The following is a 576,716-nucleotide window of genomic DNA, read 5'->3' as shown; positions in this document are numbered from 1 at the left end:
CTCTTGCATTGCAGGAAGATTCTTCACCAGCTGAGCCACCAGGGAGGAGGAAACCATAAAGGAAAACGATTATGCTTCTATCTGTATAACAATTCAGTATCTGTGATTTCAACCTTGGTCTGTTTTCTGTGTAGTCAAAATGAATAATTCTGTTTTTCAGAAAATATCTCTCCATTGAAAATATATTTACTGATTTCTTGTGCTTTTGATAATAATTTTGTAACACATCAATACTAATTAACAAACTTTAGATACAATCTAACCTAGGAAAAAAAATACAAGTTCACTTTATCTTCATTAAAAAACTCAGGAGTCTTTGGTTGGGTATGATTTAGTTCCTATTTGCTGCATTAATCATAAGACACAGAGTTAGCTCCTTCTATCTGGGGTTCCACAATCTCAAAATATGGCTTCCATCTCAAGTGACTGCTTGAAAGGCTACCATCAAAGTGGAAGAAGGAAATTCCAGAGGTGAGCCTTCCCCTTAAAGGAACAATCTAGAAGTTGCATTATCACTTTCATTATAAACATTAGCCTGAATGTGGTTATATGGGCTCATTTAACTTCTAGGGATGCTGGGACTATAGCGTTTAGTTAGTTTTGGCATACTCAGATTAAATTTGAAGGAAACAGAGAGGGGAGGAGCAAAGAAGAGGAGTCCAGTTATTCAAGGAAAAGGGTAATAGATATTCGGTCGAAGTCTCTGCCATGTGGATTGAAGTCTCTGCATATTACCACATTTCATTATATCCAAGATGCCAACAATTATAAAATGTACAATTAACTTATGTAGCACAACACAACTAAAAATAAAAATACTGTTAAGTGAGCCATGACACAATGTCTTTCTTGCTATTTATTGTTATCTAGTCACTCAGTTGTGTCCGACTGTTTGCGACCTCACAGACTGTAGCCTGCCAGGCTCCTCTGTCCATGGGATTCTCCAGGCAAGAATACTGGAGTGGGCTGCCATGTCCTTCTTCAGGTTATCCCCTTGTATTTTATTGTATATCTTTTAAACTTATTTAGAGGTACATATAATTTAGCTTTGACTGAGTCATCCATATCCACTTTTCCTACACAACACTGTCCTTTGTAGTAACAAAAGCATTGATGTAACATTATCACCTCTATGATTTCTTCTAAGACATTAATTTCCATTTTGTACACTTTGAGGCTAATAATTTATAAGTTTATTATAAAGTCTCAACCAAAGGTTTTCAATAAACAGCCATGACTCACACTTCTTCTTCAAATGACTTGTTGACTGAAATGTTGACAGTTATAATCTTTTCTATTTATGACACTGGGAACATCTAAATCTGTGATGTATTAAAAAAAAAAAAAAGTGCCTGGCCAACAGGAAGTGTCTCAATAAAAGATGTATCCTGATTTTGAAGATAATAGAATGTGAAAAAATGCATTGTACAATCAATAAAGTAGTGTATTTCAATTTAGAGGTTCAGGATGATAGACCAGTTGAGAAAATGACTCTGAAATGACTGGAAGTCATAAAATCATGTTTTGCCTCATGTTGGTTTTATGACCTTGAGAAACTTACTTACAAATTAGTGAGTCCAGTTTCCTATCGTAAAATGGAAACAATTGTAGTGTCTAATGCTCATAATTATTGGGAAGAAATGTGATAATATGAGTAAATGACTTGAAACAGTGCTTGGCATTTATAAATGTTACACAAAAATTGGCTATTTCTTTGACTATTTCTTGAGTACTCTGGAATTGGAAAATCCATTGTTTTGATCTGTTCGTTTTTTTAAAATTCTTATATCAATAGTGAAATTACATAGTTTGCCAGGCAGTTACTCATTTTATATACGTTTCCAAACACAGCATTATGCAGTTATTTAAGTAGGCTTTTGATAATTGTTCTCTCTGAATTAATATCCACTCATTCATTCTCCTTTTTATTTCTGTTTTATTGTATTCTTTCCTTGATCAGCTTTGCTGAAGATGCAAAATCTTATTAACATTTTCAAAAACTATCTTCCTGTTTTCTTAGCTATTTGTTTTTTCTTGCATGGATATTGTTCTTGATTTCACTAGTTTCTTCTTTATGCTTATTTTTATATGTAGTTTCTCATGTGCTTTTTTTTAAAATTTTAAATGTTTGCTAGCTTGCCTTATACTTTTAAATAATGGTGTATATTTTTAGTTTCTAAGCAGAAATAAGTTTTAATTTTTTTTCTCAGTTTAATATTTTACTGCATTGTCTTCAAAGAACATAGGCCATAAGATGATTATCGTTGGATATTATTAAGGACTCCTTTGTAGTTTAGTTTGATTTTTTTGAATGTTCCAGATTTTCCTGCAGAGAAGTGATCTTGCATTTATTATAAGTAAACTCCTATGTATCTGCCCTATCAATTGCATTTAAATATTTTATCTTGATGGTCATTGTAATAACAAATGTTATTGATAGGTTTACATTGATAGAAGCATTAGAAATAAGCAATTCCTGGATATACTAATAACATTTACTTATCTATGGGTTTCAAAATGTGTTGAATATAGTCAGGACACTTGACACAGAAATCTGTAACTGAATGTGTGTGTGCACACCTGGTCAGTTGTGTCCAATTCTTAGAGGCCCCATAGCCTGTAGCCCACCAGTCTCCTGTCCATGGAATTTTCCAGGTGAGAACACTGGAGCAGGCTGCCATTTCCTAGTCCATGGAATCTTCCCGACCCAGAAATCAAACCTGCATCTTCCATGTCTCCTGCATTGACAGGCGGGTTCTTTATCACTAAAGCCACCTGGGAAGCACAAGAATAGATACGCTTGCCTGCCTGCTAAATTGCTTCAGTCATGTCCAGCTCTTTGTGACCCCCCTGGACTGTAGCCCACCAGGCTCCTCTGTCCATGGGATGCTCCAGGCAGTCAATTGCCTTGGAATTCTATGGGAGTGAATTGCCTGGCCAGATCACTATGGGGAGTTACTGAAGATAATATCTGACAGCACACCAGTCTTTGTGGAAATCTAACAGTACCCTTAAGTCTTTTCTTCCTTTTTTTGTAACCATGAGCCTAGGCAATTTTGCCATAGACTGGCAAGGGTGTATGCTTGAGACCAGCTCATCTGCATCTTATTTACACCATCAATCACAGAGCTACTCAATATAAAAATGACTATGTTTGTCTAGTTCATTAATTGTGTTTCTTCTGGTTTTACTCTTCAGATATCTGTGTATATTTGCTGTGCGTTCTTGTTTTCCAAACTGGATACTTGATCGGAGGAAAGAATATTTCAGGTATCAGCTACTGTTCCTTTTGCAAGTTTGGCGTATGTGGGAATGCTCTTTACCATCAGCTTATCCATCTCCATTTGCCAAGTAAGCTTCCCCCTGACAGTGTTATGGACTGAACTGTGTTCCTCATAAATCCATATATTGAAGCCTTAACCTCCAATATGATAGCATTTGGAGATGGAGTGTTTGGGAGATGATTAGGATGAGGCAATGAGGGATGAGATCCTCATGATGAGGTTAACATCCTTTTAAAAAGATTCTAGAGAGTTTGCTCTCTCTCTACCATGCACACTGAGGAAAGACAGATGGCCTGTGGGAGGACATCTATAACCCAAGGAGAGACCCTCAACACAGAGCAATCCTCCTGGCCCCTCAGTCTTGAACTTCCTCTCAGTAAGAAGACAGCAGAGAAGCTCCTCTGCTGTTTCTTGCCTGCAAGTGGCCATTCAGCAAACAGGTGTGTGCCGAGGAATGGTGGGAAGAAGGGACAAAATAGAGAAACTCTGTCCTTGACATCTATCACTTTAGATTTTAACAAACTTTTGTTTTTGAATAAATTTAGGTTTATAGAAAATTTTCATAAGTAATAACAACATAGAATGTTCCTTGTATCCCTCATTTACCCTTCATCCCTAATGTTAGCATCTTATAATGCTGTAGTATATTTGCCAAAACTAAGAGATTAAAATTTGTAAATTAGTATGACCTAAGTGGCTATGGTTTTTCCTGTGGTCATGTATGGATGTGAGAGTTGGACTGTGAAGAAGGCTGAGCACCGAAGAATTGATGCTCTTGAACTTTGGTGTTGGAGAAGACTCTTGAGAGTCCCTTGGACTGCAAGGAGGTCCAAACAGTCCATTCTGAAGGAGATCAGCCCTGGGATTTCTTTGGAAGGAATGATGCTAAAGCTGAAACTCTAGTACTTTGGCCACCTCATGTGAAGAGTTGACTCATTGGAAAAGACTCTGATGCTAGGAGGCATTGGGGGCAGGAGGAGAAGGGGACGACAGAGGATGAGATGGCTGGATGGCATCAATGACTTGATGGACGTGAGTCTGAGTGAACTCCGGGAGTTGATGATGGACAGGGAGGCCTGGCATGCTGTGATTCATGGGGTGGGAAAGAGTCGGACACGACTGAGCGACTGAAATGAACTGAACTGAACTGAAGCCCCAGTATTACTTGAGTGTTTCACTCAGGTCTCTTTTCATTTCCAAGATTTGATTCAGGACGTTACACTGAAGTTAAATGTGTCTTTTTTTTAGTTAAAAAAAAAAAAAAGCCACCTATTTGCAGTATATGGTCTGAAAGGCTAAACCCTTACTGTAGATCTTTTCTATATTTTCCAATTCATTTTTTTTTTCAAAAGCATACATGTTAGTCGTAGCACTCCCGCGTAGTGGCCCTATGTGCCTGAGTGTTCTAATTACTCTGCTTCATGTTCTTTCTATTTTAACACTATTATCTTTTTTGTTTCTTTGAAAACTTCCTGAATCTACCCACATCCACCCCAACAGAACTAACTGCTCACTTCACTGAGCTATATTGTACTTCTGCCATATCCTATCATAGAATTCAGAGTCTGAGTTGTAACTAAAGTGATTCTAATGTGTCATTCTCCTCTGTAAGATTAATCTTTCTCCACCTTCTTCTGTGCCTCAGCATATATAGCTTCCCACCAGTAACAGGGACTTGGTGCTGCAGTGATTCTCAATAGAAGATTTATGTCATTTTTTCTCCAGCAATGCATTCTCCCATGTCCTTAAACTCTGCAATGAAATTTAAATCGGGCTTCCTTGATAGATTCGTTGGTCAAAAATCTGCCTGCAATGCAGGAGACCCTGGTTTGATTCCTGGGTTGGGAAGATCCAACGGACAAGGGATAAGCTTCCCATTCCCATATTCTTGGGCTTCCCTGGTGGCTCAGCTGATAAAGAATCTGCCCTCAATGAGGGAGACCTGGGTTTGATCCCTGGGTTGGGAAGATCCCCTGGAGAAGGGAAAGGGAATTATATTCTCCTCTATAAAATTAATCTTTCTCAACCATTTTTCTGTGCCTCAGCATATATAGATTCCCATCAGTAATAGTGACTTGCTGCTGCTGCTATATCATGTCAGTCATGTTTGACTCTGTGCAACCCCAAAGAAGGCAGCCCACCAGGCTCCATCGTCCCTGGGATTCCCCAGGCAGGAACACTGGAGTGGGTTGCCATTTCCTTCTCCAATGCATGAAAGTGAAAAGTGAAAGTGAAGTCGCGCAGTCATGTCTGATTCAGCTTCCCCATAGACGGCAATCCACCAGGCTTCTCCATCCATGGGATTTTCCAGGCAAGAGTACCGGAGTGGGTTGCCATTGCCTTCTCTGACTGACTTGCAGTGATTCTCAACAGAAGATTACGTAAATTTTAGGCCAACAATGCATTCTCCCATGTCCTTAAACTCTGCAATGAAATATATGTATACATACACACATATATATGTATATATATATCAGATCGAACCAAATCAGTTGCTCAGTCTTGTCCTACTCTTTGTGACTCCATGAATCGCAGCACGCCAGGCCTCCCTGTCCATCACCATCTCCCGGAGTTCACTCAAACTCACGTCCATCCAGTCGGTGATGTCATCCAGCCATCTAATCCTCGGTCGTCCCCTTCTCCTCCTGCCCCCAATCCCTCCCAGCATCAGAGTCTTTTCCAATGAGTCAACTCTTCGCATGAAGTGGCCAAAGTACTGGAATTTCAGCTTTAGCATCAATCCTTCCAAAGAACATCCAGGGCTGATCTCCCTTAAAATGGACTGGTTGGATCTCCTTGCAGTCCAAGGGACTCTCAAGAGTCTTCTCCGACACCACAGTTCAAAAGCATCAATTCTTTGTATACTTATGCAAATGAATTCCCTGGTGGCTCAGACAGTAAAGCGTCTGCCTACAATGCAGGAGACCCGGATTCGATCCCTCGGTCGGGAAGATCCTCTGGAGAAGGGAATGGCAACCCACTCCAGTACTCTTGCCTGGAAAATCCCACGGACGGAGGAGCCTGGTAGGCTACAGTCCATGGGGTCAGAAAGGGTCGGACACAACTGAGCGACTTCACTTCACTCTCTTATACAATATGCAAATACTGTGACAAGAAATATTTTAGCCTCTGTGCTTTGCATTGAGAAATATTTTTCTCAAAGGAATTAAAGCTTTGTAGGATCAAAAAATATTTATGTAAATCAATAACAATCAAGGTGGGTTCGCTTAGTATAATGTCCTGAAGTTTTAGCGACCGGGTCCAAGCTCTGTCCTTTTCTATCTTACTGCTGCCGCTGCTGCTTCTAAGTCACTTCAGTCAGGTCCGACTCTGCGACCCCATGGCCGGCAGCCCACCAGGCTCCTCCCTCCATGGGATTCTCCAGGCAAGAGTACTGGAGTGGGGTGCCGCTGCCTTCCTCTCTACCTTTACTACTGCTGCTAAGTCGCTTCAGTCACGTCTGACTCTGTGCAACCCCAGAGACGGCAGCCCACCAGGGTCCCCCGGCCCTGGGATTCTCCAGGCAGGAACACTGGAGTGGGTTGCCATTTCCTTCTCCAATGCATGAACGTGAAAAGTGAGTTAAATACCCTGAGCCTCAACTTCTTAATCTATAAAATCTAGATAATAATAATGATACCTACCTTATAGGGTGGTTTTAAGGACTGCATAACTTTATGTATGTAGTCTCTTGGCATATGGTAAGTGCTGTATAAATGTTATTATGACGAGTACAAAGATAGTTTAAAAGGACTGTGTTTCAGGCAAAACTAGCCAATGGTATCAGAATTTAGGGTACAGGCTATTCCTGAGATTGGTTGTCATGATTGAGTAATGTATAAGATAAAATGTTTGGGGACTAGAAGTATTCTGGATTTTGATCCAAGTACTGGTTATGTGGGTTTCTCCAATTTTAAACAAATTTACCAAGCTGTGTAATTATGACTTGAACATTTTCCATATGTATGCTGTACTTCAATAAAAATGCTAATTAAAAAAAAAAGGTTCCTGACACTCCCACCAACAACTGCTCCATGCCTTACACATAATATTTACTGTAGTCAATTAACACTTTTGCATGGCACAGCTTACCAGTCTTCAGGCTTTTTTAATTATCTTTTATTTTAAAACAGATTGTTTTATGATTCATTTTGTCAGACTCTGCCTCTTGAAATTTTCTTCTTCAAATCTCTCTAAATACTAACTTAACAGTATCTTTCATTTTCAAATATGAACAAAGTTGTTATAAAACATTTTTATGTCCACTAAGGTACCGTTTTTTAAAATCAGGGACTTTGATGAATAGAATCAACATAATTTAAGATATAATTGTCAGTGTGAGGATAAACTAATCTAAAGGGAAGTAGTTATACAGCCTTATGCTTTTTTAATGAAGCCATATTTCTTGATGCTTTAAGTCCAAAATATTTTAAAATAAAAATATATAAACCATTTTATGTTATATTCAGTTGAATTCATGGTGAAATAAACCTCAAATGTCCATTCTTTAAAGTTTTAATTCAAAAAATTAAGTTGTATGCTAAACCATGCAAAAAATTTATATCTCCCCCACTCAATCCACTTAAAACTGTACTGATACTGTGCTATTTAAACTTGCACACGAGTAAACATTATTCGCCTGTCTTTAACCTTACTCTTCAGAAAGGAAACGATTCATGCACACAAGTATCTGATTCTTCACGACTGTAGGCAGCAAGCAGAGGACTGTAGTGAATGAGGCCTCCTGCCTTCTTACTCCCTTTCCCATCCACAAGCAGTACTTACTGCACACAGACACACTCAAAAGAACAAGTACAAAGAGACAATTATCACTTTGCAATTCCGTATCCCTCCTCCTTTTTGCGTATAGATCTGCACATATAAAAGGGTCTGCAAGCCCACATGCCATATGTTAAGTAATCTTGGCTTGCAGAAACTCGGGTGGAGTGCTCCGTGTAATTTGTAGATGTGCATTTATTTAAGCTTCTCATGGCTTTGTGGTTCTACAAAGCTCCGGGGGATTGCCATCACATTACAATCACAGCAAGAATGTGACTGACTACCTCTTTTAGACAAAACTTGCACCTCAAATTCATCGTCAATCTTTTCTAATATTTTGAGATCCATTGCAGGTATCTGTGTTTCCAACCCCAATCTGTGGGCTTCTTATATATGTCTGTGAGCAGTTCCAACCTCAGGCGCAAGCAGGAGTTTATTCTGGTATAGCGATACTGTCCTCCCATCATCCAGCCGGTTCACATCCTCGGCACCATCTGTTTGTGATATATCTTCACTACAGCTCTTGCTACTGGGAGAAAAGCATTTAACTGGAGTTATTTCTTTCTTTGATAAGCGCATTATTGCAATTTCAAGAAATCTTGGTGTTATCATTTAGTTGTTATATGTTTGAGGGTATTATTTATCCTCAAGGGTATTATTTTAAATAAAAAAGCTTCACTGTTCATGTAGTAAAACAAGGAATTGTCTACCCTTTTGTTCTACGAATGTGTTGTTTTCAACAGTAAGCATTAATACTAAGAGTTTTGATTAATATTTGTTTTCTTGTCCAACAGTTCAATAACTGTACATAGTCCTTCAAACAATTGGTGCTCTAACTATTCAGTTCCAAAAGGGAGAGGAAACTGGATTTGAATCAGCAAATATTGGTAAAGTAATAAGGATGACATGAATATCATGTTATATTTTCCTTATTGTAAAATTTAAGCAAAATTTCCTTCCTTTAACAGTGTTTAGATTATCCTATAATTCACTTGAGTTAATAGACTACCAAATCATAATGTTATTTCATTTTTTAGAGAAAACACCATCATTTTATTGTGCCTCATCATAAATTCTATCCAATCTAACTTTTGTTTTTCCCACTTAGAGAAGAGTGGTAAGAATTCTCACTAACAAATAATTCCCATGACTCCCTTTTAATTTTATATACATACAAACACTTAAAATGCTGATTCTCAGCTTAAATTTATGATGATTTATATAATTATGATGATTATTGTGATTATATTAATTATGGTGATTTATGTAATTATTGGCCACCTTATGCAAAGAACTGACTCATTGGAAAATACCCTGAATGCTGGGAAAGATTGAAGGCAGGAGGAGAAAGGGATGACAGAGGATGATATGGTTGGATGGCATCACCAATTCGATGGACAGAAGTTTGAGAATGCTCTGGGAGGTGGTGATGGACAGTGAAGCCTGATGTGCTGCAGTCCATAGGGTCGCAAAGACACAGGCATGACTAAGTGACTGACCTGAACTGATATAATTAAGATCCTTGATTATAGGTATAAGTTAGCACTTTATGCTAGTAATTGTCTAACCACAGCTTTTGGGCTCTAGCCCAAATAGAAGGGAGGTACAGGAAATCTCTGAATTAAGGCATAGTTGAGTTTCCATGGAATAAACATTCCCACCGTGGCTGAAACTAACATCACTGAATACACATTTAGGATGTCATCATGGAGGACAGTTTTCTAGGGCAGAAAGCATGAGAAGAAGGATGAAGTGTGCTTCTGGAGGGACAAACAAAAGACACCTAGCCCACCATACAAAGCTATGATTTTTCCAGTAGTCATGTTGGATGTGAGAGTAGGACTATAAAGAAAGCTGAGTGATGAAGAATTGATGCTTTTGAACTGTGGGGTTGGAGAAGACTGTTGAGAGTCCCTTGGTCTGCAATTAGAACAAACCAGTCAATCCTAAAGGAAATTTTCCTGAATATTCATTGGAAGGACTGATGCTGAAGCTGAAACTCCAATCCTTTGGGCACCTGATGCAAAGAACTGACCTTGATGCTGGGAAGGATTGAAGTTGGGAGGAGAAGGGGTCGACTGACTTGATGGACTTGAGTTTGGGTGAACACCAGGAGTTGGTGACGGACAGGGAGGCCTGGCCTGCTGCCGTCCATGGGGTCACAAAGTGTCAGACACAACTGAGCAACTGAATTGAACTGAACTGATACTCTAAGACAAAATTTAATATTTCTCATTTTAAATGTGATGAATATTATTTTATGTGCTTTGAATTAATTATGTATGTGCACACATGATTGGTTGGTAACTTTTTAAATATAATATTTGTATTTGGTATAGGAGCCAAAAGTATATATAGTAATGTAGCAAAGTATGTATTGAAATTAAAATTCATGTTAGTCAAATAGAAAAAAAAACTTTTTTTTTCTTTAGCTAATATTTAAAATTCATATTTTGTAGTTTACAAATACAGGCAAGCTTAATTTAAAAATTTTGTGATTTCATGCTAAATGATGAGGTGATATGAAAGGTTTTAAACTGCCATTTGCAAACACTTTCCATAAAACAATTTCATGGAGATATAAATACTCTATTCCCAATATGAGACTCAAAACTACATGACATTTTCTCTTCTTAATAATAGCTTTTAAAATACTAGGCATTTTGATGTGTCAATCAATATGTTTTATCAGAAGTATATAAATTTTGCTCCTGATTAAGATAATTTATTTATGAAGTAATTAATGCATTTTTATATTCACTGTTAATTTATTTTTTCTACTTAATGTTTATACCCAAGATAGAGGGTAAGATATGATCTAAAGGCAGTGTCTGACATCTTACATCTTATAGTAACTGATCTTACATTTATGTCTTTGATCCATTTTGAGTTTATTTTGCCTGGTGTTAAAGAGTGTTTTAGTTTCATTCTTTTATAAGAGGCTGTCCAGTTTGCCCAGCATCATTTATTGGAGAGACTGAATTTATTAAATAAGTGAGTTCAGTTAAGTTCAGTTTCTCAGTCATGTCCGAATCTTTGTAACCCCATGGACTGCAGCATGCCAGGCTTCCCTGTCCATCACCAACTCCCGGAGCATGCTCAAGTTCACGTCCATCGAGTTGGTGATGCCATCCAACCATCTCATCCTCTGTCGTCCCCTTCTCCTCCCACTTCGATCTTTCCCAGCATCAGGGTCTTTTCCAATGAGTCAGCTCTTCGCATCAGGTGGCCAAAGTATTGGAGCTTCAGCTTCAGCATCAGTCTTTCCAGTGAATATTCAGGGTGATTTCCTTTAGGATTGACTGGCTTGATCTCCTTGCAGTTCAAGGAACTCTCAAGAGTCTTCTCCCACACCACGGTTCAGAAGCATCAGTTCTTCAGTGCTCAGCTTTCTTTATGGTCCAACCGTCAGATCTATATATGACTACTGGAAAAACCATAGTTTTGACTATATGGACCTTTGTTGATAAAATAATGTCTCTGCTTTTTAATATGCTGTCTAGGTTTGTCATAGCTTTCCTTTTAATTTCATGGCTGCAGTCACCATCTGCAGTGATTTTGGAGCCCAAGAAGATACAGTCTTTAACTGTTTACATTTTTTCCCCATCTGTTTGCCATTAAATAAATAAATATGCAGTATTTATTCTATTATATATTCTTGCCTCCTTTGTCACAGATTAATTGACCATAAGTGCATGGGTTTATTCTTGGACTTTCCTTTCTATTCCATTGATCTATGTACTTATTTTTGTACCAGTACCAAACTTTGATTTGTCCAGGTTTTGATTACTATAGTTTTGTACAAAACTATACATAATTTTGCACAAAGTCAGAGAGCATTTTTCCTCCAACTCTGTCCTTTCTAGACTGTTTTGGCTACTTGAGGTCTTTTCTACTTCCATATAAACTTTAAATTTATTTGTATGGCCTAATTAAACTTCAAAGCTTTTGCATAGCAAAGGACATAGCATGGACAAAATGACTAGACAACCTTCTGAATGGGTAAAAATATTTGCACATAATATGACCAATAAGAGCTTAATATCCAAGGAGATCCAACCAGTCCATTCTGAAGGAGACCAGCCCTAGGATTTCTTTGGAAGGAATGATGCTAAAGCTGAAACTCCAGTACTTTGGCCACCTCGTGCGCAGAGTTGACTCATTGGAAAAGACTCTGATGCTGGGAGGGATTGGAGGCAGGAGGAGAAGGGGACGACAGAGGATGAGATGGCTGGAAGGCATTACTGACTTGATGGACGTGAGTCTGAGTGAACTCCGGGAGTTGGTGATGGAGGCCTGGCATGCTACGATTCATGGGGTCACAAAGAGTCAGACACGACTGAGCGACTGAACTGAACTGAACTGGACTGAACTGATCCAGTTTATAGAAACAGCTCATACAACTCAACATGAAACAAACAACTTGATTAAAAAATGTGCAGGAGAACTGAATAGATATTTTTCCAAAGAGAAAATGCAGATGGCCAAAAAGCACATGAAAAAAATGCTCATCATTTGAAATCATCAGGTTAGTGAAAATCATCAGGTAAGTGGAAATCAAAACTCACACATGTCACAATGACTGTCATCAAAAAGAACATTGATAAAAATCTTGGCAAGGATATAGAGATAAGGGAACTCTCCTAATTTGTTGATTGGAAAGTAAACTGATGCAATCACTATGGAAAACGGTATGAAATTTCCTCAAAAAAACTAAAAATAGAGTTGCTAAGTGAGATAGCAGTTCCACTCAATGCGATATATCCCCCCCTCAAAAAACCCCACTAATTCCAAAGAACACATGCACTCCAATGCATGTATTCATGGCTGCATTATTTGCAACTGCCAAGACATGGAAGCAATCCAAGTGTCCATTAGCAGATGAATAGATAAGGAAGCTGTGATGTGTGTATATATACATGTATCTACACATATATGTATGTATGAGATCATATATATTAGATACACGTATACACATCTACAATGAATTATATTGTATATTACTATAATATGGCATATTATGTATTTTTATTATTATATTATATATCCTAGATGTACACATATAACCACACATACTTAATTATATATTATGTTTGAAAAAGATGAAAGTAGCTCAGTTGTGTCCAGTTCTTTGTGACTTCAAGAACTTTAGCTTGCCCAGCTCCTCTGTCCATGGAAATTCTCCAGGCAAGAAAACTGAAGTAAGCAGCCATTCCCTTCTTCAGGGGATTTTCCCAACTCAGGTATCAAAACTGGATCTCCTGTATTTCAGGCAGATTCTTTACCATCTGGGCCACCAGGGAAGCCCATATGTTAATTATATTTATAATATGATTCTAAATACATACTAACAAATATCATATTAATATATTATAATTTTCATATTTCATATAATTATATTTATAACATATATGATAGAATATGTTATGATTATATTATTTATCCATGATATATATCATAGATGTATACACATAACTGTACACATATATATGAATATATTATATAGAATGAATTATTAAAACAATATATAGTAATTGCATTATATATCCTTATATATTTATGATATATACATATCATCATATATGTGTGATCATGAATATGCACTTATAACTAATTATATGTTATAGCAATTATGTAGTATTCAATCATTATTATATTATACATTGTTATTGTATATATTATATAGTATTCATTTTAAAATATATATGAAGTGAAGTCACTCAGTCATGTCTGACTCTTTGCAACCCTGTGGACTGTAGCCCACCAGGCTCCTCCATCCATGGAATTCTCCAGGCAAGAATACTGGAGTGGGTTGCCATTTCCTTCTCCAGGGGATCTTTCCACCCAGGGATTGAACCCAGGTCTCCTGCATTGCAGGCAGACTCTTTAACCTCTGAGCCACCTAAAGAGGTTAATATATATATATATGTATGTATATACATGTATATATACATATATATATATAAACATCAAAATCAGATTTTAATCTGAATGCTAGCTCTACTTTACTGTAATAATGATAGAATAAAGTAACAGGATTTGTTTAGTATTTTAATTGCTAAAATGTGTTGAAACCTTACTATGGATCGGCAGCAAATATTTCCACCTTTTAGTCCAAAACATAAGTAAGGTTCTTAACATTTATCATACCAGTTTCAGTTTACTTATTTCCCTGGTTTGGCATTGCTTTTTGTTGTATTGTAAAGAATGCATCACTAGAAAGTAAAACAATAAAACATGCTGAATTTTCTTCAAATCAAAATGGCAATCATTTATTTTTCAGCTACACAGAAAAATAGTTCAAATGATTGCTTGCTTCATCAGAGGTGTTTGGGCTGACTCTCATTTCCCTCTGTACTTCAGAGACTTGTCACAAAATGCAGAGCTTCTACTTCAAAGAAAACTTACATCTTGAAATAAATAGATAGAAAAAAGGCTAAAAAAAGGCTAAAAACATATGTTATTTTTTAGTACATATATTGGACTACATTCTGTTTCCATAATTACTTTAGTTATTAAAAAGACAAATGAAAATGAGTGTCAAGCTTGATTATTATTTTTATCACTTAATATATCATTTTCTGTGTTTATCTTTCTGTCATGAATCTGGTATGACACCAGTTAGCATGATGTCCAGGAAAATTGCTGTGCATAAATTTGGAAGACCAGGGTTCTGATTTCAGCATGTCAGTGACATATGTTTTGTCTTTTCATCCCTCTGAGACTGAATGTAGATTCAGGGGGGGTGATTTCAGTGGCTATTAACGTTTTAAGAAGTCACAGTATATTCGAGAATATGGAGAAAGTTGTAATAGCAGAGTGGTGGGACAAGTAGATATATTTTTCATGTAAGTTGAGACAAATCAACTGCATCTCTAAATAAAATAAAAATTCTTAGCCAGATGAAGATCTGACCTAATAAATCCTTGAAACACTAAATCATCGCCAGTAGTGACAATAAAAATTATTTCTAAACCTGGCAGTTGTTACTATGACTAAATGATTCAACATTAGGCTTAAAATGTTAAAGGTACACCTGGGATAACAAAAATTAGTAATTTCGCTGCTTTTACAAGAATGACATAAAGAACAAAAGATAAATTGTTTCTTTAGTACAATTAAAAGTTTCCTTCATAATATTATTTTTTTCAGCATTTGTAATGGATATTGAGTGAGGAACAGCTTTCTAGAAATTAATAAAAATACTATAAAATAGATTATAGAAAATTGTTAAATACATGCTGAATATTTTCAGTTCAGTCACTCAGTCATGTCTGACTTTGCAGTCCCATGGACTGCAGCACGCTAGGCCTCCCTGTCCATCACCAACTCCCTGAGTTTACTCAAACTCATGTCCATTGAGTCATTGATGCCATCCAACCATCTCATCCTCTTGCCGTCCCCTTCTCCTCCCACCTTCAGTCTTTCCCAGCATCAAGGTCTTTTCCAATGAGTCTGTTTTTAGCATCAGATGGCCAAAGTATCAGAGTTTCAGCCTCAGTATCAGTCCTTCCAATGAATATTTAGAGGTGTCTCTAGAATATGTGCATTATATACCACTAGGTTACCCTTATTAAATTAATCAGTCATTTGTCTGCCTAGTCAAAGGTCCATCTAGTCAAAGCTATGGTTTTTTCAGTAGTCATGTATGGATATGAGAGTTAAACTATAAAGCTGAGCACCGATGAATTGATGCTTTTGAACTGTAGTGTTGGAGAAGACTTTTGAGAGTCCCTTGGACTGCAAGGAGATCCAACCAGTCCATCCTAAAGGAAATCAGTCCTGAATATCCATTGGAAGGACTGCTGCTGGTTGACCACTTGATGCGAAAGACTGACTCATTTGAAAAGATGCTGGGAAAGATTGAAGGTGGGAGGAAAAGGGGTCAAAAGAGGATGAGATGCCTGGATGGCATCACCAACTCAATGGGCATGAGTTTGAGTGAACTCCGAGAGCTGGTGATGGACAGGGAGGCCTGGCGTGCTGCAGTCCACGGGGTCACAAAGAGTCGGACACGACTGAGAGACTGAACTGAACTAACTAATACACACCATCTGAGAACACAAAGGCTGATTTATAACTTTTTTCCAACTAGAAAGCCATTTAAACCTATTTATTGGATGTTTACTGTTTATGCAAAATATTATAATGGTAAAACAAAGGATACTTATAAATAAAACGCAACTTTTCTCTCAAAGAATTTATAACAGAAACAATGAAGCAGACATATACGTAACTGATATATTGAATAGAGGGTTTTTAATAGTAAAGGTACATTGTTTTGTGATCTTGAGAAGGTATAATAATTATTCCACTCTGGGAGAGATAAAGAAAAGGAGCATTCCATATGGGTGGTGATGTAGGGGGGGGAGAATGAACCAAGATCAAAGATAGAAAAGCTCAGAATATTTTCAGAGAATGCCGAGTTGTCCAGTATACAGCTGCAGCCCCAAATTTAGAGGCTATAATGTAAAGAAAAACATAGAATGAAATCCATTTATGGAGATATCTCCTAGAGATCTGCATTTTATTCTATGTGTAATGAGGTACCACCAAAGGTTCTAAGAACAACTCTGTGGGTGGTGTACTTTAAGAATGATCACTACACCAGCCTTCCCACTCACCATCTTTGTGCAAACTATTTTATGCCTCTGAGGCTGCTTCCTCAACTGTAAAATATCATAACAATTCTATGAAAGAGATAAGGTTAAAATGATTTAGCACGTCAGATTCCTAGCATAAATGCAGACTCAATAAATAGTATTTCCCTACTTGCAAATTTGAGTGAAAACTTACTAAAATAAAATATTAACTGGAATTCAACTATGTATAATGATCAGTCTTTTAGTCAAAGAAAAAAGATCATTATCACACTGATATGTATTCAATAATTTTTTGAAAAATTAGTAACACATGGGCAAAGTATCCTTCCCCTCCCCCCATCATATGCAGTGACTTTTTCTTAACAAAACTCTTTTTATAAAAGAGAACATTCCATACTTTGGCCATACTACATAGCATTTATGCACAATGTGTTCATCCATCATGACCATCTGTCCAGATAAATGACTCCAACTTTAGGAAATATATAAATGTACATATATACATATTTGCTATAAAATCTGTAGTCCAAATTAAGTTTTACATAAAGTTCATTGAGGCAGGGAAATGACAGAATATGAATAATAGAAAACAGGTTTTGGAGTTTCTAGGAAAGACTAGAAGTGTATGAATCAGTGATGGTTCTATTGTTTGTGATATAATAATCTTTGAGTCCATTCTTTTTATTTATCAGAAATCGATGTTGTTGTTGTTGTTTTTACAGTAGGATTTACAACAGTATATTTTTTATACAAAAACAACAATCCAGCCCAAGCTACCTAAATAAAGCCTATAGTAGCTATCTACTTCTTTTATAGCTCATTATCCTTCAAAGTGCTATCAGTTCAATGGGAAATAAGGGCTAAATTTTTTCTCTCCTGCAGGTTCATAGGAAAGGTATACTATACTCAATACACTGAATTACTATAAGGATCCAGGTGATACTCTACTGTTGATGGTCTTTATGAATCCAAAATGCATGACCACACTCAAGAATATGTTCAAGTTGTATACATTTTAGTTATCAAAGAACTAATTTCCACAATAAAAGGGATACACCTTTCAGTAGGCCAGCAAATAAATGTTGTTTCTTCACTATAAACAAAACTAGCTTAAGGACTCTGGTAATGTAAAAGTCTTTCTTTTGGCTCTCCTTATCCTATCCCTTCCCATGTATCCCTGCATGTAAAAGGAAAACTGTACAGTTTCCCAAGTGAATACCTGAAAGGACTTCAGACATGCACACTCATATTGCTCGATTCTACTCCATCTGAAACCCAAAACTTCACTTGTCAATGTGAGCTACCCATTCTGGCCCATCTATTTCATGAATTAAAACATGTTATTACTTAAATACCACTTTGTGTCTCACTATACCAACAAAAACTTAAAGGAAGGAATAAGCAATAATTTTAAACTACATAAGAACAGACAAAATTTAGTTTTAAAATTTAAAATACACAAAACAGGGGAAAAATTTGCTTCAAAATTTCTGAGTTTAAACTGGATTCAACTTGGAGGGGGCAAACCTAAAAATTACATTGTTTATCTAAATCTCTAGAGTCTGGAAACCAGATTTTAGAAATACCATATGAGATCGATTGTATTTTGCTCATGAGATTTCTGGCATTGTTGCTTGCCGCTTGAGTTAGTAATGCCCAGGAGAATAATGAATCTTTTTCAATTTGGCACTGTGGAGGCCAAAACCTGCCAGGAGACAAGAGTGCTAGTGAAAAATTCCAACCTGGTGGAAAGTTCTCAAAAGACAACCATCAGTTGGCATTTCTAAACAAGGGGATGACCATGGAAACGGCACCATTTTTTCCTCATTGCTAATCAGCAGGTTCTATGAAGTTAATCTGACTATTAGGATACTTTTCTTTTTTTTTTTTTTAATGAATGACAAGTTTTGCTTATTTATTTTTACAAAGAAATCCAGTACTAACATCACAGTTATTTCTGAAAAACCTTCTTGCCACTGGAATGACTTAAATAATTAACTGCATGAAAACTATTTTCTTTGGTTTCTTCGAAAGAAACAAATTTACAGATTCTCACTTTGCAGGCTAGTCTTCTTACTTTGGTGCCCTGTAGTTCTTGCCTGGAGAATCCCAGGGAACGGGGGAGCCTGGTGGGCTGCCGTCTATGGGGTCGCACAGAGAAGGACACGGCTGATGTGACTTAGCAGCAGCAGCAGCAGCAGCAAGGAAACAGATCAAGATGTGAGCTTATAAAAACAAGATTGGAACATAGAAGCAAGTTCAGATTTCAATCAGGGTGCTGGTAGAGTTATAAACCTTCTGATACTTCTGCCTTATTCACATATAAAACGTTTATAGACTCCCTTCAGCATACAAAGTTGTCTTAGTGGTAAAATTTATGACCTTGTCAAAAACAAAAAAAAAAAAGCACAGTGGAACCATAAAGGCATTTCCATTAGCTTGTCATTTTTAAAGGAACTCGGACATCAGCTAATATCTGAGTGGGAGTTGGGGAGCAGGAAACTTACTGATACACAACAAAAGAGGAAATCCCAAACTGCGTGTCTCAGTGTATCTGAGAAGTGTCTAGTGACAGGAACAATATGCGTGCTGCTCTCCCCAAATCATGTTTCTCTTTCACAGTTTTTCTGTCAAACAGTTCCATTTTTAAGAAGACATGTATTAAGCAGACAAATTTCCATATTTTTCTCATCTAAATTTTGATTCTATGTGGATTCCATTAAAATACAGTTTAGTTTCAAAAAAATGATTAGGAAATAGCTGGAAGCTGCTTCAATAAATCAGAAATATAAATTTTAAGAGATATGTGAATATAATCAAACCCTGAAATTCATTTCTACAGGAAATCAATAAGATTTTTGAAAAATTAAAAAGATTTTACATAAATATATAAATAAAGGCGGCTTTTGTTAGAACGTTAAATAGACAAAGGTGACAAAAAATATGTATGCTTGTGCCCTGTGAAATAAAGTTAATATGTACATGATGGAGACATTCCTCTTCATTTTATGAAGAGCACTGCTGAGTATTTTATGGAATATAATTCATAGAATATAATTTGTGTGTGTGTGTGTGTGTGTGTGTGTATGTATGGTGACTCAGCCATAAAGAAGAAAATGGCAACCCACTCCAGTATTCTTGCTGGGATAATTCCATGGACAGAGGAGCCTGGCAGGCTACAGCCTGTGGGGTCACAAAGAGCTGGACATGACTGAACACACACAGGCACTCATCTATACACTTGTATGTGTGTTTGTAGACAGTATTATGGTAATTTAAAATTTTTGTGGATTTCATGATAAAAAAGTATCCTTGGATATTAAAAAATAATTTAAAATGTACTTTTTTGTATCTTCTTCTTCCTGAATATCATCATGGCTTTGGGACACAGTTAACAATAAGTATTTATCGGTCATCACTCAAACAAAGCTTAACAACAGATGAGATAATGGTAATTGGAAGGTTATAATTGGGAAAGGTATTTCCCAGTGGAGACGTAGGTAAAGAAAGCAGGGGGTGGCAATTACATTGGGATCTTGAGCATTGGTGCCAAAACACTCCTGTAGACTTTTCATGTTTTATCTACTCTTAAGAAGAATGGAAACTAACATGATTTTCACTAATTCCCAGCATGCTGCAGTCCAAGCGGTCACAAAGAGTCAGACACAACTGAGCAACTGAACTGAACTGCAAGATAATATTAACTCTAATTGTCTCCTATGGCTCTGTCATTTTTTGCTAGAAACACACTATCAAACGCTGCCGCTAACAACACGGCTTTAATTATATATTAAAATGCTGCATTAGTACCTTAAAGTAACATGCTCCACAGACATCCTAATGCTAAACTAACTGCTGTGACAATTAATTAATTAGGGCTGCCCTATCAGGCCACCCTTTAAATAAAACTTCTGTATTAGTGGATATATATGTTACATTATTACATATATAAATATGGTGCATTATCATTCAACTTGACCACATTCTACTCTGAAAGCTTCATTTTGCATAACTTACATCAATATACATCTTCTTTCTCCCAACTGATTTCTTTTCTTACAGTTTATGGTGTGCATCAAATGTTTTATTATAGATGAAAGACTGCTGAAATGAAATGTTTTGCTAATAAAAAGATTCTGGGTTAATTTGATATTTAAATGGTCTCCATACTTCCTAATGTCATTTTAAGAAGAAAATTAGTTGCAGATGATTATGATTTTATTTGTGTGTATATATATGTGTGTGTGTGTGTGTGTGTGTGTGTGTGTAAAGGAAACTGAATCGGCAAAGGAATAAAATGTTCTATAGCAATCTATAGTTTGAAAGATACAGAAATGTGGACCACTAGCAAATGACTTCAGCCTATAACCTGGTTTGCTTGCTATTTTACTATGATAAGTTTTGGCTACAAGTATTAGCGAATGCTGATAATAATGGGTTAAATAAATAAGAAGCGATTTCTTAACCATAGGAGAAGCCCAAGGTGAATCAGATGCCTTGCACTGTTAGACTCAGGTCCCTTTTCATCTGTATCATCTTGCACTCTTCACCTAAGGTATGTTTTAACTATGTTATCCATCTTCCATTCACAGGAAGAAGAGATGAAGAGGCAAGAAGTCTCCACGAGCTTACATAGTATGTTCCTGTTTCTATCTCTTTGACCAGCTGCTCAGCAAATCAGAAATACAGTTTCCATCCTGAGCTGCTATATGTCCAGACAAAAATCAGGTGTTTCTATCACTATGAAATCAGAGGAGATCAAATATTTCAGGGCAAAGGGTGATCTCTAATACAAGTCAGTGTATGGCATGTACATATAGAAAAAAACATAAATTCTGTGGCTATGTAGTAGCAACAGTGGAAAAAACATTTGTGCGTATAATTGCAGGCAAGCAGTTAGTACATATTATATTAACAAGGCAACTTAATATTATGATTTTTTCAGAGCCATGCTTGAGCTCAGAGATCTTCTATTGTTTCAGTTATCTTCTTTGTCACAAATGATCCCAAAACGTAGTAACTTAAAATAACTGCTGTTTTGTTATCTCTTACAATATTGTGAGCATCCTGAACTTACCTGGGCAGTTCTGTTCCATGTGATGTTTGCAGAGGCTGCAGTGATTTGAAGACTCAACTCTGTTAGTATGTCAAGATGGAGGCTGTTCATCAGAGACTCAATACCCTCCAAGGACCACTTCACATGCCTGGGCTCCTCCAAGCATGCAAGCTATGTTCCAAGGGTCAGGAAAGTAAAGCTGATAGTAATTCTCTTCAAGCCTTCACTCAGAAATCCCAGAACATGATTTCTGCACAATCTTTGGTTAAAACCAGTCACAAGGCCATCCCAAAGCAAAGGTCGAAAGTGTATTAGGGGAGGTGGGAAGGTTAGGTTCTACTTTTTGATGTAAGCAGAGATATGTACTTAAAAGGAGGGAAGAAATTGTTAAAGGTCATCTTCAGAGACTAGCTACTAACTATATGTAATAGCAAAAATAGTAGAAATAGCACAGAAAATCAACAATTCAGTTATAAAACTAAATCTAAAATTCTATCAGAAAGCGTTGCTTGATAGATAATAAGGTCATTGGAAATGCCCTTCCAGACAATGAGACTACAGATTAGCTTACAAAAATCAATTTTTTCTCACCTTCATTTAATAAGCATTTATTGAGTATCCTTCATGTTTCGGATATATGTTACATGATAAGTTTACATAATCAAGGCCATTCTTAATCACAAAGTCACTCCTGACCAGGCCCCTGGGTCAGGTGCCATTTCACTGGGTTTACTGTGACTCAATACTTTGGCCACCTGACGCAGAGACCTGACTCATTGGAAAAGACCCTGATGCTGGGAAAGAATGAAGGCCGGAGGAGAAAGGGACGACAGAGGATGAGATGATTGGATGACACCACCGACTCAATGGACATGAGTTTGAGCAAGCTCCATGAGTTGATGATGGACAGGGAGGCCTGGCCTGCTGCAGTCCACGGGATTGCAAAGAGTCGGACAGGACTAAGCAACTGAACTGAACTGTGACTTTCAGTTGTTGGGGACAGGTGAGGTGTCCATCAAGATTGGGGTCTGTGTGATAAGTGATGTGAACCAAACTCCTCACGGTCAAGTCTGAGACCAGGGGCACCCAGGTGTTTCTCCTCCTGAGACTCCCCTGATGGCCCCAACAGAACTGAGACTCCTGGAGATCTGACTCCCTCTGCAAAAAACTTCATGGCAGCAGCTGCTGTACCCGATCTTCTGATCTGTCCCGGTGCTCAGCGTATCCTGACAGTCCTCTGCCAGCTCTGCAGTCGGGACTGCACTTCCGACATACACACTGGAAGCACAAAGCACAGCCTGTGGGCTACAGCTGAGCCCTGTCCACTCTCCTGGGAAAAAAGAGAAAAGATTCTTGATCTCAAGGATAGACTTAACATACAGACGGCAGACTTTGAATACGGGCTACGGGAGAAATCTCACAAGGTGCCGTTTGAGCAAAGGGAACCCACCTACGGTAGATGCAGGAAGGAGGGGGAGACCAAGTATAAAGCATATGTGACTTTCATTTCCTTTTCATTTAACCTTCAAGTTATGAACTAATAATCCTGAGAAAGAAAAGACAATCCTTCTCGGAAGACTGATTTATATATAGGTAAAAATCTATTGGTCCCCAAAGTCTCAGAGCTAATTCTACAATCCGTATTTTACTACAGAATTTAGCAACTCAAGGCACTAGGGCAAATTATAGTTAAGATGGTTTATTACTTCTCTTTCCCCTGGTCAATCTCCCACATCTTGTACCTTCCTTACCATTTACACACACCTACCCAGTGTCTTCAAAGATGTGAAAAATAGATGTCAATATGTCTTAAGACTTTTCAAAGACTGATTTAGAAGAAAAAAAAAATTCAAGTTCTTAAAAACAAACTAAAGGGAAAAGTCCAGATCATTTGTAGACACAAGTAAGTAGACACAAGTTTCACATTTTGCCCCTTTATTTTAAAGAAACAGATCTTTCTTCTGTGTTCCAAGGGCCCTGCATTTGGCTGTTTGGTTTTAGAGAGAAAATATTTTTATATGTGTGGATAATTCTCCAAGTGAAATAATATTTTAACCAACTACTACTGAGAAAATTTATTACTTGATGTAAGAACAAAAAAGTAAAATCTTGTAAATATGGTCAATATAGCATTTGGATTGCACTTAACAGAAAATATTACACTTGCCTAATAGTTAGCACTTTTAGGGTTTTGAAATAAAGAGAAGGGAAATCTTAGTGGATATTCTAATCAAAATGAAAGAAGATTCTGAAACAGAAAGATCATTTGCTTAGCTCTAACTCCAGGAAGATGCCAATTTCTAATTTCTAATTTCAATAAGGTTTGTCTATGTTTCATGTAGCCTATAAATGTTATAGGATGGAAGTAATCGATTTTGTTGTTTAAAGGATCATTTATTATTCTCTATTTACAGCTACACTTTCAGATATAAGTACTGCAAATTACAGGATCAATACTAAGCATTCAAGATAAAAATCAGCTCCTTTGACCTAACGCTGCTTTCAGGATGAAGATTTAGGGTAAGCTAAGTATCTGTCCTATACACATATGCAACTTCATTTATCTTCATTTAGAATTTAGAATATGCTGCTGCTAAGTTGCTTCAGTCATGTCTGACTTTGTGTGGCCTTAAGGACTGTGACCTGCGAGTCTCTTCTGTCCTTGGGTTTCTCCAGGCAAGAATACTGGAATAGGTTGCCACTCCCTCCTCCAGGGGATCTTCCTGACCCAGGAACCAAACCCTTGTCTCCTGCATCTTCTGCTTTGCAGGCAGGTTCTTCACTGCTGAGCCACTGGGGAAGGCCGCAGTTTAGAATCTGTGATGCAATTATTCCTTGAGTTAATTTGGGTGATATGTGTATGTTTATGCTAGTAACCAGTTCTATGCAGCTTTTTCCATTTCTATTTTCCTGGAAGTGTTCCAGTTTTCCCAGGTCTGGGATAATGTGTTATTTTGTGGCCAACACCAGGAACTATGTTGTCCTAGGTCCTTCCCATTACGTTTCTACTTCCTCAAGGGAATTAAGCTACTACTTAATGTCTTTATTTTCACCCGATTTTCTCATGCAGGACACCACTGATTCCTCCTGTAGCAATAAATCTCTGCCTTTGCTCAAGCACACCGCTCCCATTTCTCAACCAAATCATTTTGCAAGTCTCAACTAACTTAACTATTGACAGCTTTCTGTTTAAAATTTTCTTCTTTCATAACTAATGTAAATCACTGTAATTTCCACCTCTCAGATACCAGTTTTTCCTTTGAAATCACACAGAATAAATGGATTTCCTCTTTCAGAATAGCATACTAAGAATAGAAGTTTTAGAACCAGACTGTGTCTTTTAAATTCCCAGTCTGTGTCTCTTATGTCTCCTGCGTTGGCAGGCAGGTTCTTTACCACTAGCACCAGCTGGGAAGGCCTTAATAGCTATAAGACCTTAATCATCCTTATACTTGTCAACATCTTGTTTAAATCCTGATCCTTTCATCATGCTTGTATTAGTTTCTTATTGCCTCTGTAACAAATTGCCATAAATCTAGTGGCTAGAAATGACACAATTTTTTTAATTGAAGGATAATTGTTTTACAGTATTGTGTTAATTTCTGCCATACATCAACATGAATCAACCATAGGTATATATAAATATCCCCTGGCTTCTGAATCTCCATCCCACCTCCCATCCAATCCAATCATCTAGGCTGGAAATGACCTAAATTTATTATCTCACAATTATACTGGAGGATAAAACGGCAATCCCCTGCAGTATACTAGCTTTGAGAACCTCAAGAACTGTATAAAAAGGCAGAAAGATATGACACCAAAAGATGAGCCCCACAGGTCAGAGGGTGTCCAATATGCTACCGGGGAAGAGAGGACACCTCCTAATAGTCCAGAAAGAATGAAAAGGCTGGGCCAAAGCGGAAACAATGCTCAATTGTGGATGTATCTGGGATGAAAGTAAAATTTGATGCTGTAAAGAATAGTACTGCATAAGAACCCAGACTATTAGGTCCATGAATCAAGGTAAACTGGGCATTCTTTGTAGCTGAAGATAGAGAAGCTGTATGCAGTCAACAAAAACAAGACCTGGAGCTGACTGTGGCTCAGATCATCAGTTCCTCATAGCAAAATTCAGGCTTAAAGAAAATGGGGAATATCACGAGGCCAGTCATGTATGACTTAAGTCCTCTTTGACTATACAGTGGAGGTGATGAATAGACTCAAAGGATTAGCTCTATTAAACAGAGTGCCTGAAGAGCTATGGACGGAGGTTGGTAATATTATACAGGAGGCAGGAAACAAAACCATCCCAGAGAAAAAGAAATGCAGAGAGGCAAAATGGTTGTACCAGGAGGCTTTACAAATAGCAGAAGAAAGAAAAGAAGTGAAAAGCAATGGAGAAAGGGAAAGGTCAGTTCAGTTCAGTTCAATTCAGTCGCTCAGTCGTGTCTGACTCTTTGCGACCCCATGAATCGCAGCACGCCAGGCCTCCCTGTCCATCACCAACTCCCGGAGTTCACTCAAACTCACGTCCATCCAGTCGGTGATGTCATCCAGCCGTCTCATCCTCGGTCGTCCCCTTCTCCTCCTGCCCCCAATCCCTCCCAGCAACAGAGTCTTTTCCAGTGAGTCAACTCTTCGCATGAGGTGGCCAAAGTACTGGAGCTTCAGCTTGAGCATCATTCCTTCCAAAAAAATCCCAGGGTTGAACTCCTTCAGAATGAACTGGGTGGATCTCCTTGCAGTCCAAGGGAAACTCAAGAGTCTTCTCCAACTCCACAGTTCAAATGCATCAATTCTTTGGCGCTCAGCCTTCATAGTCCAACTCTCACATCCATACATGGACCACTGGAACAACCATAGCCTTGACTAGACGGACCTTAGTCAGCAAAGTAATATTTCTGCTTTTGAATATACTATCTAGGTTGGTCATAACTTTTCTTCCAAGGAGTAAGCGTCTTTTAATTTCATGGCTGCAGTCACCATCTGCAGTGATTTTGGAGCCCCCAAAAATAAAGTCTGACACTGTTTCCACTGTTTCCCCATCTATTTCCCATGAAGTGATGGGACCAGATGCCATGATCTTCATTTTCTGAATGTTGAGCTTTAGGCCAACTTTTTCACTCTCCTCTTTCACTTTCATCAAGAGGCTTTTTAGCTCCTCTTCACTTTCTGCCAGAAGGGTGGTCTCATCTGCATATCTGAGGTTATTGATATTTCTCCCGGCAGTCTTGATTCCAGCTTGTGTTTCTTCCAGTCCAGTGTTTCTCATGATGTACTCTGCATAGAAATTAAATAAGCAGGGTGACAATATACAGCCTTGACGCACTCCTTTTCCTATTTGGAACCAGTCTGTTGTTCCATGTCCGGTTCTAACTGTTGCCTCCTGACCTGCATACAGATTTCTCAAGAGGCAGGTCAGGTGGTCTGGTATTCCCATCTCTTTCAGAATTTTCCACAGTTTATTGTGATCCACACAGTCAAAGGCTTTGGCATAGTCAATAAAGCTGAAATAGATGTTTTTCTGGAACTCTCTTGCTTTTTCCATGATCCAGCAGATGTTGGCAATTTGATCTCTGGTTCCTCTGCCTTTTCTAAAACCAGCTTGAACATCAGGGAGTTCACGGTTCACGTATTGCTGAAGCCTGGCTTGGAGAATTTTGAGCATTACTTTACTAGCATGTGAGATGAGTGCAATTGTGTGGTAGTTTGAGCATTCTTTGGCATTGCCTTTCTTTGGGATTGGAATGAAAACTGACCTTTTCCAGTTCTGTGGCCACTGCGGAGTTTTCCAAATTTGCTGGTATATTGAGTGCAGCACTTTCACAGCATCATCTTTCAGGATTTAAAACAGCTCAATTGGAATGCCATCACCTCTACTAGCTTTGTTCATAGTGATGCTTTCTAAGGCCCACTTGACTTCACATTCCAAGATGTCTTGCTCTAGATTACTGATCACATCATCATGATTATCTGGGTCGTGAAGATCTTTTTTGTACAGTTCTTCCATGTATTCTTGCCACCTCTTCTTAACATCTTCTGCTTCTGTTAGGTCCAGACCATTTCTGTCCTTTATGGAGCCCATCTTTTACACCCAGTTAAATACGAAGTTCCAGAGAATAGCAAGGAGAGACAAGCAGGCCTTCATCAATGAACAAGGCTTAAAAATAGAGGAAAGCAATAGAATGAGAAAGCTAGAGACTTCTTCAAGAAAATTGGTGATATCAAAGGAAAATTTCATCCAAAGATGGGCACAATAAAGGAAAGAAATGATAAGGACCTAATAGAAGCAGAAGAGATCCAGAAGAGATGGAAAGAATACACAGAACTGTAAAGAAAAAAAAAAATCTTACCAGATAACCACAATGGTGTAGTCTCCCACTCAGAGACAGACATTCTGGAATGTGAAGTCAAGTGGGCCTTAGGAAGCATTTCTGTTAATAAAGCTAGTGGAGGTGATGGAATTCCAGCAGAGTTGTTTAAAAAGATGATGGTATTAAAGCACTGCACTCAATATGTCACCAAATTTGGAAAACCCAGCGGTGGTTACAGAACTAGAAAAGGTCAATCATCATCCCAATTCCCAAGAAGGACAATAATAAAGATTGTTCAAATCACCAAACATTGCCCTCATCCCTGCACCCCATGCTAGTAAGGTTATGCTCAAAATCCTCCTAGTGAGGCTTCAGGATTACACGAATCGAGAATCACCAGATGTTCAAGCTGGGTTTAGAAAAGGCAGAGGAAACAGAGGTCAAACTGCCAACATTTGCTGGATCTTAGAAAAATCCAGGGAATTCCAGAAAAAAGCATCTACCTCTGTTTTACTGACTATGCTAAAGCCTTTGACTGTGTGAATCACAACAAACTGTGGAAAACCCTTGAAGAGAAAAGAATGTCAGATGATATTGCTTGTTTTCTGAGAAACTTGTATGTGGGTCAAGAAGCAACAGTTGGAACCCTGTATGGAGCAACTGACTGGTTCAGGATTGAGAAATGAGTACAACAAGGCTGTTTATTGCCACTCTGCTTATTTAACTTATATGCAGAGCACATCATACAAAATGCTTGGCTGGATGAGTCACCAGCTGGAACCAAGATTGTCAGGAGAAATATCACCCTCAGTAATGTGGATGATACCACTTTAATGGCAGAAATTGAAGAGGAACTACAGAGCCTTTTAATGAAGGTGAAGGAGAAGAGTGAAAAAGCTTAAAACCCAACATTCAAAAACTAAGATCATGGCATCTGGTCCTATCACTTCATGAAAAATAAAAGGGGAAAAAGTGCAAGTAGTGTCAGATTTCCTCTTCTTGGGGTCTAAAATCACTGTGAATATTGACTGCAGTCATGAAATTAGAAGATGATTGCTTCTTTCCAGGAAAGAAATGACAAACCCAGACAGTTTGTTAAAAAGCAAAGACATCACTTTGCCCACAAAGGTCTGCATAGCCAAGGCTTTGGTCTTTCCAATAGTCATGTATGGATGTTAGAACTGGACAGTAAAGAAAGCAGAGTGCTGAAGAATTGATGCTTTTGAACTGTGGTATTGGAGAAGTCTCTAGAGAGTCCCTTGGAAAGCAAGGAGATCAAACCAGTCAATCTTAAAGGAAATCAACCCTGAATACTCTTTGGAAGGTCTGATGAGGAAGCTGAAGCTCCAATACTTTGGCCACCTGGTGCAAAGAACTGACTCACTGGGAAAGACCCTGATGCTGGGAACGATTGAACGTGGGAGGAGAGGAAGGCAACAGGGCATGGGATGGTTGGATGGCATCACCGATTCAATGCATATGAACTTGAGCAAACTCTAGGAGATGGTGAGGGACAGAGAAGCCTGACGTGCTGCAGTCCATGGGGTTGAGAAAAGTCAGACATGACTTGGTGACTGAACAACAATAACAACATACAAGTCAGAAGCATTTAATGGATCTCACTGATCTAAAATCAAGTGGTAGGCATGGCGCATTTCCTTTCTGGATGCTCTAGGGGAGGATCAATTTTCTTGCCTTCTTAGCTTCTAGAAGGTGCTGGTATCCCATAGCTCATCATTCTCTTCCATATTTAAAACCAACAAAGGTTGTTTAAGTGTTTCTCACAATCAAGATCTCTCCTGATCAGATTCTTCTGCTTCCCTTTTCTGTCATTTCAGAACTATTGTGTTTACACTGGACAAAGCAGGAAAATCTCCCTACCTTGATGAGCAACCTTAATTTCATCTACAATCTAAATTTCATATTGCTGTGTAACCTAACATATTCACGTGTTCAAAGAATTACAACGTGACTATTTGGAGGACTATTAACCTGTCTACCACACCATTCAATCCTACGTTCCATTTTCTTCTTGTTTTTCATGATTTTGTGTTGTCTTTGAAGTTATTAATATAGTTCATGATATCAGTGTAATTCATAATGATGAATTCAGTGAATACTTGGTTTATGTAAAAAGAGGGTTCAGTCTGAATATTAAAAGATGAGAAGGACTTAAATATACAGAATATAGAAGGAAAGCTTTTAGAAGCAGAAGAATAAATTCATGAAAAAAAATAGTGATAAGAATGAGCAAACTAAATTTAGTAAAGTTTTGGAAGAACTTCAACTTAGAAATGAATGATAAGAAAAAATGGTAGATGAAGCCCAATTATGGATTTATAGATGTCTTTGAATGCTACATAGAGAAGATTACATATCTCATAGTCAAAGTCAACCTTGGCAATAGGTAAAGTAAGAAATTGTATGTGTGTTTGTGAAATATTTTATTTGTGAGGTCTTATGAAGGCTTATTTGGCAAAACTGTCTCTCAGGCAAATTGCAAATTCTTGAAATTCTCCCATTGGTTTTAACATTCCTTCTTTTTGAACACAAATACTCCTGGGCATGAAGACACAGAGGGTAGACCATTAAGACGGTACACATAGAACTATTACTCTACAAACTGCTTCTTTTCTCAGCTATGTTTTGAAAGCACTGAGGCTAGGGATGGAACTAGGGGACTGGAAGAAATTTATTTATAATAAGTCTGCAATTGTGATTGGTGAGGGGACTAATCATTGAGCTGGAAAATGCCAAAGACATAGTTTTGCCAATGGCTTTCCTAGTCTTAGCCAATGAGGAGCATCTTTTCTTTTTTTAATTGAATACTGATATGTTATGAACATTTTTGGATATTAAATAGCTTCATTTTCAACATACTGAATCAAAAATAAACCAGACAAGGACTTAGGAGTTCATGCTGCATCATTCTTTCCATGTCATCACCCAAAGCTTATATGCTGAAGTTTTATCAAGGAGATATCAACCTCCTGGTGCCTATAGCCAGAAAAATATTTCAAAAAAAGGAGGAAAAAAAAAAATAGAATTCCTTTAATAATGCCTTTAAACTGTTCAAATCAGATCAGTAACTTAAAACTTTTCATATCCAAGAAGATTAGCAATTAAAATAACTTGGGAGCAAAAAAATTAAGAAAGAAGCTAAAATAAGGATTATAAATATAAATTATTTAATAATGGAAGATGTACCACATGAGGACTAAGACCACTTGCCTCCTTCCTGTGCCTTTGATGGACATCAGTATCCAACAGCATTTTTTCCCACCTAATTGGTTATGATTTCATTATCTCTCTCAAAATAGTCTTTTTTGTAGCTATTTTATATTAGTAAGAAGTCACATAAAAGATAAAGTCTTACATTTACTGTACTAGGTTTCATGGGAGGTACTTTCATGGTTTCACCAATAATTATTTTTTAATTCACATAAAACCCCTATGAATTGGATAATGCCATTTACAAATATTTTTTAAAAAATCATGTTCTATTTTCTGTTATGGGTACTAGTCACATGGGAAGTTTAACTTGTGAAAATTCATTCTTCTGTGCAATTTTCTATTGATAAGCCCAGATTGTACCAGCAACATTTAAAAAGTAACTATATACATTTGGTTACTGATCATTTTCTTTTCCTTTGCAATTAAAATTTATTATTTTTTTAATTTTTATTTTTTTTACTTTACATATTGTATTGGTTTTGCCATACATCAACAAAAATCCGCCACAGGTATACATGTATTCCCAATTCTGAACCCCCCGCCCACCTCCCTCTCCATACCATTCCTCTGGGTCATCCCAGTGCACCAGCCCCAAGCATCCTGTATCCTGCATTGAACCTAGACTGGCGATTTGTTTCTTATATGATAGTAAACATGTTTCAATGCCATTCTCCCAAATCATCCCACCCTCGCCCTCTCCCTCAGAGTCCAAAAGACTATTCTATACATCTGTGTCTCTTTTGCTGTCTCACATACAGGATTATCATTACCATCTTTCTAAATTCCATATATATGCGTTAGTATACTGTATTTGTGTTTTTCTTTCTGGCTTACTTCACTCTGTATAATAGGTTCCAGTTTCATCCATCTCATTAGAACTGATTCAAATGTATTTTTTTAATGGCTGAGTAATACTTCATTGTGTATATGTACCACAGCTTTCTTATCCATTCATCTGCTGATGGACATCTAGGTTGCTTCCATGTCCTGGCTATCATAAACAGTGCTGCGATGAACACTGGGGTACATATGTCTCTTTCAATTCTGGTTTCCTCGGTGTGTATGCCCAGTAGTGGGATTGCTGGGTCATAAGGCAGTCCTATTTCCAGTTTTTTAAGGAATCTCCACACTGTTCTCCAAGGTGGCTGTACTAGTTTGCATTCCCATCAACAGTATAAGAGGGTTCCCTTTTCTCCACACCCTTTCCAGCATTTATTGTTTGTAGACTTTTGGATAGCATCCATTCTGACTGGCATAAAATGGTACCTCATTGTGGTTTTGATTTACATTTCTCTGATAATGAGTGATGTTGAACATCTTTTCCTGTGTTTGTTAGCCATCTCTATGTCTTCTTTGGAGAAATGTCTATTTAGTTCTTTGGCCCATTTTTTGATTGGGTTGTTTATTTTTCTGGAATTGAGCTGCAGGAGTTGCTTGTATATTTTTGAGATTAGTTGTTTGTCAGTCGCTTCATTTGCTATTATTTTCTCCCATTCCAAAGGCTGTCTTTTCACCTTGCTTATAGTTTAATTTGTTGTGCAGAAGCTTTTAATTTTAATTAGGCCCCATTTGTTTATTTTTGCTTTTATTTACAGTATCCTGAGTTGAAGTAACATGCTTTAGTCACTCAGTTCTGTCCAACTCTTTGTGACTCCATGGACTGTAGCGCACCAGGCTCCTCTGTCTAGGGAATTCTCCAGGCAAGAATACTGGCATGAGTTGCCATTCTCTTCTCCAGGAGATCTTCCCATCCCAGGGAAAGAACCCATGTCTCCTGCATTGCAGGCAAAGTCTTCACCTGAGCACTAGGGAATCTAAATTAGTAAATTCTGCTGCTGCTAAGTCACTTCAGTCGTGTTCGACTCTACTTGAGTAAATTATCTGAAACCTATTAGCCAATTTTGGGCTGCTCTATGTGTATATGTATGAACTGTGAGGTGGGAATAGTGATGCAAATTCTCCCAGAAATCTGAGCTGCTGATTTTCCAGACATATCAACTAGCTAATGTAAAAATGTTGATATTTGCTTTTTCTGGTATTTCCCCTAAATGAATGAAAATTAATCTTGCCTACAGAACAATCTGATGACTGAAAGATGGAACGGTTAATACTTACCCTGAAACAAAAGGAGTAAACCAAGACTGCCCAGGATAAACTAGGACCTATGGTTACTCTATGTATAACAAAGATGTATTATTTGTGTGGGTGGAAACCTGATTATAGTTTATAGTCACATGATTGTTGGAACTATTGCTGATTACTATACATATATAATCCCTGTATATGTAGAGGGACAGGGAGGAAATAAACATATTTTTGTATTTCCATGAATATTACCTTGACTTTGATTTGATTGGCTACGTTTAGATTCTGGGGGATAAATACGGCAAATCTCTATTAGCTCTACATAGATGATGCTAGAGGACAGAAGCAAGAATCACATAAAATATGCTAGATAAACTTCGAGTTCAAGACTGGGTGATGTTGAGAACGTCCTGGAAAGCAGTATTTTGGAAGGAGGCCAGCATAGTTTCAAAAGATGGTTTGGAAAAGGCAAAGGATGCCTATTGAGCATGGAGTGAAAAAGGTAGGGACAACGTTTCAAAGTGCTAGAATGACACACTTCTAAAAGACCTGGAGCGGAAATGTGAAAGGAAATGGGCATCACTGAACTGGACACATGCACTGGGTGAACTTCTCAGCATGTCAATTATACCTTAATAAAGCTGTTTAAAGAGCGAGAATCTTAGAAGTCATGACAAAACACTGTGCTTTTATTTTATAGTATCATCTTTGATTTCAGTAACATTTCTTTGGTAAATCATAGACATGCTTTGCAGATGACTGTTGAATAATAATGTCCGTGTATGTGCATGCATGTCGTCATTTCCAACTCTTTGTGATCGCATGGACTGTGGCCAGTCAGGCTTCTCTGTCTATGGGATATTCAGGCAAGAATACTGGAGTGGGTTGCCATTTCCTTCTCCACAGGATCTTCGTGACCCAGGGATTGAATCCATGCCTCTTGCCTCTCCTGCATTATAGGTGGATTTTACCACTGCACCACCTGGGAAGTCAGAGAATGGTAACTCACGGCTCTCTGTCATGTTGAGGATCTCTCTAGTTCCATGGCAGAAGGCTTGGTCACTAACTAAATCAAAATCAAGACTTGTGTTAATTATTTGAATTAAGAGATCTAAGTCTACTTATCAAATGTTCAGGGGATCCCAAACTAAAAGCCACTGCTTACAGTGATGACAGAGTCAGATTCAGTTATTTTGACAAGTTAGTTAGACCAAAACCAGCACAGTAAAATTTAGCCAGTATGAAGGTGCAGCTGCTCAGTCGTGTCCAACTCTTTGTGACTATGGACTGTAAGCCACCATATTCCTCTGTCCATAGGATTCTCCAGACAAGAATACGGGAGTGGGTTACCATTCTCTTCTCCAAGGGATCTTCCCAACCCAGGGATCAAACCCAGGTCTTCCCCATTGCAGGCAGATTTTTTTACTGTCTGAGCCACCAGGGAAGCTCTGTTTAGCAAGATCATATGTAAAATTCTATCTATATATTTGTTTAATTGCAATTATCTAAGATGAGAGGAAATATTTTTTTCTATTATAATAAGCATGAAATAGTGATTTCAAGCAACACAGATGACTTGTTGCTCATGCCCATGCCCAAGGCTTGATACAGAGCACAAGCAATAGAGCACAAGACTCAGACTTAGGAACAAAGAAGCCACCTCTCTGTAGTTTCTGTTCACTACGCCAGGAAAAAAGTTGTTGTTCAGTTGCTAAGTTGGTTCTGACCCTTCATGACTCCTGTAACGCACCAGGCTGCTCTGTCCACACGATTTCCCAGGAAAGAATACTAGAGTGAGTTGCCATTTCCTTCTCCAAGGGATCTTCCTGGACCACGGATAGAATCTGCATATCCTGAACTAGCAGGCAGATAGTTTACATGGGGCTTTCCTGGTGGCTCAGCTGGTAAAGAATCTGCCTGCAATGCTGGAGACCTGGGTTTGATCCCTGGGTTGGAATGATACCCTGGAGAAGGAAGCCACTACCCACTCCAGTATTCTGGCCTGGAGAATTCCACGGATGGTTTAGTCTATGAGGTCTCAAAGAGTCGCACACTACTAAGAGACCTTCACTTCACTTCACTTCTTTACCACACTGAGCCAAATGTTGCTGAATTTGTACCTTACTCTTAACATTTTTATCTAGAAGTGACACATATCACTTCCTCTCACAATCCATTGACCAAAAGCTGCCATGTAACAACACTTAATTGCAAGGGGATAGGGAAGGGCCATTATATCTATGCCCAATAGGTGGATGAACACAAATGTATGGCCAACATTACTAATAACTATTGTGAACGGCACGGAAAAAATGATGACTGTGCTTGGCAGATTTCTCAGATAGTCCACGAGATTCTTGTACCCTATTCCTTCCCCTGGGATAAGCCCAGTATAATCCCTTCCCCTTGAATGTTGCCTAAACTTGTGGATGTCATGGATTTCACTCTTGTGATGAGGATACTTTGTAAGACCAAGGTCAAAGAATTTTGCAGGTGTAATCAAGGTCGCAAATCAATGAACTTTAAAATTACCAAAAGCGAGGTTATCCTGGTTAGGCCTATCTAATCAATTTAGCCCTTAAACTGGACAGCTTCCTAAAATAAGAGATTAAATGCATAGTGGGTATTATTATGCTGAGTTTGAAGAAGTAAATGTCCATGAGAGGCAGCTAAGGGGCTAGGATCTCGGGCAGCCTCTTGGAACTGAGAGTGACATCCCAGCAAACAACCAGCAGGAAAATAGAAACCTCATTTTAAATCTTACAGCTGGAAAGACTCGAACTATCTAATAAACCGAGTGAGCTTGAAAGAGGAAACTGAGCTCCAAATGAGAATGCACCTCAGGTTCATAGGATTTGTTAACAAAGTCACTTATTATATACAAATAAATAATAAAAATACTTATTAGAGAATTATCTAGTTTGCTTTCAATATACTAACATTAAAAGAAAAGAGAAATAGAAAGAGCTGAGAATAGCTCACCAAAATTGCATTTTGATCAACATTCAGACTACCTGCCTCCTGAGAAATCAGTATGCAGGTCAAGAAGCAACAGTTAGAACCGGAAATGGAACAGTGGACTGGTTCCAAATTCAGAAAGGAGTATGTCAAGGCTATATACTGTCACCTTGTTTATTTAACTTATATGCAAATTACATCATGTGAAATACCAGACTGGATGAAGAACAAGCTGGAATCAAGATTGCTGGGAGAAATACCAATGACCTCAGATATGCAGATGATGGTACCCTTATGGCAGAAAGTGAAGAAGAACTAAAGAGCCTCTAGATGAAAGTGAAAGAGGAGAGTGAAAAAGTTTAAGTGGCTTAAAATTCAACATTCAAAAAACTAAAATCATGGCATCTGGTCCCATCACTTCATGGCAAATAGAAGTGGAAATAATGGAAACAGTGACAGACTTTATTTTCTTGGGATCCAAAATCACTGCAGATGCTGCAGTTATTGCAGCCATGAAAATAAAAGACACTTGCTTCTTGAAAGAAAAGCTATGACAAACCTAGACAGCATATTAAAAAGCAGAGACATTGCTTTACATACAAAGATCCATATAGTCAAAGCTATGGTTTTCCCAGTAGTCATTTATGGATGAGAGAGTGGACCACAAAGAAAGCTGAGTGCCAAAGAATTGATGTTTTTGAACTGTGGTTTTGGGGAAGACTCTTGAGAGTCCCTTGGACAGCAAGAAAATCAAACCATTCAATCCTAAAGGAAATCAGTCCTGAATGTTCATTGAAAAGACTGATGCTGAAGCTGAAGCTCCCAATACTTTGGCCACCATTGCAAAGAACTGACTCCTTTCAAAAGACCCGGATGCTGAGAAAGATTGAAAGCAGGAGGAGAAGGGGTCTATAGAGGATGAGATGGTTGGATGGCATCACTAACTCAATGAACTTGAGTTTGAACAAGCTCTAGGAGTTGGTTATGGACAAGAAAGACCAGCCTACCGCAGTCCGTGGGGTCACAGAGTCTGACATCACTGTATGACTGAACTGAACTGAACTGAACTGAACTGAACTGAACAGACTGAGTCAGCCCTGGGAAGTCCCATGTCACAGCATCTCTGGAGTCCCAATTGGGAAAAAGTCCCAGGAAGTGCCTTTGCTCTGTGGGTGAGACTGAAAAGATTTCAGTTCTGGTTGCCAACTGCTTTGCTCCTCAGTCTGTGACCAGATGAGGAAAGCAGCTCTGGTTTTCTGTTAATGCTGTTGGTTTTGTCATGTAAAATTTGGAATGTTGCTAAACCTGGGGCTTGGTTGCCCAGGCCCCCTCCAGGGGCTCAACAATCTCAACATTCTCAAAACACAATCTCAAATTTTAAACAATCTCAAAAATAAAATAAGTTCTCTTTATTCTTATCTAACAATCAAAGAAAAACATGTTGACTCTAATAATTTAGAAAATACATGAAAACCTAAAAAGGAAAAGTAAAGATCATCCAACTGACATAAATGACAATAACAATAATTATCTTTGGGATATTATGAAGATAAGGTCTGACTCTTTGCAACCCCGTGGACTGTAGCCTACCAGGCTCCTCTGTCCATGGGATTTTCCAGGCAATAGTCCTGGAGTAGATTGCCATTTCCTTCTCCAAGGGATCTTCCCAGCCCAGGAATCAAACCCAGGTCTCCAGCATTGTAGATAAACGCTTTACCATCTGAGCCACCAAGGAAGTCGAAGATAAGGTTATATATACATATAAATGAGAGCATATATTGGACAGTTGGTTCCCAAGGTTAACCACATTTCTTAATATATGAAATCTATATTACAATTATTTTTCTATGCAGATATATACATTTTTAATGAAAAATGAATCATAGTCTTTTATACTTTGCATGCTTGGCTTTGAAAAGGTAATATACTATGAACTTCTTTTGCAATTGTATTCATTTTCTACACTGAGTAAAAAATTATCACACCCTAGTGTCTTAATGTTCAGTTCAGTTCAGTTCAGTTCAGTTCAGTAGCTCAGTCATGTACGATTCTTTGTGACCCCATGAACCACAGCGCGCCAGGCCTCCCTGTCCATCACCAACTCCCGGAGTTTACCCAAACTCATGTCCATTGAGTCAGTGAGGCCATCTAACCATCTCATCCTCTGTCATCCCCTTCTCCTCCTGCCTTCAATCTTTCCCAGCATCAGAGTCTGTTCAAATGAGTCAGCTCTTCACATCAGGTGGTCAAACTATTGGAGTTTCAGCTTTAACATCAGTCCTTCCAATGAATACCCAGGACCGATTTCCCTTAGGATGGACTGGTTGGATCTCCTTGCAGTCCAAGGGACCCTCAAGAGTCTTCTCCAACACCACAGTTCAAAAGCATCAATACTTCAGTGCTCAGCACTCTTTATAGTCCAACTCTCACATCCATACATCACTACTGGCAAAACCATAGCTTTGACTAGAGGGACCATTGTTGGCAAAATAATGTCTCTGCTTTTCAATATGCTATCTAGGTTGGTCATAACTTTTCTTCTAAGGAGCAAGCGTCTTTTAACTTCATAGCTGCATTCACCATCTGCAGTGATTTTGGAGCTACCAAAAATAAAGTCTGTCACTGTTTCCGCTGTTCCTCAGCTATTTGCCATGAACTGATGGAACCAGATGCTACAATCTTGGCTTTCTGAATGCTGAGCTTTAAGCCAACTTTTTCACTCTCCTCTTTCACTTTCATCAAAAGGTGTTTTAGTTCCTCTTCACTTTCTGCCATAAGGGTGGTGTCATCTGGATATCTGAGGTTATTGATATTTCTCCCAGAAATCTTGATTCCAGCTTGTGCTTCATCCAGCCCAGCATTTCTCATGATGTACTCTGCATATAAGTTAAATAAGCAGGGTGACAATATACAGCCTTGACGTACTCCTTTTCCTATTTGGAACCAGTCTGCTGTTCCATATCCAGTGCTAACTGTTGCTTCCTAACCTGCATACAGATTTCTCAAGAGGCAAGTCAGGTGGTCTGGTATTCCCATCACTTTAAGAATTGTCCAGTTTGTTGTGATCCACCCAGTCAAAGGCTTTGGCAGTCAATAAAGCAGAAATAGATGTTTTTCTGAAACTCTCTTCCTTTTTCTATGATCCAACGGATATTGGCAGTTCAATCTCTGGCTCCTCTGCTTTTGCTAAATCCAGCTTGAACATTTGGAAGTTCATGGTTCATGTACTGTTGAAGCCTGTCTTGGAGAATTTTGAGCATTACTTTGCTAGTGTGTGAGATGAGTGCAATTGTGCTATAGTTTGAGCATTCTTTGATTGCCTTTCTTTAGTATTGGGATGAAAACTGACCTTTTCCAGTCCTATGGCTGCTGCTGAGTATTCCAAATTTGCTGGTATATTGAGTGCAGCACTTTAACAGCATAATCTTTTAGGATTTGAAATAGCTCAACTGGAATTCCATCACCTCCACTAGTTTTATTTGTAGTTGATGCTTCCTAAGGCCCAGTTGACTTTGCATTCCAGGATGTCTGGCTCTAGGTGAGTGATCATACCATCATGGTTATCAGGGTCATGAAGGTCTTTTTTGTTTTTGTTTTTTGGTATAGTTCTGTGTTTTCTTGCCATCTCTTCTTAACATCTCAATAAAAGACAGAAATATTATGGACCTAACAGAAGCAGAAGATATTAAGAAGAGGAGGCAAGAATACATAGGATAGGCCTTAGCTTCTTGATGAAAGTGAAAGAGGAGAGTGAAAAACTTGGCTTAAAGCTCAACATTCAGAAAACGAAAATCATGGCATCTGGTCCCATCACTTCATGGAAAATAGATGGGGAAACAGTGGAAACAGTGTCAGACTTTATTTTGGGGGGCTCCAAAGTCACTGCAGATAGCAATTGCAGCCATGAACTTAAAAGAAGCTTACTTCCTGGAAGGAAAGTTATGACCAGAAAGCATATTCAAAAGCAGAGACGTTACTTTGCCAACAATAGTCCATCTAGTCAAGGCTATGGTTTTTCCAGTGGTCATGTATCAATGTGAGAGTTGGACTGTGAAGAAAGCTGAGTGCCGAAGAATTGATGCTTTTGAACTGTGGTGTTGGAGAAGACTCTTGAGAGTCCCCTGAACTGCAAGGAGATCCAACCAGTCCATTCTAAAGGAGATCAGCCCTGGGTGTTCTTTGGAAGGAATGATGCTAAAGCTGAAATTCCAGTACTTGGGCCACCTCATGCGAAGAGTTGACTCATTGGAAAAGACTTTGATGCTGGGAGGGATTGGGGGCAGGAGGTGAAGGGGACGACAGAGGATGAGATGGCTGGATGGCATCAGCGACTCGATGGACATGAGTTTGAGTGAACTCCGGGAGTTGGTGATGGACAGGGAGGTCTGGTGTGCTGCAGTTCATGGTGGGAAAGAGTCGGACACCACTGAGCGACTGAACTGAACTGAATGAAGTTTTGTGAGCCCAGAAGAAAATGAGATAAACAAGAAACATAGACTGATGATTCCAAAAGGCTAATTTATTGTTTGTTTTGCTTTTAATCACATTCTTCCTTTTTGGTGTTGAACTGTTTGTTTTGTTTTGTTTTAACTGAAGTGATATGATTGTAGTAAATGGTCTGTTACTTGTTTTATTTGACGTTAATACCTTCACTTTGCAAAGTAAAAAATTAGCAACCCCCTTGTTGAATTCAAATTTTAAAAATTACGTTTTTGCTAGTACACTACAACCTTTAGTCAGATAAAGTAAAGAATTCTGACCTCAGTATTGACGGCTAAGTAAGGGTTTACCAGATATACTTTACAGTCTGTGATTGTTACCTGGCAGATTTATGCAAATAAAAAATAGCACTCACATTAGATATGTCTTCCCCTCTTCTTCCAAAGCATTACTTTTCAGAATTGCTGCTTTGTTAAAACATTTTTATTGGAAAAGATGAAGATTGTATGATTCTGCTTATGTCTTAAACGAGCATAGCTTTATATGGAGCCTTAGTTGGAAGAGGATAGTGCGCTGGGGTCCACATGATGATTTAGCAGCCTGATATAGCATTGAATTTCCTGATATTGGGAGATTTGCAGCAGTAGATATATTACAAGGTCTCACAGTCTTTTCACAGAAATGATCCTTTCAATTCTTAAGAGGATACTTTAATTTCCTTTTTAAAGGAACAGAGACATGCAGAAATAGTGTATCAAATTATCATTGAAAATGACAAAAGATGAAAATCACAAAAGAGTTCACTTCAATTTTTGTCATGGTTGTGCTTTTTTCTTTGCTTAGACAAACTCCATATTTTCCTGTTTTTCCTCTAATCTGAACTTTAAAAAAGTACCTAGAATACTTTCCTAACATCATCTGTTTAAAATGTACAGTAGTTTTATAAGAAAAAACACCATAAATAATGTACTCATTTCTGTGTAAAACTGACTCCATTCTACCATTGGATAGACATCTTTGTCTTAGGTTTTACCTTCTAGGAAACAGCTACACTTCATGTTTGTGAAAATTATATCAGCAAAGACATTTATAAAATAAAATCCAGAATCACAGCAAACTGTAATTTCCAAAAAGCTTGCTAAATCAATACTTCAAAATAATACTTCTACTTATATCCTTGAAAGAACATAATTTGAATAGAATCAGGCACAACATCTGGAATCAAGATTGGCAATCTGGAATCAAGACTTCCAGGAGCAATATCAGCACCCTCAGATATGCAGATGATACTAAAAAAAAGTAACTAAAGAGCTTCTTAATGAAGGTGAAATAGAAGAGTGAAAAAGCTGGCTTAAAACTCAGCATTCAAAAAATAAGATCATGGCATGGGGTGCCATCATTTTATGGCAAATAGATGGGGAAAAAATGGAAACAGTGGCAGATAATGTTACCTTGAGCTCCAAAATCACTGCAGACAGTGACTTCAGCCATAATAAAAGATGCTTGCTCCTTGGAAGAAAAGCTATGACAAACCTAGACAGTGTATTAAAAAGCAGAGACAACACTCTGCCAACAAAGGTTCCTCTAGTCAAAGCTATGGTTTTTGCTATAGTCATGTATGAATGTGAGAGCTAGACCACAAAGAAGACAGAATGCTAAAGAATTGATGGTTTTGAACTTTGTTGAATTTTGTTCTTGAGAGTCCCTTTGACAGCAAGAAGATCAAACCAGTCAATCCTAAAGGAAATCAACCCTGAATATTCATTGGAAAGACTGAAACTGAAGCTTCAATACTTTGGCTACATGATGCAAAGCGTCAACTCATTGAAAAAGACCTTAATGCTGGGAAAGACTGAAGGCAGGAGAAGAGGGCAGCAACAGAGGATGAGAAGGTTGGATAACATCATTGCCTCAATGGACATGAAGTGAAGTGAAAGTCGCTCAGTCGTGTCCTACTCTTTGCGACCCCATGGATTTCAGTCCATGGAATTCTCCAGGCCAGAATACTGGAGTAGGTACCCTTTTCCTTCTCCAGGGGATCTTCCCAAACCAGGGATAGGACCCAGGTCTCCTGCATCATTGCAGGTGGATTCTTTACCAGCTGAGCCACAAGGGAAGCCCATTCAATGGACATGAGTTTGAGCAAATTCTGGGAGACAGTGAAGGACAGGGAAGCCTGACATGCTTCCATCCATAGCGTTTCAAAGAGTCAGGTATGACTTAGCAATTGAACAACAAACCATAATATAGTTATTTCAGCTGAAACTCACATTTAATTAATACTTTAATATTCCTTTGCTCCTTGTGAGTTACACTAAAAGTCCTAGCAAAACTGTATCGGAAGACACACACAGCCTTCCCTCAACAGCTGCCACTTCATTTCTAGTACTAACAATCAAGAGGATATTATAATAAGGTTAAAAAAAAATTAGGATCTCAGTTCCTAGAAATTACTGCCAATTTCCATATCCTACAATAATAAATATTAATTTATATTTTCATCTGTTACTGCTCTGTTCACTGAGGATACATAAAAGCTATATCAGATCTTTATTAACTGTATTAACTTTATTAACTTCAACATAGTGAATTCAAGTTTTTAAATATACCAAAAATATTTTATAGATAAGTTAGCTTCTCAGTGGAGCAGTATTTCAATATGGATACTCAGACTGCTATGCAGTGCTCACTTTATTTTATTTTTAACTTGGATTTTAGTCCATGATTAATAACTTTTCAGTTCTGGCAGATTTAGGCAATGAAAAATCACATTCATTTTAGATATCTTTTCCATCTAGTCTTCAAAAACAATATTTTTTCATGACATTTCTTTCTTATTTCTAATTAGGAATGGTGAAAATCAATGGAAATGTGCATGGCAACCAATTTCCAAAAACGCAGGATGCATCTGCAAAGGGAGGTATGACTCAGTTCCATATTGTGCTCCCTGTCCTGAAGATCCTGACACTGTGGAAGTAATAGCCCACGCGGCAAGTTCGCTGGAATTTCACATTGTGATTCTGTTCAGTCAGTAAGTGTTATTTTGCTTGGTGCTCAATCTAGTTAAATGAAGAAGAAATTTCCACAAAGTTTGGTACCACATCCAAAACCAACTTTCTCATATGAGCATAAACATTGATTCAACGGCTCTAAAGGTCCCGAACTCTAGGGTGTGGGATGAAACTGCTGTGTGTGCTTGTATCTGGTGTTTGCTGCTTTTTCAGTGTTTGTGTAACAGAGTCGGCAGGAACCACATGACATATTAAATAAGCAAAGTGTTAAGTTGAAGTAAAACCTTTAAAATGGTTTGAAAAAGAAATGGTCATTTAAATTATAAACAAGTCGGGCAAATACCCATGTAACCTCAGGTATGTACAGAAAGAGACTCCAGTACCAAATAAATGCCTACAATAGAGCTTAGTTTTTGTACTTTTTATAAACAGCTTTTACTTCTGAATTCACTTCGGTTACAATATGCAGAAACATATGCAGTCTACAAGGTCACGTTCCACACATAATCCAGCCGCTCTGGTGGCTCCATGGTGGCAAGCTGTACACCCTTTTTTATAAACTTAATGGCCACACATTATGCCACTTTGTGAGACTTAAGGTTCATTAGACCTTCTGTTCAAGTGCCTTTAGGCCACAATTTATTCTGACTCTGCAATTACAGGTGACAGCTTTTATACACAGCCAAATTTTTCAATCACAGTAGGAAGGTTTGCATTATTTGTGGCTTTTTGTTCTTCTATATGATAATCTCACAGTTGAAAAATATTAAAGATTCATCTGTAAAAGAATTAATTCTGCATGTACCATTTTAATATTTTTCTAAAGAATAGACTCCAGGGAAAGGAATATAGAGACATAAAAGACATTAGCACATCTGGTTTTTTGTAAACAGATTGTGTTGGCTTGTGATAGAGTAAACTTCTTTGTTTACTTCTATATTATGTAAAAGCATAATTTTTCAAAATTATTTAATTCTTTGAAATCTGTTCACCATAATTTATACCTTTAAGTGAGTTCTTCTATAGTGCATTTCAAGTTAATCTTGAAAACAACAAACAAGCCTGAGTTACTGTCACTGAGCCTCTTCTACCAATTTAAGAGATGTTGAGTGGAAGTCAGTCAGGCAAGAATTTAAATCACTTCTGGCCAACAACTTGGAGTGAATCCATTACAAACCTGATGGTATGCAGAGACTAATTGGAAAACAAATAAAGACAGAACTATTCCTGTGCAAGATCCTGGGGTTTGATTTGTAGGTTATCAGTACATGCTGACCTGGACCAGATTTTGCAAGACAGAAGGAGTCTGTGCATTTAAGTAAACAAATGTGAAATTGTGGAAACTGACCATTATTTTCAAAGATTAAAGGCTGGAATCAATTCATTTCAACAGAAAAGCCCAAGAGAGATCATTTCTGCCCAGGAATCTTGTCAATGTTGGGGTAGGTTAGAAGTACTTGAAGATCAGAGAAGAGTCTGGAAAAAATGTGTTTAGATGTTACAGTATTAAATCAAAAAGACAGAAAGAGAGACTCAGAAATATAAAAGCAATGGAGCAGTAGTTCCTTGAGAACTGAATTAGACTAACTTTGAACAAAGCACACACATCCTTTAACCTAGAGAAGAAACTGCATGTGATAGTCCAGAATTCTCCTGGGTAGCTATGTTGATCTGCAAACCCACGGATGAATAGAACTGATTTATATTACAAATGATGTATTCATCTTTACTTATCAGCAGCAGCTGTGCATTTGTGTTTCTCCAACGCACCCCAGGGGCATGGGTTCCAATCTCAGTTAGGCTGGTGACTAGATAAACCATTTAGGATAATTCATTTTGTCTTTGTGAATATCAGCTTCCTCAGTTGTAAAATACAGGTAATAATATTGTAAAGGCATGATTAAACAGATTCTGTAAGGCCAAAGGGCACTAAAATGATGCCAGGAGGCCACCGGGGAAGCAGGGCCTAGGCAGTTCTGCACCTGGATGGAACATGAACTTTGAACTGGGCTGCAACATCCAAAAGAACACTTAAATAGTGAACTTTGGACAGTAACAATCTTAGCAGCCAATCATGTGTAGAAAAGAATGGTTCTTGTCCACCAGCACCAATCACAATTCTTACAAAACCGCCTATGTAAGCTCCTCCTTTTACCCTTTGGTTTCAGGTCAGTCAGTTCAGTCACTCAGTCATGTCAGACTCTCTGTGACCCCATGGACTGCAGCACGCTAGAGGAAACCCACCTCTCCTCAGGAAACATTTGGGCTTCTACTCAGATCTTTGTCTCCTGAATTGCCATTCTTAAGACCCCAAATAAATGTTTTTGTTACCTTACAGTGCTGGTCTTATTTCTTGGTCTACATGACCTATTTAAAAGTTTGTAAATAAGTTTAAACAACATGCCTTATGTAACTATTCAAGCTTTATAGTAAATATCCACTATACATTCATCAACTCATTGTTAATTTTGGGTGGAAATGAACTTTTCTGTGGAGAAACAGCACTAACCAATACTCTAGTAACCTTCTGTTCATTGGAGAAGACAAAATGGAAGAAGTTAGCTCATTAATAACACCACCAGGCATATAATAATTATCACCTCTCTTCCTTGACTTGGCAGTTTCCCCATCTCAACACTGGCTAGTGCTAGGAATTCCTGGAATTGATTCAATGCACAGGTCCTTATTTCCAAGACCCTAAATAAGTTGCTAGGATACCACTGGGACCTTTTAACACTTTATTTTTCTTTTATCAGTATACTACTCAAGAGGTAGTTCCTTTTAAAAATTGGAATGTAATATATTTCTCAACTTGACATGTAGTAACCTGCAAGATTTGACATGTAGCAGTTGCATATAACTAGCCATGTGAAATTTAACAGTACTAAACAAGCTAATTGATCATTGTTGGACACTTTAGACCTGTATTTTTTAATAGTTTCACCTTTAATATATGTTTAAAATACTCCAATTTGTACTATAATCATTTCCTCAAACAGAGTCAGTGAAAAAAATGTAGTACAGTAGGAAAACTTCCAGGTAAAATTGACTTTATTTTCATGTACGTGTTTTCCAAATATTTTAATCATGCTTCAAAAAAAAAAAAAAAGATTTGCTATTATACATGTGGATTTATAATAAAGACATTATCTGGTTTTCTCTTAAATAATTATCTATGGGACATCCAGGCTCCATCATTCTCCACTAACTGTGAAGGGAGAAAAAGGGGAGTGAACATTTTACTTGGCTATTAAACAAGGGTGTTACTCCGCAACAAGAAACACAGTTCAAAAGATTAGGTCTCAACAATGTCCAACTAAATCGAGTAACACTCAAAGAGCTTACCCCTGAGTGTCAGACTTCAAACTGCTTCTCAGAGAACTGGATTCTAGGATTCAAACATGTGATCTTTACTATGCACTTTGAGTAATATCAACTATTTAAAATTGAATTAAACCAAAAATCTTGTCAAAATTATAAAATTAGAATAACTCATAATAAATTCATTTCCACAAAACCTCAGTGGTACGGATTTTTCTCAGTGTTTGGGTTCAGATTAACCAATGTCTGGTCTGCTTACTATATTATGAAAATAATTTTCAGTAGGTGAATTAGAGAAGTTGGTTCTTTTTATATAAAATCAGCTCTTTCCCCAACTAGGTATGTTGACTCTTTCTTAGTTTGGGTCAATGAGTATGCACATGTGACCCTTTTGTTAAAATTTACTATTTTAACTGTTTGGAAAGGTATAGTTCACTGGCATAAAGTTCATTCACATTATTGTACAGCAATAATCACCATCAATTTCTAGAAGTTTTTTATCTTTTCAAGCAGAAATTCTGTACCCATTAAACAATAACACCCCATCCCATTCTCTCCTCCTCCCAGATCCTGAAAATTCCCATTCTACTTTCTATCTCTATTATTTTTCCTTTTCATGGATCATAACCTTATCATGGCAAAGCGGCAAAGCTATGAATCATGCCACGCAGGGCCAGCCACGATGGACGGGTCATAGGGAGGAGTTCTGACAAAATGTGATCCCCCAGAGAAAGAAATACCAACCCACTCCAGCATTCTTGTCACAGGAACCCCATGGACACTAGGAATAAAGGGGAAAAGATGAGAAGTGGGAAGATGAGCCCCTCAGGTCAGACGGTCTCCAATATACTACTCAGGAAGAGTGGAGGGCATTATCAAATAGCTCCAGCATGAATGAAATAGGTAGGTCACAACGGGAACAACACTCAGCTATGGATGTGTCTTATGGTGAAAGTAAAGTCCTATACTATAAATAACAGTATTGCAGAGGACTCTGTAATGTTAGGTCCACAAATCAAGGTAAATGGGACGTGGTCAAGCAGGAGATGACAAGACTGAACATTGGCATCTTAGGAATCAGTGAACTAAAATGGATGGGAATGGGTGAATTTAACTCAGATGACCATTATATCTACTACTGTGGGCAAGAATCTCTTAGAAGAAATGGAGTAGTCCTCACAGTCAACAAAAGATTCCAAAATGCAGTTTCTGTGTGCAGTCTCAAAAGCCACAGAATGATCTCAGTTTGTTTCCAAGACAAATCATTCAGTGTCATAGTAGTCCAAGTCTATGCCCCAACCACTGATGTGGAAGTTGATCATTTCGATGAAGACCTACAACACCTTCTAGAGCTAACACCCTCAAAAGATGTGTTTTTCATCATAGGGGATCAGAATACAAAATGAATCTGCAGAGCAACAGCTAAGAGTTTTGATATGAGAACACACTGGTCATAGCAAACACCCTTTTTCAACAACACAAAAGACATCTCTACACATGAACATCACCAGATAGTCAGTACCAAATTCAGATTATGCCTTTTGCAGCCAAAGACGGAGAAGCTGTATACAGTCAGAAAAAACAAGACCTGGAGCTGACTGTGATTCAGATCATGAGCTCCTTATTGCAAAATTAAGGCTTCAATTGAAGAAAGTAGGGAAAACCATTAGGCCATTCAGGTATGATGCAAATGAAATCCCTTTATAATTATAAAATGGAGATGAGGAATAGACTCAAGGGATTAGATTTGGTGGATAGAGTGCCTGAAGAACTATGGAGAGAGATTTGTAACATTGTACAGGAGGCAGTGACAAAAATCAACTCCAAGGAAAAAAAAATGCAAGAAGCAAAGTGATTGTCTGAGGAGGCTTCACAAATAGCTGAGAAAAGAAGAAAAGAAAGGTAAGGGAGAAAGGGAAAAATATCCTCAACTGAGTGCACAGTTCCAGATAATAGCAAGGAGAGATAAGAAGGATTTCTTAAATGAACAATGCAAAGAAATAGAGTAAAACAATAGAATGGAAAAGACTAGAGATGTCTTCAATAAAATTGGAGATAACAAGGGAATATTTCATGCAGGAATGGACTAGATAAATGACAGAAATTGTAAGGACCCAAAAGAAGCAGAAGAGATTAAGAAGATGTGGCAAGAATACACAAAAGATCTATACAATAAAGGTCTTAATGACTGGGATAACCACAATGGTGTGGTCACTCACCTAGTGCTGAATATCCTGGAGTGTGAAGTCAAGTGGGCCTTAGGAAGCATTCCTATGAACGAAGCTAGTGGGGGTGATGGAATTACAGCTGAGCTCTTTAAAATCTTAAAAGATGATTCTGTTAAAGTGCTACATTCAATATGTCAGCAAATTTGGAAAACTCTGCAGTGGCCACATAACTGGAAAATATCAGTTTCTATTCCAATCCCAAAGAAGGGCAATGTCAAACAATGTTTGAACTACCATACAGTTGCCCCAATTTCACATGCTAGCAAGGTTATGCTGAAAATCTTTCAAGCCACGCTTCAGCAGTACATGAGTCAAGAACTTTCAGATGTTCAATCTGGGTTTAGAAAATGCAGAGCAACCAGAGATCAAATTGTCAACATCTGCTGGATAATGGAGAAAGCAACAGAGTTCCAGAAAGCATCTATGTCTGCTTCACTGACTACCCTAAAGACATTGTGTGAATCAAAACAAACCGTGGAAAATTCTTAAAGAGATGGGAGATCTTGACCTTACCTGTCTCTCAGGAAACCTCTATGTGAATAATAAAGTAACAGAAGTGGTCTGATTTAAAACTGGAAAAGTATGACTAGGCTTCATAGTATCATCCTGCTTATTTAATTTTTATGCAGAATATGTTATGTGGAATGCTGGGCTGAATGAATCACAAGCCGGAATCAAGTTTGCCAGGAGAAATATCAACAACCTCAGATATGCAGGTTATATTACTCTAATGGCAGAAAGTGAAGAGGAACTAAAGAGCCCCTTTGATGAGAATAAGAGGAGGCTGAGAAAGTTGGATTGAAATTCGACATTAAAAAAAAAACAAAACTAACTTCATGTCATCCAATCCCATCACTTCATGGCAAATAGAAGGGAAAAAAGGGGAAGCAGTGACAGATTTTCTTTTCTTGGTTTCCAAAATCCTTGGGGACAGTGACTGCAGCCATGAAATTAAAAGATGTTTGCTCTTTTAAATGAAAGTCATGACAAATATAGACAGAGTATTAAAAGCAGATTTATCACTTTGCTTGTAAATATCTGTAGAGTCAAAGCTATGACTTTTCCTGTAGTCATGTATGGATGTGGGAGTGGTCCATAAAGATAGCTGAGAGTCGAACTATTGATACTTTTGAATTGTGAGGCTGGAGAAGACTCTTGAGAGTTGCCTGGACTGCACGGAGATCACACCAGTCAATTCTAGAGGAAATGAACCCAAATATTTTTTGGAAGGACTGACGTTGAAGCTGAAGATCCAATACCTTGGCTACATGATGCAAACAGCCAACTCAGTGGAAAAGACCCAGATGCTGAGAAAGATTAAAGGCAAAAGGAAAAGGGGGCAGGAGAGGATGAGATGGCTAGATAGCATCACAGACTCAATAGACATGAATTTGAGCAAAAGATAGTGGAGGACAGAGGAGCCTGACATGCTGCAAAGAAATCTGTATGCAGGTCAGGAAGCAGCAGTTAGAACTGGCCATGGAACAGACTGGTTCCAAATAGGAAAAGGAGTACGTCAAGGCTGCATATTGTCACCCTGCTTATTTAACTTCTATGCAGAGTACATCATGAGAAATGCTGGACTGGAAGAAACACAAGCTGGAATCAAGATTGCCGGGAGAAATATCAATAACCTCAGATATGTAGATGACATCACCCTTATGGCAGAAAGTGAAGAGGAACTAAAAAGCCTCTTGATGAAAGTGAAAGAGGAGAGCGAAAAAAATTGGCTTAAAGCTCAACATTCAGAAAGCGAAGATCATGGCATCCAGTCCCATCACTTCATGGGAAATAGATGGGGAAACAGTGGAAACAGTGTCAGACTTTATTTTGGGGGGCTCCAAAATCACTGCAGATGGTAACTGCAGCCATGAAATTAAAAGACGCTTACTCCTTGGAAGGAAAGTTTTGACCAACATAGACAGCATATTAAAATGCAGGGACATCACTTTGCCAACAAAGGTCCATCTAGTCAAGGCTATGGTTTTTCCAGTGGTCATGTATGGATGTGAGAGTTGGACTGTGAAGAAGGCTGAGCACCGAAGAATTGATGCTTTTGAACTGTGATGTTGGAGAAGACTCTTGAGGGTCCCTTGGACTGCAAGGAGATCCAACCAGTCCATTCTGAAGGAGATCAGCCCTGGGATTACTTTGGAAGGAATGGTGCTAAAGCTGAAGCTCCAGTACTTTGGCCACCTTATGCGAAGAGTTGACTCATTGGAAAAGACTCTGATGCTGGGAGGGATTGGGGGCAGGAGGAGAAGGGGACGACCAAGGATGAGATGGCCGGATGGCATCACGGACTCAATGGATGTGAATCTGAGTGAACTCTGGGAGTTGGTGATGGATAGGGAGGCCTGGCGTGCTGCTATTCATGAGGTCACAGAGTCGGACACGGCTGAGCGACTGAACTGAACGGAATAGTCCATTGAATACACATTGTATTGCATTGTATACATCTTCTTTACTCATTCCTCTGTCAATGAACATTTAAGTTGCTTCCCTGTCTTGGCTATTGTAAACAGTGCTGCGATGAACACTGGGGTTTGTGTATCCTTTCAGATCATGTTTTTGTCTGGATATACTCCCAGGAGTGGGATTGCTGGGTCATATGGTAAGTCTATTTTTACTTATGTAAGGAGCATCCAAGCTTCCCTGGTGGTCCTAGTGGTAAAGAATTCTTCTGCCAATGTTGAAGACATAAGAGACATGGGCTCCATCCCTGGGTTGGGAAGATCCCCTTGGAGAAGGGGATGGAAAATCCCATGGGCAGAGGGGCCTGGTGGGATGCAGTCCATGGGATTGCAAAACAGACATGACTGAAGCGATTTACCAGAGGCTTTTATCCATAGTGGCTGTATCAAATTCCTTTCCCACCAACAGTATGGAAGGGTTTGCTTCTCTCCACACTCTCTCCAGCATTTGTTGTTTGTGAATATTTTGATGATAGCCATTCTGACCATTTGAGGTGATATCTCCTAGTTTTGATCTGCATTTCTCTGATAACTAGCAGTGAACATCTTTTCATGTGCCTGTTGGCCATCGATATGTCCTCCCTGGAGAAACGTCTATTCTGCTCTTCTACCCGTTTTTTTTGTGTGAGCTGCTTGCTTTGACGCTATGTGTCATAAGCTATTTCTTAAATTTTGGAGAATAATCCCTTATTGGTCATATCATTTGCAATATTTTCTCCTAATCTGTGAGTTGTTTTTTTCATTTTGTTTATTGATTCCTTTGTTATTTTATGCAAAAGCTTTTGAGTTTAAATAGGTCACAATTATCTATTTATGTTCTTATTTCTTTTATTCTGGGAGATGAATCAAAAAAGATGTTACTCTGATTTATGTCAGAAGAGTGTTCTATATTTTCCTCTAGGAGTTTTATACTGTCCTGTCTCACATTTAGGCCTTTAATCCATTTTGAGCTTATTTTTGTGTATAGAGACTGTCCAGTGTTTCCAGAATCATTTCAAAGAGACCATCTTTCCAATCAACATTGTATAATATTGCCTCCTTTGTCATAGATTAATTGACTGTAGGTGTATGGGTTTATTTCTGAATTTTCAATCCTTTTCCATTGATTTTTATTTCTATTTTTGTGCCAGTACCACACTGTTTTGATGAGTGAGCTTTATAGTCTGAATAGTCTGAAGTCTGGGAGCCTGATTCCTCCAGCTCCATTTTTCTTTTGCAAGACTATTTTGGCTCTTTTGAATTTTTAGTGTCTCCATACAAATTTTGAGATTTTTCGTTCTAGTTCTGTGGAAAATGCCATTGCTAATTTATTAGGGATTGCATAGAATCTGTTGATTGCCTTGGGTAGTATAGTCAGTTTAACAATATTAATTCTTCCAATCCACAAACATGGTATATCTTTCTATCTGTTTATGTATTCTTTGATTTTTTTCATCAGCATCTTGTAGTTTTCAGAGTGTCTTCTATGTATAGTATCACGTCATCTATAAACAGTGATAGTTTAAGCTCTTCTCTTCCATTTGGATTCTCTTTATTTCTTTTTCTTCTCTGATTGCTGTAGCTAAGACTTGCAAAACTATATTGAATAAAAGTGGTGACAGTGGTCGTACCTGTCTTGTTCCTAATCGTAGAGGGAATGCTTTCAGCTTTTCACCACTGAGATGATGCTAATTGTAGATTTGTCGTATATGACTTTTATTATGTTGAGGTATATATCCTCTATGCCCACTCTCTGGAGTGTTTTTATCATAAATGGTGCTGAATTTAGTCAAAAGATTTTTCTGCATCTATTGAGATTATCATATGGGTTTTATCTTTCAATTTATTTATATGGTGTATCACATTGATTTGTGGATGTTGAAAAATCCTTGCATCCCAGGGATGAATCCCATGTGATCATGGTGTATGATCTTTTTAATGTCTTGTTGTATACAGATTGATAGTATTTGGTTGAGGATTGTTGTATATATGTTCATCAGTGATATTGACCTGTAATTATCTTTTTTTTTTTTGTGGTATCATTGTCTGGTATTGGTATCAGGATGATGGTGACCTCATAAAATGAGTTAGGAGGTTTTCCTTCGTCTGCATTTTTTGGAGCAGTTTCAGAAAGATAACAGTTAACTCTTCTTTAAATGTTTGACAAATTCACCTGTGAAATCGTCAGGTCCTGGATTTTTGTTTGTTGGGAGGTTTTAAATCACGGTTTCAGCTTCAGTGCTTGTGACTGGTTTCCTCATATTTTCTTTTTCTTCCTGATTCCATCTAAGGAGACTGTACATTTCTAAGAATTTCTGCAGGTTGCGCATTGTATTGGCATGCAGTTATTCAAAGGAGTCTCTTATGATGCTTGGTATTTCTGTGGAGTCGGTTGTAACTTCGTTTTCCTTTCTAATTTTATTGATTTGAGTCTTCTTCCTCTCCTTTTTGGTGAATTTGGCTGAAGGTTTATCACTTCTGTATCTCCTTTCAAAGAACAAGCTTTTAGTTTCATTGACTGTTCCCTTTGTCTCTAATTCATTTATTTCTGCTCTGATCATTATGGTTTCCTCCCTGCTACTAACTTAAGGTTTTGCTTGTTCTTCTTTCTCCAGTTGTTTTAGGTGTAAGTTTAGCTTTTCATTTGAGATTTTTCTTGTTTCTTGAGGCAAGATTGTGCTGCGATAATCTGCCCTCTTGGAAGCGATTTTGCTGCATCCCATAGGCTGTGGGCCATTTTGCTTGTATTTTCATTTGTCTCTAAGTATTTTTTTGTTCCCTTCCTGATTTCTTCAGTGATCCAATGGTTGTTGAGTAGCATGTTGTTTAGCTGCCATGTGTTTGTGTTTTTTAGAGTTTTTTTTTTTCCCCCTCTTCAGTTATTTCTAATCATACTGCATTGTGATCAGAAAAGATGGTTGGTATAATTTTGATTTTCTTAAATTTACCAAATTTCACCTTGGGGCCCAGCATGTGGTGAATCTTGGAGAATGTTATGTTTACACTTGAGAAAAATGTGTAGTCTGCTGCTTTTGGGTGGAATTCTCTATAAATATCAATCAAGTTCAAGTCATCTAAAGTGTCATTTAAGGTTTGGGTTTCCTTATTAATTTTCTGTCCAGATGATCTGTCCATTGATGAAAGTAGGGCATTAAAATCCCCTACTTTTATTGTGTTATTGTTAATTTCTACCTTTGTGTTTGTTAGAATTTGCCTTATGGATTGAGGTGTTTCTATTCTGACTGCATATATATTTGTAAGTGTTACATCCTTTTTTTGGATCAAGCTCTTGATCATTATGTAGCGTTCTTCTTTGGACTGAACCCTTGAACATTGCGTAGTGTTCTTATAACAGTCTTTGTTTTAAAGTCTATTTTGTCTGATACGAGTATTGCTACTCCAGCTTTCTTATGAATTCCATTGCATGGAATACTTTCTCACATTCCCTTACTTTCAATATGTAAGTGTCTCTAGGTCTGAGGTGGCTCTCTTGTAGACATCATATCTATGGGCCTTGTTTTTGCATCCACTCAGCTGGTCTATGTCTTTTGGTTGGTGCATTTAATCCATTTACATTCAAGGTAAGGGCTTCCCTGGTGGCTCAGATGATAAAGCCTGAGCGACTTCACTTTCACATTCAAGGTAATTATCTATTTGTATGATCCTGTTACCATTTTCTTAATTGTTTGGGGTTTATTTTCTGTAGATCTTTTCCTTCCCTTGTGTTTCCTACCTAGAGAAGTTCCTTTAGCATTTGTTGTAAAATTGGTTTGGTGCTGCTGAAATCTCTTAACTCTTTCTTGTCTGTAAAACTTTTGAATTCTCCATCAAATCTAATTGAGAATCATACTGGGTAGAGTTGGAGAAGGCAATGGCACCCCACTCTAGTACTCTTGCCTGGAAAATCCCATGGGCAGAGGAGCCTGGTAGGCTGCAGTCCATGGGGTCGCAAAGAGTCAGACACAACTGAGCAACTTCACTTTCACTTTTCAGTTTCATGCATTGGAGAAGGAAATAGCAACCCACTCCAGTGTTCTTGCCTGGAGAATCCCAGGGACAAAAAAAAAAAAAAGAATCCCAGGGATAGTGGAGCCTGGTGGGCTGCTGTCTATGGGGTCACACAGAGTCAGACAGGACTGAAGCACCTTAGCAGCAGCAGCAGCAGCAACTGGGTAGAGTATTCTTGGTTGTAGGTTCTACCCTTTCATCACTGGACTATGTCATGCCATTCCCTTCTGGCTTGTAGAATTTCTGTCAAGAAATCTGCTGATGATCTTATGGGATTTTCCTTGTATATTATTTGTCTTTTCTTCCCATGTCACTTTTAATATTTTATCTTTGTCTTTATTTTTTGTCAGTTTGATTACTACGTGTCTCAGTGTGTTCCTCCTTGTGTTTATCCTGCTTGGGACTCTGTTCTTCCTGAATTTAGCTGACTATTTCCTTTTCCATGTTAGGGAAGTTTTTGGCTATTATCTTTTCAAGTATTTTCTCAGATCCTTTCTCTCTTCTCCTTCTGGGATCCCATTAATGCAAATAATGGTGCATTTAATGTTGTCCCAGAAGTCTCTTAGGCTCTCCCCATTGATTTTCATTCTTTTTTTATATATTCTATTTTGCAGCAGTGATTTCCACCATCCTGTCTTCCAAGTCACTTATCTGTTCTTCTGCCTCAGTTGTTCTGTTATTGATTCCTTCTAGTGTATTGATCATCATCAGTGTTTGTTTGTTCTTTAGTTCTTCTAGGTCTTTGGTAAACATTTTTTGCATTTTCTTAATCTTTGCCTCCATTCTTTTTCTGAGATCCTAGATCATCTTCCCTATCATTATTCTGAATTATTTTTCTGGAAGCTTGCCTATCTGTATATACTTCATTGTGCTCTTTATCTGGGGATTTATCTTGTTCCTTCATCTTGAACAAAATCCTACTTCTTTTCATTTTGGTTACATTTCTATGATTGTGGTTTACATTCTGGAGGCTATGGAATTGTATTTCTTGCTTCTTCTGTCTGCCATCTTTTAGATGATGATAGAGGCTTGTGCAAGTTTCATGATGGGAGGAACTGTCTGTGAGGAAACTGGGTCTAGCTTTGGTGGGCAAGAGAGTACTCAGCAAATCTTTAATCCAGTTGTCTGCTGAGGGGTTGGGCTATACTCCCTCTCTGTTAGTTGTTTGGCCTGAGACAACTCAGTCCTAGAACCTACAGGCTCTACGGTACGGCTAACAGCAACCTCTGAGGGGACTTATGCCAACATACTCCTCCCAGGACTGCCGCTGGTGGTGCATTGTCCCCACAGCAAGTCACTGCCAACCCACATCTCCACAGGACACCTCAAACACCCATGCGTCTAGCTTGTCTCCTGTGGGATCACAGCTCCTTTTCCCTGGGTCAGTCCTGGTGCACCCAAAGTTTTGTTTGTGCTCCCCAAGAGTGGATTCTTTGTTTCCCCCAGTTCTGTGAAAGTTCTGTCATCAAATTCTGCTGACCTTCAAAGTCAGATTCCCTGGGGATCTCCAGTCCCTTTGCTAGATCCCCAGCCTGGGAAGCCTGATAGGGGGCCTAGAATCTTCACAATAGTGCAAGACCTTCTTTGGTATTACTGTTCTTCAGTTTGTTGGTCACCCACACAGTGAGTGTGAGATTTGATTTTATCATGATTGTGCTCCTCCTAGCATCTTATTGAGACTTCTCCTTTGCCCTTGGACATGGGGTATCTTTTTGATGGGTTCCAGTGTCTTCCTGTCAATGGTTGTTCAACAGCTGGTTGCAATTTTGGTGTTCTTGCAGGAGAAGATGAGTACATGTCTTTGCACTTCACCATCTTGAGCCAAAACTTCCCTTACTTTTTAAGGCTGAATAATATATATACACACACACGCACACATATATATACATATATACACACACACACATATATATACACACATATCTATACATATCTATACATATATATATATATATGTACTACATTTTGTTTATCCATTGGATGCTTGGGTCATTCCTACCTTTGGCTGTTGTGAATAATGCTGCTATGAGGGCAAATATACAAATAAAGAAAATAAAATGAAGTCAAGGAAGTTTCAGCTTCAGCATCAGTCCTTCCAAAGAACACCCAGTACTGATCTCCTTTAGGATGGACTGGTTGGATCTCCTTACAGTCCAAGGGACTCTCAAGTGTCTTCTCCAACACCACAGTTCAAAAGCATCAATTCTTTGGCTCTCAGCTTTCTTTATGGTCCAACTCTCACATCCACACATGACCACTGGGAAAACCATAGCCTTGACTAAATGGACCTTTGTTGGCAAAGTAATGTCTCTGCTTTTTAATATGCTGTCTAGGCTGGTCATAACTTTCCTTCCAAGGAGTAAGTGTCTTTTAATTTCATGGCTGCAATCACCATCTGCAGCAATCTTGGAGCCCAGAAAAAAAAAGTCAGCCACTGTTTCCACTCTTTCCCCATCTGTTTGCCATGAAGTGATGGGGCCGGATGCCATGATCTTAGTTTTCTGAATGTTATATTCACTTTTGTTTTCAATTGGAGAGTAATAGCTTTAAAATGCTGTGTTGGTTTCTTCAGTGCAACAGTGTGAGTCAGCCATAAGTAAATATAATATACCCTCTCCTTTTTAGGCCCCCCTCCCATCCCCACCCATCCCACCCCTCTAGATCATTACAGAGTGCTGGAGTGGGCTCCCTGTGTTATATAGCACCTTCCCACTCGGTATCTATTTTACACAGGGTAGTATATATATGTTAATACTGCTATCACAATCGTCCCACCATTTCCTGCCCACTGGTGGCTCAGATAGTAAAGAATCTGCCTATAATGCAAGAGACCCAGGTTAGATTCCTGGGTAAGGAAGATTCCCTGGAGAAGAGCATACCCACTCCAGTATTCTTGCCTAAGAAATTCCATGGAGAGAAGAGCCTGGTGGGCTACAGTACATGGGGTTGCAAACAGTCAAACACCACTGAGCAGCTAACATTTTCACCCTTTTCATTACTTCCCCCACGGTGTCCACAAGTCCAGACTCTATGTCTGTGCCTCCATCTCTGCCCTGAAAAAGTTGATCAGTACCATTTTTCTAGATTTCATATATATGCTTCAAAGGAACCTTCATTCTCACCTATCTTTAAATTATACTTCTTCCCCTAATTCCACAACTTTTCCAAATTCACATACAGCAAAAAGACAATGTCAACAAAGCAAGGAGGAATCAGACTGCCTCAGTAGTTGATTAAGCTCTTGAGGTCTTCTTACCTTTTTGAAGTGTTCATGAACAAGGATAGTTGGAGGAAATAAGCAAATTATCTGATTTAGTCTATATATGCTCATTCATACTAAGAAGATTGAATTGGTTCTAATCGTAAGTAGATTAGGAGATGTCAGAGTGATATTATCAATGCTTTCTTCCCCATACCCAAAAAGTTTGATATGGAGTCCTGGGTGAAAACCTCAGCCATTCTTCTCTATTTTTTCTCTTTTGTTCTCATTTAAAGAAAAAGCAGGAGTAAACCATTTGAAATGAACTTGACAGATAAATTATAATCACAAGTTATAACAGAGTTAAGCCCAAGTACACGTTAGCTTCTGCGCTGGTCACACTCCCCCAGGAGCCTGTCCCTGGGAGCGCCAGGGACTGCTCTGTTTCCTCTTGTATTTCTAAGTAGTTCTTCTTCCCACAACATATCCCTTTTCTCCTACCCTCAGAAGCTGGATTAGATAACATAGGACCCTTGAGGATCGACATTGTAACCTTACCTCATAAACTGAGTTTAGAGTCAGACTTGAAGAATTAGGTCGTTCCGACTCTTTCCCTCATCTTTTTGCTCAGTCTCTTTAACAAACCTATTTTGCTGTCTCTTTCACTTACAGCAAGTTTATATCACTAGTGGCCTAAACTATAATTAACAAGCCAACTTATCCAAAACATTTAAATCAAAGCATCTTGCAGGGAAACACGGCATCTGTAGTGTTCTGTAACACAACAACAGCTAATACAAGAAGAGGGAAAAAAAAAAGAATATGATAGACATTTTGTTGTTCTGCTTTTGTTTTCGTTTTGCAACAAGGGTATGTCAGAACTTCTATAACAAAACAAGCCTTGTCCTTTAATATGGTTGTATCCAGATGTTGAGTGCTTTATGCTTTATGCAACAAAGCTCCCATTATTCAAACGTTGTTTGGAACTTCTGTTTTAGAATTACCTTCACTGCCAATTTACAAGAAGTATAAGAAACATCTCATTACCTTAGGACCGTGCCTCATAGAGGTCATAATTTTCTTTAAGAAAATAAAATGCTGTTCTTTAGGCATAGTCAAGGTTGCAAGCCTCTGTGAGAAATGATCCAATATAACTATTAAAGACAAAGGCGGTGGAAATCTTAGACCAGAACTTCGAGTCAAAATAAAAATAAAGCAAGCTGTGCCTTGTATAAACTCCTGAGGCTATGTCTACAAAAAAATTCCACTTAAGAGTAAGATGTTCAGCCAATTAGTTTGTTATATGCTGCCAAAAAACTGATTTGATCTGGTTATTCATTTTATTTATTTGTTTTTTCTTGTATAACCAGTTGCTTAAAAGAAATGACCAAGTCAACTAGGTATAAGTCATCTATTAATACATGGACTCAGTTTCAGAAAGCTCCCTGCTTCATGTTCAGGCTATAGTTATTAAGCTGTTAATACAATCAAACTGCTTTCAAGCATCTTTTTTACTTAAACAAGATAATTATTCTAAAATAAATTTTCCATAATCATGATGGTTTAATCATGCCTCTATGAAACCTACAATAAACAATATGCTTTAAACTTCAGATACTTCCATACCTAGTATAAGTAGAATTTCCTGCAATATAGATTTATGTGAATTTTTTTTTCTTTTTTTAGATGCCTAAATGTTCAAGTGTTTGGAGTATAACAGTATCTATCATGTCCATCAAGGGGAGTTAAGATAAGATACTTTTTTTATGGAAAAGTCAGGAGGATATACTGTTTATAGGGTTCTCATGATATAATTAATTTCCTTTTAATTTCATGATATACTGTCAACAAAATTAAAAGATGCTTGTTCCTTGGGAGAAAAGCTATGACAAGCCTAGACAGTGTATTAAAAAGCAGAGACATCGCTTTGCCAACAAAAGTCCATATAGTCAAAGCCATGGTTTTTCCAGTAGTCATGTGTGGATGTGAGAATTGAACCATAAGAAAACTGAGCACTGAAGAATTGATGCTTTCAAATTGTGGTGCTGGAGAAGATTCTTGAGAGTCCTTTGGACTGCAAGGAGATCAAACCAGTCCATCCTAAAGGAAATCAGTCCTGAATAGTCATTGAAAGGACTGATGCTGAAGCTGAAACTCCAATACTTTGGCCACCTGATGTGAAGAACCGACTCATTTTAAAAGACCCTGATGCTGGGAAATATTGAAGGCAAAAGGAAAAAGATGTGACAGAGGATGAGCTGGCTGGATAACATCACCAACTCGATGGACATGAGTTTATAAGCTCCAGGAGTTGGTGATGGACAGGGAAGCCTGGCGTGCTATAGTCTATGGGGTTGCAAAGAGTTGGACATGACCTAGTGACTGAACAACAACAACTGCTAAAGTCACTGTCATGATATTTTGAAGAGAAAGCAAAAAGAGAAGGAGAGAGAGCAGTATGGTTTTAAAGATACCATAGTGTACACATGTGGGTAAAGAACACCAAGAAAATCATCTACCAACTCAAATTAACATGTTGTCAATTTAGTAAGCAGGTCCATTTAACAGATGAATAAATTATCTCCTGAGATAGTGAGTTCTCACAAAAGTTCTTGGAAGTTAAAATATGGAGGTTTTAAGTTTACCAATTCCCTAGACCTTTTATTCTAAGACATTCAACCATGAGATCGCAAAGGTTTCTAACAACTCCAAGAATCAGCGACTGTAGGAACACATTAAGATTAATGATTCATGAGGCTAGAAACACAGTTTTAGTGTTGATTTTTTCACCACCTTCTTAATCACATGATTGCTGGCTTTCATCCACATAGGTGTATTGAAACTGCTATCTTGTCTTATTGCAATGATCTTGTGTAAAATTCAAAAGTTACTGCTCTGCTTCATCCTCCTTGACCTTTCTGCTGCATTGTTGCCACTGGTGATCCATTCTTTTGAAACCCACTTCCTTAGACATCCCTAGTAATATCCTCTCCCTCTTCCTTTTTCAATCCTCAACAACTCCTGAGTTTCTTCTTCCATTCATTTTCTTGCTTCTCTCTCAGATATGAGTAATCTATTCACACACTCACCTTTTATTACATTTTGTTCTTATTCATTTTCATAGCATCTATTCTGCTGATGTGAGATTTAATTCCAAAACTTTATACCCTACCTGAGTTATCTCATGAGTTCCGATCATGCATTTTGAACTTCTTACTAAAAAACTCTACCGGATTATTCTTTCTGACCTCAAATTTTAACAAACTCAATGAACTATTAGTCCAGTCACTTCCTTTTTTATAACTTTTTTTTTTTCCTAACAGTGGTATCAGCATTTATCCAATGACCCCTGGAAAGGTATTTGGTGTCAAGTTCCTTCATGCCCTTCTGTCATGAATTTCTGTATTTAGCCTCTCAAATATTTTTTATCCTCTTTATTTCCCACTCCTACAATCTTAGTCATGTCATTGTTTTCCAGCAAAGCCTCTCTGTCTTCTTGCCCACTCCATTGCTGAGAGAAAGTTTCCCCTTCCTTTAGGCCCAATTCTCTTCACTTTTTCTAGAACCATTACTGGCCTAAGACAGGAGATATGAAGTCTTTACAGACTCTACTCAGAGATTCTACATATTATATCATCTTAAGATACATATGACCATTGTTGATGACTTACAGCCATATTTGGAAAGATTATTCTGGTTGAGAAGTTTTAATCTGGCAGTTGAGAGAGACTGAAAAGCATGTAGCATTCTCCAGTATTAGATCAGGCAAAATGTTAAGGGTCAAATAAAATATGTGAAACTCAAAGACTCCAAACCAGTTACCATCAGGGTGGTTGAGCACCAGCTATCAGCTGCATCTTCACAATTGTGATCCAGAGTAGGATTCCAAGGTCTTGGAGGAAGAATGATGAACACAAGTCCAGGTCACAGCCCTGGAAAGGGAAGCCGGCGTGTGTATAGTTACCAGGAAATAGAAACATTAACAATAAACACACACAAAACTCAGGACAAAAAGAGTGATCCAGAAAAATATCAAACCGAGATTTAGGGAATAAGCAGTTTCCCAATTTTTAGAACTAAGGATAGAGGCTAGAGCAGAAATTTGATGCTAAGTTTGTGACTATTGGTTTGGAGTGGATTATAGCTAATATTTATTAAACATTTACTCTTCACTAAATATTTTTGTGCATTATTTCACTTTATTTAAAACCACAACTACATAAGTTAGATATTATTATTATCTCCATTAACGAGTAAGGAAATGAGGTTTCAGTTCAGTTCAATTCAGTCACTCAGTCACGTCCGACTCTTTGTGGCCCCGTGAATCGCAGCATGCAAGGCCTCCCTGTCCATCACCAACTCCCGGAGTTCACTCAGATTCAAGTCCATCGAGTCAGTGATGCCGTCCAGCCATCTCATCCTCGGTCGTCCCCTTCTCCTCCTGCCCCCAATCCCTCCCAGCATCAGAGTCTTTTCCAGTGAGTCAACTCTTTGCATGAGGTGGCCAAAGTATTGGAGTTTCAGCTTTAGCATCATTCCCTCCAAAGAAATCCCAGGGCTGATCTCCTTCAGAATGGACTGGTCAGATCTCCTTGCAGTCCAAGGGACTCTCAAGAGTCTTCTCCAACAGCACAGTTCAAAAGCATCAATTCTTCAGCACTCTGCCTTCTTCACAGTCCAACTCTCACATCCATACATGACCACAGGAAAATCCATAGCCTTGACTAGACGGACGTTAGTCGGCAAAGTAATGTCTCTGCTTTTGAATATACTATCTAGGTTGGTCATAACTTTTCTTCCAAGGAGTAAGCGTCTTTTAATTTCATGGCTGCAATCACCATCTGCTGTGGAAAATTATGAAAGAGATGGGAATACCAGACCACCTGACCTGCCTCTTGAGAAACCTGTATGCAGGTCAGGAAGCAACAGTTAGAACTGGACATGGAACAACAGACTGGTTCCAAATAGGAAAAGGAGTACGTCAAGGCTGTATATTGTCACCCTGCTTATTTAACTTATATGCAGAGTGCATCATGAGAAATGCTGGGCTAGAAGAAACACACGCTGGAATCAAGATTGCCAGGAGAAATATCAGTAACCTCAAATACGCAGAATACACCACCCTTATGGCAGAAAGTGAAGAGGAACTAAAAAGCCTCTTGATGAAAGTGAAAGAGGAGAATGAAAAACTTGGCTTAAAGTTCAACATTCAGAAAGCAAAGATCATGGCATCTGGTCCCATCACTTCATGGCAAATAGATGGGGAAACAGTGGAAACAGTGTCAGACTTTATTTTGGGGGGCTCCAAAATCACTGCAGATGGTGATTGCAGCCATGAAATTAAAAGACACTTACTCCTTAGAAGGAAAGTTATGACCAACCTAGATAGCATATTTAAAAGCAGAGACATTACTTTGCCAACAAAGGTCCATCTCATGAAGGCTGTGGTTTTTCCAGTGGTCATGTATGGATGTGAGAGTTGGACTGTGAAGAAGGCTGAGTGCTGAAGAATTGATGCTTTTGAACTGTGGTGTTGGAGAAGACTCTTAAGAGTCCCTTGGACTGCAAGGAGATCCAACCAGTCCATTCTAAAGGAGATCATTCCTCTGTGTTCTTTGGAAGGAATGATGCTGAAGCTGAAATTCCAATGATTTGGCCACCTCATGAGAAGAGTTAACTCATTGGAAAAGACCCTGATGCAGGGAGGGATTGGGGGCAGGAGGAGAAGGGGACAACCAAGGATGAGATGGCTGGATGGCATCACTGACTTGGTGGACATGAGTTTGGGTAAACTCTGGGAGTTGGTGATGGACAGGGAGGCCTGGTGTGCTGCGATTCATGGGGTCGCAAAGAGTCAGACACGACTGAGCGACTGAACTAAACTGAACTGAACTGAATACTTAGCTACACTTACCTCCCTCAAAGATTTTATATTTAAGTGCTGTTGAGGTAGAACTCAAAGTAGGATAATGTTACACCTGAGCTGAGTCTTTGAAGTCGTGAAGTGGGGTGACCAATAGTTGGGGAAAATTATTTGCAGCTCTGCTTAATTTTTCATCAAACAGTATCTGAGCAACTATTATGTGCAAGGCACTGGATTACTTAGATGAATAAGACCCTATTCTCCACTAATAGGAGAAGGAAATGGCAACCCACTCCAGTATTCTTGCCTGGGGTATGCCGTGGACAGAGGAGCCTGATAGGCTGCTGTCCATGGGGTCACACAGAGTCGGACACGACTGAAGTGACTTAGCAGCAGCAGCAGCAGCAGCAGCAGCAGCTTCACTAATAGTTAAGAAAATGGAAATAAGCGTACAAATGGCAACACAGTAAAGTAAGCATAAAGAATGGGTTGCAAAGTTAAATATGAAGACTTAGAAGGATATTACCTAACTGAACCTGAGTTGGTAAAAGAAAAAAAGATATTCCAGCTAATATTTTTGAGTAACAAATCTCAGCCAGCTTAGTGGCATTAAATTAAATAACTATCATTGAATTATACTGATGGAGTCTGCAGGTTAGAAATTTGGACAGTGTAGTGAGATGTCTTGATGTTGTTCCATAGTCTCTTGGGCATGGTGTAGGAAGACTCGATATATTCAGGATTATTATATTCTTCTCTTGTGTACATACCAGGAATGGGACTGAAGGCTGTGCTCAGTTTTGACTATTGACTGGAGTACCTATACTTGGCCTGGAGTTCCCACAGAGTGGTTTCTGGATTCTAAGGAAGTCTCAATAGCTATCATCCCAAGAAAACCAGGAGGAAACTTCTTGGACTTGTGTGATCTCACCCCAGAAGTCAGATGATGTTACTGGCAACACTCTATTGGTTGGAGTAATCACAAACCCCCATGGATTTTAATGAAAAGGATACATAGCCCATTTCTACATAGCCCATTTCTGAATAAGAGAAATGTCAGAATCTTTTAAAACTGCCAATCTATCCTTTGGCAAAGAATACAGTATATACAGTATACACAGTATACAATATACTGGTCTCTTCTTAACACCCTTAAAAGTGTTATCCCATTAACAACCTTCAGCTCTGGCTCAAGGTCAAGAACTATGTTATCAGGCATGAATGAAGCTCAGTATGAAGATTAGTGATATGAGACAAGCTATCTCTCACCACTGTTATCCCTTCATTCTACAAAGTATACAGCTGCTGAAGGGTCCTGAAATAAATGTTCCAATATGAAACTAACTGCGCAGCTTAATCAGTTTCAGTGCAAAATTAAATGCAAAGCCCCTTATTCAGTTATTACTGGAATTTCAAGATGGTGACTAAGCCTAGAGTCCTCCTAACTGATAGAGCCCTCAGCAAACGCACAGTTCACAACCTGTGAGACACCAGAGAGCCCTCCTCTCACTCTAGAAGTGGGAAGCGGAAGAGAAAAGACTGTTACTGGTCTATAGAAATTCTGATATTCAACAAAGTCCGTGTTCTTGATTCCTTATTTTGGGCTCAGAGAAACTTTGGGAGCCCTTGGCTCTGCACTCTAGTCTTCTATTTCTCCTCTCTGATCATTCTCCTTTTTCATAACTGTAGTTCTTGTTTGAGCAGGTTAAAAATCTGATTAGTTTCTGAGAAAACTTCCTCAGTCTAGCTCTTACCAGCATAAATTTGGAGTTTCAAAAGTCTCATTTCATTTTGTACTGCCTCTGTACCTTTTAGGCCAAGATGATAGAATTCTTCTAAAATTCTGTTTTCTTTTTAGTATATGAAGTTATATCACATTCCATTAAGCAAAAGTCACACAAATGATTTTAAAATAATCCTTGCTATACATTGGGCCCTTATGAGGCTGCTGAGGAACAACGTTTTAAAAGTCTTAGAAACTGTATTACTTAGTGGAATGGATATGCAAGGCTTACCTTGAAAAACCTTGGTGGTGGTGGTGGTGGTGGTGGTTGAGTCATGACAAAAGTCGTGTCCAACCTTTGCGACCGCATGAACTGTAACCCCCAGGCTCCTCTGTCCATGGGATTTCCCAGGCAAGGATACTGGAGTGAGTTGCCACATCCTTCTCCACTTAAGACCCTTAAATGTGTTTTTTCTATCTCAACGGATCTGAGCCACCAATTTAAATGCTTCTGAAGTTACAACAAATGATTTAAATCACATTCTTGACCTCATCCTTGACTTGCCCAGAGACCATGTTTCCAAATTGCATTCTGGATTTCTTCTTGGCCCTTAGGCCTTTTTTTAGTAGAGTATATTTTGCTTGGGAGAGGGAGGATATGAAATCATTTTATTGTCAAATTCATCAGCTCTTGGATCCCTACATATTTTCTAATTTCTGTTAAAAAACTGAATATATCCTTCCTTAGCTCATTTTTCTTTACCAGTAGTTTGAGTTCTGCCACTTAAAGAAACTAGCTAATACTCTGAAGAAAAATTCCTTTAACCATGTCCATCAGTTCCTCAGATATATTTACTGTTTTTTACGTTATAGAAGATAACAGTTTCACTACATTTCCCCCCAATGTATAACAAAGTTCTCCTTTCTTCCAATTTCCAATAATGTTTTTCTACTTACCTTTAAGCTTCACCAGCAGTCTCCTGGAGGCCCATCAGGCTTCTGCTGACCATAGCCTCAGTGCTCTAATAGGTCCTCCTGAGGCAAGGGGTAGATAGACACCCCTAGGGTAAAGTGATGGGACATCCATTGCCTGTGGACAGAAACTCTAAGAGGAGAATAGAACCATTAAGAGAGGAGGCTGGGCCTTGCCCCGACCACACGTTTCTCATTCTCAAAGTCAAGAGACATCTTCAAACATACCTGCCCAGAAAGACCCCTTGGAGGTCAAAGGGGAGCGGTGCCAACCATATGCATCTTCGGTAGAATCCATTTGGCCAAGAGATATGTGCGCACACATGGCAGGATCCCGAGATATACCCAATATGGACTGTGAATCAGGCAAATCAAAATGATTGGCCAAAGGAAAATCAGAAGAAATTCCCCTTAAAAGTAATTCAAATGCCATGAGGGCAATTCTGTCTCTCTCTGAGTCTACCTGTGTGTCTATCCACGTATACTGTACTCTTTTTTTCTTCCTAATAAAAACCTTGCTTATTTCACTACTTTCCATCTTTGTGGGAATTCTTTTCTGCAAAAGCAAAGGGCAAGAGCATTGCTACTAACTGCTGGTCTAGTGGCTAGGATTTGGGGCTCTCACTGCCACCACCTGGCCTCAATCTCTGGCTGGGAACCCAAGCCCTGCTTCAAGCTGCCGCAGGCCAAGGCCACCTGAGACCATTCCCACTGCCTAGTCTGAAAGTTAATGCTTTATCTTTCAGAGTTTTGTTACCATGACATCCCATTTCTGATAACTACTTCTCTATCAGTCTGGTTCCAATCAGAATCACTATGAGTGGAATTGAATGAGAGAGATCCAGTACAAGAATGAAACTTTACCCAGTTCTGGTTGTTGGTTGAAATCTATGCAAGGCTTATACCTCTGCTTTTAGGGTCAGGTCTGAGATGGTTATAGTAGGTCAGCTAGATCACAATCAAGGAAAGAAAGATGGATATCAGATAGAAAGAGCAATGACTAATTCGAACCCATAGAAGAAAAACAATTCATGAGAATAAACTGGCCACCATGAAGAGAGATTAGAACCATTTCTAACCTCAGTGATGCAGGTGACATGCAGAAGAAGTCAGCATATTTCATCACATAAATGCACATGCTCAGGCCTTAGAGAAGCTGAAGGAGGAGGGCTGATGGGAGCTGGTAAAACTGCAGGCCCAGAGCCCACCTGCACCATCAGGTGAGCCTGCAGATCAATGGGAGGTACGGAGTTATCTCAGAACCTAGCGCCACGCTGACTTCAGAGCCTAAAAATGGCTGCCACTTCATTTCCACTTTCCAGATCTCATGCAAATTTCTCTGTTCTCAACCCTAACTGGGAATAGTACAGAGAAGGGGCTTCTAGAGATCAGAGTCCGGCTCAGTTAAATTCATTGACTGCAAGATGACCACCAAAGACCTCTTGGAAAATGTGTTTAATTCAATCTTTTAAAAATGAGACAGATTTGGCCAAACCAAGATAAGAAAAGGCAAAGAAGTTACCATAATCAAAGACACAGATTCAAGGAATAGGAGGGGCTCAGGAAACAAAGGGCGCTGGAATGGGGGCTGAACAGGAGCAGAGACTGGGTTGGTTTAGCCACGTGGTCTAGTTGGTTTAATAGGTATTCTATAATTTTTTTTTTAAATAAGTATGTTGATTGAACATAATGTGCGAGACAAAGGATGACAGAATTTGACAAATTTGACTTTGATTCAATCAGGTAGGATTTTGCATGTGACTTAAAAAAAAATTAGACAAAGGAGTGGCTTGCACTTACGTGCCCCTCTGGCAGGAGAATGAATCATGGGCAGATCTAAGGATGGGTTAAAGCATGAGATGCCTTTTTCGTTAGCACTGACCAAAAAGAAAAAGAAACAAAAAAGGAAGGAGGCATTAAACTGAGACAACAGAGGAAGACTTTGAAACTGGCTGGGAAAAGGGTGAGGAAAGCTGCGACTGAAGTGAAGTTTTAACAGGATGTTCCAGAGTGGGTTTAATAAAGAATTTTTCCTAGCGACTGTTCAAACATTTCTTGTCACATTTAAAGGAAAAAACAATTTCATTTGGATCATCTATTTCTGAGAAAATTTGTTACATCTAATGCTGATCAGCACAAGTTAACATTAGACCTTTTTTGCCCTACTTTTGTCTTCTTTGTAAAACAAAACAGATTCCTTCCGAAACCGAATCTTTCATCAGTGAATCACAGTATATTATATAGGTAGTTTTTTTTTTTTTTCCTTACACTTGAAATTCTTAATTCCTTATGGGCAATCCAGCTGAATTATATTTCCATATGGTTAAAGGGGAAAAAAAAAATGACCAGTCATTGAGAAAGATAAAGACATTTTCCAGTCAACCATTAACATCAGAACACATATAGTTTGTTTTATTTGGCAATTGGCCTTTGTTTGTCAAACTCCAAAGTAATACTAATTTAATCATACAAAAGACAGTCCAGTGAAAAGAAACTACTCTGCCCCAACCAGAGCCTCTGCATAATTTAAAATCTTTTCAGTTCTTAGTCAAGAAAGTCAGAAATCCCTTTTGTCACAGGAGGAAATGGTTTCTGGATCTCCTCTGGCAAAATACAGGAATTAAACCCTCCCATCATGTATTCATGAGAGCCCTGCTAAGCTCATTTAACAGGGTATGTCAAAGTTTAGCTTCTGCGGCAGTTTTCTCTAAGAACAGCTGCAAAGAAACATTCTCTTTGCGTACTTTCAGAGTTTGAGCAGGAAAAGTAATAGTGCTATGAATCGAAGAGCGGGATTCTTCTTGACTACCATCAGTGTCTTTCTTCCTTTTATTTGACAAAATCAAGGTTCACATTTTAGGGCTTCCTGCTTCACCAAGCTGCTGCAAACCAGAAGACTTGAAAGTGTTGTTCTCAACCATAATTTTTAAAAAAGAACCTGATTTTTAGAAAGAACATGGTACTGAACGTGATACTGTATCACATGCATTTAATGGATCAACACACCTCTATAAATGGATTGCTCTCTGGCACATTTGCTTTATATAATTCCTGCTTCAAAACTGTGCTTGAGACTTCCTTTCTCCATGACCTTTGAATTCATCACTCATCCAGTTATCCAGTAAGGTCTGCCTTTCACCATTTCCATTCTTCCCCATTGTAACCTTTATAGCTCTAGGAGTATCCCTAACCTCCTTTAAAAATAAGTGTGTGTGTTTGTGTTTCTTTTTGCAAACATAGGCAGCCACTACTCAGTGATGCTAGCATAACTTTATGGACAATTTTTTTAATATAAATTTATTGATTTTAATTGGAGGCTAATTACTCTACAATATTGTATTAGTTTTGCCATACATCAACATGAATCTGCCACGGGTGTACACGTGTACATCCTGAACCCCCCTCCCACCTCCCTCCCTCTGGGTCATCCCAGTGCACCAGCCCGGAGCATCCTGGACAATTTTTAAAGCGCAGATAATGTTCTCGTTTGCACAGATGGATACGTTCACCACGGCTTCCCTGGTGGCTCAGATAGTAAAGAATCCACCTGCAATGTGGGAGACCTGGGTTCGATCCCTGGGTTGAGAAGATCCCCTGGAGGAGGGCATGGCAACCCACTTCAGTCTTATTGCCTGGAGAATCCCATGGACAGAGGAGCCTGGGGGGCTACAGTCCATGCGATTACAAAGAGTCAGACACAACTGAGAAACTAAGCATGCACAGAACATGTCAGTGGCTTTTGAAGCTCAAGATAAAGTAGAGCAGCTAGAAGGGAGGAACGGCTCTGGATAACAGCTGCTGGGGAAACGAAGAATGTATTTTGCAGCTGCCTTGTACCCTCGCATCTTCAGGCTCTGAGCAGTGATTCACTCCTCAGCTGCTATCTGGATTTGGGCCTGGTATCATGAGTTTGGAATGAGAGGATGTTCCATACTGGCTTCTTTTCTCTAGTATGAGAAAGCTCAAATATAGGATACAAACTCATGTTTGTGTGCTGCAGGCAAGTATATGTGTACAGGAAGGACTGATGGAGAAAGTGAGAGAGCTTGAAGTCCTCAGGAAAACCTCTATGCAGCGGGCAAAGGTTAAAAATCCCTATAAATCTTCTCATTCATTTTTATTCCACTTCCATGGATTAAGAAAGAAGAAAAATTAGAGAAAAAAAAAATGCTAAGATTTTTTTCCCCTAGTAACACTCACCAAACCATTCAAGCATTTAGAACAGTCAGCAGTGTGACATGTTTCCTGTCCCTGGGGATCTCCTAGTATGTGATGGGATATATAAAGGAGAACAAAGGTTGCAGTTAGAGATGTGCCCTACACTGTAGGAGGCTAAAGGAAGGTGACATGTATGCTAACTGAGTTCTTCTCTGGAAGAACAGTGAAGCCATCACAAGCAGGTGACACTTGAATTGAGCGCTGAAGCATAGGTAATTACGTGATCGTGGAGAATGGGAGAAATGGCACTGCAGGCTGAATGTGAACAAAAATAAATGCTGAATAACCATTTGGCTCCTCCATTAAGTGCAATTATCCTCAAAGGGAAATGTCATGTCTTCTAATTATTTTTAACTTTCCTAAATATTCTGTATAGACACACTCAGAATCTTAGGCAACGAAACAGTTGACAGGAACTCATCAAAACAGCATTTCAGTGTGTCTCCATAGCCTGAATTGAGTGACGGCCTTTGGTCTCACACAAGACATGAAATTTCCTGGTACAAATGCCACCGTGCACATTTAAAACAATTATACCTACAGAGAAAACTGTTTTGTTTTGTTTTGTTTTTGCTAGAAAATATAGCCCCATAGACTTCCTATCACATCTGATGAATATTTCTCCGAAAAGTCAAATCTTGCTCACGTTTAAAGAGGCCCCACGGAGTGCTCATATGATACCCAAAGACTGAAAATTTGAATCTGAAAGGTAGATTCTTTTAAATATTATAACCAAGAAAGGTGAGCTTTCCCTTTATTGTTTCCATGTCGGGTCCTGCTGGTGTTGGCATTTACCACCCCTCAGGCTGACCAGTTGGAGAGGCATCTGTTCTCTCAGTCCACCCCTCAGTGATTATCATTACAGCATTTGACTCATCAGACACATGTTCAGAGTGAACAGGCCTCACTCTAAGTAAGAATACAGTAGGACAATAGCCGGATACAAATGTCTGATTGCGCAGTATCTGAAGACTATACATTGCCCATTAAGGGTTTCTTTCTTACAAGGAAACCTTTAACTGACAAGAAAGGAAAAGTGAAAGTTTTGTGTTTTATTTATGTATAAAGCTTTGCTTATAAATTTCACTTTGAAAAGACAAAAAAGGGACATTCAAGTATATTTCCAGAATTTTCCCCCTTCATCTTTCTTTATGTTTTAGACAGATTTTTTTCCTTTGCTTGAATACACCAACAGTCATATCTATTTTTTAATTACATATAAACTCACACAAACCTGTTCTATAGTAAAACAGGTAAAAGATCTAGGAAGCATGTTAAAAGCCATTTTCACACTCCACTTAAATGTCTGTTGGTGTTGCTGGACAATTAATGCACTCTCCAAGTAGAAATATGAACTGCACTGGAAATGAAGGAGCTTGGAGAGAGTGTTTTCATGCTTTTTTAAAAAATACTTTTCAAGTTTGGTTTGGAATATAAAACAGTCATGGAATATTGTTCATGTAGACTGATATCTTAAAATAAATCTCAGAAGAAGTGGAGCCCCTCCCTAAGAATAGTTTGAACCGCTTTATTTGTTTTAGATGCTGACACTAAAAGGTAAAATGAAGACCAGAGATAATCATTATTGCAATATTTTTTGAAATAATTTTATATAAAGCAGCCATTTAAACCATGATCTATTTTTCATGTCTGTTTATTCCTATAACATATTTATAACTCTGCGGTAATAAAGGACCAATTTTTCTACCCAATGTGAGCAAAATAAGGCCTCCTCAGTGAGAATGTGTTGTTCTTCATACACTGGCAGCAAGCTCTGCATTTCTTGATGAAATGTTATGTTTTGACTTCGTTCATCTTTATCAAGTAAAAGAGTAATTTCTTTGAACTGAAGTCACAAAAGGTCTGTCTCTTCGCTGTGGGGGCGCTGCATATGGTGGACATGTTGTGCCCTAGACAGTAGGACCTGGAGATGACAACACGGGAGTGAACATCCAACCTCCTCAGTGCTCACCAGCCTTGCAATTTAACTCAGGGCTGTTCCCTCCCTAGGAAAGGAATCTGGTTTTTAATTCACCACATGGGCTAGAAATATCTCTGTGAGTAGAAACACCAATTCATGGTTTCTTATGTTTGTTTTCTATTGATGTTCTAACAAACGTACCAATTCTAACCAGCCTGTATACGTAGACACAAACAGAAACAATCAATTATATTCAATGAGGATTAGTATTGTTTTCCATAACTCCTTAGACCCTTTGGATTTTCCCATCAGTCCAGGAATGTGGAGTAATGTACACTTAGGAGTAGAATAAGGTGTTCTGCAGCATATTATAGGTAACCCAGAAATAAATCTTAGCTCTTTAGTGTAGTCATTCTTTCTAGAAATAACTCCAAGGGAAATGACCACAAACTAAACACATACTCTCCATTAAATTCAAACCAAATGTATCTCCAATTCAATCTCTGTTCACAGATTCTGTCTCACACTGCTGATGAGACAATAACCACTAAATGATCCAGACAATGAAACAGGAAGGAAAAATATAGCTCCGAATTTTATTCCCAGCCTGTCCTCCAACTCATTCTCTGACCATTGCACCTAGCCTTCTACCATCTGAACTGTTAATTCTGTCCTGCTCAGATCATAGCCCCTGGAGAAGGAAAAGGGAACCCACTCCAATATTCTTGCCTAGAAAATCCCATGGGTGGAAAAGCCTGGTGGGTTATAGTCCATGGGGTCACTAAGAGTCGGACACAATTGAGTGACTAACACACAGATCATAGCACCCTCTGGCCCCGCCTAAGACCCTCGGTTGTTTCCTCTTATCTCTTATGGGGGAGCCTGGTGGGCTGCCGCCTATGGGGTCGCACAGAGTCGGACACGACGGAAGTGATTTAGCTTATATCACCTCACTGGATAACTCGATGATAATTTACCACTTTGTCAATAGCTCTTTTTTTTTTCAGTTCTCTAAGACCAAATTTAATGTCAATGTTTCTTTAAAGCATTTACAGCAAAACAATTCATTCTTTATTTTTATGGTTGATTTTGTTCATAGCATTGTTATTCCCATCATCTCTTGAACTCTCTAAACCCTTTTTGCTTTCTCTTCTCAGAGGAAATTGGGTTGAAGGGCCCCATGCAGCAGCTGGCTGAAGATACTCTCTGTCTTGAATTACAATGGCATTAAATGTTGATCACAAATGCAAATGTCTATATTAATCTGGCTAGTAACTTAATGAGTGAGGCAGTATTGTGTTAGACTTCTAACTGATCAGCATACATCCTAAAGGAGACAACTCTAAACAATGGTTTTCATGTGGGAATCCCAGGTTTGCCAGATTTACCAATTTTTCAAAAAAAGAAATATCCATTTTAATAGGAAATTTCCTAAATACTCAATTATACACTGATCAAAACCAAACCTCTAGGCTAATTGCTGCCTACAATTCACCTATTTGTAACCTTTTTCCTAAAGACCCAGTAGAGGATTATACTAGAGATAATTGGTCATTGTTAGTAGCAGTCATGGAGGAAGGAATTTATCTAATCTCAGAAAGAAACAGGAGTTGGTGACACAACGTTTGAGATCCCCACTCCCCTTTTTGGAGTGGGTGTACCAGGGTTCCAAACTTTTATGTTTCCAACCTTATCAAAACATCCTGGAACCCAAGCTTGGCTTAAAACCTCTATGCATTTCCTACTGTTGCTGTAACAAATTACCACAAACATAGTAGCTTAAAATAATACAAATTCTCTTACAGTTCTGGAGGCTAGAAATCAGAAATTACTTTCTTTAAACTAAAGCTAATGTGTAAACAGGACAGGTTACATCTTGAGATTCTAGGAAAATTCATTTTCTTGCCTTTTCTAGCTTCTGGAAACTACCTGCATATTTCCTGTCTCATGACCTCTTCCTGAAATTACCCCCAAATCTGGCTTTCCTCATCATATCTGCTACTTCCTCCTTTGGCCTTCTTTCCAGTCTCTTATAAGGACCTTTGTGATTCCATTAGGGCCTATCTGAATAAAAGAGGATAATCTCGCCATCTCAAGATCCATCACTTAATCACATCCACAAGTCCCCTTTGCAATATGAGGCAACATTCACTTACTCCAGGGATTAGGATGTGGGTACATTTTGTGGGGCCATTTTTCATCCTACCACAAGCAACTAACTGCCAAATAAAGTATTATATGGGTTTGGACAATGATGGATAACACCTGTCTCATCTTTTACAATCAGCAGACTAGCCTATTGAACTCTTCGGTAAAGCCTAATGAAGGCACAGGCCACCTGATAGCAAATGAGATAGCATTTTCCTTCAGTGCAGTGGGAGGAAGGCTGGAAAACATTTACCTTAATTTAAAATGTGACATTTCTTTGCCTTTGTGGAGTAAGATTCATACCTTCCACAGTAATCCTGACTTCTTCAAGTGGAGTTTTCCTTTCCCCTGTGTTCTTTTAGAATTATCTCCATATTCTACATCATATTCTACACCATATTCTACAAGGAGCTTACTGCATTGACTAAAATGTGTGTTTGTGTGTTCATGTCCTGGACTCAAAGGGTTATTTTATCTTTGTACAAACAACCTTCTCCCAATATGTTAAATAAGTATTGAACTGAGTGAATAAGTAAGATATAAGATAAGAATATCCCAAAATTATTTTAAACATGTTGTCTTTTTCTTTTAGTTCACTATTTATCTCTATAGGGCGTCCCCGTAGCTCAGACGGTAAAGAATCTGCCTGCAATGCAGGACACCTGGGTTTGATTCCCGGGTCAGGAAGATTCCCTGGAGAAGGAAATGGCAACCCCCTCCAGTATTCTGGCCTGGAGAATCCTGTGGACAGAGGAACCTGGCTGGTTACAGTCCCTGGGGTCACAAAAAGTCGGACAGGGCTGAGAGACTAAGCAATAACAATAAGAAGAATTCAGTGGGGAGAAAGATTGAAGGGTAGAGGCCAATCATCGGAAATCACTTTCTTTCTTTCTTTTTTTTTTTTTCCACTTTCAAAACAACTTTCCAGGAGGGTTATTTGAATTTTTATCAATAAGAAAATTAAGGCTTAGAAATTAGATAATTATTTATTTAGTGGCTAAGCAGTAAAGCTGAATGTTGAGTAATATGGTCTGCGTCTTGAGACCATATTCCTTTAACACCACATCCTTTCTTATTTATTAAAAATATATTTATGCACAACTTATCAGATTTTTCTCTTGGTCAAATTATTGCTCTATTTGCTGAAAATAGTGCCAGCTCCTTTTTTCCCTGGTGTTTTTTTTTTTTTTTTCCTCCTTTTTCCCCAACCCAGACAGGCCCTTCAGGCATAAAGCTCAGTTTCTTCCTGAGGCAGAGCAGGATCCTGTGGTGCTTGAACACAGGAAAGAAGCTGTGATTCTTCCTCCCGCCCTTCCTCCCCTGCATAAATCCCAGCAGTTCCAGAGAGTGTTTATTCAGGCAAGCTTTCCCACCCCACAGGGAAGAAAACCAGTCTCATTAAACCCTGAATAGTACTTATTATTGCCTGGATAAAAATTTTAAAAAGAGGATTTGTTCTTGAATATTAGGAAAAAAAAAAAGACGTATGTACTGGCATATAAAATGATATCCTCAGGGGACTGTTGAAATCCCTGTAATTTGGGTTACAAATTTCAGGAAGTACAGCAAACCAGTAGATGCTAGCTGAAGAAAAAAGAACATATATAAGTATGGGCCATCTCCAAGTCACATGGTTTCATGATCTCTCCTTAACGTTTATGTTTCAGTAGCCTTTTCAGCCAGACACTCTTGTCACAATTGTAAGGATACTCTTGAATTTCCCGTCTAGTTTCCAATGTGAAGCTAGCAGATTTACTTGGCTTCACACAGAGAGGAGACTGAGCTCTCATGGAAATGTTCAATGGATATTGTTATAATTACCCCATTTCAAAATAATATGCTTTTTATTATCTTGCAAAAAACCATCATATCCAAAGCAGCCCAATGGCAAATCTGAAACCCGACAAATCTGAAAAATACTTCATTTAAATATTAAAAAACAGTTGGCAGTCGGTAGCAACTGTTTCAAAAAGATTTTGATTAAATTTATTACATTTACAGTTTCAGATCACTAAGAAGTTTTCCTCTTAAACCTTCCTTTAAAGTCTATATTTTAATTGTTTGCATCATAAGAATACATATATTTGGGGGGGGAGTTATTTTCTCTAATACTATATTTTGTTTATATTTTATACATATCATTCTGCCCAAATTAAAAGTTTATCTATCGTGGGTATTTGTTGCTTTTCAGTCTCTCATTCATATCCAACTCTTTGTGACCCCATGGACTGCAGCTCACCAGGATGCCCTGTCCTTCACTAGCCCCCAGAGTTTGCTCAAACTCATGTCGAGCGAGTCACTGATGCTGTCCAACCATTTCGTCCTCCGTTGCCCTCTTCTCCTCCTGCACTCAATCTTTCCCAGCATCAGGTTCTTTTCCAATGAGTCAGGTCTTCGTATTAGGTGACTAACATATTGGAGCTTCAACTTCAGCATCAATTCTTCCAATGAATACCAGGACTGGTTTCCTTTAGGATAGACTGGTTTGATCTCCTTGCAATCCAAGGGACTCCCAAGAGTCTTCTTCATGACCATCAATTCCTTAGCAGTCAGCGTTCTTTATGATGCAACTCTCACATCCATACATGACTACTGGAAAAACCGTAACTTTGACTGTATGGAACTTGTCAACAAAGTGATGTCTCTTTTTAATAATACGCTGTCTAAGAGTGTCATAACTTTTCTTCCAAGAAACAAGTGTCTTAATTTTGTGGCTATAATCACTGTCCACAGGGGGAAGTTGGAGCCCAAGAAAATAAAGTCTGTCACTGTTTCCATTATTTCCCCATCTATTTGCCATAAAGTGATGGGACCGGATTCCATGATTTTAGTTTTTTGAATGTTGACTTTTAAGCCAGAAGTAAATGTATTTCTGGAATTCACTTGCTTTTTCTGTGATCCAACATATGTTGACAGTTTGGTATTTCGTTCCTTTGCCTTTTCTAAATCCAGCACTTGCATCTTGAAGTTCTTGGTTCACGTACTCTTGAAACGTGGCTTAAAGGATTTTGAGCATTACTTTGCTAGAATGTGAAATGAGCACATTTGTGCAGTAGTTTGAACATTCTTTGTAGGTGTCAGTTCAGTTCAGTCGCTCAGTCATGTCCGACTCTTTCCCACCCCATGAATTGCAGCACGACAGGCCTCCCTGTCCATCACCAACTCCCGGAGTTCACTCAGATTCACGTCCATCGAGTCCGTGATGCCATCCAGCCATCTAATCTTCGGTCATCCCCTTCTCCTCCTGCCCCCAGTCCCTCCCAGCATCAGAGTCTTTTCCAATGAGTCAACACTTCGCATGAGGTGGCCAAAGTACTGGAGTTTCAGCTTTAGCACCATTCCTTCCAAAGAAATCCCAGGGATGATTTCCTTCAGAGTGGACTGGTTGGATCTCCTTGCAGTCCAAGGGACTCTCAAGAGTCTTCTCCAACACCACAGTTCAAAAGCATCAATTCTTCGGTGCTCAGCCTTCTTCACAGTCCAACTCTCACATCCATACGTGACTACTGGAAAAACAGTAGCCTTGACTAGATGGACCATAGTCGGCAAAGTAATACCTCTGCTTTTGAATATGCTAATCTACATTAGTCATAACTTTTCTTCCAAGGAGTAAGCGTCTTTTAATTTCATGGCTGCAGTCACCATCTGCAGTGATTTTGGAGCCCCCCAAAATAAAGTCTGACACTCTTTCCACTGTTTCCCCATCTATTTCCCATGGAGTGATGGGACTGGATGCCATGATCTTAGTTTTCTGAATGTTGAACTTTAGGCCAACTTTTTCACTCTCCTCTTTCACTTTCATCAAGAGGCTTTTTAGTTCTTCTTCACTTTCTGCCATAAGGGTGGTGTCATCTGCATATCTGAGGTGATTGATATTTCTCCTGGTAGTCTTGATTCCAGCTTGTGTTTCTTCCAGTCCAGTGTTTCTCATGGTGTACTCTGCATAGAAGTTAAATAAGCAGGATGACAATATACAGCCTTGACATACTCCTTTTCCTAAAGCCACATATAATTTTGGATTTTTTGTTCTTTGTGTATTTTTTTACATGGTTTTTAATACATCTTCACAAAAAATGAAGAACTATCAAAAAGGACTTTTTACTGGAAAGACATAGTCAAAGTGAAATTAAATAACTAAATATTAAAGACTTTAAATTTGTTTCATTCAGTATAATGAATAATAGTCATTGTTTGAGGTTTAGTAGACAGCTTATAAACAAATACTATACTATTAAAATTATAACTTTTCTATTATTTTATCTAAAATTATTTTTCAATATTTACAAACTTGTGCTGGTTCAAAAATGTTTTTCACTCAATTACAGAGCTAATGGACTGTTTTTTTTCTAATGGATTCTATTATGATAATTATATTAACTGTGAATGTTTTACCCATTTTATTTTGACGTTTCTTCACAACTTTATTCATAAAATTAAAACTTTTTATAAACTTTCAAGATTCAATGAATTTATATTTTATGTAACTGATTGAATTTCACCATAAAGAGCACACACAAAAAATATTTTGCACCATATTACAGAATGCTAACCAATATTTGAAAGTGAGTATTCAGACACTAAAAGTGAATACAAATTATGTGCAGTGTTCTTAATAACAGTGTTGTTTGTTATGCTTTTAGATAGGCAGTTATCTTTGACAATCACATTATCAATGATAATACACAAATTCAAGGTGTCAAAGAAAGTATCATTTGGTTTCTAACCTTACAAGATTGAGAGCGTTTTGGAAAAGCAGATTTTGGTCAGAGAGAAGATAGCAGAATATTCAATCAAATCAAAAATTTGGGGTAGCCTGCTGCTCCTGCTGCTAAACCACTTCAGTGGTGTCTGACTCTGTGCAGCCCACCAGGCTCCCCCGTCCCTGGGATTCTCCAGGCAAGAACACTGGACTGGGTTGCCATTTCCTTCTCCAATGCATGAAAGTGAAAAGTGAAAGTGAAGTCGCTCAGTCGTGTCCGACTCTTTGCAGTCCCATGGACTGCAGCCTAGCAGGCTCCTCTGCCCATGGGATTTTCCAGGCAAGAGTACCGGAGTAGGTTGCCATTGCCTTCTCCATGGTGTAGCCTAAGTAGTCTATTTAGCTGACAAAGTGGGATCGTTAACAAAATCGAAGTTCTAATGTGTAAAGCTACTGGAAACCTTAAATACCTTTAGTCCTAAGCCTCAGAAATTTGCTCAACATGCACACAGCCAAGTAAGTCTTGGGTCTAATCCTTCTTTTTACTTACTATTCTAATTAAGCTGGTTATCTCACCTTGATTCATCTTGGTTTCTTTAGCATAAAGGGCAATGTTAACTTATGTTGTAGGTTTGCCATAAGCAGTTAAGATAGAAAAGTTCATCGCATACAGTAGGTCTCCCTCCTCCAAAAAATACCGTAATCTGATACAGACTCTTTGTTGTTCCGTCACTCAGTCATGCTGGACTCTGCAACCCCAAGGTCTGCAGCACTCTAGGCTCCCCTGTCCTTTACTACCCCCTGGATTTTGTTCAAGCTCATGTCCAGTGAATCAGTGATGGAATCCAACCATTACATCCTCTGTCTAACACTAGCAAACAGAATTTAACATTAATAAATCATTAGTCAAAATTTGTAGAGCCTTACATATATGCAGGCAGTCTTTTTAAGATGGGTACAATAAAGGACAGAAACAGTAAGGACCTAACAGAAGAGGAAGAGATTAAGAAGAGGTGGCAAGAATATGCAGAAGAGCTATACAAAGAAGTCTTACTGACCTGGGTAACCATGATGATGTGGTCACTTACCTAGAGGCAGACAATCTGAAGCATGAAGTCAAGCGGGCCATAGGAAGCATTACTACTAAGCTGGTGGAGCTGATGGAATTCCAGCTGAGCTATTTAAAATCCTTAAAGATGATGTTGTTAAAGTGTTGCACTCAATATGTCAGCAAATTTGGAAAGTTCAGCAGTGGCCACAAGACTGGAAAAGTTCAATTTTCATCCCTGTCCCCAAAAGGGGTAATGCCAAAGAATGTTAAAATGTACAATTGTGCTCATTTCACATGCGTAATATTATGCTCAAAATCCTCAAGCTACATTTCAGAAGTACATGAGCTGAGAACTTCCAGATGTCCAAGCTGGATTTAGAAAAGACAGAGGAAACAGAGATCAAATTGCCAACATTTGTTGGATCATAGAGAAAGCAAGGGAGCTCCAGAAAAACATCTATGTCTGCTTTATTGCCTATGCCAAAGTCTTTGTGCAGATCACAACAAACTGTGGAAAAATCTTAAAGAGATGGGAATACCAGACCACCTGACCTACCTCCTGGGAAACCTGCATGCAGTTCATGAAGCAACAGTCAGAACTGAACATGGAAAATGGACTGGTACAAAATTGGGAAAGGAGTACATCAAGTATTGTCCCCCTGCTTATTTAACATATGCAGAGTACATCATGTGAAATGCCAGGGTGGATGAATCCCAAGCTGGAATCAATGTTGCTGGGAGAAAAGTCAACAACCTCAGATATGCAGATGATGGCAGAAAGCAAAGAGGAACTAAAGAACCTCTTGATGAAGGTGAAAGAGGAAAGTGAAAAAAAAAAAAAAAACTAGCTTAAAGCTCAACATTAAAAAACTAAGATCATGGCATCTGGTCCCATCACATCATGCCAAATAGATGTGGAAAAAGTGGAAACAGTGACACTTTATTTGCCTGGGCTCCAAAAATTACTGCAGATGGTGACTGTAGCCATGAAATTAAAGGACACTTGCTCCTTGGAAGAAAACCTATGACTCACTCGGACAGCATATTAAGAAGCAGATACTTCATTTTCCCAACAAAAGTCCATATAGTGAAAGCTATGATTTTTCCTATAGTCATATATGGATATGAGAGTTGGACCATAAGGAAGTCTGAGCACTGAGGAATTGATGTTTTTGAAATGCAGTGCTGGAGAAGACTCTTGAGAGTCTCTTGGACTGCAAGAAGATCAAACCAGTCAATCCTAAAGGAAATCAACCCTGAATATTCATTGAAAGGACTGATACTGAAGCTGAAACTTCAATACTTTGGCCACCTGATATGAAGAGCCAACTCATTGGAAAAGACCCTGGTCCTGGGAAAGATTGAAGGCAGGAGAAGGGGATGACAGAGGATGAGATGGTTAGATGGTGTCATTGACTCAATGGACATGAGTTTGAGCAAACTCCAGGAGATGGTGAAGAACAGGGAAGCCTGGAATGCTGCAGTCCATGGGATTACCAAGAGTCATAAATGATTTAGCAACTGAACAAGAATAATAATACTGTCAAAAATGAAATAGAACTCTTGCTTCTACTCTCTATATCAATCATTCATCATCTTCATTTATTTATTGAAAAATCAGCATCAAGACAAAAGGATTTCATAATAATTTTTATGTTTTGTATCACTGAGCCAGCAAGGAAGCCCATTCCAATGACATTCTAACATGTATACTATCATGTGAATTGAATCGCCAGTCTATGTCTGACGCAGGATGCAGCATGCTTGGGGCTGGTGCATGGGGATGACCCAGAAAGATGTTATGGGGAGGGAGGTGGGAGGGGGGTTCATGTTTGTGAATGCATGTAAGAATTAAAGATTTTAAAATTTAAAAAATAAAAAACTAAAAATAAAAAAAAATAAAACAGTACAATAGCTACCTAAAATCAAAAATGTGAATTAGTTACACTGTTAACATTTTAAACTGACATTTCAGCACTGGCTTATTTATAACTCAGGTCGGCCAAATTACCCCAAATGTTAACATATCTAAAATACCAAATAAAATATCATACCCTAACAAAAAAAAAAAAAAACAAATAGTGTAGATAATTTGAACAATGCCACTTCAGATTCACTGTAATCTTTTAGAGTATCATTTTATTGGTGACTAAAACCCCATATTGTCAGAATCCTTTTCTGATTACCTTATTTGAAACAACATAAGTCAATACCTCCATATGATATTTAGCCTCTAAGATTACCCCAGTAATTTTCAACTTCTCATCTTTGTAATCTACTGCAGTCTCCTCTTATAAGGTTAATCTGTGTACCATTAGGATGTTACTGAAATTGCAAAATTTGAATTTTGAGCATAAGTCATAAAAATCACTGCTCCTTCTGCCTTCGTCCTTCTAGGACTGCTGGCTACAGGGGAAAACAACAATTTTGTGAGAACAGTTAAGCAATCCTTTGAAGAGGCCCATGCTCAAGAGACTCTGCTTTCTGTCAACTGCCAGAACAAATTCTCTGAGCATAGAAAAGTCATTCCAGAGGTAGACCCTGTAATCCCAGCCACAACGTCAACGACTGCAGCCCTGGAGGAAATCGCCTCTACAACTTCATGAAAGATCCCAAGCCAGAACCACCTGCTAAGCCTCTTCCAAGTTTGTGTCCCACTGGACCTATGTGAACTGACAAATGTTAATTATTATAGTAAGATGCCAAACTTTGGAGTAAGATGTTCTATAACTAATACACTCCATTTGTTTAAAAATAATAACAATAACAAGGTCCAGATAATTTATTGGACCACCAAGAGCTAGGCCTTCCGAAAACAGAATAAATGGGGATCATGGCCTTCATAGAGTCCTTGTACACTTTAACTGATAGCTAACTATTCACAATACCATTGCCTTGCTTTATTAACATTTTTACTGGATTTCTATGGCCTTGATATAATTTTTTTTAAAGTGACTGGCTTTTAGTGTAGAATAATAAAATGTTTTACTGACCTTATTAAGGATATGTCATGAGGTTAGCACAAAAAAGCTAAGCTGAAATACAAATTATATAGGTCAAATGGTCCCTCTATTTTGTAGTATTTTTAAAAAATCTTCAAACTCCCTCCAAACATTCCAGTATCCATATCCTGTAATAAACAAAAAGGGTTTATTTGAAGAATATAGAGAGGGGGAACAATTGAGGAACTACATTACCCAATATATACATTGCCTACATAAAAGATTTTCTAGCAATTAAAAATGGCTACTCAAAATGAAAGGTAAATGAGACATCCATGTTTACGTAGTAGAACAAACTGGACTTTATAGAAGCTATTATAAGAAAGAGTATATGTTATTTCTATCATGGATTCAAGTGGTGTTCTGAAGTTGGCTCTTACTGATTCATGAAGAACTGTTTCATACGTCTCAGGAATTTTGAGAGAAACAGTTGAACCATCATTAACTTCAAATTATCCAAGGTGAATATTTATACCATGGAAATTGGCAAATACTGTTACAAATTAGGGCTTGTTTGTGTGTGTGTGTGTGTGTGTTTGTGTGTGTGGTGGTGATGATAGAGATGTTTTATTTTGTTTTGTTATTTTCCTTTCCAGAAAGCCATTTTACCAACATACTACTAGTTACAACCTGAACATTGAATTCAAACATTTGAAATGTGAGCTTGGATTCACAAATTGTTTTTTTTAATTAATAGATGACAATTGAGATTCTTTGTTTCGTATTTTTACATTTGTAATCTGTTTTCTTTGACATGCATGAGAAAAAGTCAGTAGCTTTTCTGCTCTCACATACAGATTTCACTAGATTGTCCCTTATATAAGAATTGAGAAAAGCAATTTTTTATTAATAAAAAGCATTTTGATGCTCAATATAACAGATATTTTCAAAGACATCTTTTGAGCAAATATCAGTACCATCTGGATAACCTGTTACAATGCCTGTGTGCCACATAATAATTTGTCTGAGAAGGGCAGTCCTAAATGTAAAGTATTTATAATCAAGCAATCTTTGTATATCCAAAGCAGATATCATTTTCCTATATTTCTCAATCCATTGGTCATTAGGATTTACTCCATAAATTGTTTAAAATAAAATAAAAGTAAGCTATTTTCTATAAATTCTCAAATGTTGCTGAGATTTACTATATAGCAATATATAATTTTGTCTTTATAAGAAAAATGTAAAATATGAATACGTGTACAGAATAAACAAAATAAGACCCCACTGACACCTCCAGTAATATCCTGTGTCTATTTAAACTACCACATAGCTTTCACAAAAATCTCCTGATCTGCATTCTGAAAATTGTGAAGTAAAGGTATTATTATTATTCATAGTGAGGAAATTCTCTATTTCAATATTTAGTGACCCATCTTACCACTTTCTATTCCTTATTTATTTTCCTTTTTACTGAGAAGTAAATTCCTAATGATGAGAGGAAATTTTTTAAGACTAGGACAGCAAAGTATAACAGAATGATCTGTAACAAATATAGATAGAGTTGTCATTTAGATAGATCTAAGCTATGTATGGTAACTAAATCTATCAGTTCATATGTGGTACCCATTCAGAAGATCAAGAAAAATGAAAAAATGGCCAAACCCAATTGTTTATACCTGTGATTTATCCTAAATAAATCTACTTTCAAAAAGTAGGCAATCAATTACTTAGTTTCTGCTGCTGCTGCTAAGTCTCTTCAGTCGTGTCCGACTCTGTGCGACCCCATGGATGGCAGCCCACCAGGCTCCCCCGTTCCTTGGGTTCTCCAGGCAAGAACACTGGAGTGGGTTGCCATTTCCTTCTCCAATGCATGAAAGTGAAAAGTCAAAGTGAAGTCGCTCAGTTGTGTCTGACTCTTCGCGACCCCATGGACTGCAGCCTACCAGGCTCTTCTGTCCATGGGATTTTCCAGGCAAGAGTACTGGAGTAGGTCACCATTACCTTCTCCAGTTACTTTGTTAGGAGCTTCCAAATGATTTTGATCATTCAAAAACATCTTATCTCTGATTTTATTTCACTGTTATATTAGCACAAGAAATGAAATGTAAGGCACTTTAAAAGTGAATTTGGATACACTTTAACTATGTAATTAATATGTAATCAGTATGCATGAGTGATATGTGATATGTAATGAATATGCATGCTCATACCTACAAAACAACAAAATGATATACTTAATTTCCTCTAATGATTATGAACATTTGGGAGAAGATTCAATATCTGGTGTGCTCAAGTTACTTTCCCACTGATTTCCCCCAAAGTTTGAACATAGGAGCCTTTCAAATCATTCTATGAAAGAAAGAAGCAATGGAAAAATTGAATGAAAAACTATTCAATATTTGATTTTTCCCATTAAAACACACCCACATACACAAACTATGTACTACAAACTCTCCACAGTATTTCATGTTTTAAAATCCTTCTCTAACTCAAGGATAGCATCAATGGATACATTCATAAAGCTGAATAATAAAAAAGCAGTCTGCAGAAAAAAAAAAAAAGGTTCATTATGTTGTGCTTCAGTATTTTTACTTTGGACAGTATCTTACCGGGAGTAGTTCCATTTATAAGCAAGTCATCTAAACTGCAGCCTCTCAGTGTCCTGTCTTCCAACTATTGTGAGAGGAGGTGGGTAAACTACTCTTTTGCTATAAAGTTTTATCCTCCATGGGATGAAAGAAACCTTAGTGTAATAACTTGAACAGTGCTTTCTTGTAAAGCCTGTGAAAACACTTTATATCCTGTAGGAACTGAGTCGAAAATCCCCTTTTGAGGCCACAGGATGTCATTTTAGTGAACTACAGTGTCTCTTTCAGTAGATTATACAGTGTTTAACTATAGTCTTCAGATACACAAAAGGAGCTATATGAATCAGAGAGTCCTTGTTTTCTCATAAACAGGTCCAATGGACTCTCTTCAGCTGAGACTAGAGCATTTTAGGCTAATCAGTCGGTCAGTTTGTCAGAATATTTTTTACCATATGCTTATAACTGGGGACTCTATTCAGATAAGAAAAATTAATCAAAAGATGCTGACTAATTTCAGAAGAATAAACTTGAGACTTCCCAATTATATGAATAAAAAATTAGGGGTATTTGTTTAGTTAAATTATACTCCAACAATACTAACTTGCCTGTGTTATTTTTCTTCTAAATTCAAAGTGCTTTTTCAAGTCTACGAACATTTGGGTGGGCTATCCCCTCTACCTGAGAGGCTTCCTTCTCCCCTTTCTCTAGCATTCGAATGCTTACTGATGTGTCAAAGCCCAGTTCAGATGTCATTTGCTCTAATAAATCTTCACTGTTCAACTCATCCCTTCTTGAAATGTAATTATGTATTCATTTATTCATAGTTAATAAACTCTTGTGTTTTGGAGAAGTTTTAGGTTCACAACAAAGTTGAGTGGTAAGTACAGAGAGCTCCCACATACACCCTGCCCCCCGGACACAACCCTTCTTCCACCATCAGCATGTTGCACCAGAGCGGTACATCCACTGTAACTAATAAACTTACACGGACACGTCACAATCACCCAGAATCCATAGTTTACTTTAGAGCTCACTCGATATTGCACATTCTAGGGATTTTGACAAATGTATAATGGCATATATCCACCATTGCAGTTACATGGAATAGTTTCATTACCTGAAAAATCCTTTGTGCTCCATCTAATCAACCCTCCTTAATCCCTAACTCCTGACAACCACTGATCTTTTCAATGTCTCCATAGCTTTATCTTTTCCAAAATGTCATATATTTGGAATCACAAAATATGTACCCTTTTCAGATTGGTTTCTCTCACTTAGCCATATACACTTAAAATTCCTCCCTGTCTTTTCATGGCTTCAGTTCAGTTCATTCACTCAGGTGTGTCCCACTCTTTGCGACCCCATGGACTACAGCATGCCAGGCCTCCCTGTCCATCACCAACTCCCAGAGTTTACCCATTGAGTTGGTGATGTCAGCCAACCATTTCCGCCTCTGTCGTCCCCTTCTCCTCACACCCTCAATCTTTCCCCGCATCAGGGTCTTTTAAAATGAGTCAGTTCTTTGCATCAGGTGGTCAAAGGATTGGAGTTTCAGCTTCAACATCAGTCCTTCCAATGAACACTCAGGACTTATCTCCTTTAGGATGGACTGGTTGGATCTCCTTGCAGTCCAAGGGGCTCTCAAGAGTCTTCTCCAACACCACAATTCAAAAGCATCAATTCTTCAGGGCTCAGCCTTCTTCACAATCCAACTCTCACATCCATACATGACTACTGGAAAAAGCATAGCTCTGACTAGATGGATCTTTGTTGACAAAGTAATGTCTCTGCTCTTTTTTCATGGCTTAATAGCTCACTTCCTCTTACAGTGAATAATATTCCATTATCTGGATGAATGAGTTTTTCACTTCGTAAAGAATCCTCCTGCAATGCAGAAGACCCTGGCTTGATTCCTGGGTCAGGAAGATCCCCTGGTATTCTTGGGCTTCGCTTGCGGCTCAGCTAGTAAAGAATCTGCCTGCAATGCGAGAGACCTGGGCTCGATCCCTAGGTTGGGAAGATCCCCTGGAGAAGGGAAAGGTTACCCACTCCAGTATTCCTGGCCTGAAGAATTCCATGGACTATATAGTCCATGGGATCACAAAGAGTCGGACATGACTAAACAACTTTCACTTCACTATGGAAGGACATCATGGTGACTTTGAAATTTTAGCAATTATGAATAACACTACTGCAAAGAAATAGAGGAAAAGAACAGAATGGGAAAGACTAGAGATCTCTTCAAGAAAATTAGAGATACCAAGGGAACATTTCATGCAAAGATGGGCTCAATAAAGGACAGACATGCTATGGACCTAACAGAAGTGGAAGATACTAAGAAGAGGTGGCAAGAATACATGGAAGAACTATACAAAAAACATCTTCACGACCCAGATAATCACGATGGTGTGATCACTCATCTAGAGCCAGACATCCTGAAATGTGAAGTCAAGTGGGCCTTAGAAAGCATCACTACAAACAAAGCTAGTGGAGGTGATAGCATTCCAGTTGAGCTATTTCAAATCCTGAAAGATGATGCTGTGAAAGGGCTGCACTCAATATGACAGCAAATTTGGAAAACTCAGCAGTGGCTACAGGACTGGAAATGGTCAGTTTTCATTCCAATCCCAAAGAAAGGCAATGCCAAAGAATGCTCAAACTACCGCACAATTGCACTCATCTCACATGCTAGTAAAGTAACGCTCAAAATTCTCCAAGCCAGGCTTCAGCAATATGTGAACCGTGAACTTCCTAATGTTCAAGCTGGTTTTAGAAAAGGCAGAGGAACCAGAGATCAAATTGCCAACATCTGCTGGATCATGGAAAAAGCAAGAGAGTTCCAGGAAAACATCTATTTCTGCTTTATTGACTATGCCAAAACCTTTGACTGTGTGGATCACAATCAACTGTGGAAAATTCTGAAAGAGATGGGACTACCAGACCACCTGACGTGCCTCTTGAGAAATCTGTATGCAGGTAGGAAACAACAGTTAGAACTGGACATGGAACAACAGACTGGTTCCAAATAGGAAAAAGAGTACATCAAAGCTGTATATTGTCACCCTGCTTATTTAACTTACATGCAGAGTACATCATGAGAAACACTGGCCTGGAAGAAGCACAAGCTGGAATCAAGATTGCCAGGAGAAATATCAATCACCTCAGATATGCAGATGACACCACCCTTATGGCAGAAAGTGAAGAGGAACTAAAAAGCCTCTTGATGAAAGTAAAAATGGAGAGTGAAAAAGTTGGCTTAAAGTTCAACATTCAGAAAATGAAGATCATGGCATCTCGTACCATCACTTCATGGCAAATAGATGGGGAAACAGTGAAAACTGTGTCAGAGTTTATTTCTGGGGGCTCCAAAATCACTACAGATTGGTGACTGCAGCCATGAAATTAAAAGACGCTTACTCCTTGGAAGGAAAGTTATGATCAACCAAGATAGCATATTCAAAAGCAGAGACATTACTTTGCCAACTAAGGTCCATCTAGTCAAGGCTATGGTTTTTCCTGTGGTCATGTATGGATGTGAGAGTTGGACTGTGAAGAAGGCTGAGCACCGAAGAATTGATGCTTTTGAACTGTGGTGTTGGAGAAGACTCTTGAGAGTCCCTTGGACTGCAAGGAGATCCAACCAGTCCATTCTGAAGGAGATCAGCCCTGGGATTTCTTTGGAAGGAATGATGCTAAAGCTGAAACTCCAGTACTTTGGCCACCTCATGCAAAGAGTTGACTCATTGGAAAAGACTCTGATGCTGGGAGAGATTGCGGGCAGGAGGACATGGGGATGACAGAGGATGAGATGGCTGGATGGCATCACGGACTCGATGGACTTGAGTCTGAGTGAACTCCGGGAGTTGGTGATGGACAGGGAGGCCTGGTGTGCTGCAATTCATGGGGTTGAGAAGAGTCAGACAGGACTGGGCGACTTTACTTTCACTTTTCACTTCATGTCTTGGAGAAGGACATGGCAACCCACTCCAGTGTTCTTGCCAGGAGAATGCCAGGGATAGGGGAGCCTGGTGAGCTGCCATCTCTGGAGTCGCAGAGTCAGACACAACTGATGCGACTTAGCAGCAGCAGCAACTTTATAATGAAGGTGGTAAATAATAAAATGTAAATCATCAATTTGCATATTTTATATAGTATATATATGTATAATAATATTCCACATATGTTGAATTTAATTATATTAAATATAGTTCTCCTGAGAGCATTTGTAGCTATTATCTTAATTCATCAATTCAACAGCCCCATAGAATCCCATTGTATTCAGGAAGGTATTGAAGCTCAGAAAAATTAAGTGACTTGCTACAATTTAGAGAGCTAATGAGTCAAGTGAGCTAGAGTCTAACTCTGAATGATTCGTGTAGGGAACAATGGCAGAGGGAGGTTCAAGTGTATTCGAAGTCTCTGAAAAATAAAGCAAAAAAAAGAAGCCGTATATATATACACATATATACATATGTATATATATGTACAGAATTTTTCTGTATAAATGCATTCTGTATCAACTCTAAAGTTTCTTTTTAAAAAATCTGAATAATTCAAACATTTTTCTGTAAATTACACCTTTCTAAATTGTACTTATAAAATGTTTTGCAGAAGAAATAGACCAATTATTTTTCCCTTTTCTTGCATATTTACATCTTCTAATATTTCTTATAATGGACTGATCCTTCTATGTATTTTAAAATTAATATTAATAAGGCAGTCTCAAATGTACTTTGCAACCCTACACTCTTAATTGTCTATTTGTCTTCAGTTGAGTAGTCACAAAGTGTTTTGTTTAGCTTTAATTTTCATTACTGGCTACCAAAACAAAATAGCTTTTCTTTTATTTGAAAAAGATGAATTCTATGTATTAAGGTTTTATATATACGTTTTATGATGCTCAAATATATTCCTTAGTTGGTAATATATTCTGTTTTTTGTTGTTTCTCATTATTTAAGAAAAGGGCTTCCATTGCTAAGATAGAGAAAATGTTTATATATATAATAAAAGTAATAATCATAAAACTGCCTTAAAGCAAAACAAATTCCATTCAAAAATCTATAAACACTTCATCAATATTACAATTACATGCAGTTTTTATACTCAGAAGACCATCTAAATAAAAATGTAGTCATCTTAATTAGCAACACTATCAATTTGCATTAACCACATTAAAGTTGCATATAAAGAACAGAATCTTTACCTCATTTCTCATGTAAAAGGTTTAAAAATTATACCACGTACATAGGAAAATAAGAAACCTTGAAGCGTTATTCTTTATTTCTCTCACTTCATAAAGCCTTATTTTTAAAGGCCTGTAGTTTATTTATTTAATTGTTTGAATATTCTTGAATTATCCAAATCACATCGGCTTTTCTGTGTTCTATTCATTTGAGAACTGTTTCACGGTCACACTTACCAAAAAATGCTAATTCAACTCTGTTCTCGCTTTGCGACATTCTCCTAGGGATGGACTGCTAGCGCTTACGCACAGTTCCAAGCAGGACTTTGGGAGAGTACCTACTAGCTTCTGTTCCTTTTAGGGAAACAGTTTAATCAGCAGGGGTCATGATTAAACTTTTAAAATTCTGTTTAATTATTAAATCTTGTTGACAGGGCTTGGCTGACTTTCACATTGAGCCTTCTGTTATCAAAATCCTCTTAGTTTATTGCAAATGCTTTTCTCAAAACCAGGAAAGTAATAAATGTCATTCTAGAGCACACATAGAGTATCCTGATTCAGGGTACTCTTTCTCCTTTTTAAACCATCTCATTATGGTCCATCCCTAACATAAAATCACATTCTACTTTTAAATGTTATTTGTAAGGTCACATTTTCCCACATAAACAATGTTGTTCATCACCATCCGGCTTATGCTTAATTCTGGGTACAATATTGCTCATTGTCACCCTGGGAAATTTCTTGTGTACCTGTGACCTTCCCTCTCCTGCAGGAATGAAATGGTATTAACCACACAGGGTTATTGTGAAGGTTAAATAAACAAGTTTGGTGAACCACCCAGCATAGTGTGACATGTAAGGCATAACCAGGTTCTCATATCAGGAGGTTTACCTGGGGAGATGAATTCTTGGAAGCACCTTTCCCTTCACACTTTGATGCTGATATCAATTTTTGTCATCACCATAATCCTCATAGCAACTTAATTCAATTTTCTTTCCTATGTGTTTTAGTACATGTCTTCTGAAGCTAGATTCTCAACAAATGAACTTTTTTTTTTTTAACAAGGAGGGAGATTTAAAAGGAAAATAAAGAAAAGAGAAGAAAAAAGCAAAGAAAATTCCCTCTTTATTTCTGGTAATACAGCCTATTGTGGTCATTTTTAAACTATGTGTCTCTGGAAATCCTGATCTACCACATGCAATAAGGGTATTTTTCTTTGCATATTTTTCTATGTTTGCTTTTTAGACCCTTTCTAACTTCCTTGATGCCCTGTTCCCTAACTCTCAAATATTCAGGGCCCTGAATACTTTGGCTTCCCTGGTGGCTCAGGCAATTAAGAATCCATCTGCAGTGCAGGAGATCCAAGAGACTCAAGTTCGACCCCTGGGTCAGGAATATCCCCTGGAAAAGGGAATGGCAACCCACTTCAGTATTCTAGCCTGGAAAATCCCAGGGACAGTGGAGCCTGGTGGGCTACAGTCCATGCAGTCTCAAAGAGTCAGATACAAACAAGCACCTAAGCACTATTTTATGCTTCCCACTATAGCTTCCCAAAGAAACTTCACCCCAAAGTCTTATCTGTCCTCCAATTCTTCAAAATTATCTTACCCTGATAAAAGCCCTCATTCTTTCAAAGAGTCAATTTCAAAGGTGTTACAAAAGAATTATTTTTTTTTTTAGAAATTAATAGAATTTTATTTATCGAATTATGTGTGTTGAGAAGCTTGGGGATGATCCAGAGAGATGATATAGGGTGGAAGGTGGGAGGTGGGAGGGGGGTTCAGGATTGGGAACTCATGTACACCCATGGCTGATTCATGTCAATGTATGGCAAAACCAATACAGTATTGTAAAGCAAAATAAAGTAAAAATTAAAATTAAAAACATAAATAAAAATTATTTTCTTCATGTATTTATACTAGCAATGATTAAAAACTGATACACATTAGAAAAATTGACTTAATATTTGAAAATTAAGATTGAAAATATATTTTAGTTTAAGAGTTCTATTGCTTCTCAACACACATAATTCTATAAATAGAATTCATTTTTTGAGCTGATTTATGTGACTATATGGGCTTCCCTGGAGGCCCAGATGGTGAAGAATTCGCCTGCAGTGTAAGAACCACAGGAGACCCGGGTTCAGTTCCTGGGTCGGGAAGATCCCCCAGAGAAGGAAATGGCAATCCACTTGAGTATTCTTGCCTGGAGAATCCCATGGACAGAGGAGCCTGGCAGGCTCCAGTCCATGGGGTCGCAATGAGTCAGACACGACTGAGCGACTTTCACTTCACTTCACATGTGAATATATGCACGGCCCTTAACTCCTTCACCCTGCTTATACTGGAAAGAGAGGAAAGAGGTACACAGATACGTTTTTGACAGACTTTCAGAGATTTGCTCCACAACAAAGGGGAAAAACACGTACAATGTCAGAGAGGGATTCTTGCATAAGGGCAAGAAGTGTCATCTTTAATCAAACCAGGGAAATCTACTTCATTGGCCCAGGATCAGACCCTCCAGTACTTTCTACTTCTGAAATTAAATCATCGTCCTCATCTATTTCCAAACCTGTAGCTTTCTTTATTTATTACAGCTCTGAGTATCTGGTTGTTTTTAGCTTTTACACACTCACTCCCACGAGGAAGTCTCAGGAGTCTCCCAAAATGCAAGCGAACGCACAAGGTCGGTGTCATCTGTGTGCCCCTGTGGTTTGTAAAGCTGATGTTTATTTACCAAGGAACCTTGCTCTGTTCAGAAGCTGTGCTCAATAACAGCATATTAAACCTCAGAATTAATTATGCTATATGAAACAGAGGCATCATCTGATATCTCTGGGTCCATGGGCAGTATGTAACATTTCTTTTTGCTGTATCTTTTTAAAATTAATTTGATTTTTATTGAAGGATAATTGTTTTACAGAATTTTGCTGTTTTCCATCAAACCTCAACATGAATCAGCCATGAAAGTGAACGTGAAGTCGTTCAGTCATGTCCGACTCTTTGCGACCCCATGGACTGTAGCCAACCAGGCTCCTCCGTCCATGGGATTTTCGAAGCAAGAATACTGGAGTGGGTTGCCATTTCCTTTTCCAGGAGATCTTCCCCACCCCAGGGACTGAACCTGGGTCTCCCGCACTGCAGGCAGACGCTTTACCATCTGAGCCACCAATCAGCCATAGGTGTACATATATCCCCTCCCTGTTGAACCGCCCTCCTGTCTCTTGCCCCATCCCACCCCTCTAGGTTGATCCAGAGCCCCTGTTGGAGTTTCCTGAGACATACAGCAAATTCCTGTTGGCTGTCTATTTTACATACGGTAATATAAGTTTCTGTGTTACTCTTTCCATACATCTCACCCTCTCCACCGCTCTCCCTCTGTCCAGAAGTCTATTCTGTCTGTCTGTTTCTTTGAGCTGCTTACTTATACATTTCTGATGTCTGGAAAACTTCAAGATGCGCCTGCCATCACTGTTAGGTCCATGTGAATTACTCCCCCAGGATTTTAGCTAGAAATAAGAAACTAAGCATCTTGCATATGATGCTCAGTTAGTAGATATGATTCATGAATTTGGTAAAGAAGCAAAAAAGAATAACTGATATTATAAAAATATTGTCAGTGGATGTTTTTACTAACCTGCACTCAGCTGGATTAGTAAATTGGCTTTCAATAGGAATCACAACTAATAGGGAAGCTGTCACGATTGAATACCTGCTTAGCAATTGCTTTCTTAATTTCTTTTCCCTGAAGGACAACTATGCCCAGTGAATTGTTGAAGCCCCGTTAATTTGCTGGGTTAAATATTCACTCTCAACCATCTAATCCAAATATAGTCAATTGGAAAAAAAAAATGAAATGACTTTTAACAGACAGACATTTTGAGCTGGTGTACAAAGGTGGAATGATTACCGGAATTCATTTAAATTTCTTATTTGCGCGTGCATGTTAATGATGACTGAGAAACACGCTTTGATGTTTACCGTGTGTCAGTCACTTTGAGATTCATTCATTCAGTTGTGTGATCAAGGCAGCTCTTCAGAGCTGGGCCACTGAACAACAGAAGCTTTGTGAGTCCCTGGGAGTCTCTGCTGCCACCTGCGCTTCCCCTCCTTGGCTTTCACATAAGTTACTTTGTTCCAGGGATGTTGGCACATGCTCAGTGCTCTTAGGACAAGATTAATACTGTGAACTGGCATGGCCTTCCTGGACATCTTTGTCTTGTTGTTTCTCTAACACATTCCACTAACTACCTGTAATATCTAATATCACCACTCACACAACAGGGAAAAAAGTCTCATTTTCTGTCTTTAGCAACACTTTACCTGAAAATTGCTCAGTTACTGAAAGCTTCATCACTTTTAAGATACATATAATAATTAAGACAAGATGGACTTTAGAGGAAATTGAACAATAAGATGAAAGGAAAATATTCTGAAGCCCATAAATCTGTTTTTCCTGGCCTTGAATACTTACTCTATTTTTGTCTCTATGTAAATGCTAGACCCTTAATTTGGCAGAATGGACTTTTTAAAAAAAATAAATGTTTCATTTAGGTAAACCTGTGGAAATTCAAAGGTAAATATTATGCATACTCCAAGTGATTTGTGGGGTTTGACTAGCAATTACTCTTAGTTGGAAGGAGCCTAAGTTCTCCAATAGCTAAGTTCCAAAACCTAACTTCTCCAATACTTTTCTCTCAGTTCTCCATCTTTTACTAGCAGATGACCCAGTTAGGTGTACAGATTTGAAAAACACCTTTTTATTGATTCTCTACTAAAAAGGATATTTGCAAATCAAAGAAACACATAGGTGATACAGAGATGATTGAAAAGAAGTGAGAAAGGCAAAATCTTTTAGTAACTGTGTCTTCAAATGGAGAAAATGGCAGACACTGACGCTGGGCTCATTCTGGACACAGTCAACACTCAGTCCAGAAGACCGTGAAGGAAGCAAGACTGCGTTATTAACAAATGACAGTAACTCATCCAGCAGTCCTAGGTATTCAAGGAGAGCTTTTAAAAAATCCACACTGAAACACTCTCCCCAAGTTCAAATTTAATTGGAATGAGCTCTCCTTTGGTAGGACTCAGGTGTAGATAATTTTAAAAGTGTTCCATAAGATGCTAATCTGCAGTTAAATTTGAGAATAAAGATCTAGTCCATTCTTTGGACCCATATAGGCACTGTCAGTATAAGTGTTTCAATTGGTAGATATTTATTTATGCAAAATTTCCCAATGAAACTTTGGTGATAGATATATGTTGAAAGAATGAATGAATGAAGAGGAAAATAAAGGTAATGCTTGAGAAATGATTTTGTTGAGAAAATTGAAAATATATGCTATCCTTATTAAATTTGCTACATAGATAAGAGAGCATCCTCTGTGCAGATATAAGGTAGCCAGAAATTCATATCATTTGAATTCTCAGACTCCACAGAAATATTTCTCAACGTGTAAGCCAAAAACAAAAATGAATGCTAGTTGTGTTATCCAGGAAATTGCCTTCTCAATTCTGTAAGCCTTTTTTTTTTTTTTTTTGTAAAAATCCTTGATTATGTTATCCTTCCCAAAATACCAGATTTCCACTGAAATACTTCCAGCACAATTGCTATTTAGGACAGTAGATGTTCAATTCTTTCTCTTCTCGATGGTTGAAATCCACAAGTTTCATTCATTGTATAAGTATCCAGACATCATTTTAGCAGATTTGTCATTGGACAGAAGTTTATCAGGAGTTAAGAACTAACCCCAAGAGGAAACATATTCTAATTTATATGACAAGTTCCTAAATGCTATCTGTATTTTCCTGCACATGCATCACCCTCAACCACTCTCCAAGTAGTAAATTTTAAACCCATATTGTCTTTAAAACCATTATTTTTTATGAGTACTGGGAATGTATCCACAAACAATATAGACAGAGGTCTTGCCATTCAGAAGTTTACACACAGCTGAGAGAGACAGATGATTAACAAACTAACCACTAGCAAATGAATACAAATAATCTAAGATAGCAGTGTCCCTTTCTTCTTTGCAATGACAGATTGTGTTTTCAACCTATACCTTCCCTTTGCCATGGTAATATACTACTTTAGTTGGGTGATTAGGGTTGGTTTGTTTATTTAATTTCACAGAGCATATATTATCTCTTATTACTCAAAGAGGCTTGTTTGTTTGCTTTTGTTTTCTTCCCTCTGAGAAAAATACAAGTTGAACAAACTGGAGCTTTCACACATCAGTGCAACTCTAAGAACCAACTTTTTTATTTCTCTGAGGATTGCTCACTGTCTATTTATCTTTTTCTATCTCCTTTCTCCATGTCTGTTTCCACTCAAGAGACCAGTTTCTTGGCTCATATTCTAACGAATCCAGCATAAATGTATTGGGTATATATTATGTGGAAGGCATTACACCATGTGCTAAACCAGCAGATAGGGCCCCCATCCATAGGAACCTGACACTTCAAGAGAAGAGACAAGAAATCAAACAAACAAACACATACCACCAAAATTAAACGGTACAATAAAAGTTGCTAATAGAGTGCATCAGGGAAAGCTAAATTAGACTAGTTGGTAAGAGAAGGACCAATTAAAGAAATGCCTGTTGAAAACTGAGAGTGCTTGAGTAGAAGTATGCTCTGGAAATGGCCTTGAAGTGGAATAGAGCTTAGTAGATTTGAAGAACTAAAAAGTAAGCTATGAATATAAACCCCAGTGAGGGAGGAGGTGGCAGTATGAGGTGAGATATCGGGGGGTGGGGGGAGAGTGACAGAGAAGAGATAAGGCAGCATTTATAGTCTGTGTCAGAGTTTACATTTTAGGCACAATGGAAAACCTCAGAATTGTTTTAGCCAAGCAAGTGGTTTGTAACAATTTCCATTTTTTAAGATCACTCAGTTAACTTTGTGGAAAATGGATTAAAAGGAAGTAAAAGTAGAAATGAGAATCTACTTAGTCTGTTTGAGTCTTTTGTTGTCCAGTTGAGAAAAGATGTGAAATTGGGTAAGCAGCTGGCAAAAGATATGGAACAAAAGTAGTTAGACTTGAAATATATTTTGGAAGTAGGATTTATGGGGCTTGCTCATAGTTTAGACTCAGGAGTGAAGGCGAGAATGACACCCAGGTTTCTGTAAGACCTTCAGTTCAGTTCAGTCGCTCAGTCGTGTCCGACTCTTTGTGACCCCATGAATCACAGCACGCCAGGCCTCCCTGTCCATCACCAACTCCTGGAGTTCACTCAAACACATGTCCATCGAGTCGGTGATACCATCCAGCCATCTCATCCTCTGTCGTCCCCTTCTCCTCCTGCCCCTAATCCCTCCCAGCATCAGGGTCTTTTCCAATGAGTCAACTCTTCACATGAGGTGGCCATGTATTGGAGTTTCAGCTTCAGCATCAGTCCTTCAAATGAACACCCAGGACTGATCTCCTTTAGAATGGACTGGTTGGATCTCCTCACAGTCCAAGGGACTCTCAAGAGTCTTCTCCAACACCACAGTTCAAAAGCATCAATTCTTTGGCACTCAGCCTTCTTCACAGTCCAACTCTCACATCGATACATGACCACAGGAAAACCATAGCCTTGACTAGGCAGACATTTGATGGCAAAGTAATATCTCTGCTTTTCAATATGCTATCTAGGTTGGTCATAACTTTCCTTTCAAGGAATAAGTGTCTTTTAATTTCACGGCTGCAATCACCATCTGCAGTGATTTGGTAAGACCTTAAACAAGTCCTTATGATGAATGTAACAAGGCCAAGTTCATTATGCTACAGGCTAGGAGGTTAAATCAAGTCTAAGGATAAAGGAGGGCTTGCCTGATAGCCCAGTTGGTAAAGAATCTGCCTGTAATGCAGGAGACCCCGGTTCAATTACTGGGTCAGGGAGATCCCCTGGAGAAGGGATAGGCTACCCACTCCAGTATTCTTGGACTTCCCTTGTGGCTCAGCTGGTAAAGAATCTGCCTGCAGTGCTGGAGACCTGGGTTCAATCCTTGGGTTGGGAAGATCCCCTGGAGAAGGGAAACACTATCCACACCAGTATTCTGACCTATACAGTCCCTGTGGTCAGGAAGAATTAGACAAGGCTGAGGGACTTTCGCTTTCACTTTCAAAGGTAAAGAAGACCTCCCTGAGGAAGTCAAGTTTATGTTGAAATTTGAATAACAAGAAAGAGTTGATTAGGCAAAGAACTGTTTTCTCTAAGCCAAGGTGTTGCTTTTTAAATTTTTATAGGTAAATAGTTCACTTACTTTTTATTTTTTCCTTCAAGTTTTTAAAAGAGGAGACCTGATTGATCCATTTTATCCTTTCCAACCTAGGTCATACACAGATTAGGTCAATGGTCAGCCTATGTTTGATTTTTCCTACATAGTACGCCTACAGAGAGAGCCACAGTCAATGTTTAGAATGAACTTTTGGACTCTGTGGGAGAGGGAGAGGGTGGGATGATTTGGGAGAATGGCATTGAAACATGTATACTATCATGTAAGAAATGAATCACCAGTCTATGTTCGATACAGGATGCTTGGGGCTGGTGCATGGGGATGATCCAGAGAGATGATATGGGGTGGGAGGTGGGAGGGGGGTTCAGGATTGGGAACTCATGTGCACCCGTGGCTGATTCATGTCAGTGTATGGCAAAACCAATACAGTATTGTAAAGCAAAATAAAGTAAAAATAAAAATTAAAAAAATAATTTAAAAAAAAAGGTACATAGAAGAGAAGACATGTGTTAGGGTCAAATGGACAGTTCCCGAAAAGGAGCTTCCTGTCTCCATGTTTTATAACAGTACTTAATGTCACAAGATAAGTTATTTCCATATTCTATTTCTCAGTTGCTCAATTGGAAGGGAAACTGATTTTATTTTTTTTTTTCCTCTCATGGTTAGTAAGGGCCTGGAGGGAAGGTGTGGTCCTCTTCACATTGTTTCACATTTAAATTTCAGACAGAAGAGAAACTATTAGTCATAGATGCATAGAAACCTCTGAGACTTAACAAGTCCAGGGTGGTCAGAAAGTAACATTTTAAGTTATCATTCCCATGAGAAGATGAGTGGATGGGTGGAGGCTCTGGGGCCTCTTCATCCTGTTTGCCAACCCATTTTTAGTATATTTCTTAACATCTGTGAATGGTTTACTGTTCTAAACAAGGGGTCATTAAGTCGGTTTTGTTTATGACTGACTCCAAGAATCTCTGATCTTGTATAAATTCAAAAGGCAACTAGAAATTTTCTCATGCTCTTGGCCCAAGGCGTTATATTAAATCATTTTGCCATAGATTGCTTATCTACAAGTCTTGTTAATAGCATGATCTACTTTGCCCTCCGGGCTTATTTCTTACATTAAGCCCGTATGATGGAATTGTTCTAAATGATAATAGGGATTCTAGGCCAGACCACCAGACGGGTATTCATGTTGAAGGACAGACAAAAACGACAACCTGGAACTTGCTGGGATCACTTTCACATGGGGATTTATTACTCAGGCTAGGAAGCTGGGATGACAACACCAGCACCTAAGCACGTGTAATGGAGTCAGTGTGTGCGGATCCCTGGGGCTTTCTGCTTCCTGCTTAGGCTCACTCCTGCTGGATCCTTCCAGTAACCTAAGAGAATCAAAGAGGATACCAGGTGAATGGAGGCTGGAGCTGCAAACTGCCTTTCCACCTTCTCAGCCTAAGGGCTTAGGGATGAGAGGCCATGTCCAGTCATTATAAAAGGCAATTCTACTTGCCATTAATTGCATAGCCTAGTTACTTCTGTGTTGTATTTCTTAAGGTTATACTGTAGGACATTTTCCAGATTTCAGTGAAGCAGGCTATTCATGACCTAAAACAGTAAGATTCTGTATTGTTTAAGGCAGAATTTCCTAGTGTTTCTAATGTCATTTCATACTTAGAATAGGTTTAAACAAAAGAGATTTTGCAGAAGATGGTGAGTGACCTAATGATTCTAGCAGCTTCAGGTTCTACCCCATCTCCCCAAGGGTTGAGATCAATATCTTGCACACTTGAAATCCTTTTGTGGTATTTTGTAGTGCACTGCCAAATTAAAACCATTTAATTTGGCATGATATAGTGGCTTATTTCCTTTAGGAGACCAAATGATGGACCAAGTCTCATATGGCTAGTAACTCAGAGAGTTCTAGCTTGTAGCTTCAATATCCCTTGTTTACAACAAAATTAATCAGTTGATCTAAGAAAGAATTGGAAATTTTTGCCTGAGCCAAATTTGAGGATTATAACCCAGAAAGAGCATCTCAGAAAACTCTGAGAATTGTTTTAGCAATCAAGGCACAGTTATATAAGTTTTTTGAGAGAGGACCCCATCTGTCTTAAATGTATCAAAAAATGTATCATTGACAGTTTACGTAATAAAAATCTAAGCGTCATTCTGGTGGGTCATGTGACCTCGTATAAGATCAAGAAGAGTTGTTTAAAGAGTTGTCTCGTGGATGCTAAGGGAATGTTGCTCTTTATGGCTGAAGAGGTGTTCCTGCCGATGGGGGAGATTTGGTCAATGCATGATACAAATCCACAATGCACAGTCAGGGGTAAGACGAGATCAAAAGGCAGAGAAGAATTTTTATGGTTAAGTCTGTCTTGTCTTGTCATAAGATATGAATTCTATTTCATGCCCCAAGGTAGTTTCTTTGTCCACATGAATCCAGTTAACTCATCACCAACTTCATGGTTCAGAAATCTGGATGAAGGTATTGAGGAAGGAAGCCATGCGCCATGAAACCTAAAAGTAACACACATCACTCCATGCTCTGTGAAACAGCAAGCATAATTTCAAGGGAACCTGGGGAAGGTAGTCTTTGACTGAAAAAATAGTTTGATTTTATAAGAAGTGATACCATGGAAGAGTAATTGGGTATTGAGGAACTAATAGTCTTTCTAATGTCTGCCCTGTGGATACTTAAGTAAGTATCTCTATGCACATTTCATCGTACATATAGACAACACTCACCTCTTCTCTAAAAGATACAGTTGCATATGTCCAGGAAGTTAATGATTTCAGCCCTGACTATGGGATCTTGATGACCTCTATGAGGTCCAGATAGCCTTTTGGGGTTCTGGTGACTCCTAAATTAAAATAGCAAGTTTTTCAAATCTCTTCTCCACTTGACACACACAAATGACTTGCATAAAACTGTGGAGTCATAAAAAGATAATGTCAATTATATTCAGAAAAGAAAGAAATAAGAAATATACATCAGCCTCATGTCCATTATAATTATCAAACCCCACTGGATGGAAACTGCAACTATGTCCCCAACTTGGCAGTGAAGTAAATTCTTTTTTTATTCCATCCCACAACTCTGGGTCTTATTCTCTTGGAGGTACAGTCTTACACACTGTTCTTCATTCATCCTAGAATTTTCCCCTGAAACATTCTTCTTCATTATCTTCAGTGACCGCATCCAAAGTAAACAATGGAGAACTGGCCCTTCTTGGCAACAGCGCAGCTTGCACATCTTCATTCCTGCTACCACACTTCTGAGGGCACAGACATTACTTAGGTCACATGCTTTTTGGCGTGCAGGTTTGACATTTGTTTATTGATATAGTCCTCTGGAAACTTAACAGATTTCTATAATATATGCTGCTGCTGCCAAGTCACTTCAGTAGTGTCCAACTCTGTGCGACCTCAGAGACAGCAGCCCACCAGGCTCCCCCATCCCTGGGATTGTCCAGGTAAGAACACTGGAGTTGGTTGACATTTCCTTCTCCAATGCATGAAAGTGAAAAGTGAAAGTGAAGTCGCTCAGTAGTGTCTGACTCCTAGTGACCCCATGGACTGCAGCCCACCAGGGTCCTCCGTCCATGGGATTTTCCCAGCAAGAGTACTGGAGTGGGTAGCCATTGCCTTCTCACTATAATAGTATATTTACTTCTAATTACCAAAGATATTGTGTCTTTTTTTTTTAACGAAAGCCTTTATTGTTTTTATTCACTAGTCTGTCTTCTCATCCCTCCTTAATAACACAGATACTATCTTAAAGCAATCTAGAAGATAAGTTTAGGTGAGAAAGATAAGCCCTTTTAATATGATTTCTGCCATCAAGATAGCTCTGGCCTAAAAATCTTAAACTGGAATTGTTTGAGCAGTCCTTGGGCGTATATCTCTTTCTATCTTCAGAGCCATCTCATACAAATGTTTTAGTTTAAGGTACAAAAGCAGTTTTTATATTTCTGTATTTTGTTTTAACTTTCAAGTCTCTTAGTTACCAGCCACTCAGCCAAATTGGATTGCTGAATTCAGGCAAGTAAAATTCCCCTTATTCTTACTGTATATATTCAAAATTCTCCTTATAAGATGATTAGCAATATCCTGAAATCATTTTCCCTTTGCAAAATTTGTTAAAAGTATCACTACACACAAATGTATATTGGCATTCAAGACTTTTTGAAAAACTGTATTTTTCTAGAGTTATTGTACTGGTCAGAATATGATTTGACTTTCAAGATATCATAAGCAACAATTTTATCAAGCACTTTTTAATAGCATTCCAACTTTTCAGCCAGGAATATTGTGTCTTTGCTGCCCATTTTCTGACAACTTAACCAATAAATATTACATATTTCAAGATGTGATATGTCAAGACATCTCTCAGGTGCCAAATTTTGTGGTAGCTAGAATATATTTCAGCTGTTCAACAAAGCTGTTTAACAGAGACTCATAAATACTTACATAAGACAGAATTTTATTTCTTTCTTGGTAGCAATCTGGATACAGGCTGTCCTTAGCTACTAAGCAGATCTACTTTACAAGAGCACCCAGAGACATAGGATCTTTTCAGATTGTTGTTTCATCTTTCCTAGAGGATCATCCTTGCCCGCATGGTATAAGCTGGCTCAACACTATATCCACATCTCAGGAAATAGCATGAGGAAAAGAGAAAAAAAAGGAAGATGTATACCTTTAAGATCTTAACTGAGAAGGCATTTTATTTACTCTTACAGACATCATTGACCAAAATTTAATAACAAAGCCAAGACTACCTACAAGGCATTCTGAGAAATATAGTTTTTGACTAGGAAGTTACAGGGTCACTTCTGGCATTATGGGGGGAGAAGAATTTAATTTGTATAGAAAAATAGGCATTTCTTTCACAGGTTCCCTTGGTTCCCACCTCCAGTCCCCCAGAAAATCATTTCTTTTGGACAAATGTGAGTCTTTACAGAATGCAAAGTTTTCATGATTATTCAAGAAAAAACACAAATCTAGTCAGAATTTTTAAGCCTTGCAAGTGGTTCTTTCTGATGTCTCCAAATTTAAGGGGTTCTACAAGAAAGTATTCTTCTTAATAAGTCAGTTAATTGAGGGTAGCAAGAAATGAAAAGTCACTGGAGTTGAAAGAGGGAGTAAGTAACAAAGGAGATTATTTGAAAATATAGAATTTTCTCCTTTTTAATGAGCTCAGTTGAACAGAAATTCTGTTTTATTTATGAACTCAGTTTATATCTTCTAATTTGCCTTCCATATTTTAATTCTATGCCACGTGGAAAGAAGAATTACTTGCTTTAAAAACTGGTAAACCTGAGATCGGGGTGGTTGTTTTTCTTGTGTCTCTGAAGACTGGCATTGAAGAAGAATTTCCTTGAGATGTGACTTCAGAAAATCTGCACAGGTTAAGATTGTGCCTGAGTCTTCTCTGACCTCGTGAAGGAATAAGGGATGACTGAAATGAACACAGAAAGAGTAACCAAGACAAAAACAAGAGGGAAGAGGCTGATTGTATAAACGATTGACTGGAACTTGGAGACTCAAGTTTATACCAAGTCTGGAACATCACTTTAAGGAAATTGGTTCAAGAGAGCAGAGTAGAAGGGCATGTACTCTCCTCCTCCTGAAACAGCACGGAAATTGCAACTAGCAGCTGAACAATCATTCACAGAAGGACACTGGAGCCCCCCCAAAAAAGATACCCCATCTAAAGACAAAGGAGCAGCTACAATGAGATGGTATGAGGGGCACAGTCTCAACAAAGGGTGGGTGACCCACAAACTGCAGAACAATAATACCAAAGAAATTCTCCCACTGTTGTGAAGGTTCTGAACCCCAAGTCAGACTACCCAGCTGGGGGGTCTGGCAAAGGAATGAGGAATCGCCAGGGAATCAGACTTGGAAAGTCAGCAGCATTTGATCAAAGGACTTCCACAGGACTGGGGAAAACAAAGACTTCACTCTTGGAGGGCACACATAAAATTTCATGTGCACCAGGACCCAGGGGAAAGGAATAGCATCCCCACAGGAGAATGAAGGAGACTTACCTGCTTGTGCTGGAGGGTCTCCTGTAGAAGTATGGGCCAGAAGTGGTTCACCACAGGGAAAAGGGCACTGTCAACAAAAGATCAAGGAGGTACCCATTGTCAAGAACCCCTGAACAATGCCATTAACCCTACCATACAGTCTGTAGACTCCAGGACTGGGGCATCTCATGCCAAAAAACTAACTAGGTGGGGCTAGCTGCAGACAACTGAATCGATGTTCTACTGAGCACAACTCTGCCCACCAGAGCAAGATCGAGTTTGCCCCACTACCAGTCCTTGCTATCAGGAGGCTTGCACAAGCCTCTTAGATAGCCTCATCCACCAGAGGGCAGAGAGAAGAAGCAAGAAGAACTACAATCTTATAACCTCCAAAACAAAACCCTTAATCATAGAAAATCAAAACTAAAAGGAAGAGGATTATGTCCCAGATGAAAGGACAAGTTAAGACCCTAGAAAAACAGCCAAATAAAGTGGAGATAGGCAAACTTCAAGAAAAAGAATTCAGAATAATGATAGTGAAGGTGATCCAGGATCTCGGGAAAAGGATGCAAAAATGTTTACCAAAAGCCATGCAAAAATGTTTACCAAATACCTAGAAGAACTAAAGAACAAAGAATCAGAGATGAGGAATATACTAGAAGAAATCGATAGCAGAATAACTGAGAAAGAAGAATGGATAAGTGACCTAGAAGACAGAACGGTGGAAATCACTGCCACAGAACAGAATATAGAAGAAAAATTTGAACAGAAATGAAGGCAGCCTATGAGACCTCAGCAACAACATTAAACACACCAACATTCACATTATAGTGGTCCCAGAAGAAGAAGAAGAAGAGAGAGAAAGGACCTAAGAAAATATTTGAAGAGATAATATCTAGAAACTTCTCTAATATGGGAAAGAAAATAGTTGACCAACTCCAAGAAGTGCAGAGAGTCCCAGGCATGATAAACCCAAGGAGGAACAAACAAGACACACAGTAATCAAACTGACAAAAATTAAAGACAAAGATAAAATATTAAAAGCAACAAGAGACAAGCAGCAAATAACATAAAAGGAAATTCCCATAAAGTTGACAGCTGATTTCTTAAGAGAAACTCTGCAAGCCAGATGGGAGTGGCATGATAGATAGCATATTCAAAAGCAGAGACATTACTTTGCCGACTAAGGTCCGTCTAGTCAAGGCTATGGTTTTTCCTGTGGTCATGTATGGATGTGAGAGTTGGACTGTGAGGAAGGCTGAACACCGAAGAATTGATGCTTTTGAACTGTGGTGTTGGAGAAGACTCTTGAGATTCCCTTGGACTGCAAGGAGATTCAACCAGTCTATTCTGAAGGAGATCAGCCCTGGAATTTCTTTGGAAGGAATGATGTTAAGGCTGAAGCTCCAGTACTTTGGCCACCTCATATGAAGAGTTGACTCATGGGAAAAGACTCTGACGCTGGGAGGGATTGGGGGAAGGAGGAGAAGAGGACGACCGAGGATGAGATGGCTGGATGGCATCACGGACTCGATGGATGTGAGTCTGAGTGAACTCCGGGAGTTGGTGATGGACAGGGAGGCCTGGCGTGCTGTGATTCATGGGGTGGGAAAGAGTTGTACACGACTGAGAGACTGAACTGAACTGAACTGAATGAAAGGGAAGAAGCTACAACCAAGAATACTCTACCTAGGAAAGCGCCCGTTAAAATTCGACAGAGAAACAAAGTTTTACAGTGAAACAAAATCAGAATTCAGCACCATCAAGCCAGCTTTACAACAAATGCAAAAGAAACGTCTTTAGGCAGGAACCACAAGAGAAGAAAAAGACTTATAAAAAATAAACCCAAAACAATTAAGAAGAGAGGATCCTAGTATCAATAATTACCTTAAATGTAAATGGATTAAATGCACCAACCAAAAGGCTTGGACTGGCTGGGTGGATACAAAACAAACAGACAAACCCTGCATCTTGTTCTGTAAACAAGAGACCTACCTCAGACCTAAAGGCCACATGCAGACTGAAAGAAAGGGGATGGGGGAAGGAACTCCATGCAAATGAAATCAAAAGAAAGCTGGAGTAGTAATACTCATACCAGAAAATGCAGACTTTAAAACAAAGACTCTTATAAAAGACAAAGAAGGACACAACACAATAATCAAGGAATCATTCCCCCCTCAAAAGATATAACAATTGTAAATACACATAGATGCAACATAGGAGCCCCTCAATATGTAAGGTATAGACTAAAAATCAGAAAAAGGGAAATTGACAGTAACATCATAATAGTAGGGGACTTTAACTGCTCAGTTTTGTCCACAGACAGATCATCCATAAAGAAAATCAATAAGGAAGTACAGACCTTAAAGGATACATTAGACCAGAGGGACTCAGGTGATTTTTATAGAGCATTCCACTCAAAACAGTAGAATACACATTCTCCTCAAGTGCACACAGAGTATTATCCAGGATTGACAACATGCTGGGCCATAAGGTAAGCCTGGTAAATTTAATTGAAATCTTATCAAGCATCTTTCCTGATCATGACATTATGAGATTAGAAATAAATTGCAAGAAAAAAATAATAAAAACACAAACACCTGGAAACTAAACAATCAATGCATCATTGAAGAAATTGAAAAATACATAAAGACAAGGGAAAATAAAGGTGCGAAAGTCCCAGACCTTTGGGTTGCAGCAAAAGCAGTTCTAGCAGGGATGTTTACAGCAATAAAATCTTACCTCAAGAAACAAGGTAAATCTCAAATAAACAGTCTAACCTTCCCCCAAAATAAGATAGGAAGAACAAACAAACCCTAAAGTGACTAGAAGGAAAGAAACCATAAAGATCATAGCTGAAGTAAATAAAATAGAGAAAAGAAAACACATGTAAGGATCAATGAAGCTAAAAGCTGATTCTTTGAAAACATAAACAAAATTGATAAGTCTTTAGCCGGACTTATCAGGAAATAAAAAGGAGAGGGTAAATATCAATACAATTAGAAATGAAAAAGAAGTTAAACTGACACTGCAGAAATACAAAGGATTGTAAAAGACTAGTATGAACAACTCTACACAAATAAAATGGAAAACATGAAAGAGATGGACAAATTCTTACAAGGGTAAGGTCTCCTAAGACAGAACAATGAATAAACAGAAAATAAGAGCAAACCAATCACAAACACTAAAAGTGATTAAAAACTCCAGAACCTGATGGCTTCACAGGAGAATTCTACCAAACAAACATTTAGAGAATAGTTACACCCATCATTTTGAAATCATTCCAAAAAATTACAAAGGGAGGAAAACATCCAAACTCATTCTGTGAGGCCATCATTACTTTGCTACTAAAACCAGAAGAAAAAAAAATGAAAAAACAGAAGATTACAGGCCAAAATTACTGATGAACATAGATGCAAAACTCCTCAACAAAAAGATCATACACCATGATCAAGTGGAATATATCCCAGGGAATACAGGGGCTTTTCAGTATCTACAAACTAATCAATGTGATACACCATATCAATAAGTTGAAAAATAAGAACCATATGATCATGTCAGTAGATGCAGAAAAATCTTTTGACAAAATCAAACACCCACTTAAGATAAGAAATCTACTGAAAGTGGTTATAGAGGGAACATATCTCAACATAATAAAGACCATCCATGACAAACCTACAGCTAACATCATACCCAATTATGAAAAGGTGAAAGCACTTCCTCTAGGCCAGGAACAAGACAAGGATGTCCATTCTCACCACTGTTATTCAACATAGTTTTGGAACTTCTAGCCATAGCAATCACAGAATGAAAAGAAATAAAAGGAATCAAAATTGGAAAAGAAGAAGCAAAGCTCTCACTTTTTGAAGATGACATGATACTATACATTGAAGATCCCTAGACACTATCAGAAAACTATCAGAGCTCATAAATGAATTTAGTAAAGCTGCAGGTTACAAAGTTAATTCACAGAAATCTCTTGTATTTGTATGCACTAATAATGAAAGATCAGAAAGAGAAATTCAAGAAACAATTCCATTTACCATGGCATCATAAAGAATGGAATATCTAGGCATAAACCTACCTAGAGGACAAAGGGTTTCCCTGGTGGCTCAGTAGGCAATGAATCTGCCTGCAGTGCAAATGATGTGGGTTCAGTCCCTGGGTTGGGAGGAGCCCCTGGAGGAGCGCATGGCTACCCACTCCAGTATTCTTGTCTAAAGAATCCCATGGACTGAAGAGCCTGGCAGGCTACAGTACATAAGGTCACAAAGAGTCTGACATGACTGAAGAGACTAAGTACACACACATGCTAGGAGACAAAAGACCTGGACTCTGAAAACTACAAGACCCTGATAAAAGAAATAGAAGAAGACACAAACAGAAAGATATACCATGTTCAGGGACTGGAAAAATCAGTATTATCAAAATGACTATACTATCGGAGGTAATCAACAGATTCAGTACAATTCCTATCAAATTACCAATGGCTTTTTTCACAGAGCTGAAATAAAAATCTTAAAATTTATGCAAAGACACAAAAGACCCAAGAGAGCCAAAGCAAACTTGACAAAGAAAACTGGAGATGGAGGAATCAGGCTTCCAGACTTCAGACTATACTACAAAGATACAGTCATGAAAACAGTACTGTACTGGGACAAAAATAAAAAATCAATGGAGCAGGAATGAAAACCTGGAAATAAATGCACGTACCTAAGGTCAATTAATCTATGACAAAGGAGACAAGAATGCACAATATTGGAAAGATGACCTCTTCAAAAATGGTGCTAGGAAAACTGGATAACTGCATGTTAAAAATGAAATTAAATCATTATTTAACACCACACAAAAAATATAAGATCAAAATGGATTGAAGACTTAAATGTAAGACCCAACAAATAAAACTCCTAGAGGAAACCATAGACAGGACTCTCTGCACAAATTGCAGCTCTATATTTTTTTTTTGATCCATCTCTCAGAATAATGGAAATAAAAACAAAAATAAACACATTGGATCTTTGTTGGTATGGTTATTCAGTCACTAAGTCATGCCCTACATTTGGTGGCCCCATGGACTGCAGAACGCCACATTCCTCTGTCCTTCACTGACTCCTGGAGTTTCTTCAAATTCATGTCCATTGAGTCCATGAAGCTATCTAACCATTTCGTCCTCTGCTACCCCGTTTTCCTTTTGCTTTCAATCTTTCCTAGCATCAAGGCCTTTCCCAGTGAGTCAGTTCTCACATCAGGTAGCCAAAGCATTGGAGCATCAGCTTCAGCATCAGTCTTTCCAAAGAGTATTCAGGATTGATTTCCTATAGGAAATTTCATGGCTGCAGTCATTGGATGCAATGATTTTGCAGCCCAGGAAAATAAAATCTGTCACTGCTTCAAATATTCCCCTTGCATTTGCCATGAAGTGATGGGACCAGATGCCATGATGCTAGTTTTAATAATGCTGAATTTTAAGCACACTTTCTCACTCTGCTCTTTCACCCTCATCAAGAGGTTCTTTAGTTTTTATTCACTTTCTGCCATTAGACTTGTATCATCTGCATATTTGAGATTGCTGATGTCCCTCCTGGCAATTTTTATTCCATCTTGTAACTCATCCCATGCAGCATTCTGCATGACATACTATGGATATAAGTTAAATAAGCAGGGTGACAATATACAGCCCTATTGTCCTCATTTCAATTTTGACCAGTTAGTTGGTTCATGGCTAGCTGTAACTGTTGATTCTTGACCTGCATGCAGCTTTCTCAGGAGACAGGTAAGGTGGTTGGAGTTCCCATCTCTTTAGAATTTTCCAGTTTGCTGTGATCCACACAGTCAAAGGCTTTAGCATAATCAATGAAGCAGAAGTAGATGTTTTTCTGGAATTCTCTTACATTCCCTATGATCCACCGAATGTTGACAATTTGATCTCTGGTTCCTCTGCCTTTTCTAAACCCAGTTTGTACACCTGCAATTCTCAATTCAAGTACTTCTGAAGCCCAGCTTGAAGAATTTTGAGCATAACCTTACTAGCATGGGAAATGAGCACAATTGTCTGGTAGTTTGAAATTCTTTTAACACTGCCTTTTTGGGGGGGGCGGGGATTGGAATGAAAACTGACCTTTTTCAGTTCATAGCCACTGTGGAGTTTAAGAAATTTGCTGACATATTGATTCCAACACTTCAATAGCATCATCTTTTAGGATTGCAATTAGCACAGCTGGAATGCTATTACCTTCACTATTTATGTAGTAATGCTCCCTAATGACCACTTGACTTCATACTCCACAATGTTTGGCTCTAGGTGAGTACCACATCATCTTGGCAATCTGAGTCATTAAGGACATTTTTTGCATAGTTCTTCTGTGTATTCTTGCCTTATCATCTTAATCTCTTTTGGTTCTGTCAGATCCTTGCCATTTCTGTCCTTTATTGCGTCCATCCTTGCATGAAATGTTCCCTTGATAGCTCCAATTTTCTTGAAGCATTCTCTAGCCTTTCCCATTCTATTGCTTTCTCCTATTACTTTGCATTGTTAACGTAAAAAGTCTTTCTTATCTCTCCTTGTTTTCTCTGGAACTCTGCTTTTCTCTGGAACTCAGTTGGGTATATCTTTCCTTTTCTTCTTTGCCTTTCACTTCTCTTCTTTTCTCAGCTATTTGTAAGACCCCCTCAATCAATCACTGCCTTCTTGCATTTCTTTTCCTTTGAAATGATTTCAGTCACTGCCTCTTGTACAATGTCATGAACCTCTGTCCATAGTTCTTCAGGCATTCTGTCTACCAGATCTAATCCTGTGAATCTATTCATCACCAACATTGTATAATTATAAGAGGATTGATTTAGGCAATACCTGAATGGCCTACTGGCTTTCCCTACTTTTTCAAGTTAAACCTAAATTTTGCAATAAGGAGCTCATGGTCTAAGCCACAGTCAGCTCCAGGTCTGGTTTTCGCTGACCATCATAGGCTGCAGTAAATATAATCAATATGATTTTGGTATTGATTATCTGGTGATGTGTAGAGTCCTCTCTTGTGTTTTTGGAAGAGGGTATTTGCTATGACCAGTATGTTCTTTTGACAAAACGATTAGCCTTGCCCTGCTTCATTCCATATTCCAAGGCCAAAGCTGCCTGTCACTCTAGGTATTTCTTGACTTGCTGCTTTTGCATTTCAACCCCTTTTTATGAAAAAGATTTTTTTTTATGATGTTAATTCTAGGAAGGGTTATAGGACTTCATAGAACCGTTCAACTTCAGCTTCTTCAGCATTAGTGTTTAAGGCATAGACTTGGATTACTGTGCTGTTGAATTGTTTTCCTTGGAAATGAATTGAAATCATTCTGACTTTTTGAGGTCGCACACAAGTACTGCACTTCAGACTCTTCCGCTGGCTCTGATGGATTCCTGCCCACAGTAATATATATAATGGTCATATGCCTTAAATTTGCCCATTCCCATTCATTTTAATTCATTGATTTCTAAGATGTCAATGTTCACTCTTGCCATCTCCTGTTTGACCACATCCAATTTACCTTGATTCGCCGACCTACCATTCCAGGTTCCTATGCAGTACTGTTCTTTACAGCATCCAACTCTACTTTCACCACCAGACACATCCACAGCTGAGTGTCATTTCTGCTTCGGCCCAGCTCCTTCCTTCTTTCTGGGGCTGTTAGTCTTTCAGGAGCCCTCCACTCCTTCTCAGTAACATATTGGACACCTTCCAACTTGTGGAGCTCATCTTCTAGTGCATATCTTTTTACCTTTTCATACTGTTCATGGGGTTCTTGCACCAAGAATACTGGAGTGGTTTGTCATTTCCTCCTCCACTAGACCATGTTTTTCCAGAACACTTCCGTATGACTCGTCCATCTTGGGTGGCCCTGCATGGTATGGCTCATAGCTTCATTGAGTTATGCAAGCCCCTTTGACATAACAGTTATATGATCCATGAAGGGGAACTTGGCTCTTCGTACACTCAATAGCTTTTGCATAGCAAAAAAAAAAAAAAAAATCCAAAGTGAAAAATAACCAACAGTTTGGGAGAAAATATTTGCAAATTATTTGACTGACAAAGATTGATCTCAGTAGCTTACAAACAGCACATGAGGCTTAATATCATCAAAACAAAAAACCCAATAAAAAATGGACCTAAGACCTAAATAGACATTTCTCCAAAGAAACGATACAGATGGCCAAATGGCTCATGAAAAGATGTTCAACATCACTAATTATTAGAGAAATCAAAACTACAATGAGATATCTCACACCAGTCAAAATATCTGTCATCAAAAATTTCACAAACAATAAATACTAGATATGATGTAGAGAGGAAGAGACTGTCCTACATTTTTGGTGGACGTGTAAACTGATTCAGTCCCTATGGAACAGTATAGAGATTCCTTAAAAACTTAAAGTAGAGCTGCCATATGTCACTGTAATCCCACTATTGGACATATACCCAAAAAACCATGGTCTGAAAGGATGCATGCACCCTAATGTTCACCACAGCACTGTTTACAATAGCCAAGGCATGGAAGTAACCTAATTATCCCATCAACAGAACAGACAAAGAAGATGGCTACATATATACAATGGAATATTACTCAGCCATTACAAGATGAAATAAAGCCTTTTGCAGCAGTCTGAATGGACCTTGAAGTTGTCATGCTGAATGAATTAAGTCAGAGAAGGACAAATATCATGTGGCATCCCTTATATATCATCTCTTATATGCAGAATCTAAAAATCAAATGAACTCATTTATGAAACAGAAACAGACTCACAGACTTAAAGGACAAACCTAAGGTTGTCCCTGGTGTCAAATGAAGATGGGGGAGAAATACTTAGGGAGTTCGTGATTAACATGTATACAACCGACAAGGTCCTACTGGATAACACAGGGAATTCTGTTCAATGTTATGAGGCAGCTTTGATCATAAGGGAGTTTAGTGGAAAATGGATGCATTCATATGTATGGCTGAGTTTCTTGGCTGTTTACCTGAAACTATCACATGTTTAGCCAGCTACATTCCAATATAAAATAAAAGGTTTTAAAAAGTTGATAAATTCAAGGTAAGGATATATCTTTCATAGGAAATCTTTCTTGTTTAGTTGTAAAAGTATTTCTCCTGGGACTTAAGATAATCTGCTTGTTGCTAAATCAATTAACCATAACAACAACATAGTTAGTGGACTTTAATGAGATTGCCCTTCTGAAACTGCTATAGTGGTTTTTCTGATTCTGTGCCCCATGGAACAAGGTATCTATGAGAATATTTGAAATTTGAATTAATTGAGCAATGGAAAAAACAACCTTCAACCCACCATTTTCTTATCTCTATAAAGTAGACAAAACAGCTGGTTGACTGACCATGATTTTCACTTTCCAACTGGTTGTTCCAACTATGCATAGACAATGCTGCAGTACTAGCTTATATCACCTTATTTTCTTGCACCAACACCCAGGAGCTACAATTTTTTCTCTGAAAGGTTTACTTGTCTACACAACTAAAGGATTGTGCTCATTTTCAGTTTAAATAGTCTTTTCTCTGCCACATTAATTACTATTTTCTCCTCTCAAATTTACTAGGTGCTGCCACTACAATGAATAAACAAATCAGATTTATAAATACTTAAGACAGATTTTTTTGCAAGATGTTCTCAGAACATAGACCTAGAAAACTGGACAAAGATATCTTTTGGCTTAATATAAATATGAGGCTCAAACTTTTACGAAAAAATTCAGTTCAGTTAGGTCACTCAGTCGTGTCCGACTCTGCGACCCCATGAATCGCAGCACGCCAGGCCTCCTTGTCCATCACCATCTCCCGGCGGTCACTCAGACTCATGTCGATCAAGTCCATTGCCATCCAGCCATCTCATCCTGGGTCGTCCCCTTCTCCTCCTGCCCCCAATCCCTCCCAGCATCAGGGTCTTTTCCAATGAGTCAACTCTTCACATGAGGTGGCCAAAGTACTGGAGCTTCAGCTTTAGCATCATTCCTTCCAAAGAAATCCCAGGGTTGGTCTCCTTCAGAATGGACTGGTTGGATCTCCTTGCAGTCCAAGGGACCCTCAAGAATCTTCTCCAACACCACAGTTCAAACGCATCAATTCTTCGGCGCTCAGCCTTCTTCACAGTCCAACTCTCACATCCATACATGACCACTGGAAAAACCATAGCCTTGACTAGACGGACCTTAGTCGGCAAACTAATGTCTCTGCTCTTGAATATACTATCTAGGTTGGTCACAACTTTTCTTCCAAGGAGTAAGCATCTTTTAATTTCATGGCTGCAGTCACCATCTGCAGTGATTTTGGAGCCCCCCAAAATAAAGTCTGACACTGTTTCCACTATTTCTCCATCTATTTCCCATGAAGTGATGGGACTGGATTCCATGATTTTCGTTTTCTGAATGTTGAGCTTTAAGCCAACTTTTTCACTCTCCTCTTCCACTTTCATCAAGAGGCTTTTTAGTTTGTCTTCACTTTCTGCTGTAAGGGTAGTGTCATCTGCATATCTGAGGATATTGATATTTCTCCCGGCAATCTTGATTCCAGCTTGTGTTTCTTCCAGTCCAGCGTTTCTCATGATGTGCTCTGCGTAGAAGTTAAATAAGCAGGGTGACAATATACAGCCTTGACGTACTCCTTTTCCTATTTGGAACCAGTCTGTTGTTCCATGTCCAGTTCTAACTGTTGCTTCCTGACCTGCATACAGATTACTCAAGAGGCAGGTCAGGTGTTCTGGTATTCCCATCTCTGGTGTTCCCTTGGTATCTCTAATTTTCTTGAAGAGATCTCTAGTCTTTCCCATTCTGTTGTTTTCCTCTATTTCTTTGCATTGATCACTGAAGAAGGCTTTCTTATCTCTTCTTGCTATTATTTGGAACTCTGCATTCAGATGCTCATATCTTTCCTTTTCTCCTTTGCTTTTTGCCTCTCTTCTTTTCACAGCTATTTGTAAGGCCTCCCCAGACAGCCATTTTGCTTTTTTTGCATTTCTTTTCCACGGAGATGGTCTTGATCCTTGTCTCCTATACAATGTCTCCAACCTCATTCCATAGTTCATCAGGCACTCTGTCTATCAGATCTAGGCCCTTAAATCTATTTCTCACTTCCACTGTATAATCATAAGGGATTTGATTTAGGTCATACCTTCAATGGTCTACTTTCTTCAATTTAAGTCTGAATTTGGCAATAAGGAGTTCATGATCTGAGCCACAGTCAGCTCCTGGTCTTGTTTTTGTTGACTGTATAGAGCTTCTCCATCTTTGGCTGCAAAGAATATAATCAGTCTGATTTCGGTGTTGACCATCTGGTGATGCCCATGTGTAGAGTCTTCTCTTGTGTTGTTGGAAGAGGGTGTTTGCTATGACCAGTGCATTTTCTTGGCAAAACTCTGTTAGTCTTTGCCCTGCTTCATTCTGCATTCCAAGGCCAAATTTGCCTGTTACTCCAGGTGTTTCTTGACTTCCTACTTTTGCATTTCAGTCCCCTATAAAGAAAAGGACATCTTTTTTGGGTGTTAGTTCTAAAAGATCTTGTAGACCTTCATAAAACTGTTCAACTTCAGTTTCTTCAGCGTTACTGGTTGGGGCATAGACTTGGATAACTCTGATATTGAATGGTTTGCCTTGGAGACGAACAGAGATCATTCTGTCGTTTTTGAGACTGCATCCAAGTACTGCATTTCGGACTCTTTTGTTGACCATGATAGCTACTCCATTTCTTCTGAAGGATTCCTGCTTGCAGGAGTAGATATAAAGGTCATCTGAGTTAAATTCACCCATTCCAGACCATTTTAGTTCGCTGATTCCTAGCATGTCGACGTTCACCCTTGCCATCTCTTGTTTGACCACTTCCAATTTGCCTTGATTCATGGACCTGACATTCCAGGTTCCTATACAATATTGCTCTTTACAGCATCGGATCTTGCTTCTATCACCAGTCACATCCACAAATGGGTATTGTTTTTGCTTTGGCTCCATCCCTTCATTCTTTCTGGAGTTATTTCTCCACTGATCTCCAGTAGCATATTGGGCACCTAATGACCTGGGGAGTTCCTCTTTTGGTGTCCTATCATTTTGCCTTTTCATACTGTTCATGGGGTTCTCAAGGCAAGAATACTGAAGTGGCTTGCCATTCCCTTCTCCAGTGGACCACATTCTGTCAGGCCTCTCCACCATGACCCGCCCATCTTGGGTTGCCCTGCAGGCATGGCTTGGTTTCATTGAGTTAGACAAGGCTGTGGTCCTAGTGTGATTAGATTGACTAGTTTTCTGTGAGTATGGTTTCAGTGTGTCTGCCCTCTGATGCCCTCTTGCAACACTTACTATCTTACTTGGGTTTCTCTTACTTTGGCATGGGGTATCTCTTCATGGCTGCTCCAGCAAAGCACAGCTGCTGTTCTTTACCTTGGACAAGGGGTATCTCCTTACCACCGCTGTTCCTGACCTTCAATGTGGGATGGCTCCTCTAGGCCCTCCTGTGCCGTTAGGAATGTTAAAGTAATTAAACAAGGGAACCACTGGATTGCAGTAGTTCTAATGCCTTGGTAACCTATGTAAGCAAAATTACATCCACTAAATAATTAATTTGGTCATTTTAAAATCTGAAGTGAAGAACTGATTTTTAATTCTGAACACTGCTGAAATTGTATCTCAAAATAATGAAAATATTTAAATGAGAACAATCATAAATTACTACTCATCATAATGCAGAATAATGGATATGTCCAAAAATGTTCATTGTTATTTCATTTCATAATATTCTAGGCACACATTTAGCAGTATACTTATGGTATTACATATAGTAACAAATATTAGTAAAAAGGATGCATTCATGTTTAATCAAATGATCTTAAAAGCTTTCCACACTTTATAAATCAAATGGCAGCTAAATTAAGTTCTTGGTCTAATTGAAATAATAGGGACATTATAATGAAATATGTTTATCCACAGAGTTTTAGGCAGATTTTGTGTGCTTAAAATATTTTAAAGTGATAATAATTTAGTTGTGTGCATGTACCTAATTATTAAAAAGAACTTTGTTCCATATCAAGAGTGATGGGCAAAAAGCTTTTGTGTTTCAAGAACCTCCTCAAAATAAAACTCAAATCATCAATAAACGCTTCTTTAAAAATAAGCTGAAGCTCTTTTTACACACTTCTTCTCTGCTTTTCAGAGTAAAATTAGCTTTCCCTTTCTTACTGACAAGGAAACTGAAAATGGAGTCCAGGAACCCTGAAAGGGAAGCTCTCAGCAGGTAACTTCTTGCAGCCAACTTCACCAGCAGGAAGAAATAAGATAAGAATTATTCTGACAAGGGAGGACATTTTTTCTCCTGGAAATTATATCTCCTGTTTTAAGAAAAAAAAGAAAATAGGGAAACTAGGGAGATCTCTCCCTATCCTAGCCATAATGCTCGAATGAACCCTTACAAGCCAATGAAAAACTGCCACATCGTTGAATACTTATTTTCCAAAAACTTTTGCTCACAGCATTTCTCCCAAACTTCCTTCTGAGACCTAATATATTTGACCTTTCTTTTGCAGGATCTGCCTGTGGTTTTCCATAGCTTGCTTGTCCTGGATTGCAGTTGCTCTGCCATTCTCAAATTAACTCAATTTTGCTTTTATAATTTGTCAATTTTATTTTTAAGATTGACAAAACTAAAACCGAAAATTTAGTAAGTAGCACAAGTTCTAGAACTCTAAAATGAGGGCACCATGGCTTGAAAGCTAGGGCTTTTTATCACCACAGTCCATGCAGGGGCTGCTTATCGCTGCCACAGGGACTGCTAGGGCCTTTTCCTGAGTGCACGACAGACGTAGCTAATCAATTTCAGTACTCTTTTTATCCTTGCTTCCGTGTCATCCCAGAATCCCTTTCTACCCAGCATTTCAGGAAGCCATTACCAATCAATTGGTGTTGGCTACAACTTAAACCCTGTTTTCTTTCTCTGGTTCTGGCATTTTTCACAAGAGCAGGCTGCCTCTTGAGAAATGATTAAATAGTGGCTACTTCCCAGATGCTCTGAGGTTTAAAATATAAAAACCCAGATCATCATGCGGCTGATTAATGTTTTCAAATTCTTCAGTGAGTGAATATTAAATAGGTTCTGTTCAGTGCATCATCCACTCTGTGGAAGCATATTTTCCTCTTTGGAAAGCTGCTTTGGGACAGTTCATTAACATGACATGATAAATTAGTAATTTTGCAAACTAAAGAGTACTTTAGTTGGCTCTAAATAATGTAGTGCTCTAAAATAATGCTTAAGTACTAAAATAATGCTAAGTGCTCTAAAATAATGTAGACTCCGGAAGTATGGTCTGGGAGTCGGCTAGGTATCATGGTATGCAACAAAGGAGTTAAAAAATGTGTAGGTGCAAAGCCTTCAGAATGGGAGAAAATAATAGCAAATGAAGCAATTGACAAAGAATTAATCTCTAAAATATACAAGCAGCTCATGCAGCTCAATACCAGAAACACAAATGACCCAATCAAAAAATGGGCCAAAACTAAACAAACATTTCTCCAAAGAGCATCCATGAAAAGATGTTCAACATCACTCATTATCAGGCAAATGCAAATTAAAACCACAATGAGGTATCATCTCACGCCAGTCAGAATGGCTGCTATTAAAAAGTCTACAAACAATAAATGCTGGAGAGGGTGCAGAGAAAAGGGAACCTTCTCACACTGTTGGTGGGAATGCAAACTAATACAGCCACTATGGAGAACAGTGTGGAGATTCCTTAAAAAACTGGAACTAGAACTCCCATAAGACCCAGCAATCCCACTTCTGGGCATACACACCAAACAAACCAGAATTGAAAGAGACACATGTACTCCAATGTTCATCACAGCACTGTTTACAATAGCCAGGACATGGAAGCAACCTAGATGTCCATCAGCAGGTGAATGGATAAGAAAGCTGTGGTACATTTACACAATGGAATATTACTCAGCTATTAAAAAGAATGCATTTGAGTCAGTTCTAATGAGGTGGATGAAACTGGAGCCTATAATACAGAATGAAGTAAGTCAGAAAGAAAATAGCAATACAGTATATTAACGCATATATATGTAATTTAGAAAGGTGGTAACAATGACCTTATATGAGAGACAGCAAAAGAGACACAGATGGACTCTGTGGGAGAAGGCGAGGATGGGATGATTTGAGGAAATAGCATTGAAACATGTATGTTACCATGTGTGAAATAGATCGCCAGTCCAGGTTTGATGCATGAGACAGGGTGCTCAGGGCTGGTGCACTGGGATGACCCTGAGGAATGGGATGGGGAGGGAGGGGGGAGGGGGTTCAGGATGGGGGACATATGTACACTCGTGGCGGATTCATGTCAATGTATGGGAAGACCACTACAATATTGTAAAGTAACTAGCCTCCAATTAAAATCAATACTTTAATTTAAAAAATGTGTAGGAGTGGAATCATTAATTTATTTTAAGACTTCAAGCAGGATGATATTAGAAAATAAACAGTGCCTCTCATTTTGAGTGGGCTGGTAGGGGTGGGTGAAAGTGAAAATCTCTCAGTTCAGTTCAGTCGCTCAGTCATGTCCGACTCTTTGCGACCCCGTGGATCAAAGCACGCCAGGTCTCCCTGTCCATCACCAACTCCCGGAGTTCACTCAGACTCACGTCCATTGAGTCAGTGATGCCATCCAGCCATCTCATCCTCCGTCGTCCCCTTCTCCTCCTGCCCCCAATCCCTCCCAGCATCAGTCTTTTCCAGTGAGTCAACTCTTCTCATGAGGTGGCCAAGTACTGGAGTTTCAGCTTTAGCATCATCCCTTCCAAAGAAATCCCAGGGCTGATCTCCTTTAGAATGGACTGGTTGAATCTCCTTGCAGTCCAAGGTACTCTCAAGAGTCTTCTCCAACACCACAGTTCAAAAGCATCAATTCTTCGGCGCTCAGCCTTCTTCACAGTCCAACTCTCACATCCATACATGACTACTGAAATCTCTCAATCCTGTCCAATTCTTTGTGACCCCATGGACTATACAGTCCATGGAATTCTCCAGGCCAGAATACTGGAATGGGTAGCCTTTCCCTTCTCCAGGGGATCTTCTCAACCCAGGGATCGAACCCAGGTCTCCCACATTGCAGGCGGATTCTTTACCCGCTGAGCCCCCTGGGAAGAACTGATCATATTGTGGCTTCAGAGGTTGCGCTATGACTCTGGTTCATAACGGTGCCAGTGATGGCGGAACGATTGGGGCTGAGAGATCAGGTACAAGTGGGACCTAGAGGAACAGTCTCCATGATGAGAGGATATAATTTAATTTAAGGATTTGAAAGGTTTATTGCTTTCACTGAAACTTGTTTACTTTATAGGGCGCAACTATTTTTCAGTTAGAGCTGATGCATGAATTGTTTCCATATTGTTTTCTAGGCTCCTCGGATATGCTCTTCTTACTTTGGTCACAGTGATAGTCAAAAGGCTTCAAAAGAGAGGGGCTAAAGGACATCCTCAAACAAGTGACTGCAAATCCCATAAGGTATTCTTTTAACCTCCTGTATAGATAATCTTTTAGACTCATCTATAGAGACAAATTGACTTTAAATGTGTTAAGAATTCCAAGATTTCTGTTTAGATTAAGGTAGAAGTAAATATCCTTTTCTTACTTTCATCCAGTTAGGGTGAACAGAGATTCTTGAATGTTCAATTAAAAATAAAAAAAATTCTGGGGTTAAGGAAAACTACAAAATTTGAATTTCACATCATCTACATTTTGTTTCTTTGCATTTTTCCAAACGCTCACTTTATTATGATTGTGAAATTTTTCAGGTGCCCCCAGTTGTCCAAAGGAAAAGTCAGGTGTGTGTAAGTTAAGGATACTTTGCCTGAACAAAATGTATAGCAATGCACCTAAACTCTAGCTTCATCTCATAAAATGGAGAGAACTGGACATCTCAATGACTGACAGATTGTGCAGCTTTAGTTCAGTTCAGTTCAGTCACTCAGTCATGTCTGACTCTTTGCGACCCCAGGGACTGCAGCATGCCAGGCCTCCCTGTCCATCACCAACTCCCGGAGTCATGGCTGCAATAAACATCTGCAGGGATTTTGGAGCCCCCCAAAATAAAGTCTGTCACCGTTTCCCCATCTATTTCTCATGAAGTGATGGGACCAGATGCCATGATCTTCATTTTCTGAATGTTGAGCTCTAAGCCAACTTTTTTCACTCTCCTCTTTCACTTTCATCAAGAGGCTTTTTAGCTCCTCTTCACTTTCTGCCATAAGGGTGGTGTCATCTGCATATCTGAGGTTATTGATATTTCTCCCAGCAATCTTGATTCCAGCTGTGCTTCCTCTAGCCCAGTGTTTCTCATGATGTACTCTGCGTATAAGTTAAATAAGCAGGGTGACAATATACAGCCTTAACGTACTCCTTTTCCAATTTGAAACCAGTCTGTTGTTCCATGTCGAATTCTAACTGTTGCTTCCTGACCTGCATACAAATTTCTCAGAAGGCAGGTCAGGTGGCCTCTTTACAGCTTAGCCTCTGGTTAATTCTGTGGGTTTCACAGCAGAGACTCTTGGTGTGACTGAATGTTGAGGTTGCTGCTGCTTATTTGGTGGTTCACACTTTCCATTCTCTTATATAATAGGACCTGTTTATGGGATTTTTCTCTCCTTTTAAACACTCTCAGTGCAGTGACATGGCGAGAAATACAAAAGCGATGGTGAACAAATGAGACAAGTATAAATGCCAAGCAGTGGTAAGGCAGCATAGAATATTTAGAACAGCTGTCTTTGTGGCTATCAGCAAACTGCATCTGGGTGTTGCTGCTGCTGCTGCTGCATCGCTTCAGTCGTGTCCGACTCTGTGCGACCCCATAGACGGCAGCCCACCAGGCTTCCTCGTCCCTGGGATTCTCCAGGCAAGAGTACTGGAGCTGACTGCCATTTCCTTCTCCAATGCATGAAAGTGAAAAGCGAAAGTGAAGTCACCCAGTCGTATCCGACTCTTAGTGACCTCATGGACTGCACCCTGCCAGGCTCCTCCATCCATGGGATTTTCCAGGCAAGAGTACTGGAGTGGGGTGCCATTGCAGCTGGGTGTTAGGAGCCCACTATTAATTTAATAAACATTTAAACTTTTTAAAATAATGATTTTCATGCAAAACAAGAATAAATGGTCTCTGAAACTGTCCATAATGTTGTAAAGTTTAGTCTTTCCTTTAAACCATCAGAAAAATGACTGGTGAAGGGATGCCAGTGTTTCCTCAAGGAGAGACTCGTTCCTAATGAGTTAATTTGAGGTTATGAAAAACTATGACTAAATACAAATGATTCCATTTGTTTGATGTCTTATATCATTGGTCTTTACTGCTTTTCTCTTTCTGCATAGACCTGTCTCTCTGCCTACAGGTAACAGAGAAATGGATGTGCTCTTTTCATAAGTAAATCATGCAAAAAGGGAAAGTGAAAGTCTCTCAGTTGTGTCAGACTCTTTGCTACCCCTTGGACCATAATTGTGGCCTTACCTTAAAGTCAGTCTGTGCTCTTCCACATTCAAATAGCCTACCAGTTAGCATTCTTCAGTCTAAATGCAGAATACTATTCAAACTGAAAAAATATTTCTGGTTGCTTTTGTCAAACTAGGACTGTACATATTTGGAGTTCTCCTTTTATTTTGAACAATAAAATAATGCTCCCCTTTCTCAGGAAAATGAACATAGTTTTATAGGATTTTAGATACACACATGTTTACAAAAGCATAGATAAGTGTCAACTATAAAGAACCGATATGATCAAACGTACACCCACACCTGTTAGTTCATAACTGTATGCTTTGTCTCATCTCTGCTACAAAGGTAAATCAGGAATTGGTAACAGGATGAGACAACCACAGAAATGTCATTCTTCACATTAGAATACACTTGTCCATAAAACAAGGGGCAACTAAGGATTTTATGGCCCCTGAAGTCAACTAGTACTGAATTTGCTGGACCCCAGATGACTTTTCATCATCTTTAGCTAAGGAACAAAGTTCTTAGATTTATTAAGTCCCTTCTCTGTGTCAGGCAATGACTACAGTACTTTTCCCCTCATTTCGTTTCATTCTATCAGTAACCAGAGGAGATATATATTTTACTCTTTCTTCTCCCAGTGAAGAAGAGGGAAAAACCACACAGGCAGACACATCTGGATTTGAAGACTTGTTTGTTTACTTCCAAAGCATACTCTTGACTATGGTGTGGAGCGTGGGGGCATTGCTCTAGCTTATGGTGTGGAGCGTGGGGGCATTGCTCTAGCTTATGGTGTGGAGCGTGGGGGCATTGCTCTAGCTTATGGTGTGGAGCGTGGGGGCATTGCTCTAGCTTATTCGATGTATTCACTCTTCTAAACATACTAATTGAGTCAACGGGATTTACTCCCAATTTGTATTCAGATATAACAGCTACTGGGAACTGCTGTTAATATTTCTATTTAAACATATGGCACACTTTGATCTAAAATAGTCTAGAAAATCTACATATGAACAAACACATTGGAACGCTAAGGATGGAAGGCAGACATGGAAGGAAATAAATCAAGCTAAAATTGCTGACCTCCTGATGCCCCCATTATTAATTCCAATACATCCATCCTAAAGTATTCAAAAGAAGAAAAAGGGTGTAAACAACAAGTTTTTCCTTTTTGTACCTGACCAGGTGCAGGGAAGGGATGAAGGAAAATAAGCTAGCAAAAGAGGATTGATTGAGCAAGTAAATCACTTTTGACTTAATAAAATATCTCTGAGCAATTAATATATGAGAGTTGAGAAGACTATGGAAACATGGGGTACTATTTAAACATAGAAATGAATTTGGACCAGGAAGGTCTTTAAAATTACACTGAAACAATAAAACGGTGAAAGTATTACAGTGGTATGGAGTGGCAGGGTAAATATTTTCTGTAATCGTTTTCCTTCCAATTGTTGTCAAAATATTTTTAAAGTATTGTTTAAAAAAATTTATTGGCATTGAGCCTTCCCTACTGCAAATGCCGCGTGCGAAATGCAAAGTGATTTCGCACACACTTTCATCAAGCATTTATCCCATGTAGTCTTGCAAAATACTCTACAAAACATGAGGGAACTGGAGGCAATGTCTCTTATATGCTATATTCCATCTGCCACCTTGGAAGGAGCACTAAGCAAAAGCACGGCAAAAGGAGTTAAATGGTGAGAAAGATCACTTGCTCACTTCCTAACATGATCTGCCTTTCAGACCAAGAGACAAATACATGTATTCAAATAAACATGTTCTCTGTTATATATGTGTTTTTGAAAGTGAAATGAAAGTTGCTCAGTCGTGTCTGACTCTTTGCGACCCCACGGACTTAGTCTATGGAATTCTCTAGGCCAGAACACTGGAGTGGGTAGCCGTTCCCGTCTCCCGGGGATCTTCCCAACCCAGGGATCGAATGCAGATTTCTCACATTGTGTTGTTAAATGTACATGAACATATATTTATATCAATATGTTAGGTTTCTGTTTATATCTCTCTGTATATACATATGTATATATCTCTTCCCTCTTCAAATCCACTTTTTCCTCCTCAACTCACAGAATTTCAGATGTTTCTTTACAGTATATTTCTTGCATTGTTGCAAAATCACTTGCTGTTGATTATTATAATTTCCTATATCATTTGATCCTTAAAATTGTATTTGGGAGAATGGCATTCTAACATGTATACTATCATGTAAGAATTGAATCGCCAGTCTATGTCTGATGCAGGATACAGCATGCTTGGGGCTGGTGCATGGGGATGACCCAGAGAGATGTTGTGGGGAGGGAGGTGGGAGGGGGGTTCATGTTTGGGAACGCATGTAAGAATTAAAGATTTTAACATTTAAAAAAAAAATTAAAAAAAAATTGTATAGGCGTCAATCTTGGAGAGCTAATCCAATAAAGTACTTAAGTTTTAAAGTCTTGGCAATAGAACAACTTAAAAATAAGACCACAATTACAGAATATCTACATATGATGTCCATACAGTGGCCTAAGGGTTAGTCAAGGCAGCCCAAGGACATTAGAATATTCTTGCTCTACAAGCACACTGTTGTGTTTCCCTAAGTGTCATATAAAGCCTCAGTTTTCTACAAGATTGTTTCATATACTAGAATGTCAGACTCAGCTAATACAAAAGTGAAGACGGCAACACAACATTTAATTCGTCGAGATATCCTGCTCCTAATTATGTATTCCTTGTGATCTTGAAGCCTCATGTCTTAAGAAATTATTACGATTGCTCCTTATTTTTTTTCTTAAAGTAAATCATTCCTCCTTCGCTTTCCTGTCACTCATTCTCAGCCAGTTGTCATCAACTTGTAGAAATATCACATGCCGATATTTACGCCCCTTGCCCCCCCTCCCACAGGGTCACAGAGTCAGACACGACTGAGCTACTTTCACTTCAGATAGTAATATGTAAACTATTTGAAGTCTGTAGTTCCATTCTGAAAATAATTAGATACATCATTTTTTCTTTCTTCAAAGTACATGTTATCTGCATGCTCTTTGAAGCATTATTTATTCTATTTATCTTTCATAAGAATACCAGGTTTTCAACTGAAATAGCCAAAATTAGGATCAGTGATCTCACTGCAATCTCAAAATAAGCCACTGGATAAAATACATTATAAACGGAGCCCTTCTAGTCTAAAAATACGACGTAAAGGCATGCTGATATTCTTCTTTTCTTCTAAATAAGATGGCTTTAGAAAACTCAAAAGGTCCACAGACTTACTGAAGGTAAATCCCAATGCACTCATTGATTTTGGAAAAATCACAAGGCATGAATTAGGAATGTAGCTTATCTTTCAGAGTCCAACACATAGCTCATGTTGAAAATGAAAAGATTGCAGTCGGGAATCATAGGAGACTATGTAGAAGCACAAAATCAACTCCTTTTTATTGTTTCCACTATCTGTCCAAAAATAGCATCAGCCTCTGTGTGATGGCCCACATGTGCCTGCTGTTGTACCACACAGATCTTCATTTATCTACCTTAACCTGATGGCCAGACATCCAAGAGGGGCTGGGAAGTCTGGTTTCCCAAGCAGAGCATTTACTTCACATGCCCAGAATGGGAGCAGATGATCCCCAATCACTGATGGCAGGGACATAGGTAAGTGTTATTACTGGGCCAGGTTCTCATTGAAGGATTTCTAGTCTTTGTTCTTCACAGATTAGTTGACATAAAGGAGCAGCTATGAGGTAAAGTGGTAAAGAACAGAAGTTTTACACTATATTTTGAAATATTTTAATTTCTGTCTTATTTTGAAAAAGAAAGATTAACTTGATGACGCTGAAAGTCATTGCCTTTCCCATTTCTTTAGTAAAAAGCTCCCTTTTCAGTTATCCTTTCAAGGTATGCTGTTTTTCTCTCACAGAGAGACATATACCATAAATGACATTCAAAGAAGCTTTATATAATATTTTCCACCTCTTAAAATCAATCTTCAAAAGAAATATTTGATTTTTATCTATTTTCTAAAAGATTAGTTTTCAGTCGCTCAGTCGTGTCCAGCTCTGCGACCCCACGGACAGTAGCACACCAGGCATCCCAGTCCCTCACCGTCTCCCGGAGCTTGCTCAAACTCATGTCCATCGAGTCGGTGACGCCATCCAACCATCTCATCCTCCGTCGTCCACTTCTCCTCCTTCCATCAATCTTTCAAGCATCAGGATCTTTTCAAATGAGTCAGTTCTTCACTTCAGGTGGTATTGGAGGTATTCAAGGTATTGGAGCTTCAGCTTTATCATCAGTCCTTCCAATGAATATTCAGGATTGATTCCCTTTAGGATGGACTGGTTGGATCTCCTTGCAGTCCAAGGGACTCTCAAGAGTCTTCTCCAACACCACAGTTCAAAAGCATCAATTCTTTGATAATCAGCCTTCTTTATGGTCCAACTCTCACATCCATACATGACTACCAGAGAAACCATAGCTTTGACTATATGGACCTTTGTTGGCAAAGTAATGTCTCTGCTTTTTAATATTCTGTCTAGGCATGTCATAGATTTTTTTTTTCCAAGAAGCAAGTGATGGCAACCTAAAAGGGAAATCATAACTTTAACAAACGCTAAAATATTGTGAAAGAGAACAGATTTGAGGAAATTACCTCATTTCCTGATGGTGTTATCTATGCAGAAGTGAAATGACAGCCAGCTTTGTGAAACACTGAAGATCAAGACCAAGGTATATTAAAATCTCTTATATGAGAGATTTTCCAAACATGATGAATATTTAGTTAGCTGAAGAGTATGGGCTTTATTTTTTTCAGTTAATGATTAAGTGCACCTATTGTTTTCAGTTGCTCAGCTGTGTCCAACATTTTGTGATCCCATGGACTGCAGCATGTCAAGCTTCCCTGTCCTTCACCATCTCCCAGGGCTTGCTCAAACCCATGTCCATCAAGTTGGTGATGCTATCCAACCATCTCATCCTCTGCCGTCCCCTTCTTCTCCCACCTTCAATCTTTCCCAGCATCAGGGTCTTTTCCGATGAGTCAGTTCTTTGCATCAGGTGGCCAAAGTACTGGAGGTTCAACTTCAGCATCAGTCCTTGTAATGAATATTCAGAGTTGATTCCCTTTAGGATTGACTGGTTTGATCTCCTTACAGCCCAAGAGAACAGTCTCAAGAGTGTTCTCCAACACCACAGTTCAAAAATATCAGTTCAGTGCTCAGCCTTCTTTATGGTCCAACTCTCACAATCATACATGACTACTGGAAAAACCATATCTTTGGCTAGACAGACCTTTGTCGGCAATTAATGTCTCTGCTTTTTAATATGCTGTCTAGGTTGGTCATAGCTTTTCCTCCAAGGAGCAAGTGTCTTTTGATTTAATGGTTGCAGTCACCATGTGCAGTGATTTTGGAGCCCCAAAATGTGAAGTCTCTCACTGTTTCCATTGTTTCCCCATCTATTTGCCTTGAAGTGATGGGACCAGATGCCATTATCTTAGTTTTTTGAATGTTGAGTTTTAAGCCAATTTTTTCACTCTTCTCTTTCACTTTCATCAAGAGGCTCTTAAGTTCTTCTTTACTTTCTGCCATAAGGGTGGTGCCATCTGCATATCTGAAATTCTGAAAGAGATGGGAATACCAGTCCACCTGAACTGCCTCTTGAGAAACCTGTATGCAGGTCAGGAAACAAGAGTTAGAACTGGACATGGAACAACAGAGTGGTTCCAAATAGGAAGAGGAGTACGTCAAGGCTGTATATTGTCACCCTGCTTATTTAACTTATATGCAGAGTATATCATGAGAAATGCTTAGGATGGATGAAGCACAAGATGGAATCAGATTGCCAGGAGAAATATCAATAACCTCAGATATGCAGATGACACCACCCTTATGGCAGAAAATGAACAACTAAAGAGCCTTTTGATGAAAGTGAAAGAGGAGAGTGAAAAAGTTGGCTTAAAGCTCAGTATTCAGAAAATGAAGATCATGGCATCCGGTCCCATAACTTCATGGCAAATAGATGGGGAAACAATGGAAATAGTTGCTGATTTTATTTTGAGGGGCTCCAAAATCACTGCAGATGGTGATTGCAGCCATGAACTTAAAAGACACTTACTCCTTGGAAGGAAAGTTATGACCAACCTAGATAGCATATTCAAAAGCAGAGACATTACTTTGTCAACAAAGGTCCGTCTATTCAAGGCTATGGTTTTTCCAGTGCTCATGTATGGATATGAGAGTTGGACTGTGAAGAAAGCTGAATGCCAAAAATTGATGCTTTTGAACTGTGGTATTGGAGAAGACTGTTGAGAGTCCCTTGGACTGCAAGCAGATCCAACCAGTCCATCCTAAGGGAAATTGGTCCTGGGTGTTCATTGTAAGGACTGATGTTAAAGCTGAAACTCCAGTATTTTGGCCACCTGATGTGAAGAGCTGACTCATTTGAACAGACCTTGATGTTGGGAAAGATTGAAGGCAGGAGGAGAAGGGGACGACAGAGGATGAGATGGTTAGATGGCATCACTAACTCAATGGACATGAGTTTGGGTAAACTCCAGGAGTTGGTGATGGACAGGGAAGCCTGGAGTGCTGTGGTTCATAGGGTCTCAAAGAGTCGGACACAACTGAGTGACTGAACTGAACTGAACATCTGCATGTCTGAGGTTATTGATATTTCTCCTGGGAATCTTGATTCTAGCTTGTGTTTCCTCCAACCCAGCATTTCTCATGATGTACTCAGCATATAAGTTAAATAAGCAGGGTGACAATATACAACCTTGACATACTCCTTTTCCTATTTAGAACCAGTCTGTTGTTCCATGTCCAGTTCTAACTATTGCTTCTTGACCTGCATACAGATATCTCAGGAGACAGGTAAGGTGGTCTGGTATTCCATCTCTTTATGAGGAAATAAAAAATATCTTCATATTCCAAATTCCCAGTATTTCAGAACTAGAAGATCATGTGGTCCTTATTGAAAACTCTCATTTTTACCAAGGATGGGAGGCAGTAAACTGTAGTAGCTAGGTACACAGATTCTGTAAACTGTAATAGCTAGTACACAGATTATGTACTCAGATTGAACTAGCGTCACATCAGCTCTGTCTTTGTATCTTGGTCATTTAATCATTAAAATTACTAATAGTATATACCTATATAGCTGACTTTACAGGTGGAACAGTAGTAAAGAATCTGCCTGACAATGCAGGAGACACAGGAGACTCAAGTTCAATCCCTGGGTTGGAAAGATCCCCTAAAGGAGGATATGGCAAGCCTCTTCAGTATTCTTGCCTGGGAAATCCCACGGGCAAAGGAGAATGCTGGGCTACAGCCTAGGGGGTCGCAAAGGGTCAGACATGACTGAGTGACTGAGAAGCCGTGGCTAACATTTATTGAATACTTGTATATCATTTGACACATTGAATGTCAGGTGTTAAAACCTTATACACATATTCGTTTAATTCTCATGACTATATGAAGCAAGTATTATTTTAACCAAGTTACAGAAGAGAAAATGAAGCTTGGCAATTTTAAATAAATCACCTAAGTTAGCAGAAGCTCTGGTACTAAAATCATATTGGGTTGACACTAAAGGCTACTGTTATGTGCTACCCTGTCTTATACTATTTTATTTTAAATGTTTTGAGCCTCAGTTTTCCCAACTGTAATATTGTGCAATGATAGCTTTTTGTGATAATCAAATAAATATGTATAAGTACCTGGAGATAGTAAACCCAAAATCTCAGTGATTAAAAGTCCTGTTTCTCCATATCCAACCCAGTGATCTGTTCTTGTTAAGTAGAGCGTGTCATTTAAGTTTCATGGTTATTTTAAGCCAATTAGCTTATAATGATAATGAATTTTATCTGTTTATTTTATTGCTTCACAACTCTTCTACCTTATCCTAATTCTCAGGACACACAAAAGTAGTTTAAAAAGAATTTCACATTTTTTTAAATGAGATAATTTGAGCTATTTAGAAAGCAAGCAAACAGCTTTTGTAAAGTGAACAAATTGAACTTCAAGGGAACTATAATTTCTTTAACAAAATGTGAATAGTAACTTATCAGATCTGATTTTTTCATCTTATTTTCTGTTCTGAAGTCCTAGTTTGGAATTTTTAGTAGGACTTCTCTGATAAAAGTTCAAGTTAGAGCATGAAAATCTTTCTATCAATGCGTGCCTGCTAAGTTGCTTTAGTTGTGTCCAACTGTTTGTGACCCATGGACTGTAGCCCGCCAGGCTCCTCTGTCCATGGGATTCTCCAGACGAGAAAACTGGAGTGGGTTGCCATGCCCTCTTCCCATGGACAAAGGATGATCTTCCCCAGCTCTGGGGTTGAATCTGCATCTTTTATTGGCAGGCCAGTTTTTTACCACTAGTGCCATGTAGGAAGCCCAAATGTTGCTAGTGGTAGGTAGGTAGATTTAGTCGCTCAGTCAACTCTGACTCTTTGCGAGCACACAAATCTTGCTATCCGTGAGTGCCTGCTAAGTTGCTTTAGCTGTGTCTGTAGCCTGCCAGGCTCCGTTCTCCATGGGATTTCCCAGGCAAGAATACTGAAGTCGGGTTGCCATTTCCTTCTCCAGGGGATCTTCCCAACCCAGGGGTCGAACCTGGGTCTCCTGCATTTCAGGCAGACTCTTGATCGACTGAGCCACCGGGGAAGCTAATATTATAGTAAAAGATTAAAGACTCCATAATCATACTCCTTACTCGTATCCTATAAATAGCTGCACTTGAACTTTCTCTTCTCCCCGTTTTTCTCTAGGCAATGATGCTGATGAAGCATCCTGATGAAGCAGTATGATGTGATGGGCTCATGGCACTGTGGGTCCAAAGAAATGAGGCCTACTTAGGGCGTGGTTTGGAATGATTTAGTACAAGACATTTAACATTACTTTGTGAAGTAATACATCGGAAAGTTTTAAAGTGTTGTTCATCTGAGAGTCATCATGGCTAATGTTAATCTAATTCTCTTTTTTCTGCTCTGAATGAAGAGTAGGATTAGGACATGCTTTGTAAACATACAGTGACTTCTAAATATATAAGTATAAAGCAATGAATTCTGCATTTAAAATTTTCATTTCATAAATACCTTCAGCAAATATTTATTGAGTGTCTAAATGTTTTATGAAATGAATATATTTCATTTACGTGTCAAATTATAGATTTCAGAGAGAGTAAGAATGACTGAATGTTTACTCTTGAGAGCCCCTTGGACTGCAAGGAGATCCAACCAGTCCATCCTAAAAGAGATCAGTCCTAAATATTCATTGGAAGGACTGATGCTGAAGTTGAAACTCCAATATTTTGGCCATCTGATAGGAAGAACTGACTCATTAGAAAAGACACTGATGCTGGGAAAGATTGAAGGCGGGAGGAGAAGGGGAGGACAGAGGATGAGATGGCTGGATGGCATCACCGACTCAATGCACATGGGTTTGGGTGGACTCCGGGAGTTGGTGATAGACAGGGAGGCCTGGCGAGCTGCGGTCCGTGGGGTCACAGAGTCGGACACGACTGAGCAACTGAACTGAGTGTTTACCCAGTGTTTCTTTAACTGTGGAATTATTGTGTTAATTTGGTCCCAGCCTCATGCTTCAGTTCTTCCTTAGGATTCTCAGAAAGCAAAGAATTATTGCTACACAACTAGCAATACGGCCGATTGTTTCTTACAGACCTATTTTAGATTCATATTTAGAAATGGGAGGCTAGATAGAGTTGGGAAAAGTATTTTTTAAATTACTCTCTATGAGATTAAAATACAGCAACCATCCAAATAAAACGGTTTGAAATAAATTTTCTGAGCTAGTTAGGACTATTCCCTGATAAGGATCTAAGAATGGAAGGAAATGAAAGAGAAGTATGCCTTGAATTTCATTTTTGTTACTTTCATATATTGAAACAAATTTTATGAGAGATCTTTGACTATCATTTTTTGTAGGTTATCAAAGTCTCCAAAACTTATTTTCTTAAGTTTAGTACAAATCTCAGATACTCACAGTCTTTCCTTTCAGAATTTTCTTTTCATTGCCATCCTTGAAAAGAATTAAAGTTTTGTTTAACTGCTTTGTGGAGGTATTATTAGCACAGCCCATTAAAGCCTGGTGTTTACCTTCTTGGAGAGACTGAAGCAACAGGGTTGACGTGTTCATTTGATGTGAATTGAAAGACTGCAGAGCAATTAGGACCTAGTGTATTTAGTTGGAGTCTGAAGCATCTGTCTGAGCATTCCTTCTATAGATGTCATTCGTAATTAAAATTAGATCCATTTCGTTGCAATGCTTTTTTAGGGTCCATTACTGAAATTGTAACACTAATGTCAGTTTGTGAATAAGGCTTTGAAATACAGGATAGGAGAATCTACTTCCTAATTAGCAAAGTTTGGGAGAGGAGGAACACTGACACATTCTCATCCGGAGATGAGGAGTGCAAATGATTTGTAATGCAGCTTTCTGCAGTCTAAGAAAGTTGTGTTTGCTGACAATGGACTCATTAGAACTTTTCTCCTACTGCCAACAGGCACAGGAAAAAAAAAAAAGAAAAATTTCTGGCAGTTCCCAGTGTTGATGGAGGAATTAAAATTGGCCTTCAATGGGCCTATGGTAAAGGAGAGCTTTGTTTTGTGTTCCAGTAGGCCGAAAAACGGTCATTTTGTAAGTCAATAAAGGTGTGTGTTCTAGGAAATCAGAGGAGTTGTTTGTTAATACACTAGGCACCAACAGAGGAACTGAGTTAAATATGTCACTAGAAAATTTATGATGCATGTAGGAGGCTTCCTGACTTTAGGTCCTTGAGGGAATGAATCTATGTAATAAGGAAAAATCAGAGGGAAAAGCTTTTCATGTGAGCCACAAAACAGGATAACTCTATGAGTTTTAGAATTAATTTTAGATGAATTTTCTCAAAAGGTAGTGTTCCTTTTTGAGTATGCTTCAATGATTCAGTCAAGTAGATCTTGGAAAAATATGAGTGTATATTTACAAGTAATCTGAACTCGACCCTTTGCATTAGAGGAAGCTGTACATCTTCACTCATGTATTTCTTCCATCATGTCACAAAATATTACCCTTCAGTGTTTTCTAATCCCCATTACTGTATATCTTAGTTTTGCTTCTTTTAATTAAAAGTTGTTGGTGGTTTAAGAAACCTAGAGAAAAATATATAACATCATAACATAGCTGCCTTAGGTTGCAGAGACAAGAACTTTCACTCTGGGTAATCATTCACACATCTGCATTATTATAAGAAAGTATTAAAGGTTGTTTTGAATATTTTGAAGAATGATTAGAAAATTATTTGCTAAAGATTAAATTCATCAGGAGAATGCAAAGTGAAATTATTGCAAACTCTGAAGTTATTTATATATTTTCACTGACTGCACTAATTTATAATAAGAATTAAAATTATCTATGTGTAAATTTCCAGCACTGAAAAGTTGTATAACTGGTATTTTCAAGCAGTTACCAGTATGCAAATAAGAACAAATTCAGGTTAACAGTAATAAATCAAACATTGTCTTAACTGGGCTCACAAAGGTCACACCAGATAGGTGCTGTCAAAATACAACGGGAAATCTTAAACGTACAGATGTGTGTATTGGCAACTTTGCCATACTTTTAACCCTAGGGTCATCAAGGCATCAAATCTGTTCCATTTTTTCTACTACAAAGTAAAGACTGATCCTTCCACTTTATAAGGGACCAAATTCAAGGACTCCAAAGGCAGTGCTGCTTCTGAGTCTGATATTGAAACAGCTTTTCACAAAGATACATGTGACTATGTTGTTGTGGTTTAGTCGCTAAGTGGTATCCTACTCTGTGACACTATGGACTGGAGCACACCTGGCTCTTCTGTCCACGGGATTTCCCAGGAGAGAACACTGAAGTTGGGTTGCCGTTTCCTTCTCCAGAGGGTATTCCTGACCCAGGGATGGAACCCACATCTCCTGCATGGCAAGCGGATTCTTTACCACTGAGCCACCTGGGAAGCCCATGTGTGACTGTGTGGAATTAAAAATAAACTCATTCTGTTTTCTCATTATCCACCTTCATTCCCAAAATGGAGCATTTCAGGTGGTTCGTTTAAAGCATTTTCAGTAAATGTTGCTTGTTGTTAAAACCTGTTTAAATATATGCAAAAATAGTTTCATCATGTTCTGAGTATTTTTTTTTAAATTCTTTTCACAACTTTTTTTCTAGTAAAACACGACTGTATCCTTCTGTTTGCTTGGGGCGGAATCCTTGGAGTCACCCTTGACTCAAGGTTTTCTCTCATAACACACCCTGAATACCAGCATATCCTGTTGGCTCTATCCTCAAACTATACCAAATTTCGATGACATTTTTCTGTGCCACAGCTAACCCTCTTCTCCAAGCCATCATGACCAAGTGTGGATTATTGTCACAACCTCCTTTGTGCTGTACTCTTGCCTCCATTCTGTGCCTCTAGAATCAGGAAGAAGGAGCGATTGTCTTCATATAGAAATCAGATCTTGTTGTTCCTTTAAAGTCAATGGATTTGCCGTTTGCCGAGATCAAATACTAGAGATTTTGTTTCCAGTATCCCATCTCCTCTTTCCTCCTACACAGGCATCTTCTACTCTCTTCCTCCTTGTTATCTTCCCAGAGCCCACCCTGGCCCTCCTTCTAGTTCTTGTAGAAGCCAAGGTGTCTGTTCATAGCATGATTTCGTTGAGCCCCTCCCTAACTACCTTATATTGCATACACACTTCCAGCAGTCTCTATGCCACTAACCTGTTTCATTTATGTGCTATGATGTCATTCACCAAACACTCACGGTGCTTCTAGCATGCTCCAGGCACTATTCTAGGTAATAAGGACATAGCAGTCAACAAAAATAGTCAAAAAGGCTGTTGTCATGGAAACCATATGTTGACAGTGCTTACATTTTCTATCGCAGTTATCAGAACGTGATGCCCATTTTAGGATTTAGCTTTTATTTAGTCTGTTTGTTTTTTCCCCATAAGAACAAAGCTCCACGAGAGAAAGAAGTTTGCTTTGTTTAATGCTAAGTCTTTATAGCTTAGACATTGCTTGTCACATGGTAGGCACTAAATAAATATTTTATGATTACAGAGTAAGTGAATGAGGGCTTCCCTGGTGTAAGCAATCTATCTGCAGTGCAGGAGATTCAGGAGACATGGGTTCAATCCCTGGGGTCTGAAGATCCCCTGGAGAAGGAAATGACAGCCCACTTTAGTGTTCTTGCCTAGGAAATCCAATGGACAAAGAAGCCTGGTGGGCTACCATGCATGGGGTCACAAGAGTCCGACATGACTCAGTGACTTAACCACCACCATCACCACCACCAATAAATAAATGAATAGATAGATTTAAGCCAAAAATTAATTTTAACATCACTTCTTCTGCAAATCAGGATTGATAAGCAGCCCCTTCATCCAACCTGCTTTCCAGATAACAGACAAGCTTGAATTTTCAACAATCATCTGTATTTGGGGGTATGAGTTTAGAAGATGTTTCTCAGCAGAGGATCAATATCTAAAATATAAATTATAACAAAATATTTTCATTCATAAAATTAGCTGTCATAGATATTAAATAACAATCTTGATTATAAAGGATGCCATAAATTGGCAATCATGAAAGGTTGTTGGAGAAATGAATTGATATGAGCTTTCCAGAAATCAAATTTAGCTTTACACATTTGTTTCCCCAGAAATTCAACATCTAAGAATTTTTCCCAAGTAAATAATAAGAGAAGTTTATAGGTTATGCGCAAAAGTCACTGTCTAGTGTTTACAGTAGTGAAAACTTTGAAGTAATATACAAATCCAACAGAAAGGATAATATAACAGAGATCTTAAATAAACTTTGGTCCATTCATGCTGTTGAATACTATGCAAATATTAAAATCATATGTTACAAGAATATTTATGATACTGAAAAATATTAATCATCCAAAGGGGGAAAAAAGAGCACTATATAGAATTGTATAAGCTACAGGATCTCAATGTTTTAATTATCTCATAAGACAAACCCTAAAATATTATAGGATTGTAGTTACATATGGGTGGTGGAAAATGTAGCTATAATCATATGATTTTTCCAGTAGTCATGTATGGATGTGAGAGTTGGACTATAAAGAAAGCTGAATGCAGAACTGATGCTTTTGAACTGTGGTGTTGGAGAAGACTCTTGAGAATCCCTTGGACTGCAAGGAGATCCAACCAGTCCATCCTAAAGGAAAACAGTCCTGAGTGTTCACTGCAGGGACTGATGTTGAAGCTGAAATTCCAATACTTTGGCCACCTGATGCAAAGAACCAACTCATTAGAAAAGACCCTGATGCTGGGAAAGATTGAAGGCGGGAGGAGAAGGGGATGACAAAGGATGAGATGGTTGGATGGTATCACCAACTCAATGGATATGGGTTTGAGTAAGCTCTGGGAGTTGGTGATGGTGACAGGGAGGCCTGGCATGCTGCAGTCCATGGGGTCACAAAGAGTCGGACATGACTGGGCGACTGAACTGAACTGAACTGATGGGTGGTGGAATAATGGATATTTTTTATTTTGGATTTTATCTGATGAGTTACTTTTTATTTTCTTTTATGTTTTTCACTCTTTTAAATATTCCTTGATGAGCACACATTATTTTCTTAAGAAAAAGTGTTACAAACTTTGAACTAACTGAAAAGAGAGTCTAAGCACCACTTCTTCAGATGGGTCATCTCTAAAATCCCATAGAAAATAATACATATTCTCCATCAATCATTATGACTATAACTATGTCTTATTTTGGCCTTTTTTAATAAAAGGTGATGGTGCAGGATGAAATGGTTAAATGGCATCACCATCTCGATGGACATGAGTTTGAGCAAGCTTTAGGAGTTGGTGATGAACAGAAAAGCATGGAATGCTGCAGTCCACAGAATCACAATGAATTGGACATGACTGAGCAACTGAACTGAACTGTAGGACAGTCAGTGTTGCATAGAATCACTTGCTATAGAGAAAAGTCCCCTGCTCAGTCATTTAAAACTCTTTTGAGACCCTATGGACTGTGGCCTGCCAGACTCCTCTGTCCATGGAAATCTCCAGGCCAGAATACTGGAGTGGGTTGCCATTTCCTTCTCTAGAGGGTCTTCCTGACCCAGGGATCAAACCAGGCTCTCTTACATTGCAGGGGAATTCTTTCGTTGGAGCCACCACTAAGTGTGGCTCAGTTCAGTTCAGTTGCTCAGTCATGTCTGAGTCTTTACAACCCCATGAATTGCAGCACACCATGCCTCCTTGTCTATCACCAACTCCCGGAGTTCACTCAAACTCATGTCCATCGAGGCGGTGAAGTCATAGTTATCTCATCCTCTGTCATCCCCTTCTCCTCCGGCCCCCAATGCCTCCCAGTATCAGAATCTTTTCCAGTGAGTCAGCTCTTCGCATGAGATGGCCAAAGTATTGGAGTTTCAGCTGCAGCATCATTCCTTCCAATGATCACCCAGGACTGATCTCCTTTAGGATGTACTGGTTGGATCTGCTTGCAGTCCAAGGGACTCGCAAGAGTCTTCGCCAACACCGCAGTTCAAAAGCATCAATTCTTCCGCACTCAGCTTTCTTCACAGTCCAACTCTCAGATCCATACATCACCACTGGAAAAACTATAGTCTTGACTAGACAGAACATTTTTGGCAAAGTAATGTCTCTGCTTTTGAATATGCTCTCTAGGTTGGTCATAACTTTCCTTCCAAGGAGTAAATGTCTTTTAATTTCATGGCTGTGATGGTAGTGGTGTGAAATTAAAGGAACTGGGTAGTTTTCTTATACTACACTATCTCATAAAACTATGAGAAAAATGAGAAAATAAGTATAAAGTATATAACATAGTGTCCAGCACACAGTAAGTGACCTAAAATGCTACCTGTGCTATTTATTAACTATGGTTTACTGATTATTCCTTATATGACCTTATCTCCTGGACCGCCCCCCCCCCAACCTTTGTCTGGTTATGAATATCTTCATGATCATATGCTTCAGGTAATTTCATGTTTTCCATTGCCTTTTACATAGCTTTGCACAAAGCAGATACTATGGGCCTATGTCTATAATATGTCAGCTATCTAAATATTTAACTTCTGAATAATGGTTAAGAATCTCTCTGAATGATTACTTGGCCAACTGATGCAAAGAACTAACTCATTGGAAAAGACCCTGATGCTGGGAAAGATTAAAGGCGGGAGGGGAAGGGGATGACAGAGATGAAATGGTTGAATGGCATTACCGACTTAATGGACATGAGTTTGAGCAAGTTCCGGGAGTTGGTGATGGACAGGAAGGCCTGGCATGCTGCAGTCCATGGGGTTCCAAAGAGTCAGACATGATTGAGTGACTGAACTGAACTGAACTAAACACTTTAGTGCTTATGGCCACAATAGTAGGCTAAGTGATGGCCTTTACAACACATATACACATACAGCTTGGATGCATATCACTATGTAGATTATATTAAATGGTCGGTTACTGCTGGTAGAGACATGGTGAAAACTGGCTCTTAAGTCAGTTGAGAGCTTCCAGATGTGATGCACTGTCTAGTTAAATCCCTATTCCAGGGTGTGTACTTTAGAAACAGACAATTCGACAGCTTTCAGTATGCTGTATGGGGCTTCCTTGGTGCCTCAGTGGTAAAGAATCCGCCTTCCAATGCAGAAGACATAGGTTCGATCCCCGGGTCTGGAAGATCCCCTGGAGGAGGAAATGGCAACCCACTCCAGGATTCTTGCCTGGGAAATCCTTTGGAGGGAGGAGCCGGCTGGGCTACGATCCATGTGTAGTCCAACAAGAGCTGGACATGACTTAGTGACTAAACCACTGCCACCACCATGGCAGGCTGTATGAAAGGATGAGAAGACAGATAAGGTTTGCAATTCAATATGCCAAGAATAATAACGCAGTTTTTAAGTCTTACTTTACCACCTGATAAGTTTATTTCAGTCCTATGACTAGCTGACTGTATGCAGAGCTTTGAGAATGGGCTGCTTTTTTTCTGACTTTTGGATAGCCAGCTTTCTCGCCCTGCTGAACAAACAAGAAGCCCGAGTTCTGCATTTTCCTGCTCTGGTTCTCTAAATTCTGCACCATTTCCCTTCTTTAAGGACCGTGCTCTTGACTCTATGACCTGTGCAGGGGATGGGTCAGCCTTGCTGTAGTCATAAAAAGTGAATGATTTTAACACCTCTGCTTGCATATAGCAAAAAGCACAGTCTAGTCCACCAATGAAGTGTCCTAGAGTTCAGTGTTTGTTTTACCCTCAGTGACAGTTTGATGATTCCGTGGTTAGTTGGTTGCTTCCTCATTTGGAATTCAAAGAACCTATCCCAAACCTCTTAGTTTATGTCTCCTAAAGTCAAGAATGCTGGCTGTTCGGTTACTTTTGTTTTCCTGTTAAGAGACAGCCATGGTGAAAGAGACAAGGAAAGAACACAAATATTACATTTTCACTTTGTTATGATTTTTTCTTTAAACAGTTATTTTATTTTGCATAGTATATAGTTCTGCTGACAGAACCAATTTTTACTATTTTCATTTACACTTTTGGCAAAGCTTATGAAAACACCAGGCTGCATTCTTTAGATTTCATTCAAATAAGTTTTTTAAGCAGTTCTATTTTACTTCTTTCACTTTTTCAACTTTGTTGACAAAGTCTATTCCACCAAAACTAAAATTATGCCATTCAGCACCTGGATCTCTTATCTGTTCTTAGCGTCAAGAGAGAAATTGCAAACCAAATAACATGAAATAGCATTTTACTATATGAGGCCAGCTCTTAATACATTCTACTGATGAAAAGTAAAATTTTTATCCAAAGCAAGAGCAGCTGGAACTAGTGCTGTTTTCTTTCTAATAAAGATGAAATCCTATTATAAACAACTCTGGAGGACACCTGAGTTGTTCTGTTGTTGTGGGATTTTAGTAAAAGTAATATGAGTCTATAAATCACATTCTAGTCTGCGCTAATACAATGTGAAAGCCACACGTGGAACACGCTTCAAACCCATTAAGGGTCGACACACAGCCACAATACTCTTTTCCCTCCGAGTATTTGCTTTCATGATTTTTAATTTTTATGGTGCTTTGGGAATTCCTTAGACTTTTGGCTGCTGGATTATCTAAGCGAGGAAGAACTAGGTGGAGATGGTTGATACTTAATAGCAGAGGAAATGAAGAACAAAAGCCTTGACTATGAGAGACAAACTCCCTGTCCTTTCCTACCGAATGAAGCAATTTGGTTACGACTGGGATTATCATTTAGAGAGGAAATCAGATAAAGTTCAGACTATTCTTCGCAAGGAAACAATGTAATTAGCTTAACAAAATACTACTGTTTTCATGGGCAATCAGCCAGAACATAGGTCTACTTTGGCTGAATAAAAAGGATTTTGTGCTGACTTTGTTGGACTGATATTTTATCTGTAGTTTCTCTGGTCTTGCCTGAAAAGCAATACTTTCTTATCTGCACAGAGCCTTAAAAAACAAAGAATACAAATTCTTTATCAAGTATGATTACTTACCCAAGAATTGGTATAATTTATGCTGCTGCCCAATTTGTTTTCAACACCTTATTTATTCCACAGACATTAAGGAGAAGAGGAAGGTAAACACCATCTGTCCTATGTTCTTGAAATCAATTTGCTCATCTCATTGTGCTTTTCAGCTGATGTGAAATGATTTGTCTTCTCTGAAACTGCACATCCAGATAGCTGTGCCTTGCAAAGTGCCTAGTGGGATATCAATATATATTCATTTATTAAGAGAGAAGGTGTTTGTATCAGTAGACTAGTCAATTCTCTTGTCATATATTTCTCACACTGAAAGGCTGACTAGCCTGAAAGTGTTTGATTAAAATGATATTTGAGGAGTGAGTTTCTTGAGACAACATAACCCAAAGACTGGGGATTTGTTTTTGGTTTTAACCTACTATTTGTTATGTAATAGGTGGTCTTCATGCATGATCTCATTTAAAGGCCACAAAACTCTATTGAAGTGAGGATTGTTGTGCTCATCCTAAAAAGGGAAAATTGAGGCCCAGAGACTTATGTGGCTTGCTTAACGCCTCTCCATTGGTAAACGACAGAGTGAGGACCACTAGCAGAAGCCTTGTTTGAACGTTAGGAATAAAGAGAGATAAGAATATATCTGTGGGTACATAATCCAGAATCGTGACTTTTCAGTATGTTTCAGGTCATACGTCAACAGGAAGTTTCTTAGGCCTACGGAAAAAATATATTAGAAGGTAGTATGAAATACATTTTTGAAGAATTAGGTGCAGATTTGGAGAACTGATACAACCTGGATCTTTTTTGTTACTTTGTTTTAATTTGCCTGTTAATTCATTAACTAGAAGCTTGACTTGCTTATCAAGTACTTTATCAGATTAGATTACCAGATTAGAATTCAACTTTTCCTATTACAAAGTCCCTGCTCTAACTAATCACATCATATTGCTTCCTTAGTTTTCTGTTTCAGTTGAGACGTGTCCTCGGGGTTTAATTTTTTGTTTCAGTAGACATTTGTGACCTCAGGATTTCTAATGGAAAGACTGTAAGGGGGGAAAGAGTGGATACCAGTTACCTTCCTCTGTACATACATTTTGAGAGTTCCAGAAAGGTGAAAAATGGCCACCAAAAGATATCCACATTCTGAACCCTGGAGCTGTGAACATATCGCTTTATATAACAAAAATATATTTACAAATGTTTTCATGTTAAGGATCTGTAGATGAAGGAGAATATCCTGAATTATCTCAGTGGACAAAATAATCACAAGAGTTTTTATGAGGGAGGAAGTAGGTTTTGAGTCTGTGAAAGAGATCTGACCATGTCAAGAGGCTAGCTTTGAAGATCAAGGAAGAGGAATGACCCAAAAGTGCAGGAGGCCTCCAGAAACCAGCAAAACAAAGGCATGGGTTCTGCCAGACAGCCTCTAGAAGGAGCTAGCCTTCTGACACCTTGATTTTCAAACCTATGACTTCCAGAACTGTAAGGGAATAAATCTGTGATTTTTTAAGCCACTGTCTGTGGTAGCCTGTTACAGTGTCCATAAGAAATTAACGTAAGTGATTAGTAGAAAATAACATCTCCTTTCCTTCTTCTATGAGCTGAGAAACCTGATAAGGCTGAATCTCTTCACAGATGTCATCCTAACAGCTGCCAAAAGATCTGAAGTTTCTTGTGATCAATGAATGCAACATACTAGAAATGGTTCAAGGACCTAGGTGGAAGTTAAGATGTAGGACTCTCTACTTTTCCTTACTACTGTGATGCTTGAGACCTTGAGTTTTCTCTTCTATTTATCTCTCTGAAAATGAGGACAAACCAATAGGCTTGCCCATCTCATAGAAAGGCTGTTTAGCTTCATTTGTTAAAGGCTGTAAAATTCCATGATGATGATAAACACTAATCTTTATTTAATCAGCTACCCAAGAAGACAATTAAATGAAAACCAGGAGTGTGCCTTGCAGCATAGTATCTGATAGAGTTCTTTTAGTTCAAACCAACGGAGATCTATATATAAAATACAATTTTCATAATCTGTTCTATCGAAGTGATAAATTAAGGGTTACAGCTTCCATTTCCTTGTTTATCACCACTGCTTAAATTCAATTGCTTTAATTAAAATTGCACTGAGAATGCATTTTCCCATTTATAGTTCCAAAGGCTACTGGGGTTTGTTCTATCACAGGTTATAATGTTTGAAGAATCATCACTTATTTTTATTAACAGTAAAAAGACATGTTCCTTCTTAAGTGAATAGCTATTGTTTCAATTAATAAGTCATAGAGCAGGTCACAAAATAGGCAGTTTCTAGGTTAGTTGTGGGCAGAGATACTTTATAACCATTTTTGCTCTGAAATCTGCCTTTACCTTGTTGTTGAAACATAGAGACACTAAGTAAGTAAGTAAGTAAAGTCGCTCAGTCGTGTCTGACTCTTTGTGACCCCATGGACTGTAGCCTACCAGGCTCCTCCCTCCATGGGATTCTCCAGGCAAGAGTACTGCAGTGGGTTGCCATTTCCTTCTCCAGTGGATCTTCCCAACCCAGGGATCAAACCCGGGTCTCCCATATTCCAGGCAGACGCTTTAACCTCTGAGCCAGACATTATATTACAACAAAAGGACATACCCCAAATCAATAAAGAGACTAGCAAATATTAAGTACACACCAACCAGATCAGTTTAGCACTTCCTTGGTGAACCAAAAAAGGAGGCTTTGTTTGACTGTGTTTTGATGGTCCTAAGCGAGAAATAGAACAGTAGGAGAGTACTCTGAATCTGGTAACTTACTCAGTAGGAATAAATTTGGATAGCCGGTCATGCAAAAGTCCCACCCATCCATCAGTTACTTCTTCATTCTAAACGGTGCAAACCCCCAAGCTGGAGAAAACTTGTTCTACCTCCCAGTCATGGCCAACTACCCTTCCTCTTTCCCTCCCTCCCTTTCTTCCTTCCTTTCATATTTTGACATCATTTCAGGAGACAATTTCAAGTATAACACAAACTCTTACATACCCTTTATCAAGATTCACAGATGTTCAGGTTTTGCTCCCTCTGCCTTGCTTTCCATTCTTTCATGGATCTGATTCCCTTCTTTCCCACTCTCTCTCTCTCCCTCTCACCATTTTGAGAGTTAGGTTGAAGCCTCATACCCCTTTACTTGTAAGCACTTCATTAGGTATTTCCTGAGTACAATTATATTCTCTCAGATAAGTTATCAAAATCAGAAGCTAATATTGATATAAAATATTTCTCTAATCCATAGCTCATGCTCAAGGTTTGTCAAATGCCCAGTGAAATGCTTTATAACTGCTATTTTCTTAGTACAGGATCAAGTATTGCAAGTAGTTGTCAAGTCGACTTAGTCTCCTTTTTTGGTAAAGAATTCCTCAGATTTTTTTTTTTTTTTAACCTCGACTTTATTGAAGAGTCCTGGACAACTATTTTGTAGAGAATCCCCCATTTGGGAGTTTTTGGTACATTCTCATAATTGCTTTCAGGTTATGCATTTTGGAAAGAAATATAATAATATTCTTCTTCCTTCAGTTCAGTTCAGTTCAGTCGCTCAGTCATGTCCGACTCTCTGCGACCCCATGAATTGCAGCACACTAGGCCTCCCTGTCCATCACCAACTCCTGGAGTTCACTCAGATTCAAGTCCATCGAGTCAGTGATGCCATGCAGCCATCTCATCCTCTGTCGTCCCCTTCTCCTCCTGCCCCCAATCCCTCCCAGCATCAGTCTTTTCCAATGAGTCAACTCTTCTCATGAGGTGGCCAAAGTACTGGAGTTTCAGCTTTAGCATCATTCCTTCCAAAGAAATCCCAGGGCTGATCTCCTTTAGAATGGATTGGTTGGATCTCCTTGCAGTCCAAGGGACTCTCAAGAGTCTTCTCCAACACCACGGTTCAAAAGCATCAGTTCTTCGGTGCTCAGCTTTCTTCACAGTCCAACTCTCACATCCATACATGACCACAGGAAAAACCATAGCCTTGACTAGACGGACCTTAGTCGGCACAGTAACGTCTCTGCTTCTTCTCCTTCCTTAGTGTGCCCTATTGGAAGGCTTGCCTTATGTTTGTCCGATGTTGGTAATGTTAACTTCCAGTTTCCCAGGTAGAGCTAGAGGCAAAGAGCCCACCTGTCATAGTAGGCCGATGTAAGAGACCCAGGCTCTTACCAGGTTTGATCCCATAGTTGGCAAGACTCCCTGGAGGAGGGCATGGCAACCTGCTCCAGTATTCATGGAAAATGGAAACTTTCCATGAATAAAATCCCATGAACAGAGGAGCCTGGCAGGCTACAGTCCATGGGATCACAAAGAATCAGACTCGACTTAACAACATAGCACACACACACATACCATCTTAGTTTTATCCATTGTTATTGCATCTACTAAGTTTCTTCAAACCAAAGTTATTTTTCTCTGTTTGCAATTAATAAGCAATTTGTGGGGTGATAATTTGAGACTATATAAATATGCTGTACCTCATTAAACTTTATAATCATTGATGATCTTCTAATTTCACTTTTCTTTCTATATTTACTGGCTAACAGACTACTGTAAGGAAGAGTGTTCCCTTCTCTTTCAATTACATTGATTTATACATTTATATATGTAGGAACGGGTCTTCTCCAATGGCATAGTGATAAAGATCCCTCTTGCAATGCAGGAGACTTAGATTCGAGCCCTTGATCTGAAAGATACCCTGGAGAAAGACTTAGCAACTCCAGTATACTTGCCAGGAATTATTCTATGGACAGAGGAGCCTGGTGGGCTACAGTTGATAGGGTCACAAAGATTTGGACATGATTGAAGCAATGGAGTGCATATGTGGTAATGCATAGGTCTTTTAGTCAGTGAGATACAATATACCACTATCTTTTTAATTTTCAAATGGTTCCAAATTTGACTACTTTGATGAATTGACATCCCATCAAGATGTTGCCTGTGCTCTTTTGAAGAAACTCATCCCTCTTGAACACTTCCTTACTTTCTGTCATAATAAGATTTTACAGGTTTTTCTTGTTGTTGCTGTTCAGTTGCCAAGTTGTGATTGATTCATTGCAACCCATGGATTGCAGCACACCAGGATTCCCTGTCGTTTACTATCGCCCAGAGCTTGCTTGAACTCATGTCCATTGAGTCAGTGATGTCATCCAAGCATCTCACCCTCTGTTGCCCTCATATCATCCTCTCTCAATCTTTCTCAGCACCAGGGTCTTTTCCAATGACACAGCACTTTGCATCAGGTGGCCAAAGTATTGGAGCTTCAGCTTTAGCATCAGTCCTTCCAATGAATATCCAGGGTTGATTTCTGTTAGGATTGACTGGTTTTATCTCCTTGCTATCCAAGGGGCTTTCAAAAGTTCTTCTCCAGCACACAGTTCAAAAGGATCAATTCTTTGGTGCTCAGCCTTCTTTATGGTCCAGTTTTCACACCTGCACATGACCACTGGAAAAACCACAGCTTTGACTATACAGAACTTTGTTGACAAAGTAATGTCTCTGCCTTTTAATATGCTGTCTAGGTTGGCCATAACTTTCCTTCCAAGGAGTAAGCATCTTTTAATTTCATGGCTGCAGTCACCATCTGCAGTGATTTTGGAGCCCAAGAAAGTAAAATCCATCACTGTTTCCACTTTTCCCCCATCTATTTGCCATGAAGTGATGGGACCAGATGCCATGATTTTAGTTTTTTTAATGCTGAATTTTAAGTCAGCCTTTTCACTCTCCTTTTCATCCTCATCAAGAGACTCTTTAGTTCCTCTTCGCTATCTCCCATTAGAGTGTATCATCTGCATACCTGAGGTTGTTGACATTTCTTCTGGGAATCCTGATTCCAGCCTGTGATTCATCCAGTCTGGGATTTCACATGATGTATTCTGCTTATAATTTATTCATAAATAATCGGGTGACAATACACACCCTTGATGTACTCCTTTCCAAAGTATGAACCAGTCCATTGTTCCATGTTTGGTTCTAACTTGACCTGCATATGGGTTTCTCAGGAGACAGGTAAGTTGGTCTAGTATTCTGTTCTCTTTAAGAATTTGCCATTGTTTGTTGTGATCCACACAGTCAAATGTTTCAGTGTAGTCACAAATCAGAAGTAGATATTTTTTGGGGGGAATTTCCTTGCTTTCTCTATGATCCAATGGATGTTGGTAATTTGAATTCTACTTCATCTACCTTCTCTAAACCCAGCTTGTACATCTGGAAAATCCCAATTCGCGTACTGCTGAAGCCTAGTTTGAAGGATTTTGAGTAGTACTTTGCTAACATGAGAAATGAACACATTTTATGGTAGTTTGAACATTCCTTGGCATTTCCTTTCTTTGTGGTTGGAATAAAAACTGACCTGCTGCAGTCCTGTGGCCACTGCTGAGTTCTTCAAATTTACTGGCATATTGAGTGCAGCACTTTCACAGTATCATCTTTTAGGATTTAACATAGCTCAGCTGGAATTCCATCACCTCCACCAGCTTTATTCATACAAATTCTTTCTAAGGCCCACTTGACCTCACACACTGAGATGCCTGCCTCTAGGTGAGTGACCACACATCACGCATATCTGCATCTCTAATACTATTTTTGGTCTTAAGATAAGAAAGCCTTCCTGAGAGAACAGTGCAAAGAAATAGAGGAAAACAACAGAATGGGAAAGAATAGAGATCTCTTCAAGAATATTAGAGATACCAAGGGAATATCTCATGCAAGGATGGGCACAATAAAGGACAGAAATGGTATGGACCTAACAGAAGCAAAAGATATTAAGAAGAGCTGGCAGGAATATAAAGAAGAACTGTACAAAAAAGTTCTTGATAAGCCAGATAACCATGATGGTGTGATCACTTACCTAGAGCCAGACATCTTGGAGTGTGAAGTCAAGTGAGCCTTAAGAAACATCACTACAAGCAAAGCTAGTGGAGGTGGTGGAATTTTAGCTGAGCTATTTCAAATCCTAAAAGATGACGATGTTAAATTGCTGCACTCAGTATGCCAGCAAATTTGGGAAACTCAGCAGCAGCCACAGGACTGGAAAAGGTCAGTTATTTCAATGTCAAAGAAAGGCAGTGCCAAAGAATGCTCAAACTACTGCACAATTGCACTCATCTCACATGCTAATAAAGTAATGCTCAAAATTCTCCAAACCAGGCTTCAGCAATACAAAACCTGAGAACTTTCAGGTGTTCAAGCTGGATTTAGAAAAGGCAGAGGAACCAGAGAACAGATTGCCAGCATCCGTTGGATCTTAGAAAAAGCAAGAGAATTCCAGAAAACATCTACTTCTGCTTCATTGACTATGCTAAAGCCTTTTACTGTGTGGATCACAACAAACTGGAAAATTCTGAAAGAGATGGGAATACCAGACCACCTTACCTGCCTCCTGAGAAATCTGCATGCAGGTCAAGAATCAACTGGACATGGAACAACAGACTGGTTCCAAATAGGAAAAGGAGTATGTCAAGGCTGGAAATTGTAACCCTGCTTATTTAACTTACATGCAGAGTATATCATGAGAAATGCTGGGCTGGAAGGAGTACAAGCTGGAATCAAGATTGCCGGGAGAAATATCAATAACATCAGATATGAAGATGACACCATCCTCATGACAGAAATCGAAGAGGAACTAAAGAGCCTCTTGATGGAGGTGAAAGAGGAGAATGAAAAAGCTGGCTGAAAACTCAACATTCAAAAAACTAAGATCATGGCATCTGGTGCCATCACTTTATGGTAAATAGATGGGAAAACAATGGAAACAGTGACAAATTTTGTTTTTTGGGGCTCCAAAATCACTGCAGATAGTAACTGCAGCCATGAAATTAAAGAATGTTTGCTCCTTGGAAGAAAAGCTATGGCAAAACTAGACATGTGTTTAAAAGCAGAGACATTACTTTGCCAGCAGAGGTGCACCTAGTCAAAGCTATGGATTTTCCAGTGGTCATATATGGATGTGAGAGTTAGACCATAAAGAAGGCTGAGCACTAAAGAATTGCTGCTTTTGAACTGTGGTATTGGAGAAGACTCTTGAGAGTCCTTTGAACTACAGGAGATCAAACCAGTCAATCCTAAAGAAAATCAACCCCGAATATACATTGGGAGGACCGATGCTGAAGCTAAAGTTCCAATACTTTGGCTACCTGATGCAAAGAACTGACTTCCTGGAAAAGACCCAGATGCTAGGAAAGATTGTAGGCAGGAGGAAAAGTGGGGCAACCGAGGATGAGATGGTTGGACTTAATCACCGACTTAATGGACATGAGTTTGAGCAAGGTCCAAGAGATGGTGAATGACAAGGAATCCTGGCGTGCTGCAGTCCATGGGATCTCAAATAGTCATACACAACTGAGTGTCTGAACAGCAATGAGACCATTTTTGTATATTTCTTCTGTGTATTCTTGCCACCTCTTCTTAATCTCTTCTGCTTCTATCAGGTCCTTGCCATTTCTGTCTATTATTGTGCCCATCTTTGCATGAAGTATTCATTGGTATCTTCAACATTCTTGAAGTGATCTCTAGTTTTTTCCATTCTATTTTTTCCCTCTATTTCTTTGCATTGTTCACTCAAGGGGGTTTTCTTATCTCTCTTGCTATTCTCTTTAACTCAGCATTCAGTTGGGCATATCTTTCCCTTCCTCCTTCGCCTTTCACTTCTCTTCTTTTCTCAGCTATTTGTAAGGCCTCCTGAGACAACCACTTTGCCTTCTTGAATTTCTTTTTCTTTGGAATGGTTTTAGTCACTGCCTCTTGTACCGTGTTACAGACCTCTGTCCACAGTCTTCAGACACTGTCTACCATATCTAATCCCATGAGTCTATTCACCACCTGCACTGTATAATCATAAGGGATTTAAGTCATATCTGAACGGCCTGGTGGTTTTCCCCACTTTCTTCAATTTAAGCCTGAATTTTGCAACTTGCAGTTCATGTTCTGAGGCACAGTCAGCTCCAGGTTTTGTGTTTCTGACTGAGTGATGATTCTCTGTTTTCAGCTGCAAAGAATACAATCAATTTGATTTTGGTATTGATCATCTGGGGACATTCATGTGTAGAGTTGTCTGTTCTGTTTTTGGAAGACTGTGTCTGCTGTGACCAGTGTGTTCTCATGACAAAATCTCTTAGCCTTCGCCCTGCTTCACTCTGTACTTCAAGGCCACACTTTCCTGTTACTCCAGGTATCTCTTGACTTCCTACTATTGTGTTCCAATTCTCTATGATAAAAAAGAACATCTTTCTTTCATTTCAGTTCTAGAAGGACTTGTAGGTCTTCGTAGAACAGTTCAGCTTCAGCTTCTTTGGTATTAGTGGTTCAGGCCTAGACTTGAGTTACTGTGATATTGAATAGTTTGTCTTGGAAATGAATGGAGATCATTCTGTTGTTTTTGAAATTGCACCCAATTACTGCATTTCAGACTCATTTATTGACTCAGAGGGCTACTCCATTCCTTCTAAGGGATTCTTGACCACAGTAGTAGATATAACAGTCATCTGAATTATATTTGTCTGTTTCTGTTCATTTAAATTCACTAATTCCTAAGGTGTCAATATTCACTCTTGCAGTCTCCTGCTTGACCACATCCAATTTGCCTTGATTCATGGACCTACTATTTCAGGTTCCAGTGTAATATTGTTCTTTACAGCATCAAAATTTACTTTCACCACCAGACACAAACACAGCTGGGCATTGTTTCTGCTCTGGCCCAGCCTCTTTATTTTTCCTGGATCTATTTCTCCTCTCTTTCCCAGTAGCATACTGGACACTTACTGACCTGTGGGGCTCATTACTCAGTGTTATATCTTTTTTCCTTTTCATACTATTCATGGGATTCTTGATGCAAGAACACTGGAGTGGTTTTCCATTCCTCATTCCTTTCTCCAGTGGACCACATCCCTGTTTCAGTCCTGGAATCAGCTAACAGGCCACGGTGCATTTTAATAGACAATGGATTTTAGGAACCAAGATTTGAGTTCCTTACTTATTCTCATTGCTATTAGTAGGTCATTGGTTATAAGCCCTCTTAGTTAACAGAGCTCGGATAACGTGTGCATGTATGTATACATACACATACCAATACCAATACTTAAAAGCATTTTTGTATCTGCCTACTTCTAAATTTATTAAAACCCATAAATGCATACTAATAACTTAATATTCCTACCTGCAATACATTCTTTCTTCCAAAGTTGCCCAGCTATTAAGTAAAAGAACTTGAACTTCATTTCAGAATTTCCCTGATTCTGAAAGTCCACATTCAAAACCATTAGGGTTAGAACTTATTGTCCAAGCCCCAGCCACTCTACAGACACTTACTCTTATTCTTCAGTCAGTTGTACTAACTGAATGCCCCTTATCACTATTCATTCCTTCTGAAGGTTAAGTAATGATTAAGACAAATGTTACTTTTATGTTATATCTGACAGAAGATTGCAGTACATGTTTTCTAAGTCAAAAAAAAAATGACTTTTGATACTTTTTTTTTTAAACTTTGCTTCTTGGCCTTGATGAGAGGCAAGGTTACCAGGTCCAGAAATGAAGTCTCTATTCTACTTCTAGCAAATCTGAAGGGAGAGCACCCCTTTCACACATTAATTTGATAACTTGCCTCACTTTTTGTAGAGCAAATATGTTCTACTCTAAAAAGGTGAACCATATAACTCAGATAAATACACATTGCATTACTTTTCCTGTTTTTATTTCATCTGCAACACACCAGAAGTTTTTCACACCTGTCTCAATAAACTTTCACTGATACAGTTGAATGAGGCAGCATCTGTGACTTTCTATTTCTTTAAATCCTGGAAAGCCTGAAAATAACATTCACCATGGTTTTTCTGCAACACATGCAAATTATTTTTAGGACTTTCAGAGATTTTCTAAGACTTCTTGATTCCTTCCTTTGATATTGCTCTAATCATTCAAGTGATAAATAGAAGTCAGCATTTAAATTCAGATTTCAGAAGCCTTCTGTGGCTACTAGCCTCATTTGCTTAGAAGCCTGTTCCTAGAGTGTATTTGAGTATTTGATTCCAACACTGGCACAGCCTTCTAAGGGGATTCTGGGGAAATAGAGACTGAGAAAATTCAAGTAGAAATTGATTTAAAAAGTTGTTAAAGGAAGAAACCTACAATTTTTTTTTCCCTTTTAGCTCAGAAGCTAAAACACTATCTGAAAACCCTTACCACTACCACAGTAAGCAACAGAGAGAACAATTATTCTGCTATTTCTAATATTAGATATCAAAAATATGGACATTCTTTGTTTTGATCAAAGTTCATGGGATTGAAATATCAATAGCTCTTCCTTTTTAACATTAATTTACTTGCTGTATAAAATGATACTGTGAAAATATAAGCCAAAATAATTTCTGCTTTAGTAGTTTTTGCTTCTGTAATTAAAAGCCTGCAAAATAAATCACCCCTTTTCAATACTAATTTGTTTCTTTTTTTCTCCTCTGATTGACATTTTAAAGTTATTTTAAAGAAATCTGATTTTAAAAATAAGAACTGTTTCTGAATACACAGAAGAGTTGAGTCAGTATATATTGTCCTTAATTCACTGCTAGAAATAGTCTGCTCTTCTATATAATGTATTATTTTTCCTTAAAAAAGAAATGTTTTTCCCTCAGGCAGTTGATAGGGTTAGAGAAAATAGAGCCTTGAGAAAATTTCACTAACATGCATTAATAGTAGTGTTTAATTTGTAAATATAACCCACATAAGTGGTCTTGAAATGGTTAAATTGAGAAACTCCAGAAAGAAAGAAGGGGGAAACACCTGATTGTGAGACACAAAAATGTACCGAACGACGGTTTCGTATAGAGAAGAGCTTTGGTTGACAGACAACACTGCCATTATTTTCTTCCAGTCCTAAAGCACTCTTATATAAACCCTTCCCACCACAGTAAATAACAAACAGAAAAATTATTCTGATAGCTGACTTGCAACAAGCACTTTGCAGAGGTTATGAGTCTATATTTCAATTATTCCATGGAATTGTAGCATAGAAAATAAAACAAAAGAATAATTATAAACATATAGGATATTTATGATTAAACTATAAACATCGGCAAAGAAAAAGAGAGAAACTAAAAATTCTAAGACCAGGAAAAGACTATTCAGTTACATTTATTGTGGCCAAGGAAAGAACCAAAACACGGGTCAGTAGATGACATAGAAACATAATAATGAAAGGGTGAGTGCCTTCAAGCTGGGAGGGAACAGAACGGATCATTAGCCAGTCTGACTCCTAGACCTGGGCCATCAGGCCTTTCCCCTAGGCCTCTGCTTGTGCGCTCTTCCATCTGTATTCGTCTTCACAAGGTGTGGAGTCCACAGTAGATGTGGACGTCTGCAGATAACACACACATGTGCTCTGGCATCTGAGGTCCTGGAATTCTCTGCGCAAAAAAATGCTGGGCCCGTCTCCAGAGCTTGCGTGGCTCTGTCCCTTAGAGTGTAGACCATGCCATCAGGACTCAGGGAGCTGCTTTCAATTGCTGTGCTGGTGAAAGGAGTCTGAACATGTGGTTACTTGAGATTCAGGATCAAGCCAAGGACGGGAAGAGAGACAGGGCATTCATGGGCTGGGCCTACATTCACATGTTGGCTCTACGCCATCCCAGTCTGGGGCTGAAGCCTGAGATTTATAAACTAAAGCTCGATTTTCAAGTTGCTATGAAGGCCTATGTATCAAGGTAGAGGAGTAGAATGCATTTTATCTTGGCTTGGCTCATAAAAATTAATATTTAAATATTTGTTATGTAGGCATCCCAGGTAGCTCAGTGGTAAAGTATTTGCCTGCAACACAATGGATTCGATCCTTTAGAAGATCCCCTAGAGAAGGAAATGGCAACCCACTCCAGTATTCTTGCCTGGGGAATCCCATGGCCAGAGGAGTCTGGTGGGCTACAGACCGTGGGGATGCAACAGAGTCAGACATGACTTAGTGACTCAACAATAACAACTTTTGGCCCAGGCCCCTTAAAGTTAGGGGTAGGGCATGACTAGCAAAATATGATTTCGTGCTTTATTAATTCACTAGGCTATGGTTTTTCCAGTGGTCATGTATGGATGTGAGAATTGGACCATAAAGAAAGCTGAGTGCTGAAGAACTGATGTTTTTGAACTGTGGTGTTGGAAAAGACTCGTGAGAGTCCCTTGGACTGCAAGAAGATCCAACTAGTCCATCCTAAAGGAGATCAGTCCTGGGTGTTCTTTGGAAGGACTGATGTTGAAGTTGAATCTCCAATACTTTGGCCACCTCATGCGAAGAGCTGACTCATTTGAAAAGACCCTGATGCTGGGAAAGACTGAGGGCTGGAGGAGAAGGTGACGACAGAGGATGAGATGGTTGGATGGCATCACTGACTCAATGGACATGAGTTTGGGTGGACTCCGGGAGTTGGTGATGGACAGGGAGGCCTGGCGTGCTGCAGTTCATGGGGTCGCAAAGAGTCGGACACAACTGAGCAACTGAACTTAAACTAAAAATTCACTACAGAGAAGAGATACTTTACTTAATATAAAGACAAACTAAAAATCATATATAATCTGATATATGTGTACATCTTTTTGTTTGAAGTGTTTGTTTATCACTTACTGTTACCGCTACTGCTAAGTGGCTTCAGTCGTGTCCGACTCTGTGCGACCCCATAGACGATAACCCACCAGGCGCTCCCGTCCCTGGGATTCCCCAGGCAAGAATGCTGGAGTGAGTTGCCATTTCCTTCTCCAATGCATGAAAGAGAAAAGTGAAAGTGAAGTTGCTCAGTCATGTCCGACTCTTTGTAACCCCATGGACTGCAGCCTAGCAGGATCCTCCATCCATGGGATTTTCCAGGCAAGAGTATTGGCAAGAGTTTATCACTTAAGTAACTTTTTATTAACTTTACATGCTTTCTGGCAGAAAGGGCTTTGTTCAATCTCACCTAATCTTTTTTTCATTATAAAGTCCTTCACCTATTGTTCAATATGGATGTTACAGCCAAAGAAATTCAAATGTCAAATGCCATCAAAATTCTGATGGTCAGGTTATACTAAACAGTGCCTACATAATGCAGAGATGAATAAGACCCAGTCCTGTGTGACCATGTCCCACACGAGCCTTGAGGAATCAATGTATATTCTTAAGACTGAAATTTTGGAGCTGGAAGTGACTTTGAATAATCTAGTTCAATAATTTCATTTACAACGTAGAGAACTGAGGCCTGGAGAGACATCATTTCACACCAACTGAGAACCTCTCCTGCTACCAAAAGAAAAGCAATTCACCTAGCCTAAAAGACAGAAATCACTGGCAGTCTGTAAAATGTGATTGATATTTTAAAGTTTTTTGGCTCCATGAAGGTGTCCCAGTTTTGAGGTTGGATGTGTATTGATTTTCAAGGCCGCTATCGAAATGCAGATACTTCTAGGCAACATATAGGCTTATGCATTTTAAGCTAGGCTAGTTGATAGCTAAGATCTTTGAAACTGAACACAAATTAGAAGCCTGTTTAGTTTGAAAGGTAGGAAGTAAGGCTGGTTAAGGAGGTGTGCTGACAAGTGAGCTGGAGGAGAGCCAGAAATGCTTTGCTTCTGACATGGTATTGCTTAAGGCCAGTCCTATACGTAGGGAGATGCCGACTAAAGAAAACGTGGTCCAGCTGTTGAAACTGCTTTGTGGCAAACAGGAAATGACAAAAATAACTACCTTTTCAACACAAGCAGAAGATTTAAATGGTGCACAATAAATTTCTGTCTATCAATTAGATTGCAAACTAGAAAGTCCTGGATAACAAGGATACCTTCTCATGTCACTTCAGGGGACTGTGGGAAAGTAGGAGAAGTATAATCAATACTGTGATTAATGGCAGTAATTTCACACAAACATCTGGGCAATTAAATATGCTCTTTAGAAGGTGTTTTGCCTCGTGACTAGTGCAGGAATGAATGAGTTTCAAATTGAACATCACTGTCCGTATACTGGATAATTCACAGCCAGAAAAGAATTCAAGTTAGAACATTTCCAGCTGTCAAATTTATAAAAAGTCTTTTATCTAGAAGCAAATACACTCTGGATCACCTATTGAGTCTTTGTTCATAAAATTAGTTATATAATGACAATTATTCACACACACACAATATTATATCCCCAAATTTAAGTTTGGAATTATGGGAAATGATAGAGCTGCATCAAACATGTTGCTAAGTCATATCTGACTCTTTGTGACCCCGTGGACTGTAGCCCACCAGGCTGCTGTGTCCATGGGATTTCCCAGGCTAGAATACTGGAGTGAGTTGCCATCTTCTTCTCCAAGAACTCTATCACAAGACCCCTATTCCCAGGAAAGGAAAAATTTCTGTTGACTAAGCAAAGAATAGTCTCAGGAAAGAATTATCCAGAAATGGAAACTGGCTGTGCTTCCAAACCACAGTCAAACATTAAAAATATTTGCAGTGTTTGTAAGATTTAATTCAGCAAGTCTGAGGTGGAATTCAGGAATCTGTATGGCCTTTTAATGCCTTGAAAGTTCTTGATCATTAGCCATCTTTGAGAAACACTGCAGTATTGTATTAAAAGACCTGTGATATAAAATCAAAATCTAAAATATATGATCCAAGAGATGGAATTCTTTTACCCCAAAATAGTTCCAAAATGAACTGTTATATTCATACCTTATCCACATTATCATATAATTGGTCTTTTAAATGAAACCTTGTCATTGTAATAATCCTCTCGTTTCAATCATCTTTAGAATCCTGGAATAGAAAAAAAACTAGTAAAATAATGATGTCTATAGATTGAAAATAAAAGAGTCAAGGACAGGACTGCTAGATTCTCAAAATTTAGTTAGTGATTCACTGGACTCCTATGCAATTCTAATCAGCACATCATACAAGCCCTCTTGGTAAAAATGATACCATTAATGAAAATGTCTTAGGAACTTTGCATCTATCTTATATACTTGGATATCAGCAGACAATGTTACATCTCACATCTTTCAGGAAAAAAAACGTTCTTAGATCTGAGTATCATGACATTTTATAGCCAGGAAATTCAAACCATAAGTAATGCCATCAGTTATGTAGATCGTGATTTTAATTGTAAAAAAGTATTGCTGTGAGAAGAAACTACTCTGTTTCTAAAAACTGAGGCAATAAAGAAAATCCACTGGCAAATTGATTACTGTGATTCCAGTCTTGTCCCCTTCAACTCCTAGATCATCCAGTGAAGCTGTTACCCGCTGTCTCTGCGTCAGTGTAGACACTTATTTCTGGCTATCTCCCCTCTTAGGTAAAGTGAAGATCCATCGCTTAAATAATCTCCTTTCCTGCTTTCCTTCAGAGCCACTCCTGAGGTGAACTATTGCACCACAAGAGTCCTCTCTTCTGTTGGTGTCAGCATCTCGAATGACCGAGAAAACAGGCCAGAAAAGCTTCCTTCTCAGGCTACTGCTTGTGGCTTGGAGAGTGGGTGACCCTGCAGCAGGTACGGGTAATGGAAATGGGCATTAATTTTCCATGCCACATGTGCCTTCGGGACCTGCTTGGACGTTAGCCAGTCTACACCACTAACTGGCATGCGTAACTTTGATTCAGTTCATGTAAAGTGCAATAATCTTGTAGTTGCTGGTTCAGTATCCAACAAGGCAGAGTAGCAAGTCAAGGATTATTTTCCAAAGTGAGAATAGTTACTTGATATAAAGTACATGATTCTCATTCCAGAGCTCTGAACATTTCTTCTATTATGGGTTGTTGCATGTTGAATATGCTAAAAGCACTTTGAGCATAAGTAAATACACTGAGTAATGACAGAAACTCAGTCCTTTAAACTATGGACAAATACATCTTTTTTTGAACCCCATTCAAGTCAAGTAGCCTTTATTATTGAGTAAATGAGTTGAAGAGCATATTCAAAAATACATGTGACTCTTTCTTGATAGTAAAGGCTACAAGGTACAACAAATTATTAATACTTTTATTATTAGTTATATTATTGATTTAGGAAGTATTCCAGCTTGCCCTAAAAAATTAGGCACCTAGAAATTTCTTTGGATTTTTCAAACCTCCTTTTACACTCACTTTCCATATGTTGACATGTATGCATCTGCATCTCTTAGCTCATTCTATCCAGATTTTATCAGCATGCTGTCATCAATGTAGATGGCAGACAGGAATTCTATGTAAGGGTAAGAATGATTTATTTGCCTTCACTCTAAATTATAATGCAGATCTAACATAACATGGTGCAATATGGCAAAGGTGTACTGATGTCCTTGCCAATTGTGAAAACTGAATAAGATAGTCTATAGTAATTGCAATACATTAAAAACAAAATCATTCATTAGATCAGTAGCTGCAAATCAAATGACAGAGACTGTACAATTTATTCCAGTAAGGAGATCACATTTGAAATACCCACGACAATTTAAACCACCATCCGATCATCACTATGATTATCCATCATTATGCTCAAAACACATTCATATTCTTAACTGGCTAAATTGGGGAGTGAAATGGTTATGGAGTAGCATTAACAACCACTGAATTTTTAAAACCTTTGGAGATGGCCCTAAATTTTCTGTATATTATTCCAGGAACGTAGTTTTACTTTTCATATGAAGAAGAGCCTTGACAGCATCCTTTGGGTCCTACGTATCAACATCACGCTTCACTTAGATGAATACTGAAGATAAAAACTTTACAAGATGTAAACTGTGATATTCCCAATTCTTTAGGTAGATAACCATGGCATACATTAAGATCCTGATGGGGCTGCACCGAGTCAAAAACCCTCTCCATAAGATATCTGCCTAGAAGACCAGAGTAGATTCTTAGGTCCTTCAGAATTAGACAGTGCAAAGTCTGTATTAAAATATCTCTAGAAATGAGACAGGGGGAGTCAAGATGGTGTGGAAGTAAGAGGACATAGAGTCACTTTCCTCCCAAATGAATCAAAAATACATATACAAATGAAATAATTGTTAGAATTGGCCGAGGATCTCGGAAACCTAAAAGGACAAGAAAGATCCCTGTGTAACAAGGAAGGATGAAGGAAAGAAGGTAAAGAAAGGAGAGAAAGTGAGATGAGCTCAGTGCTCCTGGGGGGATTTGAAGGAGAGGAGACATTCCTGCGTCCTGGAAAGGCCCCTCACCAGCACACAGATCCGCTGGGTCACGGGAGCTTCAGGGGCTTCTAGAAGAGGGCAGTGACCCATCTGTAGCAGGCAGGACAGAGTGACAGCTACACAGAGGGTCTGAGCCACAGCCCTGTGTACCCAGGCGTGAGACATGCACTGACCGGTGTGGAACACTGGGCGGTGGAACTTGGGGTTTGGAGAGCAGACCAGGGAAAAGGTTGCTACTGACTGTGGAGACGGCCTGAGGGAGTGGGAGGGAGGAGCTTGGACAGGCACGCTCCTGGAGGACATCCAGGTGGCCACAGGAGTGAAGTGCCTCTGTCGAGTGACACGCAGGACGTGGACTGCCATCGCAGCTTTCATCCCGACCCGCAGGCATCTGCCCCTGATACTGCCCTGGAGGGCCTGAACCTGCTCCGCGGGGACGGGTCCCATGGGGAGTGGGTGGCCATCGCTAAGGCATAGCTGACTCTTGGTGACCTCATGGGCTGCAGCACACCCCCTGTGTAGCTGTCCTCTGTCCTCCCTGCCACGGCGTGGTCACTGCCCTCTTCCCCAAGCCCCTGAAGCTCCCCTCCTGTCCCAGGGGGTCTCTCTGCCGGTGAGGGGGCTTTCGAGGATGCAGGAATCTTTCTTATAGTCTGATGACCACCTTTAGTTTTGCATTTGAGTTGCTTTTTCTCTTTTGTGGGTGTATCTGTTATAGGTTTGTGGCTGTCATTCCCCATAAGATTTGATACTGCAGTCTGTGTATATACAAGGCTGTGATAATTTGCTGATCTTTTAATTTCAAATGCAGTTCTCACTTCCGGCATTTGTAAACCTCCTCTCCTTTATGGTTCATAAAGAAGGCTGAGCACCAAAGCACTGATGCTTTCAGATTGTGGTGCTCAAATTGCAGAGAAGACTCTTGAGAGTCCCTTGGACTGCAAGAAGATCAAACCAGTCAATCCTAAAAGAGAATTGATCGTAAAGGGAATAAAGTCATTGGAAGGGCTGCTGCTGAAGCTGAAGCTCCAAATATCTCTTCTCCTTTAGCTCCCCCAGGAGCACAGAGCTTATGTCACTTCCCTCCAACACACACTTCTCTGTCCTCCATTACCTCCTGGAGTCTGCTCAAATTCAGGTCCTTTGAGTTGGTGATGCCATCTAACCATCTCATCCTCTGCTGCCCCCTTCTCCTTTGGCTTTCAGTCTTTCCCAGCATCAGGTAGCCAAAATATTATGGGAAATGAAAACCACAAACCTACAACAGATACACACACACAGAAAAAACAGCAACTCAAACCCAACACTAAAGGTGGTCATCGAACTACAAGACAAAAGGAGAAAAGAGGAAAGGAAGAAAAAATCCCTATAAGAGCAAACCTAAAACAATTAAGAAATGTCGACAAGAACATATATCAATAATTACCTTAAATGAAAATGGTTTAAATGCTCCAACCAAAAGACATAGACTGGCTGATTGGATACAAAAACAAGGAGGCATACATACTGTCTACAAGAGTGCTTAGTCACTCAGTCATGTCCAACTCTTTGTGACCCCATGGACTGTAGCCTGCCAGGCTCCTCTGTCCATTGGATGTCCCAGACAAGAATGCTGGAGCGGGTTGCCGTTTCTTTCTCCAGGGGTCTACAAAAGACCCACTTCAAATCTAGAGACACATACAGACCAAAAGTGAGGGAATGGAAAAAGATCTAACATATAAATGGAAGTCAAATGAAAACTAGAATAACAATACTCATATCAGACAAAATATACTTTAATAAAGACTATTATAAGGGTCAAGGAAGGACACTAAAAAATGATCAATGAATCATTCTAAGATTATATAAAAAATTGTAAGCCTATATCTACCCAACATAGTGACACCTCTATATATAAGGCAAATATTAAAAACCATGAAAGGGGAAATCAACATTGACAAAATAGTAGTGTGGGACTTTAACACCCCATTTATACCCATGGACAGATCATCCAGGCAGAAAATTAACAAGGAAACCCAAGATTTAAATGACACATCAGACCTGAGAGATTTGATTGATATTTAGAATATTCCACCTGAAAGCAGCAGAATATACTTTCTTCTCATGCACGTGAAGCATTCTCCAGGATAGATCACATCTTCAGTCACAAATTAAACCTCGGTGCATCTAAGAAAATTGAAATCACATCAAACATCTTTTTCCAACCAGAACTCTATGAAATTAGAAATCAAATAGAGAAAAAAAAAAAACCTGTAAGAAACACATGGAGAGCAAACAGTACATTACTAAATGACCAATGGATCACTGAAGAAATGAAATTAAAATACCTAGAGACAAATGAAAACAAAATCACAATGATATAAAACCTATGGAACAGAGCAAAACGGAGCAAAGAGGGAAGTTTATAGCAATACAATTTTATCCCAGGAAACAAGAAAACTCTTAAATAAACAACTTAATCTTACACCTACAGCAATTAGAAAAGGAAGAACAAATAAAATCCTAAGTTTAGAATGAAAGAAATTATAAAGACCAGATCATGAATAAATGAAATAGAGACAAACAACAGCAAAGATCAATGAAACTAAAAGCTGGTTCTTTGAAAAGATAAACAAAATTGATAATCTTTTAGCCAACCTCAACAAGAAAAAAAAGGGGGGGGAGAGAACTCAAATCAATGAAATTAGAAATGAAAAAGGAGTAGTTACAACTGATACCTAAAGAAGAGCAAAGGATCATGAGATTACTGCAAGAAACCATATGCCAATAAAATGTTCAACCTAAAGAAAAAATGGACAAATTCTTATAAATGTAGAGTCTAAGACTGAACTAGAAAGAAAGAGAAAATAGGAAAGGACCAATCACAAGTACTGAAATTGAAAATGTGATATTAAATCTTCCAACAAACAAAAGTCCAGGACCAAACGGCTTTACAAGCAAATTCTAGGTAGCATTTAGAGAAGAGCAACACCTGTCTTTCTGAAACTCTGCTAAAGATCTGCAGACAAAGGAACACTCCCAAGTTCATTCCATGAAGCCATCATCACTATGATACCAAATCTGGGTAAAGATACCATGAGAAAGAAAATTATAGGCCAATATCACTGATGAACATACATGCAAAAATCCTCAAGAAAGTGCTAGCAAACGAAGTCCAAAAACACCTGAAAGGGATCATGCTTGATGATCAAATGAGATTTAACCCAGGGATACAAGGAGTCTTGAATATATGTAGATCAATCAATGTATTAGGTTATATGAACAAACTGAGAAATAAAAAACCATAACATGTATACTATCATGTAAGAATTGAATCGCCAGTCTATGTCTGACGCAGGATGCAGCATGCTTGGGGCTGGTGCATGGGGATGACCCAGAGAGATGTTATGGGGAGGGAGGTGGGAGGGGGGTTCATGTTTGGGAACGCATGTAAGGATTAAAGATTTTAAAATTTAAAAAATAAAAAACTAAAAAAAAAAAAACCATATAGGCATCTCAGTGGGTGCAGAAAAAGCTTTCGACAAAATTCACCACCCACTTATGATAAAACCTCTCCTGAAACTGGGAATAGAGGGAACCAACCTCAAGGTAATATGGGCTATATATGGCAAACGCACAACAAACATCATTCTCAACGTTGAGAAAATGAAAGCACCTCCTCTAAGATCAGTAACAAGACAAGGAGTGCACGCTCCTTCCTTTTATTCAATATAGTTTTGAAAGTCTTAGCCATGGCAATCAGAGAAGTAAAAGAAATAAAAGGAATGAATCCAAACTGGAAAAAAAGAAGTTAAACTGTCAATGTTTGCAGAGATATGATACTATACATAGAAAATCCTAAAGATGCTACCAGAAAACCACTGGAGCTCATGAATGAACTTGGTAAATTTGCAGATTACAAAATTAATGTAAGAAACCTCATATTCCTACACACTTAAAATGAAAATCAAAAACACAAGTTAAGGAAACAATCTCATTTACAATTGCATCAAAAGAATAAAATACTTAGGAATAAACTTACCTAAAGAGGGTGTATATTGTCACCCTGCTTATTTAACTTATATGCAGAGTACATCATGAGAAACGCTGGACTGGAAGAAGCATAAGCTGGAATCAAGATTGCCGGGAGAAATATCAATAACCTCAGATATGCAGATGACACCACACTTATGGCAGAAAGTGAAGGGGAGCTAAAAAGCCTCTTGATGAAAGTGAAAGGGGAGAGTGAAAAAGTTGGCTCAAAGCTCAACATTCAGAAAACGAAGATCATGTCATCTGATCCCATCACTTCATGAGAAATACATGGGAAAACAGTGGACACAGTGTCAGACTTTATTTTTGGGGGCTCCAAAATCACTGCAGATGGTGATTGCAGCCGTGAAATTAAAAGACGCTTGTTTCCCTGGTAGCTCAGAGCTTAAAGCATGTGCCTGCAATGCAGGAGACCCTGATTCGATCCCTGGGTCGGGAAGATCCCCTGGAGAAGGAAATGGCAGCCCACTCCAGTATTCTTGCCTGGAGAATCCCATGGAGGAAGGAGCCTGGTAGGCTATAGTCCACGGGGTCGCAAAGAGTTGGACACGACTGAGCTACTTCACTTTCACTTTCACTTTTCACTTACTCCTTGGAAGGAAAGTTATGACCAACCTAGATAGCATATTAAAAAGCAAAGACATTACTTTGCCAACAAAGGTCCGTCTTGTCAAGGCTATGGTTTTTCCAGTGGTCATGTATGGATGTGAGAGTTGGACTGCGAAGAAAACTGAGTGCCGAAGGATTGATGCTTTTGAACTGTCATGTTGGAGAAGACTCTTGAGAGTCCCTTGGAACCAGTCCATTCTAAAGGAAATCAGTCCTCGGTGTTCTTTGGAAGGAATGATGCTAAAGCTGAAACTCTAGTACTTTGGCCATCTCATGCAAAGAGTTGACTCATTGGAAAAGACTCTGATGCTGGGAGGGATTTTGGACAGGAGGAAAAGGGGATGACAGAGGATGAGATGGCTGGATGGCATCACCGACTCAATGGATGTGAGTTTGAGTGAACTCCGGGAGTTGGCAATGAACAGGGAGGCCTGGTGTGCTGTGATTCATGGGGTTGCAAAGAGTCGGACACGACTGAGTGACTGAACTGAACTGAAGGAGGGAAAAACCTGTGCTCAGAAAACACAAAGTTTCATCGAAAGAAATCAAGGATGACATAAACAGAGAGATACCACGTTCTTGGTTTGGAAGAATCGATATTGTGAAAATAGCTATATACCTAAAGCAATTTACAGATTCAGTGCAATCCCTATCAAGTTAGCAATGGTATAGTTCACAGAATTAGAGCCAAAAAAAGATCACATTTTTTTTAATGTAAACACAAAAGACCCAGAATAACCAAAGCAATCTTAAAAAAAATGGAACTGAAGGAATCAGGCTCCCTGACTTTAGATACTATTAAAAAGTTTCAGTCATCATAACATTATGGTACTGGCACAAAAATGGAAATATAGATCAGTGGAACAGGATACAAAATCCAGAGATAAGCCTTGGCACATATTGTCGTCTAATCTATGACAAAGTTTGCAAGAGTATATAATCAAGAAAAGACAGTCTCTTCTATAAGTGGCATTTGGAAAACCTGGACAGTCACGTGTGAAAGAATGAAATTAGAACACTCCCTAACACCATACACAAAAATAAACTCAAAATGGATTAAATACCTAAATGTAAGGCTGAGTATTGTAAAGCTGTTAGAGGAAAAAAATAGGTCGAACCCTCTTTGACATAAATCACAGCAAGATCTTTTTTGATCCATCTTCTAGAGTAAAACAAATAAAAACGAATAAATGGAGGACCTTCAAGATGGTGGAGGAGTGAGATAAGATCACCTCCCTCCCCACAAATACCAGAAAGTCATTTGCATGTCAAACAGCTCCTGCGGAACACCTTCTGGACGCTGGCAGAAGACCCCAGCCTTCCAAAAGGCAAGCAAATCTCATCAGAATGACATAGGGCAAAAGATAGATACATAAAAAGACAAAGGATCTGCGGGCAGGGACCTGCACCCTGGGGAGGGAGTTGTGATGGAGGAAAAGCTTCTGCACACTTGCAAACCCCTTCATGGGTGGGGACGGGGGGAGCTTTGGAACCTCAGAGAGCAATGCAGCGAGAGAGGCTGGGAAGGCAAAACAGAGATAATTTACCACAGAGGTGGTTGCCTAGAGCAGTCCCAGCCAAAAAGTGGCGCACGCACCCGCCTCAGCAAGTGGGGGCCTCATGTTGAGACTCAGGCTTCAGGAGTCGGACTCCAGAGAGAGAACCAGGGTTGACGGCCATAGAGATTCTCTGGGTGGGCTGAGCAAGACGTAGCTGAACCCGTCCAGGGAAAAGACTAGGCCTCCCAGAAGGGCGAGAGACCTTCGCTATGGGGTCACCCTAACTCCCCCTGCTCCGAGAACACAAGAATTGAGTGTCGCAAATGCCGTTGATGGGACAAGCGACAGCGGCGAACTGCCTGACCCCAAAGGGAGACAGAGGCCGGTCCAAAGCTGCTGCCAACGCCTGCAAGAGCCCCGGAGGAAGAGCTAGACTGCTTCCAGTCTATGCCCCCAGAGCGGGGAATATGAACTGACTGGCCACTGACGAAGCCAGGTGAGCGCCCTAGGTGGGGGACAAAACGCCGCCGCTGAGGTTCCAACCCCAGGGGTGGCAGCTGCCACCCAGCCCTGAGCAGGCGCAGGTTATGAGCCGCAGCTTCCCGGGGGTTTGTGCAACTTGGCTTTGCTGAGGGACACAAAACCTGCATCCAGTTCCCTGGGGCGGGGCCCTACCAACCTCAGATGGTAGCAGCCTCTTGCAGGCCTCGGGCACAGCAGGCACGCTCCAAAGACCCTAGTTAATGGCTGCCTCACCTCTTTCTCTTCCCAGTGTGGATGGGCAAGTGAGCCCCAAGGAGCAACCACTTTTGCCCTCTCTGCTCTGGGTGGGGAACATACCCCAGCAGGTAGCCTATAAGTGGAGGCTGGCCCAAAACCAAGGCAGAGCACCATGAGCTATGTGAGCAAGGAAGAGGGAATTCACTTCAGTGGCCACAGGGGCATCAGCTTAAATCCCTGCCACTAGCCTGAGACTGAGGGCTTTGGGGGTTACTGTGGATTTTGGGAGCAAATACTAGCTGGAGTATGGCCAGACTGAGCCTGAGCTGACCCCATAGCATCCACAGCAGGTCCAGGGACATTCTTAGAAATACTGCAGGACTTCCTGAGTAGGCAGATGGTCTGGTGCTCACTGTGTGGAGAGGACAATGGAGGAATCAGGAGGACATTCTTCCTGCTACACTCTCTCTCTCTCTCTCTCTATATATATATATATATATATTTTGCATTGTTCTTTATTATTCCTTTGTTTTATTTTTTAAACTTTATTTTTTAAACATTTTATTTTAAAAGAAATTTACTTCATTTTTTCCCTATTTTTATAGTACTCTTTAGTTACATTGCCTTTTTATCCATGTTTTTGATTTTTTATTTTTGCTAGTCTAGTTTTTAGTATTCATTTTCACTTATGGGTGGGTTTATTGGCTTGATTGCTCTTTTCTTTTTCTTTATTCCTGCTTTTACTCTTTTCTTCCCCTTTTTGGTCTCTTCTCTTTCTAAGTGTGAGTTTCTTTGAGTGTTCTTGGCTATCGAGTGTTGCTTTCATCATTAGTCTTGGGTTTTTGTCTCCTGTGCTGTATGGCCTGAGAAGTCTTGGTGGGAGACCTGAGTCCAGGACTTTGGACCAGCAGAGAACTCCCAACCCCATGGAACATTAATCAGCGAGATGTCTCCCAAAGGTCTCCATCTCAACACTAACACCAGGTCCCACCTAAAGGCCACAAGCTCCAGTGCCGGACACCTCACACCAAGCCTTCAGCAAAACAGAAACACAACCCTACCCATTAGCAGACAGGATGCCCCAAGTCACAACAAGCACATAGATACCACGAAACATAGCACTGGACATGGCACTGCCCTCCAGAGACAAGATCTGCTACGCCCACCACAACACAGGCACAAATTCCCCAACCAGGAAATCTTCAAAAGGCCAGTCCCACCCACTGGGGGCAGATTCCACAAATACAAAGAGCGACCGTCTTCTAGCCTGCAGAAAGGAAACCCTAAAGAGCAAATTAAAATGAGAAGACAGAGAAACATGCAGCAGATGAAGGGACACGGTGAAAATCCACAAGGCCAAACAAACGAAGAGGAAATAGGCAATTTACCTGAAAAAGAATTCAGAGCAATGATAGTAAAGATGATCTAAAATCTTGGAAGTAAAGTGGAGGCACAGTTAAATAGAAGGGAGACATAGACCAAGAAGGTACAAGAAATGTTTAACAAGGACCTAGAAGAAATAGAGAATGATAATCAGCAATGAGCAACATAACAATAGAGATTAAAAATACACCAGAGGGAACCAATAGCAGAATAACTGAGGCCGAGTGGATAAGTAAGCTGGAAGATAGATAGAAATAACTTAGGCAGAGCAGAACAAAGAAAATGAGTGAAGAGCAATAAGACAGTCTCAGAAACCTCTGGGACAACATTAAAGCAGAGTAATATTTGATTTATAGGGGTCCCAGAAGAAGAAGGGCTTCCCTGGTGGCTCAGAAGTTAAAGTGTCTGCCTGCAATGCAGGGGACCTGGGTTCAGTCCCTGGGTCGGGAAGATCCCCTGGAGAAGGAAATGGCAACCCACTCCAGTATTCTTGCCTGGAGAATCCCATGGACAAAGGAGCCTGGTGGGCTACAGTCTACGGGGTCGCAAAGAGTCAGACACGACTGAGCGACTTCACTTTCACTTTCTTCAGAAGAAGAAGAAATAAAGAAAGGGTATGAGAAAATATTTGAGGAGATTATAGGCGAAAAATTCCCTAACATGGGAAATGAAATAGCCACCCAAGTCCAGGAAGCCCAGAGAGTCCCATTCAGTATAGGATAAACCCAAGGAGAGACATGCCCAGACACATATTAGCCAAAATAATGAAAATTAAACACAAGGAGAAAACATTAAAACAGCAAGGGAAAAGCAACAAATAACAAATAAGGGGATCCCAAAAGGCTAAAAGCTGATTTTTCAACAGAAACTCTGCCGGCCAAAAGCAAGCGGCAGGATATATTAACACTTAAAGTGATAAAAGGAAAAAAAAAATCTACAACCAAGATTACTCTATCCAGCAAAGATCTTACTCAGATTCAAACGAGAAATCAAAAGCTTTACAGATAAGCAGAAGTTAAGAGAATTTGGCACCACCAAAGCAGCTTTACAACAAAAGCTGAAGGAATTTTTCTAGATAGAAAACATAAGAGAAAGAAAGGCCTACAAAAACAAACCCAAAACAGAAAAGTAAATGGCAAAAGGGTCATGCTGCTGCTGCTGCTGCTGCTAAGTCGCTTCAGTCGTCTCCGACTCTGTGTAACCCCATAGACGGCAGCCCACCAGGTTCCCGCATCCCTGGGATTCTCCAGGCAAGAACACTGGAGTGGATTGCCATTTCCTTCTCCAATGCATGAAAGTGAAAGTGAAGTTGCTCAGTCATGTCCGACTTTTCACGACCCCATGGGCTGAAGCCTACCAGGCTCTTCCATCCATGGGATTTTCCAGGCAAGAGTACTGGAGTCATACATATCAGTAATTATCTTAAGTGTAAATGGATTAAATGTTTCAACCTAAAGACACAGATTAGTTGAATGTTTACCAAAACAAGACCCCTATATATGCTATCTACAAGAGACACAATTCAGACCTAGGGACACAAACAGACCAAAAGTGATGGACTGGAAAAAGATATTCAATTCAAACAGAAATCGAAAGTGGGAGTAACAATACTCATATCAAATAAAATAGACTGTAAAATAAAGATTGTTGCAAGAGACAAGGAAGGGCATAATGATCAAAGGATTAATACAGGAAGATATAACGATTATAAATATATATGAACCCAGCATAGGAGCACCTCAATACATAGGGCAAATGCTAATAACTATTAAAGTGGAAATTTACAATAACACAATAAAAATGCAATACTTTAATACCCCACTCACACCAATGGACAAACCATCCAGACAGAAAAGTACATGAACATATATTCACACTTTTTTACATTATTTGGTGTACATACATATACCAGAGAAGGCAATGGCAACCCACTCCTGGAAAATCCCATGGACGGAGGAGCCTGGTGGGCTGCAGTCCATGGGTCGCAAAGAGTCGGACATGACTGAGTGACTTCACTTTGACTTTTCAGTTTCATGCATTGGAGGAGGAAATGGTAACCCACTCCTGCGCTCTTGCCTGGAGAATCCCAGGGACGGGGGAGCCTGGCAGGCTGCCGTCTATGGGTTCGCACAGAGTCAGACATGACTAAAGCAACCTAGCAGCGTACATATACCAAATGTATGCACTTGCTAGAGCCATCCATTCTCTTTCAGTTTGGATCTGCTCCTCTCTAGATCTGTTTATCCTAGGATTCAGGATATAGAACACTGGCAATCCTCTACACAGAGACCATTTTTACCCCCTCCACAGAATAAACCTTGAGTTTGGGGCTGGGGAGAGAAAGCAGGAGGCCTGCCCAGGATTTGGAGCATTTAACTATTTCTTATGAATGATTTCCAGTCCTTCTTAATTTAGTCAATTCCATTCATCCTGTTTCCAGGTGCTTGTTGCTTTCACTCCCTTAGATTTCACCATCCTAGTGATACACTGGGCTGGTTCTCTGTTCCTGCCAGTTTATAATTTGATTTCCTTGGGTCTCTCAGGTAAGTTACCAGATAAACACCTGCTTCCAGATTCCCAAATATTGCTATTGTTTTCTCTCTTATCCTCCCTTGTCCTAAGTCTTAGAAAAGAAAATCATTTTCTACAGTTTTAGTAGGGCTTTGGAGGGAGTGAAATTATATGCCATCATTTTACCTGAAAGTGCCAATAGCTTTCAGACACGCATCACAAGCCAGGTAAAATCTTTAGAATTCTAAAGGGAAAGTTAGATAAACGTAAAGGTCCATTGATACTGTTCTAAGCAAAAAATAATTAAAAAACAAAACAAAACTGTGTTTTGAACAATTCATCTGCGTCTCTTCTGTCCTTGACTGGGCTCACTCCCTTTTGAATCTGTGTCACCAATCTCTTAGTTACCTCCCAGATCGATCACTATGTTGGCATCCTGTCCTGGTGACCCAATACTAGACTCCAATACTAGCAACTGTTTGGATTGCACTTCCCTCTGAATAGGCAAAATGACTGTGGTTTGAAAATTTTATCATAATTTCTCATTTGTAAGATGATCTTCCCTTCCAATTCATAGTAAAAAAGCAAATATTTCTTTAGTGTCTGTGCACACATTTGAGAAAGTAGGATCTGATGTTTTGAATATTTTAAAATCAGATAACTGCTATATGCTGCTGCTGCTAAGTCACTGCAGTCGTGTCTGACTCTGTGGGACCCTATAGACGGCAGCCCACCAGGCTCCCCCGTCCCTGGGATTCTCCAGGCAAGAACACTGGAGTGAGTTGCCATTTCCTTCTCCAATGCATGAAAGTGAAAAGTCAAAGGGAAGTTGCTCAGTCGTGTCTGACTCTTCGCAACCCCATGGACCGCAGCCCACCAGGCTCTTCCGTCCATGGGATTTTCCAGGCCAAGAGTACTGGAGTGGGGTGCCATATATGCTGCTAGTGACTCCAAAACACAGGTCTTCCCACTTCACTCAGCTACTGTTGCTAACGGATTCTCTGGTTCAAAAGTGATTATCAGAAGTAAAGGATGAATATTTTTAAAGAAATTATCCTGCCCTTGAGGTTTTCTTGATTATTTGATGAGAAACATTTAAAGAGCTTTGAGGGCTTCCCTGGTGGCTCGGTGATAAAAGGATCGGTCTGTCAATATAGAGAACATGGGTTCGATCCCTGATCCTGGAAGAAGCCACATGCTGGGGCAACTAAGCCGTGCGCCACAGCTGAGCCTGTTCTCAAGGACATGGGAGCCACAACTACTGAGACGGTTGCTGCAGCAGCTAAAGCCTGTGCGTCTAGAGCCGGTGCCCCAGAACAAGAGAGCCGACTCAGTGAGAAGCCGCACACTGCAACGGCGGAGCAGCCTCCGCTCCCTGCCGCTGGAAAAGCCTGAACAGCGATGAAGACCCACCACAGTCGAGAATAAACGAATACGATAGTAAAAAGAAAGATTAATAATAATAGCGAGCTTTGAAAAAAGAAAGATCTGGAACAAATCCAGGTCAACCGCTTAAAATATTGTATTTTGTAAGCAAATGCTTTTACTCAATGTTTTTCTTCCTAAGACTCCCAGAAAGCTGGTTCGGAGAATACGTGACGATAATACTGTAGAAATAGGACTCAGAGACTTGGCAAATCTCTAATGGGGGCACGTGAAGAAGGGGAGAAGTAGAAGGCCAAAAATGCGTGTTTTCTTGGATAGATAATCAAGAAAATTTCATGGTGTTGTAATTCAAGGTGAAGTATGTTTACTTTGATGGGAGACAAAGGATGGTGAGGGGTTTCATATTCAGTGGTTTGCCTCTGGGAAACTAAAGAAAAATCTGGATTTATTTGTCCAGCAAGTGGGTGGAAACGGTGAATCTGTTTCATGAGACAGCCCATCCACAAAGCTGAAGCCATGCTTGTGAATAAGGGTCCATGAGACAGTGTAGAAGAAAAGAGGTTAAGAACATATAGGGACTGAATCCAGTGTTCCTTTCTCAGTCCTCTTTTTTTTTTCTCTCTTCTGGACACATCAGCAACCATTAGCATAATTACTTCAGTTTAGGGGCTTTGTTTTCATTCTTTACTAGCATTATTTTCCTTGAGATAAAATGTACATAGAGTAAAATGCATCCTTCTTATGTGTGCAGATCAATCATTTTTCCATATGTCTATACCCATCTAGTCATCACCCACATCATGAGAATGAGACTCTTTCTAACAGGACAGAAAGGCATCCAGAGTGGGATCTTATTCCTCCCAGACCAGTTCTGTTTGCAAGAAATGGCAGCTCCATTCTTCCCGGCTCTCTCTCTCTTTCTCAGTTCTCAGCTTTTCCACCAGCCTACTGGCTGCACCTGCAGAGTCCATCCATAAGGCATCCACTTTGGCCATCATCCTGGCTCCCAGCCTGGCCCACGTGACCATCTTCTTTGCCTACTGTTAACTTCAGCAGCTTCCTTCCTAATCAGTCTCCCTGCTCCCCCTCTCCCCTTACCGCATTATGCTCCTTTGCTGACAACCCTCCCCTGCCTTCCCATCCCATCGTGAACCATTCCTTTCAGTGCTTGTAAGGCTTCACAAGGCACAGTCCGATTTCTGTCTCCATGGGCACGGCACCACTGTCCCCCTTGCTCTCCTTACTGTCCCCACGAAGGCCTCCTTTCTGTTCTTTGCAACATATTGAGCTTTGCAACATACTGAGGGCCTTGGCGCTGGTTCTTCCTTCAGATGTGCGCCTGGCTCACTCCCTCAATTTTTTCTTTCCTCCACTCAGATGGCACATGATTACTGTTCCAAATACCCACCCCGCATCCCTTTATTTCCTTCATCAAACAAATAGTATGTACTGACATACTATTTGTTTCTAATTGTCTTAAATGTCTAATTGTCTAATGTCTTAAATGACTCTTTAGTTACTGATTCACGCCGAAACCTACAATGCCTGGGATGTAGTTGGATCTCAATACTGTTGAATGAACAAATAAGTGGATGGTGGATGCATATACAGATAGATGAAGAATATTTCTAGCTTTCTGCCTACTTTATCGTGACTGTGTCAGTTCCATTAGGTGTTACATTGCATGCAAAAAAAGAGCATATGGGGACACATGTAAACGCAAAAGAACTAGTTGAAAATGCTATATATGGTGAGGGAAAAAAAAATCTCTCTAAGCCAATGTCTAGAAGCCAACAGTTTATAGAGGGCTGGCCATGAACTTGGTACTGTTTCAAACTCTGGGCAATGAAAAATGTGCAGCCCTCGAAGAGATTTCCAGAAAAAGCATGAATAACGTACATTTGCTCAGAGTAATTATCAGTATGAAGTACTGCTGAGAAGCAGTAAGAGAGAAGTAGAAAGAGTAGATTAAGTAATAAACACATGATTTAAATGGAAGCAATTTTACATAGAGTGGTGAGAAGTGCAAATTATAAGAAGTAAAAACCCATTAGGAAGATGTGAAGGAGTGACAGAAATTTTCCTTTCAAGGAATAGAGAAATTAAGGGACAGAGAGTGAGGAAGTGGAAGGTATGGGGAGGAGAAGAAGAAATGGAGGCGGAGGACGGGAAAGGGGGAGCTGGTGCTGCGTCCAGGAGATAACTGAACTGAAGATGGTGCATCAGACTTTGTTGAAGTTATGCCCATTTGATGCTTTTTATAAAAAATATAAAATATGCAAACCACTCACTGAAATATCTTGTATTTACATTTCTATAGTGTGCTAGGTGTGTTAGGGTTCTCAAACCCTTATTTTGATTTTTCTCCAAAATATAGTATTCTAACTTGGTCTTTGATTGTAAGATAAGTGATATCATGAAGTGCTTTAATATCATATAAATTAATGATTCAGATATTTTAACAAATCTACTAGGTAAGATTTATATCTTTTTTCTCTGATAGTAAAAACAAGGGAGATTCATTCTTGTATTCACCTTGATATTTATGGTTACATATCCTTATAGCCTTGTAAAAATAAAGGTAATCTTTTATTTGAAAGCCTTCTACAAATAAAAGTAAATAATAAAAATAAAATAAAAATAAAAATATTGTTGGCTGGCTAAGTCTTGTAGGTTTTTATATGCGGACATGTTCCAAAAGCGCAACAACCCTTATTTGCAAGTATTTCTTTAAACTCTTTGAGAAAGATCTCCAAAATTCCGGAGATTCATCCTAGATGAAGATTTCGAAGACAACGCAAACAGTTCTCTGTCTTTCTAGCCTGTTTCTTAGTCAGATAATTATACTCCTGGGATTGCCTTAGTGCACTGCTTCAGAGCTCCTCTTTTCTGTGTGTATGAAAGTTTATAACAGTAACTTCTTGGTGCACAAGGCACCTTGGTTTTTGTGTGACAGAACACATTTTCCTTTATTCCCAACATGCTTTCCTAATTCTTCAAATTCAGATGACCTTTCAGAACTAATGATACATGCCAGATTTGCTTCTTAGGAAACACTTGCTTAGGCATTTGGTTATATGTACTTATTGGATATTGTAAGAAAAGCAGTTTATCAAACTATTAAATATGAAATTGCTTAAGTTTACTCTTGCTTTCTCTCTGTGAGTCTATTCACGGTCACTGTTTTGTTTGTTGCTTAGTTACTAAGTCATGTCAGAATCTTTTGCAAGCCCCTGGACTCTTTACTATAGCCCTATCATTTAAAGAAAAAAAAATCGTTAAATGGGATTCAGCCAAAGACTTTTGATATAAATATTAACTTGTTTGATTAAATTACCTATACAGCCATGATGTATGACTTTAATCAATAAATTATACTCACTTATCCAAAACATAATTTTTATTTTTGTCAAGTGGTAGTGGAATCCTAGCATATTCTATGTCCACGGCTACTCGCCTGAAATACATTTGATGTAGTAATACTTCCTGCTTTTGTTCTTGGTCACAGTCATAGGCACGTAGTTAGCGGTTAAACAACGCCCTACTTGAAGTGGCCAGTTTAATATACTTACTATTTCAAGCAAACACACAGGAGATTTTGGCCTAAATTTCTTTAGAGTTCTTTTATGTTTTATATCAACTAGGAAGACATAGATAGCAAAGGCTACTGCTATATATCACCATAAATGTATGTAAATCATTCATTGAGTAAAACCACAGTGTCTGTGAACCATTTTCTGTTCTCTTATTTATTGACAGTTTGTTTTAAATTACAACACAATGAATTGATGGCAAACACAGAAGAGGCAATAGTATAAAAAGCCATTTAACCCTTCCCTAGGTTAAGACATGTACAGCAGACAAAAACTGCCCCACCCAAAAACCCCTTCTTGAATGGAAACAAAATAAATATAAATTAATAAATACAAAACAAATCACTGCACAGCCCTTAACTCTTTGATTGCCATGGCAAGAACCATGCTGATGATTCCAGCTTGTGACATTTATGTGGTTAAAGGTTGCCGCAGCAGTCAAAGGGTTATAGCATTGTAAACATGAGTATTTTGTGGAAAAGTTCAGTCATGTTAATGGTCTACAGCAATGAGATTAATATTATGATCCCTTGACCTTTAATGATGCAACATTATTAAGGAGTTAAAGAGATAGTAGCTTGGTGAGCTGTTACATAGACTAGTCAACCATTTTATTTAACAATGTGCTATGAGGCCTGATTTACCAGTAAAAGACAACTTGTGAATAATAAACACTGTTCAATGCATTGATTAATAAATCAATGAAAAAATTAATTTAAGCACCACAAAAGTTTGCCTGATTATATCTGACAGTCATAATACACTTTAGCACCATTTATTTAGCCTTATATTTGCACACAAACAAGCTTTGCGTTTGTCAGTAGAAGCTATCTGAAATATATATATATATGTGTGTGTTTGTGTGTGTGTATATATATATATATATATATATATGCCAGATTTAAGATGGTATAAATGTATAGAATCCTGTGTGGGCAAAAAATCACTATACTTGAAAACTTTATAACTCATTCAGCAAATAAATGTGTTATTTATTTCTTTCCTTGCACACAGAAGACTACATATTATCAAAAACTTAATGAAATGGTGTGGAGTGTAATGTGAACAACCCAGACAAAGTTAGACTTCAATGCTCTCTCCAAAACTGAGAATATCATGGGGACTGAAAATAAAGGTAAAGTATTGTCAGAAACCAAAACAAAATGACCTAAATATTTCATTTCATCATGTTTCTCTCTGCTTCACAGTTTAATTCTATTTAAATAAAATCTGCAATAATTTTATCTGTTAAATCCTTTTAATTTCCCATCAGCACAATATAGAAATAAATGATTTTTACAAGCTATAAAATGTGTATTGTTTACCCCAGAGACAAGTCTTCTTTTCAATTGCTTGCATATAATTTTGACTCTGAAAGATAAATGTCTGTGCAACTTTTTAAAATATATATAGTATTTACTTGACAAATTAAATTTATGGGCATTTACCCTCTGTAATCTACCTAGTAAATATATATATATATATACATATATATATATACACACATATATGTTTACTAATTATGCCATACAGTTCCAAATATTTATTACCAGATAGTTCATATGGATGGCATAAATTGCATTCATTATCATACTGATCCACTGTTAGAATCAAATAATGTTAATATAGATTACAAGTTGTAAAATATCTTGAAGATAGGTTACTACACTGACAAAGCAGGCAATTTTCTCTATGACAATATTTGATTCTTTTAAAAAACCATCAGTAGACTATGGACTAGTTAGATTTTATGTTTTACTAGAAAATTAAGTTCATAAAAGCTATATCAGCATAAAATTGAAATAGCTAGTTTATTTATTTCCCTCCTATAATATAAAACAAGATATACTGTTTTAAAATTCTATATCTAAAAAAAAAATATCTCAGTTGTGTCCGACTCTTTGCAATGCACTGGATTGTAGCCCACCAGGCTCCTCTGTCCATGGGAGTCTCCAGGCAAGAATACTGGAGTGGGTTGCCATTTCCTCCTCCAGAGGATCTTCCCAACCCAGGGATCAAGCCCAGGTCTCTCACACTGCAGGCAGATTCTTTACCATCTGAGTCAGCAGGGAAGCCCCAAGACTTTTATACCTGAAGCACAATTTTAAGGGTGAGTCTCTAAAACTCTTGAAAACGGAGGTCCACAATAGAAATGCCGATGTAGTTAAAACCAAGGCAGCAAAAAGCTGCCACTATAACACCTCGTAATATCTTATTTCCTCTCTTTTTAATATATATGTCATTTACACATAAAGGGACATAGACCAAAGAATTGAAGTTTTAGGTATTCATGTACTCAGTATGTACCTTAAAAGGAACACTGTATTATGGTATTTATTTCCTATATATTTAAGATGCAGTCACCAGAAGCAAACTTTCTTAGCTGGCTTATCAACAGACAACAGCCTTCATACTCAGCATTTGACTTTTCTCAGGGGAATAACTCTAGAAAATTTAGAATCCAATGCAAGAGATTTGGAGATGTGTGAAGTTTACTGGGACTAAGTTTTTGCATGAAACTTGTGAGGGACAAACATATTTTCAGGGCATCACATATGATGTACAATTCTGTTCATTTCTGGTTTTCACAAAGAGAAGGGAAAATCAAATCTGTTTAAAAACGGGGTGGGTAAGGTAGAAATAGAAAGGAATGCAAATATAGGCACAGACTGTACAGAGCGGCACAAAATAATATATCCCTCCCAGCCATCTGTATTTTCCGGTAACAAGCAAAGCAAACAAACACTTCAAAATTGAAGGAAGAGAAAAATCAGGCACATGTACTTGTTTGGAAATCGTGTTCTTTTTTTTTTTTTTGAATTAAAAAAGTAACTGAATTGTCAAATTTTGTATTCAGGAATATATAAATGAATAATCAGATACAAAAGAAGTGACAAAAATAATTAAAAACCTACTTATACCCAAGCAATATTATATACTAAAGAGCTGTGAGAAGACAGTCAGAAATGTGGCCTCTGTGATACTTCAGTGGTAGCAAAATGATGACATTGATTTAAGGGTTGAATGATTCATTCAAGAAAAGTAGGTTTTCACAACTGGGTTGTCAATATATAGAGTGGGAACAAGATCAAATTGACAGTACATAGGAGCAAATGAAACATGCATTCTAGTGACTTGTCAAATTAACAGCTCACACCAGGCTTTATTCATTTATATCTTGGCAAGACAGGCCCATGTAGAAACATAGATTCAAATAAAGGTGGCACGTCCAAGCAGCACCATAGCCTATCCTAGGAAAAAGCATCCTACCATGCAGTCATATCTCACTGTATCTCATCATACGTGAGGCATGTATAAAAAGGCCTGTGTCCAGAAGTATTTCTCCTGGGATCCAATCTAACTACAGATCAAGTGCTACAGAAATGTCTGTGTTGTGAATGATATTTGTTCATGGCTAAGACAAGTGGATACAATACTCAAGAAACATCTTAGTAAGTCTAAAAGTGAATTATTCCACTCATGCTCACCTTTCTCTCCTTCCAGGTTTTCTATATGAAATAAGAGTTAATAACATCTTGCTCTGAAGCTACATGATCTAACGTGATACAATTATCATATTTTCATATTTATATTTAAGTGCTTTTCTTCTCCCTTCTGAAGGGCACATAGATCCAGTTCTATAGACGAGGCCATGGCAAAGCCACGTGCACCCGGAAAACACTCTAGTTGATGATGTGTTTGTCTTACGCTGTCTGGTGTGATCTTGAATGTAAAGGACGCGTTGGGTGCAAACTTGAACATTATTCCCAGTCCAAAGCTAGTAAGACACGTTTTAAGACCTGCTGCTCTTTAAAATGAAAAAGCATAGAGTCTTCATAAATCTTCACAATTATCTTCATAAAACTTGAGAATATGTACCTTTTTATACCTATGTACTAAACATCAATTACTGGTTATGCCCTCATTTTCTTTAAAGAGCTTTAGTTACAGGTGCCTGAGGTACTGCACTACAGCACTCATGATCTTATACCCTTACTTAATGTAAAGAATTAGCTTCGTTCTAAAAAATAATACATGTCACATAAGCTCACAATTGTGTTTAGAAATTGAAGGCTGATACTTCAGTATTATACCAGAAAATTGACAGAAATTTTGCAATATCACATCTGTTTTATACTCCATTTCTCTGAATTTGTCAAATCAATATTCATTCCTAGGCTTTATATACTATTGGTTTAAATTTCAAAGTAGATATACATATAAAATGTTGGAAGAGATATTTGCAACTGGGTGTCACTAATTTGACCTGAAATATATCAGAATCATTTCAAAATTACACCAAAGGAAACAAATGAAAAATGATTTGAGTAGGACGTGAAAGACAAAGCTTACAATTAGATGAGACTAGAACACTAAGGCAACTTCTTTGCTACTGTGCCAAGTGTTTTGTGTTATCTGATTATTGAGGTAAATTGCTATCCTAGGGACATGGCTTTTCTTAGGAAATTCTAATATTATATAGATCTTTCCAATTGAGTTTACTGAACATCTAACATTGACATTTTTAGCCTAGAAGGCAATGCATGAGTACCAGATGTGTTTATGCAGGGTAACAGCTAATAACCAATGTCTAATTATATACATTGATATATCACATGCTTATCACTTCTGCAAAGAGCTTGAAGTTGCATGGTTCTACTATTTTTACACTGGCTAAAGTAAAATTTCCAGTTGTACTAAAGAATGTGATAGGATGTTTTGTATATTTTACAAAAACTCATTTTTTCCTCTTCTTTCACTTCTATATTAAGAAATTTAACATTTAGCATTCAAATGTATAGTGCGGTGCAATGCCTGGTTGCTGCATTCTTTATTATGAAGTTTTTCTTCTTTTTAGGAAGCTCTAACTTTTTAATTATAACTTCTCTGATGAAGCTATGGTTCTCTACTAGGCAACATAGACTCTGTAACATAGATACATATGCTCTGGCAGTTATAAACTGTGATCATAAATCACATCATAAATAAATCAATCATGAAGGTGTATGAGATGCAATGTAATGGTTAGATTCTTTTGACATGAAATCTTTTGTGCTATCATAAGACTGGACTCACAGCTATTTGTAATGGCTCATCTGAACTCAACATTTTTGGTTTAGATAGTATGTTCTGGTTTAACCTCTGATATTTTGGAATGTGTTCTTCAGAGAATCAAAAGTTACATGAATTCTCTGCTATGTTTGCTGAAAAAGACTTCACCACCAGCTAAGAGGTTTTCTCAGTATAGGTTACAGTCTCACAGATACAATACTATCACAAATCACTGCTTTATTAGTTTCTGGAAGTAATTCCAAAATTAAAAAAAAAAGATTATTTTCATGACTTTTGTGTTAAAAGATTATTTTGTCTATTTGATTATAATATCCATTTATTTTCAGGTAGCACATTGAGTTTAGTCAATATGAACACACTGTGTATTCTACTATAAGATCCACAAAGCATGGACGTGTATTTGTAGCATACTAGAGATACCAGCCTATACGTAGAGGTGGAAAGCATCCTACTACTATCCCTAGGGTCCAGTATATACACATCACCCAGGTATTGGGATTGTCAGTGAAGTTGGGCAATGTTCTCATCACCACACTGTGTTTTTAAATCACCCATAGAAAGTAAATAAAACAAGTATATCATATATGACTAATTATATGCCAATAGAAAAAGATTAAAAGCAATTTGAATATTAGAAGTAAAATTCTCTCATTTCAGTAAATCAGTCTCTATCCTTTATTACTTAGTAATTATTTTGTAAAGTATTACTTAGTAATTTATTACAATCTGACTCAGAAAAGCCTTGCCCTCTGATTTATAACAGAATTTGTCTTTGCTAGTATCATATGATGGTCTCTAACTTATCCATATTATCTTTGTGATTGTAAAGAGCATCCATAATCACCCGTTCCGGTGCCATGTCAAAGACAACTTTGTTCTAAAACAGGTCAACAGTTAAATTCACAGCCTGCTCTACATGTCTGATGTGGATTTACTGCTCTAGAGAGAATACAGACTGATTGGCTATTTTAATATTTCATTCAGTCCAGGTAATAATATATAGAAAAATAATATTTGGCTAAAATTATAAACTCTATAGTTAATTTATGTAAAAAAATTACTTTGTTTACATTTGTATTTATATTAAAGTATGAGAAATAATGAAACAAGGAGAATTATTTTTTGCGATTGTGAATGTGTTTTCATTTCAACTTAGGAAACCCTAGGTCTGAAATTTCCATATTATCAGTGATAGAATGTTGAAAAATATTTGCTGGGTGTATACCTCTATTGATACTAAACTGTTCTTATTATTCACATTGGTTTTGAATTAGACCAAATTGGTTTTGAATTGGCTAGACCAATTACTCCCTCTTCCTTCCACTGTTCCATTAGGATTGACATTTTCCCCAAACCCTAAGTGAAAGAGGAGTTAGCAACCATACAAAGTGCCTGGTGTACAATAAGCAAATAGAATCCCAATGTTTGTGATTATGCCGTACTTAAAGTTTTCTTATCTCTTGTAATCTCACAACCTGAAAATCCAAAGTTCTAATAAAGAGATTAGTTATATATGCCTTTTCTTATCACATAAATCTCATTTCATATTGAAAAAAAAATGACCCAACACTTTTCCATGATGTTTCCAGAATGCAAGCATAATGATAGAGTCTTTCTCTTCTTAATGCTATGGTTATTTTCTAGCCCTTATATATTTATAGTCTTACGATGAATCAGGATATTGTGACAAATGAGTAAAGAGGCCAAAGATTGCTTCTTTAGTTTCTTTCTCATTTTAGAGGAAAAAAAAAATCAATTTTCAATGCAGGTTGATGGAATTCCTCAATGATTTACATATGTCCTCAAATGACATAGTTCCTCATTTCAGTCTTTAGCAAAATACGATTTCCAGTTATTTTTTTTTCCTTGGCATCAAGGTCTGAAAAATATTAAACCCGCCCACAAGCAAATATCATATAAATGAGCTTATGTATATGGTCCTTCCTCCAAGCTCAGTAAAAGTGACTGACTCTATGACACCAGCACCCTCTAGAATGGAAGCACTGAAGCAAAGCCACAGGGCTCAAGCTGGTTCTCTCCCCTTGCTTCCCTGTCCCTCACATACATAATCTCCATTAGAATCTTCTCAAAATACAGTCTGCTGTTGCCTAATGTTTTGCTGTAAAGCCATTAGCAATTCTTCTTTCTTTATTCTTTTTTCATAGTCTCACTTTACGTATAGGTTGTAAGAAATAACAGTCTGCAAGGCTTTGCGACATGCCATCCATGATTACAAAACATTTTCCCCAACCGAATTATAAACATGTAGTTTAACTGAAAGGCATTCTAATTTTCATGCTCTGTTGAGTATAAATACAAATTCAAGGCAGCCAAACCATCCATTTCCAAATAAGAATATATACCTACACTCATTAAAATCATCTGGAAATGTGTATCATTAGTAAATGAGTAAGAAATTTTCACTAGTATAAAATTCCTGCTTTATATAAAAGCCACACTGGCCATTCAAGTAGTTTGAGGTTTGTTTTTTTTTTTTTTTTAACCCCATAGTTTTATATTTGTACTAAAATGATGAATTTAGACTTGAAATTATGTTAAAGGAAAATTAAAAGTCACTTCTACCTTTAGGGGATTTTTAAAGTGTGCATGTAAAGAGCAAAGTGTCCATCTGCGGATCCACTATCAACGCACCTTTTCTCTCTAAGGAAACAGCTCATGCTTATTAGGTTTTTAGAGGTCAATTAACCGTCCAATGGAGAAGCAACACCAAATTTCCCTCAGTTTGTGCCAGTTTGCAAGTTAAAGGTCAAAGGGCAAAGACATAGAACAGGACTCTTCAAGGAAAATTTTCACAGAAGATAATGTTTAAGTTGTTGTTAATGACGGTCAACAGATCAGTAATCTAGTTCAAGGCAAGCTGTTCATTGTTTCAAAAGCTAATCCCCTCAAAAGCTGGCTTTCACACAAAGCCAATGTCTGACTCATAGGGTGCATTCCTTCTGACCATCTCTAATAAGTTCACAGCCCAGTGGCTGTAAAGCCTTTCACTGCAAGAAGCAGCTCCTAAAAAAATCAATTACGAGGTCTGTCAGTTGCTGACTTTTCTCTAGGAAAAAAATATTGATACAAACCTGCTCTGCAGGTCACATGAGAATGACAATACTGCTGTTAGAGGACAGGTTACACTCAACAATGAGATGCTTTGGTGGTCCCTTGGCTCTGTCAGCGATCAAATGGATGGCTAAATGCCAGAAGCCACACGAACCCTTTGAGAACTATGGTTAACATGCAATAGCTAATACACTGGAGTATATTCATGCAATCTCAGAGTCATCATTTTAATTCATTTGTAAGATGGCAATGCTAACAGCATGTTCCATGGCAAAACTGATTTTTCATGCAATGGATTTTAAAACAGAAATTCAGTGTGTCTAACAACAACAACGACAACAAAAAAGACAGGCTGTTATAATCAGTTGTTCAAATAAAATTTCACTCTTACAAGATATTTAATAAAATACCTTTTTATTTGCCAGAAAATGTTTGGCAAGTAACATCATTTCTGTTTGTTATAAATGCATTTATGTAGTACTGTAAATCACTTAAAATTACATGGGGCTATAGGATATCTGTTTTAAAAACCTGAACTCCTTGAACCTATGCCTGTTTTTACCATTGCCCACTTCTATAGTTTACCAGATCCTAAGACTCTGAAAGCTGATTTGATAGTTCTCAAAGGGTTACACCACTATATTACTGGAGTCACATACCCTTAGAAAAGGACTGTCATTTTAAACCACTTTAAAGACATACTGCTTCTTGCTCCCCTTATAATGAATATTCCTGACAGACCCATGGAAGGCCTGGGGCAATGGCCTAGTACAACTTGGGGAGATTATCACAATGATGTCGGGGTGAGGTGGCAGGAAGGGGCTTGGAAACACTTCAAAACAATCAAAAGGTCCCATCTGAATGTCGCTGTGAATATAAATGTGATGAAACATTGAAGACATAGCTGAGAACAGCTGTATAAAATGAAAAATGGATGTAGTATTAAGGCTGTCACTATATTGCAGATATCTTGGCCCCTTCTTTGTTGGAAAATGGCTGTCCCAACAGTCTCAAGTCCTGCATGTGTATCCCAGGTCTCCCACCTGACAAGAATGAAGCATAGGAGACTCTCCCGAGCAGTCAGAGAGCTATCTTCTTTGGAGACGAAGCTGTTTTGGGTCTTCACACTTTCCTGAAAGTTCAATGGTGGGTTTTTTTTTTGTTTAGCCTTTTCTTTTTTCTTGCTATGAAGCAAAAATTTGTGGGTTTTCCATTTTGCTTTTCTCCCCCCAGAAATGGGCTCAGACGTCAGAAAACAAAATAAAACGTAATATTAGAAACCTTTAAGAAGAATCTTTTCTTCTTTTTCCTCTTTAGGTAATCCTGAAAATTAACTGGGCATTGAGCGTGCAGAGGAAAGGCCTAGAACTGAATGACAAAGAAAGACAAAGCACTGAAGGACAGCAGATACTGTGCATCGTGGAAGCTTCCCCATGAGTGTGTCTCCACTCACGTGCAGGGCCAGCAACCCTCTGGGTTTGAAAGGTCAGCCCCAATCAGGCTGCCACAAGCCTGCTCCTAGCTAGGAAACCGCATAACAGCTCTTGTCTTGAATCTCAAGTTACCACAAACTCCTAGAAAAGAAAGAAAGGAAAAAACCCTCCATCACACCCACTCTTGCATAGAGCGTTTACAGTACAGTATGTGGCGGGGTGTTCCTTTCCTCTTGAACTGGAACACAGTGTAAACCAAGACAAGTAGGCATAAGGCCAAGATGCAGGGGATGACAATAGCTATGGCTTTCACAGTGCTGGCTGTATTGTCCAGTTTGATGACAATGTCTACATCATCTGGTGGGCTGTGTCCTTCTTTCTCTCTGTCTGTTGGTCCATCACAGCCCATAAAATCCTTGAGGATGGATCTGGGATATCCAGGTTCTACCTTGAGTATCTGGTTGTTGAATTTCCAGTACTCCTTTCCTTTGTAGAAATATGTAAAGCCTGGTTGGGGGAAAACACACACACAGGTATCACTTATTTGTAAAAGAGTAGATGTCTAGAAATTTAATTAAATAGGCTACTTAAAAGATGTATGTTAAGGCCACTCAGTTTTTATAGGATGAAAACCCTATTCCCACTCAGCTGTTTGTTGATATGGATCTGGCTGTTGTGGTCCAGAAACTGGGCCCTCAAATGCTTACTGATGGCTCAACAGGGAGAAAGAAATACTGTTTATACAGAGTGTTAAAAGCCCATGCTATACGCATCAACACTGCTGCTAGCTTATAGAATTGCTGGTGCAGAATTACACATTAGTGTGAGCGTACCAACCTGTATTAAAAGATACTGAAACAGCCTTATAAACAGAAGCCCCGTTAGCCCTAATGCAGCTATTGAGGACATTGCATAATAGATTAAAAGGAGGCTTCTCTGTAAAATAGTTCAAGGGACATTTCTAATCATCTTAAGATTGGGAATAGTTGTACTCCTCTTAAGAAACAAGTTTGTTCTGTCATTTGGGAAAGAAGTCCTAAGAAATCAGAAATCATGAAACTGGAGATGATATCCTTGGTCTGCCAGGAATTTTAATAATTAAATAGATATTTATTGTATTTTGTGCAGTAATCTCATTTTCAGCTCTAGATCATGCCCATTTTGTCTCTCCTTTTGTCCTTGTTATTTAACTTTATTATAGACTAGGATAAATTTTTATCATCTAGCTATATTTTACAGAATTTCAAAAGCCTTTATCAATCCTTTTAGAGTAAAGGGTTAATAGAGTGTAAATAGATCTATAATTCTGTCTTTAACACTTCCAGCTAACCTATATTTCATGGAGGAGGAGGTGGTGGTATGCAGAAGGCTCAGATAACTTAGCAACACATATGATTTGTGTTCCAAAATATTATGGATGCAGATAACAGACTTGTAAACTTGTGACAGTTAAATGACAATTACATGTGTTTTTCTTAGGACTGTTCTCTTGTTTTTCCCGGAAACAAGTCCAGGTTTTTCTTTCATAGCTTCTTCATGTCAAGTTTCTTTGTGACTTCACTTTAATTCTTGCTTTGTGATACAATTCAACAAACTAAAAAGAAAGGTTTTAACGTTATCATCACTTAACACTTTGGGGAGCTATCTAATTTTGAATAGTATGCCTACTTTCTGAATTAATAATCGTTAATGAGAGTTTTTTCTTCTATTAATGAGCACTTACTATGGAAGAATCTTTGTGTAAAAGCTTAGTAAATGACATCTTTTAATCCTCACACACACTCTGTCAGGTAGAATTAACTACCTATATTTTTCAGGCAAAGATACTGAAGCTCAGAGATAAAATGATATGCCCAACACTGCTGGAAAAAGGATTTAAATTTTGGTCTAGCTTTAGAGCCTGGATCTTAATGACTTTTCTAAGACTAGGTCTCTTACAGATTTCTGTCTTTTCACAAATACTCCTTGGTTCAACATCACAGGTTGTGATAGATCTCACTCCTAAAATAATAACAATAACAACAAAAAACCTCTGACATCTCTTCAAAAAATTTCAGCTAGGATTGATCGTCACTTCAGGTCACTTCACTCTAGAAATCATTCTGTTCAATGCCATGAAAATTGGCTGTTGCTCTTAGATGTGAAGGGCAGTTTTGTAATCAGAACAAGTTGCCAAGTGAAAACTGGTGTGTGTAGATTAAAATTTTCTTCAGGGAGCTGGTATTTGATCATGTTAATGAAAGCCAATGTAATTACTCAGAAACCTAGATAAAGAAATGTTGAGGGCCTGCCAAATAACAGTACCTTCGATGATCATAGTTGAATAAATCGATCTAGAATTAAACAGACATTCAAAACAGGTGAACAAACTTCTTATATCTGTAGATCGGAAACCAACAGCTGAAAGTGTCCTTATCTTTCACTTTTAGTCAAAGCTAATTACTATGAAAACCACTGGGTGTCATATGAAAATTCAGAAGTTTGCATTTCCATACTTATCATTTGGTCTGCAGGCCAAATTTTACACTATTAACACACTCCATGTACAGCAGAATTGAAATTTGCTCAATACACTTATCAAAGACAAGAAATCTCATCAGCAGAATAATAGAAATCTGTCCAACCTTGATCCTGAAAAATTCATCTCATTCAATGATTTGGGTTTTTCTAAACCCTTTAAGAAATGTCAGTGGGTTGAAGAAGATTTATGTACTCATTTTTTGCTTCTTTTGTGAGTAACTTTGATGTTATAATCTTGTAGATATTATGCTTACTAAGAGTAGAAATTTGAGATGAATTCTTACCTGAATTATCATTTTTGAGAAATTCTGAGAAAGAAGTCAGTGAGGTTGTAATGAATTACTTGATGACCTTTTGTTCTCCTGTATTTGATTGGTTTTCACTGGTGACTGTTCTATTGCTTAATCCTAAAATGTAAGGAGAGATTGTCTACCATAGCTGTCTTGTTACAACTTCACAGATGATCGCATGGCAGTACCTATGCGCTCTCTCTGTTTTCCACTCATATATTTATTAGTAAGAGGATGATTAATGTTTAATAAATGTGAATAAATTAACTGCATCTTGTGAAAATGTTTGCTTGAATCCCACTGACAGCTTTTAACAGAGAGTGAGAGTGGGTTAGAGAAGTAATACACCAACAGAATCAAGTCAAAACTTTTAATAGGGTAAAAGTGGAGCTGTAATCAGTAAACAAAATGAAACAGTGTTAAAAGTAGAATTTTGTATTAAACTTAAAATTGCATTTTATAAGGAGAAAATATAGAATACCTAGGAGGTGGGGCTTGACAGCAATTAGAGATTTGAAGGTGGGTAATTGCAGTGATTATCCACTATAATTTTAGTATATGATAAAAAATCATGCCCCTGCTTAAAACACTGTCAAAAGCAAGAAGTAATTTCACTATATTTTGCATAAGTCAAATATCCTTTGGATTACTATAGCTATTTTCAGGAGCGGGCTAAAAATAAAGTGGAAAATAAGAAAATTATCAAACTAAGAATAGTTACAGGTGAAAATCAGGATGCTGATGGCTTAGGAAGCTACATTCTGAGAAAGTCTAAGGTACGTCAAATATGACAAAATGAAAAATTTAGCCTGACATGGCAGACTGTCAATTACCTTAATGATAAAACATAGGAGAAGATGATTTAGCTTTTCCTCTTTGGAAAGAGTGTATTAGAGCAATTCACTGAGCTAGAATGTTCTAGTTTCAACCCTTAGACATATATTATCAATTTCATGATCACGAGTAAGTACTTAAACTAGCTGATGTTGGTTTTCTCATTTATAAGTAATTATAAAGGAGGCAAGGAGGTATTTGTGTTGGACAATTAAGTTAGATAACAAATTTATGTAGCACAGCTGATTGATGGTAGGAACTCAGTAAACAGCACCACATATTCACATTTCACTGGTCAAGGTGGCAGAATTAATATCAATAGGTATTGGTATTATAGGAAAGCATATTCCACCTTAATATGAAAATATACTTCAAAAATCTATAGCTCAAGATTAAGCTTTGGGGGATTTTTTTTTTTCCTTTTCCTTTCTTTGAAAACTACGATGAGGAGATGATTCCTACGAAGAAATTCCTACCTTGGTGGAAGGATGAAGAATTAGAGAAAATAGCTCATTACTGTATCATCTCTGATTTTATGACTGTCAAGTACATGTTACCCTTATAGGGAATTACTTTGAGTCTAAATATAAATAAAAATGTGCTTACTCAATAATGTGAGCTTGCTCTCTTCTATAAGAAACATAAGGGAGGAAGTTGTGTAAAATTTGAGTTCGAGGTTAAAAACACAAGCATGAGGTCTGAGTAGAGAATTTAAATTGGAGAATTTGCTATTGGTAAACTATCTAGACTAGGACCTTCCAGACTGACTAATATTGCTACCCTATAGAACAAGAGTTTAAAACAAATAGGAGATTTCTTTCACTTTATGGGATGAATGTGTAGAGTACTAAAAGGGGTCAAGTTAATTTCAACAACATTTATTGAATGGTTACCGTGCAACTGCCCTTGAAGAATTTACACTAGAGGTGATAACAAATGGGCATATAAATTGATGCCTGTAATATGAGATTTTGAGTGCAAGGGTGAGTGTACCGAAGAGAATATACAAGCACTCCTAAAAGATTAAAAGTGAGCTCAGAGTTTAAGGATATTAAAAGAAGGGCTGTACTCGGTAAGGTACAGAAGACACAGATGTGTTGAAGTTTCATCTGTAGTTTTTGTCATTTGGAAGCACTGATTTTTTCCAACATGCTTTGGTTTTTTTGGCCACTATTTTACAAAGTTATTCTTTGCTCTGTGGAAAGAAAACATGAAACTCTGAATGTAAAGAAACCATTTATCCTAAACAAATATTATTTTCAGATGGACAAGAATGTGAAAAACCATGGGGTAAGATTCAGCAAGAATATTTCTTTGTTATTTTTATACAATTATGGTTTATTTCCAGAAAACCTGTATCAAATCTTAGTTTTTAGTGGCCTTGTGCATAGAGACAGGGAAAATAAAAACAGTTAATATGCTAGGAATTAAGATTATGCATACTTTTTCAATCTTTTGAAATGATTATTAAAGTTATCTTAATTATAAAAGTTATACTCATTTTAGTATATTAATAAAGGGAAGAAATTTTAGAAACTATTATCAAACTTGCCATAGTTAATCACTGGTAAGATCTTGGTATAATCGTCTTTGCACATATTTCTGTGTAGGGTGTGATGACTTTTATCGAGGGCAGACTAGAGCAGTGCTAGGCATTCTGCAAATGTTAGCTGGAGTCAGTTTTATCTGGTCTGAAACAACCCTCTTTAACCTCAAGAAGTCTCCTTTCTCTAGTAGATTCCTGGTGACAGCTATGATTTGGGGGCATGAGCTCAGTTTTCTGCCTTCCATGTGATCATCTTTCGAATTTTTTCACTTCTTTGTCCTTCACATTTGCACAGTTTGTCAAACATTTTTTTGCCATGTTATTGATATGATTTTGCAGCCTCCAATTTGATCGCATTGTGACTTCCTTTATTTTCTTAATGATTTCCTTTTTGTCTTAGACAGACATGTTTCAGCTCAACTTGTCCTCTCCTGTGGATTTTTGCTTTTGTCACAGACAGGCTATATTTAACTTGGTCCTTTGATTCTCCGAACCAACAGAATACACAAAACACTGCTGTTCCAGTCAGTGCCACTGTCAGGCTTCAAGGTTCCTTCTGGCTTAGCCTCTGCCTGTAGTGTTTTACTTGTGGGATATCATTACACAGAATGTGGTATAAATTATATACAATGAGGATCAAAACACAGTTTGTGTTTGACTCTTCTGATTGGTATCATCCTGAGTCTCAGCTCTTTCAAGCGTGCATTCAGTGTGAATCTTATTTAAACTCTGGCAATTTGTTGATGGTCAGTTATTGTTTTCAGTGGATGGCATTGATTTTTTTTATACCCCCCTGATTCTTCCTTAAATTTTTGTGGTTTCTCCTCCCCCTAGATGCATTTAATTTTGCTCTTGCAAGTGATGTTTACTTGGTTATCATTACATATATGTTATAGACTTTTCATGCTATTTTGTACCCATACAATGTATTTTTTTCTTGTTCCTATTATAAATCATTTGAGAGATATGTTTTTTTTCCCCTCTATATTTCAGTTTCATGTCACTTTCCTTTTCCTGGAATATTATGAATAATTTTATTTTGAATTATTATTATGGTTTATTCATACTAACCTTGAATGAGGAGAGAAATGTTCAAACTCAACAAACAGATATAGGAGTCTCAATTATCTAAAGGTACACATGAAAAATTATAATCCTCAACATGCTGTATTACTAGGTATCTTTGTGACTCCACCCACATTTAAAGCATTTCTTGTGATCACTTCCTGTCCCATAGATGTCTGTTATTATTATCTCTACATGAATTTTAGCAGAAAATAGGTGAGGTTACTTCAAAGGTATTAACACTCTTCAGTTTTTAAAAATGCCTTTTTAATAAACTAAAACAGGTTGAGGCTAAAGAACACCTTGAGCATTATATTAAATACAAAGTTATGAAGGAAAGTTTATATAAGTATGATATAGCCCTGGCATGGCACTTTCTAATCTTTTAACAGTGAACGAGTAGGATAAATTATTCATTTACTCAGCGAGCTCATGAAATGCATAATGCACGTGCTGCATACCATTTTCCTTGTGAACAAAGGCTCCCTGAGGAGATTCAGGGATACCTTTCCAGACTGTGATTGGTTTGGGATAGCCAGGATCCATGGTTTTCATTTCTTCACTATATCTCCAATACCTAAAAAGGATAAACAAACAAGAACAGATGCACAGGAAAGACAATTATGTATACACATAATAACATCCATTAAATCCTTTCTGTATACTACTTATATCTCTGTTAACGAGTTACAGAATTGATTCAAATCATGCAAAGACGGTGGACATAAATTATTGTTTCCTTTCCTGATTGTGTTAAAAATGGGTATGTTATTATATATTTATGGCCTGCTAAAACCAATTTTAAAACACTAGCTAAGCATCATTACAATTCAAAAGGGTATCACCAACCAGTGTAGAAATCAGAGATATTCATGATTTTTAAAACTAAGACAGCAAAATATTTCTTTTGAAATAAGCATAATTTTGACTCATTTACCCACTCATTTATTTAACAAATACTTACTGAACACCTACTATGTTTCTAGCATTATTGTAGGTGCTAGAGATACAACCTTAACCCAACAGACATGTCTCAGTTCTTATCTTATATTTTAGGATATGTAGGGATTACAGGCGGAGAAGGCAGTGGCACCCCACTCCAGTACTCTTGCCTGGAAAATCCCATGGACGGAGGAGCCTGGTAGGCTGCAGTCCATGGGGTCGCCGAGAGTCAGACACGACTGAGCGACTTCTCTTTCACTTTTCACTTTCATGCATTGGAGAAGGAAATGGCAACCCACTCCAGTGTTCTTGCCTGGAGAATCCCAGGGACGGGGGAGCCTGGTGGGCTGCCGTCTATGGGGTCGCACAGAGTCGGACACGACTGAAGCGACTTAGCAGCAGCAGCAGCAGCAGCAGCAGGGATTACAGGGAAAAACATACAATTTATCAATAAATGCATAGTATCAAAAGAGCTGGGAAGATCTATTTAAGAATATAAAGCAGAACAAGTTATCTAGGAATATATATCAGCCGTTTAGAATCACTAGTTCGAGAGGTCCTCTTTGATAAGCTGATAGTGTGAGCGGACTGCAGAAAGAAGTAAGAAGCAACATGTGTAGTTTTCCAGACAGGGTAACTGGTTATCGAAAGTTCCCATGGCAGGCACAAGCCTGGAGTGCTTGGGTGTCCAGCGAGACTGGAGTGACTGGAAATGACATAGCAAAGGGGAGATGGGCTCAGAGTGGTAACAGGCATCTCTGATTAGATAGACCCTTGCTGCTCTGGCGAAACCTGTGGTTTTCCTCTAAGAGATGCAAAGCCAATGTAGATTGTCAGCAGAGGAGCTTTAAGATAGGGCTTATTTCTGAAAGGAGCACACTGCAGCCGTGAGTGAAACAGACTGAAAAGAAGAAGCACGGATACCAGGTGTGACGTCATTTCAGTAATCCGGAGCCACAGAGTATGCTGGAGAGCTGACGGGGTTGGGAGATTGCTTCGAAGGAAAAGCCCCGAGTGCTGACGGATGCAATGAATGCAGGATGTGGGGTAACAAAGCTGAGCATGACTCCAGAATTTGGGGCCTCAACATCCGAAGGAACAGTATTGCCATTCAGTGAGATAGGAAGCGTGGAAAGGTAAGTGAGGGTGGTTTGAGGAATTGTGAGTTTGATTTTAGGTGTGCTAAATTCAGATGTCTGTTAGCAAAGTAGAGTTGTTGATGAGGCAATGGGTATATGAATATAGACTTTAGGGCAAGTCTCGACTAGAGTCCTTGGTGTGTAGACAGATAAGCAAATAAAAGCAAAGCCATTTCCTTCTCCAGGGGCTCTTCTTGACCCCAGGAATCGAACCTGGGTCTCCAGCATTGTAGGCAGACGCTTTACCGTCTGAGCCATCGGGGAAGCCCATGGTGTGTAGACAGATAAGCAGATAAAAGCAAAGCTTCCAAGAGTCAGAACTCTCAGACTCTCATCCCTGCACAGGGTGGTCTTTGGGCCACTTTCACAGACCTGCTAGATATCTATGGGACAAACTGTGAACATCTCTACTTTGGATTACTCATTTTATATATTTCTAAGAGTCAAATATTTTGTATCTATATATTCAAAAGGACTGACAAAACTGGAGTGAAACCATTGGGAGTTCACAGTGATATTGCCTATTTTAGAGCAGGCATATAATGCTCTGTGCATTAAATTATTTAATCACAATAAACCCATGAAAGAGTTGTCATTGACCCCATTTGAGAGGAGAATTCTTGGAGGACAATGAATGATACATAGACTTCTAACCAATTCTTTTTGATTTCAAAAGTTTCTACTCTTTCCTCTACACATACCAAATATGTTTGATAACATTTTCTCCCTCCGCTACCATCACTAGACATGTCTTAGTACGTGCTAAAGGTAGTGTTACACCAAAAGATTTGTGGAGTAACACACAATGCATTTATATTGAGATTAGATATTTGGTTCAAACCAGAAAAAGAAAAAAACAATCCAGTCTTTTCTGGACATGCTCCTGTTCCAGGTCTATGGAGAATCCTTTATCTATTGGACTGTGGGCTCTTGGAAAGAATGTTTTGCTACAGATTCCTAGATACCCTAGAAAAGTAACATGCGGAATATTAGCACTACCTCCATCTTCCCTGTTCACAGAGAAAGTAGAAACAGATTGTTTCAGGATGTATCCCAGTAAATAAGCCCCAAGGCAGATTTTATCCAAAAAGGGAAACACATGATGCAGGTGTTTGTCACAGATTCTTATCACACAGAAGATGAGGGCAGATCTGATAGAGAGATCAGGAAGGGCTGCAGGGAGAAATGCTGAGCTGAAATCATGGTAGCTGGGCCTATCTTATTGAAGAAGACCAGTAGGGAGTGCAAAGTTCTACCAAAGCTAAAGTGCATTTTTCATTCACATTTTTTTTTCCATGGAAACACCAGATTTAAGTTATTTTTGAATATTTCATCACAGAACACACTGTGATGAATATAGCATGTTTAAGGAGATTTTGAGATTGCACTCAAAATCTCCAGATCTTTTCTCTCAAGCAAATATTTCAAGGATATTTACAATAGTCACATATACTAACTAGTTCCTGAGTTGACCACAAAGAAATGTTTTTGCAGAGAAATCATCAAATACCTTATTTCACGGATTCTAAGATGTACATATTTCCACATTTTGCATCTGTGTTATGTCTCACATCTCAATGCTATGTCAAAGTATACTTGGCAGTTTTTTCCTCAGTGATAGATTAAATAATGATGTAACACAATAAATGAAATTTTTAGTTAGCATAAACCATAACTTAGAGCAAATTTTAAAATTTCCCTAACCAAGGAATAATTTTACATTCTAGTTGAGAATGGGACCACATTCCATACATGATTTAAGGGAGATTCTTACATACTCAGAAAACATGTGTATTCTCCAAGGTTTAGTTACAACAATGTTCATGTTACAGGACCTATTCTTCATATGATCACTCAATTTAGTCAATAACAAAGCACTGGGCATCATATTATTCAAAGGTAACGTCTTAATCATATTTGCTTTTCTTGAATGTTACAGAGTTGAAACTCAAATGCTTTTTGACTCATAGTTTAGTACAATTTTCTACCCCATTACTGCTAGTGTTTTCCTTGACATAGCGTTCTTACATTAATCTCTATGCCATCTTATTCTCTTGGGGCCCTCACTGAAATTCATAATGCTCATTGTGTCCATATAATTTCCCTTCATCCCTCATTCTATTCACTCATAGACATATTTACCTACCATTTTTTGAGCACTGATATGCAAGGCACATACACTTTACAGAGATCACAGTTCAAAAAAACATTAGTGGAATGTGGATTTCACTGTACTCTTTCAGAGGAGCATAATCCTGGTATGAATTTGTTAGGATAAAAGCAATTTCCCCTTCTTTTTGCTAGCTGCTAATGCAAAACTATAATTTCATTTCACAGTTTTTGAAAAACTCACAGGTAGCTTGGATCCTCAGGTTATCTGCTGTGTCAGCTTTGATATATACTCAGTAAACTTAAATGTGATTAAAATCATCTAACTATATTCAACCATAATATTACTCAGTCCATTATATGGTTATATAAAGACATTACATTCAGCTACTTTATAAAAAAGCTGAGGCTTATGAGGTTTGCATTTTAATTTCCAACATATGTAACATATTTCAACATGAACAAAAAAATTCAACCTGCTGATTTTTTTCTCATGAAAAATACAGGTTACATTGAACTTACAGGTTCATTGAGAAGGATATTAATGTATTCAGATGGAACATTATGTAAATAAATTGGAGGGGTTTAAAATTTAGACGTTATAATGGAAAACTTTTGGAAAGCTATTGTAAATAAATGGTATAGCTTTTTCTTCTAACATATCTATAATCTTTGCAGTAGAATTATGACTTTAAATTGCGGATTCTTTGAGAAACACATAGTAAATCAGTCTTCTAAAATAAATCATGAATAGAAATGGGATTTATTCATCATTTTCAGACTGATTATGAGTCATAATTATAAGAGAAAACAGTTGTTCATGTAATAAAATACAGTAATTTCTTAAATTCCTTCTGTGTGAACAAATAAACAGTGTAGCACATTCTGAAATGATGTACTTTAATGTTTCTGGATACTGAACTCGAACTGAACAAAAAGCTTGATTTTACATGACCTGGTCATTTCTTCATCCACTTTGTCTCATTTTTCTTTTTTTACTTCAGAGCCAGGATGTCTTTCCCTCTGTTATCACAAAACCAAGGGCCACTTTTTTTCACACCCAAATAATCATACAAAATTTCTTTCTTCAGAAGCATTATTAAAAATGGGAAATAATCAAAAATAGCAATTTGTACTCTGCTGAATAATTTTAAAAACACAAAAAGGAAATACTTCATAAACACATAACTTAAGCTACAAGAAATTGATTTTTTTTTTCTTGGCTATTGGTGGTAATAATAATAAACCAAAATAGATCTAAATTTTGTCTTCTTTCTTTGAAAATTTCTTAAAATCCTCAATGGTTCACCCTAGAATGAATTATAGCAATAGAATCTTGGATATATTTGTGAGAAGATGCTAAGAGATGATTTAGGATGACAGCATTTTAGAGCGAAATGTTATGAAGATGAAAATGTATGCAAGTACCTATTTATAGTATATTAAGAAAAGGGCAAGTAGGAGTCTGAAGGACTGAGCTCCATGCTCTATGTGAAACAGTGAACGTGGACGTTTTAATCTGAATTTATAGATCTGTTTAAAGAGCTGTCATTTCACTTACACTTCTGCACTTAGGAGATTTCATGTGGGCCCCTACATGCAATGCAATTGATATGTCAATTACTCACAAATCTGGGCCTCCAACCCACCTTTCCTTGAGAACTCGGGCATCCAATTACCTCCTTGGTTTCTCCAATTGTGTGTAAACAGGGATCTATGTACCGAAAGTGAGCATTTCAAACTCTAGATCCCCTTTTCCCAATATCCCTTCTCTCATATGTTCCATCTTCAGAAATGGCACAATCTCTTCAATTCCGATGATAAATCTAGATGTTATTTATTTGTTCTTCTCCCCTCTAAAATCCAAGCCTTAAGAACAGCTTGCTATGAGCACATAAAAAACATATACTGTACTCTTTGCTCCATCTACACTGCTGCTATTGTGTCAACCTGTACTACCTCAACAGCCTGCCAAGTAACATCCTTGCATCCACATTTGAAACCCATTAGTCATATAGAAGTCACAATGATGATTTTGAATACACATCAGAACATGTACTTTCCTGCTGAAAACCCTCCAACGCCTTTCTATTGTACTTAAAATGCCTCATCATCTGGTCCTTACCTACCTATGGGACCTCTTCAACCACCGACTTACTATGCTCTCACAGCAATGTTTTTTTCTGATTTGAACATTCTAACATTATTGCTTTTGCATCACTGTTTCATGTGCTTACACTACACTGGCCTGAATAATTTCATGTGACTGAAATTTCTCCCCTCTTGAGTCCCCGCATCAGTGCATCCTTCACAATTTAGGCCTTTCTTGACTTACACACTAAGCTCCCCACCACTCTTTACCACCCATGAGTCTCTATTACATCAGTACCTGTTTATTTCTTTGTAGCGTTTCTCAATGTTAAAACATCAAGGTCATTTTTTTCTTCTCTCTTTACAACAATATCCCTGATAGAGTCTAAGGACCATAGGGGCAGAAGCCTTGCCATCTTTTCTCCTACTATATCTTTATTACCCAGCACATGTCAATAGTACGGCTCAAAATATGTGTTAAATAAATGAGTGAAGGATATGCCAAGACAAGTAAAGAAATCTTAAGGAAGCAGGAATTAGAGCTATTGAGAATGGAATGGGCTGTCTCATATTTATACTGTTACCACAGTTAGTCAGGTACGGAAGGATGCTTGCCTGTGGAATGTAATTGAGGCCGTCCAGACTTTGGTAGCAAGTGAATAAGACACAGGGCTGACATATGGCAGTGTTTAGACCAAAGCTAATTTAAAGGTGTGCTTTGTTTGTCTAGCAGATTATAGAATTTTTTCTGATTTTGAATGCTCTTCTAGATATGTGTGGTTTGCAGCTCACCACAGTATCCATCACTCCCTACTGCCTTATATATTACTCCTGTACCTAGTACATTATTTGCCTGACCCCTTAAATCAATCCAGGCTTCCCAGGTGCTCAGCTGCTAAAGAATCTGCCTGCAATGTGGGAGACCTGGGTTCGATTGCTGGGTTGGAAAGAGCCCCTGGAGAAGGGAAAGGCTCCCCACTCCAGTATTCTGGCCTGGAGGATTCCATGGACTGTATAGTCCATGGGGTTGCAAAGAGTTGGACACGACTAAAGGACTTTCACTTAAAGCAATTGAAGTTTTTACACCTAGACTAGGTTAGCTCTCAAATTCTTTTCTGATCTTATACTTAGAGAAATAGAAGTCTGTTAATACGTTTGTTTTTTTTTTACAGAAAAATGTCAATAATTAAGAGGAAGGAATAAGTAGGGATCAAGGAATTTTCAATAAATTTTCTCTCAAAATATACATGGGAAATACATAAAATGTTGATAAGTATTGTAAATAAATAATGTCTATAAGGAAAATATACACTGAATTTTCATATAAAAGTGACAACCAGATCGCTTTTCACGTTTGCGTTAGTTTAATGTCTTTTCCATCTAGTTTTAATCTAGAAAGAATATATCAATAAATGTTGTGACTTTGGAATTAAATATACAAATATGAAGTAGTCTTCTTATAAAACATCTATGACAAATGAATTCATATAAAATCACATACATGAAGATTAATTAGGATCTTGTTTTAAATATTTTTAAAATCTATGAAAGCAGTTACTTAAGCAGAACTTAAAATCAAAGTATTTCTATATGTTTTATATATTTGGCATGCAGCTTGTCAAGCAGAACATAAATTAACTAAAACTCCTTTTCTCATTTACTATAATCTTTATTATAAATTTGGTATCTAACCTTCATTGATTTCACTGACTTGAGACAGCCAACATTTAATTTCTAAACAGTTTTTGGAAGAAGTACTAAGTTTTTAGAATGGAAACATTTTTATAAGTAAGGCTAACTGATAATAAAACAGCAGCTTTAATTATCATCTCTGAAATGCTCATTAAAACTGTAATATGAAAGCTGAGCTTTCATGCTCTGTCCTGTAGAAGTTAATTTCTCCAGGGTCTCTTCTCAGCCTTTTGTTTCTACCCCTTTCTGGGGGTGGGAGGGGGAAACCCCACACAATTCAACAAGCAATTAAAAACAGCTGAAGAATTCATCTCTAACAGCCTTGAGGGTCATTAATTTAAAGAGTATGTTGTAAGTCCACTGATTTATTTCCATTAGCGGTCACCATGCTATGGCAATCAATTTCTTCATTCTTCTCTTTTCACACTCTAACCACATTTATATCTTGCTGAAAGTCATATACATTTTGTGGTAAGTAATATCTTCTACTATGATAGAGTTTTTTTGATGAACTTGTGATTTAGTAAGAAACATCTAGCAAAACTTTAGCTTCTTGATAGTGAACTAAAATCTATGAATATTTTGCTGTAGAAATATATGCAAATTTAATGCATAAAAAGTTCTTAACAAATAAACATAAAGCTATACATTTTTATCCATGAATGCAAATGATAGAATCTTTTTGTTCACAGATAAAGCTCAACATTTCAAAACACTTGCATTCCAACATTACAAAGTGCAAAATAAACAAGGTTTATATCCTTACTTTTCTCAAGTAGTTGAAGACATTTTATAGGGTTACATTATATTAAGACTATAAGGCAAATTCAATACTAACTTGTTGGTCATTAAAACCTGTTTTTTAATGTGTGTTTGTGAGTTGCCTGTGCTTTGCTGCTGCTGCTGCTGCTAAGTCACTACAGTCATGTCCGAATCTGTGTGACCTCATAGATGGCAGCCCACCAGGCTCCACCATCCCTGGGATTCTCAAGGCAAGAACACTGGAGTGGGTTGCCATTTCCTTCTCCAATGAATAAAAGTGAAAAGTGAAAGTGAAGTTGCTCAGTCATGTCTGACTCTTAGCGACCCCATGGATGCAGCCCACCAGGCTCCTCCATCCGTGAGATTTTCCAGGCAAGAGTACTGGAGTGGGGTGCCATTGCCTTCTCCGTGCATGCGCTTTAACTACTTGTAAAATGACATACTTAAGTTCTACCTACCAATGAAGTTTACTTACGAATGTCACATTTTGATCCAACTAGTAACAGTGCAACTAAAATTTGACTTTTCATCTTTATTTTTAACCTATTGCTAATTTAAATTTTAGCCTTCGACTTTGATTTCATATGTAATATCTGTCAACAAGTGGGCAGGGGTAGAACTAGCATGCCTAGGGGCTACGGTACATCAAGATACTAACTATTCACTTTAAGCTTTACAAACCCTGTTAGTAATGTCATCAAAGCAAAAACTGTGACAGAAAATAACAAGAGACATTATACTTCAAGCTAAAGGTATTTAGTCTGGTGACAGTTTGGTTAGTTCATAGCACCTGTCTGCTGGTACCTAAATAATAGTGTCTTAAGAAATAGAACTCGTTGACGCAGGATACAGCATGCTTGGGGCTGGTGCACGGTGATGACCCAGAGAGATGTTATGGGGAGGGAGGTGGGAGGGGGGTTCATGTTTGGGAATGCATGTACACCAGTGGTGGATTCATGTCAATGTATGGTAAAACCAATACAGTATTGTAAAGTAAAATAAAGTAAAAATAAAAATTAAAAAAAAAAGAAATAGAACTCGTGACAAAACTGAAGGTATTTGAAAATGTTCAGAATTAACTGTGTGCAAAGTATAAAAATTTAACTTTTTAAATATAAAAGCAAAAAAAGACCTGCTTAAAAGCACTTGTAAGTAAAGTAAGTAAAATTACACAAAATGAGTTCCAAGGATAAATATATACTGCCTATATAGCTTTATAGGCATGCTATGATTATGGAGAAGAGAAAGAATATGTACTACACATATACATTCATAAAGCCATATTATTTGGGAATATAAAAGGAAGATTTATCTTCAATATTATTTTAAAATATGTTTAAGAGAGTTTCAATTCTATTAATTCTTGTGTTTACATCCACACAGATTCTTTCACCAAAGGTACATTCCTGTTATAGACTAGAAATATTGACTTCTCTAAACATCAGTTAACTGTTTTCCTCATGTGAAGTGTGTACTGACCTGTCCCCCTTGAAGAAATAGGTTTTCCCAACGTCCTCCCACCAAATGGCTGAATCAATACCATGAGGGGGAATTCCGCTTCCAAGAGTAATCAAGTCATGAGGGTAACCAGGTTGAAGAGTCGTGTCCTTGAACACCCAATATTTGTTACCTGTATGAAATAAGTGCAAATGCAGAATATACTAATTTAATGTCAGAAATTATAATATATCTATTAACACAATGCATTTAAAATTCTTTTACGTGAACGCCATGAAAAAACTTAGCAGCAGTCATATCTGGAATACTGATGCCATTTTCGAAACACCAATGCTATTTTCGAAAGTGGACATAATGAAAAACTATTTAATAATGCAATCAGAATTTGTGAACTAATTTAAGAAATAAAAAAGATCTACAATTTAGCATATGGGAACAGTTTTGAGTTAAAGGTCAAGAATTGTTTTCCTCTAGCCTTATTTTCATTCAAGGCTAAAATCATTCCCGTGCCTTGCGCATTCTATACGACCTCAGATCGCCATAATGATTACAACCTCTACTCTGTTAAAACACTTCCTCTAGGCTGGTCCTCTCCTTTTATTACATAAACATTCACAAGTCTCTCTAGTCCTATAAAGTCATCCTCCTTTGACCCGATGCCCTCTTTTAGCTGTTACACTGTCCTTCTCTTCAAGAGTTGTGGCTGAAGGGAGCAAAATTTTAATCCTCATCTTGCTCAGAATTGTCAGAGTATGGCAATACTAAAAAGAGATGAATTGTGGTCAGCTTTATTGCTGTTTTGAACTTATCTACAGACAACGCACTTCCTCATGCCGTCCACCATAGATGGACTGTGTAAACACTCCCCTCTTTGCTATGCACTGAAGTCATCTGCAACAATTTCCCTTTCCACTAAAAGCTGATTTAATACATATTGCTACTGATACTTTTTGTCACAAAGGCACCAGTTCCTACAGTTTTCCACCCCTATCTGTTGACACCGTTGGCCCCTTAAGGAATGTTCCCCCCGAGCTGCTGGAAAACCGATTTGCTGTTGCTTCTCTTTCTTCTCTACCTGCTCCCTCTCTGGTCTTCATTTACTTCATTCAGTCCTTGAAGGTTGGCACGCCCTGTGCTTCTTTCCTCTGCACCTTCTCTTCTTATTTCACACAGGGGAGGGGCAGAGGTGGTGTCACAAACTCAGGGGCCGAGGTAGAGAGGACAGAAGTGCAGTGACAGTGGTATTCAAACATTCTGAGACACAGCCACAAAGTCAGCAAATGTCTGCTGCCTTAAAGGCGGTCCACCCTCCTCTGCCCAAGTCCATCTCCCCTGGTCCTTCGGATCTTTCTATAATCAAGCAGCTTCTAAACTCACTAACTCCTCTTGAGGTTCATATCTGGTGAAGTAAAATATCGTAATATCTGACAAAGTATCTTGTGTCCTTTCTAATAGATGAAAGGCGTCCCTTGTTAAATATTTCAATACTATTCTAAGATGAGGACTATAATAAACTAGCATTCATGTTATACCTAAGGGAATCTTGAAAAAAAAAAAAAAATCAAAACCACTACTGGCCTAAAACAACCAAAAAAGCATATCTTCTGGCTAGTTAGGAGTCTCTAGTTTGTAAATAGACTTATGTTTATCAAGAGCTTCAGCTACCATTTGCCATCACTTTAAATCAAAACAGCCGTTTTTGAGTACCTTCACTGTCCCAAGTATCTTGTTAGAAATTAAGGATACTAAAGAGAATAAGACAGACTATTATCATCCTACACTGAAGTGAATTTGACATATGAAAATTAAGAACACAAAAATGTAATTGCAGTACTTGAAACCCTAATAAATGCTATGAAGGGAAACACATCAGGGGCTGAGAAAAAGAAAACATAGAGGGAACTTACTTCAAGTAAGGAGATTAGGAAAGCATCTCTAAAGAAGTAACACTTAAGCCAGACTTTAAAGAAAGAGAAGATGATACCTATGCAAAAAATACTGAGAAGAGCATTCCAATAAAAAGAGTTATATATGATTTAAAAAAAAAAAACTGAAAGGAGATCCATGGAATGTAATAAGCAAGAAGAGAGTAGCACTAAAGCCTATATGATGTGCTTGGATCTTAGTCTGAGTGCACTGGTAAGGCATCAAAGAGATTAAATTAACAAAGGGGTGTGACCATTTCCTATTTTCAAAAGAGGATCTTTGGCATACCTGGCATGTGGGCTAATTTGTTGATGAATGACTCAACTCATTAATTCTGGCAACAGATCCTTGATAGAGCTCATTTTCATTCTTCTAAGATCCATTTTCAACAAAAGACCAAAGCTATCTTTTGAGAATAGGAAGCAGATCATACCTCTTTGTTAACTTAATCACTTTGATGGCTTACCAGTTCATGCAAGCTAAGATCCAAGCCCTTCATATAGATTTTCAGTGCTACTATGGAAGTGAACAAGAAAAACAACATCTCCACTCATGGAGATTAGATCACAGTGAATGGGTATGAAGAAAATTGACCGTAAGCAAAAGAATAAAGATAATTCCAAAGAGAAAAGTGCTATAAAATACAAAAGAAAACCAATCATATCACAATGCTGGGGTGGACTGGGGCTTATTTGTACTGCAGATAAGAAAGATCTCTTTATTTGAGTGACAGGTGAATTGTGACTGGTATAACTAAAAAGAGCCAACCCACTGAAGATAGTTTGAAAGAGAAAAATCTTGTTAAATAGTTGGAACATTTCTAAGTGAAATAGGAAGCCACTGAATAGTTCAATTAAAAATATTTTTATTAGTAGTATGGATTAAGATTGCATCAGTAGAGATGGAAAGGAATCATGATATATTGCAGAGAGAATTTATAGGCATTGCTGATGAGTTGGCTGTGTGGAATAAAGAAAAGACTGCATGGAGAAAAATCCTGAAGTTCTGACTTTGTAAATGAGAGAATAATACTGCTGCATAAATAGACAAAGATGACTAGGGTAGATGGGTTGTTGGAGGTTCAAGTCAAAAGTTTGAGAGATCATTTAGATATTTAAATGAAGAAGTCAAGTAGGCAATTGGATGTGTTTGGAACTAATAGATTTTAAGTCACAAGCATGAATATGACATTTATTAATTTATGGTTCATGAGATAACACAATGGAATAGAGAGTGAGAATGATGAGTAACCAGGACTGGCCTTCTAGAAAAACATGACTCCTAAAGAGATCACACAAGGGAAAAGGGAAGAGCAGGCAAATAGGAAGGAAGTAGAGAAGACAAGGAAGGCAGGCTAAAGTCAAAGAACCCAAGAATCCTAAGAAGACAGCGGTCACCAATGGCTTTCTCTAGTCCAAATATGTTTTGAAAGCTAAAAATATATGTAGTCACCCACTCAGATCTTCTACAAAGTTGATACAAAGTTGACCTACATGCTCAAATTTGAACTCATCAGAAGACATTTCTTCTTGTTTTCTCTGTTTCTATAGACGACACACTAGTTGGTGGCTCACGTCTGAAACCTCCCTGTTCATAGTCTTTCCTATCTATTGGATCATTACGTGTAGCTGCTCTGACTTCATAATTCTTCCTTGAGTCTTCCCCTTGCAGATCATCCTTGATACAGGTACTTGGTATGCTTTTCCATCACCCCTTGTAAAGTCAACTGTCTTTTCCACAAGCTCTAAGGTGGGTCTTACTGGTCTCCATAGCCCCCCTCTATATCACCACTCCAATTCTAGGGTCAGTTAAAACTCTGAAGAGTTATAGAAATATGACTTAGGCAAATGAGAAGAGAGGAGCATAGCCACCCATGCCTTTATTCTTGTCAATATGATCCAGGGTATATTGAGAGACTACCACTCAGCAGAAAGTGGGGCTTCCCTAGTGGCACAGGCAATAAAGCATTTGCCTGCAACACAGGACATCCAATACCATTTTCCTGCTGCACCTTGTATATAAGGCCTGAAAAGTAGCAGGTGCTTAATAAATGGTTATTGATTGAAATAATTAAGTGTAATATTATATAAATAATCACATACAATATCTAAAATTTTACATAAAGGGATAATAAGGATTACATAAATAATATCTTGGGCTTTAGTCTTGAGTCTTGCTGAAAGAATAACAAAAAATAACTTTATAATTATCAGAAAGTCTGACAAACTTTAAAAGCATGACCCAGTACTATGTTGGAAGACTATTTAAATGATTATATTTAACTGTTTGTTGGAAAATATAATCATAAACATATATACCTCTTCTGAGCCATTGTTTAATCTGAATGCTTTATTTAAAAACAAAACCAAAAAAAAAAAAAACACATCCCAAAGGCCCAGGTCACTTCTTGCCAGAGTTAGTGAGACAGAAAATCCACAGAGCTGTTTTCCCGTTTGTTCTATATTTTAGTCTGTGGCATGTAAAATAGAAAGCCTTACAATAACGGAAGAAAAAGAATGAAAATCCTGTTCCTTACCTCAATGACTTAAGGAATCCATTCCTTTCATCTCACCTTTAATTAGGAAAGAGTATATGGTTTCAATGCCTCCCATGAGAGCTACACAGAGTGAAATATTTAGCAGCTGGGCTCCGCGGGTTGTCCTTTCTTCCCAGCAGAAGCACTCTAGGACACTTTAGAGCACTTCCTTTAGCTGTCCCTAACCTCTGTGCTTTCCACGAAATCTCTTCACACTCTTTCCAGGCCTTCTGGCAAAGCTGCTAGGCTCAAGGACATCCAGCTGTCCTGATGATTGCAGCATGAGAAAATGTTCGCAGAGATGCAGCTTATGTGTTGTCCAGTGCGAGTTAAACATTTAATATTCCAAGTGCTTATTAAGAAAATACAATTGTATGATTTCTTCTGTATCTTGATGAGGCAAGATTTGAATAAAACTGAAATGACTTTTTTCCTATTTTTCATATTTTGAGTAAGTATGAGAGATTCATATTCAACTTTTTTTTTTTTTTTTAACAGGAGACGTGGATTTTTAAACTACCTTAGAACCAGATGGTCTGGTTCTGTAGGAAAATATTGCCTGTTTGGCAAAAAGAAGGCATTTACTGGATTTCATGTGAGGGTGATTTCTGGAGCAAGTGGAAAAAACTGGTCCTTACTGACATTGTACTTGGCAGGATACAGAGGAAAATATCAACAAGTCTGAATTCAAGACAGAGAAGCTTTATAAATAAAATGAATAACCTCAAAGAATGTTTGGAGCCTGAGGATACTTTACAGAACACCTATTCCAATAATTTTTCAATGAGATTCACCCAGTGGCCGGTCCATCCATCCATTCATACATCCATCCATGCATCTATCCATCCAGCCAATGTCTGCTTGTTAAAAGCCTATTATAGCCAGTTATTGAACTAGGAGGTGCAGATATAAAAATATAGGAACTATACTAGGCTCTTGCTTCTTTGGAGCTGAGGGACTAGCACAAGAAACAAACACTATGCAAATAACACTATAAAGAATTTTTAAATCATATGCTTGTTCCTACAAGGAAAAGCATAATATCTAATTACTTTAAAAGATTTTTTTTAGAAGGTCAGTGCCAACTCAGGAGGCTGAAACTCTTACCTGCTTTCCTAACACCCTTTAACTGAGTAAGCCCATGTTAATGAGAGGTGGGCACTATATTTTTCACATGCACTGGGTCAAAAGAAACGGTTGAGAATTCAGCCTAACACATTTATTTTATAAGTCAAAAAGTGCTCTGCTTACAATCACACAACTAATAGACTTGTACTACAATCCATGTCTCTTAATTCAGTGCTTAATTTACTAATGCAAATTGAGTTTCAAAACAGAATATGTTTACACTCTGTCTGGCTTTCAGAACTCCTGATGATTTCACGCTTCCTTCCCCCTTTATCAACGAATCACTCTGCATTTATTATTGGAAGAATTTATTAATTAATCCACTGTATTGTGCTCACGCCCTGCTCACAGTATCCTCAGTAATTAGATACACTTTTTAAATTATTAATTTTTAAAAGAATTGTATTTTTGTCTCCTTAGAGTCTACAAAATTCTCTTTCTGTATTTATAGTTTGTATCTTCTATTACAAAAGTGGTCAGTACACTAGAGCCACCTGATGCTGTCTCTTTTTGTAAATAAAATGTTATCTAAACACAGAAACACTAATTCATTGATAAACTATCTGCTCTGCTCTTACCCTACAATGACAGCATTTAGTAACTATGATAGAGACCATATGATCGGCAACCTTTAATGCTGGAGTCCAGCTCCAGCAGCCAGGGAATCAGCCTGAAGGGGTGAGCGGTGTCGGTGGGGGATGATGTAGCCTCTGACTCGAGGTACGGGACTACATGTTTATTTCAAGCTTCAGGTTTCCTTTTATACTTTGACAAAAGCATTAGGTCAGAGGTTTGACATTTTTAGTTTCCTCCATCCAGATTTATTGTCTCCAGAAATCATTGCTGCCCTACAAACAGAGTTCTTATTTCAGGGATTCTCTCAGAATCAGCTTTACTATCTATTATCTACTTCCTCTTATGTGTCCTTTACTTAATTTGTGATTACATTGTAATTCATGCTACATTCCTCAGTTTATTTCTTATCTTTCTAAATCCTGTGTGACCCTAGCATCTTAAGATCGCTATATCCTAAAAAGGCTTCTAGCTATTTTTAATTAAGGGAATTGCAAGCCACTTCAGTATTCTTGCCTTGAGAACCCCATGAACAGTAGGAAAAGGCAAAATGATAGGATACTGAAAGAGGAACCTCGAATGTCAGGTCCATGAATCAAGGCAAATTGGAAGTGGTCAAACAAGAGATGGCAAGGGTGAATGTCGACATTCTAGGAATCAGCGAACTGAAATGGACTGGAATGGGTGAATTTAACTCAGATGACCATTACATCTACTACTGCGGGCAGGAATCCCTCAGAAGAAATGGAGTAGCCATCATGGTCAACAAAAGAGTCCGAAATGCAGTACTTGGATGCAATCTCAAAAACTACAGAATGATCTCTGTTTGTCTCCAAGGCAAATCATTCAGTATCACAGTTATCTAAGTCTATGCCCTAACCAGTAACCCTGAAGAAACTGAAGTTGAATGGTTTTATGAAGACCTACAAGACCTTTTAGAACTAACAGCCAAAAAAGATGTCCTTTTCATTATAGGGGACTGGAATGCAAAAGTAGGAAGTCAAGAAACACCTGGAGTAACAGGCAAATTTGGCCTTGGAATGCAGAATGAAGCAGGGCAAAGACTAATAGAGTTTGGCCAAGAAAATGCACTGATCATAGCAAACACCCTCTTCCAACAACACAAGAGAAGACTCTACACATGGACATCACCAGATGGTCAACACCGAAATCAGACTGATTATATTCTTTGCAGCCAAAGATGGAGATGCTCCATACACTCAACAAAATCAAGACCAGGAGCTGACTGTGGCTCAGATCATGAACTCCTTATTACCAAATTCAGACTCAAATTGAAGAAAGTAGGGAAAACCGCTAGACCATTCAGGTATGACCTAAATCGAATCCCTTATGATTATACAGCAGAAGTGAGAAATAGATTTAAGGGCCTAGATCTGATAGATAGAGTGCCTGATGAACTATGGAATGAGGTTTGTGACATTATGCAGGAGACAGGGATCAAGACCATCCCCATGGAAAAGAAATGCAAAAAAAGCAAAATGGCTGTCTGGGGAGGCCTTAGAAATAGCTGTGAAGAGAAGAGAGGTGAAAAGCAAAGGAGAAAAGGAAAGATATAAAAGCATATGAATGCAGAGTTCCAAAGAATAGCAAGAAGAGATAAGAAAGCCTTCTTCAGTGATCAATGCAAAGAAATAGAGGAAAAGAACAGAATGGGAAAGACTAGAGATCTCTTCAAGAAAATTAGAGATACCAAGGGAACATTTCATGCAAAGATGGGCTCGATAAACAACAGTAATGGTCTGGACCTAACAGAAGCAGAAGATATTAAGAAGAGGTGGCAAGGATACACAGAAGAACTGTACAAAAAAGATCTTCACGACCCAGATGATCATGATGATGTGATCACTAATCTAGAGCCAGACATCTTGGAATGTGAAGTCAAGTGGGCCTTAGAAAGCATCACTATGAACAAAGCTAGTGGAGGTGATGGAATTCCAGTTGAGCTGTTTCAAATCCTGAAAGAGGATGCTGTGAAAGTGCTGCACTCAATATGCCAGCAAATGTGGAAAACTCCTCAGTGGCCACAGGACTGGAAAAGGTCAGTTTTCATTCTAATCCCAAAGAAAGGCAATGCCAAAGAAGGCTCAAACGACCAAACAATTGCACTCATCTCACATGCTAGTAAAGTAATGCTCAAAATTCTCCAAGCCAGGCTTCAGCAATACGTGAGCTGTGAACTCCCTGATGTTCAAGCTGATTTTAGAAAAGGCAGAGGAACCAGAGATCAAATTGCCAACATCCGCTGGATCATGGAAAAGGCAAGAGAGTTCCAGAAAAACATCTATTTCTGCTTTATTGACTATGCCAAAGCCTGTGACTGTGTGGATCACAATAAACTGTGGAAAATTCTGAAAGAGATGGGAATACCAGACCACCTGACCTCCCTCTTGAGAAATCTGTATGCAGGTCAGGAAGCAACAGTTAGAACTGGACATGGAACAACAGACTGGTTCCAAATAGGAAAAGGAGTACGTCAAGGCTGTATATTGTCACCTTGCTTATTTAACTTCTATGCAGAGTACATCACGAGAAACGCTGGGATGGAAGAAGCACAAGCTGGAATCAAGATTGCTGGGAGAAATATCAATAACCTCAGATACGCAGATGACACCACCCTTATGGCAGAAAGTGAAGAGGAGCTAAAAAACCTCTTGATGAAAGTGAAAGAGGAGAGTGAAAAAGTTGGCTTAAAGCTCAACATTCAGAAAACTAAGATCATGGCATCCAGTCCCATCACTTCATGGGAAATGGATGGGGAAACAGTGGAAACAGTGTCAGACTTTATATTTTTTTGGGCTCCAGAATCACTGCAGATGGTGATTTCAGCCATGAAATTAAAAGACGCTTACTTCTTGGAAGAAAAGTTATGACCAACCTAGATAGTATATTCAAAAGCAGAGACATTACTTTGCTGACTAAGGTCTGTCTAGTCAAGGCTATGGTTTTTCCTGTGGTCATGTATCGATGTGAGAGTTGGACTGTGAAGAAGGCTGAGCGCTAAAGAATTGATGCTTTTGAAATGTGGTGTTGGAGAAGACTCTTGAGAGTCCCTTGGACTGCAAGGAGATCCAACCAGTCCATTCTGAAGGAGGTCAGCCCTGGGATTTCTTTGGAAGGAATGATGCTAAAGCTGAAGCTCCAGTACTTTGGCCACCTCATGCGAAGAGTTGACTCATTGGAAAAGACTCTGATGCTGGGAGGGATTGGGGACAGGAGGAGATGGGGACGACCGAGGATGAGATGGCTGGATGGCACCACTGACTCGATGGACGTGAGTCTGAGTGAACTCCGAGAGATGGTGATGGACAGGGAGGCCTGGCATGCTGCGATTCATGGGGTTGCAGAGTCAGACACGTCTGAGCGACTGAACTGAACTGAACTGAAGCTCAGCAAACTTCTTTTGCCATAAAAATTTCCCTCACAAACAGGTCTCAGATAACAATCCTTCCCATGGCCTCAAGCTGTGGTCTACGTGCTCATCCTGGAACATTCTTTGTAATAATCCTTGAACAAATGTCAATGGTTACTTTATAGATTATTTTCTGGGCACAACCGTAGAAGGCTTTGTGCTTTCTCATGCTTCTCTCAAGAACAATAGGCACCTTAATATTCTTTCCAGCCAACTCAACTGAAGAAAGGAAAGAACAAGTCAGAATCACAAAACCTAAGTCCTTCATCCCAGGACCATGTCTGTGGGATGAGGAGAGAGGGTTGAGGCCGTGCCTCCAATTTGTCAGTAATGCCTAACACAGCTCCCGACACTTTAACAGAAAAGATTAGAGCATAAATTTCATATTGGCTGGCTTTTCTTCATATAAATAAGCCTGTACTTGGATTACCCAACAATTATGCTTATTTGGCTGATTACTGTTCAACAGTGATATATTCTTTGAGAACACTATGCTTTTTTAAATTATCTTGAATAATATATTCTTCACAAGACTCTGCATGACAAATACACTTTCACTGTGACTTAGTCAAACATTCAGTAGCTTTGAAATCGGATAGAACCAAGGGATGATTGCTCTGCCAATTATTAGCTGTGAGATCTTGGGCAAGTCACTAAATCTGAGCCTTCCTTTCCTAGTTTATACATAAAATGCTGACACCTCTCATTCAGAGTTCTGGAAACAATGATAGATCAAATGCATAATATATCCACACTCATAGCACCCAATAAATGGTACTACTTATTATATAACACAATGTTTTGCTGAACAAACTTGCTTTCTACTTACTCAAATAAATAATGTCGATAATCAGTGATTACTGATTGATATCAGTGCCTAATTATTTGAATTAAGTTTTAATTTCTATATTGTTTATAGGTAGGTTATTCAAGAAATGTGAATAAATGCTGGAGGCCATGTGTTACCAGCATTTATTATCAAGTAATCAGAGAATTTTGCATCCTTAAGCAAATGCGGCAGAGGGTGAGGTATGTAGCTTAGGCCTGCCTTGAAGAAAGAACTGGCCATTCAGCTGAATACCTTTGGATCTGACAGCTGGGCCAAGCAGTCAGCTGAGCGCCTTTGATCAGGTAATGCTGTGCTTGGCAGCTTCCAGGCAATGACTTAGCACTAACGCAGGTACTAAATTCTGGCCATTTTTGCCCTATGGTTTTGCCCTACGGGGACCTCTCCAGTGGGCAAGTTTTGCTTGGAGCTCCTTTTTGGGTTTGCCAAGACTCTGCCAATTCTGTCTACCCCCTCTTTACCTTTAACAGCTTTACCTCCCTCCCTTTGAGTTTATCTTAGTGTTGGCTTCCCAGGGGACTCAGACTCAAACCCAATAAAGAAAAGGATGTGACAGACGTGTTTGAAAATGCGGAACATTTAGACACACAAACACTATAGATGAAAAAAATTGCAGTTGGAAGTAAAAATGAAAACAGCCGTAAGAAAAGCATACCATATACGGTGGTCCTACATGCAGGGCAGCAGAGGAGACACAGATGTAAAGGAGAGACTTTTGGACTCTGTGGGAGAAGGTGAGGGCGGCGTGATTTGAGAGATTAGCATTGAAACATGTACATTACCATATGCAGAAGAGATGGTCAGTGCAAGTTCCACACATGAAGCAGGGCACCCAAAGCTGGTGCTCTGAGACAACTCAGAGGGATGGGGTGGGGAGGGAGGCGGCTGGGAGTTCAGGATGGAGGGGACACATGTATACCTGTGGCTGATTCATGTCAATGTATGGGAAAAATCATCACAATATTGTAAAGCAATTATCCTCCAATTAAAATAAACTAATAAAAAAAAGAAAAGCATATCACAGACTTTTTGAAGAATTATAAATTAGTAGAGGAAATATATCACAGGAGGTTTTCAGATATTAAACATGTAGCCCCTTGCTTCATATCAATATAAAATATAAACATTAATATTAAAATTCTCTCAATATTTTAAATACTTTAACTTAAAAAATAGCACAGTTTGCATGTTATAAATCTATTATTGTGTACACCAAGGCCACTGAATGCAAAGTTTTCTATCTAGTGCAACTTTTTAAGCATTAAGTTTCCATTATTTCCTATAGAGAAGTAAGTAACCTTTATATTCACCTATTTATTAAAAGATCTTTTAGATTATGCATCTTACTATGTAAGAAACAACATATTTCTACCCTAAATGAACTTCATTAGCACTTCCTAAACCTTTCAAGAGCGAAAGAAGCATAAAGAAATTGCAGTTTATGAGCTTCTGAAGTAAAGTAATAATGCAAGTCACATAAACCATTTCTTAAGCAAACAGTATTTTTTGTCATTTTTTGTCATTTTTTGTATCACATATTTTTGAAAACTCTTTGCTTTTGATATGGGCTTCCCTTGTGGCTCAGCTGTAAAGAATCCATCTGCAACGCGGGAGACCTGGGTTCGATCCCTGGGTTGGGAAGATCCCCTGGAGAAGGAAAAGGCTACCCACTCCAGTATTCTGGCCTGGAGAATTCCATGGACTGTATAGTCCCTGGGGTCGCAAAGAGTCAGACACGGTTGAGTGACTTTCACTTCACTTCACTTTGCTTCACTTTTGATGCACGTCTTTTGTATATTCCCAAAACTTTATTCCCTTCCTCTTTTCTACCTCAGATATTCTAGTTCCTATTCTATAAGTGATTTTTGCCTTTTGAAATGAAATTGTCAAAAAGGATAAGTTCTGCTTAAAGGTTATTGATTGATAACAACGAGACAACTTTTCAGACAACTATTGAACTACTTAATTTTAATTTTATTTATTTTTGGACAACACCAAAGTGGTTTTTTAAATTTCTATCTGACTCTCTAAGGACATTGCACCAGTTCAGCTTCTAACATAGATTTTTGATATTATCAACTCATAACCATTCAGTCTGAACATGACTAATAATCGAGAATACAAACACCTGGCTTGATCATCCTTACAAAACATGATTACTGGATATTAGTGATATTTGGATAGCTGGCTAGCACAAAGTGTGTATGTAGTAAGTTAAGTTGTTGGAACAAAGCATATTACTTCACTGAGATGTGATACATTTTCTATTTCTAGGGCTTTTTCATGAAATAAACCAATTTCTGAAGATACATAAAGGAGAATGATTCAGTTTAACAGCTGTCAAGTCAAGGGATAAGGGGTACTGTTTAGAAATCACTATTAAAAAAAAAGTTGGCTTAAAGCTCAACATTCAGAAAATTAAGATTATGGCATCTGGTCCCATCACTTCATGGCAAATAGATGGAGAAACAGTGGGAGTAGTGGCTGACTTTATTTTTTGGGGCTCCAAAATCACTGCAGATGGTGACTGCAGCTGTGAAATTAAAAGACGTTTACTCCTTGGCAGGAAAGTTATAACCCTAGATAGCATATTAAAAAGCAGAGACATTACTTTGCCAACAAAGGTCCATTTAGTCAAGGCTATGGTTTTTCCAGTGGTCATATATGGATGTGAGAGTTGGACCATAAATAAAGCTGAGCTCCGAAGAATTGCCGCTTTTGAACTGTGGTGTTGGAGAAGAGAGAGTCCCTTGGACAGCAAGGAGATCCAACCAGTCCATCCTAAAGGAGATCAGTCCTGGGTGTTCATTGGAAGGACTGATGCTGAAGCTGAAACTCCAATACTTTGGCCACCTCATGAGAAGAGCTAACTCATTGGAAAAGACCCTGATGCTGAGAAAGATTGAAGGCGGGAGGAAAAGGGGATGACAGAGGATGAGATGGTTGGATGGCAACATCACCGACTCAATGGATATGAGTTTGAGTAAATTCTGGGAGTTGGTGATGGGCAGGGAAGCCTGGATTGCTGCAGTTCATGAGGTCGCAAAGAGTCTGACAAGACTGAGCGACTGAACTGAACGAACTGATCTAAACAGTGCCAGGAATACCGTGTGACAGTCACATGTATCAAACCATGAGACTGGCTAGAACTGAGCAGAAGGACTGTAGTTTATATATTAATCTTTTGATATTGTTGTTCAGTGACTTAGTCGTGTCTGACTCTGCAACCCCACAGACTGCAACCAGCCAGCCTCCCCTGTCCTTCACTATTTCCCAGAGCTTGCTCAAACTCACATCCATTGAGTTGGTGATGCCATCCAACCATCTCATCCTCTGTCGTCCCCTTCTCCTCCTGCCCTCAATCTTTCCCAGCATCAGGGTCTTTTCCAGTGAGTCAGTTCTTCGCATCAGGTGGCCAAACTATTGGAGCTTCAGCTTCAGCATCAGCCCTTCCAGTGAATATTCAGGGTTCGTTTCTCTTGACTGGTTTGATCTCCTTGTAGTCCAACGGACTCTCAAGAATCTTCATCAGCACACAATTCGGAAGATCAATTCTTCAGTGCTCAGTCCTCCTAATGGTCCAACTCTCACATCTGTACTTGATACTGGAAAAACCATAGCTTTGACTATGTGGACCTTTGTCAGCAAAGTGATGTCCCTAATTTTTAATACACTGTCTAGGTTTGCTATAGCTTTCTTTTCAAGGAGCAAGAGTCTTTTAATTTCACAGCTGCAGTCACCATCCACAGTGATCTTGGAGCCCAAAAATATAGAATCTGTCACTGCTTCCACTTCTCCCCTTCTATTTGCCAGGAAGTGATAGGACTGGACCCCATGATCCAAGTTTTTTTTTAATGATTTAAGTGTCTTTCTGTTTCAAGCCAGCTTTTTCAACTCTCCTCTTTTACCCTCATCAAGAGGCTCTTTAGTTCTTCTTCATTTTCTGCCAATAGATATAATCTGCACATCTGACATGGTTATTTCTCCCAGTAATGTGTTTTTTAAGAAATTTATTTATTTTTATGTGAAGGATAATTGCTACACAATATTGTGCTGGCTTCCGCTGCTGCTACTGCTAAGTCACTTCAGTCGTGTCTGGCTCTGTACGACCCCATAGACAGCAGCCCACCAGGCTCCCCTGTCCCTGGGATTCTCCAGGCATGAACACTGGAGTGGGTTGCTATTTCCTTCTCCAATGCATGAAAGTGAAAAGTGAAAGTTAAGTCGTTCAGTCGTGTCCGACTCCTCGCGACCCCATGGACTGCAGCCTACCAGGCTCCTCCATCCATGGGATTTTCCAGGCAAGAGTACTGGAGTGGGGTGCCATCGCCTTCTCCGGACTTTATTTTGGGGGCTCCAAAATCACTGCAGATGGTGACCGCAGGCATGAAACCAAAAGATGCTTGCTGCCCGGAAGAAAAGCCATGGCTTCTGCTACATCAGCGTAAATCAACCATAGGCACACATGTGTCCCCTGCCTCTTGAACCTCCCTCCCACCCCTTCCCACCCTTCTAGGTTGTTACAGAGCCCTGGTTTGAGTTCCATCAGGCTCACAGCAAATTCCCATTAGCCAATGTACACATCCATTTCACACATGGTAGTGTATATGTCTCCATGCTATTCTCTCCACTTGTACCACCCTCTCCTTCCTCCCCCCAGCCCATGTGGATAAATCTGTTCTCTATGTTGTGTGTCCGTTGCTTCTCTGCAATAGGTTCATCAGTACCATCTTTCTAGATCCCATATATATGCATTAATACACAGTATTATATGCATTAATACACAGTATTATATGCATTAATACACAGTATTATATGCATTAATACACAGTATTATATGCATTAATACACAGTATTATATGCATTAATACACAGTATTATATGCATTTATATAGTATTATATGCATTAATACACAGTATTATATGCATTAATACACAGTATTATATGCATTAATACACAGTATTATATGCATTAATACACAGTATTATATGCATTAATACACAGTATTATATGCATTAATACACAGTATTATATGCATTAATACACAGTATTATATGCATTTATATAGTATTATATGCATTAATACACAGTATTATATGCATTAATATACAGTATTATATGCATTAATACACAGTATTATATGCATTAATACACAGTATTATATGCATTTATATAGTATTATATGCATTAATACACAGTATTATATGCATTAATATACAGTATTATATGCATTAATACACAGTATTATATGCATTAATACACAGTAGTTGTTTTTCTCTTTCTGACTCACTTCACTCTGTATAATAGGCTCTAGGTTGATCCACCTCATTACAACTGAATCAAATATGTTCCTTTATCTGCCTGAGTAATATTCCATTTCATGTATGTGCCACAACTTTATCCATTCATCTGTCAATAAGACATCTAGGCTGCTTCCATGTCCTAGCTATTGCAAACAGTATTGCTATGAATGTTGGGGTACATGTGTCTTTTTCAATTTTTGAAAAAGATTTTGATCTACTCAGAGTACTATGCTTAGTAGTGGGATTGATGTGTCATATGGTATTTTTATTCCTAGTTTTATAACGAATCCCTATACTGTCTTCCATAGTGGCTGTATCAATTTACATTCCCTTTCCTTCACACCCTCTCCAGCATTTATTATTTGTAAATTTTTCGATGATGTCCATTGTGCCCAGTATGAGATATTTCACTGTAGCTGTAATTTGCATTTTTCTAATAACGAGTGATATTGAGCATCTTTTCATGTGTTTCTAAGCCATCTGTACGTCTCTTTTGGAGAAATGTCTGTTTAGTTCTTTGCCCACTTTTTGATTTTTTTTTTTCCTGGTATTCTGTGGTATGAATTGCTTATATAGTTTGGAAATTAACCCTTTGTTAGTTGCTTCATTGGATAAAATCTCCCCTCATTCTGAGGGTTGTCCTTTAACCTTGTTTGTAATTTTCTTTGCTGTACAAAAGCTTTTAAGTTTAATTAGGTCTCACTTGTTTATGTTTGGTTTTATTGCCATTACTCTGGAGGGTGGGTGATAGAGAATCTTGCTGATTTATATCATAAAGTGTTCTGCCTATGTTTTCCTCTAAGAGTTTTATAGTTTCTGGTTTTATGTTTTGGATGTTTAGGTCTTTAATTCACTGTAAGTTTATCTTTGTGTCCACCTGATCTGCCTCTTGAGAAACCTATATGCTGGTCAGGAAGCAACAGTTAGAACTGGACATGGAACAACAGACTGGTTCCAAATAGCAAAAGGAGTACATCAAGGCTGTATATTGTCACCCTGCTTATTTAACTTCTATGCAGAGTACATCATGAGAAACGCTGGGATGGAAGAAACACAAGCTGGAATCAAGATTGCTGGGGGAAATATCAATAACCTCAGATATGCAGATGACACCACCCTTATGGCAGAAAATGAAGAGGAGCTAAAAAGCCTCTTGATGAAAGTGAAAGAGGAGAGCGAAAAAGTTGGCTTAAAGCTCAACATTCAGAAAACGAAGATCATGGCATCCAGTCCCATCACTTCATGGGAAATAGATGGGGAAACAGTGGAAACGGTGTCAGACTTTATTTTTTGGGGCTCCAGAATCACAGCAGATGGTGACTGCAGTCATAAAATTAAAAGACGCTTACTCCTTGGAAGAAAAGTTATGACCAACCTAGATAGTATATTCAAAAGCAGAGACATTACTTTGCCGACTAAGGGCCGTCTAGTCAAGGCTATGGTTTTTCCTGTGGTCATGTATGGATGTGAGAGTTGGACTGTGAAGAAGGCTGAGCGCCGAAGAATTGATGCTTTTGAAATGTGGTGTTGGAGAAGACTCTTGAGAATCCCTTGGACTGCAAGGAGATCCAACCAGTCCATTCTGAAGGAGAGCAGCCCTGGGATTTCTTTGGAGGGAATGATGCTAAAGCTGAAACTCCAGTACTTTGGCCACCTCATGTGAAGAGTTGACTCACTGGAAAAGACTCTGATGCTGGGAGGGATTGAGGGCAGGAGGAGAAGGGGACGACAGAGGATGAGATGGCTGGATGGCATCACTGACTCGATGGACATGAGTCTGAGTGAACTCCGGGAGTTGGTGATGAACAGGGAGGACTGGCGTGTTGCAATTCATGGGGTCGCAAAGAGTCGGACACGACTGAGCGACTGAACTGAACTGAACTGAACTGATGTATGGATGTGAGAGTTGAACTGTGAAGAAAGCTGAGCACCAAAGAATTGATGCTTTTGAACTGTGGTGTTGGGGAAGACTCTTGAGAGTCCCTTGGACTGCAAGGAGATCCTACCAGTACATTCTAAAGGAGATCAGTACTGGGTGTTCTTTGGAAGGACTGATGCTAAAGCTGAAACTCCAATACTTTGGCTACCTTATGCAAGGAGTTGACTCACTGGAAAAGACTCTGATGCTGGGAGGGATTGGGGGCAGGAGGAGAAAAGGGCGACAGAGGATGAGACGGCTGGATGGTTCACCGACTCGATTGTCATGAGTTTGGGTGAACTCTGCGAGTTGATGATGGACACGGAGGCCTGGCATGCTGTGATGCATGGGGTCGCAGAGAGTTGGACACGACTGAGTGACTGAACTGAACTGAACTGAACTGAACTGAATGACCAGTATTGCTTAGCATCTTTTCATGTGCTTTCTTGGCATCCATTTATCATCCTTATTAAAGTTTCTGTTCAAATCCTTTGCTCATTTCTGAGTTGCTTGTTTTCTTTATATTGAATTCCAAGAGTTCCTTACATATGCTGGATACAAACAAATCTTTCCTAATGTATGTGATTTTCAAATATTGTCTCCTCACTGATGGCATGCATTTTTATACTCTTGGTGTCATTGAAGAATAAATTTTTAAAATGTTGATGTTGTCCGATTTACCATTTTCTTTTATGAATTATGATTTTGGCATCAAATATAAGAAATTTTGACTTAAGTCAAAGTCATGTATATATTTATCCTGTTTTTTTCCTAGCTGTTTTATAGTTCTATGTCTCACATTTAGATTTGAACCACTTAGAAATCACTTTTACATATGGCATAAGGTGTGGAATCAGTGCAGTTTGGTTCAGTTGCTTAGTCGTGTCCAACTCTTTGCGACCCCATCAATTGCAGCACATCAGGCCTCCCTGTCCATCACCAACTCCCGGAGTTCACTCAGACTCACGTCCATTGAGTCGGTGATGCCATCCAGCCATCTCATCCCCTGTCGTCCCCTTCTCCTCCTGCCCCCAATTCCTCCCAACATCAGAGTCTTTTCCAATGAGTCAACTCTTCACATGAGGTGGCCAAAGTACTGGAGTTTCAGCTTTAGCATCATTCCTTCCAAAGAACACCCAGGACTGATCTTTAGAATGGACTGGTTGGATCTCCTTGCAGTCCAAGGGACTCTCAAGAGTCTTCTCCAACACCACAGTTCAAAAGCATCAATTCTTTGGTGCTCAGCTTTCTTTACAGTTCAACTCTCACATCCATATTGACCACTAGAAAAACCATAGCCTTGACTAGACAGACTTTTGTTGGCAAAGTGATGTCTCTGCTTTTCAATATTCTATCTAGGTAGGTCATAACTTTCCTTCCAAGGAGTAAGCGTCTTTTAATTTCATGACTGCAATCACCCCAAGGAGTAAGCGTCTTTTAGTTTCATGACTGCAGTCACCATCTGCAGTGATTTTGGAGCCCCAATAAATAAAGTCTGACACTGTGTCCACTGTTTCCCCATCTATTTGCCATGAAATGATGGGACCAGATGCCATGATCTTCGTTTTCTGAATGTTGAGCTTTAAGCCACCTTTTTCACTCTCCTCTTTCACTTTCATCAAGAGGCTCTTTAGTTCCTCTTCACTTTCTGCCATAAGGGTGGTGTCATCTGCATATCTGAGGTTATTGATATTTCTCCCGGCAATCTTGATTCCAGCTTGTGCTTCTTCTAGCCCAGCGTTTCTCATGATGTACTCTGCATAGAACTTAAATAAGCAGGGTGACAATATACAGCCTTGATGTACTCCTTTTCCTATTTGGAACCAGTCTGTTGTTCCATTAGACTTTATTTACTTGTTTTTTTACATGTGAACATCCCATGCTTTCACCATCATTTTTTGAAAAATTATGTTTCCCCCACTAAATTTCCTTTGTAATACTGTGATAAATTACTTGTTCCTATATGTTTTTAGTTTATTTCTGGATACTCTATATTTTATATATATAATTTCTATTATATATATATATATTTTTTCTATCTTTACACCAATGTCATTCTCTTTTGACTAATATCATTTTAAAGTAAGACTTGAGGGAATACCCTGGCAGTCCAGTGGTTAAGAACCCAATAAATTTGGGAGGATTCAACTTCTCAAAACTATGAATAAGGCACTTTTTTCAATTGATTTGTATTCTTTAGTGTCATTTACGATTTTTTTTTTTGTAGTTTTCAGTGTATAGGCAATCCACATGTTATTTGGCTTTATCCCTAAATATTTGGTATTTTGATGCCTTTGTAATTTGCCTTTGTAATTTTTAAAATATTTCAATTATTGATTATTGTTTGTTAGTATCTGATGGAAGACAATTCTCTGTAGGTCACTTGCTTTTCTGCACCTCTCATGAGCAGAGGCACTGATAGTGTCTTTCTTTTGGACTTTATTTTCAAAGATGTTAGTGTATCAACAATCTTGGATTATAAAGAAAGAATCTCCCTCCATAGTAAAGGGAGGATTTGCTTACTTTTCAATAAAATAAATAAAATTCCTCCCTCTGGGGAAAATTTGGGCAGTGTACAGCTTATTATAAAATATTTAGGTTTGCTAAGCTTGTGGTTCCTCTCCTTCACATATCAGATTACAAGTATTTCAACGGGTCGATTTCACATCACCCTTTGAGAACTGGGGCTCAGGGAACTCATACAACTGGCTACTTCTTTTGATCCTCTCATTTTCTCTGAGTCAGGAGTTTCATATATTCTACCAACATTCATGAAAGTGTGGTAGGCTAACTTGTTAGCTTAGGATAAAACCTCAGACTCTTCACAGTCTTGAAAGTGAAAGTGAAGTCGCTCAGTCGTGTCCGACTCTTTGCGACCCCGTGGACTGTAGCCTATCAGGCTTCTCTGTCCATGGGATTCTCTAGGCAAGAATACTGGAGTGGGTTACCATTTCCTTTTCCAGGGGATCTTCCCAACCCAGGGATCAAACCCAGGTCTCCTGCATTGGAGGCAGATGCTTTAACCTCTGAGTGACCAGGGAAGCCCTCACAGTCTTAGAAATACAATTAATTTTTGCATGATAGTCTTATAGCTTGCAATCTTGCTAAACTCACTGACAAATTATAGATAAATGGCTGATGGCATCCAATTTTCTACACAGACGATCTCGTTGTCTGTGAATACTGTTTTACTTCATGTTTCTTACATTAGACAAAACATCCAGCACAGCGTTGAATGGGGCTTCCCAGTGGCACAGTGGTAAAGAATCTGTCTGCCAATGCTGGAAATGCAGGAGATGTGGGTTCTATCCCTGGGTCAGGAAGATCCCCTGGAGTAGGAAAGGCTAATCCATTTCAGTTTTCTTGCCTGGAAATTCCATGGACAGAGGTACCTGATGGGCTATAGTCCGTGGGGTCACAGAGAGTCAGACATGACTGAGCATGCATGCATATAATATTGAATGCAACTGGCAAGTGTGGATACATTTGTCTTATTTCTGATCTTATGGGGAAAGTCAGATGCTGTGAATTTTTCCTGACTATGTGGACATTTTTGTATCCCTATAATTATTCTTGACCTTAGTTTTAGGACTGTTACTTCAAAACAATTGATTAATTCAGGTGTTTTAAGATTTGTTAGGGAGGAATTAAATAGTGCTCCTTCTAGGATAAAATTCCCCTACTACTGAGGCAAGACTCTGTTCAGTGTGCATGGACAACGGGTGACTGGTGGCAACAAGTGCTTATGTTAGCCCTATGTAAGTGTCAGGCTTTGTTTCTTTTATATCCGTTGCATGATTCTTTCTCTAGACTTCAGTTGCATGCTTACACACCAATTCTCTCTCTGATACCTTAAGAGTTTCCGCTGCAAAACTCCACGTCTTCAGTCAGTGCAGCTCTTTCCTCTGCATTACTTTGCTTGTTAACTGTAGGCACCTCAACTGAGAGCATCTTTTGAGCTCTCCCCGCATTCTTAGATGCTGGTCCATAGCCTAGAACTCTTTCCAGACAGGAAGCTGGGGCAATTTCTGGACTTAACTTCTCTTTGCTTTTAATTCTCAAGATTCATTACCTTTCTTGATGTCCAATGTCATGAATATTATCATTTTATATACTTTGTCCAATTTTTAGTGGTTTTAGGTAGAAGGTCAAATCTGATCCCTATTGTTGCATATTAGCTAGAAGCAAAGACAACACTGATACTCCATCTTTGCATATCAAAAAGCAATAAAATTCTATTAATATAAAACTGACTACATCTACAGCTGTTTTTATAATTGTGTATTAACAACTTCCACTGCATGAGGCGGGAGGTACAGGTTAGATCCTTGCATCAGGAAGCCTCCCTGGAGGTGGAAATGGTAACTTACTTCAGCATTCTTGCCTGAAAAGCCCCATGGACAGAGCACCCTGGTGGGCTACAGTCTACAGGGTTGCTGAGCACTTGTGCAAATAGTACATATTAGAAGAAGAGAAAAACAAGGAGAAAGAAACAAAGAGAAAAGAACCACCTGGAGAAGAATAGTGCTTAAATACATTAGTAACAGTCATTCAGGATGACTTGTATAGGGTGAGACCACTTGTGTAGAGCTGTGAATACAAACACAGATTAGCTCTTGCGTTTTATACTTCATCCATTCAATAATTATTTGTGTACTGTTTACTACATTCCAGACGTTGATTACAACAGAGTTCAGCAAACTAGGACAAACTCCTCTTTTTGTACAGCCCACAATCTAAGAAGAGTATCTACATTTTTGAAGGTTGAAAAATAAAAGGATATGTAATAGAGATGGTACAGGCTTCTAAAGGCTAAAATATTTGCTATTTGGTCATTACAGAGAAAAGTTTGTCAACTCCTGGTTTGAGGTACCGGAAACAACAGTATTAAAATGAAATAAATAAATAACGAACTAGAGCTCTGTACCTTATGAGCCGATATTCCAGTGAGAAGGATACAGATGAGTGATAAGTGAAGCTTATAGTTTACCAGCTGGAAGGAGCCACCCACGCCCGAGGTCAGGGCCTGCAGTCGGGAGGAGCAACCCGAGGAGCAGTGGCTGCACAGGCTCAGGAGGGCCTAGAGGAGCTATCCCACGTTGAAGGTCAGGAATGGTGGTGGTAAGGAGATACCCCTCGTCCAAGGTAAGGAGCAGTGGCTGTGCTTTGCTGGAGCAGCCGTGAAGAGATACCCCACGTCCAAGGTAAGAGAAACCCAGGTAAGATGGTAGGTGTTGCAAGAGGGCATCAGAGGACAGACACACTGAAACCATAATCACAGAAAACTAGTCAATCTAATCACACTAGGACCACAGCCTTGTCTAACTCAGTGAAACCAAGCCATGCCTGTGGGGCAACCTAAGATGGGCGGGTCATGGTGGAGAGGTCTGACAGAAGATGGTCCACTGGAAAAGGGAATGGCAAGCCACTTCAGTATTCTTACCTTGAGAACCCCATGAACAGTAGGAAAAGGCAATATGAGGAACTCCCCAGGTCATTAGGTGCCCAATATGCTACTGGAGATCGGAGGAGAAATAACTCCAGAAGGAATGAAGGGATGGAGCCACAGCAAAAACAGTACCCAGCTGTGGATGTGACTGGTGATAGAAGCTGGGGATAGAAGATCCGATGCTGTAAAGAGCAATATTGCATAGGAACCTGGAATGTCAGGTCCATGAATCAAGGCAAATTGGAAGTGGTCAAACAAACAAGGGTGAATGTCGACATTCTAGGAATCAGCTAACTAAAATGGACTGGAATGGGTGAATTTAACTCAGATGACCATTACATCTACTACTGCGGGCAGGAATCCCTCAGAAGAAATGGAGTAGCCATCATGGTCAACAAAAGAGTCCGAAATGCAGTACTTGGATGCAATCTCAAAAATGTCAGAATGATCTCTGTTTGCCTCCAAGGCAAACCATTCAGTATCACATTTATCCAAGTCTATGCCCCAACCAGTAATGCTGAAGAAGCTGAAGTTGAATGGTTTTATGAAGACCTATAAGACCTTTTAGAACTAATACCCAAAAAAGATGTCCTTTTCATTATAGGAGACTGGAATGCAAAAGTAGGAAGTCAAGAAACACCTGGAGTAACAGGCAAATTTGGCCTTGGAATGTGGAATGAAGCAGGGCAAAGACTAATAGAGTTTGGCCAAGAAACTGCACTGATCATAGCAAACACCCTCTTCCAACAACACAAGAGAAGACTCTACACATGGACATCACCAGATGGTCAACACTGAAATCAGATTGATTATATTCTTTGCAGCCAAAGATGGAGACGCTCCATACACTCAACAAAAACAAGACCAGGAGCTGACTGTGGCTCAGATCATGAACTCCTTATTACCAAATTCAGACTCAAATTGAAGAAAGTAGGGAAAACTGCTAGACCATTCAGGTATGACCTAAATCGAATCCCTTATGATTATACAGCAGAAGTGAGAAATAGATTTAAGGGCCTAGATCTGATAGATAGAGTGCCTGATGAACTATGGAATGAGGTTTGTGACATTATGCAGGAGACAGGGATCAAGACCATCCCCATGGAAAAGAAATCCAAAAAAAGCAAAATGGCTGTCTGGGGAGGCCTTAGAAATAGCTGTGAAGAGAAGAGAGGTGAAAAGCAAAGGAGAAAAGGAAAGATATAAAAGCATATGAATGCAGAGTTCCAAAGAATAGCAAGAAGAGATAAGAAAGCCTTCTTCAGTGATCAATGCAAAGAAATAGAGGAAAAGAACAGAATGGGAAAGACTAGAGATCTCTTCAAGAAAATTAGAGATACCAAGGGAACATTTCATGCAAAGATGGGCTCGATAAACAACAGTAATGGTCTGGACCTAACAGAAGCAGAAGATATTAAGAAGAGGTGGCAAGGATACACAGAAGAACTGTACAAAAAAGATCTTCACGACCCAGATGATCATGATGATGTGATCACTAATCTAGAGCCAGACATCTTGGAATGTGAAGTCAAGTGGGCCTTAGAAAGCATCACTACGAACAAAGCTAATGGAGGCGATGGAATTTCAATTCAGCTGTTTCAAATCCTGAAAGAGGATGCTGTGAAAGTGCTGCACTCAATATGCCAGCAAATGTGGAAAACTCAGCAGTGGCCACAGAACTGGTAAAGGTCAGTTTTCCTTCCAATCCCAAAGAAAGGCAATGCCAAAGAAGGCTCAAACTACTGCACAGTTGCACTCATCTCACATCTAGTAAAGTAATGCTCAAAATTCTCCAAGCCAGGCTTCAGCAATATGTGAACCGTGAACTCCCTGACGTTCAAGCTGGTTTTAGAAAAGACAGAGGAACCAGAGATCAAATTGCCAACATCTGCTGGATCATGGAGAAGGCAAGAGAGTTCCAGAAAAACATCTATTTCTGCTTTATTGACTATGCCAAAGCCTTTGACTGTGTGGATCACAATCAACTGTGGAAAATTCTGAAAGAGATGGGAATACCAGACCACCTAACCTGCCTCTGAGAAATCTGTATGCAGGTCAGGAAGCAACAGTTAGAACTGGACATGGAACAACAGACTGGTTCCAAATAGGAAAAGGAGTACATCAAGGCTGTATATTGTCATCCTGCTTATTTAACTTCTATGCAGAGTACATCATGAGAAACACTGGACTGGAAGAAACACAAGCTGGAATCAAGTTTGCCGGGAGAAATATCAATAACCTCAGATATGCAGATGACACCACCCTTATGGCAGAAAGTGAAGAGGAGCTAAAAAGCCTCTTGATGAAAGTGAAAGAGGAGAGTGAAAAAGTTGGCCTAAAGCTCAACATTCAGAAAACCAAGATCATGGCATCCAGTCCCATCACTTCATGGGAAATAGATGGGGAAACAGTGGAAACAGTGTCAAACTTTATTTTTTTGGGCTCCAGAATCACTGCAGATGGTGACTGCAGCCATAAAATTAAAAGACACTTACTCCTTGGAAGGAAAGTTATGACCAACCTACATAGCATATTCAAAAGCAGAGACATTACTTTGCCGACTAAGGGCCATCTAGTCAAGGCTATGGTTTTTCCTGTGGTCATGTATGGATGTGTGAGTTGGACTGTGAAGAAGGTTGAGCGCTGAAGAATTGATGCTTTTGAACTGTGGTGTTGGAGAAGACTCTTGAGAGTCCCTTGGACTGCAAGGAGATCCAACCAGTCCATTCTGAAGGAGATTAACCCTGGGACTTCTTTGGAAGGAATGATGCTAAAGCTGAAGCTCCAGTACTTTGGCCACCTCATGAGAAGAGTTGACTTATTGGGAAAAACTCTGATGCTGGGAGGGATTCGGGGCAGGAGGTGAAGGGGACGACCAAGGATGAAATGGCTAGATGGCATCATGGACTCGATGGACGTGAGTCTGGGTGAACTCTGGGTGATGGTGATGAACCGGAGGCCTGGCGTGCTGCGATTCATGGGGTCACAAAGAGTCGGACACGACTGAGCGACTGAACTGAACTGAACTGAACTGACAGTTTACCAGATATTATGTAAAAAATTAAACCTGGAGGGAAGTTGGATTGCTAGAGATGAAGTGGTCTCAATGTCCCTAGAGCAAGTTGCAATGATGGTCTTGAGATGAAAGAGATGATCTGTTTACGTACACTTTCGGGTCATAAAGGCCATTAGGAGATGATGGCAAGCTCGGACAGGTATTTTGATTGTGTGATTGCTTCAAGAAAGATAAGTAAGGGGGTGGTATGTCAACCAAAGCCTAGAGTTCTGGGACTCCTGATCCTCATGACAATGATGAGATAGATATCAGAAAAAGGAGTAGTCTTATTGGAAGCAACCAGAGCTTCTGGCTCCCTCTGGATAAGCAATGGCATTTGGAATAAAGTTGCTTCATGTCCACAACTTTATTTGAAGGTAATGTGAGAAGGAAGCATCAAAGCAGGGTCCTTGGAGAGGGAAACTTTTAAGATTAGACATTTCTTTATAATGACAGTATATCAAGAGACACCACTAGCAAGCTAAACATTCAGAAGTATATATGAGACAAGAGACAGAGTTGTTCCTGTTAGCATCTCAACCTAAGAAACACCGTACTGAGTCAAATAAATGTTTAACCATTTCACTTTTATTAAAATGTTTGTTGAGCACCTACTATGCACCCAACACTGCTCTGAGCACTGAAAACACAGTGGTGTGCAAGAAAATAGAAACCAGTTCCATCTGTCATGAGATTTACATTTGAATGCTACAAGTAATTCCACATTTTTGCAAGGGCTGGTGTCAGCTGGAAGATACTGTTTTAAATGGAGTGGACAGGGAGTGCACTCTGAGGAGATCCCTTTTATGCCAGCTGTTGAAAGATGAAAAGGAGCTACCCATTCCAGAGTGAGGGAGTGAGGAGAGGCAACATGGATAAAAAGTGAGAAGGCCCTGAGGCAATAAAGAACTGAAGGAACACTGATTTAGGACTGTGGGAATTTCTCCTCAGGCAGTTTTATAAGAGAACACTATTGATCCTGGGATGAGAGGGGACCCCCTGGGACAGCCCTCCAGCTGTAGGCTACCTACGGCTTCTTCTTACTCTTTTTTTTTTTTTTTGCTGCTACCACACACAGGGCCAAAGAAAAGTGCAGGAGAGGATAATTTTTTTCCAAATATCATGGCTCTAAGATCCAGACCCTGCAGATGTATCTTTTCTTTGTCTGCAATGATACAGTACATGTCTACTTCCTTTATTTACTTATTACAGAGAGCAGGAGGGCAATATATTAACAGTAATCGTACCACCAGCAGCAACAGTTGGCATTTATTAGAGGGCTTACTTGTACCAAGCACTTCCCAGGTACTCTTAATTTAGTCTTCAGTCCTGAGATGGGGAACACTAGTACCACCATTTTCCAGGTGGAGAAACTGAGGCATACGGACTTGAGTAGCTACATAGTTCATACAGCTAGTAAGTGCTCAAAATTAGTAATATGACTTCAGGACCATGGTATTCTCATAATTAATATACTATACCCCTTCTTTCTCAGGTTATAATTTGTAAAGACAAAAGAAATTCTGAGTATACACCTTGATTTTATACGGGTAGTTTGGACTTCACTTAAAATATGACAAGTATCTCGCAAATCCTGTATTTTCATTACTCTTATCACCGCTACAAATTCTTCTAGTTTGGTCCTGAGAATAATTGCTTTATTTGGTTAAGATTCCTTTTTCTTTTCCCTCAGTCTCAATCCTTATTTAAGCTTATTCTCAGTCCTTTAGACTCTTAAGTAATCCATTCAGTCACATTCATTCTGCATTCTACTTTTCCTCAAGTCAACTCAAACTTGTTCTCTTCACAGCTCTTTTAATCTTTCAACTCAATCAGTCTCTTTTCCCTGGGCCCTCTGCCCCCAACAGACTTAAGATCTTAAGATTTATTGTTTTGAATATTAGCAAAAGAATACACTCCCAATACGGGAGACCTGGGCTCAATCCCTGGGTTGGGAAGATTCCCTGGAGGAGGGCATGGTAACCCACTCCAGGATTCTTGTCTGGAAAATCCCCATGGACAGAGGAGCCTGGTGGGCTACAGTCCATGGGGTCACAAAGAGTCAGACATGACTGAGCAACTAAGCACAGCACAACTTTAGAAGATGGAAGGACCAGTTACTTGACTTAAATTCAATTTAATTTAATTCAAATAATCTCACTTTTGCATGCTAGATATCAGTATTTGTGCAATTGAAATTTGTCACTCAGAAAAATGGCAAACAACAAATTTTATTGGGTAAAATGATTGGGTAACTTTTTTCTACTCATATGTTTTTCTTATCGTTATGAGTAATTTCTTAGTTTATTGAAAACTATTTAACATAAATTGACTAAATCATGTAAAGAGATTAAGCTGACTAAATTACATTGAAGAGATTATATATGAAAATGAGTGAAATGAATTTCATTGTGTAAAAACGGCAAGCAATCCCAAATACTCTTTACAAAAAAACAAATACCTTAGAAAAATTACTTTTAATTTACTTATTTATTTGTATATTTATTTCTCTGGTGCCTTTAGGCCAAATCTAAAAAGTCTAAGTGATCACAGTGCCTCCTAAATTTGACTTACAAATGGGGATATTGTATGAGAAAACATAAATTAGAGAATTAAAAATTATCTTTGATCTTGCTTCATTTATATTTGTAGCTAACATATGTGGTTCATTTTATAGAGTGAATTAGCTACATAAACTCACACAATAGGTTTTATTTATTCATCCCTATGTGTACAACAAGGCCCTGGACAATGTGATCAGGCTATAACAGAGCAAGACATCGGAAATATTCCTTACCTTTAAAGAAGACGAAATTTCCGTCACTGTTTTCATAAACTGCGTCAATACTAGGAGGCAAGCCCCGCCAGAAGTAAGTGATCTGCATGGGGTATCCGTCCATCACCCTGTGGTTTCTCACGCGCCAAAACCACTGGTCCTGCAGAGCGAACAGAAGCAACTCTCAACAAAAGCGGGGCCTGCAGGAACTTCCCTGTGCAATGGTTCAATGCTTTCACAGGTGGTGCTGGTGCTCTTATCACTGTCCTGCATCAAAACAGTCAAATAATCAGCTGCACAACTTGCCCACAATGATCGCAAAGATTCTTGTAGTAAACTACCCAGTGTCTAATCTATACATTGTGTTTAAAAAGATAACGTACTAATACTTAATCTTAGCAGTTTGCATCATCTCTAGATGGAAAAACAGAGGTAGCACAGACAAGACTCTGCCAGATTTGTGGATTAAGTGAGTTTTCCAAAATATAAAAGCAGCATAGCAACACATATGCACCTCTGTGTTTATAGACATATGCAAGGGCTCTACACCTAAAGTGCTGGGATAAAACAGAGAGGCCACCCCTCCTAGTATGCCCATGTTATACTACTGTCTCATGTAATCATAAATAGGGTCCTCTTTCACCTTCAAATGTTTCATGGTTTGGACAATAAATTATGCAGTCATTATATATATATATATATATATATATATATATGTATACTATTAAATTATCACTGTATAATTTTTACAGTATAAATTATACTGAACAAAGGAACCTTGAAGGAAGATCATTAGAGTGGATTAAAGAATAGGTCAATTGCTTCTCTTATTTGCTGTCATAATAACCCATACTTCACTCAGTCACACCACAGGTCATTTTATATTAAATGTGTTTACTATTATCACCAGTGAATTATGTATCTGTCTTGCCCCAAAACAGATATTTATGAATATTTTTGACTTTTTAGACAAAACACAATATATTTTTCACCATAAATTCTGACTAAGGGCAAAAACTATTCCCCCAAAAGGTATATCTGATGACATTAAATTGTTTTCAATTGAAAATTTTGGAACAATTTATAGACTATCCAAAGTGCTTTAATATTAGAAAAAACAGGTATATTTTAAAAATTAGTTTCCAATAAATTAAAATTAAATATTTCATTATATTTCAGTGTTTACAAACAAGGTTTCATTGGAAATTATGTGGTTGTTGTTAAGTTGCTAAGTCACGCAGTACTTCTTGTGACCTCATAGACTGCAGCATGTCAGACTCTTTTGGCCTCCACTAACTCCAAGAATATGCTCAATTTCATGTTCAGTGAGTCGGTCATACTATCTAACCATCTTATCCTCAGCCACCTCCTCCGCCTTTTGTCCTCAATGTTCCCTAGCATGAAGGTCTTTTCCAATGAGTCGGCTCTTCGAATCAGATTGCCAAAGCAGCAGCTTCAGCATCAGTCTTGCCAATGTATATTCAGGTTTGATTTCCTTTAGGATTGACTGGTTTGATCTCCTTGTAGTTCAAAGGACTCTCAAGAGTCTTCTCCAGCACCATAATTTCAAAGCATCAATTCTTCAGTCATCAACCTTCTTTAAGGATAAAGTCTCATAATCCATACTTGACTACTGGAATCAGCTCAGTCACTCTGTCGTGTCCAATTCTTTGAGAATGCATGGAGTATAGCACATCAGGCCTTCCTGTCCATCACCAACTCCCAGAGTTTACCCAAACTCATGTCCATTGAGTCAGTGATGCCATCCAACCATCTCATCCTCTGTCGTCCCCTTCTTCTCCCCCATTCAATCTTTCCCAGCATCAGGGTCTTTTCCAATGAGTCAGCTCTTCATATCAGGTAGGCAAAGTATTGAAGTTTCAGCTTCAGCATCAGTCCTTCCAATGAATATTCAGGACTGATTTCCTTTAGGATGGACTGGGTGGATCTCCTTGCAGTCCAAGGGACTCTCAAGAGTCTTCACCAACACCACAGTTCAAAAGCATCAATTCTTCAGCACTCAGCTTTCTTTATAGTCCAACTCTCACATCCATACATGACTACTGGAAAAACCATAGCTTTGACTAGACGGACTTTTGTTGGCAAAGTGATGTCTCTGCTTTTTAATATGCTGTCTAGGTTTATCACAGCTTTCCTTCTAAGGAGCAAGTATCCCTTAATTTTGTGGATGCAGTCACCATCACAGTGATTTTGGAGCCCAAGAAAATAAAGTCTGTCACTGCCTCCACTTTCTCCCCTTCTATTTGCCATGAAGCGATGAGATGGGATGCCATGATCTTAGTTTTTTAATGTTGAGTTTCAAGCCAGCTTTTTCACTCTCCTCTTTCAACCTCCTCAAAAGTCACTTTACCTCCTGACTTCACTTTCTCCAATTAGAGAAGTATGATCTACATATCTGAGGTTGTCGATATTTCTCCCAGGAAACTTGATTCCAGCTTGTGATTCATCTAGCCCAGCATTTAGCATGATGTACTCTGCCTCTTGATGAAAGTGAAAGAGGAGAGCGAAAAAGTTGGCTTAACGCTCAACATTCAGAAAACTAAGATCATGGCATCTGGTCCCATCACTTCCTGGGAAATAGATGGGGAAACAGTGGAAACAGTGTCAGACTTTATTTTTTGGGGCTCCAAAATCACTGCAGATGGTGACTGCAGCCATGAAATTAAAAGACGCTTACTCCTTGGAAGGAAAGTTAGGACCAACCTAGATAGCATATTGAAAAGCAGAGACATTACTTTGCCAACAAAGGTCCATCTAGCCAAGGCTACGGTTTTTCCAGTAGTTATGTATGGATGTGAGAGTTGGACTGTGAAGAAAGCTGAGCACCGAAGAATTGATGCTTTTGAACTATGGTATTGGAGAAGACTCTTGAGAGTCCTTTGGACTGCAAGGAAATCCAACCAGTCCATCCTAAGGAGATCAGTCCTGGGTGTTCTTTGGAAGGAATGATGCTTAAGCTGAAACTCCAGTACTTTGACCACCTCATGTGAAAAGACTGGTGCTGGGAGGGATTGGGGGCAGGAGGAGAAGGGGACGACTGAGGATGAGATGGCTGGATGGCATCACTGACTCGATGGACATGAGTTTGAGTGAACTCCGGGAGTTGGTGATGGACAGGGAGGCCTGGCATGCTGCAATTCATGGGGTCTCAAAGAGTTGGACACGATTGAGCGACTGAACTGAACTGGACTGAAACGAACTCTGCATACTACTAGAGATCTCTTCAAGAAAATTAGAGATACCAAGGGAACATTTCATGCCAAAATGGACACACTAAAGGACAGAAATGGCATGTTGTTAACTTTCTGTTCATAATTTCCATAATATTAGGCAGCTTGAATTGATAAATGTTTTGATCAACATGCAGGAGGTACATTTATGTGATTTTAAGATAAAAATTATTTCATGAAAAGATTGATCTAATAAAATATATATAGGCAGTAAGGCCCAGATTTTAATATCAATACTATGTGGACACATGATATTCTGATAATTTAAAGCAAAAGCAAAGCATTTTGGTCTATCTGCAACAGGGGTTTTAACTGAGTGGTAAAGTCTTTCCAATCCCCATACAAAAAATTTAACATTATGGTAATATATATCCTAAAATAAAACTGCTGTAAACTACTGGATTCTAACGAAGAAATAACTGACTATAATTATTTATATTTATGGAACAATTAAACAAAACAAAAAGCTCTCTAAGCCTAAGAATCAGAAGAAATTGGGTGAAATGTCCTGGCAATATACTCCAACTTTTCTCAGAGAAGCACTTCACATTGCTAGCATCTCCCCACAATTGAGACAGGCCAATGGCTCTTTGGGACAAACAGGTTGCAGTCTGAAGATAAGAATACAACCCAACATGCCACTAACGAAGGAAGAAATGAAATTTCTGCCTCAAGATAAGCAGAGCCAATCTGCAGATCTTTTCAAGGTAATGCAGAAGCATAGGTGAGTTCAGGACTGTTTTTCATTGACAGTAGCCATGGCAGAGAGCCATATATATTGCAGATTTTCCAGTTGTGATTCTACTCAATATATCCACAACTTCTCTGTTTAGCAGGATTCAATGGTGAGAATAATTAAGCAAGCTTTCTGTCACAGAGGATGTAAATGCACACCATGATTACTAAAGATTACCCTTTCAAGAAAAAAAGAAATGGGGGCTTGTGTCTAATTTGCAGAGAGAAGAAATTTAAAATGAGATTTAGGTCTCTGTGCAAATTTCCTTCCAGAGGAAACCTTCTCTGATAACCTTATCTAAAACTGAAACCCCTCATCCCACCCCCTACATTGGCTTTTACTCTCCTCCTCCTGTTTTTCATCATTTGCCTTTGCCGACAAAGTAAAAGTAAGTGAATTTTCTAAGAAAAAGCTATATAAAAGAACATAAAGGTGCTATGTATGGACAGATGATTAGTGCTCATTCCATTTTCTACAAAGGTAATATATATAAAGAGCTTTGAACCATAAGCAGGTGGGAAAACATGTTTTCACCTTTCAAACAACGTATATTTTGTTTTGGCCTATGATGCAAAGGAAAGACCGAGGAATCACCTCTTCAGAGTCCTAGATTGTTTGTTCATATCTGACCTCCTGTTGGCCAGAGTTCTTACAGAAAAGGGAGGAAGGAGGTAGGATACACTAAAAACCACCACAGCCAGCACATGTGTAAAGTCAACTTATGGAAAAGCATCATGCTTAAAAATTACCAAAGCAATCCCTACTTAAACAGTAATATTTTACTTCCGATACAAACATTTTGGAGCTTACGCATAGATTTTTCTTTCCATGTCGTATAGGACTCAGACATACCCTGTTGTTCACCATTAACAAAAAGAATACTAATTTTTAAAGCTGAAAAAATAATAATTATCCATACATAATCTAATACTATAACTATTTGGTTTTATTCCATTTATATAGACAATGTTGGTTATGGAGTATTGCTGTACTAAGTGTGGTTAAACTCTATACTACAAATATGCGAGGAGCATAGGAAAAGACACATGTGTGTTGACACTGTTTTCTTTTTAGGTCCTGATATATATACATATATTTTTCCTGTTTCTTTTTGCATCGACTCTTGTTCAGAAACCACTTTGCAATGATTGTGATGAAGAAAAGGAGACTTTACTAAAAAATGTTTCATCAATATATTGCCTTTAGGGAAAGGAGCCACAAACTGTAGATTCAAACGTGCCAAACAGTACTATGACATGTTGCTGCCCCCCTCTCCTTTGGGATCTGAGGATCATGAATACTGGCAAGGTGATCTAAATTTTAATTCACATTATCATGTAACTGAGTCGAAAAAAATAGGAAAGATTTTATTCCTCCCACTGAACTAGCAATTCTGGAGTTCCAAAAATATGAACTCTTTAAGAATGTACATTCATCCTAGAAGGGAACAGAGACAAACAATAATTTCAAAAGGCTGTGTGAAATGCTATTATTGCTGCCGCTATAAAATGGGAACTACCATTTAGTGAATATAATGAGCTAGAAAACAGCTGTGCCATTAGCACACCTATCAAGAATTACCTTCCCTTTATTTCTGACCTGAAGAAAGATGTCTCATTTACAATAAAAACTATGTTCCTGCTGAATAAAGTACAGGCTGTTTTTTTTCTTTCTTTTTTTTTTTTTTTACTCAAGGTAATTGAGAGGGCAGTATATTCAATTTAGTTTTTCAACCAGCCAATCTGAAATTGTCTCTTCAGTCTTTTTCTATCAACCCATCATGTTTTATTTTCTTCATAATACTTATTGTTCTCTGAAATTATCTTGTTTATATGCTCGCCTGCGTCTCATCATAGCTTGTACCTCATCTATCGTATTCAAACACGGCACTTCTCGGTTCTGGAGCAAAGCCCAGCACTGTGTTAAATACGTGCTCTAAGAGAGAGAAGCAGTGAGAGAGAGGCATGAGAGCAAACCCTGCCCTTGGCCTGGGTTCAGGGTCTTGCTTTGGCAACATTTAACCAAAGTCCCCCTACAGAATTTTTGCCATAGGCCCTCTTTACTGCCCTTATAGTACCCATATCTACCAAAGTACTTAGATCACGGTACTCAGTTCAGTTGTTCAGTTCAGTTCAGTCGCTCAGTCATGTCCGAGCCTTTGTGACCCCATGGACAGCAGCACGCCAGGCTTCCCTGTCCATCACCTGCCCTTCCCTGTCCGTAAGCTCACCCAGAGCTTACTCAAACTCGTGTCCATTAAGTCAGTGATGCCATCCAACCATCTCATCCTCTGTCGTCCCCTTCTCCTCCCACCTTCAATCTTTCCCAGCATCAGGGTCTTTTCAAATGACTCAGTTTTTCACATCAGGTGGCCCAAGTATTGGAGCTTCGGCTTCAGCCTCAGTCCTTTCAATGACTACTCAGGACTGATTCCTTTTATGATGGACCAGTTGGATCTCCTTGCAGTCCAAGGGACTCTCGAGAGTTTTCTGCAACACCACAGTTCAAAAGCATCAGTCCTTCAGTGCTCACCTTTCTTCATAGTTCAACTCTCACATCCATACATGACTCCTGGAAAAACCATAGCTTTGACTAGATGGACCTTTGTCGGCAAAGTAATGTCTCTGCTTTTTAATATGCTGTCTAGGTTGGTCATAGCTTTTCTTCCAAGGAGCAAGAGTCCTTTAATTTCATGGCTGTAGTCACCATCTTTAGTGATTTTGGAGCCCCCCAAAATAAAGTCTGTCACTGTTTCCACTGTTTCCCCATCTATTTGTGGTAAATAGATGGCAAATAGATCACTGTATGGACATTATCTATTTGCCAGCCTGTTTCTACATGCTCTAAATGGGCATCTTTATCATTTGCTTTCTCTCTCCCTACCTTTCTCCTCCCTTTCCTTCCTTCTTTCTTTATTTATGACTTCACTGCCTCCAGGGATATTCACTCAAAACTACGCCTCTATTCCCCAAGGGCTCCATCCTGCCCTGTGGGTGACCCTTCTGTTTCCATCCTGTAGTCTAGTATTGGCCAAAGTGCCATGCCATGGTCAGGATGTGCAGAGAGGGAAAGTGAGATATTTCATGAGCAAAGGATATTTCATGAAGTGACATAACAAGAATCGAGAGCTGAGCTAGAGCTATGGAGTATTATCTTTGTGACTTCCCTCTTCAATCAGTCATATTCTCCCCCCAGTACTAAGCATACTAAAAGCAGGATCTTCATTGAGCTGAGAGAATGTGAAATGTAGAGCAGACAATTAGGAATAAGAAATATATACTGGGCAGGAATAAAGAGTTATGTATAGACTCTGCGTGAAAGCTCTAAGCAAGTGCAGAAGCTCAAGGGGGAAGGGAGGAAAACAGGCCAGATGCCCAGGAGAAAAATGTGCTGGAAGGGAATTTGTTTTTTTCTTTCCTTTCAAACGCATACACAGTTATTTATCAACAAATTAGGTGTTAAATGCCTATGTTAAATTAAAGATTTGTTCCTAAGAGATAAGGGTAGATGGAGTGGAGAATTCCCAAGAAACTAGGAAGCAAAAAACTCTGAAAGATTCCTAAGGGACTTTGTTTCAGAGTTCAGGAGCAGTTGTTGCCATAACAGGGGGGACTAATCCTCATTAAAAACACCTAATTGCTTTATGCTAATATGGTCTTGAAAACCTTCCTTCTGTTGCTATTGTTTTGCTGCTGTTGTTACTGATGGTTTATTTACTTAAATTGGGAGTTCGAAAGGTAACTACCCTTCCTTAAACTCAAAATCCTCAACAGACAACCTGATGTCCAATAAAATAGTGATATTCTAAACCGGTCCCGAGGGAAGTCAGATTACCACAATCATTAGCATACCCATAGCAAATTATCACTTTTGCTATTGGTTCCCAATAATAATTTGCTATTAGTTTCACATCTAGTAAGTGAAACTAATAGGAGTAAAAATATTTGCTTACGGTTAAAGAGAAAATTAAACAAAGGATAAGAAGGAGAATCTTCTCCAAAACAAATATAAGCTAATACCTTTCATAACTTTTCAGCTAAATCATGGAGGCTTGGACAACTACTGATGCCATTGAATGGTTTTTAAAAATTATTCTAAGCAAGAAGTAATTTGATGACAGATGATTAAATAAAATTGATAGATAAGATTGGACAGTTTGTGAAAGTGTAGAAAGCATACTCTGGCCACCTGATGAGAAGAACTGACTCATTGGAAAAGACCCTGAGGCTGGGAAAGATTGAAGGCAGGAGGAGAAGTGGATGACAGAGAATGAGGTGGTTGGATGGCATCACCAACCCAATGAACACGAGTTTGGGCAAGCTCTGTGGGTTAGTGATGGACAGGGAAGCCTGGTGTGCTACAGTCCATGGAGTCACAGAGAGTCGGACACAACTGAGTGAACTGAATTGAACTGAAAGTATAGAAGCTTAAGATGGCAATATTTTTGCATAAAAGAGATGGTGTGTCTCTTCTACCTAGCTGGAAGATTCATAAATTAAGAAGAATTTCAGATATCTTTGAAGATGAAGAAAGATGATGTTGCCTAGACTTCAACAGGCCCTTCACAGGGGTACTATAGAAAAGGAAGTTAACACACATCATAACAAAGGAAGGTATTTAATGTAAAATAATCTATGCTCTACCAGGCCGAGGACAATGGTGGACAAGTGAAATACTTCTTTTCCAGAGAAGGGGAAATGAGATTTAAAGACTAGAAGTTATAGCAGTTCTTGGTGGAGTGTAGTCTAGGGAAGGTGAAATGGTAGGAAAGTGACCATTCTAGAAGCAACTGCACATAAATGCTATATGAAATGAAAACTTGATGAGATATCGAATCCGAGATCCATAAAATAGAATGTAGAAGAAAACAGGGATAGAGATGAAGGACAAAAATGAGGAATAAATAAAATAAAAATAAAGGCAGAGTTAGAAGGGTCTAACATAAACCGCATCGTGCTCTGAGTATAGGGCAGATGCTTACTTGTGTTTAGAAAATAAAGCACTGGGGAATTTAGGTGGCAAGCCTATTGCTGCAATGACTGGAAAGAAGGCATTTGTTTTAGGTAAAGTAGTAAACAGAAAGTAATGAAGCATATATATCCCACAATGAGGATGCGAAGTGAATAAAACAATACGGCAGATAATAAAGAGAAAACCAAATTAGTCTCGAAGTGTTGAAAAAAAAAAAGGTGAGGTTTATGAAAAGCATTTACATTGGTGAGTATATCCCTCTTTGCTCAATCACATGCATTTCAGATATTCATTTTAGCTATGATTATTTACAACTTGTATGTTGGGGGATATAGCTGAAAGCTCAATTGAGAATACATTATCCTGCCTGCATTTCTTCCTGAGGATACAAATTCACATGAAAGTGAAGAATAGTTTATTTAGTTGAGCAATTTAAGCTTTTTCTCTGTCATCCGAAGACAGAAATAAATCCTCATTTATCTTTTTTTGCAAGATTTCAGTGCTATTCAACATTTTTTAACTTGTATTGTGTGGCTAAACAATAATTTGCAATTGTAATTCACTTAGTAACCATTATAAATATAGATGAATCCCGCTTGATGCAATCCATTCATTCCTTGAAAGTTGGTTATTGATTATTGTGTGAAGCAAGTACTATTTTAATTGAATGCAAATGAATTAATATTCAAAGGGATGATGTTAAAGAGAATCACTTTGCTTAAATTGATAAACACTCTGTTCAAGAGTAAATAAAAACAATATAAATCATTTTTTGTTGATACAATGTTTCTTAATGTTAGGTATTCATGGCTCATCTTTTTTGTTTTTGAATTGGGCTACATTGAGACCATTATTTTCTAAAAGGAAAACTGAGCTGGAGAGTTACTTTATGCCTAGAATGAGCTGGTGATACATTGTTTAGCCTGCCCATTCTCTGGTGTTCAAACTCAGTAGCAAAAATGGTCAATTATTTGAAAATTTTTAAAAATTACTTGTATATTACTAATTATAACTACAAACATGTCTGTACTATATTTTTAATAGAATTTTACAAATATGCATTGATCATTCATTTCTAAACCTGAAGTTGAAGACAAAAATAAATATACATTTTAAAAGATGGTCTTGGATAATACTGAAATAGTTTTAATGTTTTGACTACGTCTCATGTGATCTAGTTCATACAAAACTAACATTGCAACCAAATATGAATCTGAAGCATATATAATTAATTTCATCTGCCAAGCTTGACTTACAAAAGTAATCAAAATTGTTTCTGGAAAATCTTGATAATCGGAGAGGCTTTTCTTCCTCTTTCCCATTAATCTTCCAAAATTATTGTTTTTAACTTACAATAACTTCATTCTAGGGCTCACTAAACAGTATGTACTTTCATAGTTGATTATTACAGGTTTTTTTTTTTAAGATTAATAGCAAGCAATCATCATAATTAAAATAGCCATTTGTTTGATTAAAAAAATCAGATTATTTACTACTATCAATGACAAAAGGTAGATAAACTGTTAGTTTGCATTATTTCTATGCTATCAGTCATTCCTATTAAACTCTTAGTTTAGTTGAGGGAGAGCAGGGATACACCACAATAATACCTATTCTTCCTCCAGAAGATCCTTACAGACTTTTTTTCCTAACTCAGATTTTGTCCCTACTATTTGTTACTAGTCAGAAACACTGAAAATTATGACTGAACACAAAATACATTAAGGGAATAGAGGTTAACTCTCTTTAATTTATTATTGCTTGTATATTGTTTCAATTCAATACTTCTCTATGTTGAGTTTTGCACCATTACCTCCAAAACCATAAACAGGTAAAAACTATATTTCAGTTTGCCAAAGAAAACCAACTGTGAAAGTGTAGAGGCAGCAACATGACTAATTCATTATAAATTATAAATATACTGTATTCAAGATATCCTTTTAACTACAATATTAATCAATGCATTTACATTTAAATTAATTAGGTATAATTTCAAAATCAGTTCCTCTGTTGTACTGGACACATTTCAGGTGTTCAATAGCCACTTGTAACAGGTGGCTGTCATACTGGACAGTATATATACATACAGCATCTTCATCATCACAAGTTGTATTGAACCTTGATCCTTGGTACCTTGATCCATGATGGATATTAGGATTTTTTCCCCATCCTGATTTGTTTTAAAACTCCTATGTTGTTAATGAAATAAATTCATATATGCAGTAGTGGCCTAAGGCTATGGGAAAAATGTTGACTGAGATAATCCTAAAAAGTATGTTTCTAGAGCCAGTCTTTAGTAGAAACACTGTAACTAATGATGAGAAACTTGGAATGGCCCTACAATCCCACCGATGATGTCATCTGAAATGTTAATTTTGGTAACATAATTGGAGGTACCATGACTACAACTTTCAGAATTCTTTGATGTTGTTGTTTGCTGCTGCTGCTAAGTCGCTTCAATTATGTCCAAATCTGTGCGACCCCATAAATGGCAGCCCACCAGTCTCCCCTGTCCCTGGGATTCTCCAGGCAAGAACACTGGAGTGAGTTGCCATTTCCTTCTCCAATGCATGAAAGTGAAAAGTCAAAGTGAAGTCGCTCAGTCGTGTCTGACTTCGCTACCCCATGGACTTCAGCCTACCAGGCTCCTCCATCCATGGGATTTTCCAGGCAAGAGTACTGGAGTGGGGTGCCATTGCCTTCTCTGATATTGTTGTTTAGAATCTGAGTAAAAATGCTACGCTATTCAGTTATAGGTCTAACTTCAATGTCCTTTTCTTATATGTTTGCCATGCTCGCTCCTTTTGCAATTTAAATCTCAGCTAATATGTCACTTCTTCAGAAAGACTGATCACCCAAATTACAGTAGTCATCTACCCACCTGTCTCAATCCCTAACTTCTACTGAATTACTGTGTTTCATTTTAATCACTGCATTTATTGATACCTTATACCCCAGGTGGCACAGTGGTAAAGATTCTGCCTGCCAATGCAGGTTCCAGAAAAGACACAGGTTCAGTTTCTGGTTCTGGAAGAACCCATGAAGTAGGAAATGGCAATCGGTTCCACTATTCTTGCCTGTAACATTCCATGGACTGAGGAGGCTGGCGGGCTAGAGCCTGTGGGGTTGCATAGAGTCAGACACGACTGAGTGAATGAGCAGAGCACACTTATGTATATTCATCTGATTTTTTGACTGCTTCCTTCTCCATTCAAAGTTTGCTGTAGGAGAATTTTGGGGTGTTCACTGCAATATCCTATGGTCTGATAGTCTCCCAGGCAAAGGCAGACACCTTATAAATACTGAAAAAAATATCACATGAATTATCACATGAAAAAAATCAGTGAATGCATTGGGCAAGAAATGGAGACTTCAGTTATTCATGGCAGAAATATACATTTCTAAAATATAAAAGCATTTATTCAAATAAAAATAATTTTTTCTCCCACTATGATCTTTAGGTAAGGTAAAGTTAAAGTCGCTCAGTCGTGTCTGACTCTTTGCGACCCCATGGGCTGTAGCCTACCAGGCTCCTCTGTCCATGGGATTTTCCAGGCAATAGTACTGGAGTGGATTGCCATTTCCTTCCCAGGGGATCTTCCTGGCCCAGGGATCGAACCCGGGTCTCCCACATTGTAGACAGACGCTTAAACGTCTGAGCCACCAGGGATCTTTGCCATTAATATTTTCCAAACTTTATATTGCAAATGTAGCAACTTCAAAGTTATCCATTGCACAGATAACTTACTGTTATGAAAGCTAAATAAGAAATTAGCCTATAATAGACTGCCATACATGGCAATGATTCACTCAGAAAATGGTATCTCTTTGGGAGTCTAGGGATGTATGCAAATCTATTGAATAATATCAAACTATGTAAGACTCAGGTCTTAAATATTCTTAAGAAATCCTATATAAGTGGAAGCCTTGAAAATAGGAAATTCAGTCTGCACAAAGTCTAGAATGTGGTACATATAGGCAGATTTTGGTCGAGAAAACTTCAATACCACCAAAGGGATTGTGTGTTCTGAAAACTTAACGCATAACCATGTACAATTTCAACTACATGCTGGCAGTAACATTGATTGTATCAAGTTATCAAAAAACAGTGACTCCAAGGACACCACTAAGATTGTGCTTCCTGGATCCCTTTCACTGATCACTGTCTTGTCAAGGCGAAGCAACTTGTGTAACTCAGTGAAGCTAGGAGCCGTGGTGTGCAGGGCCATCCAAGATGGACGGGTCATAGTGGAGAGTTCTGACAAAACATGGTCCACTGGAGGAGGCAATGGCAAACCACTTCAGTATTTTTGCCGTGGCAAATCACCCCATGAACAGTATAAAAAGGCAAAAAGATAACAACACTGAAAGATGAGCCCCCCAGGTTGGAAGTATCCAATATGCCACTGGGGAGGAAAAGAAGGATGGTAATTACTAATAGTTCCAGAAAGAAGGCAATGGCACCCCACTCCAGTACTCTTGCCTGGAAAATCCCATGGATGGAGGAGCCTGGTGTGCTGCAGTCTGTGGGGTCGCTAAGAGTTGGACACAATTGAGCGACTTCACTTTGACTTTTCACTTTCATGCATTGGAGAAGGAAATGGCAACCCACTCCAGTGTTCTTGCCCGGAGAATCCCAGGGACGGGGGAGCCTGGTGGGCTGCCATCTATGGGGTCGCACAGAGTCGGACACAACTGAAGCGACTTAGCAGCAGCAGCAGTAGCCAGAAAGAATGAAGTGGCTGGGCAAAAGTGGAAATGACTTTCAGTGGTGGATGAGTCTGTGGTGAAAGGAAAATCCAATGCTATAAAGAACAATATTGCATAGGAACCTTGAATGTTAGGTCCTTTAATTAAGGTAACTTGGACATGGTCAAGCAGGAGATGGCAAGAGTAATCATTGATATCTTAGGAATCACTGGACTAAAATAGGTTGGGATGAGTGAATTTAATTCACATAACCATTATATATACTACTGTGGGTAAGAATCATACAAAAGAAAGGCAGTAGTCCTCATAATCAATAAAAGACTCTAAAATGCAGTACTTGGGTGCAATCTCAAAAATGACAGAATGACCTTGGTACATTTCTAAGGCAAAAGATTTAACATCAGAATATCCAAGTCTAGGTCCCAACCACTGATGCTGAAGAAGTTGAAGATGACCAGTTCTATGAAGACCTACAAAGTCTTCTAGAACTAATACCAAAAAAGATAATCCTTTCATCATAGGGGATTGGAATGTAAAAGTAGGAAGTCAAGAAATATCTGGAGTAACAGAAAAGTTTGGCCTTGGAGTACAAAATCAAGCAGAGCAAAGGCTAACAGAATCTTGCCAAAGAACGCACTGGTCCTAGCAACACAAGGGATGACTCTACACATTCAGTTCAGTTCAGCTCAATTCAGTCATGCAGTCATATCTGACTCTTTGTGACTCCATGAATTGCAGCACACCAGGCTTCTCTGTCCAACACCAACTCCTGGAGTTCACTCAAACTCTTGTCCATCGAGTCGGTGATGCCATCCAGCCATCTCATCCTCTGTCGTCCCCTTCTCCTCCTGCCCTCAATCCCTCCCAGCATCAGGGTATTTTCCAGTGAGTCAACTCTTCGCATGAGGTGGCCAAAGTACTGGAGTTTCAGCTTTAGCATCATTCCTTCAAATGAACACCCAGGACTGATCTCCTTTAGAACGGACTGGTTCGATCTCTTTGCAGTCCAAAGGAATCACAAGTCTTCTCCAACACCACAGTTCAAAAGCATCAATTCTTTGGCACTCAGCTTTCTTCACAATCCAACTCTCACATCCATATATGACCATAGGAAAAACCATAGCCTTGACTAGAGAGACCTTTGTTGACAAAGTAATGTCTCTGCTTTTTAATATGCTATCTTGGTTGGTCATAACTTTCCTTCCAAGGAGTAAACGTTTTTTAATTTCATGGCTACAGTCACCATCTGCAGTGATTTTGGAGCCCAAAAAATAAAGTCTGACACTGTGTCCACTGTTTCCCCATCTATTTCCCATGAAGTGATGGGACCAGATGCCATGATCTTAGTTTTCTGAATGTTGAGCTTTAGGCCAACTTTTTCACTCTCCTCTTTCACTTTCATCAAGAGGCTTTTTAGTTCCTGGTCACTTTCTGCCATAAGGGTGGTGTCATCTGCATATCTGAGGTTATTGATATTTCTCCCGGCAATCTTAATTCCAGCTTGTGCTTATTCCAGCCCAGCATGGACATCACCAAACAGTCAATACTAAAATCAGACTGTTTACATTCTTTGCAGCCAAAGATGGAGAAGCTCTATACAGTCAGCAAAAAGAGATCTGGAACTGACTGGGGCTCAGATCATCAGCTCCTTATTGCAAAAGTCAAGCTTAAACGAAGAAAGTTGGGAAAACCACTAACCCATTCAGATATGACCTAAATCAAATCCCTTGATATACACTGGAGGTGATGTATAGATTCACAGGATGAGATCTGGTAGACAGAGCGTCTGAAGAGCTATGGATGAAGGTTCATAATACAGGAGGCAGTGACCAAAAGCATCCCAAAGAAAAAGAAATGAAAGAAGGCAAAGTGATTGTCTGAAGAGGCTTTACAAATAGTTGAGGAAAGAAGAGACGTGAAAAGCAAAGGAGAAAGGGAAATACATACCCAACTGAAGAGTTCCCGAGAACAGCAAGGAGAGATAAGAAACCCTACTTCAATGAACAATGCAAAGAAATAGAGGAAAACAACATAATGGGAAAGGACTAGAGATCTCTTCAAGAAAATTGGAGATATCAAAGAAATATTACATGCCAGGGTGGGCACAATAAAGGAGAGAAACACAAAGGACCTAACAGAGGCAGAAGAGATTAAGAAGAGGTGGCAAGAATACACAGAAGAGTTATATAAAAATGGTCTTAATGACCGGGATAAGCACGAAGCTGTGGCCACTCACCTTAGAGCCAGACATCCTGGAGTGTGAAGTCAAATGGGCCTGAGAAAGCACTACTATGAACAAAGCTAGTAGAGGCGATGGAATTCCAGCTGAGTTATCTACAATCCTAAATGAAGACGCTGTTAAAGTGCTGCACTCAATGTGTCAGAAAACTTGTAAAACCCAATAGTGGCCACAGGACTGGATAAAATCAGCTTTTATTCCAATCCCAAACAAGGGCAGTGTTAAGGAATCTTCAAACTACTGGACATTCATGCTCATTTCCCATGCTAGTAAGGTTATGCTCAAAATCCATTAAGCTAGGCTTCAACAGTACTTGAATTGATAATTTCCTGATGTAAAAGCTGGGTTCAGAAAAGGCAGAGGAACCAGAGATCAAATTGCCAACATTCGTTTGAACATAGAGAATACAAGAGAATTCCAGAAAAATATCTCTATCCTTGGTTCATAGACTACACTAAAGCCTTTGATTGTGTGGATCATAGTGAACTGTGAAAATTCTTAAAAAGATGGGTACACTAGACCATCTACTTGTCTCCTTAGGAATTTAAATGCAGGTCAAGAAGCAACAATTAGAACTGGACATGGAACAATGGACTGATTCAAAATTGGAAAAAGAGTATTGACATTGTATATTGTCAAACTGTTTATTTAACTTATGTGCAGAGTATGTCATGCAAAATGCCAGGCTGGATGATTTACAAGCTGGAAATTAAGATTGCTGGGAGAAATAACAACAGCCTCAGATGTGCAGTTCAGTTTGTTGCTCAGTCCTGTCCGACTCTTTGCAACCCCATGGACTGCAACACGCCAGGCCTCCCTGTCCATCACCAAGTCCCAGAGTTTATTCACACTTATGTCCATTGAATTGGTGATGCCATCCAACCATCTCATTCTCTCTCATTGTCCCCTCCTCCTCCCACCTTCAATCTTTCCCAGCATCAGAGTCTTTTCCAGTGAGTCAGTTCTTCTCATCAGGTGGTCAAAGTATTGGAGTTTCAACTTGAACATCAGTCCTTCCAATGAATATTCAGGACTGATTTCCTTTATGAGGGACTGATTGGATCTTCTTGCAGTCCAAGGGACTCTCAAAGTCTTATCCAACACCACAATTCAAAAGCATCAATTCTTTGGAGCTCAGCTTTCTTCACAGTCCAACTCTTACATCCATACATGACCACAGGAAAAACCATAGCCTTGACTAGACGAACCTTTGTTGGCAAAGTAATGTCTCTGTTTTTAAATATGCTGTCTAGGTTGGTCATAACTTTCCTTCCAAGGAGTAAGCGTCTTTTAATTTCATGGGTTTAGTCACAATCTTCAGTGATTTTGGAGCCCCCCAAAATAAAGTCTGTCACTGTTTCCACTGTTTCCCCATCTATTTGCCATGAAGTGATGGGACCAGATGCCACGATCTTAGTTTTCTGAATGTTGAGCTTTAAGCCAACTTTTTCACTCTCTTCTTTTACTTTCATCAAGAGGCTCTTTAGTTCTTTTTTTTCTTCCGTAAGGGTGGTGTCATCTGCATATCTGAGGTTATTGATATTTCTTCTGGCAATTCATTCCAGCTTGTGCTTCATCCATCCCAGCATTTCTCACATAAGTTAAATAAGCAGGGTGACAATATACAGCCTTGACGTACTCCTTTCCCTATTTGGAACCAATCTGTTGTTCCATGTCCAGTTCTAACTTTTGTCTCCTGACCTGCATACAGATTTCTCAAGAGGCAGGTCAGGTGGTCTGGTATTCCCATCTGTTTAAGAATTTTCCACAGTTTGTTGTGGTCCACACAGTCAAAGGATTTGGCATAGTCAAAAAAGCAGAAATAGATTTTCCTGGAACTCTCTTGCTTTTTTGCAGATGATACCATTTAAATGACCAAAACTGAGGAGGAACTACAGAGCCTCTTGATGAAAGTAAAAGAAGAGAGTGAAAAAGTTGGCTTAAAACTCAACATTCAAAACACTAAGATCATGGCATCCAGTCCCATCGCTTCTTGGCAAACAGATGGGGAAACAATGGAAACAGTAACAGACTCTATTTTCTTGGTCTCCAAAATCACTGCAGACAGTGACTTCAGTCATGAAATTAAAAGACATTTACTTCTTGGAAGAAAAGCTATGACAAACCTAGACAGTGTATTAAAAAGCAGAAACATCACTTTGCCAACATAGGTCTGTCTAGTCAAAGTTATGGTTTTTCCAGTAGTCATGTATGGATGTGAGAGTTGGAACATAAAGAAAGCTGAGCTCCAAATAATTGATGCTTTTGAATTGTGGTGTTGCATAAGACTTTTGAGAGTCCCTTGGACTGCAAGAAGGTCAAACCAGTTAATACTAAAGGAAATCAACCCTGAATATACATTGTAAGGACTGATGCTGAAGCTGAAGCTGAAGCTCCAATACTTTCGCCACATGATGCAAAAAGCTGACTCATTGGAAAAGACCCTTAGGCTGGGAAAGGTTGAAGGCAGGAGGAGAACGGGACAGCAGAGGATTAGATGGTTGGATGGCACCACTGACTCGATGGACATGAGTTATAGCAAACTCTGGGAAACGGTAAAGGACAGGAAAGCCTGGTGTGCTACAGTCCATGGGGTTGCAAATATTTAGGCATGACTGAATGACTGAGCAACAAATATTAGAATTCCCACTGCAAATTGATAAGTAGTGATTTTAGTTCATGCTTCAAGCAACTTTGGTTTCTCTGCATTGGTAATTGAATGGTTTACAGCTTGAGCCACTGAGGTAGCCTGCTTCATTAATCCAAGGACTAGACATTGAAACACTATGACTTTCACCACCGAAGAACCTGGCTATTTCATTTCAAAGTACATTTCAAAGTACAAGCAATTCGGATATATACTACCTTAATTTTTTTCTGCATTCATATAATGTTGTTTCTTTCCATTGTTTCCAAATGAAATTTAAAACCAAAGGTAAAAAACAAAGTCAAGATAATAACAACACAAATGATTGATGATATTTTACACAACCCCTAAATGGCATTTTTAATAGCAGAAGGGAAATCATTTTAGGCTTTACCTGGATAGACATATTATAAATAATGAAGTGTTATAGCTTCTTTTAAGAGTGTCTAGGTTACAGGTGAACACAAAACACAACCTAAATGGTTGTGGTATTTTCCTTTTTTATTTTCATGTTTATACTAGCAATTTCAATGACTCCATAAATGTTTCGTGTTTGAAGTGTATAATTACGTCTTTTAAGAAAACAATTTCTATGCTTTCTTAAACATAGAAATGTATGAAAACAATTTCATACATACTATGTCAGAGTTTGCCCAAAACCCATACTGAATTCTCACTTTAATATGAAGTACTATAACATTTATTTAATATAATATGGGTCTGTCTTGGGTCTAGACCAAGATGGATGGAGTGCATTACTGAAAATAACAGAAAGGAGTCTTTATTTCACATATAACATAACCACATATTCAGAGGCTTTGGGGCATTACAACAGTATATTTTTAATATAGAAAAATTATATTTAATTATATTTATTTCTTTTCCAGAAACACGTTTTAGCTCTAAATAACTATTCTATGATTGTTTCTTCTACATAATGCAACAGAATCCTTGCAAGTAACAGAAACATGCTAGCTAACCAGATTCTACTGACAAAGAGAATTATTATCAAAATAATTTACTAAGATTATTTTTGTACTATTATTAATTTGGAGACTAATATGTTAAAAATTAATTAAAATTATCTGAAATTATTGATAGTAATCCAAAGGATAAAACACCATTAACTAACGATATTGTTAGTTTCTTTTCTAATTAATATTATTTTATTTAAAAATGAGCCAGCATTATTTTCAAAACTGTTTATTGACTAAAACTGTAAAACAAGACGTAACCAAAAGCAAAAGTACATTTCTGCTTCTTATTATGTTCTGGCTATTCGTAAGTTTGTGTAGCACAGATCCAGGGTTAAAAAGGTTCCTTCGTTTTTGTAATTTATAAAATATCTTTAAAAATATTTATGACATTTCAATATACAGCTCTCAAGGAAATGAAAGAAGTAGACACTGACCATCAATAAATCCCCAAAGAAGTTATGTCTTTGTTTCCCTTATCCAACACTTGAAAAACATAATTTCAAGCTGAAATGTCAGCAGTGGAAAGTTTGTCCATTTTCTTGCCAGGCCTCATGAGAAGCTCAGTGCCTTGCACTGTCGCTGCAGTAACAGGTTTTACTCAGTATGTTATGCAAAGCCTCTCTGGGAGCCAACATGAAAAAGGCCTTTTAAAGGAATGTCAGCAGCTTCAGAAACTGCCTGTCAAAAGGATTTCAGTTTTCCTTCTTTGGCCTTCCTAAGCACTTTCAAAGGTTTATTTCATTCCTGGAAGTTTCCACTTTATTAATGCATATAGCTTGCAACTGTAATTCAGCGTGGGCCCCATGGCTAAAAAATTATACACAGAGTTGATTAGCTACAAAAATAAAGGCAGAGATACACAGATTTAGCAGCGCATTAGTATTTTACTACTGACGACGGTTGGTATGGTAGAAAAGAAGGCAACAATCTGATGAAAGGCATTAAAAGGAAAAAAAGCTCTATTAATTTTGCCTTGAAAATTGCCTTAACTTTTCTGTTTTTTTTTTTTGTAATTATTGCATTAATAGCTATAAATGTCCAGAGGAGTTTTTTTAAAAAAAATCTCTTATTTTCCATTAGCAACATAAACCAAAACTGCCTGCTAGGGAGAACTGACTACGAGCCCTGGGCTCTGGTTTTGACAGCAGCCTCTGACTTTGGTCTTCTGTGCAAGTCACTTGTCTCTATGGCCGTAGTTCTGCATCCATACCACGGGAAAAGTTGTCTGAATGTCTCCTGCAGTTTCAATGGCAAGTTGTAGGGAAATTGGGGGAAGTTGATAAGTTTCCAGCTCTGTGAAAACTTATAAGAAAATTCATAAGAGCAACTGTCTTATTTATAAATATTAAAAAGCTTCAAAAACAACACAATGAAATATGAGGACTGTCTGTAAAGTGATTTTTTTTTACAGTTATAAAATATACTTCAAAATTGAGTCCACCCTTTAAATATAAATCTATGCCTGGTTATCTAATAATTGTATGAAAAAATAAAAGGTGTCCTTAACAGCATCTTTTTGAATAGCATTGTCCAGTTAGTAGCTGAGCATTCAATAGACTTCTTAAATCAGTGAATACCAAGCATTCATTTAATAATAATATATTTATTTACCTCAAAAGCTAAGTACTATGGTAAGCATTTAGCCAAGGCTACGGTTTTTCCAGTGGTTATGTATGGATGTGAGAGTTGGACTGTGAAGAAAGCTGAGCACTGAAAAATTGATGCTTTTGAACTGTGGTGTTGGAGAAGACTCTTGAGAGTCCCTTGGACTGCAAGGAGATCTAACCAGTCCATTCTGAAGGAGATCAGCCCTGGGATTTCTGTGGAAGGAATGATGCTAAAGCTGAAGCTCCAGTACTTTGGCCACCTCATGTGAAGAGTTGACTCATTGGAAAAAGACTGTGATGCTGGGAGGGATTGGGGGCAGGAGGAGAAGGGGACAACAGAGGATGAGATGGCTGGATGGCATCACTGACTCGATGGACGTGAGTCTGAGTGAACTCTGGGAGTTGGTGATGGACAGGGAGGCCTGGCGTGCTACGATTCCTGGGGTTGCAAAGAGTCAGACACAAGTGAACGACTGAACTGAAGCATTGGAAAAAGAGTGGTAAATAAGAGTGGTAGAGAAAAGCCAAATATAACTGGCTGAACTTTAAACACAAAAACATTTTACTATTTGTGCATCATAAGAATTTGAAACAATAAATAATGTTACTCCTGATATATTGCTAAAGGAAAAAATAACCAAAATGTTGTTTACATTGTTGAATGACATTCACTATACAGATCACTAATCTGTTACCCACAACCCTAAAATTCAGACAGATTGAAAAACAAAAGTTGTTTCTAGAGTCTGTTACAATCTCATCTGTCATAGAATGATTTGAACAGACATGAGGAATTTTAGAGACATTTTACCATGGTTACTGAGACAATTTATAAGTTTCAATAAAGACATATTAATGGGTTTGATTATGGACCACTTCTCTTGAAAATAACATTTCACATATTGAATTAGTAATAAAAATGAAATTCTTGGCCATATTGTATTAAAATAAAATAATCATGTCAGTGTTCTAATTTCAAATACAAATTCCACTGGCAATGGCATTTTGAACAAAACTGAGAATTTAATTTGGTTTTCTTCTTTTTTCAGTATATTACTGCCATTTTTGGTTTTTGTCTTTTAGTGTTTTTTAAATAAACAAGATAAATAGAACTATTACAAAAAACAAAACAAAACAAAAAAGAAATTTCAGTTCCTGGTCTTTTGTGTGAGGCCTTAGATACATAATTTACTGCCAGACTGAGACAGCCCCCGTCAAAAAGATGATTAGAAACCTTCCCAGCAGTCAATGTGAAGGCTGATGGAATCCAAAAAATTTGCATCATTCACATGAAAGTCATGCTATCTTCTCGCAAGTACCATCTAAACACAGACCTGTGTTGAAGGATGACCAAGATAGCATAATGGGTAAACCCAGAGCTCACTTCTTCCCAAAGGCACACCAAAACTGCAACTATTCATAGAGTGTCTATCAATGGAAGAAGCATGAGGACTACCAGAAAACTCATCCACAGCTAAAGTGATACAGAAGAAACCATGGTGGGGTACAGTCAAGACTCGGACCCCTGCATCGGTGACCCACAGACAGAGGCCACTTGAAATTACAGAGGTTCTTTTCAAGGAGAAAGGGATTGAAGCGCTGCCCTGGGCTCCCTGGTGCAGGAGTGATACAGCAGGAAGATGCGCTCCCAAAATATCCGACTTTGACGGCCAGTGAGTGGAACGGCTGCAGGACACTGAGACTGTTAGCAGAAGGCATTTAGGGGAGCTCCTTCTATTCTGAGAACACTGCTGCTGGCAAGTGAAATTCTGGAGTCCTCTTAAGAAACCTGAGGGTTTACCTGCCCATCAGCTGGTCTGCATATGAAGCTTTCTAAGGTGCACAGCCAGCTCTGCAAGGACCCAGGCTAACCCACTGGCAGGCTGGAACCAGCTACCAGGAAAAAGGCCCTGCAGGGCAGTTGCTCCAGAATCCACCCTCCTCATAAACAGGCCAATAGCCTCTACAAGAAGCAGGGCCTGGCAGACAACTGGGCTATGGGTCACCCCTGCCTATATGGTGCCCACATTAGTCAGACCCAGCACAACACAGAGCGTGCGCAGCCTACATAGAAACTGCTCCTACAGCAGGTAACTCTGTGACCAGGAAAGGGGGCGTGGCTGGCCCCAAGAGGATGTCTCCTATATAGGGCTAACTCTTCCAGCCTGAGAAACTTAATCCAATAAGTACCATATAAGAATAAAAATAGAGAATCAGACAAAATGAATCAACAGAGGAATGTGCTCCAAGTGAAGGAACAAGATAAAAATCCAAAAGAAGAGTTAAGTGAAGTAGAGATAAGCAATCTACCTAGTAAGGAGCTTCAGGTAATGATTGCGAAGATGTTCAATAAACTCAAGAGAAGAATGTATGAACACAGAAGTTTAACAAAGAGTCAAAAAATATAAAGAAAAATAACAGAGCTTAAGGATATAATAATTGAAATTAAAAATGGACTTGAACAGATCAATAGTAGATTAGATGATACAACAGAACAAACCAGCAAACTGGAAGATGGAAAAGCAGAAATCACTGAAGCTAAGTAGAAAAAAAAAATATATATATATATATATTTTAGAAATGAGGCTAGTTTAAGTGACTTCTGGGCAACATCAAGTGTGCTGACATTTGCATTATAGGGGGTACCAGAAGAACAAGAGACAGAAAGAGACAGAGAATTTAGTTGTTGAGATAATCGCTGAAAGCATTTCTAACCTAGGAAAGGAAACAGGCATTCATACCCAGGAATCACAGACAGTCCAAAAAAAGATCAACTCAGAGAGGCATGACAAACTGTAATGGAAAATGGAAAAAAAGGAAAGATAAATAAATAACTGCAAAATCAGCAAGGGAAAAGCAACTAGATTGAACCTTGAACAAAACAGGCTTGAATTGCATAGACTGACATACATATGGATTTTTTTCAATAGTAGATGTTACAGTGCTATACAAACTCCAGCTGATCATAGACACAGAAATATGTATGGAAAAATTATGGCTATGGAAGAATTGTGGATGCAAACATCCAACCTTAAGTTATACATAGACTTTTGACTGTACAGAAGGTTGGCAAAACCACCTATGTACAAGGAAACTACCATAAGACTTGGTACAGGAGGCAGTGATCAAAACCATCCCCCAGAAAAAGAAATGGAAAAAGGCAAAATGGTTGTCTGAGGAGGCTTTGATGAGAAAATAAGAGAAGTGAAAGGCAAAGGAGAAAAGGAAAGACATATCCATCTGAGTGCAGAGTCTCAAAGTATAGCAAGGAGAGATAAGAAAACCTTCCTTAGTGATCAGTGCAAAGAAATAGAGAAAAACAATAGAATGGGAAAGACTAGAGGTCTCTTCAAGAAAACTAGAGGTATGAAGGAAACATTTCATGCAAAGATGGGCACAATATAGGACAGAAATGGTATGGACCTAACAGAAGCAGAAGATAGTAAGAAGAGGTGGTAAGAATATACAGAAGAACTATACAAAAAAAGATCTTAATGACCCACATAACCATGATGGTGTGATCATTCTCCTAGAGCCAGATATCGGAGAGCGTGAAGTCAAGTGGACATTAGGAAGCATCACTAAGAACAAAGCTAGCGGAGATGATGGAATTCCAGTAGAGCTAGTTCAAATCCTAAAAGATGATGCTGTGAAAGTGCTACACTCAATATGCCAGCAATTTTGGAAAACTCAGCAGTAGCCACAGGACTGGGAAAGGTCAGTTTTCATTCCAATCCCAAAGAAAGGCAATGCCAAAGAAATGTACAAACTACCACACAATTGCTCTCATTTCACATGCTGGTAAGGTCATGCTTAAAATCCTCCAAGCTAGGCATCAACAGTACGGGAATTGAGAACTTCCAGGTGTACAAGCTGGATTTATAAAAGGCAGAAAAACTAGAGATCAAATTGCCAACATTCACTGGATCATAGAAAAAGCAAGAGAATTCAAGAAAAACCTCTATTTCTGCTTCATTGACTAAGCTGAAGCCTTGGACTGTATGGCTCACAACAAATTGTGGAAAATTCTTAAAGAGATGAGAATACCAGACCACCTTACCTGCCTCCTGAGAAACCTGTATGTAGGTCAAGAAGTAAGAATTAGAACCAAACACTGGAAAACATACTGGTTCAAAATTGGGAAAGGAGTTTGCCAACGCTGTAGATTGTTGCCCTATTTATTTAACTTACATACAGAGTACATCATATGAAATAACAGGCTGGATGGATCACAAGCTTCTGGAATCAAGATTTCAGGGAGAAATATCAATAACCTCAGATATATACAGATGACACCCATGATATGGAAGAAAGCAAAGAGGAACTAAAGAGCCTCTTGAAGAAGGTGAAAGAGGAGAGTGAAAAAGCTGGCAAAAATGCAACATTCAAAAAACTAAGATCATGGCATCCAGTCCCATCACTTCATGGCATGTAGATGGGGAAACAATGAAAGCAGTGAAAGATTTTTACTTATTTGGGCTTCAAAAATCACTGCAGTCAGTGACTGCAGCCATGAAATTAAAAGATGCTTGCTCCTTGGAAGAGAAACTATGACAAACCTAGACAGCATATTAGAAAGCAGAAACATTACTCTGCTGACAAAGGTCCGTCTAGTCAGAGCTATGATTTTTCCAGGAGTCATGTATGGATGTGTGGTTTGGACCATAAGGAAGGCTGAGCACTGAAGAATTGATGCTTTTGGACTGTGGTGTTGGAGAAGACTCTTGACAGTCCCTTGGACTGCAAGAAGATCAAACCAGTCAATCCTAAAGGAACTCAAACCTGAATATTCATTGGAAGGACTGATGCTGAAACTCCAATAGTTTGGCTACCTGTGACTCACTTAGTGCCTCACTGGAAAATACCCTGAGGCTTGGAAAGATTGAAGGCAGGAGAAGAGTGTGGTAGAGGACAAGATGTTTGGATGGCCTCACCAACTCAATGGACAGGAGTGAACAAACTCCATGAGATGGTCAAGGACAGGGAAGCCTGGCATGCTGCACTCCACGGGGTCACAAAGATTCGGTCATGACTGGGTGAGTGAACAACAACATGAAACTTACAGACCAAAATGGAACATCTCACCATGTCTATAATATCCCAGCACTAAGATCCCTGTCTCTTAATTTTTAGCCTTTTATTTCTTCTCAAGGAATATGTTGCTTTTTTAAAAAAATTATTTATTTTTATTTGGAGGATAATTGCTTTACTATGTTGTATTGTTTCTGCCATGCACCAGCATGAATCAGCCATAGAGACATACACGTGTCCACTCTGTCTTCAACCTCCCTCCCACCTCCCACCCTGCATCACCCCTCTAGGTTGTTACAGAGCGTCGGGTTGAGCTCCGTGTCATACAGCAAATTCCCACATGTACTGTGCTTCATTGCTCAATATCCAACTCTGTGTGACCTCATGGACTGTAGCCCACCAGGCTCCTCTGTCCATGGAATTCTCCAGGCCACAGTACTGGAGTGGGTAGCCATTCCCTTTTCCAGGGGATCTTCCTGACCCAGGAATGGAACCTGGGCCTTCTGAATTGTAGGCAGATTCTTCACTGGGTGAGCCAGCAGGGAAGCCCAACTGGGTATCGGTTTTGCACGTGGTAAAAGACAGGCTTCAGAGCTCCTCTCTCAATCCTCCCACTCTCTCCTTCCCTCCTGCTGTGTTCACAAGTCTGTTCTCTATGTCTCTCTATTGCTGGCCTGCAAGTAGCTTCACCAGTACCATCGTTTTAGATTGCACATATATGTGTTAATACATAGTATTTGTTTTTATCTTCCTGACTTACTTCACTCTGTATAAAAGGCTCTACGTTCACCCACTTGACTAGAACTAACTCACATTTGGGATAGCTCTGTTAGTTCACATATCTCTTCTTCAGAACAGATTTCAATGATATTTTTGATCACGTTTTAAAAATTAAAACACACGGTCAGGAATATATTTTTATTACACTATATGCCTCATTTCTTTGCACTTACTACAGGTAAAATTTTACTTTTCTTCTTCTGATCTGGTGGTTAAGGTATAATTGCCACACAGAATTATAATCTCTGTAAAGGCAGTGCCACTGAGGTAATTGCAAGAATCTTACCTAACAGAAGAAGAAATTCAGGTTCAGTGGTGGAATCCTAATCATACAGTGTGCAAAGCCTAGCCTTTCCATTTTTACTTTAAGATAGTATATTTTCTTAAATACAACAGGGATACAATACACATTCATTAAATAAATTAAAATATTGCTGTATATAAGTAACCATTTCTCCTATTTTCCTACATAACCATTTCCCACATTTATTTATATAAGGAATAAAACCTCTCATAAGGAGGGTATAGGAAAATTGTCCTTACATGTTTATTTAGGAGACTATAATTTTTTAAACAGTCTTCAGAATTCTAACCCTGTAAGGTTTCTTTACTGGAGGATAGTTGATTTACAATGCTGTGTTAGTTTCGGGTATATAGCAACATGATTCAGTCATATAACTTATTTTAGATCTTCTATTGCTGTTTTGTTTAATGAGAACAATAGGAAAACTAGGTTGATACACATGATAAATATATTGTAACAAATATCATGAAAAATTTCCAGAATCAACAAGAATAGTTGTTTTTCTTTTCTAGCATTTCTCTTTCTGATGACAGCAACGGCAAACACAGCGGACAACTTAGAAAATATTGTCTCTATTTTAAAGGATTTCAGAATTAAGAACAAGTAGTTGTATGTATCAGCAGCTCACAAATGGCCAGCTCTTATAGCACTCCTTCGGAGCTTCAGATCAAGGATATAAACAGTTTTTGCTTAATGTTCTGACCAGTAGCTGTTACAAATTACTGTACTTTATAAGTAAAGCAGGGCAGACCAATGAATGCAGAGACTCAGCAACTATTCTTGGCAAGATGCAAAAAACAGTGGTTTAGCAATAGCCACACTTAATTCTCAAAGCCTCCTGAGCTTTGATAGGACATACTGAGTAAATCGTACAAATGTTTTCTTAGGTCAACCTCCCAAGGCAATAGAAATAAAAGCAAAAATAAATTGGATTGAATCAAGCTTTTGTACAGAAAAGAAAAGCATAAACAAAATGAAAAGACAGTCTATAAACTGGGAGAAAATATTTGCAAATGATGCTACTGACACAAGCTTAATTTCAAAATATGCACATAGCTCATACAACTCAGCAGCAACACCAAAAAAACCCAATCCAAAAACTCGCAGAAGACTTAAGTAGACATTTCTCCAAAGAAGACGAACAGATGACGAGAAAAAACATGAAGAGATGCTCAATGTTGCTAATTATTAAAGAAATTAAAAGCTAAGCCAGAATAAGGTACCACCTCACAACTGTTGGAATGGCTATTATTAAAAAAAATCTATGACGAACAAATGCTGGAGTAGGTGTGGGAAAAAAGAACTCTCCTACATTGTTGGTGGGAAAGTAAATTGATGCAGCCACTATGGAAAACAGTTTGGAGATTCCTCAAAAAACTAAAGATAGAATTGCCATACGATTCAGCAATCCTACTCCTTGGCATATATCTGGACAAAACTATAATTCAAAAAGATACTTGCATCCATATGTTCATAGCGACGTTATTCACAAGCCACGACAAAGAAACAACCCAAATGTCCATCGACAGATGAATGGATAAAAGTGTGGTACATATATACAATAAATAGAATAGTGCTTCAGTCATATCTGACTCTTTGAGATCCTATGAACAGCAGCCCCGCCAGGCTCCTCTATCCATGGGATTCTCTAGGCAGGAATACTGGAGTAGGTTTCCATGCCCTCCTCCAGAGGATCTTCCCAACCCAGGAATTGAACCTGCATGTCTTGCAACTCCTGCATTGCAGGAGCATTCTTTACTGCTGAGCCACTGGGGAAACTCACAATAGAATACTACTCAGTCATAAAAAAGTATGAAATAATGCCTTTTGCAACAACATGGATGGACACAGAGATTATCATACGGAGTGAAGTAATTCAGAGACAGAAACACAAATGCCATATGGTGTTGCTTAAATGTGAAATCTAAAATATGACACAAACAAAACTACCTATGAAACACAAGCCGACGGACAGAAACAAGGAATGGACTTGTGGTTGCCAAGGCGGAGGTTGTGGTAGGGATAAACTGGGAATTTGGGATTAGCAGATGCAAACTATTATACATAGGATAGGTAAAAAACAAAGCTGTACTCTATAACACAGGCAACCATATTCAGTATCTTGATAAACTGTTATGGAAAAGAATGTATAAATATGTATAACTGGATCACTTTCCTTACAGAAGAAATAAACACATTATAAATCAACTATATTTCAATAAATTTTTTAAAAAATTATTAAAAATGATGTACCTTTTTAAAAAAATTAAGTTTCAGTAAATAATATTTTTTCTAGAGAAATAGAAACACAGTATCTTCTTTTTACAGAATCTCAGTAGTGTGGTACTTGAAAGACCTGGCACTTTTCATGCAATTCCAGGGATATCTTCTTGTCATCTGACCCTCTCTGATTCTCTTCATAATTTCAGCTCCCGCTGACACCTAGAGGCAAGCACTATCTTAAAAAAATTAGTCCTGGTCGTTTACAATTCAGTGACCAGCCACCTATGCCTAGCACTGCAATTCTTAGAGCTGCTCTTTTGTCCTGATCATCAAACTCCTGTTTTACTAGCTGTCTTCAGCAGCACCTTTTCTGAATGGGGCTATCTTGCTCTAACCAATTCTTCTCCTAGGAGCCAACATTCAGTTCAGTTTAGTCTCCCAGTTGTGTCCAACTCTTTGCGACCTCATGGACTACAGCACACCAGGCTTCCCTGTCCATCACCAACTCCTGGAGTTGACCCAGACTCATGTCCATTGAATCAGTGATGCCATCCAACCATCTCATCCTCTGTTGTCCCCTTCGCCTTCTGCCTTCAGTCTTTCCCAGCATCAGGGTCTTTTCAAATGAGTAAGTTCTTTGCATCAGGTGGCCAAAGTGTTGGAGTTGCAGCTTCAGCATCAGTCCTTCCAATGAATATTCAGGACTGATTTCCTTTAGGAGGGACTAGTTTGATCTCCTTGCAGTCCAAGGGACTCTCAACAGTCTTATCCAACACCATAGTTCAAAAACATTAATTCTTCAGCCCTCAGCCTTCTTTATGGTCCAACTCACACATCCATACATGACTCCTGGAAAAGCCATACCTTTGACTAGATGGACCTTTGTTGGCAACTAATGTCTCTGCTTTTTAATATGCTGGCTAGATTGGTTATAGCTTTTTTTCCAAGGAATAAGTGTCTTTTAATTTCATGGCTTCAGTCATCATCTGCAATGATTTTTGAGCCCAAGAAAATAAAGTCTTTCCCTGTTTCCATTGTTTACCCATGAAGTAATGGGACTGGAGGCCATGATCTAAGTTTTTTGAATGTTGCATTTTTGCCAGCTTTTTCACTCTCTTCTTTCACTTTCATCAAGAGGCTCTTTAGCTCCTCTTCACTATCTGCCATAAGCGTGGTGTCATCTGGATATCTGAGGATATTGATATTTCTCCCAGCAATCTTGATCCCAGCTTGTGCTTCATCCAGCTTGGCATTTCACATGATGTACTCTAAATATAAGTAAAATAAGCAAGGTGACAATATAGCTTCGACGTACTCCTTTCCCAATTTGGAACCAGTCCATTGTTTGTTCCATGTCTGGTCATAACTGTTGCTTCTTTACCTACATACAGATATCTCAGGTGGTAGGTAAGGTGGTCTGATATTCCCATCTGTTCAAGAATTTTCCACAGTCTGTTGTGATCCACACAGTTAAAGGTTTTATCACAGTCAGTAAAGCAGAAGTAGATGCTTTTCCAGGATTCTCTTGCTTTTTCTATCATCCAATGGATGCTGGCAGTTTGATCTCTGGCTAATTTGATTAGCTTCCCATAGTACCACACTCCTTCTTACCTCCAAGCTTGCCTAACTATACAGGGTTTACAGATGCAGATTAAATATCTTCCACAAGAAATCCTTTATTTACTGGTACAAAAACAGAAATATAGACCAATGGAAAAATATATAAAGCACAGAAATAAACCCATGCACCCATGGGTATCTTTACAGCCTCTTCAATAAATGGTACTAGGAAAACTGGACCACTACATATAAAAGAATGAAAATAGAATGCTTCCTAACACCATGCACAAAGATAAACTCAAAATGGATTAAAGACCTAAATGTAAGACCAGAAACTATAAAACTCTTAGAGGAAAACATAGGCAGAACAGTCAATGACATAAATCAAAGCAAGATCCTCTATGACCCACCTTCTAGAGTAATGGAAATAAAAACAAAAGTAAACAGGTGGGACCTGATTAAACTTAAAAGCATTTGCACAGCAAAGGAAACTATAAGCAAGGTGAAAAGAAAACCCTCGGAATGGGAGAAAATAATAGCAAACGAAACAACTGACAAAGGATTAATTTCCAAAATATACAAGCAGCTCATACAACTCAATACCAGAAAAACAAACAACCCAATCAAAAAGTGGGAAAAAGACCTAAACAGACATTTCACCAAAGAAGACATAGAGATGGCTAATAAACGCATGAAAAGATGCTCATTATTAGAGAAACGCAAATCAAAAATATGAGATATCACCTCACACCAGTCAGAATGACCATCATCAAAAAATCTACAAACAGTAAATGCGGGGAGAGGGTGTGGAGAAAAGGGAACCCTCTTGTACTGTTGGTGGGAATGTAAATTGATACAGCCACTATGAAAGACAGTAGGAAGATTCCTTAAAAAACTAGGAATCAAACCACCATATGACCCAGCAATCCCATTCCTAGACATATACCCTGAGGAAACCAAAACTGAAAAAGACACATGTATCCCATTGCTCATTGCAGCACTATTTACAGTAGCTAGAACATGGAAGCAACCTAGATGCCCATCGACAGATGAATGGATAAAGAAGTTGTGGTACGCATACACAATGGAATATTTCTCAGCCAAAAACAGGAATGATCTGAGCCAGTATAATGAAAAAGAAACAGCTTTAACTTAGTCCTAACAAGGTGGATGAACCCAGAACCTACTATACAGAGTGAAGTAAGTCAGAAAGAGAATGATAATTATCGCTGGATCACGGAAAAAGCAAGAAAGTTCCAGAAAAACATCTATTTCTGCTTTATTGCCTAGGCCAAAGCTTTTGACTGTGTGTATCACAAGAAACTGTGAAAATTCTGAGAGAGATGGGAATACCAGACCACCTGACCTGCCTCTTGAGAAATCGCTATGCAGGTCAGGAAGCAACAATTAGAACTGGACATGGAACAACAGACTGGTTCCAAATAGGAAAAGGAGTACATCAAGGCTGTATATTGTCAGCCTGCTTATTTAACTTACATGAAGAGTTCATCATGAGAAACGCTGGACTGGAAGAAACACAAGCTGGAATCAAGACTGCCTGGAGAAATATCAATGACCTCAGATATGCAGATGACACCACCCTTATGGCAGAAAGTGAAGAGGAGCTAAAGAGCCTCTTGATGAAAGTGAAAGAGGAGAGCGAAAAAGTTGGCTTAAAGCTCAACATTCAGAAAACGAAGATCATGGTATCCAGTCCCATCACTTCATGGGAAATAGATGGGGAAACAGTGGACACAGTGTCAGACTTTACTTTTGGGGCTCCAAAATCACTGCAGATGGTGACTGCAGCCATGAAATTAAAAGACGCTTACTCCTTGGAAGGAAACCTATGATCAACCTAGATAACATATTCAAAAGCAGAGACATTACTTTGCTGACTAAGGTCCCTCTAGTCAAGGCTATGGTTTTTCCTGTGGTCATGTATGGATGTGAGAGTTGGACTGTGAAGAAGAGTGCCGAAGAATTGATGCTTTTGAACTGTGGTGTTGGAGAAGACTCTTGAGAGTCCCTTGGACTTCAAGGAGATCCAACCAGTCCATTCTGAAGGAGAGCAGCCCTGGGATTTCTTTGGAAGGAATGATGCTAAAGCTGAAACTCCAGTACTTTGGCCACTTCATGCGAAGAATTGACTCACTGGAAAAGACTCTGATGCTGGGAGGGATTGGGGGCAAGAGGAGAAGTGGATGACCGAGGATGAGATGGCTGGATGGCATCACTGACTCGATGGATGTGAGTCTGAGTGAACTCCGGGAGTTGGTGATGGACAGGGAGGCCTGGCGTGCTGCGGTTCATGGGGTCGTAGTGAGTCGGACACGACTGAGCGACTGAACTGAACTGAACTGAACTGAATGCATAGCAACGGCAACCCACTCTAGTACTCTTGCCTGGAAAATCCCATGGACGCAGGAGCCTGGTAGGCTGCAGTCCATGGGGTCATGAAGAGTCAGACACGACTGGGCAACTTCACTTTCACTTTCACGTATTGGAGAAGGAAATGGCAGCCCACTCCAGTATTCTTGCCTGGAAAATACCAGTGACGGCAGAGCCTGGTGGGTTGCCATCTATGGGGTCGCACAGAGTCGGATACGACTGAGGCGACTTAGCAGCAATGTATATGTACAGAATCTAAAAAAATGATACTGAAGAATTTATTTACAGGGCAGTAATGAAGAAGAACTAAAGAGCCTCTTGATGAAAGTGAAAGAGTGAAAAAGAGTGAAAAAGTTGACTTAAAGCTCAACATTCAGAAAACGAAGATCATGGCATCTGGTCCCATCACTTCATGGCAAATAGTTGGGGAAACAATGGAAACACTGGCTGACTTTATTTTTCTGGGCTCCAAAATCACTGCAGATGGTGATTGCAGCCATGAAATTAAAAAATGCTTACTCCTTGGAAGGAAAGTTATGACCAACCTAGATAGCATATTGAAAAGCAGAGACATTACTTTGTCAACAAAGGTCCGTCTAGTCAAGGCTATGGTTTTTCCAGTGGTCATGTTTGGATGTGAGAGTTGGACTATAAAGAGAGCTGAGTGCCAAAGAATTGATGCTTTTGAACTGTGGTATTGGAGAAGATCCTTGAGAGTCCCTTGGACTGCAAGGAGATGCAACCAGTCCATCCTAAAGAAAATCAGTCCTGAATATTCACTGGAAGGACTGATGTTGAACCTGAAACTCCAATACACTGGACACCTGATGCAAAGAGCTGACTCACATGAAAAGACCCTGATGATGGGAAAGGTTGAGGGCAGGAGGAGAAGGGGATGACAGAGGATGAGATGGTTGGATGGCATCACCGACTCAATGGACATGGGTTTGGGTGGACTTCAGGAGTTAGTGATGGACAGGGAGGCCTGGCGTGCTGTAGTTCATGGGGTGGCAAACAGTCAGACACTACTGAGTGACTGAACTGAACTGAACTAAATGGAGAAATAGACATAGAGAATAGACTTATGGACATGGGGAGAGGGGAGGAAAGCATGAGCTGTATGGAGAGAGTACCATGGAAATTTACATTACCATATGTAAAATAGATAGCCAGCGGGAATTTGTCGTATGTTTCAGGAAACTCAATCAGGGGCTCTGTATCAATCTAGCTGGGTGGGATGGGGAGGGAGGTGGGAGGGATGTTCAAAATGGAGGGGATATATGTATACACATGGCTGATTCATGTTGAGGTTTGACAGAAAACAACAAAATTCTGTAAAGCAATTATCCTTCAAAGAAAAACCTTTTTTAAAAAAGCAAAAGAAAAAAAACTTTCAAAATGTCTAGGGAATGAATGAAAAAAAAAAAAGAAATTCTTTATTTACTGATTTATTTTTTGTGGCCTTCCTCTGTGTTCCCACCGCATATTGTGTATTAGCCTATCCGTATCACGAGGCACCGTGATTATTGAGTTACTGCTATCTCTGCTACTCAACTATCATCTTCCTGAAGGAAAGAACAGAGAGTGACTCGGGCATCAGTTCATTCCCAATGTCTAGCTATTATTTCGTAGGTAGCCATCAAAATTTTAAAAATAAAGACATTAATAAAGAAATGAGGAGAATTGTTAGATTCTTAAGAGCAAAGATGTTGTCACAGACTGTTTGTAATCTCTTTAACTTAGCTATAGTGCTTTGCACAACAGTAGTAGTAATAATAACACCACCATCACTTACTATTGCAACACTTACAGCAGCTGCTGAAATTATTCAAGCATTTGCTATGTAACCGTCTTTCTGCTAAATGCCTCACACAACTTACAACTCAGTTTATCAATGTTTGTTCAGCTGACAAACTTTGCTATATGACAGCTCTTACATTGCATAAATTAACAACGCTCTCTGGATTAATTGCCAAAGATCTTGTCACTCTGCACGATGTAAAATTATTTCCATTGTAAACTGAATAAATTCTCACCACGGTGGCTACAAAATGGAAAACAGAAGCAAAATATTTAGTAAGCTTTATTTTCTAGAGATTATTCTTACTCAAGATTAATACGTAGTGGGCAAGATCCTCATCTAATTGTACATATTTGCTACCCACATTAAATCACATTATCAAAAGTTATTACTGGACTACATAGCCATGTTTAGTCACAGTCTAAGAAAAAATTCTAAGGAGATTTAATTGTAGTTTTTAAGTTAAATAAACTGATAGGTTTGTAAGTATTCTTTTCTGTGTACCCTCTTAAATCAAATTATTTTTCAATTGAAGTATAATTCACTGACAATATTATGTTAGCTCCAAGAACAACATAGTGATTCCATAATTCTATACATTGTAAAGTGATCACCATAAGTCTAGTGACTATCTGTCACCATACAAATATAACACTGACTATACTCCCCCTGCTGTACATTTCATCTCTGTTATTTACTTTGTAACTATAAGCTGTACCTCTTAATCCGCCTCACTTATTTCACTCATTCTCCCACCCTCAGGCCATCTGGCAACCACCTCTCTACGCTCTGTGTCCATGACTCTGTTTCTATTTTGTTCTGTTTGCCCGTTCATTGCAGTTTTTAGATTCCACACATGAATGAAACCACACCGTATCTGCCTTCCTCTTTCTGATTTATTCCACTTGGCAAAATATCCATTACATTCATCCATATTGTCACAAACAGCAAGATTTTATTCTTTTTAACGGTTATGTAATGTACTACACCATCTATTACATATGCATGTATATATGTATGTGTGTATATGTATCCTGTGTGTATTCTATGTGTGTGTGTGTGTGTACACATGCTAAAAGTCACGTTAGTTATGTCTGATTCTGCAACCCTAAGGACTGTATCCTGCCAGGCTTCTCTGGCCAAGGTATTCTCCAGGCATGAATACTGGAGTGGGTTGTCATGCATTCCTCCAGGGGATCATCCCCATGCAGGGACTGAACCTGTCTCCTGCGGCCCCGGCATTGCAGGCAGATTACTGACCACTGAGCCAGCAGGGAAGCCCATATGTGTATATGACATCATCCTTACTCATGAGTCTATTGATGAGCACTTAGGCTGCTTTCAAATCTTGGCTATTTTAAATAATACTGCAACCAACATTACGGTGTATGTATCATTTTGAATAAGTGTTTTGCTTTCTTCAGATAAATATGCAGGAGTGAAATGCTGAAATGGTAGAAATATGTGGCAGTTCTAGTTTTAATTTTTTAAAGAGCCTCAAAGCTATTTCCTATGTTGGTTGTAGCAATTTACATTCTTTCCAACAGTATATAGAAGTTCCCTATTCTCTACAACCTCACCAACATCTATTTGTTGCTTTTTGATAACAGATATTCTGATAAATGTGAAGTGATATCTCACTGAGGTTTTGATGATGTTGAACATATTTTCATGTATCAACTAGCTATCTGTATTTCCTCTTCAGAAACATGTCTGTTCAGTTCCTCTGCTCATTTTTAATCAGCTTATTTTGATGTTGAGTTGCATGAGTCAATTTTGGATATTAACCACTTATCAGATACGTCATTTGCAAATATCTTCTCCCATTCAATAGGGTGACTTTTTTTGTGTTTATAGTTTTCTTTGCTATGGAAAAGCTTTTTAACTTGATGTAGTCCCATTTGTTTATTTTTGCTTTTGTTTCCCTTGCACAAGGACATATATCAAATATATATATATATATATATATATATATATATATATATATATACACTGCTGAGACCAATGTTAAAAAAAAAAAAAGAAAACATAATGCCTATGCTTAGGAGTTCCATGTTTTACATGTAAGTCTTTCATCTATTTTGATATTTTTGCTTGTTTGTTTTGCTTTGTTTTGTATATGGTATGATAAAGTAACCCAGTTTAATTATTTTGAATTTAGTTGTCCAGTTTCCCAACAGCATTTATTGAAGAGGCTGCTTTTCCCATTATATATTATTGCTTTTGGGGGTCACAGATAAATTGATCATGGAAGTATGGGCTCATTTCTGGGTTCTTTATTCTGTTTCATTGATCTATATGCATTTGTGTGAGTACCATACTGTTTTGATTAGTGTAGCTTAGTAGAATAGCTTAAAATTAGGAAGTTTGTTACATCTAGGCTTGTTCTTCTTTCTCAAGGTTGTACTGTCTATTTAAAACCTTCTGTGATTACATACAACTTTTAGAATTATTTATCCAAGTTCTATGAAAAATGTCATTGGAATTTTTATAGGTATTGCACTGAACCTGTGGATCGGCTTGGGTGGCATGTCCAGTTTAATAGCATTCATTCTTCCAATCCATGAGCACAGTGTATCTTTTTGTAGGTTTGTGTCAAAACCAATTTCTTTCATCAGTATCTTATAGCTTTCTGAGTAAAAGTCTTTTTACCTCCTCAGTTAGATTTATCCTGTGGTATGTTATTTTTTAATGCAATTTCAAAAGCAAATTGTTAAACTCTCTTTCTGATAGTCTGTTGCTAACGTATAGAAATGGAACATATTTGTGTCTATTAACTCTTAGCACAACTTTCCTGAGTTTATGTATGAGTTCTGATGATTTTTAGTATCTTTAGGATGTTCTGTTTATCGTGCCATGTCATGTGTAGACAGTAACAGTTTTATATTTTTCTTTCCACTTTGGATTCCTGTTAGTTACTTTTCTCGTGTGAGTGCTGTGGCCAGGGCTTCCACTACTATGCTGAATCAAGGTGATCAGAATGGGCATCCATTTCTTGTTTCTTCTCTTAGAGGAAACGTTCTTAGATTTTCACCATTGTTTTCATCTGTGAAAGTGAAGTCGCTCAGTCGTGTCCAACTCTTTGCGACCCCATGGACTGTAGCCTACTAGGATCCTCTCTCCATGGGATTCTCCAGGCAAGAATACTGGAGTGGGTTGCCATTTCCTTCTCCAGGGGAGCTTCCCAACCCAGGGATCAAACCAGGGTTCCCGCATTGCAGGCAGACGCTTTAACCTCGGAGCCACCAGGGAAGCCCTGAAAGTGAGGTCACTCAGTCGTGTCCGACTCTTTGTGACCCTGTGGACTGCAGTCCACCAGGCTCCTCCGTCCACAGGATTCTCCAGGCAAGAACACTGGAGTGGGGTGCCACTGCCTTCTCCAATGCATGAGAGTGAAAAGTGAAAGTGAAGTCACTCAGTCGTGTCTGACTCTTTGCGACCCCGTGGACTGCAGCCCACCAGGCTCCTCCGTCCATGAGATTCTCCAGGCAAGAACACTGGAGGGGGTTGCCATTTCCTTCTCCAGGGTATCTTCTCGACCTAAGGATCAAACCCAGGTCTTCCACATTGCAGGCTTTAACCTCTGAGCCACCAGGAAGTTTTCATCTGTAGGTTTGTCATTTAAGACATTTATTATATTGAGGTACGGTCCCTCTATACCACATTCTTGAATGTTTCTTTAATAAATGGGTGTTTAATTTTATCATAAGCCTTTTCTTCATCTATTGAGATGACCACATAGTTTTATCCTTGAATTTGTTAATGTGAGATGTTTCAGTGATTGATCTCCATATATTGAACCATCCTTGCCTCCTTGGGTAAATTCTATTTGATTGGGGTGTATGATCCTTTTAATGTATTGTTGAATTAAGTTTGCTGATATTTTGTCAAAAATTTTTGCATTTATGTTCTTCATTGATATTGACCAATAGTTATCTTTTTTTTTTTCTTTTGGTGGTGTCTTTCTCTAGCTTTGCTTTCAGCATTCATTGAATTCTTATGAACGAGTTCATTATGGAATTCTGTTCTCTTTGAATGAGTTTTTAAGCATTTCTTCCTCTTAAATTTTTTGAAGTATTTTGAGAAGGCTAGATTTTAATCCTTTTCTAGATGTTTGGTAGAATTCACCAGTAAAGCATTCTGATCCTAAACTTTATTTTTTAACTTCAACTTCATTATTGGTAGTCTGTTCATATTTTCTATTTCTTTGAGATTTCCTCCATAGGATATTGTGCATTTCTAGGATTTTATCCACATCAACCAAGTTGTCAGTTTTGTTGGTGTAGAACTGTTTGTAGCAATCTCTTATGATCCCTTATATTTGTGTGGTTTCTGCTGAAACTTCTCTTTCATTTTTGATTTCATTTATTTAGAGACCTACCTCTCTTTTTCCTTAGACAGACCTGTCAATAGTTTACTAATTTTGTCTATCTTTTCAAAGAAAATAGCTCTTAGTTTCTTTGATCTTGTCTGTGTTTTTTTTTTCAGTTTCTATTTTTATTTATTCCTGCTTGATCTTTATTATTTATTTCCTTCTACTAACTGAGTTTTGTGGTTGTCATTCATCATTTTCTAATTCTTTGGGTATATGGTTATGCTGCTTATGTGAGATTTTTCTGTTTTCTGAGATGGGTTTTTATCACTATAAACTTCCCTCTTAGAAATGCTTGCTTTTTCTGAGTCCCATAGATTTTGGATTGTCATGCTTCCATTTTCACTTCTCTCCAGACAATATCTGAGTTCCATTTTGTTTTTTTTAATTGACGCATTGTTTAGTGTGATATTGTTTAGACTTCAAATGTTTGTGCTTTTTGCTATAGTTGATTTCTAGCCTCACAGCAATGTGTTCAAATAGGTACTTGATGTCATTTCAATCTTCTTGAATGCATTAAGATATATTTCATGGCCTGGCACTTGCTCTATCCTGGAGAATATTCCTGGTGAACTTGGTAAGAATATGTGTTTAGGTGTTTTGGAATAAAATGTTCTCTTTATATCTATTTAGGAGATCAGCCCTGGGTGTTCTTTGGAAGGAATGATGCTAAGCTGAAACTCCAGTACTTTGGCCACCTCATGTGAAGAGGTGACTCATTGGCAAAGACCCTGATGCTGGGAGGGATTGGGGGCAGGAGGAGAAGAGGACGACAGAGGATGAGATGGCTGGATGGCATCACCGACTTGATGGATGTGAATCTGAGTGAACTCCATGAGTCGGTGATGGACAGTGAGGCCTGGCGTGCTGTGACCCATGGGGTCGCAAAGAGTCGGACACGACTGAGCGACTGAACTGAACTGAGTCCAATGTGTCATTTCAAGCCAGAGTTTCTTTATTGGCTTTCTGTGTGGCCTGTCTGTTGAAGTAAGCAGCGTAGTGAGCTCTTCTACTCCCACGTCTTGCCATTAAGTTCCCCATTTATGTTTTCTACTGTCCTCGGTATGTGCTTACGTGCTCCTACCTGGGTATCTTTAGATTTACAGTTCTTATATCTTCCACTTGAATTGCTCTGTTTATCATTATATAATGTTCCTCTTCGTTTCTTGTTACATTCTTTTTTGTAAAATCTATTTTATCTGATATAGATACTACTACTCCAGTTTTCTTATTATTTTCATTTGTGTGGTACATTTTTTCCCCATTCCCTCACTTGTGGTCTGTGTTAGAATTGAAGTGAGTCCCTTATGGATACACATACATATGTGTGTGTGTGTGTGTGTGTGTGTGTGTTTGTGTGTGTATGCTTAGTCAGTCAGTCATGTCCAACTCATGTAACCCCGTGGACTGTAGCCTGCCAGGCTCCTCTGTCCCAGGGGATTCTCCAGGAAAGAATACTGGAATGGGTTGCCATGCCCTCTTCCAGGGGATCTTCCCAACCAGGGATCAAATCAAGGTTTCCCAAAGTGCAGGCAAATTCTTTACCATCTGAGTCACCAGGGAAGCCCTGGTGTGTATATACATACATATATATATATATATATATATATATATATATATACACACACATACATATATATATATATTTGGGTATGTGTGTGTATGTTTGTATATATATCTGAGAAGGAAATGGTAACCTACTCCAGTATTTTTGCCTGGAGAATCCCCTGGACAGAGGAGCCTGGCAGGCTACAGTCAATGGGGCTGCAAAGAGTTGGACACAACTGAGTGACTTCACTTCACTGTGTGTATATATATATATATATACACACATTCAGCAACACTTTTGACTGGAACATTCAGTTCATTTATATTTACAGCAATTATATATTGATATGTATCTACTTTCATTTTGTTAAGCTCTTTCTTGTTTAGCTTTTTCCCTTTGATTTGATGACTCTCTTTAGTGTTATGTGTGGATTCCTTTCTCTCTCTCTTTTTTTTTTTTTTTGTATGTTTGCATGTATTACATGGAGGAGGGCGTGGCAACCCACTCCAGTATTCTCGCCTGGAGAATCCCACAGACAGAGGAGCCTGGCGGGCTACAGTCCATGGGTTGCAAAGAGTCAGACATGACTGAAATGAAAGGGCACACATCACATATTATACAGCTGCACTTTGTGCTTACCATGAATTGCATATGTAACAAGGTGTGCCTCACGTGGTTAAGCATCTTTTTCTAAGTTTGAATTCAAAGCACCAGCCTTTCATTTTTACTCTCTTTTACCACGTTTAATCTTTTAACCATATACTTTACTACTTTTTGTTTGGTTTTGTATATTCCTTAACTACTTATTATGAATGTAGATTATTTCACTTACTTCTTTTAAACTTCCTACTAGTTTACAGGTGATTTTGATCTACTATCTTTCCTGAATATTTGCCTTTAACCATGAGGCTTTCTTTTCTTTTTACAGTTTTCATATTTCTACTGGTCATCTTTTTTCTACCATGAGAAGCCATTTAAAAGCCATAAAAGCCATTTTAGTGGTGCTAAACTGTTTTATTTTCAGTTTGTCTATAAAACTATTAATTGCGTCTTCAAATTTGAGTGATAGCCGGAGTAGATAATTCTTGGTTGTAGGCTTTTCCCTCTTATTACTTTAAATAGACTGTGCCACTCTTTCTGACCTGCAAATTCTCTGCTGAAATGTCAGCTGATTATCTTATGGGAGTTCTCTTGTATGTACCTAGTAGCTTTCCCCTTGTTGCTTTTAAGATTTTCTCTTTGTCTTCAATTTTTTGCCATTTTAGTTATGTCTATAGTATACCTCTTTGAGTTGATCTTGTTTGAAATTTCTGACCTGGATGGCTCTTTCCTTTCCCAAGTTAGGGAAGTTTTCAGCTACTATGTCTTCATATAAGTTTTCTGTTCCTTTTTGCCTCTCTTCTCCTTTTGGGAACTCTATGATGTGAATATTAGTTTCACTTGATATTATACCAGAGATATCTTAAAACATCTTAATATTTTTTTTCTTTTTTCTGTTCCGCATGAGTGATTTCATTACCATGTCTTCCAGCTCACTGATCCATTCCTTTGTAATATCTAATCTGCTTAACTCCTTCAAGTGTGTTTATCTCAGTTATTATGATCATCAGCTATTTTATTCTTTTTTTATATTTTCTAATCCTGTTAAGCTTCTCTGTGTCTTCTCTCTCTTCATTCATTATTTTCATTGAGAATATTTACAATTAGTGGAGAAGGGAATGGCAACCCACTCCAGTGTTCTTGCCAGGAGAATCCCATGGACAGAGGAGCCTGGTGGGCTACAGTCCAAGGGGTCGCAACGAGTTGGACACGACTGAGAGACTAAACAGCAGCTTAAACTCCTTATTCTGGAGCACCTTTATCTCTATTTCCCCTAGCTCTTCTCTGTTCTTATCTTGTTTTGTTTGGAATATAGTCTTCTATTGCCTCATTTTGTCTAATTTTCTGGTTTTATTTCTATGTGTTAGGTTCTTTGTTAATATTTCCTAATCTTGGAAGCGTGGCCATGTGATGGAGATGTCCCACAGGGCCTGAAGCACACTCCTCTCTGTGAGCACGCAGATCAGCAGAGTCCCACAGGGCCTGAAGCACACTCCTCTCTGTGAGCACGCAGGTCAACAGAGCTACACACCCGAGGAGTGCTCCTTATGTGGGGGGCATGGGCCCTTCTGTTGTAGGAAGGACAAAGTGTTATGGCTCATTAGTAAGTGTGACTAACTCCTAACTCAGTTGACTACCAGGCTCTAGTTTATACTGAAGCTGTCAGTGACTGATGGGTACAGCTGGATCCCGGTGCAGCTGGCTGCCTAGTCTGAGGAGTCTTGGGGTTGGTGCTTGTCCACTGGTCGCTGGTGCTGGCTTCTGGCATGACTGGCAGTAAGTGTCCAGGATTGGAGCCAGCCTTTTGTGGGTGCAACTGAGTCCTTGGACACTATTAGTTGAGGCCTGTTCCTCACACTGCTGACTGCTCAATTCAGGGGATCCTGGGATTGGTATCAACTGGTAGGTGGGTTGGTGAACTCCAAATGCTTATAAGCTAAAGGGTGGTGGTGGTTTAGTCATTAAGTTGTGTCTGACTCTTGTGACCCCATGAACCATGCCTGCCAGGCTCCTCTGCCCATGGAATTTTCCAGGCAAGAATACTAGAGTGGGTTGCCATTTCCTTCTCTAGAGGATCTTCCCAACCTAGGAATCAAACCCAGATCTCCTGCATTTCAGGAAGATTCTTTACTGACTTAGCTATGAGGGAAGCCCTCAAAGGCTAAAGGGAGGATTTTAAAATTGCTTGTCAGCGCCCATGTCCTCATGGTGGAATGGGTTCCCCCAGTGGTTGTAGTCTGTATCTCTATCTCCAGCAGGAGTTCCAGTTGTCTCCAACCCCTCAGGGAGACTCCAAGGTCAGCATGTGGCTCCAACCCAGAATCTTTTCAAATCACTGCCTCTATACTAGTTGTTAGAGTGTGTGAGACTTTGTGTGCATTCTTTAAGGGCAGAGTCTGTTTCCTACAGCCCTTTGCCTCTCTCATGTGCAAGGCATGTTTATTCTTAGACTCAGATATTCTGGGGGCTCATATTTCCACTGAAGGACCTGCAGGCTTTGGAGCCCAATGTGGGGCTCCAAATTCCATTGCTCCTTGGTGGAAAACCCCTGCAACTGTGATTTTTCTCCCATTTGGGGATTGCCTATCTGGACGTGTAGGTTTTGACTGTATTGCATCTCCACCCATCATACTCATCTTGCTGTGGTTTCTTCCTTACAGCTTTAGTTGCTGAAAATCTTTTCTTCAGGTTGTTCTCACTGATAGTTGGTCTGTACATAGTTGTAGTTTTGGTGTGCTTATAGAAAAAGGTGAGCTCAGAGTCTTCACACTCTACCATCCTACCCACACCTCTCAAGGGCGTACTTCAAAAGGTTTTGCCTACCTATATTTTTGAAAATTGGATGGCTTCACCATTACTTAGTGGACCACAGCCTTCAAAACTATCTAGTTTTTCCTGTGCAACTATATTTTGAACTCTTAAATGTATAAGCAACATGATAACAATACTTTTACTCAGAATTCCATCATTCCCGCTCATAATTCCACCATTCTAAGACTTGCCTAATAAAGTTTCTCTATAACTTCTATGCCTTATAAACACACATACTTCAAATGCTACAATTCATGATGCATAAAATCTTATGTTTTACTATTTTATTTGTGTTTACATTATAATCATGTCTCATTATTTCATATATTCACCTTAATTGACCCTTAAGTCATTGCATTACATTCCATTGAATGTACTATTAATTGCTACACCATTACCATATTACTGAATAATTTGGGTTGCTTGCAAACTTTTTTTCCTTTTGGCAAGAAAGTTGTAATAAATACTATTGTTCATTTTAGATTTACTTCATTATTTCTGGATGAATTGCCATGTATGGGATTACTAATTTGGAATCTGTGCACATTTTCCTATTTATTTTAAGAAATACTAATGCTGCAGTTTAAACCTGAAATCTTTTTTTTTTCCATCTTACTCATAATTATGTAAACAAACACAATATGATGCATTGAAACTTTAAAGTATCCTAAGAAGCATATTTAGAAGAATGAACAAAACACCCAAGAACCTCCCTCATGAAGATTAAGTGCAGAGAACGCTGAGTTAAAAGTAAAAATGTTATTCATTTAATAAGTATGTATTGGATGCTACCTATGGGCTGCTGCTGCTGCTGCACAGCTTCAGTCATGTCTGACTCTGTGCGAGCCCATAGATGGCAGCCCACCAGGCTCCGCCATCCCTGGGACTCTCCAGGCAAGAACACTGGAGTGGGTTGCCATTTCCTTCTCCAGTGCACGAAAGTGAAAAGTGAAAGTGAAGTCGCTCAGTCGTGTCTGACTCTTCGTGACCCCATGGACTGCAGCCTACCAAGCTCCTCCATCCATGGGATTTTCCAGGCAAGAGTGCTGGACTAGGTTGCCATTGCCTTCTCCCACCTATGGGCTAGGTACTGCTAATTAATTTTAATCTTATGAGTTATGTTACTTTTTATGTGAGGAAAATTATTTTTTGATTATATTATAAATACTTATTAGAAAGGCTACATTTCAGCTCCCTCTCCTGACCCCTGCCTTGCCCCCGTGGTTCAGAACTTTTTTAAAAAATATTGTTAATAGCTGTAATTTTTTCCTCTTGACTTTCATGGAATTTTTCAATAGATTGTCAAATAATTTACAAATAATGTGAGTTTTGGCCTCTACTTTGCTTTCAATATTTATACACGATAAGATTGCCTTGCAAAAGATAAAATAAACAAGAGTTTTAAGAAATTTTGAAGTGCTGACTCAGTGTTTAAATTAGTTCACATAATCTACAAAGTAAACTAATGATCACAACATTGCTAGCTGAAAGTTTAAAAAGGGAATGGAAAGATTAAAGCTTCATTTTTGCTTTACAAAATATGAGTTAAAAAGTGGTATTTTAGTCACAAATGGCAAGTGTGAAGGAAAAAGATGGGAAGAATCACTATTTCATAACTTCTAAAATTAAAACAGCCTACCTTTATGTGCAATATAAACCTTGAACTAAATTTCCGTTAAGGTTAAAGTGATATGAACTTTATGATGAATATGAGCACTTTCCACGTAAAAATCTAAATCTAAAGATATAGATTATGACAAACATGGAACAATAAATATTTACCTTTGATACTGAAATTATTTAGATTACTAATAAATGCAGAATAGGAAGATTCATGTTGTTATGGAGTGAAATGATTTTTCGGATTAGCTCACAATATATTTTCAGAAAATGTTTTTGCATGACTATTACAGAATTGCCCTATTTATACTGAAAATTTATAATAAAATGTACATGATAAAATATATTTTAGTCTCCAAAATATGCACTGTAAGTATATATTAAATGTTCTGTTTTATATTATTAATAAACATAGTTTTACTGAATCTAAACAAGTATCCAAAATGCTTATGGCTACCCCCAAATAAAAGCACCTAAGGAGGAAATTGAAAACTCAAGTGACTGTAAATCTATTCTACTGAATTCTTATATATGCGCCCCAACAGTTAACGTTAAAATGTCTATAAAAATCTAAGTATTTCAAGAGTAAATTTTAAATTTAAATCATAATTAAAATTAATTATTTATCACAATTAAAATTTAAATAATAATTTTAAGTAATAAATGCAGATAATTTAAAAGTCAATACTGACATTAAAATGAAGTATTACACATAATTCCAATTACTGCCTAAAATGTCTACCTAAAACTTTTGAAAGACTATGATTTTGTGCAACAAGGAAATTTTAATTAATTCTCTGCCTATACTATCTTGGCAATTGCTCCCTTTGTTCTTATGTGAATCTAGCCCCAATTACAAAGTAGTATAATATCAGGTAATACTTCCTGGCAGTACAGAATTAAACTCTGACTCAGAGTAATTTTAGATTATCCAATTCTGTGAAATTTCTCTAATTATTTTTTGTTTGTAAAACATTTTCTGGATTCTCTACTAATAGAATATTTTAAATCATTTTACAGAGTAATATAACAATAATGAACTCTTGTTCCTTTCCCTTATATCTTAAGAATTAGAACCATTTTTTTGTGATCTTTAATCAACTAAAAGTTACTTTTTAAAATAATTTCAAATAGCATGAGAATTTGAGTTAATAAGTACAGTAAGTAATTTAGAAGGCTGAGTCTGTCTCTTTATATAATAGCTACCATTTCCTGAGCTTACTACATACGTAGGGTGGAATCTATTAGCCATTGTGGAATGCAAGTTATTTAACAATTATTTATTGTCTACTATGTTCACAGTACTGTTCAACTCAACAACAAATAGAGGAGTAGATATAGTCCTTGCTTGGAGCCTATGACAAGAAACATCTGACTCCAAGTCTATCTCTAATGTCTAGAGATAAGAGTTTAAGTATTCTTCTACAGTGACATAAACAATGACACGCCACCGTGCAATGGGAATGAGTGATACCGTTGAGAGCTGAGAGAGAATTCATCCAACTTTAAAAGATAAATCTATCTGTTGTGCTCAAAAAATGGCACAGAGTTCATATAACTCACAATTAACCTTTCTGTATTTCTATAAATATTGCTTCCTTTCATATATCTGACTCCATGTGGACCTATGTTTGGACAGGACTGGAGATTGGAGATCATATTCTGACTTTTACAAATTGCAGCAGAAATCTAGAAGATGATGTGAATATTTGTTATTTGATAAGGAAAGACCTGCAAAGACAAGAAGGCCTGGCAAGTTCAAGAAACAGCAGGGAGACAAGAGTGTCTGGAACTGAGTGGGTAGAAGTGATCAGAGTATGAAAATGGAGGTGAGATCAGAGATGGAAAGGGAAGTGGAATGCTCAAGGGAGCCTTGTGGGCAACTGAAAGAAATTTGTTTTTCTCCACCAACTCCATTGAGGTATATTGACAAAGAAAAATTATACATATTGAAGGTGTATGACTTAGTGATTTGATATAAGTATACACTGTGAAATGATTACCTAAAGTCTAACTAATAAACATATCTATCACTTCATATAGTTATCAGTTTGAGTGTGTGTGGTAAGAACACTTGAGATCTACTTTCTTAGCTAATTTCAAGTCAATGATGCATTATTAACTGTAGTCACCATGGTAATCCATCTTGTAGCTGAATACATCAGTTATACATCTTATAACTGAAACACGTCTTATAAATGAGTTTTCCCTTTGATAAACATCCCCCATTTCTCCACACCCCCAGCCCCTGGTAACCACCACTCTCCTCTCTGTTACTATAAGCTTAACATTCTTAGAGTCTACATATAAGTGAGATAATGCAATGTTTGCCTTTTGTGTCCTTATTTTACTTGGCATAATGATCTCTAGATTTATCCATGGCGTCACAAATGGCAGGATTTCCTTCTTTTAAGGCTGAATGATATTCTACTGTATATGTGTGTGTGTATATATATATATATGTGCATTTGACTGGACTTGAGCAGTGGAAGGAGAGAAAAATGGGTGGATTTTTAATGTTTTTGAAGGTAAAGCCAACAGGATTTGGCTCTATATTTTAGGATCTATTTACAAAATAAATGGGAAGATGGAACTGCCCTTATTTGGAGTGGAAAAAGAGAAGAAGCACAGGAGTAGGTTCTTGAGGGAAGCACAGTAGCTCAGTTTCAAGTCTGTTAAATTTGGCATCTGAGTGGAGAGGTCAAGTGGGAACGTGAATACACAACCCTCAGGTGCTCCTTCACCTCACTTCTCTGAGCCCAAAGGTCTGTATCTTGGATCTTCCAAAGCTGACCACAGTGATTCTGACAACGGGAGTCTCTTCTTATCCTAGCTCACACCGCTTGTTGGAAAGTGACTGCCTGGACTCCACAGTCATCTCTACTATCTTACTATTCCCAGGCTTAAGCCAATATGCTCCTATGTGTAAAGGGCCATTTTTGCTCTCTGTTTTGTGGGCTTTGATTTAAACAAAGCATTTCTGATTGATAATTACATGTTGCCCCCTTCCCTGATAAGATTTAAGCTTTTTAAGGGAAAAATCATAGTTTCAACTTCTTTAAATTTCAGAAGTTCATTATGTCACTAATACAGAAAAGGCATAATGTATACTTGAAAAACTGACCAAATATTCTGCGTGAATAATGAGATATAGTTATAAAGGTGACGTGAGGAAGGCACAGTTCCAGATTTCAAGAACAATAAGGTTGAAACGAGGAACACTCAACACAGGAAGAAAAATTTAAAAACAAAATAAAATGAATGAAAGGAGCAAATATTGGTTCATGAAGAGATGGTTAGCACAGAATGGGAAACACATTGATATTAAATACCAAGGGATTTGAAGTGACTGAAGAGTCAAAAAGCTCAATTTTGATCACTTGTAAGGAGTTTAGTTACAAATCAATATGGTGGAAATATAATTTATCTCTTTCAGTAAGCATTTCCTCTTTCTTGTATAACATCTTTTACGAAACAAAACTGTCTTGCAAATGAAACTGGCTCATACTCTGTACTTACTAAACTTGGCTGAATGTACTTTTAATGAATGTCAAAATAGTGTTAACAAATCTGTTTCTATGGAAATAGCAAGAAGTATGATTCTTCAGTAGAATTCAGTAGGTGGCTGTAAGAGAAGATGGTCATATTTAACAACAAATCATTTTGTGGTAAATGAACAAGCAAAAATTTGACAAAGTAAAAGGAACCTAATGAATTTTTTTTTTTGATAAATGATGAAATGCTCTCTTTGTCAAAGCTGTGAACTTTGCTTTTCTATATTAACTAGGAAGACACTTCACTGTACTTCCTCAAATGCTTTTCCACGACAGCTTCAGCTTTGCCTCTTAACACCATCCTTTCTAGCTATATTCTAAAGAAGGGACCCTTGCTTGCTCCCCTTGATGTAAACAGCAGGTCAGTAGTCCAATGAACCACTCTTTCTCTTGTTGACTTTTTTATTTTTATTTTTTGAGCTATAAGAAACTGAGTGGCTGGGTATAGTTTTTCTTAGTGTCCTTAGTTTTAGGGATAATATAGTTACCGCTGCGTTTTTCCACATGCAACAAAATGCTGTGTACTGAAACATATCCTCTACAAGGTAGGCTAATTCCAGTTTCCATTCTTCTTCATACCACAACAGACTATTCAATGTTTTTATCTTGTCCAAAGGAACTTTGCCAGTATTCATTTGAACAATCAGATTTTGTAACTTGTCAACCCAATCACAACCACAGTACACTCTTCAGAGAACACTTTTAAAAATTGCCTTCTATAAAGTGGGACAAAGTTACTTTGTTGTTGCTATTTTGCTTCTCTGCCCTTTGGCATTTTGTTTTGATTTCATTTTCTTGTTTTATTTAGGTGTTTTATATTCCCCAAAGATTATGAAGTTGCATGGAAAGATTAACTTTCTCATGCATGAATAAATAATATGTAAAATGATGTTTACAATAATATCCATATACATATAATTTACTTATATTCCATATAGAAAGTATATCCAGGTGAATTTACAATAAATAAATGAATGTTTGTGAGCTCAATGTATATCCAACCTCCTAAGAAGACTGCTACCAGAAGAATTATGCTGAAGCTACATTTATAAAGGGGGTCTCCTTCTGTTAAGAAAACAAAATTAATTGATGATATTATCTTTTACTTATATCTAGATTTTCTTCTTTTTTACTTAAAAATCACACATGCAGAATTGAAGTAGATAATACTCAGGGAGATCCTGGGCAAGGAATAATGAACTAAAAGAATGGAATACTTTCAATAGTGTCATATTGATTGATTACTGTTGTATAAACAAGGTAAAGCTATAGTTTCATTCAACACATATTATACTGAGATTACCTAACATATTTGCTCAAGCACCATGAAGTCCATACAAACCAATCCTTACTCTGAAGTTTATAATCTAGTTAAGAAACACACTACAATGAGAAATAATTAAAGAAAATAGAAATAAAAAAGCATGCAAACTGAATGCAGAGAATAAATATAAAAATCACTAGAAAGAGATTTGGGGTTGATGAATAGTTAGAGGGTCTGGGACATGTGGAAGAGGTTGAGGATGAAAATTTTGGATAAGCAAAGGCTGTAGAGGGGCCCCAGGTAACAAAACTAAAGTGAAATGAGTGTTGCTAAGAGTTGAAGAAACAAAGAGGTTTCCAATTTGCCTAAAGAATGGTAACAAAGAAAAGTAAAAAATTGTTACATTATTAAAAGTGAAATAAAATAGTGGGTGATCTTAAAATGCACTTGAATGGACAGACAATAAGGACAAACTACAAAAGTTAATGGTGAGTATGTCAAAGGGAAATTTAAAAAGCAGGTGTGCCCAGGAGAAACTGACAGAGGATAACTTCAGGTGGGAAGATCAGGGACCTGGAAAATGACGTCACTGTAGAGGAGAAAGTAGTCTAGACCATGTAGGCCCAGAGGGAGAAGCTAAAAGGCCTGCAGCTCTTAACAGACAGAAACAGAATTTGGGGGGCTCAGTCAATGAGGGTGCTCTCCGATTAGCCTTGCAGGGCAGGTGCAAACCTCTGTGTGAAGCATCTCCCCTACACATCCACTTTGAAAACAGAATGTCAGCTCCAAGAAAGCAGGGTCTAGCTTGGCTTTCTTTTTTTGTTGTTGTTATTGCTGTTTGTTTGTTTGTTTGTTTTAACTGCTACACTGCCAGTGCCTAAAACAGTCTCACACAACATAAGTTTCGTAAATATTTCTTAAAAATTTACTACTTTAAAATAGAGCTTAAAGTCTATTTTTCTTTTCAAACTTTCCCTAACTCTTTCAGTTAGCAAAACTTAATGTGGAAAACAGATTTTGGGAATTAAGTAAACCTATAGTCAATTATGGACTACTTACTCTCCTGATTTTCAGTTTTCTGATTTGTAAAAGAGAGAATGCTTTCCATCTTGCTGTGTTATTATAAGGTTTAGAGGTCATTAGGCTTCCCTGGTGGCTCAGCCGGTAAAGAATCTGCCTGCGATGCGGGAGACCTGGGTTTGATCCGTGGGTTGGGAAGATCCCCTGCCGAAGGACATGGCAACCCACTCCTAGTGTTCTTGCCTGGAGGGTTGCCATGGACAGAGGAGCCTGGTGGGCTGCAGTCCATGGGGTCATAAAGAGTTGGACAAGACTGAGCGACTAAGAACACACACAGAGATTATCAACATAAAGTGCCTAGCTTATATTCAGGCACCTGTTAGTTACCCAGTGCACAGAGTTATTAACTAAGAGCAGGTATCACTCAATCATATTCTCTCCCCTTTGATCAAATTTTGGTCTGTTTCTGATTTACATTTATCACTTTGTACTAGAGTTGTGATATCTATCTATCTTCTCTGCCACAGTACATCAATTTTTTAGTATGCCAAGTACCAATTGCTTTAATGTGCCTAGGAAGTGTCTCTCTCAAAATTTGGCATAAGCCATTTCTCAGTCAAGTGTTTTTTATATACTCAGCTAGACTTCGGTACTTTCTCTTCATGCCTTTTCCTCTTGTATCTTTAAAGTACCTAGGTTAATGTTTATCTTCACTCCTGGAGCATGAGCTCCATAAAGTCAGGGGTGTTACCTTCTATTTATAAGTTCTGTGTGTTCAGTCATGTCTAACTCTTTGCAACCCCATGGACTGTAGACCACCAGGCTCTTCTGTCCATGGGGACTCTCCAGGCAAGAGTACTGGGGTGGGTTGCCATGCCCTCCTCCTCCAGGGGATCTTCCCAACCCAGGGATCAAACCCAGGTCTCCCACATGGCAGGCAGATTGTTTTACCAACTGAGCCACCAGGGAAGCCCAAGAATACTGGAGTTGGTAGCCTATCCCTTCTCCAGGGGATCTTCCTGACCCAGGAATCAAAGTAGGGCCTCCTGCATTATAAGCAGATTGTTCACCAGCTGACCTGTCAGGGAAGCCCTGGGTCCCTAGTAAGCTACCCTGGGCTGCATATTCATCATAGGAAATAGGAGATGAGCATGAAAATTATGAACAAGATATCTCCTACAGAATTTATTCTTAGAAATAGAGCAGGGCCTAGTGAAAGAAACTGAATTCAGACAGAGTTTAGAAACTGTCCAGCAGAGAGTTTTGATTAAGAAATCCAAGGTACCATGAGAGTTTAGAGAAGCAGGCCTTATTTTATATATATGTATGTGTATATATGTATATATATATATACTTGCTTTGACATTGAAAATAGTGGCCGCTGCATTTTATTTGAGAGTTGGCCTATGTACTTTCAGCTCATTCCTGATGTCAAGAACCAGCGGTTATTCAAGAGCACTCACTAAGCTCTCACAGTGTGCAGAGCATAAGGTTGGTAAAAATGATCATTAGACATGGAGAGACCCGTCTCTTCTGAGATTGGCAATCTAATTAGACAGATAAGAAGAATGAAATGAATGTACTCAGAGTCAATTTCATATCATATTCTCAGATAAAGTTGACACTTCAGTGATATCACCATGATATCAAGGAATAACACTTGGATGTGGAAATTCTTCCAAAGCAGTGAAATCAGAATCTTTCAGTTGTCATCTGGTATCTTGTAAAATAAGAAAATTATTGCATTTTCTGTTCATTTCAACTAGTTACTGTGGGCTTAGCCACAATGAGTAATGAGTAAGCTTTTTTACTTTACTCCTTGAATCTAAATTTATTATCCTACTTAAATTAAGTAAGAGATATCTAACTGAGCATTGTAGGGCATTTATAAAATTAAAAAATCTATTCATGTGTTTGAACAAAAGCATTGATTTATTTTTTTTTCCTGGAAATTATGATGCTTCTGAGCATCTTACAGCAAATCCAAATCTTAGTTTTAAATAAAGGAAATAAAGTACTTTGCCTATTAAAATTATATGAAATCTATATTTTTAAAGTATGGCCTCTGGTAGATAGGATATTCTGTGTAAGTAGGACAACATTTCATTATTTATTGATTCACACCTACTTAAAAAAAAGAGCACATTATTTTATTTTTAAATGAATGGTATTTGAATTTTAAAATAGCTACATATTACCAATACCATTCATTTAAAAATAAAATAATGTGCTCTTTTTTTTATACTGATGTCAACATAAAACTTACATTTTTCATTAATCTTTCAGAATGATTTGCAAACATTGAGGGAAAAGTATTTTTCAGTATTATACTACAGTCAGTTTTTAGTATAATGTAATTTACTTTGATACATTGCTTTTTAAAGTTATTGCTGGAGAATTCAATGTCACTGAAATGCACATTTAGCAAAATGTAAAATTAGTTTTAGTTTGTAGCATTTAAAAAAATAATGTAAATTAGGTAGCTAAAAATGCCTGACTTAAAAAAAAAACAGCAACATGTATATGTAAAATCAAAATTACCGTCTCAGAGAGGAGATTTAACTTAAATGGCTACTAGTAGACCCTGAGCAAAATGAAATGATCAATACTTCTCTTTAAAAAAGCAGTGTTGTAATCATCAAGTGAAATTATAAGGATCTCATAAAGATGTGCAAACCAAAGATAGAGTAGCAGCAGTGCGCCTGGAAGTGGCTAAGCTCCCAAGCAAATCATCTCTATTAGTTCCTATTCATGATTGAAATTACAGTTTTTTTATCTGTTCATAACATGCAGCATTTTTTAGCCTCACATTTCTAAGCATTTTTGCTTTTGCTGACATAAATGCATTCCACAAATAGAATGGTACGAGAATCTTCTGCTAGACATTTAAGCCCATTTGTGCATTTCTTTTCAAGATACTTTCTTTGAACCTTCTAACTGTGAAAGGCCTGGGAAGGTGGTGTTAGAATGAACGAGAACTCATTTTCTAAAGCGACACTGTAGACACTTGATCTACCATTAAAAAAAAAAAAAAAAAGTCACAGCTTCCTACCTTGAAAACAAACATCTCACGGCGAAGAATAGCTAGAGTGTTAAAGTTCCCATCGCAGATGTTGGGTTTGGCTCCAGGATACGAAGGTCTGCCCGTGGGAGGCCGCGGAGGTTTGGGCCGGTCGTTTTTCCTTGGGTCAGCGGGAGGAACAGAGCGGTGTGGGGGCACCGTTGGTAGAGGTCTTGTTGGTGGAGGAATCTTGTCAGGTGGACCTTTTGAAAATATGAAGCCAGCACTTGGCTCAGTTAAAATTGGAAGAGTGCTAGAAAAAACGCTACAGAGGACAGTCACTCATCAGTGAAGGGTTCTAAGTGAGCTAAGAGGTCTTTAAGATTGTATATTTACTGAAATAACAAACCATTTTACCCAACAAACTGTTGCCAAGTCCATCAGAGACTGCCTTTATCATGCTGAATTCTAGATTCAAGTAACTAGGCCTTCTTTGTTAATTTTTAATGATTTAGTTTTAAATAGCTTCACCACAGTCCTTATTGGATATGCTGCTTTGAAATCTTTTTTGGAAGTAGGTGGTATATTAATAATAAATAAATTAAAATGAATACTGGAACCCTGCATGTAAACGCTACTAAAGTCAATCCTAGATTTTGAAAGATGATTCTGAGCAAATATTTCTAAACATTAACAAATCAAAGTTTATTCTATCCTATGTACCTAACTGTATTTTATAACCTTTTCTTGACTTTCATTATTTTTTTCTAATGAAATGTTTTAACAAATTGCTAGTGTTTCATTTGAATACTAAATCTAAAACGCCTATTGATTAAAACACTACGAGGTAAAATATTAATGTGAAGTAGTATTTCTAAAAGGAGGTTTCTGAATCAAGCTAAAGTTTATACATGTAATTTGGTACAGATGTAAAGCATCATTCCTCAAGGGATTTATGTTTTAAGAAAGAAATACAGAGCTGTTCACACTTAATATTTAGATATGGAAAGAATACTCTTTTGCAGACCTTCAGTCTAGACTACTAACTCATGAGGTCATGAGAAAGAGCCTCCTTTCAGTTAACTACTTCAGCAGAATGTCTGATGACACACACATAGGCCGAGGCTAGCTCATTCAACATAGAGGCTATTTAGTTTTGAGTTCAAGACATTTGTTTTCTCAATATCCCCCCAAAAAAGAACAGCAACAAAAATTGACTTTTTCCCCCTCAAACTTATTTTAACCCTGAGAGAATTCTCACCACTTTGAAGTTGAAAAACTAATACGTGAAAAACAAATTAGTGAATTTAAACTATGATACTTGAAAAACATAAATTATACTTTCTGAATACTGAATATTAATATACATACAGCACACATTTACCTTTGTATTGTAAAATGAAAGCTTCATTTTATTAATTTAGTAAAGCATATTCTCTACATGTAAATTATAAATGTCAAGTTCTTAACAGTTAAATTTTGTGTGAAATACATGTCTTTATAAAAGTCAATGGCCATGTTGAGGGAGTTAGGATTTAAATATGTATAATAGTCTCTCTTCCTTTTGTCTTAATTTGCATTCATTGACTGAACCCCATAAATGAAAAAAAATTTTACTCTACTAGAAATTCATTTTGAATTACATGTGAAGAAGACTCTTGAGAGTGCTTTGGACTGCAAGGAGGTCCAATCAGTCCATACTAAAGGAGATCAGTCCTGGGTGTTCGTTGCAAGGACTGATGCTAAAGCTGAAACTCCAGTACTTTGGCCACCTCATGTGAAGAGTTGACTCATTGGAAAAGACTGTGATGCTGGGAGGGATTGGGGGCAGGAGGAGAAGGGGACGACCGAGGATGAGATGGCTGGATGGCATCACCAACTCGAAGGATGTGAGTCTGAGCAAACTCCGGGAGTTGGTGATGGACAGGGAGCCCTGGCATGCTGAGATTCATGGGGTCGCAAAGAGTCGGACACAACTGATCAACTGAACTGAACTGATGTGTTAGAAAACTAAGCCATTTGTTATTTTTTACTCTTAGTCAATAACTACATGCTTTTGAGTTTATTCTGTTATATCCATTACACAAGATTATTTTCAGCATTTTCAAAAGTGGTTTGTTAGGATCTAACATCAAATATCAGTGAGAATCAATCTGTCAGCTTTTATCAAAGTGTCAGTCTCTTCTAGGAAAGTCTTCTAACTCACTGTGTTTATTGGTTATATTAACTTATTACATATTACCTGAATTTTAAATACTAAAGTTTATCACATCTTTACTATAATTTCAGGTTTCAATTAACTCAGTAAGGAAAGTTTATCGGTGCCTAAGCTTTCCCATAATTTGCACATTAAGATATCTACGATTGGTGCCAACCAGACTTGACTGATAGAAGACTTTTGCCAATAGGTCAGATTTTCATTCAATATTTTTCTCTCTAATACAACACTTAGAGCATCTATCTCAAAAAAGACAACACAGAAGGAATTCTATACTTCACTACTGAGTTCATCAAACTGAATCGGTGGTGACCTACCATATATCTTCTGGATGCCCTGTAAGTCATCACTGGGCAGTTTGAAGTTGTCGGTCTCCATGTACTGGTAAAAAGGGGCCATGATGGCAGTAGGGTCGTTGGAGTGTTCCAGCCCCAGAGCATGTCCCAGTTCATGAACTGCCACAAGAAATAAGTCATTTCCTGTGCAAATGAGAAGAAAAGGCATCACTGTAACTAAAATCCAAGCATAGAATTGACAAGGACAACTGGTATTACCAAAATTTTACCCAAGGAAAATAAGAGAAATTCTTTAGTTCAACAATCAGTGTGATTTTTATCATTGCATGACCTTTGGGTAAAATCCAACATGTTATTTTTAAAAGGGGGTGATTGGTGGTGAGGAAGTGATGAAAATGAAGTTACAAAAACTTAGAAACTTCAAGAGGAATAAAGAGCAAAAGTTGAAGAGAGAACAGTAGCATCAGAAATTGCTACTGCTGCTGTTGAAATATCCTAGAAAACAGGAGATATACTATATCTCACTTATGTGATCTTCATAGCAGAAATTGCTACTGCTGCTGTTGAAATATCCTAGAAAACAGGAGATATACTATATCTCACTTATGTGATCTTCATATTGGACATAATTCTAACAATAGCTCAGCAAAAAATACAAGGTACAATCCCTACTTTTACACAAATGAGTAGATTAAGGCATAGGGGGTGACAAATTTTTTCAACAATAGTAAATCTTTGCATTTACATAGCTGTGTCTAGAACTCAGGTTATTATAATTCCTAGAATATGGCTTATCTTTCTTACCAGCCTAGAATATAGGAATATAGGAGTGTAAAATAAAAGTCATAGGGTAGCAGTCATAAAAACTAGGAATCTAGTCTTAGCTCTGCAAATACAAATTCTAATCAATTAATGCATGATCTGAACAAAATATATTTATCTTAGAACTCTCAGAGACAGTTAATTTGACTTTGTGTAATCAGACCCCTGCAGATGGCCTCTACATGCTGTCCACTCTTGGATCATCATAAGTCAGCACCTGAGAACAGAGCCAGTCCTTCACGAATATTTGTTCATTCCAAAAATTTAATTGAACCACATGAGTATCAATGAATGGGGGGTGTTATTCTTCCAAGAGTTATGTTTCTAAGTGATAAGTTTAACATAGCTGAACATAAAATGCAGTTTTAGGCGGTTGACTTATTACAAATGCTAAAGATTTCAGTGAACTTCCTGAGTCTCACTTTAAGGAACATTCCTTTCCAACTACTTTTCAATGTAATCACTGTGGTAATTACTTGCAGAGGGCTATTTTTTTAAACATGAAAACCGGGTGCATAACCAGTAGTTTTTTTTATTCCATTCTGGAGTACTCTGTCAGAGGGATGGGATGAAACCATGGGGCTGACTGCACACAGAAAGGAGCCATTCAAACATTTCTGGGGCTTACCTGAGTTTCAGAGAATATCTGTTTAAATACCAGTGGGGAACAAATTAGAGAGGCTTAAAAAGAAATAGAAGTTAAAAGAAAAATAATATAATATGCATTATCTGTAATAAAAATGTTGACTACCTTTATTAAGTTTAAAAAGTTTACTGACTCTGCTCTGGGCCTTTTGACCTGTGAGAAAACCTGTATTTTCTCACTTAATTCCCACAGTTCTCCAGTCACTATAATCATGTCCACTTAAAAAATTTAAAAAAAAGGCTTAGAGACATGAAATACAATTTGCAAGTTCATGTAGTAAGACATAGGTGGATTTCTGTCCTCAAAACATTACATTTTAATAGGGGAGACCAGAGAGAAACATGATAGAAAAGTAAAATAAACAGGATGTTACACAGTGAAAAATTAGACTGATAAATAATAAGGCAGAGAAAGAATAAAGTCAGAGAGGAAATGGAGCCTAGAATACACAGGGAATTTTAGAGAACAGTAATGGTTTTGCTTTCTAGGCTGACTGCAGTGGGGATCACTGAAAGGTTTTGAGCTGAGGAGGGACATAATCTGACTTCCATTTTGACAGGATCATTCTGGAAATTACTTATGATAATCAAATGCAGTGGGCAAGGGGCTCAGCATGATTAAATCTCTGATGTTAGTGTATTAATTCAGGCAAAGATACTAGTGACCTGGCCTAAAGGGGGTATAATGAAGGTATACAGAAGCAGCAAAATTCTTGGTACATTTTGAAACAAGAATCACATAGCTTCTTAAAAGACAAAATGCAAGGTGTGAGAAAAGAAAAAAGTCAAAGATAACACCATGTCTTTTGACATCAGCAACTTAAAGAATGAAGATACCATTCAATGAATGGCCAAAACACTAGGAAACCTATCATTTGTTGCCTTGCTTTTTTGTTTGGTGGAGGTGAGAAGTGGATAGCCTTACCAGGAGCTCATTCTTTGAGTGTTAAAAATGGCCATGGAAAAGTTTTAGAGATTCAAATAAATAAGGGAGTGATTTTTGACTTGCCAGGGTATTTATCTCATGTAAGGAAGGAAGTGATTACATTATGGGATAAAAGATTGTAGCAAGATATGGTGATAAAATTAAGATCATCTCTTAAATGATGTTGTGAAAGGATATTTGGTGTCATGAGGCTAGTAAGAGTGAGCTGGAGAGATACTCTGTGGCAGTCATAATAGAGATCAGAAATTGAGATTTGTAAGAGCAAGATCAAGGATATATCTATGGGAGTGAGTCTCTGAGTTAGAGTGGAATACAAACTCATTGGATGGGAGATCCAATAACTTAGAGGGCTGAACACTGGAAAAATTTATCTACCTGACCATTGAGATCACCAAGAATTAAAATAAATGTGGTATTTAGCAGGGGCAGGAAAGAGTAGGACAAATTGAGAAAGTAGCATTGACATATATACATGTCATGTGTAAAACAGATAACTAGCAAGAAGCTGCTGTATAACACAGTGAGCCCAGTCTAGCACTCTATGGCGACCGAGAGGGCTGGAATTTAATTATGACCGATTTGCACTGTTGTACGGCAGAAGCCAACACAGCCTTGTAATTATCCTCCAGTTAAAAATTAACTGATATCGAAGGGAATAGGATCAAACTGGGAGATAAAGTCGTCAAGGATTCGGGAGAACAATGTGGGTGCTGGTAGGTGACTACAACAAGGGGAGACACGGATGGAACAGTCCAACAACATCAGTCACAGCTTGACGTTTCTATGGAGGAGACTGGGAGCATGATCCTGAAGTGGCGTTAAAAAGAAAAGACAAGGGTCATAGCTCACATCCTGCAGTAAAAGGAATGTGGGGGAGAAAACAGCTAACATTTTGAAGGAATGGAGAGACTAAGTTTAGTTACCAAAAGAATCTAAAGGGAACATTTTCAAAATAAGTTGATTATTATCAAAGAGGTTTTGCTGACAATGGACTTGGAACATCTCTGGAGTGAACAGCTTCAGCAGAGAGAAGGAAGGAAACGAAGGCAGAAATGGCAATGTACAAATCATAAGAGAATGAGAGTCCCAGGGGTAAGGGCTGGCCTGTGCTTCCTGTGGGAACAGATAAAAATGGGAGGAGAGGGCCTGAAAATAAACCTTGTGATGCAAAGGTATCAAACAAAAGAGATCACTATTACTTTAAGAATACATTTAAAGGAATTAAAGAATATGGTCAAAGCAGGGAGTGAAACTTCAGGGGGTATACAGGAGGAAAATGTATAATGGGAGAAAGGACAGCTTCCTGCACCCACCTTTGCTTCAGTTTTTGTTATTTTTCCTCTGCCTACAAGATACTTCCACATTCTTCAGCAAGATAGCCAAGATCTTTTATCCATATTCCTTTCTCCTCCTTTACAACATTACTTCCTATTTCTTTTCCTTCTGTTACCCTCTTTCTAGTTATACAAGTATGTGCTTGCTCAGCCCTGAAGGCAAATGCATGAACTGTCTTCCTCCTAGAATTGAAACACACCTTCCTTTGTTTGGTGTGTTAAAGTTTAGTGAAGTGAAAGTCTCTCAGTCGTGTCCAACTCTTTGTGACCCCATGGACTATACAGTCCATGGAATTCTCCAGGCCAGACTGGAGTGGGTAGCCTTTCCCTTCTCCAGGGGATCTTCCCAACCCAGGAATTGAACTCAGGTTTCCCGCATTGCACGTGGATTCTTTGACCACCTGAGCCACAAGGGAAGCCCTCTGGCTGTGCTGGATGCATATCAAGCTGATTTGGTTTGAATGCTCAAATGTTACCTTCTCTGTAAGTCCTTCCCCGAAGGGGTACAATTACCACGTGCTCTCTTTTTGCTCCCATAACCCATTGTGCATCACCTTATCATAAACCCAGTAGCATTTTATTGTCATCATCTCTGAGCAGGTCTTCCCAGTGAATTTTGAACTCTTTAAAGACCGAACTTGTGCACCATATATCTCCGTGCCCTCAGTTCAAAGACATTGTCTGACATCTACCAGATGATTAATCATTAAATGACTAATGATTGTCCGACTCTTGTGACCCTGGGGACTGCAGCCCACCAGGCTCCTCTGTCCATGGGATTCTCCAGGCAAGAATACTGGAGTGGGTTGCCACCAGGGAAGGGCAGATGCAGGCAGACGCTTTAAGGTTAAAGCGTGTGCCTGCGTCTGCCTGGAATGGGAGAAACCTGGGTTTGATCCCTGGGTCAGGAAGATCCCCTAGAGAAGGAAATGGCAACCCACTCCAGTACTCTTGCGTGGAGAATCCCATGGAGGGAGGAGCTTGGCTGGATACAGTCCATGGGGTCGCAAAGAGTCAGACACGACTGTTAAATGAGCTGAATGAGTAAATGAGTTTGCAGGAAGTGGAGGACTAATTAGAATTTGAATAGTAAAGAACACAATGTCATTTCCACCTAAATATAGTTCAGATTTTTTTCTTCCTCCCACAAACTTTATCGAAGTACAAATGACAAAATTGCAAAATATTTAAATTGCACATTATGGTACTTTGATATATGTTTACATCATGAAAGGATTCTCCTCAGTGAGTTAATAAACGCATCCATTACCAGCTTTCTTTCTTTGCGGTGAGAACTCTCATCAAATTGCAGTGATAAAATTCAGTATCATTAACTATAGATCCTTAGAAATTATTCATCTTATAACTGAAAGTCTGTACTCCTTTAACGTTTTTCTGCCTGCCCACTCCCCAGTTGTTTTTCAGACTATCATGGGTGGAAAGAGAAAGAAATGAGGTGAGAAAAACTGAGGAGACCACTTCTCTTATATGGCATCAGACAGTGGAACTAAAATACGTGAGCACTCAATAAATGTCACTAAGTTGCTCAAAAAGTGCCAGAAGATAGTTGTGTTTGAAGTAATGAAAAAGGCTATGATCTATAGGAAATTGTTGGAGAGTGCAGAACAAGGTTGCTTTTGTAAAATATTTTAGAGGAGGAATTATAATGATTGGAGGGGCCAAGGACTGAGAGTGGGATATTCACAGTGTTTGGAGAGTGGAAAATCAAAAGGCACAGGAGGGCAGATTTACTGGAAAGCAGGACTTTGAAAGATTACATTTTGAGTTAAAATTAAAAAAAAAAATACGATGAAACATGCTTTTGTGGATCATCCAGCAAGCATGCGCTAGTCATGGGCAGAGATGACAGAAAGAAGGCAGTCATTTAACTAGAGACATAGGAACCACAGGAGTGTTTGTGAGTATATAATATACGGAGAAGGCTTCAGATTGTGTCTCAGAGGACACTCACAGGTGAGAGGAAGTAGGGAGGAAATGAATCACAGGTATTTTACATGTCAGACGTCTAATACCAACTCTGGAATGACCACCTTTGTGTTTTTATATCAAAGATATATTCATTAAGATACAAATCTAATATTGATGAGATACTGCAACCACAAATAAGGTCCAAAGTGGTAGGACAGGTGTATGCTCAGCATCTGTGCATACTCATGCCCAGGAAATACATTAAAGGGTCTTTTAGGAAGCATTACTACCAATAAAGCTAGGAAAGGTGATGGAATTCCAGCTGAGCTATTCAAAATACTAAAAGTTAACATTGCCAAAGTGCTGCACTGAATACGTTTGCAAGTGTGGAAAACCCAGCAATGGCCACAGGACTGGAAAAGTTCAGTTTTTTGTCTCAATTCCAAAGAAGGGTAAGGCTTAAGAATGTTCAAACTACTGGACAATTGTGTTCACTTCCTATGCTAGTAAGGGTATGCTCAAAATCCTTCAAGTTAGGCTTCAGCAGTACTTGAATTGAGAACTTCCAGATGTATAAGCTAGGTTTAGAAAAGGCATAGGAACCAGAGCTCAAATTGCCAACATTCTTTGGAACACAGAGAAACCAAGAAAATTTCAGAAAAACATCTACTTCTGATTCATTGACTATGTGGAAGGCTTTGACCATGTGGATCACAACAAACTAAAAATTCTGAAAGAGATGGGAATACCAGACCACCCTACCCATCTCCTGAGAACCTTGTAGGCAGGCCAAGATGCAACAGTTAGAACCTTACATGGAACAACTGACTGGTTCAGAATTAGGAGTATGTCAAGGCTGTATACTGTCACCCTGTTTATTTAACTTACATGCAGAATACATCATGTGAAATGCTGGGTTGGATTAGTTACAAGCTGGAGTCAGGATTGCTGGGAGAAATAACAACAACCTCAAATATGTACATGATACCACTCTAATGGCAGAAAGCAAAGAGGAACTAAAGAGCCTCTTGATGAGGGTGAAGGAGGAAAGTGAAAAAGCTGGATTAAAACTCAATGTTAAAAAAACTAAGATCATGACATCTGAAACCATCACTTCTTGGCAAATAGAGGGGTGGAAAAGTGGAAGCAGTGACAAATTTTCTCTTATCAGGCTCAAAACTCAACACGGATGGTGACTGCAACCATGAAATTAAAAGACACTTGCTTCTTGGAAGGAAGGCTATGACAAACCTAGGCAGCATATTGAAAAGCAAAGACATCACTTTGGCAACAAAGGTCCATATAGTCAAAGCTATGGTCTTTCCAATAGTCATGTATAGATGTGAGAGTTGGACCAAAAAGAAGGTTGAGTGCCGAAGAATTAATGCTTTTGAACTGTGGTGTTGCAAATGATTCTTGAGAGTCCCTTGGACAACGAGAACAAACCAGTTAATCCTAAGTGACGCCAACCCTTAATACTCATTGGAAGGACTGATGCTGAAGCTCCAATGCTTTGATCTGATGGGAAGAACCAACTCATCGGAAAGGACCCTGATGCTGGGAAAGACTGAAGGCAGGAGAAGAACGAGGTAGAGGATGAGACGGTTGGACAGCATCACGGACTCAGTTCATGCACATGAACTTGGGTGAACTCTGGGAGACGGTGAGAGACAGGGAGGCCTGGCATGCTGCAGTCCATGGGGTCGGTGGGGAGAGAAGAAATTAGCCAAGATGGCATCTCGAGGCTCTCTCGCCCCACATTTTGTAAATAATGACTATTTAACAGCTGAGATTGCTTATAGCACTGCGTGTGCACAGCGCGAGGTACTCGCTTCGTCATGGGCTGCTTTGTGCAATACTCCTGTACAGCTTCACCATGAAAGCCCCGGCTGCTGCTGTGCCGGGACTACACTGGAGCAGCAACATGGTTATGCTCTATGAGGTTATGTTACGGCTCCGTTATGGCTTGGTTATGGTTATGTTGTGGCTGCTGCTATGGCGGCTGTGCCAGCCAGGAGACAAGAAATGTGTCTGCAGTTCCTACAGCTTCTCACATCTTCTTCCAGCCTCTTCACTCACGCCTTGCCTACTCTGGGCTCAACGAACAGCGTGCACAGTGTGAACAGCGAGACAGACAGGATGAGAAGCAGTACAGGTTCACCAAGAGTCGGATACAACTTCACAACTGAACGACAAGAACTATGCAAACTGCAAAGAAGCTGCAAAGTGGTAGGACAGGTGTGTGCTTAGGGTCTGGGCATACTCATGCCTACAAACTGCACGTAAATTTGGCTGGAATGTGCTATCAGTGCGCTAAAAGTGAGAGACGTTTTTATCAAAAACAGACCTCATGACAAAACAGGAATCCATCAAGCTTGCACTGGACCAACAAAACAAGGCTGTGGAACCAAGAGCAGAAGACAAAATGGTTTGCACTCAAGGCTCCCAAGATGCTATGGTGACCTCCAGGCTTGGCCAGATGATAGCACTGGTTTGGAAAATACCTTTAGACTCTCCTGCCCTTTTATCAAAACAGATACAACTTCTTTGTCAGAAAGTCCCAATGTGATCTTACAGGATATGTCTTGTCTTTATTCTTCAAAAGGGAATAAATCCAACCTTCATAACCTTCCTCCTGTGTATTATGTCCCCTTCCCTAGGAAAAAAGTAACCTGCACTTTGTTCTTAGATAAATATGTAGGAATTCATTCTTTCCCTCTTGGTCAGATAAATATCACTGTTAGCCATGTATCAAACTTTTGGACCTTGTTGAATTAACAAGTACTTCAAATCTCTCATAGAAAACAGTGTTTTATTCACTTTTTTTTTTCCTTTCAGCTAGTAAGAGAATGAAAAAACCACAAAAAGTAAGACAAAGTGATAACAGCAAAAATCATATTTCATATATCTATTCACAGATTAATCCAACTTCTTCTAAGCATCTTTCCTAAGAGTGGAGTCATTCCTTGTTTAAGAAATAAAGTAAGGCTTTAGAAGAAAATTAATAGGCTTAGGACATGAACCCATGACCTATTGAGTTTGCCACAGCACTTTTAATCAGAAATACTGGCTAAACGCTCCAAGTAATTACCATCCTTCAGATGACTGGCAATAATATAATTAAAACTTACTGAAGATTCATAATAGTTTAAAAGAGTAAGTTGTTAAGTAAAGTACCAGTTGGTAGTTTGAATTCTACTTAGAACAGAAGTTTCTGGCCCATGATGAATTTTAGACAATTAAAATGCACCAGACCTTTCGCCTAATGATGAAAATAATAACTGCTTCTGTAACTTATCATTAATTTACATGATTCAAGACTCTCAATTGCAATATGCCTTGATCTTATCAACATGCAGGAGACAAAGGAGAAATCAGCTTATTGGCTCTTAATACAGAAATAGTACTTGCTTCTTTTGTACGATTTTGAGATTTGAGTGTATTGCTTTCAATTGAATCCCTAATCTTCTTCACTTCATATACTCCAATATAATTTCAGGATACTGAACTGTATATTATCAAATATAATGCATTATTTAAAATTTCCTTGTCATACTTATGTCTTTGTATTTCATTCTAAACTTTTTCAACCCTCCATTCATTTCCATTTGCAACTCCTTCTGCTAAAAGCGTATCTTGAATATCAAAAATGACTATACAATATTTCATATGTAAAAACTGTTATATGTAATCATGACATTCATAATCCTATAAGTATTAAAACATCAGCATCACTAAATCAATCTGTTTTTGCCCTTACCTTTGACTGTCCCAGTCCCTCCAGAGGCAATCACTAACTTGAATTTTAAATTTCTCAATCTCCTGTTTATAGTTAATCAAATGTGTGTCTTTAAATAAATTATAGTTTTATAAATGCAGTATCATTCTGTATGTCATCTTCTGAAACTTTCTGAAGGTCCGCATTTGTTTTTCTAATATCTTTTTGTTTACCTCTGTCAGTCTTACAAAATTTTTTAACCCTTCAAAACAAAATTGAGAAACACCTCTTTGTCCATCTCCCCAGGTAAACTTAGTTTCTCTGTCTCTATGTATCCTTGGCCTTTTGCACATAACTTGATTGTAACACGTATCATAATTTCCCTGACAGCTTCTGATGCATGGAAATACTTAATATTTACTTGTAGGTAAAATGACTGGGAACATATTTGAGCAAATTCATAATTTCTATTTAAGTATGTAATTTAAAATACTCAAGTCCATGTCTAGAAACAAAACTCTGAAATCATCATGAAATCTCTGATTAGTGGTAGTTACCTCAGTGCCTAATAGATAAATAGGATGGGCCTCCTTAAACTTCTGTCCTCTCAAACTATCCACACACTGGTTTTGCCAGTTGAGCAGCTAAAGAAATATGTGGGAGTCAAATCTCCAAGGTGGCCCACATGACTTCTACCCTCCTGATATTTCATTATATGTACTTGCTGGAGTAGAATATGGTAGAAGTGATGGTATGCGATCTCCAAGGTTAGGTCATAATATTCATCAGGACTTCCTTCTTGGTTATTTCTCTCTGGAGAAATAGTTCCCATGTCCTATAAACATCTCTCTATGCAGAGGAGTATAGGTAGAGAACCAAAGCTTCCTAGCAAAGAGCTACATGAGTAAGCTTGGAAGTAGATTGTACAGCCTCTTCAGGTAACTGCAGACACAACCAATAATTTCACTACACATGTGCATGTACCTTGAATCAAAACCACCCAGTTTAACTGCTCTTGGATACTTTACCTGCCCCCGCTCCACCAAACTGTATGAGATAATGAGTGTGTTGTTTTAAGTTGCTAAGGTTTGGGGTGACTTATTTTTTATGCAGTAACAGATAAATAATATGGGACATTTAAGCACTCTAATTCCTCACTATGTAGTTAGGATTAGCAGATAGGAAAGAAAAGTTAAAAAAAAAAAAACTGGGTAGAAAAAGAAGATACTCTGAAGCATCTGAGTATTTGTACAATAATCCATATATATATATATATGTATATATATATAAAGTGTCTTAAATATTGTCCAGTCCAATTATCTCTACATAAACTGAAAGGTTTGGTGATAATTCTAACTAAATTTGAGAAAAATCTGTGACTGCAAACTTTCACAGATAAAAGTATCAGCTATTTTGCTGCCTCGTATGTTTTTGTCCAATATATAAGACCTGTTTGGTTGCCCCTTTATTTCTACTCTCTTGGTGCCTCTCTGAAGAGAGGGCCTCTTTCTTGATGGTGGTTTAGTCGCTAACTCATGTCCGAGTCTTGAGACCGCCCAGGGACTGCAGCCCGCCAGGCTCCTTTGTCCATGGGACTCTCCAGGCATGAATACTGGAGTGGGTTGCTATTTCCTTCACCAAGGGAACTTCCCCACTCAGGAATTGAACCTGCGTCTCCTGCACTGCAGGCAGGCTCTTTCCCAACTGAGCTATGAGGGCCTCTTCCTTGCTAGCCAGCAAAACCTGGGGTCCCTGCTGAGGAGCCAGAAGAGTCTGGGAGACATGTGAAAAAATAACAAGAATAACATGCTATGTGTTGACCACTTATTATGAACTAGAAGTATGTCACTGAGTTTGTCATCAAAACCTCATGACTGAACATTCTCACTCCCTCCGCCAATAACGCTTTTGAGACTGCGGTACTGGCTCAGTCAGGCTCTCCACCCGGGAGAGCTAGGCCCCATCCTCCATCATGGCCGCCCACCTCTGGACGAGTCAGATCCCTACTGAGCTCTGCAAGGTGGGACGGGATAGAAGCTGATTTGGGGTAAGATTTTCACACGTCCCTTATTTCCACCGCTACTCTCATCGAGCCTCCAGTTCCTCAAGCGTCTGGTGCACTTCCGTTGCCTTCTTTCTGTCCGCTGTTCCTGGTCTCAACATTTCACTAATTCCCCAAGGTTCTCAAGCTACGGAATGACTCCTTGGCTCCTCCTCTGGATGCTTTCTCTCAACTGAGTCAGAGTTAAGACTATGAAAAAGCTTATTATTACAATAATTTATTAGTTGTTACCATACATGAGCTAATATGAGGCAAGGAAGTTACAATTTTGAATAGTGTTTACCTGTGTGCCATGCAAATCTGACCATTTTATTTAATGACAACTCTAATTTTCTTTCACATATGCTCAAACCTTTAAAGTGTTTTGTACTGTTAAAGTGTATAGTATTATTAAGGACGTCTCCAGACTAGAATTAAAGGAAAGAAAAAGTTCTCGTAAAGTGTTAAAAAAGCAACACAAAGAATATCAGTTAATATTCACATGTAGTATGTCTCACCATATTAGGTAAATTTTGTTATTATCACTATTTCCCAGATCAGGAAATGATGACTTTCGTAGATGGTGTGACTTGGCCAAAGTTACCTAGTAACTGGCAGGAACTGAGTTAAGCCCCCTTACAGTCTAAGCCCTGTACAATGTCAAGAACCTCCATCCATAGTTCATCAGGCACTCTTTTATCTATCAGATCTAGGCCCTTAAATCTATTTCTCACTTTCACTGTATAATCATAAGGGAGTTGATTTAGGTCATACCTGAATGGTCTAGTGATTTTCCATATTGTCTTCAATTCAAGTCTGAATTTGGCAATAAGGAGTTCATGATCTGAGTCACAGTGAGCTCCCGGTCTTGTTTATGCTGACTGTATAGAGCTTCTCCATTTTTGGCTGCAAAGAATATAATCAATCTGATTTCGGTGTTGACCATCTGGCGATGTCCATTGTAGAGTCTTCTCTTGTGTTGTTGGAAGAGGGTGTTTGGTATGACCAGTGCATTCTCTTGGCAAAACTCCACTAGCCTTTGCTACTGCTGCTGCTGCTGAGTCGCTTCAGTCGTGTCCAACTCTGTGCGACCCCATAGATGGCAGCCCACCGGGCTCCCCCGTCCCTGGGATTCTCTAGGCAAGAATACTGGAGTGGGTTGCCATTTCCTTCTCCAACCTTTGCCTTTGCCCTGCTTCATTCTGTATTCCAAGCAGATGTTGGCAATTTGATCTCTGGTTCCTCTGCCTTTTCTAAAACCAGCTTGAACATCTGGAGGTTCATGGTTCACGTATTGCTGAAGCCTGGCTTGGAGAATTTTGAGCATTACTTTACTAGCATGTGAGAAGAGTGAAACTGTGCAGTAGTTTGAGCCTTCTTTGGCATTGCCTTTCTTTGGGATTGGAATGAAAACTGACCTTTTCCATTCCTGTGGTCACTCCCGAGCTTTCCAAATTTGCTGGCATATTGAGTGAAGCACTTTCACAGCATCATCTTCCAGGATTTGAAATAGCTCAACTTGAATTCCATCACCTTCACTAGCTTTGTTCGTAGTGATGCTTTCTAAGGCCCACTTGACTTCACATTCTAGGATGTCTGGCTCTAGATGAGTGATCACACCACTGTGATTATCTTGGTCGTGAACATCATTTTTGTACAGTTCTTCCATGTATTCTTGCCACCTTCTTCTTAATACAAGATGTTTAAGCTGGTTTTAGAAAAGGCAGAGGAACCAGAGATCAAATTGCCAACATCCACTGGATCATCTAAAAAGCAAGAGAGTTCTAGAAAGAAATCTGCTTCCGCTTTATTGACTATACCAAAGCTTTTGACTGTGTGGATCACAAGAAACTGTGGAAAATTATGGAAGAGATGGGAATACCAGACCACCTGACCTGCCTCTTGAGAAACCAATATGCAGGTCAGGAAGCAACAGTTAGAACTGGACATGCAACAACAGACTGGTTCCAAATAGGAAAAGGAGTATGCCAAGGCTGTATATTATCACCCTGCTTACTTAACTTCTATGCAGAGTACATCATGAGAAACACTGGATTGGAAGAAGCACAAGCTGGAATCAAGATTGCCAGGAGAAATATCAATAACCTCAGATATGCAGATGACACCACCCTTATGGCACAAAGTGAAGAGGAGCTAAAAAGCCTCTTGATGAAAGTGAAAGAGGAGAGTGAAAAAGTTGGCTTAAAACTCAACATTCAGAAAACTAAGATCATGGCCTCTGGTCCCATCACTTCATGGGAAATAGATGGGGAAACAGTGGAAACAGTGTCAGACGTTACTTTTTTGGTTTCCAAAATCACTGCAGATGGTGACTGCAGGCATGAAATTAAAAGACACTTACTCCTTGGAAGGAAAGTTATGACCAACCTACATAGCATATTGAAAAGCAGAGACATTACTTTGCCAACAAAGGTTCGTCTAGTCAAGCCTATGGTTTTTTCCAGTGGTCATGTATGGATGTGAGAGTTGGACTGTGAAGAAGGCTGAGCACCAAAGAATTGATGCTTTTGAACTGTGGTGTTGGAGAAGACTCTTGAGAGTCCCTTGGACTGCAAGGAGATCTAACCAGTCCATTCTAAAGGAGATCAGTCCTGGGTGTTCTTTGGAAGGAATGATGCTAAAGCTGAAACTCCAGTACTTTGGCCACCTCATGAGAAGAGTTGACTCATTGGAAAAGACTCTGATGCTGGGAGGGATTGGGGGCAGGAGGAGAAGGGGACAATAGAGGACGAGATAGCTGGATGGCATCACTGACTTGATGGATGTGAGTCTGAGTGAACTCTGTGAGATGGTGATGGACAGGGAGGCCTGGCGTGCTGCAATTCATAGGGTCGCAAAGAGTCGGACACGATTGAGCGACTGAACTGAACTGAACAGTCTAGGCCCACGACAAAAAATTAATGTGTTCTGAGGAAGTCGATTTCTTTACTTTGTCCTTGGCCCTAAACATCTTCTCAAGACTTCAGAGTTTGCATCCAGAAGGCAAGGGCCACCCTATCAAGCCTCCCGTTCAAAGTGAACAGCTGTTGCACAGCTGCTGCATAAGAACTCTTTCTAAGCATCCTTAACAATAATTTCTATTTCTTTTCTCCACTAAATGAATGCCAAACTTAATACTTTCAAATGTACTTCCTAAGTACAATTCCAGCTGCTCAAAAAGTTTTAATCATTTTCATTGCTTCTAATTTTTAATTAAGTCTAAAAGGCTTGTAGCAAAGAAAATATTTTCTAAAGAAAAGGAAAGAGTACTGCTAAAATTAGGAGAAGGGTAAAGTACATGGATTTTCATTTTCACGTTACATTTCAAAACTTTTCCCTAGATACTGAGGAGAGTTTCTGGGAATGTTACAGAGTTTGCCTGTTGGGATGCAGTTACATTCGGAGCATGCCACTGATTTACAATAATAAGCCATAACTAAACACCAGGCCTTTAAAATATAAGGAAAACAAATAGCCATCTAATAGTTCTTCCAAAAATCAGTAAAGGTATTTCTAAAGATATCTACCACCAAACATTTATAGATTCTAATTTAATAAGGACTTTAGAAAAAAATCATATAATTAAAATAACTTAAATATATCTTAGGTAAAGTGGACACCTTGGAATAATATTTGGATAATCAAGGCCAAGGCAAATGCTTTACTCATTCAGGCTACGGTCTGGATATGAAGTTTGTTTTTTAGTGAATTCGACATGTGTTCACAACATGCAGGGCTTTCCCTGTGGCTCAGTTGGTAGAGAATCTGCCTGCAATGAGGGAGACCTGAGTTCTATCCCTGGGTTGGGAAGATTCCCTGGAGAAGGAAAAGGCTACCCGAGAATTCCATGGACTGTATAGTCCACGGGGTCCCAAAGAGTTGGACATGACTGAGCAACTTTCACAACATTTAAAATAGTCCTTCTAAAGAAATAAGATTCATTGTGGCTAATTGCACCATGATATTAACAGTTTGTATCCCTCTCCTGCTGAGGCATGTTAGGAGTCTAGAAATATTCTCATTTATGCCCCTTGTCATTTATCTATGTGCGGTTTATATGTGCTATACTCTCCCCCTGGGTAGATCAATTTAATGGTCAAGATGATTCTGGAGGATTACTTTCCTCTCTCTGTAGTGCAAAAGAAATAAATTTTAATGACTACCTAAACAAAAGCAATAGTGTAATAAACACAAATCCATTTCTCAGGAACTTAATTATATATGCTTTCACTGTATGTGAACTTTAAGTACTATCCATTCAGTAGCCATTCTAAGGATGGCTAGTATAAGAATCCCAGTATTATGTGCTATTCCCAGATCAGCAGCTATTTGACATATTTCTTTAATCATTATTAAGTATCCACTATAAGCAAGGAAGCATTTATAGAATCATTGATAAACAATTTATCCTTACATAGTTGATTTTTCTACTGTGGACCAGACAATATGAAACACCATAGTCTCAGAGATAAATCTCCAATGTCCCTTGTTCTTAATTAAGGAACCAAGAGTTTAGCTCAATGATTCTGAGCTTTTTGAGGTTCACAAACTCCTTGGAGAATCTGAGAAACTATGGATATTCTCCCAAGAAAAGTGAATGCATTAGCAATACTGCATGTGATTTTGAAGTTAGGTTTACTTAAGTCCTTTAAGACAGATCAGATTTGAAATGCTAACAGCTACTGTCTGTAAAAGTCTAGTAAATTATATAACTCTGTGTGATCCAATTTCTTTATTTATAAAGTAGGTCTAATATAACCTATTTATAGGGCTGTTGGTGGGTTAAATAATGCAGTGTATATAAAAAACTTCTTAAAGACATAGTTACCAGCTAGAACTATGCTACTTTTAATATCACTGATATTACGCCTATTCTGACTACTCCTACTACTGCTGCCGATGCTACTATTTTATTATCAACAGACTTTACAAGTTTTTGAGTGAAAAGTTCCCTACTTTCTATAACAAGAAATTGAAGCTCCAGTACATTGGGCGGTCAGAGGTCTGAAAACTAAGTGTTAGAACTAGAATTTAAATGTCAGTTTCGACTTTACCAAAACTTGTGCACCAACTGGTTAAACATGGTCTTGATATAAAAATATGTGAGTGACAAGGTTGGAAAGAATATTAAGATCAAGTTTTGAAGAACTTTGAATGCTAGGTTTAAGAGTCAGCTCATTGTGTAGGAGGCAACAGAATTCCTTGAAAGACTAATATGAAAATGGCATTGCTATCGGGTAATTTGACATCAGTATGAAGGTGTGATTGCAGTGAGAAATGACTGAAGGCAAAGGCAGCGGTTACAAGACTGCTTTAATAATCAGAATTACTCGGTGACAGAACCTAACACAAAGGCAGTGATGAAGGGACAGAAAACTGGAAAGGAAAATACTTGAGTCATAGATGATTGAAATCATTCCCTGAGTTACGCTTTTTCCCATTATTAAGTTAGACTTGATCATCATCCCTTAAACAACAAAATATACATAAAAATTGTCTCATATTTTACTACAATTATTGATTGCTAAAGGTAGAAAACTTGAATCTAGATTTTTATTTTAATTTTCAAAGTATACTATTTAGTATACTAAATGGTTATGATGTTAAAAGTTATCTATTGAAGGTCCTTTTATAAATATTTCATATTATTTTCACATAGCATCTAAAATTGACTTTTTGCTGCAATGTTTGAACTCAACTAGATAATGAATAATTAACAAGAAATGGGAAAACAAAATTGTAAAATGTTTCACTCACTTGCTTGTACCAGCTTATCTAGACTGTGATTCCTGCGAGTATTTAACTATACCCATTTCCTCACTGACACCACAGAAGAGCTTGCAAGGTTTACGGTAACAGCATTGATATGGTGTTGCTAATACCTAGGGTGGGTCACAAGGACATAGGTCAGCTCTTTTTGAGTAAAAGCATTGAACTTAGCGTGATGCAAGGAGGCAGAACTGGAGAAAGCATGGCTTCTGTAAACAGCATTCACAGCTGCAAGGTCAAGGTCAATCTGTGTATGCAGCTGCCTTTGTTTCCTCTCAGTGTATCTGTCAAAACGAATTGCCAGTCCAGGTTCAATGCATGATACTGGATGCTTGGGGCTGGTGCCCTGGGACGAACCAGAGGGATGGTACAGGGAGGGAGGGAGGAGGGGGGTTCAGGATGGGGAACACGTGTATACCTGTGGCGGATTCATGTTGATGTATGGCAAAACAAATACAATATTGTAAAGTAATTAACCTCCAATTAAAATAAATAAATTTATATTAACAAAAAACCTTCATGATGCTGGAATTCAATTCATGCTTGCATATGAGAAGAATAATTTGTAAAACAACATTTTTTTTGTTCACAAAATTCCTATTTTTTTTCAGTCTAAATGCTTGGACAGCAGTAAAGTTTTTATTTTACGATGGAGAACCTCCCCTGACACTCATTAAAGACAATCATGAGTATGTACAGTATTTCCAGGAAAATTCTGAGAAAGTAACTTTAGGATGGAGAAGGAAGAAGCCCAAGGAGTAAGGATGGACTGGGGCTTCTGGGCACCCAGATAAACTTGGGTATTTAGCTGGTTCATTTTTATCTCCTAAACGAAAATGAAGACTGGTTAACAGTAAGGCTAAAATTACCAGCTCTTGAGGTCCATAATACAGTCCCGCACAGGAAGGGTGTATAAACTGCAACGTGAGGGATGCAGCAAGGAGAAGGTAACAGGAAAGCGAGTGAAAGGATGTTACGGAAAGAGCTGAATAAATTGAGTCAGGTATTGAGTCACTAGAGTGGGTGTGCGTGGCCACCAGAGTAAACCCCACAGTGTGTTTATCCCACTGGATATTATTTACACGGGTGGAAAGGACTGACATATACTCAAGTGCAACTGCTTGCTTTCTGAGAGATGGGAACATCAGTTCAGTTCAGTCACTCAGTCGTGTCCAACTCTTTGCGACCCCATGAATCGCAGCACGCCAGGCCTCCCTGTCCATCACCAACTCCCGGAGTTCACTCAGACTCACGTCCATTGAGTCGGTGATGCCATCCAGCCATCTTATCCTCGGTCGTCCCCTTCTCCTCCTGCCCCCAATCCATCCCAGCATCAGAGTCTTTTCCAATGAGTCAACTCTTCGCATGAAGTGGCCAAAGTACTGGAGCTTCAGCTTTAGCATCATTCCTTCCAAAGAACACCCAGGACTGACCTCCTTTAGAATGGACTGGTTGGATCTCCTTGCAGTCCAAGGGACTCTCAAGAGTATTCTCCAACACGGCAGTTCAAAAGCAAACATATTAAACAATTATAGGATTTAACACATATTAAACAGTTATAGGATTTGAAAGTTAAGAGGATGAAACTTTAGCTGTTTTCTGAATTTTGCTTTTTGTATTTCATTGCCACCTGCTGATTCATTTTTGGTGATGTTACAGATTTGACTGCTAAGGCATACTTAATTCCTGTTTTCAGGGGGGAAAAAGCAAAAGCAAACAAATAAAACCAATTCTTTATAGAGAATTTGGTTGATTTACTAATAAATTATGTTAGTTTATTTTTATAAAGCATTAAAATATAATCAAGCAGCAGTGATTATAGTAAAGAAATGATAAAAATTTAATCACTCATTCAGAAATGATTTTTTTTTTCCTTTTTTACCTCACATAAGCATTTTCCCAGAGGAACCTATTTTGGCTCAATAATATGGTGTTTTCTTTAACATTCATCTTTAAAAGGAGGCATTTCTTTTTTGTTTTTCTCTAAAGCAATCCTGTTTCTACCTTCCCTAGCCTACTTTCTTTTAGTAAAACCCAACCAAATGTGCAAAATGCAAAAACAATGATAAGTTTAACACTTCACATAATCATGTATTTACACCACAACACAAACTTCCTATTTTATAAATATATGCATGTATATATACATATAGACACACACATATATTTATTTATAGCTATTGATGAAAGGTGAAAGGTAAATGTGTTTGACTTTCTTCATTGCTTATATAACAACAGTGATCTGAGTTCATATTTATGTTCTAAGAGTGATAAGAAATGCATAATTTCATTTGAGTAATTATTATTCATACGTGAAAAAATTAAAATGCAGAATCTCCAGATTGATACTTATTTGTGCAGTCAACAATAGAGAGGATTAGGTGAATTGAGTCTTCAAAAGTATTTCAGTAAAGTAGTGAACTTAACATATATACATTTACATGGCACATCAACAAAATCAGAAGATTCATACTTGGCCATAGAAAATTCATACTTGTTCATAGAAAATTTTGAAACATATTTCTAATTCCTGCGGAAGGATGTGATGTCACCTAAGTGTCTTCCTTGTCTATTTTATTCAGGTTTGCTTTTAAAGTGATGAAACCAAAATAGAAGATGAAAATGAAAGAAAAATAAAAAGACATATCTTTTTAATAATAGAAATGCTTTTAATCTGGCTGTGATTTCGTCAATATACTCTGTTAAAAGCCCTCATATTATTTTAATTATTTCAGCAGAGGTGTAGGAGAATGGGTCGTTTCATTCTTATTAAGCCAACAAATATTTGAAAGCCTGGGGTTTTAGCATAGGAATTGGCAGAATGCTCTATTGGCAACATGCTTATGCATTTCAAATGTTCTGAAAAATGTTTTCTTTCTAGGATACATGAGTTGAAAGGAAACTATAACCTAAATGTCTTGCTAGATGTGTGTGTGTATGTGTGTGTATGTGTGTTTGTGTTTTGTAAGTAGATCAATGAATAGAGCACCTATATTTCATGGTTTTACATACCCTATGAAAATAAATTCATATAATAATTTCAGTGTAGTCTTGGAAATTTCTTCCACAGACAGGAAGACAAAAATTACACATATTGACTTAAAAAAGGCAAGGAATGCAAATTTCTGATTTTGAGATTCCTTTGCTTTAATTACTTTTTAATTGCAAAAAGCCTAATTAACTGGAAAGTATTTTCCTCATTTATTTACTAAAATGGAATTAAATTTATATCCACAGAGTACTCACAATGGTCTAGAAAGTTATCTTCTCGACAACCCACTGAGATAGGTATACCTACCTAGCCTAGAGTCACTCAGTCGTGTCTGACTCTTTGCGACCCGTGGACTGTAGCCCACCAGATCCCTCTGTCCATGGGATTCTTCAGGCAAGAATACTGGAGTGGGTTGCCATTTCCTTCTCCAGGGAATCTTCCCAACCCAGGGATCGAACCCAGGTCTCCTGCATTGCGGGCAGACGCTTTAACCTCTGAGCCACCAGGGAAGCCCTCACCAGGGTGAGGTAGGTATCAGTTCAGTTCAGTCGCTCAGTCGTGTCTGACTCTTTGCGACCCCATGAATCGCAGCACACCAGGCCTCCCTGTCCATCACCAACTCCCGGAGTTCACTCAGACTCATGTCCATAGAGTCAGTGATGCCATCCAGCCATCTCATCCTCTGTCATCCCCTTCTCCTCCTGCCCCCAATCCCTCCCAGCATTAGAGTCTTTTCCAATGAGTCAACTCTTCTCATGAGGTGGCCAAAGTACTGGAGTTTCAGCTTTAGCATCGTTCCTTCCAAAGAAATCCCAGGGCTGATCTCCTTCAGAATAGACTGGTTGGATCTCCTTGCAGTCCAAGGGACTCTCAAGAGTCTTCTCCAACACCACAGTTCAAAAGCATCAATTCTTCAGCACTCAGCCTTCTTCACAGTCCAACTCTCACATCCATACATGACCACAGGAAAAACCATAGCCTTGACTAGACGGACCTTAGTCAGCAAAGTAGTGTCTCTGCTTTTGAATATGCTATCTAATAGCTCAGGAAAGGAAGATTTGGAGTAAATAACTCGAAAGCCGATTAAGTAGCACTGGCAAGTTTGAACTCGCTTCTATTTGAACCCAAAGTCTTTTCCTTGGGCTGAATATGACTTTCTGTTGACTTGTTACCACACACACACGAGTGCCTTGACTGGTATTAAAGACCATATGAAACCTTATGGCACAATGAAAAAGAGAAACAATGGTGATGCCGGAAGGAGTGTCATTTCCTCTAACATTTGCTCAGAAACTGTAGTTTCCAAGAGTTTTAATAACGTATGGAAAGACTGTCCATTGCACACCTGATCAGTAACAGACGCCATCCGTAACAAGTACAAAAGTCTCTGAGGAGCGTACCCAGACTTGACTAAAGAGCACCTGCTGTCCTGTGCTAATGAAAAGTCACCGTCACTGCATTGCAGCCATGGCAAAAATGGTGTCTCAGCAACTACACTTCAAATAACCCATTACAAACTATCCCTGTGATAAGGTACAGCCTTTCTTATAAAGTTCATTTGCCACAGTTCCTCAATACATGGCTTAATTCCTAACAGTCCCGTAATATTCCATGGGGTTGCAAAGAGTCGGAAACAACTGAGCGACTGAACTGAACTGAACTGAATATACCATCAATATGTTTTCTCTCTCTCCCTTTCTTCATGCTAATATCTTATATATAAATCCTATAAAGCATTTAATCATCTTCTGCATGTTTAAACTTTTAATATCTGGTTTATAGTGATGACAACATTAGACAGTCAACATTGAACTGAATATTAATGATTTTATCTACTCCATCTAATTACTAATTGCTACAAGGGGTATGTCTTCTTCACAGGTAGAGGGTCCCTTTGAAACTAATGACTATTTTCATATACTCCCTCTGGCCTTGTTGTTCTGTTTTCTTAAACTAACATCAAAATAATGTTTACCAAATACTATTTTTACTGTGTAGGTTTTGGGTATTCCACTAAATTTTTAATTTATCTTTAGCAAAAAAGAAAAGATTTTGTTAAGTTTTAACACTTGAAAATTCTTGAAAAAATCCTTAAAATATATGATTTTCAGATATTTTTTGTTGTTGTTTAGTCTCTCAGTCATGTCTGACTCTTTGTGACCCCATGGACTGCAGCACACCAGGCTCCCCTGTCCTTCACCATCTCCCAGGCCTTCCTCAAATTCATATCCATCAAGTTGGTGATGCCATCCAACTCCCAATCCCATCCTCTGTCATCTCCTCCTCCTCCTGCCTTCAATCTTTCCCAGGATCTGGGTCTTTTCCAATGAGTTTGCTCTTTGCATCAGATGGCTAAAGTACTGGAGCTTCAGCTTCAGCATCAGTCCTTCCAATGAACATTCAGGGTTGATTTTGTTTAGGATGGACTGGTTTGATAACTTCAATGCTGATAACATCATTTTAGTTATTCATTGCTATATAACAAATGAGAAGTTTAAAACAAATGTTATTTATTATCCCACAATCCCTGTGTGAGGAACCTGCTGTGAGAATCCCTGTGGCTCAGGAACCTGTAAGTGATTTAAATGGGTTGTTCTGGACCAGGATCTCTCATGAGGGTTTTAGGAAAGCTGTTGGCTGGTCTGTCAAAAGTCGTGACTAGGGACAGCTCTGCAGACCACAGCTTCTGCTAGTTTTTGCATGTGGTTCTCATTGCATGGGCTTCCCTTACATTGCTTAAGTGTCCTTGTGATATGTTATCTGTCTTCACAGTGACTGTAAGAGAGACAGAAGGATTGTCTGAGATGAAAACTGCAGTCATTTACTACATAATCTTGGAAGTGATTTACCAAAATTTCTTCCATATTTTATTTATTAAATGTGAGCCATTATTGTCCAGCTCATACAGATGAACAGAGGGAGGGGATTACACAAGAATAATAACTAAAAAGCAAATCATTGGCAGTCCCTTGGAGTCTGGCTCCTCCAACATCAGTAATAATAGTGAATGTTACCATTCTGGAGCAATTTCTAGGTTTTAGATATTGTACTAGGTATTGACTCATTATAATAACTATGCAAGGCTGATTCTTCTGTCTATTCTGTCCTTCTAATTGAGAGGACTCCAGGTCGCTAGCAAAGTTAAATAACAAGGAATGTTACTGATAACTGGCAGAATCAAGATTCAAATTCAGGTCTATCTGTCTTCAAAATCATCAATCTTTCTCCCCTTCAATACTTTGCTGCTGTTTTTTTTTTTTTTTTTAATCTGCAGCGTTACTGATCTGGCCCATGCTAAGTCGCTTCAGTTGTGTCTGACTCTTTGCAATGCTATGGACTATAGCCTGCCCGGCTCCTCTGTCCACAGGATTCTCCTGGCAAGGATACTGGAGTGGCTCGCCATGGCCTCCTCCAAGAGATCTTCCTGTCCAGGGACTGAACCCACGCCTCTTAAGTCTCCTGCATTGGCAGGTTGGTTCTTCACCATTAGCACCACCTGGGAAGCTAAATATCAATGATGAGTGATTTAAATTATGATTAATTTTATTCCACACAGTTTTTGAGGAATTCATTTTGCTTTAGCTTAGAGGAAATAAGAATCTTATCAAATCATCCTTCTGTTCACTTTAATAAATTGGTTTAGGCAAAAGTTACAACCTTCAAAAATCTGTCACTTTTCAACATGATACAAATAGATTAAGATTATAGAAGAAATCCAGCTTGCTAAATTCTGGTATAAAATGGTTGTTCTTAGAACTGTTCTCCCTAGAATTTTGCAGAAATATAAGAGCCTCTTCATCTTTAGCTGCACACTGTGAGTTTCCATGAACCTCCTGAGTCCCTGTTCTTCCACAGTGGCTGGAGAATAGGGAGTAAGTGATAAAAAGGGGCTAGTGGAGGCTAAAACGAACTTTACTGCATGAGTTAAGATATCTGTTGATTAATGAAGAATACACGTTCCAATTAATTCTGCCAAGGTAATCCCATCTCCACATAACAATTAGTCTAGAGTCTTCCCTCTAGATTAGGTAAATATGTTTTTCAGACTAGTAACTCAAGTTTCAGTAGCCACTATTTTAGAACAAACAAAATTAGAGCTGAAAATACAATGAAGAATTAAATGCAACAATTGAAAGCTGAATTAACAATATGGCAAATATTATTACTAACAGCAATATAAAAATTTCAATCTGTTTTCCTCTAATCATCATAGTTCCTATCATGATAACCATCACATCATCATCTATCATGTTAATTACATTCACTTTTTGTCATTTGTATCCTTCTGATCTCCATCTTGTGCTACCTTCAAGTCAACTACCTAAAAAAATAAAGGGAAAGAAGTGGATTGCAATTCATCAACCATCAGCATGCAGATCATTAAGTACAGTTTTCTGTTACATAGAAAATGGAATGCAAAAACAAAAGATATAAGAGATCCTCTTTTGAGGAAAAAGCTTCAAAAAATAAGACACTAGCGAAGAGAAATGTAAAACACCTGTGGAAATGTAGATAAAAAATATTATTTTATAACATATGCTTTTTACCCAGCTAATTAGAAAACTCCAGCATTATGTTATAAATCCTCACAAAAATACTAATCATACGCAATTGCTTTCAAAACTCCAGTCTCCTTTGGCCTCTAAGCTATTAAAGATATATAGCTCCTAGATTAGCAAAAGCATATTTCTTCACACTAACACAAATAAAGATCTCTGGTTTTTATTCTTTTACATTTAAATAGTCAATATTCAAACTTAAAGCTGTTCACATTTCTCTAAATTATACATCTAGGACAGATCTTCCCCAAAACATTGTTTTTACCCAGAGAAGTAGTAATACCTGTGTTTTCAAACATCACATTTTTGTTTCTAAGACAATTTTCTTTTCAGGATATAATTTGGTCCATCTAATATCTTAATTTGATAGCAGTCACCCTTGTGGTTCAGCTGGTAAAGAATCTGGCTGCAATGTGGGAGAGCTGGGTTCGATCTGGATTGGGAAGATCCCCTGGAGAAGGGAAAGGCTACCCATTCCAGTATTTTGGCCTGGAGAATTCTGGTTGCAAAGAGTCAGACCCAACTGAGCAACTTTCACTTTCACCTGTTTTATGGTCTTTGGTATTGACAATGGTCAAATATTTTTGAAAATATAAATAATTTTAATTCACATATTTCTAATTTCTTAAACAGCTTAACACATTCAAATTAATTAGTAGGTATTACTCTTCTGAGGGACAATATTGTTGTTCCACTAATAAGTTACTTAATACAAATGTTTGTTGTACCTACCCTTCATTATTTGCTGTTTTTATTATTTTCTACCAAATTGTTTGACTCTATATATGACCTGCTGGTCTATTTTTCTGTCCACCCTTTAAACACCTGGATTCGGTACTTACATATGTAGACTTGTTTGATGACTTGTTCTGAAATATCAATCTGTTCATTTCTGAAAATTATATGAATAGAATTTTCCCCAATAAGCTTTTCCACTATAAAAAATAACAAAAACTCTTTCTTTTTTCCATAATAAATTCACTACTTATCTCACAATTACTCTACTGATTCTTTATGCATTGTCTTTCAACTGTTGTAAAGCTTTACTATTGATCCTTTAGTATCTTACAAGTACATAATCAAAGTTTATTTCAGCTAAACTTAATTCAGTTACATGCATTTATTCATTAAGCAAAGACTTGCTGAATGTCACATCAAGTGCATAGACCTGACTGTCCACTAGCTTAGCTTGATAGTGAAGTCTGATAAACAGAAAAATACAAACAGCTAAAATCACAGAGATATCCGTTTATTCAATGCCCATATGCGCTGTGCTTAGTCGCTCAGTCATGTCTGACTCTTCTCAACCCCATGGACTGTAGCCTGCCAGGCTCCTCTGTCCATGAGAATTCTCCAGGCAAGAACACTGGGGTGGGTTGCCATACCCTCCTCCAGGGGACCTTCCCAACCCAGGGACTGAACCCAGGTCTCCCACTTGCAGGCAGATTCTTTACCATTTCAGCCACCAGGGAAGCCCCAACACCCATATACTTAATATCTAAAACACTGCCAGTACAGGGGCTTCAGAGATCATAAGATAAAGTCCCATCTCCGTCTATGATCGAAAGGTGAATGCTTAACAAGCATGGGGAAGTTCTTTTAACAAGTGTCACATGTGCTAAATAAAAGTATGTACACTGGTCTCAGATGAGAAAATGAACAGTTCTATTACAAATCTGTTGTAAGACTGAGTCTTGGGAGTTGAAACTGGAGGTAGGACAAGCAGGTATGTATGAAGGAGAAACAATGAGAATTTGAAACAAGACAACAGTGGCATGGATGGCAAGGATAATATAGCCTAAAGAGCTTCAATAACAGAATCAACTTGACCAAATTAATGTGGAGAGTAGTTGACATAAAAGGCAAAGAAACAAATACACACACACACACACACAAATTAGGGTGACAGCACGTTTCTGCTTTAGACAATTAGATGCTGACATGGAGAAGGAAATGGCAACCCACTCCAGTATTCTTGCCTAGAGAATCCCATGGACAGAGGAGCCTGGTGGGCTGCCATCTACGGAGTCACAGAGTCGGACACGACTGAAGTCACTTAGCAAGCATGCATGAAACATGTACAAAGGTACAGAATACAAAAACTGCAGCAGATCTGAGGACTTAATAAGGTAAGTTTTAAATATGCTCATTTGAAAGGGAAATTTAGGTTTGGCACTCAGAAGGAAAAGTGGCTTAATATTATGTTATGCTTCTCTAAATCTTTATTATATAAGTCGTTTAATTCATGGTAGTGGATAAAAAGGAAGACAAAAGGTATGGAAACAAACCAAAGCAAAATAAAATCAATGGTTAATATTTAAAAGGTGGAAGAGAAGGAAATCATGAAGAAGAATAACTTAGAGTAGTTCAACTGGAGGAACAGAGAGTAAGTAGCCTAATAGGAAGTTTAAACGAGCTGAAAGTTTTACGTTAAATACATGGAGGTACCAAGAGAGGGATGAGCTGAAAAGGTTAGTGGATTTGGCAACTGATTTCTGAGAAACTAAAGGTGGATTTAAACTGAGAAAGTGAAGGAGAAGTAAAGCAGTGGAGATATTCTGCATTCTACAAGGTTGGCTGTAGAGAGCATTACCATATTTTGTGGGTTCTCCTGTTTTTCAGATTGTTTGCATGAAGACTTTTTTAAAGTAAACATTTTCATTCATGCAAAATGTACATATTACAAAATTGAACATATTCTAAGTGTACAGCTTAATTGATCTTCACAAATTAACATCTATGTAATCAATGTTTAGATCAAGAAATAGAATGCTACTAATTATCCATCCCTTTGTGACCCCTTCCTGGTCACTACATCTCCAAAATAACTGTTATAAGATTCTTACAACCAAATTAGTTTGGAACTCTACGATAAAGGAATAAAATCTATATTCTTTTCTGTGAAAGTTTTTTTTTTTTTTCAGGTAAGCATGTAGTGGGATTCATCCATGGTTTTGCATATTGTTCATTTTCAATTCTGTGTAGTATTCTGTTGAATACCTAGCACCATATGTTATCTACCATGTTGTTGATAAATACTGAAGTCTTTTCCAGGTTGAGGTTGTTAACAGTATCTTTTTTAACATTATACTACAAGTCTTTTTGTATATGCCACACTATACCACACATACATGTACAAATACATACAATGAAATTTCCATTCATTGGAGACGCAGGTCACTGCTGTTGTTCTGCTGCTCAGTCGTGTCTGACTCTTTCTGACCCCATGGGCTGCAGCACACCAGGCTTCCCTGTCCTTCACCATCTCCCAGAATTTGCTAAAACTCATGTCCATCGAGTCAGTGATGCCATCCAACCATCTTGTCCTCTGTCATCCCCTTCTCCTGCCTCCAATCTTTCCCAGCAGGGTCTTTGCTAGAGTCCACTCTTCACAACAGGTGGCCAAAGTATCTGAATCAAAGTATCTGATATCAGTATACTGATATCAAGGTATCTTCAGCATCAGCATCAGTCCTTCCAATGAATATCCAGGACTGATTTACGCTAGGATTGACTGGTTTGGTCTCCTTGCAATCCAAGGGACTCTCAAAAGTCTTCTCTGACACCACAGTTCAAAAGTTTCATCAGTCAGTGCTCACTCTTCTTTCTGGTCCAACTCTCACATCCATACATGACTACTGGAAAAACCATAGCTTTGACTATATAGACATTTGTTGGCAAAGTAATGTTTCTGCTTTTTAAGATGCTGTCTAGGTTTGTCACAGCTTTTCTTCCATGGAGGAAGTGTCTTTTAATTTCATGGCTGCAATGATTTTGGAGCCCAAGAAAATAACATTCAGCTTAAATAGTGAAAAATAATTTTCCAAAATGTAACTAGCATTTTTTCACCTTCTTTAGCAGTATGCGAGGTTCTCATTGTTTCAATTCTCATGAACAATGGTTATAATCAATCTTTTTGTGACTGCAGCCATGAAATTAAAAGACACTTACTCCTTTGAAGAAAAGTTATGACCAACCTAGATAGCATATTCAAAAGCAGAGACATTACTTTGCCGACTAAGGTCCGTCTAGTCAAGGCTATGGTTTTTCCTGTGGTCATGTATGGATGTGAGAGTTGGACTGTGAAGAAGGCTGAGCACCAAAGAATTGATGCTTTTGAACTGTGGTGTTGGAGAAGACTCTTGAGGGTCCCTTGGACTGCAAGGAGATCCAACCCGTCCATTCTGAAGGAGATCAACCCTGGGATTTCTTTGGAAGGAATGATGCTAAAGCTGAAGCTCCAGTACTTTGGCCACCTCATGCGAAGAGTTGACTCATTGGAAAAGACTCTGATGTTGGGAGAGATTGGGGGCAGGAGGAGAAGGGGACGACCCAGGATGAGATGGCTGGATGGCATCACGGACTTGATGGACATGAGTCTGAGTGAACTCCGGGAGTTGGTGATGGACAGGGAGGCCTGACGTGCTGCGATTCATGGGGTCGCAAAGAGTCGGACACGACTGAGCGACTGAACTGAACTGAACTGATTAGCTTTTCTGCAGGATGAGTACTATCTCACTGTGTTGTTAATTTATATTTCTCAGAAGACTAAAGATGTTGAACAATTTTTAGATATTCCTTTTTGTGAATTGCTCCTTCAAATATTTTGCCTATTTTAATGCTAACTTACCTATTTTTAATTTGTTGGTGTGGTTTATACACATCAAGGGCTAGGAGGGATCTGAGCTTTTGTCCTATTTGAGAGGGAAGAAGTTAGCCTGACACCATTTCAGGCTGAAAGAAGACAAGAGATGCGTGGGTTAGAGACAGAGGATCTCATTACTCATAGTAAATCAAACATCAGTACATTTTTAGTAGCTTACCTTAACTCCAAGTTCTATGGGGCTGATTTTGGCCCTTTCACTGTGATGAATGAAGAATTTTGAGTGTGTGAGGAATAATTTTATGATTGGGTAATGAAATCTCTTATAATGTGTGCTTTTTGTTCTAGATAAAGATTCTATATTTATTATTCTGCTCAGGAAGCATGACTGCTCTTTACTATCTGTATCTTTCAAGTTTGCCTGTGATACAGATATTATGGAAAGATAACTCAGAAAAAAAAATATAGGTACTACCTCACTTTTAAGTTGTATAGAAATGCAAAAAATTGATGAGAAATTCTATTTTAACAATATACTCTACTTATAGTTTCTTTACGTATGAAAGTGAAGTCGCTCAGTTGTGCCCAACTGTCTGTGACCCCGTGGACTGTAGCCTACCACGCTCCTCTGTCCATGGTATTTTCCAGGCAAGAGTACTGGAGTGGATTGCCATTTCCTTCTCCAGAGGATCTTCCCAACCCGGGGATCGAACCTGGGTCTCCTGCATTGTAGGTAGACACATTACCGTCTGAGCCACCAGGGAAGTCTTTACGTATAGGTATTACAAATATCTACTTCAAATAAACAGCTCATTTTTTTGTACCCTTAATGGTGTTTTTAAGTGAATACATGTTCTTAATTGTAATGAAGTCTAATTTATGGTGAATGCTTTTTTTAATGTGTCTTGATAAAACTTTTTTGGACATAATTATGAAGATATTTTCCTGTGTTACATTTTGGAAACTAGGTGGTTTTACCTTTCACATTAAAGTACATATTGGGAGGTTAGCTGTCAATGCTCATCTTTTTCTATCCATGTGGTTTTCCAGTCAAATTAAAACTATTGATCATAAAAGCCACCTTTTCCCTATTATATTGCTATATAATGACTGTCATAAACAGTGGACTCTGTATATATGGATTTATTTTTGATTCTATACTGTTTCATTAATGAATTTCTAAAATTTCTGATGCCAATATATCACTCTGGCCTAATGGTGGCTTACTAAAAATCTTGATATCTAGTCTCACAGGCTAGCAAAGTAATGCTCAAAATTCTCCAATTCAGGCTTCAACAGTACACGAACCGTGAACTTCCAGGTGTTCAAGCTGGATTCAGAAAGGTAGAGGAACCAGAGATCAAACTACCAACATCGACAAAGTAAGAGGGTTCCAGAAAAACATCTACTTCTGCTTCATTGACTATGTTAAAGCCTTTGACTGTGTGGATCACAAAAAACTGGAAAGCTCTTAAAGAGATGAGAATACCAGACCACCTCACCTGCCTCTTGAGAAACCTATATGCAGGTCAAGAAGGAACGTTAGAACCAGACATGGAACAGACTGGCTGTATTTATCAAGGCTGTATATTGTTACTCTGCTTTTTAACTTATATGGAGAGTATATCATGAGAAATGCTGGGCTGGATGAAGCACAAGCTGGAATCAAGATTGCCAGGAGAAATATCAATAACCTCAGACATGCAGAACACCACCCTTATGGCAAAAAGTGAAGAGGAACTAAAGAGCCTCTTGATGAAATTTAAAGAGGAGAGTGAAAAAGTTGGCTTAAAACTCAATGTTCAGAAAACTAAGATCATGGTGTCTGTTCTGATCACTTCATGGCAAACAGATGGGGAAACAATGGAAACAGAGACAGACTTTTATTTTGGGGGGCTCCAAAATCACTGCAGATGGTGACTGCAGCCATGAAATTAAAAGACACTTGCTCCTTGAAATAAAAGCTATGACAAAGCTACACAGCATATTAAAAAGCAGAGACATTACTTTGCCAAAAAAGGTCCGTCTAGTCAAAGCTATGGTTTTCCAGTAGTCATCTATGGATGTGAGAGTTGGACTATAAAGAAAGATGAGCGCCAAAGAACTGATGCTTTTGAACTGTGGTGCTGGAGAAGACTCTTGAGAGTCCCTTGGGCTGCAAGGAGATCCAACCAGTCCATCCTAAAGGAAATCAGTCCTGGGTGTTCACTGGAAGGACTTATGCTGAAGCTAAAACTCCAAAACTTTGACAACCTGATGCAAAAACTGACTCAATGGAAAAGACCCTGATGCTGGGAAAGATTGAAAGTGGGAGGAGAAGGGGATGACAGAGGATGAAGTGGTTCAGTGGCATCCCTGAGTCTATGGACATGAGTTTGAGTAAGCTCTGGGAGTTGGTGATGGACAGGGAGGCCTGGCGTGCTGCATTCACAGAGTCAGACAAGACTGAGTGACTGAACTGAACTGAAGTGACTGAACTGACCTGAAGCCCTCCATTGGGGCTTTTCCTTCTTTAAGGCTATTCTTAGACCTATACATATCCATCTGCCTGAAATCGTATAGGATTTATTCTAGTATGGATCTGCTTTATCTTGGATTTTATTTGCTGGAAATGTATTTTGCATTCATTTTTGAGAGGTATTTTTGCAGAAACTGAGCTTTTTTCCTTTATAAGTAAATTTGACTCTTATCCCCTTTTTTGCCCCTCCTCACTGTTTTTACAATTTTCTCTTTAGATTTTAGTAGTTTTGCTATGTGTCTTTGAGTAATTTTCTTTGTGTTTTATCTTGTTGGAGTTCTAACATTACTTTAACCTATGGTGTGATTTTTAAGTTTGTCTTGGAAATTTTCCTGCCATTTTCTAAATATTTTCTTTACTCTTTTCACCTATTTTCTTGTTTTCCATTATCTGAATTTCCATAGGTCATATCTTTTTCATTGTGTCCTATTTGTACATCGCATCTCTTTTCTCTCATTAAAATTCTCGATTTTAAATTCAGCCTGGATTTTTTTAAAAATCGATCTATCTTTATATTTGATAATCACCTCTTCTACTGTGCTACTCTTCTATTGTATATACCTACTGAGTCATTCATTTCACTTATTTACTTTCTTCAACTCAAGCATTTATATTTGTTCCTTTGTAATAGATTCAGTTTAACTGCTGGAATCTTCTCATCTTCTAATCTACTTCTTGGACATAGTCACCATAGTCACTTTAAAATCTATGAATGATAGTTCCAATATCTGGATCATATGTGTGTGGGGATGGGTGAGTGTGGGTGTCAGTGTGTGTGTGTATGTTCAAATTTTTCTCTAGGTCTAGTTCTTTGGGTTGCCTAGGAATGTTTTTACTGAATGCCAGGCATTGTGTATAAAATAATCAGTTCCTAGAGGATATTTTCATCCAGCTGATATTCAATTCTAAAACTAGGACAAATCGCCCAAATCTTCTCAGAGACTGAATGGAGTCTGGTACACATTCCTTTTAAGATCCTGCTCCCAAGATATAATGACTCTTTAGATACCCCAACTGGTTAATGTGTTTACCAGCATCTACCATCACTGACAGGTCTTACATTCTAATTTTTGTAACCTTACTTCTATAAGCCAGCTAGAAACTCTGCTCTGTACTTCAATGACTTTTTTCTTGTCACTTAGACTTTTATCCTGCTCAGTGTATAAATTTGGCAAAAGCCTGAAGGGTACACCAAAGTATTGGGGTTTATTTCTTGATGTTTCCCTGTTTTCAAAACTCTGTTGCTGTTTAATCGCCAAGTGGTATCTGACTCTTTCAACCCCATGCACTATAGCCCACCAGGCTCCTCTGTCCATGGGATTTCCCAGTCAAGAATACTGGAGTGGGTTGCCATTTCCTTCTTCAGGGGATCTTCCTGACCCAGGGATTAAACCTGTGTCTTTTGTATTGAAGGCAGATTTTAAGCTCTGAGCAACCTGGGAGGCACATTTTCAGAAATCTTGGCCCCTTAATTCCAGGGGCTTCCCTTGAGGCTCAGTTGGTAAAGAATCTGCCTATAAGCAGGAGAGCTGGGTTTGATGCCTGGGTTGGGAAGATCCTCTGGAGAAGGGAAAGGCTACCCACTCCAGTATTCTGGCCTGGAGAATTCCACGGATTGTATAGTCATTGGGGTCGCAAAGAGTTGGACACGACTGAGTGACTTTCACTTTCACTTTCATATCCTCAAATTCCAAAGTTTTGTCTATCTCTAGAAGACTCATAAAATTTCTCATAATTTCTCTGCATCCCAACAGCAACTGTCTATCCAGAGTTTCAGAATTTTCAAAATGCTTCAATATTACCTAATATATAGGTTCCCCTTTCTGTTTTTGGTTCTTGTTTCACCAGAATCTTTTCTTCTTAAGTCTTAGATCTCATGACAGCACTCTGATATCTTTAAACACAGACACAGACACACACACACACACACACACACACACACACACACACAGAGTTTTATCTTGTCTTTTAAACTCAGTGACAACACTGGCCTACTAAAATCTACCATCATAGCCTTATATTTTAGCCTTTACCAAAACCATACATTTTCAAGGGACCCTGAACCACTCTTTCGATTTTGCCAGTGAGAAAAAAAGACATTTAAAATATTTCTGATAATTTAACTTCTAAGCATCACTTTTTAGACATGTTTTCCCTAAATTAACTCTAGGCTATTTTGACACAATTAATAAATTATTTACTTATTGTTCAGATTCTGACATTTTGTACATTTCATGAGTTGTATTACAAAAACTTTAAGACTCTAATAAAATTTTAGAAACAAAAAAAATGTATATTTGTGTATTTAGGCATCTGTTCTATTCTTTGTCTACATATTTATTTACTTTCCTTCAAAAAATATAGGAAATGCAGGGAATATGGCCAGTTCTCTACTCTATTCTTTAATTTTTGATTCAAGCAGAAGAATCAAAGTTAATCACATTCCATTTTTTATATAGTGAAAGTCACTCAGTCATGTCCAACTCTTTGTGACCCCATGGACTGCATAGTCCTGAATTCTCCAGGCTAGAATACTGGAGTGGGTAGCCGCTCCCTTCCCAACCCAGGGATTGAACCCAGGTCTCCTGCATTGCAGGCAGATTCTTTACCAGCTGAGCCACAAGGGAAGCCTAAAAATACTGGAGTGGGTAGACTATTCCTTCTCCAGGGGATCTTCCCAACCCAGGAATCAAACCGGGGTCTGCTGTACTGCAGGTGAATTCTTTACCAACTGAGCTATCAGGGAAGCCACTCATCAGTTAATGACTGGAAGTAAGACTAAAGCTATTAGAAAACTGGCCATATTTCAATTAGTTCTAAATATGTGTGTGTGTGTGTGTGTGTGTGTGCGTGTGTGTATATGTATATATACATACAGATAAATTCCCTTATGTTTCATGTATTTATTATCTACAAAATATTGCTATATTTCTTTGCCTTGAATTTTCTAGGTATTTTCTAAATATCTTTCTTTGCCTTTGTACACAGTTGTTTCAGTTATTTTATGCAACATAATGGATCTCCCTGCAAAAAAAAATGTATTTAAATAACAATAACCATTTACTGCCTCTCACAGATTCTGTGGCTCAGATGATAAAAAGTTGGCCTGTAGTGCGGGAGACCTGGGTTCGATCCCTGGATCAGGAAGATCCCCTGCAGAAGGAAATGGCAACCCATTCCAGTACTCTTGCCTGGAAAATCCCATGGACAGAGGGGCCTGGCAGGGTACAGTCCATGGGGTCTCAAAGAGTCAGACACAACTGAGGGACTTCACTTATGGATTTTGTGGGCCAGAAATTAGCAAGAAGCTTGGCTCCAAGTTGTGTCTTGATGTCTCTCGTGAGGCCGCAATTAGATACAGGATGGATCTGCATTCTTCTGAAAACTTGACTGGGAATGGAGGGTCCACTTCTGAAGTGGCACACTCTCCTAACTTGCAAATTGGTGTTGGTTATGGGTGGAGTTCCTTCTCCACCTGGATCACTCCACATGGCCTGGGTTTGTGCAAAACATGGTAACCGGATTATAGAGGCAAATATATTGAGAAAGAATGAGGGAATGAAGAGAGAGAGAAGAAGATATCTCACTAGCTCTAAGCAGAAGCTATATGCTTTTTAGAACCTAGTCTCAGAACACTTAGTCACACTGCATTGCTTTTTTCACATTTTATTCATTAGAAGTGACTCACTAAAGGGCCCATATTCATTGGGAGAGAAATTAAACTCCATGTTTCCAAGGCATAAGTGTCAAGGAACTTAAAAGCACTACGACATCAGCATGTGCTTTAGTTAAACTCAAATTGTAATTTATTCAATTATGAAAACTTGAAAGATAAAATTAATCTGGTTTCCACTGTTTCTATGAATACAATTCTACAGAATTAATTTTCTGTAAGATACTGAATATATAACTAAGTTCCTAAAAATATTTTTATATATTTTTCAAAAGTCTTAATAATCTTACTGTGTAAATTTCATAACATTTTGATTAGAAAGAACTGCTGCCTACAAGAACTCAGAAAACCAATTATTTCACATCAAAAAATAAAAAAGAAAATGGATAAAGTACTGTCTGTTAAACCATATTCTATGGTTGAAGAAATTAAGAAATGTTTTTGCATATTATTACAGTGGAAATTTTTAAACAATGAAAAGACAAAAGAATTTATCATTTGAAAAATCATCAAAGTTCAAATATTGAGATCAAATAGTAACACTGGCCTTCTCTAACTTATCAATAAAATATTTGGATGGAGCAGAAAAAAAAATGTAACATAACACTGGGGAAATAACCTACGCATATCATTCTTTTACCCAAGTAAAGGAAAGATACTCCCCATCGGTAAGCTGAATAGAGGGACATCCTAATTTTTCCTCATGAAAGAAGGTCTTTTTGCACTCTCCCACTTCCTGAAAGTGACTGAGTGAAAGAAAATCAGGTAAATAGCCAACATCCTTATTATTTAAAGGCCTTTTACAAATTAATCAAATAATTCAGTAGAATGGTCCAATGAAAACAAAGGTGAGAAATAGCTAATGAACATTCCCAAAACATATACAGATGAATAACATATATAAAAATATATGCCACTTAGTCAAAAATATATGTCATTAACAAAAATTGTAAATGGGTGAAATTAACCTTTACCTACTCAAACTCGTAAAGATGAGAAATTAGGTGTTACACATGTCAAACTCAGGTTTATAGCTTTGGCTGGTCGAAACTTTCTGTGGTTCAGCTATCCTATATGGGAAGATGACCATCATCCCCACTCACAAACTGTGATTTGGGGATCAGTATTTAACACTTTGCATTTCACTTTCTTCATCTGTAATTTTGGCATAATAACAGACTATACATGATACAGTCTCAGGGATTGCTGGTGTTGGTCAGTCACTCAGTCATGTCCAACTCCTTGCCACCCCAGGGACTGCAGAATGCCAGGCTTCCCTGTCCTTCACCATCTCCCGGAGCTTGCTCAAACTCATGTCCATTGAGACGGTGATGCCATCAACCATCTCATCCTCTGTCATCCCCTTCTCCTCCCACCTTCAATCTTTCCCAGCATCAGGGTCTTTTCTAATGAGTCCACTGTTCACATCAGGTGGCCGAAGTATTGGAGCTTCAGCTTCAACATCTGTCCTTCCAATGAATATTCAGGACTGATCCTTGTAGTCCAAGGGACTATCAAGAGTCTTCTCCAACACCACAATTCAAAAACATCAATTCTTTGGTGCTCAGCTTTCTTTACGGGCCAACTCTGACATCCATAAATGACTACTGGAAAAACCATAGCTTTGAATATACAGATCTTTGTCAGTAAAGCAACGTCTCTGATTTTTAACACGCTGTCTACTTTGGTCATAACTTTTCTTCCAAGGAGAAAGTGTCTTTTAATTTCAGGGCTGCAATCACCACCTGCAGTGATTTTGGAACCCCCCAAAATGAAGCCTCTCACTGTTTCCCCATCTATTTGTCATGAAGTGATGGGACCAGATGCCATGATCTTAGTTTTGTGAATGTTGTATTTTGCCAGCTTTTTCACTCTCCTCTTTTACTTTCATCAAGAGGCTCTTTAGTTCCTCTTCACTTTCTGCCATAAGGGTGGTGTAATATGCATACCTGAGGGTACTGATATCTCTTCTGGCTATCCTGATTCCAGCTTGTGCTTCATCCAGCCCGGCATTTCACGTGATATATAAGTTAAATAAGCAGGGTGACAATATACAGCCTTGACATACGCCTTTCCCAATTTGAAACCAGTCCCTTGTCCCTCCTGTCTGGTTCTAACTGTTGTTTCTTGACCTGTATACAGGTTTCTCAGGAGGCAGATAAAGTCGTCTGCTATTCCCATCTCTTGAAGAATTTTCCACAGTTTGTTGTGATCCACACAGTCAAAGGCTTTAGCATAGTCAATGAAGCAGAAGTAAATGTTTTTCTGGAATTCTCTTGCTTTTTCTATGATTCAACAGATATTGGCAATTTGATATCTGGGTCCTCTGCTTTTTCTAAATCCAGCTGGAACATCTGGAAGTTCACAGTTCATGTACTGTTGAAGCCTTGCTTACAGAATTTTGAACATTACTTTGTTAGCATGTGAAATGAGTGCAAACTGAAAATTAATCTATGGCATCTAACAGTGCATAAAGTCCAGCATATAGCATTATTTTATTATCATTCTCTTCACCATTGTATCATATTTATTGTTATCCTCATGGTCAGTGAGTTGTACATCCTTCTATACTGCTGGCAGGAGTGTTACATGGTTCTTCAGTTTTGAAAAATAACATAATAATACATATAAACTCCCAAGGTCCTGATAGAGATGGACAGAACACTCAATTTAAGGGAAGCGGGGTGATGATAATGATTTATTTCCACCTCTCATTGCACCAGCCCTTCCAACTTGAACTGAAGAAATAACATTTGGGAATGAAAGAGATAACATTTGGGAAAGAATATAGTTAAGGTTGAAAATAAATGAGGGTGAGTCAGGTTAGTTTGACTTAAATTATATCAGTTGATAACAAACCTAGGTAATAAGAACTGTTCCTTAATGCTTCCTTAATGATTCCTTTACTTTGTCCCAGTGACTTGGACCAGCTAACCTCAGGCTGAAATGTGAAGTATTCTACTTCAAGTCTTTTTATCACTTGACTAAAATGATTATTTTATATTTATTGAGAAGATAAAAAAATATGATCTATTCTGTCTGGAAATGCTTGTTATTAGATACCTCATCTCTAGTTTGGTTTCATTTATTATGTAATAATTCATTATGCTCTTAAGATACTAAAGTAAATGTACTATATATATTTGTAGACCACAACTTACTAATAAAATAGGTAATGATTAGGACAAGTTTGGTAGGCTGATTAGATACAGACAGGGTCTTGAGAGTTAAGTAGAACTTCATGATACAAGGAGTGATGGGCATAAAATACATCCATTTTTCCCCCAAGACAAGAATTCATGAGCAAACAATGAATAAGGTAAGGCAGAAAAGATCTGTGAGTATAATTACATAGTCTTTCAGTCATGAGTGCATGGTCTTATGAAGAGGATTCAGGTCAGAATACTGGAGAGAGTAGCCTTTCCCTTCTCCAGGGGATCTTCCTAACTCAGGGATCGAACCCAAGTCTCCCACATTCCATGCAGATTCTTTACCAGCTAAGCCACCAGGGCGCATGCAGAGGATAGACAAAGTCAAGTATGCCTCCGCATGGGGTTGTGCTCATTTGTGTCTGAATCTTTGCGACCCCATGGACTGTAAATTTCCAGGATCCTCTGTTCATGGGATGTTCCAGGCAAGAATACTGGAGTGGGTTGCCATTTCCTTCTCCAGGGGATCTTCCCAACCCAGGGACTGAACCCATGTCTACTGCATTGCAGGTGGATTCCTTACCCACGGAGTCATCGAGGGAAGCCCATAATTACATAAACGGACTTCAATTTAAGATTCATGATTATCTGCTAAGGCCAAGGGGAATGAGGTTGAAAGTTTAAGGTAAATTTGAAGGTGCAGCTAATTTATTATTTTCTGTATCTCCTTGGTGAGAAATAAACCACAAAACAAAAATGAACATTTCTCCTGTGTGTTTCTATTAGGCAAAACACATTAATTTGTTGTTCAGTCACTCAGTCATGTCCTACTCTTTGCAATTCCATGGGCTGCAACACGCCAGGCTTCCCTGTCCTTCACCATCTCTCAGAGCTTGCTCAAACTCATGTCCATTGCGTCGGTGATGCCATCCAACCATCTCATCCTCTGTCATCTCCTTCTGCCTTCAATCTTTCCCAGCATCAGGGTCTTTGCTAATGAGTCCACTGTTCACATCAGGTGGCCGAAGTATTGGAGCTTCAGCTTCAGCATCAGTCCTTCCAATGAATATTCAGGGTGGATTTCCCTTAGGGTTGACGGATTAGATCTCCTTGCAGTACAAGGGAAATCACAGGAAAAACTAACCAAACTGATCACATGGATCACAGCCTCATCTAACTCAATGAAACTATGAGCCATGACTTGTAGGGCCACCCGAGATGGATGGGTCATGGTGGAGAGTTCTGACAAAACATGGACCGTTATAGAAGGGAATGGCAAACCATTTCAGCATTTGTACCTTGAGAACCCCATGCTGCTGCTGCTGCTGCTGCTGCATGGCTTCAGTCATGTCCGACTCTGTGCGACCCCATAGATGGCAGCTCACCAGGCTCCCCTGTCCCTGGGATTCTCCAGGCAAGAGTACTGGAGTGCGGTGCCATTGCCTTCTCCAATGCATGAAAGTGAAAAGTGAAAGTGAAGTCGCTCAGTCGTGTCCGACCCCTAGCGACCCCATGGACTGCAGCCTGCCAGGCTCTTCCGTCCATGGGATTTTCCAGGCAAGAGTACTGGAGTGGGGTGCCATTGCCTTCTCCTTGAGAACCCCATGAACGGAATGAAAAGGCAAAAAATGTTAATACCACTCATCTAAATTTTTGATTAAATCACTGCTGCAAAAAAAGGCTGTAAATGAGAAGCTTCATTAGGTAAAAATACTTTATTTTACGCCAGAGTTTTTCATTGCTGATTTAATACAAAATCATAAAATATTTTTAATATATCATAGATACATTTTATTGTTAGTATTTCCTTTGGCACTTTTCTAGAATGAGCAAATCTACTACAACCAAATGCATATCAATTTCCTTGATTTTATTTTTTATCAATATGCATCTTTTAATAATCAAAAGTATGAAGTGGCTATAAAAAAAAAAAAGGTTAACATGGCAAATGAAAGGAAAGTTTTATCAAAGTATCAGGTTTTCTTTAAGGAAACCTGAATGTAGTATGCACATATCCGTATATATACTTACATATACTTGCACATTTAGAAAACTTACAATATGAAATAAAAAACATGCAAAATGTGGTTCACAAAGGTAAGATACAATCAGAGAAAGGAGAATTTAAATTGAATACTTTGTATATGCTACAGATTAATATAATATTGGATAAGCTTAGAGTGAAATTCCATTTATATACTGAAAAATAAGTTTAAGTAAATAGGAAATAAGTTGTGATTTTGCAAATCTTTATATAATAGTAACATATTACTTAGACAACTCTTACAGCTCTGAAATTGAATACCTTGGTGTATAATCAGAAACAAATATTTACTTTTGTGCATGAACAAATTTAGAACTATATATATCCAAGACATAATTTGAGACTGATCAGAATTTTTAAAAATACCTGTAAGGAGTGAGTTTGATAAATTTAAACTAGAATTGCGATAGAGAAGTAATCAAAGCCTCTTGCTCTTGGGTAGGGTGTAGTCACCATTTGAATAAGTCAAACTGTTCCCATTTGAATAAGTCAAATCTTACAGTTGAGAAAGCATAAATAAAACATACGCTTATATGTTTTATTTTGTACAAAAACCTCATTTAAAAAATCCACTACTTTCTTTAGAGTGCTTTCAAACACTATTCTATTTTTAATACTTTGTAATTTTCTAGTATGTATTTTGTATTAAATGATGGTATAGGAGATAATATTGAACAGAAGTCATGCACCAGTTTCAGTAGAAAATTCACCATTAACAGATTCAGACTCAAGTCTTCATATTTTCCTCCTTGAATCCTGCAACCTGAATAAAATGGTCTAAAGCATAGGTGTGCTCACTTTATTCTGTTGTTAAAACTCACTTGGTGAATTCTGCCTGATAAGTCGCTTCAGTCATACTGAACTCTTTGAGGCCCTATGGACTGTAAACCACCAGGCTCCTGTCTCCATTAGATTCTCCAGGCAAGAATACTGGAGCAAGTTGCCAAGTCCTCCTCCAGGGGAGCTTTCCAACCCAGGGATTGAACCCGCGTCTCTTGGGTCTCCTGCACTGGGAGGTGGGTTCTTTACCACCACTGCCACTTTGGAAGCCCTAATGGGCCACAGTGGAACTCAGCTTCATCAACTTGTCACTAAATAATTTTAACAACTTAAAACCGAACTTAGTAACTTAACTTTTCCTGACTAGCTACATTTAATTCTCTCCTTTTCTAGACCAGTGGTCTCAACTGAAGGTGATTTTGCCCCCACCTTCCCCTAGTGGACAGTTGGGAAAGACTGGAGACAGATAAGACTGGTAGATATTTTTGGTCGTTTATAATTGAACTTGCTACTAGCATCTACGGATAGAGGGCAGGGATGATGCAATTAATGTGTAGGAAACTCTTTCTTGACCCCCCAAATTATCTGGCTCAAAATGTCAATAGTGCTGAGGTTGAGAAACTGTGTTCTAGACAGACATGTCCAAATTATTTTACATTCTGTGATTTTTTCCATATAGTTTCTTTGTCTCAGTATTTCCTTCTTCCAATTTCTCTGTCAAAATTTAATTATCTCTCAATTCAAACACTTTTTTTCTTTTGCATGAAAAATTCTATTCAATGCAAGTAGCATATTTGATTAGGTAATTCTGACTATGCAATAGTTGACGCAAGTAAAACAGTATCCTTAACACATGTAAATTATGAAGCACAGCATAGTAACATAAACCTGAAAATCCATTATCCCAACTACAAAATAAATTATTTCTGACTCCTTTATATCTAATTATATACTTTGGCCACCTCATGCAAAGAGTTGACTCATTGGAAAAGACTCTGATGCTGGGAGGGATTGGGGGCAGGAGGAGAAGGGGATGACAGAGGATGAGATGGCTGGATGGCATCACTGACTCGATGGACGTGAGTCTGAGTGATGGACAGGGAGGCCTGGCGTGCTGCGATTCATGGGGTCGCAGAGTTGGACACGACTGAGCAACTAAACTGAACTGAACAGAATATATAGTTCATATTTCATTCTTCTTCCTTTAGAGTTAATCACTATGCTTAAAATTGTGACATCTTCCCTTTGCTTTGAAAAGCATATTTATATGCCTGCATCTTGTTTTGCTTCTTTTTGAATCTTAGAGCAAATGATATCATATTGCATCTAGACTTCTGCAGTTTACTCTTTTTACTCATTGTTGTGTCAAGAATCATCTATATTGTTAGCTATAGCAGTAGTAACTGTACTTCCCTGCCACTTGATTGTCCATTTTAAAAATAAATAAATAACAGTTATATATTTCTTCTTTTGACAAACATATTTCCAAGTCCTGTTTTTGCTGTTATGTATGATCCTGTTATGAAGCCATTCTTGTGCATGTGTACTGGTACAGATGTCCTTTTCATCACAGGGGACTGGACTGCAAATGTAGGAAGTCAAGAAACACCTGGAGTAACAGGCAGATTTGGCCTTGGAGTACAGAACAAAGCAGGGCAAAGGCTAATAGAGTTTTGCCAAGAGAATGCACTGGTCCTACCAAACACCCTCTTCCAACAACACAAGAGAAGACACTACACATGGGCATCACCAGATGGTCAACACCAAAATCAGATTGATTACATTCTTTGCAGCCAAAGATGGAGAAGTTCTATACAGTCAGCAAAAACAAGACCAGGAGCTGACTGTGGCTCAGATCATGAACTCCTTATTGCCAAATTCAGACTTAAATTGAAGAAAGTAGGGAAAACCACTAGACCATTCAGGGATGACCTAAATCAAATCCCTAAGGATTATACAGTGGAAGTGACAAATAGATTTAAGGGAATATATTTCATAAACAGTGCCTGATGAACTATGGACAGAGGTTCATGACATTGTACAGGAGACAGGGATCAAGACCATCACCAAGAAAAAGAAATGCAAAAAAGCAAAATGGTTATCTGAGGAGGCCTTACAAATAGCTGTGAAAACAAGAGAAGTGAAAAGCAAAGAGTAAAGGAAAGATATACCCATTTGAATGCAGAGTTCCAAAGAATAGGCTTTAGCTTTATGTGAACCAAGAACTTCCAGATGTACAAGCTGGGTTTTGAGGAGGCAGAGGAAACAGAGATCAAATTGCCAACATTCACTGGATCATAATTAAGCAAGAAAATTTCAGAAAAAAAATAAATCTACTTCTGCTTCACTGACTTTGCTAAAGCCTTTGACTGTGTGGATCACAACAAACTGTGGAGAACTGTTAATGTGATGGGAATACCAGACCTCCTCACCTGTCTACTGAGATACGTGCAAGCAGTCAAGAAGCAACAGAAATGGACACAGAACAACTGGCTGGTTCCAGATTGGGAAAGGAGTACCACAAGGCTGCATATCGTCACCCTGCTTATTTAACTTATATGCAGAGTACATCATGTGAAATGCCAGGCTGGATGAATCACAAGCTGGAATCAAGACTGCTGGGGAAAACATCAGTATTGCTGGGAAAGGCTGAAGGCAAAAGAGGCGGGGCAGAGGATGAGGTGTGTGGATAGTATCACTGACTCAGTAGACATGCATTTGCACAAATGCTGGGAGAGAGTGAATGACAGAGGAGCCTGGCATCCTGCAGTCCATGGATTCGCAAAGAGTGGGAGTCGCCTTAGAGACTGAACAACAACAAATTCCCTGACTGCCCAGTTACCTTGAGTCTTTTCTGTGTCTTCAAAAATGCAAGACAGATTGATCTAGGCAATATTCCCACAGACTATAGCACTTTTAGGTCTCTCAGTAAATCGGTCTGGCAACTATCCCTTCCTGTTCTCAAATATCAAAGTCAGAAACCCGAGGGCATCTGAACATGTTATGTAGTCTCGTGTATACAGCTGCAAAATGAGCATAAAAGTTGGGGAGGTGGCAAACAAGTGGCTGAGGCCTAGGTTTACCTCTTGGTAAGCCTGTATTTGCACACCAATGACAAAATCTCTCTTATAGAAGGTTAAATTTCTCTGGCTTGCATCAGGCATGTCTCTTGACTCAAGCATCTTAAACTTGGCCCATTCAAATAATTTTTGGGATCAGATATAGAATTTGAGCATTCCACATTTAAGGATTATATTTAAGGATGATATTGGTCAGTATTCTTCAGAGAAACACAGTCGACAGGATACACATGGCTATATTACAGCAGTTCATGAGGTTATTGAGACTAAGAAGTCTGATTATCTACTCTCTGTATACTGAAGAACCAGGGAACCTGAGGGTATAATTCTGTTTGAGTCCAAATGCTCAAGAACCAGGAATTCTGAAGTATAAAATCAGGAAAAAGAAGTACTTTTTATGTATTTTAGACCAAGAAAGGAGACAGAATTCACTTTTTCTCTTCTGTTTTACACTGCCCCTCAGTGGACTGGATCATGCCTGCCTACATGGGTGAAGGAAGATCTTTACTCAGTCTACTGAATCAAATGCGAATCTCTTCCAGAAATAACCCACAAACACATCCAGAAATAATATTTTACCAGCTCTCTGGGCATCCCTTAGCCCAAGCAATTTAACACATAAAAATAACAATCATAATCCAACATCACTGGAGATGGTGACTGCAGCCATGAAATTAAAAGACGCTTACTCCTGGGAAGGAAAGTCATGACAAATCTAGACAGTATATTAAAAAGCAGAGACATTACTTTGTCAACAAAAGTCTGTCTAGTCAAGGCTTTGGTTTTTCTAGTAGTCGTGTATGGATGTGAGAGTTGGACTATAAAGAAGGCTGAGCTCTGAAGAACTGATGCTTTTGAACTGTGGTGTGGAATAAGACTCTTGAGAGTCCCTTGGACTGCAAGAAGATCCAACCAGTTCATCCTAAAGGAGATCAGTCCTGGGTGTTCATTGGAAGGACTGATGCTGAAGCTGAAACTCCAATACTTTTGCCACTTGATATGAAGACCTAACTCATTTGAAAAGTCTCTGATGCTGGGAAAGATTGAGGGCAAGAGGAGAAGGGGACGAGAGAGGATGAGATGGTTGGATGGCACCACCGACTCAATGGACATGAGTTTGAGTGAACTCCAGGAGTTGATGATGGACAGGGAAGCCTGGCGTGCTGCGATTCACGGGGTCACAAAGAGTCAGACACAACTGAGTGACTGAACGGAACTGAATGATGCAATATATTTAAGGATTTTTATGTCTCAGATGAACTATTTATCATCATCTCTCTCTCCTTAGTTTTTAGATAGACTAGCCCAACAGCTCTGAGCACGTCCTGATTACCTTCTGACTTTACAAAGTCACCTTTATACTAATAAACACAGCCAATGCAAGGCATTCTTTTTGCTAATAGAATAGCTAGTAGGACTGATGGTAAAATAAGCTATGCATCTATATATTTCTCAGTCATAGTTCTATACATTATTTTAATATATAAAATTTCTGTTTGGAGATTATCAGTTTGGACTCCCATGACTGTGGTTAACTACTATTCTCTATGGTAAGTTCATGTTTACATTGATTTTACCACTTAAATTTTTTACTGTAGCCAAGGAAACCATATGATAATGATGACCAAAATGAATTTAAACATTTTGTTAGAGTTAAATTTCCCACCCTACGTTCAGCCAATGCATACTCTTCAAAAACCATATCACAGTAATGCTTTTCTATTTAGAATTACTATGCAGATATTTTGCTTATCCACTCCATTAAAAAAAAAAAAAGGCCTTCAGTGTGGGGAAAAGGCATTATAGTTACTAAAGGTGAGTGTGGGGGTATATGCCTTTATGTATTTTAATGTAATTATTGCATAATTCACTTAATGAGTATTGGATTGAGTTTTCAAATAGTATCATGACTATAAGTAAATTGATAGGAAAGTGGATAGTAATGAATTAGGGAATACTGGCAGCCCCAGCCTAAGCCACTGTTTATCTCTTTAGAGACAGAATTCAAATTGCCTTCATTAACTGAGCAATATGCTATGGAGAATGAGCGTGGTCCTTATCAAGAGGCTCTTTCATTTGCATTTTTGCTAAACTTTCAAGTTTCTCTGTTTTCTAGGTGCTAAAAGAGCTCTGAATAGGAGAGAAAAGAAAATTTTCAGGTAGGTAAGCCAGGGGACACAGGAAGACTAAAGAAACAAACAAACAAAATTATTAATGAAGATGTCAGAATTGAGCCTGTATATTTGTGATTCCAAAAGCCAGTCTTACAGAAAGAAGCTAGAATGTACGGATGCATTTATTCTCCGCACATTCATCAGTACCACAACAAAGCGGGAGGTTTTTCCTTTGATAAATGATCAATACTTCACAGGACATTGCCCTAGCCACCCTGCTGTTGCTGGTTAAAAGTGTGAATTTCAACTAAGCAGTAAATCTTTATGGTGTTATATCTGGAACAGTTAACTTCTCCCTTAATCGCCTACAATTCTGAACACTTATTCTGCAGAATCATTTTCTTTAAGCTCACTCAGTAGGAAAAATATACTTATTGGACCAGTAAAGAAACATCAATATTTTAATCCAAATGAAACACTAAATATTAAACAATTGTTTTGTTTGGGTTTTTAATGATATGCACATGGACAAAATTATTATACTTCTATGGCATAAGTGAAGAGGCAATCAAATGTATTAATACATGTTGCTATTGTTCAATCAGAAAGACTAGATCTCTTCAAGAAAATTAGAGATACCAAGGGAACATTTGAAGCAAAGATGGGCTCGATAAAGGACAGAAATGGTATGGACCTAACAGAAGCAGAAGATATTAGGAAGAGGTGGCAAGAACACACAGAAGAACTGTATAAAAAAGATCTTCACGACCAAGATAATCATGATGGTATGATCACTCACCTAGAGCTAGACATCCTGGAATGTGAAGTCAGGTGGGCCTTAGGAAGCATCACTACGAACAAAGCTAGTAGAGGTGATGGAATTCCAGTTGAGCTGTTTCAAATCCTGAAAGATGATGCTGTGAAAGTGCCGCACTCAATATGCCAGCAAATTTGGAAAACTCAGCAGTGGCCACAGGACTGTAAAGGTCAGTTTTCATTCCAATCCCAAAGAAAGGCAATGCCAAAGAATGCTCAAACTACTGCACAATTGCACTCATCTCACACGCTAGTAAAGTAATGCTCACAATTCTCCAAGCCAGGCTTCAGCAATACGTGAACCATGAATGTCCAGATGTTCAAGCTAGTTTTAGAAAAGGCAGAGGAACCAGAGATCAAATTGCCAACATCCGCTGGATCATCGAAAAAGCAAGAGAGTTCCAGAAAAACATCTATTTCTGCTTTATTGACTGTGCCAAAGCCATTGACTGTGTGGATCACAATAAACTGTGGAAAATTCTTCAAGAAATCAGAATACCAGACCACCTGACGTGCCTCTTGAGAAACCTGTATGCAGGTCAGGAAGCAACAGTTAGACCTGGACATGGAATAACAGACTGGTTCCCAGTAGGAAAAGGAATACGTCAAGGCTGTATATTGTCACCCTGCTTATTTAACTTCTATGCAGAGTACATCATGAGAAACGCTGGGCTAGAAGAAGCACAAGCTGGAATCAACATTACCGGTAGAAATATCAATAACCTTAGATATGCAGATGACACCACCCTTATGGCAGAAAGTGAAGAGGAACTAAAAAGCCCCTTGATGAGAGTGAAAGAGAAGAGTAAAAAAGTTGGCTTAAAGCTCAACATTCAGAAAACTAAGATCATGGCCTCTAGTCCCATCACTTCATGGGAAATAGATGGGGAAACAGTGGAAACAGTGTCAGACTTTATTTTGCGGGGCTCCCAAATCACTGCAGATGGTGACTGCAGCCATGAAATTAAAAGACGCTTACTCCTTGGAAGGAAAGTTATGACCAACCTAGATAGCATATTCAAAAGCAGAGACATTACTTTGCCAACAAAGTTCCGTTTAGTCAAGGCTGTGGTTTTTCCAGTGGTCATGTACGGATGTGAGAGTTGGACTGTGAAGAAAGCTGAGTGCCGAAGGATTGATGCTTTTGAACTGTGGTGTTGGGTAAGACTCCTGAGAGTCCCTAGGACTGCAAAGAGATACAACCAGTCCATTCTAAAGGAGATCAGTACTGGGTGTTCTTTGGAAGGAATGATGCTAAAGCTGAAACTCCAGTACTTTGACCACCTCATGCAAAGTGTTGACTCATTGGAAAAGACTCTGATGCTGGGAGGGATTGGGGGCAGGAGGAAAAGGGGATGACAGAGGATGAGATGACTGGATGGCATCACAACTCGATGGACGTGAGTCTGAATGAACTCCGGGAGATGGTGATGGACAGGAGGCCTGGCGTGCTGGGATTCATGGGGTCTCAAATAGTCGGACACGACTGGGCGACTGATCTGATCTGATTTGCATCAGTGATGCTGTCCTGCCATTTCATCCTCTGATGTCCTCTTCTCCTTTTGCCCTCCATCTTTCCCAGCATCAGGGACTTTTCCTATGAGTTAACAGTTTGCATCAGATGACCAAAATACTGGACCTTCAGCTTCAGCATCAGTTCTTCCAGTGAATATTCAAGGTTTATCTCCCTAAAGATTAACTACTTTGATCTTCTTCTTGCAGTCCAAGAGACTTCCAGGGGCCTTCTCCAGCACCACATTTCAAAGACACCAATTCTCTGGTGTTTTGCCTTCTTTACAGTCGAGCTCTCACGACCGTATGTGACCACTGGGAAGACCATGGCTTCGATTATATAGACCTTTGCTGTCAGTGTGATGTCTCTGCTTTTCAGCACACTGTCTAGGTTTGTCATTGTTTTCCTGCCAAGAAGCAACCGTCTTCTGATTTCATGGCTGCAGTCGCCACCTGCAGTGATTTTGGAGCTCAAGAAGAGGAAATCGGTTACCACTTCCACTTTTCCCTTCTATGTGTCAGGCAGCAATGGGGCCAGATGCCATGATCTTACTTTCTTTTTTATTTAACCTTTAGTTTAAAGCCAGCTTTTTCACTCTCCTCCCTCACCCTCATCCAGACGCCCTTTAGCTCCTCTTTGCTTTCTGCCATTAGAGTGGTATCATCCATATGTCTGAGGTTGTTATTTCTCCCGCCTGTCTTGATTCCAGCTTGTAACTCATCCCGCCCGGCACGTCTCATGATGTGCTCAGCGTATAGGTTAAACATACAGGTGGCAGCAGACAGCCCTGTGGTACTCCTTTCTCCATCTTAAACCAATCAGTTGTTCCAAACAGGGTTCTAACTGTTGCTTCTTGACCCACATACAGGTTTCTCAGGAGATGGGTACGATGGTCTGGTATTCCCATCTAAGAACTTTCCAAGATATATAGACTGAGTTAAAAGTTGGCAGACTTGATTGTACACGTCCAACTCCTATTTCCTATGTTTTAATTCTTTCCCATATATATATTCCTAGAAAGTCTTCAATCACACAAACCACATAAGCATTCATAATACCAATCATACTCAACTCAGTGGGAAAATTCTCATTTCCTATGTCACTTGAAATGCCCCTATACCTTAAAAAAAAAAAAAAGACAAACAGTTTTAAAAAGTACTGGTTCATGTCTGGAAAAGTTCAGCTAATAGAAGATACATTTGAAGGATATGTGAGTCTTTCTTGACGATTTTAATATTTTAAGAGAAAATATAGACCATTTAATAGGCATCATTTCCTTATACAGATTTTTTAACATTAAATTTATGAGGCCCTAAAGTCAATGCAGCTTCAAAGATATAGACGTAAAATGTTTTTAACAACTAGACTCATTATTGGAATAAAATAAAATTTTCTCTTTTCAGAAGTTTAGAAGAATATCTTTTCCCTGGAAGCAAATGCAGTTTTTCCTGTGTCAGCAAAACTCTACCATTATAAGTGCTACTTTTCTTGATTAGTTAGGATGAAAATATTTTTCCACTATTTAAAACCATTTAAGCAATTGCCTTGAGGAACTGTGAACTACTTCATTAGAATGCCTGTGTGATATTAATAAAAATAAACATTTTATTTTAAATGAATTATGTATCAAACCACTATGGGCCAACTACTATGTTGTAAATATTTTATTATTATATGCTCAGGTATAGAATAAGTTAAACATGCCTGAATATAAAGCACTGCTCCTTACAATATTTTCAGCACTGCAATGCAAGATAAAGAATGAAATCAAGTGTAGAGTATGTTAGCAGTTTCCTGAGCTAATCATCAGTTAGCCAGGAATATACATCTGTTTGACTCCAAAGTATCTGGCTTTTCATTGCACTATAGTGAATTCTCCCAGCATAACTGCCATTATTCTTCAAACCAGTTCTTAAAAGTGAAATCATAATTTTATATTATAGAAGATACACCTATTACAATAATGCAAGAGATCATCTTATTTAATATTAGGCTTTGCATTTCCTTTTGGAAAAGAGGATGTTATTTATTATATTTTCTTTCTTGGAAATTTAATGTTATTTTAACTTTAACCCAATCTAGTTCATTCTATTAATAATGTATTTGAACCCTGCCTGATCTAAAAATGCAAAGATATTACACTAATCCAGCTAGCTAAATCTTCTAATGAACTAACAAATCTTAACTTGATGCCTGGGCTTAGCGCATCAAGGAGGGATTTACAGTTTTACAAATGGATTAGTTGTCATTAAACAATACATACTTGAATTTTAAACATTTTATTGTGGTGAAAAAGAAAAATGTTTGTCTTGATTATAAGGATTATGGAGATGATGATTTATGAATCTTATAAATCTAGAATTTGTAATTCTGTGAATATTTTTAAAACACAATTTGAAGTATGAATTGTTTCCTAGAAAGAAACACATGCTTCCTGTATTAAGTAGCCATATTTTTAGCTGTTGAGCTTTTTTTTTCTGCCCAAAGAATTTCATTGACATTAATTATATAATAATAAAGACATTAATATTCAATGAATGAGAATTTTTCAACATATATTTTTATCCTAATAAAGAGAATTTCTTTATGTAATTATTAAAATACATTCATGAAAAATATATTCTTTTTTATGCTAATACTTTTTTATTTGATCAGATTTTTAAAAGCCTCATAACAACTTGTTATATTGTTTTGGTAAAATACTTCAAATCCTCTTTTAAAATGATAAAGTATAAAGAAACAAACATTTTTAACACTCTTGTTTCTATATTATTGTTGCAGGCACTGTGTTAGGTACTAGAGACCTAAGTTAAAATTGGTTTGCAGATTATAAGAAAGAACATTGAAGTCTAACGAAAATTAGTAAGAATGTCCCCACCCCCTAAATATATGTCAGAGAGATTTCTGCAACTATAATTTTTTTCATAGATCTAGACGTAGGAAAGGATTAATGGGGTATTTAACACGACTTTTTCCAAATGTGTTCCATGGAACCCTATTATAGAAGATAGTAGTAGTTTCACGAAATAAATAAATGCTTCTTGTGGTCAAATAATCATGGTGCAAAATCAATGGTAGAGAAAACTGCTGGTGGCTTAGCATGAATCAAGGGAGTGGTGCATGCAAAGTAAAAAGTCTGTTTTGAAGAAAACCTCTTGGGGAGTTTTTTGAGTTGTAGCTGAACTAGCTGAGCTTTTTTATTTTTTCATTATTTTTGCATATCAGAATAATTGCAAGGATTAGAAAACTGATAGATGTGTTGCAATGGAGTTTGTAAGAATCTGGTTTCTATAAAACTAAAGATCTCATACAAAAACAATAACTTATGTAATTGTATTGGATTGGGAGACCAAGGAAAGAATAAGAGACTAAAAAGAAGCAAACAAATTTTACAGATTAGAAAGGTGATAATGGAAACCACCCCAAATCACCCCCCCACACACAGAAAAGATATGGTGGAAGCTACACCACTAATGTCAAACAAGGTTAAGTTTCAAGTGGAAACACTGGAATTAAGTGTTAAAAAACAGTAGAATTTGCTTAATGCATGTCTCATGACTTGAATATTATAGAATCTTCTAAATGACTTTTTATAGAAAACAAAATTCAGAGTATTTATACAGTACACTATAAAGGTTTAATCTTTAATCAAAGCCACATGAAAAATTACTATTGTGTAATGACTCATACATATTCTTGTTGTAAAATGCTATAAAAGGCCTCATATTGTTTGGTGATTTTAAAAACAAATTATTTGTTGAGCTTAAGTTTATAAATTAGAAAATTACTTGGGCATTCTAAAAAAATAAAATAAAATAATAAAACTATGCACTTACCATCATGATTAGGATTTCCTAGTGTCCATGGCTCATCTGAGTCAAAATGAGTATCTCCCCCAATTCCTGGTCCAGGGAAATAGGCATGTGCCAAAAACCCTCCCTCTCCATCAAAAGGAGAACTGTCTCCATGAAAGCCAGATGCAAAAATGATGGTTATATCCACATCACGTTTGCCATTTTCTAATTCACTGTAGGGAACTTCCTCAAATGTCAGAGGAGTGACATTCTGCCACACGTCAAAGGCACGACGAATAGCTTTACGGGTTTCAGGGTCTCCCACTTTTGGAGTTACGTTCTTTATACTGAAATTTAGAAAAAAAAAGGATAATCAGTATGATGTTATTATATATAATTTGACCTATTACACATTGACTTTTTAGAAATTTTCATCACTTCAGCTGAGAAAAAAAATTAGAAAATATCTCTTAGTAAGTAGGGAAGAAACTAATTCTTTCTCTCTATAGCTAGATTTCACTATGCTGGGTCATTAAATTCTCAGCAGTATAGTATTCATCTACCAAGGCTATAAGAGATCTGCAGAATGGTTAACACTGGGGTAGTTATATCAATCATCACTTTGTCTCCTGAACAATAATAGAAAAGCGGCTTTGCTAAATGATCAAACAGGTACAGCAGTTTTAAGCTGAAATAAAAAATTCAATTTCTGTACAGTTATAATTTCTTTTACGGGCATGCTATTGTGTACACACATTACTTCCAAACAATGTCTTTATGCTCATATTATGAACAGTGAACACAAAGTTATTTCTGTTTTTAAATAAAAGGTCAGTTAACTAGTTTCTGATGTCGACTGTTCTGTTATATATTTAATTATTCACAGTCAAAGCCATGTGAGTGAATAGCTCTTTAATACAAATATTTAACAGTTATATGAATTTATTTAAAGAAGTAACTTGGACACTATTACCTTATTTTTCTTGAGGCTAATAACATATGGGAAAAATTATAAATTTTTTTTCTATTTAGCTCTAATCAGATATTTATCTTTTATCACTTATTTTACTATTTTCTAAATAGAACATAAACAAATATATATGTATATATTTTAGTATTTTATATTGTGGTAGTGTAAGTTCATATATCTTTGCAAAAATTAAAGAGCAAATTTCACACGGGTTGTAAATAAGTTTCAGACCATTTCAACCAATAATTTTATACTGATGAATCCATGAGTTTCACTAAGAGGATATCTTAATGCATAGGACAGTATAATATTCAGGTTAATATTATTATTTTATTATTGCATGGAGGCTAAATTATATAAAAATTATGATGTCTCTTTTACAGCTATAACATATACAGGATCTGAAATTTTAAATAGCAAAAATGACTTTGCTATTTTCAACTATTTAGCTGTATGGAAAAATACTCAGGATATAATTTGTGGTGGTAAAATAATATGCAGATTGTATTTCAACTATCTGTAACTATGTCAAGATAATTACAAACATTAGGCAGAAAATTAACCATTTACAAAAAACCACTTAATTGAGCATTTACTGTGAGCCAGGTGAGTATTTCACACCTGTCATAGAAACAAAGGATCTGAGATGAATTTAGAGAAAACTCAGAATGGTAGAGCTAGTTTTTAACCCAAATATCTTGACTCAAGAAGCAATTATATTAAATTCTAATGTAGACTACACAACTAAAACAAGGTTTACACTATTTTCTAATCCATATTATAGACCAGACTTATAATGACTATTTGATGATAAATATCATCTATTATATACAAGGAAAATAAGGAGGCAAATCAAGTGAAATTATTTATTTTTATTGCAGTATATTTGGTTTACAATGTTGTATTAGTTTCAAGTGAACAGGAATGTGAATCAGTTATACAGATACATATATATAAGCTTTCTTAGAATCTTTTCCCATATAGCCAGATAGAGAGTATTGAAAAGAGTTCACTGTGATATACAGTAAGTTATTAGTTATCTATTGTATATATAATAGTAAGTATATCTCAATCCTTATCTCCCAATTTACCCTCCCTCATTTAATCCCTAGGAACCATGTTAGTTTTTTACACCTATGATTGTACTTCTGTATTATAAATAAATCCATTTTTACCTTTTATTTTTTTAATAGATTTCATACATAAGCAATATCATATGATATTTGTCTTTCTCTGACTTACTTCACTCGTATGACAAAGTTTAGGTCCATCCATTTTCCTGCAAATGACATTCTTTTGTTCTTTTTATGGCTAAGTAATATTCCATTGTATATATGTACCCCTTCGTCTTTATACATTTCTCTGTTGATAGAACTGAGGTTGCTTCCATGTTTTGACTATTGTAAATAGTGTTACAATGAGTACTGGGGTGCATATATCTTTTTGAATTATGGTTTTTCTCAGGGTATATTCCTAGGAATGGGATTGCTGGGTCACATGTTAGTTCTATTTTTACTTTTTTAAGGAACCTCCATATTATCTTCTGATGCTAAATTCTGATGCTGTAAAGAACAATATTGTATAGGAACCTTAAACGTTAGGTCTGTGAATCAAGGTAAATTGGAAGTAGTCAAACAGGAAATGATAAGAGTGAACATCAACATTTTAGGAATCAGTGAACTAAAATGGACTGGAATGGGTGAATTTAACTCAGAAGACCATTATATCTACTACTGTGGGCAAGAATCCATTAGAAGAAATGGAATAGCCATCACAGTCAACAAAAGAGTTTGAAATTCAGTACTTGGATGCAATCTCAAAAATGACAGAATGATCTCTATTTGTTTCCAAAGCAAACCATTCAATATCACGGTAATCCAAGTCTATGCCCCAACCAGTAATGCTGAAGAAGCTGAAGCTGAATGGGTCTTTGAAGACCTACAATTCCTTCTAGAACTAACACCCAAAAAAGATGTCCTGTTCAGTATAAGGGACTGGGATGCAGAAGTTGGAATTCAAGAGATACTTGGAATAACAGGCAAATTTGGCTTTGAAGTACAAAATGAAGCAGGGGAAAAGCTAATAGAATGTTGCCAAGAGAATGCACAGGTCATAGCAAACACCCTCTTCCAAGAACACAAGAGAAGACTCTACACATGGACATCACCAGATGGTCAACACCGAAATCAGATTGATTACATTCTCTGCAGCCAAAGATTTAGAAGTTCTATACAGTCAGCAAAAACAAGGCTGGAAGCTGACTGTGGTTCATATCATGAACTCTTTTTTATTTTTTTAAGGAACTTTTTCTTCAATATAAATTTATTTATTTTAAGTGGAGATTAATTACTTTACAATATTGTATTGGTTTTGTCATATATCAGTCTGAATCTGCCATAGGTATACACCTGTTCCCTGTCCTGAACCCCCCTCCCTCCTCCCTCCCCGTACCATCCCTCTGGGTCCTCTCATTGCACCAGCCCCAAGCATCCAGTATCATGCATCGAACCTGGACTGGCGATTCATTTCATATATGATATGATACATGTTTCAGTGCCATTCTCCCAAATCATCCCACCCTCTCCCTCTCCCACAGAGTCCAAAAGCCTGTTCTATACATCTGTGTCTCTTTTGCTGTCTCGCATACAGGGTTATCGTTACCATCTTTCCAAATTCCATATATATGCATTAGTATACTGTATTGGTGTTTTTCTTTCTGGCTTACTTCACTCTGTATAATTGGCTCCAGTTTCATCCACCTCATTAGAACTGATTCAAATGTATTCTTTTTAATGGCTGAGTAATACTCCATTGTGTATATGTACCTCAGCTTTTTTATCCAATCATCTGCTGATGGGCATCTAGGTTGCTTCCATGTCCTGGCTATTATAAACAGTGCTGCGATGAACATTGGGGTACATGTGTCTCTTTCAGTTCTGGTTTCCTCGGTGTGTATGCCCAGCAGTGGGATTGCTGGGTCATAAGGAAGTTCTATTTCCAGTTTTTTAAGGAATCTCCACACTGTTCTCCATAGTGGCTGTACTAGTTTGCATTCCCACCAACAGTGTAAGAGGGTTCCCTTTTCTCCACATCCTCTCCAGCATTAATTGCTTGTAGACTTTTGGATCGCAGCCATTCTGACTGGTGTGAAATGGTACCTCATTGTGGTTTTGATATTCATTTCTCTGATAATGAGTGATGCTGAGCAAATTCAGACCTAAATTGAAGAAAGGAGGGGAAACTGCTAGACCATTCAGATATGACCTAAATCAAATCCCTTAAGATTATACAGTGGAAGTGACAAACAGATTCAAGGTTTTAGATCTGATAGACAGAGTGCCTGAAGAACTATGGACAGAGGTTCATGACATTATACAGGAGACAGGGATCAAGACCATCCCCAAGAAAAAGAAATGCAAAAAGGCAAAATGGTTATCTGAGGAGGCCTTACAAATAGCTGTGAAAAGAAGAGAAGCTAAAGGCAAAGGAGAAAAGGAAAGGTACACCCATCTGAATGTGGAGTTCCAAGATGAGCAAAGAGAGATAAGGAAGCCTTCCTCAGTCATCAATGAAAAGAAATAGCAGAAAACAATAGAATGGGAAAGACTAGAGGTATCGTCAAGAAAATTTGAGATACCAAGGGAACAATTTCATGCAAAGATGGGCACAATAAAGTACAGAAATGGTATGGACCTAACAGAAGCAGAAGATATTAAGAAGAGGTGGCGAAAATACACAGAAGAACTATACAAAAAAGATCTTCATGACCCAGATAATCATGATGGTGTGATCACTAACCTAGAGCCAGACATCCTGGAATGCAAAATCAAGTGGGACTTAGAAAGCACCACTACAAACAAAGCTAGTGGAGGTGATGGAATTCCAGTTGAGCTATTTCAAATCCTGAAGGATGATGCTGTGAAAGTGCTACACTCAGAATGCCAGCAAATTTGGAAAACTCAGCAGTGGCTACAGGACCAGAAAAGGTCAATTTTCATTTCAATCCCAAAGAAAGGCAATGCCAAAGAATGCTCAAACTACTGCACAATTGCACTCATCTCACACACTAGCAAAGTAATGCTCAAAATTCTTCAAGCCAGGATTCAACAGTGCATGAACTGTGAACTTCCAGATGTTCAAGCTGGATTTAGAAAAGGCAGAGGAACCAGAGATCAAATTGCCAACATCCACTGGATCATCAAAAAAGCAAGAGAGTTCCAGAAAACACATACTTCTGCTTTATTGACTAAGCCAAAGCCTTTGACTTTGTAGATCACAACGAATTGCGGAAAATTCTTCAAGAGATGGGACTATCAGACTGTCTTACCTGCCTCCTGAGAAATCTGTATGCATGTCAAGAAGCAACAGTTAGAACTGGACATGGAACAATGGACTGGTTCCAAATTGGGAAAGGAGTACATCAAGGCTGTATATTGTCACCCTACTTATTTAACTTCTATGCAGAGTACATCATGAGAAATGCTGGGGTGGATGAAGCACAAGCTGGAATCAAGATTGCCAGGAGAAACATCAGTAACCTCAGACATGCAGATGACACCATCCCTATGGCAGAAAGTGAAGAAGAACTAAAGAGCCTCTTGATGAAAGTGAAAGAAGAGAGTGAAAATGTTGGCTTAAAACTCAACATTCAGAAAACTAAGATCAGGGCATCCAGTCCCATCACTTCATGGCAAGTAGATGGGGAAACAATGGAAACAGTGACAGACTTTATTTTTTTGAGTTCCCAAATCACTGCAGATGGTGACTGCAGCCATGAAATTAAAAGATTCTTGCTCCTTGGAAGAAAAGCTATGACCAGTCTAGAAAGCATATTAAAAGCAGAGACATTACTTTGCCACCAAAGGTTTGCCTAGTCAAAGCTATGGTTTTTCCAGTAGTCATGTGTGGATGTGAGAATTGGACTATAAAGAAAGCTGAGTGTGGAGGAGTTGATGCTTTTGAACTGTGGTGCTGGAGAAGATTCTTGAGAGTTCCTTGGACTGCCAGGAGATCCAACCAGTCCATCCTAAGGGAAGTTAGTCCTGAATATTCACTGGAGGGACTGGTGCTAAAGCTGAAACTCCAATACTTTGGCCTGATGCAAAGAGCTGACTCATTGGAAAAAACACTGATGCTGGGAAAGATTTAAGGTGGGAAGAGATGGGGACGACAGAGGATGAGATGGTTGGATGGCATCACCGACTCTATGGATATGAGTTTGAGTAAACTCCAGGAGTTGGTGATGGACATGGAAGCTTGGTGTGCTGCAGTCCATGGGGTCACTGAGAGTCAGACACGACTGAGTGACTGAATAGAATTGATACTATCCTCCACAGTGGCTGTACTAATTTACATTCCCACCAAAAGCAGAAGAGAGGGGCCGTTCCTCCACATCCTCTCCAGCTTGTGTTGTTTATAGAATTCTTGATGATGGCCATTCTGACCAGTGTGAGGTGACACCTCATTGCAGTTGTGATTTGCATGTCCCTAATAATTAATGATGTTGAGTATGTTTTCATGTCCTCTCTGGCCATCTATATGTTTTCTTCAGATAAATGTCTATTTAGATCTTCCACCCATTTTCTGATTGGGTTTTTTAATTTAAATTGAGCTTTATGAGCTGTTTCTTATATTTTGGAGATTAATCCCTTTACGGTTGCTTCATTTGCAAAGAGTTTCTCCCAATTTGAGAGTTGTCTTCTCTTTTGTTTATGGTTTCCCTTCCTAATTACCTGATGGCTGATTGGGCATACAGATTAATGTTTTAACTTTGAAAGTTGTCTAATTTTCCTTGCAGTCTTATATTTTCTTTCCACCTTATCAGATTGCAGAAGCAAGCATTTTTATCATTCATTATTTCAAAGAACATACTACATCATGGGTACTGCTTTAGGTGCTAGACATATAACTGTGAATAAGTCTCTGATCTTGTAGATCTTATTTTAGTGATAAGAGATACACAACAAAAATACAAATATACATGGTTATAAATGAGCGGTGAGGAGGTGAGATGAGTAGACGATAAATGGGATATCAGTGACAAAAGGAGCCCCACATGCCTCAGACTGAGTTTCCAGCCAGTTCAGATAATGTGGCTGCTTAGTGAACTGGTGCAAAATGACCGCTCAGGACAGTGATATGAATTGAAAGAGAATTGGCAGGGAATGGGTTATATTCTGTGAAAGCAAACCACTGGAGAGTTTTAAGCAGAGAATATTCTGGTATTATTTCAGTTTACGAAGATCACTTTGTGACCCCATGGTCTGCAGCCTGCCAGGCTCCTCTTTTCATGGAATTTTCCAGGCAAGAATACTTGAGTGGGTTGCCACTTCCTTCTCCAGGGGCCTTCCCAACCCAGCGATAGAACCCAGGTCTCCTGCATTGCAGGCAAATTCTTTACCATCTGAGCCACCAGGGAAACCTGGGTTATTTTCTGTGAAAGCAAACCACTGGAGGGTTTTAAGCAGAGAAGTATCCTGGTATTATTCCAGTTTACAAAGATCACTACTCCTGCTGAAAAATGACAAGGGGGACAAAATTGGAAGCAGTAAAACATTTCGGAAGTTTAAGTAACAGAAATTAGAGACATGTACTAGAGAGGCTATCATGGAGATATGAAGAGTTAGACCATTTCAGTATACGCTCTGCTGATAAAATTTTAATGGGAATTAGTGTTGGATTGAATGTGTAATGGAGAAACTGCTTTATTTTCAAAAACAGGATAACTTTACTATAAAGAAAATAAATGAAATTGTATTGGTATGATATACATATAAGTATACAGTAGTTCTGAGAAAAATGAAGCAATATAATAAAGAATAAAAAATGTGGAATACAATTTGGACTTGAAAAACACATCATTATGTTTTTCAAAGCTATGCACTGATGAGTTTCCAAAATGTGCTTAACTACAATATTTGTGATGTCATTAAAAAATATAAGACACAAGTATCTTTTCAAATTACAGTTTTCTGCAAATATATGCCCAGGGATGGGATTGCTGGATCATATGGGAGTTTTATATCTTTTTTAAGGAACCTCAGGGCTATTCTCCATAATGACTGTAGCAACTTACATTCCCACTTACATGCACTCCAGTGTTCCTTGCAGCACTATTTACAATAGCCAAGACATGGAAGCAACCTAATGTCCATCAACAGAGGAGTGGATAATGAAAATGTGATACATGTATACAATGGAATATTACTCAACAGTAACATAGAACAAAACAATATCATTTGCAGCAACACAGAGGGACCTGGAGATTATCATGTTAAGTGAAGTCAGACAAAGAAAGATTAACTTCATATGACATCACTTATGTGTGGAATATAATAAGAATTATACAAATAGACTTTTTATAGAACAGAAGCAGACTCACAGACCTCAAAGTCAAACTTGTGTTACCAGGGGGCAAACATGGGGGAAAGTGATATATCGGGAGTTTGGGATTGACATAAACATGCTACTATGCATAAAATATATAACTAAAAGTGACCTACTGTATTTTACATGGACGTCTACTCAATATTCTGTGGTGGTCTATGTGGGAAATGAACCTGAAGAAGAATACACACACACATACACACACACACACACACACACACACATATAGTTTCACATTATTGTAAATCTGAAACTAACACATAACTGTAAATCAACTCTATTCTAATAAAAAAAAATATATATATATATGATACATTAGTACACTTCAAAGTTAGAGCTGGAATTCTGAATTAGGTGCACACAAAAAACAATTTAGAAATCTGTATGCCATTAAGAAATGTATCTTGTATTTACTAATAACTGAAATAATTAAGGGTACAGAGAGATCATGTGATATTAAAAGTAAACTAACACTGTTATTCTTGATATTCTAATATACAATGCATAAAATTGCTAATATGTATTTGCAAAAATATGATACAGTAAAATTAAAAAAACATCATATTTGAAAAACAAAGTGATTTAATTTTAAAGTGCTTTATCTTTTTTGGCAGAAATAGAATGGCTATAGTTAACATTTTTTATTTTAATAAGACAATATTTTCAGTTTTTTAATTGTCTACTGGGCATTTTCATGATGCTATCTTAGTGATTCTCTTAAACTTTCAGTTTGGTAAGTTTTGCAAACTTTACCCTATAATCAGATCTTACACAACACTACATAATAAAATTGACCTAAAGCGAAATTTAAGGACATCATTTTTCATCAGAACAATTGATACTTAAGGCAAACTATGTTAACTTATTTTTAAAGTTACTGTTAAAAGTCAGGATTCTCTAGTTTTAACTTCACTGAATCGATACCAATTCACTGAATTTTAAAAAAAGTGTACTAATAATGGAGTATTTCTCCTTCCTGCTTTAACAGAGTGATGAATCTTTTCCAAAATTAGAGTACCAGTTTCTCTGTAATATGAAAGTAAGAAAAAAAAGTAAATATTTTGGTGTTTGGTAGTATATACTAGACAGCATATGAAAAAGCAGAGACATTGCTTTGCCAACAAAGGTCCATCTGGTCAAAGCTATGATTTTTCCAGCAGTCATGTATGTGAGAGCAGTCCAATATTATATTATATATATCCAATATTATAAATGTATTACAATATAATACATTTATATTATATCCTAAAGGAAATCAGTCCTGAATATTCATTGGAAGGACTAATGCTGAAGCTGAAACTCCAATACTTTGGACACCTGATGCAAAGAACTGACTCATTGGAAAAGACCCTGGTGCTGACAAAGACTGAAGGTGGGAGGAGAAGGGGATGACAGAGGATGAGATGGCTGGATGGCATCATTGCCTCAACGGACATGAGTCTGAGCAAGCTCTAGGAGTTGGTGATGGACAGGGAGGCCTGGCTGCAGTCCATGGGCCGCAAAGAGTTGGACACAACTGAGTGACTGAACTGACTGATAATATACCAAAGGTTTAAAAGAAAACTTAAACTCTGCTTTTACAATCATCAATAGAAATGCAAAAATTTATTCATGATAAGTGAAATATTAAGTTTACCTCACTATTTCTAGGGTAATTTTTTAAAATATGAGAATTTGACATTTAAAAAACAGTAACTTTGGGGAGAAAGACTTACTAACATAACTTTACCAAAACTATAGGAATTATTTTTCTTTATTGGTTCTGTAAAATGAATTATTATGAAATGTAAAATTATCATACATTTGTTCATTTAAACAGAAGTTACAGGAAATGTGAAACAAGGACATTGGCAAAGGTTTCATCACTTTCAAATAAACTGAAGGTACTCAGGAGACAGTAAATATTATCCAATGCCTAAAATTAAAGTCAGGATTCTCTAGTTTTAATATATTGGATGCATACCGATTCTCTAATGTAATTTTATATACTGATAATGATTATCCTCCATAAAGTTATGATATAGTGATAAATCTTTTTAAGATTTTGAGTATTGTTTATCTCATTTCAATATAAGAAAAAACTTGAATACTTTGACATTTAGATAAGATTCAGAGGGTATATGATATACTTATGTCAAGATATTTTGGTATGACCAAGTTGAAATAGCTTTTTTACTCAATTTAGTAGAGAAAAATAGTTGTTCAGAAAAGCATAGTATCATTTTATTAAAAATGACTGCCGTCTATGTTGTCTCTAAGAGTCAGACACAACTGAGCAACTTCACTTTGACTTTTCACTTTGAAGCATTGGAGAAGGAAATGGCAACCCACTCCAGTGTTCTTGCCTGGAGAATCCCAGGGACAGGGGAGCCTGGTGGGCTGCCGTCTATCGGATCGCACAGAATCGGACACGACTGAAGCAACTTAGCAGCAGCAGCAGCAGCAATTAAATGGAATTTATTATACCCGGGAAAATAGACAACTGGTAAGAATATAAAAGAGTAAAAATAATAAAGTACATATTTAAATTATCAGCAGATCCTTATCCAGAATGTATCGAAATATTCTATCAGAGGACAACTAAATAGATTAATTTACATTTATACATATTATACTTGTATAGTTGATGTGGCTTTATTTTGTTTTTTTAAATACAAGAAATGATCAGAGTAGAGATTGACTATAGAGTCCCTCTAGGAAAGCTGATGTTAAATATTTGACTCTTTCCAAAGATGCTAGTTTTCCATGTAGGGCATTTGCTGTCGCTAGGGCATGTCTGACTCTTAGCAATCCCATGGACTACATGGGTCTTATTTTAATAGTGGATACACAGGTTGGTCAATAGGATAATCAAGTTCAGTGAGCTCACTGGGTTGAGAGAGAATGATAAATGTTTCCAGAGAGGAACTTTCTTTAGCAATTTCTAGGTTTCTTTTCTGTGTATGTATTGGTATAATAAAGTAATAACTTCTAGTGTTGTAACCTCAGTAGTCACAGAAGCACGAATTTGAAATCAAGGTTAGCTAAAGGAAGAATTTATTAGGGAAATCTATACAGTTAATATAACATAGTACTATCATCAATTAATAAAACTTCTCATTGATTTTAAATAGACTTATCTGGCAGTTGATACCAATCCCATTGGCCATTTATTACATAAAATATTTTGGAGTTTATATTTTATAGAGAAAAGGAATTTAGGCTGAATATATTTTATATAATACTCAGTAAACCTGGGAAATAGAGCTCTATGTGATAAAGGTAGGACTCATTCAGTTCAGTTCAGTTCAGTCGCTCAGTCGTGTCCGACTCTGCGACCCCATGAATTGCAGCACGCCAGGCCTCCCTGTCCATCACCATCTCCCGGAGTTCACCCAAACTCATGTCCATCGAGTCAGTGATGCCATCCAGCCATCTCATCCTCGGTCGTCCCCTTCTCCTCCTGCCCCCAATCCCTCCCAGCATCACAGTCTTTTCCAATGAGTCAACTCTTCTCATGAGGTGGCCAAAGTATTGGAGTTTCATAAAGTCCTATTAATATTTTGGAGAAAGTTTAAACAAAGTCTACTAAGAATTCATTAATTTATTCAACAACTATTTATTGAGAAGAAATTCTATTATGTAGCATAAACCGGGTATGTTCCCTGATGAACTGAAGCTCCTGTATGGCCTTGAAGTAACATTCGATACACTATTTTACAACTGCTCACTTTCATACCTGTCTCCCACACTAGACTACATTGTCCACAGCAGCAGGGCCTTTGCCTAACTCATCTGTCTACCGACAGTTAAAATGCTGTTCAATAATCATTTACCGAATGAGAGACACCTAATTATCCAAAAAGCAAAGTTTGCCAAAAGAAAATTGACCATAAAGATTCAAGTAATAGATGAAGGGCCACCAGTACTTCTATTACATTTATAACCAGCATGCATATTATGCATCAGCCGAAGTAATATATACCTCGAAGAACACATACATGGTACGACTCAGAAGTTCCCATTTCTAGGCATCAAACCCTGAAGGCATTAAAGTGGAAGGCACAAGGGCCTAGACATTCCCTTTAAATAGACAGATTATAGAAAGCTCCTTCCAAGCCCACATTTTAAATATAGGAAGACATCTTAAAGTTATGTAATCAAACTTTCCAACCATTCCACACATGTTCCCTAACTTCCCCGACAAGTGAATACATTTCCTGGTTTACATGTTTCCAATGATGGGACAGACTTTTAGGATAGATGGTTTAATTTTCCAATAGCTCAAAATATTAGAGTTTTTGGAAAGCCTTTAAATATTTGAGAATAACAAGAAATTTCTTCCATAAATACTCCTTCCGCCATGTTGAGAATCCTTGGCTCTAATCTTGAGCTCTTCCTCATGCAAACTGTACTCAAGGTCTCTTAACATTTTGATTTCTCTTTATAGGTGTACATTCATTTGCCAAGAAGCAGCTAAAATGTGGTGGCACAAGGCAAAAAGGACACATGAGATAAGACATGGGCAGCAAAGCAAAGAAAAAAAATTAGTATCTCCACTTTTTTAACACTTTGATTTCTATAGCTCCTATCTGGACACTCCAGCTTTTTATTTTTTGAGCCACATTATATTGTTGGCTCATAACGAGCATTCCATCAAATAAAACCTAGATTCAACTACCCTGACTCCAACTTTTATCTGTATTCTCTAATGGCACACTCAGCAATCTTTTTCATGAATAATTACTCTTTGAGCTCTAGTGTCATATTTTGTATTTACTTTCCTAAATAAAATAAAAAAGTAGCAGCAAATGATGTTACCTATCATACACAAGGCAACGTCTTAACACCTAACATATATTAAAAGACAATATGCCTTAGCTCTCACTGTCAACTTTCTCTTATCCTATCATCATATTCTCAACAAATTCTGGGATTTGTCTGGTACATTAAAGGAGTAAATATACTAATCAGAATTTATTAAGCACTAATTATATTTTGAGCACTGTGCTTTTTTTTTTCTTCCCCCTACTATCTGACTTGTCTCCCAAGCTTTATGAGGCAGGTACTGTTATAATACTCTTTTTTCACGCAAGGGAAATGAGACTTAGGAAGGATGAGTAACTTGATCCTGACTTCACAGAGAGCGAGGATCAAAGCAAGGATTCAAATTCAGATCATTCTTACTCCAAAACTCTTAATCACATGATGTGCATATCAATAATAGAACAGTTCAAAAATAATCTGGAAGTTTATAGGGATAAACACCTAATTATTTGAAAGTTCAAAACTGAGACAATTGTCAGTATAGGGACTGAACAGAAATAGAATTATGATCAGTTCTAACCATTACCATTCTCAACAGTCTCCCTCTTCTTTTTAAAATGAATGGTATAGTTTGCACCTAATGATATATGGAGACTAAACAGGGTATGCCATCAAAAGTTTGGAAGTCAGGTCAGAAGAGGAATATCTGAAATTAAAACAGTAAATGGCAATATACATAGCTGAGTGAACTTTATAGGTCTAAAATTTATGATAAACTTTAATCCAACTAGTATTTATTGATTTTTATATGGTATGGAGACTAATTTCATTGTTTTTCATATAAATAATTATCTCAGAATAACTTAATAAGTAAAATGGCCCATCATTTCTCCACTGATCTACACATTCTACTCTGGCAAAAATCATTTTTTTAAATATAGGAATCAATCTATTCCTGTGATCTCTTCGCTGTTGGACTATTTGTCTCTCTCTCTCTGTGCTAATATCACATATGGCCTTAATTAGTATTGATTTAAGAAAGTCTTCATATCTAGTAAATGGGAACATTTTGATTAATATTGGATCTTCACTAAGAATCAGATATTTTCTGGTCAGTTTGTTAAATTTACATAAAAATATTATTGGGAATTTTGCTAAAATTGCGCTCAATTTATGAAAAATTTGAACATTTATTATACTGAGCCTTTCTATTAAGAGCAAACTATATTTTGCTCTAATTTATTTTTTGTCCTCTTATGTCGTTTAGTGCAAGTTCCTAACTTTCTTCTTAAAGGGTTTACACACCTTTTGTGAATTTATTTTTTGTTCTTTTTTGGCAGTTTGTAATTCCCAACCTCACAATGAGGAGAAAAAAAAATAAAAAAACGCTGAACAAACAGAAGATAATTCTTAGCTGCATCAGAGAATTGCAGTTACAGAGCAAACTGTCACCACCAAAACTGGAGAGGCAGAAGACTACAGAGAATCTGAAGCAAAAGTCCCTGAGGCATTTTACTGTAGTATAAGAAAAAATTAAAAGGCTAAGATAAATTCCGGTAATACAATTCCCAAAAGTCATACCACCTTAAAAAGCAGATTTAATCACAGGGTTATAGACTGCTTCCCCACCCTAATACCTCGTACTGCATCAGTGAGGCTCAGTATAATACCAGTGGATTATAAATGAGAAAGCTGCAAAACAAAAAGTCTATTTAAGTGTTTCTAGAGAAAGAAGGACAAGATGGCGGAAGAGCAGGTGCACTCAGAGTACAGTCTCTCTCCATGGATGCATCAGGAAGACATCCACATATGCAGAAGTTCTCACAGAGCACCAGCTGAGAGCTGGTAGAGCCCCTGATCCCTGGAAAACAATATAGGGACCCAGGCACAAATCAGTAGGTTGACGGGAAGGAGGGAGAAGGAGGAGGAGAGTGAATAGGACCTGACCTGCACCCTGGAGTCGGGAGCAGAGGCAAGGGAGAGAGCCCCATATCCGGTCAATTGATCGGGACAGAAGAGACGCATTTGAGCAAACTCCTGTGGATGGTACACATACAGAGAGGGGGGTGAAACCACCGCTGAGCTCCAGGCGCAGAGCGACAAAGGAAGGGGTCTGAAAACTTTTCCATCAGCTGTCTGACAGATTAAATTCACACAATCAGCTAGATGGACTCTATAGCGTGAAGCAGCTGATCTGTGACCGTCCAAATGAAGTGAGAAACACACAGAACAATCTGTGCCAGGGCCGATGTACCTTGGACAGGGATGCAAGTCTTAGTGTACACAGTGGCTGGGAGCTGGATCGTGGGGCTTGGAGAGCAATCTCAGTGCGACGACTGACGATGACTGCAGGGAGACAACTCAAGGAGACAGGAGAGAGGAAATCCATGGTGGAGAATGCCTTTGGAAGAAATCCTGGAGACCATGGGAGCAGGGTGCTATTGCTGAGTCATGTGCAAGGGGTACAGCCTTCACTATAGCTTCCCTCCCCTCACATGCCTGCACTGGCAATTGAGCACTAGAGAAGGATCCCAGCCAGGGGTCTTTGAGCATCTGCTGGGCCAAGCAATGGAGAAGGACCAGACAGGAAGGCACTTTGGGTGCCAGCTGCCAGAGGCTAGAAAAGAATCCTAATAGAGCCATATCTCCCATGCCCATGACCACTGGCTTCTCTGCACACCTGGCACTACCAAGGCTCCTGCAATCAAAGCAGCTATACCACCTCCATGCCCAGTCCTCACTGAAGCAGACCCAAGTCCTTTAGGGCATCCTTGGGAGCAAACCCCTGTGGGTGATACACATGCAGAGATGGGAATAAAACCACCACTGAGCTCCAGGGGCAGAGTGACAAAGGAAGAGGTTTGCAAACCTTGCCATCAGCTGTCTAAGCTACAGATTAAATTCACACAATCAACTAGACAGACTCTTTGTCTGTAGAATATATCAAAGGACAGTGAGTGTTTCCACAAAAGAAAACACTCTAGCTCTGGCAACTGGGGTCACTGGAGAAAATCAAATGCAGGAGAAGGGCCAGATAGAGTCTGAGCTGTCCCCGCATCAAGTCCAGGGACCAGGCCTCCCCAGCACTACAGGGTCTCCTAGGGAGGCAGAAGTGAGCTGTGGCTCACAGTGGGAGAAAGGACTCTGAGAGCTGAGACCTGAGAAAAAAACATTTATTTTTATTCTCATGTTTTCACTTGCTCTGCAATTCATTCCGGAATTTTTTTTTTCTCTTTATTCTTTCTTTGTTGTTGTGGTTGCTGGTTAAAACAACAAAGTCTGGATGACAATACATCTGTTTACAACATAGTCAACCAAATATTGTAAGCCCACTGTTGAGGCCCTACCACTCAGGAAAACAACCACCACAACAAAAAGATTCCTTTCCAAATATTACTGCTTACTGACAGTGCATCTGGTAACCCAAGAGCTGTGATGGAGATATACAAGATTCATGTTGGTTTCATGACTACTAACATGATATCCATTATACAGCCCTTGGATTAGGAAGTGATTTTAACTTTAAAACCTTAATATTTAAGAAATAAATTTTGTAAGGCTATAGCTGCAATAGATAGTGATTCCTCTGATGAATCTGAGTAAACTGAAAATCTTTTAGACGGAATTCACCATTCGTTATGCCTTTCAGAACATTTGCGATTCATGGAAAGAGATAAAATATCAATATTCATAGGAGTTTAGAAAAAATTTATTCTGATCTTCATGAATGACTTCAAGTGGTTCAAGACTTCAGTGGAAGAAATAACTTCAGATGTGGCAGAAATAACATGACAATTAACAGCAAACATGAGCTTAAAGATATGACTGAATTGTTACAATCCCATGATAAGACTTTAAATGATGAGAAGTTGATTCTTACTGATGAGGAAAGAGAGTGTTTCTTGAAATGGAATTCACTCTTGGTGAAGATGCCATGAAGATTGTTGGAATAACAGAAAAGAGATTCAGAATATGATGTAAATTTGGTTGATAAAACAGTGGCAGAGTGTGAGAGAATTGACTCCAGTTTTGCAAGAAGTGCTCCTGTGGGTAAATTGCTATTAAACAGCACTGTATGTTACAGAGAAGTCACCCATAAGGGAAGAGTTAATCAGTGTAGCAAGATTCATTATTGTCTTCTTTTAAAAAATTGCCTCAGACCATGACTTTCACCAACTACCACCCTGATCACTCAACAGTTATCAACAACTGAAGGTTAGCAAGTTTTAATCAATCAAGTATTTTTAAGTAAGGCATGCACATAGTGCTTTGGACATAATGCAATTGGACATTTAATAGGCTGTAGTGCATAACTTCTATACTTATACATACTGATAAACCAAAAAAATCATGACATTTATTTTATTTGCTATTTCTGCTTGATTGATATATTCACTTTACTGTGCTGGTCTAGGACTGAACCCAGAATATTTCCGAGGGATGCCTGTAATGGCAAATTATTCTGAAGTTTATGTGGGAAGGTAAGAGATGCTGAAAACACAACAAAATACTGAAGAATATATTGAACCACTATGTACTACATCTGAAACTAATATAATATTGTAAATTGACTATATTTCTATAAAATAAATAAAGATTTAAAACATTAAAAAAAATCAGAAAATTGACAGTATCTGATATCAAGACTATAGTAATCCAGAAATGTAATATTGCTTTATTAGTAGACACATGATTCAATGAAGCAGAATAAAGAGCCCAGAAATTTACCTACACACATAGGGAACTGACCTTTGATAAAAGATCAAAGGCAATGGAGAAAGGATAGTCTTTCTAACCAATAGTGCTAGAAAAACTGAAAATTCATAGGCAAGAAAATTGAATTCTAGATAACTGACTTTACACCTTTCACAAAAACAAAGATCAAAAATGGATCATAATCTTAAATATAAATGTGAAACTATTAAAATTTTAAAAGATAACATTGGAGAAATTCTAAGTGACCATTGGTTTGGATTCTTTTTTTTTTTTTTTTGATAAAACACCAAAAGCACAATATACAAAAGAGAATAATTGATAAGTTAAAACTAATTAAAATTAAAACTTATACAAAATACACTGAAAAGACAATGGGATGTCAAGCCACAGACTAAGACAACAAATTAAAAACATATCTGGTAAAAGATTTGTGTTCCAAAATATACATAGAACCCTTAAAATAGCGACTCAAAAGTTGATCAAAAGATCTAAACATTCATCTCACAAAAGATGATGTTCAGAAGACAAAAAGGTAAAATATGAAAATATGCTTAGCTTCACAATTTGTTAGAGAATTGCAAGTTAAAAAATTGAGTAACCACTTTAGAATCCAGAATATTGGCAAGACTAAATCTTGACAAAATTGTAGAGTAACAGTAACTTTCATTCATTACTGGTAGTAATGGAAAATGGAATAGCCACTTTGAAGATAGTTTGGTAATTACTTTAAAAAGCTAATGTAGTCTTACCTTATGATCAGCAAAATTTCACTCCCAGGTATTTAGACAAATAAGTTGAAAGCTAAAGCCCACACAAAAACTATAAGGCGTGTTTATATCAGCCTTACTAATAATTGCCAAAAACTGGAAGCAACCAAGAAGTCTTCAACAGATAAACTGGTAAGCAAGCTGTGATACACCCATACAATGGAATATTACTCAGGAACACAATAAAAAGAAATGAGCTATCAGGTCATGAAAAGACAGAGGAAACTTCAAGGCATATTTTTAGTGAACAAAGGTAGTCTGAAAAGGCATAGCTGAAATGGCTCTGGCTGGTGTTTCCAACTCTATGACATTCTAGGAAAGGCAAAGACTATAAAGCTATTAAAACCACTCAGTAGTTTCCAGAGAAGAGGCATGAGTAGGTGCAACAGAGGATTTTCAGGGCAGTGAAACTCTTCTGTATGATATTGTAATGCTATGGGACTTCCCCAGTGGCTCAGTGGTAAAGAATCTCCCTGCAATGCAAGAGACACGGGTTTGATCTCTGGGCTGGGAAGATCCCCGGGAGGAGGGCACAGCAACCCACTCCAGTATTCTAGCCTGGAGAATCCCATGGACTGAGGAGCCTGGTGGGCTACAGTTTAGGCATAGCAAAGAGTCGGGTAGGACTGAAGCGACGGAGCATGCACGCACGCAGGCACTATAACGCTATGTGATATGCATTTCTCAGAATCTGTAAAACTTTGACACGAAGAGTGAAGTCTGGTGCAAACTATTGATTTTAGTCAGTAATATAGCAATACTGACTCAACAATTGTAACAAACACCTAATAAGGGAGAAACTGTGTGAGTGTGTATAGAAGTGGAGGGCGGGGTGAGAATAACTGTATTATCTGCTCAACTTTTCCATAAACCTAAAATGGCCCTAAAATTAAAATCTATTTTTTTTAAACCTGGATATACTTTTATTATTTCTAAAAAATTATCTAGCATTTATTCTGGGTGTTCTGTTAGAAAGTAATACAACTATGACTAAAGATAGTTTTATTTCTTTAAAAATCCTTACATTTTTATTCTATTTTATTACCTTATAACTAGAAGTAGCTGTGCAATGTTGTTGGAAGTGGGGTAGAAGAGCAAGTACTTTGTTGTTTTCCTTAACTGTATTTTTCCCAACACCTTACTTTATAGTGTTCACATTTATATGTGGAATACATAAGGCAGCTGTGATTTTTGTTTTTGTAGATGCCACCTTTGATTAAGTATCTTCTTTGCTTTAATTCCAAGTTATCATAAATGGAATTAAATTTTCTTGAACACCTTTCTGAATCTATTAAGGTGATCATATAGAGAATTTCCTTTAATACTCCATATTACTTTTAAGACAGAAGGGAGACCAGCCCTGGATTACTAAGCTAGGTTAAATGACCATGGCCTCCTGTTTATATTTCTCTGGCATCCTGTTTATATTTCTCTGGCATCCTGTTTCTTCCCTTTCAAAACAGGCATCACATTCATATGGCTGTTCAAATTCTCCATATGACTGTAATACCATGAGGAAAGATGAAGTCTCTATGCTTTATTTATTAGAACCTAGCAGTGTTCTTTGTCCAAACTGGGACTCAATAAAATGTTTTTCAATTAATTAGTGCATAAATATGAACATCTCTACCAGCAGCCAACTGCCACTCCAGATTGGAAGATACTCTCATCCCTTGGGCATCGTTCGTTGCAGACAAGAACGGAAGATACATTGCACTGTTGCCAAAAATAGAGAAATGTCTGCACTAATACTAAAAGTTAATTAATAATTCAAAGACATATTGTTTACATTGCAATTATTTATATACTTTGATAATGCTTTTGATTATGAATACTTGTTAAACAATGTTGTGTATTAGAATACCCATTTGAAAATTTCTCAGAATATTAGAATTCGCTAAAGAAGCTGGAAGATCGAGTTTACAGAAGTATTTCAAGAAACGCCTGTGTACTGGGCCCCTCAATGGACAACTTATTTTCTTAATTGCAATTTTTGGTTACTTATGTTACCAGAACATCACTATATGCTACCATGGAGTCAATGTGTGTAAGATCTCAAACAAAATGTCAAATTGTTGTAAAAAAATGAGTTAAAAAAAAAAAACAATAAATCATCCTTAGCTATTTTACCTGTAAGTGATGTGCTTGTGTTGCCACTTCTGGCCTGTTAATGCATACCGCTTCCGACGAATATTAAATCTGGAGCTACCTCTGGTCTGGTCAGGCACACCACATCGAGGCCTCTTCATCCAGCTGCAAAAAGCAACATTTTCCAGTTATTACCCAACAAATCTAAATACTAATTTCCAAAAGAAGTCCAATGAGAAGTTATGACAGTGATAATAAAACTGGGAAAAAAATTAATAGAGGAAATTTTATTTAAAAATATATGTTTGGGAACACATGTACACCCATGGTGGATTCATGTCAATGTATGGCAAAACCAATACAGTATTGTAAAGTAAAATAAAGTAAAAATAAAAATTAAAAAATATATATATATATATTGAGATTTATAAAAAAGGAAATTTTGTCAGTTTTATTGCATTTGAATCTAAGAAAAAAGTATATGTTTTCTCCTGAATGATCAAGAATCACTAGTTTATAACTCATATCCTTTAGATAATTTTTCTAACTCATTTTGAGCTAAATGAAGAGTAGGTATTCTGAGGCTTCTAACTAGAATCTGCTGCTAACAAGAAATGTGATTTTGGGCAACTCTCATTCATAAAATGAGACTTTTTACAATAAATTATAACTAAAGCCTCTTATAGCTTTATGTTCAATATTCAATAGTTTTAAAAATCTACTACATGGCCTTAAATTTCAGGACTCAATGAGATATGCAGATGACACCACCCTTATGGCAGAAAGTGAAGAAGAATTAAAGAGCCTCTTGATGAAAGTGAAAGAGGAGAATGAAAAAGTTGGCTTAAATCTCAACTTTCAGAAAACTAAGATCATGACATTCGGTCCCATCAATTCATAGCAAATAGATGAGGAAACAATGGAAATAGTGACTGACTTTACTTGGGGGGACTCCAAAATCACTGTAGATGGTGACTGCAACCACGAAATTAAAAGACACTTTCTCCTTGGAAGAAAAGCTATGACCAACCTAGACAGCGTATTAAAAAGCAGAGACTACTTTGCCAACAAAAGTCCATCTAGTCAAGGCTATGGTTTTTCCAGTGGTCATGTATGGATGTGAGAGTTGGACTATAAAGAAAGCAAAGCACTGAAGAATTGATGATTTTGAGCTGGGGTGTTGGAAAAGACTCTTGAGAGTACCTTGGACAGCAAAGAGATCCAACCAGTCCATCCTAAAGAAAATCAGTCCTGAATATTCACTGGAAGGACTGATGTTGAAGCTGAAACTCCAATACTTTGGCCACCTGATACAAAGAACTGACTCGATGGAAAAGACCCTAATGCTGGGAAAGATTGAAGGCGGGAGGAGAAGGGGACAACAGAGGATGAGATGGTTGGATGGCATCACCAATTCAATAGACATGAGTTTGAGCAAGCTCCAGGAGTTGGTGCTGGACAGGGATGTCTGGTGTGCTGCAGTTCATGAGGTTGCAATGAGTTGGATATGACTGAATGACTGAACTGAACAAGGAGATATATGCTATACTTTTCTAGCTTACACATAAGGAAATTATTTTAAAAAGGCAAATAACATTTGCATTTTTCCATTTTTTTATTCTTTTCAGTTTAAGCATTTTGTAAATAACAGCCATTCTCTCTGAATTCTTCATAATAACCAAATTTAATGCTTAAGAATTTTTTTCTGAATGTGCGGTTTCAGTTCAGTTCAGTTCAGTCGTTCAGTCATGTCCGACTCTTTGCGACCCCATGAATTGCAGCATGCCAGGCCTCCCTGCCTATCACCATCTCCCAGAGTTCACTCAAACTCACGTCCATCAAGTTGGTGATGCCATCCAGCCATCTCATCCTCTGTTGTCCCCTTTTTCCTCCTGCCCCCAATCCCTGCCAGCATCAGAGTCTTTTCCAATGAGTCAACTCTTCGCATGAGGTGGCCAAAGTACTGGAGTTTCAGCTTTAGCAACATTCCTTCCAAAGAACACCCAGGGCTGATCTCCTGTAGAATGGACTGATTGGATCTCCTTGCAGTCCAAGGGACTCTCATGGGTCTTCTCCAACACCACAGTTCAAAAGCATCAATCCTTCGGCACTCAGCCTTCTTCACAGTCCAACTCTCGCATCCATACGTGACTACTGGAAAAACCATAGCCTTAACTAAACGGACCTTTGTTGGCAAAGTAATGTCTCTGCTTTTCAATATGCTGTCTAGGTTGGTCATAACTTTTCTTCCAAGGAGGAAGCATCTTTTAATTTCATGGCTGCAGTCACCATCTGCAGTGATTTGGGAGCCCAAAAAAATAAAGTCTGACACTGTTTCCACTGTTTCCCCATCTATTTCCCATGAAGTAATGGGACCAGAGGCCATGATCTTAGTTTTCTGAATGTTGAGCTTTAAGCCAACTTTTTCACTCTCCTCTTTCACCCTCATCAAGAGGCTTTTTAGTTCCTCTTCACTTTCTGCCATAAGGGTGGTGTCATCTGCATATCTGAGATTATTGATATTTCTCCCAGCAATCTTGATTCCAGCTTGTGCTTCTTCCAGCCCAGGGTTTCTCATGATGTACTCTGCATATAAGTTAAATAAGCAGGGTAACATTATACAACCTTGACATACTCCTTTTCCTATTTGGAACCAGTCTGTTATTCCATTTCCAGTTCTAACTGTTGCTTCCTGACCTGCATACAGGTTTCTCAAGAGACAGGTCAGGTGGTCTGGTATTCCCATCTCCTTCAGAATTTTCCACAGTTTATTGTGAGGTTTAGTATCACACAAATAAAATTTAAATATTAACATTAGGAAAATAAAAAGTTTGGTTTTGATTTATTGATTGTTAATTCTTGTCTATGGAGAAACATTTTCATGATTTTGATAAGTTTTTCATTAGTGACTCATAAAATAACTTTACCATTCATTGGGTCATTTAATTTAACAATTACAAACTAAAGCAGAATCTTCATGATGTTACATGCTTCAGAAAGTGGAAATGAGAAGAATCAATTTTCATTATATTTCATCAAATACTTAATTTGTATACTCTTTATATGGTAAATAATTGACTACAGAGATGACTGTCTAAAGATGTCCATTTCATGAAAATGAATGAAATAGTTAACATATTGCATGGATAAATCAGCTAACTAGCTTTTATAAACATAATAATGTCCTGCAACAATGAAAGCACAATTTTAATTTTCAATAAAGATAACACTTTTCTGATAAGCATTATACATTTGTCCTCTTCTATTTTGTTGCCAGTAATAATGTAAACACCAGAGTTATCAGGCTTAAAAACTCCATTCTCATTTATAATGCATTGTAGAAGTACTTGAGAAAATCACTTTCCCTTTTTTTAAAGTCTCCATACCAAATGAGACGTCTTGCAAATGCTGATGTCTAGAAGGCTATCCAGCTCTGTGAAGCTGAAGTCTCTGGAACTAAGAACTGAGACATCTTACTTCCCAGGACTCTCTTAATCACTAAATTTGAAAGACATTTCACTAGACTACGAAACAGTCCAGGGCCGGGGATCTACATACTGCCAGCACCTGTACAATTCCTAGCATTTAAAAGATGCTTAATAAACAGGTGAATAGAGACATTTTTAATAAAAACATATTTTCATTATATTTTATAAGATCTAGATATACTCAGCTAACAAATATTAAGTGTTAATGATAGACTGATGAAAATTTCAATGGCTTTTATATATGAGTATTTCATTAATAATACTCTGAACAAAAAATTATATTTCTTGGGTAAGTACTTATTCTGACTTATCTCCCTGAAAGTATTGTGAGAATAATACTGAATTATTAAATATTGATAAATTTAGTTAATGCGGGTTGTGACTACACTTACATTTAGCTAATGAAAAGATTTAAGCAAACACTGCAAGGAAAAATTATTTTTAAATGGATAGTAGGATAAAAGTTGACAATTTGTATTTAAACTGATATGTTATCAGGATAAAGTGTATTTTCAATGAGGACATATTCTCTAGAATTACTTCCACAATATACAAAATTAAAAGATGAAAGCAGTCATGTTTTTTCAAACATTCAAACTTATTAATGTCAATCTCCATTTTAAGTCGTGTACATGTTGGATCAGTAAAAACCTTCTCAGTGAAGCACTGCATCTTCCAAAGGACAAGGGTTTTAGGGATGAGTACTAATTTGGTTCCTATGCTCAAAGATGTCTCTGCGAAGTTCCTTATGCATTTCTTTAGCTTTATCCCATTTCATATAATTTTTTCTCATGCTCCAACTATTTACTCCTTCCATCCTGATCTATTTTCATCTATTTTCCTACAATATTTTTAAGCTTTTAGAATATGCTAAGGGATATATGAAAAACATGTGGATAAAAAGATAAGATAAGCTCTTGAAGAGCTCCCAGTTTAAGTTAATACAGCATGATAGGAAAAAAAATAAATTACAGTATAATTGGTTAAGTAGTCTCACATCTCCATGTAGCCATCTTATCATCATTTCTAACTTTACATGTAATTTAAAAATTATAATTTTCCAGCTCCAAAATGGCAACAATTCCTCTGACAACTTAACTCAGCCAAAAGTCTTTATGAATGATATAAGCAAGATACACAGGTAACATCTTCCACAGCTCTCTGTTCACGTCTAATCAGTCATCACGTGGTCTCGTCTGCCTCCAAAAACTTCTCCGTAATTCTCACTCTTAGCAGTGCCTCCTCACTCCTAAAGATAAATCTTTTCAAAGCACTGACGTGTTTCCCACATGTTGTGAGCACAAAATGCTTTTATAGACACAATCTTATTCAGGCATCCTCAGCAAGGGTAACCCTTGTTCCCTTAATTCCCAAGAGCCACGCAAGTTCCTACAGAACTGTATCACTGATCCTGCTCTTGATGCCAACTGTCTTGCTGTTCACACTGTTCACTGAATCCAGGGTAGGCAAGGCATGAGCTAAGAGGATGGAAGGAGACTGGAGGAGCCGCAGGAACTGCAGACACGCTTATTCTCTCCTGGCTGACACAGCAGCCGTGACACAGCCTCTCTACTGGTTGGCACATCAGCTGGAGCAGCAGCCACATGATACCCACGATGGAGCCATAACTCAGCCATGACGTAAGCTCACAGAAGCAACCACGATGCCACTCTGCTGCAGCCCCAGTGCTCTAGCAGCCAGAGCTTTTGTGGTGAGGCTCTTACAGGCGTATCGCACAAAGCAGCCCATGACCAAATGAGTACCTCATGACCAAGCAAGTACCTTGAGACCCAGTGAGTACCTCGTGACCAGGTGAGTACCTTGTGAGGAAGCGAGTACCACGTGACCAAGCAAGTACCTTGTGACTCAGTGAGTACCTTGTGACCAAGCAAGTACCTCGTGAGGAAGCAAGTACCTTGTGACTCAGTGAGTACCTCGTGACCAAGTGAGTACCTCGTGAGGAAGCAAGTACCTTGTGACTCAGTGAGTACCTCATGACCAAGCAAGTACCTCGTGACCAAGTGAGTACCTCGTGAGGAAGCAAGTACCTCGTGACCAAGTGAGTACCTCATGACCAAGCAAGTACCTCATGATGTGTATGTGCAGTGCTATAAGTGATCTCAGCTGTACACAAACATTATTTACAAAACCTGGGGCCAGAGCAAGAGGCTATGGGGCAAGAGAGACAGACCAAGCAAGTACCTCGTGAGGAAGCAAATACCTTGTGACTCAGTGAGTACCTCGTGACCAAGTGAGTACCTCATGAGGAAGCAAGTACCTTGTGACTCAGTGAGTACCTTGTGACCAAGTGAGTACCTCGTGAGGAAGCAAGTACCTTGTCACTCAGTGAGTACCTCATGACCAAGCAAGTACCTCGTGACCAAGTGAGTACCTCGTGAGGAAGCAAGTACCTCATGACCAAGTGAGTACCTCATGACCAAGCAAGTACCTCATGACCCAGTGAGTACCTCATGACCACGCAAGTACCTCATGATGTGTATGTGCAGTGCTATAAGTGATCTCAGCTGTTACACAAACATTATTTACAAAACCTGGGGCCAGAGCGAGAGGCTATGGGGCAAGAGAGACAGACCAAGCAAGTACCTCGTGAGGAAGCAAATACCTTGTGACTCAGTGAGTACCTCGTGACCAAGTGAGTACCTCATGAGGAAGCAAGTACCTTGTGACTCAGTGAGTACCTTGTGACCAAGTGAGTACCTCGTGAGGAAGCAAGTACCTTGTCACTCAGTGAGTACCTCATGACCAAGCAAGTACCTCGTGACCAAGTGAGTATCTTGTGAGGAAGCAAGTACCTCATGACCAAGTGAGTACCTCATGACCAAGCAAGTACCTCATGACCCAGTGAGTACCTCATGACCACGCAAGTACCTCATGATGTGTATGTGCAGTGCTATAAGTGATCTCAGCTGTTACACAAACATTATTTACAAAACCTGGGGCCAGAGCGAGAGGCTATGGGGCAAGAGAGACAGACCAAGCAAGTACCTCATGAGGAAGCAAGTACCTTGTGACTCAGTGAGTACCTCATAACCAAGTGAGTACCTCATGAGGAAGCAAGTACCTTGTGACTCAGTGAGTACCTCGTGACCCAGTGAGTACCTCACGACCAAGCAAGTACCTCATGATGTGTATGTGCAGTGCTATAAGTGATCTCAGCTGTTACACAAACATTATTTACAAAACCTGGGGCCAGAGCGAGAGGCTATGGGGCGAGAGAGACAGACCGCATCATCTTGGCTAATTTGTCCCTTCCCTACACTCCATTCCTTCAGAGTCTCTCGCCTCATAGTCTACAAGCAGTCCATCTTCCACGATGTTTCCTTGGCGAGTAACACTAACCCTTGGATTTACACCTTGCAATAGCAGTAGCTACAACAACAAACAGTGGCATCCCCAATACAGGGCAAAACCCAGCGTCAGGTATCATGCTGCAGCCCTTGCCCTCATGGGCCTAGAAAAGACACCCCCCTCAGGTGGAGTGACTTCACCCTCTTTGGCCAAGTCCAGCCCACCATCAGGCCTTGTGAGGCTGCGGGAAAGCCTCCACAGGGGCAACTCCACTCCTGCGGAATTTTTATTAAGGACCCACAAAGCCCCCCACTAGCACCGGGCCCACCCCTTCAAGGAGGGGAATTTTTTGTGTATTTTCCACAGCCCATCCACAAAATTCCAAATGCTTTCACACTGCTCTAAATCTGCAAGAGAATCAGAGATTAGTAGCAGATCCTAGGACACAGCGTTTACAGTACTGTTCTAAGTCTATATCATACAACATAGGACAGAGGTTCTGACTTGCTGTAAAGAAGGTTGCATTTGGCACCGGCATCAACCAGGGCCATTACTCTTTCTACATTAGCTAGTGACCAGCGAATTCCAAGTTCTACTTGGAGCCTCTGGTCCCTGTTTGGGTTTTTCGGGCAGGCGCCTTGGCCTGAGTTCTGTTCAAAGTGAAAAAAGGCATCATCGAAAGGGTCATCCTCAGGCACCACGTAATCTTTTAACTGAGCTGCCCAGAATCTCTGGCTGTGGGTGCTTCTCAAGCCTGGTAAACTGCTGCTTTGATCTCAGTTGCCTCCATAGCTCTAGGAGCAGAGCACTGGGCTGTCCACCAGTTTTATTTCTGTCAACTCCCGCTGCCAGCAAATCAGCCCACATTTGCATTCTTGTTACTTGGATGGGGCCTTTACCAGCTCGAGTCCCCTTTGAGGTCGTCACGCTTCTAATCCCCTTTGCCTGCAGCCTTCCCTCTATTTCTCCCAAGGGAGCCACCATTGACATCACCTCATATCTGGGGTGCCCACACAGGGGGCAAGAATAGCAGTCAGGGATCCAAAAGTGGTAGACAGGGCACTGTTCAAAACTGCGTCTTGAATGCCACAAGTAAAACGCTCATCTTCTGGGCCTCGGGTGTTTGGGTTAAACATTGATCGCTTCATGCCCAGTTCTCTCCCTACTTGGGTCAACTCATAGAGGTACACCATTTACTCACAGTATCCGGGAGCTCTCCTGCATATGACCACATGGTGCAAACGGCAGCTTTAATCCATTTCCATGGTCATGTGTTTGGTTAGGCGCACCTTGCCGGAGTCGCCAGGATTCTGAGACCTTTGTCTCAGTGAGGGGTGAGTGGCTATAGATGCCAGTTCTACTCAACCCCAACACACGTAATCCTGTGCACCCCTGTGTCCCAAAGTCGCAAGAGCCATGCTGCCAAGGGTTCCCCTTGCTTTTGCCGAAATTTCATACCCAAGTCAACCAACTCTGCCAGAGTATATGGTCGATCTGTCATGAGCTCAGTCACACTGGAGGACCCATGAGGATGCTGCCCTCCCCTCCCCGGGCCAGAGGCTTCTCCTGCTTCTCTTTCTGCTGTACAACAGGCCTCACCGCCAAATGAACACCTGTGGTCTCACAGAGTTCATTATCACAGTCTCTGACTGCCTCGCCCTCAGGGATGCTGGGGTCTTCAGAGCCATGGGTTCTTGCTCTAAGGCCAATATACGTTGTTCAAGTTCTTCTGAGTGTCTCTGCACATTGCATACCAGCGTGGCATCACAGAGCACACTACCAATATTCGCCTTCAGGGCAGTCAGGAAAATCCACCCCACGGTGCCAGCAGCAGTCTGTGCCATCCTGTTCATCAAATGGGAACTCACGGCCTGTAACGCCATTTCGATGCTGTCTGGGGGCCCATCCATGCTTCCCAGTTTTCCACCAGAGCGCATGCAGAAAGAATTGCAGCCACACGGTGCCACATGCTATCTGGTGGCCACTGGCTTCCTCCACCCAGTGGAGCCTTGGGCTCCTCTACCTGCTGGGTATCCTGCTGTCTACACCAGCTGTATCTCTGATCCTGCTTATGACATCAACTTTCTTGGTGTTCACACTGTTCACTGAACCCAGGGTAGGCTAGGTGTGAGCTAACAGGCTGGAAGGAGACTCGAGGAGCCGTGGGAATTGCAGACAGGTTCATTCTCTCCTGGCGGGCATGGCAGTCACAATACTACCTCTCTCCTGGCTGTAGAAGCAGCAGCCACAACATGACCGTGACAGGGCCACAGAGTAGCCGTGACGTAACCTCGCATAACCATGATGCCACTCCAGGGCAGCCCCAGCGCCGCAGCAGCCACGGCTTTCCTAGCGAACAGGCACACTGCACAAAACACCTCACGACCAAGCAAGGACCTCGTGACGCGCATGCACAGTGCTATAACTGATCTCAGCTGTTACGTAAACACTATTTACAAAACGTGGGGCCAGAACAAGAGGCTGTGGGGCAAGAGCGCCTGACCGTGCCGTCTAGGCTAATGTTGCTCTTTCCCTACAAGAACCAAATCCCTTTCTGCCTTTGCATACAGTGACTTCCGTCTGGAATGCTTTTTCCGCCTTGTTGACACTGACAATCCTGATCTTCCTTCATTATTTAACTTGCACAGGGACAGTTTACATCTCAACACAGCACATATGACAGTGTATAACCAACGGGTACCTGTCTGCCTCTGTCTTTCACCAGCCTGTGTGTCTAGCCAGAGAGCACTGTGTGGGGCCAGGACCCAGTGACGTTTCCCATGAGGAACATGAAGCAAATGAACGGTCTTCATGTAATTTTTTTTTTTTTTCGCACATAATGACCCGCCCCCTACGATCCTATACGTTTCTTAAAGACTTTGTAGCTCATAGCTCTGTGCCTTGGACAAATGCTTCTATAGATGGATATTATGTGGAAACTTCATATATGATTAAATCATAAAGTAGATGACTTAAGTGTAAGAAATAAACACAAGAACAGGCATAAGGCAATATAAACTAATAATTTAACATAAAGAACACTTAAAAAAATAAAGAACACTTAATGGGCATTGGTCAAGATAATTCTATGTCAACCTCATCAATATATATATCTAAATATTCTAGCACAGAGACATTAGCAGGTATTAACTATTGAAATATGTCAAGTCTCCAAAATATGATCAGGGCACACGGTGACACTGAGTGTGCCATGCAGTGTTAGAGCTAAATCTGTCCTCAGGATCTTTATGTGATTCCAGCCGCTTACTCATTCATTCTACAAGCATTTGTTTCTCATACAGTTTTTAAGTTCTCCATGACATAAAGAGTGATCAGTGTTTATTAGAACTTATCAATGAATTAAATGCTGTCTAACACTAAAAGCAAAATTAGCATATTAATGTTGCTATTCAGGTAAAGTCTGGTGATCCACTTCTAGTTATCATCCACTAAAATGTTAGCTGCAATCACATATTAATTTGATAAATCCCATATTCACCTATACAGAAGAATGTAATACTGGATGCAAAAAGTAAAATTGACTGATTGTCTCAGCTAAGATAATAGCTTTATGCAAAGAAGGTGTTGAAGCGCATGTCTGTGTGTGTGTGTGTATTATTTTCAAGTAGCACTTTTTTGCGGAAGTGTCATTACTAAAGCACTTCTCTTTTTTCAGTGTGACAATACATATGCACCTGCGTTTCTCTATTGACTTACTTGCTAAGAATTTTAACTTGACATTCCAAAACGAACAAAGACATGGGGAATGAGCACGGCGCTGAGGATGGTAGCCTCCAAGAGAGACATTCTGTAAAATCAAGGTATAAATAATGGCATCACCCAATTTTCATAAATATCATACTGTTGTTAAGTATTGATTTAACTGTTTAGAACCCAGAACACTTTGAAACTAGTTCAGCAGATCACTAATATCTTCACTTAAATTAATTCCACTTAAAAATTAAAATAATTAAAATCAATTTTCTTGTGAAAAGTTACATTATATAAGTTGAAATCAGGAATTCTAGAGCCAAACTACCAGGGTTTCCCTTCCCCTCCACTGATTCACAAGCCCTGGGCTATCAGTCACTCCACTGTATCTTTCTATGCTTTAGCTTTCTCTTCTTTGAAATGAAACAACTGTACTATTACTGAGTTAATGTGAGAATTAAACTATTTAAATCATATGAAATACTTAAGAACAGTTCCTGGCACATAGTAATGTTATTATTATTAACTAATAATTATAACACAATTCAGTTCAGTTCAGTCACTCAGTCCTGTCCGACTCTTTGCGACCCCATGAATCACAGCACACCAGGCCTCTCTATCTATCACCAACTCCCAGAGTTTACCCAAACTCATGTCCATTGAGTCGGTGATGCCATCCAACCATCTCATCTTCTGTTGTCCCTTTCTCCTCCTGCCCTCAATCCTTCCCAGCATCAGGGTCTTTTCAAATGAGTCAGCTCTTCCCATGAGGTGGCCAAAGTATTGGAATTTCAGCTTCAGCATCAGTCCTTCCAATGACCACCCAGGACTGATCTCCTTTAGGATGGACTGGTTGGATCTCCTTGCAGTCCAAGCAACTCTCAAGAGTCTTCTCCAACACCACAGTTTAAAAGCATCAATTCTTCTGTGCTTATCTTTCTTTATAGTCCAACTCTCACATCCATACATGACTACTGGAAAAACCTAAAGCCTTGACTAGATGGACCTTTGTTGACAAAGTAATGTCTCTGCTTTTTAACATGCTGTCTAGGTTGGGCATAACTTTCCTTTCAAAGAGTAAGCGTCCTTTAATTTCATGGTTGAAGTCACCATCTGCAGTGATTCTGGAGCCCCCCACAATAAAATCAGCCACGGTTTCCCCATCTATTTGCCATGAAGTGATGGGATCGGATGCCTTAATACTATTTTACAAATATCAGGAAGTAGTTGCACTTCTACTACAGGAAGTAGTAGAAACAGCAGTATACAGATTTCAATTCACGCTGACTTGTATGCTGACCTAAAGCACTCTGTTATTCAAGACAGTGATAATTCTACTATTTTGATAACAAGCATAACAACAGGTACACTATCCTCTGCTTTATGTAAGTAATGTAACCATAAGCTTCTAAACAAGTTTGCAGTAATGCTAAGAGTCACTATACATTAAACAGTATTCATTAGCTTCAGTTAAAAAAAAACAATGAGTTGGGCATTTATGTCAAACATTTGGGGCTACCCATTGTATGACTCCAAGAGGTCCCTTCAAGCTGTAGTCCATGCCCCTGATACCCCTAGTGGAGCTGCAGGAAGGCACCTCCTCAATTGATTAAGATGAGAATGCAGCCCTTTGGGGTTGAGGTTGTGCCACGCAGTAGCTTTGTGCACATATATCTAACTTTACCAAGAGAAAAAGATGTGAAAATATATATTTTGTGCTTTATGCATTAGTAATCTCTGAAAAGTATTCATCAGCATAATATATTAAACAGGTTTCTATCCTCCAAACTTCTCAAAGTTCTAAGGAAAGGTAAGAGTAACATCTACTATTAAAGTTGACAGAGAAATCTTTCTAGAAATTTTTAAAATTGGCTTATTTTGATTCCCTTAAAAATTCTTAGGTTTTGCTTGCATTCACAGAGCTAAGTTCAACAATCATGAAGGAAATTTTTCAAAAGTTAATTAACTTAGGGCTCAAAATGTAGATAGACTGATAGCTCACTCTAGTCCAGAATCTCTTTTCTGTCAACTCGTTAGCTGTCTGCATGGACACACATGTTATTCATAAAGATGAAACTGCAAAGTTAAACTACTTAAAAACCCATGCAAAGAGAATAAAAGTATTAAGACTCCATGATCTGCAATGTGAACAAAAGCTCTGTTAATAGTGTCAGCTCTTATTTAAGCTTTCATACGTCACCTTTAACTGGGTTCTAATGACCCTTCATTTAGCTATCAACCAACCCCCTGTAGTTACCAAAATGTGTATTGACCCATGCTATAATGTTATAACTTTGAGTACCACTTCTATATTCAAAAATAATAAAGAAAAAACTGTAATAACTGATAGATCTATCTTTTACATCCAAATTGAAAATGAAGAGAGTCTTAACTTGATAATTTAGACAAAAAAATAAAAAATCATAAAACATATGGATAAGTAAACCAAAAAAGGTATGCTTCTTGATACATCTAAATAAATATTTGAATTCCAAAATCAAGTTCAAGTATCACAACTGTCTCATGACAATTCTTTGAATAAAGCTACTTATTTCGTCTTTAATTTTTAATTAAGACAAATTTCTGGGCATGGTGTAAATAAATTAAACAGAATTACTGAGACTATCTATTATATGTATACAAATGTATAGATATATATGTGACTGTAAATATATATATATGTGTGTGTGTGTGTGTGAACACACACACTGTATATATGGAGAGAGAAACAAAGTGAAAGATCACCTTACAAATCCCATCAAGTATTCTTTGGGGGATAACATTGTATACATAAAAAGTTAAACTAAAATTTTAAAATACTTACTATTAAAACATATTAGACTCTTACCACCTTAGTATATTTTTGTGTTCTTGCAAAATACTTCATTTTATGCATAACACAGATTATTTCACCTATGGAATTTAACTAAGCTTGCTTACTAAAATTAGTTAAGCAACCAATAATTTAGAAGAACCATTGCAATTTACGATAGTGAGCTCATTTTGGGGTGGAGGTAATGTAAGTATTTATTACCATCTCTCCAATACTAATGCTAATTAATTCAAAAGCTCTATATTGAAAACATGCCACTTAAAGTAATAAGCAAATTTGTTGCTTGAAAATGGTTAACGTCTTTAACATAATATAGGGATGATCATAATTGGCATCATCACTTTTAATTATCCAAGATTTATAGATCAAATCCATCAAATATCTGTCAAAAGGAAACAATTGACTGAAACAAGAGTCTAAAATTAGATAAGCATTTATGGAATCTGCAAATGAATCCTAAGACATCATTTTAACACTGATTAACAACTTTAGGTCTCCAACTATAGTACATATTTTATGTAATAAAACTTAGATGAAAAGTTCATAGCTTATAATCTATGTAAAATGATAGAATGCAATTTCAGCATGGATCGTTACCAAACATACATTTGATATTACAGAAGCTCAGAGAATTGCTTAAGTTGTGTAATTACAGGGATTACACTTACAAAACTGGTGCATAATCTGAGCTGAGTATCCTGAGTAACAAATACCTCACGACTGGGGGCTTCCCTGATATTTCAGCTGGCAAAGAATCCTCCTACAATCCGGGAGACCTGGGTCGAATCCCTGGGTTGGGAAGGTCCCCTGGAGGAGGGCATGACAACCCACTTCAGTATTCTTGCCTGGAGAATCCCCACAGACAGTGGAGCCTGGCGGGCTGCAGTCCATGGGGTCGCAGAGTTGGACATGACTGAGTGACTAAGAACACACGGGATTTTTCAGAGGGAAACACAGACAAGAGGCTAGTGAAGCCACAGGGTTTCTAGTATGAGTGACAATGAGAATGATACAAAGGACAGAGGAGGCATCACAGTCTAGGAAGGGAAAGTGATGAGGCATTAACAAAGCTTTAATGGGTTCACCTAGAAATAACTACCAGGTATAACACTCCATTTAAAGGAAAAGGTGCTTTCTCAATTCCAAAATAACTGAGTTAGAATAAAATTCCTTTAAAGAAAAAAACACCAAAAACAAACAAAAAGCAGAAAAACTGGTTGGTTTTAAATTTAAGGCTGCTTATTTAGTTGATCGTTCATTATAATGCTGTAACAGTAATTTTACTTTAAAGCCTTCACACTGACACAATTCTTTCCCTTGGTCTGGAATCTGATCCACTGTATGCCAGAAAAAGATCCATGTCTTTCTCTACACCTCTGTACTTTTTACATCATCCTGCCAAAGAAGGGTTACAAACTGTTCAGACCCCTTTCCACATGAAGGGTTCAAATGAATCCTGCACGCATTCCTCTTCTATTATCTCCTGACAAAGACCTTTTTTTTAGCTACTTTAGAAAATCAAACCTATCCACCTTGAGTCTTTTCAGTGATCAGCAGGGGCTCTCAAATGTGGGAGAGACACAAATGACACCTTTTATAGGAACCAGCGGTCTCATTTTAGTATCTAGTGATAAGCATAACTCAGAGAAGGCAATAGCACCCCACTCCAGTACTCTTGCTGGGAAAATCCCATGGACGGAGGAGCCTGGTGGGCTGCAGTCCATGGGGTGGCTGAGTCAGACACGACTGAGCGACTTCACTTTCACTTTTCCCTTTCAAGCATTGGAGAAGGAGATGGCAACCCACTCCATTATTCTTGCCTGGAGAATCCCAGGGACGGCGGAGCCTGGTGGGCTGCCATCTATGGGGTCGCACAGAGTCGGACACGGACACGACTGAAGGGACTTAGCAGCAGCAGAAGCAGTAGCAGCAATAAGCATAACTAACATAATTTGTTTTCCAGGTCACAATTTATTGTTTTTAGAACTGAGCCATAATTTTCATAAAAAGTTATCAGCTCTGCATTACGGAATAAGAAGGCTTGTCCACAACACTTTTTACAATGTTGGGATGAAAGAGTTCTGTATCATACACAGCAACAAAACACAGGACTTGCTGGAGATTTTGCTTAACAATTTAACACTATATTTATTTTGGATAAGAGGTATGTTATGACTAAAACGAAAATTTGATAGTATACTATTAAGAGAGAATTCCAATGATAATAGGGCAGCAGTACCAAAATTCTATTTTGGTAGAAATAGAAATTATATTTCAAAATTCTATTCTGAATATTGATAACAGGTTTCTTATTTTCAAAGAATGCATTATATTAATTCTTCGTTCTGTTTTCACAGATGCAAATCAAAGTTAATATTTAAGTATCTCTTTCAATATGTTAGGGGAGGTAATGAATTTATTTTTATCAGACTGCTTGCAAACTGTTTAATCTTCAATCATTTGTTATTTGTTTTCTTATTTTGATGACAGAAATAGTATGACTAGCATCATATTTATACCATCATAGTTATACCATAAGTATTAGAAGCAAAATACAATTTTAAAATCATATATTAAATTAACTTAATATGTAAGAATTAATTATATATACCTGAGCCCAGATATTTTATGTATTTAAGAAAAATGTGCCATTTCTCAAAGGTACACAGCACGGTATAGTGGGAAGTTCCCCAAGTAAATGTCAGAAATTCTGGACTCTGAAACTAATTTGGACTTCACTTAGACTTTGACTTTCAGTTTTAAAAAAGTAGAGAGAAAAATGTATTCTTATCTTCCCTATTGTGTAGGGTTGATATATATTGATCATTATAAATGCTGAAGTATTTTGAGTATCAAGGACTCAATGGACACAAATAATTCTTCCCTGCACTGAAAGAATGAATCATCTTCCCCTTTGCTATCTAGAAACAATAATGCTATTTGACAATGTTACGGAACTTACAGTGTACTTGTGGCAAAATAACTTATGACTATGTCTAGCTATACAGTTAACTTGAAGTTCCTTTTATTTCTAATAGAAAAACTAAATTTTCATTGACTTTAACATCAATGAAAAATATGTTCAGACATAACTGTCGATAAACTACAGCATCACATTGTTCAGTTCAGTTGAGTTCAGTCACTCAGTCATGTCCGACTCTTAGCAACCCCATGAACCACAGGACGCCAGGCCTCCCTGTCCATCACCAACTCCCAGAGTCCACCCAAACTCATGTCTATCGAGTCGGTGATGCCATCCAACCATCTCATCCTCTGTCGTCCCCTTCTCCTCCTGCCCTCAATCTTTCCTAGCATCAGGGTCTTTTCCAATGAGTCAGCTCTTCGCATCAGGTGGCCAAAGTACTGGAGTTTCAGCTTCAACATCAGTCCTTCCAATGAACACCCAGGAATGATCTCCTTTAGGATGAACTGGTCGGATCACATTGTTATCAACAATTATCAATAATAACAAGGCAAATATTTTGATGAATAGAGAACATGAAATAAATCACAGAATGCAAAATAACACTTTATTCTTTTTGTTTATCAGTGTTGCCACAATTACTTTATTATTTTACTCTCAATTTTTAAATAATGATTTTTATACCTTGCTCACATGCACATAATTTATTTTTCCCCCACTGAAGAAAAAACAACCAAATATCCACAAACTTGTCTACCAGTTTTTTTTAACCTAAGTTGTTTTTCAAATGTTGCTCCTTTGGTTAATTTCTGTCTCACTGTCTCTGCTTTTTCTCATTTTACCCTCTGAAAAAATGGAAGCTTTGGAAAATCTTTATACTCATTATTAGAATTCTTTCGTGTTTTCTTTTCCTCTCCCATTGAAAAGGACCTTGGTAACTCAGGCACATTCTTCTTTGCGTTATAACACTGATCATGATGTCTTGCTACAAGATGTACTGTGCTACTCAAGCTATTTTCTATGTTTCTCTAATTTGTATCTTTCACTCAGAACATAACATGAAGCAGAGATAATAAAGTTTCAATAAGGAATTAAGTATAAAATCAGTTGTGTTTGCTATATGATAAGAGCTGTATCTGTTTTGCTCTGATTTCTTTTAAGACAGTCAGATACAATATTTTATACTTTTGTGTTTTTATCACAACTACCCCTCGGTTAAACAGTTATAAATACAGAACAGTGTGTACTTAATAAGTATTGGTTTTTAGCATGGAAATATCCTTAAGACATGATCTGCTCAACTGTCATTAAAATGAGTCACCAGTCTACATGAAGCCAGACTTACCAAGATGATTACTTGTCTTATTTTTATGCTTCTTTTAAATTTTTCTCTGCCAAAACTAACATCTTATTTATTTGGGGGATGTTTTTGCTGAGATAGTGATATTATTTCTCCAAAAAATATTTTTTCTCCAAAAATATTTCTCTAATAAATCATCGTTTTATAAAATCAAAGAATATCTATACTGAGTCTGTTGATTGATATGACTGTGCAAGTTAGAACTTATAAGCTCATCAGATTATAATACTTATTCAAGATTTGTTCATTCTCTATACGTTCAGGTGTTTATTGGTCTCAGAAACCAGAATATCTACTACATTATTCTTGATGTCGTCTTGTTTAGGAATTGTCCAACTGTGAATCTCCATAGAAATTACTTGTGGCAAATGTTGACTTCTGTCTTCCAGATGCTTTTCCTTCCAACACTGCCATTGATGCCCCTTGCATGGCTCATGATGACTGTCATAGTCCATACTGAGGAGTTGTGTGATCGACCCCCCCCCCCCAAAAAAAAAACTCACAGTGGCATTTTGACTGGGTTTGTCTTTTCAAATTGGACTCTGTGAATGACTTGCTAAAACACATGTGGATTACTAGATCTGCTATGAAATATCCATGTTGTTGGCCCTTTCACGCTGTATTTTCTTAACAAGTTGTGGGAACGGGCTATAAGGGTGGATTTTAAGCGACAGTAATTGCTGCAATTAAGTGCCTTTGAAGAAGAGACTCTGTCTTTTTGAGTCTTTCACAGATAAAATGCCCAGGAAAGAGTAACTGGTTCAATAAATAACTGAACAAATGATTGCTAAAACAATAAATAAAATAGCAAATATTATTAAAGAGTAGAAATAAGCCCTTTGTTACTAAAAGATTGAAAGCACAGACTTTTCAGTGAAAACTCTTCCCTTGATTTCACTAGTGTGAGAACTGTCACTCACAGAACGCTAGTAAACTATTAGCGGGCTCTCTGACTCTCTCCTCATCGAAAACAGAGCTCTGATTTGCTCTGCTTCTCATTTTCCTTTGTTTCAATATTTCGACTTTGGTCAATTTCAAGCTACTGTGATGACGTCATTTGGGGAAAGAGCTGCACACACTCCTCTTCCTGCAGCCACAGGAGCCAGCTCCAGCGCATTACGGGTCACCATTCTTATAGCGGCTTCCGCTGTCCAGCTGTTTTGACTCCCACTGTTGGTATTTTCTTTCCTATTTGGAAAATGTATTGCTAAACTCCGGGTAAGTAACCTTAATTGTGTGTGTGTGTGTGTGTGTGTGTGTGTGTTTTAATGAAATCTCAAGGGAGTTCGGAGTTAAAGTAGAGCTTAATACATTCTTTGGATCTACTAAGTTCCAAAGAAGTGCACACGAGACAAACCATTCCATTGGTGGCTGGTAAAGTTCACTTAGAGTTCTTCAGACTACTTAGTTTGGCTCAAGAACTGAGACGGAGAAAATGCAGGGGCCCTTGACTTACTCGATTGTGTTTCGATCCACTTTTCCCGTCATGTTAATGCCGTAGAACTGCTGCATGGCAGCTAAGGCGGACTGCATGGTCTCCGCAGAGCGCAGCACCGACATCCTGGGGTCACTCGGTGGAAGGTAGCCGTACTTCTGTAACCAAACCTGCAATAGCAAGCACAGTAACTTTTAGATCAACCTCACCATGTTACAGTATTGTATGGCAATCAGTTTATGCCTCTAGATGACTTTAACCTTCATTTCCTCTTTAAGGGCATATCTTACTTAACTGCTTTGTCTTTATTAGCGTTAGGCTATTTTTCGTAATTTCAGTGCTTGTTACAGATCTAACAGATCCAAAACTCTAATTGTAAAGAAAAAGATTAACCTTTTGTCACAAGATTATAGTATATAAGGTACGACAGTAGATACTGGATAAAATCACAGAGATCATTTCTGCCCTCGAGGAACTCAAGTTCCCAAAAATGAAGATAGTTTTTCACCAGTATGACCCCCCACTGAGACATCTTTGCAGGAAGCGGAAGTTAACGCCCACGTGCCACATCTGAAGTGTCACTTTCCTGACCAATCAGAGCACTGACTGGAGCTCCCATAGCATCATCACTTGTGGCCAATTATTCTGTAATGACATTTGGTGTATGAACTCTATGCAACTGGTCTAGCCTAATGTAACTAGATATCTTCAGGAACAGAGGACGGTGTCTCATGTAAAGGATATCCTTTCACTTATTTACTGTGGTTCACCTCAAACCAAATCAAGCAAATGACCAAGCTTTTCATATACAGATGAAATCAGACTATTTTGTTAAGAATATCTGGCCCTTTCCTTAAGGATTTCCTTATTCTAACTCTGCTCTTCAAAGGAAGAGAGATTTAGGGGGATAGGGAGAGGAAGATGTCAGTGTTGAGCCTAGTCATGATTATAGCCAAAAATCACAGTCATTTCAAGTTAGATTTTTTTTTTAAATAACCAAAACTTGGGTTATTTGAAGGGGGTGGGGATAATCTCTACTACAGAGCAGAAGGTTTCTAGTCTTACAATTCTATGCGTTCATTTTAAATGCACAATTATATGCCCAGCCCATATCTTATCCCATTGTCTCTTATTTCAATCTTCCTTAGAGCTCTAAGATTTCTTAAAGTGCAGTGAACTAGCTGTCAAATGCAGAAAGGCCAAGTAACTCTGACTTCGAAACAGAATAAAAGTTTCTCTATTGAATGGAAGATATTCACCAGTATGTGTTTCCCCTCATACCTGAGTCTACTCATCATACAAATAATAATCCTATGAAATTGCAACTTTCCCTCAATACCTGAGACATTTCCATTATGACCTTATAACTCAAATACAAAAAAATGCTATTTTCTCACTGAACATAAATAGCAATTATAGAAGTTAAATTTCACCAAAAGAACTTGATATTAAATACATCTGTCAAAGCCTTACCATGTAAAATATAAGGTGGAAGCTTTTGTGGTCTGTACAAGAAATCAACCCCCCAAAATACAGCACAGCCCCTTGAAAATAAGATAAAACTTTATTCTAAAACTATTTAAGAAATTAGCAAATGCATCACTGTCAGGAAGCTTTATTGTTGAAACTCCATCTAGTAGATTCATCTACCACATAGTGAAAACATGTGAAGACACTCTTCTCATCTAACCTATAGTGAATAGGCTGCCAGGGAAGACACATATTTAGTATCCTAGTCAACTGAAATAGTGCAGTCTGAAACAGACCTTTTTTCTCCCTGAACGAAGGAGAAAGATTTCACTGGCAAGATATTATTTGCTAGGAAATTCAATATGATTGCCATGCACTTTCACTCGAATTAGAAGATTCCATCGTGCTTTGTAACAGTATACATGCACAAATATTCTAAAATTGAACTCTTTATTTCCACATAACATTTTGTTTGCATCCATTCCTATTCGCTATAGAGCTGACGTTGCTAGGTTACACATGGGTGCTAAGCTACTGGCAATCATGTTTATGAGAACTACAAAAAGAAAATTGTCAATAAGCCCTATGATTTATATATAAATAGAGAAACTATAAAATGTATAAATGTAAGCGCAAGGTGAAAAACAGCATGTTCTAAAATATAGATATTTGATTTATGACTTAGCCTTTTAAACAAATGAGTTAGAATTACATAAAAAAATGAATGGTTATATATATCCAAGTTTTATATCATATCATTCATCACAAAAGGCTTGTTTTCCAAATGAATGAGATGTGAATAAATGTTTTTGATTGTAAAATATCAGAAAGGCTAGATATACCATTTTATGATCCTGACTAACAAACCAAAACTATCACCCAATAAGATGATGGGTCACTTTGAGTTGACCTGACCATTTTAAATATCACTGTTGTATGTTAGTCAAGAAATCTTCTGACATCAACAGATGACCACGAGTAATTCTCAATTGAAAATTGCAATGCATCTCCCCACAAGAGTGAAAAATCAAGCATGACTATATTTGGTATCATATTAGAGTATGAAACCAGCAAGCTCTCAATAATATTTCTTATTGAAGCAAAACATGCTGTATACAACCTTACTCCAGGTCAAGTTAAAATGCAAGTGACTAAATCTACAATTGCTTTCGAGTATAAATTTTATCTTGTGTGTTTATCTACATACACAATATTCAAAGTGGGAAATATAGATGAAAAGAAGTACCTGCTTAATTTTTCTTTTTAGTCACCAAGGGGGTAACTTCTCTTGAGTTCACTTTTGCTTTACATTATTTGAACTAAGCTGTTGAAACCACAGCATTCTGAGAGTCTGATCATTTTTGGTATGATAGGGAAAAGGTCTGTACAAAGTAGTCCTAAACAGAAAGAAGCTAATGTTCTCTGGATAAGAATAATTTGGTCAACACGGTGATGCAAAACTAGCCAAATAAAAGCTGAACTGTACATTCAGCATCAAGGGTAGGAAACCTCTCTGGTCAAAATTTACAGTGCTTTGTAAACATTGATACTTTTTACCAATGAATTAAGATCAGGTTCAAATAGTGAAGATCAGGAATAAACACTGACTTGAAATCATAATTAAGCATAAGAGTCTCTGGTATAAGTAAATCCATTTTCCTCTTATAAAATAAAACATACTTGCAGTACAAATAAAGCAAGATATGTGGCTTAGCATTTCATCATTCTGTAATAGTGAATGGAAATTGGGATACAATATAAGTGACATAGGAAACAACCTTCATTCATAACTCTTTTTTGCTTTCTACTAAATTATAATCTCTTATTTGATTAAGAAAAAGTAAATCTACAAAGTAAAACTTGAAGGTATGCCTTATGCTACCAAGGCTATACTATAGACATCCGTCCTTATATATTGTTATTTGAAATATATTCTTATTTTCAATATTAAAAACATATTGCTTCTCCTGGCTGATTGAAAATAAATTTGATCTATAATTGTTTGTGCCTCGATGCCTTTTTCAGTGTTTTCAAATGTACATACTGGTTAATCGAGGAAACTTTTCTTCATGGGTGTGCATTTGGGGGAAATGATAGTGAACTCATACGGTTGATGTGAGGGTTGAGAATGTATAAAGTCAGCAGTATAATTTTCGTTCGGTGAGTCATATTGTATTTTATGATTACTGACCTGTCTGACATCTTGAAATTTCTCCTAATGAAATTAGGATCTGTCCTTGGAATGAGCAAGACTGAAAATGCAAGTGAGATTTAAGTAGTCAGAATTGTGAGGAAAGACAAACTACAGAGGATACAGAATCATATACTGCTTGAATATTTCCCAAATCCCAAAACAAAAAGGGAGGATGTAAAACATGGCAATCAATTTTTATTTTATTTTGCTCAAGGGCTTGGCATGTGCATTTGAGAGCACAGAAAAAGTGTTGAGACAAAGGTTTCGCTAAGGGAAAACTTGACTCCTTTTACAGTCTGGGATTCAGCCTATCTCATTACCACCAGAACAACCAACTACAGAACTTCAACTGGTTCAACACAATTTAAGCTTGAATTACATTCTCCCTGTATTACTAATATATTCAAATACCTTGCCGTCTTGGAGACAAAACCAATTTCCTCACTTAGTGATTATCTAAGTGGAGGTACAACCAGAAGTCTGTTTTTTGCAGAGCAAGAAGATCTATCAGGCAATAAAAGGCTAAACCGTTAATATTAAGTTCTGTGTCAATAGATTTTGCCGTTACTAGATTGTGATATAAAGAAGGAGGAGTAGGCACTCAACGTTTCAGTAAACTCTTTAAGAAAGTATGTCTTTGTCGCTAATATATAGTGTAATCGTATAGTGAAAATCTGTATTAGTTGATTCAGCTATGCAATCCATATAGCAGGGTGGTACTAGCAGGGATAGTAATAACCACAAAAAGGAGACATGAATGGTTCTTATGCCTAATGGAAAATGTAAGAGAGCACTTCTAGAATATATCCCCTTATTTCATCTCTCAGGCCAGTAATAAAATCCAGAGAAATAAACCTTGATCCAGCTGTTGAGACTAATATGTTTTCTTATTGTTGTTTGAAGTCACATTCAAATTTTTGCGACCTCATAGCCCATAGCATGCCAGCCTCCTCTGTCCTCCACCATCTCCAGGACTTTGCTCAAATTCATGTCCATTGAGTTAGTGATGCTATCTAACCATCTTATCCTCTGTGTCCCCTTCTCCTCTTGCCTTCAATCTTTCTTAGCTTCAGACTCTTTTCCAATGAGATGGCTCTTCTCAACATGTAGCCAAAGTATTGGACCTTCAGCTTCAGCATCAGTCCTTCCAATGAATATTTAGGGTTGATTTCCCATAGAACTCACTGGTTGGACCTCTTTGCGGTCCAAAGGACACTCAAGAGTCTTCTCCACCACCACAATTCCAAAGCATCAATTCTTTGGTGCTAATCCGTTTTAACAGTTGAGCTCTCACACTGAGACAGGTTGTAGTTCAGTCGCTCAGTCGTGTCAGACTCTTTGTGACTATGGACTGCAGCCTCCCAGGCTTCCCCGACCTTCACTATTTCCCGGAGTTTCCTCAACCTATGTCCATTGAGTCGGTGATGCTATCCAACCATCACCAAATGGAAAAAACCATAGCTTTGATTATACAGACCTTTGCTGCGGACGTGATATCTTTGACTTTTAACATGCTGTCTAGTTTTGTCATAGCTTTCTTTGCACAGAGTAAGTGTCCTTTAATTTAATGGCTGTAGTCACCATCTGCAGTGATTTTGGAGCCCAAGAAAAATGAATCTCACTGCTTCCACTTTCTCCCCTTCTATATGCCTTGAAGCGATGGAACCAGATGCCAGAATCCTGTTTTTTTAATTGCTAAGCTTTAAGCCAGTTTTCATTTTTCACTCTCTCTCCTCTTTTAACCCTCATCAAAAGGCTCTTTAGTTCCTCTTCACTTTTTGCCATTAGAGTGCTACCATCAGCATATCTGAGGTTGGTGATATTTCTCCCAGCAATCTTGACTCCAGCTTATGATTTATCCAGCCTGGCAATTCGCATGATGTACTCTGCATATAAGTTAAATAAGCAGGGTGACAATACGCAACATTGTATATACTTGTACATACTCCTTTCCCAATTTGGAACCAGTCTGTTGTTTCATGTCTTATTCTAACAGTCCCTTCTTGACCCACATATAGGTTTCTCAAGAGACAGGTAAGGTAGTCTTTTATATCCATCTCTTTGAGAATTTTTCAAAGTTTGTTGTGATCCACACAGTAAAAAAGGCTCTAGTGTAGTCAATGAGGCAGAAGTAAATGGTTTTCTGGAATTCACTTGCTTTCTCTGTGATCCAACAAATGTTGGCAATTTGATCTCTGGTTCCCCTGTCTTTCTAAACCCATATTTTATATTTGGAAGTTCTAGATTCATGTACTTCTGAAACCTAGCCAAAGGATTGTGAGCATAACCTTGCTAGCAATGTGATCTGAGCACAATTTTAGGGTAGTTTGAATATTTTTGGCATTGCCTTTCTTTGGGATTGAAATGAAAACTGACTTTTCCAGTCCTGTGGCGACTGCTGAGTGTTCCAAATTTTCTGACATACAGAGTGCAACACTTTTACAGCATCAACTTTTAGGATTTTAAATAGCTCAGCTGTAATCCGTCACCTCCATTAGCTTTGTTCATAGTAATGCTTCCTAAGGCCCCCTTGACTTCACACTCCAGGATGTCTGGCTCTAGGGGAGTGACCATACCAACGTGGTTATCCAGGTTGTTAAGACTGTTTTTGTACAGTTCTTTTTCTGTGTATTCTTGCCACTTCATTTTAACCTCTTCTGCTTCTGTTAGTCCTTACTATTTCTGTCTTTCATTGTGCCCATCCTTGCATGAAATGGTCCCTTGATACTCCAATGTTCCTAAAGATTTTCAGTCTCTCCCCTTCTATTGCTTTTCTCTATTTATTTGCATTGCTCATTTAGGAAGGCCTTCTTATCTCTCCTTGCTATTCTCTGGAACTCTGCATTCCGTTGAGTTTAATCTTTCTCTTTTCGCCTTGCTTGCTTTTCCCTTCTCTTCTCCCCTGGGCTACTTGTAAAGCCTTCTCAGACAACCACTTTGCCTTCTTGCATTTGTTTTCTTTGGCATGGTGTTGGTCACTGCCTCCTGTACACTGTTAAACCTCCATCCACACGAGGTTTAACATTGAATGCCTATTCATCAGGCATTCTATCTACTAGATCTAATGCCTTGAATCTATTTGTCACCTCCATTGTATAATCATAAGAGATTTATTTTAGGTCGTACCTGAATGGTCTAGTGGTTTTCCCCATTTTCTTCAATTTAAACCTGAGTTTTGCAATAACGAGCAGATGATCTCCAGGTCTTGTTTTTGCTGACTGTATAGAGCTTCTCCGTCTTTGGTTATAAGTAACATAATCAATCTGATTTCTGTGTTGCTTGTCTAGTGATATTCATGTGTAGAGTCATCTTTTCTGTTGTTGCAAAAGGGTGTTTCCTATGACCAGCATGTTCCCGTGACAAAATTGTTAGCCTTCACCCTGCTCCATTTTGTACTCCAAGGCCAAACTTGCCTGTTATGCCAGGTATCTCCTGACTTCCTACTTTTGCCTTCCTATCCCCTGTGATCATACGGATGTCTTTTTTTGGTGTTAGTTCTAGTAGGTGCTGTAGGTCTTCACAGACTTGGTCAACTTTGGTTTCTTCTGTATCCGTGGGTAAGTACGGACTTGAATTGTTTGCCTTAGAAATGAATCAAGACCATGCTGTCCTTTTTGAGATTTCACCCAAGTACTGCATTTCGGGCTCTAGTTGACTATGAGGGCTACTCCATTTCTTCTAAGGGATTCTTGCCCTCAGTAATAGGTACAATGCTCAGCTGAATTAAATTCGCCCACTCCCATCCATTTCAGTTCACTGAGCCCTAAGATGTCTATGTGCAATCTTGACATCTCCTGCTTGACCATGTCCACTATACCTAGATTTGTGGAACTAACATTCCAGGTTCTTACGCACTATAGTTCTTTACATCATCAGACTTTATTTTCACCACCACACACATCCACTGCTGAGTGTCATCTCTGCTTTGGCCTAGCCACTTCATCTTACTGGCGCCATCAGTAAGCACCCTCTGCTCTTCCCCAGTAGTGTATCACACACCTTCCAAGCCAGAGAGTTCATCTTCTGGCATCGTATCTTTTTGCCTTTTCATACTGTCCACGGGCATCACCGATTCAATGGACAGGAACTTGGGCAAACTCTGAGAGATAGTGAGGGACAGAGAGGCCTGGCATGCTGCAGTCCAGGGGCTGCAAGGATTCAGACATGACTTGGGGACTGAACAACAACTGTCTGTGGGGTTCTCCAGGCAAGAATACTAGAGCGGGTTACCCTTTCCTTTTCCAGAGAATCACATTTTGTCGAACTCTTCAGTATGATCTATCCATCTTGGGTGACCCTGCATGGCATGGCTCATAGCTTCATTGATTTATGCAAACCCCTGCCACGACAAAGTAATGATCCAGAAGGTGTTTATCAATGCTCTCATATAAAATTAAGATATTGCTACTCAGTTATTCAAGTGAGTCTCAAAGGCAATAGCCATGTTAAAACTTCCTCACTGACAGGCCTCAACATGCAGGGAGAACACATTAAAACGATGCACAGATAACCTAACCTTCTTCTCTGAAAAAAATTAAATGATTAAACTATTAAATTTATTAGGGCATGAAAGGATGTATTTTAGATATCACAGACATTAGTGGAGAGGAAGCAAAGGGAGGTAGATTTAGAGTTTTATTTAATCTGAAAACTCATTTTGCCAGTCCATATTCCTAGTTGTGACAGTTATTTCAGGTATAGTTTTCATTTCAGCTAATGTTTGGTATGGTCAAATGCAAGTGTCACATACCCAGTGATTAAACGATCTCAGTTATAGTATTTAGTATGGAAGAACATGGAAAAGGGTGATAAGTATATTTTTATAATAACACTTCCACTTATATAATTATATATACATATATTTAATTATATTGGGACATACAGTTTAAAAGTTATTGCCTTCATGTTAAATTTAACATTTTTACTAATAAAATATTTAAACTATTCTGTAATTAACATAGTGTAATTGAAAGAATGTACTTTTAATAGGTAAGTTCTTAATATTGTCAAGTTAATTTCCATTTTCCAATATGAGACTTCTAACAGTTATATTCTGTTATTAACCAAAATAAGCAATAAAATCTGATCATCCTTTATCTTTTGCTATCATCAGCAAAATTATTTAAATTTGAGGACATATTCCATTGATATTTCACATATTTACTGAGTATAAAGAATTGTAGAATATAGAACCTGAATTTTCTATTCTGAAAAGTGGATATAAGCATGAATTATAGCTACCTATTAGCCCAAAAGTGCTTCCCTGGTGGCTCAGTGGTTAAGAATCTGCCTGCAATGCAGGAGACTGACTCAAGAGATGCAGATTTGACCTCAGAGATGGGAAGATCCCCTGGAGGAGGGCATGGCTCCCATTTCATTTAGCTTGTATTTTCCAGTTTCTTCTTGATTTTTTTATGTTCTTTTTCAAGCCTTTATACAGAGTAGTAAAAAGTGTTTGTATACATGTATATAAATATTATATATAATATATATTTTAGAAAACATTAATATTGGCCTAACTAAAAAATTTATGACATTTTGATTCTACTTGTTTGACTTATTAAGAATAGAATGATAGATTTCTAATTTATAAAAATAGATAAGCAACAAGCAACAGAGATTTACTCTATTTAGCACAGATATAGTCAATATCTTTTAATACCCTATAAAGGAAAGTCATTTCAAAAATAATATACATAACTGAATCACAAGAAAAAGAATTCTACTTTTTGAAATTTAGTAATGTTTATCTTTTTCCAGTTTTTTAAAGTGTCCTATGGATATCTAAGAATGTATGAGATACAAAATTTTAAGTATATTTGTATATGATATAATTAATATAAATTAATAGAATTATAAATCTATTATACTTAAATTATTAATAATATCATTCAAGATGTTTCTATTCTTACTTTTTCTATATTTGATAAAATATTCTCAGAGAAATATTAATATGTCTTACTCTGATTATATATTTTTCTATTTTCCCTCATATTTCTTCTGATTTTTGCTTTATTCATCTTTGCTTCTTTGTTGTTAGGTGTTTAATGGTTTATGACATACATTTTCTTTGTGAATTATACCTTTTATCATAAAAAATAATCAACTTTGTTTCATTTAAAATATTAATTAATTAATTAATTAATTAAAAAGACAACTGCCCTTAATGGGATTCCATTGTATGCTAGTCATTGTGCTGGAAAGTTAGAGTACTGTGATACACTGTCTCTTTATCCATCTTTATTGTGAATTTTCTAAAAGACATTAGTAGTAGTAGGGACAGTCACTCAGTTGTGTTCAACTCTTTGTGACTACACAGACTGTAGCCTGCCAGGCTCCTCGGTCCATGAGATTCTCCAGGCAAAAAGACTGGAGTGAGTTGCCATTCCCTTCTCCAGAGGACCTTCCTGACTGAGGGACTGAACCTAGGTTTTGTGCCTTGCATGCAGATTACCATCTGAGCTACAGAGCTGAGCCTAAGTCACACAGGAGATGTACTGAACCTGCCTTTATTGAAGGGATGGGCAGATTTAGTCTCACCAACACCAAAAAATGATGAATAAATTAACCTCGACTAGGTTCTTTGAGGTAGAGGTAAAATATGTGTTGGAAACGTAGGCATGAAATACCAAAGCATTGTATAAAATGAACACATCCACACATTTATCCATGAACTTTCCTAATTACAAAATAAGAAAAACAATAAACTTCACTTTTATTTACTGCACAGACTGATGCTGGTACCCTCCCTTGGACAGACTTCATGCATTCGTTTGTCACTTGTCTTCCATCAAGTGTCCGAAGGAAGGAGATGGGGTTCCACAGTCAAAGGGGCTTAGACTGCTACCTTCACGAGTTAGCTTGATGCCAGAACATTAAAATAAATAAAATAAAAATAACAGGCAGCTATAGTTAAATGGATTCACATATTATCATTTTAAAAAGTAGAAACTGTATAATATTTTGAGATGTGAAATGACCAAGAAAGTATTTTATTATCATGTAGGTGTTTCCTGCCTATGTGTGTGTACGCTCAGTCATGTATGACTCTTTGCAACTCCATGGACTGTAGCCTGCAGGCTCCTCTTTCCATGGAATTTTCCAGGCAACCACACTGGTGTAGCTGTCATTTCCTACTCCAGCAGATCTTCCTGACCCAGGGGTTGAATCCAGGTCTCCTGTGTCTTCCTGCATTGGCAGGCCTATTCTTTGCCACCATGTCTCCTGGGAAGCCCATTTCCTGCTTTACAAAGTACGTAAAAAGTTGTCACTCTTAAATAAAGTATTCATTTCTTTTACAAAAAGACAAAGTATATACTGTCTTTTTTTTGTAAAGATAAGTAGTTGCAAATACAGTTGACTCCTGAACAATGTGGGAGTCAAGGGTGCTGGCCCTCACTGTCCTCAAAATGTGTGTTTAACTTTTGTTGTTGTTGTTGTTCAATCCCCCAGTCATGTCTGACTCTTTGCAACCCCATGGAATACAGCACACCAGGCCTCCCTGTCCCTCACCATCTCACAGAGTTTGCCCAAGTTTATGTCCACTGCATCTGTGATGCCAACCAGCCATCTCATCCTCTGACACCCTCTTCTCTTTCTGCCCTCAATCTTTCCCAGCTTCAGGGTCTTTTCCAATGAGTCAGCTATTCGTATCAGATGACCAAAATATTGGAGCTTCATCTTCAGCAGCAGTCCTTCCAGTGAATATTTAGAGCTGATCTCCCTTAAGATTGACTGCTTTGATCTCCTTGCTGTCCGAGGGTCTTTCGGGAGTCTTCTCTAGCACCTCGGTTTGAAGGCATCAATTCTTTGGTTTCTACCTTCTCTATGGTCCAGCTCTCACAACTGTATGTGACCACTGGGAAGATTACACAGACCTTTGATGGCAGAGTCATGTCTCTGCTTTTCAAGAGTGTCTAGGTTTGCCATCACTTTCCTGCCAAGAAGCAACTGTCTTGGGATTTCAAGGCTACAGTCGCTGCCCGCAGTGATTTTGGAGCCCAACTTTCCCCCTTCTATTTGAAATACAGTAATGGGGCCACAGGCCATAATCTTAGTTTTTTTTATACTTAGTCTTAACCTGGCTCTTTCACTCTCCTCCTTCACCCTCATCAAGAGGCTCTTTAGTTACTCTTTGTTATAACTTTTAACAACCCCAAAATGTAACTACTAATAGCCTATTATCATGAGGGCAGTGGCTAAGTGGTAAAGAATCTGCCTGCCAACACAGGAGACACAGGAAACATGGGTTCCATCCCTGGGTCAGGAAGATCCCCTGGAGAAGGAAATTGCAACCCACTCCATTATTCTTGCCTGGGAAACCCCGTGGACAGAGGAGCCAAGTGGGCTGGAGTCCATAGGGTCACAGATGAGCAACTGAGCACAGGAACTGTTGAATAATACATATTTTGCATGCTATGTATATATTTACATATATTTTATATAGTCATGGCATATCATTTCTTAATTTTGGTATTTCTATGCTATGCTGTTCATTTGTAAGCTTTCTTTCCTCATATTACCATAAATTCCCCCCAAAATTTCCAATACATACATTGAAAAAGTTTCAAAATGGATTAAAGTCCTATATGTAAGACAAGAAACTATAAATCTCTTAGAACACATAGGCAGAACACTCTTTGATATAAATCACAGTAAGATCCTCTATCATCCACCTCCTAGATTATTGGATATAAAACCAAGAAGAAACAAATAGGACCTAATTAAACTTAAAAGCTTTTGCACAGTAACGGAAACAATAAACAAGGTGAAAAGACAACCTTCAGAATGGGAGAAAAAAATAGCAAATGAAACAACTGACAAAGAATTAACCTTCAAAATATACAAGCATCTCATGTATCTCAGTAGCAGAAAAACAAGCAACCCGAATGAAAAGTGGGCCGAAGACCTAAACAGACATGTCTCCAAAGAAGACATACAGAAGGGTAATAAACACATGAAAAGATGCTCAACATCGCTCATTATTAGAGAGATGCAAATCAAAACAACAATGAGGCATCATCTCACATGGGTCAGAATGTCCATCATCAAAAATGTCTACAAACACTAAATTCTGGAGAAGGTGTGGAGAAAAGGGGACCATCTTACACTGTTGGTGGGAATTCAAACTGATACAACCAGTATGGAGAACAATATGGGGATTCCTTAAAAACCTAAGAATAAAACTCCCATATGGCCCAGCAATCCCATACTATTGCTGAGAAAACCAGAATTGAAAAAGGCACATGTCCTCCAATGTTCACTGCAGTGCTATCTGCAATAACTAGGACATGGAAGCAACCTAGATGTCCACAGACAGATGAATGGGTGAAGAAGTGTGGTGGATGTATACAATGGCGTATTACTCAACCAGAAAAAGGAACACATTTGAGTCAGTGCTAATGAGGCGGATGAACCTAGAGCCCATTATACAGAGTGAAGCAAGTTAGAAAGAGAAGGACAAATATCGTATATTAAGGCACATATATGAAATCTAGAAAGATGGTACTGATGATCCTATTTGCAGGGCAGCATTGGAGATACAGACATAGAGAACAGACTTATGGACACGGTGGGGGAAGGGAAGGATGGGACGAATTGAGAAAACAGCACTGAAACATATACATGACCATATATAATATTAAACAGCAGGGGACATGTCCTATATGAGTCAAGGAGCTTAGATTAGGTGCCCTGTGACCACACAGAGGGCAGGACGGGCTTGGAGGATGGAGGGAGGCTGCAGAGGCAGGGTACATAGGCGCACAGATGGCGGATTCATGTTGGTGTGTGGCAGGAATCAACACAACAATGCAATTATCCTCCAATTAAAAACACATTGAAAGGAAAGTGTGCATGTCTGCAGGGGCTTCCCAGGCAGTGCTAGTGGGAAAGAACCAGCCTGCCAATGCAGGTAAACGTAAGCGATTCGGGTTTGATCCCTGAGTTGGGAAACAGCATGAAAACCTACCCCCGGATTCTTGCCTAGAAGATCCATTGGGCAGAGGAGCCTGGTGGGCTGCAGTCCAGAGGGCTGCAGAGTCGGACACGACTGAGCCATTTAGCACATGTAAGCAGACCTGTGCAGTTCAAGCCTGTGCTGGTCCAGGGCCAGTTGCAGTATCTACTCAATAGCTAGTTTGTGAGTATATATTAAAAAAAATAAATTTAGTCTCCCCTATTAAGATGAAAGTGATGTATTAGCAATTCAGGTGGAAAAAAAAAACAAACAAACAGCTTTTGAAAGAAAGATGCACCATGTAGAGAGTATTTTAAAGATGCATGTTTGGAAATGTTTCCATTATCACATGACTTCATTCTCAAAAGATATAAATAAATTAGCTATTGAAATTGTCTCAGAATTTTGTACTTTAAAATTCCGGGAACAGATTTTTCCACCTGTGAAATAACCTGCCAAAAGACTAATTTCAGTTAAAAATATGAAAATGCAACACCTGATTTGTTTTTAGAAATGACTGATAGATAGCAGGAAAGATGAGAATTCACCATGTGAACTTTACCAAAAAACATTGCATAACTGATGAATAAGCCTAATGATTTGTAATTAGCTAATGACATAGCTCTTCCTGCCGCATTTACAGATATTTACGAGGTGTCTTTTGGGCCATGGCAATTTTTAAGAAGATTAGAAATAAATGGATCTTATGCTTATTGAAGTAAGTCAAAGAAAGACAAGTACCATACATTTTTACTTAATGTGGAATCTAAAAAATAAGACAGATGCATGAATACAACAAAACAGAAATAGACTCAAATATATAGAGAACAAAACAGTGGCTGCCAGAGGGGAGAGAGGCACGGGGAGGAGCAAGATTGGCAAAGAAGATTCAGAGGCGGAAACCATATGCATAAAAAAAGTCGGTTGCAAGGATGTACTGTCCCATTCAGGGAATACAGTCAACATTTTATAATAATTTTATATTGTATATAATCTACAAAATATCAAATCATTATCTTATACACCTGAAACTAATATACTATTGTAAGTCACCTATACTTGAAGAAAAATGAGAAATAAAATGGATCTTAAAACTGTTGTACTTCAAAGAGTTGAATCAATATTTTCAGAATAATAGAGCATATACAAAAATCATTAATTTTGTCATCTTTAGCTCATCTTACTATTTCTATTTTGAGTTTGTTTTATAACATATATAATGTTTAATTAGGGCTTCCTGCTGGCTCAGGGTAAAGAATGCACCTGCCAATGCAGGAGACACGGGTTTGATCTCTGGGTTGATAAGATCCCCTGGAGAAGGAAATGTCCATCCACCTAAGTATTCATGCCTGGGAAATCCCACAGACAGAGGCATCTGATGGGCTAGTCCATGAGGTTGCAAAAGAGTCAGACATGACTTAGCAACTAAACAACAACAACAACAACAAATGAATACCAGTCAGTTCAAAGATAATGATTAAAAAAATGACTGATGGAGCAATATAATGATCTTACGGAAACCACTCTAATTTTTAAAATGAAGCTAATGCCTTAAAAGTCTCCGTGATGTGATATACTTACTCTCCCTAAGAGATGAGAGCAGAGTCTACCAATGTCTATATATTATATTCTGGCTGTGACCATTCCCAAGCTTTTCGTTTCTGTCAAGCTCTATTGAAGCTACTAAAATCCTATAGAATCAACTCCTTAGAATAATTTTCAGGACATTCATAATTTGATCTCTTGTTATTTTGCTATATGGAATCCATTTTTCAGTTGCAATGAAATTTCAGCCCCAGCCTCAAAAGACCTTGATAATATCAACTGCTGCCAGTTTGTACTGCCTGCTATACACTAGGCCATGTACATGCATTATCTTACGGTTATAACAATTCTGCGAGTTAAGCATCATCATCTCTATTTTATAATGACAGAATAAAACACCAGAAAGATTGAATAACATATCCAAGGACACCCAAATAAGAGAGGAGTAGTCAGTATTCAAATAGAGATCTGACTACACCCAAGCTTGACTTTGTTGTTCAAGGCGGCCTTTCTGCCACAGAAGGGACTCAACGGCCTGTCTAGACCCTAGGGAATCCTAGAAGATCCAATTCGCACTTCAAAATGAGAAGGCAGGCTGTCTGAAAACATATCTACAATAACTGAGTTTTTTTAGTTTCTGTGCTAACAAAACATTCCATTTTACATCATGAAAGGAGCTGTAGTTGCATGAAGTTGCATGGGTATAAGACTAATTCCTCGGAGAAGGCAATGGCAACCCACTCCAGTACCCTTGCCAGGAGAATCCCATGGAGGGAGGAGCCTGGAAGGCTACAGTCCATGGGGTCACTAAGAGTCAGACTCGACTTCACGACTTCACTTTCGCTTTTCACTTTCATGCATTAGAGAAGGAACTGGCAATCCACTCCAGTGTTCTTGCCTGGAGAATCCCAGGGACAGGGGAGCCTGGTGGGCTGCCATCTATGGGGTCGCACAGAGTTGGACACGACCGAGTGATGCAGCAGCAGCTTCCTGGTATTAGTGGTATTATTCAGATTTTGCCCTACTGTGTCTGGTTTATTTCATTTAGGATGTTTTCAACATTCCTCATGTTACAGCATGCAACATTACACATGCAATTTTTAAAGTTGAATACTATTGCATTGAATATATATACTACATTTTGCTTATCCCATTGATTCACTGATGAACATTTGGGTTGCTTCCATCTTTTGAATATTATATATAACGGTGTTATAAACATTGGTGTACAATTATCTATTTTAATCTCAGCTTTCCGTTCTTAGAGGTTATATCTAGAAGTAGAATTGCTGGATTATATGTCAATACTAGGTATAATTTTTTGAGGCACTGTCCTACTGTTTGCCTCAGTGAAAGTGAAAGTGTTAGTCATTCAGTCCTGTTGGCCTCATTGCGACCCCATGGACTGTAGGCCTGCCAGGCTCTTCTGTCCATGGAATTCTCCAGGCAAGAATACTGGAGTGGGTAGCCATTACTTTCTCCAAGGCATCTTCCCAACCTAGGAATCGAAGCCCAGTCTCCCACATTGCAGGTAGATTTTTTTTACCTTCAGAGCCACCAGAATCCTTATTATTTTACATTCCCACCTGTAGGGAATGAGCAACTTAGCCAAGATGGCGGTGGTCAGCCTCTCTCACCGCATGTTTCGTAAATATTATGTAACAGCTGAGATCACTTACACCACTGTGCCTGTGTGTCATGAGGTATTTGCCTGGCCAGAGCTACTTTTGTTCTATAAGCATATATAAAGTGAGTCTTTGCAACCCCATGGTCTATACAGTCCATCAATTCTCCAGGCCAGAATACTGGAGTGGGTAGCCTTTCCTTTCTCCTGGGGATCTTCCCAACCCAGGGATCGAACCCAGCGTATATAAGCTTCACCTGGATAGCCCTTGAGGCTAAGCTAGGTCTACGTTATGGCTGCATTACGGTGGTGAGGCCGCGCGTTACGGCTGCGTCCCCAGGGTCAACCACGAGAGGAGAGAAGGCAGCCTGTCTGCTGCTGCTCCAGCTGCTGTGCCCGCAGAGAGAATACACACGCCTGCAGTTCCGATGGCTGCTGGAGTCTTCTCCCAGCTCCCCCGCTTTGGCCTTGCTACCCTGGATTCAGTGAACAGTGAGATACAGCAAGACAGCTGGCGTAGATGGCAGGATGAACAGCAAGACACTGCCAGTAATGCACGAAGGGTTCTATTTCTCCACAACTTCTCTAAGACTGTTACTTTCTGTTTATTACTGTGTTTATAAAAGTGATCCTAATGTGTGTGACATGGCATGAGCTGTCTTTTTAAAAGTAGATCAACTTACATCATTCATTTGATTATAGCCTTTTAGCAGTTATCCACCAATTTATTATAAAATTCAAACTGAATACTACTGTCCACAAGTCCATGCACAGCCATTGTTAATCATTTAGCTTCTTTTCATAGCACCTTTTCTTGACATTCCAGGCACAGACTTGTTTGTTTTCCATTTCAGGGGCAAGCTAAGTTCTTTTCTGCCTTTGGGCATTGCATTTAATTTTCCTATGTATGAAACACAAAAATACATTTCTCTTCATATTTAAAAATTTAGTTCAAATTCGATTTCTTCATAGAAAACTTCCCTGACTCCACTCTGTGATTACCACCAATACCACATAGCATTCCATTTGAATCTCTCACTGCCTTTATCATAATCACTACACAGGAGCTTTGGTTTTATACATCTTTATGTTCGCATTTAGCCAGACAGGAGTAACACCTAAAACAGTCTATGGTATTCTCTGACCTTGGGTAATTAGAATAATAAGGATAGCTAACCTGTATATTAAAGCCCAATTGATATCACAATTGAAACCTTATAGATAGTCTTGCTGTCTCCTGCTCAGTGGGTTAACTTCTTGAGTATTCGTCCCTTCCCCACCCCTAAAACACACAACTAGGCCCCAGTTAGAGTCCTCAAACTCAACATTAACAGCATCAAATATGACTAGCACACTTGTTTATCACATTCACAGAAAAATTAACTTCCAGGCACCTCTAGATAAGCTCTAGGAAACACAGAACAAGGTAAAATCTGAGCGACAACTTGCATCACTGTTGGGAAAGAGCTTCGCAGCTTTTAGGTTTTTATCATTGCCAGTTCATATTCTACCTTTTCTCCCCACACCTGGAGATAAACATTAGTATGGACTTGCTTTCTTACTACTTGAAAATTGCTCTTAGGAAAACATTGATATCCAGTGTAAATAACATATCAATGTTAACATTTATTAATACAGGCAGTGTGCTCATTTCTCTTGCTATATTAGGTCATGCAATTATTACAAGCTTGTGAGGTTGGTATTATTATCTTCATCTTACAGGTAAGCAAATAGATTAAGAAGAGTTAATAAACTTGCTCAGGGCTACCTTAGAGCAAGTAGGTGATATTCAGGAATACAAGTCTCAGCAAGAATCTAAAATGGCTCTTGAGCTTCAGTTCAGTTCAGTCACTCAGTCGTGTGTCTGACTCTTGAGTTAACAACTGCCAAAAGCCAAAGAGACTTGGGCAAATCTAACCTTTATTATCTAAGATTAAAGATGACCTACAGTGGTCATTCTAGGTGAGAAATCAGCTGTCTAGCTTCACACAGTGGAATCCCATCAGTGGGAAGATGGGCCATTTCACTGAAGAAAAAAAAAATGTGAAAAAAAGCAAATGATAAGCACATTAAGCATCACCTATCTGCCCACCAGGCTTCCCAGGTGGCACCAGTGGTAAAGAAGAGACATGAGAGATGTGGGTTTGACCCTTTGGTTGGGAAGATCCCCTGGAGGAGGGTGTGGCAACCCGCTCCAGTATACCTGCCTGGAGAATCCCATGGACAGAGGAGCCTGGAGGGCTGCAGTCCATGGGGTCACAAGGAGTTGGATACCTGAAGTGACTTAGCACACAGCCACAGAACCGTCTGCCCAACAACCTATATGCTACCAGTTCCAAAGAGAAAGTATGAGCAGCAGGCTAGAAATTATGATTCTCTAGACGTTTCAAAGTAAAATCTTGTAAAAATAAAAAAGTTTTCCTTCAAAACATCACAATGTTCTGAAGACAAAGGAGAGATAACTTCTGTCTCTCTGATCTCTGCCACATGGTAAGAAGAGAGGTTTGATATGCCAATCCACTTTTATAAATTTTGGAAGCACTCAACATAAAGTCTGTTTGATGTAGCAGAGATGAGTTAATGAGGTTTGATTCTCATGATATAACCCCAGAAAATAGAGTGAACAGAGCAATAATATTTCAAAACAGCCACAATCATGTATTCCACTTTCAATCCTGGGGGCTCTCACAAAACAGCTTTCTCTCTCCAGGGACAATCCTGTGCTTCAGAATCTGAAAGCATCCTTTGCCCCTAGGGGTATATAGTTCCTGGAAATGTAACTGTTTTTTTAAAGGGGAGTAACATAGCACTGAAAGTTGAAAGAGTTTAACATTTGCTATAATTAAGGTAATTAAAAGGTCAAATGCTTTGTGACATTAGAAACTTTTTTTTCAAAATAAGGTTATCTGTGTTCTAAAAATACAAATGCTTCAGGGTTAATGAGTTAATAAAAATTTATCAAGGGCTAAAGGCCCTGTTCTAGGTTCCTCTAAAGAATAAGGGTTTTAAAACTCAAGCAAACCTCTTCCGTTGTAGGTTAATTCAGCAAGTATTAATATTTACTGAAAAACCATAATGTATAGGTTTTTGACTAGAGTTTGAGGTCATTTCAGTGACTAATCCATGAGTAATCCTTGGTCTAATGGAATTTACGGGCTGATGGCTGGGAAGACAAGCATTAAGTAAACATCTCCTTTCAGACTGTAACAAGGGCTTTAAAAGAATGGAGTACTGTAAAGTCTAACTAAAGGATCCAATTTAAATGTCAAGATAAGAAGCCACATGAAGTAAATTGAAGGCTCAACTGAAATTTGAAATGTAAAATTAGAAAAAAGAGAAGGGCTCCTATTAAGGAGACAGATAAGCAGGTACAAATGCCCAGATGCTTGAGAAGTGGCTGTAACATGTGTAAATGTTATTTGATATCTGTCCCATCAAAACGAGTCCAATTTCCCCTCCACACACTTATGGGCAAGTCCTTGTACATGCTTTTCATGAATAGAATATGATGGAAGGGATGCTGCCGGACTTTTGAGGCTATGTTAGACAACGTAATGCAGTTTCTGCCTGGTTCTCTCTTTTGGGAGAATCAGTCTGAGAATCCAGGCTCTGTACTGTGAGGAAGCACAGGCTAGGTGTAAAAGCCACACACAGATGTTCTCAGTGACGGCTTCCTCTAAAGCCTCAGCCAATCAGTCAGCATTGATTGCCAAGAAGTGAATAACACGCTTTCAAGTGATTGCTGCTCCTAGCCTATGAGTAGTTCTCAGAGACAAACTCCCCTTGCTAAGCCTTGCCCGAATTACTTATTTATGAGCAAAATTCATGTCATTGTCTTAACCCACGAAGTTTTGGGGTAGAATGCTTCATTGCAATAGATAACTAGAGCATCCTGAAGAACTGAGTTTTCAAGAAACTGAAAGAAAGTTATGCTGGCTGAGAGGGAGTGAATCTAAAAAAGTTATATCATAAGATTATTCAACAACTGGCATCAGTTCACTTTAGTCACTCAGTCCTGTCTGACTCCTTGTGACCACATGGACTACAGCATGCCAGGCTTCTCTGTCCATCACCAACTCCCGGAACTTGCTCAAACTCATGTCCATTGAGTCGGTGATGCCATCCAACCATCTCATCCTCTGTCGTGCCCTTCTCCTCCCACCTTCAATCTTTCCCAGCATCAGGGTCTTTTCCAATGAGTCTGTCCTTCGCATCAGGTGGCCAAAGTATTGGAGATTCAGCTTCAGCATCAGTCCTTCCAGTGAATATTCAGGACTGATTTCTTTAAGATTGACTGGTTGGATCTCCTTGCAGTCCAAGGGACTCTCAAGAGTCTTCTCCAACACCACAGTTCAAAAGCATCAATTCTTCAGCGCTCAGCTTTCTTTATAGTCCAACTCTCACATCCATACATGACCACTGGAAAAACCATAACTTACACTAAATGGACCTTTTTTGACAAAGTAATGTTACTGTTTTTTAATATGTTGTCTACGATGATCATAGCTTTTCTTCCAAGGAGTAAGCATCATTTAATTTCATGGCTGCAGTCACCATCTGCAGTGATTCTGGAGCCCCACCCCCCAAAATAAAGCCTATTGCTGTTTCCATTGTTTTCCCATCTATTTTCCAAGAAGTGATGGGACTGGATTCTATGATGTTAGTTTTCTGAATGTTGAGTTTTAAGCCAACTTTTTCACTCTCCTCTTTCACTTTCATCAAGAGGCTCTTTAGTTCTTCTTCACTTTCTGCCATAAGGATGGTGTCATTTGCATATCTGGGGTTATTGCTATTTCTCCCAGCAATATTGATTCCAGCTTGTGCTTCATCCAGCCCAGCATTTCTCATGATGTACTCAGCATAGAAGTTAAATAAGGAGGGTGACAATATACAGCCTTGATGTACTCCTTTCCCAATTTGGAAACAGTCTGTTGTTCCATGTCCGGTTCTAACAGCTGCTTCTTGACCTGCATACAGATTTCTCAGGAGGCATATAAGGTGGTCTGGTAGTCCCATCTGTCTATGAATTTTCCACAGTTTATTGTTATCCACACAGTCAAAGGCTTTGACACAGTCAATAAAGCAGAAGTAAATATTTTTCTGGAATTCTCTTGCTTTTTCGATGATCCAGTGGATGTTGGCAATTTGATCTCTGGCTCCTCTGCCTTTTCTAAACCCAGCCTGAACATCTGGAAGTTCACAGTTCACATACTGTTGAAGCCTGGCTTGGAGAATTTTGAGCATTACTTTGCTAGCATATGAGATGAGTGAAATTGTACTGTAGTTTGAGCATTCTTTGGCATTGCCTTTCTTTGGGATTGGAATGAAAACTGTCCTTTTCCAGTCCTGTGGCCACTGCTGAGTTTTCCCAATTTGCTGGCATATTGAGTGCAGCACTTTCACATCATCATCTTTTAGGATCTGAAATAGCTCCACTGGAATTCCATCACCTGCACTAGCTCTGTTCGTAGTGATGCTTCCTAAGGCCCACTTGACTTTGCATTCCAGAATGTCCGGCTCCAGGTGAGTGATCACACCATCGTGATTATGTTTCATAAGGATTTTTTTTGTACAGTTTTTCTGTGTATTCTTGCCACCTCTTCTTAACATCTTGTGCTTCTGTTAGGTCCATACCATTTCTGTCCTTTATTGAGCCCATCTTTGCATGAAATGTTCACTAGGTATCACTAATTTCTTGAGGAGATCTCTAGTCTTTCCCATTCTATTGTTTTTCTCTATTTATTTGCATTGATCACTGAAAAAGACTTTCTTATCTCTCCTTGCTGTTCTTTGGAACTCTGCATTCAGATGGGTATAGCTTTCCTTTTCTCCTTTGCCTTTATCTTCTCTTCTTTTCTCAGCTATTTATAAGGCCTCCTCAGACAACCATTTTGCCTTTTTGTATTTCTTTTTCTTGGTGATGGTCTTGATCACTGCCTCCTGTACAATGTCACGAACCTCCATCCATAGTTCTTCAGGCACTGTCTATGAGATGCAATCCCTTGAATCTATTTGTCACTTCCACTGTATAATCACAAGGAATTTGATTAAGATCATACCATGATGGTCTAGTCGTTTTCCCTATTTTCTTCAATTTTAATCTGAATTTTGCAATAAGGAGTTATAAGATTATGCAAAAACTTGTGTAGGGTTTTAATTTGAAAAGCAGAATAGGGTTTTAAGCCTTTTAGTCATATAATCAAATTTGTACTAGAAAAAAATATCATTATGACTGCTGCACAAACAATGAATTGAAGGGAACATGAGCACAAATGGAACAGTTAGTAAATGCAATTCTGACCGTAGCTGAGGATATGGATTAGGAAATGAGTTAATGATATCTTTCAGAGGTAGACACAACTCTGCAAAGCTGTAAAGTATGTTACAGGTATCATTATCATGATTATTACTTCTATCTTATTTAAGGTTGGTGCATATTCGGGTTCTTTGGTTTGTTTCTTGTAAAGAATGGTAGGCAGTAGGATGCACAGAAATAGCAAAGTGTTTGCCATCAAGGAGTTCATAGTTGAGTCATCAGAGAAACAGCAGATATTCTGATAGAATCTTATGTGGACACTATAGGTAAGCCTGCATAGGGCTACCAAACCTCACAAGGTAATGGCAACAGAATTTAAACACAACTTGAAAAACATTTTAACTTTTTTATGCAAAGGCTCCTCTGTCCCCTTTCCATCTTCAAGTTCACCTCCCTAGGCCAGGCTTTCCTTACTTGTACTTGAATATTGTGACACTTTCCTAATTGCCTCATTCATTTCCTGGCTCCATTTCTTTCCATCTTAATCTATCCTATTTAGGAATGAAAGATTAATTATCCTAAAATATCATTTTCTTTTTTTAACTTTCCTGTTCAAGACATTATGATTGCTATCATTTACTTCCTGTACTGGTTTAAAACTTGTTATCCTTGTATTTAATGAACTTCAAAAGTTCATACGCATCTGCTTCTGCAAACTCAACTCTGTCTAAAGACCTATACTCCCTGGATATTATCCAAAGTGGTATATTTATGGAACAGAGAATATGTTTCCTGGGCTCTGCCTAAGTTCACGCCAGGCCCATACCACTATTGCTCTGAATATACCAAAATGTCTAGGGTGATCAATTCCTCATCTTCCTTGCCTTTGGTATTTCCTCCTCTTAATTATACGTTCTTTGAGCTATACCCACTCTCTACCATAAACTGTTTTCTACTTGCTCGATTCCTCTCACCTCCTGTGTCTTATAATTTATGTTTAAAACACTTTCAAGACACTAGTACAAAGTCTGCAACAGGCATCAATGGTAGTTTTTCATCTGTCCTGAGGACATCCCTAATTGATTTATCTATGCAAATTGCTAGCTTGTCTGCACTTTACAAATCCATGGATTAGTTTTCTTAATGGATCAAGTGTTATACATATCAACTGAGTCTGCATTCCCTCATCCTTAACTGACTTCTCTATGGCAATGTGGCAGGTAAGCTACACCTTTGTCATCCTACACTCCCTGCAAATATGAACACTAATCTAACCCGAATAACACAATTTTAAGGGCAGTGCATTTTGAGGGCAACTGTGGGACAGAGAGGCTTCCCTGGTGTCTCAGAAGTAAACAGTCTGCCTGCAATGCAGGAGATGCAGATTTGATCCCTGGGTTGGGGAGACCCAGGGCATGGCAACCCACTCCACCATTCTTGCCTGGAGAATTCCATGGACAGAGGCACCTGGCGGGCTACAGTCCATAGGGTCGCAAAGAGTTGGACATGACAGAAGAGACTTAGCATGCATGTACAGTGGGACAGAGAGGGGGGAATTAGCAGTAGGATGCAGAGGGGAAGAGAGACCACAAAAGAGGAGGATGAAGCACCAACACCAGGAGCACCAGAGGAGAGATATCAACAGCAGAGGAGGAGGAGATCCTAGGAAGCAGGAAGAGCCAGAGGCGCCACTGAAGTTGCGAGGGAATTATTTCACGTCATATCCCTTAAGAGTAATAAAACCTAAGGAAAAATACATTACAAATTACTGGCAAAGTTGTAAAAAAAAAAAAAAACAGGCCTGCTTCCATACTGTTAAAGGCATTTAAATATACATAGTATGCTGGGGAATTATTTGGAATAAAGTAGATATAAATATCTATACAGCACATTTATTTCTGCATATATCCCTTAGATGAATTTTTGCGCATGTATACCAGGATAGCTGTGCACAAATGTTTATAACAGTATTTCTCTACTAGAAAAAGAAAAGAAAGAAAGAAAACTTCTAACTAGAGAATGAAATGAATTAATAAACTGTGGCGTAATATGTCAATAGCTGCTGCTGCTAAGTCGCATCAGTCGTGTCCAACGCTGTGAGACCCCATAGATGGCAGCCCACCAGGCTCTGCCATTCCTGGGGTTCTCCAGGCAAGAACACTGGAGTGGGTTGCCGTTTCCTTCTCCAATGCAGGAAAGTGAAAAGTGAAAGTGAAGTCACTTAGTCGTGTCTGACTCTTCGCGAACCCATGGACTGCAGCCTACCAGGCTCCTCCGTCCATGGGATTTTCCAGGCAAAAGTACTGGAGTGGGGTGCCAGTGCCTTCTCGTTTATGTCAATAGAATAGCGTGGAAAAGAGACTTAGACCTTCTCTGAGTGTCTCACTGCTTCCTTTCAGTGTTCCAGGTCTCAGCTCAAATGGCATCTCCTCAGAGGGGATCCTTTCCAAATCATCCTAAATAAATACATCTCTCCTATTACTTTATATCTGTATAACCTAGTTGATTCCTCTAAAGTATATTCCAAAATAGGTATTTAACTTGCTTGCCTTTCACCCTCTGGACTCTAGGTTCCATTAGGGCAGAGACCATGAATTTCCTATTAAACTGCAGAAGTCCCTAGTATGGATTAGGTACTCAATAAATATTGAATGAATAGACAGATGATTATAGTAGAATATTATGTATTAATAAAGAAGAATCAAATGGAGCCATATGAACAGATAGAAAGAGGTGAATGCAAGCTATTACTAAAGACACATGTACATACACAGCAGATGCTATGCTGGCACGTGCATATTAAATTTGTACGTTTCCAAAAAATCATTCAACATGTTTGCCTCTTATGAGTGGAATTTGTGGGTAAAACATTGAAACAGAAGAGTATTTCTGTAGTATTTAACTTTTCTGCAATTATGATTTTAAAAGACCTAATAAATATATCAAAATTCAGAGGCAAACTCTGGTTAAAAGCAATTCTTTTAGTGTATAACATATGATATCCCACATCATTTTAAAGATCGTTTAAAACAATATATTTTAAATGAATATCAGGGGTTATACGTGTACTGATTAAATAGAATGTATTCTGTATTTTTGTAGCCATGTCATTAGAACACTAATCCAGTAAACATTATGCTAAGACCTTCCACACTGACTCTTGTATGTTACTCATCTGTGTTTAGTTTAAAATGTTATTTTGACTTGATAAGTACTTAAATTAAAATTTGAAATGGGTCAACCCTGCAAACCCAAATGGTTTGAGAATGAGGAAATGGTCTGTGAAACAGAATTACATGATTACATTTGCATTCATTTAAAAATATTCTACCTCATACAATATTGAATGCTTCTCTCATAAATATATTGAATAGGAGTAAAATAGAAAACATTGACATTTAAGGGTAAAAGAATAGATATGAAGATGATGCCAGTGGCAAAATTTCCTAAAATTCAGAGCAAAGGCAGAAAAATCTTCAATTATAAGATCAAACACAGCAGTCACAGAATTGTTTTAGAAAGAACTCTTTTTTTTTAATAGTGCTAATCCTGTGTTATTTCTCTCATGAACTTTGTGACATAGGACTCTGAAGCTATGTACTTAGCCTTATGATTACAGACCAAAGAAAAGCAGTCTGGAAAAAGAAGTCATCACTTAGAGTAGTTAACATCAATGATATATATAAAATTGGAAAAGAAATCAGATGGTTCTTTCTCTTTCTACTTGCTGATGTTTCTTCCTTCCCACTACCCCTCCCCCCCCCCCCCCCGCCACTCCCATCAAAATCTGACTTAAATTTCTCTATCCTTAGAAAATTCATCTTCTGCTAAGGAAACAGATTACTGAACTTCTCCGAGTCTACCAAGCACCTAGCATATTGTGGTTTTTCAACGCTTGAAGCCTGCTAATTATAATAATGTCTTAAACCAATACCTAAATGCTGATGCCTCCTCTATCTGTGCCCTCAGCTGAGCTCTCTCTCCAGAGCTCCAGAAAACATGAAATACATTTTCTCCCAAACCCACCATCTGCACTTAGATATCTCCATAGCACATCAGCCACCACGTTTAACACTGAACCTTTCATTACTGCTCATGGGGCTCCCAGTGCAGGGAAAACATTACCAGCCTAAGTTATTTATGGAGGTAAATGACACAATCTAGTCAACCAAACTCCAAACCTGGAACTTATCTCAACCCTTTTTTTTTTTATCTCTTTCAACAAATCAGTCTACACCTCTCACTGACTGTGCACAGTAAATACACAGTCTCTCCATCCTCAGCCTTAGATTGAGACTTCAAACTTCTAAGACTGAAAAATGGTTGAGATCTCTTAATGTGTCTTCCTGATTCTACTCTTGATTCAACTCCCTATCAGTCACTAGCATGATCATCTATAGCCAGAAATCTCCCAAACACTTCAAGAGCATAGGATAAGGGGCAGAATTCATCTGGACTCATTCAATGAGTAAATTATTATTCTAATCCTAAATCAGAAAAGAAACAGATGATAAATTAGAGGACATTTCATAACTGAAAAGATAGGAAACTAAATAATAGCAACTGAATCTAAAGACACCTCTAAAAATGCTCTATGTTGGCTTCCACTTGCCTTTCTATGGGGGGTTTTCTGCCCCCTCTGACCTGTACCCTGGGAGGCTGACTTGCATGGACTGCAGCACCGAGGGCCCCTTGCCATGTGATAAGCGTTTGGACTGTCCTCCACTGGTGGAGGACACAGGAGCAACGAGAGGGGCAGTTGGGCTATCCATGCCCCTTCTCCTGCCCTCAGGGCATTTTTGGGGGGTCACACATCTGTTGGAAGTGATTCTTCCATGACCGCAGATTTCACCAGGCTCTGAAAACTGAATCACAGATATCTGCCCTCCTAGTACTAGACAGTAACAACTGCCTGCTGTTGCCAATCTCAGGGTCCCTCACTATCCTCTGCAGGTTCTCTTAATCCTCCCTAAATCTCAGAAAGTAGTCCCCTCATGTAGTTCTTTGGGGTTCAGTTCAGTTCAGTTCAGTTGCTCAGTCATGTCTGACTCTTTGTGACCCCATGAATCGCAGCACACCAGGCCTCCCTGATCATCACCAACTCCCGGAGTTCACTCAGACTCACGTCCATCGAGTCCGTGATGCCATCCAGCCATCTCATCCTCGGTCGTCCCCTTCTGCTCCTGCCCCCAATCCCTCCCAGCATCAGAGTTTTTTCCAATGAGTCAACTTTTCTCATGAGGTGGCCAAAGTACTGGAGTTTCAGCTTCAGCATCATTCCTTCCAGAGAAATCCCAGGGCTGATCTCTTTCAGAATGGACTGGTTGGATCCTGACGTGATGACTAAAGTATATATCAAGTTGAGCTTATTCCATAAACAGAAAAAAGCAGGAATATAGAATATATTGAATCGGTTCAGTTCAGTTGCTCAGTCGTGTCCAACTCTTTGTGACCCCATGGACTGCAGCACACCAGGCCTCTCTGTCCATCACCAACTCCCGGAGCTTACTCAAACTCATGTCCATTGAGTCAGTGATGCCATCCAACCATCTCATCCTCTGTCATCCCCTTTTCCTCCTGCCCTCAATCTTTCTCAGCATCAGGGTCTTTTCCAATGGGTCAGTTCTTCACATCTGGTGGCCAAATAGAATAGAATATATCGAATAGAATAGAATAATATTTCATCTTGTCTGCTTTTTCAAAAAAATTACATAATGTCCGTGCATGCTCATAAGTATTTGTTGTATCCCATGCATTTGTGCTATCTGAAAACCATTTTACTACAATAACAAGTACATATTTCACCATGAAATATCATATGTAATATAGAGCAACGCTCTTCAAAGAGTGGTCCCAACACTGGCACAAACCTGAAGCCATGACTATTTCTGCCTGATGTATGACAAAGTAAAGTACAGAAAATAAGAGTAACCTTTTAATAACTGTCATAACACTTTTACATGGCTCTCATTCTGGTGAGGTGACAAAAATAACAACCAAAAAAAAGTAAATATCATGACAAAAGGTAAATATATAGAATAGTATATGGAGATATGAGTCACACACACACACAAAAAAAAAAGGCAGGAAAGGAGGACTGGGGAGGGCAGTGCCCAGTTAGCAAAAGGACAGGCATGCAGACCCTCAGTAAGAAAATGACATCCTAAGAAGAAGCTGGAGGAAGGTGAAGGACGGAATTATGCAGATCCAGTCAGAGGCAGCAGCAGTTGTCAAAGACACAGGGAAGAATTTGTTTTTAGAGCTGAAAGAGGGTAAAGAAAAGGCAACACAATAGACCTATAGTCAAAAAAGTTTCAGAGAACCAAGAAATGCAGGCTGTTTTAAGGACTTTGGCTCTTTGCATAAGAGCCAACTCACTGGAAAAGACCTTAATGTTTGGAAAGACTGAAGGCAAGAGGAGAAGGGAGTGGCAGATGATGAGACAGTTAGAGAGCATCACAGACTCAATGGATGTGGATCTGAGCAAATTCCAGGAGATAATGAAGGACAGGGGAGCCTGGCCTTCTGCAGTCCATGGGGTCACAAGGGGCTGGACAAGAGTCAGTGACTGAGCAACCGCAGTTGCATAAGATCAGGGACCACTAGGAAGTGATGAGCATGGAAATAATATAGGACGTAAGAAAAAAAGAAAGACTATGACTTTATTGACTCATAGAACTTTTGTTACAGTAGCCTTTTGGGATCACAGTCTCATTCATTTTAATAATTTATAGGCCCAGCCCTCTGGTTCACTGAAAAGCACGGAATCACATTAGGCTATGGGACAATAGGTATTTAATAAAACATTTTATACAATTACAATGTTCACTGGATTAAAGTAAAAATAAATAGAACTTTATAATATTCCAGGGTTATTTATTTCAATATCTGGCTCTGATCAGTATGCATATTTCAGTGTAGACACAGTAGTTTCAAATGCAGAGCTTTGCCTTATGAATTGTAAGCAAGCATCCTTAATCCATTTTTGTGTTTTGAATTCAGAGCATTTTGAATTTTGAGTTGAAGTTTTCAGAAGTAGATACACTCATGTTTTTGAAAGGAGTAAAATTGCCTTTAGGTTTTTTTTATTACTATTACTTTAAATCAGACAAAAGTAGAAATAATGGTAAATGAATCTAATGTATACACACATCTTCAATAATTATCAATATATTTCTGATCTTATATTATCTCTTCCTCTACTCATTCCTTTCCCAGATTATTATAAAACAAATCCAAGATATCACAAGGCATGATATCATTTCATTAATAATTTACTTCAGTATCTACTTTTAAGAATTGCATTACCATTATCACTCCTGAAACATTTACTATAATTTAATAATATCTTATAATATCCACTCACTTTTCATATTTCTCCATTTGCTTTGTCATTATAATGATATAATTTATTATTACAGTTTGCTTTTACCAGAATCTAAATAAGGTTCTCGAAATTGTGATTTTTAAGTCTTTTAGGGTATTATAGTTTATAACTTCCCCAAGTTCATCTTTTTATTTTCTTCCAATTATTTATTAAAGAAATTTGATGGTTTTATAGAGATCTTTTCAAACTATATGCCTAGACTCCACTGATTACATTTTCATGGTGTCATTTATCAAGTCAATTTATGTGTATCTTGTAAATTGGTAGAGAAAGGCTCACATTCAGATTGTGTGTGTGTAATTTTTTTTTCAGCCAGAATCAGTCACTGATAATCATTGCCTAAGTATACTTATTTGTTAGGAATTGCAAGGTCTTTATTTCTTAGAGGAATAATTATCTGCACAGTGAGAATCAAAAAAATAAATAAATAAACTTATATCACAAAAGAAAGAAAATCACTTCAGTAAGGTCAATGTGAAGTGGATGCTATAGACCAATTTGCTTTTAGTACTATATCATATCTACATAACTTATATCTATATCATATCTATGTACATGTAACTTAAAATACTAGCTTTTTACACATGTACAAAGGACATATTTATGATTTCTGGCACATTGAATCATATGCATTTATACTGTCCCCTCCTGAAACTCCACTAAATAAGAAAAGAAATAACCTCACAAAGGATTATCTAAAAGTTGTGTAAGGATCAGCCAGAGTCTCAAAAATCCAGTCTGGGTCATCTGTGCACCCAGATTAACTATCCTGCACTCAGATGAGCTTTAAATTCTGAGAAAATTTAGCCAAAAAGTCTCAGAAATGAGGGATGAGAGGCATGGTAGACGTTTGGGGTGCAGCACAAAAATTAGGCCCTGGAATGGGGGCTGGGGGAACGGTTGGTTGGAGTGACAGTCTACATGCTAAATGGGGAGGGCCTCTGTCCCTCTCCCCACCTGGATCCCAGGCTGGCAGACAGGGTTATTTCCCTCAGGCAGGAACAGTTTTCTAGGGAAATCAAAAGCTAAAAGAAAAGTCTATAAATGATAAAAGCCTAGAGGCCAAGTCAATACACAACTATATACTGAGACCCCCAGTTGCAAGTTTGGCCTTCATATTCAGCAAGCTTTTCAGTGCCCAGGTCTTACATAGGTACAGAAAGCTAAGACTGCTCCGTTATACTATGCAAAAAACATGAGGCAAATGTTATATTATTTGCTTCTTATCAATTCTCAATTTTTCAAAAACTGAGAATTGACACGAGGGAAATAACAAAACATTTTTAAAAAGCATAACCTTTAAAAAAGTATTAGAAAGCAGAAACACAAAACATGTCAAAGAAAAGCCAAAACAAAATCTGTATAATAACCACAAAGAAAAGAAAATTCATATACAAAAGAGTAGGAATCAAAAAATAAAACTCTCTTGGAAAAAGATATATATACATAATATTACATATTTATATATGCAACATAATATGTAATTATAAAATATATATGTTATATGTATCATTATGTTTTATATCTGTGTATATAAAATACTGCCAAATGACTATAAAATATAATAAATAGATAGGACAAGTTGAAATAATATATATATATTACTTCCAAATAAAATAAGAGATGGAAATACCAGACCACCTTACCTGACTCCTGAGAAATCTGTACCCAGGTCAAGAAGCAACAGTTAGAACTGGACATGGAACCACAGACTGGTTCCAAATCAGGAAAGAAGTACATCAAGCCTGTATATTGTCACCCTGCTTATTTAATTTATATGCAGAGTACATCATGAGAAAAGCTGGGCTGGAGGAAGCACAAGCTGGAATCAATATTGCCGGGAGAAATATCAATAATCTCAGATATACAGATGATACCACCTTTATGGCAGAAAGTGAAGAACTAAAAAGCCTCTTGATGAAAGTGAAAGAGAAGACTGAAAAAATTGGCTTAAAACTCAACATTCAGAAAACTATGATCATGGCATCTGGTCCCATCACTCCATGGCAAATAAATGGGCAAACAGTGGAAACAGTGACAGACTTTATTTTCTTGGGCTCCAAAATCACGGCAGATGGTGACTGCAGCCATGAAATTAAAAGACACTTGCTCCTTGGAAGAAAAGTTATGACCAACCTAGGCAGCTTATTAAAATGCAGAGACATTACTTTGCCAACAAATGTCCGTCTAATAAAAATTATGGTTTTTCCAGTGGTCATGTATGGATGTGAGAGTTGGACTATAAAGAAAGCTGAGCGCCAAAGAATTGATGCTTTTGAACTGTGGTGTTGGAGAAGACTCTTGAGAGTCCCCTGGACTGCAAGGAGATCCAACCAGTCCATTCTAAAGGAAATTGGTCTGAATATTCACTGGAAGGACTGATGCTGAAGCTGAAGCTCCAATTCTTTCTCCACCTGATGCGAAGAACCGACTCACTGAAAAAGACCCTGATGCTGGGAAAGATTGAAGGCAGGAGGAGAAGGGGATGACAGAGGATGAGATGGTTAGATGGTATCACCGATTCCATGGACATTAGTTTGAGTAATTCCAGGAGTTGGTGATGGGTAGGGAAGACTGATGTGCTGCAGTCCATGGGGTCGAAAAGAATCGGACAGGAATGAATGACTCAACTGAACTGAACACACTTAAGAAAAAAATTAAGTATGAGAAAATCAGAAAATCTTCGCCAGGCAGAAAGCACCGGATAGGGACCTAGAAACCACAGTTGAATAGTCAAGAAGAAGTGGAAATGAGCCCTAGGGACATGACAGAGTACCACATGAGCTCCAGAAAACATAGATTGTGAAAGGGAAAGTCATCAGAGAGATTAATCTGCGTAGGAGTGAATCAAAGGGATGAAAACATGAATGAGGCTTCTGAAGGCTTGTGAGGAAAGCACAATTAGGATGAGTGTTTAAAATAGTTTCAAAACTTTAAAATGTTAGTGTTGGTCCTACGTATCTAACAGTAGTTTATAGTAAGAAGGAAACTGATCTGTTCTCAATCTGTGAATCCACGTGCGTGCATGCCAAGTCACTGCAATCATGTTTGACTGTTAGCAATCCAATGGACTGTAGCCCTCCAGGCTCCTGTGTCCATGGGATTCTCCAGACAAGAATACTGCAGCGGCTTCCATGTCCTCCTCCAGGGGATCTTCCTGACTCAGGGATGAAACCCGTGTCTCCTATGGCTTCTGAATTGTATGTGGATTCTTTACCACTGAGCAACCGGGGAAGCCCTGTGTATCCACATTGCAAGCATGCATGCTACGTCACCTCAGTCGTGTAATACTGGAGTGGGTTACTATTTCCTTCTCCAGTGGATCCACATTATGCTATAAATAAACTTAGGTTCCTTTTTTAATTTTAAAATTAAAATTAAAATTGCTCTTGAAGAATTTACTACAGGATTCTGGACACTGTTTAATACGAACCATATGTCTGACTAGAATATACATAATCAGCTAGAAGGGACTCAACAAATAGCAAACTACATATACAATAAATGGATACGAAGGGGTAATTTTTTGCTATCAATAATTATCTTTCCCTAACATGCATATGTTTATTGACTGTGAAAAGATTTTTCTTTAGGAGAACTTATAACAATTATCAATTATGATATCTGTATATCAAGTCCTTAGAACTTTTTCTTACGACTTTATATCAAACTACTACTTACAGCCTTTTTTTTACTTGTTTTGAGGATGATCTGAATGAATTAACCATGCAAGACTGTTGGAAACAGCTATTTTGACCTGAAAATAAATCTGTTACTAAGCTTGAACTGAAGCGTTTAGCACATTATTTCTCAAATTATAAGTTTACCTTAATGACATGTTAGTAAGCAATCCATGAAAAAATAAACAAGATAAAAGATAATCCCATAGTCAAATTTATGTGGTAAGTGCTGAATTAAAAGATAGCTTTCTCTGATGGAGAAGGCAATGGCAACCCACTCCAGTACTCTTGCCGGAAAAATCCCATGGACGGAGCAGCCTGGTGGGCTGCAGTCCGTGGGGTCACTAAGAGTCGGACTCGAATGAGCAACTTCGCTTTCACTTTTCCCGTTCCTGCATTGGAGCAGGAAATGGCAACCCACTCCAGTGTTCTTGCCTGGAGAATCCCAGGGATGGGGGAGCAAGGTGGGCTGCCATCTATGGGGTCGCACAGTCAGACACGACTGAAGCGACTTAGCAGCAGCAGCAGCAACAGCTTTCTCTGATGGATCTCGGAGAGCCAATATGAACCAAAAATCAACACGAAAGGATTAGACTAGACAGTATTCCCTAAACTTATCTGACCATACAACCTTCATGTATGTTTTTCCAGAACCCATTAACATCTATAAACACAATTTGAGAGCATCTCTGGCCTAAAGGATTAGATAAACGTCTGATCTTTTCTATTATGTTTCCTGAGGGAGATGTTAAATAAATCCTCACTAACACTTGAAATCATTTATGAACAAGTGCCACCTGTTTAAGCATTTCAACTACTATTATTATACATTGAATCATATAGGGTCTCTGTTAAATAAAAAAATACATTCTGAAACCATATAATTTTAATGTGAAACATCCAAAAGATATTTTATGTGTTTGAAATGGATAAAAATGCACTGAGAGAAAACAGAGGAGCTCACACTAAAATTATTTAATTCAAATTAAAATTTCATACTTCACATGAAATGTTTCCATGGCACAGTAAAAATGTATACAAATTGTTGCTTTTCCATTTTCTTGCTCTTAAAATTTATCCAGCTTATTTAATTCTATACTTAACTTACCCAAGTTAAGTATAGAATTTATTACCATATTTATTTGAATTGGGGAGCTTATTTATAATCTTTAGAGATATTTCTTTGTAGTTACTGAAAATATTTTTTGTTTTAATTAATTGTAATAATCTTTCTTTAAGTATAATGGAATATATGTATTCACACATGAAAACACATTTATTGGAGAAGAAATATAATTGATAACATTAATCCTGCTTATTCAACTAAAGTACTTCAAGAACAAGTCAGTCCATCCTAAAGGAAATCAACCTGAATATTCATTGAATATTCATTGGAAGGACTGATGCTGAAGCTGAAGCTCCACAACTTTGGCTGTGTGAAGAGCTGACTCATGAGAAAAGATCCTGATGCTGGGAAAGATGGAAGGCGGGAGGACAAGGGGACGACAGAGGATGACATGGTTGGATAGCGTCCCCGACTCAATGGACATTAGTTTGAGCAAGCTCCAGGAGACGGTGAAGGACAGGGAAACCTGGCGTGCTGCAGCTCATGGGATTGCAAAGAGTGGGACATGACTGAATGGCTGAACAACAACAAATTCAACTATAGCTATGATGATCACGTCAGTGTTTTGACTTCGAATTTTCATCTTTGGTATTTGTTTATGCATTCACACACCCATAAACACTGAGATAGATCCACAAATCCATGTACACACCCCAAATACACGAACATATCTCCAAATTCCCACAACTGTGCAAACCCACAAACATTATCACTTAAATACATACCAAAACTCATACTCTACCATACATACCAATACCCAAATATACAAACACATACCCCAGGTGCTAGTGGTAAAGAACCTGCCTGCCAATGCAGGAGACATAAGAGACACAGGTTCGATCCCTGGGTCAGAAAGATCTCCTGGAGGAGGGCATGACAACCCACTCCAGTATTCTTTCCTGGAGAATCCCATAGGCAGAGGAAGCTGGCAGGCCATAGTCCGTAGGGTCGCACGGAGTAGGACATGACTGAACAGAATTAGCACATACACACACCCCGATCTATCCCCAAACACAGACACATAAAATCATGCACACAAAACTATGCATTAGATTCATGCTGAATATAGAATCTATCTCATGAATACTTTTCCATATCACATGAACCGGAGTGGTTGCAATGGATCCTTATGCATAAATTTACCATCAATTAAGCCATCCCTACTTTCCTGTAGCTGGAAATGTAGTTTGTTTCAAATTAGTCAAAATTATCACAAGCTTTTAAATGGCTTGTTTGTGTAATTCTCAATTCCTCCTGTGAAAATTCCTAGAAGTGCCACAGTAGAATCACATGAATAAACCTTTTAAGGTTTGATACTGTTAATACTGTCCTATAGAACGTTTGCACCATTTCTCACTTCTCCTATAATCCGTGTTTGAGACCACACATTTACCTACTCTCTGGATAACACTCTGAATTATAACTGTTTTTGTCAATTTCATAGGAAAAAAACACATCCCATTCTTCCCATTTATATTTGTTAGATTACTAACAAGACTAGATTCTGTGTGTGTGTGTAGGACTTGCAGATTCATATTCTGTCCATTTTTATATCGGTGTGTCCCCATTTCTTATATAATTTTGATATTAAAGTTTGAAAAACTTTTATGAAAATTAAAAACATTTTCTTAGTTAGATATTTGCCTTTCAACTGTCTTCCTGTCAATGCACAACTAGATGCTTTAAAAAATCCAGTCCCTGTAAAAAACCATGCAAGACAAATATTTTTCCTGAAATATTTTAAAGCAAGAGATACTCAAAGGGCCTACTGTTTTTTTCATAGAAATAAGTAGACAAATATATTTAAGAACAGTAAAACAACAATTAGAGAGTCAATATAGAGTTTGTTCTTCTCTGTTCCCTCTTCCTCTTACTTAGAAAAATACAAGAGTAATCTAGAAAGAATAAACAAATCAGTCAAATATGTTTTTAAGGAAAATGTTCTATAAAATAGATGACCAAGAAAATTAAAATGAATGATATTTAAGGATAGTCAGCCAGATTACAATTTGTCTCTCACAAAGACAGTTAAGTACCTCTTCTTTCAGACAACTGGTTAACTCATGCAAGAAAAAAAAAATCATTTAAATTCATATCATATACATATAGCATAATTAATAAGATTTTTGCAAAGAAATGTTTATTTAATAACTCATCAGGGAGGGAGTGTCCATGATTAAAAGTGATGGGTAATTACCATAGAAATAATGATATTTTTAGGGGCTTCAACAGTAGCTCAGTTGGTATAGAATCCGCCTGCAATGCAGGAGACCCCGGTTCAATTCACGGGTCAGGAAGATTCACTGGAGAAGGGTTAGGCTATCCCATCCAGTATTCTTGGGCTTCCCTGGTGACTCAGCTGGTAAAGAATCCACCTGCACTCACTCACTCACTCAGTCTAAATTAGTCCAAGAAATGGTGAAAGTGAAGCCAGAAATCTTGTAACTCTCTTAGGAAAGATAGTATTTTTCATACCTTTAGGTTCTTTGGGCTTCCCTGGTGGCTCAGATGGTAAAGAATCTGCCTGCAATGCAGGAGACATGGATTTGATCCCTGGGTTGGGAAGATCCCCTAGAGAAGGGAAAGGCTACCCATCCAGTATTCTGGCCTGGAGAATTCCATGGACTTGCATAGAGTTGGACATGACTGAGAAATTTTCACTTTATACTTTTCATAATGATATTTTTATGTTATCAAATTTAAATTCCAAAATCTAGAAAATTACAAATATGAAGAATTTTTATGAAGCCAAAATACCTCTCTTAGGAAAATTTGACAAAGATACATCAGCCTTAGTTGGGTATGTGTCTGGATTCTACTCAATTCCCCATTTCCTAAGATTAAGTGATAAAAATCTTACCCATACAATGAATCAGCATCCTAAGTGGTTCCTTCCTTTTTCAATCTTGCCCCAACTCTCATATACTTTTCTCAGGCTCTATGCTTGTTGTTCTCAACATACAAATTCGGTTGTGTTTTCTACTCTTGCTCAAAAGAATTAAAAGACTACAATATCTATAGAATAAAGGTGATTTCTCCTCCATGGTCTACAATTGCTTCATAATCAGACCCTTCATTTCTGAAGCACAATAATCAATTTGTTTAAGTTAACTTTGAAGAAAAAACTCCCTAAAATATGTATGAACTTAAAAAGTAATTGTCATATTATTTTATAACATAACTTTAATTGACAAAGTTTTAGTATCATTAACATCAAATAGAACACCATACAAACACAATTAAGAAGTTGGTAATGACTATATACAGAATTCCTGGAATACAAATGACTAATGAACTTGAAAACATTCAAATATGACTAATCAAAGAAATGCAAATTAAAACAAAATGGTATTTTCCCATACAAATTCAGCAATGATTAAAAAAGTATCATCTTCAATACTAAGAAACGGAACATTGAATCAAGCAATATCATACCCTGCTAATAGTGTAAACTGTCAAATCATTCTGGAAACAACTTTAGCAAGATGTTTCAAGAGGTTTAATTTATGAGCATACTCTTTGAGGTACTTTTAGAAAATTAGCATAATAAAATAATTTTGAAAGCTACATTTGTACAAAATTTTTCCTGAAAAATTACTTTAATAGACATATCAAGGTAAGCATAATGATTAAATGATTAAATACCAATATCCTTTAAATTAAATATCACATACCCATTAAAATGATTTTATAAATTCTAATGACATGATAAAATGCTTATGTTAAATATTTAACATATTAATGTATTAATATTATATTAATGTATATTTAATATTTAAGTAATATATGTATGGTACAAAGAATGTTCAAACTACCACACAATTGCACTCATCTCACATGCTAATCAGAGAAGGCAATGGCACCCCACTCCAGTACTCTTGCCTGGAAAATCCCATGGACAGAGCGGCCTGGTGGGCTGCCATCCATGGGGTTGCTGAGAATTGGACACGACTGAGCAGCTTCCCTTTCACTTTTCACTTTCATGAATTGGAGAAGGAAATGGCAACCCACTCCAGTGTTCTTGCCTGGAGAATCCCAGGGACGGCGGAGCATGGTGGGTTGCCATCTATGGGGCCGCACAGTCAGACATGACTGAAGCAACTTAGCAGCAGGAGCACATGCTAATAAAGTAATGCTGAAAATTCTCCAAGCCAGGCTTCAACAGTACATGAGTTGTGAAATTCCAGATGTTCAACCCAGATTTAGAAAAGGCAGAGGAACCAGAGATCAAATTGCCAACATCCACTGGATCATGGTAAAAGCAAGAGAGTTCCAGAAAAACATCTATTTCTGCTTTTTTGACTATGCCAAAGCCTTTGACTGTGTGGATCACAATAAACTGTAGAAAATTCTGAAAGAGATGGGAATACCAGACCGCCTGACCTGCCTCTTGAGAAATCTGTATGCAGGTCAGGAAGCAACAGTTAGAATTGGACATGGAACAACAGACTGGTTCCAAATCAGGAAAGGAGTACGTCAAGGATGTATATCGTCACCCTGCTTATTTAACTTCTATGCAGAGTACATCATTAGAAATGCTGGGCTGGAAGAAGCACAAGCTGGAATGAAGATTGCCAGGAGAAATATCAATAGCCTCAGGTACACAGATGACACCACCCTTATGGCAGAAAGTGAAGAACTAAAGAGTCACTTGATGAAAGTGAAAGAGGAGAGTGAAAAAGCTGGCTTAAAGCTCAACATTCAGAAAACTAAGATCATGGCATCTAGTCCCATCACTTCATGGCAAATAGATGGGGAAACAGTAAAAGCAGTGACAGACTTTATTTTGGGGGGCTACAAAATCACTGCAGATGGTGACTGCACCCAGGAAAGTAAAAGACGCTTGCTCCTTGGAAGGAAAGTTATGACCAACCTAGATAGCATATTAAAAAGCAGAGACATTACTTTGCCAACAAAGGTGCGTCTAGTCAAAGCTATGTTTTTTCCAGTGGTCATTTATGGATGTGAGAGTTGGACAATAAATAAAGCTGACTGCTGAAGAATTGATGCTTGAACTGTAGTGTTAGAGAATGGATGCTTAAGAGTCCTTTGTACTGTAAAGAGATCCAACCAGTCCAACCTAAAGGAGACCAGTCCTGAGTGTTCACTGGAAGGACTGATGTTGAAGCTGAAACTCCAATACTTCGGCCACCTGATACAAAGAGCTGACTCATTTGCAAAGACCCTGATGTTGGGAAAAACTAAAGGCAGGAGAAGAGGGGGATGACAGAGGATGAGATGGCTGGATAGCATCACCAACTGGATGAACATGAGTTTGGGTAAACTCCGGGAATTGGTAATGGACAGGGAGGTCTGGCATGCGGCAGTCCTTGGGGTCGCAAAGAGTCAGAGACATCTGAGTGACTGAACTGAACTGAACTGCTAGGTAGGAAGTTTGATATGAGCAATGAGGGGTGGCTTGGCTGAAAGGGATGCAAGCTGATCTCTAAATTCCATCCCAGACATACTGAGGAGAGCCCATAGATACGTCACAAAAATAACCACAGAAATTTTCAACTCTTTTTCATGTGTCCTAGGCACACAGTATATATAAATTAACCCTGGGGACTTTTCCAAGTAACCTTAGGCAGCTAGGAGCCCATAAGGGTTCATAAATATTATGTGTGTGTGTGTGTGTGTGTGTGTGTGTGTGTATATACACATCTGATTATAATGGGCTGAATTATGAGAAGATAGAAACAGGGCCTGTTATATAACTTGCAACTGTCAATGTTGAGCATATTCCAATTTGCATTCCCTTTCACTGATTGGTGGTGGGTACAAGCCTGATTTTTTCACGGGGCATAATCAAAAGGAAAAGACAGGAAGTATAAAAAGGGGGAAGCCAAGAGGAAAGAGGAAGACTTCTTTGGGGTTGGCCTGTTCCCATGTCTTGGGAGCATCTGTTTAATAAAAAATGTGCCTGCTTGAGCAGAACTGAGTTGTAAGTAATCTGTTCTTTTAAATCCTTTAGTCTGTCATTACAAATTTTTGTTACGACAAGATAAGAACCAAGGAAGAGGAATAAACCAAACGGACAGGATCTACATATATAAAAATGGATTTCCTAGGAAAGGATTGTAAGAATACTTATTAAAATATAATGTGTAGTTCCACCTAAGTGACACGCTTGTTGTTGTTTAGTTGCTAAGTCATGTCGGACCTGTGACCCCATGGACCATAGCCTGTCCATCTCCTCTGTCTATGGGATTTCCCAGGCAAGAATATAGAAATGGGTTGCCATTTCCTTCTCCAGGGGATCTTCCTGACCCAGGGATAAAACCTGTGTCTGTTTCATTGGCAGGAGGATTCTTTACCACTGAGCCACCTAAAGTGAAAGTCACTCAGTTGTGTCTGACTCTTTGGGACTCCAAGGACTATAGAGTCCATGGAATTCTCCAGGCCAGAATACTGGAATGGGTAGCTGTTCCCTTCTCCAAGGGCTCTTCCCAACCCAGGGATCGAGCCCAGATCTCCTGCATTGCAGGAGGATTCTTTACCAGCTGAGCCAATAGGGAAGCCCAAGAATACTGGAGTGGGTAGCCTATCTCTTCTCCAGCTTCTCCCCGGGATTACTGCAGTCGCCTCCGACCTGGTGTCCCTGCTTGCAGTCTTACCCCTCACAGTCCAGTCTAAACACAGGGGCCACAGTGATCTTTTAAAACTGCGAATCCAATCACCTCTCCCTCACAACTCCCTCTCTCCTCCCCCCACTCCCCCACACACATGGACACACCCTGACAAGTGGTACATTATAAGTGATTTTTATTTACATACTTATAATATTGAATGATTAGAGAAGGAAATGGCAACCCACTCCAGTGTTCTTGCCTGGAGAATCCCAGGGATGGGGGAGCCTGGTGTGCTGCCGTCTATGGGATCACACAGAGTCGGACGTGACTGAAGTGACTTAGCAGCAGCAGCAGCAGTATTGAATGAGGGCTTCCCTTGTAGCTCAGGTGGTAAAGAATCTGCCTGCAGTGTAGTAGACCCAGGTTTGATCCCTGGATTGAGAAGATCCCCTGGAGAAGGAAATGGCAACCCACTCCAGTACTCTTGCCTGGAGAATCCCATGGAGGGAGGAGCCTGGTGGGCTACAGTCCTTGGGGCTCAAAGAGTCAGGCACGATTGAGCGACTAACAATACTGAATGAAACAACTTCCTTTCTGAGAATCAATCTTAATAACAAAAATATGGGTAATTGGAGATATACAAAGATTTTTTTTTAGGTCAATACTTAAAAAGGTTACTTCTATCCTCCATGAATATGGCCTGAAATAGCCTGAGTGTTAAATCAGAAGGTAACTATTAAATAAAGAATGGAACATTTCTTCTAGGCTATTGTGAAGTTAATGAAATTATTTTTAAAAGCAAAAATTTAATAGCACCCAAATTTCTGTGTTAAGCACTACATAAAACTGAATACTTCAGGAAGATGAAAAGACAAGCCATAGACTGGGAAAAAGTACTTGTAAAGAGCACTTCTGATAAAGGGTTATAATCCAAAATATACAAGGAACTCTTAAAAATCCCTGTGAAAATACGGGTCAAAGACTTCAATAGTTCACCAAAGATATACAGGTGGCAAGCAAGCATATAGAGAGTTCATGTTGTATGTCTTCAGGAAAAGGCAAATTAAAACAATGAGATGCTAAATACATATTAGAATGGTTACAAATCAAGAACGTGGACAACATCAAATGCTGGTAAAGATGTGAAGCACCAAGAACTCTCACTCATTTCTGGTGGGAATGCAAAACGGTACAGTCACTTTGGAAGACACTTTTGTGGTTCCTTATTAAACTAAACAGACACTTACCATATGATCTAGCAATTATACTCTTTGGTATTTACCCAAAGGAATCAAAAAGTTATGCCTACACACAAAAACGGAGAAGGCAATGGCACCCCACTCTAGTACTCTTGCCTGGAAAATCCCATGGAGGGAGGAGCCTGGTGGGCTGCAGTCTATGGAGTCACTAAGAGTCGGACACGACTGAGCAACTTCACTTTCACTTTTCACTTTCATGCACTGGAGAAGGAAATGGCAACCCACTCCAGTGTTCTTGCCTGGAGAATCCCAGGGATGGGGGAGCCTGGTGGACTGCTGTCTATGGGGTCGCACAGAGTCGGACACGACTGAAGCAACTTAGCAGCAGCAGCAGAACACACAAAAACAAATGCAGATATTTGTGTTTCTAGAAACTTTCTTCATAATTACCAAAATGTCCTTCAATAAGTGAATGGATGAATAAACTGTGATACACCCAGACAATGCAGTATTAACAGTAAAAATAGGTGAGCTGGCAAGTCATGAAAAGACATGGAGAAAATGTAAATACATATTACTAAGTGAAAGAAGTAATTTGAAAAGACTAAATGCTATCATGATTCCAACTATATGATTTCCTAGAAAAGACAAATATATAGAGGCAGCGAAACGAATCGTGGTTGCCAGGGTGAGAAGAAATGCATCAGTGGAACAAACAGGATCTTTAGGATCTTAAAAATACCGCTTGATACTATAACGAGGAACACACGTCGTTACGTTTTTGTCTAAACCCATCACATGTGTAACATCAAAAGTTAACAATAATGTAAGCTATGGCTTTGGCGGTGATGAAGTGCCAGTGTATTTTTATCAAATGAAATAAATGGGATGCTGATAATCAGGAGACCGTGCGTGTGCAAGGGTGGAAGTTATATGGGAAATCTCTGTATCTTCCCACCAGTTTTTCTGTGAACCAATGTTACAACAAGGAGAATATACAAAAGAGGAGGGTAAATAACTGAATCACTAATAGAAAAGTGGAAAGAGTGAACTGACATGAAATTATATTGCTACTCATGATCTGTTCATTTTGCATTATGTTTTGAGTTTTCCAGAATACATATTTCTTAAAAGGGGAAAAATTGGTCAAAGGATAGAAACTTCTAGTTTTAAAAAAATAAATTCTGGGAATGTAATATACAGTACAGTGACTACCATTAGCAGTATTGTATTATATACTTAAAATTTGCTGAGAGAGTAGATTTTACTGTCCTACTACCAAAAAAAGAAAAAAATTAAAAGATGCAGGTGTTCGTTTCTGATAATCACTTCTCAATATTCCACATATCAAATCTATAATTTTTGTCAGTTGCATCTCAATAAAGCTGATAAAATATAAATGAGTTCTGTTAGATGACCACATTCTATGGGAACATACATTCTAGAGCAAATGAAGCCATGATTAAACAATGTCAAGACAGAAGAAAAATCGAGTATGTTCTCAAATCTCATTTTGACTAGAAAACATAGTGCAGGGCTGGGGAGAAGTAGAACAGAAAAGACTGGTTACAATAAAATTACAGAGAAATCTTAGCCATAGTAAAACATCTGACTTTTACGAGGTAAGCAAGAGCTTGTTATAGGTTGTTGTTGTTGTTGTTTTTAACAGGTAGATGAACTATAGGATCAGAGCAGTATTTTCGTGACTTTGACCTGTACACATCGTATTAGATTAAAAAATACTACAGGCACTTGATCACTTAAGGGGAAAAAGCCACTACCTAATGCCCTGGTGAATGTGGGAAGAATGAAGTATACTAAAATTGATGAATTTATAATCAATGAATGTGGGTAACAAGGGAGATGAACGCAACTCTTGCAGATGTGTGTTCAAAACTATATGACCTTGAGAATAAATAACTCAGCATTTAAAAAGCAGAGGGACAAAGGAAGGAGAAGACGGCAGAGTAGTAAGACCCTGAGTTCACCTCCTCCAAGGACACACTAATTACAACTTTTTACAGGGCAGTTATCAATGACAATGACTTGAAGACTGGTAGGAAAGATCTACAACTAAAGATATAAAGGAGGAATTAAAACAAGATGAGTGGGAATGGTGGAGACACAATATTGTAAAGAACCACACCCTCAAATAGGCTACCAACACACAGAACAATCACTACAACTGCAGTTCTCCCCAAGGATGACAGATCTAAGCTCCACATTGGGCTCTTGAGCCCAAGGAATATTGCCATGGGAAGACAAGTCCTCAGAATGTTTGGCTTTGAAGGCCACTGGTGCTTACTTTTGGAAGAGTCAGAGGGTTTGTGGAAGAGAGAGACTCCACTCAAAATCTAGCAAACCCAAAGCCATTTCCTGACCTTAGAGAACCCCCTGAAGAGGCAAAAAGCATCGGGACACACTTTAGGAACATAAGATGCTGACCGCAGCCATTTCTGGGAGCTCATCCCACCACAGGGACACCGGTGCTGGCAAGAGCCATTTTGGCATTCTCATTCTAGCTTGTAAGTGCTGGGACATCATCCTTTGCTGTTGTGTAGTTGTTAAGCTGTGTCCAACTCTTTGTGACCCCAGGAATTGCAACATGCCAGGCTCCTCTGCTGCCATTATCTCCCAGTGTTTGTGCAAATTGATGTCCATTGAATTGATGATGCTATCTAACCACCTCATCCTCTGCCACTCCCTTCTCCTTTAGTCTTCAGTCTTTCCCAGCATCAAGGTATTTTCCAATGAATTGGCTCTTCATCAGGTGGCCCAAGTACATGACCCTATCCACCAGCCAGTCTGCATTCCAACATTCCCAGGCTAAGCACAGCCCCTTCCACTAGCAGATCCCCTGTTTCAGCACCCCCTGATCCCCCAGCAAGCTGGAGATGTGATCCTGCCCACTAGAGTTCAAATGACCTGGTATCACTCAGGTCAATGGGTTGGCACTAGACCCAGAAAGCCAATTTACCTACTTGTGAGAGGGAGACCAGTCCAGGGCCCCCTGAGACATGGTACCACCCACCAGTGGGCTAACACCAGGCCCTGGACTTCTGTGTCCCCACATGTAGCCATGTCAAGACCTAGTCCACACACCAGGAGGCTGGCTTCACCCCAGTAAATGCTGGGCCCTGACCCCACCCAATAGGAATCCAACACCAGTTCCAGGAAATCTTGAGTACTTCAGCCAGCCATTCTGGAATCTAGCCTAATTTATCAGTGTAATGTCACCAGCCCGAGGTCACACTGGTCCCTGCAGCTAGCTGTATCAGGAACCAGCCCCACCCACCAGAAGGCCACATAACTCCAGGATTACTAACCTCACAGTAGCAAGCCAATGACTGAGCTCTACCCACAAGTGGGCCAACACTAGGCCCAAGGACCTTCTGGGGCTCCACAGTCACCCACCCTATTACCTAGCCGCAAATACCAGTGGCCAATACACTCTGCACAAGGCAGGGCCTGGAAACAACCAGAATGGGAACCCAGCACACTGACCAAACCACCTATAGTAGTCAGCAAACCACAAGAGAAGGATCCAGGAGACCATGAGACCACACAGAGGGTACCCCTAGAATATATAGCTCTGGTGACCAGACAGAAGATGTCCTGCTGGGACCCATAGGCTACTTCTCTAAGATTGGGAAACACCAACTTACCAAATACAAAGAAATAAAAAGGGTGATGTAGGCAAAACAAGGTGCCAGAGGAATATATTCCAAAAGAAAACACAAGATGAAATCCCTGAAGTAGAACTAAGTGGAGTGAAAATTAGCAACCTACCCAGTAGAGTTTAAATTAATGATAAAGATTCTCAAAGAATTCAGGAGAAGAATAAATGAACAGAGTTAAGAGTTTTTAACAGAGTCAGAAATTTTACAGAAGAACCAAACAGAGTAAGAATACGATAACCGAAACAAGGATTGCCATAGAAGAAAACAACAGTAGCTAAGATGATAGAGAAAAACTGATCAGTGAGCTCTAAGACAGAGTAGTGGAAATCACTCAAGCTGAATAGAAACAATTTTTTTTTAAGTTAGAATATTTCTAGGACAGGATCAAGAATATTAACACTCATATTATAGGGGTCCAGAAGGAGAAGAAAGAGAGAAATAGAAAATGAATGTGAAGAAACACTAGCTGAAAAATTCCCTAGCCTTGGAAGAGAAACAGACACCCCACCCCAGAAAGCACAGACAGTTCCAATCAAGTCAACACAGAGAGGATCACACCAAGACACAGTCAGTAAAACAGCAACAATTAAATATAAAGAGAGAATATAAAAAGACTGAACGTCAGTGGATGGAAAAAAGGTATTTCATGCAAATGAAAATCAAAAGATGGGACTGGAGGAATCAATCTCTCTGACTTCAAACTATACTACAAAGCTACCATAATCAAGACAATAAGGTACTGCCACAAAAACAGATATAGACCAAAGATACAGGATAGAAAGCCCAGAGATAAACCCACACACCTATGGTCAACTAATTTATGACAACATAGACAAGAGTATACAATGGGAAAAAGCTAGCCTCTTCACTAAGTGGTGCTGGGGTCTGGACAGCTACATGTGAAAGAATAAAATTAGAACTCTACCTAATACTATTCATAAAAATAAACTCAAAATGGATTAAAGGTCTAACTGTAAGCCAAAACATAACGAAACTCCTAAAGAAAAATGTAGGAAAAATAGTCTTTGACATAAATCACAGCAAGACATTTTTGATGCACCTCCTAGAATAATGAATATAAAACAAAAGTTAACAAATGAGACCTAATTAAAAACTGAAGCTCTTGCACAGCAAAGAAAAAAAAAACATAAACAAGACAAGAGACCGCCCTCAGAATGAGAGAAAATATTTGCAAACAAAGCAAGGGACAAAAGATTAATCTATAAAATATATGAACAGTTCATTAAGCTCAATATAAAAAAAAAAAACAAACAACCCAGTCAAGAAATGGGCAAAATACCTAAATAGACATCTTTCCAAATAAGACATACAGATGGCCCAGAGGCACATGGAAAGATGTTTAACATCACTAATTAGTAGAGAAATGCAAATCGTAACTACAATGAAGTATCGCCACACACCAATCAGAATGGTCATCATCAAAAAAACCTGCAAAAAATAAATTCTAGAGAGGGTATAGAGAAAGAGAAGCCTCTTGTACCATGGGTAGGACTGTGAATAGATACAGCCAACTGTGGAGGACTGTGTGTAGCGGTTCCTTCAAAAATTAAGCATAAAACTATCACATGACTGAGCAATCCCACTACTGGGCATAAACCATGAGAAAACGGCAACTCTAAAAAGACACAAGTACCCCAGAGTTCACTACAACACTATTCACAAGTGCCAGGATACACAGGTGCCCCAGATGTCCACCGACGGACGAATGGGTAAAGAAGATGATGTGCACAGCTAGAATGGAATATTGCTCAGCCATAAAAAATGAAAGAGAATCATTTGTAATGATACGACGAACCTAGATTCTGTCACAGAGAATGAAGTATGACGGAAAGAGGAGAACATATCATATATTAGCGCATATATAAGGAATCTAGAAAAATGGCACTGATGAACTTATTTTCAGAACAGGAATAGAGATGCAGAGAATGGCCTTGTGGGCACAGTAGGGGAAGGAGGGGGTGGCACAACTTGCTAGAACAGTGCCGACATATATACATTACCATATGCACAATAGACAGCTCGCAGGAAGTGTCTGTACATCACAAGGAGCTCAGTTCAGTGCTCTGTAACGGCCTAAGGGTGAAGGATGTGGGGGTGGGAGGGGGCTCAGGAAGGAGTGGATACAGGTATGCATATGGCTGACTCATATTGTCGTACAGCAGAAACTAACACAACCTTGTAAAGCAATATACTCTAATTTAAAAAAAGGAAGCAACAAGGGAAAAGTGACTAGCTATGTACAAATGAATTTCCATGAAGCTATAAACAGAATTCTCAGCAGAAAATCTGCAGAACAGAAGGGAGTAGCATGATATATTTAAAAAGATGAATGGGAAAAACCTACAACCAAGAATATTACCAGCAAGGCTTTCTTAGTAGAAGGAGAAATCAAAATTTGTTTACATACAAGCAAAATCTAAGGGTTCACCACCACAAAACTAGCTTTACAAGAAATGTTAAAGGGATTTCTCTAAGCAGAAAATAAAAGTTACAAGTAATAATGCAAAAATTATAATAGAAAAAAATGTCACTGGTAAAGGCAAATACACACTGAAGTAGCAGAACAATCATTTACAAATCTAGAAAGAATGTTAAAAGACAAAAATAATACAATCATCTGCATCCACAATAGGTAGTTCAGACATGCAAAAATCAAAAGGATTTAATGTCAAAACCACTTAATGTAGGTGGGAGAGGAAAAATGCAGGGTAGCTCAACATTAAGAGTCATCAACTAACACATACACGTGCGTGCACACCTCTTGGGAACCAGAAGTCAAAAATCAATAATTATTATAGTAGATAAACACCTCAAAAAAGAAAGAAATCCAAACATAATTCAAAGCCATAAAATCATGACAAAAGAGCAAAAGGAAGAAACAAAAGAAGACTCAAAAAAACCAAAAGTGATAAAATGGGAAACAGTCTGTACCTATTGGTAATCACTTTAATTGTATGAGGAACAGTGCTCTAATGAAAAGACACAGAGTGGCTGAGGGCTACACAAACATAAACAATATTTATGTTTGCTACAAAAGACTCACTTCAGATGTAAAAACACACAGGCTGAAAGTGAGGAGACAAATGCAAACAAAAAGAAGAGTACCAATACTTACGTCAGACAGAATGAAATGTAAAACTAATACAGAAAGAAGAGACAGTGAGGAGCATTACACAATGACAGGGACATCAAAGCCGTCAGTCCCAAAGGAAATCAAGCCTGAATGTTCACGAGAAGGGCTGGGTGAAGCTGGAGCTCCGGCCAAATGATGTGAGGAAACAATTCACTGGAAAAGCCCCCGATGCTGGTAAAGAATGAAGGCAAAATGAGAAGGCGATGGCAGAGGATGAGACAGTCGGATGCCTTTACAGACTCAGTGGATTTGAGCAAATTCTGGAGGTACTGAAGGATATAGTGAAGGAGTCAGTGAGGGGCAGAGAAGCCTGACGTGCTGCAGTCCATGGGACACAAAGAGTCAGATGTGACTCAGAGACTGAACAACAACATACAGGATCAATCAAGGAAGATATAACAATTGTAATCATATATGTGAATCCAACATAGAAGAATCTATATACCCAAAGCATATATTAACAAATACTCAGGGCAACACTGACAGCTACACGATCATCATATGAGACTTTAACAATGCACTTACATCAATGGCTTTAAATTGGCCTTTCAAAAATTGATTTTAAATGACACATTAAATCAAATGGACTTCAGGCTTATACAAAGTGTTTCCACCAAAAGCAGCAGAATGTGTTGGGAGCCAGCGTGAGGAACTCCGCCCATGGCAAAGGTCATGAGGAAGGAAGCTTGGCATACGCAAAGGCGTGATCAAGCCTCAGGAAACCCCCTGTTCCTGAGCATCTACCCCCAAAACCAGAGTACTTTACGGGGAGCTCTCCCCCATAACCATTTCTCTCAGAAAAGCAGTTAACTTGCAGCTCCAGTTAATAAAAATTCCTGGGCGTGATAAGAGTGTTTCAACTTACAAACTCTGGAGGTTCTCTGGCCTGCCTGATCAGGCTCGTCCAGCCACATGTGATTGTTTACAGCCTCCCAACTGTGAGAGGCACGGGATGTTTTAAAACTTTCTAAATACAGACTCTTTTGAGAAGTTAGAAGATCATTAGTAGAGTCTTAGTAGGTTGATTAGGAATTATATTGGTGAAGGGTTTTTTCATTTGTTGTGCCAATAATTACTGCTAATTCCCTGCCCTGGGTGTGACAAGGATGTCTTAGGTCAAACCTCTCTGCTGACAGACTAGCTCGTGTGTGTGACAACCTCTCAACCATAAACAGCAGAGAGAGTTTGGAGTATTAGCATAGGGCTTTTTTCATTGATGAGTCAATGATTGCCATCAGGCCTCCATATCCTTAGGCACCTGGGAATATATTAATCAATGTATTTGGAATATAGAAAAGGAAATACAGTAGTTTTTGATGTTAGCAATACTAGACTTCTTGAGTTAATGAATCTTCTCTTTTATTATAGATCACTGTACTTTGTTATAAATCACTGTGTCCTTGTATGCAAAAATGTAACTTTATCACTATCTTAAGACAAAATAGATCTTAAGGGGAACATTGGTGAAGGGTTTACATTTGTTGAGCCAATATTTGCTGTGAAATATCCATATTCCTGCCCTTATAATGAATATAACTAGCATATAAATAAGTATTAACCTTTAAGATTAATCATGTTAAACCTTAGGTTAAGTAAATTCCTTTCTTGATTGTAACTCACTACACCCTCAACCTATAGGAATGCAACTTTATTTGGAGGGTGGCACCTGATTTAAGAAAAAATCACCCCTGGAAAAATAAGTTTTCTGGTTAACTGACCAGTATCAGAAAGGGCCATAAAATGTCAGCAGACCTCATGGCTAAAAGATGATGAAACTCATAAGACCTTTGTATAATTTTATATGAAGCACCTGATTGTGACAAGGGTCGGGTCTGCTGACCCCTGTGTGACTCTGTATTCATCCCTATGTATAACAAAAAGGTATATAAACAAACCTAAAAAATAAAGAAATCAGATCAGTTTCTGGAAAGACTGATTCCCCCGTGTCGTTTCTTTCTTGCTCTCCGCTTTCCTGGCTGAATTCCCATCTGAAATGTGGGTACTCACCAAGCCTGCTAATTCTGCCTGGGCTTCTGAGATCGGACAGGGGAGGCCTCAGTGCCTCCTCTCCTTTGGGAAAATGGAAAGACACCTGCGGCCTACGTAGGTGGTGATTGGGATTCCATGTAAACCAGTTATTCAGCCTCTTTTCTACACTAATTCTCCTACTACACTATCTGTTTCTAATCTCCCTCTATATCTGTAATTAAGTAAGTTTTTTCCAGGACGACGACTCCGTCCCCACCTTCGAATCACCCTGGATCCACCGGGGCTGGACCCTGGCAAGAATGTACATTCTTTTCAAGTATACATGGGACAATCCACAGGACAGATTACATTCTAGGCCAAAACACAAGTCTCAATAAATTTAAAAACAGTCAAATTATATCAAGCATCTATTCTCACCACAACGCTCTGAAACTAGGAATTAATCATAATAATAATAAAAAAAAACACAACACATGGAGGGCAAACAAAATGCTACTAAACAACCCATGGGTCACCGAAGAAATCAAACAGGAAATTTAAAAATGCCTAGAGACAAAGAGAAACAAAAATCTTACAATCCAAAATCTATTATTATTGTTAGTCACTCAGCTGTGTCTGACTCTTTGGGACCCCACAGATCGTAGCCAGCCAGGCTCCTCTGCCCATGGGATTCTCTAGGCCAGAACACTGGAGTGGGTTGATACTCCCTTCTCCAGAGGATCTTCCCGATTCCGGGATCTAACCAGAGTCTCCTGCATAGCAGGCAGATTCTTTACTGTCTGAGCTACACGTTGGTGGGAAATAGCAAAAACAGTTCTATGAGAGCAATTTGTAGCAGTAAAATCTTATATCTCAGGACACAAGAAAAGTCCCAAATAAACAAACCACTCTCACACTTCATGGAACTAGAAAGGAAGAATAAATAATATCCAAGAAAAAATTATAAATATTAGAACAGAAATAATTAAAATAGAGGGTTAAAGATCAATCAATGAATCTAAGAGTTGGTCCTTTGGAAAAATAAACAAAATTGATAAAACTGTGATCATGCTCATCAAATATGAAAGAGAGAGAACACTAACAAATAAAATCAGAAATAACAAAAAAAGTAGAAGTTAAAACTGACAGCACAGAAATACAAAGGACCACGAGAGATTAATATGAGCAATTATATACGAATAAAGTGGACATCCTAGAAGGAAGGGGCAAATTCTTATAAATGTACAATATCCTAAGACTGAACCGGGAAGAAATAGATTTAAACAGGCAAATTACTAGGAATGAAATTGAATCAGTAAGTTAGAAAATCCCAACAAACAGAAGTTCAGAACCAGATAGCTTCATGGATAAACTTTTTCAAACGTTTACAGAAGAGTTAACACTTATCCTTAGCAAACTTCTGCAAAAATATGAAGAGAAAGGAACACTAATGAACTCATTCTATGAGGCCAGCATTAACCTGCTGCCAAAACTATGCAAAGATATTACAGAATAAAGAACTTACAGAGTAATATCACTGATAAAAATAGGTGCAAAAATCCTCAACAAAATATTAGCAAGTTGAACTTAACAAAACTTTAAAAGAATCACACACCATGATCAAGTGGGATTTAGCTCAGGGATGCAATGATTGTTTAGTATTCACAAACTGAGGAAATAAATACAAGAAAAGCTTTTGAAAAATTCTGTACAAAATCATTAAAACTCTAAAAAGTGGGTACAGATGGAACTTACTTCAATATAATAAAGACCATGTACAACAAGCCCACAGAAAACATCATTATCAATGGTAAAAAGTAAAAATATTTCCTCTAAGATCAGGAATAAGACAGGGATGTCCACTCTCACCACTGTTATTAAAAACAGCTTTGGAAGTCTTAGCCACAGCAATCAGAGAAGCAAAAGAAAATATTTAAAAAGAACTCAAATTGGAAAAGAAGGAAAACTGCCACTGTTTGCAGATGAAATTCTCCTGTACATAGAAAATCATAAAGATGCCTCCAGTAAACTACCAGAGCTCATCAATATATACAGTAAAGCTGCAGGATAAAAAATTAATACACCCAAATCTCCTGCATTCCTACACTAACAACAAAAGATGAGAAAGAAAATAAGGAAACAATCCCATCTACCATTGCAGCAACAAAAAAAATGCACAAAGATGCTAAAGAGCAATATGGTTGTCTGTGGAGTCTTTACAAATAGCTGAGAAAAGAAGAGAAGTTAAAGGCAAAGGAGAAAAGAAAAGATATACCCATCCGAATGCAGAGTTCAAAAGAAAAGCAAGGAGGGGGAAAAAAAAAACTTTCTTAAGTGAACAATGCAAAAAAATAGAGGAAAACAATAGAATGGGACAAACAAGATATCTCTTCAAGAAAATTAGAGATACCATAAGATACCAAAGAGAACATTTCATGCAAAGATGGGCACAATAAAGGACAAAAATGGTATGGACCCAATACAAGCAGAAGATATTAAGAAGAGGTAGCAAGAATACAGAGAACTGTACAAAAAAAAAAAAAAAAAAGCCTTTACCATCCAGATACCCATGATAGTGTAATAACTCACCTAGAGCCAGACATCCTAGAATGTTAAGTCAAGTGTGCCTTAGGAAGCATTATTATGAACAAAGCTAGTGGAGGTAATGGAATTCCAGTGGAGCTATTGAAAATCCTAAAATACGATGCTGTTAAAGTGCTGTACTCAATGTGCAAGCAAATTGGGAAAACTTAGCAGTGGCCACAAGACTAGAAAAGGTCAGTTTTAATTCCAATCTTAAAGAAGGGCAATGACAAAGAATGTTCACACTATTGCATAATTGCACTCACTTCACATGCTACCAAAGTAATGCTCAAAATCCTTCGAGCTAGGTTTCAACAGTAACTGAACTGAGAACTACCAGATGTACAAGCTGGCTTTAAAAAAGGTGGAGGAATCAGCAATCAAATTGCCACCATCCATTGGATCATAGAGATCTCTTCAAGAAAATTAGAGATACCAAGGGAACATTTCATGCAAAGACAGGCTCAATAAAGGACAGAAATGATATGGACTTACAGAAGCAGAAGATATTAAGAAGAGGTAGCAAGAATACACAGAAGAACTATAGAAAAAAGATCTTCACGACCCAGATAATCATGAAGGTATGATCACTCCCACTCACCTAGAGCCGGACATCCTGGAATGTGAAGTCAGGTGGGCTTTGGGAAGCATCACTACGAACACTAGTGGAGGCAACGGAATTCCAGTTGAGCTATTTAAAATTCTAAAAGATGATGCTGTGAAAGTGCCAAACTCAATATGCCAGCAAATTTGGAAAACTCAGCAGTGGCCACAGGACTGGAAAAGGTCAGTTTTCATTCCAATCCCAAAGAAAGATAATGCCAAAGAATGGTCAAACTACAGCACAATTGCACTCATCTCACACGCTAGTAAAGCTCAAAATTCTTCAAGCCAGGCTTCAGCAATATGTGAACCATGAAATTCCAGATGTTCAAGCTGGTTTTAGAAAAGGCAGAGGAACCAGAGATCAAATTGCCAACATCCACTGGATCATGCAAAAAGCAAGAGAGTTCCAGAAAAACATCTATCTCAGCTTTATTGACTATGCAAACTCCTTTGACTCTGTGGATCACAATAAACTGTGGAAAATTCTGAAAGAGATGGGAATATCAGACCACCTGGCCTGACTCTTGAGAAACCTTTATGCAGGTCAGGAAGCAGCAGTTAGAATTGGACATGGAACAACAGACTGGTTTCAAATAGTAAAGGAGTATGTCAAGGCTATACATTGTCACCCTGCTTATTTAACTTCTATGCAGAGTACATCATGAGAAACTGTGGGCTGGAAGAAGCACAAGCTGGAATCAAGATTGCCAGGAGAAATATCAATAACCTCAGATAAGCAGATAACACCACCCTTATGGTAGAAAGTGAAGAAGAACTAAAGAGCCTCTTGATGAAAGTGAAAGAGGAGAGTGAAAAAGTTGGCTTAAAGGTCAACATTCAGAAAACGAAGATCATGGCCTCTGGTCCCATCACTTCATGGGAAATAGATGGGGAAACAATGGAAACAGTGTCAGACTTTATTTTTGGGTTCTCCAAAATCACTGCAGATGGTGATTGCAGCCATGAAATTAAAAGATGCTTACTCCTTGGAAAGAAATTTATGACCAACCTAGACAGCATATTAAAAAGCAGAGACATTACTTTGCCAACAGAAGTCCATCTAGTCAAGGCTATGGTTTTTCCAGTAGTCATGTGTGGGTATGAAAGTTAGACTATAAAGAAAGCTGAGCACAGAAGAATTGATGCTTTTGAACTGTGGTGTTGGAGAAGACTCTTGAGAGTCCCTTGGACTGCAAGGAGATTGAACCAGTCCATCCTAGGGGAAATCAATCCTGGGTGTTCACTGGAAGGACTGACACTGAAGCTGAAACTAATATTTTGGCCACCTCATGTGAAGAGCTGACTCATTTGAAAAGACCCTGATGTTGGGAAAGACTGAGGGTAGGAGGAGAAGGGAACAACAGAGGATGAGATGGTTAGATGGCATCACCAACTCAATGGACATGAGTTTGGGTAAACTCTGGGAGTTGGTGATGGACAGGGAGGCCTGGCATGCTGTGGATCATGGGGTCGAAAATAGTTGGACATGACTGAGTGACTGAACTGAACTGAACCAAGAGGAAATCATAATTCAAAAAGGTACATGTATGCCAATATTCACTGCAACACTATTTACAATAGCCCGGACATGGAAGCAAGCTAAATGTCCATCAACAGAGGAATGGATAAAGAAGATCAGGTACATATACACAATGGAACATTGCTCAGCCATAAAAGGGAATGAAATTCTGCCATTTGCAGAGATGTGGTTGGACCTAGAGACTCTCACACAGAGTGAACTTAGTTAAAAAGTGAAAAACAAATATTGCATTATATCATTTACATGTGGAATCTAGAAAAATAGCACAGATGAACTTATTTGCAAAGTAGAAATAGAGACACAGATGCAGAGAACAAATGTATGGATACCAAGGGGGGATGGATGGTGGGATTAATTGGGAGATTGGGATTGACATATACAATACTATGTATAAATAGATGACTAATAAGAACCTACTGTATAGAAATGGGTACTCTTACTCAACACTCTGTGGTGACCTACATGGGAAGAAAAGAAATTGAAAAATACACAAAATGATGGAAAGATACACTGTGCTCCATGGATTGAAAGAATTCATATAGTACAAATGACCATACTATCTAAGGCAACCTACAGACTCAGTATAATCCCTATCAAAATACCAGTGATACAATATTCAGTTTCAGAGAACTAAAAGAAATCATTTAAATCTTATATGGAAATACAAAAGTTCCTAAATAGCCAAAACAATCTTAAGAAATAAAAACAAAGAGGAAGTGGAATCAATAGGCCAGAAAGAGTGAATAGATTCTATAATGATTCATTGAAGTAACAGGGATATATACACCCAGCTCAAAGCTGAGCCATTACTTAACCCAATATAGGTATAAAATTGTTAATTCTTTAGTCAATATGGGATTTCCAGTGTGTGCTACAGTTAAAGTAGAACATAAAATTATTGAACCTCTCTTTACCTAAAATCCTTAGAAGCTGTTAGCACCGGAAAGTGCTTAAAGAGTACACATTCAATCAAGTCTAGAAAGGAAAGACCAGTGACAGCAGAAAATAAAACAATCACTACACATGTCACATTTAAACCAGGCAGTTCTCCAACTAAAGCTTATGAGAGCCAGAGAAGTTCACTGGAGGTCACCCAGGTAACAGCTTGTAAGTGTTAAATGTCTCCTAGCCTTATAAAGCTTCAATAATGCCTGTGAAAATACCTGGCTGGTTCCCTCTCTACTCCATCTAAAAATATCAGCTTCACCAAAATGATTCTAACTTCCTTATTTTCAAATATGTTAAAGATGAAACAAGTTCTGTATTAGGATATGGCCATTTAAAATTTCTGCTCCAAAATATTTCAGTGCGGTTAATGTATATGATCAGTTTTAGATTATAACCTTAAAAATGTCATATTCTGATTCATTGTCTTATCTAGAGTATATTAAGTCTTTCAAAATTCTAGCATGAAACAGTGCTAAAGAGACTTCCTGAGTCAAGATATTTTAAAATTCTAGGTTATTTTGCTGCATAGATATCAAATCATACAAAGAATGATTGGGGGTTGGGGGGAAGAAACCTGGAGGTTATCATTCATTTACTTCTCCAGACTTTGATCTATGAGGATCAAATTTAGGGGCAAATAAAGAAGTGATCCCCATCATCAATTTAAACCTTGATGGATATTTAATGCCAATTTGAACTTCTGAAATAGCTTTCATCTCAGATTTCAAAGTGCTTTTGTAAGAAACTATGCTATATTTCTTTAATTGCATTGATTTAAGCATATACTGGAAAATCATTTTACAGTTGAGAAAACTGAATCAACTTTCCAGTGAATCACGGACCCATCTCTAAGTTGTGTCCAACTCTTGCAACCCCATGAACTGCAGCACGTCAGGCTTCCCTGTCCTGCACTATTTCCCATGAGTTTGCTCAAACTCATGTCCATTAAGTTGGTGATGTCATCCAACGTTCTCATCCTCTGTCACCCCCTTCTCCTCCAGCCTTCAATCTTTCCCAGTATCAGAGTCTTTTCCAATGAGTCAGCTCTTTGCATCAGGTGGCCGAAATATTGGAGTTTCAGCTTCAGCATAAGTCCTTTCAATGAATATTCAGGACTGATTTCCTTTAGGATTGACTGCTTTGATTTCCTTGCAGTCCAAGGGACTCTCAAGTCTTTTCCAACACCATGGTTCAAAAGCATCAATTCCTCGGTGTTCAGCCTTCTCTGTGGTCCAACTCTCACATCCATACATGAGTGCTGAAAAAGCCATAGCTTTCTCTATACAGACCTTTATCGGCAAAGAGATGTTGGTGCTTTTTAATATGCTACGTTTCTCATAGCTTTCATTCCAAGGAGCAAGCGTCTTTTAAAGTAAAACTGCCCAAATACTTTCCGAGTTCCACAGAGTTACATTTACTACATATTGAAGACTATTACATATTTCTGAGTTCTCGCTAGCAAATATCAGACCATTTTTCATAATTTTCTCAACAGAAATGTCACAGGTCCAGTTAAAAGCCAGGATTATAGACCAAGTGATCCTCACATAGGTCTGTGATTTGAAACTCTTCACAGATACACACAATCACAGCATATTCTGAATTTTTAAAAATATTTTCAGTCTTAAGAGGAAGCACTCCAGTCCCCTTTGCATCTAATGTTAATATTGGGGGAGTTCATCAAGAGATCACCAGTTGAACTAAGAGCTGCCTCTAGTCTATTGGAGGCTCCCCACGTCCTCCTCTGTCTTTGGAATATGCCTTCCATATTCCCAGAAGTTGCCCCAAGACAGCCTTGAGACAGGCATGCAGCATTGAGACTATTCAGACTGCACACGTGACTGACTCCAGTTAAGTCCCTTATACAAACTCAAAGATTCTGATGATGAAGATCTACTCTCTGGAGGCCACCAATGGCAAGGCTAGTAAGTAATTTCCCTTACTTAATAAACTTGCTACCTACCAATCTGGAGTGGTCTTCCTCTCTCCTTGGTCTCTTCCTGTCCTCTGGATACGGGGCCACATTTACAAACTAACTAAATATGATTACGATGCAAGCACACTTTCCCTGGCAACAGAGCCAACGCCAAGTCCAATACCTATCTCACACAAAGAAATGAATCAAACGCTGTCAATATAAACAGCAAACAGCCTTTCAATATAAATGGACAATTTCTTTTCAAGCATCAACTCTATAGAGTATCCAGTTAAGGCTGTGTGGAATAGGATTAACAGTAACAGAGGCAATTCTTGCTTTTAGTGAGTTTAGAATCTACATAAAGAAAAGAAGCACTCACATATGCAAAACAACTAGAGAAAAAGCAGTGGTTAATATAAGCTAATAATGCATAACATGTAACTTTTGTGTATCCTATGGATTAAAGGTATCCTCTAAGTGTACTCTAATTAAAAAGGAAGGTCTTTCTTCTGGAAATAGTAACATCTGGGCCAAGTTCCTTGCTTTGATCTTTGCACTGATCCTAAGACCCATTCCATGTGTTCCCAGTCGTAGTATTTCTTTAAAAAGAAATGCGCATTTATTTATTTAGCTGTGTCTGCTCTTAGCTGGGGCACACAGGATCTTTGTGGGCTCAGTAGCTGTGGGCCCTGAGGCGCGGCATGGAGGGTCTTAGCTCCCAGACCAGGGACTGGACATGCGCCCCCTGCACTGGGAAGGCTGACTCCCAACCACTGGATCACCGGGTAAGCTCTAAGTAGTACTTTGATTTCATTTCTTATTACATTTCTCACAGCCTGGTTTCTTTTATTGTTGGCCCACTGTTTCTAGAATCTGCTTCCTAAGGTTAAAGGTCAGATCACAGTATAGTAAATAAGGGAGATTCTGGAGTCAAGGGCATCCAGGTTTGAACCCTGGCTCTACCACTTAGTTTAAGTGACTTGCGCAAATTACTTCAGGTCTCTAAGACACATTATTCCTCTGTTAAATTGGGGGAAATAATACCCATACTTTGAAATTTTCCATTGGGGATTAAAGAAAATATGAATATTTCTAGCAGAATACTCAGTGCCCAGAAATATTCAGTACATGTGAGATATCAAGTTGCCTATCAAGATAAATTTCAAGCTTCTGAAGGAAATGGCAACCCACTCCAGCATCCTTGCCCGGAAAATCCTATGGATAGAGGAGCCTGGCGGGCTACAGTCCAGGCGGTTGCAAGAGCTGGACATGACTTAGTGACTAAACCACCACCACAAGCTGGGCTCTTCAGTGTCAGAGACAGGGCCCCTCTGCACAAAGCAATATTGAAATAAACGCTGAATAATGATGAACAAGTAGGCTTAATGAAAGAAATGTGGGAAACAGCTTTCCCTTAGCAGGGAAACTTCTCATATAGAAGTTTATTCACATGAACCAATATTTAATATACAGGATACAAAAGCACTGGGCTTTCTACTATCACTTAGCTGCTTTACCTAAAAGGTCCCCAAGGTTCGTGTCAAGTCTAGTTATTTCACAGTAATGATTCTATTTTATGGCCAAACATACAAACTGACATACATTATGTACAAGTTCAAGCAAGTAAGTCTAGTCTGTTGAAAACAGCACTATTCAATTAAAGATTTTTTTTTAACATAGCAATGAATGATTAAATCAGAGTTTCACTGACTGTATGCTTTAATAAATAAAATCTATTTATGCTCATTTTTTAGAGATGGAAAAAAATCTCAAATCACTTATCCTTAATAAAACAACATAAAGTGGAGTTGTGCTCATATTACCAAATAGCAGATGGATTACTTAGAAACTCCTTTAATTAACCAAATATGTTTATTCATGTGAGTCTGTCATCTTGAAGCACTAACTTCATCTGAAATATAAACCAGAATTTTAAATATGCCACAGATCTAAAATGTGGTATTCATGTTTTCCTGAGAGTTTAATGAAAGTTAAAGTATTTTGGCAAGAGTATGACATATTCCAAACGAAGTGTACCCAATTCTTTTTCTTACCCACCCATTTCAGGAACAGCACTGGCCTTGTGACTTATGTATCCAAGCTCTTTCAGATCTAATGGCTCAGGGTTCTATGGGTCGCCCCAGCAATGGTTTTTAACTTAATAACTGCTTTCTGATTTAATCATTTAACTAACTGTTCTTTCCTTGACCCTTCTTTAACTGCAGTGGATCTTTTGTTTCTTTCAAAAGTCTTTAGGCCAAATATAGAAAATTCAGGGTTAGACTCTGACCTTTACTTCCAGACATAATTAGCACTGGGCCCTTTTACCCCCTGTGACTCAGTCATCCGGACCCGCTATAAAGAAGGACAGTAAAGGAAGGTCAGAGGAAAGGCGCTAGGTGTCCTTTAAAATCCCAGAGTGTACACTGCCTTTTATTCCATTTACTCATTCTCTTTTTAAATGTCTCAGGAGGGAATATAACAAGCTTACCGCATTACTCAAGTTGCCATGTGTGAATAAAAAAAGCTTCAACCATGGATCAGGTGATCTTAACCCATGGCCCTAGGGAAGGCTTCAGACTGCCGCAACTTCCCTGAAGTGTGTGCAAATATTGTGTCAAAATACATTTCCTTCTTTCTTTTGGCATAGAGATTTCACAGGCTCAACTTTCTGAAGGATTCTGTATCACCCCCAAATTTAAGAATCACTGATTAAAAAAAAAATACTATGTTAAAAATCTATGTTAAAATATAGATTGAGTTATACCCAATGACTTTAATGAAGTTTTACATGCTTTATTTTCAAAAGCCATAATATCCAAGTGAGGCAACTTCCACATGGGCTTAGGTGTCTTCAGTCAAATTGGATTTAGTTAAACTAGATTCCTTAGAAGAAATGCATAAGCAATAAACTAAACCACCAACTTTTTAACCTTGAAACTGATGATTTTTTAAAAAATAGGAGTTTCATGAAGTGAAAATTTGTGCATAGAGATGGAAATTGGAGGTGGAAAGCATACGAGCATGTAAAACAGAGACAAAGCAGGGCAATCCGGAGGTAGAAGCAGAATGGCTGGGGGTCTAGACTCGACGCAAAAACCTGAACTGGAGTCCAAACAGACCACTTTACAGCTAGTGCTGTGACCTAAAATATGTCTCCCAACTACTTTTCATGAGGATTAAATGTAATGTGCTTCGAACAATGCCTGGCATATAATAAGCACTCTGCAACTGTTAACTGTGGGTGACATTGGCTGCTGGTGGCAATAATCATGATGGAAGAAGGTCCTGCCTAAAATGAGAATAAGAGATTAAAACAGGCCCTGGACTGAATCTGTTTCCTTCTCTCTCCTTGCTGACTTACTGGGCCAGCAGTCATCTCACCTGCTCTAAAACCTATTCCCAGAAGAATTAGTAGTAATAAAAAAACTATGCATTCATATAATACTTTACAGTTTCTGTCATATAAGAAAATCAGTCCAGGTTATAAATATCTCTCTTTTCAGAGATAAAAAATTTATTTCAAAGACTGCTCAGAGTCCTATATAAATTCATTATAAGTGAATGATTGGTAACTAATCATCTCCCTAAATTTTGGCATTTCCATTTTACTGACAAGACCATTTTCCATAAGATTTTCCATAAAACCTCTGACAAGAGTTTTGGTCTTAAACTCTTTTAGTCCAACAGCCTTATGTTATAGATGAAGAAACAAAAGCATGAACATCATGAATTTTAGCTCAGAGACATACATCTAGCTAATAACTGGGCTGAATCAAATTCCCATTACTGAATTCAGCTTTTGTTAATCACATCTTGTCTTCTATACGTACATGACACAACAAAGTGTTTGCTGAAGAGGATGAACTGTTACTGGTGGTCTCTTTGTGTGCATCTGCTTGCTCTCAGAGACTGAAAATGAAAGCTTGATAGGCAAAGTATTCTATCAGTATGAGTAATCTTATGTCTTAGAGAAGATATCGGCTAGGTAGTGCCCCTAGTAGTTACTATAAGTAACACAGCACAGAAAACAGTACTCCATTCACCCTCTCAAAGAAAACCGAGGCATAAGTTAACCTAAAGTTCACAGGAAGAACTTCAAAGTCGCCGCATTCCCTCTAGCCTTATAGGAGTTCCCTGGTGGCTCAGCTGGTAAAGAATCTGCCTGCAGTGTGGGAGACCTACCTGGGTTTGATCCCCGGGTTGGGAAGATCCCCTGGAGAAGGGAAAGGCTACCCATCCAGGATTTCGGCCTGGAGAGTTCCATGGACTGTATAGTTCAGTTCATGGAGTCGCAAAGAGTTGGACACGATTGAGGGACTTTCCCTCCACTCACTCACTTACTCAGTCTAAACTGGTCCAAACAAGAAATGGTGAAAGTGAAGCCAGAAATCTTATAACTCTCTTAAGAAAGATAGTATTTTTCATACCTTTAGGTTCTTTGGGCATCCCTGGTGGCTCGGACAGTAAAGAATCTGCCTGCAATGCAGGAGACCCGGGTTCGATCCCTAGGTTGGGAAGATCCTCTGGAGAAGGGAAAGGCTCCCACTCCATTATTCTGGCCTGGAGAATTCCATGGACTGTATAGTCCATGGGGTTGCAAAGAGTCAGACACAAATGAGCGACTTTCACTTTGTTCACTAGTCTTGTAAAAAGATATTAATTATAGGGAGATGAACTGTTTCAGTTGGAATGTAGGGAGCCCACCATAGGACAAGTATAGGACAGGCCGTCCTGCCTGTCTCCTCACCATACTCTGGTTTAGACAAGCAGTGATCTAGAGCATCAGCACCACTTATAAAGGGAAAACCCACATATCAATGGAGATCACGTATAAATAAGGTTTTTACTTTTTGCCTTCTACCCATCAGCATTTTTCATCCCACATGTATGTATAACCTTGGCAATAGTTTTGAAATATGTTTAAAAGTTTATGATATTTCTTTAGCCAGTGAGAAAATACTGTGATAGAAGAAATGAAATGCCCTAAAAACAATTACAAATCTTTTTCTTTTTAATTGGTTTATCTACTTTTTAAAAAGAGTCAGGTTCAAGTTTTAATTTTTATCACTGCAATATTCTACTAAAATAAATATTATGTTTACCTCCCCTCATTGTAGAAAAAGTTTTGAGGTACACAGATAAAAATATAAACCATTATCTCATTATCTAGTATATGTTCTCTGAAAACAGTAAAGCATTAAAAAAAGAAAGGAAGAAAGAGAGAGAGGAAGGAAAGGAAAGAGGAAAAAAGTAAAGAAGGAAGAACAAAGGACTAAAGGAAAAAAAGAAAAAGTAGGCAGATCACTGAGGAGAAACAAGAAACATTGCTTCCACAGATGTAAACCACATATTTACATGATTATTAAAATACTAAAAATTTCCTCTAAAGTGCCTATTGTTGTTCAAATACAGTCCTTTTGATGAAGACAAACCAGATGATGATATACTATAAATCCTTTGTTAAAACCATTTCAATTATAAAAAACTTATACCACTGCTGCATAATTTGCATAATTTTTTTTAATTCAGTTGGAAAAAAGTAAAAAATTAACACTGAGTAGAATAGATTATAATTTTTCATTCAAAAATCAAACATAGAAATTATATACTAATATTAATAAAAATGACGCTTTTCTACTTTTATGCATTTTTTAAAGCATAGGTAAAAAATGTCAGGGATTTATTAAGAAAGCCCTCATTTTGCAAAGCTAACTTATGTGATCTACATACAAACTCTCCATCTTTCTGGATTACATGCCTGGAGGCTGTAATCACAGGGCTGCCCAAGGCCTACACTGTCAGTGGGCACATGACCTCTTTAATCTGGTGCCAAGAACAGCTGTTGAAAGGTGTCTGTTACGCAACCCTGAAAGAGGAATAAGAGAAATGAACAAAAGTGACTCCTAACCTATATCCTGGGGACCTAAAGGTCAACTTACCACTAACCAGCTGCAAGAGTTGATTTTGTGTGTCAATTTGGCTGGCCACAGTACCCAGACACGTGGTCAAACTCTAGTCTAAATGTTGTTCTGAAGGGATCTTTTAGAGGAGATTAATACTTAAATCAACAAACTTTAAGTAAAGCAGCTTTACTTTTCATAATGCAGGTAGATCTCCTCAAATCGGTTGAAGGCTTTGAAAGGAAAAAGCCAGTCTTCACCTAGAAAAGACAGAAGTTTGCTTCTAGATGCCTTCAGACCCTAGAGGACACACTGACTCTTCCCTGGGTCTTCGGTGGCTTGCAGATTTTGAACCTGCCAGCCTCCACAATTGTTTCGACTAATTCCTTAAAGTCTCTCTCTCTGTGTGCATGTTTAGTTTGTTACTATGTCAAATAGGGTGATGATGTAAATTGGGTTGGCCAAAAAGTTCATCCGGGTTTTTTGTAATATCTTACAGAAAAACACAAACAAAAAGTTTGGCTAACCCAACACTTACACATTTTAAAATAATTATATAAGAAAATGTGTATACAGCACTTTATAAACTAAATATTAGTTATTAATAGAGCTTTATTGAGAAGATGCCTCTTTTCTTTACCTTCACATTACTAACTTCAGCACAGGGGCAGTATCTAGGAAAGAGTGAGTGATACGGAAAAAAGCATTGTGGACAATCTAAAAAAATTATAAATATGGGAGCCACCATTAGTCTCCACTAACTCAACACACACTATGCACTGGGCATTATAATAGAGCATTAACATGTGTTTTTATTTAATATCCAAAAAGTCACAGGAATTTTATTAAATCTCAATTTCTCATTTTTAGATGTGGTTATAAGCTGGAATCAAGATTGCCGGGAGAAATATCAATAACCTCAGATATGTAGATGACACCATCGTTAAGGCAGAAAGTGAAGAGGAACTAAAAAGCCTCTTGATGAAAGTGAAAGGGGAGAGTGAAAAAGTTGGCTTAAAGCTAAACATTCAGAAAACAAAGATCATGACATCTGGTCCCATCACTTTATGGGAAATAGATGGGGAAACGGTGGAAACAGTGTCAGACTTTGTTTTGGGGGGCTCCAAAATCACTGCAGATGGTGAGTGCAGCCATGAAATTAAAAGGCACTTACTCCTTGGAAGGAAAGTTATGACCAACCTAGATAGCATATTATAACGAAGAGATATTACTTCGTCAACAAAGGTCCAACTAGTCAAGGCTATGGTTTTTCCAGTGGTCACATATGGATGTGAGAGTTGGACTGTGAAGAAAGCTGAGCACCAAAGAATTGATGCTTTTGAACTGTGGTGCTGGAGAAGACTCTTGAGAGTCCCTTGGACTGCAAGGAGATCCAGCCAGTCCATCCTAAAGGAGACCAGTCCTGGGTGTTCACTGGAAGGACTGATGCTGAAGCTGAAACTCCAATATTTTGCCTACCTCATGCGAAGAGCTAACACACTGGAAAAGACCATGATGCTGGGAGGGATTGGGGGCAGGAGGAGAAGGGGATGACAGAGGATGAGATGGTTGGATGGCATCACGGACTCAATGCACATGAGTTTGGGTGAACTCCAGGAGTTGGTGATGGACAGAGAGGCCTGGCATGCTTTGATTCATGGGGTCCAAAGAGTCTGACAGGACTGAGTAACTGAACTGAACTGATTGAGTTTTAAAAGGATGTCAAATAACCCAATCATGATCCTAAAAATAATAATATGAGAAAGAACTGCAAACTAAGATTTTTCTGACTGCCTTCTTAATCACTGCATGGGAATAAAGTGATTTAAACCTAAATGATGGGAGAAAGTAAATACATCAAAACCATCAGTTAAACAAGTTAGAATTACAGCTAAGTCACCTTCCATAACTGGAGGACTAAGCCTGGGAATCAAATGTCAACTACTAAGAATTGTCAATTACATACAAACATGGCAATATTATCATACTTCCCTTTTCTATTTCTCCTCCATACTTCTACTTTTAACATCTTGAATTTTTCATATTTGAAGCCATACCAAAGATACCTGAACTAGCTCTTCTAGATCATTCTTCTAGAAGAATGATCAGCTGACATCGTAGACATAGGAAGCATTGCCCTTTCAATTGTATCTCTCAGTCAAGCCCCAGGGTCTGACGTTAATTTTTTTTTTCTTTGCAATCAGAGTAAGTTTTTACAAGTCTACATGTCTACTGTAAAAAAAAATATATATATATATACATATATATATATATGAAAATTCTATCATCTTTGTGAACATTTTTTATTTGGATGACTTTTCTCTCCTTCAAATCATTTTCCTGCATTGCAGATGGATTCTTTACCAACTGAACTATCCGGGAAGCCCAAAACACAGACAGGGGGTATTTTCTGGAAGAGCATATTGAAAGGGAAAGCGCATGCAGAACTTTTGCTTTCGTTCTCTTCTCACTCATTCTTTGGACTAGCACTACTCTAAAAAAAGATGCTGATAAACAGATGTTGACAGATGTATCTCCATATAAATAGATATAGTTTAAGCCAATTAAACTCAAAACTAAGAAGGAAAAAAAAAAAAAAGATGCAGTATGTCCCTACTTAAGATCACTTATTTTATGGTTAAGACTTGACATCAGAAAAAAAAATGATGATGTTAGCATAATACAGACACAAAGAATAATAAATGACTTTTTCATACCCCTTTTATCTATGGGTTACCATAGGTAAAGGACAGGTTAATCTAAAAGAAATATTTTTTTCATGCAAAAGTAAAGTGATTATATTCAATGCTATTTTCTACACTGTCTTTATGACTTTTAACTACAGTTTTAGAAGATTTCCAATATAGAAGTTAAACACACAGCTTCATAGCTATCATAACTTTTTAAAAAGAGATAGCAATTAGTGATTCTACCAATATTCAATATTTTTTTTAGTTTTATTGTAGCCCAAACCCATGCGTATGATTACAGGCAATTTTCAGAACTGTGTGTGATAAGATATAACTACTAATTGAAAAATATCTAGAATAAATAGTATAATGCTTGTTTCTCTATTTTTAAACTTAGTATTTGCTGTTTCCTTACCTCCAATATATGCAGATTTTCTTACTACTAATATTTCTGTGGAGAAGGAGGTCATAGAGTAATGACTATGTAAATCCATCATCAAGGAAAACATAAACTCAGTTACCTCTTTGTTATAGAGTACGACTCAGCAATTAAAATGAATGAAGTACTGATAAACACAACATGGATAAATCTCAAAATAGTATGCTGGATGAAATAAACCAGACATAAAAGAGTTTATACTGAATGACAACTTTTAGATCTCAGTAAAATTATAACTAATCTATACGACAGAAACCAGGCCAGTGGTTGTTTTGGGACTAAGGGGACATGCAGAAAGAAAGACTCACAAAATGGGATTATATGTACATCAAAACTTGTCAAATCATACATTTTACATACATGCGATTTATTGTATGCTATTCATATATTAATAAAGACATTTTCAAAATCTCTGTGTAAAATAATACGTTGCAATCTACCTTTAAACATCTTCATTCCATCTTTAATTCCTTCAAAAGTACTAACTAGAAACAAACAGGCTGATGGGAATCCAGTAGTCATGTATGGATGTGAGAAAGCTGAGCACTGAAGAATTGATGCTTTTGAACTGTGATGTTGGAGAAGACCCTTGAGAGTCCTTTGGACTGCAGGGAGATCCAACCAGTCCATCCTAAAGGAGATCAGTCCTGGGTGTTCACTGGAAGGGCTGATGCTGAAGCTGAAACTCCAATACTTTGGCCACCTGAGGTGAAGAACAGACTTATTAGAAAAGATCCGGATGCTGGGAAAGATTGAAGATGGGAGGAAAAGGGGATAACAGAGGATGATAGTTGGAAGGCATCACGGACTCGATGGACATGAGTTTGAGCAAGCTCCTGGAGTTGGTGATGGACAGGGAGGCCTGGTGTCCTGCAGTCCATGGGGTCCCAAAGAGTCAGACACGACTGAGCGACTGAACTGAACTAATGGGAATTAGAAGATAAAAGAGTTAATATTTCCTGGTGGCTCAGACAGTAAAGAATTTGCTTGCAAAGCAGGAGACCCAGGTTTGATCCTTAGGTTGGGAAGATTCTCCGGAGAAAAGGAAATGGCAACCCACTCCAGTGTTCTTGCCTGGAGAATTCCATGGACAGAAGAGCCTGGAGGCTACTCCATCCTTGAGGTCACAAAAAGCCTGACACGACTGAGCAACTAATGCAACAAGGAAGGCATCCTCAATAAAAGCCAGGCAAAGGACATGAAATAAAAAGTATTATAATGAAGTTGGTATAAATAAAATTTTAAAAGCCTTGAGGAAGGAATCATATTTTTTTTTCTGAAAGTATTATAAAAGACTCTCACATCATCTCTCACACTTGCCAGTGAAGCCTTTCCTATCTGTACTCTCCAAAAGTCCCACCTCTGTCTCTCTCACATCTGTTTGTCTCTACAGCATGTATCACCATATGACAATACTTCACTCGTTTACTTTGTTTCGTTTTTATCCAGTCCCGCTCTTGCTGTTCAGTCACTCAGCCATGTCCATCTCTCTGCAACCCCATGGACGGCAGCAGGCCCAGTTCCTCTCTCTGCAACCCCATGGACGGCAGCAGGCCCAGTTCCTCTGGCCTTCACTGCCTCCTGAAGTTTGCTCAAATTCATATTCACTGAGACAGCACCATACACATAGATAAAATGAAACTCCACGAGGGCAGAAATTTTGTCTGCTTTTTTCATTGCTGAATTGCCAAAAGTTCTAAGAGGACCAAGTCCATAAAAAAGTCGGCTCTAGGCACTGTTTTCTGAATGAATGGATGAGTGGATTGAAAATTTACAAAGGACCATAAGCTAGGCTGGCACTGGGGATTAAAGCGGTCAGTTCAACAGACATGATCCCTCCTGTTCTGAAACGTATATGTAAGTAGAGTGAATAATAAAAAAATAAATAAAACATCGTCATAACTAAATGGGAATGAACTTCTCAAAGAAAAGCACATAAAGTGGGAAAGGCTGTATGAGGACAGACTAACCTGAGATTATGGAATCTGGGAAGCTCTCACAGAGGAAGTAACATTTAGCTGAGATCTGAAAGCTAAATAAGAATTATTTAAGAGAATGGGCAGATGATACCGCCCTAATGCCAGAAAGCGAAGAAGAACTAAACAGTCTCTTGATGAAGGTGAAAGAGGAGAGAGAAAAAGTTGGCTTAAAACTGAACATTCAAAAAACTAAGATCATGGCATTCAGTCCCATCACTTCATGGCAAATAGATGGGGAAACAATGGAAACAGTGACAGACTATTTTCTTGGGCTCCAAAATCACTGCAGATGGTGACTGCAGCCATGATATTAAAAGACTCTTGCTCCTTGGAAGAAAAGCTATGAGCAACCTGGATAGCATATTAAAGAGCAGAGACATCACTTTGCTGACAAAGGTCTGTATAGCCAAAACTATGGTTTTTCCAGTAGTCATGTATGGATGTGAGAGTTAGATCATAACGAAGGCTAAGCATTTAAGAATTGATGCTTTTGAACTGTGGTGGTGGAGAAGACTCTTGAGAGTCCCTTGGATATCAAGGAGATCCAACCAGTCCATCCTAAAGGAAATCAGTCCTGAATATTCACTGGAAGGACTCATGCTGAAGCTGAAGCTCCAATACTTTGGCCACCTGATGCAAAGAATCGCCCCACTAGGAAAGATCCTGATGGTGGGAAAGACTTGAAGGCAGGAGGAGAAGGGAATGACAGAGGATTAGATGGTTTGATGGCATCACCGACTCAATGGATATGAGTTTGAGCAGGCTCTGGGAAATGGTGAAGGACCAGGAGGCCTGGCGTGCTGCACTCCATGGGACTGCAAAGAGTTGGACATGACTGAGTGACTGAACACCAACCAAGGAGAACGTGGTGGAAAAAAACAAAGTGCCATAATGGAAAGGATATCAATGGTGGGGAGCCTGAGGCTAAAGGAACTCAGTACATTCTAGCAACAGTTGGGGAGGAAAATAATGTGGCAGGAGAGCAGCCAGCAAGGACAGAGCAGGAAGAGATGCAAATGGAGAGGCGGAACCAAGAGGATGTCTCTTTCAGGAAACATCCTTTCCCCTTAGACTAGCAAGACATCATTTTTGGCTTAGAGTTAGGTAGAAGAGTAGCATGCTTACATTTTTTTGTAAACTGATCATTTTACTGTGTGGATAATGAACAGAGTGGACTTGAGAAAGAAGCTAGTCTAGAGGGCTGATTTTAAGGGCACTGCAGTGATCTAGAAATTGTTCCAGTCCATCTAAGTTAGCTGAGCTTATTGGCATAATATTCTCTTGTTAGTGGTTCGGTCTCTGTAGTAGCAAACATTACGTATCTACTTGCAGTGTAATTCTGCCTTCCTTTTTTAAATTATTAATCCTACCAGAGATTTGTCTATTTTTATTAGCTTTTCAAAAATGAATGAGTCTTTGTGGATCCACTTTATTCCATGTTTATTGTATCATGTGCTTGTTTTTTCTACATCATTAATTTATGAATTAGGTTCACCATTTCCTTCTTTCTAAAATCTTTGGATATATTTAGCTATTTTTTTTTTTTACGTTGAATGCTCAGCTAATGAATTTTTAACTTTTATTCTTTCTAATGCAGCATTTGGGTATAAATTTGTTTTTCTAATGCATCACTTCAGCTATAACCCACATGGATGAGTTGATAGGGATAGAGTAAAGGGACAAATTGCATTGTGTCATTGTGATATCACTCAGTCCTATCTGACTCTGTGACCCCATGGATTGCAGCCCACCAGGCTCCTCTGTCCATGGAATTTTCAAAAGAGATGGTTAAATAAGCAATCTCAGTAGGGCACTGTAAGTACAAAAACTATGACTCCTGTCAGTTAATGATTCTTAACCTCAGAACCAAGTAGGCACACTTAGCAACAAAACTAAGCAACAGAAAACATGAAGACATGTCCCCAAACAATAACACAGTGGTGGCGTGGGCCCCACATCTTGCCCACTGAGCTCAGTCAGTTAGGACAGGTTCTCTGCACACATAAAAAAAGTCAACAAACAAGTTTTGAACCTAGCTTGACAATGTAGGGACAAGAAAACTCCCCTGCTCAACCGGGTAAAGGAACTGATGATGGAAGCATGACATCTACTCAAGAAAGCCAAAGAAGGTCTTCCCCTCCCCACTTCTGCTTGGATTATAAAGCTGCAGCACACTGAGTTCTCAGGGCATGGTACCCTCTTGCCTGCCCACGTGTAAGCCTCATGAGCATCCTGTTCTAACAAACCATTTCTTTTTTTTTGTGGGGGGGGGGCAAACCATTTCTTATCTATCACTTTGCCTCTCACTGAATTCTTTTCTGTGCGGAGACATAAAGGACTGGAGCTCTTCAGAGTCCCCCAAAACAACACCCGTCAGTTTCATAGTAACTGCTTTCATTCAGTTCACACTTTATCATTTCCATAAAGATTTTTTTTTAATCTCTGAGTCATTTAGAAGCATGCTTTTAAATGTTCAATTTTTTCTTCTTTTTCTTTTTTTTAGTCTAACTTGCTATATTGTCAAAAAATCGGTTCTGCCTGAAACGGTTGACTTAAAAAAATATTCACAACCTGAAAGTTGAGAGTTATATTTTAATTGGTGGGAATTTTTAGGACTTCAAGTCCAGGAGACAGCATCTCAAGTAACTCTGAGAGAACAGCTCTGAGGAAGTGAGGGGAGCATCCAGGTTATATACAAGTTTTGCAACAAAGGGCAGGTAGCCTGAACATCGAAAGAGTATTGTTTCTTAAAAAAAAAAAAAAAAAACAGATATCCCAGGTTAAGGAAATTAGTACTTTTCTATGTATGGAAAGATACAAGGGTCTGGGCTCACTGAGATCATTTCTTTGACAGGCACCTCGCCTCTCTTGGGCCAGTTATCCTGTGTTTTTCACATTCCGAGTTTCCTCTCAGCTCAATGAGTGACTGAAATCTGATGGCTGCTAGGTTAGAAGTATTTGCCTTCCTGAGTGCCCTTAGGGCTCACGAGCTTACTCTGGAGGGCTGCAGTCACTGATATCTGTGACATCCTCTCTGTTGATATGGCAGGAAATATTCCATTTCTCAAAATCTTGCTTAATGCACATAAGCTAAGTTTGTAGTCCACCAACAGGCATGTACAGCGCTTCATATATTTGTGATAAACATGTGCATTTCCCTTGGGACTGAATGAAATTACTTAGGTGGAGAGTTTAATATGATAGAAAGTGGAGGGAATCATTCTGCCCTTTCTACCACACAAATGTTTGCCATACAATAGAGAGCTCCTGACTTATAGGTATTACTAACAGCAATGTACAACTGTTCACTGTCCTATTTATTTCTCCATGTTTTCACAGATGCCTTTTGCTCTTCTTGTACACCTGCCCTCACTTTTCAGAAAAAGCATGTTTTTTAATAGCGCTAGTGTGGAGCTGTCTCTTCAAAAATCAGCTAACTCACCAACTCCTATAGAAATACACTATGGTTTCCTGGTTTGGTTTTGATGCCTTGCCTACATGCTCCCCATGCTTGAGCGCTTAACTCACTAACCACAGTGATTCCCTCTCTATTAGACTTTGAATGTCTGTGGACAGAGACATTTAAGCCGTTGCATTTCTTGGCCTAAGTATAATGACTCAAATATTGTAGGTGTTCCAAAATGCCTCAATTTATGAATGGATAAATGAGTCAGTGAGTTTGGTCTAAGCCCCCAAAGAAATCACATTAGCAGAATAATCAATTTTACAGCCTGGCTGTACCATGAGCGACATGACAGGATCACTTAAAATTAATTTTGTTACAAGAAGAAAAAACTTTATATCAAGTTGATTGTAAGATTAATAAATCCTTTAATGAACAGAGAATTTCCTATACCAAGAAAGTTCAATTAAATAGTGAGTGTATTAAAGACATTTCCTAGTTTTGAACAAGAATCTGACCAAAAAAGAAAAAAAAAAAGAAGGAGCAATTTATGGCATTTTTTTTTGTTCTCAGTTGGAGGTGGGAACAATCATGTACCCCTTAGCTTGAAATAAGGAAAAACACAACTGTATTCAGCATAGAAACATCATCAACATCTCTACTATGGAAAGGCAATGTTTAGCTTGGATCAGTCATGCTGGTTCACTCATTCAGTCAGGCAACCATTCATTATTTGCATGTGAGTTTATACACTGCCTACTATATCTGTAAACAAAGGATGCTGCTTCCATCAAGCCATCACATTACAGCCTCGCAGAGAGTGATCCCTCAGTGATCCCTGAGGGAGACTCAGGATGGAGGCAAAGAGGACTGCCCACTGCCAAGCCCAGCGAGCACTCACCACAGCCACACATCCACCCTCGCCCATGAGGCACCCCGAGGAAACTCAGGATGATAAAACATAGGACACTGGTCCCACATAGCGGAGGTGCATATCAAAGGAATGATATCAGCAAGACTCTTAGATTTTTCCATACACACAAAGAACTAAATTCTTTAACTTGAGATATCTGGCTTATTTTTCTTAGCAGTAATCTTTTGATGTTGCAACCATCTGGCTTTGTTGCAAAAACTCCTATATATCCTGGCTCCCCAACTTCCTCTTCAAAACAGCTTCTCATCATCTGATATGTTGTGTTTCAGGCTCAACGTCTCAGATTTGTCCACCAAGTAAAACACAGCTCTCAACTTTTCGGTTGTATTTTTTTTTCCCCAGTCAAAAAAATAACATACTTAATGAGAATCTACGATGTATTACTCGCTATTGACCAGTCACCAGTCTGACCCTCATTAAGTGAACAAATCACACAAAACATCTGCTTGTGCGGAGGTGAAAAATGAAGGATTTCCTGCCATATCAATAAACAAGGATGTGACAGTCACCAGTGATTCCAGTCCTCCGAATGTGGATTTCTGAGCCCAGTGGGTGCCCAAGAAAAACCATACCTGCGATCAGGCTGCCACCACTCCCACTTGAGCAAGGAACTAAGGATGTGAAAAACTAAATTGCAGGATGCTGGCCCCAGATAGCTAAGATGCATCAGAGGAAGGATTTCGTAGGCCCAGGCTCTTGCCTCTTCCCATACACAGAACAGTGTGAAACTCCTTAACTTGAGATATCTGATTTTCTTAATTAATAATAATCTTTTGATGTTCAGACTACCTGCCCCTTGTTCAAACTTCTATTTACCCTGACTCCTCCCCCCACCTCCTTAGAACAGTTCTCTCATGGTTACCTGAGATGCCGTCTCCTAGGCTTGAAGCCCTAAAATTCTCACCAAATAAAACATAACTCTCAACTTCTAGGTTGCAACTATTTCTGAAGTCAACAGAAGTTAAATTCATCACTGCATATTAACAAATCTGAAGCAAATATTTATGAGCATAAGGGTTTTCCCAAAAAGGAAATCGTTCATGTGTCTAAACAACAGTCACTAGGGAGAAGGTGTAAGATTGTGGGATGAGATGGTGAGATAGCATCACTGACTCAATAGACATGAATCTGAGTAAACTCTGGGAGATAGAGAAGGACGGTGAAGCCTGATGTGCTACAGTCCATGGGGTCACAAAGAGTTGGACATGAATTAGTTACTGAACAACAACAACAATGGCCTTTTCCAGGACAGACCCTTCTCCAATATCCTCTTTAGCTTATCTCTGAGTGAACTGAACTGAACTGAAGTACCTAAATCATGGTATCTGATACACATTTCCAGAGTCACTTTTTTTTTCCTGGGATGCTAAAGCCCTCGGGAAATGAAAAATGTTAACTACCTGATGACCATGTGCACATAGCCATCAGGCCTTCTGGAGCCTAAGAATCAATGATGGTAACCCCTATGACACTTCCCTGTTATCTCACCATGAACCAATCAGAGAACTGTGCCTGAACTGATTACATACCCCGTGACCACTGCACCCCCCACTTGAACTTGAAACCCATCCAGGAGCTCTGGGGTTGGGAGTGCTTGCCGCCCTGGACTCTTCGTTTGGTGTCCTGCAAGAAACCCTGCATTCCCTTCACCACAACCCAGCGTCGGTGGACTGACTTCACCGCAGGCAGGCCAACACACGGAAGTTTGGTTTGCTAACGGTAATTTTTTTTATTATTATTAGAAGAACTGATTTTAATAAAATATATTAAAATTATATTGCCCTTCAGAAAAAAAATAAATATAATCAAAGGCCACCAATGAAAGTCTAGTGAACTATAGGACTCTCTGCCAAACTTATGACCCACTATGGCAAGATTTCCATTTCGTATAAAGACCACATCGTCTCAGGGGCATTACAAAGCACCAGATACCTCCTTCAAAACATCACCATACTAAACAATAAAACTTTGGAAAAGTACTTTGTATTTCATATATATAAAATGCAAGAAAAATTATAAGCTGTGAGCAAACTGTGGTTGAATAATATCACCCCACTAATGAAATAATCAATTAATTTTAAGGAAAAAAAATGTCTACCAAAAATTAACAACAGACATGCTTATCCTTAATTTTACTTTATATCATGGCTGAAGGAGATGATTTTAAATGTAAAGAAAAAACATTGTTACTTAGTATCTTTTTAGCTAAAATGAATATGCAAAAATGTTGTATATTAATGCATATATATGGAATCTAGGAAAATGATACTGATGAACTTATTTGCAGGGCAAGAACAGAAATGCAGATGTAGAGAATGAACTTATGAACACAGTGGGAGAAAGAGTGGGCGGGACAAGTTGATAGAGTAGCACTGAAATACATCCATTACCATGTGTGACACAGACAGCCAGTAGGAAGCTTGCTGCACAAAACAAGGAGCTCAGCCAGGTGGTCTGCAATGACCCAGAGATGGGATGGGGTGGGTGAGACAGAGAGGCTCAAGATGGGAATATATGTAGACTTATGGCTGATTTGTGTCATTGTACGGCAGAAACCAACACCATATTGTAAAGCATTTGTTACAGAGTCCAAGATTGCTGTGCTCACTGAATGACAGGCCAATAAATCCAAGATGAGATGGTGAGAACAAGGGAAGAATTTTACTCGGGAGTTGGCTGACCAAGAGATGGCAGGCCAAAAGTGAAATGGTGAAGTCACCCAGTCCTGTCTGACTACTTGCAACCTTATGGACTTTAGCCCATCAGGCTCCTCTGTCCATGGGATTCTCCAGGCAAGAATACTGTAGTGGGTTGCCATTCCCTTCTCCAGGGGATGTTCCCAAAAAAGGGATCAAAACCCAGGTCTCCCTCATTGTAGGCAGATTCTTTACCACCTGAGTCAAGGAAATTCTCAAAAGGGAGGCTAGTGCCTCAAAAACCATCTTGTCAGGGTCTGAATGCCAGGTCCTTTTATGGATCAGAGATGGGGAGGTGAGGAAACAAAGTAAGAAGACCATTTAATTCCTGCAAATAATGCATCATGTGAAATGCTGGGGTGGATGAATCACAAGCAGGAATCAAATAATATCCCAGCAGGATCGCTGGGATAAATATCAACAACCCCAGATATGTAGATGATACCACCCTAATGGTAGAAAGTGAAGGGGAACTAAAGAGTCTCTTGATGAAGGTGAAAGAGGAGAGTGAAAAGCCTGGCTTAAAACCCAATATTCAACAAACTAAGATCATGGGAGCCAGTCCCATCATTTCATGGCAAATAGATGGGGAGAAAATGGCAACAGTGACAGATTTTACCGTCTTCCATTCCAAAATCCCTGCAGACAGTGACTGCAGTCACAAAATTAAAAGATACTTGCTCATTGAAAGAAAAGAATCAGACACGACTGAGGGACTTCACTTTCACTTTTCACTTTCATGCATTGGAGAAGGAAATGGCAACCCACTCCAGTGTTCTTGCAACTTATGGACTGTAGAATCCCAGGGACCGGGAAGCCTGGTGGGCTACCATCTATGGGGTCGTACAAAGTTGGACATGACTGAAGCGACTTAGCAGCAGTCACCATCTACAGCGATTTTGGAGCCCAATAAAACCTGTCACTGTTTCCATTGTTTCCCCATCTATTTGCCATGAAGTGATGGGACCAGATGCCATGATATTCAGGAAATCAATCCTGAATATTCATTGGAAGGACTGATACTGACACTCAAGCTCCAATACTTTGGCCACCTGATGCAAGTAGCCGACTCGTTGGAAAAGACCCTGATGCTGGGAAAGATTGAGGGCAAGAGGTGAAGCAGACAACAGAGGATGGGATAGTTGGTTGGTATTACTGACTCAACGGACATAAATTTGAGCAAACTCTGGAGATGGTGAACGACAGGGAAGCCTGGCATGTGGCAGTCCCTGGGGTGGCTAAGATTTGGGGAGGACTGAGAGACTGAACTGGAGAAAGCAATGGCACCCCACTCCAGTACTCCTGCCTGGAAAACCCCATGGACGGAGGAACCTGGTAGGCTGTAGTCCATGGGATCGCGAAGAGTCGGACACGACTGAGCGACTTCCCTTTGACTTTTCACTTTCATGCATTGGAGAAGGAAATGGCAACCCACTCCAGTATTCTTGCCTAGAGAATCCCAGGGATGGGGGAGCCTGGTGGGCTGCCGTCTACGGGGTCGCACAAAGTCGGACACTACTGAAGTGACTTAGCAGTAGCAGCAGCAGCAGAGAGACTGAACAACAATTCCTGCAACTGTCTCCTAGAATAGCAAGCCATAGGAAAGGGGATGTGTTAGTTTCACTTCCTTACAGTCATTTCATGGGTGGTGTGAAATGGAATATCTCCTGTCATATCAACAAAGATGTCACATCTCTCTGTGGTTCTAGCCTCCCCAAATGTGAACTTCTGGGCCATGCCAGTAAGCAGCTGAGGAGGGACGCCATGCCCTCTGCCACACAAAGAATTCGAGACTATCACCATCCTTCAAAGGTGGGCAGAGTCAGGTTATCTCCCTGAGGCAGGCCTTACGTATGCCTTTCATAACAAAAGCAGCAAGATAAGAATTAAAGTCACAGAAGCAAACCCAATATAATCCAAAATTAACCTTTCTGGATTACATATTTATCCTGTAATTAAAAATAAATTTAAAGAAATAGGCAAAGATAACGAAGGGTAATTCAGTATAGAAAACTGGAACGAAAAAACAAACATCAAAATGAAAAAACAACCCGAAGACACTAAGGATTATGATTTTAAAATTATAGGTAAGGATCTTAATGATGATATGTTAGAATACATGTTTTTGCTATAGCAAAGCATAAGAACTTAAAGATTAATCTAAATATTACTTGAACAACTGAAGTACATAAACTTTTCAGTTTAAATGAGGTTTTAAGGGACTGGATCAAAATAGTAAATAGGCACCTATTTCCCTCCTCTTACATACGCACTGAATGTACACAGGTATACCTGGAGCAATTCACTGAGAGAAGTTCAGAAACCAGCTGACTGAATTCTTCACGTGGGGTAAATAAGAAAATCACACACCAAAATCCATAGGGAAAGCTGAGACATACTCGGACTATAAACTCCATACCTAGCACAGTGCCATACAATCTGGAGGCAACCCTCAACTCCCAGCTTCTCTCTGGGAGTAAATGATTTGGAACACACCCCTGGGTCCCTACTTTCAAAGCTCCCCCCGAGAGACGGCCTCCCGGAACACCTAGCTTGAAAGTAGACAAGCCTTGCGTTCAGATGTGTGCTGTCTCTCAGCTGTGTCCAACTCTTTTACAGCATCATTGATTGTAGCCCGCCAGGCACCTCTATCCAGAGAGTTTTCCAAGAAAGAATATTGGAACAGGTTGCCACTTCCTACTCCAGAGGATCTTCCGGAGACCCAGGAAATGAATTCTTGTTCTTGAGTCTCCCATACTGGCAGGCAGATTCTTTACCACTGTGCCCCCTGGGAAGCCCCAACTCCTGCATTCAGGAATCTCATGCTATTTTTGCAAAGAAGCAGTTCTTAAAAGGAACACCAGTGCTTGCAACATTTATTGTCACAAGGCTCGGCACAGAGAGAGCTGGCAAGCACTCCCATCTCCCAGGCTTTCCCTGGAAAGGATCTGACTGCAGCTTTACAAGCTGCTGCCTGAGGGTTCAGCTTTTAATGAGCATGCATCTTCACAGGCTTCACATGTGAGCCTCCTCAGAGACCAAGGCAGTTAGTGGGTGCATTCCTGTCTTCTCCCTAAAGCTCCTTCCAACAATAAAGCCAAGTTGCCAATGTGTTAGGAAAATACCTCAGAGTATCAGATAAAAACTGTATACATCCGGGGTCCAATGTTTACAGCTGCCATTCAAGGAATAGGTCCCTAAATCTCTGATAGCCAGTGGGGCTCAGAGAACTAAGTCAAAGAAGTAGTTAATGGGTTTGTGAGCACTTGCCACAACTATACCATAAAGATTCAGTGCAGAAGGAGCAGGCATTAATGCTCACCTCCCAGTTTCTGCCTGGAAGGACTGCATGGTTAACTACATATGTGCCTAGCTGCTGCCTGAGGATCTGGCTTCTAATCAGCCTGCATCTAGGTGCTGATTGCAATCCTCCTCTTCAGGACACTGAAAGGTCTTGAGGTTCCTGGGACACCCTCAAGTACTGGCAGCCACGAAGAACAAAGACAGTGGACAATTAGACAATTGGACAATTGGTTTGGACAATTAGAAAGGCTTGAGCAGTAACTAAAAGCCTGAACTAGGTTTATTGACAAGGTTCATGTCCTACATAAGACCAGTCTGTAAAGATTGCAATAAATTATTGTTTTTGCCCTTGGGCAGAAACTAACACAGAGGGCTTCCTTGGTGGTCTAATGAGTAAGAAACTGCCTGCCAATGCAGGAGACATGGGCTCAGTCCCTGTTCCAGGAAGATTCCACATGCCACGGAACAACGCAGCCAACGAGCCACCACCACTGAGCCAGCACTCCAGAGCCCACAGGAAGCAACCACTGGAAGTCATGCACCTGGAGCCTGAGCCCCAGAGGAGAAGCCACCTCCGTGAGAAGCCCACAGACCGCAGTGAAAAGTAGCCTCTGCTTGCCACAACTGGAGAAAGTTCACGGGCAGCAACGAAAATCCAGTGCAGCCAAAAATAAATAAATATTAAAGAAAAATAGTAACAGAAATTCAAGAAAAATCAAGAAACAAAGGAATATATTTCAAACAAACGAACAAGAAAAATCTTCAGAGACCAATATTAATAAAATAGAGATGAGCAATTTACCAAATAGAGAGTTCAAATTAATGGTCATAAATATGCTCAACACGGTAAGGAGTTCAAATACTGAACATGAGAATTTCACTAGAGAGAAAAGTATAAACAGAAACTGTAGTGCTAAAGCACACCACTAAACTGAAAAATTCAATAGAGGCACAGCTAAAATAAGCAGAAGAAAAGATCAGAAAATTCAAAGAAAGTGCTATGGAATTCATCCAATTAAAGGAGGACAAGAAAACTGAATGAGAAAGAATAAAGACAGCTTAAGTGGTATATGGGACACCATCAAGCAGAGCATATTTATATGTGTGACTACACACACACACACACACACACACACACACACATTTATGTCAGAAAGCTAACACAAAGAAATAATGGCTGAAAACTACCTAACCTGGGAAAAGAAACAAGACATCTAAGTCCAGGAAGCCTAAATAATGTCAGGATAAAACTAAAGAGACCCACAACAAGATACATTATAATTAATTACATTATAATTAAATTGGCAAAAGTTAAGAGAAAATTTTAAAAGCAACAACAACAACAACAAAAAACTTGCTATACAGAAAATAAAACCCTTAAGATCGTGAGCAGATTTCTCAGCAGAAACCTTGGCGGTTTAAAGGCAATGGATGATATATTAATAGTGCTGGAAAAAAAAAACAAAGACTCAACCAAGAGTACTCCACCCATGAAAGCTGCCATTCAGAAAGAGAGAAGTAGTTTTCCAAAAAAAGAAAACACAAAAGCTGAACATCACTGAACTGACCTTACAAAAACATTAAAGAGAGTTCTTCAAGCTGAAATAAAAGAATACTAATCAGTAATATAAAAACATATGAACACATAAAACTTGCTGGTAAAGGTAAATATGCAAGTTACCTGAGAAGACTATAATAATATAATGAAAGTGAAAATGAAAACGCTAGTCACTCAGTCGTGTCCAACTCTTTGCAACCCCATGGACTGTAGCCTGCCAGGCTCCTCTGTTCATGGGATTTTCCAGGCAAGAATACTGGAGTGGGTTGCCATTTCCTTCTTCAGGGGATCTTCCCGACCCAGGGATCAAATTGCAGACGGATTGTATACCATCTGAGCCATGAGGGAGGAAACATTATAATGGTGGTGGGTAACTATAATACGGGTATGAAGATCAAAAGACAAAAGGACTAAAATAACTATAATGAAATTTGTTAATGGATACACAGTATAAAAATGACACCAAAAACATAAAATTTGAGGGGATATGTAAAAATGTAGTGCTTTGCTCTGCATTTGAAGTTATCAGCTTAAAATAGACTATTATTACTATAAGTTTCTTTTTTTTTTTGGTAAGTATCATGGAAACCACAGGACAAAAATCTATTAGATACTTTAAAAAGTATAGAGAAAGAAATCAAGGCATGCCACTACAAAAAAAAAATAATCAAATTGCAAAGCAAGAGATAAAAAGCAGCAGAAAAGAATAAAGGAACTGCAAAAGAGCCATAAAACTAATAATATGGATACAGTAAGTCCATGTATACTTTACACGTAAATAAACCAAATTCTCACATTAAAAGACATAGATTCATTGAATAAATTACAAAACAATTCCCACTACATGCTGCATACAGGAGACTCACTTCTGCTTTAAGGACACATTTAAGCTCGAAGTGAAGGAATGAGGAAGGATATTCCATGCAAAAGGAAAACAAAAAAAGGCAGACATAGCTATACTTATATCAGACAAAATATCTAAGCAAATGGCTGTAATAAGAGACAAAGAATATGATACAATTATAAAGGGGTCAATTCATCAAGAGTATATAATGAAATATACATATGTATATACCCAACGTCAGACCAACTAAATATATACTGTAAACATTAACAAACCTATTTCTAACAGAAATAGACAGCAATACTATTATAGAATGGGACTTTAATACCCAGTTTTCAACAGTAGCTAGATCATCCATACAGAAAACCAATTAAAAAATTTGTCTTATCATACATGTTAGACCAGATAGATCTAACAAATGTTCACAGGAGAGTACATCCAACAGGAGCAGAATTCACATTCCTTACAAGCATTCTGCAAGTTAAACCATGTGTTAGATCACAAATAAGTCTTAATAAACTTAGGAAAACTGAAATAATATCAAATATGCTTTCCAACTACAATGTCACAAAACTAGAAATCAATAACAATAAAAAAAATTGGAAAATTCACAAATATGTGAAGATTATATGCTACCGAACGACCAATGCCTAACAGAAGAAATTTGAAAAAAAAATTCCTTGAGACAAATGAATACGGTAATACAACATAGAAACTTATTGAATGCAGCATAATTCTTTCTAAGAGGAAAGTCATAGTCATAAATGCCTACATTAAGGGAAAGGAGATCTCAATTAAACCACTATACTTTACATCTAAAAGAATCAGAAAAGGAAGAACACATTAGGCCCACCGTTAATAGATGAAACTAAAAAAGATAAGAATGGGAAAAATTTAAAGAGTGAGTAGAAAGGAAATAAAGAAGATCAATGAAAGTAACACTTGTCTCCTTTTGGGGGTGGGGGGCGGAGACAGGAGGAGATAAAAGGTGTGGTTCAAATTTTGCTCTTTAAGATATCTTGAAATTATAGGTTCACTCTCCCTAAAATTTCAAAGAGCGTGAACATCTTCCAGGAACAGTGAGAAGAGCCCCCAGAAACTGCTTTCAGACCTGGGCCACCCACAGAGCCCCCACTCCCCCCATGAAAATGGGTGAAAAGCGAAGGGAATGACAAGGACTTTGTGACTGTCCGCAGACCTAAGCCAAACTGAGAGAACTTTCCAGGTGTTTCTTGGGACTCCCTTCCAGACAAGCTACTCCTCAGAATCTTTACCTGTCTGTGCTTCCCTGAACTCCTGAAAGTCTCCAGTGTTTGTAAGAGATGGTATCATCTAGCATCTGACGAGTCTCTGGCAGACCATAGACCTCGCGAGCGTAAACCTCTATACCAGAGGCGGTTGGTCGACAGCTCTCCCGAGGCGTGGTTGCCTTCTGCTGCCCAGGATCACTTATGGACCAGCCGTTAGTTGAACGTCTCAGCCCTTTTCGTCGACAGCACCTGCACCTGTGGAACTCCGTGATGGTTGTGTTTACCCTCCAGGGCCTTCTGTCTCACCGCTCCAAGTTGCAACCAGCATCTCAGCCTGGAAGGCATCCGGCTTTCAGATCCCATTGTAGATATCTTGTTCAGAACACAAATTTATGGCGACTACATCTTTCTGGGTGTTCTGGATTCTCTGAATCTGCCCTTAAGACTTTGCTGAGCAGCTGTTCCAGATTGGATGAGCCGAACCGCTCTTGGTGCTATGAGTTCACTGAAAAGGACGTACAGGTGGCTGTGGCCCACGTGTCAGAGACCAGCACCCAGATGAATCTCAGCGGGCACCTAAAGAATCTGCAGAGATCAGATGTCTCTACCTTACTTGGAAGCTGTCCCAATCTTGTCCACCTGGACTTAAGCAATAACGTCATGCTGAAAAAATGACTGCTTCCCAGAATTTTACTAACTCAACTACCTCCAACACCTATCACTCAGTCAGTGTTATGACATAATACCTGAAACTTTACTTGAGCTTGGAGAAACTCCCACACTAAAAACACTACGAGTCTTTGGAATCGTGCTGGACGGTACCCTTCAACTGTTAAAGGAAGCCCTCCCCCATCTAGTCAATTGCCCCCACTTCACCATCATCACCAGGCAGATCATTGGCAACAAGGAGAACCAAGAGATATGGGCCATCAAATCCCGACTCTCACTAGAAAAGCCCAGTTGTCTATGAAGCCTCTATTGCAAGATGGTGTCTCCTCTTTTCTTTGAACAGAGAAAGTAGGCAGGAAGCCCCATTGTGGAGAGCTTAGCTATTTATATTCTTGGTTTTCCATTGCCCTCCTTCTACAAGCATATTAGAGAACCACTGGAGAGAGAAAACTATGAAGTTTGTTTTTTAGAAATGACTATGAAAGCTTTTATCACTGCTATACCCTAAAGAGCCTAAGCTCTATGCTTTTTGAAATTCCATTGGTAGTTTTTATAAAATATTAATTATATTACCTATTGCACAATATATAACTGTAACTTATTTTATACACAGCAGCTTGCACCCCTCAGTCCTCTGATGCTACACTGTCCCATCCCTTCTTCCCTCGCCAATACTATGTTCTCTATAACTGTGAAGCTGTTTCTATTTTCACTAGTTTTTTTTTTTTTTTTAGATTCACTAGTTTGTGGACTTTTTAGATTCCACATATAAATGGTACCATAGTACATTTCTCTTTCTTTATCTGACTTATTCACTTAGTATAATGCCTTCCAAGTCTATTCATGTTGCTGGAAATGGCAAAATTCCCATTTTACTCTTTTTTATGACTGAATAGTACTTCACTGTATATATGTGTATATATATATGTAGTACTGCTGCTGCTGCTGCTAAGTCGCTTGGGGTGTCCGACTCCGTGTGACCCCATAGATGGCAGCCCACCAGGCTCCCCCGTCCCTGGGATTCTCCAGGAAAGAACACGAGTGGGTTGCCATTTCCTTCTTCAATGCATGAAAGTGAACAGTGAAAGTGAAGTCGCTCAGTCGTGTCCGACTCTCTGCAATCCCATGGTCTGCAGCCTACAGGCTCCTCCATTCATGGGATTTTCTAGGCAAGAGCACTGCAATGGGGCGCCACTGCCTTCTCCGATACGGAGTACTGCTCAGTATATAGACATATGGCTTCCCTCGTGGCTCAGTGGTAAAGAATCTGCCTGCCAATGCAGGAGATACAGGTTCTATCCCTGGATTGGGAAGAACCCCTGAAGAAGGAAATGGCAACCACTCCAGTATTCTTGCCTGGGAAATTCCATGAACAGAGGAGCCTGGCAGGCTACAGCCCATGGAGGGTCATAAAAAGAGTTGAACATGACTTAGCGACTAAACTATATCTATACATGTATACACACACACATACACACATGAACATATATATATATCTTTATCCATTCATCAGTTTGATATTTTTACTCATTCATCCATTCATGTTTTTCCACACATATATATATACATATGGATATATGCCTGTTGATGGACACTGTTTGTTTTCATATCTTGGAAGTTGCAAATAATGCACCTTTTCAAATTAGTGTTTTTGTTTTTTTCAGATACATACTCAGGAGTGTAACTGCTCAGTAGCTGTACTTTTAGTTTTCTGAGGAACTTCCATCCTGTTTTATGCAGTGGCTGCATCAATTTACATTCCCACCAAGAGGGGACCAGGGCCCTCTTTCTCCACATTTCTGCCACCATTTGTTATTTGTGTCCTTTTGATGATATTCAGATATAAGGTAGTATTTCATTGTGATTTTGATTTGTATTTCCCTGATGATTAGTGATGTTGAGCATATTCCCAACTGTCTGTTGGCCACCTACATTCCGTATTGGAAAAATGTCTATTCAGGTCTTTTGCCCATTTTTAGTAGGGTTATTTATTTATTTTTTTAGTTGTATGAACTGTGTATATATTTTAGATATTAATGCCTATGAATCATATCAAAAGCAAATGTTTTCTCCTGATTCAGTGTATTATCTGAATTTTTTTTCCATCTTCAATATTAACATGGCTAAATGAAAGTACAGATATTTTCATAAATTTTTTAAAAATGTATGCTGATATGATAGCTGTCACAATACAAGGTAACAAAATTGTTTAAAATGAGATATAAGAAAACTAAACACTACTAGAGCCATCTCATGGGAAAAACCCAAACGACTGTTTTGGTCACCCCAGTAATACAGCCACTATGGAAAACATTACGGAGTCTTCTCATGAAATTAAATACAGAACCAAAATATGATCCAGCAATCTATATCCAGAAGTAAATGAAAAGAAGTAAAGGAAATGAAACCATAATCTCAAAAAGATATCTATACCCTCATATTCACTGCATTACTATTCACAATAGCCAAGGTGTAGAAACAATCTAACTGCCATGAGTTTGAAAGAATAAAGAAACTGCGACATACAAAGTAGCATATTATTCAGCTTTAAAAAGAAGGAATTCCTGCCATTTCGACGCTGAATGTACCTGAAGACTATTATGTTAAGTGAAATAAGCTAGAGAAAAACAAATATTACATGGCATCACTTGTATGTAGAATCTCGAAAACAAATTCAAACTCAGAAACAGGATGCTGGTTGCCAAGGGCGAGGAGTAGAAGAAACTGGGAGAGGCTGGTAAAAGAGTATAAATTTTCAGTTATAAGATGAATAAGATCTTTTGTTCTCCTGCATGACCTTGTGACTATAATTGATAATACTGTATTATGTAACTGAAATTTGCTAACGGAGTAGAACTTGTATTCTGATAAAAATGATAAATATCTAATGTGACAGGTGTGGTAATTACTCCAACTGCAGAAAAATTTTCACAATGTATGTCAAATCATCACATTGTATGTTTTAAAATATTATAATTTTATATATTTTATAATTTTATATGTCTTTTATAATTTTATATAGATAAATAAAGGTTAGAAAATACACAATATTTACCTAAGCCACAGGGTAATATATACAATATTTTAGATGTAGATAGAAAATAAGAAAGAAAACTTAGAAACAACTCCTGTTAAATCTTGAAATAAATAATAAAACGGATTTTTCTCTCTTAGTCATGACAGACATAGAGCATTCAATTGTTGTTAGTAGTATTTAAACATGAAAAAACTCTACCTATCACTTTGTGTCTATTTTACTTTTGTTGCTAACATCCGTATCTTATATTTTATAGTGAAAATTCCAGGCAAGATTTCCAGGTGAGTTGTCAAATGTTTAGATATTTACCTTGCCTTATCAAAATATGATTTTTGGACACTTCCAAAGATTGCAGTGGAAGAGGAGATAATTTAAGCCAAATGATACTTTATAATAAACTTAAGTATATTTCCCTTGAGCAGACATAGCAATACAGAGAATTTTACACCAACAGAAGAATAAAAGCCAAGCTCTCCTAAACTGTAGAGGGTGCAGGTCCACAGACACACACTGTTATTGAGTTGCCCACATAACTTCCTCTCAGGCGTGGTGAGCTCCCAGTCTGAGTGCTGGATGGACTCTCAAAATCATGGCTTGCGTCCCTTCTAAAGTAAAAGCAGTACTCTGAAATTGTAAATATAGAACAACTTAATCAGAGCCAACAGGCCACAATAATAAAGGTTTGGATAGTCACAGTTTAAAAGCTATGACTAGAAAATCTTCATCTTTAGCCTTCCTCATGTTAGCCAACAGACAGTAGTTAATCCTTATATCCCTATAGCAGTGGGAAAAAAAAAATGAGGGAAGAATGTTATTTGGTAACATATATTACCCAAGCATCTTTTCTTTTAAATGACCTTAGGTTAACCAGACAATCATTTGGTTGGATAATGATGGTACACTTAGATGTCTTTAACATATCTAAAAGTAAATGCCCTGTGATTTTGTAAGCCAAAGTTAAATATATTTGCAAGAATGCTTCACTGGATCTTACATTCTCCAGAATGTGAGTTCTCAGTCCTTGCAATAAGCTATCATCTTCCTCCCAACCCCAAATTTTCAGGCTTAAAGAATGGTGTCCCAAAATGAAAGCTACAATTGTCAACCAGTTTCAGAATAGGAAGATAAATATATTCCCAAGGTTATATGTGTTTGCTGAAGTCTAGATTTTTATTAGATGCCATCAAAGTCATTCTCTGTGGCATGATTTTGGAAGGCAGAGATACTTCCACTTTACACAAGCTGTAGAAAAGCTAGAGGAAAAGACTCAAGAGAGTGTTGATGCACTAGGTAGGTAAAGGTCAACACCTGGTTCTCACCTCACCACATTCAAGGATCCATATGTAATTATGAGTAACAGCAGGCATGGCCTTCTTGAGACTGCTGCTGCTACTGCTGCTAAGTCACTTCAGTTGTGTCCGACTATGCAACCCCATAGATGGCAGCCCACCAGGCTCTCTGTCCCTGGGATTCTCCAGGCAAGAACACTGGAGTGGGTTGCCATTTCCTTCTTCAATGCATGAAAGTGAAAAGTGAAACTGAAGTCGCTCAGTCGTGTCCGACCCTCAGCGACCCCATGGACTGCAGCCCACCAGGCTCTTCCGTCCATGGGATTTTCCAGGCAAGAGTACTGGATTGGGGTGCCATTGCCTTCTCTGGGCCTTCTTGAGACTAAAGACATTTAATTCCTGTCATGTTTGTCTTTCTAATTTTATTTCTAGTCATCATGATCAACAGGAGAATCTGGATGGAGTTAGAATAAGATCATAGAAGCTTAAAAAGCTGCATTTAGAGCAAGAATACTCAAATTTATTATGGAATGGCATTAGGTATTTGCTTTCTGCTGATGTAGGTAAGTTTGGTAAATTTTTTTTCTGCATTAATAGTTGGAAGAAGGCCCAAGGCTTTCCTGGACTCAGAACTGTTTAGTAAGCAGGGATTTTTGTGCTGCATGTTAAAATGTACGACAACATTGTTTCATTTGGGCAACTGCTCAAAAGAGATGAATAATGAGCTGCTTTCTAGGTAAGAGTTAGTGAGTTGCTGTTGAAGATACTCTAAAGCTCAGGTTGCTAAAATTTACTCTTAAAGCCATTCATTTGAGACGAATCTTAACCAAGTTGTTGTTATTCAGTTGCTAAGTCATATCTGACTGTGACCCCATGAACTGCAGTATGCTAGGCTTCCCTGTCCTTCACTATCTCCCCGAATTTGATCATACCCAGGTCCACTGAGTTGGTAATACTATCCACCATCTCATTCTCTATTGTACCCTTTTCCTCTTTGCCCTCAATCTCCCCAGCATCATGGTCTTTTCCAATGAGTCAGCTCTTCAGATCAGGAGGTCAAAGTATTGGAACTTCAGCTTCAGCATCCAATGAATATTTAGGGTTCATTTCCTGAATGATGTGCCTCGTGGCAAAAGTAAAGACTGATGCTATAAAGAACAATATTGCATAGGAACCTGGAATGTTAGGTCCATGAATCAAGGCAAACTGTATGTGGTCAAGCAGGAGATGGCAAGAGTGAACATAGACTTTTTAGGGACCAGTGAACTAAAATGGATGGGAATGGGTGAATTTAATTCAGATGACCATTATGTCTACTACTGTGGGCAAGAATCCCTTAGAAGAAATGAAGTAGCTCCTATAGTCAACGAAAGAGTCCAAAATGCAATACTTGGGTGCAATCTCAAAAACGATAGAATGATCTCTGTTCATTTCCAAGGCAAACAATTCAACATCACCATAATCCAAGTCTATGTCCCAACCACTAATATTGAAGAAGCTGAAGTTGAACAGTTCTGTGAACACCTACATGACCTTCGAGAATTAACACCAAAAAAAGATGTCCTTTTCATCATAGATTAGAATGCAAAAGTAGAAAGTCAAGAGATACCTGGAATAACAGGCAAGTTTGGCCTTGGTGTACAAAATAAAGCATGTCAAAGGCGAACAAGAGTTTTGCCAAGAGAATGCACTAGTCACAGCAAACACCCTCTTCTAACAACACAAGAGAAGACTCTACACATGGACATCACCAGATGGTCAATACTGAAATCAGATTGATCAACCAAAAGGGAAGTACAAAAGCAAAAGACAGTTGTAATTTAGTATTTTAGAAAAGTAAATTAGTTATCAGATTTTATTATTAAAGGTAAAAATAAACTTTTTTATTTACCTTGTGAAAAATCCTAGTAAAGAATCTTTAATTTTATGATCTTTCCTATGCTCAAGGCAATCAATGGTCACCACTCTAATCATAAATGTTTTTCTGGCCTGATGCTGGCTCTATCCTCTATCAAATCACATGTTCATAAATACAGGCTTCTAGCCAGAGTCACTTTTCTCATCTGTAGAGTTTCCCTCCTTATCTACTTCAAAAAAGTTCTGTAAATTGGGAAACAAAAGATAAGAAATCACTATTATGTTGTGAATTTATAAAATATATATTGTATTACAGTATCTTAAATGTGTCCCGAACCTGAAAATAAACTCCTTATCAAAATCTAAGAGCAACATTCTAAAAACTACTTGGGGATGAGTAATTTAAGGCTAGATGATAAAAACAGGTCAAATTCCCCTTTCCTTTATAAGATTATAGTATTTTTATAACTATAATATTTTTATAACAATATAATACCGTAATTACTCTAATGGCATTTTTAGCTAACATGTATTGAGCATCTTTTTTTTTTTAATGTACCAGGCACTCTTATAAGTATTAATACTTTACATTCATTAACTTAACTGATCCTGACCATAGCCCTGTGCTATACCCTCAAACACAGGAAAACCAAGACAAAGAAGTTAAATAACCTGCCCAGAGTTACAGAGCTGGTAAAAGAGAGGCCTAGATTTTGAACAAAACAGTGCTGCTCAGAGTCTTGGCCCTTAACTACTCTGTTGTAACATCTCTTTTAATTTCATGACTTTCATAGACATGAACAAAATCATGCGTCATAAAGATTTTGAAAACTCTGTGCTATTACTCAATTATCATCCTTTCTAGTCTCCACAGATACTGTTTAGATATCTCCCTGACACCCAGGGATTTACGTTCCAAGGGCTATCAGTAAACCTCAGGCCCAACACACGTCCTCAGCTCCAGGGAAACATCTTAGCTCCTACCCATCCACACCAATACACTGGAATGTGAAGCTTAAGGCCCATACTGATTTAATTTTACTTTCCTTTTCTTCCTGAGCCTTTAACACAAAATCTTTATTCTTTGCTTGCCGTATGTTTTAACCTGATTTTCTTCTCTCAGTGCTGAGGTGACCTTTTTTTTTTTTCTTTCCCGCCAATCATGGCTAAGAGGTCTGGCTCTCAATACCCACACATATTAGAATAGAAATTCTTCTGATTAAATATATTTATATATCTATATTCCCACATCACAGTTTTACTATAAAAGGTCCACTCCACCAGAGAACCAATAACTATAAAAGCTATCCCCCATGATTAAGAATCTAAGGATGGTATAAGTCGATGACCTTAGCAGTTCCTAAAATTTCAGACTTTCTGAATTTGGCAGTAGTATGGACGCTGTCTCTGGCGGGGCTAATAATCACCAGTTACGGTATTTTGACAGGTGAGCTAGTCTCTCCCAGGGAGAGCCTGTGTAAGCGCAAACAGAAAGGCCTTAATACTGGAACTGCCTCAGGGGAAGAGAGTATAGGTGAGATATTATGAGATTACCCTAGACAGATTATAGAAGGAATATAGAGGACCACATCTTCATGAGATGGAGAAAAGATTCTCCACAGATTCCACCAAAATAAGGGCAAAGATCCAACAAAGCTGGAAAGAATCATTCTTTTACCAGACAAGCAAGTGTAGAATTTTTATTCATTTAATGTACTCTGAAGATGGCATCTTTTACCACTTTCATTTAATGGAGACCTCTTTTAGATGGGAGAAAATCAGTCAATTATGGTCAAAAAATAGGCTGACTACATTCAGGTTTTAATAAAACATTCTAGAGCTCACAGGAAAAACAAAATTCAATCAACTTCTAAGTATAAAAAAGTCCACAGAGTGACAATATAGTCACATAAAATTAATTTTGTAGCAGGTTAAACATCAAATAAAAGAACAACCAATGATCTGATAAAATAATACAGGCTAAACCTTATTTAAAAGATGGCCTATCCTGAGTATTTAAACCTCTTTGAAAATAAATTATTATTTTGAAATCCATGTGGTAGTATTTCCACTGTGTATGAAAAAATATGTAAGGATCCTATGGTATGGATTGCATTATACCACTCCTCAATCTCCTCGGTTCTACTAGGTCATGACCTCTAAAGAAACATACGAAGTAAGGGATTTCAAAGTCAGATTACATTTTAAATGACCTTTGATAAGCACTGTGCATAAAGCAATCTATTTCCATTTTTAGCTAAAACAGTGCTGACATTCGCTTTGCCAAGATTTTGACTAATCAGAGCTGGCTGTTTTCTAAGAGAATATATTTTAAATTTAATGATATGTTTTATTTTCCTCATGGGCATTATGCTGTTGGAAGGTATGATGGCACAAATCACACTTTATAACATGAATACGCGTCCTCTGCAAGCCATGCGTGACAGAACACGTTACAGGGTGGTGAAATGACCTATTTCAATCAAGTATCTAGGTGAAGTCACCATGCTTTATTTCCATATCACAGCACCTTGATTTTTTAAAAAATGAAGCAATTATAAAGATATTTAAATTTTGATTTGGAGATTATAAGAAAAATTTTTATATTTTAGTTTAATATTTTACATTCAGCTGACTTGTCAACTTGTACACCAAATGTTTAAAGGAATCAGTGGTTGTATCTAGAAAATGGACTCCATCAAATAACCTGGTTATTTCCAGATCAGTAATGTGCACCTTTATATTGTTTTTAAAACACCCCTAAGAAATAGACTAATAGAGTATATAGTTTTGCCTATAGCCTCTGGGTTATAGGAAAAACTATGAGCAGACGGCTAATCTGATCACCTTTAAGTCTGATTGTCTAGCAATCTTACATCAATTCTCAAGATGGCTGAAAAGAAAATTTCAGTTTAGTGACATATTATCTTGTATAAAGACAATTTTATACAAACTCCACTGAGCAAGCACTATCCAGCCCATCCACTTTATAAGATATTAGATGCTTATGGATATGTTTCATGGAATCATCATAGTATCTGTTATGGGAATCAGTAATGTGCCCTAGATTGAAAAAAAAAAAAAAAAAACCTGTTTATAAGCTAATGAGTGGAGGGAGAAATTCAAGTCTATTATTGTTTAAGGGAAATATACCAGGAGACAACTGCAACTGTTTTAATTAGAGTAATTGTCTCTCTCATCTAGTGGTTATTTAAATATAGCAAATGTAACTATCTGGATTTAAGTTCAAGACAAGAAATTTGTCAAGCATTGATCCTCAGAATTAAATTAATTCAAAAATTTTTGTATTGAATTTTGTTCATAAAATTGTCTCACTCTGAGTATATTAGTTTTTATATGATTCTAAATATAATGAATATCCCTTTATTTAAATGATTACAGAATAAACCAGAGAATCAGAGAAAGCAGTTATTCTGAAGGCCATAAGGAACAATAATAATAACCAACTAATAATAATAATAGCCAACTACTGGACTTCCCTGGTGTCTCAGATGGTATACTCTGCCTGCAGTGCCAGAGATTTAGGTTCTATCCTTGGGTCAGGAAGATCCCCTGGAGAAGGAAATAGCAACCCACTCCAGTATTTTTGCCTGGAAAATCCCACAGACAGAGGAGCCTGGCAGGCTACAGTCCGTGGGGTCGTAAAGAGTCGGACACGACTGAGCAATTTCACTTTAATTGAGAATATTAAGCAGGCTTTCTTATCTCTTCTTCCTGTTCTCTGGAACTCTGAATTTAATTGGATATACCTTTACCTTTCTCTTTTGCCTTTTGCTTCTCTTCTTTTCTCAGCTATTTGTAAGGCCTCCTTAGTCAACCATCTTGCCTTTTTGCATTTCTTTTTCCTTGGGATGGTTTTGGTCACCGCCTCCTGTACAATGTTATGAACCTCAGTCCATAGTTCTTTAGGTGCTCTGTCTATCAGATCTAACCCCTTGAATCTGTCACCTCCACTGTATAATCATCAGGGATTTGATTTAGGTCATACCTGAATGGCCCAGAGGTTTTCCCTATGTTCTTCAATTCCAGTCTGATTTTGGCAATAAGATCAAGATCTGAGCTACAGTTAGCAATAGGTTTTGTTTTTGCTGACTGTATACAGTTTCTCCATCTTCAGCTGCAAAGAAAATAATCAATCTGATTTTGATGACGACCGTCTGGTGATGTCCATGTGTATAATTATCTCTTTTGCTGTTGGAAGAAGGTGTCTGCTATGATCACTGTGTTCTCTTGAAAAAACTCTCACTGATTCTGAAGCTGAAGCTCCAATACTGTGGCCACCTCATGAGATGAGCTGACTCATTAGAAAAGACCCTGATGCTGGGAAAGACTGAAGGCAGGAGAAGCGGGAGACAGAGGATGAAATGGTTGGATGTCTTCACCAACTCAACGGACATTGCGTTTGTGTAAAGTCTGGGAGATAGTGAAGGACAGGGAAGCCTGGCGTGCTGCAGTCCATGGGGTGGCAAAGAATCGGACATGACTGAGCAACTGACCAAACAAACAAAAGAAGAATACAATTGTTAAACAGTTCCAAGAACGCAAAGGCATAGTGGAGCAGTCAATAATATTCATCACGATTATCTAAAGTCTTCACAACATGTTTAAAATGTACTCAGAAATCAGCATTTACTACAGCAGCAAATTTTTAAATAATGTGTTAAAAATTTTGAGAAATTATATTGGAATATTTCAAGTAGAAATATTCAACAGATACATTTCCTACTATACAGCATATGTAATCTTGCCATGTTAAGAATTTTACAGCTTTTTAAATCATGTAAATTATCATCATTATAACAAATGACAAGGTACCAAGGTGGTATGAAGAAGTGAGAGCCATCAGGGAAACATATGATACATGATCTGCCCTTGTGTAGCAGTGATTCTTCCTATGAATTCTTTGCCACTGTTCACAGGAAAAGGCTAACAAGCCAGAGGTTCACACCTGCGGTTCCCAACAAAAATGTCTGCCTGTCAGTCCAGGAGAGGGCGCACAAAGGAGAGGGAAATTGACAAGAAAAAGTGGGAAATCCCTAGGGCAAATCTAGGTTGTGCAGTCCAGTGAAGGGGCAAGTCCTGGGTTATGGATGTGGTGTGGGCTGGAGGACATTGGCTTTCCCTTCGCCTCACATTGCTCAGGGCAGATCACTCACTAACCGCTTCGGTGCCATTCCCCGCTGCACGGAACGCACGGCAGAGCAGGGATGCCCATCTGTCCCCAAGCATCTCCTTCTCCCAGCGATCCAGTTCTGAGGTTCCTGAACATGGCTGCACACTGACTCCACCAAGGCAGCTTTGAAGAAACTGACGCTTGGGCCCCATGTCAGACCCACTAAATTAGACAAGAGCCAGCACGTTCAGGGTGGTATGGCCACAGACTCAGACCAACAAGATTAGCGCTGAACAGTGGGCAGGGAGAGAGGCAACAAGATGGCATGCACACACACAATTCCAAAGACGGGGGGAGATCAACTGAGTCTGAGGATTCACTAGCTAATGATCTTTGGAGATTCCACCCACCTACAACACAATCTGTGTAAAAGAAAGACAATGAACAAAACCATCTACTCCATAAAATCAGAATTAATGGAACCCGAAGGACAAATATTTTGAAGAAGTATATTAAATATCATCAAATATATGAGAAGTTTAATATTTGTACGGGCATAGAAAGATATAACATGAATACAACTGGAGATAGTGAACGCACAAAATATAATTGTGGATATAATAAACTCAATATATTGGTTGAGGAGCGTAATGACTCAGGTAGAAGAATGGATTAGTGAATTAGTATCGATTAACAGTCTAGTCAAGGCTATGGTTTTTCCCGTGGTCATGTATGGATGTGAGAGTTGGACTATGAAGAAGGCTGAGCGCCAAAGCATTGATGCATTTGAACTGTGGTGTTGGAGAAGACTCTTGAGAGTCCCTTGGACTGCAAGGAGATCCAACCAGTCCTTTCTGAAGGAGATGAACCCTGGGGTTTCTTTGGAAGGAATGATGCTAAAGCTGAAGCTCCAGTACTTTGGACACCTCATGTGAAGAGTTGACTCATTGGAAAAGACTCTGATGCTGGGAGAGATTGGGGGCAGGAGGAGAAGGGGACGGCCCAGGATGAGATGGCTGGATGGCATCACGGACTTGATGGATGTGAGTCTGAGTGAACTCCGGGAGATGGTGATGGACAGGGAGGCCTGGCATGCTGTGATTCATGGGGTCGCAAAGAGTTGGACACGACTGAGTGACTGAACTGAACTGAACTGAAGGAGTATCTCCAGAAAGCATCAGGAAAGAATAAATAGAAAATGTAAAGAAAAGTTTCAGAGATGAAGTAGAGAGCTAGAGGCAAAAAAGCCAAAACCTTCATCAAAGGCATAAGTTCGCATAGGTGTTCTTTTTCCCTCTTACCTGGTGTCCCTTTTCCTTCTTACCTGGAGAGCTATCATTTCCAGGACCCCCTGGCTTAAGCCCTATGATTTCCAGTGCTTCCAGTATTCCTACGGTGGGGCTCAGAAGATAATCTCTAATACGTATGCTCATCATAACATACACAGAAGGAATTGCCTAGTGTGGGAACTGGAAAAACGAACTGAGATCTAAGCAGAAGTTGGTGAAAAGAATTTTGTTGCTGGGGCTGTGTTGGACATGTTTAAAAATAAACTTTTAATGTGTTTCCCAATCACAATACTGTTAAAATTATTATGACCAATATCTAGGACTTAAAAGAGTATTTTCATGAAACTTAATTTGAAATCCTGCTCATTATGATTTTGGGGAAATTTTATATTTGATCTCCTTAAAATGCCTACTACCAACACAAGGTTTTAAATTAGCTGACTGGGACAGACAGAAGTTCAGAGTGACTCAGGGATCCCTGGAACCAGAAACCCTCTTACCAGAGGCAAGGGTGGACACCAAACTGGAGAAGCAGATAAAACTACATGATACACAGAAGAGTCAAGGTTCAAAATGTCACTTAAAATGTGTGGGGTGGGGAAGGGTAGGCAGAAAATACTTATATCTGATGGGGACAGAGGCTGATTTATGGAAAAAGCCAAATTCGAAAGCCAGAGAGGCAAGAATGAAGATCTTAGGTACTGATCAGAAAGAAGGGACCGCCTAGAGCACGGACTGTTATTTGTCACTTGCCTTTAGGTCCAACAGAGGCCTAAAGAATGGGTAAACTGAAGCACAGCAAACATGCAAGGAAGAAGTGAAGACCGTTTAGATATTACAATTACGCTAACATCACACTCCCAGCCTTAAGAAGACATTCATCTCCTAAACGTTAATGAGAACACCGACCCTTCCTGACTCCTGGGGTATCCTCGCCACTCAAAATACTTATGTCACGAGGGACTTTTGCCTGAAACTGATTCAGGAATAGAAGCCACATTACATTAACTGACACCTAAGAATGTCCTTAAAACCTAAGAATGGTTTTAAGGAAAAGAAACTAGAACTCCTTCATGTAGCTGTGAAACCTTACAAGTCTGAGGCAGAGCCCTAAGGGTAGAGAAAAAGAAAAATCTATGAGAAAAGGGAGCAAGAAGGAACCATCTCTTTATCAAACAAGATGTGTTTCTAATATTCCAAAGCAAATGAGCTCAGCTAGAAAGTCCATTCTAAGATTTTGTTTGCTTTTCAACAAGCACTAAAGTGTTTAAGTAAATTAGGTATTTGGTAGTTCAGTCGCTCAGTCGTGTCTGACTCTTTGCAACCCCACAGACTGCAGCACGCCAGGCCTCCCTGTCCCTCACCATCTCCCAGAGTTTCCCCAAGTTCATGTCTATTGCATCAGTGATGCCATCCAGCCATCTCATCCTCTGATGCCCCCTTCTCCTCTGCCCTCAGTCTTTACCAGCATCAGGGACTTTTCCAATGAGTCAGCTGTTCACATCAGATGACCAAAATACTGGTGCTTCAGCTTCAGCATCAGTCCTTCCAACAAGTATTCAGGGTTGATTTCACTTAAGATTTCCTGGTTTGATCTCCTTTCCAAGGGACTTTCAGGAGTCTTCCCCAGCACCACAGTTCGAAGGCATCAACTCTTTGGTGTTGCTGCCTCCTTTATGGTCCAGATCTCACAACTGTACATGACCACTGGGAAGACCACAGCCTTGACTATGCGGACTGTAGTTGGCAGAGTAATGTCTCTGCTTTTCACACACTGTCTAGGTTTGTCACAGCTTTCCCGCCAAGAAGCAATCATCTTCTGATTTCGTGGCTGCAGTCACCATCTACAATGATTTTAGAGCCCAAGAAGAGGAAATCTGTCACTACTTTCACCTTTCCGCCTTTTATTTGCCATGAAGTAATGGGGCCTGATGCCATGATCATAGATTTTTGGCTTTTGTTTTTTATATTTAGTTTTAAGCCGGCTCTTTCACTCTCCTCCACCCTCATCAAGAGGCTCTTTAGTTCCTCTTCACTTTCTGCCATTAGAGTGGTATCATCTGCATATCTGAGGTTGTTGACGTTTCTCCTGCCTATCTTGATTCCAGCTTTTAGCTCATCCAGCATTTCTCAGGATGTGGTCCACATATAGGTTAAACAAACAGGTGACAGCAGGCAGCCCTGTCTTACTCCTTTCTCAGTCTTGAACCAATCAGTTGTTCCATACAGGGTTCTAACTTATATCTCCTTCACCGGATCACTGCCTTGCCACGTCGAAGAGGTTGCATAAATCAATGAAGCTAAAAGTCAAGCCATGTAGGGCCACCCAAGATGGATGGGTCATAACAGAGAGTTCTGATGAAACCATAACTCACTGGAGGAGAGAATGGCAAACCACCCCAGTATACATGCCATGAGAACCTCATGAACTATATAAAAGGACAAAAACTAGGTATAAAGTTCCTAAAATATTTCACTTCTTTTATTTTGGCACCAATTGCACACATTAATAGTCCAGTTGTATAAGCAAACATACATCTATCAGCTGCTGCTACTATTTCCCCTCCTGTTAAAACAGGCTCTGGCTGCATAGAACATATCCCATCCCTGAATTACTTCCTCTCTTAATATCTTGGCTAAACAGACATGGTCTGTGTCTCAGATGCTCCATTTCTGCCTTACAAATTTCTATTGTATTTTCACGATCCAACTTTAGAAATGATTAATACTTAGTTAACTGGGAATTTTCCAAAACTCTATATAAAGCTCAGCAATATCAAATGTATTGCCCAAGATTACAATCTGTTTGCTTAATACATTGGGCATAAGTATCATGTATTTCTTAATTTTTAATTCCAAGCATCTGATACAATGCCAGAACATAGAAGACACTTAATAATTTTTCTTTTGAAATGTTAATATTACAAAGACAAAAAGTTCTAAGTTTTTCATACTCTTAAATAAAAAGTCATAAAAATTTAAATGTGATACTACTAATTTCATTTTGAAACCACTTAATAAGAACAATTCTATTTTTTCTTGGGATCAACTTATTTTCCCTTGGCCAATCATAAATGGAGCTCAACTAGTAAATCAGATTGTTTTGTAAGTAACGAGCAAATTATCAATGATAACTAATTTAATATAAAATATGCAAAAGGCCAGTTGATAAATAACAAAATATTTTTTTTTCTGAAAATTCACGATAAGTATGTACAAGATTGTCAGTAAGAAGTCCCTGAAATCTACTAAATCAGCCTTCAGTGTCTGTAGTTCTTTGGTATAGTTTTATCCTCCTCTAGTTTTTACGATCCTCTGAAAGTGGCAGTTTTTTCCATGGTGCTTGGTATTACCCCTCTACCACACATGCTGTTTCTAGCTCGTGGTGCTCATTTTCTTAATGGACAATTACAGCTCTCCAACTGTTTTCTCAATCACTACAACTAAACAGAAAGATTTTCATTATTGGCAACACTTTCAGCTATTAAGCAAACGCATCTTACTTTATTTCCCCTTTGAACTATTTTCTCAGCTTTGTAAAAACAAACCACTGCTCTCTCAAACATCAAGAAGGAATAAATAAAGTTTCAAAATCTAATATCAAGATCTAGGTAAAAGTGAAGTTGAATGGCATTTTTATGAGCACAACTTTAGAAACAAGTATTTTCCTGCCTCTTAACAAAGAACAGTTGATACTTTAGAAAATTTAGCTGAATTTTAGGAATTTAAACCATATTTCACATTGTTTTCCAGAATTTTAATTATACATCCAAAATATGTTAAGTGCACAATAAAAATTAAATTAATTAAATGAACTTAAAATTCTCAAAATATCCAGCATTAATACTTTAGCCCAGTCAAAGCTTACTTAATTGCAACATTAATTTCTAAGAGTGAAATATGTTCTTCTAACCTGAGAAACCCAGAAAATTTTAATATATACTTTTCAAAATAGAAGGAAAGCATTATTATTTTTTTAATTTCAAATGAAGATATATGAAGCAGTACTCTTACTAGAGGTCAGTAACAAATATAACTCCCAATAATCACTTATCTTCATCAAACACGTACTGTGTACTGGTCTCTTCACAAACATCCTCTTTGTAACTCTAAACTTATAAAACAGGTACAGGACAGCTTAATGTGTTGTTTGAAAATCACACAGCTGGGATTCAAATCCAAATCTGTGTTCCACTAGCTCTTGGTTCCTCTCAAGTTGAAGGACTACGAGGTGCTTGAATAACAACCTTATTCTGGATTTTAAGAATTTCTCCATTGGTCTCAAAATTCCAAACCAATCATTGCAAGCGCTGGGTTCTAATTAGTTGCAGGAACTCTCCAAACTTAAATATTTGAAAAATAATAGGTACCATGGATTTTTATTGTCAGTTTAATACTATTTCTATGTAAAAAATGACTAAAAACCACAGACTTTATTTTCAATATTTCACATAAATATCTATAAAGGTATTGTGTCTGGTTTAGCCAACTTCCATTTCTAGGTAATGACAATTTAAAGTTTTGACTTTTATTTTTGTGTTTTCCTTTCATTGTGTTTTTTACCCTTAAAGATATTACCAGAACTTTTCTGGCAAAATAAACTACAAAGGTGACTGTTTTCTTATAAGACTTTCGTAGTTTTTTGTTACAGGAACACTGAGTATGCTTATATACTGAAAAGCAATTTTCCTTATGGATATTTCCTTAAGACTGAAGTTTCAGGATATACATATAAACATATATATATATATATATATATATATATATATATATCCACACACTTCTAGGTGGCTGCAGTCACTTATTCTTACCATATGTGTGTGCATGCTCGGTCAAATTCAACTCTTTGCAACCTTGTGGACTGGGGCTTGCCAGGATCTTCTGTCAGTGGGATTTTCTAGAATACTGGAGTAGGTTTCCATTTCCTCCTCCAGAGGATGTTACCAACCCAGGGATGGAACCCACATCTCCTGCATCTCCTGCCTTGGCAGGCAGATTCTTTACCACTGAGCTACCTGTGAAGAGCTGCTTTTACTCCTAAATAATAATAGCATTGCACTTTTCCATATTTCTGTCATCACTCAATTTTACACTGAAAAGCTGACTGTTAAGGAAGAGTCTATAAAAACCTTGGTGTGTAAAAGGATAATGCAAATTGGACAATGATTTATCTGGCTCAAACCAAACAGATTTGAAAAAAAGCATATGCCAACTAGGCAGTAAATTTGAAAAATAAATGCACATCTCTGTGAACTAGTTCTGAACATTTGGTAAACAGCGGAAATGAATTTATTTAGAAAGACTATTTCTTCCTTAATCAAAATATTATTTTCTTTCTTTTCATCTATTCGCTCATCTTTATAACTGAGTTGTAAGTTACTTGCAGAGATGCTGCTTGACAGCATATCTTGCAAGTATTTGACAGTCTTACTATGATGATCATCACTAATAATATTTCTGTAAATAATGCAGCATATTTTCCAAGCCTTTTATACACACTTAGCTTTGTTTATATGCATTTAGTTGTAACAATCTCTATCATAAAATAGTTATTTTCTTGAAAGTAGAGCAAAACTCCAGCCTTCTGATATGTCGGCTATGTATGGTGATTTCTTTCCAAAGACTACAGTATGAAAAGGGGGAGAAAAGACTAATCTTATAGTACAGAACCTCACCCAAATGATAAAAATTAGCAACAGTGTTAGTATATACTCGATATTATGTCACGAACACGGTACTTTTCCACTGTAATCTTCCCCTGAAAACCTGTAACACTAATCTATCCATGAGAAAAAAAAAATGGACAAATATCAATTAAGGGTCATTCGACAAAAACATCTGACTGATACCTTTCAAAACTGTCAAAGTTATCAAGAGCAAGGGAAATCTAAGAAACTGCCCTCACAGCAGAGATGACCAGAAGGTGTTACAACAACTAAATGGAATGTGGTGTCCTGAATGGGATCTTGGAACAAAAGCTGGACAACAGATAAAGCTAAATAAATTCAAATAAAGTGTGGACTTTAGCTGATAATAGGCTATAGATCTTGGACAATTAATTGTGTCAAACACACTATACATGTGTAAGATGTTAACAGTAGAGAAAATTTTTTTCTGAAGAATATAGGAACTATCTGCATTATCATCACAACTTTTCTGTAAATCTAAATTTACTCTAAAATAAAATAAGAAAAAAACGGGAAAGAATTCACACACACACACACACACACACACACACACCCTAAGCTACAGTTAAAAAACAGAGCTTCTCTGAGATCCAGTGATCTACCTGGATCACTAGTAGAGGTTGATTTTGAACCAAAAATAAAAAGATTTTCAACCTAAAAGCAAAGCTTTCCTCAAATATAACAGTTACCTCTTGAATAGCATTCATTGTAAATAAAGATTTGACATATTTAATTAAAAATAATAGATCCTTATTTGCCCAAAATGAGGAGAAAGCAAAGGGCTAATTTAGAAAATTTTATGTATATGCATCAAACACAGAAAATTCCCACACTCGTACACACTAATGAATAGTTGAGTAAAAGTCTAATTTATCCACCAGTAAAATAAACAGCATGGGCAGTTGTTTTTTGGAAATGGTGAAATCCAGTCATTTAGATCTCCATTTCTGTAGTCATGGCTTTAAGGGACTTTTCTGCAAATGCTGGTTTCATTTTCTCTTACTCTATCTTTTCAGTTATTCAGAGGTCATTCCTATCTCTCCACTTGGTTGAACCTCAAGGTTATTCCAGCTTATCTTTGTAATGTCTGCACCTGGTGTTCCTGATCTTCTTAAAACAGCTCATCTCCGTTTTCAGCTTGTGAATTTTCTGGACAGAATTTTTAACCCATTTATTCCAAGCCAAGCTTATAATAAATAATGTTCCAAATACTTAAAGACAAAATGTTTCTATCACTTTCTTCATCAAAGGAAGGACCTAACAAGTTTACTATGTTTGTATTTGTAAGGACAATTTTATTAATTCAATTATAAAATTTTGTCTAATGTCTTATTAGCTTATATCTAATAAAAGCCAATGTTTTCAGTAAAATAAATGGGCTAATATTCTTTCCAAAATCAAAAATTAAATGGTCAAATGGATTTTCCATAACAATCTTTAATGTTAAATACTTTACATATGTGGTCATGTAACCTAATGCTTTGTTTTTTCCTTTTAAATAAAACTTTGTCTCAGGTAGGATTCTGACCTCCTTCCCACTCTAAGAAGAGAAGTCCCAAGACATTCAGAATTAAATAAATTTTCCCTGAATCCAACACACAGTCATAATTCTAACTATTGGTCACTAAACCAGCACCACCACACAGCATCAGAAGCTAAAACACGCTATTGTTGGTACTATTAAAGATCCCCAATGCCAGGCTTCAATCTTTGCCCTCACAAGACCTTCCCAACAGTGAGCTCGATCAGTCACTGTCCCTGTTGCCCATGGCCGTCCAATATAGCAACTGCTCTATGGACATGTGATCAACACCTGAAGAAGAAGTTTCTGGAGCATCTGGGATAGAGGTCTGGGGGCAGAGCACAGGAGCAGGGCCCTAGGCACCCTGTGAAAAGGACTTGATGCAAAGGAAACCTGCTGAGGGCTACCAGAGCCGGGGAAGATGGGAGATAGAGAAGACACTGCAATACCAACCCAGGCAGTGACCTCGAAGAACATGGTTCCTGATCTCTGAGTTCTGAATTCTCAGTACTACCTTCACCTTCTCACTTATGTCAAAGAAGAACTAGACCTGGACAGTAGTTAAAGCAATCAAACAATTGTTTTTAGGACTATTACACTCGATCAGGAAAATCCCAAATGCAGCCCAAGTAAGCAGGAATTTACAGCCAAGGAGTGGGGCTGGGACTGGGGATTATTCAGTAAATGAAAAATTACTAAGAGGAAGCATCAGGGGTTAGAGTTCTAGGTTAAACAGACCTCATAGAATTCTTGCTGAAGACAGGCCAGGGTGATCAGACATCGCTTGGAGGGACAGGGATGAAGACCCTGATCAGATATTGAAGGTGGTCATATATTTTTAGGGGAGGGGTGTTCTGGTTAAACTGACCAAGCAGGGTTCTTGCTAAAAATTGATTTTAAAAGGAAGTGCACAGTTAGGTCTGGGAGAAAGTTCAAGAGCCTGCTTAGAGTTTGACTAAACACAGAATCTTGTCAGTCCCACTTCTTGTCCAAGGAAAGAAGGAACAGACTTCTTTCCTTTGAACAACAAAAGTCCTTTTCTCATCAGGTTGTCTTTCATTCATTAAGGACCAGCTGAATCATCTCTTGGGAATTGGTAGCAGAAAGTCTTTGCTAGATGATACTAGCAGTCAGGCATTTAATGAGGGGAGTCTCTATGAAAATAAAGGAAAAGCAAAGGCTATAGTGCTTAAAAATCCAGTTTCTGAATTCAGTGGGCAGCCAGTTAGGAAGATTTCTAGCTGACAAACTTGAAGCATCATCAGATGGTGCAGGGAGGGCAGCACTGGAAGCCCAGCGGAAGTCCTGGTCTGTGACTATCTCTAGTGTTGGCATGGGGAATCCAGGGAACTTTCTGAGCTCACACACCTGTGGGCACGAAGCTTGCCCACACATGACCTGTCATGTGGGTTTCTTTAAAGTTTATACGAAGCCATCCAGCTTCAGATTGCAGGGTCTTGGAAAAAGAAAATTTTAGTTCCCAATCATTCCAAGTAAGAAAGGAGAAAAATCAGAAATATTAACTTGGATAGTTGTAGGCAGAAATTAAAGGAAACTAGAAAAATTCATATTCCAGTCCAATTTATGGGATAAATAACAAAGCCTTAAAGACAATGAACAGGACTAGAATTTAACATTCTCTAGAGTGTCTTATAGTTTTCTACTGAAACAATTTTTCTTTCTATAATCACCACTATGTCTATCTGTCTATATTGACAAAGTCCATATAGTCAAAGCTATGGTTTTTCCAGTAGCCATGTATGGATATGAATGTGGGACCATAAAGAAGGCTGAGCACTGAAGAACTGATGTTTCTGAACTGCGGTGATAGAAAAGGCTCTTGAGAATCCCTTGGACACCAAGATCAAGCCAGTCAATCCTAAAGGAAATCAACCCTGAAAATTCATTCAAGGACTGATGCTAAAGCTGAAGCTCCAATACATGGCCACCTGATGTGAAGAGCCGACTCATTGGAAAAGACCCTGATGCTGGGACAGATTGAAGGCAAGAGGACAACAGATGGTGACAAGGTTGGATGGCATCACTGACTCAATGGACATGTCTGAGCAAACTCAGGGAGATGGTGATGGACAGGGAAGCCTGGCGTGCTGCAGTTCATGGGGTCCCCAAAAGTTGGACACAACTTGGCAACTGAACATTTCTACTAAAGATGGTCAAAGTAAGGCTAATGTGTTGCAAAATAAGTCTATTTTCATCAAGCTTGGCCTGCTTATTTACACAAATGCAGCAAGATTAGAGATTGACAACACAGGTCTTCAGAATTTGTTCTACTGGAAGTTCCCATAAGCAATCTTAGATTAGACCTTTAAAAGCTTCTTGAGGGTAGAAAGACATGCCAAGAGCTCACCTTCAGAGTTTACCTGCAATACCTATATGTTTGAGGGAATTCTTTTCTTCTCCAGATCCCCAAACTATCCTGAAATTCCTGGTCCTAAAACAGGTGACCTTCCTTACTAACCTTTCTAACAGGAAAACACCAGATCACTTTTTGAAGGAAGACTTTATTGACTCCATAAAATCAATCATAGTTCCTTAAAGATGTTTGTCACCTTCAATTATATGTACAGCTTTCTCAAATATGATATTCTAGTCAAAGTCTTGGCAAAATAAGCAATTTTTCAATGGTGAGGTGTTACAATGAGAACAGATTCATATTAAATTTACAGTAAAAATATATTTCCATGAAAATAAGAATACTTATTAAAAGTTTCTAAATTCTGGAGGCATCATATAAGGAGACAAAGTTGTTTAAATTTTGTTTACAAAGATACATTTACCAAATTGCTCTAAATTATAGCTTAAGAGAATTTTTAAAAAATATCTTAAATCTGGAAAAAAATAAAGAATCAGCAATGTTTCAAATAAAGAGCCACAAAATTACAATTAACTTCATCAGCTTGTTTAGTTCCATGCACATTTAATATCTGGCTTGCTTTATCTTGAGATAAAGCAGTTTTATTAATCCAGTTTTTCCATTAGAGTTCTGGAGATTTTTACTCAGTTTGGTAACATTATTAGAAATCTGTACTTGTCAGAGTCCTTTGCATGAATCTTTTACTAGGTAAAAGCACTTTTGCAAAAGCATCAGAGTAAAATAATAACTCTAACACAGCTTCTATTCCTTCCAGAGAATAGCCTCTTAGAAATGGAGTAGTCTAAGAATCCATGTCAGCCTCTGCTTATCCGGGATTCCAGCTTTAAGTGTATACTTGGAATCTTAAAAACCAAAATCTGTCCCTACCAGCTCCAACATATGCTTGTCTGGAGCAAAAGTTTAGGAGTCAGTCTCACCAACAGATCCCCAATCAATCAGTCAGCAGTGAAAACAAAGGTTTCAAAGGAGTGTACTTAGGGTCCTGGGTGAGTGGTCTGGGGGTCCAATGATGAATCTGATCCTACCCAAGCTGAAGCACCAAAACTGTGAAAGTTAAAAACAGAGCTGGACACTTGTTAAAGCAGTGAAAGACAAGTTTTATTCGAGACCATGGCAATAAGGGGCAAGAGACCTTAGTATAGAACCGAGCTCAATGCCAAATATACCACGGACAAGTGGCAAGAGCCAAGAAGTGGAGAGGGAGTCCACGGATGGAAAATACCAAGAGGAACCCTGAAGGGTAGTCGGAGGAGGTTTTGGCTAAACCAACCTAACAGGATTTTTACTGAAGACAAGCCAAGGGGATCAGCCATCACTTGAAAGATGGTGACAGATGAGGAACCTGAGCAGATATGGTGGCAGGAGGTAGAGTTCTGATTACAGGGACTTAGCAAGTTCATGATAAAACTAGATTGCACAAGGAAGAGACAGATGGGCCCAGGAGAAGATTCAGGAGCCTGTCTAAAGTCTGGTCACACAAAGACCATTTTTCACTTACCCCATCATTTAAAAATGATCTTCTTTTGTGGAAAATTCCACAGGTACTCAAATATTCCCCCCAGGTAAGCACATGGCTTAAGCATCCTTATCCCCAGGGCATAATTGAGTTTTGTCAAGTAGCAGAACTCCCATGTTTGCTGAATTGTGACAGACTTTATTTTGGGAGGCTCCAAAACCACTACAGATGTACACATGAAATTTAAAAAGATGCTTGCTCCTTGAAAGAAAAGTTATGACCAACCTAGACAGCTTATTAAAAAGCAGAGACATTACTTTGCCAAAACAGGTCCATCTAGTCAAAGCTATGTTTTTTTTCCAGTAGTCATGTGTGGATGTGAGAGTTGGACTGTAAAGAAAGCTGAGCACCAAAGAATTGACGCTTTTGAACTGTGGTGTTGGAGAAGACTCTTCAGAGTCCCTTGGACTGCAAGGAGAGCCAACCAGTCCATCCTAAAGGAGATGAGTTCTCAATATTCATTGGAAGGACTGATGCTGAAGCTGAAACTCCAATACTTTGTCCACCTGATGTGAAGAACTGACATTGGAAAAGACCCTGATGCTGGGAAAGATTAAAGGCAGGAGGAGAAGGGGATGACAGAGGATGAGATGGTTGGATGGCATCACCAACTTATTGGATATGAGTTTGAGTAAGCTCCGGTAGTTGGTGATGGACATGGAGGCCTGGTGTGCTGCGGTTCATGGGGTCGCAAAGAGTCAGACATGACCGAACGACTGAACTGAAGTGAACTGGACTGAACTGAAGCGAACTGAACTGAAGCATGTGGCTTAAACATACTTACCCTCCGGGCATAATTGAGCTTTGTCAAGTAGCAGAACTTCCATGTTTGCTGAACTGTTGACCCCTTTGGGGATAGAAGGGAGAAGGCAACGGCAACCCACTCCAGTACTCTTGCCTGGAAAATCCCATGGATGGAGGAGCCTGGTAGGCTGCAATCCATGGGGTCCCTAGGAGTCGGACAAGACTGAGTGACTTCACTTTCACTTTCATGCATTGGAGAAGGAAATGGCAACCCATTCCAGTATTCTTGCCTGGAGAATCCCAGGGACAGAAGAGCTTGGTGGGCTGCCCATCTATGGGGTCGCACAGAGTCGGACACGACTGAAGCGACTTAGCAGCAGCAGCAGCAGCAGTTTGGGATAGAAACTAAAACTAAACTGTGATGACCATCCCAAAGAAGCGAGTACATAAAAGAACTGCAGTTTAATTTTGTTTCAACTTGCGTTATTACTTTCAACAACTTTAAAATCACCTATGGGACTTGAGAACAGATAAAACTTAAAGGAAATAGTGTTATGAACCTCATTCTAAGATTTTTTCTTTCCTTCAATAATGATAGGCTGTTAAAAGATTGTAGACAGCTAGAGTTACTGAAAATAGGGAAGTCTAAAGTTAAAAATTACAAAAAGGACCTTTGAAATAAAGTTGATAATCCTTCAGGACAGCTATATTTAACTATCATTATTGTGATTCCACTGTTATTGTTGAAATCAATCCATAAACAGAGCTTTCATGTTGTTTAACAAATTTCAAATCAGTATCCTGTCCTTTCTGACGTCAAACCTGCCCCTAAATTGACAGAGATGCTACTGCACATTTCCCTTCAAGCAATATTATTTTCGTGAATGAAGGCAAGAACAATGAGAACAGCATGCTTAATGAAACAGCATCTTCCCATTTTTTCTGACCAAATTAAGGTTTTCCTCTGCTTCAACACTGCTGCTTCCCTGAGGTTCCCATAACAAAGAAACACAGAGGTTTACTGTTGGTGAACATTAGTCTCAACTCATGCTGTGTCTTTCATGGTTCGCCAAAAGCTTCTGGAGTCAACTCTATCATTCAGTGATTCAGAGTAATTTTTAGACAGCAAAAAGTCCCTGGAAGAGTCCATCCATTCACTGAACGGGTTAAAGAGTTCTACGTTGCAGAAACTGGAACAGTTTCTTCCATTTGGCCCACAATCTCTGTTTTATTGTCAGAAAAACCCTGTGCAAAAATTTCTGCCAATGATATTTAATATCAATTTAATATTCTCCAAAGATTTGTTTATGGTTACTCCAATAGAATTGGTATTTTAGTGCTGAAAAGACTAGATGTCAACTACTCTAGCTGAAAAAGCTCCTGAGTCCAATGTTATACAGCTAAAAATCCTAAGAGAGGAACCTAGGTCTTCTGATTATAAGACAAATGCTATTTTATCATAATCTTTTATTCAATAAACATCTTTGTGTAGAATAACAAGCAACAACAAAAAAGCTTAAAAGCTTAAAAAGCCTTGAAGCATAATTTGTTTTCCTCCTAACAGTCAGACTATTTGTGATTAATTAATTTATGATTAATTAATTAGGATCAATCTTCTTTTAAAAGAAGAATACACCTAAAGAACTTCACAAGGCTTTCCAAAATTAACAGTGATTGATCCATGTAAAACCTTCCCCCCAAAATATGAATTCCTTTTTGGGGAAATATGTCTAATCAACCAATTGTGCACGCCTTCTACTTGTAGGAAAATGTCCTAGACACCAATCGTAAGGTGACAGATTTTGGAAGCAACCACATTTTGAACATGTACTTTCTAGCATATAAATGAAAACGACCACATGCCAATTAAAGAAAAATATTAGCTTAAATTTAGTAAAATATAACATGTTAGATGAGATATAATTAAATACAAAGAGTTGGAATACCCACTACTGTCGGAAACCGCCCTGAGCTGCATTTGCTGGTTCCTGAAGCCCTTCAGTGTTCAAGGGCTCTGGAGGCCAGACCGGCTTCTCCCACAGCAGCCGGAAGTCACGGCTCCCGAAAGCAGGACCAGCTTCCGCCAGCACAGGTCAGGCCGCCCGGCGGGCCGCCCGCCGCTTCTCCTCGCCCCTGTTCACATATCTGCGTGCTTGGTTTCCTGGCTGGGACTGAGCAACAAAACACCAGCTTACACGCAGAAAAGAAAGAGGCAAAGTTTCTTTTAGGGCCGATTCTGATGGCTTTCTCGGAGACAAAATACCAACCACTGACGTAAGCACAAATGTGTCCCTTTGTCGTCATCTTGCTTTCTTCCCTTCTCCCTTCTCACTCTACCTTTCCGTAATCACCCTCTCTCTCACACACACAATCTCAAACACACAATCACACACAGTCACAAACACAATCATACACAATCTCACACACACAACCAGTCACACACAATCTCACAGTCACAAAGTCACACACACAACCACACACAATCTCACACACACACAATCACAAACACACAACCACACATAATCTCACACACAATCACACACACATCGTGATCTCTTCCCTGTCCGAAAAGCAGGAACACACATTCCTAACTTGGGCTCACCAGCATATAACCTCCCTAACAATTTGTCTAAGTTTCCATGTTTTATGACCTGCTTTTCTTACAAGAAGTTTATGTTAGGTCATCAGAGCTGAGGCATTTTTCTTCCCTTTGTTTCAGAATATCTTTGTCTTTCTTTGTTTCAGAACCTACTTAAGCAATTCTGAATGTAATAATGTGACTGTTTTCAAAACAAGAATCATAGATTCATTACGACTTTGTGGAATGTCTTTGGTTGTTCCCCAAAGAAGAAAGACCACTGCTTTCAACACACCTTTTCTCACCTTATTTTACTTCAAATTCAATTATTTACATTTCTCAAATGTTATAACTAGTTGTCACCTTGCATCCTCTTAAAACCTCTTCTTGAAACATTTAAGGAAGGTGAATTTGATTTTATTTCAATTGATCCAGTTAATCTACTCTGAGAAAAGGTGGTTTCATTTAAACTTAAGGACCTGCATTTATTCAACACATATACAGATAGTCCTTGCTCTTAAACAGTCCAGAAGGTCTTAGGAAGATATCCATGTATACATAATAGTAAATACTTGTGAACAATGCTCTCTAGAAACCTGTGTAAGGACGAGAACAGAGGAAGGAGTCACCTTCCAGCAGTAAAGAGTTACTAGGGATCCTGTCTGTGCAGAATTTTTAAGTATATGTGAAAAGTGCAGCTAATATAGAAACAGAAATACAAACAATTGAAAAGTTAAACATATTTTGTAATTATTTTTGACTGACATATCTCATGCACCCTTTAAGGGGCCTACCATTTATGGAGCTACTATCTTTTTACAGTAAAGCTTGTTCTAATTTCATTGATAATTTATTGCCATGAAATCCACTAAACATAAACTTTATGAGTACAAGAGGTTTTTTTCTTCTGTTTATGAACACATAATAAGCATTAAGAATAATGCCTGGCTCATAACATGCATTGAATAAATATTTGTTAAATTGACTAAATGAACAAATATCTTGACCTTCATTTTTCTAAATGTTTCCAGAGTACACTCCCTATGGGACACACTGAGTCTCTCTTATTAAAGGTGATACAAAAAAAAAAAAAAAGCAATACATGAATCTTGTCTTAATAAAGCTTACATTTAAATAGAAGACTAAATTGGCATCAGTAAAGGTACTTCTCAGCTCTCTGAAAGAAACATAGTTTCCAGGAATAGAAGGGTAGGCTGATGCTGAAAAAGAGTCAAACACATTGGAAGGGCATCTAACTTCACTGCCTGTATCTAGGTGAGACACAGTTCAGTGATCTCTCTCTTGCCCAGGACTTACGTCAAATCTTCTTCCCCACTGCTCTGTCCAAGCTGCCTGCATAAATACCTCTGCTTCTTGTTGTTGTTCAGTTGCTAAGTCCTGTTCGATTCTGCATAAACTGCAGCATGCCAAGCTTCTTTGTCCATCACTATCTCCTTGAGTTTGCTCAAACTCATATCCATTGAGTCAGTGATGCCACCTAAACATCTCATCCTCTGTTTCTCCCTTCTCCTCTTGCCTTCAATTTTTCCCAACATCAGGGTTTTTCCAATGAGTCAGCTCTTCACATCAGGTAGCCAAAATATTGGAGCTTCAGCTTCAGCATCAGTCCTTCCAATGAATGTTCAGGGTTGATTTCCTTTCAGATTGACTGGTTCAATCTCCTTGCTGTCCAAGGGCCTCTCAAGAGTCTTCTCCAACACCACAGTTCCAAAGTGTCAGTTCTTTGACACTCAGCCTTCTTTATGGTCCAACCCTCACATCCATACATGACTACTGGAAAAACCATAGTTTTGACGATATGGATGATAGGTTTGACATAGCTATTTTTCCAAGCAGCAAGCATCTTTTAATTTCATGGCTGCAGTCATTGTCCACAGTGATTTTTGAGCCCAGGAAAGTGAAATCTGACACTGTTTCCACATTTTCCCCATCTATTTACCATGAAGTGATAGGACCAGATGCCATCATCTTAGTTTTTTGAATGTTGAGTTTTAAGCCAGCTTTTTCACTCTCCTCTTTCACCTTCATGAAGAGTCTCTTTAGTTCCTCTTTACTTTCTGCCATTAAACTGGTATCATCTACATATCTGAGGTCACTGATAGTTCTCCCAGCAATCTTGATTCCAGCTTGTGATACATCTAGACTGACATTTGGCATGATGTACTCTGCACATAAGTTAAATAATCAGGGTGACAATATATAGCCTTGACAATATCCTTTCCCAATTTTGAACTAGTCCGTTGTTCCATGACTGGTTCTAATTGTTGCTTCTTGTCCTGCATACAGGTTTCTCAAGAGGTAGGTAAGGCAGTCTGGTATTTCCATCTCTTTAAGAATTTTCCAGTTTGTTGTGATCCACACAGTCAAAGACTTTATCATAGTTAATGAAGCAGAAGTAGATTTTTATTTTTTTGGAATTTTCTTGCTTTTCTATGAACCAGCATATGTCAGCAATTTATCTCTGGTTCCTCTGCCTTTTCTAAATCCAGTTCATACAGCTGGGAAGTTCTCGGTTCCCGTACTACTGAAGCCTGACTAGGCTAGTATATAATTTCCTTTCTTGCCTGCCTTTATGAGTGATGATTAAAATGCCCCTAGTTCTGCAGTCAGAAACCTATACTTAAGATCAGTAGCTAAAATAGACTTTCAACTTCAAAAACTATGACTAGTTTACCAAAATGAGTTTCCAGTGAGTCAGCTATAAGGCATACTAATTCTTGTCTAACAATGTACCAGGTCTTTCCCTGACTTGCAAGATTACTCTTTGCTTAAACCTTCATTCTCTTGTCCTAACTCTCCCCTACCTTAGTAGGTGTTTGTCCTAAAACAAAGGGCATCACTAAAGAAAAAGACTACTTAAACCCTTATTTGTGAAAAGTATGCCTTTTGAGAAAAACCATACCCTGTGATTTCCATATGACCTGGTGCACAGTAAGTGTTCAATAACCGTTTACAATAAGAGAGAAGAGTAAAGGCTTATAACTCCAAACATATTTTTATTTCTGACCTGGTCAAAATGAATCATGTTCCGATTGTTCTCCTATCTCAACAGCTTAGAAAGTTGCCATTTCTTTATATAGAGAAGAGGCATGTATAGAAGCTGTAATACTACAGGGGAAAAAAGCAAAAAATAAAGAACTATAACTTATAGAAAATAATTTGAAATAAAAATATTTGAGTTACATGTAACATAAATTGCATAGTCATGATTCAGAGATTTCATCTCCCATTTAGAACATGAGAATTTTAGGACCATCATAAAACTTCAAGGAACTTCATGTGGCGACTGCCTGTGGGAGCAAGCTTCCTTCCTTCCTCCCTTTCTTTCTTCCTTTCCGCAATCATGATCTCTATGTTATAGATGCAGAAAATGAAGACTGGCACCCAAAGAGACGGCAGCTACCTTGTCTAGTAGCTGAATTGTTTCAACTCATGTCTGTCTTAGTCCAGAAGCAGGATCCTTAGGGAGCCAGAGACAGATACTATCTACATTATAACATCTCTATTATAACCACCTGGAGACTTTATGTCACGCCAAAATTACAGCTTTAGGGGAAAAAAAAATTGGTTAAGCTAGGAAACTGGATGAGTTCTCATCAGAAATATCTCAAAGAGAATAGAGTATATTAGGTCAAATATTCATGGAAGTATTCTGTTAGAAAAACAAAAATGAAAATGATAAGGTCCATATACTGGAAAGGACGAAGTTTGAATACAACTTAAGGCATTTTATATTTTTATATCCCTAACTCTATATTGCTACACCTCTACTGATAGTAAAATCTACCACAATCTAAAATAGTAATAGATCTTTGCATAATTTATCCTCCAAATCCTTGACAAATCATTAAAATTTGCAGAAAAACTGAACTGTACAGAGAGATCCACCTTATCATTTTTTATAACAGAAATAAATTCCTAACAATTAGGATTACAGTCATGTTAACAATTTAACACTGCATTAAATACAAAGCATACAGGAAAAATACTAATTATTAGAAAGTTATTTTAGGAAAAAGTACAAACGCTCATGTTGCATGTTGATCCTACCCCTCAGCTCTAGGCACTAAGGAGCATCCCACCTTCCCCATCGTTTGTCAGGCAGACCAGAAACAATCTGACCGGAAGCTACATTCCTTAAGAGTTCAGTCATTCTGGTAAACTGATGTGAACAAGTCATAGAAAAACAAGTAACTACATCGTTGGCTCCGTGTTCTGCATCCAAGAAAAACTTTACTTGTTGCTACTAAAGGTAGAAAGTGTTAGTTTAACTTAGTTGACTAAGTGAAGTGAAAAGCTATATATGGGAAAAGCGTATACGATTAGGGAATAGGAAAAACAGGCTCACAAATATATCATTGGGAAAGAAAACAGACCATTAAGAATCTTGGAAGTAATAAAAATTATGTTTCATTTTTTACCTTTGTTCTACATTTCTATATACTGTCCTATTGCTTTTCAAAAAAAAAAGTACAATTTCTTATCAGCATGGTAATATGAAATATTTCACAAAACACTAGCAATTAATGAGTCTATGTTTGTTTTTGCAAAATAAAATAACAAATGAAAGCACAGTGAAGATAAAAGACCTATTTTCCTTGACTTTCTTAAGACATCAATTCCTCTTGCTTTTAAACCAAAAGACTTGTGTTTTCTCTGATTTCTAGAGTTATTTATTCAAAGTCTCTAAACAGATTGCTAAAATAATTGCTAAAATTTTTCTACCATATATAATTCCAACAGAGCATTCAGCATATTATTCTGTCTAATATCATAAATGACTAAATCCATTTAAACATAATATCCAAAAGACATATCTCTTCTACTACCAAGAAGGAAAATTGATTAAATAACACCAAATTATTAGTGAAAATAAAAATTAACATTTCAACCAACGACAGATGAGATTTAGGAATTTTAGTATAGATTAAAAATTAGGAAAAAGCATATATAAAGAACATTAAAGCATATATAAAATATAAATATAAAAATCCTCATGTTTCATTAACGAATTCTGTCATGTTCCTCAGTTAACACATACTTTAACCCCTGGCTACCAAACTTCAATATATAAATGCCTTATGAGTAAGTTATACCCATTTGAAGGGCATTATTATTTTAAAGTCATATATGCTTCCAGTATACTTAATGGCAAATTTTTACATTAGTGATCTCAGATAATGAATGCATTGCAAGAAACACCTCATACTCAAAAAAATTTTCAGTCCAGCCTGTCATAGGAAAATGCTGAGAATAGTTAACACTTTTTATTGAAATAAGCCTTCAACATTGTATAAATGCCCCAGTTTTACTAAGCAGAACATATTGATCCCAATTTAATCATTCCCCTATGCATTAAGTAAGGGCATCACTATAAATAATCGTTTTACTATGATCTAGTGTTTGGTAGTAACTCACAGTGGGCTGAAACTTTTCAACCAATTGAATATGCCTCTTTGATTCAAATATTATTTCACATGGACAGTCATAATACCATCCCAGAAAAAAAAACATGTTATTATATGTTCAACAATAAAGCTTTATGAGGGAGCAAAAAAACCTCTACAATTTAAAACTGTACTATATTTCTAAACTACAATCCTGTGAACTCCTGTTCCACCACTCATTTTTCACTGCTATATAATCAATACTCCTCTCTCTACTTTACTCTTCAGGATGTATTTTCCACCCAGCCATTCAATTAAGACTCCTTCTCCAATTCAGACTGTCTACCAACCGCTGGGCCAAAAGATATCTGGAAAAGTAAACCAGGAATCATCATCCATCTCTCATACTACAGAAGGGCTGATGTTGAAGCTGAAGCTGCAATACTCGGGCCACCTGATGCGAAGAGCTGCCTCATTTGTAAAGACCCTGATGCTGGGAAAGACTGAGGGCAGGAGGAGAAGGGGACGACAGAGGCTGAGATGGTTGGATGGCATCACCGACTCAATGGACATGAGTTTGGGTAAACCCCGGGAGTTGGTGATGGACAGGGAGGCCTGGCGTGCTGCAGTCCATGCGGTCACAAAGAGTCAGACATGACTGAGCGACTGAACTGAACGGAACCTTAAAGCACTTTCCATTATAGACAGATAGATACATCCCATATGTATAATATGCCATGTAATCAACCACAGATGGAAAAGAATAGCAATATTTACTGAGTGTATCCTATGTACTGAGCACTATACCTAGCATGATACACACCTTATTTAATTCCCAAAGCAAACCTGTCAGGTTATAAATACCTGAAAATAATTCAGAAAGTAACCTAGTCAAGACTACTTAGGTAGTAACTAAGTATCTCTAAAGACTGAGTTCCTTAAGACGAAGGACTATGTCACACTTTGTGTAGCCCAGTGCTAACACAGGGACTAAACAAATATTTCAAAGTTTGGGAATAAAGTTGAATTCTGGTCAATTCAAGCTAAAGAGCCACTCTCCCCAAAAATCAGAAACAAACAAATGAAAGTATTAATATAAAAAATAAACACTCAGGACTGTTTGCAGTAGAAAGATACATTGTTAATAGAAAAAAAGGTAGGCATGGGAAACATAAAAGCTATAAACTTTTTTAATCTTTTAAAAATTAATTTATTTTTTAATTGAAGGATAATTGTTTTTCAGAATTTTTTTGTTTTCTGCCAAATAACATGAATCAGTCATAGGTACATATGTCCCCTCCCTCTTGAACCTCCCTCCCATCTCCCTCCCCATCCCACCCCTAGGTTGTTACAGAGCCCATATTTGAGTTCATATAACAAATTACAATTGACTATCTGTGTTAGATATGGTAATGCAAGTTTCCATGTTCCTCTCTGCATACATCTCACCCTCTCCTACCTCCCTGCCCCAACCCATGTCCATAAGTCTGTTCTCTATGTCTGTTTCTCCATTGCTGACCTGCAAATCAATTCATCAGTACCATCTTTCAAGATTCCATATATATGCATTGGCATATAATATTTATCTTTCTCTTCCTAACTTACTTCACTCTGTATAACAGGTTCTAGGTTCATCCACCTCATTAGAACTGACTCAAATGTGTTCCTTTTCATGGCCGAATAATGTTCCATTGTGTATATGTACCACAGCTTCTTTATCCATTCATCTGTTGATGGACATCTAGGTTGCTCCATGTTCCAGCTATTGTAAATAGTGCTGCAATGAATATTGGGGTACATGTGTCTTTTTCCATTTTGCTTTCCTCAAGGTATATGCCTAGGAGTGGGATTGCTGGGTCATATGGTGGTTTTATTCCTAGTTTTTTAAGGAATCTCTATACTGTCTTCCATAGTCGCTATATCAATTTACATTCCCACCAAGAATGCAAGAGGCTTCCCTTTTCTTCACAACCTCTCCAGCATTTATTGTTTGTAGACTTTTTGATGATGGCCATTCTGACTGGTATGAGGTGGTATCTCACTGTAGCTTTGATTTGCATTTCTCTAAATAATGAGTGATGCTGAGCATCTTTTCATATGCTTATTATCCATCTGTATGTCTTCTTTGGAGACATATCTGTTTAGGTCTTTTTCCCACTTTTTGATTGGGCTGTTTATTTTTCTGATACTGAGTTGTATGAGTTGCTTGTATATTTTGGAAATTAATCTTTTGTCAGTTGCTTAATTCACTATTATTTTCTCCCATTCTGAGGGTTGTCTTTTGACCTTGTTTATAGTCTCCTTTGGTGTGCAAAAGTTTTTAAGTTTACTTACAGCTCAGTTCAGTCACTCAGTAGTGTCTGACTCTTTGCGACCCCATGAATCGCAGCACGCCAGGCCTCCCTGTCCATCACCAACTCCTGGAGTTCACTCAGACTTACGGCCATCCAGTCAGTGATGCCATCCAGCCATCTCATCCTCTGTTGTCCCCTTCTCCTCCTGCCCCCAATCCCTCCCACCATCAGAGTCTTTTCCAATGAGTCAACTCCTCGCATGAGGTGGCCAAAGTACTGGAGTTTCAGCTTTAGCATCATTCCTTCCAAAGAAATCCAGGGTTGATCTCCTTCAGAATGGACTGGTTGGATCTCCTTGCAGTCCAAGGGACTCTCAGGGGTCTTCTCCAACACCACAGTTCAAAAGCATCGATTCTTCTGCACTCAGCTTTCTTCACAGTCCAACTCTCACATCCATACATGACCACTGGGAAAACCATAGCCTTGACTAGATGAACGTTAGTTGGCAACGTAATGTCTCTGCTTTTGAATATGCTATCTAGGTTGGTCATAACTTTTCTTCCAAGGAGTAAGCGTCTTTTAATTTCATGGCTGCACTCACCATCTGCAATGATTTTGGAACCCAGAAAAATAAAGTCTGACACTGTTTCCACTGTTTCCCCATCTATTTCCCATGATGTGATGGGACCGGATGCCATGATCTTCATTTTCTGAATGTCGAATAAACATGTTTAGACTAACATTATCTGAGTATTACTGAATATGCTATCCTTCAACATAACTTTCTTCAGTTGGAAAAAAAAGTGAAATAGTCACAGTATTGTAAGCGGTTTTACAGATTAGCTAGTATACCTGTATCATTTTATAGATCAGACAACAGTGAAATTGTCAAATAATTACATAAGAAACAGGTTTCCTGCCACCTTACCCAGGGATCATTTTGTGGCATCATATTTCCACCCACCGGACACCCAATTTTCCCAAGTTCCCTCCTATTATGGCATAGTGGTCATTTTAAGACTTTGAGGAAAGTTATCATAGCAGTATAGTTCCATTTAAGGCTGAGATGATCTACTTAGCAGTTCTTAAAAATATAAAATGTGCCTACCTGAGGTGAACAACTGTTTCGCTTTTTAACAGAAGGCCCTAGAGCATGAAAAATGAGGGAACACATCACAATCTTTTTCCAAGCAGTTTTTTCATTTGGATTTCAATCATGCTGAATCAGTGGCAATTACCTTCAAATAGCTATTTCATGACTCCTGAAAACCTTTTCTTTCTATGTTTCCTCACAGAAACTGTCCATGTTAGTTGAGAATCAAGTAACTATTCTAAAATAGGCCTCAAAGAAGGAATAATGCAGGAAATGAATATGTGTATACAGAGAAAATGTGTATATGATAAGCACTCATTTATATGGAACTTGTGGGAAACTAAGATATTATTCTTATTCCACATTTTCCCATCTGACACCTGCCTGTAAATATCGTGAACTTTCATTGGCTTTTACATAGCAGGACCTAAAGGGAGAGAGCCCTAAAATTTCTACAGAATGTTATGAATTGCAAAATCCTCTAGAAAGCATGGCCATCTCATTTTCACAAAATTTTGGAGGTGGTCCATTGCCATTTTACAGCTGTGAAAACGAAAAGCAGTTAAAAAGGTTAAGTAACTTGTCTAAGACACTATTGGGAGCAGCGGTCAAGTCTCAAATCTAGATCTTTTCAGATTTCAAGTGCTTTCTTTTAACCAAGACTCACTCCCATTTACTGTGATTTCTCTGCTGACATAACACCCTTGTACTTACTAATCTGCCTACCTCCTCTCAGAAGACTGTGAGCTTTTGTAGGCTAAGAACCACACCTGCCCTACTTTTATATAGCCAACACAACACCTGGTGAAGAGCAGGCACTTGACTCACTGAATGCAGAAAAAAGAATTCCATCTCAGGGTCAGCTGTGAATTTTGCTTTCTGTGTTAAAAACTAAGGGCTATAGAATTATCAGACACAGCACATTATAAAATGATACTATTACAAACACTGAAAGGAAAATTCATGAGGAAATTTAGGTTGTATATATATTTAGTAGAGTCAAATTTGTGTAAGCTCATCATAGTTTATTGACAAGTAAATAAAAAGTGGAAAATACAGAAATTAGGGAAAATATTTAAGAAAACTGTATTGTTGTTCAGTCGCCCAGTCATGTCTGACTCTTTGCAGCCCCATGGATTGCAGCACGTGGGCCTCCCTGTTCCTCACCATCTCCCGAAGTCTGCTCAAGCTCATGTCCATTGCATCTGGATGAACATCCTGTGATGGCCATCCAGCCATCTTATCCTCTGATGCCCTCTTCTCCTTCTGCCCTCAATCTTTCCCAGCATCCAGGACACTTCCAAAGAGTCAACTGTTTGCATCAGATAAACAAAATACTGGAGTTTCAGCTTCAGCATCAGTCCTTCCAATAGTATTCAGGGTTGATCTCCCTTAAGCTTGACTGGTTTGATCTCCTCGCTTTCCAAGAGATTCTCAGGACTCTTCTCTAGCACCACAGCTTGAAGGCATCAACTCTTCAGTGTTCCCCCTTCCTGTGGTCCAGCTCTCACAGCCATACATGACCACTGGGAAGACCATAGCCTTGACAACCTGGACCTTTGTCGGCAGAGTAATGTCTCTGCTTTTCAACACACTGCCTAGGTTTGTCATAGCTTTCCTGCCAAGAAGCAATCATCTTCTGATCTCATGGCTGCAGTCACCATCCACAGTGATTTTAGAGCCCAAGAAGAGGAAATCTGTCACTACTTCCACCTTCTCCCCTTCAATTTGCCATGAAGTAATGGAGCCAGAAGCCATGTTCTTAGTTTTCATAATATTTAGTTTTAAGCCAGCTCTTTCACTCACCCCCTTCATCCTCATCAAGAGGCTCTTTAGTTCCTCTTCACTTTCTGCCATTAGAGTGGTATCATCTGCATATCTGAGGTTGTTGATGTCTCTCTCCTCAATCCTGATTCCAGCTTGTAACTCATCCAGTCTGGCATTTCTCATGATGTGCTCAGCATTTAGATTAAACAAGCAGGCTGACAGCAGACAGCCCTGTCGTGCTCCTTTCTCAATCCTAAACCAGTCAAGTTGTTCCATTCAGGGTTCTAACTGTTGCTTCTTGACCCTCACAGTGGTTTCTCAGGAGACAGGTAAGATGGTCCAGTATCCCCATCTCTTTAAGAGCTTTCCACAGTTTGTTATGATCCACATAGACAAAGACTTCAGTGTCGTGGATGAAACAGAGGTAGATGTTTTTCTGGAATTTCCTTGCTTTCTATGATCCAGTGAATGTTGGCAATTTGATCTCTGGTTCCTCTTCATTTTCTAAACCCAGTTTGAACATCTAGAAGTTCTTGGTTCACATAATGCTGAAGCCAAGCATGCAAGATTGTAAGCATGCTAAAATTTAAGAAATTTTAGAAAACCTAAGAAATTTAGGAAAATTCTGACTGGTTCTAAAATTCATACCACTTTCCTATTCAATGACATTGAAAACTGCATTATCATTATATACTAATGGGAATGAAGAAGTCAAAGGAAGAAATGGAAGTTTCTAACATGGTGCACATAGAAAATGGTAGATTTAAACAAGTCTTTCTCTTATGAAATGGAAAAATCGTGCCAAATACACTAGAATCTCCAACAAAAATACAAATTTTCCACCAGAAATTAAGCCATTCATCTATTCAACAAACATACCTATGATCACAAGGAAGAACTCTGGGGAGTGTGTGTGGTCTAATTCTACAATTTGATTCTTTTCCAGACATTTCTTTTTTTTTTTCCTCCTTCAAATATAAACCTTATAGGAAGTTCTACAAATAAAAGAGATAAAACAGAGGCTGCTCTAGTTTAAAAGGGTGGAAGCGGGGGCTGGAAACATAGTAAGAATAACATTTTTTAAGCCAGTTTCTCTCAAGAAGTCAGTTAGAAAATCATATATCTAGTCTTCCAAGCATCTGGATTTTGAGCAAAGATTTTGATTTTCCTTCCTGCCCACCTGACAGACATTGGTGCAAATGCAATGCGTTTGTTCATTCTCATGTGAACAGGTATTTTTTCTACTTCAAATTCCCCACTCTTTATTGCTCTTTGTTTCTTAATATCTCTACTTACTAGCTTTCCATTCTTTCTGTCCCCAGGGTAACACATCCCATATTGAAAACACTACACACCTGCCATGGTTCTCAGCTGCATCCCCTATCCAAAGGCAGGCTGAGTTCCTTACAGGAATTCGGGATCAGGAATCTACGCAGAGTTCCTCAAGTATAAGAAGCTAACACACTGGGTTTTGTATAACAGGCAACCAGAAACCACAGTACTTGCTAATAAGGGAGAGATACTTGCACAGTTCACAGATTACACAAGAAAGTCTGGGTATATTGGCAATGTCCCACAAGTGGTAAAGAACTCACCTGCCAACACAAGAGATGTAAGAGAGGTGGACTCGACCCCAGGGTCAGGAAGATCCCCTGGAGGAGGGCCTGGCTACCTGCTCCAGTATTCTTGTCTGGAGACTCCCATGGACAGAGGAGTCTGGCAGGCCCCAGTTCATAGGGACGCAAAGAGTCGGAAAAGACTAGTCCATCTTAGCACACACACACAAGTTCTTTCAACATTAGCATGTCACTGCCTTTATAATTTTTATCTATTTTTCATGGAAAATAATACCAACCAGTTATTAGTGCATTGTAATAAAATTTTAAAATACCTGGGTGCTTCTGTCAGGGTTCAGAGAAGATTTGACCAGTATATGATGTGATACTGCAATTCACGAGAGAGTGGTCCTTCAGACTTTATCTACAGCCACAAAAAGGGCCTGATCTACGGCATTTAAGCCCAAGCAACAGCGTCCCTGCTATAAACACCACGACTTCTCTTTCACTGCGAATGCCCTAAATATCAAGAGGAGCAAAACAGCAAGTACCATCTCTATAATAAAACACTTCAGAGGGCAACCAGGATGAGTCACGACCAAAGTAGAAAAAGACCTGGCACCATCTCAGGAATGAAATGGAGAAACAGGAAGAGAGATCACAGGAACGCACAGTTAGTCAGAAACACACAAAAAATGATCAAGAAAAACAAAGAACACAAAACTGAGACCAGGGTGTACCTCCTGGAGTCTGACGCAGGTCTGGGAATGGCATCCACGCTATCGGTCACTGCTAAGCTCTATAATTGATTAAAACGTTTTAGAATCCTCCTGATACACCCATTTGAAACGGAACAGTTTTTAGGTGGAATTCAAAGAAAAACTAGACAAAATACGAGTTTATTTTACAAACCATTCTTTTAAGATGTTTATGTTGGGACTTCCCTCATGGTCCAATGGTTAAGATTCTGCCTTCCAATGCAGAGGGGCAGGTTCGATTCCTGGCCAGGGAGCTAGGATCTCACATGCCTCATGGCCAAAAAACCAAAGCATAAAACAGGAGCAATACTGTAACATAGTCAATAAAGACTTTAAAAATGGTCCACATTAAAAAAAAAAGTCTTTAAAGAAATTTAAAACAAAATAAAATGCATATGTTCACATGTTCATTGGCACTAGAATAACTAGTATTCAGTTCAGTTCAGTCACTCAGTCGTGTCCGACTCTTTGCGACCCCAAGGACTGCAGCACTCCAGGCCCCCCTGTCCATCACCAACTCCCAGAGCTTGCTCAAACTCATGTCCATTGAGTCAGTGAGGCCATCCAACCATCTCATCCTCTGTTGTCCCCTTCTCCTCCTGCTTTCGATCTTTCCCAGCATCAGGGTCTTTTCCAATGAGAGCCTGACTTTCCAATGAGTCAGTTCTTCACGTCAGGTAGCCAAAGTATTGGAGTTTCAGCTTCAGACCTTCCAGTGAATACTCAGGACTGACTTCCCTTAGGATTGACTGGTTTGGTCTCCTTGCAGTCCAAGGGACTCTCAAGAGTCTTCTCCACCACCACAGTTTTAGACCCAGTCATAAAAAATTCTTACACCTTGTTTCTTTTATCTACTTACAATCCAGACTATAGCATCATTTAACACTGTTACTGCGGGATTAAATCAACAGGCTCACATTCAAGCACTTCAACACTTCTGGGATGGCACTGCCTTCATAATCAGTTTCTTACCACAGAGGACAGTACCATATCCCAAGAATCCAATACAGTGACTCATAGAAGATTTTAGTAAATATGTGTTGAATAAATGCAATACAGGGTTATTCAAAATTCAAATGTCATAACTTTTAAGTAGGAAACTGAAAACCAGACTTGAGTCATGCAGTCAGTAAAATATTTTTAATGAATTTGGGACATCTGGGAACGACAGAGGATAAGATGGCTGGATGGCATCACTGACTCGATGGACATGAGTTTGGGTGAACTCCAGGAGTTGGTGATGGACAAGGAGGCCTGGCGTGCTGCGATTCATGGGGTCGCAAATAGTCGGACATGACTGAGCGACTGAACTGAACTGAATGTTATAATTCTATTTTGAAATTTTCTACAAGGTTTATTAGATCACTTCTCTAAATACCCGGGAGAAAAAGAAGAAGGTGTGAATAACATGTCCAAGAACCAAAGAACAGGGTCAGCAATTACTGTACTCCCACTGCAATCCATACAGTATCTTACATATAACTAGAAGCATAAGAAGAGAAATTATTTGAAAGTCAACATACAGTTTACAAAATCATTTACAGATATCTCACCGAATATGTACAGTAAACTATTAGGCACATCTTATTGATATGGACACTGAAAATTAGAGAAACTGCTCACAGTCATAAAAAGAGACAGGGATGAAATGGTTATTGAATTAATATATGTCTGGGCTAGGCCTATTTTTAAAAAAAGTCCTTGGCACCAAATAAAAATCTGGAAGCAACATGTATATGTTCCACTGGCTGTCAGACCAACTGTCATTTCCTTCAAAATGTTTCCTTAAAAGCCTCAATAACCTAAAGCTGTTTTGTGCCTACAAAATCTTCTGGTGTCTCTTTTAACACTCATTGAAACTTATTACTCTTACGTAATGAACTATTTTCCCATCAGAGTTCCTAGAAAGAGTTTGTTATTTGAGTCAGACTCCAAACAAGTTCCAGACACTCCAGCAAATATCCGAAAGATGAATAAGTAAACACATCTCCCTTGTTTACTTCTTTATGTACAGGAACTGGTAGAGTACCTGGCATTTGCTAGATGCATAGAATGAATGAGACTAGGGTAAAGTAGGCACAGTTGATTTGGACCTAGAATATTATTTAAATCCCAGGAGCACTTAATATAAGGTGAATGAGGAAAAAAGCAATATTCTTTAGGGGTGTATACAAAGATTATCAAATCAGAAGAAAGAAGTAATAATTTCTGGATTGCAAAACTTATAGGCTATAAAAGGAGACTTAGGAGCAACTTCAACTACTTTTGACCTACTAGAATTCTAATTTACTATGGAAGAACACAGATGGGTTAATTGTTGATGTACTTTCTGTCATTTTTCCATAACTTGTATTATAGAAGCAAATAAAGATGTACATCTCTATATGTGACTCTGAACAACAACAGCACAAATATATATATATTTCAGTGAACTGCATACAGGAGGAATCTTGATAGAAACTTATTTATATATGAGCTACTGAATGGCACGACAGGTACTGCCAGTCATGGGTTCAGATTTTAGGAAAGTTGATTCTCAAAGCTCCAGATAATTAATAAGACCACATTTACCACCAAAATGGAAAATACCTGAAATCTGACCACTACAGACAAAAAACGTTGAAATATTAAAAGTGAAGTAGTAAGAAGCGCAGCCACAAAACAAGTACACAGGAACTCACTATATAATAAAGTTCTTATTTAAATATGTAAAATTTGTATCTCTATATTGCATCACGGTTATATATATATGGCTCTGGGTCTATAGGAGAAGACAATGGCACCCCACTCCAGTACTCTTGCCTGGAAAATCCCATGGATGGAGGAGCCTGGTGGGCTGCAGTCCATGGGGTCGCGAAGAGTCAGACACGACTGAGCGACTTCACTTTCACTTTTCACTTTCATGCATTGGAGAAGGAAATGGCAACCCGCTCCAGTATTCTTGCCTGGAGAATCCCAGGGATGGGGGAGCCTGGTGGACTGCCGTCTATGGGGTCTCACAGAGTCGGACACGAGTGAAGCGACTTAGCAGCAGCAGCAGCAGCAGCTGGGTCTACATAAGGCTGGATATGAACACTAGTTCCTCAACTTAACAGGTATTTAAGTTCTCAATTCGTCCATCTATAAAATGTAGGCAATATCTACCCCATAAAAGGTTTTATGGAAACTGAATGAGAGAGTGCATCTGTTAGTAGCTGATGTCATAGATCATCATTCTCATGCGAGGGCTGTCATACAAGGAATAGAGTTACCATTATTTATAGCATCACGGCCTCATCATCAAAATCATCACCATTAATTTCCAATAATCTCTGAATCTCACAAAAAGAGAACATGGTATTAAGTCATGCCAGAATAAGAAAAATAACAAATAAGATATACAGCTTAGTGCTTAAAACATATGTGCAAGATCAAAATAACTTAAATTCTATTTTGTGTCTATTTATCCATGAGAAAAAAAACACTGCAAACAGTGAAAGAGCAAACGTGATTAAGAGAAAAGTGAGACAACCCTCTTGCACTGTCGGTGGGAATGAAACTGATACAGCCACAGTATGGAGATTTCTTTAAAAAACCAGGAATAAAACTACCATATGACCCAGCAATCCCATTACTGGGGCATACTGTCAGGGAATCAAAACTGAAAAATAGAAATGTACCTCAGTGGTTACTGCAGCACTATTTACAATAGCTAGGACACGGAAGCAGCCTAGGTGCCCACTGACAGATGAATGGATAAAGAAGTTATGGTGCATATACACAATGGGATATTACTCAGCTATAAAAAAGGAATGCATTTGACTCAGTTCCAATGAGGTGGATGAACCTAGAGCCTACTATACAAAGTAAAGTAAATCAGCAAGAGAGGACAAGTATCATATATTCATGCATATATATGGAGTCTCGAAAGATGGCACTGATGATCCTATTTGCAGGGCAGCAAAGGAGACGCAGACATAGAGGACAGACTTTTGGTCACAGTCGGGGAGGGAGAGGGAGGCATGACCTGAGAGAGTAGCATTCAAACAGGTATATTACCATATGCAGGACAGACAGCCAGTGGGGATTTACTGTATGATGCAGGACAAACTACAGGGGCCGGATGGCGAGAGAGTGGGGAGGGAGGCCTAAGAGGGCAGGGACACGTGTATGCCTGTGGCTGTTTCATGTTGAAGTCTGGCAGAAGCTATGACAATACTGCAAAGTGATTATCCTCTAATTAAAAAAAAAAAAAAAAGAACATTGAGATGAAGAACTCACTACAGTTATCTTTAAATCCAGGCAAATAATATTCTGGAGAATATAATTATAATTAATATAATATTATACATCTATAATTTGATGTCTATATCTATAGCCAGTAAATGGAATAACTTCCAGGTAAATGTGATCTCATAACCATGATGGATATCTGTGTTGTCACAGAAAAACAGAAAGTACCCAAAACAGGGTCATACCACTGCAAAACCTATGGGGAAAAGGTTGATAAGAGGTGAATTCTCAAAATTATAGACCAGTCAGAGCTGATGGCTAGTGAACTTCTAGCAAAGATGTTTTGTAAGCATGCCGTAAGGGGAGTAATAATCACCGAAAGCGAACATGTTCCAGAATATTAAATGAAACCCTTGACTACCTGACCTTGAAATTTCTTCCACAGAGACTAGGAGTCAGAGTCCCATGATTCCATAATTTTAGACAAATCAAATGAAATAGAACTGTAATGGAATTCCAGAGCTCAATCTCTGCTACCAGTCTGGCTTCAAATAAATCATTCCAGGAAAAAAAAAAAAAAGTGTCTCTCTTGCTTGGAATAGCTAAATAGCAAAGAAGCTGGCTTTGATGAGAGACTGGTCCCGGGTCCTCTGCGTTCCTGAAGCCCCCAGGGATCACTGCTATGCCAGCACGTCTCACTGAACTAGAGGGTGAACCTCCACCTGCTTTTACCAACAAAAGGTACCAAGTGGGAGGAAGGCTCTATCTTCTTTAGATTTGCATCTCAAGTACCCACTACTGCTCCTGCATAAAGTAAATAGTAAACAAACAAAAAAAGTGTTGAATAAATGTATGGAAATGAAACCATGGGCAACATGGAAATTCACGTGAAAACATATTCCAGTAGGTGCACTGCCCAAATGCAAAAGAGTCAGTCTGTTAGCTCTGTGAAAGGGAAATGTTAACTCTGTGAAAAGGAAATGTTAGCTCTGTGAAAGGGAAATGAGTCTGATCAGACTCCTACTCCTGTGATCTTGATCAAAGGAAGGGAGTTGACCTTTGCTGTATCTCTGAGTGCGACATGTCAGAGTCATACCAAAAAAAGAAAAAAAAATTGCACATAAAGGCATATTTATTCACCATTTCCCAATTTTCTGATCTATCCTTACAAAAAACAAACAAACAAAAAAAACTTGTCTTCTAGAAAATGAGTCCCATTAAGGAGTAAACAAAGTCGCTACAGTTAAAGCAATGATTAGCCAGGCAAGACAGTTGAGAAGAACTCAAACACCTAAAGCATATAGGAACATAAATAATTTAGAGTCTTATAGTGCCATTTCTGAAAAGGAACTATGACAAACAAAGTTGTAGGTCAGTCTTCTCATTATGTTCTGTGAGCCCAGATAATGATCAAAAGGAGCCACAAACAATTAAAATAGTAAAAAAAAAAAAAGACACAATGGAATAAAAATTTTATGTATTAATTAATCAATAATTATAGAATATTGCTTTGCTAAGTAGTTATGGAATGCAATTCTTAATATCTTTAAGACCAAGATAGATTACCTATGCTCATTGATAAACTTTTCAAATAATGGTATTTCAAATAATGGTATTTAATCCAATATACTTTGCCAAAAGGACACACTGGTCATAGCAAACACCCTCTTCCACCAACATAAGAAACTACTCCACACGTGGACATCACCAAATGGACAATATCAAAGTCAGATTGATTATACTCTTTGCAGCTGAATTTGGAGAAGCGCTATACAGTCAGAAAAAAAAAACTGAAGCTGACTCTGGCTCAAATCATGAGCTCATTATTGCAAAATTCAGACTTAAAGAAAGTAGGGGAAACCTCTAGGCCATTCAGGTATGACCTAAATGAAATCCCTTATGATTATACAGTGGAAGTGAGAAATAGATTCAAGGGATTGGATCTGGTAGACAGAGAGCCCGAGGAACAAAGTTCTATAGGGTCAGAGCTATGGTTTTTCCAGTAGTCATGTATGGATGAGAGTTGGACTATAAAGAAAGCTGAGCGCCGAAGAATTGATGCTTTTGAACTGTGGTGTTGGAGAAGACTCTTGAGAGTACCTTGGACTGCAAGGAGATTCAACCAGTCCATCCTAAAGGAGATCTGTCCTGAATATTCACTGGACGGACTGATGCTGAAGCTGAAGCTCCAATACTTTGGCCACCTAATGCAAAGAGCAAACTCACTGGAAAAGATCGTGATGCTGGGAAAGATTGAGGGCAGCAGGAGAAGGGGACGACAGAGGATGAGATGGTTGGATCTAAATGACTAAAATGGACATGAGTTTCAGCAAACTCCAAGAGATAGTGAAGGACAGGGAAGCTGGCATGCTGTGGGCCATGGAGTCACACAGTAGGACATAACTGAGCAGCTAAACAAAAAACAGATTAGCCATTTTGTTCAGAATCCCTATGTTCCTACTCAATCCTTGTTACATACTACTTAATATCAATATATCAGAATTGGGTCTAATAAACTGTATCATGAGGCCCTTTTATTAATGCTTATACTTACAGTAACAATTCCAGAGAACACAGCTCACCAACATTATAAATATGCCATTGTCAACATTTGAAAATGCTTAGTAGTGTTCCTTTTCAGGCAAGATAGGAATCTATCCTCATATTCTCGTAAGCTATAAATCTAATGTCCTCATGTCTGACCTTCATAAAATCAACACAGCAGCACTACCAATCCTTTCGCAAACAAAAGGAACGTAATGATGCCATAGATACCCCTATTTTCTAGCAGACACTTTCAAAACATGTTTTTGATATCCAGTACACACAACTTTTTAAAGGCTGGTATAACTGAGATCTTATAACATTATACAAAATTAAAATGTTAAGCAAATAAATTTCAAAAAAAATTAAATGTGAATACAGATAATCAGGCCATGAAGGATATCTTAAGAAACAATGGTATCAGTGAGGTCCCTACATGTAACACACACAACAAATGTATAGATTAAATTTCAAGAGTTTATGTAGCTTCTTACACCTCTAAAAGTGAAAATGTGTGTGTCTGTATGTGTGTTAAATGTTTGCCAAAATGTGTTTATGTACATATGTATAATATTTGGCCAATATTCTGTGGTCTGCTGTATCTTTGGTCTGGAGTGTTACTCATTTCCCTTGAGGATAGTCCTGCTGTCTCTACAGAAGCTTAAATAAGATTTGAAAGTAATTCTCTACTTCCTGTATTTAAGCGCATTGCTTTTGTATCTGCAAATGCTCAGTGCAATCTCCTGGCAAATTCCAGAGAAGAACTATCCTAAATAACTGTGAAGACAAAATTTAGTTACCTGTGATTTCAAAGCAAATATTTTTAAATAGGATTTATAACACTAAAATCTCTTGCTTCATCAGTTCCTGTCTTATGTCCTGAAGGGAAGTATATAAAACAGTCATTTCAGTCATTTTGATTCATATATTTTTACTCAGTTCTACTTAGGGAATGGCAATTACCTGCCACTGAAGAGAAGTTTTCACTTCCCATCTCTAAATTATAAATATGACAACCCTGTAAGTTTCTTTAATCATTCTGCATTGGCTTAATGAATTATATGTTATTTAGGCCACGTTTCATTCTATCTGCTTCTATGTTAAGAAAAAGAATTTTAAATACTGATTCAGTTGAATGTATATATCACAGATATTCACTGGTAATACAAATTACCAGTATTACCAGTAATTTGTATTGGTAATACAAATTAAAGCAGTTATTTTACTGTTTGCTAAACTTTTTTTCACTCTACAAGATTTTCACAATAATGGATTTTCTTTTTCTCTTTACTGAATATTAGTAAACTTAGAACATCTTAACCACATTACACAGTTTAAAAGAGTAGTGATATAAATCTGCTTTGAGGAAAAGAATACGCAATACACATTAACAATTCTTAAGCCATCAAAATAAAAGTAAAGACGTTCAACTTTCACATTTTATTTTTTTAATTCCCACTTTAAAACTTTTGGAATTTTGAATATGAGCAAAAGCAGTGAAAAGCTCTGCAGCTCAATAGTAATTACTGTGAATGTATCTCTGCTATATACTTAATGTGTCACTATGATTAGCAGTATTTTCTTCAAATCCTTATAATTATGAATATTCTACTCAGGCTATTCAGACAAAGTCCCAAAGCCTTCAGATTTACATCTACATCTTGGTGTGCTATTAGGGAAAAATTCACCTAAGCTTTAGGAAGATTCTAATCAAGGTATTCATAGATGTCTTCCAGAGATAGCATACTGGATACAAACGTGTATCATCCTTCTCTTTTCTGAACCACCAGAAATTGTGCACCAAGAAGATGAATTGATTACTTGAGAATTAATACCTATCCATGCTTGAAAGCACTATTGTGAACCATAGTGATGATTATGTTTAATTAACTAACTACTGCTAAGGGATATGTTATAAAATTGGTACTCTTTGGACAGTAGATTTGACATTGAATGAATTTATGATCCACTATTAAGCCTGCATTATGTGTATAACTAACAACACAAAGAACAATTTTTAGCACACTTACTTATATTATCAATATGAGGTCCAGTGCATTCTCAGAATGGTACTTTTGTTTCTGATTTAAAAAATTAATAAGACAGCCCTGTCCTTACCTTCTGATAGGCAGTCATTCATGCAGTGATGTTTGATGCACTGCCATCTTAAAGGAATTCATAAGATGTTCCCCAGCACTATTAACTGCATTGCTACTGCTGCTGCTGATAAGTCACTTCAGTTGTGTCCGACTCTGTGCGACCCCACAGACAGGGGCCCACCAGTCTCCCCCATCCCTGGGATTCTCCAGGCAAGAACACTGGAGTGGATAACTGCATTGAAATCCCCCCAATTTATTGAGCATCTTCACTGAGTAAGATGCTAATGCTGGTTACATGTAATTGTTTATACGTACATGGCAGCAAAAAACGGCTGAAATATTTGAAAGTAAAGCCTAGAAAGGACAAATACAAACAGTCATCACTGATGCCTTGAATTTTCTCTTCCTCCTACACTCATAATTTTTAATCCATCACCACTCAAAATAAAATCTTGAAACCTGTAATTTTGGCTGTTCTGATATCCTTGTTTGCCCTGATCCCCCAGGTAACACTAAGCCCTATAACATGGTTCTAAAGTATAGGATTTGTAACGGATTATGAGAACAGTACTCATCTACTGCAGGGGAGATGCCGCTGGACAGTGATCGGGTCAGTCATAAACTGCAGCAGTGGCCACGTTTGATCCTGAGACTTGTTGCTATTCAGTAGCTAAATTACGTCTGACTCTGCGACCCCGTGGGCTCCAGCATACCAGGTTCTCCTGTCCTTCATTTTCTCCCAGAGCTTGCTCAAATTCATGCCCATTGGGTCCGAGATGCTATCTAACCATCTCATCCTCTGTCGCCCCCTTCTCCTTGTGCCTTCAATCTTTCCCAGCATCAGGGTCTTGAGAGAGTCAATTCCTAGGCAAGTTGCTAAGAAGTCCAGGGTCCCCAAGGATGAGAAAGGTGTCTGGGGTTCTTAAGGAGGAGGAAAGAACAAACCTTTTTTTTCCCTCTACATTCCTTAGTCTTAGTCACATAAAACTTTTTTTTTTTTCTTTAAGCCTGGAAGTGATGATTACACAGCTGTTTAAACTCTGTACTAGGGATTATGTAACAACAATGTATCTTGCTTGAGGACAGTTTCTCCTTCCTGAAAACCTTCTGACTAATCCTGATATTTTACAATGTATATTATGGGAGTGGGTCTCCTAGGCTCTTTCTATTGTTAAATTCTAATCCTGTTAGCCTAAAATGTAAATTGTGGCAGTGGGTCTGGTATAATGTTCACAAACTTGAGACACTCTTTTGATTTATTGTAATAACTAATTAAAAAGTCTATTAATTCCCTCGCTAAACACTAGCGAGGGGGGCACTCTGCCCCCCTTCTGATATCCACATCAGAAGTTTTCTCTGTCCCTCTTTCACTTTAATAAAACTCTGCTTCACAAAAGCTCTTGAGTGATCAAGCCTGGACCCCGGTCCTGAAGTTAATCTTCTTCAGAGATCACGAATGAATCCGACACCGTTCACAATAAGCTATCAGCCTTTTCCAATGAGTCAGCCCTTTGCACAAAGGCCAAAATATTGGAGCTTCACCTTCAGCATCAGTCCTTCCAATGAATATTCAGGGTTGATTTCCTTTGGATTGACTGGTTTGTTCTCCTAGCAGCCCAAGGGTCTCTCAAGAGTCTTCTCAAGGTACTTTCAAGAGTCTTCTCCAGCACCCAAAACTGAATTCTTTCTTCAGCACTCAGCCTTCTTTATGATCCAACTCTCAAGTATGTATATGACTGTTGGAAAAACGATAGCTTTCACTAGAAGGACCTTTGTCAGCAAAGTAATCTCTCGACTTTTTAATAAGCTGTCTAGGTTTGTCATAGCTTCCCTTCCAAGGAACAAGCGCCTTTTAATTTCATGGCTGCAGTCACTGTTCACAGTGATTCTGGAGCCCAAGTAAAAAATCTGTCACTGCTTCCACTTTTTCCCCTTCTATTTGCCAAGAAGTGGTGGGACCAAATGCCACGATCTTAGTTTTTGAATGCTGAATTTCAAGCCAGCTTTTTCACTCTCCTCTTTCACTCACCAAGAGGCTCTTTAGTTCCTCTTCACTCCCTGACACTAGAGTGGTATCATCTGTGAAACCGAGGTTGTTGATGTTTCTCCCAGCTAGCTTGATTCCAACTTGCAATTCTACCACCCCGGCATTCCGCATGGTGTTCTCTGCATATAAGTTAAATAAGCAGGGTGACAAGACAGCCATCCCCTCCTCCGGCGGAGCATGTTTTATCAGAACTCTTCACTATGGCCTGTCGGTCCTGGATGGCCCTGCACAGCATGGCCCACAGTTTCACTGAGTTACACAAGCCGCTTCATCGTGACAAGCTGTGATCCATGCAGACCCCAGAGACCTGGGTATGTTGTAATCCTGGTGCTACAGTATCTTCGTGTAGGTTGCTAATTCCCTAGAACTCGGATGTGACGGGAACTATAACAGACATATGGTTGGGGATATCCAGTCTTAGAAGGATTACAGAAGTTATATAAATTACTGTGAACATATGCCAAGAGTATAGCTGAAGAAATAACTCGGGCTCCAAAAGATACATAAGTGAAACTCTTCTAGATGGTGCAGAATTTTTTTTTTTTTTAATGGGGATATGAAAGGACTTCCCTGGCCTCCAGTGGTTAAGACTCCAGTGCTACCATTGTTGGGAGAAATGGGTTCGAACACTGGTGACAGAACTGAGATCTCACGTGCCAGGAGGTGGGGCCAGAAAGCTAAAAAAATAAAAAATTTAAATGGGAGCTTGAGTGGATTTTCGCATAACTGAAATTTCAGTTTGACATAAAATGAAAGAATGATGGGCACATCATGTTTGCAATTTGGTAGAAACAAAAAATCATCTTAGAATGGGAAAGTTTTCACATTTTAGAAAGCAATTTGAGGAGTTTTATATGGTTATGAGTGGAATATAATGACTTTATTATCTGGGGACGTCATATAATATGAACTGGAGTGTTTGCATGGATAGCATAGCTACAAACAATTAAAGAAGGGAAACAGAGATGGTGAATTACTGACCCAACACTGCACTATGTATTACAAGGACAGATGTAACAGAAACATACAGCTGTGTAAAACTTGCACTGTGGCTAGTGAAACTGAAGGAAAACTGAAGCAGGACACAAAAATGAAAATATCTCATCAATAATATTTTATTGATTATATGTTGAAATGATAAAATTGGGCGGGGGGGAGAGGAGAGGTTGTTGTTTAGTCACTGAGTTGTGTCAAACTCTTTTGCAACCCCATGGACCACAGCCCACCAGGCTCTCTGCCCATGGGATTTCCCAGGTCAATATACTGGAGTGGGTTGTCCTTCCCTTCTCCAGGGCATCTTCCCAATCTAGGGATCAAATCAATGTCTCCTGCATTAGAAGGCAGATTTTTTATCACTGAGCCACCAGGGAACCCCAATATTTTGGATATATTGCATTAAAGAAAATACATTATCTAAATTCAATCTGTTGTTTTTACATTTTTCACATGGCCACCAAGTGTCTATAATTACCTGTGTAGCTTGCATTATGTTTCATTTGGGCAGACCTGGTCTAGTATTAAGGAAGGGCAGTATCGCATGGCAAGGTAACATCCTTCTGAAAATATTTCAGAGGCTTTAGGACAACATCAAAGGACATTGTATAAAAGTTTTAAGCGTTTGAACACCCACTGCACTGTTCTCAAGTACAATTAGGACAGCGAGATTTGTAAAAACCACCTCACAGAATTGTAGGCAGGGGTTTCCTGGAACCTTACTAATTATGGCCTCAAAGGGGGCAATCTCCACTTCGCCATGAAAGGTACCACTGCATTTGATGATCAACAGGAAAAAATAAAAAATGGGAGAAATCTTTGCCACACATTCTATTGGAATGTACCCTCTAACAAGCAACAAAGTCTTCAGTGAAACAGATGAAGCCTCAGAAAGCCATGGTACTTGTAAGTAAGAATCATAAAACTCTGCTTTGAAGGGTTGAAAAAAAAAAAGACAAATGCCCAGAAGACAGATGGCTAGTGGCAGCAGAAATTAACCGGAGGACCCCAGGGGCAGATGAACCTAAGTGGGTCAGAATTCAGTGGCCTCTCAACAGTGTCCACACCTCTCCTGCATCTCTCCTTACCGAGCAGAGTCTCCATCCATGGATACTCTTGAAGAATCTGCCTGTGCTTTTATAAGATCATCAGAGTTAACAAAAAGCCAAACTGCATCTGTTTCAAGAAGCACAATTTTTACACATATGACTTGCCTTGTATTTTCTTTCTACTTGTCCCATAATTTAACAAAGATATACTGAAATTAGTACCGCAATATGGTCGTGTTCACTTAATTCATGCCATTTTTTTTTCCATATAGAGAATAGCCATGTTTCTGAAAAGCGTTATAAAGCTGAAACCACATCAGCAAAACTTATTTTCCTATGCATCGACGTGAAAGAAAGGTATTTACTTGCAGAGTGAAAAGAACTCCACCCATACATGCTGCTATACTACTGCTGCTAAGTTGCTTCAGTTGTGTCCGACTCTGTGAGACCCCATAGATGGCAGCCCACCAGGCTCCCCCGTCCCTGGGATTCTCCAGGCAAGAACACTGGAGTGGGTTGCCATTTCCTTCTCCAATGCATGAAAGTAAAAAGTGAAAGTGAAGTCACTCAGTCGTGTCCAACTGTTAGTGACCCCATGGACTGCAGCCTACCAGGCTCCTCCATCCATGGGATTTTCCAGGCAAGAGGACTAGAGTAGGGTGCCATTGCCTTCTCCATATCCTGCTATAAGCAAGTAAAAAAAATGGCAAAAGCTTAAAATACCACATACCATCTCTGTATGTTTTTAAAAAGAATGACTCAGGTTTATGTCTTAAGATGTGAGTTCACGCAGACATAGAATACAAATTTATAGTTACCAAAGGGGGAAGGGAAAGGATAAGTTAGGATAAGCAGATAACAAACTGAGAATAGCGGATAGCCAACTACTATATTTGAGACAGATAAACAAGGTCCTACTGTATAGCACGTGGAACTGTACTCAATATCCTTTAATAAACCATAATAAAAAAGAATATTAAAAAGTGAATATATAGATATATAAACGAATCACTTTGCTGTATATCAGAGAGTAACAAAGCATTGTACTGATAAATTAACGGTACTTTAATTTAAAAAAAATGAGTTAAATGGACAAAAGAATATTTCATCTAATTAGACACAGAGAGATGACAGATAAATATAAAATAGGTTTGTGGGGTTTTTGTGAGAAAAAAATCCACTGAAATTCAGACTTAATATGGAATTTGTAAATTTGATGTAACAGGACATTGGTCTATAATAGGAACTTTATCCATCACAGGCAATATGGAAGTTAATCTACTGAGGAGATGGAATAAAATATTAGAACTTCTTTTTATATTGACTTATTAAATCTTAGTCATTTTGACTTCCATTTTGGGGTTAGTCAATGAACATAATCTATCAATAATCAAATAAAATAAAATATAAAATAGCAAAATGAACATTGAGGCATGCTCAAAAAATTTAACCCTTAAAGTACTTGATCAAAAATTCTGAAAATCACTACAATTATTAACCAGAGCTAATAAAAATACATCATTTAATAATAAAGACTAATTTCAAACTGTGCTAAACCAATTTTTAAAATTGTATGGAAATCTGAACAGCTGCGGGCCTTTAATCAATGCCTCTGTCTAAGCCAGTGCTGAGACCTGATGACATTTAACCCAGAGAAACTGCCCTGCGTCTTGAGCAGCACCGCGCCACAATGAGCTCCACAGGGTGGACAGCCAGTGCTTTCCGACTTGTTTCCCTAAATCTACCTACGCCACACTATCGGTCCAGGAAACCATTGTCTCAGACATGTCTACTCATTTTTCTGGAAATTTCTGGGAGCATCTCCTAAGCATCCCCCTGTCCAGATCACCCCTAATTCATAAACTTAACGTCCCACAGAAGGGTTTTTGTATTTTGCACAAATAGTCCCTGCCTGTTCTTTGGCAACTAAAATTATACACATTTGTTTTAAAGAAACACTAACAGGTATCAGTAAGGAATTAATATTAAAGGCTGAATGTTTTAGTCTTTTCACATGGAAATAATAAGTTAAAAAATACAACAAACAGAAAACTATAAATATTCATTCAATTAAATCAATGACAACATTGAATATGTCATAATTTCTTCTAGTATATATGTGTTTCTTTCTTCCTCTTTCCTAATTATACCAATGGGAGCTTTAAAGACAATCTTAACAGTGAACATGATCTCTTTTCAGTTATTTTCCCCTAAATTAACTAAAAATGTTTCAACTGAAATATTATTTTTCTTGAGACTGGTAAATAAATGGGTTATTAAGTAGGCAGTCATTTAATTGAATTCAACTAAAATGTTTTTCATTTTTTTTAATAAAGAGTGGTGGAAGTTAGTTTATCAAAATCTTGGCATTCTTTGAAAAGGCCATATGGTCTTTCTCTATAACCTATTATTACAGTGTAGGATACTAATAAATAGCTTAATTTAAAAACATTCTTTACATTCCTACATTGAATGCTTTACATTACGTGGTATGTACATGGAGTCCTGATACAGACGCATGCATTCATCACCCTTAATAATAAGGTATCTTTTATGCATAGTATTCTGACCCTGACTCAAATGGCAATAGATTCTGGATTTATGCGGGTAGATCATTTAGTAAGCAAGTTAATTACTCTTCTTCATTGGAGTTCTGGTGGTTCTGTTTGACTGTGGGGCTTGAAGGATAACAGGGGTTAAGATGATATTGGATTTTATTATTATTGTGGCCAAACTTTATTATATACAGAACCATTGTACTCATATTCCTCTTTGTTTATCTTTTCTTCTTTGTTATTTTTCCCTTTTACATTAACACAATTTAAAGCAGAGTGTTATAACTATTTTTCAAAGCATGTAATGGTACTAAAATTTTTGAACTGAAGCATGGAATAATTGTTGAAGTAATTAGTGATCATGATTAACCATAAATGCACAGAGTTTCACAAATCATTTATCACAAAGTATCATCCCCTTTTGTTCACAAGCAATACTTTCTAAGAAAATTTACTTGATGAGACAATTAAGATATTTTTTCAGCCATTTTATTAAAAGTAACTTGAAATGGCAATAGGTGCTGGCTCCATGAAACCCAGGGCAGCCCAGTACTGTTGTTAACTCTCAAAATACACAAGGCAATGTTTTATCACACCAATCTTTTACAAATGATGATGCTTATATATCACAGACATACAGTCATATGCAAGCAGCTTTAAATAAGTTCTGTCAACACTCGGCTTTGCACCACTAATGTGATACATACTGTGTATGTGCATATCTAGTCTATAATAACAATATAACAGCAATAATAAAGGACTGTTTAGTTAGAAGTATCTGAAGGATCATAGAGCTTAATTTCTCCCATTTACGATGACGACACTGACTTTAAAACAGAAATTAAATAACTTGGCCAAGGCCTTATGAGGAATGAATGATACTAGACAGTACTAGATGTGGGTCTGAAGATTCCTAATTCAATTCAATACACCCTGTTGTCTCCTTAAATCCAAGTGAACACAAGCACCGTTGTCTGGAAACACTGGGAAATGCTTCTGAGAAGTAGATGACATATAGTGGATATGGCCAGAAGGCTACAGAATGCCATTCCTCACCATGGGCACATCTGGCCTCTCTCTACAGCTCAAGGTTTTGCATCAAGGCTTCCTAAAATAATTCCACTCCCGCCAACTGAACACTGCTTTAATTCCTTTCTCGAAAGCTTCAAACTCCCACTTCTTCCTAACAGTACTTCCTTTATTTTTTTTTTTAATTTCTGTGTCAGAAATACTCTTTCCCTGTCCTTATTTTCCCCTGAATAAATCCTACTTAGCCATGAGACTGTGACTTAAACGTTATTTGCTCCAGGTAAATTTTGCTTATTCCTGATAGTCTCTACTGTGCCCTTATTAATAGGCTCCCACAACTGGATTCTAGTCCACACAACAGCATTTAGCAAATGTTACTGTTATGTCCTGCATATTAAAAATTTTCTTTCAGATCTTACTTAAAAATAGTCGTTTCTAGCCACTTGCAACAGTTTATGTTCTGTAAAGTCACTGTCAACAGTTCAGTTCAGTTCAGTTGCTCAGTTGTGTCCAACTCTTTACAACCCCATGAACCGAAGCACGCCAGGCCTCCCTGTCCATCACCAACTCCCAGAGTCTACCCAAAACCATGTCCATTGAGTCGGTGATGCCATCCAACCATCTCATCCTCTATCGTCCCCTTCTCCTTCCACCTTCAATCTTTCCCAGCATCAGGGTCTTTTCCAATGAGTTAGCTCTTCGCATCAGGTAGCCAAAATATTGGAGTTTCACCTTCAACAGCAGTCCTTCCAATGAACACCCAGAACTGATTTCCTTTAGGATGGACTGATTGGATATCCCTGCAGTCCAAGGGACTCTCAAGAGTCTTCTCCAACACCACGGTTTAAAACCATCAATTTTTCAATGTTCAGCTTTCTTTATAGTCCAACTCTCACAGCCATACATGACCACTGGAAAAACCACAGGCTTGACTAGACGGACCTTTGTTGGCAAAGTAATGTCTCTGCTTTTTAGTAAGCTATCTAGGTTGGTCATAACTTCCCTTCCAAGGAGTTTGTGTCTTTCAATTTCATGGCTGCAATCACCATCTGCAGTGATTTTGGAGACCAGAAAAAATAGTCTGACACTGTTTCCAATGTTTCCCCATCTATTTCCCATGAAGTGATGGGACCAGATGCCATGATCTTCGTTTTCTGAATGTTGAGCTTTAAGCCAACTTTTTCACTCTCCTCTTTCACTTTCATCAAGAGGCTCTTTAGTTCTTCTTCACTTTCTGCCATAAGGGTGGTGTCATCTGCATATGTGAGGTTATTGATATTTCTCCTGGCAATCTTGATTCCAGCTTGTGCTTCTTCCAGCCCAGCATTTCTCATGATGTACTAACAGTAGTGAATGCCAAATCATGGCTCCAAAAGGAAATACACACACACATACACAACTCACAGAGATTATAATCTTAAGTCCTAAAACAACACAATTAGAAAATTCTATTTTATTATTTTACAAAAAGAAATCAAGGTTCAAATTGTTAAGTGATTTGCCTGAGGCTATTGCTGGGAGAAATATCAATAACCTTACGTGACACCACCCTTACGGCAGAAAGCGAAGAATTAAAGAGCCTCTTGATGAAAGTGAAAGGGGACAGTGAAAAAGTTGGCTTAAAACTCAACATTCAGAAAACTAATATCATGGCATCTGGTCCCATCACTTCATGGCAAATGTATGGGGAAACAATGGAAACAGTGACAGACTTTCTTTTTTTAGGCTCCAAAATCGCTGCAGATGGTGACTGCAGTCATGAAATTAAAAGACGCTTGCTCCTTGGAAGAAAAATTATGACCAATCTAGACAGCATATTAAAAACCAGAGACATTAAAAGATCTGTCTAGTCAAAGTTATGGTTTTTCCAGTAGTTTTGTATAGATGTGAGATTAGGACCATAAAGAAGGCTGAGCATTGAAGAATTGATGCTTTTGAACTGTGGTGTTGGAGAAGACTCTTGGGAGTCCCTTAGATTGCAAGGAGATCCAACCAGTCCATCCTAAAGGAGATCAGTCCTGGATATTCATTGGAAGGACTGCTGCTGAAGCTGAAACTCCAATACTCTGGCCATGTGATGTGAAGATCTGACTAATTTGAAAAGACCCTGATGCTGGGAAAGACTGAAGGCGGGAAGAGAAGGGGACGACAGCAGATGAGATGGTTGGATGGCATCGCTGACTTGATGGACATGAGTTTGAGTAAACTCAGGAGTTGGTGATGGACAGGGAGGCCTAGCGTGCTGCAGTCCATGGGGTCGCAAAGAGTTGGACACTACTGAGCAACTGAACTGACTGGCCCTACTAACAGGTACCTGAGTTGGGGCTCAGACCCTGTGTACTTAAGCCAGAGTCCCTTGCACTGTGCTGGGCTGTGCTACCCCAGGCATCTCCATCCTTGCTTGGTTTCAGTGGAAATGTGCATATCAGTGACACATTTTTTGCCTCTGTGTCTGTCCTTGTCTGTGAATTTGCAGCAAAATATCATTGATTGATTTTGAGGTTAACATCAATTATAGCAAGCAGGTAAACTCACAATTATGGAATCCACAAATAACAAGGATGGAGTATACAATGGAAACACTCATATTCACCCACATTATACATCATGTCACCTTAAGATATCTATGTAGAGAAAAATGTAGCTGTGTGCCTGTTTTACACATGGTACACCGGAAAGGGCCCTGCCAGCTTGGGGCCTTCCATTTAATAGCCTTGCTATTGAGACAATCTATAACCTTTTTGAACTTTTCTGTATAGTGAGGGAAAAAAATGGATTCTATAATTTCAGAATTTTCTTTAGACCTCATTTATGGATGATTAAGGTTTTTCCATCTCTAAATATGTTCTACTTCAAAGGTTTTATAACTTTGTAGACCTAGTGGCTCAGTGGCAAAGAATCTGCCTGTCAATGCAGGAAACCTGAGTTTGATCCCTGGGTGGGAAAGATTCCCTGGAGAAGGAAGTGGCAACCCTCTCTAGTATTCTTGCCTGGGAAACCCCATGGACAGAGAAGCTTGGTGGGCTGCAGTCCATGGGGTCACAAAAGAGTCGGACACAATTTAGTGACTCTACAAGAGACATGTATTGGTTAGCTATCTAACACTAGTTCAAAAAGGCCTACCTCCCTCCTGCAGGGCAATTTGAATCCACAACACTCTAAGGCACAAAACAGGGAGAGAGGGATGAGAATTCCTGATCTGTTTCACACTGAATCTAAACACCAATCCCAAATTGATAAAGAAAGCAAGACTAGTGGTCAGCAAATCATGACAACTTATTTGTTTACAATCTTCTGGATACACAAGTAAGCATAACCTAGGCCGCTGCTGCTGCTGCTGCTAAGTCACTTCAGTCGTGTACAACTCTGTGCAACCCCATAGACAGCAGCCCACCAGGCTCCCCCGTCCCTGGGATTTTCCAGACAAGAACACTGGAGTGGGTTGCCATTTCCTTCTCCAATGCATGAAAGTGAAAAGTGAAAGTGAAGTCGCTCAGCCGTGCCCAACTCTTCACGACCCCATGGACTGCAGCCCACCAGGCTCCTCCATCCATGGGATTTTCCAGGCAAGAGTACTGGAGTGGGGTGCCACTGTGTTCTCCGAACCTAGGCTGTGGAAAAACCAACCGTTTTACTCACAGTTTGCCTAGACTGTGGAATAGGAAAAATTCCCCTAAATATTCAAGAATTGAAGAGACTGTCTAATTTTAGTGAGTAAAACCTTATTGACTTGACATTTGAAGTCAGTTCAAAAATAAGGTGAGATTTTAAAGAAAACAGAGACTGCTACATCTTTCACTATGGATGTGGCTAAAATATTTAAAGCCCTTCTCATTGTAGCAGTGCTGTTGTATGCCAAAACCAATAGCTACTGGAAGCTACAATAATAGGTACTACAATGAAATAAGCAAGAAAAGATCTAGAAAGATCTTTCTTTCTGTACAAAGATTTAATGTCTTGGACAGGCACTTCAGGGCTTTGGTCCAAGGGTCACTGTTCACTCCCTGCTTTCACTAGAGGTCAGAAAATAAACTTAGTGCTTTAGAGTGAGGAGGCATAGAGGCATGAACTTTTCAAGACTGGGTAGAGGCAAACTAAAGCTCTCTCTCTTTAATTAAGAAGAAAAATATACTTAGAGTGAATATAATTAATACAAGCTGAAGAGGAGAATAAAAAGTACAAGAGAAGGCTGAACCTAGAGATTTAGAGAATGATTATTAGTAACACTTTCATTTCAAATTAATATTCAGAGTAAACTGATTAAAAATAGAAATAAGAGAAAATCAAAGACATATAAAATCGTATTTTCAGTAGATAGCAGCTTTTAAAATGTGAATAATAGTGAGCATGTTTAGAGAATTTAGTGTTTACCATAGGCTTTATAAATATCTTTAATCCTCCTAGTAACAGTCCCAGGTAAGCATTATTGTCTTAGTTAATACATGAAGACACAGACTCAGAAATACTAAAAAAATTTCCCTAAAGTTATAGTTAGTATTTTGAAAAGATGCTATTTTTAGCTTAGATCTACCTTGATACAAAGTCCATTCTCATTCCATTGCACAATGGATGCTGACTCCTGAAAATAGTACCTTGAAAGCCAAAAGCAATAGTTACTAAGTAAGAATTAGTCTAAAATAATTACCTGCTTTGTTGGAAAGATTAACATTTAACATTTAATAAGAAACTATATTTGTAGATTAGAAGTTCAGTTCAGTTGAGTCGCTCAGTTGTGTCTGACTCTTTGTGACCCCATGAATTGCAGCACCCCAGGCCTCCCTGTCCATCACCAACTCCCAGAGTTCACTCAGATTCACTTCCATCGAGTCCGTGATGCCATCCAGCCATCTCATCCTCCGTCGTCCCCTTCTCCTCCTGCCCCCAATCCCTCCCAGCATCAGAGTCTTTTCCAATGAGCCAAAGTACTGGAGCTTCAGCTGTAGCATCATTCCTTCCAGTGAACACCCAGGACTGATCTCCCTCAGAATGGACTGGTTGGATTTCCTTGCAGTCCAAGGGACTCTCAAGAGTCTTCTCCAACACCACAGTTCAAAAGCATCAATACTTCGGCGCTCAGCTTTCTTCACAGTCCAACTCTCACATCCATAACATGACCACTGGAAAAACCATAGCCTTGACTAGACAGACCTTAGTCGGCAAAGTAATGTCTCTGCTTTTAAATATGCTATCTAGGTTGGTCATAACTTTTCTTCCAAGGAGTAAACATCTTTTAATTTCATGGCTGCAGTCACCATCTCCAGTGATTTTGGAGCCCAAAAAAATAGTCTGACACTGTTTCCCCATCTATTTCCCATGAAGTGATGGGACCGGATGCCATGATCTTCGTTTTCTGAATGTTGAGCTTTAACAACTTTGTCACTCTCCTCTTTCACTTTCATCAAGAGGCTTTTTAGTTCCTCTTCACTTTCTGCCATAAGGGTGGTGTCATCTGCATATCTGAGGTTATTGATTCTCCCAGCAATCTTGATTCCAGCTTGTGTTTCTTCCAGTCCAGCGTTTCTCATGATGTACTCTGCATAGAAGTTAAATAAGCAGGGTGACAATATATAGCCTTGACGTACTCCTTTTCCTATTAGAAGTTAGCAAAATCCTTTGGACCTCTTTTTACCTGTTACTATTTTTTTTTTTTTTTAGTTCATATTGTCAGAAGTTTTAACTCCTAGTTGTTGGGGAGGGATTATGAAGTCCCTGAGAATCTGAAGAAAAGATCCTAAGAAAATACTCAAATGAAAATATTGTATTTCACTTCACAGAGTTCACAGTAGCCTGATGCTCACACACTTAATTCCCCATGGTGCTGTGCATACCAGGTGAGGAACCATCAGCATTAAGCGTAAGTACTCTGTGAGCTCAGCTGGTAAAGAACCTGCCTGCAATGCAGGAGACCCCAGTTTGATTCCCGGGTCAGGAAGATCCCCTGGAGAAGGGATAGGCTACCCACTCCAGTATTCTTGGGCTTCCCTTGTGGCTCAGCTGGTAAATAATCTGCCTGCAATGTGGGAGACCTGGGTTCGATCCCTGGGTTGGGAAGATCCCCTGGAGAAGGGAAAGGCTACCCACTCCAGTATTCTGGCCTGGAGAATTCCATGGACTGTATAGCCACAAAGAGTCACACACAACTGAGCGACTTTCACTTTCACTATGCTAGCTCAAGCAGTCTTGACATTATATTGGTTATTATGTACTTAAATTGCCAGTAAGTAAAAAAAAAAAAAAAATCAATAAATATTATGAAGTTAAATATGTAACAGAAATCATATGACTATAAAATATAAATCTATAAGTCATAAAATATCACTGATTGAGGTCTTAACAAAAGAAATTATATTTATCATCTAGATAACTAAGCAACATTTCTTTCATGGGTATTCATAAAAGCCCAAATATGAAAATCTATAAACTTTACTAATTCAATTTAATTTTGTTATTTAATTCAATCACAAATATCAAATATTCATAGAAACACTTTGTGAGACACATTAGCAGTTAATTAGAAATTATGTTTGTATATTAAAAATTAACAAAAACCCATAAACCTCTTTTGGTTCAATCAAATTATTCTGTTTTATATTAACACACAGTGACAGTAGTTTTAACTCCTAGCTGACAGTGATTTTTGGATGTCTTTGAGAATCTGAAGAAAGAGCCTCTGGAATACACACACATATACCAGGACACATGACCTCAGGGAGTTAACAGTGCCCTGAGACATATCTCCTTCACTCTCCAGAGTTCCAGAGACACCAGGGAGAGAACACTCAGCTGTGAAAACTACAAATGGGAGATTTTTAAAGTAAATTAATACCATAATTCTAATATTTGGTCATATCATAAAATACGTCATAGATGATTTTTTTGTAGATTAAAAAATTCGTCAAAACAACTAACACTCAGCTATAATAAGGAATGAAACTGAGTCCTCTGTAAATGATGTGGATGAACCTAGAGTCTGCCACAGAGAGTGAAGTAACTTAAGAGAAAAACAATCATATATTAACACATACATGTGTGATCTAGAAAAATGGGACTGATGAACCTATCTGCAGGGAAGGAATGGAGATGCAGACATGGAGGACAGGCTGCGGACACAGCGGGGGAAGGAGAGGGGGGATGAATTAGGAGACTCGCCCTGAGCACACACACTCTACCATGTAGAACAGACAGCTCGTGGGAAGCTGCGGTATCACACCAGGGAGCTCAGCTCGCTGCTCCGGGATGCCAGAGGCCCAAAGGAGTGGACTGGGGAGCGGAGGACGGAGACTCAGAAGGCAGGCGATAGACGTCCACTTATAGCTGATTCTTACTGTTTTGCAGCAAAAACTATCACAACATTGGAAAGCAATCATCCTCCAATTACAAAAAAAAAAAAAAAACAACTCTAGAAACAGAAGCAACTATAATAACAGTAAACAAAGCTTTCCAGGTTCTGAGAACTTATTTTTATGTCTTACTACTTCCTCCCTCTTCACTGTGTCCTCTGATGTCAATCTAAACTAGTGCACACTCCAAAATGACCTACCTTTTAAAAATGACAACTCTAAAAGTTCATGATCAAAGTTGAAGGTAGGAAGTAAGGCCCCATCTAACCAAATTGATTTTCGATTAAAAACATGTTGAAGTGAAGTGAAGTCACTCAGTCATGTCGGACTCTTTGCAACACCATGGACTGTAGCCTACTATGCTCCTCTGTCCATGGGATTTTCCAGGCAAGAGTCTGGAGTGGATTGCTATTTCCTTCTCCAAAGGATCTTCCTGACCCAGGGACAAAACTCAGGTCTCCCACACTGTCTGTGGACGCTTTACCATCTGAGCCACCTGGGAACCTGGGTCTCCTGCATTGCAGGTGGACTCTTTGCCGTCTGAGCCACCAGGGAATCCCTATTAAAAACATGTTAGAGTAACAAAATCCAATTTAATTAGCTATTGTTCTTTCTTTCAAATATCACCATTTAAATGACAATGAGAACAAATACTTTTTAAAAAATGTAAATCACTCCTTTTAAAGTGAGCATTACCCACTTTCTTTGAACTTGAAGAACATACACATAAATGTGGTATCAGTTCAGTTCAGTCACTTAGTCATGTCCGACTCTTTGTGACCCCACAGACTGCAGCATGCCAGGCCTCCCTGTCCATCGCCAACTCCCGGAGCTTGCTCAAACTCATCTCCATTGAGTCAGTGATGCCTTCCAATCATCTCATCCTCTGTCGTCCCCTTCTCCTCCCACCTTCAATCTTTCCCAGCATCAGGGTCTTTTCCAATGAGTCAGTCAGTTCTTCGCATCAGGTGGCCAAAGTATCGGAGATTCAGCTTCAACATCAGTCCTTCCAATGAACACCCAGGACTGATATCCTTTAGGATGGACTGGTTGGATCTCCTTCCAGTCCAAGGGACTCTCAACAGTTTTCTCCAACACCACAGTTCAAAAGCATCAATTCTTCGACGCTCAGCTTTCTTTATAGTCCAACTCTCACATCCATACATGACTACCAGAAAAACCATAGCTTTGACTAGACAGACCTTTGTTGGCAAAGTCAAATCTCTGCTTTTCAGTAAGCTCCCTAGGTTGGTCATAACTTTTCTTCCAAAAAGCAAGCGTCTTTTAATTTCATGGCTGCAGTCACCATCTGCAGTGATTTTGGAACCCAAAAACAGAAAGTCTGTCACTGTTTCCACTGTTTCACCATCTATCTGCCATGAAGTGATGGGAATGGATACCATGATCTTCGTTTTCTGAATGTTGAGCTTTAAGACAACTTTTTCACTCTCCTCTTTCAGTTTCAAGAGGCTCTTTAGTTCTTCTTCACTTTCTGCCATAAGGGTGGTGTCATCTGCATATCTGAGGTTATTGATATTTCTCCCAGAACTCTTGGTTCCAGCTTGTGCTTCATCCAGCCCAGCACTTCTCATGATGTATTCTGTGTATAAGTTAAATAAGCAGGGTGACAATATATAACCTTGATGTACTCCTTTCCGATTTGGAACGAGTCTGTTGTTCCATGTCCAGTTGTAACTGAGTCTTCTCCAACACCGCAGAGGATATTGGACACAAAAAGTACACTGTATATTTCTAAATCTCATTGAATTCTCAAAATTTTATGAGCTAGGCACTCTTATCTTATTCTCCATAGAATAGGTAACTTAGAAAAGCAAAATAGAGTATTTAAGCAATCTATCCAAAACTACAAAGCATATAGGTAAAGTTAGGATTTAAAATCAGGCAGTGAATGCCCCCTCTACAAACCCCTACATTATATAAAGTATCACTAGTTATTCCAAGTTCTGTTTGCTAATGTTTGCTGAGCAACTATTATGTGTCAGACACTTTCATAGGCATTTTCTACTTTGATAAGGAAGGAAGTAAAGGAAAAAGAAAAAGAAGCCTGAAGACATACTAAGACACTTCAAAATGAGACCCAGCATTAGTATAATTGTTATTACCAGTCATTCAAACCAGCATAAATGGGAAAGTTATTGAAACTTGATATATGAAGGTATTTGTGTTTTTAATTAACTTCTCATTAAAGTGGTTTTAGAAATCCTAACATCCCATTAACTAAGGAAACTTTATTGTCATATCTATATACACACACGCGCATGCATGCACACACAATAAGCTTTCTTGACAATCTATCTGGGCTTGGGTACCGTTCCCTAAGGCAACATCTGGAATTGAAATCTATACCGAACATGAGGCTGCATGAGTTGATGATTAAGTTGTCCGTGTGCATGTATGTGTGTCAGTGTTTTGATTTGTCTTTCTTTTTGTTGGTCCTAACACTTTCACTATTAGTAATGAAATGCAGGGGGGAAACATACTCTTAAGGTCTCAATTCCTATTTTTAAGGGATCAGTGTTGTAAGTATCTCCTTCATCTTACAAAATGCTGTGACTCCTTTGGGATACGGCATGAAGGATGTAGGAATTAAGCCTCATCCTAATTCACAGATGTGACTAGTAATTAACAAGGGCACACATTGTTCCCACATTTCCTCCTGGATTTAAAATTAGTCTCCACTTATTCATAAGCTATGTTCCACAGTGAATTCCAATTTTCCGTCAATAACGAAATACTTGACTGCTTTCCCCTTGAATCCAGAATGTAGACTCTCCAAGGACTCAGGAAGGAAAATAACAGCTAAGCAAAACCGAACGATGTCAAGTCCTATTACTTCTCTACTGGTAGCAATAACCCACATGAGAAGTTGAAGAAGACAAAATGGAATAGAAGAAAAAGGTTGCTATACACTTATAGCCTGGCAGAGCCCAATAAACTCTGTATTTATAGACTCTTTCAGAGACAACTTTACATAATAGAGAAAATGTCTTATACCTCAAAAGAGCAATTTAAGTTATATGTGCTTTCAATGACGGTCTCAGTTTTCCAAAGTGGCTGAGTCTATCAAAGAAAAGATACTTACAAATGCCTTTTGTTTTTATTACTGTTCAAATCTAATAAACATGCTGGTTTCTGGAAATAATTCAGAAATGTTTTCCAACCCTTAATCTGTTTCCATAAAACACATGTTGGTTAAAGAAATAGGTAACTCTGGAAATTTTGCAGTAATTTCTTTGGAAATTATAAGTGAAGTACAGATGGTAATACATTGGTTTTACATGATATATTTTTATATGCAGATGATATTATCATGAACCTTGCGCTGTACCATTTTTCCCTAACAAGACATAAAACAGCACCATAAAATGTGAATGAGTGAAAAAACTTGAAAAATCAAAACTTTAGACATGACATTTTGCTGAAAAAAAAAGATTCATAATGGAAATATATACATATAAACATTTATATTAATTGCGCATTAATCATAATTACTAATTTATACTAATCTGAATAAAATCCTAGAATCGGTTTATAATCCAGTGTTTTTATCCCACATCAAATTTCCTCAGTCTCCATTATTAAACAATCATTTACTTAGCATCTGTCAATTGCCAGCCATGATGCTGGGATAAAAAGGTGAATAAGAATATAACTCCACATTCAAGTACTCTGGCCACCTGGTGTGAAGAGCTGACTCATTGGAAAAGACCCTGATGCTGGGAAAGATTGAGGGCAGGAGGAGAAGGGGATGACAGAGGATGAGATGGTTGGATGGCATCACCGACTCAATGGACATGGGTTTGGGTGGACTCCAGGAGTTGGTGATGGACAGGGAGGCCTAGAGTGCTGTGGTTCAAGGGGTCGCAAAGAGTCAGACACGACTGAGCAACTGAACTGAACTGAACTACCTTCAAGAATTCTAAAAGCTTTATTAAATGAAGGGAATAATTATTTAAAGTGATGGCTTCAGCCACATTTACTCCTAACAATGTATTTGGTATCATTTTTCTTTTAAAATATAATAAGTAAAACTTGAACTTGGACAAACTCTGGGAGATAGTGAGGGACAGGGAGGCCTGGCAATCTTCAGTCCATGGGATCACAAAGAATCAGACACCACTGAGCACATGAACAACAATAACCAAATAGGTCAAAATAAGTTACCATTTGTGACTAGAAACCCTACAGTTATTTTTTAAGGTAAAAATACATTTCCAGTATGTTTATTGTAGAGAAATAGTATATTGTGGTATTTAAACTTGGACTTTCAATAGTCATCTTTAATAGTTCTATTTTAACAGATTTTCTAAGATATTACTTTGTCCATAGGATTAGCTCCCACAAAGCTAGACACATATGCCAGACACTCTATGTATGTACTCAGATCTGAAAAAAAATGATCTCACAAGAGCAGTTTGTTAAAGCATGAGTATTTCCATCACCTGTGTTACTAACAGAAGAAAAACTCCAGAGCACTCTAAGCATAAAATGTCAATGTCTGGAAAAGGAGTCCTATAGAAGGGCTTCTCCCAAACTCATGCAATTTCTCTGTAATCACCAAGAAGCTCTCTGAGACCTGAGAACAGCCCCTTTTGCCTGAGCGTGCTCTAGAGTTACACTGCCTGGAATTGATTCCCAAATTCCACACTCACTAGTTGCAAGATTTTAGTTAGGCAAGTTTCTCAACTTCTCTGTTACCTCAGTTTTCTTGTTTGTAAAATGAATATGGTAATAATATTTTATATACTTCAGAGAGTTAAAAATGGAATAAGGTAATACATATAACAGCACAGTATATGGCACATGAGTGAATCTTCGCTATTTTTCAAGGCAAAGAAGCCAAGTCTGTGTAGATGGCAACGAGAAATGATGTTCAACAGAACCAAACTTACAATTCTATGATATGTAAGTGAGTTCAGTAAGTTCAGCTGTATAAAATGCAAAGATCTAGACTTAACAGAAGATAGCGAAAAAAATTAAAAGGTAGCTAAATCATACCTGGGCTTGTTTAAAGTGGTTAGTAGGTAAAAACAAAAGGGGAGAAAGCCAATAAAAGGTCACCACTAGAAAACAATAAAAATGCAGCAGGAATATTTTGAGTACAGTCAGTTAAAACTCATTTCACCTTAAAATATTTCACCTCCCCTTGCCTAAACATTCCACATTAGGAATAGTGTAAGAGTAGATCCATCTAAGCATCAAAGTGTCGACCGGTAGGTAAAAAATGTATTGCTTGTAATTGCCAAATTTACATGTGGAACAAGAGATGAACCAGAGAATTACAGGCCAATAAACCTGAATTCAATTTAGAGAAAGAAATGGAAAACACGTGTAACTACTCAGATAACAATCCTTGAGGAATTTCTATAACTGTCTGTGCTTCTCAAAGCCAGATCAATAGTTTGGCAACAACATTAAAATCATTTGGGGGGATGGGAGACACTTTTCAAAACATAGAATCTGAAGTTCTATATCAGACATCCTGAAATAGACCTTCTGGAGGAGACAAGAAATCATCCCTTTAGACAAGCTCCTCCAGATGACTCATCTACACACTGAAGTCTGAGACCCACGGCTCCATGGCACAAAAGAAGCAACAGCAAGACTTCTGAATTCAGTGCTATTTACTCTATGATTGCCTATATAAATAATGTGTTATCTATATTGCTTTTTAGGCATCATACTTCAAATGCACGTGTTACATGGCAAGAGTACATAGTCTGAAAAGGCAAATTAAATTTTAAAACAGGATGATAATTAATTTTAAATGGATCCACTGAATTTTTTACACATGGACAACCTATAAATAAAATTGTTTTAGCTCATTTCTGATATTTGCAAGGTTACAACTTGCTTAGTACAAATCCAAATTTTTTTTCCAAGCTTAACCTTTTAAAATCACACAGTATGAGGGAAATGGAGTGATTACCTTCCACAGGAGAAAAAGTACAATGGACAGAGGAGTAAAATGGAGTTTATTCGGTGAGAAGCTCAATCATGTTTACCAACACTCTGTAGCTACATCTGTTCCCAAGTTGAAAAAAATATATTGCAAATAGATTAGTTCATTTTCTTTCATGATTGGCCTCTTCTGCTCAGAAAGTTAATATATAAATTCCTGTCTCATGCTTTTGTTTATCCATTTGTATCAATATGATCTTTAAATAAAAAGGCAAGAAATTAAAGTCTTCCAAACTCCAAATTCTTCCATTAATGCTAACACCAGGTCTCTTGATTCACTTTCTGGATCCCACCTAGAAGTAGTACGCCAAAAATAGAAGGATCCTGAAATTGAGGTCCCATTGACAAAAGCAATACAATAGATATTCATAAAATACAAACATAGAAGTGAATGACACTTCCACTTAATTTTGAAGCTATCTAAATATTTACCAAAACTCTTTGCCCACCTAAGACTAAACTGTGCCTGTGTGATCAAACGAGTCAGTTTGCACTGATTTGTAAAGATATTGTTACACTGTCTGGAATGTATCCTGCAATGAAAAGACTTGGGAACAACAACAAAAAAAACTATCAATTTTGTATCTCAGAAAACAAATAAAAGCCCTTGTTGGTCAAAAAGTCATTCCTCCCTAACCTTGAATAAAAGAGTTTATAAAGGCGTTCATCAATGACAGCTTGTATGAGAAACATCAGAACTTGGAAACATATGGCCTTTTCTATATGCGTTCCGTGGCTGCAGTCCTTGTTTTTAGCAACATATAAGCAGAGGCTTTAATATCCACTCTCTGTGTGTACTAGAATATAGACACGAACTAGAAAGTATATTAATACTTAGGTTTATATTTCTTTCCTATTAAAGTGAATATAAATGTCTGCCATGTTGGGAAATGCCAAAAATTTTACATTAAAAACGTAGAAACAATCTAGACCATATGCAAGTGATCTCTCTGGAAAAGAGTGGCTGGTATCTTCATAGTATTAACTACCAAATTTAAATACATTCTATCACAGAAGATTGATCTGAATTCTATTATACTCCACTCATATCTCTTAAATTGTGAGATTCAAACGTTCCTTATTAAAATATCATTCAATAATTATCTGATAGAAATTGTATATTCACTCCCTCAAACTCTCACTGGAGAAAGAGAGAATGAGGGAGTGCATGGGAAAATGCATAAGCCTTAGAGTACTCTAAGATTGGGGAAAAAAAAAAAAGCTGTACATGAAAGGCTTGCTCTTAATGAATCTGGAATTAGAGTAACTCTTCTAACAGCTAGTAAAATGCCATCAGTCATGAACATAGAACTGACTTTGAAACAATGGGAGAAACAAAAAGAACCACAAAGTTTACTATGTGCTGGGGTGAATTGAAAGGTGTGGAGAAACAGGGCGCTGAAAGATTAACGTGAGAGGAGGAATCACTTAAATTTTTACTTTTGCCTTAGATTAACCCATTAAAATTTAATCAGTCATTTACTTCATCATAAAAACCACCTCATCCTTTATGTTAAACCTAGCTTAATAAAAGACTAGGATTACCTCTCACAGGGGTCCATTCAATAATTCTAGAAAGTGAAGTCGCTCAGTCCTGTCCGACTCTTTACGAGGAGCCCACCAGGTTCCTTTGTCCATGGGATTTTCCAGGCAAGAATACTGGAGTGGGTTGCCATTTCTTTCTCCAGTAGATCTTCCCGACCCAGGGACTGAACCCTGGTCTTCGACATTGTAGGCAGACACTTTACCGTCTGAGCCACCAGGAAATAATTTTAAAGCAAAGGACAAATATTCATTTTTTTGCAATGCTGATCATTTTATGGATAATGAGCAATGGGACAGAAAAGTCCTTTCTCAGCCTTCTCTTGTTCCACAAATATTTCATGTTCTCAACTGCTCTCCATATATCTACAATAAGTCATATTTATATAAGACCTAAAAAAGAACTCTTAAGAGTTTTGACTGATTCTTTTCTGGAAGAGGGAAAACAGCCATCTCCTTTAATATCACTCTGACTTATTTGCTATAAAGTTTTAAAGTAAGATGGAAATCTCTAGATTATATAAAAAGCTAGCTATTTCCCCAAATCATTCAGAAAGCTGTTTCAATACAGGCATGAATACATATGTTGCATTCCAATCCTTTCCATAAATATGTGTGAATACAGCATTGTGCATGTATAGTTACAAACATGTCTAATTGTAATATTATATATGTGTACACCCGTGGTGGATTCATGTTGATGTATGGCAAAACCAATATAAAGTAAAAGAATAAAAAAAATTTTTTTAAACACCAAATAAAATAAAATAAATAAATTTAAACAAAGGTGAAATGAAGACACTATTTTATAGTGGGTAGAATGAGTGACCATCTTGCCACTGAGGAAGAAAGCATTTTTCAAGTAAAATTATTTGGGACAGAATGAATTTGTCAAAGTCTGAATTTAGAAGGCATTTGGTAATAATCTTATGTTTTCTCCCTATCGTTCTGCCCCATTAAAACTTGTTTTTAGGAAATATATAAATTCATATATCAATATTCAAATGTCTGAAACATTTTATTGTTTCACAAGGTATTTTCATCAACAGAGGGCCAGAGCCCAAATAATATTAACATTTCCAATCCATATTACAACAGTAATTTCTGTAATTTGGTGGTGACATCACCAATTCAATGACATGAGTTTGAGCAAACTCCAGGAGATGGTGAAGGACAGGGCAGCCTGGTGTGCTACAGTCCATGGGGCTGCCAAGAGTCAGACACAACTCAGCGATTGAACAACAACCACCGTAGCAAAATGCCCATTTTTCAGTAACAGCACAGTTCTTCATAAACCCTCACAAGAACGCTGGAGTCCGAAGCCCTGTTTTCTACTCTGCTTTCTGTCATGAACTTTCTGTGAAGCCTGCGGTGAAGTCATGTCCACAAACATGTCCTGAGACTCCTCATCCAGAAAAGCACTGATCTAGATTATGGTGAAATTCCCAACACTAAATATACAGACTGGGGGTAGGGGGTAGCGTGCAAAGAGCAACAGTCTCAACACTTTGCCATCACCTCTCACATGAAATCAGTCAAAGAAGTTTCAGGAGAAAACAATGTATTTATGTTTTAACTGTTGAATACAAATAAAGAGTGCAAATCCAAAAAATAATTTAAGGCTTAAACACAAACTTAAGTCTCTTGGATTTGTGTTTTCTCAGTCATACTAACTCAAAACTCTACCTGGTTTATTACAATTTCTGTTTTTGTTATAGAGCGATCTCTGCATCATGACTCTTCGTCCTCTTTCTCAACTGAAACTTCACTCCAAGTTAGGGCACAACCCTACAGCAGAAGGCATATCTTAATCCTAACCTGTCCAGAGAAACGGAGGGAAAATGACAGTGAACTGAAAGTGGAAGTGAAAGATAGTCAGGAAGGTACGTGCAAAAGTGTGTGTACTGAGGGCGGCACAGCTGGAAATGAAGAAGCAGAGAGGAAACAGATAAAAGGGGAGAGCAGAAAGAAAAAAGGAGGAGATAAATTAATTCCCCTGCTTCAGACCTCTACAGCTGAAGGTCTGTACAATAGGCGGGACGCACGTTTCTAAGGCAAGCGCTATTCCTCCCCTATCCATCTGTATTATGAGCTGCCATTCATGGATCCCAAAAATTACCTCCAGCTACAGGAATAGGCATGTGATTCAAACTGGGCTAATCGGAAAACCTTTCCTGAGAGTTTTACATAGTTGAACGGGAAGTGTATGCATATGGACAGAGGGAAGTTATTTTCTCCCAGAAATGTGGTAAAGAAAAATGGTTGCCAGCTGATAGAAAACCCACACCACATGGATAAAAAATGATCTGCAGCAAGAGAGAAGGAAGCCAACCAAGAGACAGAAATAGAGATGTGGGTAAGAGAGAAAGCTCTGCAGAGGTCTCAGCTTTAATATATCTGCAGCTGCCCCAGGCGGACTTGGTCAGCCCTTCTGCACAATCTGTGAACTATACTAGTATTTTCCAACGCACCTCCTCTGTCACACAGGGTAGTTCAAATTAGCTTTCTCTGCATGAACAAAAGTCTAGAATAAAATGCCCAAAGTCATCACAAAATTAATCAATTTTTTTTGTTTTATACAAAAATTGATTTTTGTCTACCTAACCCCTGTGATATTCATGGAAATACTACAATAAATAACTCAGAGAGTCAAACTTTCAAGGAAACTACCAAGAAATACTAAAAGACAAACCCATGCTAAAATCAAGGAGTAAAGAACATTAATAATAAGACAAACTTCAATTTCTTATCATGCTAAAAATACCGTGACGTTATCATCAATCTTAATTTAAAGGCAATATACAGAGATTCTAGAAGTAACTATCCTGGATAAAGCAACTAGGATTTTAATTATTTTAAAGGCTGCTGCTGCTGCTACTGCTGCTGCTAAGTCGCTTCAGTCGTGTCCGACTCTGTGCGACCCCATAGATGGCAGCCCATGAGGCTCCCCCCTGGATTCTCCAGGCAAGAACACTGGAGCGGGTTGCCATTTCCTTCTCCAATGCATGAAAGTGAAAAGTGAAAGTGAAGTCGCTCAGTCGTGTCCGACTCAGCGACCCCATGGACTGCGGCCCACCAGGCTCCTCCGACCATGAGATTTAAAGGCTAATGATGGAGAATTGAAAACAAATGGGTCTTCATTTCCCCCAAAGTCAGATTAAAGACAATGCATCTAGCATCACAATACTTATTTAATACTACTTTGGAAGAACTAGTCAGTGCAATTACCCAAAAGAATGAATTAGAGAAAAAGTGAGGAGGTATAAATTATCTTTGCATATAAATAACATAACTATGTACTTAGACAAATGAAGAGATTCTGCAGAAGGATTATATGATACAATATGATTTAAAAAGGTATTTACTTAAAATAATATATAAGAAGTCAATAGCTTTTCTTTAAATATAGAAGTTCCCATTCTAAATAGCAACAGAAAAGAAAAAATATTAACTCCCTGTCTAAAGAAACCTGGAAAACACTACCGAAGAGAATAAGAGAAATTGCTTGGTGTTTTCCCAGGAAGGTTTAAATAGATGAGTGGACAAAATTATACTCAGAAACTAGCTAAGATATATGTAAAAATTAATATATAATTAAGTGATTAAGTGAAACTCGCTTAGTTGTGTCCGACTCTCTGTGATTCCATGGGCTTGAGCCCGCCAGGCTCCTTGGTCCACGGAACTCTCCAGGTAAGAACACTGGAGTAGGTTGCCATTTGCTTCTCCAGGATCTTCTGGCCCCGGGTTTCCAGCATCTAAGCCACCAGGAAAGTCCAATATATAATAAAGGCAGCATTTAAATCAGTAAAAATATCATAGGTTGAATTACTGGTCCAGTTCTCCACTTCTCCTACACCAGAACTCTTGCCCTGGCCACCAGAGACAATGTGCACATCTGAACTTGACCTTGGGCCTTGTCAAGTAACCAGCTTTTGCTTTAAGTAAAAAACCACATGCTAGTTATGAAGCTAAGAACTGATGTGGCCACGTGCTCTCCAGTGTTTCTGCCATATCCAAGGGGATATGTTCCCGTTTGTCGCTGGTTCCAAGGGCATGTGAGATGTACTGGGCAGAGCTGCCCTAGCCAAGCTATATGAAATGGAAGTGCTCTCAGCCTTCCAACCCATCAACCAAACCAAATTTGTCGTAAGCCATTCTATTTATCATTATTAGTTCTCAATAACCTATGTGGTATACAGGAAAAGACATTATTCAGTCAATAGCACTGAAGCACTGGTTCATCAATTTTAGGGAAGTCATGAGTTATATTCCAATTTTAGTACCTGTACCAAAAGCATTTTATGTAAATCAAAGATTTAGACAGAAAAAAATTAAGACCAAAACAATTTCTTCAAAAACAGATTTGAAATGCTGAAGAATTTCTGAAGCATGATACAAAACTAAAAGCCACAATATAAATGACTAATTAACTTTAAAAAATAAATTAGCAAAATATATCCACAAATTCATTTTATCATGCACCACACAGAGAAAGGGTCAATTTTATAAATTAATCTGTAGGAAGTTTTATAAGTCAGTAAGAAAACAAGCCTAAAGAAAATGGCAGGAAAAAGGTCTTACAATAAAATTGATAACAATAAAGAATAAATTGATTTAAATGTTTTAAATGTCATATGTTTATATTAGTTTACATTTGTACAAAAATTAATTTTTCACCCATCAGATTTGGAAAATATACTAAGTGTATAGGTAGGTGTGTGGAGAATCAATCATGCTAAAGCATCTTGATAAATATTAAATTTATGTATTTAGGGATAGCAATTTGGCAGAACACACCAAAATTATAAATAAGTATATAATCATTAATGCAGTAATTCTACTTCTGGAAACTTTGCTAGATAAACTCACACATGCTGAGATAAGCATACTGTATTATTGTTTATAATAGAAATAACTTTGAAAATGGCCTATTTGTACAGAAAATAGCTCTAGTTAGATAAATTGCCATATATGTCAGTTATAAACAAGTATATATAAAGTTATATATAAGTATGAGGTTATTCTATATGCACTGATACGAAAAATTCTTCAAAGTGTATTGTTCTGTCAAAATGTATAGACTATTTTAAATAGTGTATTCCCATAAGAAAAGAAGAAAGAAGGAACACAGGATGGAATGAATTGTGTGTCTCTGTGTGTCTATAAGGTTTCTGGAAGTTACTCAAGTACGTGGAGAAAAGAAAATCAGGTTTTTAAAAAAATAAAATGCAACTGAAAACCCTTAGGTCTTTCGTGTTGCAGGCAGATTCTTTACCATCTGAGCCACCGGAGAAACCCTTTAGGCAGATGGTTATCTCAGCCAAGAGAGGCAGTGAGTTTGCCATTCCTGTGCTGGGCTCAGTCGCTCAGTCGTGTCCAGCTCTTGTGAGCCCATGGACTGTAGCCCGCCAGGCTCCTCTGTCCATGGGCCTTCTCCAGGTAAGCATACTGGGGTGGGTTGCCATGCCCTCCTCCAGGGGATCTTCCCAGCCCAGGGACTGAACCTAGTTCTTCCACATTCTGGGTGGATTCTTTAATATCTGAGCCACTAGGGAAGGCCAAGAATACTGGAGTGGGCAGCCTATCCCTCTCCAGGAGAACTTCCCGAGCCAGGAATCGAACTAGGGTCTCCTGTATGGCAAGCGGATTCTTCACCAGCTGAGCTAGCAAGGAAGCCCTTGCCATTACTAACATAATGCTCCAATGGGAGACTCATTTTTCCCGTTAAATGCTAAAGTAAATAAGGGAATGTTTCATATTCAAAAGACTATATTTCCTCTCCTCTTAAGGAAGATGTTGGAGAAGGAAATGGCCATCCACCCCAGTATTCTTGCCTGGAGAATCCCATGGACAGAGGAGCCTCGTGGGCTACAGTCCATGGGGTCACATAGAGTCAGACACTACTGAGTGACTAACACTTAAAACCTATGTAACCTAGACAGACAGCACATGTATCAGTGAAAGACTAAAGAAAGCCTTGTGCATTCTCTGTTCTTACTCTGCCAATTAATAACATGTAGGTTTCCAGCAAGATAAAATTCACCCAATTTTAACATCTCTTGAGTCGGTTCTTTATGGGTCTTCAATACTGTGCTTGTTAGAACACTAATGATGATCTAATTTTAATGTAAGTTACTTAAAAGAAATTCAAATTATTATGTGATTATTCACTCTTAGGTTTTACATGCTAATGGATGCAAAGTTGACCACATATCAACAAATTATTTCTCACCAGCATAAGTAAAAGAGGGATTGAAATGATTTTAAATGTCTCGAGAAATACAAGTAAAATTTGTTTTTGCTCTTTCTTGAATATTCTTTTGCATAAGTTGATATTTATTAACAGTAATAACTATAACTGAAGTCACTGAATCAGAGCAAAGTTATCTTCCTTTTAAATTTTCAGAGGTATATTCTAAAACACGTATCTGCAACCAGTGACCAATTTCACATCTTTTTTAACGCTAAGCCATAACCTTGTCTAACTCAGTGAAACTATAAGTCATGCCGTGTAGACATGTCAAGACAGATGGGTCATGGTGGAAAGTTCTGACAGAATGTGGTCCACTGGAGAAGGGAATGGCAAACCACTTCAGTATTCGTGTCTTGAGAACTCCGTGAACACTATGAAAAGGCAAAAAGATAGGACCCTGAAAGATGAACTCCCCAGGTTGGTGAGTGCCCAACATGCTACTGGAGATCAGTGGAGAAATAACTGCAGAAAGAATGAAGAGATGAGGCCAGAGCAAGAACAATACCCAGTTGTGGATGTGACTGGTGATGGAGGTAAAGTCTGATGCTGTAAGAATAATATTGCACAGGAACCTGGAATGTTAGGTCCATGAATAAAGGAAAATTGGAAGTGGTCAAACAGCAGATGGCAAGAGTGAACATGGACATTTCAGGAATCAGAGAACTAAAATGGGACGGAATGGGCAAATTTAATTTAGATGACCATTATATCTACTACTGTGGGCAAGAATCCCTTAGAAGAAATGGAGTAGCCATTATGGTCACTAAAAGAGTCCAAAATGCAGTAGTTGGATGCAATCTCAAAATGACAGAAAGATCTCTGTTCACTTCCAGGGCAAACCATTCAATGTCACAGTAATCCAAGTCTGTGCCCCAACCACTAATGCCAAAGAAGCTGAAGCTGACTGGTTCTATGATGACCTACAAGACCTTCATGAACTAACAGCAAAAAAATATGTCCTTTTCATCATTGTGGACTGGAATGCAAAAGTAGAAATTCAAGGGATAACTGAAGTAAAAGGTCAGTTTGGCCTTGGAGTACAAAATGAAGCAGGGCAAAGGCTAACAGAGTTTTGCCTAGAGAACGCACTGGTCACAGCAAACACCCTCTTCCAACAACACAAGAGTCGAGTCTACATAAGGACATCACCAGATGGTGAATACTAAAATCAGACTGATTATATTCTTTGCAGCCAAAAATGTAGAAGCTCTATATAGTCAACAAAAACAAGCCCAGGAGCTGACTGTGGCTCAGATCATGAACTCCTCTATAGCAAAATTCAGACTTAAATTGAAGAAAGTAGGGAAAACCACTAGACCATTCAGGTATAACCTAAATCAAATCCCTTATGATTATACAGTGGAAGTGCGAAATAGATTCAAGGTATTAGACTGATAGACAGAGTGCCTGATGAACTATGGAAGGAGGTTCGTGACATTCTACAAGAGACAGGGATCAAGACCATCCCCAAGGAAAAGAAACACAAAAACGCAGGATGGTTGTCTGAGGAGGCCTTACAAATAGCTGTGAAAAGAAGAGAAGCTAAAGGTAAAGGAGAAAAGGAAAGATATACCCATCTGAATGCAGAGTTCCAAAGAAAAGCAAGGAGAGATAAGAAAGCCTTCCTCAGCGATCAATGCAAAGAAATAGAGAAAAACAACAGAATGGGAAAGACTAGAGATCTCTTTAAGAAAATTAGAGATACCAAGGGAACATTTCAAGTAAAGATGGGCACAATAAAAGACAGGAATGTTATGGACCTAACAGAAGCAGAAGATATTAAGAAGAGGTGGCAACAATACACAGAAGAACTATACAAAAAGATCTTAAAGACCCAACAACCATGATGGTGTGATCACTCACCTGGAGCCAGACATCCTGGAATGCAAAGTCAAGTGGGCCTTAGGAAGCATCACTACAAACAAAGCTGCTGGAGGTGATGGAATTCCTGTTGAGCTATTTCAAATCCTCAAAGATGATGCTGTTAAAGTGAGGCATTCAATATGCCAGCAAATCTGGAATATTCAGCAGTGGCCACAGGACTGGAAAAGGTCGGTTTTCATTCCAATTCCAAAGAAAAACAACACCAAATAATGTTCAAACTACTGCACAGTTGCACTCATCTCACATGCTAGCAAATTAATTCTCAAAATTCTCCAAATGAGGCTCCAACAGTATGGGAACCAAGAACTTCCAGATGTTCAAGCTGGGTTTAGAAAAGACAGAGGAAGCAGAGATCAAATTGACAACATCCACTGGATCACAGAAAAAGCAACAGAATTCCAGAAAAAAACATCTACTTCTACTTTATTGGCTATGTCAAAGCCTCTGACTTTGTGGATCACAACAAACTGGAAACTTCTTAAAGAGATGGGAATATCAGACCACCTTAGCTCCTCATAAGAAACCTGTCTGCAGGTCAAGAAGCAACAGTTAGAACTGGACGTGGAACAACGGATTAGTTCCAAACTGGAAAGGAGTACGTCAAGGCTGTATATTGTCACCCTGCTTATTTAACTCACAGGCAGAGTATATCATGTGAAATGGCAGGCTGCATGAAACACAAGCTGGAACCAAGACAACTGGGAGAAATATCAATAACCTCAGATATGCAGATGATACCACCCTTATGGCAGAAAGTGAAGAAGAACTAAAGAGCCTCTTGATGAAAGTGAAAGAGGAGAGTGAAAAAGTTGGCTTAAAGCTCAACATTCAGAAAACAAATATCATGGCATTCGGTCCAGTCACTTCATGGCAAATAGATGGAAAAACAGTGGAAACACCAGCAGACTTTATTTGGGGGGGCGGGGGGGGGCTCCAACATCACTGCAGATGGTGACTGCAGCCATGAAATAAAAAGACGCTTACTCCTTGGAAGAAAAGTTATGATCAACCTCAGTTGAGTTCAGTCAGTCGCTCAGTCGTGTCCAACTCTTTGCAACCCCATGAATCGCAGCACGCCAGGCCTCCCTGTCCATCACCAACTCCCGGAGTTCACTCAAACTCATGTCTATTGAGTCAGTGATGCCATCCAGCCATCTCATCCTCTGTCGTCCCCTTCTCCTCCTGCCCCCAATCCCTCCCAGCATCAGGGTCTTTTCCAATGAGTCTACTCTTTGCATGAGGTGGCCAAAATATTGGAGTTTCAGCTTCAGCATCAGTCCCTCCAATGAACACCCAGGACTGATCTCCTTCAGAATGGACTGGTTGGATCTCCTTGCAGTCCAAGGGACTCTCAAGAGTCTTTTCCAACACCACAGTTCAGCGTCAATTCTTCAGCACTCAGCTTGCTTTCTTCACATTCCAAAGCTCACATCCATACGTGACTACTGGAAAAACCATAGCCTTGACTAGACAGACCTTTGTTGGCAAAGTAATGTCTCTGCTTTTTAATATGCTATCTAGGTTGGTCATAACTTTCCTTTCAAGGAGTAAGCATCTCTTAATTTCATGGCTGCAATCACCATCTGCAGTGATTTTGGAGCCTAATCTAGACAGCATATTAAAAAGCAGAGATATTACTCTGCCAACAAAGATCTGTCTAGTCAAGGCTATGGTTTTTCCAGTAGTCACATATGGACGTGAGAGTTGGACTATAAAGAAAGCTGAGCACCAAAGAATTAATGCTTTTGAACTGTGGTGTTGGAGAAGACTCTTGAGAGCCCCTTAGACTGCAAGGAGATCCAACCAGTCAATCTTAGAGGAAATCTGTCCTGAATATTCATTGGAAGAACTGATGCTGAAGCTGCAACTCCAATACTTTGGCGACCTGAATCAAAGAGTTGACTCATTTGAAAAGACCCTGATGATGGGAAAGATTGAAGGCAGGAGGAGAAGGGGATGACAGAGGATGAGATGGTTGGATGGCATCACCGACTCAATGGACATGAGTATGAGTAAACTCCGGGAGTTGGTGATGAACAAGGAGGCCTGGCATGCTGCAGTCCATGGGGTTGCAAAGAGTCAGACACAACTGAGTGATTGAACTGAAATGAACTGAACTGAACTGAGGCGACAGATTAGAAACATATTGTTGCAATTTATGTCAAAGAGTGTTCTGCCCATGGTTTTCTCTAGGGGTTTTATAGCACCCAGTCTTACATTGAGGTCTTTAACCCATTTTAAGTTTATTTTTGCATACAGTGTTAGAGCATGTTCTAATTTCATTCTTTTATTTCCAAGCACCACTTACTGAAGAAAGTGTCTTTTCACAATTACACATTCTTGCCTCCTTTGTCGTAGCCTAATTGACCGTAAGTGTGTGGATTTATCTGTGGACCTGCTACCCTGTCCCACTGAACTATGTATCCATTTTTGAGCCTCTACTATTCTGTTTTGATTACTAGCTTTGTCATACAATCTAAAGTCTCAGCTCTGTTCTTTCTCAAGATTGTTTTGGCTACTCAGGGTCTTTTGTGTTTCCATGCAAAGTTCAAAATTGTTTGCCCTCATCCACAAGAAAGAATGAAAAAATGCTATTTGCAGCGACAGGAATGGACCTATAGACGATTGATCACATTAAGTGGAGAAAGAGAAAGACAGATATCACATGGTATCACTTATATGCAGAATCTAACACATGATACAAGTGAACTTATTTACAAAACAGAAGAATAAAAAACAAACTTATGGTTACCAAACAGGACAGCAGAGGGGTCGGAGGATAGATACATTAGGACCTTGATTAATATACACTCACTACTATATATAAAATAGATGTAAAATAAAAAACAAGGACCAGTATAGCACAAGTAACTATATTAAGTATCTTAATAACCTACAATGAAAAAGAGTCTGAAAAAGATATATATATGAATGTATATATATATAAAAATACTAACTTAACTATATTTCAATTTTCAAAACGGTTTAAAAAAAGAAAAAATATGAGAATCCAGCAATTTTTTTATGTCAGATATTAAAGGTATTTGAAGAAGAGTAAAACAATGATGTCTTTTTTGACTACTGTTCTCTTGTAAAACTTTTTTCATAAAAATGTCATCTGTGTTAATATATTAACTTAAAGTTGGTTTTAAATGAATTTCTAAATAAATGCTTTTAAATTTTAGCAGGTTTAATTGTCTAGAACTGTAAACGTAGACATAAATCACACAGTAAAAACTTTCAGAGTTTTCAATAATTTTAGGCCTGTATAGGACCTTTAGTTCGACTGCTGTGCTAAGTCAAGACCGCAGCAGATAAACCTTGAGCTATGAAGCTAGAAAGAGGGGTGGAGCCTGATCATGACAGGTCGCGCAGGCCACGAGATAATATACTGAGTCCAGAACAGGGACACAGAGGCTCCAAGCAGAGCTGGAGCCAAGCACACATGAGAAATGAACAGACTGTTACAGGAAAAGAGACATGCATACAGACATATTCTAGGAAAAGACAGACACGTGTCATAGGAAAGAGACGACTGATTAGAAGTCATTAGTGAAAGGCAGGAAGCTGGGGTATTGGTGCCCACTATTTCACTACTAACACACATGAGGAAGGTGGTGCCTGGTGAGAGAAATCACCGAGGGAGGGCAGTATAGATAGACTGGCATTTCTCCCTTTCTGTACTGTGCCCTCTTGCTTTTTTGCATGCTTGGTAATTTTTATTATTGGACGTCAGGCACTGTGAATTTTAACCTATTGGGTACTGGATTTTTGTATTCCCATATATCTTATTGAGTTTAGTTACTAACAAAACGTTTGCTCCTTTAAGGTCTTGCTTTTAAGACTTTTAAAGAAAAATTAGGTCTGTTTTCTAGGGATATTTTTTTTTCCCCACTACTGGAGCCTCTTGATGAAGGTGAAAGAGGAGAGTGAAAAAGCTGGCTTAAAACTCAACATTCATGTTTGGGAAGGCATGTACACCCGTGGTGGATTCATGTCAATGTATGGCAAAACCAATACAGTATTGTAAAGTAAAATACAGTAAAAATCAAAATCTAACCAAAAAATTAATTAACTAATTAATTAATTTAAAAAAAAAACCTAAGATCATGGCATCCGGTCCCAACACTTCATGGCAAATAGATGGGGAAACAATGGAAACAGTGACAGACTTTATTTTCTTGGGCTCCAAAATCACTGCAGATGGTGCCTACAGCCATGAAATTAAAAGATACTTGCTCCTTAGAAGAAAAGCTATAACAAACATAGACAGCATATTAAAAAGCAGAGACATTACTTTGCCAACAAAAGTCCATATAATCAAAGCTATGATTTATCCAGTAGTGATGTATGGATGTGAGAGTTGGACCATAAAGAAAGCTGACCACTGAAGAATTGATGCTTTTGAACTGTGGTGTTGGAGATGACTCTTGAGAGTCCCTTGGATGGCAAAGAGATCAAACCACTCAATCCTAAAGGAAATAAATCCTGAATATTCATTGGAAGGACTGATACTGAAGCTCCAATACTTGGGCCACCTAATGTGAAGAGCCAGCTCATTAGAAAAGACCTTGATGCTAGGAAAGATTGACGGCAGGAGGAGAAGGGGACAACAGAGGATGCGATGGTTGAACAGCATCACTGACTCTCGATGGACATGAGTTTGAGCACGCTGCAGGAGAGGGTGAAGGACAGGGAGGCCTGGCACGCTTCACTGCATGGGGTCACAGAGTCGGACATAACGGAGCGACTTAACAAGAACCGCAGCTGGAGCAAGATGTTTCTGAGTCCTCTATCCTCATGTTAATCATGATGTTTCTCAGTGCGGCTGGTGAGAATGGACACTATTCCCAGCCCTGTGTGGTTTGCAGATGGCCCCCTCTGATTCTGGTGATTGATTCTCTCTCTAGCCTGCACCAGTTACTTCAAAGGAAGGTGCAGATCACTTCCTAATTGAATACTCAAGGGGAATGCCCTGCAGATCTCCATGCTTGCACTCTACAGAATGTTCCTATCTGGTATTCTGACTTGTAAATTCCAACCTCCTTGATTTCTACATATGCCCAGCTTCATCTCCTTGATTCAGGGAGTCTGCTTGGCTCTGCCTTCCCTGTATTTCAAGGATGACTATCCTTCATTACCTGATGTCCAATGACTTAAAACCCACTGTTTCATATGTTTTGTCCTTTTTTTTTTTTTTAATTTCAGCAAGAGATAGCAAGTCAGAAGCCTATAACGTATCTTGACCCATTATCCTTTACGTCTCTAATCTTAGAACAACCCTTGAGCTGAGTATTATTACCTATATTTTACACATGAGAAAATTGGAATGCAGGGTCAATAACTTGGCTCACTCAAGTTCACTGAGCTTTGGTGATACAGCTGATGTTTAAGCATTTTTTCTCAAAGTTCTTGAACACAGCCATTATAACACACTACCTATAAAGGAAGTGAGAGACAGCTGAATGAATATTTAACACTGACTATGTTTTATAAAATCACCTTTGTAAATTGGTTTAGAAATAGTCTTTCCTTAAAAGGTTCATAAATGGACCAAGTGATCCTTGAAAGCTATCCACAGCAACAAGCTTAAGGACTGAAGTTTTGTTACATCCTTAGTTCAACCACCAAAATGAAGTTCTCACTCCCTCTACAATAAAGACAAATATCAAGCTTATTCTCAAGCAGCGAGCTCTGAGTCACTTCATCTATCTGAAATGATCTATCTATAAGTTCTCTTTTACATTACAGTAAAGAAATATATTGGACTTCCTAGATCACACTAGTGGTGAAGAACCTGCCTGCCAATGCAGATAGATGCTGGAGACAAGATTGGGTCAGGAAGATCCCCTGGAGGAGGGCATGACAACCCACTCCAGTGTTCTTGCCTGGAGAATCCCATAGACAGAGGAGCCTGGCAGGCTCCAGTCCAGAAGGTCACAAGAGTCAGACATGACTGAAGCAACTTCACATGCACACACAAAGAAATATATTAGAAGTGATTAAATAAACCTGTTTCCTTGTAGCTTCTAACCAATCAAAGCAATACAGAAAAATAATAAACTCCAGAACTCATGACAGTCAGCAGCCATATACATAAACATTCTTTCCCAGCAGGACACGGGAACACAGATCTGACAGGCTTCCCTTTACATGTTCTAAAATGTTCTATTCTTTTCATCCTGGAATGTAATCAGATCTTCCCAAAACCTTCAAAAATCACATTTACTGTGAGGGCACGCAGCATGACAAATAGGTGAGGAAGGAGATGTTATGATTAATTTAATGTTATATATAATTTAGCTATTGTTTGCAATTGAATATAGGTTACCAATTTTCTATGAGTAAAAACCTATAAAGGGTATTAAACAGTAACTTTACATTGAGTACCACATTATCAATCCTGAGTCAACAAATCAAATAAATAACAGTCTATTCAGGTTTTATTCCAGGTAAGTCTCCACACTAGGATGGATTTCACATTTTCTTTATGCATGTCAACGATTCCTTTTTCAGTTTGGAATATACAAGATGTGAACGATGGAAGTGGATTACACTGTCCCTGCTGGAAACCCAGGAGTTAATTCTTGCCTGTTAAGACTTGGTTAAGACCCAGGGCTTCACAGCCAACCTGCCTGCTTTGATTCTGAGCTATTTCACTTCAGAAGAATCCAGAGCTATGTGGCCTTGGCAAGTTCCTCAACATTTCCATACCTCAGATTCCTCAACTGTGAAACAGAAATAGTAGTACTAACTCACAAGATTGTAATAAAATTTAAATGAGTTAAAAGATATGAAACACAACACTATCAGGCACATAGCAAATGCTCAACCAGTGCTAATTAACATTGCTTTTATTATCATCAAAATAAGGTGTTCGATGAAATCAGTTCCAGGCACGCCCATTTTACTGGTTATTTGGACCTTGTCTAATTAGAATATTATGCCAGCATATAACTGCTTCTATATTCCCAGCTATAGGCAAGAATGAAGAAACAGATAAACCCTGTTCTTCAGAAGGAAACCGCTTGGGCTTGTCTCAATACTATCATTACAAAACCTGTGCTATAGTCAAGCAATAAAGAACACAAATCCACTTTATGAATGGTCAAAATAAATCAAAGACTGTTTTAGTAATTTGTCTGAGTCACCCAAGGGACAAATAGCTTCACTCCATCTACATAGTAAGTAGTAGGGAGCAAGTCAGTAAGTTCTATGACAGAGCTGTTGTAATATTAAAACACGCAGATGTCCAAAAGAGTTTCATCTGAAACCGTGAGAGCTTTTTTATAAGTTGATTACCAATATCAGGCAAATCATTGAGTGTACAGTGGATTCTGGAGATTCTTTGAATCTATTCTGCCTTACCCACAGTGAAAGAGGAGAGTAAAAAATGTGACTTCTTATAAAATTTTAACCAATTTCCAGGTCAAGTGTCCTGTAATATGGCTAAAACATAAAGTCCCATAAGATTCCAACTAGGAAAAAAAAAAAAAAAGTAGGACCACAAGAAGGAAGTGGCTTGCAATTATTTAAAGGAGGAATAAATGCACAGGTATTAGAAGCCTCACATTCAAATGTCTAACTGCTAAAAACAAGGAGAAACTATTAACACATGGTATGAATTCAGTAGTGAAAAGTTCATGGAAAAACCGCCTCCACTGACATGACTTGGGTCTGAGTGCTTCAGCCACCTGCAGAGGGCCTGCACGCCACTGAATGCCGCTGACATCACCGCAGGTGCGTGCAGTTTGGGGACATGAAATCAAGTTCATAAAAGTATCCCGCTTCCTTGAAAAAAAAAATGGCAGTTTATTTTCTCTTAGTTTGAGCATGACTAAAACAAGGACTCATTGGAAAAGACCCTGATGCTGGGAAAGATTGAAGGTGGGAGGAGAAGGGGATGACAGAGGATGAGATGGTTGGATGGCATCACCGACTCGACAGACATGAGTTTGAGTAAACTCCGGGAGCTGGTGATGGACAGGAAAGCCTGGTGTGCTGCAGTCCATGGGGTCGCAAAGAGTCGGATACAACTAAGTGACTGAACTGAACTGAACTGGAAACAAGGCCTGTAAAATTCCATTCCAGTGAGTAGCCTATTTGGGTTTGTTTATTTGGTCATTTGAATACATCATTCTAAGGACTGTCACTCCTGAGAATATCCGTCTGTGGGTCGATGGCTTACTTCATTTATCCGTATTTCCCTTAATTGACAGATGAGAACCTTTAAAAATCTAAATAATGCTTGTGAGTAAATTATAATATCTTAATTAAATGTTAATATTCCCCAATGCATTAGAGACTGCCCCTTTTTGAACCCCCGCTTATGGAAAAATCTGCTCATCTGAAAACCTGTTAAAGCTGCCTACTTAGAGATAAAATACTGTTTCACACTTCTGTGTCTCATTCCTTACATATATTTTAAAAGATGAAGAGGAAAAACCTATATTTTAAAACATCCTTTCATCAAAAAATATTCATTCGATAAATTCCCCTGGTAAATATTAATTCTGAAGGCAGATTTTTGCTACATATAATCTAAAAGGCATAGTCAAATTAGCTTTATCTCTCCTTTGATCTATCAGACTACAATCATTTCATTCACTTTAGTTAAAGTGAGAATACCAAAAGCACCTACAGTCACTATTATGGATAGTGCTGACTTATTCTACACTTAAAAGGGAGCTATAAAGCAGCCCTACATTATAACCATCTTTGTCATATTGTCATGCCCAGAACTCCCTCCAAATTCCCCCAAAAGTATTAATTTCCTTCTTAGTTCATCAAATATGTAATAACCGGCACCAAGTGGCTATCAGTAAACCTTTAAAGCTCACACATTCAATCATGAATCATTCATTGATTTCCTTAAGCTCCCTATGATTGGCTATGATTCATTTTAAGATATCTAATTGCACCTACTGGCTTTGATTTTTAAACCAACCTCTCCCATTGGAATCTTTAAACAGCTGACTAGCTCCCTCTAGCCTTCTTTTGTATACTACACCCACAGGTCACAGTCAAAGGTTAGGGGCCTGCTGTGGGGTTACTCTCACTCTCTTGGCTAAGCTCCTTACCGTGGCTCATCAAGATATTCCACTGATCCAAACCCAAGGAGGCACGGTGCCAAACGGTAGTGGCGAGACTAACACAAAGAACACCCATTCAGAGCGCTAAATGATAGGAATCGACAGTCAAACACAATCGCATAAATAACCTCAAAATCTATAAATGACTTTCCCAAGGGAAGAAAGCAAAAGAAAAAAATTGAGTGTCACGTCTATTTTTACTTAGCAAATTTATCCTTTTTACCTGGAATATGTCTGCTGTCTGCATAAGCTGCATACTTCATAAAACAAATGCAGTCAGATTTTCACATTCAAAATCAAATGTGAAGAACTAAAATATCCCTCAAAGAGCCAGGTGCCAAAATTATTTTCCACAGGGGGCAAAAGGGACATACAGTATAAGCACTTCATTTCACTATAAAATATGTATATATTTATATATATATAGATAGGTGGATTGAATTTTGAGACTCCTTTCCCCCCCAAAGAAACTATTTTGATCTCATTCCAACTTGCCTTTTTATGACTGAAGTACCACTTGTAGATGATACGTGTTTTTCAAAATAACATCAAGCCATGTTTTTAACATTAAATTTTTAAAGTTTGCTACCTTGGCCAAAAATTGATTTTAAAATTACATATAATTTGCAGCCAGTGTTTTTACTACTCAGCAGAAGGCTAGGATCATTTCCAAAATGGAACGCCCTGTGTCACTACATATGATAACAAATGTTAGCTTTAAGTGGCACATTCTATATTTCCTCATGATAGGCATTTCAGTAAAAAAAAATAAAATCTGAACACGCTACCTTGGCTGTCTAGTTGTCCCCAAATGTACAGGGTAAATACATACAACTCCCCTATCTGGCTATATAAATTAAAGGTTGCAAGTGAATACAACAGAGCATCACATTTAGAAATGGCCTTAGTGACAGGTTAGTTCAAATGTCATTTTGCCCCAGATCAAAGCTATGTTGGTACAAGAACCAAAATTAAAGGCCATGTCCCTTGACCCTCCGTTCTAGGTCTCCATTACCCTATGTTGCTAGTTATCTTCTGTCTCCAGTGTGACATGAACAAGTTGCTTTATTTTAAACTGTACTGTCATTGAATAAACCACTTTAATGTCTTTTTTCTGCCCATCCTCCTCCTTCCCCTATTAATTTAAAAAAAAAGACATGTTCTAAATTTGGGGTACAACATAGAGCTAGCTGAAGTCATATAGCAAATCCTACCCCTACCGTGAATAGGAAGCACTTGGGCATTAAGCCAATTAAAATAAACAGGCTTACTAAATCATAAAGGCCTATTTCTTTTCCATGGTATTAGAAAAGATGAACAGATTTCAGCAAACTCAGTCTTATAAAAGAAGGTGTGAGCTGAACTTGACATTCTATGATAGTAACAGATGACAAGACAAAATGTGAAAATCACATTCTTGAACTAAACTGTCTAAGAAAAACCCACGGGAAGAAAATGTACCGATGTTAGCTTGGTTGACTTTCAATATATTACATTTTGTAAAAATTTTAAAAGTATTAAAATCTTCCTAGACCAGCTGGTATATTCTAACCTGATAGACTTTTCTGTAATTAGATGCTATCACACCAAGTACCTTTGAATCAGCATTTATTTTTACCAAAAACATCTAAAAAGTATGGAGTTAAATATCTATCCACTATCTACCAAATACAATGTCCATCTATTCATTCAATCATCACAATAACCCCCTATGAGAAAAGTACTGTTGGTATCTCTGTTTTAAAGACATGTGCATTGAGGCTCACATAGAATATCTTGTCTATTACTGACTTAATCATTAACTTGCAAGTAAAAGACCTGGGGTTAGAATTCAGGCAATCTGGCACCAGAATACAAGCTCTTTTTTAAAAAAAAATTTCTACTTGATTTACAATGTTATGTTAGTTTTTTACAAAGTGATTCATTTTATATGCATATATATATATATATATACACATATATATACATATTCTTTTTCAGGTCATTTTCCATTATAAAGTCATACAAGATACCGAATACAGTTCCCTGTGCTATATACTAGGTCCTTGTTGTTTACCTATCTTGTATGTAGTAGTGTGTATCTGTTAACCTTAGACTCCTAATTTATCCCTCCCCTTCTTTTTCCCCTTTGGTAACCATAAATATGTCTATGAGTCTCTTCCTGTTGTGTAAATAAGTTCATGCATATCATATTTTTAGATTCCACATATAAGTCATACATATGATATTTGTCTTTGTCTTATATACTTCACTTAGTAATGATAATCTCTAGGTCCATCCATGTTGCTGCAAATGACATTGTTTCATTCTTTTTTATGGCTGTATAATCAGAACATGTGCTCTTAATCACTATAGTATACCACAATAAAAATGAGCTGATGAATATAAATACATTCACAGATATTTTAAATAAATTGTGATGCAATTTGACATAAAAGAGGACAATCTCAATTTTAAATAAATGTGCTAAAGCCTCAGAAAGCTCCTGAAGGAGCATGATGAAATAAATCTTTCTCTTTGTCAATGAACAATTTAACTAATTGATTCAAATGTCCAGTGCCTCTTTTTGCAGTCCAGAAATAATTTCAACTGGTCATTGACCAAGTATTCTGAGGAGGTACATTTTGAGTAGTACTCTGAAGTAAGTCAGGCCTTAAAAATAAATTTATGTAAAATAATTGATTAATCCAACTTAAGAGAAAATACTTATACCACTGAAAAAGTACATTGAAATTTTCTTCTGTTCCTAACCTGAAACAGCATGAAAAAGAAAGAGGAACTTAGCTCTGTCACTTTTAACCTGACTCTAAAAAGTTATTACTGAAACCAACTCTATAGGAAGAGACTAAAAAAGAAAACCCAGCTGTACAGAGGGATGGGCTTGGATGGTTGTTCTTTGCGGATTTCTCGGGGGTAGTAAGAGACAATATGCCTCACTCGTGTAGGCTCATCTGTAAGCATTTCATGAAAAAACACTAGATTTGGGCAACCTGACCAAGAACACTGAATAGAGAAACACACAGTTAAGGTGGAACACACAGGAGAAGTTGAAGATCCTGGGGACGAGTGAGTCTCCTGGTCTCCTGGTCACAGTTCTTGGCCCTGATGATATTCTGAATGGCCAGCACACTTGGGATTCCAAAGCATGGAATCTTGCTGCATGTTAAAAACCTTAATGAATCAGTTATGCAGCACCTGCTATTGACTGGTATAAAACTGTTACAGTGGAGAATTAAAGGATATAGTTAGAGTACCTTATTCAAGGAGGCTGACCAGATAACGTTGTCACCATCCTTCCATTAGCAAATAAAATAATGCATGTTGATTATTTAAGCAAGTGAAAACAAAAACAGGAAAAGATCCCAACAACTGACATTTTAAAGTCTGTAAAATACAATTTTTTACCTCTGAAATGCCTCACCACTAATTACTGCTAAGATTATACGCAGTACAAAGCTAATCCAAGCAAACTCTGAACTTATAGGTAGAGTCAGATAAACCTGAGAAAGGTAAATAAATACTAAAGAAACATATTGCAAGAAACATGTAGAAGGATTACACTCGCAATTCATGGTATTTGTCATAGAATAGCCTTTTGAAATCTAGAATCTCTCTTCTTTAAGAAAGAGACAACGCAAGCAAGTTTTGCTTTATCAGGTTTTTGATATGTGCATCATTCAGAGCATCACATGTTTTTATTTTACCATTAAATTGGTTTAAAATAAATTTCCTCACTAGAGGAATAATGTGTGCTATTATTTTAAAAAAATAAAGAACATGTTGTTCACATAAATACTTCACACCTGACAAACTATGAAAGTTGATGAAAGTTATTGATTATGAACTCTATTCTACCTTAAGTTTCATGATAAAAGTGCTTGCAGTTTTAAGGAGCTCTAGAATCATTAGAATTTCCACTACAACAAGAACATTATTCTAGAGACAAAATGATTTTTTAGAATGTAGAGAGTAACTCAGGATTCTTTGTTAGCATTTAGCTTCTTCTGACTAATGAACACCTCTAATCAAATGGCAACAGTCTTTGAGTTTTCTTTAATATTAACAATGTAGCTCCTTGGCATCATGATAATGATTACACAGAGAAAGGCCCGCTCCCCAAAACTGGATCCAATGATATACAAAAATCAACAAAGGTATACAGAAATGTTAACATTAGAAAGTGTTCTGCCTGAAGTATATAAGGAGGGGGATTTATTGAATGTCTTCCATAGTACTACTTCCGGTAGTGTCTCACCCTTCTTAGCTGTAAGAGATGTTCCTTTTTGCTTCTTAAAAACAAAACAAAAAAAACAAAATGCACTCTTCCTCTGTAACAGGCTTTCATCAGCATATTAACAAATATCTCCTGCTTGAGTAATTAAAAATTTCAAATATTTATACTCTCAAAAATCAGACAGGAAAGAGATAACATGAATAGCTCTAACCAACTTAGTCCCACCTAGGGGGGAGGGAACATAGGTTTTTAAACCTTAAATGGTAGAAAGGAAAAGTATGGGGGTCCCACCAATTGCAAAGTTCAGCAAGAATTAAAGCATTGTAATTGCAGTTGTCAGCACAGAAAGCTTCTCTCAGAAGCTTCATTCCAACTATCATAACTTAGTGTGCCTGCTAGCAAAAAAATTTATGATACAAGCTTCATGCATGATTGATACCATTACTGTTTATTTTAAGATGGTTCACCAATCAAATAAAGCATTCTCAGTGTATGTTTTGCAACCAGAATGGGAAACACTATATAAATGCTTTTTTGAAGATGTGATGGGTTATTTTTCCCATTCGTGTTTCCTACCAAAAAGAAACATCTAATAAAAGCGAATTAGGCAGAGATTCATGTCAGAAAATATCCTATCATCCTGTGTTCTTTATAGTATGCTGAATTAACTAGCATCTATCCTTATGATTTTTTTTAAAATATGAGATTATTATTACACATATATAAGTATATAAACCCAACTAATGATATGTTCAAATGCTTTAAAAAAAACTATTTGGGAATAATGCAAACTCCGAAACATAATCTACTTTAAATCTTAGAAAATCTTCTTTGTATAGATATGGCACACACCTCTTATCTTTCATAATTAAATTTTTGCATTGTGTAATAAATATGGATGACTTAAATAATCTCCAAATGGGGGGAAAAAAAGCTATTTTTTCCATGAACCACTTTTAAACATATATCTTAAAGAGAATGATGGAAATTCTAAAATAAAATCTTGGTTAGCAAAATCATAACTTTTTCTCACATAATAATATCTTCTGGAACTGAATGAGAGATTCAAACTATGAACAAATACAAGCCCATTTATGTTTAGGCTCAAAAGGAAACCTAAAATAATCATCAATACACTGATATTATTCCAATAATCTCTGAAAGCAAATCTAAGACTTTTCGAAAACAGGTAGCCATGAACCCAGGCTCCCCCTTCCTTTTCAGAGTGAGCAGGATAAAAACTAATGCCTACTTTTAACCACCTCCCAAAACCCCACCTCCCCACCAGCACTCCAATCTGAAGCAATAGGCCCTGCTCTTTTTAACCTTATAAACAGCAGCTTGCCATGTTCATTCCTCTAGTCTATGAACTAATTACTTCTTCATTTCCACATTAAATTATCTCTTAAGTGTTAGAAACAAAAATCCATCTGTGGCATGCAATTCCAAAAGTTCAAACTGGAAACCAAGGAAAGTGTGGACTTAACAGTTCCTTTCCTCTTTGTATTCAGAAAAACAAAGTGGTATTTTTCAAAGGATTTTGGTTTGAATTGGGGTTTTGGTGTAATATGATCATACTTAATATCTGCAAAGTTAGCTTTTGATGACGGCTCTTACTTTTTCAAACACTTTGTTTCTCTACCAGCCATCACTACATGCAGTCCTAAGAACAGCTCATACAAATGCAGAATTATATTCAGAATATGCCCTCACATATACCATTTATTATGCACACTTTGTACACAAATCTGTTCTATGAAACATGGTCAAATACTGTGCAACAGGTTCTGCTGTTGTGTAAACACACACTCCCAACAAAATGACAATAAGCTTTAAAGAGTCAAAAATACAGGGGGAAGAAAATCACATTAGTCTTCAGAGACTTAATCATAATTCTTTTGAGGTGACAGACCTAACCAAAAAGAGTATACTTTGTCTTTACAAAGACAATAAGCCCTTCTTATTTGTATTCCGCCCTGTAGGTGATAAACTGACTAAAAACCAAGTGTACACAAGGTTCCATTGATGCACTGCACGGTACTGACTTTAGTGCTGAGTTGATGACAGGAAGAGTACTTTGGCAGAGCTCTGACAAGTCGTTATCCTTAAGTTCCCTTTTGCTTTGTGTCTGTCGGTTCCCAAAGCTATCCACGTAAAACAAATGGCAATCTACATTCTCTCTGTTTTGCCATGAGAGCGTGAAATCCAATTAAAGACACACCTCAGAACTACTACACTGGGTCACATTTATTTTCACTTGGCGGGGGAGGGGAAGAGAAGACACTTTAAAATGAGACGCTTTCACGCCCTCTGTGTAGCCAGATCCAGTTACACTGTATTAAGTTATGTCTAAATGAGAAAAAGATTCTGTCTAGGCAAGTGTTTTATCACCAAGCCATGTTATTAAACAGATCAAGGATTCCCACGCTCTCCTCTAGACTCTTTGATTTTTAACCTCCTTTGTTAGGCACAAAACACAGGGAGAAAGATTTCAGGAACAATACCAAGGCAGCAAGCACATGATGCCAAGCAGTGAAATCTGTGTTACCCGAGCAGAAGCAGCTTATTTATCACCAACTCAGACTGCTTTTATTCGACTACACGTTTGCTCTAGGTAGGCGTTCGCCTCCTTCCTTGGTAAAAAGAATGGACTGGCCACGATCGTGTCTTTGAGCGCGCAGCCCCGCGCTTTGTGCTGCCGGGGATAACGGATTCTGTCTCAGGCGCATCCATCACCTAAGACGCAGGGAAACTCAACACGGGTCCCGGCGGCTGGAAGGGGAACAACGTCTGCAGCCCCCGGGGGCCGGGGGCTACCGGGATCCAGGGAGCGGACGGAACGGTCCGGGGAGCAGCCCCGGCGAAGGGGAGGGAAGGAAGCCCCGGCGCTCTTACCTCCACATTGAAATACTGCTCAGTTCCGCACACGGTAGCACATAAAATCCAAAGCAAGGTTTGCAAGTACAATATCCCCGAATGGTGCACGAAATCCAGCCGTCTCCCAGTGCTGGAGGTGAGTACGCTCATAGTGAACTGTGCCTCCGCGGATGGCCTGAATCCCCCCGGGCTTCTCGTCTCTCCCCGCTCCTGGTTTTCCCCTCGGAAGTCCTCGGTGGGCGAGGAGCCTGCAGGTTCACCCGACGCCGGGCAGGGGAGGGAACGCGGCCCCCGCGCCTGGCAGCCCCGGAGAAGCCGCGGCGGAGGCAGCTTAGCAGCAGCTCGCCTTCACCATCCTCGGGGGCCCGTGGCGCCCAGGTTCCCCCGCGGGGCCGCCTCTAGGCTCCAAGTCGCCGCCGCCGCCTCAAGCCCGAGCGTCCGCCGCCCCCGCCGCCGCCGCCGCCGCCGCCTCCCGCTGCGGGCAGGGCCTCGCCGCTCCGGCTCCCTCGGCTGCGCCGTCCCTCTCCCCGCGCCCTCCGAACGCGCGGCCGGAATCTACATAGCTCCGCCTTCCCGGGGTCCGCCCCACTCCGGGCTCGGCGCTCGCGCGCGCGCGCGCACACACACACACACACACACACACACACACAACCGGACACGCGCACACACACACATATCTGCACACGAACACACAGATACACACATACATCTGCACAGGAACACACACATACACATACTTCTGCACACGAACACACACATCTGCACAGGAACACACACACACACATCTGCACACGAACACACACATACACACATCTGCACACGAACACACATACACACACATCTGCACACGAACACACACATACACACATCTGCACACGAACACACACACATCTGCACATCCGCACACGAACACACACACATCTGCACATCCGCACACGAACACACACACACATACACATCTGCACACGAACACACACATACACATCTGCACACGAACACACACACATCTGCACACGAACACACACACAACAGGACTCCCGCGCGCGCATACACACATCTGCACACGAAAACACACATCTGCACACGAACACACACACAAAACCGGACACGCACGCGCGCGCTTCTTAAAGGAGCCGGCTGGTAAAGGGGAACCGCGACTGTACCGTACTGCGAGCAGCCACCCCGAGAGAAGGGCCCGGGTTGAAGCGCGGTCGGAACCCGACACCCACAGCCGATCCTAAGGCGCGCCTCGGAGAACGGAGCGGCCCGGTCCTTGGATCTCGGCCAGTCTCTGCGGAGCGCCGAGAAACAAGTGCGCCCTTCCCCTGGCAGGGGCTGGGGGGCTCCGGCGGCGCCCCTAGTGTCGGGTGGGGAGCGGCCGGGCCCGCGGGGGCGACCGGCCCCTCAGTCGGACCCGCGCCGGGAATCGGGAGAGCCCCCGCATGCCTGGGCGCCGCTGGGGGCGCGGGTCCGGGGCCCGGCTGGCCAAGTTTGAGGCGCGGGAGATGGCAAGTCTGCGGCGGCCAAAACTTTGCTGGGGCCCCGGGATCAAGCCTGTGGCCTGCTGCCCCCCTGGATTCCCTCTGCCGTCACTACTGCCCCCTGCCTCTGGGGGCTCCGGGCGGGGCGGGGGGAGTTCGGGCAGGGGGCGAGACGGAAACCTGGTTTCGGGAGAAGGCGGCGGGGGGCGGGGGGGCGGTAGTGGGGAGAGGGAAATCTCAGTCAAAGGAAAGGCTGGCTCCCCAGAGATGCTCTGTCCCGGGGAGCCCAGGGACACACTGGACCCCGAAGAGGTGGTCCAGGTGTTCACAGAAGGCCGCGCCAGAGGGGGCGCGGGCAAGAACCGGGACGGGGGAGCCCCGGGGGAGAACCCGGGAGGAAGGAGAGCAGGGCGGCGGGCAGGGGCGGGAGCCCCGAGCGGGGGGAGGCTGCCGAGAGCGCCGAGAGCGGCGGGCAGGACGCGGAGGCTTCTGGCACGCGGGCCGCGGCCGAGGCGGCCACGGGGGACGCGAGTGCGCGCGGGGTGAGGCCGCGGACGGGGGCGGCAGCCGCCACCGGCCCTGGGCAGGTGATGGTTCGGCTCCAAGAGGAAGGGGGAAGGGAGACAGGCAGGCATCTGTCTGGGGGCCGTGCCAACAACTGCGCTTCTCCCGGGCGGCCAGCAGAGGGGCAGAAGGGCCCACCGGAGAGAAAGGCAGGCCAGGCTGAAAAGGGAGGCTGTGCCAGGCATGACAGCTACCTCGGGGGTGGAAGAAGGAATTGACAAAGCAGATTTCATGGGCGAGCTGGTAAAGGAAGAAGTGGAACTGCAAGAGGTCATGCAGACGGAAAATGTTGAAAAACACCTTGCCAAAAAATTGCACTGGACTGTAATCGTTTGTATCCTAAAGAGAAACACAAAAAGGCTTCAGGACTGGGCCTTTTTGAGTAATGTTTTAAAAACTTTAGGATATACGACCCGGGCTTTCCTAGTAGCTCAGTTGGTAAAGAATCCGCCTGCAATGCAGGAGACTCTGGTTCGATTCCTGGGTCGGGAAGATCCCCTGGCGAAGGGTTAGGCTACCCAGTCCAGTATTCTTGAGCTTCCTTGATGGCTCAGCTGGTAAAGAATCCGCCTGCAATGCGGGAGACCTGAGTTCAATCCCTGGGTTGGAAAGATCCCCTGGAGAAGGGAAAGGATTCCATGGACTGTGTAGTCCATGGTGTCTCAAGGAGTCAGACATGACTGAGTGACTTAAAAGAAAAAAAAAAGAAAAATGACCTACCCAATTTGATTCAAGTCTCTCAGAGAGCCTTTCCTGACAGTCCCGTCCATTCCATGCACAGCATGTCCTGTCAACAGAGAATTTTGAAGATATAAGGAAAAGAAATACTTTATATTGTATAGAGTATTAAAATCTGCACTATGTTTCCACACATAGTGTCCCATTTAATTCTCACAAACATCCCTGAGGCTTTTGTTTTCATCTCACAGATGGAAAAAATGATGGTAATAAAAGATAACTTTCCAGCAGACCATTCAAGTGGCAGAATTCAGACCTGAGTTTTCTGACTCCCAGTTCTGTGCATTTCTCAATACACTCCACTGACTTTCTGTATAGAAATCTATATCTGCTCTTAACAGTTGCATAACACATAGGTTAAATGACTTACATAAATGAACAATTAGAAGGCGACATGAAAGCAAGATCATTATGTAGAAGATATAAGGTGCTGTATAAACCTTATACCGATATAAAGTAACTTTTATATATTGGTATATTGGAATACTTTATACAATATAAAGTAACAAAATGTGATGGGATATATCAATAAATCAATAACAGTTTTCATTTATACATTATATCCAGCAAAGTACAAAATTTAAGAGGGAAGAGATACAGGAAAAAATTAAAAAGTTCATGTTCTTTTTCTAACCCTTGAGATATCATTGAAGGAAGAGAGGTAAAACAAACTTACACAACATTTACATGAGACCACATGTAACATCCTTACTAAATGACCCGGAATATTAGAAGACTTTATCAAGGAGGTAGAATGTAAGTTAAAAGCTGCTGGGCTATCAACAGGAAGGGATTTCTCACAGCAAGCAATCTGTTTGTCAAAATATTTGAGCTCAGAACAGAGAGATACATTAACAGAGTATTGATAGGAACCACGATATACAGAAGGGCTTACAATGTAATATTTAGTTAACATTTGGTTAAATTAGGGAACAAGGATTACTAAAATATTTTATACAAGAATAGGTATCTAGGGAAGATTATCTTCAAAGTTATGCATAAAACTGGACATGGGGAGGACTGGGTGCAAAGACAGGTAAAACAATGTCTCAGTCCAAAAGTGAAAATGTAATGGCCTGTACTAGTGAGGTGTCCTTGGAGACCCATCCTAAGGGATATGAAAGTAGGGAATACTAAATTCAAAAGATAATCTCAAATTAGTGATTAGTAATAATGGCAATTTTTAAAACATGTTAAAATTCATTAGTGAGCATTCAATGAGCAATGAATAAATGAATATACTAAAATGAATGAATATTCGATTCTACAATACAGAAATAATAATGTAATTATATTTTATGTAGTAAAGACTCAGATAATTATATATGCAAGATGCTATACCAAGGGAACATTTCATGCAAAGATGGGCTCGATAAAGGACAGAAATGGCATGGACCTAAGAGAAGCAGAAGATATTAAGAAGAGGTGGCAAGAATACACAGAAGAACTGTACAAAATAGATCTTCATGACCCAGATAATCACAACGGTGTGATCACTCACCTAGAGCCAGACATCCTGGAATGTGAAGTCAAGTGGGCCTTAGAAAGCATCACTATGAACAAAGTTAGTGGAGGTGATGGAATTCCAGTTGAGCTCTTTCAAATCTTGAAACATGATGCTGTGAAAGTGCTGAGCTCAATATGCCAACAAATTTGGAAAACTCAGCAGTGGCCACAGGACTGGAAAAGTCAGTTTTCATTCCAATTCCAAAGAAAGGCAATGCCAAAGAATGCTCAAACTACCGCACAATTGCACTCATCTCACACACTAGTAAAGTAATGCTCAAAATTCTCCAAGCCAGGCTTCAGTAGTACGTGAACCGTGAACTTCCAGATATTCAAGCTGGTTTTAGAAAAGGCAGAGGAACCAGAGATCAAATTGCCAACATCCGCTGGAACATGGAAAAAGCAAGAGAGTCCCATAAAACATCTATTTCTGCTTTATTGACTATGCCAAAGCCTTTGACTGTGTGGATCACAATCAACTGTGGAAAATTCTGAAAGAGATGGGAATACCAGACCACCTGACCTGCCTTTTGAGAAACCTATATGCAGGTCAGGAAGCAACAGTTAGAACTGGACATGGAACAACAGACTGGTTCCAAATAGGAAAAGGAGTATGTCAAGGTTGTATATTGTCACCCTGCTTATTTAACTTCTATGCAGAGTACATCATGAGAAACACTGGACTGGAAGAAACACAAGCTGGAATCAAGATTGCCAGGAGAAATATCAATAACCTCAGATATGCAGATGACACCACCCTTATGGCAGAAAGTGAAGAGGAACTCAAAAGCCTCTTGATGAAAGTGAAAGAAGAGAGTGAAAAAGTTGGCTTAAAGCTCACCATTCAGAAAACGAAGATCATGGCATCTGGTCCCATCATTTCATGGGAAATAGATGGGGAAACAGTGGAAAGAGTGTCAGACTTTATTTTGGGAGGTTCCAAAATCATTGGAGATGGTGACTGCAGCCACGAAATTAAGAGATGCTTGCTCCTTGGAAGAAAAGTTATGACCAACCTAGATAGCATATTCAAAAGCAGAGACATTACTTTGCCAACAAAGTCCGTCTAGTCAAGGCTATGTTTTTTTTCCAGTGGTCATGTATGGATGTGAGAGTTGGACTGTGAAGTAACCTGAACTCTGAAGAATTGATGCTTCTGAGCTGTGGTGTTTTAGAAGACTCTTGAGAGTCCCTTGGACTGTAAGGAGATGTAACCAGTCCATTCTGGGGGAGATCAGTCCTGGGAGTTCTTTGGAAGGAATGATGCTAAAGCTGAAACTCCAGTACTTTGACCACCTCATGCAGAGTTGACTCATTGGAAAAGACCCTGATGCTGGGAGGATTGGGGGCAGGAGGAAAAGGGGCAACAGAGGATGAGATGACTAGATGGCATTACCAACTCGATGGATGTGAGTTTGAGTGAACTCTGGGAGATGGTGATGGACAGGGAGGCCTGGGGTGCTGCAATTCATGGGGTCACAAAGAGTCGGACATGACTGAGTGACTGAACTGAACTGAACTGATAAAACAAAGTGGAAGAAGTAGTTGATTTTCCCTGAGGTCTTTGGACAATACATCACAAAAATAGTTGTTCTCAAACGGTATCTTGAAGAAAGAAGAGAAATTTAATAGGCAGATAAGAGAAGGAACGATATTGCTGACCTGTGTGCAGTGGAAGTATAAGATCTGGAGAACTATAAATGGTTTGTCACCACTGGAGGCCAAGGTTAAGATCAGAAGTCGCATGGTTGTGCAGAGATTGGATCAAAAAGAGTCTTGAGTACCATTTCAGGTATTTTGTTTTTCAGTCACTCATTCATGTCCAAATATTTGCAACCCCATGGACTGCAGCCTCCAGGCTTCTCAATCCTTCACCATCTCCTGGAGCTTGCTCAAACTCATGTTCCTTGAATCAGTGATGCAACCATCTCGTCCTCTCTTGTCCCCCTTATCCTCCTGCCTTCAATCTTTCCCAGCATCAGGGTCTTTTCCAATGAGTCACCTCTTCACATCAGTTGGCCAAGGTATTGGAGCTTCAGCATCAGTCTTTCCAATGAATATTCAGCATAGATTTCCTTTAGGATTGACTGGTTTGATCTCCCTTCTGTCCAATCTCCAACACCACAGTTCAAAACTATCAATTCTCCAGCACTCAACCTTCTTTATGGTCCAACTCTCACATCCACACATGACTACTGAAAAAAAACATAGTTTTGACTATAAGGACCTTTGCAGGCAAAGTAATGTCTCTCCTTTTAATACACTATCTAGGTTTGTCATAGCTTTTATTCCAGGAGCAAGCATCTTTTAATTTCATAGCTGCAAGCACCATCTGCAGTGATTTTGGAGCCCAAGAATATAAAGTCTGTCACTGTTTCCATTGTTTCCCCATCTATTTGCCATGAAGTGTTAGAACTAGATGCCATGATCTTTATTTTTTGAATGTTGAGTTTTAAGCCAACTTTTTCACTCTCCTCTTTCCCCTTCATCAAGAGGCTCCTTTAGATCCTTTCGCTTTCTGCCATAAGGGTAGTGTCAACTGCATATCTGAGTTTATTGATATTTCTCCTGGAAATCTTGATTCCAGCTTGTGCTTCATCCAGCTCACATTTCAGGCTTTAGACTTTACCTTAAATAAATTATTCAGTTCAGTTCAGTTTAGTCGCTCAGTCGTGTCTGACTCTTTGTGACCCCATGGATCGCAGCATGCCAGGCATCCCTGTCCATCACCAACTCCCAGAGTTCACCCAAACTCCTGTCCATCGAGTTGGTGACGCCATCCAGCCATCTCATCCTCTGTCTTCCCCTTCTCCTCCAGCCCCCAATCCCTCCCAGAATCAGGGTCTTTTCCAATGAGTCAACTCTTCGCATGAGGTGGCCAAAGTTTTGGAGAGTCAGCTTCAGCATCAGTCCTTCCAATGAACACCCAGGACTGATCTCCTTTAGGATGGACTGGTTGGATCTCCCTGCAGTCCAAGGGACTCTCAAGTGTCTTCTCCAACACCACAGTTCAAAAGCACCAATTCTTCAATCCTCAGCTTTCTTCACAGTCCAACCATACAGTCCATCCATGCATGACCACTGAAAAACCATAGCCTTGACTAGACGGACCTTTGTTGGTAAAGTAATGTCTCTGCTTTTCAATATGCTATCTAGGTTGGTCATAACTTCCCTTCCAAGGAGTAAGCATCTTTTCATTTCATGGCTGCAGTCACCATCTGCAGTGATTTTGGAGCCCTCAAAAATAAAGTCTGACGCTGTTTCCACTGTTTCCCCATCTAATAAATTTTTAGGAGAAGATAATTGAATTTTCACTACCTCTGTTGTATACTTTGCTAATGCTATGGAAATTGTCATGATCTAAAAAGTTTTATATTTTTTATTTCATATGTTCCATTAAGCATTTAATATCTATGACCTTATAAGCCTGATAACAATTATCTATGTGAACTCATCTAGGTACATATGGAACCATAATCATTTTTTTATCTGGTGATTTATTATTTCATCTCTAACCTGTTGACCAGGTTTGTCTTTCAAAGGGTAGAGTTATGAAGAAGTTTCTATTCTCCTATCTTACTAGTGTAAGCATCTTAGTTGGTGGTCTTCTTGAAGAAGGACTTGTTTTCCTATCCACAGTAAGTTAAGATATAAAATATTACCCTTCCTTTTATAGTGTTAATGAAATCTTGACTCAGACTCTTTTCAATCACTGTGTGTGATTTCTGTCAAATACTTTCTTTCCACAATTTCACAAAGCTAATGAACAATCTCAAAATTACATCTGAACGAGAACCGAAAACAGAAAATGAATAAGGAAGTCAGAAGAAACGAATAATTGCCTCTGGTGAAGGTTAATAGCAATTCAATAAAATATTCCAGTGGAGAGAAATGGTCTGAGGAAGGAAATGATATAACTCTCAGGAAGCGAGTGACAAATACTAAAAAGTGAGCAGTTGAGAGGCATGTCGTGATGTGTGAATAATTATAACTACCTAAAATAATATAGGAGGTAATAATATATTACAACCACCATTGAGCCATATTTCTTAATAAACTAGCACTTTAGAAATGACTTTTATGCCTTTGTAAAATTACATAAACTTGTTCTTTCTTCTATCATATCAATTAATATGCTTTCTTCCTTACTTCTACCAGTTGAATCTACAGTGTTGCTTTTTTTTTATCCAGAGAATATTGAATTCATGCTGAGCTATGGGCATCTCTCATGCATCTTTTTTTTTTTTTTCAGGGGCATGCATGTGTAGAACAATCATTTAAAGCCTTGTTATTTGAGGCATGCTTCTTGGTGAAACCTCAAGTTCTGAGAATTGTGGAATGTCTGGCTGGTGGAAAAGTTGTCAAAACTGTGGAATCTCTGGCTTCACCAAGATCCCCCATGATTCATGTTGTGGTTCCGTCACCAAGTCGTGTCCAACTCTTTGTGACCTCATGGACTGCTCATATCAGGCTTCCCTATCCTTCACTATCTCCCAGAGTCTGGTGAAATTACATCCATTGAGTCAGTGATGCTGTCTGACCATCTGATCCTCTGTCTCCCTCTTCTCCTGCCTTCAATCCTTCCCAGCATCAAGGTCTTTTCCAATGAGTCAGTTCTTTGCAATCAGATGGCCAATGTATTAGAGCTTCAGCTTCAGCATCAGTCCTGTCAATGAATATTCAGGGTTGATTTCCTTTAGGATTGACTGGTTGGATCTCCTTGCAGTCCAAGGGACTCTCAAGAGTCTTCTCCAGCACCACAATTCGAAAGCATCAATTCTTCAGCGCTCAGTCTTCTTCATGGTCCAACTCTCACATCCATACATGACTACTGGAAAAACCATAGTTTTCACTAGATGGACCTTTGTCGGCTGAGATGACCTTGTTTTTAATATGCTCTCTAGGTATGTCATAGCTTTCCTTCCAAAAGCAAACATCTTTTAATGTCATGGCTGAAGTCACCATTCACAGTGATTTTGGAGGCCAAGAAAGTAAAATGATCCATACATGGGATAAAATTGAGAAGTTGCTCTTACCACAGTCTGTGAAGATAGTATGATTTTTTTCCATTTCCTTCATTGACTTATGCTCTCTTCACCTCCACAGCTATGAATGTTTTCACAAATATTTGATTTTCTGCTTATTTGTTTGCTCATTTTTCCTCTCCTGAACATTCGTCAACCACTGTAAACTACCAAGGAATTGAGGATGTAAAAAGGTAAATGTGAAGTGAGTTGAGATAGACCACCTCAGTTGGTTAGAGCCTAAGACAGATGAAAATGAAATCTTGGACCTTATGTTTGTTTTCATATGGATTTATTATCAATACAAGGAAATAGATATCAGTATAAAACTTAAAAATAAGGTTTTGATGTAAGCAAGTGGAAATAACCTCCAGTGTCCCCTTATTATTTCTTCATCATGGAGTATCTGAAGTTTGGAGGTCCAAGATAACCAGGGAGTGTTGGGAACATACCAGTTGAAAAAAGAAAGGAAACAGTGGATACGCAACCATTTAATACCATAGGCTCTGGGCGGCGGGGGGTGGGTGGGAGGGGGGTGTCTTGTCAGTGCCCACAGTTACGTCCATCACCCTATGAGTCTGTTCCTCCAGCACACCAGGTATATTCTTCCCAGGTACTTTGGTATGCTATAGCACATACCAGGATTTGCAAAATCTCAGAGTCTGATGCCACTCCTGTCTACCATCTCCTTCAGAAAGTTTTGTCTGTTACTTCTACTCCAGTGATTTTCACATCTCCAGACTTGAACTCAACCCAATGGTCTAGAATTCATTTCATCACTTTCCCCTAAAACTCAGCATGTTCCCAAACAAGTTCAGCACTTTCTCCTTAGAGAATGTACCCTTTACTTTCCCTGTTTCAATCTGGATCAACTTTGCTGCTGAACCTTAGACACACTTTTGACTCTGACACTAGTTTACACTCTGTGCGGAATCAGTCACCAGTAGCTGCTGAGTCTTTCTCTTCGGTACTACCGTGATGCATTTCTTCACCTACACCTGTAGCTATCACTGGTCCTGCCCTTCGCACACCCTTGGCACTTTATGACTAACCGCTGCAGTAGTCTCTAGTATGCTGTGCATGCACGTGCTGTTTTGGGTCTCCAATTTTTCTTCATGCCCGGCCATTGAAACTTCCCCTTCTTAGTAGGCTTACATATCATTTTCAACATAGACATGGCATTTATATGCTGAATGGACACTTTTTTAAAGTTCTCTTCTTCAAATCCCTCTTTATACAGAAGAGGAGACTGAGGCTCAGTGAGGTTAAATAAATAAGTCATGTGCCTAGCAGACAAAGGTAAAAGACGCATGTATTCTGACTGATTCATAGCTGATTGCATTTTTTAAAAAAGAAGATTCATCATAAGCTACTTCAACATGCAGGAAAACACTGAACAAACAACTTCGTTTAAGAAATAGTTTTGTTGCTATTTCACTCATGCCATTAAATAATTATAGTGTAATGGAATTGAATAATATTCTGTGGATTATCAGACTTATCACATGTAAATATTTAAATGCTAAACAATATAAGGTATCACTATAGCATATGACAATTGCATGTTATACATATGCAGGCAGAAAAGACTCATTTGAGACTCCAGTTAATAAAAGAAGTTAACAAGAAAGAGTTAGAAATGTTCAGAGTGAAGACACTGTAAGAACATTCCTAATAGGTTATATTGGAGAGGAGCAAGTACTGTATATTTAACTAGTTTTAATAGAAATGATAAAGGTTTTCATTTCTTAGCAAAAGAAAAGGAGCTTTAGAATGGCAGTTTTTAACATTGTTATCAAAATATAATTAATCCCTTTTGAACTATTACTTAGTATATTAAATGTACTTTTTATTAGTTCATAGGCAAAGTAAAGGAAATGGAAAGCAGAATGGAAATTAAATTGATATCCATAAAAGCCATAAGATCACAATAAAAAGGTATGACACAGAAGTGAATATTCTAGATTAAATTAGAGGCATTGCCTTGGAATTAAAGTTAAGGAGTTCAGAAAATCTTTTATGAGCTAATTTCCGGTCATAATGAGAAACTAAATATTGTAAGTTGAAATGTCCTTTTTCTACAACTAAAACCAAAAATAAAAGTGATTTAACCCATAACAATATAGTTATAATTAGAGAAAGACAGCACTAGAAAGACGAGAACAGATATAGAGTAATCTTAGTTCGACTATAGCTAGTGCTTCCACGGTGTGTTTCTTCATTTTGAAATGATAGAACTTCACTTAACGGCAACCCACTCCAGTATCCTTGCCTGAAAAATCCCATGGACAGAGGAGCCTGGCAGGCTACAGCCATGGGGTTGCAAAGTGTCAGACACGACTCAGCAACTAACACACACACACACACACACAACTTCATTTCTCTTTAATTTCCTTTATGCTGGAGTAGGAAGAATCATTCATAGGTTGCTTATTACTGTTAAGAAACTGAATAAAGTAGACGCCATTGCCCACTACCTCTTTCATTCTAACTCACTTTCCCTCCCTTTGTTGAAGAAGACATTTTAATGGTCAAGTTAGTCTAAAAGGCAGTTACTATCCACACACTTAAAAAATCCCCCCCAAAAGATTCACTTTCCCTACACATGTATTAAATGTTGTCATTGTTTTATCAATATCAGCAAGATATATCATTCTGTTTACATTGGACTAGGTGTATTTTTATGTCACTCACAAGGTCAAAAATAAATGACTCATTCACTATCAACTGTAAAGTAATCAATGTCGGGGAATATGGAGACTTACAAGAATTTATTTCTTCCTTTAAAAAGTGGCTATGGTCATTTCAAATGAGCTAAGAATTACAGAATTTTCATCTATATAATCAAAATCTAAGCAGTGTGATTTCAATTTAAGAGCATTAGTCAGGTAAGTAAATGGATATTAGTCAGTATAGGTATTTGACACTATAGTTATTATAATACTTAATCATTTTTGGTAAAATATGTGGCTATCCTCTGTAAGATTAAAATTTATTCACCAAAAATCTTAAAGTGAATTAGAAAAGATTATCTAATTTTTAAACAAATTTTTATCTTTGATATCAGGTATCATCATATATTTCTAAGTAAAATCATCATCCCAAGAAATCAAAAAAATATTTTATGCATTGGTTTAGATTTTTATAGTTTCCATAGGACAACCAAATACACTACACACAGATACAATGTTACAGTAAAAATTCTAGAACAGGAATATATACATATATGTATGCATAATAATGCTTTCAGAATTGTGTCTGTAACAATGTTACATCTACACAAACCAATTTTTAGTTACTTACTTTTAAAAAATTCTTAGTGTAGTTAATTTAAAGATAAATTTTGTTTTCTATCTTTAAAGAATCTTATTCAACTGATTGTTTTGCCTTGGAAAATAAGACAATGAAGTTAGTTGGATATTGTTTACATGAAATTTTGATTAATGCTTAATTTTTACTTAAATGAACTGGGACTAAACTTCATAGAACTGTGAGGACTGAACTGCTAATTTAAACTTTATAGATTGGAAAGGCAGTGGATGCTCTTACCCAGTGAAAAAATTAATTTAACTATTCCTAATAGATAGTCATTCAACACTTCTTGAAGACATCCAGGAATGAAGGTTTTACTACAAAGCAAAATATTCAATGATGTTTCCAAGTACAAATGAACTTCGGCATTTTAATAAACTTGCCTAAACTAAAATTGCATAGTTTTTCATAGCTAAAACTATTTTAAAAATCATATAAAATATATATAATACCCTATCAGAAGCCATTCAAATACCTCTATTTTAAAATTAAAACTCATAAGATTGAATACTGACCAGGAAAAGAAAAATCTATTTGATATTTGCTGATGAAACTACAATTGGTTTAAATAATCCATAAATACAGATCCCATAAAAAGTTAAATTTCAAGGCTTCTGGGGACCTTAGGTAGTTCATTTTCCTATCTTCTCTACAATGTACCCGAGTTTTTTTTTATACTCCATTATTAATAATAATAATTTAAATATTTATGAGCTCTTACTCAAATATCATACTAAAGTTGAATGTGAAGTGTTGTTCTCTGTTCAAATGAAATCTATATTTTCAGAATATTGTTACATTTCTTGATCTTCTGTTATTATAATATTTTAAAGTTATTAAAATCAATTTTAATAACTTCCCAAATTGT

At 38.5% G+C, this 576,716-nt stretch overlaps 1 protein-coding gene and 2 pseudogenes across 2 annotated transcripts; 1 reads left to right on the top strand and 2 right to left on the bottom strand.

Annotated features, from left to right (window-relative positions):
• Positions 1-117,724: 117,724 nt before the first annotated feature.
• Positions 117,725-118,618, bottom strand: LOC138446112 (craniofacial development protein 2-like; annotated as a pseudogene).
• A 66,017-nt stretch (positions 118,619-184,635) lies between these two features.
• On the bottom strand, positions 184,636-563,807 carry MMP16 (matrix metallopeptidase 16). 2 transcript variants are annotated; one of them, XM_069600663.1, is made up of 10 exons: positions 563,242-563,807; positions 382,513-382,661; positions 363,475-363,597; positions 342,802-343,106; positions 289,942-290,103; positions 287,458-287,669; positions 232,409-232,547; positions 203,467-203,617; positions 193,714-193,829; positions 184,636-187,504 (listed from the first exon to the last, which is right to left on the bottom strand). In XM_069600663.1, exons 1-10 carry the CDS (start codon positions 563,371-563,373, stop codon positions 187,170-187,172), a joined length of 1,824 nt encoding a protein of 607 aa, XP_069456764.1. In that variant the 5' UTR covers positions 563,374-563,807; the 3' UTR covers positions 184,636-187,169. The 2 variants fall into 2 exon arrangements, with proteins under 2 accessions (XP_069456764.1, XP_069456765.1); XM_069600664.1 differs by lacking the exon at positions 184,636-187,504 and adding an exon at positions 189,807-189,924 and having other exon boundaries at positions 563,242-563,798.
• Positions 399,272-467,868, top strand: LOC138446257 (S-phase kinase-associated protein 2-like; annotated as a pseudogene).
• Positions 563,808-576,716: the final 12,909 nt, after the last annotated feature.

Source organism: Ovis canadensis, chromosome 9 (assembly GCF_042477335.2).
Source record: "Ovis canadensis isolate MfBH-ARS-UI-01 breed Bighorn chromosome 9, ARS-UI_OviCan_v2, whole genome shotgun sequence".
Lineage (NCBI taxonomy): Eukaryota > Metazoa > Chordata > Mammalia > Artiodactyla > Bovidae > Ovis > Ovis canadensis.
Note: the sequence above shows the minus strand (reverse complement) of the source record. Positions and strands in the feature narration are given on the sequence as shown.

Coding starts and splice junctions, on each gene's coding strand:
- MMP16 (XM_069600663.1), bottom strand. CDS start 563,373: ATGAGCGTACTCACCTCCAGCACTGGGAGACGGCTGGATTTCGTGCAC. Junction 193,830..203,466: donor TATTTCTTCAAGGGGGACAG/GTCAGTACACAC, acceptor TATCCTTTTTAG/GTATTGGAGATATAGTGAAG. Junction 187,505..193,713: donor CTTTGTTCACAAGGAAAATG/GTATGCAGCACG, acceptor TCCCCCAACCAG/GCTTTACATATTTCTACAAA.